The sequence below is a fragment of the Oreochromis niloticus genome, linkage group LG11 (assembly GCF_001858045.2).
Source record: "Oreochromis niloticus isolate F11D_XX linkage group LG11, O_niloticus_UMD_NMBU, whole genome shotgun sequence".
Lineage (NCBI taxonomy): Eukaryota > Metazoa > Chordata > Actinopteri > Cichliformes > Cichlidae > Oreochromis > Oreochromis niloticus.
The window spans coordinates 10339510-10916225 of NC_031976.2; the positions used below are offsets into that span (position 1 = coordinate 10339510).

A 576716-nucleotide genomic window follows, 5' to 3' on the forward strand; every position below is an offset into this window, starting at 1 on the left:
GACAGATGTTAGGTTTAGCAGATGGCAGCATGAACCTTGCCCTGGAAAGCATCCCCCCCGATGTGTCTGTGCCATTCCCCGCACTGTGGTTCGCTGGAAGACTGTGGCTGTCCTGCAGTCCTTATGAAATATATTGTAACCTCTCTGCCACGCCACAGATGAGCTACTATTCCGGGCAGCAGCTCATGGCCGTGACTCATCACTATGTGGTCACACAAAATTACTCTCAAAGAACTTGAACCTTTCCTGTATTCCTGAATCCTGAAACATTAGACTTTGTGCCGCTTTACTCCCCCCAAATGAATGATGCAAACATCCAGATTTTATTGCAAATTGAACTAGAAATGCATATTTTGTGCACGCACATCCTGGTTTGCCACAAGTGTCATGTAAAAGCTAGCAGAAGCTGAACACTGAGGCTTTTTAAATGCCTTCTCTCAAGGTGTTCCCAGACAGACATGTTAATTGAAACTTTCATGGTGGAGAAAAAAATATCAGAGTGCAGAACGGTGAGCTCGGCCAAGAGAGAGAGCTGTAAATTCCTGCTGGGACCACAGACTCTTTAGTGGGTTCACATTCATGCTCGCTCTACAACCATTCTAATCCTCCTTACAAATATGCGAAAGGGTGTGTTTGAGTGGGTGGATGTCTGTGTGTCAGTGGGTGGGTTAATGCGGGTGATATTTTTGTTCCGAGTATGTAGGTGTATTTGGGCTTGTGCCTTTGTTGCCGTTCCAAACCATTTTAATAGGCCTACCAACATAAACAACCTCCAAATCAAGAATTACCAGAAGGTCACGCCACATAATCGAACAAAAATATAGTCATTCAGGTTTGACTCTGGTTACTTCTTGATTTTATTCCTCATTGCTGGGTTTGTGTTTGTTAACCATTATATATTAATGGTAACATGTAGGCCTGAGCCTGTTAAGGGTGAGATTTCTGACAGCCTCCATGTTCACTAATGGAAAAGGGATCACAGGCAGCACAATAAGTTTTAAATAATAAAATAAATAGCTAATAAGTAACAGTGTTATGTCCCTCCATAGTGGCCCATCCATAATCATGTGAGAAACTTTAATAAACACTGTTCACTAATTGCCTGGGTGTATATTACCCAGCTTTGTTAGTCTCGACTGGGCGACTTATGAGTGATGGACACGCTGACTATCAGCAGGGGTTGCGCTCTTTTTGTTTTCCAGTGTTGGCTAGTCTACTATGTGTCTGATCAATCAATTTAAACAAAAGGCCTGTGTGAAGCTGAATGTCTGATGATGTAAAATCAGCACAGTGTGTGTTTACTTTTACCTCAAATGACAGACATAAAGCGAATGCTTTGTTGCATGCTTGTATGTCAGCGTGTGTAAGTGTGTGAGTGAGTGTGTGTGTGTGTGTGTGTGTGACTCGGTGGCTTCACAGTGTCTATTCTTTAAGTCTCTGTATAATCACAGTGTTGTCCTGGCATATGCAAACAGCTCAGGACTGATGACTTCTTGCAGTTTTGGGGTTTTCCCATCACTTATGAAGCTATTCAAGCTTTATGTATGCATGATAATGAACTGAACACTGGTTAATTCCTGGTGGAGGCAGAACTTTTCCTGACAGGAACGTGGCACTCGTTTCAAGTTGTTCTCTTTGATGCATTACAGTCTGCCTAAAAAGTGTGTGTATGTTTGAAAGTAGTTAACAGCCTACATTACAAAAACACACAAACTAAATTTGCAACTCTGATGTTGCTTTCAGTAACATAAACACGAGAAGCTCTTATGCAATATGGGGAAGCTCAGAGGGGTGAAAACACATCAGTGCTGAGAGGTAACTCAGAATGAGATCTGACCCTCAGTTGTGCAATTTACATACCTTCCAGCTACTGGTGTTTTTGTTTCAGATTGTGCTTGTCAGAGCACGGCTTTAATTAAAAGCGGAGTCCTTAGCTTTAGGCTGCAGGTGTATCACTTTAATAGCACTCTTTACATGCAGCCACCTTGGTTCACTATTTCAGTCCTGAGAAGTAATTTCAGACATTAATCTTTAGGCCTAACACTCACATGCTGTACTGCTTCTTTCATTTCATTTCTTCATGTTTTGCTTCTTAGAAGCTAGACTTGTATTCTTGTATTTTTAAGGGATTTAGAGCAATAGCTCAGGCTTCAGTTTCAGCTTTCTAAGGGTCTTTGACAGTTTTTCTTTGGACATTGACTGATTTTTCACTCAACTGACCTTTTTCAAAGGATTTCTTTTTGGTCAAGCCACTTAAAACTAACCATTGAAGCATAAAAAGGCACTTAATTCAAAGAACGAACCAGTGTTGTATCTATATATAAGACAACTTAGCACATAATCCATTTTAAACTTTATCTTTAGGTATTTCTTCATATTTCTTTAATTGAATCTACACAAAATGCTAAATATAGCACAGTTTGACAGGCACCAACAAGGTGATTCTAAAAGAGCTATTAGCAGAAAAATCGGTATATCACAGCATGGTGTGCAGTGTAGCATACAAGTGGAGGAGAAAAGCACAAGTGGCCAAAAAAATATCTACAGCAGATGAACAGTATCTGAAAATCATGTCCTTTTTAAACAAAAAAAAAAACAAAACAAAAAAAAAGCTTTAGCAAAGATCTGACATAGGCCCTACAGGTGATCCATTTACTGTTCACTCAAGCCTTATCAGTAATGGTCTCAGCGGAAGGGTGTCTGTCAAGAAGCAGAGAGAAAAGGCTGAGGTATGCCAAATTACACAAGAACCTGACTAAAAATCAATGGCAACTGATCTTATGGAGTGATGAATCCAAATTTTAAAGTTTTGATTCAACTCATCATCAGATTTTGATCACCATCCATGATCAGGGAAGCACCTGATTATCAACATCTTCAATTTTGAGCATGACAATGATTCCAAATGCATTGTGAATGCAGGGAAAGTATACTTAGATAGAAAAACACATAGTGGAACACTACCAGTCATGGATTGGCCTCCCCAGAACCCAGATCTCAATATGAATGATATCATGTGGAATCATCTTCATGGAGAACAGACCAAAAGGCAGCCAACATCCAAAGAAGAGCTTTGAATATCCCTCAAGAAGCCCATTGAACTATTCATGAATGCTACTTAAAGAAATTACAGGAAAAAGAGAGAGAGAGTTCAGAGTCAAAGAATAAAGGTGCTCATGTTAAATATTGACTTTCAGGCTCGTTGGAATTATAGAAACTCTGTTTTTGTCTTCATTTTCATTCATTAAAGGGCACAAACGTTAGCGTCCCGAAACACAAGAAAACGAGCTACCCCGACAGCAGGACGTTATGTCCGCACGCAGCATTTCCGGCTCTATAATCCCCTCCGTGTGCTCCCTGACAGCAAGAACTGAACTCCAAGTTCGAGTGTAACATACATCCCCAGAAAACACAGGAACCCTCTGAACACGCCCTCCCCCCCACTTAGACCTGAACGCCGCATTAATCAGGTCTCTCGTGTGGGCGTGGTCTTATATAAAGGGGAGGCGTCGTTTGCGAGGGTGTGTTTGTAAGCGTGCGCATGTGTTCGAGAGAGAGAGTCCTCCTTTAGCCGCATGAGATGACGAGTGCCCTGCAGTCTTTGCAGTCACTGTTTTCGCGTTCTCCTCTCCTCCTCTGTCTGTAGCGGTTCACTCCGGGAATGCTCACCAGCGTGTCCTGATCCGACGCTGTCGTCAGTCCCTTCATCTCCAGCCTGTCCCCGCTCTCCGTGTCCGCCCGCGTGTGAGGGTCGCAGCCTGCCCGAGGTGCTTTCGCTGTAAGGTGGGTGCATGTTTCCGAGAGCATGCTTCTCGTGCGTGTGAGGAGAGTGCTCATTGTGGACGTGTAGTAAAAGTTTAACGATGACACACGTCGTTATGTGTGTTCGGGACATGTGCGGGATCTGCCTCCCTCTTTGACAACGGTGTGTCATTGAACTTTGGAAAGTTTATTCATTGCGCCGCTCTTCGGCGGTCACTTGAACTGACCATGTTGTAAACCTACAAGTGGAAAGCTTCCGCTGAAGATACCCCAGGCTGGGCTGTCCTGAGGCGAACAGCCACGCCAAGAAGCCGTGCGTGAATTTTGGGATTCCAGTTTGGAATTCCAGGAGCCTGCCTTGTTTGTAGTACTTTGACAGCAATCTGCAGTGGCCCTTTAGCCTTCTTTGTATCCAGGATTCCAGCTCCCCGTGTCCACCTCCCCCTCCTCCTCCTCTTCTCCTTTACACCCTTCCCAAGAGTTTCACCACTCTCGCCTTATCTCTTTATCCTTTTGGCAGCATTTACTCCGGGAGAAGGGAGGGAGGGGGTGAAGGAAGTTGTTCCAGGGATACTCTTGTTGCCCCATTGCAGAGGTTCTCAAAGTGGGCTCCTGGGACCCCAAATGGGTCCTTGAGTGGGTTCCAGGTGGTCCAGGATAAAGTGAGAGAAGTATTTTGTTTTTAATGGGTTGTAACAGGTGTCACTTTAGTTGGAAGCAGAATCAATAATGCTGTCAGAGGGTGTAAGCTTCAATCCAGGCTCCATTATAGAGGCTGCTTAGTGTGAAAATCTTTAGGCACCCTGTCTTTGAGCTTTACCCCAAATACTTTGAATGCACAAGGGGAGCCTGTCTGTTGAACGCTTTAATCTGTAATGCACGCTGTCTTTAAAGGCCATTGCAGCACATATTAAGTCAACAGCACAATATTTTGTCTCTTATACTACACTTTGAGAAACATGTTTGGTGATCACAATTTTAGCAGTGAAAGGATTAGTAAATGAGAGAGCCTGATCATTATCTAACTTTATGTGGAGAGGTCCTGACAAAGCAACTCTTCTTAGGTCCTCTAATCTGCCTTGTCATTTGGGCATTCATCCAATCAATTTCTTTATTGGCTGCATGTGGTCTCTGCAGAAAGTTGCATAACCACCCAAATTTATGATTCTACAGACTATTGATGTTGGCCTGTGTGTTTTGAATACAGATCAGTGTTCTCTCTGGGAATGTGGAGTGGGACCAGAGAGAGGCGCTTGGAGGCTGATGCATGACTGACTACTACTACTACTTTTTTTTTTTTTTCTTCTTCTTTTTTGTTAAAGTACTTCTGTAAATGTATTATTTGCAAACTTTGTCTCGTCAAAATATGGATGATTCGCTCTTCTCTAAACTCAAACCTTATCTGATGATCTTCAGTTTCCTTTCAGCCTCCTCTTGTTTAGCTATTATTGTATAAAATTAGTCAGCATTAAAGTAGGAATTATATCTAGTTGTTTTGAATACAACTACAACATTAAGTTAAATCCTTCCAAAAAAGGCTGCTGTCAGCCCACTAATCCAGTTGTTGATCTATTCACCAAGGTGTTTGTGCTTCACAGACTGATTGACCTAAATGAGGCAATCAGATGAGGGACACTTTTGCAGCCATTCCATTTACAAACAGGTGGTGATAACATATGGAGCAGAACCTGTCAGGTGTGTTGTTGCTGGTGGGGAAAAACCAGCAATTTGAGGCTAGCTTCCCTAGGATGAGCTCTGGGATAGCTCATTAACTCAGAAAAGGAAGACTTCCTAATTGCATTTAGTTATTTGCTAAGTTGATTCTCAAGGAACTGGACTGTTAATTGAAACAAGGAAAAGACGCACATAAAAACAGCACGAAATTAAAAATAAAACAACCGACGATCAATAACCAATGAACTTGTCCGTTTTTGTTTTGTTTGTTTTTTTTTCAACCCTGGTTCTGACATTAAAAAAAAGATTTCAAATCCACAGCATTTAAAATTGGTAGCATGTCTTCAAATTAAAGTTAATATACCATTTCAGAACAAATATGGGCAGAGGGCAGTGCTGCCAACTCCTGATATCTTACTTGAGTTGCCAGTTGGTGCACATGAAATTGGAAGTGCTTCTTAAACAGAATCATTATTACAAAATCTTGCAACTTAAAGGATCCTCGTTCCAGAGAGCCAATCAACAGCAGGACCAAATAAAAACATAAGCCACATTCCAGGTTATGATGTTCACAACTGCATTATGATGGTATGTCTACTCATTGTAGTCAAGCTGTACTGTACCATGCAAAAGCCCTGAGCCAGCCCTCATTTATATTTGGTAGAGAAATGGATGATTAATTGAAACATGTGCAAATAGACATAGAAATGCTTATATAAGGAAAAACAGTTAATACAATTCTCATGAGCTTGAAAGTCGATGTTTGGCAACCTGTATTCATCATCATTACAGCTTGATTGAGGCCAATCCATGACTGGTGGTGCTGCTATGTGGGGATTTTGACAGCAACCCGTCTACTGAAACCATTTCTAATGAGGCTTTAGTGAGTAGCCGATGTATCAACTGAAGGGTCAGATGCATCTCTTAGGTTCTGTTTCAGGTCTTTGCTGGTTCTCTTTCCTATTTCTTAAAGACATAATTTTCAGATGGTGCTGATCTGCTGTAGATAGTGTTGCATGTCTTCTTCTCCCACCCCCCCCCCCCCACCCCCTCTTAAGGCTTGCCACTTCTGTCCTCTATCTCCAGTTTCCTCAAATTTGATAAATTCAGTCCAGCTCAGTTTGATCTATATAGGGCCAAATCACTGTATAACAACAGTTGGCTTAAAACCCTTTCGTTGTAACACCCTACAATAATGCAGGCAATACAGAGATGCCCCCGACACCCCCCACCCACCCAAATGAGTAGGCACTTTGGTGGCAGTGGGAAGGAAAAACTCCCTTATAATAGGAGGAAACTTCCATAGCAGGCTTAGGGAGGGGCAGCCATCTGCTATGACCGCTTGGGGGTGAGAGGAGGAAAATGTAAATGGTTAAGCCCAAGGGCTGGAATGAAAATGAGTGACAAAGCAGCTAATGCCCAAATAAAAACCTTGAACCTTGATCTCTTTAGAAAGCTTAGAGCTATTACTCAAAACCCAAAAAAATTACATGAAGGTCAGGGCTCCTTGGAAGCAAATTGTAACAACATCAGGGGTAGCTAAGGAGATTTACACAGAACTGTAGGTGATAAAGTTGTTTTTTTCTTGGTTTACTGTGTCTTTAATGTGAGTTGGCATGATATTTGGTGAGGTGAGCTTGAGAAGTTGATCAATTTGCCACTCTGGGCTGAGCTGTTAATGATGCAAAATATTTAGCATGCAGTAAAACATGACCGATTTAAGCGGTGTTTCAGCACAAGCTATTTTGTGTCCCCGTGACCACTGAAAGTTATTGCTCTTTCCCAATTTAGATGGGATCTTGGTCTTGATGAAATCGCTGCCAAGTGGTGAGACTTGGTTCTCACACAACTTTGAAGTGGCCATATCACGTGCCTGCCGCTACATATCGTTTCTATGTTCGCAGAGGTAAAGGTTTGTGATCATGGTGTCGGTCAACAAGGTTAAGCACAAAAACAAACCTGTCAGATTTCACGAACCTTGTCAGAGAGGTAGCGCATGAGCAAAAGGACTTATTACATTTTGGTGCAGACTTCGGTCACTTTTTGAAAACAATGGAATAAAGGGCATTGACCTCGTTGGGAATGCTCTCTCTAAATGCCCTTCTAGTTTGATTATTTTGTGGTCAGATCACTGCGCACATGGCAACTGCCAGAGCTGCGGTTTCTTTCACCCCCTCCAGCACCAGTCCTGCTATTTCAAGTCCATGCTAAGTAAGCACAGGCATGATGGGGCATGAACTCTGTACGGCTACAGGCTGCCAAAACGCTGCTGACTGCACGTATTCCAAAGAATTATACAATAAGTTATACTTCAATCCCACAAGGATTCAGGTTTGTGTATTTCATAAGAATCTACAATGAGTTTGGTTCTGTTCCACATACTTTTTTTTTTTTTCTTTGTAATATCGTCTGCTTTGCAGTAATAAATCCAGAAATTTATTTCAAAGCCAAGACTTGAGTCTCGTTTTAAACTCGAGGCGATGTGACATACGGTAGGTACGTATATGTATGCAATGGGTATCTCTGTTACTGCTGATTTTATAAATGCATAGTTTCACTTGCTGTCCAAGGGGAAAATTAGCAGAGATATCCTGTTAACTGGTATTGGTGGTGTAAGAGCTTGTGGTCGTGCTCTAAGCAGCATTCCATCAGGTCTTGCGTCAGCTAACAGTCATTCAGAACTGGTTGGTCTGGGCTTATACACTGTTAATACCCCCCCTCCCTGATGCCATGACACCATTAACCCAGGCCTGCTCAGGGACCACAGCATAGTTCATGTTATTCCACTGACTCCGGATCTAAAAGCAGAGCAACTTTACCCTTTGTGCCAAAATGTTCAGCTGAGCTGTCAGTGATTAAAAATTATCTTGTGATGTTAGGGACAGCTTTTTGAGTTTCTGGACAAAGGTTAAATTTAGACCCAGTTGCATAAACATGTATAATTTATTTCTTTTTTTGGACTTTGTGTGTACTGTTAAAATTGTATACATTGGATTGAGTGTCCCCAACTGCTTACAGAATAATGAATGCCTTGGTATCTCAACTATAACTGCTGAGTAATCGTGTTTTGCTTTGTGAAAAGTAATTTCTAAGAACCTAAACTCTTGCCAGAGGAAAAACTTTGTGGTGTTATTCTTCCCCCCCCACCTCCATACTGTAAATATGGACCTGTATAAACCTGATTCTCACCACTTTCCACTTGAGACCTGAGGAGATGCAGTGCTTGCTTGTCTAAGTACAGTGGATAGAGTTTCTCACTGTCTGGTGTTGGCCCAAATGTAGCTGAAAGCCTGTGAGTGGCAAGAATGTTTCCTTTATTCTGCAGGTAACGAAACACCTACCTGAGTCTGTGGTGGCTTGGGTGCAGGTAATGTGCTGTGGTTGCACGGTGATGATGAAATGAGCTCTCTTATACATAGTTACAATATTTAATTTTTGTTCTCACAGTGTAGCCCATTGTCTTCGTCTAGGTGCTCCTACTTTTACTTACCATCTTTATCAGTCTTACTATGTGAGATGGACTCTGCAAAGCAAAATTAGCTGTCTTCAATAACTGCGTGATTAAATTTGTTTTTCTTTTTCCCCTAGAAACTATCCCCAGCAAGAACTCTTAACAGTATTTGTGGTGTTAGCTATATCTGTTCTGGACTAAACCAGTGTCTTAGTCTCTCTTGTGATCTGAATGCCACACCATTGACCATGAACACGTTTATTTTTCTGTACATTACGAGATTTTCTGCCCCTTGGTTTTCCAGTATTATTTCCCAGTCTTAAAAGGGATTAAGACTTAATGTGGTGTACTTTGGTACTTATGAATAGGACTTATGTTAAGTCCTTGTTAAGGTAATTGTTTTTCAGACAGCCAAGTTTGTTAGCATTCCTAAGACTAAGTAAGTAAAATAAGTCCTATTCCCCTTTCCCCTCAAGTGGTCACGTAGAACTCAAGAGCCTTTCTGATTTGAGTTTTCATTACAAGGACAGTTTTATTTGGGTTTGATGTTTTGTTTTTGTATGGAGGATGAAACCGTGTGACTCAGTTTTGGTTTTTATCAGCTTTATGGTGTGGCATTTCTTTGTATGTTACAGCGCTGTACAGTTAACGGTGTTGGGTGCTCCCACCACGTAACTTGTTGTAAAGATGGTGTCATGAGAAGGCAAATGCATCTAATGTAACCCCTTGGCGCCACCACTGCAACCAAGTTGAGTACAAGCATCGTTGCTCCCAAGACTGGTCCATTCATCTATGCCATTGCATAAGACCAGTTCTCCAAAGCAGCCAAGTGAAATCCTCATCCAATTAGGCACTGTCCACATTTCCAAAAGGCTTTTCTCCCCTAGACTGGTGCTATTCAGCCTACCCCGGCATGACATCAGGCCCTCTCTTATAGCCCCACTTTACGCTGCTGCTCACAAATAATGAAAGCTGCCAATTAATGACTAATCAACATGTGCAACAAGCACATCCAGTGAGGAGTGACTACCATCTGATCTGCTGATTAAAACAGAAGACAGAGATCCTCTGTTCAACTTTTTCTTTCCGTCTTTCAACGTTGCATTGCTGTAAAACCCGCCAGCTCTGGCAACCTTACTAGAAAGACTTAAACATTGATAATTTCAGGTATTGGCAAGTGTCAGTCGTTATTTGTGGGTTTAATATCCTGCAATACATGCAGTGAATTATATTTGTTTAATAATTTTCAAGATATACAGAAATTACACAGATTTAAATATTAACCTATGGAGGTATCGGAGAGTAAATCTCCAGCTGACGGCACCATAATGTAAATCGAGTATGTGTCGAAGCGCTCCACCCTTACCACTCACCTACATTTCTGTAGGTTGCCCTGTCATAGGAAGGTTTGACAACATGCAGCTTTAAAACCTGAATATTATAACTTAAGGTGTCTGGCTTCTTTAAACATACAGAAAACGAGTGACCTTCCCTCCCTCAGGGTTGGGTTACGGTCACCCCATTCACTTCAGTGGATTCTCCACAAGTCCCTAGACATGAGTTGGAGCTGTTCCAGTTCTTGAATTAAGACACTGTTTATGGTCTGGACTGAAGCACAGCAGGATGAGAGGAGTGGCTGAGACTGAAAGAGGGTTTCGAGGAAGGGGCGGTAGCTGCTCTCTTACACTGCAGCATTGGTTAACGGTGAGAATCTGAGGCTGGGTAAGCATGCCATAGGTATTTTACTTGAGGGACAGGTGTGACCAGAGTCTGATCTGTTCAGATTTAGAAAGTTGTATGTCAAACACCAACTTTGGGCTTCGTAATGTATTCCATGTCAAGAAGTGGCATTATAAGAATTCTTAAAAGCACATTACCTGATATTTTTTGGACACTTGGGAGCCGTAGAAACGAGCTGAAAATATGAAAGTGTCATAATCACATCTGCTAACAGATCAGTTGGCAACCATGTGGCAAATGCCAGTCATAAAGGGGAAAAATGTGTTTCTCAACTGGTTAGCGAGTGGTTGCTAACAGATTGCCATGGTTTGCATGGACACTGACTTGTCTGCAAACACTCACCAGCTAGTCTCTAAGTGTTCAAAAACTGTGAAAGATGGACACAAACCAGAAATGGAGAGGTGCTTTCAAAGTAAAAGTTGTGCTTTTGAAACATGTTGGCTGCAGCAGTCAGGGACAAGTTACAGCAAACAACTGCTTAGCTGGTAGGTTAGTGTTGATAGACAAGTCAGCTACAGGCAAAGATTGCAAACTGCTAGTGACCAGCGCTATCACCAGGAGGTTTTTGGTGCTGCAACTTCTTTAAGAACAATTTCACATAGCGAATGGCAACAACCTGTTGGGGAAAAGGAAAAATATGTAAGAGGTGATTGTTATTGGGGTGCCAACCAGTCTTTGGACATGGATGGATGGATTTTTTTTTTTTTTTTTCTTTTCTTCCTTGGTAATTATTTGTTTGGCAGTTAGAGACCTAAAACAATCCATCTATTTTCTGCCGCTAAAATTTTTTTTTTTTTTTTTTGCTTTTTTTTTGTTCCAGCAAAAGTGAATTAGCAAGTAAAGATTTGTGCAAAATAAATGATGCCTAAAGACTTTTCTTTTCTTTTTTTTTTTTTTTTTTTTTTTTTTTTAAAACTTGGTCTGGACAATCACAATCAGACAAAGGTCTCTCTTGTGACTATCTTATAAACATTACATCAGTCATTAGTCACTGCAGTGAATTCTTTCAACACCCATATTTGAGCTATGACTTCACTTTAACTACACACCTCAAGACCGACACATAAGCCCCACCCAAGTACTCGGTAGGACAAAGATGGGCAATGCAGGCGTGCATGTAACCAAGCAGCAGTTATTACAGCTGCGTCTAAGGAAGCGGCAGGGGCTGGCAATAACTGGATGTTCATGATTTAATTCCAGGATGCTCTTCTCCAAAGACTGTGTGTGAAGAAAAGCATATGTATTGGAATCGACTGGGTGGATGTGAAGATGCATTATAGAGTGCTTTCAGTGCGGTGTTTTCGGTATTCTCATTTGACAAAAATGTGACAAAAAATGTTGTAATTTATAAGTTGCCTTTCCCCCTTAAGCACCAACTGCTAGTTAATTTGCCATCTGCTCAAATGAGAAAAATTTACCTAAACTGCGTTCTTTTTTTTCAATTATTGCTACTCTTGAAGTCATCAGTTACCATCCAGTAAAACAGTTTATTCTGTGTCGATTCTCTTACGTAGTGTTTGCAGTAGTAAAAGGAACTGAATCTGACCACTGCATACTAGTAGACTCAAAATATAATGGCGGTGTAACAAGTTACTTTTCTCTACCCCTCGGGTTAGAAGCGGACTCTTTCGTCAGGCTCTTGACACTTCCATTTGAAGATAAGTGATGTCGACCTTGTTCCAGCTGCACTTTCTGTTGCAGTGATAGCCCAGGGCGGTGACAGGACTTGCATACATCTTAAAACAAGAGCTGAGTATCTCATGGACATGGAAATCAAGGACATGATCTCATGTCGTCTGCATCATAATCACAGGATTGAATGTCGAAGAATATAAAAGGGTGCTTCATTTTAATCTTACCTGGTTTGACTAGCATTATATGAAGTGTGTTAATATATAAAATATATTAACAAGACATGAATTTTATTCAGAAATCTGTTCCTGTTGTGTGCATGGTCTTAAACGAAACCTTTTCCCCCCCATAATCTTTAAATACTGACTTATTAAGCAGCTGAACATCTTTCCCATGTTTTTCCCAGTGGGATGAGAGAGAGTGAGTAAGCGAGAGAGGGAGAGATCCAAAGGTGATCAATGAGTGTTCAGAATCCCTGCAGGAGAAGGTGTAACAGGTGAGCTAGGAAAAGGAGTCCTGTGCAGATGTTGACTCCAGGGCGTTGGTCTGTTTTTAAAAAAGTCTGTTCCCTAGCACAAGCAGACCCCTTTAGGGGCTAAAAAAGTCACCTTTTGACTTTATGATACCTAACTAGGAAGCTTAAAAGCTGTGTAAGTGTGTATTGTAAATGATTGCACACTAGATGCACATTGACATTAAATCATATTGCAGAGGACTGTATTGACTGTAACTCTCTGTCAACAGTGTGTGGAAAGAATGCTCTCTGCGTTCCAGAGATGACTGAGTTGAGTTGAACAGCCACCTGTTAAGCTGTGTCCAGTCTAATCAGCTGGAATTAGGCTGACTGCGGTGAACATATTTTACAATTCTATACACAACAAGAGTAGTTGACACAGCTGAGTTATACGGATCTGCCATTGAGCTCTGTGTGGCTTTAGTTTATCGTTTTTCTTTCCCCAATAACGAAGAGGTATAAAGTGGTATACTATGGTAAAGTATTTAGTGTGTCACAGATCTTAGCAGGAAGCTATGCTGCAACTGGATTGGTAAACTAATCAGTAACTAACATGCTGACACAAAGCCGACACAAAGCCAACACAAAGTAGGAAATACAAACTGAAGACAGGTTGGCAGTTAATACAGGAAAAACTAGAGCAAAGGGCATGAAGTTTAATTTTTATTTTTAAAGTAACTACTCAGACTTTTGTTTCCAAGAAAGGTTGTGGTATTATGTAAGATGTAAATTAGAAAGAGAATGCAATGATTTTCAAGTCATTTGAAACTACTCTGCAAACCTTTGCCATGTTTACTTTTGACCTGAGTGCTGGTAACAAGCCGGATAGTCCCTCTCTTTAGTATAGAGAGCACAGCATCCATGATTTCCTTAAAGAATAGGCAACCAAAGCAGTTTAACACCTAAGCACAAGGAAAAAGGAGAGAAACTATAGTAAACAAAGTGTAAGAATAGCAGTCTGACATGAGACTTATTTTTTTGAAAAGGTTTTGTCACTAAGCACTTTTTGTGTAATTTGCAACTTGTTTGGGGGAAATGCTATCTTGCAAAAGTCCTGCATGATGGAAATGTTACAGTGGGATCAGATCAAATCAGTACACTATATATGCATTGTTTGCTTTCATATAACATTTTTAAAACTTCAGTAACAATAAATAATAAAACCGTGCAGTGAGTGTGTAGTTTTGTGTTATGGTGATATACACAACACAAAACTGGAACTTCCTGTTTGCTGTGGTGGGCTGGGCATTTTCTAGTTGGCTTCTACTATGTAAAAATCACAGAAAATCTAACAAAACCCTATATTTAGAAAACACTCAGCACCAATGTGGTGTGATTTTTCTCTTAATGAGCTGGGGCACAGTATTACACAACATTGCACTGGACCAATAAGCCATTATTCAGTTAGGGCTAAGGCAATTATTCAGTTAGGGCTTTACTTCCCTCGAAAGTTCATTTGATGTATTTGTATGAGGATGTCGTTTAAATAGCACACTTTGGCCTTTTATATTATACAGCAACTTAGACAGTGCTTGATGCACAGTGTTTACATGTAGCTGTGCAGTTACACTCTGGGAAGTTGTGAAGTGAATAGATTCTTGAATAAATAGATGGTCTGCATGCTTAATTAGTCTAGTGGTTAATGTGCTGATATGTGCTTATACCTCAAGGGTCCAGCTTTAATATCCCAAGGTGATAAGCCCTGCAGTGATGCCAAAGGTAAGGTCAGAAACCTTGGCTAATTGAAGTCTCATTTAATCAGCAGGAACATTTCCCTGAAGAGTTCTCCTGTATTATATGGTGGCGAGTCAGGGGATGACTTCACTGGCCCACTGATGGATGTTAAGAAAACTTTAGAAAGTACAGGCCGAGGCTGCAAATAACAAACAGGTCATTTAGCATGTGCAAGCTGTTATCACAATATAGTAGTCAGACTGCAGACTACTATATTGTGATCAGAAAGAGAAATGAAAATTATCAAAATTAATAATCCTATCATATAGGATACAAATTACAAACTCCTGATTTGGGGGCAGCATCCCAGTGTAACATTTCCATTGTTTGTTTTTGTTGTTTTTTTTGCTGGTCTCACAAAGGAAATTTATGATTTACGGTTAGCATTGTGAGGCTGTTACATTTTGAACTCTATCATTGAACAATCTACTGTCATGCAAGTTTAAACAAAACCACCTTAATTAAACCAGATGCGGTAATCTCAGTGCCACTGCACCCCAAAGTCCCCCATTCTGCTATGACGATAATTGTACTGTCAAGGTCATAGATGGTTAGGTTTCAGTACACTGTTCAAGTGGAAGGAATTGAATCAAAGGGCTCTGAAAGGGTCTAATCCCTACACTGGAATGGCTTTGATTGTGTCAGGGAGCAATTAAGAATAGGTACATGTATGTTTGGTCAATAGATCAGTCACTGAGAGTAGCTGTGGCATGTATGAGCTCTCTGAAACTTTTTTTTTTTTTTTTTTTTTTTTTTTTAATGCCAAATCGAGCACCTGGACTTTTTCCCATGTTTTATCATGCACACAGTTGAAACTAACCTTCCAGCGCACACCTGTAATGTTGGCTGAGTGTATCTTTTATTTTTGTGGTTTTGAATGTTTTGCATATAACCCTGACAAAATTTTCAGTGATGCCCAACCAATTGTTTGGCATCCAGAAGCACAGTTAGTTGACGCTTACTTGTTTCTCTTGCATAACCTCCTGATTTCTGGAAAGCGGGGAAGGAAAAAAATAATAACCCAGCCTAGAGTTCGGCCACAGATAGTAAGTTTGTGGCGCTTAATGAGGGGTGGCTTGAAGCGTTTAGGCTGATGTAAATTAGTTTTTGTTTTTGTTGTCAACTGTGTGTCTGTAAATGTTGTGCTTGTTGGCCAGCCAACTAGGCCCCACACATGGATTTAAAGGGTTAACGCACACACCCACACAGATACCACGCACAAGCACACACACATTAAAAGCGAGCCCTTTCAGTGGTCCTAGTGAACATGGTGCCCAACTCTTTGTTTAGACTGCATTCATAGTTTGGTCGGTATTTGCAAGTCCAGTTTTGGAGGTTTATTTTAGGGCTTCAAGGGGGGGAAAAAAAAAAAAAAAAGTGGAAATCGACAACTTTATCTTTTCAGTGAGCACAGTTTCAGGATAACATCTGCTTAAAAGTGTGATAAGTAATGTATCTGCATCAAAAGGAAGAACATACAAGTGCAATGGGTTTGCTGCTGCTGCTTGCTTGATTCACCTTTTCCAGGAAGCTTTGCACTTTAGCAATATGTGTGCTTAACGGTTAACTCTGCAGGAGATAGGAGAGGACATATCGGTGTATACAAATCAGATGTGATGGGACTCTGAAGTTTTTGAGGTCTTTCCAAACATGACTAGATTCTCAAAAGTACACACCTGCGCACCAGTATTTGCAGTATACTGGACGCAAACATCCACACATACCGTCGTGTGCACGTGTACATGCTGAAACAAACACTGTTTGGCAGAAACGCACACATACAAACACTGCTCCACCGCAAGGGCAGCTGGCTCACAACCGCTAATGCAAGCATGAGATAATATTAGCCGTCTATAAAATGCCAGGTCCTATTTTTATAATGCGAACTGGGGGTCACGAACTGCTGCATAAAAGACCATCACAGTTATGAGCCTGAGCTGCTCGGCTCCAAATATACCCCAGGGTATAACTTCAGACCTGGATATGTGCCTGTAGGGTATTTTTGGGTCAGTGTTTACAGGTGTTTGTTCACTGGCAGCAATGCCAAGAGGTTAGTAGGATACCCACTTTAAGAAGTTCAAATACACTGGAGTTCATGTTGTTGAAATTCTGGTTATTTTGACCAAGGATAGCCGGGAGGCAGGGTCTTGAAACAGAAGCACTTTTATTTTTAGTACCGCAAAGTGCCGCATCTATTGCAGTAAATTTAGTTATTTTATCAAAGACCACACCTCAGATTGTTCAGTGGTTTTATTCGTGTAAAACTGAGTTATGGAGAGGGCGCCTGTCGCTTCAGATCCACCTTGGTGAACTAAATCTAGAAGGCAGAAAGGCAAGTGCAGGACTCGTAATGAGGGGGGAAGCGAATTGTAGAATTTTCAGGTTTTGTAATGGGCTGCTCAGGGTGCAAAATATCTACAGTAAAGCTAAAGTTGCTGCAGGGATGCAATGCACTTGGTAGTGGGGTGTTCATTTGGCTCTGTTATGCGAATAAAACGGTTTGTCTTGGCTTACTGAATACACTTTTATGGTGGCGTAAACTAACGCCACAGTTTCAAGAAGCCTTTGTTCTCCTGTAAACCAGCTTAACCCTACAGAGGGTTAAGCTGGTTTTAAATATGAAAACCTGGTAGTGTGAGGGGATTTTTCTTTTATTTATTTATTTATTTTTAAACTTTGATTTGTACACACAGCTGACCTTTAACTGCCCACCGTTCAAAAATGTATTAAAAGTAGCTTTTTTTTTTTTTTTTTTTTTTTTTTTCTTCACCCTTATTTTTCAGCTTCAAAGTCACTTTCAAGCAACATTCATTGGTATATGAGTGAATTCTGAAACAAGTGCTGATGTCTCTCTGAACCAACCATTATATCTTCCGTGTTGCTTGTTGACGTTGTGTAGTCTATGTGGGTTAAGTACTACTCTGTGCTATATCTGTCTTCTTAGAATTCAGACTTCATCTTCCTTTCCTTGTGTCATCCTCCTCTCCTGCCTTCATCCGTCCTCTCGTGGACGCTCTTACCTTTTTCCCTGTTTCCTTTGTACTTTTCCACTAAGCTCCATTTGTGTTCCTTCTCCACAGGTTTCGCTCTGAGCACCTAATATCAAAACCAATTGCAAAAAAAATCTGAGAAACGTAAGCCATGGCTGTGGCCGGATGTCCGGATTATTTCCTGCATCATCCCAATTATCAGGTAAATGGAAATATTTTATTTGGGATATTCTTTTTTTGGGGAAAAAGGTAAAAATGTTCTTTTATCCTCCCTGATCAAAGACTGAGTCAGTAACTGGTTGTGGCATGGTTGCATCATTCCACTGAGGTGAATGCACAAAGAGCAGCAGCTGGATGGACCTCTGTGGCTCCAACAAAGATACTAAAGTAAACTAAATTTTTAAATTAATTTGATTTCTCTTAAAATGCTTAACTTTGGCTGACTTTGGAATCAGATTTGTCTTACACCTGGTCTTTGCACAACAAGTGATGTCACAACTACTAATATGAACTGTGATTTAGTGTCACAAGTGTGTGATTATCAGTCTTGTAGATGTGGAATATTAGAGCGCAGAGACACTGTGCTTTCTCTGCTTCCTGGTTTTTTTTTACCTCTTCTACTCCTATGGTATTGCTGATGTCAGGGATTTTCCTGAATGGTGATGCCCTTAATTCAGGAAAAGATTGCATTGGTGACATCACAGTTGGCCCAACCGGTGCAGGGCTTGCAAAATTTCAAAATCTCTGGTAGCCCTTTGGGCAGGCACTCTTCAGTTTTTGGTGGCCCAAAATAAATTTAAGTAGCCCGAATAAAAAAAGAGAGCAATTAATTTTTTAATGTTTTGTTTCCTTTACAATATTATACATTAAAGTATAATATTGTAACGGAAACAAAAATTAATCAGAAAATTGTTAAAATACAAATCACAACAACTGTATAAAAATTACAATCATCAACTCGAATACTTGTTTCTAATTGAACAGAAATTTCTATGAACTTGTAAGAACTGTGTAGAACATGAATCAGTCTGTGTCAGATCCTGAATCTGAAATTTCCACTGAAGTCAAGGGTAAGGGATGAGTGGAACCAAGATCGAGGCCATTTGCTTTTTGAAGTTTGCGAAGACTGCTAAATTTTGACAATGGTAGTTCACTCTTTGCAACATAGTACGCTTGTGAAAGATTTTTCAGGACTTCTTCTTGTGCTTGGTTTATTTTTAGTATGTTTTTTTGCAATTGCTGTTTGTTCTGGGAAAGATATTGCAGACTGGGCAATAATGCATTTCTTGCATTTCTCATGGGTTCTGATGGGGTCTTTCTTAAAATTACTGGTCCCAGTAACAAAGGCGCTTGGCGACTCAGATATCGAGGGAAACTCATGACACACCTGGCAGAACATCATGTTATTTATCTCGTCATATTCCAGCCACATAAATTCTTTTGTCCATGAAACCAAAAAAGCTGAGCTTTCTTTTTGCCTCAGTGTGATTTGTCATAACTTTTCCGTTTTGTGGTAGGCTTTTATTTGGCTGCCCCTTCTTCACCCTGACCTGTCTTATTTGGCTCAGCAGAACTAAAATACCGGCGTAAATCCATCTGCTTTTACACATGTACTCGCATAACGGTCAGCGATTCTCTGCGCAATCAGCCTCTCACATGTTTAAGCTTGCTGTGGGAGATTTCACTTGTCACGTTTGAATAGTAAGCTAATGAGTGATAAGACGATGTCAGAGGAATTGGTGCGCAATTAATCGTCACTCACCAATCAGTGCTGCCGCTCTCTACACACCGTTCGCGCGATCGCAAAGTGAAAGTGAAAGCAAAAAACAAGCACAAATTCAAACGCGATTTCAATATGTCACATATTGACAGAGGCTCATCGATGCCAATGACATATTACTCAGCTACATTTGCGAAAGAAAATGCAAAAGCATTGACATATATTTTTCCTTCCTATGATAGCCCGACGGGCAGGGCTGAGGTAGATTTTGGTAGCCCGGGACGTCGGGCTAGCGATTTTGCGAGCCCTGCGGTGTGATGGTCATGAATAAGGCTTCACTCTACAAACTGCACATGACCAAATTCCATCACTCAGTATCCCCTCAGCTGTCCCAGCTGGTGAGGTTTAGATATGGATTCATGTCTTTTGGTCAAGTTGTTCATGATCTTATTGTCTTTTTTTGTTTAATTCAAATTTCCACATTGCTTTACAAGCGAATGCCGTCATTTGTTACAGAGTAACAAGAACAAACTTGACTTTTTGACCTTGCTTTTAGATTTAGCAGAATCATCACATCACCCTCAGTGGAGCAAAGGGCTTCCAAACATTTGGAGTTGGCCAGACTGGCTGTGCGATACAGTTCAGTCTGCTAGTCTGTCGATTTATTTGTTTTTTGGCACTGTATTTGAATTTCTTTTATGTACATGTGCTCACATACTTGTATATGTGGCAGATTTGAGTCAGTGGCTCTACTACAATATACAGCCATTTCTAGGAGCTGTATATTGTTTCTGCCGTTCTTATTTTTAATAACAAGGTATTGAAAGAGATGGCAGAAAGTGAAAAGGCACAGTGAATTTAAAAAAAAAAAAAAAAAACCCACGGTGCCCAAAGATGGCAGTGTAAATATGTGTAGGCTAATAATTTTCCTGCACCCTGGCCCTGCATTAATATTTTTCTTGTTTTAGATTATTCAGCACTAATTAAAGACAGACTGGAGGCTGTTTCAGAAAGAAATGAGACATCATTTAGCTCTTATTTCTTTGCCAATGGTTTGGGCGGGTCCTGTTAGAGCTGTAGTATATGGATGTTAATGTACACATACACACAGCAGTACTTGCTCACTCGGCTGTTTGGAAACCATTCAGCTATAACAGATGTACCTTGACTCACTGAATGAGAAAACCCATTCACTGTGAAATTCCAGCGTTGTGGAAGATTTTCCCTGATAAAACTGAAGCAGCAGTGCCAAACCGATTCAGCTAAAGATAACATTCACTCTATACTCCAGGGATTATATCACCACTTTAATCTTGTTTCAGATGTAATCTTGACTGCTGGCTAAATGATCTGTATGTGCAGAACTAGGCACATCTGATGAAGTAAAGGACGCTTGCTACGAAACTACACTATGCCCTACCAAGTCCAAGTCTGTATAAATGTCAATGTATACTGTTGTTTTATGTAACTATGGAGAGGGTGACACAAGGAAAAGGACTAAAACACTAAAATGCCATCTAAGGAGATCTCCACATGCCAGTGAACAATACTGTCTGAAGAAACATGCACCAACCCCAGGATGCTAATATCAATGCTAGTTATACATTTGGATGTCATTTTGGGCTTAACATCGGCAGTTCTGAGTTTCTAAAGACTGTCATCGTTTATGCAGTGTGAAGATGTGCATCTTTTCACTGTTCCAGTTTACTGTCAGTGCATGAACATTAAGACCAGCAGTATGCTATATGTAAGGACAAAACTAGAGTTTGTTCGATTTTAACAACTTTTGTAGTTTCTTTCAGCAGTCATCAGGAATGCTTCTCCAAGCTCCTTAAAGGATATTAAAGGCTCTTCTTTGGATGTTGGCTGCTTTTATTTTCTTTTTTGGGTTTGTTTGTTTTTGTTGTTGTTGTTGTTGTTTTTTTTCCTATCTAGGTTTTTTCTATCTAGGTCTGCTCTTACTGGACTGTTTGTGATCATTGTTGTGCTAAAAATGGAAGCTTTCTCTATTACTGAATGGTGGATCAAAATCTGGCAGTACTTTTCATAACTCCATCAATTTCAACAAGATCCACACCGCCACTGGCTGAAATTGTGCCCCAAACATGGCATAACCTCCACCATGTTTTACAGTTTCTGACACTCACTGGTCATACCACTTCCCTGACCACTCTGTGTATAGGGAGCACTTGTCTTTGCTTAAGTCATTCATAGATCAGCGTTAAGTGTCTTAGAAATAGTAGTTTGACATTATTACTATTGTCATCACTCCTAATTCTTGCTACAGGAGAAGTCATTTCTACTACTCACAGTATTATGTACTTGAAACGTGAGAGCTATTCAAAATGTGGATAAATTGTAAGCACAAAACCTGAAATGGTTTACTACTATAACATTTACAGACTAAAAAGTGGTGATTAAAACCCTCAGTCTTGTAATGTTATGCAAATGTCCGTCATGGTCCAGCTCTGCCTCGGCTCATTTGATTTTAACTACAGCTACAGCTGAGTTTCCACATTATAAACAAATTAATCAACAAAGCTTTGTAGCAGACATTAGTGTGACCTCCTGATCTCATTCTAGTTAGTTATGTAATAAGGGATTTCCACTTGCTGCCTAGTGTTCATGTACTGTATGTTGCAACAAGCCTATCCTTATTAGTGTTGTTTTTCCCAGTAGGTCAGTCTGAAATAAGACTAGGACCCTTTTAGCATTAGTGATCTTATACTTGAAGAATTTTTTGTTCTCGTTAAAACGGTAATAGAAAGTGCAATTTTTATCCTGTGATACTTAAAAGCCCCAGCCTCTCTAATCTGCAGACTGCAGTCAAGCGTGTAGTGTCCACTGTGCAGAGGATGTGCCAGGTGCACGTCTGGTATGTTAGGGGCCAGGCTTCCCTACAGCACCTGTGGTGCATTTGCACACTGGGAGTGATGAGAAACAATGGATTACAGCATATGTGACCCACAAATATTCTTTTGCACTCCATAAACACTATAACACTTGAGCTAATGTTGCCTGTCACAGCCAGGTCTACATGGGTTGAATATATTTTCCCTGTTATCTGGTGTTTCGAATCAAGATTTAACTGAGCTGATTTATAGTTGAACCTGTAATGACATGTTTAATGTGCGCTCAACACTTTAACCATGGTGTTCAGCATAATATGCATGACAAGTGGACAGTTTTGCAGTAAGGATCCTAAATGAGCACAGTTGGTGCTTATGTAATTACTGTGTGCACTGTAAAGTTAAAAAATTTTGAATTGAACATACTGGAAAAAGGATGTTGAAGGTGGAGCTGCCAGGCAGGAGGAAAAAAACCACTGAGAAGACTCATGGATGGAATGAGGGGGACTTACAGAGGAGCATGCTTGGGACCGAGGGAGATGGAGGAACATGATCTGCTTGTGGAGGCTCGAAAAAGAATCTAAACCAGTTGCTTTAGGCAGACCTCCCCTCACTTGTGAGTGACGCTTACTTGACAGTTGTAATCTGATAACTCTGCTTTAAATAAGAGGCTGCTGAGGTACCGACATTTGTATCATACTCATGTGAGCTAGTTTTGAATTAAACTGATAGAAACAAGCTAAACTAGCAACAGTCTGAACTTAATAGGGAAGAGAAGACTGTCAGGATAAAACAAAGAAGAAAAAATAAAAGGCACAGAAATCAATTTTTCCGCAATAATTAAATAGATTCAACATCTTTCTTCAACAGAATTGCAGACTGCACACATGGTATCTTCCCAAAGGAAAAAGTACTACAGCTTACTAGGTTATAAATTTGACTTAATAGTTGCTATATAGAGACTGACAGACCACGTGACTTTTGCGCATTGCATTGTGGGTACGAGTGGCAACAAAATCAAAACACTGCATCAAGCGCTAGCATTTCCAGCACCGGTAATCATTAATTCTGCGGTTTTAATCCCTACTTGCATTTTATTTGCCCCAAAAACAGTTGTGTACAAAACGACGGTGAACACGGCAGGTCCGTACAAAGTCAGACTTGACGAAAAGGCAAAAAAAGTACGAGGAAATAATCAAAGGAGTAAAAGGGTTAGATCCGTGTGAGTGCATACACTCACAAAATGTTTAGTAACTTCAGATCCCTGCAACAAGCCCAGGTCCAGTTTACTTTGGTGATTTGGACTATTCCATTTCACAGCTGTTAATTTTTTTTTCCGTTATCTTATGTACAGGCCAACGCAATCTATTTGTTGTTTCAGGTTGTAGTATTACACAACATTTTCAGATCTAATAGAAATAAAATAAGTGTTTCGTAATTCAATCCAATAATGGATTTCTATACATTTTACATCAGATGAAAACTTGTGTAAGATTCAGATATTTATTTATTAAAAGCTAGACATGAGAATAAGAAAGAAAAGTATGTCTTTGTGTCCCCTTTTCCCTGTTCATGCCCTTTCGGCCCCCCTGGCAAAACTTTGCTAGATCCGCCCCTGCACAGTTACCAGCCGTCAGCTACGTAGAAAAGGATCCTGGTGTAGAAAGTAATAATAAATAAATTCTAACAACAGCTTATCAAGCTTAAACCTTCTGCTGTTGTTTAGCCGCTGGTTTCTTCTTTCTGGCGCAAAGTGGGCGATAAACAAACAAGAGAGACTGCCTTGCGACAGAAAAGCCGATCAGCTGATCATTGATCATTTCATGATTGAAGTAGCAACAGGAGAGAGAAGAGGCAGTCGCTCCATATAGCGGCTGTTAAGCTTAATGTGGGAATGCTTTACAAACATTCAGAGATGAACTTACACACTTGCTTTACTTCTCTGGGATACCTTTTTCGGAGACGAAATGCCGGTTTGGAAGCACGTAGCGAGGCTCCAAATGCTCAACCAGACCGCTGACAGGTCTCGCACGCCACAGCCCCTCTATCACGTGACGCATATTCCTCCGACATGCTAAGGTTATGAGCTGGGTTACGCCATGTCGCAAGTTTTGTGAGGTGATATTTAATGGATTGGATTCCTTTTTTTATTTTTCTCCGATATCCGAGCCAGTAATTTAGGTCAGTATCGATATCCGTATTGGTCCACCTCTACTTTATACTGAAATGAACAAAGGGATGTGGATGAGAAAAATTATAACAAATTCCCACTTCTGCTTGGCATCAAAGTAACGGTGCACAGCTGGACTGGCATCAGCACATAGCTCTGGTTCTCATCTCAGGGTTTGTGTGTGTGTGTGTGGGGGGGGGGTTTAGCCTCCACACCTTTTTGTCTGTGCCTTAACCTTGCCTCTGGCCTTCCACTGACCCCTTTTTAAAGGGTTAAACCCTCAACCTCCTGACTTCTTTTTGAAGTTCCTTTCAACTTCATTAAAATGAAAGGGCTCTTCTGTGCTCCTTGTCAAAATTTGGCCTACACTCAAAGTCCTGCTTTTCGCCCCTTAATAGCTTTAAGCAGGATATGTGGGTGGGTGGGGGTCTGTGCGTATGTGCCTGTGCTTGTAAGATTCAGAAGTGTGATGACAAAATGCAAGAATACAGGGAAAAAGAACCTTTTTTTTTTTTTTTTTTTTCCCCCCCCTTTCTTATGTTGGTAAGACACAAAAGAGAGGTGTTGTTTAGGGGTGTGTGTGGGTGTGTGTCATTTACTTCCAGACAGCCATGCCATACAGCATTGAAGAACAGTATATGGTGTGAAAGAGTCTTTACAGTTCTGCTCAGTGATGCTCAACCATGACCATCCTGTCCTGAATACACACAGCAACTTTGTGATACACTTGCACGCCATCAAACAGCAGTGTCCCAGTGCTGCTTGGGTGACTGGGTAGGGATCAGTCACAGTCTAGTAGCTGGACCAGACGGTGTGCGTTGATGATGGGTTTGCTGTGTCATGGGAACAAATGTAGTAGTGTGGTGGTTATTTCTTTCTGGGGGGGAAAAATACCACTGAAATTCAAGACAATAAAAGACTGAACAATACAGCTTAATGATTGGATGCGGTTGGGTTAGTTGGTATAGAAAAGCGGTTGGGGGGGGGTAGCTGTGGTCGACAGTCATACACTGACAGTGCATAGCATGTATACCAGTTTTTACCAAGGCTTTGGTTTTTAACAGAGGAGAGAAAAAAGTTAAAAACGTGCATTAATTCAGTATAGCAGTACCTTTATTTTGAAGAATGAGACATCAGGGTGAAATTCAACAGTATTTCAAAGTGACTAGATTCTCTTTGAACTGTTCATCAGTCCTGGTTAGTGGGGTTACTTTAGATGTCAAAATGCTTTAAAACTTGAGAATGAAAATAATAAAGTTTGTTATAGTGTTTACATTGTGGTGTAAAATTGGGTGGGTTTAGCTAGTCTCACATTTGTGTAACAAGATAAAGATTAAATGTGTGGGTGCCTTCAAGCACTGCGCTGCAAGGAAACAAATATAATGAGATTCACCTAAAACCTTAAATGTATTAGCAAAAGGCTGCTAGTTGCAATGCTTTTGACCTGTTAACTCCAATGTGGGGCACAAAGGCTCTATTATTATTAAAAAAATCTATTGTGAGGAGGGGGGAACGGCTTGTTTTTATACAAAAAAAAAAATCTAGTTCTGCCTGCATTGTCTGTCTGTACCCTAAATGAGACGGAACGAGCTACTGTAGCAGCTTTTATTACAGCGTCAGAGGAGGTCTTGTGTGCTTACAGTGAGTAGTGATGTTTTTCTGAACACAGTCCACCCAGAACGTTCTGTTCCCTCTCCTGCTGTGTCAGGTCCTGTGCGGGACACTAGTCGGGACACAGACGAATGATAAGTTGCTCTAGCTGTGCCAGAAACAAATCTGAGACAAATATGTTTGCACAAATGTACATGGTTACTCCTTTTACTCTGATTTTTATTTTATTTATTTATTTCTAACTTTTTGAACAGTTTGTCCTGACTGGAACGCTTCAAGCCAGCATAACAAAGGGCAATCGAGGACGCTGTGGATGAGTGGTATCTTAAGTGCTTTCCATCTGTGCTCTGATGCACACCTGACCATGTTCACACACTGTTTATGCTATATGTGGTGTCATTTTACATTCGCAGTGTAGGGAGAGTAGAGAATAGGTTGGCTCAGGTTTTCTGAAGGCTTTGTAACTGGGGTTTGTTTTCCATTGGTCATTTCCATTTATAGCTTTTACTTCCCCTAAAATGTTCTTAGAAACAAAGCGGTTTCTGCTTCAGTTATAGCTTTACCTTTTAAAGCGCAGCTCTGCGGGATGAGGAAAAATGATTTTCAGAAATGGAATATACTATTCAAAATGATATTTGTATTCATGTATAATCACCGGTTCCTATCAGTGGTTGTTTCTGTTGCTTATTTCGACAGTAGACCAGGAAAAACAACCCTAACGCTGGCACTTTAGAGGGCCTCGTGTTGTGGTTTCACATGGAAATGATGGCCACCATAAGATTGTTCTACATGCTTGGAAGTGGAAATGTTAGAGGCATATTTAGCTGGTTGCAGTTTGCAAACTCGGCGCCAGATGCCACTAATTCCTACACACCGGTCCTTTACGTGATCGAACAAGTTTCAACAAGAAGGTGCTCCACCATGTGGGCGTTCAGTTCTACAGCATAAATGGTTAATTTAAAAATAAATGAATAAAAGGGGGGGGGGAACATTTTTATTTATCTGACATTTAAAGGGGTAATATACTGGTGATTTTATATGTTGACAATGTTTAGGTAATGCATGTTTACATTGGCTGCTGTAACAAAGTGCTAAACAACTCTTTATTATTTATTTTTCTTGCTTCTCTCTCCCTCAGCAGGAAAATATAGACCGGTCTTCCAATCACAGACAGACTGAGCTCATTGGTCCGAGATTTCAGCAACCGGCCAATCAGAGTTCTCCTAACCATCAAGGTTGGTCCTTTTTGTTTTGTTTATACCTGATTGCACATTTAAGATGTCTCGAGCATGTTTCAGAGCTTGTCATTTAAGACTGCATGCTATTTAAAATATACATATAGATAAAATAAGTATACATATAAAACATTTTTCCATTCTGTTCGCGTGTTGGTTTTGGGGGTGTAATATATATATTTGGGTCTCTTCCGCTGTCAACACTTGAGCTGTTCAAAGGATGATGTGCAAGGACGCAGGGTGCTATTATAATTACTGTCTATGTAATTGTGCCATACAGGGTTCATCCATGACAATCGGAGCATGAGATTTAAACACAATATTGGCTCAGCATGGGAGGTAAGGGTGGGGAGCCTGTGAGGACTCAACCAGTGAATTAGAACGCTTGCGGCTGGCATGGGAAATAAATGGAGCAGAAATTACATTGTCATTTTTCAGGATCATCTGGGATAGAGGGAACTGAGGACTGGAGAGGCAGATGAATGGAGATGAGTTTCACTAGGCGAAATTTTTGTTTACACACTCGGAATATCTCTTTGTCATGCTTATTTTACACAGTTTCATACACTGGGCGACAAATTATTACAAGAGATCATTCAAGCACTTTAACACTCGATTAGTACATCTGGATTTTTAGTCCAATCACTGTACTTGCTGACATTATTAAGCTTGTTTTCAAATAACTATCCACTTTTATCCTTTTTAGCCCGTTAAAGTCACAAGTATGCACAAATGAAACAGTACAGCTTTGTTGGACAATGGCCTTTATCGAATCATTTGCAAGCCAGTATTTGATTTGATGAAATAGGAGCTGCTCTGGATGATGTTCTCAACATGCAGCTGTGCTAACCACATTATGTTATAATTAATTTAGTGTGGAGTTGCGTGTTTTGCACAGCTTATGTTGGTCCAAGTGCATAACCAGAAAACTGACAAGACCGCATTGTCCAGGCCTTAGCATGGCACGTGAGTCATCTCATGTCAAGGGCTCGGAGTGTGCCAATTCCTTTTGCTTCTGTTGGTTTTCTCCATGTTCACGTCAGTTATTTCTGTGGTATAACGGAAATTAATGACAGCATGTGTTTGTGGACTCACACTGGAGCATTGCCCTCCAAATGAGGAATGCAAGTAAAATGAGACCGTTTTTAAGATTGCATATCATGTCTTGACAAGAAGTTTTTTTTTTTGTGTGTGTTCTGATGTATCTGTATAATAAGGCATCTTTACAATCTGAATTCTTGGGCGTTATCTCATATTTTGGAGTTGTTCTGACATTGTTCTCTCCTTATGAAGGCAAAAAAGACCCATATTGTCTCGGACTCTTACATCTTAAACATCTTCTGTCATAAACAAACTTTGCCAACTGCAAGATGTAATCATCTGAGTGTGACTATGTAAAGGTTATTTAAGAGTAGCAGTATTTACTGGCCAGTTTGAATGTAGTAAATGTAGCAAAATGCCATCTACCACTGTATCTGCCACGAGTGTAAGATGTTTGAGTCCCACATCTCTCTACTGTCGCACCTCAGACCCTCACTGGTAAACATGGATGTGACCATTGTTCCTGGGGGTGGTGGTGGGGGGGCATATCTTTGATGGGTATGCAGCTGCTAGGCAACAAATCCCATCAATGCTACCAATGCAGTTCAGTAATCTGATGGCGTGGCTCCTCAAGGGGTCAACCAGTCAAGATCTCAGGCTGGAAACGAAGGTCCTAGCTCTTCAAGTTATGCTTGTTATTTTTGAGGGTGTGACAGACGCACCTTTTTAACTAACAGCATTTCACCCAGTTCGTGTGAAATTCATTCTTATGTCCTGTATATATTGTGCCTAAGCTCTGACACTTTGGCTTCCCACAGAGAAATGGCAAGGTCATCCCAGCAGGGGAGTGACAATGCTAACTTCTCACTTAAGGGGAAGCTAGTGGGTGGAGGTTGAAATGCTTTTAGCAGGAGCTACAGCAGTGTGGCAGCTGCAAAGCTTTTGGGTTTGGGCTATTGTGTGCAGGTATGCAGCGAAGAACAAGGGTGAATACTTGGGCAGACCCCAAACATTGAGAAGGTGTGTTTGGACGTGTATTGCAGTGTGAGAAGATTTGTGTGAGTGTAACAAGGGATACTATATTATAATTGGCCCTGTGAACCATATAACTCTGTGGCAAGCCTTACACTATTGAGAGATTAACAGTGGTCAGCCAGCTGTTAGACCGTCATCCCTCTAGCCAGAACCGCACTGCTTGGATTTTTATCATTTAAAGTGTTAAATATCACTCCAAGTCATTTCACCCACTCTTCTTTTCACACATAATTCCCACTTAGATGTGTTTCTGATCCTCTGTTTACTCCTGTATTTTCTTTCCTTCAGTTCATGTCCATTCTCCCCCCTCCTCCTCCTCTCCTCCAGTTTCCCTCAGACCCTACCCCACAGTTGATGTACTGTATTTGTATACATTCCCCCTTCTTTAGGCTTGCGGCCCCTTTTTGTTTTCTTAACTAGCAGGAATGAATAAAAGATGAACAGGCAGCATTCCTGGAGAGCCATACGTGTCTGCCATCATCACAATGGTCTCGCTTTTGTCCACGTCGCTCTCTCGCTAATGATCCCAAATATTCAAAACGGATTTTATGCAGATTTTTATCAGGTCCGACTAGTTCAGTGTGTTCTGACTGTATTTGGCGTGGCTCAAACAATAGAGGGTGCTTGGGCTATTTTTACCCCTAATTTAACCTGTTATGGGTCCTATGAAGAGGAGGGAGGGCAGTAAAGATGTCAGAGGAGGAGGGGAGGGAATGAATTCCACTCATGGGAGAAGTGAAACGATGAGTAAATGAGAACAGTAATGTCCGTGTTGGTCTTGGAGCGGTTGAGGCTTTATATTTGACTCTGACTTCTAAAGTGGAGTTTAGGCCGAATTCTTTAAAAAGAAAAGGGGAAAGGATTTGGTTATGAATAAACCAAAAATATACTTATCAAATATGACAGTTAAGGCAGTTTGCTCAAAGGGAGCTTAAATAGTGACCCAGTGCTCTTCAAATGTAGAAGAAAAGCACAGTAACTGAACCACCTCCACGTGGATCCACAGTCTCTAAGATGATAGGATCCAGGATAATCGCGCCTCTTAAAGGACTAATTTAGCGGAAGGATTAAGTAATGAGGTACTTGTTACCTGTGCTCATATCCATTTACCGCTCAGTATTAGGACTAATTTCTGCCGCTAGTGATTTCCTTCCTACCCATTCTGTTGTGTGATCCCTGTTGCATTTGTAAATACTTCCTGTGAGGAACGGATGAGGCTGAGTCAGAGCCTGTAGCTGTTAGATTTTTAACAGAGATGCCTCTTGGGTGAATACAGCTTTAAATAATCCTGCTATCTGTTGGTTCTTTCCATCTGTTTTGCTCTGTAAACTTTGCACATGGTGGTGAAGTAGGAGTGCAGCAACTGTGTAATGGCTTTCACAGCAAGGTTCAGAGTTGTATTAAAGCTCCGTGCCTACAACAAGGCTCATAGCATGGTAGTGATGCTCTACATTAAGCATATGCATCAGAGCTGCTGCTTGTCTTTTTTTTCCCTCCCCGTTTTGAGTCTACAGCTGCAGGTATGTGTGCTTCCTGCTGCACGAGCTGCTGTGATATTTTTATTAGTATATTATAATTTATGTAATATAGTGAGAACACATGTGAGGATAGATATAAAGGTTTGTGTCATTTCTCGTGGCTGCCAAAGGCAAGTATCAGGTGTAGCTTCTGTTTTCTGGGCTGTGTCCAACGACGGACGATGATAGGCTGCTTCCCTCTCCAGATCTTCAGAGTTTAAATCCTGCGCATGTGTGCGTGCCTGCCTGCATGCCGTCTGTGTCATCAGCCTGTCTGCCTCACACCACGGAGCATGACGCATATCTTTGTTTGTGATTGTGACATGCATTGGTGATTGCGATCATATGACTGATAATGACGCACAAGTCTTACATAGCTGCAAGAGTTTATGGGTGGTGTTTCTTTGTATACAGACAGTTCCCCAGAAGCCATACTAGGTCAGGTACTAGATCAGGTACATGCTCTCCCTAGCTTGAGGGTCATGTCATATCTCTGAAGAATAAAAAGGGTAAAAGTAATTTTTGAAATTTGGTCTTACATTTGATGGAGATTTCCTTAACTTTTAGATATATGTAGATTATTTTTCATTTCTAAACAGCGGCAGCATGCAGGTCGTGGTGCTCTGTTCGATATTACAACTGTGTTGTCTGTCCTTAGTCCTGTGTTTAGCCCTGTATGCACCCTGGATCCTTTGGCATATAGGTCTTTAGCTCTCTAGGCTATCTATAAGTAGCTGCTGCAGCTTATCTGTCACTATTAATACCTGCAGATTAAGCGCCAGCAGTTCAGACACCTGTGGTGCACCTTCCTGACATTTTATGTTTTAAGAAAAAGGTCCTCAAAGGCAACACGAAAGTTTTAGCAGGTAGCTATAGCTGGAGGCAGAGCCAAGCCTTTGGATGTAGATATTTGCATGGAGATACTGACTCACTAACCTGTGACGCCTCTTGTTGTTTAATCCCTCAGAAGAGGAAAAACTGGCATTTCCACAAGAAAAATGGCCCATTGCCCGACTGTGGGGCTCACTTTGAGGCCAGTGCTTTTAAAACAACATTAGTCAGATTACTGTTTTCCAATGTAAGCTTTCTGATGAGTCATGGGATTTTTACCTGCGATATGACACCTGCATGATCCAGCTGTCAGGTGTACTGCACTCTGAGCCAGCAGGGACAGTACGTGAGGCATATGGGGCTCATTTTGAATTCTGACAGCAGGCCGGTGTCTGTTAAAGTTAAAATGTAGTATTAATTTGCATTCATTAGATTAGTATTTTTTCTCAAGTATACTGGGTATAGCCTAAGGTTTTGTAGATGCAGGAGGCGGCTGGTGCTAACAAAGCATCTGCATTACTTTCCATTTCATTTAGACTTTCCAATTGTTATTTAAAAAATCAAATCACATTAAAAAATATGAAATGGTCCATGTCTGATATTATATTTAAAAAAAAAAAAAAAAAAAAAAAAAAAAAAAAAAAAAAAAAAAAAAAAATGATTCAGTCATAATTGTGCAAATGATTGATTGGTTGCTATTAGTTACTAACAGATTAAAATATGATCTAAAGCTCACGTGTGCATATTCATAAATGAGCATAGATGTATAATCCATCCACATAATATTTTCCACAAAGGGCACCTTCACTGCTGAACAAGAAACTAACAACCTCAGTGCTTCCTAATCCCAAAAGTCTTCTGGTCCTGTGTTCCAGAGACGCAAATTTAATGTAGTTTTTGAAAAATGTTTGTTTCCAGGAGTCTCAAAGCTCCTTTCCTCATCCAATTAGTTTGTCTCCCTCTAGTGGTTTGCATTTGTGCAACAGCACGGTTGGGATCTCTACAGAGACCTTATGATAAATTCATGGGATAGATTTCTTTTTCATAATGGAGAATTATTAATCACAAGCAGGATCACCGCTGCGGATTGTAATTTAAAAAGAGCAAAGCTGGGCTGCCAGTTTACCCAGATGCTCAAAATTTCACAGCATGGAGCAATTAGACGAGTTTCCCTTCAGCTGAGCTCACGTCAGGCTTTGATAAAACATGCTCCTGGAGTCGGTTGAAAAATTCTCTTCATGAATTTAAATGTGCCTTGAGGTTTTCGCGAGGACTTTGAAGACAGACACTTCTTCTGAGAAGAATTTCACATCTTTCTTTTAAAGACATTTAAAAGCTGAGCGTTTGAAAGCTGCCATGAATGCAGAGCAGATGCTTGCAGTGCGGTGCCTTTACATTGAACCCCAACGGTTAGAGTTGAAAAGTGTCATGGGCAGGTTTGTGCTTGTACCTGATCTCCCTGGAGATTTGGCTCACAGGGCATTACGGTGTATTCAGTCGAGATATTAAGATATTCCTGCTGAGTGAGCACTCTGGCAAAACTGGCAACAAATCTGTGCGCGTGTCTGCGTGGGCGCTTGTGTGTTGTGTATTTTCTTTTTTTTCTATTACCTTGAGTTACTAGTGCAAAGGTTCATATCCAGGCCACAGCTAAATGAGAAACTGAAAGGGGAAAGTGGCTGAATACCCAGGGACTTGATCATTTTACTGTGTTTTAAAATAGAATCAGTCCTATAAGTCTGCAGCACTCACACCCCCAACCCCACTGTGTGTTGTTGCACTTGTAGGATACCTATTATGCTGATTTCCATCTTTAGATTTTTAGGTATTTGGGCACTTGAGTTGTCTGTATGAACTTTTTGAGCGTGGTTTTACAGCAGCTACTCTATTAGCTGGAGTGAGTTTCAGCTGACAGTCACAGTTGCTGCACTTTTAAAGTGGGGAAAACATTTAAAGTGGGGAAAAGTATCCATAGATGCCAAAATTGTTGTTTCTGTGAACATGCTTTTAAATGCTAAAGTTGGACATTTTAACACAGTTTATGGGGGCTGACTTAAAAAAAAAAAAAAAAAAAAATTATTTATTTTGAAGTTGCCTCTATAGGAACAGATTTATTTTTTTTATTTTTTGTTTTTTGTTTTTTTGGGGGGCTGTTTTAGCTCCTATCACTTCGAGGCCCCCACCCTGTAAACAAGTATAAAGTTGTTTTGTTTTTTTTGTTTTTTTTAATGCAGAAAAGGGATGGACTGGTACTCGTATAGTGCTTTTCTATTTAAGTTAAGCACTCAAAATTCTGTAATTAAGCACTTTAAACCTACCTCACACACTAATGAATGCACAGAGGCAAGATGCTGAACTGAAGCTGAAGGTTTGAGGAGCCGGGGTTCGAACCACCACCTACCTTCTGAGTGGTAGATGATCCACCCACCTCCTGAGCCTACAGAAGAGCTTGGACCGATCTAAAAGCTATGACCTTGGCCCACAGTGCAAATATCATGTACACGTTATTTAAAACCTTAAATTTACTCTGAGCACTGGTTCCCTTTCGTGTTTGTCGATTTGTTGTAGTTCTTTTCATTCATCACACGCAGTTCACGCCGTTACTTTACAGGAGCTCATGTCAGGTTGATGCTAACTCACCGATGTGTTCTGCCATACATGTGTCTCTTAGAGGATGATGTCGACTTGGAGGCCCTGGTGAATGAAATGGACTCTTCACTGGAGAGCCTGTACTCCTCGTGCAGCGGTCCACAGACAGAATCGACTCCTCTGCTGCACAACGGACAGACCTCTACATCACACCACCACCACCATCAAGCACATCAACACAACCAGCCACGGCAGGGACAGCACTCACACGGGATAAGCCACATCTCCCCAGAGCCGCCCTCATCCTCAGACTCTCCTCAAACCGGCCTCCGACGGTCACAGCCGATGCACATCAATGCTGTCAGGTAGCTGCTTAACTAGTTTCATCTCCTCCAGTTATGAGTTTCTTTTGTTTGTTTGTTGGATGTGATAGTAAACTTAACTTTTAGTTTTAGACTATTGGTTTTAAAGTAGACAGTCTAGGAGGAAACCTATACAGAGGATCTATTATGCTTTTTATTTTCTCTCTCTCTATTCTACATGGCCAAAGTTTCAAATTAGGTCAGCGTAAGTCTTTGTAATCTTCATAAGCCAAAGGCTCAGGCTTCAGACTGCTCTAAATATTTGGTTTTCCACAGTGACAGCAGAAACAAACTCCATGTACCTGCTGTTCAAACCTTTTGTGTGTGAGGCACAGCCAATCAGACGAGAGTTGGCTTTACAGGAGGGGAGGGGGCGCTAAAAATGCTTGTTTGAGGCAGTAGATGAACTGAGGGGCTTTAGTAAGTACCAGGATAAGATGAGTAAACATGCTTTTAGTCTGTGACGTGGGCAAAGTAACTCTGGTAGTATTCAAAGTAAAATGTGGAGCTGGATAGGAGTTCAGGCCCCATTTATCTGAGACGGTCACATTAGGTTTCAGGAAATGTTACACCATCTTTGCATCTCATTCATCCTCGGTTAACTGTCAAGACATGTGCAGTCATCGCCCTAAAATAAGTAAATTTAAAAAATGCTAAAAACAACAGGGCTATAACTGCTCGTGCACTCACAGAACCAGCGAAAGTGTGGCAGTGAACTTCAGCCACAAACTTCTTTCAGCCTCGTATTATCCGTTTGCCACATGCGTAGCCGCACAGCAAGACTTCAAACCCTTTTTTCTCTCCAGATTTCAAAAGAGGATTTTCACTGTACACATCATCCCTCCACACCCACTCGATAATTGAGCATAACGCTTCCTCCTGGCTCCCGATCTGTAACCCCTGCATGACCCGTTCCTCCTTTTCACTCCTCTTTTACATCAGCCTGCAAAGGCGAGAAGATTCTCATTTATTTAAGTACCATGCGCATATGTCTCTTTCAAATTAAACCGTGCTAACCCGCATCCTCCTCGAGGCTGCACTCATACACGCTGGGAGAATAGAAGTATAGCTGCGTGCATGCACCGCAGAGCTGGTGTCAGCTCCCATTACTCGCCTTTGGACTATGTGACAATAACACAGGAGGGGCGCATCAGGTAATGGAGTATTCTGTCTTATGAGCGCTCTTTTTCAAACACACAGAAGCAGGCCCTGAAGTTCTTATTATTCAGGACTGACCTCTCGATAACCCTGTTCTCCGGCTCAGATGGGACAACATCAAAAGGCCCGTTCCCTTTTGAACTCGCTGGGTTCTTCGGAGCGACAGAGCTCGACTGAGGAAGAGAAACAGACTAAGGAGTCTTCCACACATTTATTTAGTTGTAGTTATTAAGCTGGAATTCCACAAACGGACTCACCAATTTAAAAAATAATAATAGTAATGGTTGATTGGCTGTCCGATAATAATTTGAGTCTTACACTGCATGTGTCAAATTTATATTTAAAAAAAGAAAAAAAGAAAAAAAAATCAGCTTTAAAGCGATGTCTTGATTCGTCATTGATGTATTATTAATATTGAAAAAAATTAACTAGCTGGCTGGGGTGGCTTTGTGATTTCCACTTGCTTCGAGACTGTTCATTACGAGCAGATCAGACAGAAACGGGCATGAGGCTGAATACTGTACAGCAGAGCTTTATTAATTCTAGCCGTCTCTCCTGCACGTATTTCACAGCTGTCAGCAGCTCTCTTTTAAAGTTTGCTTCTAAAAAGGCGTTCCAGGTCATGGACTTGGACTAAAGTTTTTTTGTTGTTGTTTTTTTAACCATAATAATAAACAAACACAAGCTTAAACCAAAAGACATGCTCTGTGCATCAAACCACTTTAAATGTCTTTGTCCGCCTCTTTCTTCAGAAGATTACAGGAGCAGGAGCAGCAGCTGAGGACGTCATCTCTCCCGGCCATCCCCAACCCTTTCCCTGAGCTCTGCAGTCCAGCTAGCTCACCTGTCCTCAGTCCTGGGTCTCTACCACCTGGGGAACCTTCCTCGGGCAAATATGTAAGTAAAATTCCTGAAACAATGGGACACAAAGGAAATACTGGGGGGGTCGCCCCTCTTTACGTTGGGATGTATTGGATCCAAAATGTGTTCTTTCTTATTGTTTGGGAGAGCATGGAAGATGTTTTCCCCTCTTGAAGAACTGGATGTGACACATTCACAGACTCCTGATTTATTTTCATGTTGCTGACTGAAGCACATTCGACTCAAAGTACCGTATTTGTTTTGAAGGATGCAGATTTTACATATTGTGAATCATCTGTATCCTAGCCGTGTCAAACATTTGGGAAAGGCTCCTGGCTCACATCTGCCCCGTGTTTTGCTCGTCTGAGGCATGTTTATTGCTTGCATGTGATGACACTGTACTGTACAGTGCACATGCTTTCAAGAGGGTTTGCGGCTCGATTTAAGGAAAAAAGTGAGCTGTGGGCTGGAAGTGCAAGAGGCTGTGTGTGTGTTTATGAACATGTGTACCTGCACACATGGCTGAATGTTGGCATGTGTGTTTGTTATGTGCTGACAAAGATTTAGGGACTCGTCTGTCTATTCCTGGAAGCTGGAGTCTCGCTATCAATGTTAATGATCTTCATATGGGACCAGCCAACACTGGTTACAGTAACATAGCAGTTTACAGTAATATGGGGGTGGACTATTTCTCATAAATACTCTGGCTGCAGCTCCTGCCTGTTCTGGTACGAGATCACAGACTCTAGTTCCAGCTGAGTCGTTCTGAGCCCTCCCTCAAAAAACAAAAGTTGTGTGGAAATGTTCTGAGCTTGAAATCCTAGATGTGCCATAAATCCAGGTACCTTGTGAGGCAGCTGGATTCTCATGAGATCTGCAAGATTGCGTCTTGTCCAGTGCGTAGCCTATGTGCTTGTGAGTGAACCATAGTTGGTTGTACAGTTGAGTTCCCTGGCATCCACGGCTGTGGGGTTTTTTTTGTTTTGTTTTGTTTTTTGTTTTTTCCTGTATTTTTTTTTTTTTTGTGTGTGTGTGTGTGTGTGTGTGTGTGTGTGTGTGTGTGTGTGTGTGTTACGACAGTCAAAAAGGAAACAAGCTGGACTGGTGTACACTGCGCTCTAGCATCAGTTATAGTAGTGTCTCTGTTTTTGTAAAAGACAAACCTTTTTTTTTTTTTTTTTTTGGTTGTTGTTGTTGTTTGGTTTGTGTTTTTTTTTTTTTTTTTTTTTAAACAAAGTGTCTTTCCCATAACTGGTTTTGAAGGAAGTTTAATTTGTCGTACGTTTTCACTGACACATTTTATCTAATTAGTTTTAAATGATAAAAAAAAATGTTATTTTTTTGTCTCTTTTTCAAAACCGTTCCAGGCACTGCTCGCCAAGCTCATCAGGTATCAAACACGCCTTGGTAAATCATTGGTCATGCGGTTAAAAAGATTGTCTCACGAGGACTTTGAGTTTCGGATTAAATTGCTAACTGTGCAAACATTTTGTCTGTATGTAAGTAAAGCAGGCTTATTGGGTAAATATTCGAAACCACTTTATTATAGTGGGTGACTCACTCTGCATGTGAATGTTTTTGGTGGGTTTTTTTAATTCCCACAGAGTGCGTTAAAAATACATATATTAAATTAAATATTCTATGCAGACTGTGAAGTGGGGTCTTGGGGAATGTGGAGGGGAACTGGAGTTGTTACACACCAACAGTTTCCACTAACACTGAAATAGAGCTGCTGTAATCTGATCTGTTTTGTTTGTGCCAAACATTTTTACAAGCAATGATTTAATAGAGCAGCTTTTATATGATAAAAAAGATATATGGATTTAAGCCTGGCTAATAGACTTCTAAGGCATATACCAATATTTGGGGTTTTTTCTCCAATATTCAGATACATCTGCCAGCATGTAGTTTTTCCCCAGACAGCTGGACATAAACTGGGTTAGTGTCTTTGTAGGAGAGGAAATTGCTGAATGCCTCAGGTTGACAAACTCTATATCCACACCCATAACATGGTTGAAGGGTCGTCTTTACTTTAAGTCGATAAATGAAAATTTAAAAGATTGTCATTGCTGCTGTGATTCATTACCAAATGGCTAATTACAGCTTATGATAAATCAGTCTGGCTGTATTCGACAACTCCAAGCTAACGTTTTGTTTACATCTTTCACGCGCTGTGTAAACATTTAACTTCATCATAAGGTGTTTGTCTTGTGAGATTGGTTTGATTGATTTTAATTATGAGAGATTTGTTTGCCAGTCATAATTAAAGGTTAGCATGACGTGCTGAATCTCTGCTATACATATACTGAGAATGTAATAAACCTTGAACATACCCATAAAGATAAACAGTTCCAAAAAAAAGACCAACAGGACCTTTTACAGGTTTTTTTACGGATCACCAAACTTCTGCAAAGAAGAGCAACCATGGAAAATTTAACTCCTTTTGTGTGTTTACAGTGCACACACTTTTGTAAACGTGCAGACGTGCTATGCATCCGTCCATGCATGCGGGTATATTTGTTTTTTAGATACATGTGCGCCTGCATTCACATCCGCCTCTTTCTCTTTGTGAGTTCTGTAAACTATTTACAGCATTGGCAGTGTCTATCCATTGTTGATGGCAATGGAAAGTATGTCTCATTGGAAATTTGATTCAGCACCTTTCCACTAAAAACCCTCCCATGGAGCCATCTCATCTCACACCAGTGCCTATAAGGGGGTCCAGTTTCGGAGACAATAGCACTGCTTTTTTGTGGTATAGTGGTTCAGATCCATAAAGAAGAAAGTGAGTTGTTTCGGTTTGACACGTCGGATGGTGAGCATGTAAATTATTGCACCCACTTTCCATAACTGCTAACCTTTATCATTTAAACCATATGTGCCCTGTTGTGTGCCTTTTTTCTTCTTTCTGCCCTTTCTTCTGTCTTTGACATTGTCTCTGTGTACTCATCTACATGTCCTCCAAATACTAAATTAAAGCAGCCAGTCTGCTGTGGAGAAGTTTCTGTTTAGTTTACAGAATTTTCCGACCTGCAGGCGTTTTCTGACAGACTCCTACTTCTGTCTTTCTGCTCCTCCTTACTTCAGCCCTTGGCCTCCGTGCACGAGGATGTAGTGCAGGGCTGTCAGGAATTATTGGCCACGCAGTTTGACACAGCCATATGATTCTCAATTACCCACCCAGCCCCCCAAAACCACCCCACCTCCCAACCCATTCCCGTTTTCCTCCACTTCTCAATTCTCAGCTCTCCTCTCACAGGCATGTCTTTTTTTTAACTGTACACTCTGAAATACATGGGCTAGTGTTTTATCTTTTGTTTTGTTTTATTTTATTTTTAATGATTAGAGAATTTAAATGTAGTGTTAATGTAAAGCTTTAGTCGGTGATGGTGCATGAGAATCATTAAAATAGGTTATTTCAAGAGCTACTGGATGATCAACAAAGCTGAACTATCTAGCTTTTGTGTAAGATCACTGACACTTAACTACTGTGGCATGTTTAAAAGAGTGCATAGGTACTGTGTATTGTAAGTATTACTGCCAACATGCTTTTTATTTTAGGCAGTTCTCAGACTACATACATGTACCCATTGGGAACCATGTAAAATGACAGGACAGCATGTATGCTTGTGTTATGGGAAATCCTCTAAGAAGCAACGCAGTTAGTGTATGCATACTTATTTTTTTTCCCCAGTTCCTGATGGTCTGTCTCAGCAGTGCAGTAATTGCTTGGTGGATGTTGTGCTTCCATAGTTGTCCCATTCATTCTGGAGTGAAAGCACTGATTTGGTCATTGGGTTGCCAGTTGGCTTCAGCATACCCTGTATGTCCTGTAGCCCTTTACTCATGTTATGGCAGGCTTCTCTTGTCTGTTTCATTATCATCCCAATAGTTGGTCTGTTTTTTGTGTTTAAACTGCATCTGTCCTTTTCTCTCTGTCATCATCTCTTGTGTTAGGTCTTTGCTCCAAGCTTTTAGTCATCCAAAAATCCACTTGGTCTTAGCTTGGCCCTAGTACTTCCAAGTGTGTCCTGTGACAGTGTAGTTCTGTACATGAATACTCATTTGCACATGATGAAATGAGAAGCCCAAAATAGCTCATAGTGCCAGACAAGCTGGGGAAGATTGGTTGGCACTAATAATGTGCAAATGGGCTGTTGGTTTTCAGTGTCAGCATCATGTCCAGTTGAGCCAGTCGGATTAAATAAAATTGCAACTGCTGTGTTTTGGGGGTTTTTTTTGTTTGTTTTTTAGGCAGATTTAAGGAAACGGACACAGTCTAAAATTTCATCAGTGTTCTAGCATGAACAAATACTGGCTTGTTCTTCAGATATAATATGTTCAGGGTTATAAAAGTATTGCATCTGATTATGTGTTTTCTGAAAGATAACAGAGCCTTGGATGTAAAATCATCATCTCTATGCAAATATTGCATCTGCAAATACAGGCCAGCACCACTGACTAACACTGACCTCACAGCCCATTGTTAGTCATTGGTGCTAGTTTCAGTCATTATGCAAATGTGCTTTTTAAAAGGTTTACATTCAGTTGAGACAGCAGAAGTCACTTGGAACGTGAGGAAATGTTTCTCCCTGAAAACGCTCCGTCCAGATGAACAGAGTCAACTTTTTACATGCTTTTATTTGCCTTTTGCCATTTTCCTTTAGAGATGCCTTCATGGCGTAGTTTCAGAAAAGCTTTGCAAACATTCCTCAAAGATATCACTCCACATTGGCATGATGGCATCACAAATTTCTTGCAGATGTGTTATTTAAACATCTGCGATGTGACTCTCCCATTCCACCACATCTCCAAGGTGCTCTATTGGATTGGGATCTGGTGACTGTGGTCATGTGCAAGACATCATTTTGAAATGATTTGACGTATTGCATTATCCTGCTGGAAGCAGGATTCAGCAACTGGAATGGATGTTGTCAGCAACAGTACTCGGGTAAACAATGATCAGTTGATAAGTCTACACTGTTACCCTTTCCTGTTACTTATGCCCAATTTTGACCCAACTTCCTGAATCTCAAGGCTCATCAGGCCAGGCAAAGTTTTTTCAGTCTTCTGTTGTCTCAATTTGTTGATCATTGAATTTTAGCCTCAGTTTTCTGTTCTTAGCTGATGACCTGAAGTGGTACCTTGGTTATAACTAGTAGTTATTTTAGTTGCTGTTGCCATCTGATCCGGTTGAGGCATCCTGGCCTCCTTCTCTCCTCTGACCACCTGCTTGTTCCAGAGAACTGCCATTGGATATTTTCCCTCTGACCATTTTCTGTAAACGCTAGAAATGGTTGTGTGGGAAATCCCAGCAGGTCAGCAGTTTCTAAAATACTCAGACAGCCGATCTGGCACCAAAAACAAGTTACTAAACTCACTTTTTCCCCCTCCATTCTGATGCTCAGTTTGTGCACCAGCAAGTCATCTTAAAAGTCCAACATTCACACATTTTATTTTATTTTTTGATTGTTTGTTTTCAAAATATTGACTAAGAAACTTCAGAATAATGGAGACTTTGTAATATAGTGTTGCAAGGTGTAGTGTTTATTCCACGTATAAATGGATTGTCATTTTAATAAAACTCTGAATTCTTAGACGTCTGTTCTGTTGGTTGAAGGAGGAAAAAAAACCATAACAGTATTTAACCAGAAACAGCTGATGTATAAATAAAGGACATCAATCCATCCCACCTCTCAGCACTCAAACAAGGCATTCCCTGGCTGTTGCTTTCATGAATGTTGAAAATGCTCCAGGTCAAAGGGCAGATTTTTCCATTGTAAACTCAGAATGGAATGCTGCTGATGCCCAAACTGTTGGCCTTAATGTGTGGGAACATCTGTGGCTGCGCGCAGCTGTGCGTGTGTGCGAGCATGTATGCAAAAGTAGAGGTCTGTTGGCAAGGAGGGCCGGGTTTGTGTATTTGCATGTTTCTAACGCACGTACGGCTGTCTTTACGATGGGGGATCTGTAGGTTTGTGTGCTCGACAGTATGTTTATGTGCGCGCATTCCCGTGTTCTGCAAGCCGCACTGTGCAGAGATCAAAGGTGACGCAGCGCCAGAAATCTGCTGGCTCACTCTTCCTGCTGCCAGCCTTGCTTTTAAGTGGATCTTAAAGTAAAACATGGAACACACACATACAGACACTTGTTTTATTCTGCAATCACTGGCGAGTCGCATTTATACGTTTGTGGTGTGCGTGTGTGATTTGTACTGTTTATACCAATTGAATTGTTTAGGTCTTTGTGATTATTTGTAACAGAGTATAAGTTATCCAGTCAGACTGGATGTTTTATTGTGCGTGTGTGTATAGACATGTGTGTTTGATGCATGTCTGCCTGTTGGCCTCATTATTCCTAACATTACATCTAGCCCTGAGCTCAAAGTGCATGCGCGCGCACACATGTTAGCTGATGCTTTTTGTGGCAGGAGTAAAAAGAACATGCAAGGAGCGCAGTAACCCTTTGTGAGAACTCGTATGCTGACTTTATTATTATATCTGTGAAATGTAATGATTATCCAAAGTAATCTAACAGTTTTGCAGTTGTTTTTTTTTTTTTTAAATTTTCTGCTTTGCTGATGCAATCGACTGCATTAAAACATATCCCAATATCTCTCATATTAACCTCCTGTATGGGCATGGCAAAGTAAATGTAATGTTCAATGGTAGGATTATCTTTTAAAGAAGGAACCTGAAAAGGTAGAAGTACCAAACAGACACTTGGGTACACTTCTGAAAATGTAGAGCAACCCAATGAGACATTTGTCCTACAAATTCTGTGTGTATACACAATGAATTAAGTGAGTGGATTTGCAGTATTCAGTGCTGCGAAATACAAATTGTTTGGCATCCGCTGAACAAATACAACCTGGAGGGGAGCCAGCCAGGTTGCGGTCGAGTCTGGAACATCTCGTGTGTCAGCACCGCATTTATCCCGAGCTACTAAATGGAAACATGTCTCGGCCTGCTAGTGCCACACATGGATGAACGGGCACAAATGTACACACGCAGCCTGTTTAATACACTGGCATGATTAGTTGGAGTACAAATAAGAGTTTAAAATTGGGACAGAACAGAGCAGCTCATCTCATTTCACAGCTCATGTAATAGCATCAAGGGAAATACTTAGAAAATAAAATGACTCACCGTAATAAAGACCTTCTGAGGTGAACTTGGTTTGTGGAAACATGCAAATGTTGAATTGTTGTTTTTTTTGTTTGTTTTTTAAACTGATTATCCCTTTTTAAACCTAAAAAAACCGTCAGCATCATTGCCAGCTCCAGATAACACACTGCCTTCTTTCTATCAGCAAACTGTTTGTATGGCTCTGCTAAGCCCAGATAGGCCCACAGTAGGGTTATCTACTGTGGTACACAAGTCTTGATCCATCCCTCATTTATTAATATTATGCTTCCAGCTAGACTCATGTGATCATTACTTCTCAAAGTCATTCAAAGTTTTTCTTTGGACACTGGTGTTTTCTGTCCAATCATTATGGCTGACCATTTTCACTTAACACTGCTGACCTATGAATCATTAAAGCATAAAAATTACCTCGTAATTAATCCCTAATTCTAGAGATGAACCAGTGTTGTCTGCACATAAACAACTTGGCAAAGAACCACATTTAAATTGTATCTTTAGGCACATTATTACTAGCAGCCTGTCACAAAAACACATTTGTTTCATTTCTTTAGTTGAATCTAGGGGGGGGGGGGGGAACTATCCCAAACATCCAGTTTGACAGGGATAAAGTTGCAGCTCTTTTGCACAAACAAGGTGATTTCCAAACTGAAAACCTGACAAATCTTTGTATTGTTTGAATTGTATAATACAATTTGAGGAAACTGGACAACTCAAAAACGACAGAAGTGGAAGGCCTAAAAAAAAAAACAACCAAACCATCTACAGCAGGTGGACCGCATATTAAAGTCATTTCTTTCAGAAATGCGCAAAAATCCAACAAAGACATATTTGTTGAAGCATTGTTGTTAACAATATTTAAAATAATCCCATATCAACCATTGTGCTGCAGTATGATTAAAAGCGCATAAAGTAGAGCAATAAAGATTAAACTGGAGGTTTGAGATAAAGTGTTTTAAGTGCTTTTATTTTGAAGTTCAAGAGAAAGCGAGCAAGAACATGTTCATTCTTGCGTAAGCCCAAGAATGAAGCTAGACTATCGCTAAACCAGAAGAGACCTCCAAGTAAATACTGATCTCTTTTCATCCCAGCATCCCTACCGTTTCATCAAAGACTTACGTTTTAGTGACGGATTTAGGAGGCATTTACTTTTTGGTGAGATTTGGTCGTTCCTTGGGGTGTTGGAAGAAAGCTCCAAGCGTTGCATATAATTGAGTTGTTTTTACTACCTCTCAGTATTAATTTTAACGGAATAATTGTCTTTTAATGGGAGCATGGTGAGACCACCCAGGCACTGGAGGATGATACACCTTTAAGGGTCAATCTTTCACTCCTTGTCCCAGAAGCAGTGTAAGATTAGAAGCCACATTTCTCCCAGCTAAAAGGGCAGGATCCTATTACTCCTGCAACTAATGGAATCCCTGATACGGTTTGCTTTCTGCTCTGTTTCTCACTCTGTACGTGATGGTCTGTGTCAAATATGTGTGACAATACTTTCATTCATCAGACTATGATAACAGTTTAAGATGTAGTGTATGAAGCTTAACGAAGTATTTTTACATCATGAGGCCTTTTTTAGCACAAGGTTTTCAGGGTATGGTTTTCTTTCTTTTCTTTCGTCGTCTTGCACACATATTTCAAGGTGTATGTACAGGTGTATGTATACACACGTCCATTTGTTTATATCCGTGCGTTGCACAAAGACAGCTGTGTGTTGCTGCCTGTAGGCATTTCATCTGGCTGAAGCTGAACAGAGCTGTTGGACTCATGTAGGTCATGAAGACTGCATTTCCCTCTCTCCTAGCCTTCCCCTGTTCGCTCTCTCTCTCTCTCTCCCTCTCTGACTGGGGAAAGTAGGACAGATCAGATTTCAGAAACTGCTGCTGTGGAAAGGCAAAAAAGAAGAGGAGCGACAGGAGTATGAGGGAGGAAGAAATTAAAAGCTGCTAAGAGGGATAATTTAAGTATTGTTAAAGGGTTTTTTTTTTCCAGTTATTTATAACATGGAGACATTTGATTACATGAATTTGTTGCTAAGTTATGCTTTTAGTGTAAAAAATGAAACCATTTATCTCCCTAGATTGCAACAGACTATTTGGGTTTTTACAGAAATGATTGTATTCCGGGCAGCACGGTGGTTAGCACTGTGGCCTCACAGCAAGAAGGGCCTGAGTTCAATTCCACCATCAGGCCGGGGTCTTTCTGTGTGGAGTCGGCATGTTCTCCTGTGTTTGCGTGGGTTCTCCCCGGGTACTCCGGCTTCCTCCCTCTGTCCAAAGACATGCACTTAGTGGGGTTAGGTTAATTGTAAAACACTAGATTGCCCATAGGTGTGAATGCGGGAGTGCATGTGAGTGAATGGTTGTCTTTGTCTATGTGTTAGCCATGTGACAGACTGGCAACCTGTCCAGGGTGTGCCCTGCCTCTCGCCCTAAGACAGCTGGGATAGGCTCCAGCGTTTCCTGCGACCCTGAAAAGGATAAGCGGAAGCGAATGGATGGATGATTGTATTCCACTAGAACTGCTTTCCAAATCGAGGAGACGACTATTAAGTAAAAAATAAATGGAAAAGAATGGTATGTTTTGTTTTGTTTTTTGCTGTTTTTTTTTTTTTTTTTTTTTTTTTTACCTATTAGCATCACTTGATCTTAAAACTTTTTTAAATTGGAAAAAAATATAGACGATAGGGGAAATGACAAAAAGAAGGGAAACACTGAAATCAACCAGCCTTCAGACCAACTTTCCCCCCCACTGCTTAAAGACTCTGATCCAAGAAACTTAACAGACGAGTGGCTCCACTCAAAAAGCTGGCAATGGGATTTGTGTCAGCAACGAGAGAGAGAGAGGGAGAGAGAATGTGATAGACAGACACTGTGATCTTGACGTCTCCAGAGAAAACTCCCATTATTGAGGACAGTTTGTACAGAACGGAGGCACATGCTACGATTCCTCTGAATGGGAAATCGTTGTTTGTACTTGCCTGTCATGCTATTAGTCTTTTTTTTTTTTTTTTTTTTTTTTGTCTTCAATCAATCATGCTACAGAGACCTGTAGCTTCCCCTCCCTTCTGTATACTGATTTTTCTTTTCCCCCATTTTTTTTGTTTTTTTGGTTTTTTTTGTTTTTTTCTTTAATCACTCAGTCATCACAGCTGGCAATGGCATTGTTGCTTTTACTCATGGTAGAAGTGTAAAAATGTAGTTAGATTTTATGAAATTGTATGAAATGCAAATGAGAGGAATACTCTCATGTCAGCTGGTCGTTTCAACTTTGCTCAAGGTCACAGTTCAACACTGCCACTGCTTGCCATACAACAAGTGGACCATTCCTGGTTTAGTGCCAAAATCATACTAATGATGTCATCCTTTGTTCATCCAATTCCACCGCCCCCTTATTTTGCCCTCCTGCTGTAATTGGACAGTGTCTCCAAATCAGCAGTGGTCTGAAAGCACATTTGCTCCCCAGGGTTTGATGGCAATCAGCCCTGGTGCACAATTAAGCATTTACTGCCACTTTTAATCCTGTTGGTAAAATATTTGGCTCCATGCGGGGTGTTTCTCAGCAGGTAGTCACAGTAAATGGGGGACACCGTTCTTGCATCATGGTAACCCAGTCTGGATGGCCTTTACAAAAGTGTGTTGCCATAAACTGTGCATGTTCAACCAATTTTTAATAGTATGCCACTAAAATTCAAGTGAACATTAGTAAATTGCATGGATTTTTACATTTTTAGTTAAGCATAGTTTCTTCTAGTTTTCTTATCAGCTCTTTGGCATTAAAAATACACAAAATAACTGACTACACTGTAGTGGCTTTCTTTTGTAGCACATACTGAATGAACAGTTTTGTTTTTACTCAATCTGCTTAAGTTTACGAGAGACGAGACTAACGTAACAGCTAGCTTCCCACAAGACCCACGCTTTAAAAAAAAGTTTACACATACCAAATAAACCCACTCTCTTTTAATACATGTTAAATTCAGTCACGTTAATTACTTCTATTACCGTGACCACATTTTATTGGCGTAAGTTGACTTACGCCCCTCCTGTAAACTCGTATTATTGTGTCTCTGTAATGACTGTAGTTTAAAAATAACGCATTTAAAAACCAGGGCTGTAAGTTTTCCATTTAAAAGAAACAATTGCTTTTTAGAAAAGCAAGACTATAACAACGGGGTTTGTGACAAATAGTCAAATTACAGTAATTGTAATTTTACTTGACACGTTTATCAAGTTCACTTAACTTGGCTGCTTTTATAACCCACTAATAAACTTGAATATGGCTTTGACCTAACTAATAAAGTCCAGATGGGGTCTGAGGTGTTTTTAAAATGACAACTAACACTTTAGTTCAAGTCAAAGTATAAAGTGCCTTCCCTCTACCTTCAAATTCCTAATATTAATCTACTGTGACAGCTGTTAAATATTGTTTCTTATCCAAATGTCTGACCTAAATTTTTGCTACATGGCCTGCTTTGCTAATTAAATTTGACTCAGTTCGGTTCTGGAATCCTCCAAGCTTTAACTTTGAGTCTAAATGGGTGTTAAGACTCCATTGTTTACAGACAGAGCAGGCTCTGTGGGCTAACTAACTGCCCGATATAGAGTGTATAGTCTTCTGCCTGGCTGCACAGTGGCAGAGATGGCAGCTTGCCACTATACTTAAATGTGTACAGTTACTGTGCACTGTTTCCTCCTTTGATTCTCTCTATACATCAGTCCTCTTCATCCTCTTTTTTTTCTCCTCTGTCTGTCCCTTGCCCACTAAACTTTTTTTTTTTTTTCTTGCCTTCTGGACTTCACTCTATCCTGGCTCTGCTAAGCCCAGATAGGCCCTTTTATATCTTGGGTCTTAATTTGATGCTGTAATTGGATGGCGAGGGACCACTCACTATCCTTTCTTCGTGAGTCAGCAGAGTATTCTTGGCTAATGCCTCCCACTTATGCTGACTACAGGCATTGACCAGGGATGGCCAATTGTCCCAGGCTCATTCAGGTTTTTGTGCCTCCATCTCATCATCCAGACGTCAGTTTCCAGGGGCGCCCCGGACCACACACAGCCCGCATTACAGTCAGAGGGGCTGTATAAAGCGTACTTGTTAATAGGAATATGGAACTAGGGTGGGTCGTGTGAGCCAAATCAGCCTATCAATGGCTACAGTTCTTCTCTGGCAACATGAAGGGGTTTTGTAAAACAGAGATGGCAGTTATACAGACGGGTGGCAATTAAAAGAGAAACCTGAACCCTTGACCCTTTGCTGGCATAGTTTTTGTCCACTTGTGTCCTTAGAGGGAAAGGCCACTGAAAATCACTTTGAAGTTGACCTGACCTATAAGAAAGCCTTTTATCAGTCTTCAGAGCTCAACCTGTATAAACATGTGAGATATTAGACCTACATCAAAGAAAATGGCAGTCGGCACCATCGTCAACATGACGACACGAGGCATGTTGAAGCTATTCTGGTGACCTAAAGCTTTACTAAGGCAATACATTCAAATGTTTGCATCAGCATTGTTGCGTCTTCACCAGGGTGAGAGGGGATATCCACACTAACTTCCGTGCACCAGGTGTACAAATTCTCACTGCCAAATTGGTTTTGCATGGTATCAAATCCATTGGATGTTGAATTTAAGTACAGGAGTTTTTAATAGTCAATGTTCACTTGCCACACCCGCAACATCCAGAAATGATGATACATGGAGCCCTTCTAAAATTACAAAGAGAAAACTATTTAAAATATGCATAGTTAAAAATGCCATATTTAAGTAGCTCCTGTAATCCAGAAGGTTGAGATCATATCAGTAATGACAAAGAATAATTGAGACTTTATTTCTAATTTATCACTTATCTTTGATTACAGTGAATTAAATATGGATGTTAGTGTCGTCCCCACTTTCCCTCCTACTGTTTTATGAACACCGACTCCTCTCCTATAGCACAGCTGTCATCCAGCTTGCCATTTTTTTTTTTCCTTCTAACAAAACTTCCGGTATGTGTTGGATCTTAATGTGTGCAGGCTTGTGTGCCAAATGGCTAATAGTCTTTAGTAACTCCTGTCTGATGTAATAGCTTGTAATGTGTACGTAATACCAGTGGAACTATTTATAGAGCTGCAGCCAATTCTCAGAGATTGATGTGAGTATGCGTGTTGGCTGCAGGGCGTGCACACACATGCTTGTGTACATACTTCAGCTTTGCTTTGACCTAACTGTACTTCTCCAATTTGTGTCTAGCTGTATCTTTGGAGAATTGTGCATGTATGTTTGTGCAGAAACTGTAATATACAAAAAATGGGCCAGTGTATATGAAGATGCATATATGAACACATCTGGTTCCGGTCTGTCTGGATTGTGTATATGTGTGTTGCTAGAAGCTTTCAGTCTCTCCTTGGGGGATTGCATCACAGGGCAGCTATCAGATCTGAGTCATCAGAGGTTGAGAGGCCCTCTGAAAGCTTTCCTTCCTCTTTTCCTACTATATGCACAAATTTCTTTTGGTCATACAGTTGTATGTTGTTTTTATGAACACTAAGGTATGACAGAAAAGGAAAATTTACTTTCAAACTAAGCCACACACTCTTGTAGCTCATTGGTGTATTCCTGACTGTTTTAACAGTGAAACATGTCCAAGTGTTCATTCTTTAGTAACATGACAAACAGATGCTTTTCCAATAAGTCATGCTGTTCTTGCAGATGCTGGTTATTATTTTCAGTAATTAATCCCAGTTTTAGCTTCATCATCATTATGATGAAGCTAAACATGTGTAGAAAGAATCATACAGGCTCAAATATATACATGCATTCACTTGAATTTTTTAGGTTGTGCTGACGGTTTTACGATGTCTTAACTTGACATGGTCAAAGTCTATTAATGTCGTTAGTGATCATGATTGATTACAACTGGAAGTTTCTCTATGCCAGCATAAGGATTTGTTGAACAGCACTCAATGGACTGACCAGTACTCGGAACAATGGGAACGCCCAAAAACCTTCAAGTTTGAGTGAAACTTGGAGCTGCCCACATCATAAAAACAAATGCTTTTTGGTGAAGTTTTCTGGTCAGACTAGACAAAGACTGAGCCATATGGCGACAATGACAAAAGGTATGTTTGGAGGAGTAAATGTGAGGCTTTCAAATCTAAAAACACCGTACTGGCTGTTAAGCGTGGTGGTAGCATCATGTTCCCGGCCTGTTTTGACACTAATGGAATTGCAAAAAGTAGATGGAATCATAATTATTCAACTTTACTCCACATCAGCAGGTAGATGGTCGAAACTTTGACACCATTGGTTTTTCCAACAACACAACAATCTCAACACTCAACATTAGGCTTCTTGAATAGTTTTCTCAAAAGCTGACTTCAACCCTGTTGCAAAATTTGTGGACTGTACTTTATGCTATGAGCTTGTTGATGGTTACTAAACTTACTAAGGGATTTTAACAAAATATTAGTGGAGGTCGATGATATGTACAACTTTGACCCTGTGTGGATTAGAGAAAATGCCATCAGTCCAACAACTGGTGATTTCTGGTTTGTTTTGCATAGGTGTGTGTTAGTTTACCAGAGTACCACCAGCCATGCATGGTTTCAAAAAACATTTGTTTAAAACTGGACAAAACTGCCAAGTAGAGTGATCTTAATAAAACAGGTGCACAGTCATAGAATGTAAATTGGCAAAAATGGTGATGCAACGCTTTTAAATGGTTAGAGTGCAAAGGAGTTCTAATTTACCAAAAGATGAGCACTTTTGTTGACCCTCACAGCCCTAATGTGCAAGTTTCTGACTCTGTGCTTGCTACCTGTTCACATAATGAGGTTAAAAGAACACTAAATCGCTACTAAACAGTTTGATTAAATGACATGTATGATGCGTGCAGCCTTCCTGGGACTTTACTTGCTTGCCAACAAACTGTGACGTATGCATGGGAGTGTGTCCTGGTCTCAGTGAGTGTGAATGCAGTGACAGTGAGGGGGTGTGTGGGAACAGCTGTGCAGGCTAGAGACGGTTAACAATAGAGCTTTCATACTACACATTCTGCTGCAGCGTGTCACCAGACAGTCTTTCTTTCTCACTTCCCTCTGCTTCCCACTCGTTTTCCTTCACATCTCACATCCGTCTGTCTCTTTCTCCCTATCCCACACACTCCCACATACTTGCCACTGTGCATGTGCAATCATACACTTCTCCCTCGCTCGCTCACTCCCCCCCGTCTTGCCTCTCTCCCAGCCTTACTCTTTCCCGCTCCCTCCCCAAAGTTTCCCGCTACCACTTTAACCACTATTTCCTCCTTTCTTCCGAGGAACTGTGCTCATTTTGTCATCACACCTCACCCACACATGTATAAGCACACGCATCCTGCTTTTCCCAGAAGAAGTAAGGGGGGGGAGGAAAGGGGAAGTTACTTCAAGGACAAGGTAAAGCTCCTCTTGCCTTTCCCAGACGGGGTGTGTCAAAGCTTTTGTCTGTCTGATGCTATATTAAATATCAGAGTTGAAAGGAGTGGTGTGATGTGTGTATGTGCGTGCATGCATGTGTGCAGAAGTCTCTAGCTTTTTTGTTCTTTAGAGAGAAAGAATGTTGGCACAAAGCGAGCCACTACGGGAGAAGTAGGAGGTTGGAGTGCTGAAGTGCCACCCCAGGTCTGTTTCATTTCATTTGCACTGTAATGAGTCTTGTTACTGCTGTAAGCAGGGAGTTAAAAGTTAAGCCACATAAAGGGAGGAATGCAGGTAAGAAGGGAGGGAAGGTGAACACAAAAGAAGCAAACAAGTCTCCGAACGTTCACCTAAAAACTTACGAACATTTTGGAACGAGAGGAGCAATAAAGAGAAACTTTTTTGTCTTTGTCCTGTTCACTGCTCCGCACTCTTTCCAAACGTGCCCCCTCTTGCATCGAGCTCTGAAAAGAAACTTAAGCACAGATCGTCAAGAGGTCTGAAAAAGTTGGCTGTGTTTGTGCATGACTGTGCGTATGTGTGTCTACTTGAGTGCCTCGGAGGGAGCGTGTGTGTTGTGTGCGCGCCTAGGTCTGTGTGGGAATGATTACATCAGCCCGCTGCAGCTTTATGATTGGTTAGTGAGCGTGTGGTTTGATTCAGTGTGCCTCAGAGCCCATGGCTGAGGCTGTAACCCTTTGTGAGAGAGAGAGAGAGAGACAGAGCATAGTTGTCAGACTCAACCGGCACTGGAAGCACTCTACTGTACCTGCTGCCATCCGATCGCCGACTGCTTCAGTATCTTCGTCCTGTGCGCTGTATACATACCGGCATTAGGTCACACAGACAGTTTGTTCTTTTCCTTTTCTTTTTTCTTTTTTGGAGACTGCAGTCTACAGATAGACTTGAGGACTAGCCACATGACAGGTAGCACAACTGTCAGCTGTTGGCATTCAAATTGGTACCTTTCTTTCTGGAGGACACAGGGCGACAGAACAGCAAGGTTTTGTCTTATTGACTATATTGGAGTGAGTGTGCTTATGTGAGTGTTTGGGGGAGCAGATTCATTCCGAAAATGCCTTCGTGTTCCCCGGACTGCTGCCTATTGCGGGCCGTGGAGGTAAGACCCCTCTTCCTGTGTCTCCTTTCTCTTTTCGCCTCCCCCTCTTTTTACAATTTAAGACATTTTCTCTTTGAAGTACTTTCACGCTAAACCTGAGGCAGGAAATGTAATGTGTAAATACTGTTAAGGCCGAAGACATTTTTTCATTTTTTTCCCTTTTCCAAGATGTGAGCAGAGCAAAAGGATCTAAATACGTCACCCTTGAAAAGGGGTATATGCTCCATTGCGTTTCATCTTAAACATCTTTGACGGGCAGAGTGCCTTAGGCCTGGCTTGTGCAAACTGTGATGCTATAAGCTGGGTATTTGCTCAGAAAGAGAACAGAATTTCTTTGTCATGATATTATGTGGGAGGCATGTATACATGTGAAAGCTTAGTAGGCTGGATTCCTGTGTAGGCTAAAGGCTGCATTTGTCTGTAGGTTAAGTAGGTTGCTCTAGTTTCTCTGGGGGCCATTAGAAATGTATCAAGTAAATGTTAACACATGTTGTCCTGTTTATTTAAAAAAATGGCTCTGGGAACTTGGACTGTCAAAATCCCCTGGATTATGTGGTGGAATAAAAGGCTTATCCACAGTATAGATGTAGTGCTACTAATGCTAATATTAGATGCCTGAATAGTGATGGTAGGCTCTCACACAGATGGGATCTTAGAGGCAGGTTTTAGCTGTTCAGCACCTCATGCATTATTATTACACAGCAATATATAGAACATTATACAGACAGGTCAGTGGTGTAGATGTGTTTAAATTTTATGCAGATGTGTAACAGCGCTCCAAATTTGTCTTCATATGTCCTTTTTGTTTTGTACAAAACAAAAACAAAATCCACCTCAACCATCTCCAGATATTACAGCCTTCCCCAAACGAGCATGCTTTTAATAGCAACATGGGTTTTATTGATATTATTTATTTTTTGAGCTAGCTACAGCACTATTACCAACGTTCATGATGCTACTGTGTGAAATACATTATTAAAGAAAGTAAACAATGTAACAACAGCCAGTTCGAGTTAAGGAAGTTTTGTTTATGAGGTTAAGCTGGAAAGCACAGTGTTCGTATTCCTCATCTTTTATATACTGTAACTTAAAACTGTGCTTACTTCTCTTTGAGCTGTGTTCAGTACGTACCCATTTGGACTGGCTTTGTGTTCACAAGAGCGGACACTTGTTATACACTGCAGCGTATTTGCTTCTGTATTACATCGACAAGTTGCTATAAGAAAAGCTCATCTGTTATTTCTAACGCCACAATTACCGTATAGTTTTGAATGTCTGTTCTTTTCTATTGTGTGCCGTAATTACAAGGCTGCGTATGCTATAGTGCATAGGGTGCTATATGAGAAACAGTATTGCAGTGTTTGAGGAAAATTGCTGGCTTCACCCACTTATTAGACTCTGGTGTTCAAAAAAGGATTTGTGTAAAAGTCACGATGGGTTTACTATAAAAGTTTCTTCTCACTTTTTTTTTAGTATTTAGTTTGTTAGACTACCTTCATGTGATTTCTGTTGACTCAAACTGAAACCTTGGATTTCTTGTCACAGATTGTGAAGATCTTCAGTGAAGACGGCATGGGTAAAGTTGTGGAGATCCCAGCCAACATGACAGCCAGGGACCTGTGCCAGCTCCTGGTTTATAAAAGCCATTGTGTGGATGACAACAGTTGGGCACTTGTTGAGCACCACCCACTGCTAGGGCTAGGTAAGGAACAGAGTCGTAGAGGCCTGAAAACTTTCTCAGTCTCACACACAGACACACATCCCCATGAGCACACATGAACAGACACTCTCATTTTCCCACACAGAAACCCATGGGCTCATGGGTGGGCTCAGACTTGCAATTCAATCACTGAGTTACAGGTGCATTGATATTTATGCATGCATGCATGCATGCATGCCCGTATACTTGGCTTGACAGTTGAGGCGCTGATTCTTACCCAGGCGTGTATTCAAGCATGAGTGCATGCTAGAAAGCATATGCATGCACAAAGCCAAAAAGTCCATTGATCTTATCCAGTATCACACAGTGGCTGTGTGGAAAGTTGTACTGGCAGATAGGAGGGTTATTTTAGTACTGACAGGTTAATTATTTTCACATTCGATAGAGAAGAGACAAAAGATTATTCGGTTAAGAAATATCTAAAAGAAAGCTAAAAAATGAGCAGTTAAATGAGAGCAAAAAACAGTCTAATCTCCATGTGTGCATGATTACATTAAAATCAATATCTTGAGGCTCTTTTAGTATGCTTTTGATTGTTTAATTTTTGAGAAAGTAGTTTCAGTGCAGAGTAATTATATTGGACGTCCTGATATTTTTAACTCTGGCAGACTGATTTAAGGTCAAATAGTTTGTTTAGAGACTCAAAAAAAAATCATAATGGGAATGGACAAAGAATCCAGGACACTTCCACCCCTCATTATGAGCCCTGATCTACTTGTTGGGAAATATTTTGACCTAAAATGTGATGTCAGTTGATACTGTTTGAGAGAAGGTAGTGGTTGGTGGTTATGTGTTAGCAGATGGAGCTTTTGTTACTGGACCTGCTATTGTAACTGATGGAGAGGTGAAGCCGATGAGTGCACCAGATGCTGACCTGATGGGGATGTAACCGAGTTAAGCACACATGATTTTGCTGCTCATTAGTAGGGACATGTGTAATGTGTTATACAATATGTTCTTCTTGGATTTAGAGGTAAACGCTGCTGAAGGTATTTAAAAAGAAGAATGTGACATTTAGTTTCGAATACTACCAAACTACTAATGTAACATTATGAAGACGCAGCTCTATTTTAACTTGGTGCTGCGTTAAGAAGGCCGCGGAGCTTTACATTTATGATCGGGTGATTTTTGTGCTAGCCTCAGCAGTATAAGAGGGGCTTTGGAAGGTTGTGGCCAGCTGACTGTTTAAGAAAAAAGAAACCCTCAAAAACCCCTCTACCTCCCCGAGGAGGGGGCAATTATAAAGCACTTATGAGAGACAAGTTGAGCCTGTGCTCTCTGCCCATGTCTGCACAGTTGAACAGATGTGGGAGAGAAGGGGGTGTAATTTTATATAGAGCTGCATGTCTGGTAGTGAAGTGCACAGTAGACAGAAACACGGTTTAAAAAAAAAAAGACATTTAATTTATGAACCAGTAACTTGTTATATTTTTTAAAAAATTTTTGTGCTAGCTGTTAATGTTGTCAGGTGAGGAAACTTGGAATAATACAATCTATTCTCTGCAAGTAAAGGTCCCAAAGCTCTAACCTTACATTTCACCATCCATCATGATCTGCTTACATTTCTCATCACTCCTGCCAGCACCTTGCTGCCAAATACAGTTAAGCTGGCTTATTGTGAGTGACATCATTTTTGGCTGGGCGCCCTTGATTCTGTTCTGGCGCACCTGTACTGCAACACTATTCTTTTCAGGTCTGGAATTGCTACTTATCATCTCCAGTGTTTAGACGTTTCAGTAAGTGAGACGTCAGCGTGCTGTTTGTTAAAACTGAAACGTTATACTTGCGTCACTCTGTATGTGTGTTCTTAAATGTATGCATCACAACACATTTGCTGATACATTTCCATATATGTGGCTCTCATCGGTATTTTTGAGTAGCTACCAGATGTGCTTAATTGCTTGTCACAGGCCATAATTACGTTTGTGTTTACTTTATTCTCCCTCAAGTATTGATTTTTGTTTGGTTTTTTTTGTTTTTTTTAATAGCCATGTGGCCATAAAAACCAAAATTGCATTTGTGATAAATGCAGTTAAGTCATTTGATGGAACGTTTTAATATCCAAAACTTGGTTTGGTAGCCGTTTGCTGATATTTAATTGTGTGAGAGGTGCCGGCCACTGTAATATGTGCATTAAATATTTCCTTCATATAGTGAAATTGAATTGTAGTATGTAGTATGAGAGACTCCTGCCTCCGTTTGCGTACGCACCCCCGCTTTATGTCAGGTCTGCACACACGGCATGTGATCGCTAATGTGTGCACACGCAGTTGGACGGTAGACGAGAACAGAGGTTTCCGAGAGTCTAGAACAATACGGTGCCTATTCCTGCTGCCCACTCTTGGTATGCTGCTGAATGGCCCTTTGAGATAAGTAACACTGACCTCTGCTAGTGGGTTTGCAAAGGTTAACAACTATCAGGCGGGGAGGTGGGGCTGCCAGGGTGAGTCACGGTCACGAACATGAGTGACTCATCGGACGGGCAACAGGATTAAACGGAAAGAGAAAGATGAGTCGTGACAGAGTGGAGATTGACCGCGGGGGTAAAGAGGAGGGGGCTCACGGAATGAGATAGTAATGTGAGATAAGTTTACTGTGAAATTTCTCTTGAGTTTTCCTTTTTTTACATGAAAGAGTTGTCTGATCTGGTGTCTAATGGTCCTGAAAAAGTTTGGTAAGTCCCACTATTTAATTAGATGCACTTGAAAAGGCAGGATGTTTTTAATAAAAGACATGACAGGACTCGAAGGCTGTAACCGTGTGACTCATGTTCCGGTCCAACGTGTTGCAATCAGAAAATCTAAATCAGCAGGACCTCTGACTCCAACCACATTCCTTCAAGGACACTTTGAGTTGAATCACAGATTTAACCATTTATTTAGTAGCACTGAGAGCCACTGGTTTCATCTGGATTAATGAGCACAAACCAGCAAAGCATGTCTGTAGTTTAGTGATCTATATGGATATATACTACATAGGGAATATATAAGCATACATATGCCAGGAATCACTACGGTTTGATGCTGTGAGAAATCATATTGTGACTCTATCTGAGATTCTGTTCAGTGCTTAATTGAACTGTCAGATGTACAAATGCTTACATTTGTGGGATTTGCATAAAGTATTTGTATATCCCATATAGATGTTGGCACTCACAGTGCCCTAAGCAATGTTTATGCAAAGTTTAATCAAGATTGGTCCACTCGTCAGCGACAGAGATGGGGAGCATACGGACATATGTACGTTACAGTTATTATGACATCCTGTCCTTTTTTATCTTGGGAAAAGATGAGATGACATCATACTGCTTCTATGTTTTTGTTGGTTTTTTTTGTTGGTTTTTTTTGGGGGGGTTTTTTTTTTTTTTAAATTTAGACCAAATGACTGTGATTGACTCCTTTCTGGCTCTACTGTGTAGTAGTAGTAAACACGGTTACTTCTAATTGTGAAAGATTCCTGGTTTGAGTGCAGAAGGAGACACAAACCCACCTTCAGGTGGTCACAAGCTAGCTAGTGTACTCCTCATGCCGGTGCCAAGCCTGTACAAATGGGAGGGTTTCATTAGGAAGGGCATCCGGCGTAAAATCTGTCCCAAATTAAACATCCACTGTGGCAATCTCCTGGGAAATAAGGGAGCAGCTGAAAGTACCCCACTGAGTTTTTTTGTTTTTTTTTCCCCCTCCCCCCCCCCTTTAAGTTTCATTTCTGGTTTACAAGAAATGTTGATGACTAATATTTCTCTTGTTTAATTATTTAAGTTTGGTGGGAGGGTGGGGGTGTGGGTGTGTGTGTTTGTGAGATGTTGAGGATGTTTTCAGCCAAGCTTGTAAAATTAGGTTGACTTTTCTCTTCCCGTCTCCTCTCAGAGCGCTGTCTAGAAGACCATGAGCTGGTGGTTCAGGTCCAGGCCTCCATGAACAGCGACGGTAGATTCCTCTTCAGGAAGAACTATGCCAAATATGAATTCTTCAGAAACCCCCTGGTAATTACTTTTCCTGAGACACTTCTTTACTTGCCACGTCACTCGTGACGGCATCTTGTTGAAATACAGAGCCTGTAAAAACAACAAATGTAGGCCAACTTAGCCTTGCAGATTATTTCATAATTACAGCAGACTGCAATAATGAAAGTAGTCACCTGTGCTTCTGTCACAAAATCTGACCCTATAATTATTGTCACAGTATCTGTAATTCTGCCTCTCTCTCTCTCCACACCCCCTCCTTTGAACAGACATTTTTCCCAGAGCACATGGTCGCGTGGTGCCAGGAAACCAATCATGCAATTCTACCATCTCAGCTCCTTCAGGTACGTACAGCTCACACACGCATGTCTTTCAGTCTCGCTGCTGCTCTTGACACGCAAACAGTTTCGTTTTCAGAGTCAGCACCTGCTACATGCATACTGTACAATCAAGCTGGCATACCTCACCTCTGACCCTTAGACAGTGTGTCTCGTCAGAGCCTGCAGTAATAACTAGTGTTGATCCCCTGTTGACACGACTGTCTCGGTGCACACACCACAGGCCCGGCTCTTGTGATGGATGGAATTAAGCCATCAGAAATAGAACGCAGAGTTTCAGATCTACCCTTGTGCTGTTGGGATTTTTTTTTTTTATTGATGAAAGTACGAGCAAAACGCAGCTGAATTAAATTTTTTAACGGTGTCTTTTAAAATTTACAGACAGCAGAGTGAACAATGGGGCAAAAACTAAAATATCTTCTAAAACATGTACCGCCTTTTTAATGTTGTGGGAGGTTTGGGGTGGGGGCAGGTTGTAGACTGGAGGATTATGATGGTAATTCGGTGAGCCGCTTTTGTGAAGGAGGCTGGTCGGATTTCTAATATATTAAGATGCTTTTTTTTTTTTTTGACAAAGCTGTAGTAGCAACCAAAACGAAAAAACTTGAGTTTTTAGTGGACTTTCTCTAATGTAGTTACAAATATGTGCAGTCATTTTAATTTGCATTGGGTGTGTCTAGTGACTTGAATTGGCTTCTGCTTGGTAGAAAAAATTGTGCCTGTCAATATCATCATATTCAGAGCTTCAGATCCAACTCGCAGCTGTACTTAATAGGAGATTATTCATGTTTTTATCACAGATGTTGTAAATGGCTGGCAGAAAGCTGGCTGTCGACGCATGTTAGATGTTGAATGATCCTTTCTCCAGACTTTTCACCCTTTAGGAAATCTGTAAGGACTTAGACAGGTTGGGCCGAGGCAGGTTTATATTCGTGGGATTTCCTGTGTATAAATCTCCAAATATCTTTATGTTCATACATCCATCTTCTGAGTGTGCTCTCTGCAATAGGATTTAAACAATTCGCGTGGTTCCATAGTGGAAAATTTTCACATGGTGACCTTTTTAGTTAGAATGACTCGGGCCTCGAGCCATGTGTTCGTTTTGGGGTTCTAGGTAATTACTCAGTTTGTTTTTATTACCCAAGATGGGATCTGCACCTACCTGTTGTATGTTTTCTCAGTACTGTTTCCACATGTGTGTCACATGTGTACTTTTTGGCTGCTCACTAATACTCCCAGTATACTCTTTATAAATATCAAAAAAGAGAAAATGTCTGGTAGGAGATTTTTTGGGGATTTTAAATATCTTAATGGGATGGATTAATGGGATTGGCTGGCGTTCTCCTGCATCATGTAATGGAGCTGTCAGAGTTAAAATCACAGGTAGAATCCATCACTTCAAGGTAGCCACTCACAGAAAGCTTTTAAGTCCTCGGCTGATCATATAGAAGTTATGCGCACTTATCCTCTGCATAGAGGAGTTAATAACTGGATCGGAATGAAGTGAGCTGGAGTTCTCAGGAATTTCCAGAGCCGGAATTCTTCCAAACACAAGATCTTTGCACTCAATTAGAGTCCTGTGTAAACCAAGGCGCTCTCTAACCCTGAGCTCCTCCAGGTGTTTGCAATATTTGGCATTATGCAAGATGCATGTCAGTAAGTTACTGAAGCGAACGGCCTCCAAAGGGCAGCTCATTGTATTAACGTTCCGTGTGAATGTGCAGATTTGGATAATGTTCATGCACGAAGCCTAACGTCAGATTGTTTCCAAAACACTGGGAAACACATGCTTTAAATATTCAAAAGTACTGTGGAACAGTTTGCCTTTTACCCGCAAGCCACAGATTCCAGATCAGCTTCAGTAACTTCACTTGCAGTTCACGGTGAAATCCTTTCCTAAAACATGGAAACCACAAACACTCAATTCTTCAAACACCCATAAGACAAATTAGGCTTTAGAGGTTCCCTGTAGAAATGCAGTTTTCATTTTATTAGCCATAAATCACAACAGGACAAAGTTTTAATGGAGTTTTTCTTCTGAGTTTAACAAACATATCTTTTCCAAGCAGTATTAGTAAATTATGTATATACTGTTCTCTTAGTTTTTGTAATGTACAAATGTTACTATCAGGATAGTGACAGCCTTTGATTTTTCACACATTGTCACAATGAGCCTCCTGTCTTTGATGCCCCTACAGATGGTGCCAGCTTTCTGCCTGTGGTAGTGACAGGGGGTTCAGAGGCTTCAGATGTAATCTGGGTCCTTTTTACAAAAGAAATGACAGAGTGAATAAATTGTTAATTATTTGCATTTTCCCGCTCCCTGTTTTAGAACTTCCTAGCCACCAACAGCTGTCCAGAAATCCAGGGGCATCTGTACATGAAGGAGGTGGGAAGGAAATCATGGAAGAAGGTTTACATGTTTCTGCGGCGCTCAGGGCTCTACTGTTCTACAAAAGGAACCTCAAAGGTAACGGCGGCTCGCTCCATTCATCTCAGACGCAAAATACAGTCCACCTTAAATGTAATCTCCTTGAAAGAAACTCCGTGTTATTGACGGCCGAGTTGCACACGCCTCTGTCTGTTCGTGTGCCTCCGGGCTGTCTCCTCTCTGATGTTTTGATTTATTAATTTCTGTCTCCAGGAGCCCAGACATCTACAGTTACTAGCAGACCTCGAGGACAGCAACATCTTCACTGTCATCACAGGCAAGAAGCAGCACGGCGCACCCACAGACTACGGGTTCTGCATCAAGGTGAGAGACACAAGTGAGATGAAACAGATTTTATCTAATTATGAAATACTGGAATGATGAAATATTACGAGCTGAGTATGATTCATATCCTGTTCCGCTTCTTGTCTCGGTAGAACTGGTTTATCAGTGCAGTAACTTTTTTTTCCTCCCTGTGATTTATGAGTTATAAACTCAGATGAACGGTCTTTGGTTTTGTTGTTCATATCATCTTTCTCTCTCCAATTAATAATAATGGTGATAGAAGTGGTGTCAAGAATAAGAGTTTGATGCAGTGAGCGTCGTCTCTGTTCTGATTGTGTAAATTGTTAATTGGCAGCCTAATAAAAGCAGAGGGGATATGAAGGAGCTGAGAATGCTGTGTGCAGAGGACGAACAGAGCAGAAGCTGTTGGATGACCGCTTTTCGAATCTTTAAGGTAATTCTGCAATGCCTACATCGCAGTACAGCCAACGTGATTTCTAGCATACTGTTTGTACCATCAAACCTTTTAATTGTTTGTAATACAAGTAATTTGATGGCCTTTATTCACTACTATGTTCCTTTTTGCAGTATGGGATCGTATTGTACCAGAATTACAAGATTCCTCAACAAAGGAAAACTTTACTTTCACACTTTTCAGCTCCTGTGGTAAGTTTACTGGAGTGATTGTGCATGTAAGGATATTACAGCATAGTCTGACTTAGTTTAGGTAAATGATCTGCCTTCGTATGTAGTCTGTCTGCACTCTAACACTTGTATTTTGACTGTCGTGTGTCTTTGTCTCCCTCTAGAGGAGCGTATCAGAGAACTCCCTCGTGGCGATGGATTTCTCAGGGAGGATAGGCAGAGTGATTGACAACCCGGTCGAAGCGCAGAGTGCTGCCATGGAGGAGGGGCACGCGTGGCGGGTGAGAGATGCTCGACTCTTTGTTACCTGTTAGTTTTTTTTAGGATCCTCGCAGCTCTGTTTATGTTTGCTCCAGTATTTATAGAGAGCTAATTGAGTTACTTAAAGTTATCAGAACTTTATGTTAAGAACCTACAAATTGCTGTCGCTCAAACAGACCATGAACTAAACTGCATTGTTTTGTCTCTGTGTGGCATCTTTCTCAGAAGAGGACTCAACGAATGAACATACTGGGGTCCCACAGTCCATTACACCACTCCTCACTAAGCTCAGGTAAATGCAAAACAGGAAAAAAAAACTTGCAACTGATCCCGAACTTTGCATATTTTTTCTGTGTATATAAGGTTATTTTATAAAAATGTACTTAAAAAATAAAAAAATTGTTATTCTCTGCAGTCATCCACATAGCTCAGCTCTGGTTCCATGGCAGGATAACCAGAGAAGAGTCCCATCGCATTGTCCACCAGCAGGGACAAGTAGATGGGTAAGTAAGCTGGCAAAGCTTTTTTTCTTTATATATTTTTACTTATTTATTTATATATCTGTGTGTCTATATACATATAGAATCTGTAACATGAAGTGAAGGCTTTTACAACATTTCTTCTCATTTATGATGTTGCACAGGTTGTTTCTGCTGAGAGTCAGTCAGAGTAATCCCAAGGCGTTTGTGCTCACATTGTGCCATCACCAGAAAATCAAGCATTTCCAGATCCTACCGGTAAGACTCTCGCTTACTTGTTACATGTCTCGTGCGTTTGTATATTGTTGCACCTGATGGCTTTACTGTACCGCATTTAAGTGCTTGCCAGATCTATTAGACCACCATAAAAGTAGGTAAACACAAGTGTTTTAGAACTCTGTCAAAAATTAATCAAGTATAATTCCTGTTCAGGAATGTAAGTAATTAACTCATTTTTTTCCCCTTAAGATGCCAAATTAAATCTGCTTTTCATTTTTTTTAATACAACATTAAATTAGGAAATTCATCAATAACAATTCATTGATAATTTTGATTAAAGAGGTTACCCATACTGCTACTGTGTGGATTAACCATTACAGAAACATAAAAATGATTTTGATAATTACAAGCTGTTGTTGTTGAAGGCAGCTGTGGCATAAAACTTGCATTGGGTGTTGGTCTAATACATTTGTTAAATACAGCCTCTTCCATGGTAGCTTAATTTGTTAACCCTGTAATGCCAAGTGTACCATATTTGAGTTTTTGTGATCTCTACACCACCAGTGTTTGCTGTCAGCGTTAATCTTGTTAAAATGACGCTAACGCCATAACCGCGTTAACGCCGCAAATCTCCATTAGCGAGTTAGCGCGGATCGCCCGTGCGTGGGGCCGTTAGCATTAACATCATTTTAACGAGATTAACGCTGACAGCACTAATATAAAAAGCTAAATTGCACAAAAATTCCAGATGTGGCAAAATTAAAACACATATATGCAAATTGATATTTAATTTTTTTTAATTTGTCATAAGGTTCAGTAAGCACTCCACTTGATGATCCAGGCTTTACAGGGTTAAAGCATTATTTCATAAGCTATGTTAAAAAATGCACCGATCATACATTACAAATTATTCAGTTGATCCATAAGAGGAAAGTCTGATGTTGTCTTCTTCACCTCTTCCCTCCCTCTGCCGTTTGCTCTCGCCTGTGCCGCCAGTGTGAAGAGGATGGCCAAGGCTTCTTCAGCCTTGATGACGGCGCCACCAAGTTCACCGACCTGATTCAGCTGGTGGAGTTCTACCAGCTCAACAGAGGAGTGCTGCCTTGCAAACTCAAACACCCATGCACCGTCGTGGCCTTATGACACCTTCGGATCATATGACCCATCCCCCAACACTTGACCTGACTCTGCCTAAAATGAAAAGAATCTCCCCGTTGATTGTTTCTTTTTGTTTTCATCTTTGTAAGAAGCTGGTGAATTGACTGACGTCGTTGTTGTTGTTACACTTGTTTTTATATTGTTGTGAGTTCGCTGGAGACTGCTGATATTTTTTTTGGGGGGGGGGGGGATTTCCTTTCATCTGCATGGAGATTCGAGGAGTCTGATGCACAACTTGACTCCAGAGGCTTGCAGTTTTAAGAGAAGATGAAAGAACTGAACACTGCCATTTGTGTCGATGCTGTTGCAGAATCTTCCACATTATTCCTACCAGTCACCAGAAAAGCGTGGACCCTCGAGGTTTTACCACGCACCTCAAATGTGGGCACCGTTCCCCTTCAACGGGACAATCAGCAGGAGAATTGAAGCTTTTATGCGGACCACCCTGCTCTTTAAGGACAAACGAGTCTCGCTCATTTTTATTACACGTCCTCAGAATGAATTCAGAGTTTGTCTCTTAGTTTTGTACTTGTTGAAGTGGGCACGGCCTTGGATAGCGCATGATCTCTCAAGTGGCGCATTACTTAACTGTGAGGTGGTGCCATCGCCCTCTAGTGTCATAAGAATGCATGGACATTTTGAGGCACCAGGGTTTCTATTTTTTAATCCCATTGAATTTTGCAAAAATTAAAAGTTATTGAAACAAAGCTTTTGGTATACAGTACAAAATCTTTTCCCACACACTCAGCTTCAGTTATTATCATTACTAAAGACAAAATCCACCTTTTTGCATCCTGGATTTTAACAGCTCTTATTTTTCACATAAGCTTTTTATCTATCCTACCTGCACTTCAGTTTTCCAAGATATTCCTAAAGCAACTTCCTCAAAAATAAAACAAGAATAACTAGAATTGTGAATTTTGGTCAAATTAAATTGATGCCCAGTTGAAGAAATTTACAACTGCAGCTGTACGCAGGACGGTATCAGTTCTTCATTTCTCTTTGCCACAGCACAGGGAAGGATAACCACTAGCATTTCCTTTAGAGGTTTTATACAGTAACTACCAACACATCAAAGGAAATGTGGTCTGTTTTTAAAAAAATAAAACAAAAAGATTCACCCCAGAGATGCAGACGATCCTGTGGGGAGCCTCCGTCCCTCAGTGAGACTCATTTGCTCCATAAATGACCTCATTGCTGCTGTAAAACAAACATGTGGCAATGAAAACAGTTTGGCGTGCTCTGACATTAATGGCAGATTCTGTGCATTACTTCTCACATAATGTTGCCTTTTTTTTTCTTTCTACCTGGAAGTACTTGTACCAAAACACACAGTCACAATACATTTACAGCCCACCTTTTTACAACCAGGAAAGAGCTTTCACAAAATCAGAACATTCAACAGTGATACCTGTATCGCCGCCTTCTCGTTTTCCTATCCCGGCCTTGTTACTCTTTCTTCAGCCTGCTCTTCGATAAAGTGAACATACTCAGTAATCAGAGAGGGAAAACTGGAAATATTACTAAATATGTAATGTGTGTTTGAGTGACAACAATGGGAGCATCAGACTGAGAACGGCAGGTGTACGGCTCATACAGTTGGTCTGGAAGCAGTTGTGACTATCTTTTGTCCCACACAACACAATTTGAATAATAAAAATAAATACATTTTTTTGGCTGAAAACTTGTCCACGATGGAGCTCCTAGAATCACCTGTTTCACTTTGGTGTCTCCATGTAGATCAGCTTTGTTTGGATAGACGGGAACACTGTTTTACTCGTACACTCCCGCTATAGATGATGCACAATGAGCATCTCAAAGATACACTGGACGTAAAAGTTGGAGGCTCTCGCTTTCCTCCACTTAAGTAGGTTCAGAATCAACAATCTCTGCGGGGTGTTTGTTTGTCTTTTTGTTGTTTTTTGTTTTTCCCACCATTTTTACATCAACAGCCATCTATTTGCCAGCAGGTTGTCTTAAGGTATTTTAGACGTGAGATGCAGAATAGCAGCGCTATGTTGACACTCTGTGTGTTCACCATTATTTATGTAAGATGCAATGGCTTTTTTTTTTTGTTTGTTTTTATTGTTGCAGCAAAATGTTTATTTATTTACATGGATGTGACTGATTACTTGAAATTTTTAGATATCTTTCTCAGCGCTGTTCAGTACTTTTTTGTTTTTTGTCATTACTTTAAATTCATTGTTCAGGGTGATTAATAGAACTGTAATGACATGACCTATATTGACTTTCTTTTTTTCAGTTTCAATTATTCAGCAATGATTTGTTATCATCAGTCTTGTTATGAAGTCATGTTTAAAGCACACTGGCCTCCGTAGTGTTAACATTGTCATTCCAAATGATGGCACGCTGGAAAAATGAAAGGCATCTGGGTTTCCCAAAGCATTGATCACTTTGAATTTTTATTTTTATTTTTTTTAGTTTTCTTTGACAGTTCAGATATTTATTCCAAATATCAAAATTTTCCAGATCTCAAAACCTCTAAAGCTGGCTTTCTCGTGGTGTCCTTAAATAGAAAACCATAGACATGAACTAAAATAATAAATCCACAAATGTTTTGGGAAACTCGGTCAAGTAGAGGACAATGTCATTCTTCACCTTGCCGTTAAAAAGGAGTTTTAGAAATCAAAGTAAAAATTTTAGATTGGATATAATAAACAATGTTACAATAATTCTGTCTTTTTAAGAATGAAAAAAGGAAGATGCTGATTTTGATCATTGTATGAATGCGGGAGGAGTCTGTCACTGATGTGTTACTTGCAGAGATTTGGACGAATATGGATTATCACACACAATGTTTCAGTTGCTGGAAGTCATCCTAAGCTGCTGAGTCCTTACCGTTAGTTTATTGTAATACGAAAATGTTAAGTACCCCCGATGAGGCTTTGTTTTGATGTAGCAGATGTTACCATGTGAGGGACAGTACAGGGAGCTTTGTAAGTGTGGGTTTATATTTTTTGCATAAAAACGGTCAGGGTTGTACTAACACTAAATGCAAAATTCAGTTTAAATTGGTGAACACATGGGAAGTGGAGTAAGGATATTTGGTTATCGATGTTTTTGCCTAACTGAACTGAATGTACCTGGGTTGCTCAGGGCGCACTTGAACCATGTTAAAATTACTCATCTGTCAAAAGACTTCGAGTACACGATGATGGCAAACTTGGATATTGTAGTTTAATTAAGCTGAGACTTTTCTCCATTGCATGCACCACCCATTTGCTAGTTGTGATTACTTAAAGTATATATGGAGAAAATCAAACAGAACAAGAAATTTTTAAAGAACAGTGTTTTTTTTTGGTTTTTCCATTGTTTGTTAATGCTTTTTTTTTTTCTGTTTGTTTTTTAAAGGCCTGAAATACTGGTTTCCTGAGCTGATTCAAAGCTCCAGTTATAGGAATTTGGGAACACCCCCCCCCCGCCAAATACACACTCAAATTTACAAGCATATATCACTCATGTTGGAGCATGTTGTTAGCTTTGGCAGTCAGGTAACTTGTACCCACAGATCGTGCCTCTGATTCACCCCACCACCATTCCTGTGCACCAACTAGGTCTAAGATGTGGACCAATGGCAAAGTTACTGTCCATAAACACTTGATGACTACATATAAAACACACATGCGCGCACACTTGCACACTCTGAATCTGGTATAAGCTGTTAGGAATGAATGCTTTTCTCTTCAGCTGCAGTTTTGGTGTGCTTCTGGAGCTCAAAGACATTTGGCCCTTATTCTGCAAAGGTGGCGTGATCTGTTCTGACTCTTGTGCATTTTCATAACATTGTCATAATGCAAGATAATGTGGCTGTACAAATGAGTAAAAGTAAAAATATATCTATAAAAATATAAACTATTAATTTCAGGGACTGCAAAAAAGAAAACGGTAACTTATCTCTTTTTGTAAGAGAGAGCTTCTGTATTCATAATGTGCTTTGCTTCGATCTGTAAATAGTTTAATGGCTGATAAATCTTAATTGTAACCTTTTCAGGTATTTTTGTACAAATAAGGGACTGATATATTCTGTTTATTGTAATTAGAATAAAACATTAATACATTGATATAAACAAGACAGTGTTTGTCTTTATGCAGAGAAGCTTCCCTTTCATACGTCTTATTAAAAGTAGCATGTCAAGATTTCTGTGAGAGACTAACAGTGCATTAAATCGAACGTGAAAAACAAATCAAGCTTTTCTATCTGCTGCTTTCGGTAAGTTGCAGACAACTGAGTCAAGTGCTGTATACACTCAAGGGACACATCTACGAATAACTAATTTTGGGCGTTTCATTCAGTCCTATTGCATAAAATAGAATGACCCATTCTTAGGGGCTTTAAGTATTCCCTCAATTCGGGTGTGATCCTGTAGTAGGATGCTTCTGTTATAACAAATCAGTGGTGAAATCTCTTCCCACAAAGTGGTGATATTGCAAAGCAGAAAGGTTTAGGAACTGTAGCAACTCTGGGAGACCACATAACGCTAAAGAAGGGTTACCGAGTGCTGAGGTGTGCATAAGCCACTAACACTCTCACACTCAATAACTGCAGAGGTTCAAACCTCCTCTGCCATTAACATCACCACAAAAACTGTGCACAAGGAGCTTCAAGGTCCATAAAGCATTGACTTGATGAATTTGGTGTAGAAGAGCTTGACTGGCCTGCACAGTGCCCTGACCTAACCCCCCATAGTCACCTTTGAGAGGAACTAGAATCGAAACTGTGAGCCAGTCCCGTCATCCAACATCAGTGCCAGAGCTCACAAATGCTCTTCTGGATGACTGGGCAAAAATTCACACAGACACGTGCCAAAATCTTGTAGAAAGACTTCCTGGAAACTTTGAAAATGTGATGTAATAAAGCCTTGGGTAGGTGGCTTTCACTCATATATTCCTTCTATGTGAAGTGTAATACTTGGTTACTCCAGAAGATGGTGCAATGCTACAACCAGCTCAAGAGCTGGCAAATAAAGTGTCTCTGAAAGTATTTGATAGACTTAGGATTTAGTACAATAACATCTCAGAATAAATCTTTATGTGATATGTGGTTAGTGGTGCTAAGAAAAGTTGGTAGTTGCGGGGCTGTCATTAAAAGCATCGAGAAATTGCCCTTTGACACCATCTGTCACGCCCTTTGGATTGTGAGTCATGTGTTGAGGCTCAGTTTTGTTATGGGCAAAGAAAAAGTTTAAAGATTAACATGTCTGCAGCTTTGCAGCCTGCAACCAAAGAAACTTTTATAACATCCCGACACAAGGTGAGTTGCCTACACTTTTGCTTAAAACCTTTTTCTGCACACTTTGGCTGGAGAGAGTTTACCGTTTGTGACAAATGCATTACTTTATGATTCAGTAATTGTTTTCCCATCTACATTCTTAATCTTACAGCTCTAAATAGACTTTAATATAGGAGGTGCTTTGTCTGCACATTGAGTGTTTCTGTGTATGTAGTTTGCTGAGACTGCCTTTAGATCGATTGCTAACCTAATACCCTAAGTAAATAACATTCATTTAGACTGTGCGTTAACAAATATTGAAGAGGGAAAAAAATCTGTGTATTGACAAATGATTAATAAATAATGTAAAATAACCATCTTTTCTGTTACCTTACACGGTTGGATGACACCATCTGTCAAACTGTCTCTTTCACTATCACAGGAAATGTAATCTTTTCACTCACACACACACACACTCTGTGTTAGGTTCTTATAAGTTCAGCCCAGTGAAAGTGCATGAGCCATCTAATTCCTGCTGGGGAAAGTCAAACATGCAGTGAACCTCCAACCTCAATGCTCAGAAAAAAAAATGACAAAAGGGGAAATCAAATAGGTTTGTACCTTGAATTCCAAAGTCACATTTGTGGAAGCTGAAAGAGCCCAGGTGGAGCTGCCCTCTTGATTTACAGTGGGTGGTTTGGCATACTAAATTGCATTGAAAGTTCTTTGGTATAGTCCAGTAGTTAGCATCTGCTCTGGGAAGTATTATAGAAATTCCTGAACTGAGTTAACAAGCAAAATGCAATGTTCTTATTTTCTCAAAGGAAACTATTAAGAAAAGAAAAAAAACTCCATGAAAAAAGGAGATACCAGAATCCCTTTTTGATTGAAATGAATAAAAGGGGTGAACTGAAAAACTCACTGTGGACAATTTAATGCTTATTCAACCTAGAAATGTCGACACACACACACTAAATCAAAGAAATGTCTATGTTACATGTTCACGAGTAAATGACATTTCTGGCCTGAGGGTTGTAAATTCCCTCAATCCAGGTGTATCAATCAAAATGTCACACACGCAAAAATATCTCACAGTGATCAGGTAGAATATAATAATTTACAGCTTCAATAGAGAATTACATGTTGCCATAGTCAGTAGGAGCTCCTGTCTTCCCTCAGTGCTATTGCACACTAGCTTACATTTTGGCTTCTATTTCAAGATGTGGATGTGGAGTATTTCAACCCTCATTTTGTTTATTCAGGATGCATTTTATAAAGAAAGAGAGTACAAGTGGTAATAGCATTAAAGCGTTTTGACAGATCTGACTGTATGTAGTAGATAGAAATAGAATAGCATTTTAGTATAAAGCACTTTGTGTGCTCTAGTTCATTCAACTTCATATAAACTTGTAGTGAATTCTAATTATTTCAGGTTGATTTCCACATCATATATGTAACACACATGGACAGCTCATAATGAGCAAAAATGAAAACAATAACACCAGGCTGATTTAGAAAAACATAATATTTTTCAGTGTGGTTTCCAAGAAATTGTGTAAACAACCACTTTATTTAGCGGTGGTTTCAAATTGGATGCATAAGGCTTTTCCTTTGTACCTCCTGTGCAAAAGTTATCATAAAATTATAACTTTTGCGTTATCATAAAATTACTAATTACTAACACCATTTTTGTTATTAGTTGTTTATTTTATCTTTATGTGCACATTATTTTAGTGCTAATTATGTCTTTATGTCTATATCTGTGTACATTTAGAGCATGTGGTAAAAATATATGTAAAAAGACTGAGTGCCTGTTTTTGTGTGTTTGTATGCACTGTGTGCGCGAGTGCAACGTACATGTGTGTGTAGAGACATGGTAATAGCAGCTCCAGGAACTCCTTGTGAATCAGTCTTTCTTGCGTTGGCCATGAGCCCCATTCCCATTGGCTGGTCTGGTGGGGGTTGGTGGGATGAGGGTGGTAAGTGGCAAGATAAAAGGAGCAAATGTCTCTTGTCCTGCTTACACACACACACAAACACACTCACCACATGCCTAGCTGTCGGTCTCTTTGTGGACGCTAAAGGAAGAGATCCACTATCCAAACACCGCTGCTGAAGCTGAAGCTCACCTGTAGATGTGAGTATACAGACACACACACACACACACATACACACACACATATATTCATGCAACATGTCTAATCCTATTTGGGATAAGGATAAGGGCTTTGCTTCTCAACAAGGGACAGAGACCTGCAGGGTGAAACACTTGTTGAATGATAGCAGTAGTGGAGCTCAGGGGGCAATGTTCATATGCAGTTGTGGCACTGAATCAGCAGTTTGACAATAATTCTGTTCAAATACGGTGTCTTTAAAGCTTGTGTTCCTGTGCTTCTATTCATTTATTGTAGGACTGCAAAAGGTTTGCTTGTTACTGTGAGACATGTGAAATGGAAATTAAATGCGTTGAAATAATTCAATGTTAACACGAACAAGGAAGTCTTGATGGTGGCTTGGTTTGAACAGATTTATGAAACTGACACTATTATGAAGCCATGCCTGTACTCCATACAGTGAATGAAAATGGAGCTTTTGGGCTGGTTTAATGTGTTCAGAGAGATTTAAACAAACATTTAAGTTGTGCAAGCAATGCACATTTTCAACGACTGTGGCTCAGTGTCTGTATAAAATAAGCAGGATTGAAAAAGGAATACGTGTAGCTGTTATTCTGGCAGATGCAAAAAAAACCCCTAAATATTCTGTCTTAAAACTACACATATCTCCAGCATGTAGCATCAGCTATGTGCTGTGCTGCTACTGTCTCTGGAGTGCTCTACTTGAAGCATACTGCTGCTGAATATCTAGTATTTTATTTTATTCTATTTACATAAAAAATGTAACTTTTCTTCTTTTCTTTTTTTTTTTAAAATGACATCGCTGTCTCTTCTATTGTTTACAGTTTGTTTTGGTTTATTGTGGGCAGTAACACACATAATTGTATAGATGCTCCTGTTGTGCTAAGTGTGCTTGTATATTTAGAATTGTTTGTCTTTGTACTTTTCCTTTTTTCCTCTCTCTTGTCTTTTCCTTTTATTGTTCCTGTCACATGTTGAAATCTCTGTCTCTTTATGGCTCAGCTTAAGAAATCACCATCTAGCATGGGTGGGAATATTAAGTTCGCTTGCTTGAATGTAAGGTCCTTAACAATCCAGTCAAACACAGTAAAGTTTTCTAGTATTTACAGCACCTTGTTTGTCATATACTTTACTTGTAGGAAACTCATTTCAGAGATAATACCAGACTGAAAAGAACCTGTGTTGAAAAAGCATATCTTTCATCGTTTTCCAGTAAATTAAGAGATGTTGCTTTTCTTATACATACTGTAGAGGTTCTCCCTTTGTTCATGGTAAAAGCATTTCTGATTCTGCTGGGAGGTTTATAATCTTCTTGGAGCACATTTCTGACAGAAAGGTGGGTCTTGCTCCCAAATGCAATGAAAAATCCCTTTTTAGACAGGTTTTATCAGTGCTGCCAGGTTTGTGCCCATTTCTGATGTTTCTGAGTGTTTTTTTTTAAATGTCTGTCTTTGCATATATTGGGAAATAGACTGTAGTCAACAGGATTTAAGAAAGGGTTATGTATAAAAGTGTCTTTATGACTCTGCATTAAAATCTTCATAAAACTGGGATGTTATTGATGCCATTTCTGCTGAACTTGGCATTTCTAGTGTCAGTGATACCTTTTATGTAGATAAATAAAGGATAATTCCCCAAAACTGATTTTGGCTTTTACATTGTGACAGGAATGTTTTTTCGGGTGCAAAATGACTTGATGTCATTCAATTCAATTTTATTTATATACACCAAATCACAACAACTGTTGCTTCAAGATACTTTATCATTTGAAACAGTTTCAACACCCCTGCTCTGGATCAGAATCTAAACTGGAGCGTCCTGTCACACCAGTCGAGGTTGAGGTTGCAGGTAAATCTTCACAAAGCTGTGAAAGCCCAGGCTGAACTTGATAAAACCTTTTGGAAGCAGGCGGTCTCAGATCCGCTAGAGATGTTTATCTAGTCATTTAATACAGGCATACTCCCTCAAACTCTGAACCAGGATTGTATCTCATTGATTAAAAAAACCAACTGGTTAGTATGGTTTATAACTCCTCTCCAACTGCTCTACAAGAAGCTTTAATTCATATTAAAGCTGGATGCTTCTTCTGGATGCCGAGAAGGCGTTTGACAGAGTAGATTGGGATTGGGGAAAAATTAGTTTCATGGGTGATATTACCATACATTTCCCCTCAGGCAGCTTTTGAGTGAAATGACTCAAATTCTGAATATTCTCATTTATATTAATCTATAAGGCAGCCCTTTGCGTTACTGTCTGATCCTGTTATGAGCCTGGCACAATCAGAAATACCATGGGTCATCTGCATGGCCCTGTACAGAGATGACCTTTTTGTTACTTTTGTCCGATCTGTCATGCTCGGTCCTCACAGCCCTTTCAGTCTTAAATGCATTTAGTTAAATTTCTGAATGGAAACCAAATCTTGGCAAAAATGCGGTGTTTGCTTTTAGAAGGGAAGCAAAAGATGATCCAGTTAAAAATTTACCATTTAAGATCTCTAATTCTGGCTTTGTCTCTCTAATGATGTTGTTCCAACACATTTCTTAAAAAAGATTTTTAAGGTTGTCAGTTCTGACATTTTAGCGATTTATAATAGCAGTCTTAAATCAGGTGTTGTGCCAGCCTGTTTTAAACATGCTGTTGTGCAACCAGTGCTTAAAAAACCTAATCTCGATTCCTCTGTTCTTGCAAACTTCAGGCCTATTTCAAAGCTCCCATTTCTGTCAAAATTTTTTAGAAAAGATTGTATTTGTTCAGCTGCAATCTTTCCTATATGGTCACAATGTTCTCGAGAGGTTTCAGTCTGGTTTTAAAGCTTTCCATAGCACTGAAACTGCACTTTTAAAAGTTCTTAACGATCTTTTACTAGCCACTGACTCAGGCGACTCAGCTGTGCTTTTGCTTTTGGATTTGACCGCTGCATTTGATAGTGTTGACCACAGCATCTTGATCTCTCGGTTGGAGCACTGCGGCATCAAAGGCACTCCATCAGAGTGGTTTGGGTCATACTTCTCTGATAGGACTTTCTCAGTGAAGATTGGAGATTTTACCTCTTCCACGGCCCCCTTTACTTGCGGTGTTCACCAGGGTTCTGTACTGGGGCCAATTCTATTCTCTATCTATATGTTGCCTCTGGGTCTTATTTTCAGGAAATATAATATTAGTTTTCACTCATATGCTGACAACACTCAGATCTATCTTCAGCTAAAGAGAAACAGTTCTGCCTCCCTAGAACCTTTATTTCAGTCTCTCAGCGAAGTTAAGGCCTGGATGGCCTCTAATTTCCTTTCAACGAAAATAAAACTGAAGTGATCGTTTTTGGACCAAGTTGCAATTCTAGAACCTCACATTTTAATTTTCGCAATTTAGAACCTTTTATCAAATCGCATGCTAAAAATTTGGGGGTTATATTTGAAAATAAGTTCACCTTTGAGAAACAGATTAGTTTAGTTGTACAGCGGTCTTTCTTTAAACTGAGGCTTTTATCCAGGGTGAGATATTTTTTGTCTTTTAAAAACCTAGAACGGGCAATTCATGCTTTCATCCTATCCCAACTGGACTATTGTAATTCTTTATATGTAGGCATTAGTCAGACTTGTCTTGCAAGGCTCCAGCTGGTCCAGAATGCTGCTGCTTGTTTTGACACGAACGAAGAGACATGAACATATCTCCCCGGTGCTTGCCTCGCTTCACTGCCTCCCTGTACGTTTTAGAATCAATTATAAAATCTTATTGGTGACTTATAAAGCACTGAATGGACAGGCCCCAGGGTATCAGTCAGACCTACTGCAGCCTTATATTCTCCCGAGAGCTCTTAGATCGGGTGATCTTTTGCTCTTGGCCACACCAAGGTTGAGGCTGGCTCTTAGAGGTGATCGTGCATTTGCGGTCGTGGAGCCTAAATTGTGGAATGATTTGCCTCTCCACATTAGACAGGCTCCTACCAGTCCTACCCTCAACCTTTTTAAATCCTATCTTAAAACACATTTCTGCTCACTGGCTTTTAATACTGCATGAGTTTTTTACTTATTCATTTGTTATTAGCTATTTGGCATTGATGTTAATTGATATTGCTATTTATTGTGTGTTATTTTATTGCGTAATTTGGATGTTTGTACAGCACTTTTAATTACAACAGTGGTGTTGACCAAAGTGCTATATAAATAAATAAATAAATAGAAATAGAAATACTTACTCCTAAATCTTTCCATGGCTGCCAGGATAAATACAAAATGAATTTCTCATTTTACTGTCAGAATGAACAGACACAATCTTGTCCCATGTCAAATCCTACATCAAGCTCCCTATGCTAAAGCTCAGCAAGCAAAATATTTGATGCTGTGTTTCCTCTATGCGAAAAAGGCCATGATTTCTGGTCTGAAATCTTTTAAACGTCGTCCATTTTAACTGGAAGGGACTTTACTCCTAATGCCATGACTGCCCTGTTCAGAGAGTGACCTTCTTCACTGAGACTACTTTCACTCCTGCTAAATTTAAAAGCTTTCACAATTCCGCTGGCCAGAAAGCTAATGCTATTAAACAGGAAATCTCCAGCCCCACCTACTTACTGTATACAGGCTGAATTGGGGAGGTCCTTTATTCTCTCAATTTGGAAGAAATTAAGGTGATCCTGGCCAGTAATGCTGTATTAAGCCATTTGAAAGGACCTGGGATCCATGTCTGACCCATGTTAAAAATCCAGATGCCAGGATGTTGTTTGACTCTAAACATCTGTAACGATTATTCAATGGAAGAACTATTCCCTATGAAAAACTCAATAAACTGAGTTTTAAAATAAAAGAAGAAAACAATCAGAAAAACATGAATGAGTGTGGTTACACAAATCCAGGATTAATCAAGTTTTGAGGCATGTATAAAAATGCTCAGGTGGCCAAGCTGATTCTAAGATACTGAACCCTGAGCTGTCTCTAAAAATAGAATTAGAGTTTGAGATGAGACAAATATATCAGAATCAGAGTCAGAAAGGGTTTTATTGCCAAATGTTGAGCAGGTTTACAACATTAGGAAATTGCTGTGGTACTTAGTGCAAAACATACTGTCAGACAACGCTTAAATAAACATAAAAATTAAAATTAAAAGTGCTAAGCAGGTAGATATATACATGAAGCAGGTAGATATATACATGATCCATCCAGAATGTGTGTGCTTATATACAGTATGTACAGTACATATACTGTACATATAATCACTGATTCAAATGTCTAATCGTGTAATCACATAACGACAAGTCAAAGCCTTTAGGCACACAGACAGTTCTCTGGGTTACAGTTCCTTGCTGAAGCCGGAGATCAGAGGAGAATGGCAAGGCGCTTTAAAGCTAATAGGAAAGCAACAATGACTCAAATAACTACTTATTTTAACAAGCGTTTGCAGAAAAGCATCTCTGAATGCACAGCATATTGAACCTTGAAACAGATCGGCTACAGCAGCAGAAGACTACGTCAGATACCATACCACTACTGTCAGGATAACGCACTATGCCCTAAAGCTCTATTCATCTCAAACTGGTTTCTTGAACACATCGAGTTCTCAATCAAAGAGGACAACTTGGTGGAAAGGGAGATTCACATCTTAAATGTGCAGCTGACAAATCTGCTGGAACTGTGTGCTTAAACATATGAATATCTCAAAATCTCTGAGGAATGTTTCCAGCAACTTGTTGAATCTGTGCAGCAAAGAATTAAGGCAGTTATGAAAGCAAAAGAGGGTCTAAGCCAGTACAGGTAATAAAGTGTATATGATTGAGTGAGTGTGAGTGTATATGTATTTATTAATGAGTCACTAAATGTAACTTTTAACTACTTTTATGTATTTTAAATGCCTCATGATCAAACACTCAGGACATAACTTAGCATCATAAACCTTAAACTTGTGTGCGCCAATATAGCTGCTCTTTTAAATATTTGGTACCACTCTGTAGTGTCTTAATTTGAATGAGAAAACACACCAAAATCATTTACAAGCAGTCAAAGCAACAACAAAAACTGAAAGGTAATGAGTGTCTGTGCTGTCTTACAGTTGTACCATGGACGCAGCAGAATTTCGACGCAGAGGCAAAGAGATGGTAGACTATGTGGCCGACTACCTAGAAAACATAGAGAAGCGACCCGTCTACCCAGATTTGGAACCAGGATATCTTCGCTCTTTAATCCCCAATGAGGCACCACTGGAGCCTGAAAGCTACGAGGACATTATAAAAGACGTCGAGAGGGTCATAATGCCAGGGGTCAGCTGGATATATATTATATATATATATATATATATTATATACATTTTTGGGGTATTCATTTGTAATTTAGATATCTCTGAGGTACAGGCAACTCTGGCGTAGCAGTTTAAATTTAGTAGATGATCTGGTAAAAACTGGTTGCTGGTTAAAGCTTCAGCTTTTTAAAGGGTTGTTTGCAGGATATAAGTACTAGCTGATCTGTTGTGCCATGTAGGATGGTCAATTAGCTGTTCAAAATAAGGAATAAGAATAATTTAGATAACCACTTGTACTATGTTTTGTGTTTTTCCAGGTCACCCACTGGCACAGCCCGTACTTCTTTGCTTACTTTCCAGCAGCATCCTCTTACCCTGCCATGGTGGCCGACATGCTTTGTGGAGCTATTGGTTGCATTGGATTTTCCTGGGTAACTAAAACCTTTCTGTGTTCCTGTATCTGACTCAGCATTTCAAAATTAGTCCATGTCTATATGCGAATTCTGAAGTGTTTGACATTTTCATTTGCATTTTGGCCGTGTGGTTTCAGGCCGCCAGCCCAGCTTGCACCGAGCTGGAGACAGTGATGTTAGATTGGCTTGGGAAGATGCTTCAGCTGCCTGAGTGTTTTATAGCTGGGACACATGGCCGTGGAGGTGGTGTCATTCAGGTAACCGTCATTTGCATGTGTTCATTGCATGTGTGCTTTGGTCAAACACTTGGTTGGCTACCACTATCAAGGAGTCCAACCAGCTTCTGCATATTTTAACACTAGTTTGAAGATCAGTGGCTCTAACTGACACTTTTATACATATTATTGTTTAAAAGTTTCGGGGCAGATTGACTTTGAAAGTCTTTATGTATATACAAATAACCTGGTTGCCTCTGTGCTCATATTCATCACCAGTTTTTACGCTATTGATTTGTTGTCTCTGCCTCCGTCTGGTTCAATCCAGCAGAAAATTGGCAGGAAATTGCCTTTTAATGTGTCATCCACAGGCAGGCAGAGATGACAATGATGGTGCTGGGATTGTTTCGTGTGGAAAAAGGCTAAGCATTAGTTTGGTGTTCCATCGACAGAAATACAGAAAGCAATAGCTGAGGATACACTCTATATATATGTGTGTGTTAATGGGATGTTGAATGGTGGAGCATGAGAGCACACTCTGATGACAGATCATTTCATGCCTCCTCTATTGTGACCACCTGAGTGTGAGGGCGTGTTTTTTGTGTGCGTGCTCATCTGGCTCATCGTGTTTTTGTTTCTGTCTTGCCTCTCTCCTTTTTTAGCACGGCTTACCAGCTCACTATGGCAACGAATGGGGCTCTTCTCGCTGCAGCAAGGCTAATTGAGTGTTGTGACAGCGCGTTGCAGACCTATTATTATAAACCTTATACCAACACAAAGGGGAAGTGGGATGGTTAAAAAAAACCTCTGGTGACCTTAGAGTTCCCTTTTTAACCCGTATGAATCATGAGAATGACAGAGAAAAATACTACTTAAAAAGATTACATGCGCTAATTGACTAATGGCTTCAGTTTAAAAAAGTGTGTGTATGTTTGTGTGTGTGACAATTATACATTTATTTCAAAATATGTTAAATTCTTCAAACTACACAGTTCATCTTTAGCAGTACTACATCTTGGCTTCTGTTCTTCTTTTCAGCTGATAAAAGATAGACTCAAATATACATGAAAAATAAAAGGCTACATTTTCCTATTGGTACAGCAGAGTGTATGAAAGGTGGAAAAGTGTAAAACCCAAGTGGCTCAAAACCCATTGTGTGTTCATGCTCCTAGTAGTGATTTGTAATAAGAGAATGAATAGGAAGTACACTTGATTATGTTTTAAAGGCCAAAGTTCTTGATATATTTGCAAACCAGGATACTCAGTGCATTCAGATATGGTCCCAAAGCCTAAAGTGATTTCCACATTGCCTCATAATACAGTTTGTTACATGGTGTGTTCAGTTACAGAGGAATAGGGACCCCTAAAAGCCTTTTAAAATAAAAAGGCAACTTTCTACACACAGAGTCATAAACCCAGTTTTACCACCTGACTAGGCAGAAAGATTTAAACTCCTTCATGATGACTACATTGCACAAGCTCTCAGAGTTGTGATTGGTTAGCGCTTCCTGCCTTCATATCTGAAAATACTTACAAAATGCTTCTGGTGAAAGGTTGCGTTGTTATTATTATATTTACAAAATCTTCACATTTCAGATGTCCTTGTAGCCAGTTACTGATCTATATGAATGTCCAAAATCCTAAAATCACATTCAACCAAGCCTTCTACCAAGCTCTCTAGCACAAGTGATTTTCAAGCCTCACACTCATTGCTTGGAGTTAGTCAGAGACAAAAGTTTGATTTAAAAACCACTGATGTAATTTCTTTCTGCTGATTTGTGCCTATTGATTGGGTGATTTGAACATTTCATTGATCTCCATGTGATAATGACTCCACACACCTTAGAAGCCATGCTTCACTTTATTATTATCCAGCTCCAACAGTTGCCACTGTATCAGCTGGCTGGCTGATGAGTATTTTCAAACAACAATTTCCAAATTTCTTTTTTTTCTGGTCCAGACATGAGTCATGCAGTCAAAGGGACTATCCACCAGCACAAAAACTTACATGTTTAATCAAACAAAGTTTTTCAAAGTTTCCTACCGACAAAGTTCATTAACAAAAGAGATATCCTTATCATCCTTATCATTAAATAATTTTCATAGAGGACCACAGATATCCCAGATTGAAATCTATATAGACATGCATAACATATCTTCTAGGGTTTAAAGATGGAAATTAAATTCTCTATTAATAGCTTTCATTATTCTAAAACAAAATATAAATAATAATTAAATGCCTTATTTTTACAAGTAAAAAATTAAAGTTTACTTACATCACACTTTTCAAAAAACAAAAGTCACAAAAAAAAAAAAAAAGCGCTGTCTTCTCCTTTTGTCTTTAACCTGAACCCAGGTACAGTCAGTAAGGACTGATCTGCTGATCTAAGATCTAACAGTTACAGATGAAGTGGTTCAATAATAAAGGGAGGCGTTGGACTATTAGGAGCTAAGAAACGGATCAACAAAATCTTAAACTGAACCCTAAATTTTAAAGGGAACCAGTGCAAAGAAGATAGAATTGGTGTCACAGCAGCAACATTCTGGACAATTTGTAGAACACCTGCAGAAACCCTGCCTTTAAAAACCAATATTTAAGCTCCAACAGTCCATTGTAAACAAAAGGATGACTGGCGTTGACTGACAACCATATAGCATCTGATTTTTTTTTAAGGTCAAATAACATCCACAGCAGCAAGGCTTTGCTTCACAACCTCCTTAATTCTTCAACAGGGAACTGCCAGTGAGGCCACCCTGATGTCTTTGCTCGCTGCACGCTGTAAAGCAGTCAGACGGGTCCAGGCGATCAATGCCAAAAAATCTGAGTCTGAAATCCTTTCCAAGCTGGTGGCATACACATCTGACCAGGTAAGAACAACATATACTTTCTACTATTCTTCTTCTGTTATTTGATGCAAACTCCTGATGTGATCAAAATGATCAACTTTACTTCCATATAAACTATGCGATTACTTGCCTTGATGCATGTCCATAATTCTACATTCATGTCAAAATTACTGACTTTACTTACATTTTAGTTTGTTTTTTTTCTTCATTTTAATATTTGCTGGTTTATTATTACAACTGTGAAGAACCATTGTCACAGTGTTTACATTTATCTAAAGTTCACATGCAAGTTATTAGCTTTGCTATACTTCAAAACAGCTTAAAACTATATACCTGCAGATATATTAAGTTACGCAACTGTGACATAAAGATAAATGAAATGCATTACAAACACAGATTTTCTTCAAGTAGACTCAGTTAAACGGCAGTCCATGTGACGGCAGCGATTACGTCAGTAACAGCAATTTAGAAAGATAGAGGGTCAGCCAGGCACTAGCACGCTCGGATCAGGTTTAATACCAGGCTGACTTTGTGATTGTGTTAGGGAGTCGCCTGAGGGCCACACAGACCTTTACAGGGAGATCAGCGATTTTTGTCTACTGCCTGTTCAGGAGCAACAAATCCATCCAACATATGCTTTTTTTTTTTCAAAGTGAATAGTTATCTGTTTAGTGGTAATCTCCTGTAGGTAATTCAAAATTGATTATTTGTGCTGTTAAGTATTGCGCACTGGTAGCCAAAAACAAATTAAGCAAAGGAAATAAATCTTCATCTTTAGTTTGTGTTACTTAAATTTTACAGCATGAATCAAATGGCATAAAACTACATCACAGCTAATTTTGACTAAAATACTTTGAGTCACTTACAATGATACTTGACTTCATACAGTGCAGTTTATAGTACTTTGTTGTTTGAACTCAGCCCCACTTAACATTGTACCAGCTCCGTGTTGAACAAATTAAAGTTTGTTTTAATAAGCTGATTGTCTGCAATTAATTGCTATGAGGCTTGGCATGTGCACAATCCTATTCTGACCTTTTGCCTGTATAATAATCAGATAAAATTATTTTGTATCCATAAAGTTGAACTTAGCTGTTTGCATGGTAGCTTTATGCAGCTACTAAGCGGAGCAGGTGTTCCAAGAACTTGATTGAATTGTTGTTCTCACTTGAGCTGGATCTCTTTTGTCCTAAGGCTCATTCTTCAGTGGAGCGTGCTGCTCTGATTGGAGCAGTCATGATGAGGAAGGTGCCTACAGATAACCATTATGCTGTCAGAAAGGAAATGCTTAAGAAGATGGTGGAGGAGGACAAAGCAGCTGGACTCATCCCTTTCTATGTAGGAAAAGACAAAACTCCTCATGCATTTACTTAACTATCACACAGAAAGACACATACAGCAACCAAAAAATATACATTTTAACAGTTTGGAATTAAATTCTCGTTTGTCATTGCTTTGCTTTTGCTACTAAAGCTTACAAGCAGTTGAGCAACAAGTCTGTCAGCTGTTAGCCACAATGATACAATTAGCCTGTGATGCAGCTGTATACACCCTGAGGCTTCTGCTGAAGGATAACATTGTTTCTGTTGAATATGTATGTCTATCCAGTTAAGGACAATAATCCCTGGCTCATCTGGACCTACAGATCACTATCAGTGAACAATATTAAAGAGAAGGCAGCAGCTCTGAATCATCGCTGTGTCAGGAATGATAATCTATCTTTAATCTATGTTTTAGAAACTGATATGAAAGCAATGTGTTACAGCAGCTGCACCACAGACTTGTATTTTGTTTTCTTGGATAAAATTATTGAAATGTAATGTGTAACAGTTGTGACAGTCAAATTTGGAAACACAGGAGACACGGCACTTTGGTGTGTCCATTATTTGTATGTTTCAGTTCTGTGCAACGCTGGGCACCACTCCCTCCTGTGCTTTTGATCACCTCACTGAGCTGGGGCCCTTATGTGAGTCAACAAGTCGCTGCTGCACACACTCGTTTTTTTCTGTTTTGTAGCACACAAATAAATCCTTATAAGCACATTGAGAGTGGCTTTGATTTAATTAGACCAGGAAGAGAAATGCCAAATGCACCTAATGAATTTGCTGAGAAAGAACAAAAAAGTCAATTTTCTGAATAATCTCAGTTCATTTTTATGATTGTCCAGTATATGTAATAGGAGTTATCTATACTCTAACGATTCCCCAGATAGTTAGAAATAAACTGACAGACAGTCTTGTTTTTCAAACATTTATAACGTCTCCTTTTCTTGTTCAGGTAATGAGGAAAATATGTGGATGCACATTGATGCGGCGTATGCTGGGAGTGCATTCGTCTGCCCAGAATTTAGACCTTTGTTGAACGGTGTTGAGGTGAGTAAAACGTACAAGTTTTCATGTTCATGTAGTGCACTAAGACCATGACTAAGCTTAGCCGCAATGTTTTAGTCCTGTTCAAGGTTCTACAATCACGATTGCTACAAGAACCTCCAACACAAAAGTGGCACGGCATGATTTTAACTCTAATCATTGCCGGTACAGTGACTAATGTGGTTCCGTGTGATTAATGTGGTTTAATTGTGGTCAGAAATTTAGGCGGTGCTAAACCTATCCTGCCAGATTGCACGTGTAGTATCGGCCGTTTCATCTATGAAAGCAAACACTAACCGTATACTGTCTGAAAAGGGCATAACGTTAATGTCAAGGAGGAAGCGTGCAGGGCTGAGTGTTAGACCGAACAATCAGCATAAACCGCTGAGCATCAATCTGCCTTTTGAGGCTGCCGAGGCAGCTGTTGCTCCCCAAGCTGTGCAGAGACGCAGAGATAAGGACAGAGTAATTTCCTGAGGCAGCGTTAGACCTTTATATATCACTGTTTATTAGACACACAAGTTCAAACAATGTTGGTGGAGACACAGAAAAAACAGACTTAACTGTAAAAGGACCAGCTGTTGTTTCATCCTCTCTTTCAGTGTGGCTGTTTCTAGTGCTGGTTTTGGGTTTGTGCCTGAAACACATCATTATATAATTTCTAATATTATATAAATGTCACTGACAAAAAAATGTATTTAAGCCACATGTAACAATAGTTGGATTTCATTTATAGCACCGTAGTTCTATTGCATAACTTTGAATCATTATGAGGTCAGTGAAAATGACTGGATGAGGGCATGGAGAGGAAGCCCGGTCCTTTTTGGATGAGAGAGCAGCCCTGCTGAAGTGATGGTTGCTAGGATATGAATGACGGGGACGAGGAAGCAACCACCCCCCACTTTGAATCAGTCAGCATGGCAACTGTCAGCCAGGGGTTTATATCACATTGTCTCTCTGCGCTGTCTTATTGCATTTGTGGAGGTAGGGAAAAGGATATTACAGAAGATAGCCAACAAAAAGATGAGAGCAGATTAAGACTGGTTTGTCTCTCTTTGAATAAGCCCTGTCAGGAAAGGGTTATTTCCAGTGTATCTGTGAGCTTGATGGCTGGATCTTCCTCTTTTCGCATTTCAACTGTGACACCTTCAGTCTAGATAATAATGTTGGTGATAGGATTTTCTTGGCACTGGTAACACTAAATAAACGTGTATTAGTGAGCGCGTTTTGCAAAAATACAATTTTTACAGGATTTTTTGGTCTCCGGTCACTTTGTTCAAACTTCAGTACTTTAATATTAAACTGACATTCTGCTGATTTGTTTTGATCTTTATAAATGTGAGTGAAAGATTTAGCACTGTGGCTTCATGGCTAACCTTTTTGGTTTTATCTTAAAGTTTGCAGACTCTTTCAACTTCAACCCACACAAGTGGCTTTTAGTCAACTTTGACTGCTCTGCGATGTGGTAAGATGTCTAACACACACCTGATATGACAGCAGCAATAGTTAAACAAGTATTATTTGGGTAAAAAAGGGAGCATTACACACACCATTTATAGTATCCAGTACTGTTTTGTTTTTTTCCAGAATTTTTTTTCAAGTTCACCTCACAGTGACACATGCTGCCATGAAGTAACAATGACTACTGATATCCATCTACACCTCAGTCATTTGCACAGTAAAAATAGACCCACGCCTTCCACCTGCCTCTTCTGTCAGCATCCACAAAACGAGACATGTGTTTCACAAGATGGAAAAAGTTGGAAACTCAACACGTGGTTAGAGGAAGAGGATCTTAAAAAACTTTTTCCGTTGCCTGTCTCGTACTCTGTTACTGTTGACAATATAAAAATATTACCAATAAGACAGCCTAATGTTTTAGTTGTCTGACACTGTTGTTTAAAATCATTAAAATCACCTTATTCAAAAAAGGTGTCCTGTTTAGGGTGTAAATGCCTGAGGGCACATCAAAAATCTCATATTTATATAATCATGGAAATTATTAAAAAGGGTAAAAGTTTTAGAACTATTTTAAAAACGCAGGAATTCAAATTGTATTCTGAGCAAAATACGGCTGTCTCAGCTTCACATGGCTACACTAACAAAGAGTGCATACGACTTTGCTGTAAGAAAACAGGATCAGTTCCTGTTTAAGAACACCAGAGAAAAAAATGGCAAAGCAACACTGTTGCACACAGTTACATTAAGAAATGTGAGATACCCCTCAGAAAATGTAAAAAAATTAAAATGATCAAAGTGGTCTCCGGGTAAATGTACAGTAAACTGCTTATCTTGAGGAAGAACAAGTCAAGGATGGGCTAATAGCAGCATTTTACATGGTGGTGAAAAAAAGTGCCACTATTGATAAATCTACATTCAGGATTTCTGGTGTAGTGATCAAATGTTATGTTTGATTAATTTCTGACTTCTCAGAGAAGTCCTGTGCGCTGGCTCAAATTTGGGTATAGAATATATAGGGAATTATTATTATTATTATTATTATATATAAAAATGGATATAATTATATATACCCAAATAATTCACACACATGTATTTATTGTAAATATGTAGACATACAGAGGGTTTTTCAGTAACCAGCGTTCCATTATATCAACACATGAAGATGCCAGACTAGACAAAACTGAGGACCTGCCTCTAACCAGAGTAGAAGGAGAAGTGGGACACTCAGGTGCACAGCTGAGCAACTACAAAAGTGCTTCAGAGTCTCTGGTTTCAAAAACAGACACTTAACAGGTCTTAAAATCTCAGTCTCACTGAATCATATCGGCAAAACAACAAGCCAACAGGAAATATCAGGATGTTGATCTTTTAAGCGAAGTTACAAAATAAAATAAATGAATAAATGCTTGAGAAAATCACTTAATAGGCATGAAAGAAAAAATATGATAGCGAAAGGAAATTGACCACATCACGGTCCCATCCTGTACTCTGAAACTGCTCAACTGGAGACAGTTTCCTCCTACAGGATAATGAACCAAAGCTCATTTCCAAATTATGCAGGAACTATTACGAGGAAACCATACTGTTTCATAAAGCACATGCTGATTTCCTTAAAAATCCCCCCCCCAAAAGCCAAAAGGTCATTAAAGGCAAGTTTTAATAAAGTGTTTAAGTATTATTTCTATACCATATATAATAACTCATTTGATGAAATGAAGTGGAATTTTCCTAAAAATCTTTTCTGGGTAACCCCCACCAGTAAAGTAAAACACTCAATTTTGATACAAATGTTTTAAATAGTGTGATTTTTGGACATTTTTTTTAGAGCCTAATGCCTTATTAAGCCGTTTTTGTCTTGTCAACACTTGTCCACAGGGTGAAGGAGAGAGCAGACATCATTGGAGCCTTTAAAATGGAACCCCTTTACCTGAAACATGAAAACCAGGAATCAGGTAGTTATTTTCACTGAAAAGCTCGCAGCTATTCAGTGGGACTGAGACTGTTTTGTGGGTTAACAGAACGAAATATTTTTCACTTATATCCTACTAGAAGTCAACAGTATTTATGTCCAAATTCCATTGGTACACTGTGGTCCTGTCTTGGAGACTTCCCAGATAGCAAGGAAACATTGAAACAATGTTGAGTCAATATCAGGCGACGTCATTGAAGCAACGTTGAAGTGTGACGTTGACCCAACGTCACTCTTGCACCCATTTTTAACGTTGAAACAACGTCAGGTTTTGATGTTGAATCAATGTTGAAACCTGACATTGATTCTACGTTATATTTTCTAACACTGTTGACATTGAAACAATGTCAGATTCTGATATTGAAACACTGTTGAGCTATGGTGTTGATTTTCCACCTCTTTCGCACAGTTGCTTTTTATTGAAAAAAAAACAAAAAAACAAAAAAGGTCAATAGACATGTATCATTTGCAAAATACTTTATTAAAAGACAAAGTTTCCTATTTACATTTCTATGTTTCACGTCACTTTTTATTATTTACTCCGGGATGGGGATGGATGATGTGCGTCCTGCGCGCCACCCGTACGATCTGGAGCATATCTGAGCCATTTCTGGACTGCTTGAGCAAAGACCAACTCAGACATAGAGTTCGCCCCTACCTGCTGCACCAGGCCATCTAGGACAAAAATAGACACACACACAAAAAAACAAAGACAAAAAAAGGGAATTAGAGCACATGAATAAGCTCTTGTTAATTGTCTTCAGCAGGGAGAAAGTATGTAAACTCCTAGGCTGATAAACATGAAAGTCACCAGGCGGAAATCAGCAAACTGCCGCATTTGATTCCCAAAGAGCTATAAGCTGAAAATGTGATATGTCTTAGCATGGTGTGCCGTGTATCCTTTAAAAAAAAAAAAGAAAAAAGAAAACATGGGGTCCTCGGGCTGTACAAAGTGTACAACCCGAGGACAAAACAAGCCGAAGACCAAAGACTCCATCTCCAGATTAACCGGACATGAAAGTCTTATTAAGAAAGACAAAGTAATATAGCAAAAACCAGACATAGGAAATGTGAAACGCACCCAGCACATCAATTGATCCCTTTATTGTTCACTTTAGGCTCATAAAACTACAATAAATGTTAAAACTTACCAAATATGCATCTGCACAGCGCTGTCTCTTTAAATGCCCTTTTTTGCTTTGTCTGGTCCTTGGTTTTTTTCCCTGCCCAGTTGAGTACAGAGGCCAGCTCCTTTGTAATGGCATAAACCATTACACGGCGGACTCGCACCTCCAGTGTGGTCCAGCAGCACCAATCAACGCAAAGCGTCTCACCTATAGACACATTTTATGAGATGGAATTAGCGTGTCTCATGTCTTAAATGTGTATGCAAGAGCTGGTGTTTACTTCATGTAATTGATGATAGAAACATGTCATTTAGTTTTCCCTAAAGCCTGATTTTCAAGTCATACAAAGAATAAAGTATTGGCAGTACAATGTATTTCTATTCCCTTTTGTTGGATATTCATTTGTTAGTTCTTGTAACTGCTAAAACTGTTTACTAGTTTTTGCCTGTCACATATATTTGTTATACCATGTAAACTGTGAAATTCCAAGATTTTCAAACTTTTCTGGAATCTACAGAAAAAAAAAAAAAAAAAAAAAAAAAATCACAACAAGATGACATTCAGGAGTATAAATTGGGGTTTTTTTTAGATAAGAGTACAATGACATTGTGATGCAGCTTTAAAGCTTTTTTGAAAGCATACCATCTATAGGGAAGACATCAGACTCTGCATGCTGGCGAGATCGCAAAGCTGTGTCGGCTTGTGCCGGAGTGGCGAAAGGTGCCGGAAGCTGGGTGTGGCATTATGATGGTTGCTATCAGTGGGCTGGGGGGCAGACTGCGGAGTGATGAGGGCTGTTTAGAAAAAGATAATTTTTTAAGTATTTAAGAATACAGACAACTTGTCAAAAAAGTTTCCTCGTGTCAGACACAGATATGTACACAGACACTAGACAGTATTTTATTACTTGGTATTTTCACTCGAGGGGCCTGGGGAAACCGTTTTTTTGTAGGCTGCTCATCCTCTGAGTCCGTATATGTGTACAGGGGATTTGGTCTAAAGAAAAGAAATTAAAAACGGTCTTAAGTAATTGTAAATATGCTTTTGGCATATTGTTTCCTAAAGTTAGTTTGATTTCTAACAACACACACAGGAAACAGAGACATGCAAGAAGGTACAGTATACAATGAATTTTTGAAGTGCACAAGTGTACACGACTTTGCATTTTTAAAAAGTTTACAAACTTCCACTTTTTGGACTATACTATTATGTGGTGATATTGCTGTATGCAAGCACCACAGATATGTATAAAAGACAAGATCATAAATTCTTAACAATCAAAGATATGTTTGTGAATAAAAAGGTTTTACTTGTGCTTTCTTTTAAGACTGGTCTGTGTTTCTTCTTCGGACTGAAGGTCAGACGTATCACAGCGTTCACGTGGATATCTCTGAAGACTGCGTTCTGCTTCGTGAAATGTGCCTGGAAATACAAACACATACGGCCAGACATAAATTACGTGTGGACAAAAGGTGCAAACGCATAGAAAAATCAGCGGTTTCAAAAATACGCTGGTACGTGTGGACGTACCCTTATTCATTATTCAAGGCACAAACGGAAAGTCATGTACGCGTGCAACGTACAGTCACGTGGGCATGCTGCGTGAGCATTCAAACTGAGTCTAAAGTTTTCGTGTGCGAATTGAAGCGAGTGCTCTCCAATCATCAAAAGTAACAAAGTCATTGAACACGTTTATACAGTTAACTTTACGTTTATCAATCATATATCACAGATTTAGAATTTTAAGCAACTACAGAGCGAAAGTCTGGGTCAAGCCCCGAGGCGACGGCAAGAACAAAGGAAAACTCGAAGCGTTAAAGCTAGCTTTGTAAGGGAATATAACGAAGAAATTATGAAACGAAAATGTTTTCTTTGTTGATATACTTTGTTCGCAGTGCAATTTATTTGTTGCCGGATTGTAAGAAGTAGACACAATTTCGGGCTCCCACATTTTGTGGGAGCAACGTAAATAACAGTAAAAAAAAACTCGTACAACATTAACGAGTTTTTTACTGTTATTCAAATGCAAACATGGAAATAACGAGTAGGAAAAAAAAATCATTCATTCTTACCTTATACTAATCGTGGTGCAGGCCAGTGCAGTGCATGAACTGATGCCTTCTCCGGTCAAAGAGTAAATCAAATGTCCCGCTCTACTGTAGAAGACAATGAATACCTGGGGGGATGTACCAATGTGAGAGGGGTGCTGCGGAATAGTCCAAGTGATTGCTGCTTTAATTTCCCGGTCAACTATACATAAATTGCACGTAGACACGATTTTTTAAAGCTGGTGAACTAGACCAAGTCATTGATAACAAATGAACAATAAATCTACTTTCTCTGGTACTTTATACCCGATCAGTTGCAATGCAATTTAATGCTCAACTACAAATCGATGGTTTTTGATGGTGACCGGAGCCGAATGATCGTCAACTATAAATAGACGTTTTCTCGACGTTGTTGTTGTCACCTGGTCGACTACAAATAGATCAAATATCAATGACAAAAAAACAACGGTGAATCAACATCGTTACAACGTCTCTATAGTAAGACCGTCGGTTTACCACAGTATTTCAATGTTGTTACAACATTGGCATTTCAACCCCGACCATATACGACGGTTCGGATGAAAAATCAACATAGATTCAATGTCGTCTTGCTATCTGGGTTGAATAAAAACAAAAACTATAAAGATATAATCAAAGAATTTCCTATATAACAATTTTGTCTGCTTCTACTTTGTGTGTCTGTGCAAATTCTCCTGTAGCCTGCAGATGGGCTCAGAGTTTCACTGTAATTTACTTGTCAAGCAGACAGAGAGAAAGACTGAGAGCTGCAGTGCCTCCCACCGCTGTGAAGCACCTTACAAAAGCGTTTGCTCACGCACTCTGGACTCTTCAATCTAATTAGTGGTTATTAGCGCAGGCTAACACAGACATCCATTCTGCAGAGATGAGCTACCTGTGATTAGTGAGATAGAGGCACTGAGCGCAGTGACAGCAACACCTGGACAATCAAGAGTACGCTAAGATAATAGCAAAAAGCAGCTGTTATAGAAGATAGATTTTGAATCTAAAAGGGTTGTTTTAATGTTAGAGCTTTGTTAAGTCGTTGTGATCTGTGGTGTGTTGCTTTACATCCAGAAAATACAGATCTTGTGTCTTATAAATCTCATAATCTTATAAAATGCCATTATCGCCTATTCTGTTTGTGCAAAACGTGTTTAGTCTGTGATTAGAAATGCACTGACTGCACTTACGATTCTTATTAACCAGGAAGCAGGCTGGCTGACACCAGTAGTTTAAAGGGGTTTTATTTAAAATTAAGACTGTGCACATGTAATAGACAACATTATCTGTTTTTCTCTCAACAGGACTGGTCACAGATTATCGGGTAAGATGAATTATTATCATAATTAATAATCATGATTTGAACATTTTGGTAATAACTTCTCTCCTTATCCAATTCTGTCCTGTAGCACTGGCAGATCCCACTGGGAAGGAGATTTCGCTCACTGAAGATGTGGTTTGTCTTTCGCATGTATGGGCTCAAAGGTCTGCAAGCTCATATACGCAAGGTAAGCACGCAGGAAAATGATCTCTCACTCAGCATCGGCAAATGTGTCTGTTCCTGGGGATGTGAAGGGTTTCTTCAATTTGTGGCATTCGTGGTCAAAATTTGAAGTAATAGGATAATTTATTTGACTTTTTCTTAATTCAAATATATGTTTTCATACGTGGATGGTGCTGTGGTGCTGTGGTTAGCACTGTCACCTTACAGCAGGAAGGTTCTGGGTTTGAATCCAGGTGTTTGTATATTTTCTCCTGTGTAGGTTTTCTCCAGGTTCTCACCCTATGACAGGTGGGATAGGCTATCTTAATTGCCCCTTGGGGATAAATAAAGTCTCTCTGACTGTGTGTCAGAAGAAAAACAGAAGAGCATGGATGGATTTCATCCATTCCATTCATTTAGCTGTGCAGGGATTACTGAGAATTATTCCCCATAATGTGTGAGAGCTGATGTAAATAACAGATCAATTACTTTAAGAAGCAGCAGTGTGTTAGTGCTAATTTAGGCTTTGTAACCCTGTTAACCTGTGTTTCTTATCCTCAATATAGTAAAAAGATTAACCTTGTACCAACAGTGGTGCCACTGGTATCAGTCTCACTTTGCTGTGTCATCTCCATTTATCTGTCAAACCCCCCCTTCTCTGCATCTCAGTCACTTCCAAAAGAAAAAAAAAGCACTTCAGGACATCATATATGCCTTTATGGGAAATACCTTCGCCTTCCTGCTTCCTAGAACTCTTTGCTCCTAATCCTCCTTACCACTAAAGTCCCGCCATTGCCCTCCCTCCTCATCGGCATAATTAACCCTGCAGTCATATATGTCTGTCCTGTATCTTCTATTTAAAACTACATTTCCTTTCCCAACCCTGCACATGCCTTTTCTCTTCATCTTTTCTTTTTGATGCATGACCCCTGTCTGACTCGCTCTCTCTTCTTCCAGTCTGCTCTGTCAATCAAATCAGCCTGTTTTGTGTTTACGCTCCATTTCAAATAAAGTGGCAGGAGCAGAATCGATCCCTGCAGCCATCTGAATCCGCAAAATATGAATAGCATGTACAAAAAGTTCTGCCTGGCATACAGTCAGCAGTAGGACAGGAAGTGAGGTCACTGGAGTTTAGCTTGTAATCAAATACAGTGATACTGGATTATCTGCTGGGACTTAAGAAACAAGATGACGGTCAAGCAATTGTTGGCCGTTTATACCAGAGGTTTGGCTTTATTTACCAGCTGGAAAAGTTGAGTGGAAGCTCAACGATATAACTGGGATAACTGTATTGACACACATTTCAGCATGCATCAGCAGAGTCTTTGATCTTCAGTGGATAAATTGTACTTTAGGAGCATCTTTGATAAGTGCAGTGTTTAGAAAAATCAGTATGAGGGAGATGACATTTTCAGAGCAGACTTTGATAAAGGCTATTTCATGGGTGCTGAGTACAAATTTTGAACTTGTCTGATATGAGCTCACCAGGAATTGTCTCTTCTAATGTGAAATATCACACTGCATGCTTGTTTAATCAGATGAATGCAGTTAGTGATGAATGCATTTACTTCACAGTAAGCAGTGATGCTCTGCTAAGAAAAACGAAAGGTTTTAATTAAGAATGACAAGGAAAAAGTCTTCCAATCTCTTTGGCCTAAAGCACGAGGCTATGTAACAAACAACACTGGCATCTAGTGGAAAATAATACCAATTACAGTGAATATTGTTTGCAGGTAAAAGATTTTTGTTTTTTGTTTTAAAGCAAATGCTTTAAAAAGGTTATTGGTTTAAAAAAAACTTCACTTTTATTTGCATTTCATGAACAATTTATGAATAATTCACATCCTCTGTTACAGCAAGTGGCCCTGGCCAAGGAGTTTGAGAGTCTGGTGCGAGCAGACAAGAGGTTTGAGATCTGTGCTGAAGTTGTCCTGGGACTGGTCTGCTTCAGGCTCAAGGTAACAGCACCCAACAGTATTATCTGATCTCTGCAGTGGTCACAAAAAGTAAAAAAAAGTCACCTAGAAACTTCAAAGGTTTACATATTAGCATCACATGATGCAACAAACAGATTTTCTTTTCAAAAGGTCCTTTTAAATGACCTTTAAATTCACTCATCGAGATCTCTGGTACATGGTAGGATTTCAGGACATTTCTGTCTCTCCTGTGAATTTTAAAAATACTAAAACATAGCCTACATTAGTTATGTAAATTACACTTTCCCTGAAGCAAAATCCCAACCGAGTTTATTTTGTTCCTGAAAACGTTTCACATGTTGCAACTTCTTGATAACTAAATTGCATGTTAAACATTACAGTTAAGTAAATTGTGAACTCATGTTTTGATCTTGTTGACAAATTCTTCTTATAATTGTTAAAATCACTGATTCAATATCGACATAATTTAAAGAACATTTTTAAGCACTGCAAGTTGTGTCCAACAACAGGTGTAAAACTGTTACCAAAACCTATTTAATCTGGAGAAAGTGCAATAAAGTGTCAGAGAACTTTGAAAATGATTGGAGGAAACTCTCTTTAACTTTGTGTTCAATAATTTAAACAGTATTTAAAAAAATTTAGAGTATTAGTAACAGAGCTACAACAAGCACACGACAGCTAAAGACAAATCCTTTTTTATGCCATTTTGAAAAATAGCCTGGAAAGTCAGGATGTGGACTTAAATAACTGGAGACAAAATAGTTCAATAACACTGAGGGTATTATTTAGAAAAGCTAGCAATGCATTTCTAAGTAAATATATATCAGAGCTCCCTGTCTATGGGAATTTGACTGTCAAGACTGTGATTACTTTAATCCAGTCACCTAATTATTAAATAGTCATGGCACAAAGCCTAGCTGGTGTAATTCTTCCTTGCTTTCTCCTCTCAGGGCTCCAATGAACTGAACCAAGAGTTGCTGAAAAGGATCACCAAGAGCAGAGAGATCCATCTGGTGCCTTGTCAGCTCTCAGGCCGCTTTGTCCTGCGCTTTGCCATCTGTGCACGCTCTACTGAGTCACATCACATCCAGCAAGCATGGCAGCACATCACGCAACTGACATTTGAGCTTTTGCAGGAGGCCAGTCATTAACCAAAACGCTGGAAAAGGGGTCGTCCACTCCGATCCCTGAATGACAACCAAAGTTGGGACTGAAGTTTGATGGAGTTTTGCAGATGTAAAATGTCATAAAGGCAAAGTGGAGTAATTTATCTAACAGGCAGTTCTCCTTCTGTCTGCAGCAAAGAATCCAGTCCAGTTAACAGTGGTAAATATTACACTGTCACAAATTATGACAAAAAACAACAAAAACATATGCAGAGTTCCAAAAATAACATTTTATATCTGCATTTTCTCCCTCTGTTGACTCCACGTTGTCTCTCACGGATCACTAATCATGTTATTGTCCACATCACAGTGCACTTGTCTATGCCGGTTCTGTGTCTTCTGTGTGTAAAACTTGTTTGGGGGTAAATTCAGTGTTTCGTGTGGTTGAATTGAGGCTAAATTATTTTGCAAAGAATGTATTGCGCACTTTGTGAATTTCTGACTCAGTGTTTGTCTGCAACTTTTTTTTTTTTTAGGTGCTCATTCAGAAACTGCTTCCAAATATATTAATGAGTGATACATGGAGGGCTTCATGAAGTGTCAGGCTAAAGATTTCTAATATAATATCCTAGTGATTAGGTTAAGTGCACTCACTTATTTATTAACTAATTTGCAAAAGTAGTATTTTTTTAATATACAACGGCAGATTAGGGCTGATTATATGTTATTGATTCATATTGTGTCTTATGACAGCTGGCCAGTATTCCCCAACAGCAGTACAAGACAATCACTCAGTCACTAAAGTGAAATTATGCTCCTTTGAGGCTTTGTCGTACATTCAAATAAACTCAATTTTCATTACATTTCTGTGCTCAGACAGAAAAATAATATTAAGATGAAAATTTAAAACCTAAATTATGCAAATGTATTAAATATTCGCTCACTGTTTTCTGTGTATCACTGATTTGGTGTTTGTCTTTGATTTGAATGTACCAGAAATATAGGATGCTTTAGATTCCACACTTTAGTGTCCTGTTATATATTTTCAAAACCTGGAGATCTGAGACAAATTTTCATAATGATCAAATGTAACTAAATCCCCTGCCAAACCATTATAGTTTGCACTAACCTGACCCTTTACACCTGCCCTTTCAGGGGATTTAGAAATCTGTGCTCTGACAGCACCACGCATTGCTGTAATTTCAGATGATTGTGCTAACGTCAGTGGCTGTGTCTGACCCAAGTGTTTCCTCATTGGCTAGACTGTGCTGCATGGAGTGATATGGTTTATTTGAATAAAGTCTGCTGTAGTCTGCACGGTGTCACTTGTCAATACCTTTCAAGGTTTAAAATACAATCTGATTTTTGATGGTATGGGGTGCATTTTGGTACGTGACATGGACACACATGTGTGAATATACTAAGTTATATATACAGCTTTAGGAGCAACACATGCTGCCTTCCAGGTGACGTCTTCTTTAGGGAAGGTCTAACTCACAGGTGTCAAGGGCCAGTGTCCTGCAGGTTTTAGATGTGATCCAACACAGCTGATTTAAATGGCTAAATGACCTCCTCAACATGTCTTGAAGTTCTCCAGAGGCCTGGTAATGAACTAATCATTTGATTCAGGCGTGTTGACCCAGGGTGAGATCTAAAACCTGCTGGACACCGGCCCTCGAGGCCTAGAGTTCGACACCCCTGGTCTAACTTATTTCAACAGGACAATGCCGAGCAATGTTCTGCAGTTATTCCAATGCCATGAAAAGAGTCAGGGGATAAACTGACCTGCCAGTAGTCCAGAAATGGCACTGTTGTTGTTGCTCTACACACACACACACACACACACACACACAGCATGTCTTGCAAATCAGCCTCCTCTGAGCATCTTAATCCCTGAGGACAAAGGCCGGCCTTCTATAAATACAAATGAGGATTCAGTATTAGATGTTACTTCTTAGTCCCTGATTACTCGTCAGTATTACTGGCCAGTTCATTTGCTTGCTTCAAAAATATAAATATAAATTCTACAGGCAACTATGACACAGCAACAGTTGTAGAGGAACACTTCTCTTTAAAAATGATACGGCTGGTTTGGAAAATGCCAAACAGAAAAAGGTCACATGGTCTGTCTGTTTAGTTAAAATTGTAAATCATGACAGGAGACACGAGACATAACAATGCTACTTGAGAGGTCTTACTTCAAGTGCTTACAATAGAGATCTTCACCTGTATGGACTTTATGAATAAAAAATGTGCTTCCACCAGGCACTCACTTGACTTGAGTGAAATGTTAACTCTTTATCTACAGAGAGGATAATGCAAAGAAATGTCTTTTATGAATAATCTTTTGTCTTCAGTGAATTATTTATTAATTCTTTACTTTAATCAGCATTTTTATTTGTTATCACTGTGTCAGTTTAACAGAAAATGTTAGTGACGTTCCACTCATCAATATCACTTAATTGTTACGTGAGAATGAAGTGATAATCTTACATATTGAAGAGGGAAAACACTGAATCAAGTGAGGTTTAAATCATATTCATACTGAGATAAAAGCAAAGATTGCGTTCTTCTTTGTTATCCTTTGTAGGCTGCTTTAATGTTATCACAGTTGCTGACTTGTCTGAGTGATCGTCTCAGTCCTCAGATGCTTTTAGAATCACTAAAGACCTTGCAATAATAATTAAACATTTATTTGAGCGCTTGGGGTGAAGGGGATGGAAGCACATATTTTACTGACTCTTGGTTGGGGATTCTACAAGAATTTTGCTGGCAGCATTATTGCTGCTCCTCCTGAGTGTACATGTGTAAAAAATGAGTTTTGCTTCAAGCATTACAAATGTTTCTGGACATGCATTTTGCAGTTTGGCCACAAGGAGACGCCAACAGACACATGATCAATATTTCTGACCGCTACACAGGAGTAATGGTTTAAAAGTGTGTTGTAGATCCTTCAGCTTTTAGGTTCTTCTTCTGTGGAAATAGCTCCCAGGTTGGACTTGGGAGAAAGACTGGACGCTTGGTTTTCTTCTTTGCTCAGCACCATTCAGTCCTTATAGATGGCTGCCTGTCCCTGAGCCTGGTTCAGCTGGAGGTTTCTTCCTGTTAAAAGGGAGATTTTCCTCCACACTATGAGCAAGTGCTTGACCAAAGGGAGTTGTCTGATTGTTGGGGGTTTCTCTCCATTATTGTAAGGCCCTTATCTTACAATATGAAGCACCTTAAGGTTACTGCTGTTGTGATTTAGCCCTATATAAATAACATTTAATTGAATTTAATTGAATACTGATACAGTAACATCTTTAAATAATGCTTACCTTAAAATGAGAACCATCCCGCAATGAGAAATTGTGATTCCATATTAAAATAATCAAGCTTATAATCAGAAATATTCAATGCTTAGTAAACTTACTTCAATCTTATGTTTGTACTCTGTAGTTAAATTCAATTTAGTTTTATTCATATTGTGGTAAGTTACAGTAATTGTTGCCTCAGGGTGCTTTATATTGTAAGACTCAACAAGCAGACAACTGACAATGAGCAAACACTTGGTCATAGTGGGAAGGAAAAACTCCCTTTTAACAGGAAGAAATCTCAGGCAGGACCAGGATCAGGGAGAATCTGCCATCTGCTCCAGTAGGTTGCAAATGAGAGCAGAAAGAGAAGAGAGCAGGGCGAGACAGGGGGGTAACATTAGTATAATATTATTAGGTTGTATTACAGACAGTGCAAAAGCTATCTGACATTAACCTTTAATCCAAATAAATCAGAGAAAGGTAATTTCATCAAAGAGAAACTCTGGTCCAGTTTTGGACAGTGGCACTTTATTTTGTAATGTTGCTGCTGTACAGTGGATTTTAAATCTAACAAACATCATGTGACACAAGTGCAGACTTCCAGCTTTAATTCGAGGGTTCTGACAAAAGTATTTGATCAGCTGTTCAGGAATTTTTATGCATAATCTCCCGTATTTCAATCAAGACTTGGATTTTATGAATCAGTTTCCACTCGCTGCTCATGAAAAAGTTTTTTAACAGGGTCTAAAAAAAACCTCTCTTTGTCTTCAGTTCAACATGAATGTGCACATGCACAGAGTGACTTTTGATTGCACAGATATTAAGTGGCCAAAGGCAGAAAACCACTAAAATATGAAAGTTTATCTCAGGGACTCTTACGCTAGGAAATCTCTATTAAAAGTTTCAAAGAAAGTCTTTCAGTTGAATTCAGTAACATTTGAGCAACAGCACAAACCTTTTAGGGGAAGCTGGAGTGAAGTCGCAGCAGGAATGCACTGATTTATGACTGCATTTCACATGCCTCTTATCTTGGGGGAACGTAGAGGCAAATTTAGTGAGCTTGTTTTTAGGATAAAGTGGATTTTTGTTTCATAGAAAGTTGAGAAAATTCATTTGCCAAACATATTTTGTTCCCTCCTTAACTACTACAACCATGCCGTGTCCAACTGTCAATATTATCTTTATGTCAAAGCATGGTAGAGGAGCTTACCTTGGACTGCTCTATTTGCCTTTGACCCCTTTATTGCAGATTCTGACAGTGTCTGCATCTGCACAGTATGTTCTCAGCCTCCCTGTCATATTTTTATTTGAAATAAATGATCGAAACTATTGGTGTTTTTCCTCTGACTTAGCATAAAATCCCCAGTACTGCTTCAGTCCAGAAAAAGAACTAACTTTACTATTTATCACAGTTTTCTAGGCCCTGTGCAACTATACTGCATTGCAATCACATATCTATCAGTCTTTCGTTTATTTGTCCCTCTATGATGTCTGCGCTCATTTCCTTTGTTTTCTGGACAGTAGAGAATCCTGTCAGAGAGTGCAAACATTTTCAAGGAAGGAATCTTAGACAGGAAGGAAACTTTTATCTTAGCTAGGTGCTTGGTAACCTTAGTATGATGCATTCTTTCACAGGGTGTGATTGGTTGATAAAAAGGAAATAAAAGAATGAGCGTAGAAACAGCAGTGAATTCAATAGGTCTCAAAGAGATAGTTAAAGATCAGCCTTCTTTTTTATGTAACCAGCATTCCTGTTGTAACAACACAGGACTGAAATGTATGAGAGACCACATGAGAGCTCACCACTTCACTGAGGTAAAGCACGGTTTGTTCCACAGGTGATCAACCTGTGATCAAAGCAGACAAAACCTGGAACAAGCAGAGGCAAAAGCCAAAAGGCAAAACAGGGTTAGGCACATGGGAATTCCAATGCAAGAGCAGTATTACTGAAGTGCTGCGTACATAAACAAAAGCGAGCTGACAAAGGACAGAGGAAAAACACATTTTGAATACAAGGGAAGGGAATCACTCATAGGTGCAGCACACTGGGGCAGAGCAGGCAATTGCAAAGGTGGGAGACACATAAAGGCAGGAAGGGCAGGACCTGTGAATGTTTTTCTAAGATCAATTCTTAGCTGCAAAGTGTAACTTGTGATGTGAAGCCTATGCTTTGTGCCAAACTAGGTACAGAGTGCTAACACAGAGCAAAGCATGTTTTTATTGCAGTGCATAATTATTTGAAGAGATAGAAACAGATCAGAACAGAAAACTACAAATTGTGACATAATCTCATATTGAAAATGCATATTTGAGCCCTGATGTGTTGGTCTCGTCCAGTCCATGCTGTCAGCCCACTAGGCTCAGCAGCCTTCAAATATCTTGTATGTGAGGTTTTTCCTGAAAGCATGCCCAAGATGCTGTTTCACTTGGGAGGGATCAGATGGGAAAACATTATAATCTAGTAGCCATCAGCACGTAACTGAATCTCAAATCACAATGCGTTTGAGACCACAGAGATCCCATTACATGGCCAGCATATTTGCACCATGTTGAAATGTGCACTGATTGCTGTTAACTCTGATATCTGTAATTCTACAAGGATAAGAGTTTCCTTTTTGATAATTCAATTGCAGCGTGCTGAGTGGTACACAGCTTTGACATGTAAGAGATATGGGTTTGTCCTGGGCTAGTCTGGGGACTACTTTCTGTCAAGCAGTGGTGGAGAAGAGTGTTGTGTACAATGTAGCTGGCCATAAAGAGTTTCACACAGTGGCTCCCTGTGAGAGTCAGCCCTGTTGAAATAGTTAGGTAGATGGGGAGATGAGGTGGGAGTGGCTGTGCGTGAAGGGAAATGGAGGCAGCAGGGTTTAAAGTGGACCAGCCTCCTACACCCATACATTAGAGGCCTGAGGTGTAATTATCTGATAAGTTGACACCGCATAATGCTGTCATTATGTGCAGCATATGCATGCAAGTATGGGTCTGTCAAGCTAATTTATCAACGATGCATTAAGAGCTTCTAAACCAATCTCTGTGCTGCCCTGTGACCTGCTGTAGAGATTCATCAGGGTGTTTAATGTATTTTAAAAGCACTGAAAGAGACATAAACAATTAGTGAGAATATGTCTTGGTGGCTCTACAAATCCTAGTAGGCTATAAACAGCACTGATTATCTGAGGATGATGGAACTTCCACTTTGTCTTTAGTTGTGCAGACAGCAGAAACTCAGTACTTTCTTAGGATGAAATAAAACATGAACATATTGGAGATGATTACTAAGAGGTTCCTAAATTCTTCCTAAATCACCACAAGATATGTACTTATATACATATATTCTTCACTATGAGTTGATCATTTTTGCTTTCTTCTGCATTAAAGAGGAAATCACTGTGTTCACAAGTTTCCTTACACACGAGAAGACATGTGGGTGCAAACTTGTTTAGTCTGTGCTGCAGGATTTTTACTTTTTACTGCAGAATTAACCCATACAACTCATGTGCAAAGCAGCAAAGCTGGAAAGAGCATGCATTTTAACAGAAGTATTGCAGTACTACCTCTATGAAAAAGTATGCAATCTTTATGTAAGATACTTGCTTCTTCTCTTTCATCTCTTGGTCCTAATCTAATTTTAAGCTTCCTGTTCTTCCGGTTAATTCAGGCCAGTAGGTTTCAGGTCTCACGTTAGGCAACAAAAATACTTTATATACATTCACTGCCCATTGAATCAGACATGTAATTCACTTTCACTGACACCACTAGTGTCTCGTTTGTAGACAGCCCAGAAACCAGTGCTAGTGTTAAAAAGGCAACAGATTCAGTGGTTAAAAAAAAAAAAGGCTGTTGTAAATTTACCATCATGAAGAGAGAGCACAGTACCAATGGGCTCCCCCACCCATCTTTGAACTGGGTCTTCATTTCAGTGTTTACTATACATCTGAGAAGTTTTATGACTGCATCTTGAACACTTGTGACTTTATCATGTCGATGAAATTGACAAGATAAACCCAGGACTAATTAATGGCACACATGCTGGATTAAACCACTTAAATAGAACCTGTCTCACAAAGTGAAGTAGGCTAAAAGATTTCAAAAAGCAACAACTCATGCCATGATCTGAAAGAACTTGACATATATCAGGCTGGATAAGGTTACAAAGCATTTCAAAAGGGTCTGGGATTCCAGTGAACGGTGGTGAGTGACATTATTCACAAATAGAGAAAACTAACACAGTGTTTCACACACAAAAAACCCCACCAGTCAAACATGTTGGTGGTAGTGTGATGGTCTGGGGTTGCTTTGCTGCTTCAGGACCTGGACGACTTTGTGTAGCGGAACCACAAATTCTGCTCTCTACCTGAAAGTCCTGAAGGAGAATTTTCAGCTCTCAGTTTTTGACCTAAAGCCCAGTAAAAATTGTGTTGTGCAGCAGGGACAATGATCTGAAATACCTTTGTTAGCTTTGGCTCACATATCCAAAAAACTCAGAACACTGTGTTAACTTCGATTAAGCCACCAGAACATAAAACAAACTAGCAGATCCAGATGCTGGCACCCACGTGTGAGGGGGCCATGCCATAGTGGCAGTATTATAACAAAGTAACCACTTCCAATGCAATGGAACCATTTGTTGTCTGTCAACATAAAACATAAAGTAACCTGATGAAAATGCATTACAGGTAACAAATGGGTTGGTGGGTGGGTACCATAGAAAATACTTAAATTAGCAGCAGAATGCAGTGGTGTCTGACTTCTCAGCATTATTTGGGAATATTGCATTAACTGGTGTTTTGGTCATTACAGTAGGCTGGGCATGTAGACAGATGCATTCTGACAGTATCTCCACTCCTTAACTGATATTACACAGACTGATGCACATGCATCAGTCTGTGTATCAGTCTGGAGAAGCATTGCTCATGTTTCCAGATAGTGCTGCAAAACTCTTAACATATGAGCCCTTACAAAAACATTCAGCAGTAGGAACAATGCGAACACAATTAAAAGTATGCTTTTAACTCTCTGCTGTCTTCCCATAAAAACCAAACAAATGTGCTGCAATAACAGCTTAGGTTCCCATTTTCCCATCAGTGCTGTGTCAGAGAAATTAATGACTCATGTTTCTCACACACATGAATCAGAGTTTTGTCTGTGAGAACTTTGGCATCAAATGCAGCTATCAACAAATCCTTGACTGTTGACAGCACTTACGCATTTGCTTTTCATAGCCTCCATTGTCCCATAATTTACTCCTATTAAGCAACACCTGAATGTATAATAAGTTCCCAAACACATCCTCAGCCACACTGCAGTCTCTCTTATTGATCACATCAATAAGGATCCCAGCTCCAGCCCCCTCACAAATCATACATCATACTCACAAATACTTGTATCTGTTTTTAATCACCGGACGCAGGCAATGAGCAAGAAGCAGCTGTGCTTCGTAGGCTGGCTGCTTTGTTGCACTGGTGCGTTGGGAGTGGCAAAAACTGGAGTCCTGCATACATTGCTCCTCCCTGCACTGTGACTTATGTTGGGGTACACCACTCCTGTTCTTGTGGGCCAGTCACTCTTGAGAGCACTCAGAGCACCTTCTCTCTCACTCTCTGTTTCTCTCTCTCTTGATTTGCTGCAACCACATTTCCTGCTTTAGATCAACATCCCTTCTTTAGAACCATCTCTCTCTTTTCTCAACGAGACTCTAAAAATCAGCTCTAGAAGGTAAGAAACAAAACATTTCCTCACATGCATTTATTTTTTTAACCTTTGAACACAACAGGTATTTAGACATGATCAAAGGGTTAATCAACACTGGCAAGTTAGTTTTACTGTGCCGCTGTGCTGCGTGACTCAGAATACGTTAGAGTGTGGCGAGACACATTTGCTTCTATCCGCTCCTCACCACCTTAAGAACCTGTCCTTACAAGCAGGGGAGATAGCTCAAGTTATTTGACTCCCAGCGACACATGGCTGATTTTTTACTGAGTGGGTGTTAACAGAGTCAATATGACTTGTTGATTCACCTGGCTGAATTTCATGTAAACTGCAGAACCAGTAATATCACATTGTGTATTCTATAGATATTGGGTAGTTTTGCAACTGCTAACTCAAAATCCTATAGGAGCCATGTATTTCTACTCAGGTGATAGTAAAAAATAATAATAATAATAATGAAAGTAATTGCACATTTAAGCTTTAGAAAAGGGAAAACTATTGACATAAAAAAATAAAATAGGTGCAAGTCAAGTGCAATGAATGTATTCAGTAAGTCTTTGTATTACAAGCCCAAAAGGTGGTTCATTTACAATAACAAACTATAAGTAACTGTGGTGTTTGCCTAATCTTGTTGTTTCTCCACTGTGTGACACTTTACATCCAGCAAATCTGAGATGCACTGCAGTGTAAATATGCAATATGTCAAACTTATTAATGCTACTAAAAACCACAAATAACAACTGTGCATGTAAAAAAAAAAAAAAAGGTGACAAAGTGTGGGAAAGAACTGAAACTAAAATTTACTTTACAGGGGGGGGGAAGTGTTTGCCTCAGTGGTACTAAAATCACCCACAACCTTAAATACAGTTTAGTTTTTAAGCCAGGCTCATTGCAATGGTAGCCCGTAAAGCCAGAGATGAGTGAGCTCACATTACCAATGGCTCAAAAGACACATCGTTTCTTAACTGCAAATTAATAATATTATTTACTTATACGCATCATTACTTTATAGAATGTTTTATGTTCCATCCTCACACACACAGTCACTCATGCCTCCTTATGTTTGTTTTCATTGTGAGCTGCTTGGAGTGTAAGAACTTGTACTGTCTTTGTCTTGGCAGGTTGATTGGATATAATTTCATGTAGTTACAGAAGCATACTTTGTAGTGAATGCAACATAGACACAGCAAAAACAGATAGGTTGCTATTTCTCTTCATGTACTGGCTGACACTTTGCTTGCATCTCTTTGTTTTGGAAACAGCTCCGGGAAATGTTAAGCACACAGTTACAAAGAAGAGACACTCAAAAGTGAAAGCCCAGAAAGTGTATTGCACACATGGCTCCGAAACGTCAAGCACCTTGCGGGCAACATGTATCAGAAACATTAGACTCGCTTGTTGCCATGTCAGCCAGTTGTGATCGCACCTTGTCGAGCACCTTTAGCCTGCTTGTTTCTACAGAAGTTGCTGTGGTAACTTTAGAGTTATGTAGATTAACAAACATTGGTGTTGTCATTGTTGTTATTGCTTATAGCAGAGGAGTCAGGCAGACAATTTTATTCCTGGATTTATGAAGCTTAAATGGACAATAAACAGGAGAGACACAGAACTAGGGTTCCGCCTAAGTGGTTGTCAGTCTGGTGAGGACAGTTTTGACAAGGCTGAGGCAGGATTACCTAACGGCTGTATACTGACAAATAGCTGCAATAACAGTGATGCAATCACATGTGAACATAACATGAGCAGAATAGTGCGGTGTGGCAGTTTCAGCAAATTTAAATAACATGATTATAACTGATTATTGGTTGAATAACAAACATTACTCATATCCACTGGCATATTCATCTGTTAGTGAATTTCATGAATAAAAGGATGTTTTTGAATTTAATGAGTCCTTGCAAAGTGATGAATATATGTTTTCATATATTGCACAATGTTTATGGGAGTAGCTTTAAAGGTTTAAATTGTGTGTAGCCTATGTATGCGCACATGGGAAAAAAAGCTGCATTTCATGTTGCATGCTTGTGTTTGATGTATAATCGTAGCCAAAAAACAAAAAAACTAAACACGACAAACAGAAATGTATCTATTTTTTGCATTTTAGTGCTTTCTCCCTAAAAGATTTCTTCTGACTGAACAACCTCCCTCTGATTTGGATTTGGTTAAGCATCCGTTTGGCTTGCGAGCGCTTACTCATCTGTAGCAGTCCAGGTCACTGTTACGACTCATGACTTTTTTAAACATCTGCACATCTTCACCTTGAGAGCTAAGATGCTTTTAGTGAGAACCACACATCTTCTTTAACCCTATTTCTTGCCAACAGGAAATGGCTTCCAAACACAAAATGGGCTACAAGTGTCGGATAGCAGGAGTGATGCTGCTCCTCTTGACCAGCATTGCTGCCCTCATTGCCGTTGCTGTCATCCAGGACACTTGGAGGTTTTTAGAATACAGCAAAGAGGTGAGCATCAGCACAATACTGCAGGATGCAAATATAAATATGCATGCTGTTATAAAGACATAACATACAAAAACTGCACTGAAGTCAGGATCAGAGACGGGGGATTCCTCATCAGTCTGCTTGGCGATGAGTGGCGGTTCTGATGAAACACATTTACCTTTGCGTGTACTGTTAATGGCATTCAAAACAAACAGGCACGTTGGCCGTATTGCTATTTCCCCTACTCCTTTTAATTAGAACCGAAAGCTTTTTCAAACAAGGGCTAAAAAAAAAGAGGAAAAAAAAACTCGTTGTGATGAGTTTCAGATGCTGTTCTGCGTGTTTGTCAGTTCTCTTTTTGTGTATGTGTGTATGCTTTTTCAACAGGAGTGTGCCAGTGGTTTTTCACTTGCGCAGTTCTCACACTTCTCTAATTTTAGGCTTTCTATTTTGCTAAGGATACCATTACCCCACTATATCTTCATAAAGAAAATAGGCTTTTACGCAACATCTTTCACACAGAGGCCTGATGAAAGTCACGGTGGCTACTCCGTGCTTAATAGACAGCAACCTGCTAGACTGATTGGAAAACGCTTGTGCAATAACATTTTTTCCTTCCTTCTTCCTGTCAGTACGGCATAGTGATAGACGCTGGCTCATCTCGTTCCAATGTGTACCTGTACGAATGGCCAGGAGCGAAGGAGAACGAAACAGGAATAGTGACTGAGACATTAAACTGTAAAGTTGATGGTGAGTCACATATAAGAAAGAGAGGAAATTACATTTTGACTAAACTTGACGAAACTGAAAATGTGTGCGTGTGTGTGTGTTTGTGTGGGGTGGGGGGTCAATTCTTGCTGGTAAATTCTTTTTAGGCTTTTGCAAACAGAAGAAACAACATAAAGAGTGTGTTTTAAATTGGAGACATTCTACACACACGCAAGAATTTTAGCTTGGATTTGTGTCCTCAGGTAATGCCATCTCCGACATGAAGGTTAACCCCGGGAGCGATGATAAGACAATGGCAGGATTTAAGAAATGCATGGACATCGTCACTAAAACCATTCCTCCAACAAAACACAACAGTACGCGCCTGTTTCTCGGCGCTACAGCTGGAATGAGACTACTACAGTAAGAAGCTTTTGATTACTTATATTATTATTAAAGTGTCAAAAGTGTTTTTTTAATTAATTAATTTTAGGATTTTCTTGACCTTTCATGCACTGAAGAGTGAGCTGATGACTAAAGAACTGCAAGACATAATAAAAATAAAGACATTCTTAAAAAGCATAATATTTAGATCTGTGACTTTATGTGTGTGTAGTGTGAATTTTTAATGGGTATATTGTATGATTTTTAAAGATGAGAATATCAAGACAGAGATGCAGAAATGTTCTTAAAGTGATGTATTTAATACTTTCAAATATGTGCTGTGGATTGAACCAACTTCATTGGTGCTGAATTATGAATGCCGATTTTGCTGTGCAAGCATTCAAGAGACAAAAAGGGATGTCTGCTTCACAGTACAGCTTTGTGTCTTATAATTCCCCCCTTTTGCCTGATGGATAATCCCCCTCCCTCTGGATGCCTGGGGAAGCCCCAGCAATAAAAATACATCCAGACTAAAGGGCAGGACAAAACTTAGGAATTTCGATCACATGTGTCCAACTCTGGGCCTGGGATCAAATATGGCTTTTCATACTTTCCAGCCCAAGGAAAGATGATGACAAAGGCAGACCTTCTACGTAGAAGTAGGGGACAGAGTATATTGTTGTTAAAGTATAACAAACATACAAAAAAAGGTTGATTAGTTTGCATGAAACGATTTACAGTCATGTGAAAAAGTACATCCTCTTTAGCATAATTTAAAAAACAAAACATCTGGTCCAGATTCTAACATTATTTAAATAGATGAACACACCTCGTTGCTTCCAGGCACTGCGGATCAAATGCATCTGATTAACTGCTCATCAGCAAGTGTGAGCACATCTATAAAAGAAGATGTTTTGGCAGTTTATTGGTTTAGAGCACAGGTGTCGAACTCCAGGCCTCGAGGGCCGGTGTCCTGCAGGTTTTAGATGTGCCCTTCATCCAACACAGATTTAAATGCTAAATTACCTCCTCAACTTGTCTTGAAGCTCTCCAGAGGCCTGGTAATGAACTAATCATTTGATTCAGGTGTGTTGACCCAGGGTGTTATCTAAAACCTGCAGGACACCGGCCCTCGAGGCCTGGACTTCGACACCCCTGGTTTAGAGCATTTAGGTTTGTGTCAGCACGACGCCAAGCAGGAAAGACATCTTATTATAAAATCCATAATTGTACAGTGAGAACGATTATTCACGAGTGGAAAACTATTAAGACAGTTGCCAATCTTCTCAGGGGTGGACTTTCCAGCAAATCCACCCCAAACTCAGATTGTGCAATGCTCAGAGAAACAGCAGAAAGACCAAAACAAAACAAACAAATATAAATAAAACCCACACATAAAACAGAGTTAATGACAGAAACATTTAAAAAAGGTTGAAGAAGCTTGGCTTGTTTGAAAGGTTTCCAGGAGAAAGCCTCTGCTCCAAAATATGTGCACATGTAAACGTTTTTAAAGTGACATACTGATCTCATTTTAAAAAACAGAGCCAAGCCTTCTAGGCTACCATCATGACTTCTGGTGTAGATGAGTTGAAAATAAAAATAATAGCAAATAATAGCATCTAAAACAGCAAATACGTCTATTTGGCGAAATCTTTACCTGCTTCTTTAATGATAGTGATTCCATTTTTTAACGTTTGTTTCTAGTGTGATGTCTAATACTTCTGTTTTCTGCTGTGCTGTTAAGAATGAAAGATGAACAGAGGGCCAATAAAGTCCTGGCGAAACTCAGACAATACCTGAGTTCCCTCCCCTTCATGTTTCAAAATGCTTCAGTCATCACTGGGCAGGAAGAAGGGCTTTATGGCTGGATCACTGTCAACTACCTAATGGGAAACTTGGTAGAGGTATGACACAGCCTTCATCTGTCTGATCGATTGCCCAAAAAACAAGATAATTGCAGCTTCGTAAATCTGCTATTATGTGTTTCATCGTTTATTAATCTTCATTATATTTGCAGAAAAACGTATGGAATGCATACGTACGGCCACAGGGAGCAAAGACTGTGGGCTCCATGGATCTTGGCGGAGCATCAACACAGATTGCCTTTGCGGTCCAGGATGATCTCAAGGGACAAGACTACCTGCGTGTCAAACTGTATGGTTACCCTTACAATGTCTACACACACAGTTTCCTCTGCTATGGCAAAAATGAAGCTGGGAAGTTGGTTCTGCAGAAATTAGTCCAGGTGAATGACTTTTTCCTCTGTTTCTTTTGCGAGTATGCACAGAAAAAAAAAATATTGTCTTTCACTGGACTCTCATATTCCTAAGGTACTACAAGAGTGGTGGTTCTTTCCTTAGATTGTTATGCGTTACTGTGTTATCGTTTAAGTGCAGTGGGAACGTCTGGCTCTTTGCACGCATGTGCACTGCGAAATCCATTAATGGCCAATTTGTGGAATGATTAGTGAACGTTGTTGTCCCTGAGCTGCTAACAGCCAAAGGATCCAGGGATGCATTATGTCATTAAGAATATTGATCGAACCGTGATTGTCGTCAATCTGAGAGAAATGCATCATTTCTGGTAATTCATAGCTTCATTCTTGAAACTAATAGTAATTCTACAAGAAATATGCTGAATGTGCATCAGAGTGATGGTATGACAGCTTAACCTCATAGTTTCTGTTTACATCAGACTTTGTATGCGGTGTTGTATAATTTAAAGAAATAAGCCCTACAGAGTGGAGATAATGTGCCTGTAAAGGCATAACAAATATCCATCCATTCATTTTCTTCCTCTTATCCAGTTCAGGGTTGGGGTCTTTTTCTGTCCTATTTATTTATAGATTTTGCGTTCTTCTTAACAAATCATCTTTTGACGTATATTTTTTTTTAATTTTTATTTTCCAGCAATCATCTAACCCCAAAAACATAGCAAACCCCTGCTATCCTAAAGGTTTCAATACTACCAAAAAAGCATCATCAATTTTTGAGTCACAGTGTACAAAGAAACCGCAAAACTACGACCCCATTCAAGAGTTGACCTTCTTTGGTGGTGGCGACTCAGACGGCTGTGGGAAAGTAGTGAAATCCATATTTGATTTCAAGAACTGCTCCTCGTCTCAGTGTTCCTTCAATGGGGTGGAGCAGCCACCAGTCACCGGAGATTTCCTGGTAACACGCAGTGCAAATATAACACATGAAAGCAAATAGATCACGATGCAAAACAACCTAGTGTGTGTGTTTCTGCTGGTCCTACCAGGCATACGCTGGATTCTTCTGGACTGCCTTGGCTCTGCAGTTGAATGGCACATCAGACATTAATCACTTCAACACCTCAGTTAGGAACTTCTGCCACAAAAACTGGGCAACGGTAAGTTTTCATACAGATAGAAAATCAAGAAATTAAGGTGAGGAAGAACAGAAATCATGTACAATGGCTGTGCGCCCACATCTTCTTATTGCTCGTGTCCCCACATTTTTTACTAGTAATATACACAGACTGGACACTCTATTAGGAACACCTTTGTAGTGTGGCTAGAAAGGTGTACCACCTTCCACCTTCAAAACTGTGGCTTTTAAAGGAGGATCAGTTGGTACTAAGGGGCCCGAAATATGCCAAGAAAATATCCTCAACACCACGTTGAACCATTAATACAAAGCAGCAGGTTTTTTGCACCAAAGTGCGGCCCTATCATCTGAATGTCACAGCAGAAATCCAGGGTCATTAGACCACTTTTATCTTGTCCTTTAGTGAGCCTGTGCTTTTGTATACCCTGGTTGTCTGGCATCCAGCAACCATGCCACAAGTGGTTATTTTAGTTACTGTTCCCTTTCCTCTAAGCAGTCTGGCCATTCTCAGATGACCTCTGAAATCAACAAGGTATTTTTCCCCAGAGAAATACCACTCACTGGATATTTTCTCTTTTTCCAGAGTATTCTCTGTAAACCCTCGAGATGGTTGTGCAGAGAAACTCCCGGTAGATGTGCAGTTTCTAAAAACCTCAGAGCACCCTTTCTCACCACCAACACCATGTTTGAAATCATCTCCCTGACCCTCTATTTTGTTGCTCAGTTTGAACTTCAATGCACTGAGTAGCTGCCATGTGACCAATTAGGTATTTGTGCTGACTAGTTGAAGAGGTATACTTAATAAAGTGGACCGTGACAAAGGCAATGTCAGGCCAAGAAAGTGATTTAGAGAGAGACATGCTTGTGCTAACCACAGCTGTAGAGTGCAGCTGTGCAAAAGTAACGAAGTTACTTCTGTCATTACAAGCACAGGTTAAACTGATCTTTGTTTCACCTTCTTTCAGCTGAACACACAAGAGAACGTCAAATTCATCGAGACCCACTGTTACGCAGGTCACTACGTCTTTACTTTGCTGGCAGATGGATACAAATTCGACACAGACACCTGGAAAAACATTAACTTTCAACAACAGGTTGGTTAAACAGCAGCAAATAAGACACAAATAACTCTTTATTTGTAAGTTTCACTGCTGCCTTCTATGAAGCTAGTACATTACAATCCTCCCATTGTTCAAAGTTTATGGATGGCTTGTGTTCTTATTCTTCTTGAAATATAACTGTAAGATGTACTAATTTGGTGAGAGTTGTTTTGGAAAGCTGTTGACAGCTGATACATGTACAAATACAGGAAGCCATTTAACTGCCTTTGGCATTTATGTGTGAATGACGCCACCCACTTGAAACTGTTGTTAATGTTGTAGGAATAGTCTGCAATGAAAAAGCTAAAGAGCAGAAGGCATGCCATCAATTTGTCACAAAGAAACTCCCTCAGCAGAAGGGGATTCCTGGTCTTTGACACTCGGTATATTATCATGATTCATAAAGGACGAACGATTACAACCAATGTTTCCACACTGCAAAGAGCGTTCGGCCTTTTGCACTCAAGACAAGACTTTTTCTTAACAGCTGGCAATTCTCCCAATTTCCAACAATAGCGTTAGTGTGCAGTTTGGGATGTCTGGTGCTTGATAGGTTCTTACAAGACTTTGAGTTACGAGACAGTCTGTTCTTTTTCTTTGGGTGCCATGACTCATCTTTTGCCCTACAGCTGTAATTATACAACTTCATGATTTTCATTTCGCTGACATGCAAGTTGGTGTACTGGTGTTGGAAGCATGTGGTTTTAATAAATGTAAAACATTCAAATTACATGTTTTCTTTCTTTTCCTGTAGGTAAAGAAAACTAATATAGGCTGGAGTTTGGGCTACATGCTGAGTATGTCCAACATGATTCCTTCTGAAGTGAAGAAAATCCCTCCGATGTCAAACCCCGTCTTTGCCGGCCTCATCTTCCTGTTTTCGGCACTAACAATTATGACTGTTGTCTTAGTTTTCATCATCATCATTCGCACCTGCTACTGAGAGCGTAGGTTACAGAGGGAATCACCGGCTATTGAAAGGCCTGGGAACTGCTGTAATTCTGCAAGAGGTTCGGAGAATCCTACAGTTGCATGTGCCAAGATGCCTGGACTGGACGTTAACAATCAAATGTGTTATTATTCAGGTTGAGACATGAACTAGCTTTTAGTTAAAAACAAAACAAAACTGAAGAGCCTCAAAATCAATGCAGTACGTTGTGCTGCCATCTTTGGGGATTTTAGCTTCAGATAAATTATGTAAAAGCAGCTTTAAAAAGTATTAGACCACTCTTCATTCTCTACCTCAGGGAATCTTACAAAAATTAATGTACTTTTTTAATTTAGTTGACTGTGCTCAACAAAATAGTGACAGTGTTTGTCTAAATAGCACAAAAATATAAGAGCATCCATCAGTCTCCATGTGCTTTTTATTGTTGTGCATTCCCAAAATGAGTTGAGTGCCCGCTTTAGACCAGAGCATGAGTTACTGTTTTTTTATTTAGTTATTTTACATGTTATAGCACTGAAAATGGTAGCAAATGGTTGTACTGTAGCTTCAATGTATTGTTTTATATTGCCAAACCTTAAGCGCACAACGATAGCTTTATTGAATTAACATTTCTCTAATAAATGATGCCATTGTCTCATTATTTTCATATCAGTTTAAAAGTTTATTTACATACAACCTACTTAACTAATTTTGGTCATCACAGAAAGTCATTCAGTGCTACAGCAGTTCTACGTGCTTCTCTTGTTTTAACTAAATGCATCATAGTCGTATATTGCTGCAGTGAGTTATAAAAGGCTTGCATTCTGAGCAAAGTACTGTTGGATAGTCGTACACAAGTGGTTCATTCAGTTGTATAAATGGAGCAGTTTGGGGGAAAAAAAAATTAAGCCCTGTTAGCAATGACTCCATTAGTGGTGTAGCACATGGATGGATGGATGGACTTTGTTTTTACATCCTGCTGATCCAGCTGGTAGATGAAACTGGCAACTGTTACAAAGTAATATTTTGGTACTTTCCTCGTTATTTATTATTTCTTTATAAAGAAAAAATAATGAATAAAAATAAAGATTTCATGCCAGTAATTTGTTCACAGGGACAGCAAGTATGATGTATGACTAAACTGCATGAATAAAACTGTCTCTTGACATTTTGTTGTCATTGCACTGGAGAAAATGATGCATGATTCTCATTTGATGCAGACTGCTTGCACTGTTTCTGCTTTGGCAATAATGAGCTCTCTTGTCAGTACTGTATGTAATAAACTTCTCAACTAACTGCATCTTTTGGGGCTGTAGCTTCATAATCTTGCTTGTTGAAACTAAACGCTTAAGCTTTTTTAATCCTTTACAGCAGTTAAAACCAATTTGCGTGTGTGAACTTACCTTGGTCACTTAGTAAAATTGCACGCGTGTGCACACCAACGGACTTTCCTTCCACAGAAAACAATAGCACACTCCAGTGGTAGTGTGTTGTTCCTGCAGAATATCCAGGACGAGTACGGATTTGATTTCGTTTTTGTTATTTTTTTATTGAAAGTTTCGTCTAAAAAGAAAAAAACAAAAAACAAAGAAAAACAAAAAGACACATCTGAAGCTACAGGAATACCCACTGGTTCTACAGACACTCTCAAAATCACAATTTTAAAGACATGGGAGGCATGTGACCAAGCAAATAAAAAAATAGCTAAGTTACTTCTGTTGCATCTTCTTGTACACACCTGTACAAAAAAAAGATCTTATAAATATTACTTTTGTTTTTGAGTTCTCTACTCTCTTTCACTCCCTACCCCTGTTTCTATCCATTTGATTTTGGTTAAACCAATTTTGTTTTCCCCTATGACAATTCGTTTCCTGTGTCTCTCCTTAGCTTCCTTTCATTGGTGGAAAGTCAAGGTGTGTAGGTCTTCGAGGGCGTGACCTCAGAGCCAGTGCGAGCCAGTTAAAGTTCATCTTAATATTTCTTCTGTTCTCAACCGATATTCTCTAAGCACAATAATGCGCGTTTGTGTTTCTTTCATCTTTATTCTGGCTTAAAATGATCAATTACAGTCATTCTGGAGGTGCAAATATTCCACGGAGACCCAACATAAGACAACCTCAATCCCCAATACTGAAAAGTGTTTAGCAGCTCACACGTAATCATCAAAAAGAGAAAAAAAAAACAAAAAGTAAAGGCAACAAAAGTAATTCTCCTCATTTTTTAGGAGAATATATATAAGCTGAAATCATTTCGTTCAACAGGAATGCCCTTTCCTCTCACAGAGATCATCGACCTGCTCACATTTTCAGTGGCTTGTGTTTGGCAAGAACGAGACAAAACAGTGAGTTGGACTTAGATTATGCAAAACAATTAAATCTGTCATATTTTGGGAAGCATTCATCGCGAGCTGTGCCGTCTCGGCGTTGGTATGTAAGGTCAGTCGATGAGGCCTCGGCAGGATGTCGTTGGGTGTCTAATAAAAAGCAGCTTTTTCACCAGGATTCCACAGGCTTTTAGATGCGGTGGTAGTTTGATCACATGATGCACAAAACATCTCGTCCGATTGAGGCAAATGTGCTAAAGGACCAACTGCATGCTCTCATTCACTGATCATTTCACACAGCAACAGCTTGACAAAAACCAAAAAGCAGATTCAAAGTGGAAAAAATTAAGTAAAAGCAACAGGAAGATCTCTTTACAACCTAGTTTCTTCATCTTTGGTATAAAATATGCCACCCGCGGGCTGTATTTTTGTTCAACAGTTAAGAAAGACTCAAGAAACTGTCAACAGTTTTACTAAAACTATTGCTTTTTGCACATTTAAAAATCCTAGCTTTTTTTCTCTGCTTTTTCTCAAAGTCAGAAATGTTCCTTTTTCTTTTTGCAATGAGACAAGCAAGCAGGCAAAGGAAAAACTTTTAAAAGCACCGCAATAAAAAAAAAATAAAAATACAAAAAAAAGTGGTGGAGAAACTGAATTTCTTTCCCATGATTGAACTAAACTGCATTTCCAGGAAGCGGTGGGCTGACCGTTCCCACAAGTTGTAAAAGAATTTTTTTCCCTAGTCAACCAACATCACCTGCACTGTACCACATAATTTAAAATCACCTTCATACAAATACAACCTTTTTTTGTCTTATACAGATAGCTTTGTAGATTTCATTTCTGAGGCTCTCATAAACTCAAAGAACCCTTTAAAAAAAAATCATTCAACAACTCAGTCCTTTTTTTAAATAATTCAACACTTGGAAACTTTTTTTTTCCCAAAGTTTGAGAAAATTAAGGCAATAAAGATTTACGAAAACACTGATATTCTAGAAAACTACTCAAATAATAAAAAGAATGAAAATAATGTAGCTTAATATCAAAGGAAGACAGCCCGTTTTTGTTCAAGACTTGGCTTCCTTCTATTTTTAATAAAAAAGTCTGAAAATCTACCTGCACATTCAAATGTTCATTTTTTTTTCTGTACAGTTGGTTGACTTTAGATTTCTCTTTATGTCCCCTTATCTGTTTTTTTTTTTCCTTTGGAGGCAAAGTCCAGTCTCATGGTGAAAAATGAAAACTCAAAGTTGGAGACTGCCATTGATTTCGTTGTCTTTGAGTCTAGCAAACCATCATTTGCTTTTTCTTCTGTCTTTTTCTTAGTTCAACCAGGTAAGAAAGATATTTTTTTTCATCGTTTTGTCTTTTATTTGGTGCCCGTGCACAGTGGAAGCATTCTCCCGTCAGTGATGTCCATGTCACCTCTGTTTTTGTTTTTTGTTTTGTCCCGTTTCATTTTGATACTCTGCGTCTCCAGCGCCTTCGTGCAGTCCTCCTAAAGGCAATGCAGCAATGATTCCTACCAATCCTGTTATCTAAAAGAGACAGAAAAGTCAGTGAGTGAGGACGTGACTGAGGGATCCGTGAACAATGTTACCGTTTTTGTTTTGTAAGTAGGCACAACAGTCTTTGTTCAATCACTATGTGTAAAGGAAACTACCCGTTGGTTATCTAGGAGGCAGAAAAACAAGATAAACACCAGGAAAAAGATAAAAAGCCAGAAGGAGAATTTTGCAAACAAAGGTTGCCATGCATCTGTGACCAAAACAGAAAAAACGCGGCATAGTGTGGAAATTGTACTGCAGTCCTTTATAGCTGTGCAGACAAACAACATGCTTTACAGTCGTTGCTACACGGACTTAGGAAACAGAGCTTTAGTGCATTTCAAAACTGTAATAAGACAGTTTCTTTCCTAAATTAAACGCTCTTCTGTCTGGGATCTTTATCACGTGTACATTCAACAAATCAGATCTAAAATGTCAGTGCGCTTTAATGCTTTAATGTTCATGCTGTGCATTTTTGTGCAGAGCATGAAGAGGCTTAACTCCACGTAAAGAGCAGTACGAACAAAAGCAGCTGTTACAGCAAACAAAGCCTATTTCAGTACCTTTAAGAGTATCTAACCATCATCAGCAGACATACTTTCAATAATTTGAACTCTGAATCTTTTGAGAATAATTTTAGCTGTAACAAAAAAAACTCAGTTCAAGCTGTGTTGTAGGTAAATGATGCTGTTCATTTTTGCAGATACAGTTAATGTACCAGTTAGGATGCACCAGCTGTACAAGACAATTTGAAAAAAATTACAGACTCGCAATCATCACACTTACTTAGTCTGCTGGTAAGAGTAGGCTGTGGCGTGATCTCCTGTGTTCTCCACAGGTAAAGGCTGCTGCCCACTGGCGTCCTGTGAGGAGGGGGCAGCTGTCTGTGGAGAGGGGTCTGTCACCACACCCTGAACAGGGGGGAAAAGTCAGATATTAAGGAACAAAACAAAGCCTTGAAACTTTGGGCAATTATATTAAAGTAGGGACTCCTTTATGGCGCATAGCAAAGGAATCCAAAAAGAAAAATTCAATTAGCATTTTTTTTTTTTTTTAAAGGTGACAGGTTCATCTGGTGCAGTCAGTTTTCAGTCTGTGATTTTAACTTTATCTACTTGTAAAACAGCTCCTCTGATCTTTGGGGAGGTTTTCAGTGTAAATTATTTCTCTCACTGAATTATACAGATTGCCAAAGGCTAAGCAAGACTAATATATCACAAAATATATATGTTTAATCAGCAGTTTTCATTTCAAATGAAAGTTTGCAGTTTGTTTTTGTCCTTACGTCCACTGTGATGGCCGAGGCAGGCACTGCAGTGTACTGGGGAATGTAGGTTCCTTGCATAGGAGCAGCCGCTGCAGCAGGCATGTACTACAGATACAAGGGGACGAACACAGACTGTGTCATTTGTCTTATGGTCATTTCACGTTTTAGACTGAAAACAGAAGCACTGAGGCAGTTTTCCTCTGCCCCTGCGCTTCTACTCTGAGAAAAACACTGAAACTGCAAGTGTACAATTATATTACACATATAACTCAAAGGATAAAACAAACACATGCACACACAGCACGATGAGCTGACTGGCTAAAGGGGAGACTTACAGTGCCTGTTGGGCCCAGAGACAGGTGGTTCATCTGCTGGGTTAGAGGAGCCATTACACTGGAGGGGTGAATAGACAAACTGGGCTCAATGGCAGCAGCTGGAGTGATCACAGCACCCTGGAGTAGAAATGGAAGGATACAAATCCAGTCAGCTTATAGCTAATAACTGTTATTTGGAGTGAAAACCACTCAGTGATATTAAATTCAGATCCAGGAATCAATATATGATCAGATGGTGGAGAAGGGAAATTGAATCTGAAGAAATGTGGAGATTAAAAAGAAAAGAATAAGCTGAGTAAAGAGACAACGGCTTTAAGCTAAACCAAGCTAAAGCCAAAATTCAGACTAAGCTTTTATAAGTAAAAGAACAATTTGCAGGCAAACATAACTCAAAGAAAAGGGGGGGAAAAACGATTCAGAACAACTTTGACATTTTGGTTAAAAAAAAAAAAAAAAAAAAAAAAAAAAAAAATCAGTGCTGAGACTTAAATGGCAAAATTGCTATCGCTAACATAGCTACCCTATAAAAAGCTACTGCAAAGAGGTGGTTTGTTAAGGATAGAGACAGCTTTTTTTTGTTTGTTTTGCACATAGCTAAAGTATAAGAAAGTAATTAAAAAAAAATCTATTTACAATGAAATTTCATTTGTTTATTTTTGGACCCAGCCATTTTTATCCTGTTGCTAAGCTAGCAGTGTTTGTATTAGCTTGTTTTTTTTCTGTATTTAAAAGACAGCATGCTTACAATATGCATCAATTTATTGTGTTTATTCTTTGGTTTTGCTAAAACTACTTATTCTACATTGAGATAAAATAGTCATGTAATTGAAATATATGATATCATATGCACATTAATATTATCCTTATTAAATATGTAGTTTTTTCCATTAACATTTAATACCTCATGCTGCAAACTTATTTTAAAATAAAAACAACCAAAGTATTCAGAACCTTTACAGAAACACGCATCTCATTTGCTTTAATTATGTATTTATAGCATTAAGAAAACATCTATAAACTACTGTATAATCTACTCAAGGGTTCTGATCACTCATTAACAACCTATCACAGTAAAATAGCGTAGAGTGTACAGTGTGTTTTAAAGCAATGACACATTGTAGTTTCTTAAGATGAAGTAAAAATATTGCAGCTAGAAGAAGTAGTTACATTTGATGACTGCAAATTGTGTGAGTTTGTACATGAGCAATACAACAAGTCAGCAGGCTTGGCAGCAAGGCTTGACAGAACCTGTTTGCGAATGGAGCAGAGACGCTTTTACAGTAAATCTCTTCAGTGTGAAGGGCTTTGAAGCAGTCTAACACCTTGATGCGCTGAGATCTACTTTTCCAGTACAGCTCTGCTACAGCTTCAACAGCTCTGTAAAGATTTAATAGGAGACTGTGTGCTCTGGTTATTTGTGATGGATGTTTAACTACACTTCCCATGAGCACAGACAGCATCAGTAGTTATGTATTGGTGCTGCTCTTGAGAGCAGTCAGCACCTCTACAGCTTCAAGTGGAGACAGGATGTTAGAAGAACACAAGTATTAAATTTAGGTATTTTAGGCACACGCCTGGCTGTATGGCAGACGACTTAACAGCTTTGAATCTGTAGGGTTTCTCTGGGAGGCTCGCAACAACAAAACCACACATAAGCACATGCAGTTCACACACTTTCAAGGAAAGTTCTAGATATTTGAAGTGCTCCCTTTGAATGCATATACAGTCTGTCAGAGTTGTTCACAGTTAAGAATCTGTAAGTTAAGATCCTTATGACTGCAGGCTTTACAGGAAAAAACATGCACGCGTGCACACACTGTGCAAACAAAGATTGTCAGAGCTGTTAACAAAGGTACAATGCTCTTCTTCCTGACTGCTGTCTTCATAGAGAGATCTGTTTGCAGAACACAGCAGCATGGTTATCAGAAATGCTCTGTAAACACTTTCCTCAGTATTACAAGTGAATGAGACGAAAGCCTACACACACACAGATGCATCAACAGATCTACCCTCAAACCTGCACAAAAGCTTTGGCTCATGCAGGTAAATTTACCAGCCAGAATCGTATTAATACCTGAGCTTTTCAACCATCTAAATAATACGTCCTCTCTTCTAATGAATTCTCATCCTCCTTTTCTCTTTCTTTCACTTCATCCAATCTCACAGCAGGTTTCCAGGCAGAAACAAAAAAATGAAACCCACAATGAGTAGCTGTCTGCTCTGATTTATAGCTCTACAAGTGATAAATTCTCCATCTCTGTATGGGTCTGCACCCGGGCACTATGTATTATTATGTAATGAGTGCAGTTGTATGTTATGGTGTGCGTGTTTTTAATGCATCAGACGATTTTCCTGGGGTATGCGATAAATGAGCCCACATGACAGTTATCGTTTCCCTGAGGACAGGACTAAAAAACAACAAAAACCCCATACAGTATCTACTTCAACTTTGAACTTGCTCTCTCTTCCTCTCCCCTGTCATTTTCCCATTAAAGAAGAGAAGCAGACTGACTGCCGCAGGCAGTCTGAAGCGTCAAATACACAGTATTAGTGATAATGATACTCGTTTATTGAGAAAGTCCCTAAATGCTGTTTTTATGCGCTCCATGTGCGTGAGAATGCAAAGAGCTTTGAATTGGCATTATTTGTTCTTTCTAAGGTGGTGTGCTACGAAGTGCAGATGTTTCTATTATTCTATAAGCTGATTTCCTGGGACCACACCCTCTTTATCACTGCTTTATCAACACACAAAGTACACGGGATTTTCGGCGTAAAACCAGACAACTACTCCTTGGTTCCCGGCTTTATACATGCACCCGCAGGCATGCATCTGTGACAGTTCTGCACACACGGGATCTCGCGGTTAGGAAACAAAACAAAAAAAAAAGTGAGGTATAGAGCTCTATTTGCAAGCCCTGATATGTGTTGAACATTGTACACTGCCTTTGTCTCCTGCAGATCTGAAATCCCAGTTCTTTAGATGTCTCATTACAGCCCTCCTCAATAAGCAGCATTGATTGTGTGTGTGTGATTTTTTTTATTTTTTTTGCGTGGTTTGGGTAATGCATTCATTTCCTGTAGGGGGATTTGTGAGTAATTATGCACAAAGACATCCTCTCACTAATTAAGATGTAAAGACAGGCAGTTCAAGTAATCTGGGCATCCCACCAAGGCGCAGAAATGCACAATCCTTAAGGCAGTGTGTGTACAGGTGTGTTTAATGTGTGTGTACATTAATCAGGCAGTGTGTAGCTACACTGGTGTCTGTCGGTAATCACAGTTGTGTGAGCCTCTACTGCTCCTTTTTTTTTTTTTTAAAAAAAAAGCACATTTGGTTTTTATTTGAAATAACGTCAACCTCATCAGTTATTTTACAAATGACCATTTACAAATGCAATTCTTAATGACAAATAATTTATTATTTTAAAGTAATATTAAAAAAACCCTACAAAACATGCAACTTAATGCAAGTTTATGATATAAAATTCAAAATCCCCCCTAAAATCCACAATTTTTTAATTATGTTAGCACAGCTGAAAATGATTGTAATGATTACATAAGCAATAAATTTACTTCTGTGTCTGAAACATAAGGGTTCCTGGCTTTGATTACATTCAACATGACTAAAAACTAAAAAAAGAAGTAAATGCTATTGCACGAGGCAAACTGAACAATCTGAAATTTCTGTGTTTATTTCAGCATTGTGTAGTATTCTCCAGTGACAGTACAAACTGGTTAGTTTGAGAAAAAGATCGTTCGTAGGTCCTCAACTGGTCACTCCATTAAATGGTTCCTGTAAAACACCAGCCTGCAGGTGATTTTTAGATGCTGGCCTTCTAGGAAGAGTTGTCCAAACAGCCATAACTGTGATCGGTCAATAAAAGTCGAAAATAAAGACGGGGGGAAAAAAAAAAAAAAACTCAACACACAAATATTGGTCAGACGTAAGCAGTTTTCAGACATGAAATGATGCTAGAATAGTGTTTGACAGCATCTGCCAAGTGTGTTGGAGGAAATTTGATGGTTTGAGGCTTTGGTCGTGCTAAAGTGGGAGATTTGTACAGCATATAAAAGATCTTGAACAAGAGAAAGGAAGGCTTTCACTCTATTTTGTAGTGCCATACCCTGTGGATACAGCAGGACTGGAGTTGATTTCCAAAGCAGCTCCGACATTCATAGGAACTACTCAGAAAAAGCAGTCAGCTGGTGTTTTGCCTATAATGGAGTGGCCAGCGCAGTCACTGGCTCTTAACTACTGATCTGTTATGGGAACAGAACAACACCCAAAGTGCCAAAGGGCTGCAAGGCTGCAAAACTGAGAAAGTATACAGTACAAAATTGTTTCATCAATCAAAAATCATTTTATCTAATGTCATTAACGTCTATTCCTTTTCACTGCAAATCTGTTAGATTAAGTTTTCATGAATTAAAATATCCTGGTTGACCCCAAACCTATGAGCAATAGCGTATGTGCATTTTTAATCCCGAGCCATGAAAACAGCACACAGCATTGATGTTTGTTCTCTCGTTCTAACCTTTTAATTAGACTCATTAATTTCTTTAGCGACCGAGTGTCTCACATTCCAATTTTGGTGCCACAAGCGTTTAAAAATCTCAAAGTAGATGATGGACTGTTAACCAGAGGAGGTGTGCGCATGTTCATCTAGCTAAAAGTGTCAATGAGTGCATACCATTTATCAAAGTTACCAGTCATTAACTGCGGTACAGCAGTGAGGAAGCCTCTGCTACCATAGGAACAGACTTAAGCTGCTGTGTCTCTCAGTCTCCCTCCCTGATGCGGCTTTAATTTGTCAAGCTCTTCAGTATCCAGGAAATACAATAACTACCCTTCGTCTTTGTTGTCTAACAGGGAATTTGACTATACATAGACAAGGGTGGGGAACAGATGTGCACAGCCCAAACATGCTTTTGCAGCGGTTGTTTTCGTTTCTTTGTTCTCAATATATTCATTGTAATCCCTTCTTTCCGCTTTCCCTGCGCCTCCTTCTCGCCCCTGTCCTCCCTGTCAAATCCACTGTGTTTATTTATTTATTTTCTCTTTCTCCAAACCATCAATCTCTGCTCAAGCTCACCCTGTCTTTTCCCAAGTCTTAGGAAGTCATATCAAGCGGCCTGCCAAATAATTAGATGGGACATTTGTTTGAAAACACATTTACAGAAGGGTATTATCCCCGCTCAGAGACATAATTTTAATCAGACAAGACAACAGAATGTGTTTAAGATTTGCCAGACAGACATAAAGAGGAAGACAGAAGACAGGGAGAGGGAACAACAGAGGGGGAGCAACAAATTCTGAACACTAAAGGCTTTTGCCAACCACGGCGGATACGATTGCAGAAATTTGCACCGCCTTACGTACCTGCCCCGATAAACTCCTTCACCCCATGAATGACAGAACAAAATCATACAACCTTTTTTAGGACAGGTGTACAAATAAACCCCCTGAATGTAAGCACATTCATCTCTTACAGGCTACTTTAACATTTCTCAGATACACTATATTGACGAAGGTACTGGGGCACCATTAGAGCTGCAGGAGCTGCTTAACCATGGCATCCTCTTACAGCACCATGCTCGAATTCAGTGAGCTCTTAAGAATGAGCCAGCATCGACGGGACTGAAAACACCAGAATTAAAACATGAATACTTTTGTCCATATAGTGTATGATATAGAAATTTGAACTATTGTTGAACAAATGTTTAAGAGGAGATAGAAGTTAAGTTTTATCTGAAAGACTTCCAAGGTTACTGTAATATGAATCTCTTCTGCTTGTGATTTCATAATGCATCGGACCTGCTACACTGAGAAGTAATCACCTTGTAAGCAGGACTAAGCTAAGCTTAGACTATTCCACAATTTATATAATATAGCTTTCTAATTCCACTAATTCAATGCAGTACTTTGTCAGATGACAAGATGAAGGCACAGAGATTTTATACTTTATGCTACAATAGTCAGTGAATGTCAGAGAGACTGAGGTTTTGGACTGTGCTTAGAGCAAAGCCTGTGGAGGCTTAATAACATACAGCGGCTGTATATAGTCCCTGTATCAAAGGAAGGAAAAGCCCACAGTTTGTGTTAAGGTTATGTTTGTGTTTGCCAAAAGAAGAGAGAATTTGTAGGTAAGTGTTGGTTTATAGAGTATGTTGACTGTACACCTACACTCAGAGTCGATTCATGACTCTTCATGTAAATATACAGAATGTGTGGGTGTGTTTTAAAACGTTTTTGCGCGTCAATCAAAGCTATGTGCATGAGAGACAAAATGTGAGTGTACACGTGTTTGGATAGCCAAGGATGGAAAAGACCTCTAAATCCTTTAGACTGCCAAACACCAAGGGTTGGATTTTACATCACTGCATTATGCATCATATACACAAAGATGCACTGCTGCTTTTGATATGCAAATTTTATGCATCACTATATGAAACTGACCAGCAGTTACACGTGTATATTGACTTATAGATAAATAATGTGCTTTAAACTAGCCTTCTGGAAACCTGTTTTTTGTATATGCAGTTTCATTCAAAACCAGCAGGGAGCAACCTTTTATTACAGATTTTAAAGTGAGTTTCGCCGAGCTCTCTGAGGTCCTTTGAGAAGACTATTCACAGGCTGATTCAGCAGAGCGGGGCTGGGATTCAGGGTTACAGTTATTTTCCTTCTCTGACCTGGGTTTGGCTCTCAAGCACTTATTGGAAGAATTTCCTTTTATTACTTGGCTTTTCACAGTTTTCGTGATTCATACCAACTTGTCAGTGACCTGTTGTTATTACTAACATTTTCATTCCTGAATTATTAAATACTCATTTGATGAAGAAAAAGGCAGGGCACATTAAATACTGTTATAAAAGCATTTGCAGGCAGTCCTCGAGACCAATACAGCCTATGCTTTAAAAGCTTTTGTAGTTTTTCTCCAATAAATCCTGCCACTGACATTCACATGAGTAATGAAGCTATTAAACACACACACACTGAAAGTTTTAAGACAAAAAGAGTATGCCAGGGAAAAAAATTGACACATGCTGTACACTCAGAGATGACAGGTGTACATATATATGTATAAAGGAGTGCGTCAAAAGGAGAATAGAGAACAAGACTTCACAGAGCGAGGCTTAAAAACAAAGGAAATGCTGGTTTAAAAACTTACTGTAGGTTGCATAACATATTGTTGATGTGGCATCCAAGACGTACTCTGAACCTGAAGAAAGAGAAGGGAAGGGAAGGGAAGGAGAGGATGGACATGAGTAGGATGATGCAGAAGGGAGGTCAGGAAGAGATGAGACGAAAGGAAAGATCAAAAGCAAGATTGTTGTAAGTGGGTAAAGAATTGAGGAAGAGAGAACATGAAGAATGACAATTGGAAGACAGAATGACAGGAAGCAAGTGAAAATGAGAAAACCAAAGAAGAGAAGAAAGAAAATTAATCATTATCTCAAGCCTTTACAAGCCAATTTCAGAGCCTCAGTCCCAGCAGCAGCACGTCTTAAAGAATATTACAGCAGTAACTAAGGGTCCACTATACAGAAAGTTATGTCGTAATTATAAAAGGATATGAAGACCACAGAGAGCAAAACAGTCTAACAATTACTTCTTCACAGTGAGGGTTTCATCATCAAAGCTGAAGTTGGCCACAAATCATACTTTCATCTCGTTCTCCTTCCGACCGCTCAACTCTAACAAACTGAAGGCAGAAATGAGTCTCTGAGGGTCCCTTTGTCTCATGCATTACTGTTGTATGCATGCATGCTGTACCTGCGTCTGTATGATCTCTTACCTACCTCTATCAATGATGAGTTAAAGCAATGTAAGGTAACAATTTTTCTTTCCCTATAAAGCATGATGCTTTGTATCACGAGTCTTTGAATTCGCCTTTCTTATAGAGCTCTAGAGCTCCATCTTGTTTTTGGGTATAGCAGCTGCACTGCCAGCCAGCTCTGACATAACTTGATATGGTTTGTGTGTGGAAGGGCTGCGACACATGAGCGCTGAGAGATAAAAGCAGCATTTGTGCTCAAGAATGGGAGATGGATGGGAGGAGTTGTGCAACGTAAGCCTGCATTTTCTCATTGCTAGACAAAGAATTGCCTTGATTCTAAAGAGCTGATAACTTCATTTTGGGTTCATGTCTTTGGTTAAGTATGACAAACTCCACCTGTACAGTCCAGGAATTATAGAGTCAGGAATGATTACGAACTCCTGTGGATGTTAACAATTTAAAGTCGACTAAAAGACATTTATAACTACTACAATTAGATTTCGGTCCAGGTTGGTTAGATGATTAAAAAACACTATTTGTTAGTGCAGCAATTCTTTTTTTAGACATAGACCATTGGCAGTCTTGTTGAATCTCATGTCTGGCCAGCTAGCTATTAAGATAGGAACCTTGTACTTTGTATTTTTAATAGTGACGTGGACATAACATAACAAAAGCAATGAATACTATGTGTAATTAGAAAAAATAAATCTGAACTTGTCAAACACTTAAGGACATTCCTTTTATTAATTACTGTCACATATTTATACACATTTACATTATATATATTTACATAAAAAGTAAATTAAAACAGATATTAGGAGGTGGTTAGTTTGGGACAGTACTCATTACTGTCACCAGTTACTGTTCTGTAAGTTTGTTTCTCAGGGCAGGTGGATCTTAACACTTTACTAATGATTGGGTAGCATTAGAAATTTATAGCCAGCAGCCTGTGTCGTTTATATTTATTTAAATACAATTTTCAAGGAAATGCATCACTTCCTCCTGTATTTTGATTAGAGTGAAGATTTAAGATTGGGTGACCCCACTGGATTTTCTGGTTTTAAGTAGGCCACGGCACTCAAACCTCTGAGAGGTTAAACTCACCTGATATGTGGGGACAGGAGAGGCAGCAATGAAGGGTGTGATCGATGTCTGAGCAATCATCCGATTCGTGGAGATGCTGTATGGAGAAGAGTAGAACCTATGAAAGCACAAGAAATATACACTTTAATTTTGACTGTCCACATCATCTAACTTCTAATAATCACCTGGGAGGGAACCAAACTCATGTATTAACAATCCAGAGTTTTCTCTGCAGTTTTAGCTCACCCTACATAACCACATGTAATGGTGAAAATGAGGCTTTTGTCTGGGTTTGTTTTGAACTACCCAGTACACTTCAAGACAACACTGACAAAATGGATCAGACATCATCAAGGCTGTCATGGAAACAATAAATATTGCAGCTTCACTCTATGTAGCACAATCAAAGACATCTTAGAATGAGACTTGACACCGCACCAGACTACACATCATGTTACAAAGGAGTCTGCGCCACTGCTATGCATAATAATGAATTATTACCTTAATGTGTGAGTGGGTGAAATATTTCAGTATTGCTCTTTATGTTCCCACCTACGCACGCCCTACTTCCCATCGGCTGCATCTGTAACATCTGCATTTTATAATCTATTCACTTCTCCTACCTATACCTCTATTTGCCCTTCTCATTTTGATCTCTTTTTTCCCCCCATTTCACCCCCTCAGCCCTGCAGCAGTAGAATGCCGTGGCTCGCAGTGCTTTATTTATCATTGTGTACCTAGAGAGGACATGTTTCATCCGCCAAGCCGTGTTGCTGTGCCCGATCGATCCCAAAGTGTCTGTTGACTGAATAATGGAGCCAGTGAGGGGAGGGGAAACCGAGGGCCAGAGACAGAAAGCGAAGCCCTACCCTATCCATCTCTAACACAGCCATGATTGTATAAAAAAGGTACTTGCCACAAATCAAGTGTTTCTCAATTAGGGAAGAAATTACCCAAATAAAAAGACAAACTCATTTTAAAAGGCAACTTCAAACTACTGTTAGGTCGCTCCATATTATTTCTTAAAACCTGCAATGAGCACAACATATAGTAACAGCCCATACACGGAGATGACAATGGGGCTCAGCCAAAGACAGAAAAACCTAGAGGGACTGTGGTGGTAGTTGCCTGCGACACATGCACACATCTCATTTCAAGGGTGAAATGGGTTCCTGAGGTACCCACCTGTTCTGTTATTGCACATTCTGTTTCACATTACATTTGTTCAGTCAGTGACGGCATGAGCAGTTTTGAACCTCAACTGCGAGATGTAAACCGTCAGATATTTTTAAACTATTGCGGCTCAAGGCTTGTGCATGCAGCTGGTTTCCAACTGCCTGCGATAAGCTGCAGAGCGTGATTGTGCTGCTCACAGACATTCAGTCTCCCTGTTGGATTTTTATGCCCTACTTGGTGTGCAGAAGCCTAAGTAGTAGCTGTACATATATAATGAAGACAGGCCAGTTATTTGGTCATTTATTTCTTGTAATACAACACGGCTCACTTCTGTTGAACCAGAAAAAGAAACATAATTCGTGGCAGGTTTGGTTCTAATTGATCTGCGGCTCGATTGCGTGTTTTGTCTACTTTTAACCATGTGCAACAAGCAAACAGTCGTGTTGTTGCAAAGTGAAAATCAGTACAGCTTCAGAAAGAGCAAAGATCTAAAGAAATGGCTAGTATAGATTTCGTAGAAAATATATGTGCAAAAGGAAAAACACTGTTCTGTGAAGCCCAGTATTTTGTTTTCAGAATTGTAGCTCTATGGTATCAGGGTATAATTGGTTCCAGAGTTATTTATGAGAAAACATGTACAGTTGGAGATGGGGATCGATACGAGGTCCTGAACTTTTCATTCTAATCATGAATGGTAACTGGAATTCAGAAAAAAATCTATATGTACGTTTTGCTTATGATAGCACTGTCCTGTTAATAAGTTACATACATTGTTGGTTAGTGTCAATGAATCAGTCAAATTTAAACAATAGTTTAATGTAAATGGAATAACTTTGAACATAGACAAAACAAAATATTTAAGAAATAGCAGTAAAAATGTGCAGTTTGGTGTTATTACCGATGGAACAAAGAAATGGTGGATGAAATCAAATTTCTTGGTGTGATAATAAGGTTTGCAAAAAGTCAGACTGATTTTAAACTAACTCCAATTTATTAATGTTTTATTGCCCTTTTAACAACAATGTCTTCAGAGATCTAACAAAGTAGTTTTACAGTTTACTATTTAATAATGATGGCTATTCCAAGCTACTACTCACTTTCAAAAATTTCTTCAATTTTTTTGCCTGAGATTAACTGCATATTCCAACTTTAGACATGACATTATATTGCAGGGTTTAAATAAATGTAGATAAGCTGGAGTACAAACTGGAGCTTGTTTGTCATGAATGAGAATCAAGAGAAAAAACCAATAATGCGGTGCTATGGATCCATCTTTTTCACTGTACAGTTAATAAATGACTTGCATTACAGATACTGTATTACTGTCACTGATGAATACAAATGAGGTGACAGGGCCAGGTTATTCAATGTGGTTTTCTGATTGTGTTTATTGTATTTTCATTAGACTGATGTGTATTGAGAAAGAGAAGCAGAAGGCAGAGGACAGACCCAAGGTTATTGATGTAGGCTATTAGCCCTGAGCAGCCAACTGTCAATTGGGACCCCGGCACCGCTATTTAAACAATGCACTAAACATGTAATTGTAAACAGAACATTATTACAGGACTGAATTTTAAAACCTCTGTGGATCCCTAGTGTGATCTAATGCCCTGTCAGGCGTTTACACTGAAAAATTACTGAATGATTTAGTGGTGACCCCAGTGACTTTTCCTATAGATGGAACAGGGAAGTAAAAAGGGCAAGGAAAAAAGACAGACATATGACAAACCAAAAGGACAGGAGATACACCTAATGGGAGCTAGTAGATTCAGAATAAGCAAAAGTGGTATAAGAGAAGACAAACTATAAGCCAAAGCTTTCCAACAATATGTATCGGGCACTGGTTGCTAAAAAAACAAACAAAAAAGAAACCAGTTGTCCTCAAGCTCACAGTGAAAAGCAAACCTGTAATTGATTCATACCTTTCCCCTCTCCTTGGTCTGACTTTATTTCTGCCTTTGCCCTCCTCTTGACCCTACTCGGCCCTCCATTTTTATTCAACCCACTTCCCTCCCTGCTTTTTGCCTCTCTAATTAGCTGCATTAGCATTTCACAGTCATTTAGTGCTTCGCCGGAAGGAGCTACGATGACCTCGGAAGAGAGGTCGGAGAGGGCTTACACACAGCAAGCACACAGATGCTTGCGTGAGAGTGCCCATTTATGCATGCACGAATGAGCACACTCGCACCGAAAGACACCAAAGACGACTGAGAGCAAAGCAGCTGTTTGAAAACAGAATGAATGAGAAGAATTGAGCAATACAAAACAACAATGTGCACAGGGCAAGAAACGAGTCGAAAACAGTGAAAAGAAAAAGGACTATAATTTCAGATGAATTAGAAAAAAAAAAGAGTGGCTTTAAAGTATGAAGTGGTGGAACAATCTGACAAAAGGAGGAGGAGAACAAGAGTGCAGAGCTGCAGGGAAGCATCTCCAGGGATCACATCACCAGCAGCATTCCGACCAGACAACACCAATCTCCAATTTCCCCCTGAAACAGGCAGGCACTCTGCTCTCCTCAACCAACTTGGGAGCACTGCAGATAGCCTCGGCTGACGAAAGTCTTACAGCGGCACTGCAACACCGCCCATCTTCCTGTCTGCAATCAAAACCTACAAGTCTGACAGTTTGTATGCATAGGTGCATAAATAAATGCTCCATCTGCATCAGTTAGGTGCAAGAATAAGAGCGAACGCCAGAATCTGTGTGTGTGTTCTGTATCAGTTCAGGTATATGGGTTAATGCGTGTTATGTGTGACCCTCCCGTTTGCATGCAAGTGCTCTTGTGCATATGTCTGCAGGTTGTTGCCATGTTTCAGTGCACTGATCTTAGGAGGATTGTATACTGTCACTCTTGAACAGGCGTGAGTAAAAAGAGTGTAAGTAAAAAGTCAAGTTTGGAGACACTCTTTAGATCGAGGTTGTTCGTGTGAGAGGTAAAAGAAAAAAAACTTTCTACATACCCATTCTGCATCGCTGTGGGGTCATACGTCAACGCCATACCACTCTGGAGAAAGAGAAACACATACACCGAAATGTTAAATACATGGCTTGCCTTTTTAACCAATTTGTGTTTGTGGTCTTTATTGTTTATTTAGTTGTATAGAGTAGCTGTATATGTGACAAAGTATGATATATAGCTATTGTACGTTATAATGTGTAATGAACAGAGAAAGCAAACTATACAAGAGCATTGTACAAAAAACAACACAAAATTCAAAACTGACCTACTGAATGAACAATAGATAAGTAGTCTAAAGACTCCAGCTAAAAGCACTTATGTACAATAAAATTATTTGGAATAATTGCCTTTGAGCAAAAGAGCCACTTATAAGTGCACTCATTTTATTCAACATGCTCAACAAAATTAAACACATGAAGGTCAGTGAGGGACGATTGTTGCATGTGCTATATGACTATATAAAATAGGTGGGAACAAAATAAGTTCCCAGTTCAAATTGACTCTAAATTTTAGCAGACTAAAGACAGAGGAACGATTTAGATTTTCTTTACAGTTTCTCCTTAGAGGTTTTTAAATGTCAAGTTTTATGGTACGAGTTCAACTCCACTATCTGGCCGGAGCTTTTCTGGGGTTGGGTTCTCCCCGGGTACTCTAGCTACCTTCCACAGTCCACAGACATGCAATTATTGGGGTTAGGTTAATTGGTAATTCTAAATTGCTTCTAGGTGTGAATGTGAGTGCGACCCTGATAAGGATAAGTGGAAGAGGATGGATGGATGGAAGTTTTATGGTAGTTTATTTTCTTTTACGAAAATCAGTTCACGCTATACCATGTTTGATTATCCTTAGCAGCATTAAAATAAATAAGTAGATGACAACGACCTAACTAAAAAAAAGAACTAATAACTTAAACAAGATATTAAGAAGTTGCGCTAACACCTAAGTGAAAGATGTACAAACAAATCCACACTAGTTGGCATTAATGGAGGTAACAGCCCAAATTAGGAGAAAGTTAGAGATTACTCAAAAGTCCTTAAGAAGGCTGTGGCTCAGGAGGTAAGTGACGTCTGCTCAGAAGGTCAGTTGTTTGATCCCAGCCTTCTCCAGTCCAAGTTTAAGTGTTTTTGGGATGTGACCCCCATGTTCCTAACAAACATTTTGTCTGTGTGTGTGCTTGAGAGAGTAAGAGATTTTATCTACACAAACTTTGTCACAAAGTAGAGTACCAATGTGTGTGTACTGTATGGATGAATGTGGCTCTTTCAGTGGTAAATAAGATAATGTTATATAATAGTAATAAAGCCCACACAGTCCACTGTCAAAAAGTGCCAAAAGCACTCAAACTACTTATTGAAACAGCCCAAACTTTTCTTTTTATGTTTTTTGAGTTAGAGAAAGGTTTTTTTTTTCCCCAACAGCATTATATTAGTATATTTCTATATTCCCTCTGTCCCTTCTTCCCTTCATAAAGCTGTCATTAAATAGTGACTAAATATGTTTAGCCAAGCCTTTATCAGTGACACTAGCCCCTTTGTGGTTTCTGTCTGTCTCATTCCTTCTACCATGTTCAAACGTTTGAGGCTGGGCTTCTCTTTGAGGTTTGAATAAGATCTGCTTCCACTTGACTACCTCTTGGCAATTTTGGACCAGACTTAAAACAACTGTTTGCTCCTAATCTTTTTTTTTTCCTGTCACCCCCCCACCACCATCTATCGGCCCTACACAAGTCATTTGTACTTATTCTACATTCTACACAAAGCTCTTCTCTCCAAATTGGCACATGAGTTGAAAGGGTGCCCTGATGCTGAACCCAGCTCAGTGTTTGGTTTTTCCACAAACACTGTTTTAGCCAAGCCTAGGCTGGGTAGGTGGGTATAGACTCCAGAAGCAACAAAAATCGCTGCTAGACATCAAATAGAAAAACTGATCAACTCCAGGGATTTGCATTCACGCCAGTTCATTAACATTTACTTCAAAGCAGGTAAAAACTACACAATATATACAAGAACTGCACTTTTCTCCTTAAAAGCGATGGCTAATGAGTTCTGGTTCCCTGTCACTCTCTTAAACTATGAACCATCTTTATTGTTTGCATCGTCTCCTCTAAGTTTCCTTCATCTAACAGCAAATCTCTTTCTGTGCTGCTACACAGCTGCGTCCGTATCCCTTATCCATTTGCCAAAACAAATTCTGTAAGTGTGTGATTGCATGTGTAACGCACGTATTCACGTCACTGTACCAAGGCCAGACTCGTATCAGAATGAGTTGACTGAGATAAGTATGCAGTGAAGCACCTCAAAGCATCTCCCTGGCCAGATGTCTCTATTAGCAGTAGTATTAGTTTATATTAGTCAGCCTGGACTCTGAGGCCTGGTTCTGACAAATGCATAAACCTCTGAAGAGATACTTCAGGGCCGAGCGAGGCTTGTCAAGACATGTGCCACAGACAAATGTGTGAGGTGTCTCACTGAAAGCAGTCATCACTTATTTCAAGTTCACACAGACATTGACAAGAGGGAAGTGCATTAACGGAAAATCTGCCCCACCCCCCTCATAATTTCCCCTAGGGATCAATAAAGTATTCTGATTTGTTCGCCACAGAAATAGTCCTAAATAGTTAAGAAAATTGATGATTTTATTGATGATTTTATTTTTATTATTATATTTTATTATTATACATTTAACTGTTAGTTTGCACAAGTTACACCACCAGATGACATCACCCATCCTTTCTTTGTTTCGTGAATAGCAAGGTGAAATTACAACACGTTCTCATCCCAACACGTAACACCGACACGTGACAAATCATCGGTATGTTACGCGTTCAGAGGCATGACAGCCGTTTTGAATGAATCTATACGTGTAAATGTGTTTTGCGTTGTGTTCATGAATCACTTTGGAAAACACTACCTGATAGGCTTAAGGTTAAGGTTATGGGAAGAATGCTGGAGCGTGTGTTACCACCGCGAGCGTCATTCTATTGGATTCAATTGAGAATCTGGAGGAAGTGGATGGGTACCTTTCGGGTTACTATGAGACGGATTGGGACGTGACAAATCGTCGGTATGTTATGCATTGGGAATGAGAATGCTCTGGAAATTAAGACATACAAAACCGGCACAGCTCCATAGTATTTTAATCTAGCAAATGAATGCCTGTATTTAGGCAAAATATGAATAAAATGACATATCCACTTGACCCATTTTGCAAAGCTGTGCGGACATTAACCTGCATAGAAAAAAGGCTGTATGCACTTTAACTGCTCATTTAGCTACACTCTCCAAGCAATGACACTGCGTATGTGAAATCCACGGTGCAAAATGCCACACATTTAAGAATAAGAGAATAAGAATAAGAACAACTTTATTTATCCCGAGGGAAATTCTTTTGTCATGTACATGCTCAAAGCAGCAGGAGAGACAGAGGAACAGATGAATAAGATATAAGATATACAATATATACAATAAGAATAGTGTACAGTAATATACAGTAGGATAGTGCAAGACATGGTATCGGATAACTCTAACGAAGTAATATAGATAACTATATCCTGGTGAATAAATAACTTAACTATCAGTGCAGGCGATTCTAGAAAGTGACAAAGTATTGTGCAATAGAATAAAGGGAGTAGCAGCATATGATGGGGGGATGAAAACAAATATTCAATAAGTACTCTTGGGTAATATTGCACGGTCTGGGAGGGAACAGAATAACATAGGTAATGGTCTCAGGAGAATCACCTACAGAGTGAGGAAGAGTTAAACAGTCTTATTGCCACCGGCACAAAGGATTTCCTGTGGCCGTCAGTTCTGCATTTCGGGGCAATGAGTCTTCTGCTGCGTTTGCTCCGATGGTCCATCATGGGGGCGTGCATGGGGTGGGAGGGGTTGTCCATGATAGAAAGAAGCTTTTTTAGCATTCTCCTTTCAGACACCTCCTCCAGGTTCTCGAGTCTGACACCCAGGACAGAACCAGCCTTTCTAATCAGTTTGTTCAGCCTGTTGGCATCAGCTGTCTTCACCCCACTTCCCCAGCACACAGCTGCAAAGAACACGACGCTCTCCAACACCGAGTGATAGAACATGGTCAGCATTTTCCTACCAACATTGAAGGACCTGAGCCGCCTCAGCAGGAAAAGCCGACTCTGCCCTTTTTTGAAGATAGCATTGGTGTTCTTGGTCCAGTCCAGTTTACAGTCCAAGTGTACCCCCAGGTACCAGTAGTCCTCAACGATCTCCACATCAGCCCCTCTGATGGTGACAGGGGTAGGAGGAGGAGCCTGCTTCCTAAAGTCCATAATCAGTTCCTTTGTCTTTGTGATGTTAAGTTGTAGGTGGTAGGTGATGTTAAGTGTGAATACATTTAAGTTGAGCTTTTTAATAATGTGATTAAGTATTTACTGTGGCGGTTAAAGGCAGATGCATATTTTGCAGGGATAATGTTTAACCTTGGCCAGCAGATTTGATCATTTCTGCCTGTTTTATGAGTAATGTTTATAGTACTCAGTTGGAGGTTTTTTTTTTTTTTTTAACTCCCATTCCTAGTTGATGGCATATTACGAAAAATACCACCAGAATGGACGATACGGTGGTGCAGTGGTTAGCACTGCGGCATCACATTAAGAAGGTCCTGGGTTTGGGTCTGGCAGCCTCTCTGTGCAAAGTTTGCATGTTCTCCCTGTGTCTGTGTGGGTTCTCTCCAAATACTGTGGCTCACTTCCACAGTTGGTAAAATTAATTGTGCATGGTTGTTTATCTCTTTGTGTTAGCCCTGTGACAGACTGGTGACCTGTTTAGGGTGTGCCCAGCCTTTCGGCCAATGATAAGGCAGGCTATGACACACACGTTTGCTCTTATACATAAAGACTAAAGCTGCAATCTGTGCCTGCTCCACACAGCCATGAGCAAAGGTCAAACACTGCAACATCTTGTTTTCATTGCGGCGCCTCTTGTTACAGTGCATAGTTTCAGCCTGGTTCCATTTCATTTCACTCCACCACCCTGCTCTTTCCCAACCTTCATGTAACGAGAACACTGGGAAACTGTTAAAAACTGCACCGGGGTGTGTGGGTGGCAGCATTATTATTCACTTCCCCTTGTTCTGTAAATTAAAGCTTTGGTATTGACACTAAAAACTTTTGAACTCTCTGCATTGTGAAACAGTCAATCTGCTTTCAATCCTTTGCACAAGGTTTCATTTCTTCGGAAGATGACGGACAGGAGGTGGGAGTTTCAACAAAAGCAAAAACAACTTTGCAATTGGGATCTTACAGAAACCTTATACTTTAAATTTAACAACCTTTTTGTGTGCCAGCTTTCATACTGTCAGCAGCATCTCTAACTGAACTTACAGTGCCTTACTAGAAATGAAAGTGGATAATGACCCCACAGAGAGGAGGGGGATCTGTCAAGCTATTATGATTTTAAATTCTGTGGTATGTTGAAAAAAAAAAATGAAGTCAAAGGGAGCATCAGCCGCATATTGAAGATTATTAGAATAGATGATTTACAACTATAACGTTTCCTAAAACATAATATGGACACCGCTGTGCAGAATCACTCATTTCTTTGACTATTATAATAAAGGAAATGTTATCCTTCAGCTATAAAACTTAATTGAAAGAAGTTTAAATGATTTTTGGGGGGATAACTGAAAACCCCCACTTGTTTTTGTTAACTGTAATTTCTCTTTTAAAGTCCTCTCAGTAGACTTGTGTTTTTTTTTCCATTCTAATAGAGAAAAGCAAGAGACTATATTTGACAGCTGGCCAAGAGAATATTTTATGAAGTCTCCCAGGGAGCTTTTTTTTTAAAGATTAAATATATTTTTAAGCCTCACCTCTCCTTCCCGTGTCCACGATCGTCCATTCTGGGGATATTTGACCTGGGTCTGTCTCTTCTTCTGGCCTCCATCAGCAAACTTGCACAGCAAAGGCTCTGAGGGAGCTATAGAGTGAGACAAGGACAAACACATTTATAGATTAATCACCTTATAAGTAGGAGAAAGTAAAACTATATGTTTTAGGTTAAATTTAAAAGATTACACTTAAAGACCAAGTGTTTTATGCTACAGCTTAAATAAACTAAAAATTAGTTGGGCCTGAAAGCAGCACTTCAACTCTTAGATTTATCTCAGTCACCCGTAATCCAAACATTTACACAACACTAGTTATCACCCCATCTCTTTTCAGCCCCTCCAACCATGCTTTCAAAACAGCAACGCTGACGTAGAAACAAAGCCACAGGCTAATCAACAGTGCATGCTGTGCGAGGTTCAAACACAAACCAAACAAGCATACTTAATACGCTAAATAACTCCACATACTTTGACCCATGGATAACAGACTGCAATTGTAAGTCCTCCAAAGACAATACTGTCCTTCACTGGACGAGAGAAAGAAGAAATGTTTGGTTACAAATAAGATTAACTTACAGTGACCTTCCATGTCTAAGTTCACCAAACTAAACTGAATGTGCCGTTTTATATACCCTCAAGGTTTGTGGAACAGAAGGAAGTTGTCAGATTGTGAGAGGATTATCCAAAGAAAAACTAAAAGTCTGTGTTTACTATGATTTACTTTAAAGGCGTGTCTTTAAAAATTGTTAGAAAGCAAGCGAGAGTGGACAGTTACTTCATTTTCTGGGAAATGCTTCAGAAGCCACATGTCTTAACATTAAAACATATTACCATAACACGAACCAGGACACTCAAATAAGATATCTGATGCCTTGTCTATTTAGAGGGTAAACAGACGCTAATCTGTTTTATGGCAACTGTGATGCTAGGGCATATTTCTTAGACCTGCCAGCTGCAGTTTAACCAACTGCAGACAAAAACATGTACCCTTCACAACCAGCATTTTGCTTCACATATTTGACTGGTTAAGTAAAGTCATTTTCATGACTATTTACATTGTAGATTCTCATTATGAATGAACACATACGGAGTTATGTAGTCAAAAAACAAAATAGTTTTTAGATTCTTCAAAATATCCATCCTTTGCTTTGAGCACTGCTTTGCACACTCTTGGACTGTTGTTTCTCTTCACTTGGCTGATTGGTTCTTGCCATAATCTGAATTCTAACAGTCAAATAGGGCTATCACCTGTGTACTAAGCTGACTTCCTCACAACACAACTGATGGTGCCAACCCCATTAAGGCAGCAAGAAATTCCACAAATGAACCCGGATAAGGCGCACCTGTGAAGGGAAAACCATTTCAGGTGACTACACCAAAAAACTCATTGAGAAGGCCAACAGTTTCTTTGAGGAATCTACAACATAAAACAAATTTAGAGTTATTTATTAATTTTTTCTTTGCTACATAATTCCATAAATCTTGCTTCATGTATTTAATGTCTTCAATAAGTATCTACAATGTAGAAAGTAGTAACAATAAAGAAACAACATTAAATGAGAAGGTGTGTCCAAACTTTTGGCTGGTAGTGTACACATTTAAAATATTCCATGATATAAAAGCCATTAAGCATATATTTACCTAAAGGAGACAAAGATCAAACAAGAAAAACCCGCCAACAAATACAACTGAAGTAAAGTCCTGGCAAAGGAGCAAACCCATTACTGCTGTTCACAGACTCCAAGTATTTTTTTAACCTTCATTTAACTAGGAAGTAAAATTGACATTAGCGCTATCTTTTTGTGAGATTGTCCAGGACTGACATAGGCAGATTTAACCTGGCATGTTTTTTTTTTCTCTCCCCAGTGGTGACCGAAATGAGCTCACCCACAGAAAATGTATACAAGCACAGAGGGTTGAACCCAGAACTCCAGCTCTGAGGCAACAGTGCCCAAGCATTCACTCGTGGCAATAGATTCTTAAAGTCTTAAAAATTTGCATATTATTAATGATTATGTTAATTCATCCAATTAAATCTAGGTAACTGAATGTAATTTTTTCCTTACTCTTGAAATATAGCTTTAAATATGTTCTTCAGTTACATCCATCCATACATCAATTTTCTGCTGTTTATACAGGTGCTGCAGAGGCAGAAATTTAAGCAGAGATGCACAGGCTTTCCTCTTCCCAGAAACTTCCCCCAACTCTCCTGGGGGGGAAACTGGAGCATTCCCAAGCCAAAGAGATACACTCTCTCCAGCGTATCCTGGCTCAACCCCAGGGCTTCCTCCCAGCTGGACCAGGAGTGGGCACTCCAACCTTTCTGATTGAGTACCACAGCATCACACTTATGCTTATTCTCATGCTAAGCGCTTCTTATTTGGCTGTGAAGTGCTCCAGTGCAGTGAGGTATTTGCTTCATAAAGCCAACAGAACCACAATAAAAAAAAAAGCAGAAATTAGATCCTAAGACCACCTAACCCAACACAGTCTCCACTATTGGCTGTCCTTAGACAATCTGTCCAAAAAAATTAATCCAGAAGCACCTTTGATGTGGGCAAGTACCTAAAGGCTAAGGCCAGGCCACCCGGCCAGAGTCTTGAGGTACTCCCAAGACCTGGCTCCAGAATGGGGCTCCCAGTACCCAGAGGTTTTTTTCTTTGTAAGGGTCTGGCTCATCACCTAGGACCAATATGCCTTGGGAGACTCTAGCGAGGGCATATTGCCCTTGAAAGCACTAGGAACTATTCTTCGAGGTTGCATCTCAACTTTATATCTGTTGTGTTGGCATAAAGAGCAATTTTGTCACTGTCCAAACATTTCTACATCCAACTGTAAATCTGTCACACAGCCATCACAGCATATGTACTTTCTTTCTAGAATGCAAAAACTCTGAAGTGCTATACTGCTTCAGCAGAGGCACACTGTTGGGACAAGTCATCTATTTAGCTTGTAAAGACTACTCTAAACCCTGAAACTGAATAAGTCAGATACTTTTATGCACTCTTAACCCTGAACAAGCCACATACCTTTATGCAATGCCTCTGATTTGTTACTTTAATACGTCCACAAAGTGATGTTTTGAGTCACTGATGCATCTTTGAAGAGGCTAAAAGCTGGCACTCTTATCCTATTTGGCAATAATTTCAAATGGCAAGGAAAGTCAAATCATCATCACTGTGTGTAGTATAGAAATTCTTTAAAGAAAACCAAAACAACAACAAAAAACAAACTGCAAATTGCAATATCTTGAAGCTGGTACTGACTCACACATTATGAATGCCAGAATAAACTATGCAATTATCTTGCCTACTTCAAGAAAAATATTTCTTCATCTGAGTAAAGTGAAAAATGAGAAGAGGTATTCTCAGTGGAGAAAACCATTTAGAGCTTAAAGACTGAGATGAGAGTTCTTTAGAAAGCCTGGGGCCATGACGGGCACTCTAAGGGTAATGGATATAAAGACACATTTCCATTTGATTATAACACATTTACGAGTACTTTTTCATTCAACTATGTTAACTTGATTTCTGTCCAACAGGTCACATAGCGTGGGCTTCTGTTATCATCCTTTGCTTTTCATCTTTCTGAATCAATCTGCTTCTCTTTGTCTTTTACCCGCTCTGTTTCATGCATTAAATGACCTTTACTTTGACTAAAATCACAGATAGTCACACGGATGCAACAATGGATGGACTGAGGATATTTGGGAAAAATAGAAAAGTGGAAGAAGTCAGTTCACCTACCACAGAAAGTTCAAAGTTATTTTGATTTTATGATCAAAAATTATGATCAAAAATAGTTAAAAAAATATATTTATATTTTTGATTAGACATAACTAATCAAAAATACAATCACAAATTATAAGTTATTTCTTATTAGGCATGTGTGCTGTGATTTCTATTTTTTAATGTGAAAAGCTATCTACCATTAAGACTGGCACACACTCACAATTTAAAAATAAAAGCTGCATTTGTTGTTTTTTTCCCGCTCACAGCTGTGACAGACAGAAGGCCATGCTATTGATGGCAGATAATTTGTCAAGTTTATATTTGTGATACTTTGTCTGTGTTCTCTAAAGACAAAAATGCCAGTTGATTGAAAATAATTATACATTAATTATGTGCGTTTTGAATCTTTTTTATTTTCCAGCTTTAGCACAGTTTGTTTTCTGGCACAACAGATGAAAACGAATTTCTTTTATTGTTAGAATTAGTAATTTTTTTTAAAAAAAGTAGCTAAACATGAGAATGGATAATTGTAAAGCATAGATGTCTTCACCCATAGATGTGACAGCTGGCTGCTAAAGGATGAAAAACAATCTTTTAATCTCAGAGTTTTTCTGGATTGTTTTTTCTTCATTAACTTTTCTTGATATTCCTAACAGCAACATCCAGTAAGCAAAGCAACAACATGACAACAAGATATTCCTGTGAGGTAACTACAGGAGTTGCAGTGACCTTATTTAGTTGTGTTTATTTTAAGGCCCTGAAAGCAGCACACATTATATCCACACAGACTTAAAAATGTAAAACATTTTTTGCCGTCAGCTGTTTATATACCTGATCTTATGAAATGACTCAAACATTGAACACAGGCCAGCTGCTGTGGGCCACTGTTTGCAAATGCATGTGCATCAGTAAAGTTAGACTGATTTGGCTGCATCAATGGAGCTGCTGCAGGGGTTGAATATATTAATCTGGGGAAACAAATTGGACAGTTTCAGAAGCAGTTGTTTTTGTTTTTATAGATTTTTGTTCACTTTTGCCATCTCATTGTATACCTGCAGTTTAACCCTATTAAACTCCAGGTATCATGATTTTATATTTCTGCCAAACAAACAAACAAACAAAAAATAATAATAACGAACAACACTACTATAAAACACAAATGAGATTTACTGGAACTGTGCAAACTAAGTAAATCAAATTATGTCAAAAGCCTGGATTTATACTTTTATATTTAGATTTGGCATATATTGAAACTGTATCTGCAGTATATACAGGGTGTTTTGGTCGAGAGTCGAGTTTTGCCAGGAGGTAGGTAACACTGTGCCTGGTTAATGTAGCGCAATCCATTGCCATTTCCTGATTACAGGACAGAGAGAGAGAGAGTAACACCAGAAGCAACACCCAAACATGGACAAACTGCTTCACACATGAATATCTATAAAAACAAATGCTGAACAACTATCAACGTAACAATAAAAAGATCCTAGTTATTTTTTTCCAACATGGTTTTTAATTAGAAAAAAAATATCCCCGTTGCTTCCAGTGGAGAGTCGATTTACGCCAAGCTGCTTGGCTTGTAATTTGCCCAAGGAACTTTTTATGATTTTGTGGCTGTGTCAGTGTGTGCCTGCTTGAGTGAAGGAGCACAGAGCCAATGGCGTTCGTATCATCCTGTGGACAACTGTTGACAATTTTTACATCTCATTTAAATAAGCAAATGCTCGATGCTCTTTGCAACAATGTCTACAAAATAAAGTGACATGAAACAGAAATGCAGATTTTTACTTTCCTACTTGTTATTTTAATAGGGAACAGAACATATGAATGTCCATCAGCATGTAATGATGCTGGAAGTTGGGAAAACTGCCAAACTCGCTATGCATATAACAACAACATTACGTGACAATAAGTACAGATGTAAACTGTTCAAAATGTCAAGTTAAAAGTGGTCAGCATTAAACCATAACTTGGAATAAAATTATTTTCTGATTCTAAAATTCATATAATTATGGCCATAATTAGAACCTGCAAAACAAGCAATCGCAAAACTGCGACATGGGTAACTTGCAACTGGTGGGTTGCACAAGAGGTGTATAAGGCAAAAGCATTTTACTTCCCAATAAAAAACAAATAAAATAAGCCCAAAGTTCACCAAAACGATTAGGTCCACACCAACTCGGGTCAGAAGAATAAAGGATGAGTTGTCAACATGTGTGACGTAGGCCAAAGCTTATTAGGAGAAAAACAGCAAGCACACTGTGAAGCATGTCGTTAGAAATGTTATAGTTTGGGGTTACTTTGCTGCCCGAGGAACCGGATAAATGTCTGTCACCGATTCAATTTTGAACCATGCATATCAAAGAGTACTTGAAGATAATGTTAGACTATCTGTCTGACAACTGCAGTCGAACCAAAAGTGACCCTTTCAATAGGATAATGATCCTACGAACAGCTCAAACAGATAAAATGTAAGGTTGTGGAAAGGCATACTCCAAGCATGGAATTTAAATAGAAATGTTATATAGAGGTTCAAAATAAGCACTACGTACAAGAAAAATCTCAAATATTTCACAACTGAAGGAATTTCAGAAAGCTGCTGCCTGAGCAAACGGCTACAAGAAAATATTATGAATTATTAATCTTATAAAGGGGGCAATACTGGCTTATGAGGGCCAGGGGATACTCACTGTTCCACAAGAGAATATTTATTCATTTAGTGCAAGTTATTAACAAAGGCTGTCCATGGATGTACTGATGTATTTTTTTTTTTAAATACGGTAAGCACAAATTTGTAAAACTGGACTCGCAAACCAGAATTTCAATGGAGCACCAAGTTTAAAGGATTGTCACTGGCTATTAATAAATCAATGTCTTACCTCCAAAAAAGTTACGTGGGTCTCTTATCATTTCTAATCTGTAAGTGACTGTGGTAAGATGCACACAGCAAATATAGCAAAATGAATGACTTACTGCCCCTACCAGTACTCAAGTGTGTAGCACTAGAATATACAATATAAAAAAGCCAAAGAAATGTAAATCACTGTATTATCAACACACTATATAAAAAAATGAAGAAAATATGAAATTGTAATATTCTAATGTACTAGTTTCAGGACACGCCTGAATGAGCAGAATTATGACATCGTGCATTTCTCTTGGGGTGGAAGAAATATGCACAATACACTTTGCAAATCATTTTATATTCATTCACAAGCATAACCTGACAAGTCATAAATAGCGAAGATGATAATGACAATAATGAATGTTATTTATTCCAGGGAGGTGAATGTAGCCGCCACTCAGTCAGGGGTCAACAAGTGCAATACATCAAGAGACAAGATTACCTGTAGGAAAAGCAAATAAAAGTGGTGCACCACATTAATTATTCAGCTTGCTTTCACAGCTTCGTTTCCACAATCTGTTGTATTTCACAAGGGTGCTTTAAAAGAAAGGAGGACATTTTTAATTGCTAGTTTGACCCCTAATGTTCACACTCCTCGCTCTTTAAGACACAACGTGACGAATTTATGATGAATTTGGGTACAGCTGTGTCAGATCCTTTTGGGCATATCAAATTACCCAACACTGTCATAAACAAATGTTTGGATATTTGGTTTAGATTGTTATCTTATTTATTTATTTATTTATTTATTTTTTTAACAGGACATGGGGGTGATGCAATAAAATGCAATTCAAATCCATTGGCAAAAAAAAAAAAAAATGTAGTAATTGCTGAATTCAGGAGTAACTTGAAGCCCCTTAACCAAAACAACAACATTCTTTTTTCTTAAGGCTTTTTTCCTTGTAAGCATAAAGCAGGCAGATAGAAGAAATATAGTTTTGTGTGAGAAATCTCAGCTCAATTTCTTAAGTTTCAGGGGGAGGCATGAATGACTAATTAGAATCTGTGTAGGAGCAGTTACTTGCCCCAGCAATTTAAGAAACCACCGAGAAAAATCCCTTGTAGCTGGTTAGTAGAGCTATCATTTAAATAACTACATGGTCAAATCCCTCCCTTATACTGTTACTACTACTAACAACAATAGTAATCAATTCATTTTCTTATGTTTATAAATTCAGGATTGCAGTGTAGCTGAAGCTGAGCTGTGGGCCGAGAGGAGGCATACGCACCGGATAGGTCACCAGACTTTGTCTCTCAAAAGTGTAATATTTCCAATGGGTCATATACATACATACGCACACGCACACACACACACACACACACACACTTACTTCACCTAACACAAATATCTTTGGACTGTAGGAGGGAGCCAGAGTACCTGGAAGAAACCCAACCATGTAAACTCCATAAAGAAAGGTCACAGCTGGCTAGTGGATTCGATCCCAGTACTTTGTTGGTTGGAGGCATGTTTTATATATTTTTACTGTCCATCTTACGGGTTAAACTACACTACATGGACAAAAAAAGGACAGAACCACCTACAATACATATTACACCTACAGGAGCTGCTCGTCCATTGAAACTCTGAAGCTCCCTGCACACACTGGGTTTTTTTTGTTGTTGTTAATCTTGATGGCAGCTGTGGTGGTTTGAAGCACTGGTGACTTTCACACACTAAGCACCTCAGCACTTGGTAATCGTGTAACTCTACGTTTTGTGCCACTTTGTGACTAAGCTGCTGTAGTTCCTAAACACTTTAACATAGCACTTACACCACTTAAAATTGATTATGCAATAAGAGAAGAAATGTCACAATTTTATTGCAGCAGTGCCATCCTCTTTCAATACCACACTTATATTCAGTGACCCATTCTTTCAAAAATGCTTGTAAAAGCAGACTGCACTGGTAGGGGTTTGAGTCTGTAACCATGTAAAAACAACTGAATTAAGAGCTAAAGCCCATTACTTTTATCCATACAGTCTGCTATCAGTAAAAAAGTCATAGATCTTTTTCTTTTAATTAAAAGAGTTTTTACTATGAGCAGCAAGACAAGAGTTGTGTGTTATTTTGAACAAAATTAAATTATTTGATTTGTCAACTTTTAGGGTTGTTACATTTATCCTTTGTTTTTGCTTTATTGTCATTCTGAGGTGATTCTCACCTTCATCCGTCTGAACAATGTGCAAACTAAACTACTCAACAACCAAAACTAAAAGGACCCAGCCACCCACACGCTGAGCTACTATGATTTGTGTGTTGTTGTGTCAGTGCATGTTTGTTTTACTAGAACTCAGTGTTACTAAGCAAGTACCTGCCAGGAGCTACATGATAAGGGAAAGTAATTATAGGGGAAAGGGAAACATTACAGTGGTCAGAAGATACAAGTGCATGTTCACACTCACACACCGGGGATTTATTTGTACTCATTAGTTAAGACTTGCAGCAGCAATCATCGTGCAATTGTTTGACTAGTTTTATTCTGTTAAATACAACCACTGCAACATGTTATCCATCCAATGCAAAAACACATGACACAAGGAAAAAAATGGCAACAAAATGTCAGAAACATATAGTGCATGAATAATAAAAATAAAAATAATCGCCTCTTAAACCTAATAACATAAGTCTTTCACATCACTAACTCTTCTGTGCAGAATTGTTTGAATTCAGCCACAGTGAAAAGTTTGAGTATTAACTGCCTGTTTAAGTTCATACCACAGCATCTCAGTAGGATGTAAGTCCAGCCTTTGACTAGGCCACTCTAAAACCTTTGGTGTATTTTGGATCAGCGTTCCTCCTATATAAGGGACGCTGTGCATGAGTTTCAGGATACAAACCAGACATTTTCTGCCACTCAGGGGCATGGTCCAAGGTTTCTCCATTTTGGGATAAACCAACTGTGGTTTGCTGAAGACTCAAAGCCTTAGAAATGGCTTTGTTACCCTTTCCAGAGTGATAGAAGTCAATGAGTCTCTGGGTTTCTTCAGTTTCTTTACATCGAGGTGTTGCTTTTTGAGATCTTTTACCCCCTTTGTCAAAATTCTTTTTACGTGGTTTCTTGATTTATCATAATTCATGTTTTAAGGGGTTTGTTTGCTGATCTGACATGTTTAAGTTTAAAAAAATATACAAAAGTATAAGACATGAAGCGCTTTTTCACAGCACTGAATGTGCATGCCTGATTGCATCTGTATTTAGGTGAATGCAGTGGGGTTGAAAAAAAAAAAAAGTCTTTTATTGATCTGAAATAAAGTTTTCAATCTGTGGCATTTTATGTTCAGCCAACAGGACTTGTTCATAGGTAAAAAGGTGGGTGGCTTGTACTGTGAACAGTGAATCACATACTGTTACCAGTTGCTGAAGCTGTGGGATATTGCAAACTGCGGTAGGGCACTAAAGAAACTGTTCAAACTCCAGCAGGGCAAACATACATTTATTTCAGCTCTGGCTAGAGGGACACATGGGAAGAAAAAAGGAGGGAAAGAAAAGTATGAGGGAGGATGAAAGGTTATTCTCGATATACCTGGTTAAGTGCAGAAAAAATTATATTGATCTTAGCTTTGATGCTTCCAAGCAACACACCAATCTTTAGGCAAGTAGAAAGACTTAGCTTATGAAGACAATAAAGGGTCTATTATGAGTGGGAACAAATCCTTCAAATGGGAAAAATTTCATTTAAAATAAAATCCAATCCATTAGCAAATATAGGAAGTCACTCAGTTGGAAAATGGGATCCAATCCCCAAATGTGGCTAAATGAAGAATCCACGAGAGGCTGAAACAAGAAGTATGTATTTGTAACACTGTTACCAAATTGCAAAAACAGCCAGGTAGGTCAAACAAGGTAGGAAAAAAAGTGACGGAGGGTTCAATAAATGTTCAATAACACAAACAACCGAATGGATTCAAAATGAAAGGAGAAAAAAAAAAAAAGAATAGAAAGGGATGTTACCTCCACTGTCATAAACATTAACAGACATAGGGAACAAAATGTGAATGTATTCAACTTACTAATAAACAGCCTTTTAGTCACATAAGAATAAAATGTATTGAGGCTGAGATGTATTTAATGAGGCATTATGCAAAGATGGAAGCAAATATTTTGCCTCTTTACAGAATTTTCAGAACCTGATGGCATCATTGTTATTTGGTCTCCGTTTCAAAAGCAGCACATTTTTACACCCATACTTGTGTCTGAGTGTTAAATAGTGCCTTGAAAAAAAACATATGTAAGATTACAAGTCTCACAGTGCAGTACTTCCACACAATCTTTTTCTCAGTAAAGCATCATTCAGTTTTTCCTCTATTATCAGGAACATCAAATAAAATTCAGTTTCCATTTATGAAAGCATTGAGCCGCTTCACCAGTGAATAGGGACTTAATGCCTCATGATCTTACGAGACATTTAAGGCTCCATGCATTTTTAAAGCTCTCTGATTATTATAAAAACTACTGAATGATAACATGCCAGCTCTGAGATTTGGATTTGGTTCATTCTTGTCCCGTTTGTCTTACCATTAAAGGAAGGCAGGGAAAATAGAGCTATTAAAACTACAACAGTATATGCCATATCAAACAGTGCCAGAGGAAGACACACAGAAGGATGAGATAAGGAGGGAAAAGGGGGGGGGGGGGGGGGGGGTGACCACTGAGTGAAGAAGAAATGTCACTGAACCAGTACAAATAGTGAGCCATTAGGATGTGAACAGTGTGTTGAGAGGAGACAAAAGTAAATAAGCAAGTAAAACGCAGAAAAAAGCTACTTTCCTCTAATATGTACATTAATAATACTGAAATCTCTATTTTTGACCACAGAGAAATTAAATACATTAAGATTTTCTCTCCTTAAATAGCAAAAGAGAAAAGACTTCACAGCTGAAACCAAAGGAAACTTATTTTGTGTTTGAAGTCAACTTTCAAATGGTCTTCAGATTTCTTTACATTTATCTTTTGTTTGTTAAGCACTGATTTTAAATTTGTCAACAACTATTAAAGTTTAATCAAGCTTTAATATAAATGGATAAGGAAGAAGAAGAAGTAGAAACAGAATAATGTTTTCACCTCACAGTATGGGGACATAACATTATCAAATGTATACATACAGCAAACACTCCTACTGTCTGTACTTAATTTACACTTAATGGTGTCTTAATGGTGTGGTTCCCTACTCCATAATAACTGGGAGAGATCCTTGAGATCAACCACAAGCTTCAAACCAAGGATCCTCTTCCTGTGAGGTGATAGTGCTTAACACTACATCCCTGTGTCTTCTCTGGTAAAATAACAATTAATTAAAATTCTAAATGAAATGTAAATAGAGCGAGATAAAGTATAAACAAAATAAAATAGGACGAGTCAAAAATCAATGAACTTTATGGTAAAACGGGCTGACAGAAGTCCTGGTCATGTGATCAACGTAAGCATTCATTCTGAAGCTTAAGAGTTAAATATTACTGTTGGCTGTCTGTACCTCAGTCTAAGAAGCAGAGACTGTGGCATGAATCAGAGAAACTCAGGCAAAAATCCACAAACATCCTCGTTCAGTGACATGCATGCATGCATATTGTTGACTACACTGCACCAGCATAGATGGTTTAACCTTTGATAACATTTTTTAAGGCAACAAATATAAGTAATAAGCAGACAAACAACAAAACAAAGTACAAAGGCCTGTCATAATGTCACAGCAGCATCTTTGGAAATGTTACAGACTGTCAGTGACACACAGAACCAGTGACATAAATCTACAAAACCTGGCTCTGGAGAGACACTTTTGTTCTTAAGTATTAAACGAATAAGCACAGTATGTGTGTCAAAGTCTTTTGTGGATGAGTACACAGGCGGACGGGTTCTCCCAATTTCAGCAGTGTGGGAGTGCAGTAAAATTTAAGCAGTCTATACACATCCAAACACATGCGCGCACACACACAGACAACAGATGTATAAAACGAGTAAACGGAGTAGATAACCCTGGCAACAACAAGCAATACATCTCTTTCAGCGTAGAGGTCAGTGACTTGGTGGACTTAGCAACTGTATTTGAATGCAAGACTGTAAACTAAGAGCTGACTATGAACTCAAAGTGTACAATCACCTTGTAAAAGCTGATACGTTCCACTGCAGTATTTACTTTCCTTCTTGTCTTGGTGCTTTACTGCTTAGGAATTAGACTCATTTTTATACATAGTCCTGTTTACAGGGGCTCAAAAGTAGACAATCTCACAATTTTAAATACTTTAAAAAGACTATTTTTAATATTGGATAAAACTGTATGAATAATACTTTTTAAAAAGATTTGTTAAACTGATCTAAGATTGTTGATCACACATATTTCAAAAGAAATTGATTCATCATGTTGACATACAGTGAATCAAAAATTATAATATCACCTAAGAGATATTGATTAGATTGATTAGAGTTCTTCTCCCTAAAGAACTTTTTTTGACTCTTACAGATATGTTGTTGACTTACAGACCTATCTAGCAGTGGACCAAGACGTTATCACACATTCACCAACAGGGGACTGCTGAGCAAACAGAGGACATCATCTCCTTCCCTTCTTGCACATGCCATAAATCACGCTAAAAATCACGCTGAAACCCTCTGGTGACGTTTTAATTTTGGCCAGGAGGAGACCGGCAGGTGTGTGAATGTTAAAGAGTATGCACAGCAGTGCCTCTATAGGCTGGAGAAGCTGGATTTTAATGACCCGCTCATAGACATTGTTTATTCATACATATTTTGTTTGAATGGGTATCTGCCCCAGGGAGGCTATGAGACCCCAGAGCTGATATTTAACAGGCTGCTTAGTAAGGGGAGACAGAATTTTTGTGCATGGTTAGATATTATCTTTTTGTAACAAAGTATAAAGGATCAACTTCAGTCTATGGCTCAACTAGTATTAAAATAAATGAGCTAATCAGAATACAGACAAAAAAGGTCTTAAAATAAAAAAAATTACAAGGAAAAGAAACTCAGGAGCAAAAAAACAGAACAGACATACTGACAGAAAAATTCTAACATACATTCACAAGTCATCAAGGAAAGAACTTAAAAGAAGTCAATTCAATTCATCCAAAAATCGTTGTCTAAATTGAGGCTAAAAACTTGGTGAACTTTATAGTAACATTGCATAAGAGAGAGGAACATAGGCATAGTTCCTGATGAAGTTAGCGACGCACTTAAGTTCAGTCCCACAGACTTGGGTGTTATACTGGATTATTAATTTGAGCAGCCCCTTTCACTTTGTGCATGATAATTTTATCCATAGTTAGCATGAAAATGCTTCATGTTACTCAAATATGCATCAATACACACTGAAGTATCATTAAATATATTGTAATTTGTCACATTAAATGTGGGCAAAAGTTAATAAATGCATAAATTATTAACATAATAATCCGTTGTGGGATTCCTCTTTGCAGCTTTGATTAAATGGACCGAGGCAACAATCTATAACAGTGACTGCTTTGACAGTATATAATCTGAAAAAAGTGATCTCAGCTTCGCCATGGAAACCAACTTGTGAAGTCTTGTGATTTTCACTGTATTAATTATTCTTATATGAAGAGCTATGATTTTATTTTTCTGTCAAAGACGGACAGAGGCTGCAGACAGAAGGAGGAATGGATACATCTTTCATTTGGTATAAAATTGCATAACTATAGCACACAATACACAGTGCATGTGTGTGTCGTACCGCCAGAGCACAAATCCCTCTGTCTTTGAATTCCCTTTAGTACACCATACCTTATCTTTCTGTATCTTAATCTTGTCTCTGAGCTTTTTTCCCTTCAAATGCCGTGACATCCTCAGTCAAATCCTGATCATTTTCTTTCTCCTCTTTTTTCATGTCACCCATCTATCTAGTGATATCCCTCCACCCCACCCTTTTCAAATGTCTTCAGCTCAGAGTTAAAAAGGCATCAAGTTTTTGCTGTTTATTGAGGGAAAATGTGGAGACAGATTGTTTGCCTTGGGAGATGCCTGTCTGATGTTTGTACATGTGCCTCATTGCGTGTGTGCCTCAGTCTGCATCTTGTTCAGAGAAAGAATTAATCACTCACATCTTCCTGCTAAATAAGCTCAAGGAGGTTCAACGAGTGGTGGAGAAAAAACAGGAGGGAGAGAAGATAATTAGAGAAGATGCTTTATCAGTTGCATTGACCCTGGGTTGGATGTAGACTGACATTGTAATACCAAAAGGTGGATACATCTATAGCGCGACTGCAACTGATAAAACCTGCCATAAATTCATGAAAAACTGCTGAAAAATTCAAATTCCATAACGCTGACTTTGATTACAAAAATGTGACCACACAACTTTGTCAGCTTTCTGACTCAGTTCTTTTCTCAACAACACACATTGAAATTTTATCAAAGATGGATAACGTTCAGAGTCTACGGGCAGGATTTGTAATTCTGATTACGTCTCAGAGTGACACCTACCAGTCATGCCTGGAGGGGTTTTCAAAAATTTCCCATTGAAATTTTGAATCACCACATCACACTTCTCTGTTGACTCCATCCTGGGATAAAGAAAAATAAAGGAGGAACTTCAGGACAATTGCTACAAAATACAGAAGCTACAATTCTGCTTAGTTCAACATGCACAAAAGGTACTGAGGTTCTTTAAAAGTAATCCATCCAGATATAAGTGCAGTCTTGTAAGTGCCTTCTGGTTTATGCATCTTGGTTATCTATGAATGCCTGAGAAAAAGGCCTTAGGTAGGACTGTGCATGCCTGTGTGTTTGTGTGTCTGTTTTCTATGGGGTTTCCTCTCCTTTGTCCCAGTTTAAAAGCTCCATTCAGTCTGATCTGTTGTGTGTCATGTCCTCTTTGTCTGCCCCTATTCAGCTCTGCTCACCCAATCACAGCTCAATGACTAATTGCCTGCTTGGCAAGCAAAAGCCAGTGTGTCAGTCTGTGTGTGTGTGGAGAACAGCAAAACGGTGACGGTGACTGAAGAGTTAGAGGCTGTATGTGTGTTCGGGATGTGAACACGCATGCCGGTGTGGGTCATGGGTTTTGTTGATGTGGCCAGTGACCCTGAATGTAGCTGACTTCATTCTAATCACTGACACACTCTAGGATGCAACTGAGAAGGCCCCCCCTCCTTATACACATACATTCAAAGTGGGCCAAAGGTGCAGGAAAATGGATTTGTATCTGTACAGCTAAAATACCTTCAGGTGCAAATTGAAGCGAATCAGCTTAGGATCACATTGTAATTATCTTAAAGAATGTGGATTATAGTAATTATATTAACGATTTTTTTTAATTATGTGCCCAATATGTAATCATAACAATCAGAATAAACATATGGTCGATAATTCACAAGTGATTCTTTTTCCTCAGTGACCTTTAAGGCAGTGCAGTAATATCTAATATTTAAAAAAATAAAATAATATCAAAGCTAGTAGTGGAAAGCATAATCTCAGTAACTCAAGAATCCCAAGTATCCCGCGGTACCTGGCAAAGCCAACTCCTCTGCTAAGGCCATTGGCATCCCTCAGTATCCGCGTGGAAATGACGTGACCAAAAGGCTTCAGCATGTTCTCCAACTCCTGCTCATCCATCGACACAGGCAGGTTAGATATGTAAAGATTGGTGGGGTCCTGCTCCTGTTGCTGTGGAGAGAGAGAGGCAGAGGGTGAGCAATCAGTGTCAATTCAAACCAGAAAAGAGCAGATGCATCTGTTCTACAGTAATGTGCAAAGGACTTGAGCCACCTCTCGTTTCATCATATTTTGCTTCCGAGGAGGCAGATGTTCTTGTCATTTTTAAAGTGGTCTTGAGCAACAGGGCTTTCTTGAGGGTATTTCAAAGTTACAAAAGTGGACAATGGCTGTTGTTTCACAAATTTTCAGTCCAGTCCTTGTACTTCACCTTTTCTTAGGAATTTTTTTAAGCCACTTATAACTGACATATGAATATGAATGAAAGCATAAAAAAGGAATCCAGCTAAACAAGTGAGCCAGTGTTGTGTCTTCTGTCTACATGTAACAGGCAACTTGGCAAAGAACCACTTTTAAATTGTAAGTTTAGGCACTTGTCTGGTAGCAGCCTGCTGCAATAAATACAATGGTACCCTTTGTTTAGTGGAGTATATGGTAACAGTTTGAAGGGCATAAAACTGTATTTTTGCACCAACAAGGTGATTCCCAAAGAGCTATTACATGCAAATTTATCATCTATTAGCATGGTGTGCAATGTGTGCTCAAAAAAACAAAACAAAACAAAACAAAAACAGAATCTGAGGAAACTGGACAATTGGAGGAAGTCATGTCCTTAAGAAATAGAAACAAAATCCAGGACCTTAAGGTAATCCTCAACTGTTCACTGAGGACTCATCAGAAATTGTGTCAGTGCAAGGAGCCATTTTTAAAGAAGGGAAACAGAGAAAAATCTGAGGTGTGCCAAATCATCACTCCACTGGACAGAAAGTCAGTGACAGGCCTTATGTCGTCAGTATGTACAGAGGTGAGAGGGGTACAACGGTGAGTGTCTCCATTCCAGCTAGTGGTGTCGAGGGCTTGTCGAAAGTAATGGAATTATGAACACAGAAAGGTACAGCCAGATTTTGATACAGTACCATCCAGAAATTGGCAGTGGCTTCAGTTTTTAGCATAAAAATGATCTCAAACTCACTGCCGATGCAGCAAAATCAGATTTAAACACACACACTCTATATCAGTCATGGATTGGCCTGTGCAGAGCCATACCAAATATTGACTTTCAAGCTTGTCACAATTTTACATAGTTTTTCCTCATATACTGTCTGTTTCAGTAAATCCCTACACCTGTTTCCCATTTTCCTTAGAAAATATGAAATGAGAGGTGACTCAGGACTTAACTCTTAATTCTCTCATACTTTAGCCAGTATTGACTTGAAAAAATGGCTGCTCATCGATAAAGAAAATGGGTAAAATATTATGTCGTAGGTAAATAACCATTTCATCTATTAATTCATAATAATTTAGCTTCCTAAAATATGTGTTACAAATATAAAGTGATGGCAATGGAAAATAGATGTTGACTTAGCACTGCTTTTTGTGTAAAAAGTTCAGAAGCGGACTATTTTGCTTCCCCCAAATCTGTTTTTCCAGCAATAAATGCATTAAATGTTAAACTGTTTATTTCCATATTTATGACTGAACACTCCACTGCAACATATCTGTGAATTTAACTCTAGAGGAAGCATATCTTTGCGAACGGGAATAAACATTTCATTGAAAAGGCAGAACATTCACTTCATGCTCAGACCCCTGAAGCAATAAGGAAACCCCCTCCAGATTCATAAATGTTAACAGAGATGTATTAAATTTTTCCAGGGGAATGAAGGAACCTCCTCCTTATGTGCTTCTCAGTTAGTTATACTAGTATACTTCAATTATTTTTTGCTCTGCTTGGCAGCACTCCACTGAAATGATCCTCCGCAGGAGACCAAAGCCTGTGTGTGTGGTGCTTACAAATTAAAATAGCTTTGAATCTAGAAAATGGTCTGACAGAGTGGTATTTCACAGGGGTTTTTTTTAAACAAAGGATTAAGTACAATACATGCATGGTCCATAACAACATGATTTCAATCTATTAGTTCAGTATTTCATGAACATTATTAGACATTCCCCAAGAGTTTCTCTGTTGATGCTGTAAATGGTTCTGTGATGTTTCATAACTCACAACTGCTGTAATGTAATGTAATGCTTATGCAATGCTTATGTACGTATTCACTTTAAGCTTGGTAATATCTTACAAATCATGAGGGCAGATTTGACTCATGACCACTATAAAATCTACAATTTTTATTCAATCTCACTGCTAATTTGTATGAAACAATTCTACTGTTATAATGCAAAAATAATACAATGTGTGTAGCATGTAATATGCTGTAATTCAACACAATTTTATTTCTAGAGCAACAGTTCACAGCAATAATATTCGTCCTAAGGTGCTTTGTACTGTAAAGGTAAAGATCCTACAATATAAACATTGACATATGCTGTAAACACATGGTGAGTAAAAAGGAAAAAAGTCCAGCAAGTTCATCAAGTAAAGATGGAGTTCGTCTCTCAAGTTCTAAGAACCACAAGTAGGCCTGTGGTCCAACAGTGAACATGGTGCTAGGAGGTCTTTGAGACAGGATGGGGCATGACCATTCAGGCCTTGTAGGTGAAAGTAAATATTTTAAATTCAATTCTGGATTTAAACAGGGAACCAATAAAGAGACGCCAACTCTCATTGCTTTTAGGACAATTTGATAATAAAGAATGTGAGTAAATGGTTGTGTTAGCCCTGCGACCGAATGGCGACCTGTCCAGTTGTGTGCCCTGTTTCTCGACCTATGATAGCTGGGATAGGCAGTCATAGATATGTTAATGTTTGTGTTGAAGGACACAAGCTTGACAAAAATAATTAGGTAGAAAGTAGAAGCAGAAAATTAGACATCATGTACATGCCCGGAGTTTAATTGATTTTTGTAATCTGGCTTTACACCGTAGAGCGATAACTATATCACCTGAACTGCAGTGTTTTCTAATCATTGTACATAAGGAAAGCATAAGGTGAAAAGCATCTGTCCCAGCTTTAACAAAAGTACAAATCAAAGCTTTGCATTTGCGTAAGTGGTGTGTTCTAGTCTCTGTAGTGAAATACTGTAACTAACGATACTAAATGTTTCACTCAGCTCAAGCAGGACAAGGACAGCAAAAACCCCATTGGCTGAGACCGCGAGAAGATCGTTAGTAACCTTCATTAGTGCCGTTTCTGTGTTACAATGTACAAAAAACCTGACTAAAACACTTCAAAGTCACCATTCCTCTGCAAATTACTGAAAAATCTGGAGAGGAAGTTAATAATGGCTACGATTATAACCCATAAAGACCAATTATAAATAAAGCTTTATTGTACAGCAAACAAAACCAACAAGGAGGCATTCATTGCTCTTTGCAAAAATAATGATTTTATTTTTCTTATTTGACTAAATAATCTCCATCTATTAAATCAAGGAGCCATCTAACATTTAAGTTCTGTCAGTCTGAAATTCCCTATGTCAAAGTGCAACGTGCAAAAATTGCACAAAAATACAACACAAGATGATACAGACACAACACAGTTCAATGGAAATGTGAAAAATACTGAGTATTGTGCAAAAAGTAACTTGGTGTCTGAAGGTGTGCATGTGTGTGTGCGAGATACTGCAGATAAGTGCTTGGTAGTGACGTGTATGAAGGTGTGCATGTGTGTCCTTATGTGGGGTTATATGGACATTTATCCATATCTGAGCTGCTGTCAAGGGATAACAGCAAAAAAAAAATATTGCATAGTCAGTAAAACTCAAAAATAACCACTGGCTTTGACTACCTTAGACAGCTGAAGCATCATATTAACTTCGGGTAAATTTTTTAAATACTTGAGGGCACTTACGTACTTTTTGTCACTTTGACTCAGAGTACATCACCAGTGGGTCCTCCTTGTTTGAAAGAGACCAAGGAATATAGCCCAAAAAAGCCTGTTTTTATGTCCATACGGCCACCTGACCGTAGTTTTAAGACAGACTTGAAACACTGATGTCATCATGAAAACATTTTAATAAGGTCTGTCTTGAAAAGCACAGAAACTAGAATTTACACAGGTCTGAAGCGAGCACAAGACTTTGATGATTTCAGTGATGTAACTCTTTCAGGGAGATGACTCTGAAAGCAATGACAGATACTACAGCTGTAAAATTCTGCAGCTTTGATGTTGCTTCTTTCGTCTGTCACTGCTTTCATAAATGGGAGCGCACAGAAACATGCACGCAAATGTAAAGGAGCATGTCCAAAGTCAGAGGCTCTGTGTTGGAAGACAATTGTGTCATCCTGCATTGGACACTCAGCCAAAGGAAAACCCTTGCTGATGGAGAGATATATTCAGATGTTAGAAAGAAAGGTAAAATATTTCAGGCTTCTTCACTGAAGTCGTTCTGCTTATTCTGAGTCGCTGATTACATAGATTGCTTCGGTCACAGTCTGCCAAGCTTGGGTCTCCCACTTTCCAAGCATCTCTGGTGCATGCAAAGAAAAGACTTCAGTGGATAAAGAAAACATTTAGATTTAAAGACAGGCTCATCATTTAGCTCTTTTATTGCATAAACACAAAGGTATTCACACACAATCACATGTACACACACCCAAACGGCTGACCGCTAAACTGTGGGGAACCAGTGGCTACGATGTGCTGTGAACATGATTTGGGTCTACTGCAGAGAAATACAAAACTATTATGAGAGAGAATTGTTCTGAGAAATCTTCTTTGCTAAGGTCACCATGAAGGCATACAATTCACATATTTTTCACATAATTTTCAGACTGATTAAACCATTCAATGACCCTTTGAGCCCCATCCTTGAAGAGATAATCATGAAAGAAATCTAAATCATATGATAACGGTGGCCACTAATGCAAGTTTGCATTGATTTACATCTACTTTCCCACCACCCTTTTCTTGGTGATGGTGGGATGGGACCCAAACCATTCCAAAAAATACTTGCTATAGCATAACAAAGCCACTGGGTCCACTTAGTGTAGAGTGGCACCATTTCCATTTTTCTTTCGTGTAATTTGGCAGGCCAGTATTATTGGGTGATATTAGCTATTAGCCAAAATATTGGTGTGTGCATTTATAACAGCCAATAGATTAATTTTTTAATAAAGTTCAAAGAGGTATGAAAAAAAAAAAAATCCTCAAATATTTTATGTTGATGTTGCATAGTTAGTATCCACCAGCACTCTGCAACTTCCCTTTTGACATGCCATATAAACAACCAAAGCTGATCCAATCAGAGTTCGGCAGAGCATAAATCATTAAATAAATAACTACACATAACTGAGAAATCTGTTCATGTTTCCTCTGCCTGAAAGGGAAAAAAATATTGGCTAATATATCAGATCTCCAGATTTTTAAATCACCTAATATCGGCATCACATCGGTCTTAAAAATCCTACATCAGTCAGGCTCTATTATTATTTGTCAACCAAAGCCTTAATATAACATGTCCAGTGGATTTATGTGAAAAATTGTTACAATACACAACCAGTTTTAAGGCTCTCAAAACTGTAAAAACCCAAGAGATAATTCGGCAGTGAAACACTCTCTAAAGCTAATAAGGGAGAAAGCTACAAAACGGTATCGCTGCACATCCAAGTTACAGGAATCCACTAGAGAAATCGCAGAGGAAACTAAAACACAGCAATTGCCATGTTAGACTGTTGAAAGTCTGAATTTCTGTCATTCAAACAAATAAGCTGCAGACTCTATGCTGTGCATTACTCTCTTACTGTGGTACCACTGACAGAATCCCTCTCCTGCTGTTTGCAAACCACTAAAAGATTAAATGGTAAACCAGAACATTTCCTAACCCTGTGGTCAGTTTGGTCATCAAAAGACATTGTGTCTTATACAATATCTTTCAACAGTTTGCCAATTTCAGAAGAAAAAACTGGGTCGGCTGTTGTTTAGGCACACATTTTCCATATAGTTTGCAATTTCTCTAACGAGGGGAATGAATGCAGAAAAAACAAGAGGGGAGCCATAATCTCACTACTATTCTTCTAAATTTATGCCTTTCATGCCTAAAAATTTTAGGCTCTCTTTCCATCATTCTTATTGGCTCCATCGGGGGAAATCTCGTGGAAGATGAGCATGAAAATCAGTGGGGGCAATGTAATGTTTTACTGTCACAATTTAAATTTTACTACAATACCTCTTTTCAAAACAGATTTCTGCACAACCTGTGCATCTGCACTGCAAGTGGGATATGAGCTAAGGTGCTCTGGAGCACCCACACGTGAATGAACTCTACTTGACTTTGCTTAAAGTTACTGTTTGCACAAAGTTACTTCACAGTGATCTCTCACTCTGCATGTTGCAAATGACTCACTTCTCTCTTCCTCTGTCCCCACGTCTTTCTCTCTGTCTCACTCTCTCTCGTTGTAACATCTGTCACAAGCTGGAAGCTGCTTCACACCAACTGTGCCTCTCTCTGACTGGGTAGCCTGCCTGCCAGCTAGTCAGCCAGTGTTTTCAGCCCCATTAAACCTCATTGCTGCATTATTATAACAGGTCTATGCCTCTAATGCTCCTTCCTGGTTACACTGCAAGGCAAAGGCACCTGCTGAGGAGCTGGAGGGTAAAGTGAGGGCAAAGCAACGGTTAAATATCTGTGAGAAATGCCAGCTCAGTCTGCGTGTCAGTCTGCATGAGCTGAGACGGTACTCGAGCATCACTTTTCTCCGCAATTCAGCTCACATCTGAAATACCAACACTTCACATCAGAACTAACACTTTATTACCTCCCACGACCCTTAAAGAAATGAGCAGGAATTGAACATGGATGGAAGGAAAGATGAAGAAAAACAGTGTAGACAGAGAAACGCTTTGAAAACAGACAGCTGACCACTTTCAACCAGAAGCAGGCTGATTTGAGAAAGCATTATGTGTTGAGTCTTCCTTTTTACCCATCCCTCTTTATTTAATCATACTCGTTTCCTCTTTTAATCCATCTATTCTTACTTCTCCTTCGCCCACCTCCTTCCAATGCTCTAACTTCCTCCAATCTAATGTTCACCCTCCCCCTTTTCTCTCCTTTTTCCCCCTACTTGCTATTTGCTCCTCCTCTCTTCTCAGATTAAAACCTAATCTCCTATAATGGTAGCCTTGCTGTCTAAAACACTATCTGAATGCTTAATTAATATTTAAAGGGCAGAAATTTTCCTCCTCTCCCTTCTCATTCTTTTCCTGTCCTCCTTCCACCCTTCTCTGCTTCTGTGTCATTTTCCTTCATCTCTCATGGCCAGCTCTCGCCATCTGCATTTCTAACTTCTTTCATCTCGCTCTTCCTCAAGTTCTAATCTTTCATAATGATTGTCTGAGTGTCTAAATGCTCTCTAACGGCTTAATCAATACTTAATGAACATACCATAAATACTTTATGAACCCTAAACCCTGAAATCCCCAGGGTTTCATTAGCCATGGAGATATACACTTTTCTACATCTTCGACATGACTGGAGGCTCACTGAAATCAACACTGGATACTGATTACATCATCATTTAGTCTCTGGTCAGTACATATTATCGTAGCAATGGCAGCTGCTTCTAAGATACGTGTGTTTATGTGTCTGTAACAGACAGATCATTAAAAAATTGTCTATGCAAGATGCCATTTTACCCAGCTGTAACAATACATGGGATATATCTTTTGTAGTAATTCTAACGCTTTCGATACGCCACCTACACATATTAAACTGCTTTGCACTTCCAACTACATGTTAATTTATTACTAATGGATGTGTGAGTATTTTGAGGGAATTGGGTTTGATATGCAATGGGGCACATGCCTTGATGCATGTTTAATAATCCAGGTAAGAAAATCCCAAAAAGTTGATTCTGGTCATCTGGGCGTAGCGTTTTCAGTGGGAGAAACGTTTCATCACTCATCCAAGTGACTTCTCCCACTGAAAACGCTACGCCCAGATGACCAGAATCAACTTTCTGGGAGTGGGGCACATGCTTTCAACTTCCAAACACACATTTTTCAATCAAAAATAAATAAAGATAAAAACGAGACAGATCCATGCACTCTGTAAATTCCTGTTTTCTGCTCTGGTTAATTGGCTACAAAAGGTCAATTAGCTGAGCTAACCTTTAAAGGACTGCAGTAACGTTCCAGCATCATTAAAACTGTAGTTCAAGGTTTTTCGAGTGATGACATATGAGAATATATTCAGAAGTAGAAAAGCTGTTTTCCACTCGGTGACTCTCTAGTGGCTGTGAAGTGGCAAAGAAACCCTGATGACTCAAAGAAATGGCATCACTCTTGACTAAGTGAGAGACTGACTATGTTTCAGTGTTTAATTCAATTACAGGACAGTTTTTTTCTTCCACAGGCTTCTAACACTGCATCTTCACACTCTGTATGACTCATTTCAAGCATTAGGAGATGCCTTTCTAGATAATTGGAGCTACACACACACACACACACACACACACACACACACACACACAAAGATCTCACAGTTATAAAGTGATTAATCCGCTTACCCATCTATCCATTAATTTACATGTTTACTTGTTTCTTTTTCCCTCTTTTCTTGCACTTCTCCCCTGTCCTGGCATTGCAATTTCAATATGGCTTCTTCCACTCTTCTCATGTTTTACTCACTCTGTCTCTACTGTGTATTAAAAGGCCAGTAATTCGTCACAAAGTGCAGTTCCTGCTGCACATCAGTGTGCAAGCTGCTCATCTTCCAGCCGCCCAGAGCTGGAATCAATCACCCAATCCTGAGACACTGAAACCATCAGGGAGGGTCAGACATAGAGGAGAAAGAGACACACAAGTACATGGAAAGGAAGACAGAAAGAGTGTAGGTGGACATGCAGACAGAAAAGCCTTGTGTGGATTAAGTAAACATTTCCTTGACTGGATACAGAAAAAAAGGTTTCATAAGTTGAGCAATTTAATTTCCCTTGGGTGTCATTTGAAATAAGAAAAACAGAAATCATGAGATAGGCGGATACATCTATAGACTAAACAAAACGCTGGTCCAGATGTAACGTTCCATCAGTCATGTTGCTTTTTGTTGTTGCTGTTTATTCTTCAAAGTGACCACACAAATGTAACTTATGAGTGTGGGCCTGATTCCTAACAGCTGAGTAGAAGTGGTGTCATTTCCTGTGGTTATGTGGCTGTTGTTGCTTTCTGGCACTGCGCTGAATCTTTTTCATCCAAGTTTCTCATCTTATGCGAAGCCAGCAGAAACAGGTGAGTGATCCCTGTTGGGATTAAGACTATGCTTTTAGCTGACTGGTAAAAAGTTTGAGGATACTCTTTGAGAAGTTTTTAAGGAAAATATATAACAAATGTTACATGAATTTCTTAAAGCTGACTGCTAGAACGCAAGGTAAAAAGCCATGGGAAGATACTACTATAACATAGAAATCCAAGCACAAGGATGATACACACAAACACCTCCACAGCTCACCCTGTGTGCACACTGTACACACACTTCTCTCTCTATTTAGTTCTCCCTTTCTTTCTCTTCTGTAGTACTGAATGCTGTAATCAACACTAATGGGACTCAGCTGTTGGCCAGTCTAATTACCTGGAATGCAGACAGATGATCACTGAAGCAGGCCTACACACACACACACACAGTCAGGTTTCCATCACTTCAGAGGACATTATAATTTCATTTCCTAAAGACTGACTCTAACCTAAATCACAATATCTTCCTTCGAGTCTTTATCCTAACTCAAACCTAAAATTAAACCTCAAGTCTTCACCCTAAAATGTAATGATTTGCCTAATGGGGCTTTGAGTTTATCCCCAAACACGTCTTCACAATGTGATTGTGTAATTTGTCCCCACAGTATAATTAATACCACTGCACACAGACAGACTGCAGTATTTTACTTTCATGCACCTGCCACTTATGTGTGTGCGTGTCTCTCTGCAGTCTTGGTTTTATGTGGTGTTTTGACGGCATGTGCTTTTAGAGGTTGCGTGTGGATGCATTTGCAAAAAGTCCGTAAGAAGCAAATAAATTTAGCTTCTTACTGTTTATGCTTCTTCTCCTACTCGGGAAGTCCAAGTAAAAAGCCTGGCAGAGAAAATCATGTTGTTAAATTTACACAAACCCTCTCCACTCTTTATGCCTCAGATTTTTATTAACTGAACGATTCCAGTGATTTTCACTAGCTATATTTTCCCATCAATTTCACTTGTGCCGTTTACCTCTAACCAACGACTGGACAAAGAAAAACTTCTTGAAGGAGGTGAGGAACAAGGAGAAACAGAAATAAAGTAAAATAACCTTGAGTTCAATTTTTTTAAGTTGTTTTTTTTTTTTAAGATAGTGCTATGGTCATGACAGAGCTATACACCTAGTACTCTGAAAGCATCACATAATGCAATATACAATAAAAGGATCAAGAATTTGTCCCTTTTACAGTAGAGACAGGGCACGCTGAAATGCTGTCAAGAACATAAAACATTCAACAACAGCAACACAGAGCTTCCAGCCTCATGAGATAGAACAACAAAGATATTGTTAAGACTTAAATGTTCATAAAAACAGAGATTTTGAAACAAATCTTTTGTATGTCTGATGAATGTGTCTGTGTCATCCGAGGCCTCATCAGCCTGATGTCATACTGTCCGCCTGAGGAAAGAATGGGCTCGGGGGAAATCCTCAATCTAAATGATTAATACAACCTGGAACCAAGGCGAGGAGTTGTCTGTGACTCTGCAGGTACACACCCTACTAACACCTTTGAGTATGTGGGTAGGGAACGATATGTGTGTGGTGGGTTGGGGTCAGCATTTGAAGGGCTGTTTAAAAGCTACTTCAGAGGGATTTGTTAATGATTACAGCTACATAGACAAACACACCCAGAGATGTCACACTGACTGCAAATGATCAAGGCAGAACTTATGGAGAGGAAGTGATGGGTAAACAAAAGAGATGAGCAAAAGGAAATTTTAAATAGATGACAAAATGATTATTTATCACGTGACTGCAGCTTGCATGTGAAATATACACATTACCAGTTCTGGGCTGGAACCCTTTAGCCTTTAGAACTGCTTTGAGGCACAGGAGCAACAAGGAGCTGGACACCTCCGAAATTTTGGTCCATATTAACATAGCATCACACACCTGCTGCAGATTTGGCAGCTGCACATCTATGATGCAAATATCCCATTCCACATGCCAAAGGTCCTCTACTGGTGACTGTGGAGCCCATTAAAGTACAGTGAACTCATTGTCATGTTCAAGAAACCAGTTTGAGATGGTTTGAGCTTTGTGAGCCTTATCCTTCTGGAAGCAGCCATCAGGAAATGGGTACACTAAAGGGATGGACGTGGTCAGCAACAACATGCCCAGTGGTACTGAGGGGCTCAAACTGTTCCAAAAAAGAAAAAACAAAAAAAACCCCAAATCCCCCAAACTATTACACCACCTGCCAGGTGGTGGTTTAAGGACGGAGCCACGCTTTCATCTTTTTTATGCCAAATTCAGACCTTACCATCCAAATCTTGTAGCAGAATCAGAATCAGAGAGACTTGATTTATCCCCAAGGGGCAATTAAGGTATAACAGAGCAGCATGACATTAAAAATAAGGACAGGACATAAACAGGCAATAAGAATGAGATAAAAAAAAATACTTAAAATATACAGTAAATACACAGTTCAGATCGGGTGATGTTTTCCAAGACCCACCTTTTTAATTTAGCTTTTACCTAACGTTTATTTATTTAATGCTTATTTATTCTATCCTGCTATTCTATTTATATTATTCATTTAGTTTTACCTAATACCGATTGATTGTATTCTTATTCATTTTTTATCTTCTTACTCTGTTTATACTTATATTATATCCCACTCTTATTTATTTTATCTTTTTATCCTGTTTATATTCTTATTAGGTCATATCTCCAGTGTTTCCTCGGAGGGGGCTCTCTGCACCGGGGCTGTGATCGACCGTGGCTGCTGGGGCCCTGTGGGTCCTCTGAGCCTGGCTGGGGGGCTTGTTTGCCTCCCTTCTGCTGTGTGCCCAGCCTGGAGGCTGCGGTCTGTGATCGGCTCCCGGTGCAGACAGCTCCCTGTGATAGTGTTTCCTCACTTGGCTAATGCGTACCCAGCCCAATTTTACTCTTTAGGTGTGTGTGTGTGTGTGTGTGTGGGTGGGGGGGGGGGGGGGGGGGGGGGGGGGGATGTGTGTATCATGACCGCTTCTGTTAATGACAGTGCGGGGAATGAGTGGGAGGGTGGGGTGGGCTGCTTTTAACCATGTAAAGCACTTTGTGCTACAGTTTGTATGAAAAGTGCTTTATAAATAAAGATTGATTGATTGATTGAATATTTTGTTCAATTTTGCTGAGGTCATTCAAAATGTTGCCTCATTTTCCTATTAGCTAACAGACTGCTGTGGTCTTCTCCTGCTGTAGCAGATGCTCTTCTGCAGGCATTGTCTGTTGCATTCTTATCAGTTCAAAGCAGTCATCCCATTCTCCTCTGACCTCTGGCATCAACAAGGCATTTTCACCCACAGAACTGATGTCCACTGGATATCTTCTCATTTTCAGAAGATTCTCTGTAAACCTTTGCCAATTCAAAGTCACTTAAATCATCTTTTTCCTCATTTTGACGCCATTTCAGGCAATCGTTTAGCAAGGATCAGATCCTGAGTGCTTATATTAAGTATAGTAATTATCATTCTTGAAATGATCAAATATCTAAACTACAACACAACATTGATTTATTAACTGTGCTCCTATGTTCTCTGATAAACAAAACAAGCGTTTTGTGTTAACAAGCAACAATAATCATAGCCACTGCAGTTTTCATCAGTTTTATTTTTTTTTTAAAAAGAGAAAAATGTAAAGTCAGCTCTTCACAGGAGTATTTAAGCTTTACAACACCCTGCAGTGTGTCAGGAAAATGCAGGGAAAAGTCACAAAGACAATCAAAGATTCAAAGCTTGCAGTCCTGGGTACATGGTCTGCATCCTTCACAGTAACTCTGCTACTCTTAATACTACTTTAACAAATTAAAACAAAGTGGAGTTCAGCTCCTAAATTCACTCACACATTACCTCTTCCACCCCTACTCTATCTCTTACTTTCACTGAATTGTTCCTTGATTGTCTGTCTGTATTGGAGCATTTCATTAGACAAATGCAATAAACCAGAAGGCCTGCTGGATAGCTGGATTATCATTGAGGAAGCACTTTCTCGGATAAGGGAAGCGAAAATTAATAAAGAAAGTTTTCAGACAAACTTATTAAATGCATTTTTTCCTTTGTCTTCCCCCCCCCCCTTTTTCTTAAATGGTATGTAGCTTGTCAGACAAAGCACTAGAAAAAGAAGTGAAGAGCCACAGCCAGAGAGAAAACAAATTAAAAGGAAACTGCAAAATTAAAAAAGGTCCTGAAAAATGCAAGTGAAGAGAAGATTTGTGCTCTTGGCAGTGATTAAACACTCACAAGCACTGGCTAAGTGCTTCTGAGTTCTGAATCAAACTCTGTAGGAAGATGAGAGGTATCCAACCATGTTTTTGTTTTTTTCACCCTTATTATTTCATGTTACATATAAAAATGCCAAGATACATAAGTGTAAAAGAAGCTGCCGTTTGAAAACTGGTGCAGAAAAAGTACTATCATTCATTTCATCTTCATGAAAACATTTTTTGAGAAAATGCATGAAAAATCAAAGTGTAAATGCAAGATTTTAAGGCAAGAGCTACAACCGTATTCTCAACTTCATTGAATTGCAGTAAAAGTCAAAAAATGTGGCTGTCATACCAGGGTATATAACACTTGTAGTACTTTATGAAAGCAGCAGAAATTTACACGAGCTGGTAGATTTGCTGTATAACGGTTAAGCTGTCTGTGTCCGCCCACACCTTCTGCTGGCCTCGGCTATAAAGTTCAAGAGGAGAGAAATACTGGTTTACACTTCAATAAAAGACCTTTTTCATCAACTCTGCTCTTCTGACTACATCTGTCTCACTGTAATCCAACCATCAAGGTCAAGTATGTGTATGTGCATGAGTATGTGAGAATGAATTTGTGTGCTGCAAGGAGGCAAGTTTAATCTCAAGGCAATCAAAATAAAGGAAAACCGCATTAGTGCAACTTTCCTCCACAACTTTGAATATTTATTTTTCATAACTGTGATTCAATCAGAGTGGCCTGAATGAAACGTGTTATTTGGGTCAAAGCACTGGCATCCAATCTAATAGTTTCACTTCCATCATTTCACTCTTAAACATTCACACCTACTTTCCTGCACAGATCATTTTTCTGTAAGAGGCCACTGAGCAGCTCTAATGGAGTTCTGGGTTTTCATTTTCTCAAGGACGCTGTTCAGTTTAAGTTAGCTTAGCTCTTCAGTGCCAAACACCCGTTAAGCTAAAATGCATACTTCTGACTTTATCTTTAATTCTCAGCATGTCTTTTAACTTTGTTAAAAACAGAAATACACTTATTAGACAACTGTCACTAAACGCATACTTCATTTTCACGCAGTCTACACGAGTGACTGAGCAGCCACTAGAGGATTTTTTTGCCCCCATACAAACACACACAAACGTGTGTACACATATGCCAGTTGTGTGTTTTGTGCTTTCACATGACACTATTTCATCCTGATCAATGCCTTTGTCCTACAGACCCAAAGCTCGAAAGCTGTGGCCTGTTGCCATGGTTATCTCTATTTGAAACCAGAGGGATTAACCTCTGTTTGGCTTGGGAGAGAGACAGGAAGATGGAAAAAAATGAGACAGAGGAGCAAAACAAGAGAGGAAAAAGTGGAGGAAAAACAAGGATGAGTGAGAAATCCAATGAGTAACGAAATAAGCCAAACTGACAATAATAAACAGAGGGCCAGAGACACAGCAGTGTCCATTAACCCCCAAAAATGTGATGTTTTGTTTTTTTCCCCCCAAGTTTTCTGCACCACAGGGAGTATCAATCAACAATCACACTGCTGTTGGGTTGTTTTGATTAAGTAAAAATAACTGAACAAACACTGGTACCATGAATTGTTTTTTTTCCCCCAGATTGTTTTTTAAAGGCCTTAATTGAACCGGGTTTTTTTGTTTTTGTTTTTTTAAACAGCAAGCACTGGTATAACCGGTGTACCTGCAATACCAGTAACATAATCAGCACTATAATGTTACAAGTAACGAAACAAAAACAAATCTGTGACTGACTTTATTTACATCTGCAATACTGCCAACTTGATCCCCTTCTTAAATTTTTCTTTTGGCCCAGCTCTGTTGATTTGGGCTACACAGAATCCACTGTCACACAGCACATTTCAAAACTAAATATTGGGATTCTCTCACTGAGATGTTGCCTTTTCATTGCCAGTTGTTATGCTTTGTTGTGAAAAGCAACAAAAGCCATAGATGTTACACACAGAAAAACATAGTACAGAAAATGATCCTCTTTCTCAAGTTCAAGAGTGAGAGTTTGAACCAAGCGCTCTGTGTTACAGACATTCAAAGCACATGTAGAGAAATTTAGGGGAACTAATGTAACATGGTAGCACAAAAAAGAATTTCAGCTGTACCCGCTTTGCATCAGAAGATGGGCTTTTGAAGATGCAACTTCATTTGCAGTATGTGGTCGCTGTGAACCTTTCAGTGTGTGCTGCTGTGGAGCTAGGATGAGAGAGTAGAGATTTTCTCGCCATCTTTTGATGTCGGGACAAGGGCACAGTGGGGCCAGCTGACAGCTTGTTGGGCCAAGGTTATTTACTTTTAGAAAGGGAAAACCAGCCTGAGTCAGCAAACACTAAAGGGCAGTCACACATACGCACATTCACACACACTCGTGCGAAGACACATGCACATACAGATGAACATGAGCATGCCTATGTACGCGCATCCCACCCTTGCCGAACTACACACCTACACACGCAGCACCAAGAGTTTAAATAGTCTCATCACAGGAACACCATTGAGAAAACAGCAATCTAATTACCATCATATCCTCTACCAAGGACACCTCATGATGGCAGGCTCACACTCATCTATTCATTTTACATGTACAGACCACATCCTCCCCTCTTACAAAGCCATTATGCCTTAACAAGGGTTCTTAAACCCTCCCAGTCCAAACTGAGCAGGTTTAGTGTCCTCCCGAGACAGAACCTTGTTAAAGCTGCGTCATTAGGAGCAGCCGCAACAACCTGGCCTGTCTTCTATTTCAGGGGCATTACCCCAAATCGTACATGTATAGGATCTGAACCAGGAATAAGCAGTAAATAATTAATAATAACCCCACTACCAACACTCACACTCCACGCACACACAAAGGAAAAAACAGGAGCAATTACATATGATTTATTATAATAGTATGCATAGCAGCAGAGAGCCAACCACCCTTATATTTAACATTCATAGGATCAGCCAGGAATTTTCACCCTCATGCTGAACTTTGGTTGCTAATGTCCAATTTCCTTTCTCTAGTCAGGATGTGAACGTTCCTGAAAAAGGACAGCCAGTGGCTGTCATTAGGATTCTCAAAGTTCTTGACATTATCAATCATTTTCATTTTTAGTTGCACCCTCAAATTAAGCCAGCCAAAGGTCATAATGATGGAGTCTGGTCATACGGCTCTTTTATACTGAGCAACATTATTTATGTCCTTACCAAGCATTAACTCAACTTGGCACATTTACAGAACTGATTATACCATCTTTAATATAAACAAATTCATTGACATTTAATATATCAGTTTATCTGTACTGAAGTTCCACCTCTACAATCTATTCGCATTTTGTTTGTATTTGCATCCAATATAAATCTGAAGCATTTGGTGTGTATCTAGAAAAAGATCTTGAAATGAAACCTGAGGGACATCCCGTGTTAAATTGCTAAGTTTTTCAATACATCTGAAACTTAAACTAGAGATACAATCAAACAGGCTCATATACTTTAAGTAAAATAAGTACAATTTTGTTTCTATAGGACCTCATCAAGATAAATATCAAAGTCCTTCATAACAAAAATACTAGGAAAAAAAAGTTAGTCTAAAGTAAGTATAAAAAGATGGTTTTAAAAAGAGATGCATGCTATCAAAACACATTTTTGTAATACAAAATCTATAAATCAGATCTCTAAAATTATGAGTATTTTGCCATAAAAATACAAACCTCCTTAAGGAGTTATAAATAGACCCTCAATCAATCAATTTTCCTGTAGACTCCTGGTGGAGCACAGGGCCGCAACAACACCACGCCAACGGACTCTGTTCTGGGCAGTTCTCTTCAGCTGGGTCCGCGTCATTCAGACGGCCTTCACTTCGCTCTCGACAGATCTCCTCCACGCCTGTTTGGGTCTCCCCACACAATAGACCCTGGATAATTAAAACTTCTGACATCTTGATTCTGTTGTTTTCATTGCTATAGAGGTATGTGGTATCACTACACCAGGATCTAAAGAGCTCTCTAAGGCCTTCAAAAATAAGCTCTGTCTAGCTTTGAGTCTGGCAAGTGACCCTCCACCGCCCCACTCTTCTCTGGAACAGACTGTTTGATGCCTAAAGAAGTCTACAAGAACAGAAAAATTTGGTCACACTAAACTGGAAGTAACTCGCAGAGTGCAGATCAAAGAACTTTCCAGTACAAGAATGTCAAACCGGCTGTGAAGCATGGCGGCGGAAATGTTATGCTGTTTGGGGTTGCTTCACTGCATCAGTACACAATCTCATTCCTTTACACAAAATAGCTTAACTATTAAGCTTAAGTGGAACTTGAGTTTTTACTTGAATAATGATAAGAACATTAGCGCATCCTCAAACACATGGCGAAAAGAAGAAATAGATAAGCATGGAATGACCTATTGCAAGGGAAGGGATTTAAGAAAACTTGTGTCAGGGACACAAGGAAAATTCTACAAAACAACTCCAAGCAATCATTCTGCTAAGTGGGCAATACTCTTTATCAATGTTTTTTCTCCAGTCAAAATTGGAGAAGATGACAATTGTTAAACAGCTAAAGTTTGCCTGAGGGATATGCAACGAGAGACAGATGTTGCAGATGAAGAACAGTTAAGAGACACTAGTAAATATTTGGAAAACTCTTTCAAATTAAGTGTAGGTCATAAATCATACATATTTATAACACTGTCAACAGAAAGATTAAGATTTTTTGAGGTACTTGTTATTTAATTGTTGCTAACAACCCCACTCACACTACAACTAGCGCCATACAATTCACTGCAATTTATTATGTATAGTTTAATTGGAACCTTGTATTACAAATGTGGTGGAGTAGCTCTAACATATCTAAACCCTCCATGTGTGAAATTGCACATAGTAAATAGTCATTAGAAAAATACAACAGGACCAAGAGCTGAGGTAATTAACGCAATACATCTCTAGCATACAAGTGCCATTATTTTCTTTGAAACCACAAATCCTTCATCTGAGTAAATGTTACAAGGACACCCAACTCAAATGTTATCGTCCCACTGAGTGGTCATTATCAGCTGTAATCAGTCTCAAAGATATCGCCAGCAGGCATCCAGGTGACGGCAACTGGTAAGCATTGCAGGTGTCCAACTCAACAATCACCACAACTCTCTGTGCACCACCCTCTAAATCAACAAGCACAAATGACTTCAAGGATTTCAGTGAAGAGATTTTTCTAAATGAAGAGGCAGAATGGAGATATGTAATTGAAATGAATAAATACATAAAAAATAGATAAGTGAAGAATAGTCAGACTGCATGGCAGAGCGAGAGGAAAAGGCTTCATTGGTTTTCAGTGGGCATGTACAGACTCAGACGTACTAAAAGGTTACAGCATTTGATTTGTGATATTCCACTCTAAAGGCTCTCTCTCTGTCTGGAGGAGCAGTTTGGCTACTGCTGTCCACAAAGTTTGATCGATGGCTGAATTATGCCATCGGATTGTGAATCTAGCCGACTATGCTGTCTGTCCAATGACAAACAACGAACGTGCCTGGCCACCAATAACAATGAGAGATGTGAGGACCGAACAGCCAATCAAAAAATAGAAGCAATAGTGTCCCCATAAAAAGGGACCTTTCACACAGCCTCTCTCACTGCCATTAATATACTTCACTCATATGTATTCCACTGAGTGTGTGGGGGAAAAAAGATTGTAAATGCAGCGCCACCCTTTTCTTCCTCACACCCTCCTTTTCTGCTAGCCTTTTATTTCCTTCTTATACTTCCTCCCTCTCAGAGTTCAGGCTGCCCACTCCACATATACTCCATCTCTCTCCATCCTCCCTTGCTACAGTTTGGGCTTCCCACTCCCTCCCTCCATCAATCTCCGCGCGCACCCTCCCTCGCTCCAGCAGCCCACTCAAAGGCTAATTCCACAGAGGGAGAGAATGTGAGGATAGGCATTTTATAGTGTTTTCCAGTTATCTCCGTCCTTATAGAGCTGTTCTCAACCCAGCTCCATCAAACCAAGCACCACCCCCACTCTCTAGCTGCCTACTCCATCCCTCCTCTGTTCATGGCAATACGTCCCTCATTCGTCTTTGTTTTCCGTTCTCTCGCGGGTAATGCTGGGGTGATACCAAATCTGAGGGGTTTAATTTCTTAATGAGCCATTCAGTAGTTGAAAAGCATCTTACTCTAACAAAATGACTGAAAATTGCTTGAAATGTATTATCTAATTCCTCTAAAATAATATAATTTTATATGTTATTGCTGTAGCTGATTGCGTTGCATTGCTGAAATATGAGGCTATGAAGATCTAATGCTTTCATTTACCACCAAACAAACCGTGCATTTGCTTGGGAATCCATCCTTTACCGACTGTCTTCTTAAACATGACAAACTTCAAATTCATCCCCAACCTGTACTGATGTTAGCAAACATGATTCATATGGGCCTGATTCCATTTCCATGACACGCTCTCTACATATTAGTTCTCCTTTCAGAGTGACTCAGATTTACTATATGTACTGTCTGCGTTTATAAATCTGATGATTTGCAAGTAATTGCCATCTGAGTCAGATAGTGCTTGTTTAGAGACAAGTGGTCTCCAACCTGTGGAATCGCTTTGGTCCACAAATATTTGCAATTGGTCACCAAATGTGAAAAAAGATTGAGTGCAATCAGTGGCCAACCAACAATTTATCCCAGTCAAAAGCACCTTGTTATTCATTTTCTTGGCCATTACACCAGCTTCATAGTGCAGTGGTTTACACATTTACACAACAGGCGACAGATCCCAAGTTTGAGAACAGGAGGAAACAAAGGTTGTGTCAGGAAGGGCATGTGTTGTACGGAGCCACATCAAACATGTGGCTCCATCTGCTGTGAGGAAGGTAAGATGCCTGGGAAAAACAACAACAAAAAAAACTGTCATTGAGCCACCAGCAACCATCTATACTTCACTCGTGATGTCAGCCATAATGCAGGGATCTGTGGAATTCATGTGATAGTTACTGCTGCCCACAGAGACTACAAAACATATAGTGAATTAAGAGTTATGAAGCTAATAACTTAAATTAACAACCAGGGACTTTGATCTATACATACATATATATAATGCCTCTTTTGCCAAATTGCCTTATCTAAAGACCTATGGAGGACTCAGAGTACAGAGCAACCCTCTACGCCACAGCATTTGATGTAAGCAGCAACAAGTATCCTCAGTTTTTATTGTCTGCTCTGCCATCTCAAAAAAGGCAAGCATTTTACTGATATTACTTTTGTTAATGAAGTATTTATGAGCCAGGGCCTTTCGAAAGAATGGTTTTTGGCTGCATATCGCATAAGCTCAATAACCTCAGGTTCTTGCAATCTATCCTTTAGCGGTACTGTACACTGAGGAGGGAGGGAAAAAATGCCACGAACGGATAATGAGTCACTTATGTTTTATTAACATCTTCAGTGTTTACCATTTTTTGTTATTTAACTAGAACATTGACATTATACAGATTTATAAAGGTCTCTACCAACAACAGCATGCATGTTCCCGTGTACTCTTTATGCTCATATACTAAAAGACTTCAGTTCTGTTTTCAGTACTCTAACATTTACTGTTGTGCAAGTAATCTCTTTTGATTGTATAATACACAAGTTAGTAAAGCAGTAAAATGAAGAAACTGTTATGTGTCACAAGGAATTATCATGATTACTGTAATGATGAGAAATATTTTTTCATTAGCAATGCAACAGCGGCGCATTAATCACCCAAACACCTATATTCATCTTCATTTTCCTCTCAGTCTCCCTGCCTCTCACGCTCTCTCCCCCATCCAGTCCATCTCTTTCTTTTCTTTTCTCACTTATCCACTTAACTCCTACATCTCTCTCTCCCATCACCCTCTACACACACTAACATAAAAAGACACATGCACATACACGCGCACACACAAAGCCAAGGGATGGTAATGCAGGGTTAATATGATTGGAAAGCAGCTGATGGTTGTGCACATTCAGGCCAGATTACATTTAATTCGATTGGGTTTCACTCACTAGGATCCCTCCCATTCCCATTTTCCTTTCTGTCCTCCTCCTCCTGAATGTCCTCTTCCTGCTATTGTTTGGCTGGGGGCTGTCATGTCTAACGAAAAGACGGTAAATTCAGCTTTTATAACATCCTTAACCACTCAGATCTGAGCAACTTGCAATGCAAGTTGATGGCATGTTTTGTTTTTTTGTTTTTTTTTAAAGAATGTAGATGTAGAAATATTATAGTTGATATCTCTGAACACAAACAGAGAATCCAAATACATTTTGTTTAACTGCACAGAGACAACCTTCTTTGTCATAGCTGTGTATTCAAGAACTATCTACATAGTTTATAAATTTAAAACTCGGCTTTTCAGTCACAGGCTGCTCTTTATAAAGCAGAATAACACCAACATTTACATTATATGCGCTGGCTCGTGAAAGTATTCAGGTGTATTACTGTATATCTGGCTGACAAAATAAAAAATACAGAGAAAAAAACAAACAGGTTAAAAATATGGTGACATGGTTTCCAGAAACAAACGGATAACAGAGTGATAGACAAGCAGGAAGCAGAGTGGGGAAAAAAGAAATGCTCTTGTCTTCCTGTGTATGTGTTTTTGTCTGGTTCATCTTTATTTTATGTCTCAGTCGGTCCTGCCGGCCACCTCTTCCCATCACTAACCTCAGCTGTCAGACACACACAGACAGGCATATAAAAGCAGTACACATGCAAGAAAGCTTGCACACACCGTTTATATTAGTAAATAAAGTCCAGGGGAGCGAAGGAAGAAAGGTAGGAAAGAATGAAAGGAGGAAAAAAAAAAGAGGCAGATAAATGACAGTCAACCAGTGTCGTTAACTTTGTGAGTGCCCGTTTTCTTTCTACCCTTCACACACTGTCCTTACTCAACCCTGTAACTAATGACTGTGGAGGAGGCATTGCAGCACCTGCTGCACACATACACACACGGTTTGGGGGAAACATGCAACAGAGGAAATGGGGAGGGTGTGTGTGTGTGTGTGTGTGTGTGTGTGTGGGGAGGGGGACTACACCAACCCCTAAAATAGGATTAAATGGTGGGATTGGGGGTTAAAAAAGAAAGAGAGAGAAGTGAAGACAAAGACAGGAGGTGCCAAGGACGAAGTGGAGGGGTGAAGAAAGAAGGGAGAGAATAAGGGAGGGAGGTGTGAAGTGTCACTGCCAGTAGTACCATCTCTCTAATTAGCATAGTGACCTTGGCCCTGTGTAACTGTTATTATATACCCACCCACCCACACACACAGGGGCTTAGGTGATTTTGTGTTTGCAAAATAAAATAATGCCCTGATATGAATTTTAATATTCAATACTTTCACATTGCTGAATGTTTTTACAGGGCTAGACATGCTTTTCACAAAACATTTTGTAGTGTATAAAATGCAGAGAAGCACCGATTCACATGTTGGTTAAAAATCAGAGCTAGAATTTAAATAATTCGCTGTACTCTGTGTAATAGTGTTAGGGGGATTCAACCTACAGATACTCTTACAAAAAGAGAAGGCAAGAACGAGGCTGGGAGACAGAAAAACTAACTGTGAGTGAGCTGGCGAGAGCGTGAGGGAGTACAGCTGTAGAAGTAATCATCTTTCAGGTCAACAGTAATTACCAAGAAGACTGAGGAAGTGAGTATAGGACACACGCACATACACACAGTTTGTCTCTTCTCTCATCTTGGCTTGCTGTGTTTTCTTCTCGTCTCATTTATTTCACAACCAAAACATGCACCTGCTACAAAAGAAGATGTCAGTGCAAGCTGCAGGGTTTAATGGATAAAGGTTTCTCGCAGTAAATCCAGTTATATACACACTAGCAGTCTAATCTTGCTTCAACTGTGCTCTAATTAATTCATGAGTGATGTCAGGAAGTTACTGTAATCATGGCTAACACTGACTGCTTACACTGTGACATATACTGCTGCTTCCAGCTCCATTTTAAGCTATTTCCAGCGTCTTGCCCTAAATGTAACCTCTCAGCACAAACCCCCTACATCTCTTACATTATCTGTCATGCAGCATGATGGTTCCCGTGTTTGGTTTTCCTGCTGCCCATTGATTCGTTTCTGTCCTCTGTCATATGTATAAACCTGTCTGACATTTCTGATTCGTTGTCTTGACAGACCATACTGCTGGTTCAGCATTTAAACAAACACGTAGATAACACTAGGGATGGATATAAGCATTATGCGGCGTAGTCCATTTCTCTTCTAAGCTCCTGTAGGCACAAATGCTTACATCTATGACATATCATCTTGTCTCCCTTGTAGATGTATTTTTCCAACAATGGCTCTTAAAAGTGTTTTTTTTATACAACACAACTTTTAACTATTTATACCGTTGCAGAGGCAGTTAAGCAAAACCTAGATCCTGGGATCTGTAGATTCACAATCATGTTTGCCTTTACCTTTTTTTAAATATAAAGAAAGGAAAAGAGAAAAGATATTTTAAGCACCAGATCCACAGATAAGCAATTTTCATGCTATTCATGTCTCTACAGACTCATTTTTTTATTCATCCTTCCAAACAAGGTCAATGATATAGTACTTCCTCTCAAAACCTATTCTATCGTCAGTCACTATGTTCAGGTCTCTTCCAATCAGTTTTAAAAGGCAGTAGATCTCATGCTTTTTACTGTATCAGAATATAGTAAGCCTCTGGGTTTCCTGGTAGCTGGGGGTAACTATAAAACAAGAATATAAAGTTGTGAGATATAATTTTTATACTGTATAGGCTGCATAGATCAACACTATGAGACTTTGAAACAGGTAGGAAAAATGTACTGAAAGAGCTTCAGGGAGCATCATGAAATATCCCACACCATTTATGTTCTCAGTGGGGGATTATAACCCTGCCTTTATTTATCTGGACAAATGCTTTCGACACAGAGTATGTTTTCAGATATTTAAAAGTGATATGCATATGGCATGCTTGGCTAGATTTATCTTTGCAGATTGGATGCTATGACATTTAAGGCCAGCACTGGCTCAGTAGTGATGTTATCCAAACATCCCGAAACCCCAAAATAGGTAAAATAGATGTTTCATCCCTCTTTGAAACAAGCTGATCATCTCTCTCTCCCCCCTTCACTTTGGCTGAAAGACTCAACTGTCTTGCAGATTAGACGCAAGATCAAAGCTTACCATCTCAGCTAGCCTACACAAAATCTCATTGTACTGCTATAAGTTTTCGCTTGTCAGTCTCTCTAATTTAAAAAAAAAAAAAAAACTCAAATCGAGTTGCTCAAATTATAAAATGTTCAAGCTTAGACTTGAGATGGAACATCCTCCATCAGTGTTTTAAGACAGACTTATTTACTGCTCACTGATCTGGGATGTCAGCAGCTCTTCTGCATAATTAGTTCATGAAACTGTAAGAAGTCTGTAATTTCATTTGAAATGGACTCTTTGCCCTCCATTCCATCCCTCCAGAGAACTCAATCTCCAAGGAGTCGAGGGTTCTCCCCTCTATAACAGCTAAACACATCAACCCTGCTCCTCCCTATCCCAATACCCCCCCGCCCACCACCCCTGAGCCGTTACGAACAAAATAAGAGATGGAAGTCTAATGAAAAGAGGTTTAATAGAAGAGCAAGGCAAAGGTGGCTCAGAGGCTTGCTGCTGTTTAATTCAATGGGATGCTCTTGGTGCCTGAAGACTGGCCCATTTTTAATTGCACTCCTCTCTCATTTAGAAAAGGAAGTATGCAGGAATACAGCTTTAATGAATCTGAAAACAAGACAGGCTATTCACTGTTTCTCTGTCTTTCTCTCAGGCAGGATAATGTGATTGTGCTGGTTAGGTCCACATGTTTCGTCACAGCATTGTTGTCCTCCAACAGGCACACATGCGCACACTGCAGATTAACCTGCATGCTTTCCTTAAGAGAAAAGAAAGATAGGCGTGTTCCCTGCTACAATACAGTCTTACAAGCTATGCTAAGGTATGCATATAAATTTAACAAACACCCACTTTATCTAATCTCATCTGTCTTTCACACGCTTTTAGACCCTATTAAATATTATGATCCTGAAAATAAAACTGAGCATCACTAAAGGGCCACATAAGACCAAAAAGCAAAGAGAGATTGTGGGAATGTAGGAAGGCAGTCAAGCATGAATCTGTGTCATTTTGTTTGCTTGCCATGAAAAAATTGACTCCAGGACTAATTCGATCAGTAATCTCAAACCGACTCGAGCAAACCTGCACCTGTCAGTCTCAAGTCAACCCAAAAGTATTACTCACGTGTAAACCAAGTGGTCACGGTAAAAGTTTTGATCATCTCATTTATGTCATTGCAACATATTAAAAAAAGTCATCTCACCATCTATTATAATCAGTTTTCTTCAGGAGTTACAACACCACCTCATCAACACCAACACCGCCAAGTTAATCAGACCACAGACTGGAGCGTGTGACGGAGCTTACCTTTGCCATCTGTGCCTGGACTCCGCTGGCTTTGAGCGAGGCCACAGCCTTCTGAGCTGCTGCAGGGCTGTCGAAGTCCACAAACCCATACCCTGTACACACAACAGAAGTAACACAGATGCAGAAAGTGTCAGGAAGATGGAGGATGGTAAGGAGGAAAGAAAAAAGAAATGATAAAAATAATCAGGATTGAGTAAAGTTCTGAATAGTGCTGAGGAAGCTCACTGCTGATTTCTATCACAGACCTGAGGCTGTGTTCTGTTTTCAGTGCATTAATGCAATAAATATGTGGAAATATAGTCAGGTCACGTATTTAATGAAAGCTGCTAGTTCTCCCTTTAAATGCATTTTTGCACAAAACATTAAGAAAACTGGTGATACAACAATAACTATACCATGTTTATGGTCCATGTTTTTGTAATGATTTTTAGTGTATTTCAGTGCAACACAGCTCTGCAACAAACTAATAAAAGCTGCTCACTGTACAGTCTCTGTAGATTAGTTACGTGAAAAAGAAAACCTCGACAGGGCTCTGTGCAGTTCTGTGAAAAACCAAGTTCTTCACCACCTTTCACAGCAACAATTTGAAGCAATCAGTTTCTATATGACCATCAGTCTCTCACATCTCTGTGGAGGAATTTTGGCCCGGTGTTCTTTACAGTGTCTTTCATTTCACTGTGGTCCACAACTGTTTTAAGGTCCTGCCACAGCATTTCAACCAGGCTGAGGTCTGGACTTTGACCGGGCCATTGCATCACCTCGACTCTTTTCTTTTTCAGTCATTCTGTTGTACATTTGCCGCTGTCCTGTTATATGACCCAGTGTCTGCTATGGGTCTGATATCAGTCTGTAATTGAATGCGGCCAAGTTGGCAATAAAATGCAGTGTGTTTCTGATAATATATCAATTACCTGTGATAAACTGAGAATGAGAATCACATATCTGTTGCTGTCTATGTAGACAGAAATTCATATTTAACAGAAATTCATTTTGGTCTCCCGGTATCGACACTGTATTGCCATGCAAAATATCTTGATACTTTGCTTAATAGATTTCCCCCCGCCCCTAAAAGTCAATATTGAAACTCACCGAAAATAAATCAAAAGCAATGTGCAAAAGGGTTGTTACTGACTATGAAGTGGATTATAGATCACAGGTTATAAATGAAAAAGCTACTGTTCAGCAAATAACTGACATTTGTTGTGTTACATAAATCTGTTGCATCTGATTTTGTTTGGTAAGCTAAAATATGCCAAGTAACGTTGGGTGTACAGTTACTACATTTTCAGTTGAGAGAGGATCCTGTAACTCACTGCAGTTTGGGAGAAACTGTCAAGTTGAATAATTTCTTTTATTATGAAAGTAAAATTCTGCATTGAAGAAAAGTGTATTGTATGTGTATCCTGTCAGTTAAAGTTCTCAGAAAGAAAATTGGAATATGCAAAAAAAAAAAAAAACAAAAACAAAAAAAAAAACAAATGGTACTGACAGGTCAAATTTAGCATAAAATAAAAATATAGAACAAGAAAGAAAGAACAGAATAAGAAAAAAGAATAGGTTAAGTAACCCAATGATTCAGAAATCAGAATCATCTTTAAAAAAGCTGGTATTTCTAATTACTTCCATTGTATTGCATTCGACTTCTCAGACCAAAGAACAAAACAGTATAGGGATACATACATATATTCTTAAGCAATAATCAGTATTGAATGTCTCTGCAGTATGTATAAAAGACAAAAAATCTCATGCAACATACAATTACTGCAGCATCTGCAACAGTTGAAGTTGGCCTTGCTCAAGTCAAATTAATAAGTTCAACAAAAGTATAATGTACAATGATATCCATTTAATTTGCGGCTCTGTGAATCTAGATTGACTAATCCAGGACTGAAGGTCTGAGCACACAAATAAATCTCTAATTTTCTATTACTGGGTATGGGGCCGAGTTAAGTGAGATGTCCAAAAAAAAAAAAAAAAACGGAAAAGGAAAGAAAGACTTCTATCTGCAGTGTGTCAGACAGCTTGGATGCAATTGTGTGAGGCATATGTGAACAAAACTGAAATGCTTGTGTGAGTGATTTTGACTGTATATCTGTATGAAACATGCATGAAGCCCGAGAGGAAAAGAAAAAAAAAAAAGAAGCACAAAAGCCTTGAAATTCCAGCTGTGGTATGGAGTGGGCTGCATGTTAACACAGTTAAATGATCCACATTTCAAAAGGCTCACTTACCACAATCCTAAATGTAAACATGATAAGAACGCTGGAAACACGCATACGCCTCATTCTAACATCTGTTGTTGTCTGTCTGTCTTTTCCAGGGTTTGGAAGTGCGCTCCATTTTGCTGATAAGCAGATGATATTTTATTGTTCAAAGGCAGCAAGCTGCTTTCACAGCAAGATCTGCACTGCACACACAAATATTTATACTGTTGCTAATGAGAAACTCATAATTTAGCCTAAATAGGGCTACACAAACACACATCCAAGTTCTTCCTGTGGAACACACACATGTGATGTGCACACATTAGCCTCTGTGGCAAACACAGATGGATACACAGAAAATATATGCAAGCATGCAAATATCCACACTACCTACACCAGTACTGACTGTGTGGGTTTTTTTTTTTTAATCTATATTTATTTAATTAGTGCCACTCTGAAACAGAATTGAGATTGTACACACAGTATTTGTCAGCTGTGCATTAGGGATGCTTTCATTTTATTCCAGGGAATTTTGAAAAGTTCCATATCAGTTCTCACACTAACTATAATGGGTGCTGCTCAACTTTGGAGTGTCCATTTAATTAGTGGGGGGAGAAAACCCAAAGCAGAGTTCAAACTGGTTAATTCAGTCACCACTATTCCAAATCTGAGACCCTTTGTTTGACAGCACATCTTCAGTGTCATCAGCATAGCACAGCTGTGTTGATATAACTGGAGCTTCAAAGGGCAGAAATGACAACTACTTAAAAATAAATGCCAAAATTTCTAAATTGGAGCTGTGTGTAAAATTATTTCCACTGGGTGAAAATGATTTCACTCACTAGTTTTCTGATTAACTTGGATCTAAACACCAGTGAGTTATTATACAACATCTTCACTTTCAGCCTTCACTGTGACGTTAACTGCACGTCCATGACTGTGATGCTTTTGTGCTGACAAAATGTGTCCAGAAAGACAAACGCCTGCCTGAACACTCACGCATATCGAAGCCTGATAAAATCATTGAATTCAAATTGAATTCATTTAGAGTAGCGCAGTTATTGAGATCTTTTTTTTAAAATCTCATTTGTGTAATAATTAAACATGAAATTCATTAGATTTGTCTATTATCACAGCAGCAGGTAGCTCCACAGTATACCAGATCTATATAAAAACCCACTATTAGTAAAGTGTGGTCTTAATAGCCTTATTTGGATCCATCTGTGATAATATAAAAAAATATATTTTTATAAATAAATACTATTTATTTGTGTCACATAATTTACAGAATTATTGCAGCAAACTCTGTGAAAAACTGAGAAAAAAAAAGATTAAATGGAGACAAAGAAATAAATTATCATACGTAAGAAAAATTGTTTTTAGTGCCAATTAAGCTGGTGTTAATGATTACATCTAATTCCTGTGTTTCACATTAATATGATGATTTACATTTGATTTCTTAACCTATATATTGTGTTTTATATATATACCTATGTATTATGTATTAAGTAACAGTAAATTAGTTATGGTAGTAAAATTAAACAGAGTTATAAGAAAGCAGCTCGGGTGTAATCATATTTACAGCATTCAAATACCAGACTGATCTGTAATGTAACCAAGAGTCACTCCTTGAAGCTGTTCTGTTTGCAGTGATTTACTGATCAACCGAGAGGCTCATATCCAACACGTTCTTGTGCTAAAGTAGCACAAGAGTGTCCGTCTCAGGAGCCTTGTACACGCTCTGTAAATAAAATATTGAGTTGTAGTTGTTGGCGTGTAATCTTGCTCTGCCTTGCACATTTAAGTTGGTCCTTGCATCTAAAGACATCAGGGAATTGGTGTATTTTATTCTCCTAGCACAGGTATGTGTTGGCTCAGCCACAAAAATGCATCACCAGGCACCATTCACTCTCCTATAAGCAAGAATGATGGAGACAGTTTTTTTTCTCAAAGTGCTCATCTCACTGACTGGTTCGGTTTGACAAAACATCAGCCTTGAAGAGAATGTGCCATTTGTTTTGAATCTATTCATCACTCAAGGAGAGTTCTCCGTTTTCTGAACATCTATTTGGCCTGCTCTCCAGCGAGGTCTGAGGTCAAGTATCAGTGACAGAGTGCACCCTAGAAGCTGGTAGGGATTCATTGTCTTGTTCAAGGACACTTCAGAAGAGTGGACGCTTGTTGAATTGACGAGCATATGCCTACCTTTCAAGCTGATGGACAGTTCTGCTGGTGAATACACCAAACTTCTGTCCACTTTGGAATGTGTAAATCATACAATACAGTCATGGTAAAAAGAAAGTACCCCCCAAAAAAGAACATCTCAATTCTAAGGTTTTACATAGCAGGTTTTATAAATAGGTAAATACAACCTCAGATAAAAGAAACAAAACAACAATTACAGCACAACATATTAAACTGTGTCGTTACCCAAGTAATAACCTAAGTAAAAATGACTCTTGTAGAATAACAGATACTTGACTAACTTGAAGTAATCATTTTCTGTACTAGTCTCTTGCATATTTCTGGAGGAATACTGTTTCAGGTTGAGGTCTGGACTTCCACTTCTCCACTACAACACCTTTTCTGTTTCAGATTTTCTGTTGTAGATTTGTTCGTGTCCTTGGTATCATTGTCCTTTTGTATGACCCAGTTTGGAACAAGCTTAAGCTGTTGGACATTTGAACTCACATTAATATATTGAATATTTTGGTATACAAACGTTTATGGTTGACACAGTGACTGCAAGGTGCCCAGGTCCTGTGGCTGCAAAACAAACCCAAATCACCACCACCGTGCTTGACAGCTGGTATGAGGCGTTACTGATCATATGATGTTCTTGATTTTTGCCCAAACAAATTATTATGGCCAAAGGTTTCCACTTTGACATCAACATTTAACATGCCAACTGAGGTCTGTAGAGACTGAGATGCAGCTCTTGGGGTTTTTTGCAGTTTCTATCAGAACTGCACAGTCTGAGGTGAATAGGGGTGAATTCGGCAGGTCCACTCCTAGGAAGATTGGTGACTGTTGAATATTTTCCACTTGAAATTTTTCTCACTGAAGATTAATGGATGTCAGATTGTCTGGATAATTCCCAGATTGACAGGCATCAACAGTTGTTTCCTTGGCACTGCGTACACACACGCACAGATCTGAATGCTCCAGACCAGCAAACTGCTTTTATAGGTGTGCTCACACTTACTGATGATCACATGATCAATACCAAATGATTATTTAGTCTTAGTTTCTCTTAATAAAAGCAGCAAGACATGCTTCTTCATTTTGGTTTAGGTTTTTGTTAAATACTTACATGGTGTAAGGACCATGTTATTTTTACTATTTTACTACTATAAGTCTACATAACAAAAGAATGAAAATCTAAAACATTTAATCATTCATGTTTGTGCACTTGACCCTCTCCTCTGTGGTCACTCCAACAAATATTCCACTTGTGATAATAAAAAAAGAAAGTGATAAAGTGCACACAAACATGCACAAATGGATTCATAGACACAGATGGAAGGACAGATAAACATGAGCTTGAACACACACACACACACACCACTAGATTCAATCCAATCTCCTGAGCTCCTGGCCTTGGTTAGCGTATTCTAATGGCCCAAGTACACAAGGAAACACAAGGAACTCAAAGAAAGAGCTGAAGCAATGGAGGAATTTGGAGGTTGCAGTGAGACGGGAAGAGAGGGCGAGCGAGAGGCACAGGCAGACTGAATTTTAAGGGGGGGGGGGGGGGGGGGTTCTACTGGAGACATGGAGACAGCGAGAGGGAGGGTGCTTGCTTTAGGAAATGGAAGTCCTTTACAATCTAGTGGTTTCCTCTCCCTTCCTCTATCCTGTGCAGCATACACTCTCCCTCCCTCAGAGATCCCGCTAACAAGAAAACTGCCAGTGTATTTAACACCGAGCTCCCAACGAAGCATAGGACTTTACAAACATAATACTTTTATTGTTTCAGAGAATAAAGTAAAACTTTTATTTTCTTTGTTTACTTAATTAAACAGTAATTCTAAAAACACTGCATCTCAGTTCATGGCCTCAAACAATGTGTTTATATTGGCCTGAAGAGGAAACATCAATTTTTCAGGGATGAAGACCAAGAAAAACATCACAGAAACTGAGATCACATGGTTCCCGCATGACAGCAAAAGTGTGCAAACCAATCGAACTGTGCGTCTCCTCGGACTGCAGGGGAAGATGGCTTTATTTATGTACCTGTCTGTTTGACTACATTTTTCATGCTTTCTGGCTCTCTCTTTTCCCTCTCTGCATAGTCTTCCTGAAAAGAAAAGGCTGTCTGCTAAATCATCAGTTTCAAAGGGTCTCCTTCCTTTTCTGTCAGCCCCAGGTTATTTTTACCCCCTCCCTCCACCTCTCTGTGCCTCCACCCATCCATCCCTCCCTTTCCAAGAGAACTCTCTGTGCCAATTTGTACTCTCTTAGTCACGCTAAGCACTTATCTTGTCCCTACTGAATGCCTTTGCAATCAAACCAACACTTATCCGGTTGTAAGGCACTCTAATGGCCGACTGATAATGAAACTCCTTCATTGTGAGTTAACAACTGGCTAAAAGATGTATGAAGTCTACATCACAAGCAGCGAAATTGCTGATGAGAGCCACAGCCTGTAATCGCCTATGCTGCTACAGCTGCAGCTATTGCATTATGGGTAGACTGTGCATTAAATATTGTGCATCAATTCATAGCTAGATGTACAGGGATTGCATTCTGAAAAAAGTTTTTCTCATGTTTAGTTTTCATAGAAGTCATGTCTGGAATATAACCAGGACAGGCAAGTTTCCAAATGTAATTTTTATTTATTTATTGTTTACAAGGAACAATGACACCTGCTTCGTGTATGCTCTTACCTCCCATGCTGACCATTACAGGCGACGAGCTGCGTTCACGTTTCTCTGGATTGATTAGTCAACAGGACCAAACAAAATGTGAGTGAATGTGATTAAAACAAGCTGTCAATTTGTCTTCTTTGGTCTGAAGCCATTAACTGACGTTGCAAAACATCTGACAGCTTGCTGAGTGTTCAGTCACAGTCTGACTTTTATTCATATTAGAATAAAATTTTATTCACTAAACTTTTTATCTGACTTGAAATTGAACCCAGAAGAGAAATAAAAGTCTGTGCAGTTACAAATTCTGGTCTCTAAATATAAAACCCACAGAAATAGGGTCTAACCTCAGCCACTTCATTAAGTACACCTTGTTAGTACTGGGAAGGCCAGTTTGCCTTTATAACTGCCTCAATTCTTCACTGGGACAGATTCAACAATGTGCTGGAAATATTCTACAGAGACGTGATAGCACCACACAGTTACTGCAGATTGGTTGGCTGCACATCCATGACACAAATCTGCCACTCCATCACATCCATCACATCCCAAAGCTGCTCTATTGGATTGAGATCTGGTGACTGTGGAGGCCATTTAAGCACAATGAAGTCATTGCCATCTTCAAGAAACCAGTTTGAGATGATTTGAGCTTTGTGACATATCACATTACCCAGCGGGAAGCATCCATCAGCAGATGGGTATATTGTGGTCATAAAGGGATGGGGCATGGTCAGCAACAACACTCAGGTAGACTGTGGCACTGAAATGACGGTCATTTGGTACTAAGGTGCCTACGTGTGCCAAGAAAATATCTTCAACTCCATCACACCACCACCAACTAATCTGAACGGTTGATACAAGGCAGAATGGATCCATGCTTTCATGTTGTTTATGCCAAATTCTGACCACATCACCTAAATGTCAAAGCAGAAATCGAGAGTATTCAGACCAGGTAACATCTTCCCAATCTTCTATTTGTTTAAAATGTAACCCGAGTTTTCTGTTCTTTCCTGACAGGAGTGGTGCATGGTGTGGTCTTCTTGCACATCTGCTTTAACATTCAATGTGTTGTTTTAGGCTTAGGCTGCCTGTCTATTAGCTCAATATCTAGCTATTTTCTCTCTTTTAGACCGCTCGCTAGAAACCTTAAAGACAACTGAATGGAAATTCCTAGAAAACTTGTCTGAACAACAACACTTCACTTAAATCACCTTTCTCCCTTTTCTTTGTAAACCATCTTTGGGTCCAGTTTCAGCAGATTGTTTTGACCACGTCTACATGCATAAATGCATAGAGTTGCTGCCACGTGATTGACCAATTAGATACGAGTTGATTAGCAGATGCACAGGTATATTTAATGAAGTATCAAAACTGACACCATGTGGCATTAATCTTAGTCTTTTATTTTATTTATTCCAAAGAAAAGCCAATATATAACTGTTCATTTAATCATTTTTTATCTTCCCATGTGGTTGTTTAAAACCCAAGTCACAAACGTATTGTATTAGCTTAAACAGCTTTTCCACAATATGTTTAAAATAGGTGTAAATCTATATTGTTGACTACTTTCTACCATGGATTGATGCATAACCGATGTATTTAGAGCAGCAGATGTACACAGGTGGGAAACAGAATGTCAGCATCCAATAGAGAGAGATTTCACCCAATATCGTGGCTCACCGACGTGCTCCTAACAGCAATTTACAAAAGTAACTTTTATACAAAAGTACAGCACTGGTAAACAATAATAAGCTTTAGAATTTCAAATAAACTCGTGTTTTCCTGGGATTGGTGAGCAATGAAACCATATCGTCACCCATATCCTGGAAATATAATTGAAAGCAGAAATTAAGTTTCGTTTTCCATTTAATTTGTAAGCACTCGTGCAGTACGATCAAAAATGATAACATTTCCATACTATAAAGAAGCATGAACACGAAGACATAATTGGCAGACATCACAATTATGAACTGGAGGCCATACTGAAGCAGGTTTTGAAAAACTCATTTCACAAAACACCAATGACAAAAATTAATGAGCCGAGAAAGAATAACTGATAACTATCACTGGACTTATAGAATTTTCTTCCCTTCCTTTGGCTGGGCTGTAAAGCAGTCAGGAAAGGCATTTTAATATGCGCACAAGACTCCCAAGCCATATTTGATTATGTGATGGTGAAGCCGGTAGCAGCATGATGAAGTTTAAGATTTACATAACTAGCCAATTAGAAAGATTCAAGATAATGAGCGAAGTAAAAGACTTTCCAGAGGAGCCTTACTGAGATTTGGTTTCCCATTATTATGTTAAGACAAGCAGGAGTGGAATAATTTCCTCCAAAAATATTTTATCCTAAGTAATCAGCACAGATGAAGAAAATTCACATTAACATTTCTCCTATCAGAACCAATCAGACTGGGTTTTCCTTCACCTCACACTGTCCAATCTGAAACGGTGATTACAGGACATTCGTGCTGTTGTCCTAAACCGTGTCAGCATACCTTTGAGTACAGCTCTGACAGATGAGCAGCAATCATTCTGAACACATGCTCTTGTGTGCCTCTTCAAAAGCAGACGACTGAAATCATATTGATTAGTGCTTTGTTCAGACCACTCCAACAATCAAGCAGACCCTCATCAGAGGACACTTGAGTGAGCCCCGTTTACCGCAGAGACAATTTGAAACATATTGTATCTATTGTCTGGTGTTCTCCATCCTGATTTTGCATACGACAACAATACCAACAGCTTGCTTTCAAAATGCGCTCAACTCTGAGTATCATTAGAGAGCAATCCTGAAATCATCATCACGGAGAAGTTAAGCAAAATAAAGATTCTCTAGAAGTGCATCATTACGATAGATTAAAGGATAACATGGCCTTTATAGTCAGCGGTGGGTGTGTTCTTCGAGACATGGACTTACACTGTTGGTGTTTAAGTAAATGGTCTCTATAAATAAAAAGACTTAAATATCAAATCAAGATCTGAGGTTGTGTGAAGTAGAGTGTTTCTGCAAGGATGCAGTATCTGCATTCATGCAGAAACAAGTAGAATGAAACTCACTCACCTTTGCACTGATTGGTGTTTTTGTCCAAGATGGCCTTTGTAGAGACAATTTTCCCGTATCTGCAAAACAAAAACAACAACAATGTAATATTCTGATTTGCTGCTGGGCCATTTTTAACATCTGGAGCAATATTAATTATTTGAGTCTTGGGTAAATATTTAGCTGTGCTGCAGGCAGAGCTGCAGGGTTATAATTCTGGTCTATCGTTGAGTCACAAGTTTGGTCCAGTCAAAGGAAACAACGCAGTGATGGACTACCACAAAATATGTACACGAAATGGTCACCACAGGATGACTTGCGTCAGAATTATTAACAAGATAGACACACAACCTCCATCCAGCAGATGGAGGAACAGAAAGTCTGTCCCTCCATCTGCTCCTTCTACCAACTTTTAATGTCTCCTGTCCGATTCACCACCTTACTCTCTTATGTTTGACACCTCTGCCTCTCTCTTTGTCTCCTTCCTTATTTTCCCCCTACATCCCACTTCTATTCTCGAGCTTTCTGTTCTTGGATTCTCAGAAAGAAGTTAATAATGTTTCTTATCAGACCAGTCTTTTAGTGCTCAAGGAAAGAGAGGAGAAAGAAACAGACAAAACCCAGAAAGAGGCTGAGAAGGTATGAAGAGAGAGGATAACAGAGACAGAAAGGAAGGTAGAGTCAGAAAAAGACGAAGACGGAAAGCTTGGATTGTTGAGATCAGCCTGGATCACTGCCTGGCTTTGTGGATGAGACTTTTAATTAATGTTTTCACACTGCTGCACAATGACTGACTGGCTGGCTGAGTGACTATCAAACAGATTGACACTCTGCTCGACAAGCTCGCCGACTGGCTAGCAGACTGGCTGATAGCCCCAGGTAAAGGATGGAAGTATATTCCCTCTTCTGTTTGAGAGAGGAAAAAAAAAAGGGAAACAATGAAGGTGGAGGCAAAAACAACTCAATGAGAAAACAATGCAGAAGCTTCCTAGCAAAGGAGGTGAGAAAAGCAGGGGAAGGGTTGGAGAGACTAAGGAATGTGAAATAGACAAGGAGAGGGAGAGCAGTCAGTCAAAAGATAAAAAGATACTAAAGGCGAGCAGGAAGTGAGGTAGTCCGGGGGAGATGGAGAGATAGTAAGAGGTGTTTAATAAAGAAGAGATCATTTAGTTGTCAGCATCAGGAGAGTCTCTGTCAGCCAACTGCTTCTGTCATTAAGGAGAACAGAGTCTAGCTCGCCTGACAGCCTCATATCAAACTCTATTGGGACAGGAAAAAAGGCTTTAAAGGACTGCTATCACACCTAACATGACAGATGAGCAGCGTATGATCTCGCAATTGGCAGAGAGAAAAATCACTGTTTTTGTCAAAAATCAAACATTTGAACAACACTCACACATTTTCATTCCTGCAATTTAAATCTATAGCTGAATGGTATTTACAAACCCGCTGATTGTGACAGGCTGAAATCAAATCTGTTTGGCTGATACTATTTTTTTCCCAAAAGTCATAGCTGGTGGTAAATAAGATCTCTGGCCTGCGGCTGGTGGAGCCAGCCAACGGCTGCAGACGTGGAAAACACTGAAGAAAACAAGGCTAATCGCCCACACGTATACGCAACGGCAAGCACACTCACAGATGCACACACAAGCCAACATCGCAGATCAAAAAAAGAAAAGAAAAAAACCTACACCAAAGCAGTAATCACACACACATTACACACACCATCTGGCAATAGCAAGACCAACTCTCAGTGACTTCTACATCGGCATGACTCAAGTGCATGTGACCGAACACTTGAATTACGTGTGCGACAGAGTATGTTTGTGGAAGTTTGAATCCATGTCAAAGATCTCATACATCATCCACGTGTTTTGCCAACTTGTTTTTCCCGGCAGAAAAGTGAAACGTATCCCGACTCTGGACAGCGGGGGTGTGGGGGGATGGGGGTGCCTGGGTAGTTACACTATGAATCTTGAAGAGAGAAAAACAAAATATGGTCACACTGGTCTAATTTCAAAAAGAGGAAAACAAAAAACACGTTTCCATGTTTGGGTACATTATTGTCAGACTGTGTGTCCACCTGTTCCCTCTGTAGTTACCAGGTTAGCGAGAGGAGAGGAGAAGAGGGAGGATGACGCCATGGCCTTGGGGAAATGTCCTATTACAACAACAATGCACCATCCAAATCGGTGATTCAATGGCAACATTTCATTTTATCCAGACAGCTACAACAATCTGCTATTGTGCAGAAGAAATGGAAAAGGGTATTGATAACAGATCAGATGGTTAAGTGAGGAAATTTTAGATCATGGAGTAAGAGGAGAGGAAAGTGCAGAATGTCCTCTTCAAGTCCCAACTGGAACATTTTGGTTGATTCCAACAGAAACCTGGAGTGAGTTCAAATAACATCGGCCTACACTTCACTCAATGGCGATGACACGTAAGAGACCCATAAAAACTACTGAAATACTTAAAACATACCAATAAAAGACTACAAGGAGCCAGAAAGGAAAGGTCAGCACTTCCTTATCAATTACTTTCCATTGTGCCTAAAAAATAGTGAAATTTGTTCTGAAAAATATCTGGGGATGTAATTTTACTTCTACTTTAAAGTAATTCTCCAGGAAGCAAAACAAGTGGTATAACCTACGGCCACACGTGTAACTTTCATTAGAAGAAATTAGATTATTTTCTCTATTTCCTGAGCACCAAATGGAGGGTTACACCTATTATTTTCATTGTCAATTATTCTGTTCTTTCTGTATTTTAAAGTAAATTTGTATTGACAGGTTACAGGCTAGAAGCTTGAGTTAAATCCCTGAAAAGTCATGGTGAGCCAAAAGAAAATACATACCCTTCATCAATTCTATGGTTTCAGACAACCCTCAGATGAACACCACCACAAGGCTTATTACACAGAGTCCTTTAACAAAATACTTTGAAAAGAGAAACAAAAAAGATTTTCTGTATGACTGTTTCAGTCTCTTCAGTTCATTGAGGTCTGTGGACATTTGTTTATGCACAGCTCTCTTAAGGTCCCACCAGAGAATTTCAGTCAGGATGAGGTCTGGACTGACTGGGCTATTGCAACATCTTGATTTTTTTCTTCGTTAACTGTTCTGTTGTAGATTTCCTACTATGCACAGGATCATTGCCCTGTTGCATGAACTAATTTGGGCCAAGCTTTTGCTGTTAGAAAGACAGGTTCAGATTTCACCCTAGAATACTTTGGTATACAGAGGACTTTATGGTTGACTGAATGACTGCAAGATGCCCAGGTCCTGTGGCTACAGAACAAGTCCAAATCATCACCCCTTCGCCACAGTGTTTGACAGTTGGTATGAGGTTTTTGTGCTGATTTGCCACAGATCTCTATATTGGTCTTGCTTGTCCAAAGGACAGAAGTCTTGTTCTAGCAATCTTGTGGATTCTTCAGATGCAACTTTACAAATCTAAGCTGTCATTTTCTTTTTAGGGAGAAGAGGCTCTTTCTTGGAAAAACTTTCACACAAGTTCAGGCTTTTTCCTAATTGTATTGTAACAAATTTTAGCACTTAACACACTAACTGAGGCCTGTGGAGTCTGAGATGTAGCTCCTAGTTGGACTTTTTTGGGCAGGGGAGTTGCCATTTCTCTGACCATTGCACTGTCTGACCTCGCAGTGAATTTAATGGGAAATCCACTCGTGGGAACTGGCAATTGTTCTGAATGTTTTCCACTTGTGAATAATCTCTCACTGCAGAATGATGGACTTCAAAATGTTTGAAAATGGTCTTGTAACCTTTCCCAGATTGATCGGCAACAACAATTGCTTCTCTCAAATCATTCCTGATGCGTTTCCTCCTTAACATTCGTGTTAACACACACCTGAATACCCCAGGCCAGCAAACTGCCAAAGCGTCTGCTTTTGTAAATGTCCTCACATGTAGTGATGGGCATTTTTAGCAGCACCTAGCTGCTACGTATCCTCTTAATTTGTCTTTTCATTTTACCATGACTGTACAAAGGGAATAATTTATAATATTGTAGTATACTAACAACTGATGTTGAGTTTTCAGCTACTCTCCAGTCGTCCAGAGGTACCTCTGTATCCACATCATGTTTTTGTATCATGGGGTATATATAAAGTCAACAGACATTGCTGGCTAACCTAAAATCTGTTTTCTTTGGCTTCATAGAAATGCTACAAAGCTGAATAACACTGTGCTAAGCCAGAGAAGAATGTCTTTCTGTAGCATCAGTCTGGGTTAGTTTGGTGGGGGGTAGAGCTGACATACCGACTTTTAGAATGACAGTCTTTCAAGGATGAGCCATGTGTCCTCCTCAACACATGGAAACTCCTCCGAATCCTTGCCAAGACCACTGAAATTGACAGCATTTTCTAGACTGCCGAGATTTAAGGAGGGATGTCGATACGAAACTCGGCGCACCCAGTTTTGGCAGGCTTGACAAAATCTGTGTGCAACCCTGTCTGTGCGTGTCTGTGTGTGAGTGAAGTGTTAATGACAGTCCTCAGAGGGCCCTCACAGCATCAGATCTGTGTTTTCATTCCCTTGTGGAACACAGTCAGCCTATGGATGCTCACCGTTTGATGTCTTCTGAACCACAGTTCCCACCCACACTAACGTGCACATGAACACACACGGGCATCATTTCTGCATCTCTCCAGGATATCTAAGAGTGTTTATATACATTATGTATATGTACGCGTCCTGTGTGTTTGCAAATTGTGCGAGTTCTGTCAGAACTTGTGCGTGTGTCTGCATGTGTGCGAGTGTGCATGCATTAGTGTACATGCAGGTTGGTCTCTGTGTGTGGTAGCTCCTAATTGGGGATCCGATACAGCTGTCTTGTCTCTCGCATTTCCCTCATTTTCCTCCCTCTCTGCCAGTTAGACTCACACAGACAAACACAGAGGGAGGACCGAGAGTGCAATGCTTCAGAAGTCTTCAAATCCATTCCCCATATGTAGTTTAACATCTTTAGGCACTATGAAGAAATAAAGTCTTGGACCGTTTCCATGATGAAAAGCCAATGTGCTGTGAGTTTAGACGATGGCTTAATGTCACTGAAGTTTGTCTGCCAAAAGAGCTTTCCATGAAGTTTAAATCATAAGCTCCCAGGCTCTCCAGTTAGGTGGCACATTCGGGAGTTGGCATTATAGCAGAAAAGTAATTTGTGTCCATGACAGAGTAAACAGCCACTAGTATAAACAACAAAAAAGAGCTGTCTTTTATCAACTTTTTTTTGTTTGCTTTTATTAGATAATGCGGTGTGGTGATCTATGTCAGACCAAACTCTAATCTGAGTTAAAAATAGTTTCATCTCCACTTCATCCTAACCACAGTGCTTCAGATCAGACAGTTCAATATTTCATTTAGGATCTTACAAGCAGAGAGTCATTTTTAACATTTAAATAATTTCTATAAGACTTTAAGGCCTTGAGAGCATCAGATCCAACATTATTTGCCCAAAAAGAAGAAAAAGTCATCCAACAGACTTCTTTTGTCTTGAATAAAGCACTACGAGTTGTTCTGTGGTGCCATTAAGTGGTTAAGAAAAAAAAGCCAGACTGCACAATAGCCTGGAAAAGGAATATAGTCGTTTTTAATAACAATATATTGCTGCTTTGACACATCAATATGGAGGCTCAGCATAAGAGCAGAAGATCTTACTGGACCAATACTGGTGCATGATATATGTAATACAGCTGGTTATTAGTCATTCATTTTTTTATTTTATTTTATTTTTACAGTTCCTTTGGTTTAATTCTTGAAATAAAAAAATGAAAACCTTCAAAATATAAGGAGCTGTTTCAATTCTTTGTGAGCATTTGCAAACATTTTAAGTAGAGCCTGATTAATTTATCTGTAGACTGGTAGCTGAGATTTGCCGATGTACCACAAGAAGCACTTCCTCTTCCAGCTGCTAACTCTAAGGCAGGGGTGGGGAACCCAAGGGCCGGTGTCCTGCAGGTTTTAGATCTCACCCTGGGTCAACACACCTGAATCAAATGATTAGTTCATTACCAGGCCTCTGGAGAACTTCAAGACATGTTGAGGAGGTAATTTAGCCATTTAAATCTGCTGCGTTGGATCAAGGACACATCTAAAACCTGCAGGACACCGGCCCTTGAAGCCTGGAGTTCCCTCATCCCTGCTCTTAGGGATGGAACAGTGGATCATTTGCCTCCATCACCCGCTGTCCCAAGCATCCTCCTCTGTCATAAAAACCCCCTGCATATCATTTTTCACTAAATCCATGAACTTTCTGTGGTCTCTCTTTTCCTCCAGCATTGCAGCTTCACAAGCACCCTTTGTCAAATAAATCCACTATCACTTCTCTAGCCTGCACATGTCCCATGTTCATCTCAGGCTTGCCTCTCTAACTTTATCTCGAAAGCTTTCAACCCGAGTTGTCCCTCTGATATGCTCAGTTCTATGTCTATCATTTCTGTGTCGATACCTTGTCCATCCCAGCCACTCCCAGTAAAAATCTTGGAGTCAGCTCTGCCATCTCTAGTTCTGTCTCCTGCCTTTAATTTTTTTTTACATTTACAACTGATCATGTTTTAAAATCGGATAAATAGCAAACAGCAGAAACACCCTTTGAAAAAAATGTTATAAGTGTTGACTCCAACTTCCCTGTTGGCAACACATGTTTGGAACTCTACAAACACAACCAGCTGCTTCAAGCAGGGTCAGGCAGGGTGTAGAGTAGTAAATGAATAATTAGGCATAGTGTTACATGTGTTTTATGTATCTGAAAAGGAAAAAAGACAAGAAAAAAGGGCCAATATATCAGAATAGTAGATATTGAAATAGATAAATTGAATTCTACATTTAACAAGGAGACAATAAAAAGAAGCCAATATAGGGGAACTCTGATCTCTTTCCAGATGCTGGTAGTACTCTCAGAGTTTGGATTAATTGTCACTTTCCAGGGAATTTTTAGAACAACGTGATAATACAGATATCAAGTACAAGTATAGGTCTTAAAATCCTATTTTCCTCAGGCTCTAGTTTAAACACATTAAAAAAAAATGACTAGGGACAGGTGTTTACAATATGGTTACAGTTTGAACAATATGGTTCCCATAAAAGATTTCTCTAGCAGCTGAACATTTTTACTCCATAAGTTTTACTCTAATGTATTGAGTAATATCATGGAAACCAAAAATTAAGATGGAAACTCTGAAATGTGTGGACAGAAAGATATTTGTAAGGTTTAAGTTTCATATCCACCAACCACAACAGGAAGCACTTTTTTTTAAGATCATCATCAGCCACACTGCAGGTTTTAACCACAGATTAAGTTATAGATCGATATGCAGACAGACAGCTGGGAATCAAGTGTGAGAGAGAGACAGAAAGACAACAGGGGGAAGTGAAAGCAAGTGAGTGAGAGAGGGAGAAATTGCCCTTGTGCTCCACTTTATATTCCGCTCACGTTCTGCTCTGTCCCCAGACGTTAAAAGTGTGTCCATAGTTTTGGCGACCGGGGGAGTGATTGGAAATGTCAGCTGACAACAGCACTTTTCACTGACACTCTGAGAACTGGCACGGAGACAGAGAGAGAGAGAGAGAGAGGGGAAACAGGGGTGAGGGAGTGAGGGAAGGGCGGACAGAGAGGAAAGGATGGAAGGAGGAAATGAAGAGGATGAAAGAATGGCAAGGGTGTGTGTGATGCTGTTGGGAGGTTTGGTACAAACAAAAAAGCCATGGCTGGCCACCAATTATGGATAACACTGAATTAAAAGGATGTTCATGTCTGTATGTGTGCATCAGTGTAAGTACTGTCCCTCCTGTTATTAACTGCAACTGTGCACGAAAGAACGACCTGTTTGTGTGCGCATGCGTTCATATCATGTAAGTGACTGACAGGAAACTGCCACTCAATTTCCGAAAGCTGGAGCAAGTTAGAAACCCAACACTATGATGCTGCCCAACAGCACACGCACCCCTCCCCTCCTCCATGACCTTTCCTAAATGTTACTGGCCACTTGGCACACTGACTGGGCCTCTAATGAAACTTTTATTGGCCCCCATTTTTCACCCTGTTTCTCCAGAACTGCCTCCAGGGCTGAGCTGAAATACGACAGGCTTGAACTGCAGCTGACACACAGAAAGGAAAGATACAGTGTGTGCATATGTGAACGTGTCTTCGCATTTTATTTTTTATCCGTCTTCTCTGTTTCACAAAATCTATACAATCAAATTGATTTTGAGAATATTTAAAGCCCATAGCTTCAAGACAAGCAATCACTATAATTATTAACATACAACTCACTAATTACATTTGATATTATCGACCCACATAAGCTAAAAGGAAAATAAGAAAAGCAGGTTTAAATTGTTTGCATTACAAAATTTAAATGGTACTAGTATAGAGCTTTTTACTGTAACCCTCCACCAAATCACACACTCAGTCATATGAGCGCATTTTTCCCCCTATACCTAAGCACCTTGTCTAACATTCACACACATCCTCACTCTGATGGATCTATCAGAGGCAACTTGGGGTTCAGTACCTCACCCAAGGATACCTGGAGCGAGGGAGCGAACCACCGACTTCCCAATTTGTAGACAACCCACTCTACCACCTGAGCCACATTTGGGATATGTAGGGATTAAATGCAAAGGTCCAACTTTTAACACAAAGAAACAATAGAAAGGGACAAAGCTAGATATTGAAGTTAACAGAGTATGGCCCTATTACCTGTCAAGTGTTTCTGCTCTTGCAGCTTAAGTTACTGTACTTAGTGATTACTGAGGAAAAAGTACACTACAGTATTATCACAGCCGCTGTTGTGTAGTATTATTCTAATTACAGATAAATTGATATTTTTTAAATTTCTATAATAATTTGCTTTTAACAAATGTGACAGGATCTCCTTAAAAGAGGAAAAGAAGCTTAGAAAAACAAAATCATGCTGAAAAGTAATCGTTTTTACAAAACAGTAATTCTATGTATATTTCTGAACCTAGTCTAAATCTGATTAGGTACTATGATGAGAACCCTGATCTAAAATCTGATCAGGAAACAGCTGCCTAATGGGTTAAAATAAACACTGGGATCAGAGTTTGCTCAGACGTAACAAAGCTTCTAAAAATGAAAATATGCCTTCATCAGTTCCAATGGCAATCTTCTAAATCACTCTAGATATAGCCATTACTAAAATATTCAGATGTTTATCAAATATAGCTGCTGTATTATACTGCTCAAGTCATCACATTTTAGATTGAACTGGTAATTTGATGCAATTACATTTCACACAGCTCATTTATATTACTATTAACATGGAATGTGGACTGATCCATCATATTGTCATCCATGTGAGAAGTAAATCTTCGTGTGACTGAGGAGTTTCAAACCTCCACCGATGGACAGGAGGATTATTTATCTATCCTTGTGTGCGTAGATGACGCAGGGCAGAAAGGAGCGGATGGGCTAGGCCCAGCTGGGTTGTGTTTTTTTCCTCTGAGGAAGCAGAGAGGAGGAACACAGGGGTCAAGAGCAAACTGTTGATACCCATTATAAGCTCCTGTCACACTCACGCAACACTAATTACCACAAGCTGAACTAAACTGAACTGAGCGGGAATGAACTGAACTCAGCTGTACTGAGCACGTTTAATGCATCTGCAGAGTGAAGCCAGGGACAGAGAAGAAGAAAATAGAACTCACGGCTGGCAGAGTTTGATGAGGTCCTGGTCGGTGGTGGCAGGCGGCAGGCCTCTGATGTACAGGTTGGTCTTACTAAGTTGCTCCACTAGCCCTCCTCCCTGACCTCCACCTCCTCCTCCTGTGTTGCCAGGGCTGGGTGGAGCCATGGGTGGAGGGGGAGGGGCATAGGACTGCTGCAACGACAGAAAAACATGCAGAAAGGCAAACGTCACATTAGGTCTTTATTGTTATTTTTGGTGTCACATGAATCATGTATTTGATAACACCACAAAAAAAGTACTTCACTCCAGATTCCGCTCCTCAGCTTTAGCCCCCCCTAAATTCCATCTACCAATCTCACATCCACATCTTTTCCTGTCCCAATTATCTCTTGATTCTAGAGGAAGTACATAAAATTAGAAAAGCAGGAGATCTGAAATTATGCCTTGATGTTCATGGTACCCAACCACTGGAGCTTGCCCAAATAACAATAGCATGCTGTGCTGAATCTTCGCATCAGGTTCTGCACTTAATGACAAGGCAGTAGGGACTTCCTATCAGCGCTGACTGGAGTGTAAAGCTGCAGTGCCTTCTACATTGATTTAGATAAGGAAATGTTTCAAACCATCGATCATTTTCATGAAAAGCAGGTTTGTTTATGTGTATGTGTACAAATCAGCAAACATTAAAAGCAGCACAAATTGCTTTCTGGTTGTTTAACCTTAGTTACAATGCAAGCAAATGTAGACCAGAAAAGTGAAAGATATTCAAAACACATTTCTTGTAATGCAAATAAGTATCAAGCCACTGTCAGGCATTTCTAAGAAAGTCTTAAAGCAAACACCGCTATAATTTGTATTAATAAATTTATGCCATGGGTGAACCGAGCAGGCTGTACAGCATTTAAATCAAGCAAGGCCCTTTTATCACCTTTAACTTACTCAAACATTTCCTATTGGCCTCCACTGTCCAATTACACAGCTCAATACTGACTAAATGGCTTAATAAGATGACCATTTCTGGCAGGGAGAAGAGCAGTGCAAGGATTAATGAGTGCCTGGCACTGAAGGCACACCCACCCCTGCCTGCCCGCTGCCTTAGGCAAACTATTAGGTTAAGTTTGGAGGAAGCAAACGAGCTTGATGGCTCATATGACAGCAGCATTCAAAACACTCCGTCTGCTGCCTTGGAGGAAAACAGCTACACTGCAAAGATGTGTAGTCCCAGCGTTGGTTCCGCTGTTGGAAAGTGGATAGAACAAGTTCAAGAAGCTGCTGCAGCTTGAGATGATCACAGCGCAGCAGCACTGTGTGCTGTAATGGCGAGAGAATGAGAGACGGGGAGAGAAAGGATAGAGACAGGTAAGGAAAGGAAGCGTGTACATACTTAAGGAGAATCCTGTATTTGGAGTTGTGTGTGAATATATATGCACAATTGCAAGGAAGCTTGTGGGAGCTTGTGTGTGCGTGCACGAGTGTGAGCCGGTGTTTGTGATAATGACAGGCTGTCACCACAGAGCAATGTGGAGCCTGAGCCAGCTCTGATATTAATCCATTACCTGTATTTTCTCTCAGCTGGTGCACAAATCCTAACACACACTCAGACGCATGCTAGCAGCTCAGACAGACAGCGCTAACAGGATTCAACACATGTATGGAAGACACGCAGGAGTAAAAGGAGAAGGCGCTTATGTCATTTACAGGCCAGCACCTCACACCAGCCGCCAACAACGAGCCTGTGCACTTCAGCTCAAACACAAACAAAGTGCAGAGGTGAAAGAGAGGCTATGCTGGGTAATACTTCAGTTTAACAGCTGGGACAAATAATACTCTGCATTACCAGTGTCTCTCACATTTGCAGTTCGATGTTTTTTCCTGAACTTCAAATTAGGGCTGTGCCATACATTTTTCGCAATAACACCGACACGAATTTTTACATGATAATGTCAAAAAGATGTCATATCCTTGCTGTAGCAATGCCACACATTTACATTTACCAGTGCAATAAATGAAACAATCCCAGGCATATCTGAGAGAAAGAATCATTTTTAGCTACTAAAAAGGAAGCCATTTCAATCCCCTCCAAAGCAGCACACTACTTTGCAAAATATGCAAGAAAATTGTTCCTGGTAACGCAGGAACAACAAACGAGTTTCACCATTTGAGGGAAAAACACATTGAGTACAACAAGGCTACATTGGAGTCGATACTGATGTGCGACCCAAATGTTAAAAAAAATGACCCAACCAAGCAAGCTGAACTCCATATGACATGATGGGCAAACAGTGAATGCAAATTACTGACACTATTAAATGTTGAAAAAGCAGAACTTTAAACAGCTTCCCAGGTATAAAGTATTTTTCAGTTTTACTATGTGAAAATATTGAGCAGGTTCCTGAAGAGTTTATTGTTCAACTAAAGTAGCTGGGCTACTTTTGCTCTAATATTTGGCTCATGCTGTGTCACCCCTGTTGAATTAGAATGCTGCTGCTACCGGTCCTCATTTCATTAGTATCACACTTTGAATTAGGTAGTGTGTCATCAATGACAATAACTCACAGGAAGACGATGGAAAATGCCCTTCATTTACTTACTGCTGCTCTCACACTCCAAACATAAAACATTGTTCACCATTTTTTCTACACCATCAGCATCGTTTTTGAAATATCGCGTTATACACTTTGAGTCTATATCTCCAGCCTCTACTCCTAAAGCAGCATTCACTGAGAAAAATATTGATACTGGCTCAACAACTTCGTATCAGTCACTTCAAACACAAAAAACACAACTATATATTACACTAAAATGTGCTAAATATAATCAATTCCTTAATTAGTATATCTGGTTGACAGGATATAATTGCCTTTATATTTTTGAGTCGTAGACAAACAGTTTCACAATTTCAAACTTTTTAAAATTATGACTAAGAAATTATGGTCATTTTACACCATTTTTGACAAACAAAAATAAACAATGATTAGAATAAACAATTCACGTGAGGTCTGTCATAAGTGTGCTTTCTCAGGACGTTTTATAAAAGTTTATTGTATAATGTGTCACTGTTAGAAGAAAGAAAAGCATATCTTTTTTTCCTATGTGGTGTCTGCAATCATGATATTGGAAACCTCACCGCCTCAAAGCCTGAACTGTGCCGCGGACCGACTCGATATGAGCCTTTCAACAATGGGTTTGTTTACCAACCTCCTCGGAAAGATAACACGGACACATGGTTGATGGGGAGTGTCAGACACATAAAAGACACCGGGCTGAAATCTTAAAGAGAAATATCACAGGGGTAAAAGCTATACACGCTTAAGATAACACACTGCACACCACTGCATGGTAAACACAATATAAGCTCATGAAGCAAAACCCGACTGTTAGACTATTAACAAACATGCACACAGTTAGCCTTATCTTTGTACATTCATTTCATTACACTGTGATCTGGAGCAGAAAGAGTCTTTCTTCACTCCAGTACGCAGATGTCCAGGTATGCACAAATGTACAAAACCTCTCCCCTTCCCCTCGTGTTGCTGACACAACACACACACACAAACCTGATCAAAGGCCTTGCCCAGGGAACCTCTTTCAGCCAATTTGTGCAGCTGTCAGGGTTGGGCTGATAGTGAGCTGTGTATGTAATGTGTCAGAGACTGTGATAGGGAAATCCTTTGAAACATTAAAATCGTTCCGTCTCCCACTCTCTCTAGCATTCACACTTCCTCCTCTCCTCTCTCCCTCTCTCACTGTCAAACTCAACTCCACCATCGCTCCGTCTCTTGCTCTTATCATCTCCATCCTTCCCCTTTCCCATATGCTTGCTCTATATTTCTACCTCTGTGCTTCCCTCCCTCCTTGCTTTCATCCAGTTTCTCTCTTTTAAGGATTAGTCTGCAGTTGCTGTGTGTGGACTGAAGGCTGCCTCTCAGCTGGTATTGTTGACACACTTAGTACAGTGGAGCAGTTCTTACACTGGGAAAAAGGCTCAGAGGCAGCGACACAAACTGTCACACAAGGCAAACAGTCACTGGGATTTTTGCAGATTTCATGCACAACTGAGTCCTGAAACACAAACGTGCCGCGAAATATTACTTTGGTGTGACGCACATGCATGCTGCTGACTACCTGGTGATGTACATTTCAGAGCAAAAGCAGAGGAATTATTATGAAGTAGTTACTTTTTTCAAGACACTGACCGTCCATCGGAGGTCCAAAACTTATGAGGCCATAAGTTTTGAACTTAATTGTATTTTACCTGAAAGTAATAAAATGACAGATTTCTGTAATTTTTAAGTCCCAAAGAGTCATGGTGACAGATCTCTTTAATTTACTATAGTGCCATTTCTTTATCATGTAGAAAAACAGACATCAAAGTGGGCTGTATGTGGCCCACAATGGAAAATGAGTCTGGCATCCCTGACCTCCTTATGTGCAGGAGATCCAGCTCTGTCATGTACCTGCTGAGATCAACCCCACTTTCAGCTCTGTTACTCTATTGCTTTCTACTGCGGACTTCAAGAATAAAGTTCTGTATCATTTACATTTTTAATGCACTTTAGACTCGCGTTGTCCATATTTGCATGGTTTTATTGAACACATTTGCTTGCTTTGTGAAGATGCAGGAGTATGATTACTATTTGTGTGCCTAACTGTCTCACAGTACATGTGCTAGCATTGATCTTTATTTATGCTCATCATGGTAATGATATTTCACGCTAGTCCTTGCATCTAGCAAATAAATAGATAAAAAGCAAATGAGATCAACTATAACAATAAAAATCTGTTGCATTTTTTTTTTTTTAAGTGTGATGTGAAGATGCCTCAATTAACCGCATCAAGGTTGAATTTTACTCAAAAAAGAAAAAAAGAAGATCCAGGAATATTTACTTGCTCCAGCTACTGAACTCTGGTCATGGCAGTAATTCCTGCAAAATAACTTATTTCATTGTACTCTGTAGACTTTTCCCATCCACCCACCCAAATCTGCCAATCTCCACTTCCCCTCTACTGTTTTGTTTTAGGAATAATTTAAACAGAATACATTAAACTCAACAGTTCTTTAACTTCTAAACAATGAATAGCTACTGAAAAGTCTTGTATGTGCAGATGTGTCTTTGTGATGGTCAAACTTATCTCCAAACTTATCTGCAACAACATTAGGGGAAGGGGGGAAAAAACAAACTAAGTATAGATGTGGGTGAGGGTATTGCACAACATTGCATAGGGGTGAACTCTGGATGACATGAGGGAAGAAAGAAAAAAATAAGAAACTATAGAAGAGGAAAGGCTGATAAAGAGCGTTAAGTAAGAAAGGATAAGGGTAAAGCCAAAGATACATGCGACAAAGGAAAGAGGCGGACATGGGAGAGAGAGAGAGGGTTGTTCTGACCTCTTCTGATGCTTCCTGAAACAGAGGAAAGAATGCGGGCTATTTTTGGGTCCAGTTCTAAGATTCTCTCTTACTCACTGTGCCTCTAAACACAGCAGCGGAAGGGTTTAAGGAAGCGCTTATGAATACAGTACATCCGAATGGAAACATGGCACCCAATATACTGTCCTTGTTTTGATATTACACAAGCAGCTAAATTAAGCCTAGGCTAGTGCTTCTGTCAGTATGCCTGAAAAGACAACAAATCATCTTTTCAGGAATTCATAAATGTGACTTGATTGTCAAACTATTGTATCCAGGCTTTGTTTCCTTGGAAGATGTGACTTCAGGGTGCAGCCGAATATTAAAGCTCTACACAGACTGCTTTACATTGTTTTTAATGAAGGAAAAGAAAAATAGCACATTTACTGTAAGTTAGGGGAAGCGGAGAAGACTGCAGAGAGTTCAGTTAATGCTGTGCACAGGTATAAATAGTCTTCTTGGAGACAAGCCTAATGATATCCAATACAGGATACTTGCTTGTTTCCAAGTTTCAAGCTGAGGAATGTGTAGGCAAGAGGTATAGCCTAGCCTGTGATTAGTCTGGAGAGTAAACGATACGTCTGGGTAAATCACACCGTAGGGTTATTTAATAAAACTTACTCAATGAGCAGCTGAGTTCCTAGAAAAAGATCTGCAGTCCTTTGTCCTTACGTGAGGCGCAATCTTAATTCAACAGATGGTCTATATGCTTTATTAAGGAGAAAATACGGAGTTAAACAGTCAAAGTGATAACTGGGGTCAAGATCAACACAGTACAAACAAGAAGCACTCCAAGAGCACAAACCCAAACCAAGGCAGCTCACCCTCTGGGCAGCATTTACTTTTAAGGGAATAGTATTATACTGTTATCTTTGTTCTACTAAAAGTACTTTAGGAAGTGCATAATACAGTTAAAAAAACAAGTGCAAAGTGCAGGCTTTTGTTATTTGCCCTTTTGAAACCCATTTTAATCTACTCCATAAATTTTTGAAGACTATTTTATGATTTTTATTATTGGGGCTACAGGACATGTGTAGCATTTATTTTATTGTTTAGTAAAATTATTTCCAATGTTTTATCATAAATATCAAATGCAAAAAGATTTTGATCACAAGTCTATTATATTGAAAATAAACTTATTCAAGAACAATGTAAATGTAACGTAAGTAAACTGTTGACTTTGTATGACAAAGTCATACTAAAATACTCAAAGTATCCCACACCAAAATGATCTTGTCAGTCTGTAAAACTATTGTCATTTTAAACAGCTCTATATAGCATTGTCATCACATGGACCTTCAGATCGAGGTTCAGAGATCCAGGCTGTGGCACCCATACACGTGCAGTATTGTGCCAATGTCTGTCATATCAGACCAACCATTATATTTTATAATTGTAATACTAAACCTAACCATACCCTTTGAGCTACCATAGCATGGTTATTGTAATTGAAGGCTTCCTAAGTTCAAAGGCATGCTCAGGCCAAAATAACTGGTTATCATGTTTTACTAGGGTGTCTGCAAGTTTCATCAGACTACATCTAAGATCACTGTGAGGTCAGTCACACCGAAGAGTTTCACTTTAATTAAAACAGAACGTGAGCCAATCAAAACAGTCTGACCTATTTAACTTGCTGCCAAAGCAAACGTGCAACAGGAAACTGCAGCAAGGTGTTTAATATATAGATGCAGGATATTAGACTTAAAAATTATGCTAAAAAATTGCTCATATTTTCATGAAAATGTTTGTTGTCTAAATGATAAAAATCTCAAAACCTTGTTCATCTTTCATTATATTTAATCTGCTGCCACTTCTTTTTTTAGCTTTTCCCTTTCTCCAGTCTCCTCAGCTACCACCTTCCCATATGAATCCTTCTCTACTTCTCTCAGCCTCCTTAGAAGATCAAGGTCGTCAAGGTTGCTTCCCAGTGGAACGGCATGTTCCAGCCTTTTACCTCTCCCTCTCTCGTTAACATCAGCAACAGCAGCATCAACAACACTTGGGCTGTCATAAACATGTTGCACAAACATCCCAGGAGGCATGCAGTTTGGACTTTGTGCTCACAGGCCTGGTGGGAGATAAAGAGATGATGGAGAGAGACTGTGGTAGGTTGCTGAACTCTGAGCGAATTCCTGCGGCTGTGTTTTTGAGAAGGTCATGGGGAGGGTAGTGGGTGGGTGGGTCGAGGAGGGGTGGTTCAGGCTATCTGTGCATATACAGGGAAGCTGTGATTGATTCAAACTTGTATTAGGCTGACTGCTATTGTTCTGGAGACCAAGGCTGAGTCACCGTTTGTGTTTGGGGTTATGGGAAATGTTGAAAAACACAAACATGGGGCACTTCATCTAAATGCATTTGCATCTCAAGTCAGACAGCAATTCACTTGGAAAAAGGTAACCTAAACACAGAGTAATGTGTAACTGTAACAATGGTGGCACAGTGGCTGACCAATTTCGCACCATTAAATTACAGCAAAGAAATCAAAGTTGAAAGGCATCTTTGAGCCTTCCCAAGTGTTTTCTATTAAACAGCCAGCATCCCTGCTATTCTGTGTCAATTGTGCACCTTACCATTACCAGCTGTTAAGTAATACACCCAATTGGTGGCTAAGCAAAACATAGCATGTGAATATCAGTGTGGACGATGGACTTTTTTGACCTGCATCTGATGTTTTTGGGTTTTGTTTCTTTGACTGTAATCAGGTCTTAACATTTTTAGCTGCCCATCTTAACCCCATATTTATCAAGCTGTAGCCATAGCAACAAACCTGCCATCATAACCACACCTTATCATGTACACAGGCACATGAATTGTACATCAACAAGAATGCACTTGCACTGTAAATATGCTGGAAAGACATGCAATATGGCAGCTGTCTAAATAATGGAGTTATGCAACAGCGTATGCCTCAAAGAACAGAGGCTGGAACATTTTCCCAACCTGTGTGATCTTCTGCTGTATGTAACAGAAAATGGGTGCATACTGCTGTGACTGCTTAAAATGAAGGTAGTTTATGAATTCTGGGTGTCAGAACATCCAAAAAATATATCTGGCCAAGCTGGTGCTTCCAAAAGCGAACAAGGAATTTGTTGGTTGGTGGTTAATGGCTAGCATATAGTATGCTCAGATTTGGCAACACTGTCATTTTCCTTCAGTAGTTTTCATTTTAAGACAGGCAGGTGCTGCATTTCCCACCAAATACATCCTGTAGGTGCGGTGCACACATTGGCTCAGATTCAAGTCCTTGATCAAGCCATATCCTTGCATATGTGCCATCTCTGCTGTCTGCTACAATCACAGCAACTTTCAAATCCAAGTACAAAAAAGGTTGACCTTGTATGCTTTTTCTAAAGAAAACCCTTCCTGAGTGACACCCAAGAAAAACATTCCACTACATTATACTTCAAAACCCACCCAGATGATTTTATCTCCACCTCTCCGAGCACATTCCCCCTCCAAAAAAAAAAAAAAATCTCATTCTACATTCTTCCTTCTAAATTGCATGACCTCTAGCATACAAGTTACAAAAAGAGGAAAAAAAACATGCATATTGAAGAGGCGCATTGCACAAAGCTCTTTTATTATGTATATTTATGCAAATTCAACGTTAGTTTATTCAAGAAAGTCTCTCTCGCTCCTCCTCTCATTGCCCCCTGGTCAGTGTTTCAATCCGGCAGTATGTATGAAAAGCGGTGGCAGACAGGGTTGGTGAATCATGAATGGTTTAAAACAGACTTCTACAAAAAGAAAAAAGTGCAGAAGTTTCACTGATCTTCAATGACCCCCCTTGAAGTTTAAAATTAAGCAATATAAAATATTGCAGAGTTCCATCTGTAGGAGTACCTCTTTTTTGTCACCGCTAATAAACTCTGGATGTCTCCTGATAAGGTGAACTGTGTATTCCATCTGCAGCTTATCATCCTGCAGTGATTCTATCCGTCTTTATCTTATCGCCTACTTCTTGCATATTAATAACCTCATCCTGCCCCCCACCCCCCGTCCCTCACCTCTTCACTGTTCTTGTCAAACATTTTCCTTCAACATCTTTTTTCTTTTCGTTTTTTTAATCTTTCCCTTTCAACTTTCTCCTCTCCATTCCTCAGTTTCCAACACCCTCTGCCCTGTCCCGTTTTCCTCATCCATCATCTCGTTCCCTTCCGTCTCATCTTTCTTCCTCATACCCACACTCTTCCTATCTGCTGCCCCCTCCCCTCCAGCACCATGCAGGAGATTAAAATATGAGGAAACAATCAAGCTCTGGCTCATTAGCATATGAACGGGAGGCCGACAGGCAACTGCAGACACGACGACTGAGCCCTGGAAATCCACCGCAGAGCTTTTTTTTTTTTTTTTTTTTAATCCCAGGAATGACTTTTTACCGTATTTTGTTGAATGAGACAGAACAATCCTCTGCCAGTCTTTTCAGGCAGTCAAATTACCATCAGAATAAGAGGGCATAAGAATAAGACACAATGCTTATATAGCGTCAGGTCAAAGAATGGAGACTATAGAATAAGTGTGCAGACAGAATAATGTCTCTCCACAGCAACAATGAGAAGCTGAAAAGATAGGATTTGGTGCAGGCCTCTGTGTGTGTGTGTGTGTGTGTGTGTGTGTGTGTGTGTGTGTGTATCTGCATGCATCTCAGTGTACAGACTGGTGTGTGTTGGGTTCATCATCTTACAACAATAAGAAATAGTGCGATAAGAATTATCGTCCAGTAATTCCCCAACATACAAGCGTGTCTAGGCTTGGGTGTTGGAGGTGGTCTACTCTCATTAGTGAATCAATTAAAATGCCAAATGCAGCAACATCAGAGGTGGGGACATACAGTACATCGAAAAATGCAAGGCGACAGAATAGTAACTTGTGACATTATTAAAGCAAAAAAAATAAATAAATAAAAATTTAAAAAAGGTATGTGCGCATATTCAAGACTGTACAGATCTGTGAAAAAGGTGGATTTTATAACGAAAAGGTTCAGATTCACTAGCCCAAATTGCTTAAATTAAGTTAAAACAGACATTCCAATTTACTGCATGCCACAACACATGATTGAAAAAAATAATCAGCAACTGTTTTCTAGCTGGCTACAATTAAAGTCACCATTGGTGCTGACAAATCTCGCTCTCTGTCATAGTCTGCACTGGTCATCTGTCATTTTTCTGTAATACTAACATTTGCTGTTCTGAGGAGGATAGGGTGCAGGTCTCCATGTTCCTGCTCTTCAGCCTGCACACCTATCCCCCATTATTCTGTCACCTGCTCCAACACCGAGCCTCTGCCAGATTGTTGTCCTACCGAGCAGTAATCAGACTTCTCTATGGCTCTAAGCAAAACCCGAGTATCTCCCATGCTAACCCCCTTGTGTTTCTCCTCCAGTGATTCCTCTGTGGCTGAATAGTAGTTACAAATCCAATTTCACTCACCTGTTTCTATTGGGCTGGTCTGCCTTCTCTGGGAAAACTTGGTCAAATACTAAGACTCTGGACTCACCTGCCTCCTTACACTCAAACCCTGACCAGTGGCTCCTCCCACAGCTCACCTCACATCACTCCCAAGTAAGACCTCACAATTTAAATGTGAATCAGCCTTTTTGCTCACAGTTTTGGACTCACTCATACTTTGGACTGGCTCATCTCCTCTATCTCAGGATTGCTGTCCCGAGTTGCCAGAGACTCCTTCCCATGCCCATCCTGTTTAACATTCCTTTTCTGAAGACACCTGTTGTGCCAGTAAAATCTGTGAACTTTGAGCTTTTGTCTCCTGGGTTCTGCTTAAGTGTCCGTTTTATAGTTACTCCTTTCATGGTCACGACATTCTCCAGCTGGCTGAAAAGTGCTTTGAAGTCCCTCCCCGTCTGCTAAGGCGCCAACATGGCGCCAACATCCAGGTACTTGTGGTGTACTGCATGTAGTTTAAGTGCATCTATGCCCTTAAAATATCAAAGGTTTTGAAGTATGTGCTTCTATAGACAGCATTGTAAAGCTAGCTGCTCAGCCATGCTTCAACACAATATGGTACTCTGCACCATCATCTAGCAAACATCCTAGAAGATGAGGTTATGTTTTACTACCTTCTGTTGAGGAATAAAAGTTTTAAAAGTAGCACAAGCTAAGCAAGTGGCATCCATGTTCTTAACCGCGTATCCTATTTTGGGTCATTCTCCCACCCACCCTTCTCTAGTTTACCAAAAAACACAACATCTCTGAATGCACAACATGTCAAACCTTGAATTAAAAGTGCTACAGCTGCTCAATATGCATGAAAATCTCAGGAATTTCCCAGCACCTTGTTGATTCTGCCATAAAGAATTAAGGCAGTTCTGAAGTAAATAGGGCTCCAGCACTAGCCTCCTGTGACAAAGTGGTTGGTGAATGTAAATCTTCAAGGGTGCTGCAGGATTTACCTGTAGGAGCAGTGATGCAGCATCAATGCACCACTAAATCTATGCAGTATTGGCTATTGATATAACAAGGTTCAATAAGCTCCTCCACTTCAGATTCCCCAGGTCTGATTTAAATACACTTATCTTTACCTTTTGTTCTCTCTGGGTCACTGACCATTTATTAGCCGCTTCCTTCCTTCCTCCACTATGTCCCTCGCTCTAATTAAATTCCTTGATCAAATCTGAGAGGGGCAAATATTCAGGGAATGAGAGAAGACAGAGAGGTGGGAGGAATGGGAAAATTGGTGGGATAGAAGGATGAAGAAATCAGAGTGTGAGAAACGGGAACATATTTAGTGAAATCTGCCCTCAGTGAGATCAGATGATGACCTGCCGATATCTAGAGGGAAAATTCTTGAATTGAAATGAAAATCACATTTTAGAGTCAACTGCCAAATCAAAACACATCTGGATAATGATGAGCAACTATGATGAGGGGATGTCGCAGAATTTTCCACAGGAAATTCCATTAGCTGGAATACTGAATGGCAACATGAAGTGGTGTTTAATACATTTATGCTTGTGAAGCATTTCAAGTCTCATGTCTTTTGTTATTGTGAGAGATGGTGCACAGCATCTCACGTCTGCAATTCAGAATCCAGGACTGAAGCATTCACAACAGAAAGACATGGCTCGTCCATTTATTTAAAAAAAACAGAAGCTCAACAGAAATAGCAGTCAGTGTATTCACATTAAATAATAACCCGACACAGTGTTTGGATTGATTTAAAGGCCTGATCAAATTACCTGGAAAAGGTTAAAAGTATCCATTACTGACTAACATGCTTTTGCTATCGAACACAGGGAGAAAAAGGAGAATGCAACAGAGCTGCATAGAGCAACAATCTTACCCAACTGTATCCCGAAGGCATCAATCTACCTAAAGACTCAGTAAGGGAGAAAAAAAATACAACACGAAATACACATATGATGTAAAATTGCAGCTCTAAGGACACTCAATTTCAAGACCAAAAAAAAAAGCCTGCCACAATCTTTTGGAGGTTGCACAAAGACTTTAAGTTTTAAGGACTGAAATGTAGCAAATAAGAACAGGAGCAAGGAAAGGCAAACACAAGAAAACGAAAGGGAAGCAAGTCTGATAAAAGTGTATGAACACTGGAGAGAAAAGGAGGAAAAAAGACATGAGAATAGCAAAGGAGGAAAGAAAGGCCACCAGAGGGGTCACTTCTGCTGTTAATAATTTATCCTTTAAAAACCAGTGTGAGGCTTTAATTGGTGCCGTGGCTAATCCTGAAACACACACACATACACACACACCTCGGGGAGCCTCTTAGCAGCTGTGCTCCAGCTAAATTGGCTACAGTGTAGCGGCGGCAGCAGCGAGTTCCCTCCAGGTATAACACAGTCAGCCAAAACAGCAATATCAGGCCTGCCAAGCCCGTCTCATAAATCTGGGCGTGACACTTCTCACTGTCTCACGCTCGCTGTCACGCTCTCAAAAGAAATCTTACGGCAAATCAGAGCGACAACACGTTAGTCCCTTGGTATGGCTGTTAGCTAGATAAACACTCAGTTCACTTCAGCTGTAATCTGCATTTAGCTTAGGCAGAAGATGTTCTGTACAATGTAGGAGCCTTTCTGCATGACTTGGATTAAAGTCATTCATTTGACGATTTAAGGCTCGACTTAGTGCAGATCAAAATGACAACCTGTGAATCGAATTAGCCTTTTCAGACTGGAGGCTTCACTACAGTTTAAATAACTAAGTGATAATATAAACTATTATTATTATTATTATTATTATTATTATTATTATCATTATTATCATGTCATAACCAAATCAAAGGTTGTTTAAAGCTGTTTTGTTTAAACTCTGAGAAGGTATAACTGAGGGAAAATAAGATGCTAATGCTGTTATTTATGTTATTTATTAGTTATTTATTTATGCACTTAAACTTCCTCCAAACAAAGAAGAAAAAAGTGAAATGTCATGCAAAGCATTTAACATCATCCCTTCCAACACTGCCTTTGCCTAGGCACTCTGGCAGTATATCCCGGTCTGAAGGGCCATGGGAAAAATGGGAAAAGTCCTTATATCCAACCATCACACATCAGCTCTGCAGGCATGATAAGAACTTTGGCCGTGAGCTCATCCAAAGGGGAAACCCTGCTGCCTGTATCATGTCAAATCGCATACGCCAAGATTCTTCCTTAAAATTTAGACATTCAGCTAAAAAGCACAGGAAACTGGAGACTTTTGTCCTGTCCTGCTCTCTAATTGTTCTTCTTTTACTGTTTGCAGTTGGCACTTTTCTTTACTGTCCATATAAAGAAGCCCAAAACCCTCACAGAGCAAAGATTTAAATGTGGTTGACTTTACAGATGTGGTCTAAGACATGATGTCATTTAACACAACTCGCTTCAAGTAAATTACACCAAAGACCAATGCCAGCTCACCATGGACTACTCACTTGACTTTCCTCTAAGTTGAGCTGTATCTCACATGCCTCTTCAGGTGACAGTGACAGCTAACAGCAAAACACGGAAATTCTCCACCATTTCATCTCATCCCTAATATTCCAGGAAACAACCTAGAATACAATATTTTACACTGTCAAATATTAAATGCTTTTCTCAAAGGCAAGTGGATCCAATAGCACACGGTACGTATCCAGCATGCACCACTCCGTAAGCATAAAGATTTCACTGGCTGTCACCTGCGCTGCTGCTCAGCAAAACGTTAATCTGTCACAGCAGCTGATGCCACATTAAATCTATGAATCAGATGTTACTAGCAGTGAATTTGTGAATTTGAGATGATGCATGACAGCATGCAGTTACTGTGGTTTTACAATAACCCCTAGTGCGTCACCTCACAGTCTGTGTTACCGTGAATTGCATTTCTACCTTGAGAATTAGATTTTCAAAGTGAGATAAAAACTAGCCCAAGAGTTGCTGGAGTCCAAAATCACCCAGACAGCAAGGTTATCAGCCAGACCCCGGCACCATGAGAATACATAGTGTCTCCCAAATCCTATTGTACCATGAAATGTCACAGCACATTAACTACAAGAGGGATTACCCTTCCTTGAAAGTAAAAGAGGGAGGGAGCCATTGAAAGGAGATAGAGAAACAGAGGGTGCCTGGGAATGTGTATGTGAACACATGCTGTTGCATTCAGGTAAGTATGGGGTTAATATATTATTTATTTATATATATATATATATATATATATATATATATATATATATATATATATATATAAATATATGTGTACACCCTATAAATGATTTTGCAGTTTTCCCCTTATTAACACTTTTCTGTCCATCGACCAGTCCATCTATAGTTTCCTCTCTTTGCTCTACTTTTGTGCCACTGGACATGATAATCTCTAGATCATGATTTGGCTTTGCTTATGAATTATGTACACACACTCACAGACACATGCACTTGCACACAAAGCTTATCTATGGCTGGGAAGTTGTGCTAGGTTGGCAGACTGAGCCCAACAGCTTGTGGCAATACTTTGGAAGAAAGCAAAAGTCTGTCTCCACTGCTTTGTCTCTGTTTTGCCACTCCTCTTTTGTCAGCCCCATTTTCCTTCTGTCTGAGTGTGTCACTCAATCTGTAATTCAGCTAGACTTTATGTCTCTGGTTGACTGTTGTAAAGTCCAGATTGTATGTTTTGAACTCTCTAGGACTGTCTTTCAGCTTTCCGCCTGACATGTCTCGGAAGGGGGAAAAAAAGAAGAAGAAAAGAAAAAAAGCACCATATACCACTCTAGTGCACTGACAATACAGAGAGATGCACAATGAGATTCCTATACCAGAGTGACAGTAGATCTTTAAACCAAACAACTCTCTTCATATAAGATTATCTTAAAGGCTCTACATATTTTACATCCCCCCTTTCTTTCCCTGACTTCGTTATTTTTGCCTTTGCACTCCTCCTCAATCTAATCCGATTATTTGCTTCACTTTTCCTCAGCTGTTTTGCTTTAACTTTTTTTTGACCCAGAATCCTCTGCGGACGCTTGAACTACCACACACTTCCAGGCTAACTAACAACTCTCCTTTTTCACTTTAGCATCTTAGTGTCTTTTAGTGTCTTTTAAAAAGAAAAAAAAGGAGGGAAAAAAAGGAACCGGTGAAGAGATTTCATTTGTTTTCAATAAACAGAAGATCTGATTTTCACAACATGTGTTGGAGGAAGTAATTCACTGTAAGATTTCCAAGAAAGACTTCTTTGAGCTTGAAACTCCCAAATTCCTCAGACAGATTGATTACAAATGAAAAAAATTCAGGGCTATTGTTGTCCTCGCTAGGACTCGCTGACCACAAAGTGTGTAATAGTCTGAGGGGTGAGCACACTTATTACGATACGGTGGGATGGCGGGACTTCACGCAGAAAGCAACTGCTCTCCATGAAGAATACTGGTGCCTGACTGCAGTTTGCCAACGTTCCCATTGACAAGCCAGAATGCTGCTGGAACAATATTTTGTTTCATTTAAAATGAGATGCATTCTGTTTGAAGAAAGAAAAAAAATCTAAGCATAATAACATCATTCTATCTTTAAACTGAATCAAAATGTCAGGACATCTGTCCACTAGACAGAGCGCCAAGCAGGACAACTTCAGCACTCAAGTTATTTTACCAAAAGAACTGTACAGGAAGAATAATGTGCTATTGGGCAAGTCAAAGACCTTATTCCAACTTATGTGTTGTGGAAGACCCTAAAATTCATAGCAGGACACCCACCAACTGTATCACTGCAGTATGTTCCTAAGGTCTTAACTTAACCCACCCACCCTTATAAGCAGATCTGTTCCTTACTATGCAGTCACAGTCACTGTGCCGTGTAAAAAGAAATATCCATGACTGGAATACAGTGACTTTTTGAAAATAATCTTTTGGATGAACTTACTGCAGTGCAAGAGGATTGGTAGCAGTTTCACCTCTGTATGCTTCGTATTTAATCCACTTTGGTCCTATTGAGATTAAAAAACAAAAGGCCTAAGTGCATGAATTCATCAGTGTGATTTTTTATTATTTTTTTTTTATAATAGGAAGCACTCTAAACTAGCTTTAAAAAAGAAAAAAAACATTCTGCTTGTTAAATCTTTCAGACTGAAAACAATATCACCAGCTTACAACTGTATTATCTTCTTATTCTGTACCAAGAAGAGACTAATCTGGAGTTATTGTATGCCTTGCATGCAGGTGGGTCCCCCACCGTACTGCCTGAGTGTCCCACACATCATTGATTTCTTCTTGAGAGAGACAGAGAGGACTCGGAGACCTCCGCTGAGAGGATAATTCTAGGGTTGGTATTGGTAAGAGTGCTACAGTTAGTATTATCTGCAGTGCACTGAAAGCTCCTCCTGATGTACGCAGAGTCTCCACTGCATCTAATCTAGCAGCTGACACTTTCTCTGTGTGTGTCTGTGTGTAACTGAGGTGTGTGAGCTTTTACATTAAACTACTTGCTATCAGTCTCATTTAATCCTACAAGTGTGCATGCACAGGCCTTAGATTTTAATCATAATGGTAGTTGGGGGTCATAGAAGGTTATTTATGTGCTATTAATGTTGCTATGGAAAAAAAAAACAAAAAAAAAAACTTGAATAAAAACCAAAACAACGGTTCCTAAACTAAAATAGTAATTGTTTCTATATACAGTGCCCTGTATAATCTTTAGGATTAAGACGATTTTTGTAGCTTTGCCTCTGATTTACAATCCACTGTGGTTGTGTACAAACAATGAATGTTTGACTCAAGTGCAGACTGTAATCTTTAATTCAAGAGGTTTCACAAAATTTTTGATGGACTGTGTAGGAATTAATTTTTTTTTTTATTTATTTATTTATTTTTTTTTTTTTTTTTTTTTATACGCAGATCCCCCTTTCAAAGGCTCAAATTTAATTAGTTAAGCTAAAATAAATGTAAAGATTTTAATACTTGGATGAAACTCCTTTGCAGCCAATGTCTGCCTGAACCCTGCAATCCATGGACACCAATAAATGCTGCTTTTTCTCTCAAGCTGCTCCACTTTTCTGCAGCCACCTTCAGTTTCTGCTTGTTTGTTGGTCTTTTTGCATTCAGTTTTGTATTTAACACTAGAAAAACATCCTTTATTGAACTGAGATCAGGTGAATGACTAGGCCATAGAAGAACCTCTCATTTCTTTGCCTTGCTTCACAGTGTAAATGACCCACTGTCCAGTCAGTTTTGTGGCATTAGGCTAAATCTGAGGAGAGAGTATAGCCCTAAAGATTCATCCTGCTATTTCTATTAGCAATCACATCTTTAATAAACACTAGTGACTGGCAGGCATTATACCCATACATCATAATGTTATGTCCACCGTGTTTACCAGATAATGTGGCACTGCTTTGGATCGTAAGCAGTTTAAAGTTAATCTTTGTTTAATCCTTCCACAGATTTTTTTCATTACTTTGCAGGTGTTTTAGATGTTTTGTGGCCAAATCTAGTCTGACCTTCCAGTTCTTGAGTATATTCAGTGTTTTGCAACTTTTTGTATATACTTTCCGTTTCCATTCAGAAAGCCATCTCAACTTTGACAGTGATACACCTGCCGTCTCCTCCCATTTCTCTGTGATAGGTTTGTTTTGGTTTAGAGATTCTCTCACTTTCACTGCCATCTCTTTGGGTCTCATATTTAACATAACAGTGAAAGCTATAAACATAGAAATTCACTACTTTGACTCAACTTCAGATATTGTGTCTGCTTCATTTCACACGAAACAGCAAGGGAGCGGGCCTCAGCTTGCTGTAAAACTGCTTGTCAGTCAATTGTCCAATTAATTTGGAACCTCTGAAAATGCGGGACTGAAGAAAAATGGCTGTAATTCTTAAGCAGTTTGTACAAAAAAAAAAAAAAAAAGAAACCCATTGAAGTAAAGCTAAAAGTCTGCACTCTGATCATATATTGATTTACATTTCGCCGTGGTAATGTACAAAAGCAAAAGTACAAAATGGCAAAACTACAGAAATTGTTTGTCCCAGACATTATGGTGGGCACTATACCAGGACAATGACTCTGCTCTTGCTGTATAAAGTCAATAATGTTACAGTACTTATTACTTAAAATGAAAACACACCATAAAGTTCAATATTAGCATGGTTTTGGAAATTTGGTAAAGTTCTGTGAAATTCAGCATTGGTAGACTGAGTCAGTCCTAAGTCACAGGTCAGTTCAAAGTCAGCATGAGTCCAACAACAATGTCAAGCTCTGATAAGAGTTCTCCTAATGATGTTCAGCAGTATGTATTGCATGCCAAACATCCTAAATGCACAAAGTACATTTTAATGAAGTCAAAATGGGTTCCATAGAATTAGACGCATGTTCATACTAACCCTGTAAAAGCACCCATCAACCATGCACTTTCTACTTAGCCAGACAAATTGATTGTGCACACATAAAGATGAAAATGTACAGTACATGAAGATACTGCCTCTCAGGCTCTTAATTATTTATGCAGGAAGTTAAATCAATGAAAAATGCAGATTGCTCTTGTACCACATGTAGCAGACAAATGTCTGTCTCCTCCAATGGTTCAGCACAAATGACAGCATGCTTGTGGAATTCACAAATTTTTCCCCCTTTTCTTGCCTCTGACAGTTCACTGTTTACTTACTGTGAACAGAAGCAATAACTACATTTGTATAAACCCTTATTTAGCAGCATCTCCAATTTATGCTCAAGTTGCTGCTGCCAAAATGTGACAACCCAAAGACAAGTACTCATTCAAGTGTTTTGTGAGCATCTATTTGTTAATGTCTCAATAGCTGAAACTGCACTGCACAAATAACACCTATAAGCGACCCTTAAATCTTGCCTAAACAGCTGCAGAATGTAACAAAAATGTTAAAAAGAAAAAGAATCATAAAAGGGAGACGGCTTTAAAAAAGCAGCGTTTTGAAGCAGCTATGTTGTCTGTTCAAGTTAAAATAACCTCACCTCAAGCATTTGAAACCACTTGAAAAGTTATTTTTAACCCTCAGACATCACTCTCCCACTCTCAGAGAGACAGTTCTGCAAGCCTTACCCAAAGAACTATTATGGTTGGATACTTTTTAAGGGCTGCCCGGATAGGGGAGCTTGAATATGTAGTAATTTGGCCTCAGTACTGGCAGGAACTGAAAGGTTGTAAGTACTTTTAAAGAAATAAACAGCTGCATTAGCTGTAATCTACCTCCCATCTTCACTGAGATAAAGAATCTGGTACACACTGTGGCTGACACTGTAAAACCTCCATACCTCGCCTTCACAATGCCACTTCTCCGTGGTAACAAACACAATGTACAAGCACAGAATATTGCTGAGATGCCAGAACAATGATTAGTGTTCTCAGTGCTGTTCTAGCGGCTCTGGTGGCTCGGCTAATCTGCTGCTTTATTGTACAGCAGCACCGATATCAGCACCAGAGCAAGTGCGTCCAACAGTCGCACGCACAAACCCGATTCCAACATTGTCACACAAGAACTCGTCTCTCAGGCGCGCATGCACGCGCTCAGAGTGCGCTGAAAGGCCAGGCAGTACAACACGCCTCAGTAGTGTGTGCCAGCCTAATCTAGTCAGGCCTTTTATCCCATCTCCTCCCTCCACTTCCACTTAAATCAACACTTCACTGAGGGCTACAAAGCTAGTTTGCATCCTCGACACATCCACTACGCATGTGCACGTGCACACAGGCGCACACTTTACTTCTCCTCCTTCATCGTTAGTCTGTTTATCTTTCACTTTGGCACACTCGCCTCATCTCTCTGCGTCTCAGGCACAAGCAGGAAAACACATCACACAAATGCACACTCCTGTGCATGCGCATGCTCACACACTCTTCAAGTCACACACCAAAACATACTTACAGCAGACTCTAGCACAACTTTGAAAAAGGCTGGGAGTCTCCGAGGAGATGCTGCAGTGTGAATGAATAAAAGCTGAATGTAGCTTAACAATCTGTGCTCAGCCAAGTGAGCTGGCCATTGCTCAGGCAGTAAGTTGGTACCCCGGTAAACAAAAGGATGACTATATGCTGACTGCTATTATATTGTTTCCAAAAGCCTACTGGATTGGGGGCTTTAGCCATGTTCTTCATATCAATGCCTGCTATTTGTAAATGTCAAATTCATTTTTCATAAACCTCAACCCAGCTTTCCAGCAGGCAACACAACTTGGTGATTTGGTCTTTTTATCTTTAGAAAATGACTGGCATACAGGCAACACAGAATTTCTAACACACACAAATTCTGGGAAATGTAAACTTTCAAGTGTCATTAGTAGGCATTCACTTGGACTAACTCTCTGCAATCAGCATCAGCCTATATTTGGACTGCATTAACATGTACACCACTCCTCCACCCACACAGACAGCTCTGATAAAAGCACAAGAGGTCCAAAAAGTAATTTGACTGGGCTCCAACAAAAGAAGTGTTTTCACAGGATAATCCCTGACTGGGAGTGTGGCTATAGGGGTTCAGTACACGGTTTTATGTGTGAAAGTGTACCAGAACTGTAGATAGAGGGTGTCTCCATTTGTACTTGTGCAATTGTGTGTGTGTACATGGGGGTGGGGGGGTATTTGGGGCAAGCTGAGCAGGGAGAATTTTATTCAGGATTTCATTAACAGGGAATAGGAGATGTTTGTTCTGGCCAGCCACCTCTGGCTCACGGACAAGAGTGTGTCTGTAGCCCAGCTAAACTGTCTGCAAGGGCAAACACTGTGGCAGTTTTATGGAGTTAAACTCTGTTTCTTTAAAAATTCCTCTCAAATGGAGAAAGAAAATGTACAGAGGTCAAGCACCAGGACCTTGTTCCCACTTGGAGACAATCCATTTTGCTTCTGGATACAAAAAAATGTTTTGTGTGTCTTTGCAAGCACTCTAAAAGTGACCAGAACTGAAACGGTATCAGTGGTTAGCGGCCATTATGAAGAGTCTGACTGCACATTGAAAAGCGCACTTTAATGCATTGAAAAGTGAGGCTTTCATTCCACACGCACATTACTTTCCAACATACACAAACGAATGTTTTCAAACAGAAATACACACCCAAAATCCCATCAGTCTGCAGTTATTTGACCCAGAAAAGACTTGAGAAATCTCTAAATACTGAGGTCTTATGTTGTGGGGTATGACCTTAATGTGTGTTTTAAAGTTTACCATACGTGTTAGCAAAGAAAATTTGCGGGATATAATGAGCTCTAGGATTTTCCACCCCCCATCCCAACCAGTGCATATCTTAAGCTGGATTTCTAGTTAATGCACGGTTTTTGCAGGGGTCTCACTGCTGGCACCTATTTAGTTGGTTTTGACTCACCACAACTCTGGAAGGATTTATCGTACATGATTGGACAGCATCGCCAGTCAGTCATACTCCAGTAACCTCTACGGAACACTGGAAGGCTTTGATCTTTTTTAAAATATGAGACAGAAGCAGGTAAAGTGGGCAGGGAGAAGATTTTTAGTAGAAAGTGACATCAAGGTCATAATTATACAACTTTCGGTATTAAATATTAGCTATTCATGCCAAGAAGACAAGAGGTTCTTCCATGATATTGTATGCAGATTTTTCGCAGTTTTCCTCACTGAAATTTTTTTTTTTTAAAGTACAACAGCTATGACTACTCTAGCACAACTGCTAATTTCATGTATTCAAGAGAAGGAAAGAGAAATACTGCTACATCTTTAACAAAATGCAATGACTCATAACTATGTATGGAATTTTACAGGGGGAAATTTTCCTCTGAACGTGGGGGGTGGGGGGATATAAAGAAGGAAGTGCTAAAGAACACCACATGGGGAAAATCCCTTAGGCCAATCTTTCAATTATCTATCTGGTCCCTGGTGTAGGGATCACACATCCACCAATGCACAAACCCACCCCACTGCAGTTCCATCGGGGAGTACACACAGTAAATGGAAAACATGATTAAGAAAACCAAACCCTGATGTTGATTGCTATAATAAGATTATATGCACACCATACATGCAAATAATGTCTGTTTGTTATAGAGTTATATTTTTAACTATAGTCCTGAACACAAATGCACTTTTTCATGCAAAGCATTTTAATGAAATCTGAATGTGTTTATCAAGAAACAGCAAAATGATCACAATTGAATGTTTTGCTTCATAGATTTAATGTGTACTATACTATAATAGCCAGATTCCGTAGTATATTTTGTGGTTCTACCGGCAAACAAGAAGTGGCAACTAAAAAACTATTTTCTTAGTAAAATATACAAATAAGTAGAGGAAAAGTTTTACATGTGCAGCGATATATGGAGAGAGCTCACCTCTGAAGCGTTAGATCCCTATATAAATTTTGTTGAGGTTGCAGAGCTCACTCTTGTTTTCCAGATGAAGCAATGATGGCACAACACTGTACTTTAACTTGGTCTTCAAAATAAAAGTTAAAATTTCTACTTCTGAGACTAAACCAAGTTAGTTCGCAGTTCAAAGTCGTGCTGTTATTGCTCTCCTCCAGTTTGTGCAGGTTGGCTGATGTCACGTGAGCACAGCTGGAGGTTTACACCAAAGTGTCCAGGATTCTTTCATAACCATCATAAATGACTTTTTTTTTTTTAAATTAACAGTTTTTAAGGTCTTAAACTTTTCACCTCAGAAACGATGGTGATCATTTCCACCAAATGTACTCTAGGGGCACTGATTTAATGCCTCATGACCAGTCGCCTAAATGCTCTACAAGAATCTTTAAAACACAGTCCGTGTGTCTGACTGAAACATTTGGCATTTGACTGACCACTGCAAAAACTGAAATTCCCTCTATAAAAAACAAAATTATGTTGACCAATGCATTTAAAAGTTTTCCTTTTTACACATCATATTTCTCAGCCTTCCATCTGTTCTCAAACGGTTAAGGATTATTAACATTCTGTATTTACAGTAGGTTTGTAGGCCACAGGCCATAAAATGCAAATCTGGAGCTGTCCCACTGTAATTTGTGAAGACCTGAACGGTATCTTCCATCTCTACAAACTAGATCAGGCTCATGGCCAGGGGCCATAGTCTGTACACTGAATCACACACACACACTTAAAATAGCTAACAGCTAGAGGTTGTGCTCTGTGTCTCTCCCTTTTCACCACACCAATAAAGTCTTTGTCAGGCACTTAACGGTGTTCTAAAAGGAAGCACAGTGACGGCCAGAGCTGTTCGTCTCAAAGAGTTGTGATATCAGTGAGGGTCTTGGACGTTTCTTAAGCCCTCAGTGTTTTAGTTTCTGCTTCCTGCAAGTAAATTTAACTCTGAACATATTTAAAAAAAAAATAAAATCTGTGGACTGGAATTATGTTTGATGCCAGACAATATTATTATTCTATCAGGAAGTGTTGGGGACTGTTGGAGCCTTCAGTAATTTCCGTTGTGTAACTGTTAGAGGTAGAGGGCTCTGACAGGAGCTTTTAAGAGGCAAAGAATCCATTAGACAAGGGTCGCTACAAAGTGGCCAACTATTAAAAATGCAGCAGCACCATTATTCCCTGACTGAGCCTACAACTCCTGTCTCCTTCACAGCGTCGCTCTTTATTTCCCTTTGGATTGTTATCTCTTCTTTTTCTTCTTTTGAATTCTTTTCGCTACAGCCATCTGTTCTCTTTTTGATACGTCTCCTTCACATCCCTTTTTCGCCTCTATCCTGCCTTCTCCTTCCCTCCTGCACATATTTTTCTATTACAAAACTGGCAGGGGTGAGCTTCTCTCACCCCTCTGTGCATGAGCTGACCCGCTGAAGCTTTTTCATTCCTATTTAACATAGTAAGGCAATGGTCAGCAACCGCTACTGTACCGGGACAAGAATAGAACAGCCCACGGAGAATAATAAATGGACATATATGGGTGGTTAGGAGAGTCCCTTTTAAGCAGTAAAAACTACCCAGGCCCGGCAAACTGAACAGATGGTAGGAGAGAGGGAAGGGGAGAGAGAGAGCCCAGAACACAGTGGGATAGGGGCTGGAGAAGCGAGAGAAAAAAAGGAGGGAGAGTGTAGGGTAGGGCAGTAGAAGAAGGCAACATAAGGCCATTCTCTCTTCTCTTCATTGGCATGCGATGCTATGGAGATCAGAGTTGAAATCTAAACAGAATAGCTGGGTCTTTAAACAACATGCACATAATAATACTGCCGGTTGTAAAACTACAACTGATGCAGGCAGGCAGATGTGTGAGAAGAAACAGGGCATGAGCAGAATGCATGCAAGGCTATAAAGCTTATACCCTCTGTTTACTTTGCACACTAAACACACACTTTTCAGCGTCTCTGTGTGTGAGATGTGTGCTGCATAATTTATGGCGGCTGTTTCTGCTAAGACGAAGTACTTTATATTTGACAAGAGGAGGAACAGAAGCTCGGGAGGAGACGGGGAAAGAAGGGGGAAGGTTATGTGAAATGGATGATGGGTGAATGAGTTAATCAAATTTTTAATGTTCTCTTTGTGTTTACACAATGCAGGGTGTTTTAATGACAGCGAGCTAAGCCGAAAAGAGGTCAGGCATGTTTTGTGTGCTCCGTTTCCCTCCTTCCTTTATGAGGTTCACTCATCACAACAAAGCCAACTACTGACCACATTTATCTAGCGCATAATGGGGAGTAATTGAATGTGAAAAGCTCATTTTTGAAGGGACAAAATATTCTATTTAGATGTCCAGGCATGTCCGCATGTGTCATTACTTTGATATCAACTAAATGCCGTTTCTCATTATCCTAATTAAAGCTCCTTGTGTGCCGCTGAGCATATTAGCACACTGATCTGCAGCAAACTAATGATTAGCTGGTTGATAATATGACTTTTTTTCCTGTTAGCCTCTCTTATCTCCCTCTTAGTGATTATCATCAAAGATTCACATCCTCAGTCAATCATCATCACAAGCTGCAAAGATTAAAATTTTTAAAAAATGAATAGCTGCTATAGTTACAGAGGCATCATGGATAAAGATCAAAGTTCACTAGCAAATTCATGCATACGGAGACAAAAATCATTTGCGTGGTCAAACAGCTAAACGCGTTGATGAGCAAGACGAGCGAAATGAAAGTATTGGGGAACTGGGAAAGACTCAAAAGTTTCTGCATTTAAACTGAAGACAAGAAAGAGCTGGCTTATATTTGGAAGTGTCCAGGAATTACCTAAATATAGGTCCATAATTTGTTGGACTGCACACATTTTTTGTAGTTTTGCCTCTGCACACCACCAAAGACTCGCAGTCGAACAATGAACAACAAGCAGTTTCGTGGCCAGAAGAAGCCTGCTATTTAACAATTATCATAGACAGCTGGCCAATGCATTCGATCTTAAGGACTCAATGCACTGGAAAGCTCAAGCATCACCAAAAGGCCTGAAAGACCACAGAAGACAACTAAAGTGCATGAAGACAGAACTATTTCCATGGTTAAGAAAAACAGTTTCACAACATCTAACCAAGTCGAGAACACTCTTCAGGAGGCAGGCAGGTGCCAATATCTACAATCAAATGTCACCTTCAGTGTTTACAACACGGTGCAAACCACTGGTTAGACTCAATAACAAGGCCAGATTAGACTTCTAAAAGAAAGAAAAATCTAAAATCTAAATTTACTTGCAACATGAGAAGAGAATGATGGGAAAACGGACATGGGCAAGGACAGAAACAGAATGATATGCTTTGGATCATGAACTGTCAAAGATGGTGGAGACAGTGTTATGGGGCATGGACTTTTTTCTAAGCCGAAGTGTTTTCTATCCAATATTTACACTCTGATAAAGGCATCAGGATCAACTTGTTCAGTATCTTGCCTAAGAATACCAGACATTAAACCAACGACCTCCCGATTAATAGACGACCTTCTCTACCTCCTGAGCCAGATCGAGCAGTGCAAATGATCCAAAGCATTCTGCAAAAGCAACCGGAGTTTTTCTCAAGGTAAAGAAATGGGATATTGGTCAATGGCCAAGTCAGTTGCCTGATCTCAACCCAACAGGGCATGCTTTTCTAGTATTAAATCCAAAATTGAAGGGAAAAAGACGAGCAGCAACGGCAGGTGGATGCATTATAAGGCCTTGCAGCATCTTAAGGGAGGAAACGGACGATTTGGTGATGTCTGTGGGTTCTAGACTTCAGCTAGTCATTGTCTGGAAAGGATTTTCATCCAAGTATTAGAAAGAATCTTACTTTTAAAATTATATTAGCTTGACGAGTTTCTTTTGAGCATCTAAAATTGGGGCCTGTGTGTAAAAATGGGTGTTAATTCCTCAAAAGGTTGACGTAAACCAGGGGTCCCCAATCTCAGTCCACGAGGGCCGGTGTCCCTGCAGGTTTTAGATGTGTCCTTGATCCATCACAGCTGATTTAAATGGATAAATTACCTTCTCAACATGTCTTGAAGTTCTCCAGAGGCCTGGTAATGAGCTAATCATGTGATTCAGGTGTGTTGACCCAGGGTGAGATCTAAAACCTGCAGGGACACCGGCCCTCGTGGACTGAGATTGGGGACCCCTGACGTAAACTATTTGAATTAAAGCTGAAAGTCTGCACTTCATCTTGATTGATTTAAAAATTCCTGATCTTTCTTCATCAAGTTACGGAGCTAACCTCCTAAGACACGAACTCTTTCATGGGATGCATTTTTAATTTCTCTTTGGGCTGATTGTTTTTACATTCATCAGGTCCCAAAGAATTACGTGATTTTTGTTTTTTTACCCGATTTTTCTTTCTGAGAAAAATGAGATCCACATAAGAGGACATTTGCTTTAAATTTTAATAGATCAGTGGCAGTATAATGTCCTCATAAGTGGATATCAGGCCCATGTAGGGCAAAATTTAGCATTTTGGTCTAGATAACCCAAAATGTAATGTCCACATATGTGGACGCCAGGTGCTAGAAGGTTAATATTGTTACAGTGTGTAAACAGATGAAAGGTATGTAACATGAAGTTAAGAAAATCTGCCTTGTCAAAACTAAAAGTCGTGTGTCATGAATGCCATGTTTCCTCTTCTCAAACAGGAGATATATCAGTGTTCGTTGTTTTTGCAAAATTTGCTGTGACGCCACCACAATCTCAGGAAAACAGTCAGGAAATTACAGCAATAATAAACTAAAATACTTTGCACATTTTGTTAGGGATTTCTGCAGTCTTTATTTCTCAAAAAAAAAAAAATCCTTTCAGTCAATAATTTTAACTGTTAAGCAACACAACAAGCAGCTCACAAGCGCAATCAGAAAAATCCGAAACATTGCTTATATTCAGGAATGACAGATTTGAGCTTTAGTCCCTCCAGCAACAACACACACTCTGGTTAAATTTTAACAAATCACACCAAATCTAACAGTGCAGCTGCACTTGTGCATTAACCCTCACCCTGATCCCCTCACATCCTCTTTACAGCCATGATTAAGGGCCACTGGGCTTACATAAGAGGCCATGCTATCACTCCCCACACCCTGCTTATGTACACCAACTGTACCTATAGCCCATTATGGAGGCAGAGCAAGAGTAAATTTCCGTTTAACAGCCGCGCATTTGCACGCACTCCGTCATCTGCCCCATTGTTAGTTTAAGCCAGCCATTTCATAACTGCCTCTGTGTGAAGGTGGTGCATGTGTGTTAATGACAGTAAGGAAGTATGTCGGTTTAAAGACTAGTACTGCAGGGCAGCGAAGGCAAACTATAGGCAAACATACACATGCGATTGATTTTCAGAAAGGGAGAAGCTCCACTTGCTGGAATCAAGATTAATAAGAGGCCCATCAGATCAGTAAGCAAAAGTAGGAGGAGAAAAAAAGAAAAAAGAGGGGAAGAGATGGAAAAAGATCTGTAAATTATGAGAAAGTAACGAAGAGAGCACACAAAACATACTACCAATTTAGTCTCTCTGCTTTTGGCCTCTGTACACAAAGGAAAGAAGCCAGAAAAATACCTGCACACCTACATTTACACCCAACAATCCTCTACCCCTGCCCGATATAAGTCAGAGAGTAGAAGAGCCAGTCCAACACAAGGCTGTTGTCAAGGTCTATACAGACGTATAACTAACCCTGAACTTCTATGGAGAGTTAGACGTGCGGGTGCACGCACTGTTCTTCTGGGACATGGGGGGCTTTAATGACAGCAAGCTGCACTGAAAAGGGGTCAGGCAGGGGGGGGACTCATTGTTCAGAGGCCACACGCGTGCGCGCACACACAGAGTCACTTCACCTCACACAGGATAACACGCCCACACTTATCCACACAAAAGTGAGCAAATAAATTCAGTTCACGCTCATACATGAATTGACAAAGTTGCAGGCTCATGTACAGTCACGGATTCTGGTTTTATTTGTCTATGAATGCATACGTGAACACACACCCTTTCAGCTGTGCGTGCAGTGTGAGTGTACTCTGGGGTAGGTAGGATCCAATTTGATATGACCTTGACAGCAGAGAGCGGTCTGGTGGAAGAGAGGGATGGAGTGTGAGGAATGAAGAGATGGTTTCAGTCAGATGCCTGTTGCAAATACTTGTGAGAAATGAGATGACCTTGAACCGACTGAGATAAATTATAGAACAAGCCACAGCAGTGTGACACAGTGACATCTGTACACGTAAAACGGGCATGCATGAAGTGCTGAAGTTAATCTAACCTACGTGTTCATGCAGCATAGTATGGTGGAATAAAGCAACAAATCACACAGTTTTATCAGATGACCCCAGATTTACTGATATGCTAGATATTAGCACAGAATTTAAAAAAGTAATCTTTTAAGTTCATCGTGAATTTGCTTCAATCATAACACGAAGCGTAAATACACAGCAGTTAAACCACAAAATGAACACTGTCAAAAACTCATTTTGACAAAAAAAAAAAAAAAAAGAAAAGCTGACCATTATTTGATTTAAAATTCAATGTTTTGTTCCCCACCATTTGAATTCATCTGGTTTAAGAAAAAAAAATAAACAAGAGTGCCAAGAGATAATCACCATCTATAGCCTTTAAGTTTCTTTCATTAAAAGGAAAATTAAAAACAACATGTTTCATATTCTCTACAAGCAGACGTGAATTTTCTGGTGCAAATTAGCAAACAGAAAGGCGCGCTCATCATTGAAGACGTTTATTACAAGCAAATCACAGATGTGCATTAACAAACAGTTCTCAGCTTCTGTTTGTTCGTCTTGAGCACGCTCTTAAAAACATCAGACAGATCCCAGATGTGAATGTGTGCAGCACTGAGATCAGCAGATAAGTGGGTAATGTCGACACGCTGCAAATACAATCTGCATGTGTCATCTGTAAACGCATCCTGCAATTAAATGGGGAGAAAAAAAAAAAATCTTAGACTTCATATGGTGAAGCCAAATAACTGCTAAACTGGAAGTATTGAAGCCTGGGACTACAATACCTTTTAGTCAGTGTGAGATGAGCCTTTTCTTAGACTTCGCGTGCCCAACATGTGAACATGAACAAAATCTACCCATCCCTGCATTAGTATACTGATCAACCGGATACTTCTAAGTTGATACTTTGGCTAGTTAAGACATGTTGTGGTTGATCAGTATCAGCTATACAGAGCCTCAAAAAGTTTAGTGGACTCCACCAGCTTTGATCTGTATAGTAATTGTCCACAACTTGTTGTAGTGAGGCGTGCAATATAAAAAGTTAACGAGCAGTGAAAAAAGTCTTCCATGTGGAACCATTTCAATTTACAAAATGAAAGCAGACCAACATGCACTTGTGATCTTTGAGACGCAAGAGAAACACTAGAAAATTTGTAAAGTCTCTCTTCCTTGTGGTCAATATTGTGTGCTCAAATGGACACTTGCACTTTTGCTTTTTATTTTGTTAGTAAGAGAATCATTTGGGTATTTTAAGGTAAATCCTCTATAACCTGCATGATTTTGCCATCAAGACTTCTCTAGATGCTTACTGAGAATGAGCGCAGGAAAGGGGTAATTGGGAGGGTAATTCAACCAACAGTCTCTGGAACTCCACATAAACGTGTTGCTGTTGGCCTGCAAACGCACCGTGCAGTTTTTGCTTGGCTCACAGTTCAACATATTTTTAACAGCCGAGCAATAATTTTCTTACCTGTTCTTCCCACACTCTGTCCACCAGTAGCATGATCTCTCTATTCTCATAGCATTCTACTCCCACACTTTTTCATTGCCTCTCTCACCATCACTCTTGCCCACTGACATGTACATATTTGCTAAATATTGCAGCAAACCTGCCAACTCCTCATATTTACTATCATGCGAAAAGAAGAAGAAGAAAAAAAAAGACAGACACGTGCGCACACACGAATCAGAGCAGACAGAGGGAATGGCGGGTGATATGATGCAGGAGCTATCGATCAGGCCCTTCGTAACCCATTTTCTGCCTTCTCGGTGGTAGAAGAACCAGTACGTGTCAGTGCGTGCATGTGTGAAATGAATTTATCGAGATGCTCTGTGTATGCATTCTATGTGAGTGTGAGAACACTGGGATCAAACTGACACAGCGGAGGGAAAAAAGAAATAAACTGAGCTTGTTTTTCTGCATTCTAGGTAATCCGAGAAGTAAATCAGGTTCCATCAATCATTTCTACAACATATCATAATGGGTGAATTGCATGGACTAGGGACTGCCAGAGAAGGGAGGGGTACAGGGTGGAGTTGTCAGGGTGGTGGGGGTTGGGGGACAAAGTAGGAGGGAAAATAAGGAGTGAGGGAAGGATGGGCCTCCTGCCCTGAACTTGAACTTGGAGCTGGTGGGGTCAGGGAAGGGAGGAAAGGTCAAGCACTCAGCGCGGCTGGAAAAGGAAAAAAAATATCCAGTTGAGTGACATCAATATCTCCCTGCTTAAAGGCAGATGGGGGACAAGGGACACGGTGCTATTTAGCAAGCTCTGTTGCAAGACAATCCCAGCATATATACTGATGCTCGTTTTACCGTCATTCAGTGTTTGCTGGTTCTATAAAATACAGGCAAGAATGATCGCCTGAGATATGCTACAATCACTCTTTGGCTCCTGATGCAAAGACTAAGGAACATGACCCAACAAAGGTCAACTTCAACACTCTGGACTGATTTGCACTGCTTAGGAAAGATTTAAAGAGATACAAGACATGGGAGGCGAAACTTTAAAAGGGGAGTTGAGTGCAATTTTGCAGCAGTTTTAAGATGAAGCGCTGATCTATATTTGCGACACAGAAACACAATAAGCCAAACCTTGCTGACCATCTTACCTTGGTCTGGAGATAGTGGGGGTAGTAGTAGGTGTAGTGGGGGTACATTGGCTGCTGTTCCAAACGTTTTCCCATGTAGCTGGAATCCAGTTGAAGGTCCTGGAGGCTGATCACTTCCGAGGGGATGGCCTGGATTCTTTAAATGACTGCTTCCAAGAGTGGGGGATGAAGAGAGAACGCTCTCCTCTCACTGGTGAAGGTGATAAACGCACAGAAGGAGGAATGGATAGAAGAACAGATAGTGCTTGAGATTTTAGTCCGTCTACTTGTCTGAGAGCTCAAAGGGAATCTCACAGAACCATTCCTTGCGTGGGTCTGGAAAGAGATTCCGGAGTGGCAGCAGAAAGAGGTTTGGGGAGAAGGAGGTGTGGAGTGAGGAAAGGAAGATATGAAAGGATAGCAGCAATACGGGAAACAATAGCGGGAACTGAAAAGCCTGACTGAGAGGGGGGGAAAGCAGAGGGAAGAAGAAGAGGATGATAAGGAGGAGGGATGAATGGCTGGGTTTCGGTTGCCGGTTCCCTGCACACTCCGCTCTAAAAATTAGACTCACTCTTCTTCTGTGCTGCCCTGAACATGCCCCTCAATTTGCTTTCCAGTGTCTTTCTCTTGTCTCTCTCCAGCTCTCTCTCTCTCTTCCTGTGTATCCGTTTCCCTGTCTCGTTCTTCCTCCCCCTCTTGTGTACCAGACGAGACCCTGATCCCTCTGGGAGCTCGGCTGTATCCTGGAGAACACACGCTGTCCTCTTCTCTATCCTTAAAAGACAGTGAAATCAGCGATGAACTCACACATGGATGTGGAGCTGGGGAGAAAAGAGGAGGAGGAGGAAGAGGAGGAGGAGGCGGAGGAGGAGAGAGGGTGGTCTAGAGCTGAAGCTGTGACTGCCTCTTTTTTTTTTTCCCCTCACTCTCTCACTCCCTCCCTCTTTTGTTAAGCTCCGGGGATAGATAGGTAGATACTGCTGAAGCCCGGCGTGGAGGATGAGCAAAAAGAAAAAGCCGTGGTAAAAACTCCTCTAGCTGAGGAAGAAGCAGACGGCGTTATCCCGACGTGCACTCACACAGAGGAAAATCCCTTCTGATCCACAAGGTGCCCCCTCCAACTCTCTTCTCTTCCCCTCTCTTTCTTCTCAAGCTCACTCCCTGACGGCTTGCTTCCCACTGCGCCTGGCAGCCGTCACTGTGTGTGTGGTGGAAGTGGTGGCGGCAACAGCGGTGGTGGAGGTGGTGGTGGTGTGTGCGTGCGTGCGGTATGTGTGTGACTGTGCATGTAACTGAGAGGGGAGTGTGTTTGTGTGGCTGTTGGCGTCTGCTCCACTGTGCGTGCTGAGGCATAGAGGGGCTCGGCTCAGCGCAGCTATGCTCCTCCCTCGCTCTCTCTCTTCCTCTCGCTGTCTGGGTCTCTCGCCCTCTGTGTTTATGATGGAACTATAGAACAGTGGGAGTGGTTGGTCCTGCCCTCTTCCAAGCCCTTGTGAGTGTGTTTGTGCTAAATAGAATATGAAAAAAAAAAAAGAAAGACCGATAGGGGCTGCTCAGCTTGAAAGGTGAAGGTGGGTGGCGGTGTGAGTTGGGGTGAAAAGTGCAAAGAGGATACATAAGGAATATTATTTGGAAAACAGAGAGGACCCCCTGCTGGCACCCTACAGGCGCAGCAACAATTGAGCAGCAAAATGTTAATTTTCCACTGCATGTATGTGATTAGTTAATGCCATCCTCGTTTAAACAGGCTGTCGTGATTATCCAATATAACCAGCAGAGATAAATTAATAAGTAAAAGCTTATAAGCTTAAAACTGTCCCTTCCAAACTGTGCACAGGATGCTTTGCTGCACACAGCAATGCTACTTTCACACATGTCAGCAAAAGGGCCCGACATGGAGGGTGTATGTAGTTCAGTGGTTGTATGGCACAGTGACCCACTGACACAGTGCTGCCTGTTATGTGATGTAACCAGGTTTAAGTAGTGCTCTTACATAAGCAAAGTGAGCCATGCATGAAAAGGCTGCTCTGCCCTCTGACTACAGCTCTCTGTGAGAAAGAAAGATACAAGGGTTGGCAGACAATAGAAGTTCACTGCAGTGGAAAGAGGGGCACAAGAACAGAAAGCATACATGAAAACTCTAAGATAAGAGCTTCATTTCTTGTGGGCAATTAAACTACTTTGCAGCCTGTGATGCAAAAACACATTAATATTGTGGGCTCCTCTAAGAGCCATTTGTCACTATGCCTACACATACATCCATTTTTTCATACCACTCTCTGCAGGTTTGAGTGAGCTGTGCAAGTTATAAGCAAGTCAGGCTACTCTGGTGAGTAGAGAAGTCATTGCTCTGGTCAGTTAACTCAAATAACATTCGGCCGGTGTACCCTAGTTTACATTCACTGCAGTCATAAAAAAGTCACATTTTATTTTCAGCAAAAACCAAAATGTAACAACGATACCGCATAGTGCTCTGAAACATAACAGCTTTTGACCATCTAAGGTTTTCATAAAAGCAGCAATACTGGTCAGGACAAACCAGTTTAACAAAACTGGTTAACAGAAATTCTATTTTTCACCTTAAATATATAATTTAATTAACCGAGAGGGGCAGATGCCTAAGGGAAACTTCAAGTACATTACTAAAACTGACTGTTGAAATATTCCCATTGTCACGGAGTATTTTTTGGCAGTAGTAGTAAAGACAGCAACCCTTGTCTCTACTATACTAACATACACTAACATCTTGTTTGAGAAACATGGCTCTCGACCAAAGACTATGAAAGTGAATTGGTCCTTGAAATTACTGAATAAATATTAGTGACCAAACCAATCCCTGTTTTCATGTTTCGTTGTTTTCCCCATAGTTCACAAAAGTGGAAAACCCAAGAGGAGAAATTGATGTTTATGCTCCTGCTTTTCTTCACCTTAAGGATACCCGCAGCCTTAAATACTCAATATTTACAAGTACAATGGGTGGAACCAGCTCCCAGTTTGGATTTGGGAGACAGACACCATCTCTACTTTTAAGTATCTTGAGGTAACTGGTTGAGATGTGGTGCTATAAGTCACTCTGAAACAAACTGTTGTGTTGGGCTTGTTTAACGTCAAAATTGTGAAGACACGTGCATTTATGCGGTTTTCCCCTGCAACAGACTGGTGATAGAGTGGCTAAAGGCTGGTGCACCATGCTTCTTGCCTAAATAAGGACATGCTACAAAAAGAAATGGACAAACAAGGACTGTTTTTTCTACGCCTAACATTCACACACACTCATTGTGACGTATGCATCAGGAGTAATTGAGTTCAGCATCTTGCTCGAGGATACTTCGACATGCAGACTAAAGGTGCCAAGAATCTACCCACCGCCCTTAGCAGCAGACCTGCAACATGTATGTACAGACATCTTCAGAGGATGAACATAAACACTGCTCCATATATGACAGATGGGTAAAAATTGATGATGACACACTCAGGTCAGAGTTTATGCACTTCTGAACTGGGACAACTTTTTATAGTTCTGACTTTTGGATGAACTATTCTCTTTTGTCCTGTGTCCAAAATGCAGGAATTAGAGACCACTGTAGTGTTAGAACTCAGTTTTTATTGTCTTCTTTTAGCTCTTACTACAGAGAAGGTACAAAATAGGAGTTCATACTGACATAGGCGTACTGTAATTGGTATAGATATAAGTGCACGGTGACTGGTTGAACACACTGATGAAGCTCCAGCAGCCACTGCCAACATATTACCCATGTTAACAAAAGCTCTTAACACAGTCCTTAAAAATGGAAGAAAAACACAATGAATTTAATGTCCAAGGTTTGTGGAGCATGTATACAATAAATGAAATGAAGAGCAACTTTGACCCAGTATGAAATACTCTAAATCTTCACTACCAATTCCACTGAACTCTCCTATAGTCATCCACCACACAGGGAAGCAATGTAGAAAGAAAACAGAGGATGGAACTGGATAACGAGGAAATAAAAGAAGAGGTTATGCTGCATCACCAACTGCTGGCCAGCTACAACATCCAATTTCTCTCAGAAATGCAAAACCAAACATTAAAAAGGTTTGTCGTTTCCAAGGAATTTCCCCAGTGGGTATTTACCACCAGGTAGTCCTCAGAACTGCTTGGTCAAATGAAGCTCTTATTAGTATCTAACTGGGTTTTCAAGAGTTAATTGAGGAAAATCTTATCGGGTCTTACCTTAGCACTGATGTGTGAATGCAGGTCTGAGTTAAAGCCTGCAACACACAGTTCTACACTTTCATCATGCCTGTAGGCAAGCCTGAATTCAGCACTGTAAATCGCTTTCATTTTCATCTGCCTTGTTAACCATTTGACAAATTGAGCTTGTTTATTCTGCTTCTGAAACAAATGTGTCATCAGGAGTGCATACATTTATTTCAATACAATAAGAATGTTAGGTAAGCAAAATAACTTGATCTTTACAATTGTGTTTTTGTGCAAATGTAGGTGATGTTTAAGAATTGTTTTTGCATGGTTAAGTCTTCAAATTTGCTTATATACTGTCAATCACTTAGTTTTAGACTATATTCCTTCTAAAGAACCTGTGATTATTCATTACAGTAAATTATTACAACCATAAAATCAAATTCTTTTCAACCTAAAGTAATCCTGGAAGGTAGTAAGTCATCAGATAAATGGCTGCTCATCTTACAGTGTGTATGATGTACTTGAAATGGGACACAAGTGACTCAGATTGAAGTCATTAGCTGACAAGCAATTAAGCACAAGTACAAACTAGAGATGGCACGATACCACTTTTTTATGTCGGATACCGATATCATAAATTTGGATATCTGCCGATACCGATATGAATCCGATATAGTGTGTTTTTTATTCAATAAAACTGTTTTTTTTAATATCTTGCTGCATTTTGTATAAGTTAATACTCAAGTTTAAATAAACAACAACATTAAAGCTATTCTTTTATACCTGTATGTAAAAAATACACTGCACCCAAAATATTTCATAGTTCAGCAACACTGATCAATCTAATAAACTTAAACCTGCTCCATCCTTCCTATTCTGGTATTTTAAAGAATACTAAGCAGAAATATTAAGCAACCTAACTAATAGGGTTGCAAACTCCCAGCAAAGAAAAATAGGGAAACACCCCCCACCCTCCGCCTCATGATGCTTAATCGACGTAATCAACTTTAATTTGATGCAGTATGGGGAAAAAAATGCACAGAAATAAATTATTTTTTCTAGAATAATTAAATAGATTCAACATCTTTCTTCAACAGAATTGCAGACTGCACAGATGGTACTTTCCCAAAGGAAAAAAATACTATAGCTTACTAGGTTATATTAGACTTAACAGTTACTATATACAGTAATGGACTTCTATACATTTACATAAGATTAAAACTGGGAGTAAGATTCAGATCATTATTTATTAAAAGCTAGACATTTTAAATGAGAATAAGAAAGAAAAGTATGTCTTTGTGCCCCCTTTTCCCTGTTAATGCCCTTTCGGCCCCCCTGGCTAAACTTTGCTAGATCCGCCCCTGCACAGTTACCAGCCGTCAGCTGCGTAGAAAAGGATCCTGGTGTAGAAAGTAATATTAAATAAATTCTAACAACAGCTTATCAAGCTTAAACGTGCTGCTGTTGTTCAGCCGCTGGTTTCCTCTTTCTGGTGCAAAGTGGGCCAAAAACAAAGAAGAGAGACGGACTCTCGACAGAAAAGCCGATCAGCTGATCATAAAGCAGTTTCATGATTGAAGTAGCAGCAGGAGAGGGAGAGAGAGAGAAGAGGCAGTCGCTCCATATATCGGTTGTTAACGTGGGAGCTTAAGAGAGCTTAACGTGGGTATGCTTTACAAACATTCAGAGATGAACTTACACACTTGCTTTACTTCTCTGGGATAACTTCCTCGGAGATGAAATGCTGGTTTGGTAGCGAGGCTACAAATACACACAGCCGCTCTATCACATGAGCACGCTGCTCCGACGTGCTACGATTATGAGCCGAGTTACAGAGTGTCGCAACTTTTCTGAGGTGCTTTTTTGATTTTTAATGGATCGGATTACATTTTTTATTTCTCTCCGATATCCGATCCAGTAATTTACGTCAGTATCGGACCGATACCGATACGTAATATCGGATCGGTCCATCTCTAGTACAAACCATCAAGATTTCTATTTTGCGTGAAGAAAGCAGGTTCCTGCTTTGACACACACTCGTCAATTAAAAAGAAAAGAGAAAAAAAGCGGCGCAAGTTAAGATATGATGCCACGTATTTTTATAACCATACAAGCTGCTCTATGAGGCTTAGAAACAATGTTACTCTGAGCTGAAGGCTAACATTGACATTCTTCTACTGTTATAGCATGCTAGCACCTGTTAATTTTAGGCTCAAAAAGTCATTTTTACTATAGTTGCTTTAAACTGTAACAGTGCTGGACTTTGCTACATTACATTTGTAACATTAACCATGGCAACTATTCTAGCAACCAGGACATCAAATTATCCTAGCTAAAGCAGCATCACCAACTATCACACTTCTTTTTTCCTCACACTCAAAGGAGGAGGCCTCAAAGTCTTTTTTAATGTGTGAATGGCAACTTTCATATTTTAATAACACCACTTGTCCATAAACAACAAGGCATCGGAGACAGTTTAAACACTTAAACTTTCCGAAGGATAATAAAGAAGCTCTAGATGATTCATGTAATCCAGGTTTAACAAAATGTTAATGGGGCTTGAAGGGTAGTTTATTGCTGTGCATGTAGGAGTCTCTAGACACGATCCATTTTAACATCCCCAAATTGAGAGACTTGCATATATTTCTGCTCCAAAATCAACTGTCAGGCGCAAACAGTAACTCCTGAACACTTTTCTATCCCAGACAGGTGAGTCTGAAGTATAAAAAAAAAAGCATTTGCATTAATGATTATTGTATCATTATAATGTGCCTGATCTGTTTCAGTCTAATCATAACAAAAAAACAAATTGCAACAGGTATTCAACAATTTCACAAGTTTAGGAAACTAAACTGGCTCAACAGTTTAATTAAAAGGAAAGCTGATTTGAGCAGATAATTTGGGGTAGTTTTCACAGAATTTTATTCCAGTATCATGTCCAATCTTGAACCATTTCAAATGATCAAATCACTATTGTTATTATGTTGCGGAAATATAACAAAAGTGATTTGTGAGAAACTGCCAGCAGCAGAAATTATATAAATATACCTTTAAAGAGCATCCATTCCCTGTCAGACTCTCACACAGTGTTTGATCGAGTAAGGTTGCACATTCATTCAACACCATGTGCAGAATGCCAAAAAACAATGCATACAAGGAGCCGAGGGATGTGTATGTGTGTACTATCAGTAGCATACCAACCGAATGTTTCATGAATTCTTAAGATTCTGCTGACACTGAAGTTTACGAAAGAGGGAATTGATTCCTCCAACTGCATAGTTCTATTATGAGCAGCACAATCTTTACATCTCACTCCATACGCTGCCAGAATAAAGCTTCCTAATTACCTTGTCCAGTGACAGGACAGCCTTAATTACTATAGTAAATTCACGCCAGTTAATTGTCTTAATTTTAATATCAAACAGACTTATAAGCACAATCTAATTCTCAGTCAGTTTCTACAGACTGAATGTGTCTCTGCTGCATCTGCATTTCTTAACAAAAGGGACATTGTTCTAAGGAGTTTTCCAAGTCCAATGTTTAACAAATACCAGACAAAAATTTACAGCTGGAGCAAAATATCAAAGTGTGTTCACTGACACTGTGTCTTCTCAAAGCTCACAGTCATCAAAGCAGTTTGTAAATGGAGCAGGAAAGGCCATGCTGTGTCTCAGGGATGCGTTTCTCTCATCGCTGACCACCAGATGTATAACAAACACTGAGCCACAAAAGAGAGAGGAGAAAAAAGAAAAAACAAGAGTCAAATCCTTACATGTTCGTTCAGATACAGCTGGAAAAATACAAGAGGTCATATGATGATGATGATAGTCCTCTACAGAAGCTGCACTGGTAGGATTCAGGAAAAACACTTGCCAGGATATCACCGCGTGCGCACACACACACACACACACACACACACACACACCCCCCACACCAAATTTACAGTGGTAAATGGACTATTACATCCAATTGCCACACACAGCATGAGGAAATTTGTCTCATTGTGAGTCTCCTGAGATACAAACATGGGGACTACACAGAATGCAGAATAAACGGTTTCCTCAATCCAGAAACTCAAAAGGGAAGAAATTAGACCTAAAGGAATGATATCGTTGGCATTGTGTGTTTAGATTTATGCCACATTCTGTCAACTGTTTTTTGCACATTGTCAGTACTGCAGATGATTTTAAATAAAGTAAATATCTTCCTGAACATGGCAACTGTAGCACAAGTAAGGCTGGTGGTTTAATAACTTGCTCTTCCTCTCCCCTGATACCTCAGATTGCTCCTGCTGTGTGATGATGTAGGACACAAAGAGCCTCTAATGTAGCAGCCAGGAAAGACCAAAAGTACACATCTCACCTGCAATTCAAAACTTCCCTGCTGAGTTATTGCATTGATTTAATTTGCCACTCATTTCAACTGGGTCTCTTTTACTTGCTAACTTTTTTTTTTTTTTTAAATACAATTGTAAATAATGTGAATATACAAATAAAATGTTTTAAAGTTATTATCAAAGTCTTTAAATTTAGTGAATCTTTACATCTTCCAACTTTCTCAGTTCTTTAATAGCAGAGGTAAGTAAAGCCACACACTGCCTCCAAGTATCGATAAGTAGTAAGATTAAGTGCTGAACCCAATCAGTGGGCTACCAACGTATATTGTAAGTATTACTGTAAGTAGGAACAAAATAATTCCAGAAATTTAGCAGTCAGTACCAATACCAGTATAATTAGACAATTTTTCATACCCAATTTGATACATAAAATTATTATTCCATGTACCTAAACATAAAATCCTTCATTAAAAAAATCATTTTAAATGAATGGCATGGTTATAGCACACCATTTAAATGCTAAGATTCTGCTCACAGGACACAAGTTATTTACATTAAATTATCTTAAACATTTATATAACATGAGCCATTACAAATATTATAGCCTATGTGATGTAGCTGACTTTACAACAGCAATGCCAGCTTTCCCAACCTAAATGGAAATACATACTTCGCAGTAACATAAGGAGGATGATCATTTGGATGTTGCTGGATATTGACCAAAACTCATTCACCTTGAATTCTGTGAATAGATCAGGTAGTTGGGTTTTTAGGTGCTTTGTAATGTTTATTTGTATATTTCCTTTTAGGGATCAGTTATTCCCCTTTGCATTTTGAGGTGGATGAACAAAGTATTTCCATACCCAACTCTTACTGCCTTCATCGACAAGTCAGGTTGGCAGCTGCAGTAGTCACCATCGTCCATTGTAGTTTTTACTGCATGTGTAGAGGCTAGAACACCTGTATGCTGCCCCATTAATTTAAGTTTTTTAAACTAATTCCAAGGGTCCCCATTATGTAGCTATTATATTGTTGTTCTGTTGCCAAGGAAAGTTCTTTTCTGTCTGGTGTAGTATCAGGTAATGTGGAGAAAGCTTGCAGCAAAAAGAAAATAAATGCAATTTTCAATAATTATTTCCTACACTAATATTGAATGTATTGACAGTAATTTTGGCTTTGATTATGTTGTCTGGGTTTATACTGAGAAATGTTACAGGATGATACTAGCCAACACTTGTCTTTAATCAGTAAAAATGCCTGTAGGCTTACTGGGGCAGTGTCAGCTCAGATTCTAGTCTTTCTTATAACAGATACTAGTTGTTAGATTTCACAGCGGTTTAAAGAAATTGTACAAGGGAAGCAGAAAGCAGTAGCAGCGGCAGAAAGATTTTACTGGTTCATCCAAATACATGGAATTTGAAGTAATGTAAGATCTTATCTAAATTATTCTCACTCTTTGGAGAAGTATTGACAGACTCTGACAGACAGAAAGCATGACTCTGTTAGTGCAGTAGCTGTATTGTGCTGTAGGTAGTCTAATCGTAATGTAATGTTCAAGCTGAAACTAATCACATACAGCACCTCTAAATAAATCAGGAAATCATCTTCAGTTGCTTGACACAAATAATGGGGTGGCTGTAGCTCAGTTGGTAGAGCGGGACACCTACTCACCGGAAGGTTGGTGGTTCAATCCCAGTCTGCTCTAGTCTGCATGCCAAATATCCTTGGGCAAGATACTAACCCCATGTTGCCCTCCGATGCATCCATCAGAGCGTGAATGTGAGTGAATGTTAGATAGAAGCACTAAAAACCTTAGATAAAGTGCTTGTGTGAATGGGTATGATTGGGTGAATGCACAAGTTGTATAAAGCGCTTTGAGTGCTCAGTGAGAGTAGAAAAGCACTATATAAGAACCAGTCCATTTACCAAATTTAAGTATTTTTACTAAGCATCTATGATGTCAAGTGACACTAGCAAAAATACTCTGAAATATGAGGCACAGCATTTTTAAATGGACAACAGCAAGAAGCACATTAAGAACAGAGGACACACGTTGATGTTTCAGTCAATGAGACAGGCAGACAAGCTAGTGGAGAGATTGTGTTACACTATATGAGAAAAATTCCAAACCATCTCCACTGCCATAAGGCCATATGAAATATCACTTCAAACCAATAACCCCTTGTACAACAGTGTATGCTTCATTACATGACTGAATCAAAACTGTGACAAATCACCTTAGGCCCCTTTGCAAATCCCACTCCTCCCATGCTCTTTTCTGCTCCCTCCCTCTCCCCTCCCATCTCAACAGTAAGGGATGGCTCACTTTAACACAGATCATCATTTTATTAAAAATGAAAAAAAGAGCAGCGCGTCAGTGGATTCATTTTAACAATTATGCAAATCAGACAGGAGATGAAGCTTTTATTAATGTTAGAGAAGTGTTGCATCAGATACTGCAGAAGTTCATTAAGTTACTCCTGCTGAAGATGAACACATTCTGATTAGTTTCACGTCACTGTGGTCTGTATCACATTATCTTCCTGGGCTGCGTCAGCGCAAAACTCCCCATGGATCTTTTGCTTCAGTAATATATGCACATGGGGTGGTACTTCACAATTAAAAGTGTACAAGTTGGATTAATACCAAGATGTCTTCTATGTATTGTGTTTTGTTATGGGATCAATAGGGGGTCGATTTTGTACCTTCACTTCTTCCACTTTATGGAATAATGTATCGCTTATTCATTCCCATTTTTTAATCATCCTCGTCCTTCAGTCACTGCACTCTTGCAAAAAATGATGCCAGTCTACCTGCCTCCCTCCAGCCCTGTCTTTCTCTGTCTTTCTGTGCAGGTACAGGGTCTGTGAGGTGGTGGACCGTGACTGACTGACTAGAGCCCATGCTTGCTGTGGCTTCGAGGGGTAATTAATTTCAGCAAACGACCGCCACGTCTGTCGACTTTTATAAACGACCGTTTACGCGCTATGGACAATTTAACCACTCCACTGAGCCCGCCTTGACAGAGATGAGTAGAGAGATGTAGGAGAGGAAAGGATAGACGGGGGGAGAGAGAGGATGGGGACCACGCTGCTAGGTGACTGATGGGAGATTTAATCAATAGAGTAAGCACATTTACTCTCATGATGCTCACCCAACATCCATATTCATAGTGTTAATTCTCTCGACGCCTACGCTGTTGCACACCACACAAATTATAATGCATGAAGGATTTCACTACATCTCATCCGGCCTCATCAAAGGCCAGTATCATCACTGCTAATTACGTGTACCACAGTGGAATAAACATCATTGTGGTACTCTAGTCAAATGACACTACTCTAGATCTAAGCTTAATTTGATACCCAAAATGACTGTCTTCATCTATATCCTGGCGCAAACACCTGAACAGACTAATTTTCTACTCATTAATGTCACTGCCCATATTTGGAATCATTGGAGAAGAGGGAGGGGGGGGAGGCAGCTATGTCACAATAATGTCCTCCTTTACAACAAAATGATGACATCTGAACTGTGTGTTAGAGAAAATGTTTGAATTGGCTGTGACTCGACTGTGATAGTATACTGAACAATGTCTGGTCACTGTTTGCTCTAATTACTTAAATCCAGACATCATCTCTTAAGTCCGAAGAATAACTGCTCAGGCAACCTCCACCCAACTACTCACCCTTGGAATATAGACTGCACCACTCGGAAAATACAGCTGAATCTACAAAGGACTCTAACCCTTTATTAAAGGAGATACAAACCACATTAATCACCATAAGAAATTAGATGAACAGATAACGTACTGTCACTTTTGTCTGAATTACCCCCTCTGTAGCTAATTAAATATACAGCATTTTTTCTGACTGACTCGTCCTATAAGCATATCCCAGGAGTGCTCAACTACTACAAGGAAATACCGATTTCAGAAAGATGCCATTTTGGATGCTGCAGTAACTAGAAAGACAATGAATCACAAAAGGACAAATAAAATCATTCTCATTTCTTTCATTTGGATTTTCTTTTCAGTCATGTAATGGAAATTGCTCCTGGTTTTTATGGACAGCAGACATGGAAGCTGTCAGGGTCTACATTCTATATTCACCTGCTTTACATTTATACTCCAAATATGACCCGCTTACAATTTTCTGCACCCTCCTAAAAGGTCAATAACACTAAAACAGCTTGGTTTTCTCAGTGTAAGACTGTTTTTATAACTTAGCAGCATGTAACACTGCTTTCTTCCCCCCTCTGAATTTCCAGAGACCAAGACGTGCAGAGCCACACCGCAGTCATTCGGCACTCTGTCAGCTGAGTCCTGTGAAAACCGTTGTGTTTGCCTCTAACACTATCGGGTTGCTAGACTATTAGCACTGCAGCCCCACTCTGCTTTGTTCCCCTTGCCAAAGCAAGTTACATGGCTTGCCTCGATGTCAGTGTTTTCACAGCTAGACATACATTACTGTGTGACATCAAGCCCAGGGGCTTATTGATCTGCCGGATTGTATGACAGGACCCTTTATGGCATTTGCTGGAATGTATGACAGCAGTATGCCTGCCTCAATACTTGGCAGGGATAACTATAGTATACCACAGTGTAGAACAGACTAGTGGAGCCATATGAGGGGCCTGCGGCAGCTAGTGTTTCCATAGCTACAGTGGGCGGGGGGATTGTTTACTGTCCGAGAATGGGAGAATAAGTGAATATCTTTATGCTGAGTAACAATTTCTGTTCCCGTGTGTGTATCCCTTCTGGACGAGAGCTTTTTGTAAGACTGTGAAGGCGCCCAAGTGTATACCCCACAGCACTGCATCTTAATAGGAGCCCCCAACCCCCGTCTAGTTTGTCCATACACACAAGTACATATGCACTAGCTGTCATGCACACGCAAAGCCTACACGCACATTCCATTGTACGCTTCGCCAAGCTAGTGTAATCAGGGCAGCATAATGTGTTTACCTCTCTAAGGTACGAGAGTTTGATTAAGGAGCAGCCATCTGGCAGAGGAGAGGAGAGGAGAAAAGAGGAGGAGAGGAGGCGAGGAGAGACTGTAACCTCTACTTTAATAAATAAAATCAATCCTGCCATTGTAGTCATTATGCCCACGCAGACATGTCTGTACTATAATCAATCAGTAGAATTGCAGTTCAGCCTCTAGAACAAACTATACGAGACATAAAACTGACCATTAACAACTGCAACACCTGCCTGATATCACCATCACGCAGACATAAACCACCGGTGTCTGTAGCCAACATCTAGCTGACATTAGCATATTATGAGAGCCAAATGTCATCATTTGCTACTTCTTTTTCCAAGCTGCTGTTAATTAGCCAACCAAGCAATCACTTAAGACATTAATATCAACAAGTAATGATGGGTAAGAACAGGTGGCCTTATCTAAAGCCATGTCAGTTTAATGCAGGGGTCTCAAAGTCATGGCCCGGGGGCCACTTGCAGCCCACGTCACCCTTACTTGTGGCCACGAAGAAATATAATAATATTTGACCCTTGAAGTTATTTTTTTTGTTAGGGAGGAGATGTTTGTTGTTGAGTGCAATGTTAAAATAAGTTATTTAAAATGCAAAAAATGATTTAATATGAAGGCAATATGAGCAGAGAGTACAAACATGTTAAGGGATTGGCTACGTTAGTTCAGTGAGAGTTATTTGTAGAGAAAACAATTTTCACTAGCAGTCAAAAACTAATGTGTACAGTTACGTCTGCATTTTTATTTTGTGAAATACAAAAAAAATTATAGCAGAAGTGCTGTCACGTGTCTGGCCAGAAAGAGAGTACCAATTTGTTTATTTGGTAGTCAATGAATGGTCAAATGAAAGGCTTCAGTTAGTTAAGAGTGAGGAAAAAAGTTGTCTTGTTATACAACATTTGAATATTGAAAAAAAAAAAAAAAAAAAAGAACACTAAATTTTCTGAAATATTTGAGTGTTTTCTTGTTTGTTTGGGGGTTTTTTTTGTACTACTTGAACACTAAAGTGGCCCTCCAATGAGATGACAGTGCCAGCAGTGGCCCACAGCTCATTTAAGTTTGAGACCCCTAGTTTAAAGCATAAAAGCAACCGAGAGGAGAAGTACCTCCACAAAGAAGGCTTCTTCTTCATTGCCGTTTGTCTTTTAGTTGCCTGTTTGTCATTGTAAAAATAAGTCTTAAAGTTGTTTTTGAATTAAGTAGAGAGAAGGAAAAAAGCAAAAGAACCCATTAGCCCACTTGGTTGTATCAAATGAGGGACTGCTAGATTATTTTGATCAAGGTAAGTTAAAAGCATCTACAAAAAACAAAAAAAATCTAAGGTTTTGTAAGCACACTTTCTTCAACCCATGCTCACCAAAATTATCACTAATGATCTTCCTCTAATCAAGCCTCACCAAAGTTATCGCAGGGATGTTTGCTTTTCAAAAGCATCATGGCTGATCAAGAAGTCGCAAAGTATACAAAGGAAGTACAATAAAGCTTCACCAATAGTGGATACTGCAAAAGCCAAAACACATTAAAACAATATGTTAGCTTTGCAAAGATACAGTGGTATCGCGTTTAAAGCTGCACATCACAGAAGAGTGGACTAATAGCCATTTTACAATTTAACAGAAATTTTACACAAAACGGTGTCCACTACTTGTTGCCTTAACTAATCAAGTTGTTTAGCTGCAACAGCACAAAACTATATATGGTGACCTAAAGCCAAAACAAAGAAAATACAGTATTTAATTTAAGAAATGAAGGGATGTCAGGGGTAAATAATAGCAGGATCTTGCAGGATATAGCCTTCCTCTGCTCTCCCTGTGGTACCTGACAGGCCTGCAGCTAAGCTCACCCTCAGCCATTACTTCTACTATAGCCTTCCTGCTCCATTAAACTCAACAAGCTTAACTCAATGGCTTTCATTCCTCACAGCAACGGCTTCTGCTTCATACCCTGGTGGCTTTTAATGGGAGAGGGGCAATTTGAGTGGGGGGACAGAATTTCCCTTGTTAACACAAAATATGTCATGCATTGCCCTTGTTAACTTTGAAAGAAAAATCAGTGAAAACAATATTTTTACCTTCTTTGGTCTCCCTGTTGCTGAATATGAAGATATTTTCACTGAGCGCTACGGCAACGACCTAAAAAACTACAATAAAAAAGGAGCCATTAAGTTATACTGCCCTTGCCCTGCTGTAGCATTTAATCTAGCAGTTTTAATACAGAGAAAGTAAACTACACCCTACTTGAAGTCTAGCATCAAGCAGGATTCCAGTCTGAGTCAACGATTCCTGATTATGAGAAAACAGGAAAAAGAAAACTCTCTTTTAATGATCCCAGAGTCTTTATTCTTCAAAGGAACAATCTTTAGAGTTAATATCTGCCCTGTCCGATGATTTGTAGCAGTATAAATTTTTGGCATTAATTTGAAACACATGTTTAGAGATGAGTTAAGCATGTTGGCTCCCAAGGAGGACACCAGTCTCACCAGTCAGTGTGCCTGCATGGGATATTTGAATTTTGATTCCCCTCTCCCATGTCTTCTATTGATAATACTAATAATAATCAAGAATAGTAACATTTTTATACATCAACAAAAGAAATGTATTGCAGTTTATACCGCCAGGAGATTTAAGTTTATTTTAGTGCTGCTGCATTCATGGATTACAGCTAGAACTACACTACATGGGCATGACTGTTTGATAAAACCCTTTACACCTCCTATGAAGCTCATTTTGATTACACAAGAGATGCTAAGGGACTCTCCTGAGCTGAGCTGGAGTTACTGCTCTTGGGTTATGGACAAATTGTGTTGGCTTATTGGGGCCTAGTTTGGTCGCCTAGCTTGGTTCTGTATTGTGGTTGCTGCTGTGTATCGATGACCCCGGGTAGCAGTGTGACTGGCTCTTCCGGACACTGCTGCCAACACACATCTGCTGGTTTTTTTTAATTAACATGTCCCTCTCTGGACCATCTGGACTCAGCTGGGTGACTGGATCTTTACCACCTCCCTTACCAAGTTTTAGAACTTCTATGGAAAAAGACTCATTCAATCTTTAAGCAAAACCTTTATTGGATCTCTGTCCCTTTCCAATCACAAGTGATGGCGCTGCTGTATTTACTATATCAAAGCTCTGAATTACCTCCTCACTGTGCAAAAAGCACTCTTAACGCTCTACTGCCAGAGACTAAAACACATTCTAGGATATTGAATGGTTTTATTTTGCTGCTATTTTAACTGGGCACATGCAACCAAACCTTGGCCCTATGAAAAATATTACCACACCAGCAGATGTTAAAAATACAGTAGACCTTGGCTTTGTGTATGTTAATGTTAGAAGAATTCTCCATAAAATGGACTCAATCAAGATCTGGGCTGCCCCGATTAATATGGATATTATGGTGTTATCGTAAACTCAACCAAAAGAGTCAATACCTGATAATCTGACAAGATTTTCTTCCTAGAGTGTTTGCAGCACTGATCATAACGGTGGTAGAGTTGCAATGTATGTTAAATCAGTTTTGTACATCCTTAACAAAATCTAACAAAACTAAAGCCAGACAGTTTGAACTGCTTGCTGTTAAAATATGCGCATGATGATATAAAAGAAGCCATTTCCTCTCTGCCATCTTACAAAGTGTCAGAGATTCAAAGTTAATTGTCCTGGGTGACTTAAAATGGGATTTGGTCATGTTCTGCATCCAATTGCCTGAAGGAATCTTTAAATCTAATGCAATTTATTAATGTTCCTATAAGGGGTAAGTCAAAAGAGCCAAGTCCCTACAAATCCATCCAACAACTATTCATCCACTGCATTAGTTTTAATGACTTAAGCAAACATTGTGGTAACACTTCTGTAAGACATACTAGTTCAAACCTTGTTTACAGTTGGTTCTCAGTGCTAAAAAACAACAACAACAAAAAACCCCACACATTCATGTTTTCCAGAAATCGCTCCAAATCTCAGACAATGTTGGCTGTCATAGCCAAGGAGCAGACTTGTAAGATCCTACAAGTATTTAGTGTGCAAAATGAGCACTTAGTGAAAGAGATGAAGGTTACAATGTTTGTTTGTTTTATTGCTGAAATAAGGCCGGTCTGAATTTATTAAGTGGGAAATCCTTGTACAAATTGCTTAAACAAGTTTCTTAAATATTCTTAATTATGATGACATTAATTGCATGCATGCATGCTTCCTCCTCTGCACTTTGTCTAGACTACCACAGTTCATTTGATTTTATATCAACTTTATTGTCTAGTGCACATCACTGTCTTATTTATAATTTGGTTTACTGGCACAGTTTTATGTACAAAGCCTGTATGAACTTCCAACACCTTCAGACAGTTGGTAAGATTACTTTGTTCATTTTTACGGTAGCCAGCTGCTGCTTTATTTAATTATACATAGGTCACTGTAGTGATTTGTAAACAACTTGTTATTGGGTCACTCTTACTCTGCCCAACATAAGATCCCATTTTCATTTCACACCCGCCAGTCTCGCCCCCTAATGGCCATCCTAACTAATTACACTGACCGGCTCTGTTAACATCCTACTATGCAAGTCAATTACACCACACCAGCATTTTTTTTCTGAATTTAATCTCATCTGACCTCATTACATGAGCAAGATGTAAATTAACCTTCAGAGCACATTAAAGCTGTCCATTTGATTTTGTTGATTTATATTTATATAATTTACATAACTGTGTATCCTCTTGACCAGATCTCTGGTCATGCTAGAATAGATATAAACATCTACTTGCGGTCACATGGCACAGCTCTAGTTGGTATTATATCCTGCTTCATAGCCTGGTTGTAGTGAGTGGTGGTCTTATGACCCTTCTGTTATTTTTACGCCTTTAGCAATTTTTAGCCATTTTGAACCTGTGTCTCTATCTAAACTGGGTAAAATTGTCACCCAAATCAAGTCTGGCTCTCCCAGTGATGTTCTTCCCCCTCGCTTTTTTAAAGAAGTTTGGGGCACTATTGGACCTGATATTCAAAGGCTTATAAACAGCAGCCTGACTTTAAAAATTACAGGTACATGGCCTAAACAGGCAGTGGTCCAGCCTCTGCTGAAACGCCCTGGCTTGGATGCCTCTTTGTTGAGTAATTTCAGACCTATTTCAAAGCTTCCTTTTGTTTCTAAAATTTTAGAAAAAGAAGTGTGCTCACAGCTGCAGACTTTTTTAGAGAGTCAAAACATTTTTGAGGTATTTCAATCTGGTTTTAAAGCACTTCACAGCACAGAGACTGCACTTTTGAGAGTTTTTAATGATATCTTACTAACTGCTGACTCTGGGAAGTCTGTCTTACTTGTGCTTTTGGATCTCACAGCAGCTTTTGATACAGTAGATCACAATATTTTGATTTATCGTCTAGAACATCATGTTGGAATTAGAGGCACTGCCTTGGAGTGGTTTAAGTCATACCTCTCTGATAGAAGTTTTTCTGTCTCACTTGGTAAATTTCATTCATCTTCCGCCCCCCTCCCATGTAGTGTACCTCAAGGATCCATCCTTGGGCCCCTTCTTTTTAGTATTTATTTACTTCCCCTTGGCCATATTATTAAAAAACAAAGTCTCATTTCATTTTTATGCAGATGATTGTAAAATTTATCTACCGCTGGAACACAATGACCTTAACCCCCTCAGGCCTATTTTAGAATGTCTTAAGCATATCAGAGCATGGCTGGCTCTGAATTTTTTAAACTTTAATGAAAAGAAGACTGAAGTCATTATATTTGGGCCAAATGGACCTGGTGTCCCTCCACCTGACTTGGGTCCTCTTACATCGTGTGTCAAATCAATTGTCACCAACCTTGGAGTAAAATTTGACACAGCTCTTAAAATGGACAAACAAGTAAATACAGTGGTGAGGAAAAGCTTTTTTCAGTTGAGGCAGCTCTCTAAAGTAAAACCTTTTATTTCTTTTTGTAACTTGGAGAGAGTTTTGCACGCATTTGTGACCACTCGCCTTGATTATTGTAATGGACTTTATATTGGTATTGATCAGGCTTCACTATCATGCTTGCAAATGGTCCAGAATGCTGCTGCTCGCCTGTTGACAGGGACACGCAAACGTGAGCACATTACCGCTGTTCTTGCCTCCTTACTCTGGTTGCCTGTCCATTTTAGAATTCATTTTAAAATTTTATTGCTTGCTTTTAAAGTCTTAAATGGCCTGGCTCCTTCTTACCTGTCAGACCTTCTACACCGATACACTCCACAAAGGTCTCTCAGATCATCTGACCAGTCACTCCTTGCTGTCCCCATGTCGAGACTGAAACACCGAGGGGACCGAGCTTTCGCTGTTGTGGCCTCCAAACTATGGAACAAACTGCCCCTCCATATTAGGTTGGCCCCAACACTTGAAATGTTTAAATCACTTTTAAAAACACACTTTTTTTCAAAGGCTTTCTAGGAGTATTATCACAGTCAGTTTGTAGTCAGTTTTTAGTCAGCTGTTGGTCATTCTTAATCTTTTTACTTTGTTAATCTTATTCATTGTATATCTTATTGTTTATTTTACTCATGTTTTGATATTTAATATATACACTGATTTATTTTATCTTCTTTTTCAATTATATATTTATTTTGTTTATTGATTTCATTGTATGCTTAATGTATGGTTTTTAACTGCTCTCTCTGTTTTATTATTGGAAAGCACTTTTAAAAACAACAAAGTTGACCAAAGTGCTATATAAATAAAGTTGGATTGGATAACAAAACACAATAGCTGGTTATGACACACACACACACACACACACACACACACACTCTTTAGGTGTGGGGTTAACTTGTGATCATGGATAAGGCCGATTTAACTTTAGCAAAGTTTTGTTTGACAGAACAGTAAACCTGTATGCTACGCGTCTATGTGCACTGGTTTAGTTTCAGCTGAAGTGTGGGGTTTTTGTTGTTTCTTTCCTTTGCTCTTTAAATGTGTGAATCTGTGCCAGTGCATTTCTGACTGCTACTCTGCTCCCTCCATTTGTTACGGTCGATCAAACACAAGAGAGACAGTTGAAGGATTCATTTATTTAAATGGTATGATTGTGATATGCTTCAAAAATGGCAGTTTGTTTCATTTAAATGTGTTTTGTGACATTTCCTACTCCTGACTAAGTCTCCACTTAATAAGATTTTGATTGTTTGATTTTAAACTAGCAGATTTAAAACCTCTGTACTGGGGCAAGATTACAAGGATTATGTCATCGTCTAAATAGCTGTGGAACTAAACCTAACGCATTAGATCTGAATATTCTTAACTTAGCAATGCGGCTGTGCCAACTCTCATGCACGATGATACAGACATACATTTTTACATAAAATATCAGTCATATAGCAACACCATGAATTTAAGCTCCCTGGTGTGCACAACAACAAGACCTCTGAGACTGACAGCCATGTCAGTATCTGATGATCATTTAATAAGACGAGACCTACTTCAGCAACCTGCAAAGCAACACAATGCTTTAAAAATAAGCAAGAAAACTGACCAAGATAAAGGTAAAAACAACAAACTTGTTTCACCACTTAAGGCAAAAACACCACTCACTACAACCAGGCTATGAAGCAGGATATAATACCAACGAGAGCTGTGCCATGTGACCGCAAAAATCATTGGTACAACATTTTACCTCAACTTGGATTGATGAAAAATTATTTTCAGAACCAAAAGAATACACATGCACACATACAGACACACACACTCTCTCTCTCTTCATTTGCTCAACTAAAACCTGGGATTTTCTTCTTTTTTTTTTTTATACGACGGTGCTTCAAATGCTGTAACAGATTGGTGATATTACTTTTGGCCACCGGAACAATTTTCACTCTGATTTTTTCTTTTGTTTGATGTTGTCTTTACTTAAGTCAAAAATGTGTTGAAAGAATGGACACAGCATTTTAATTTACAAATTGCTCGAGTTGTGCAGTCAGCTCAGCGTTTGAGTTTTCCTCCATCATGTTTCCATGTTGCAGATTGGGCTGGGTAGACTCATAACAACACAAAGTATATAATAGGGGAGAGTCTAAACAGAATAAAAAATAAATAACTGACATGGACAAGCTAACACTGATCAGAGGTTCTGAATGTCAGTTTTAATTCATTTTTGATCAAACCCCTAGCCCTATTAGCAACTGGTGATGTGTGACCCAGAAGTAAACACATGACTCAACCAGCACTTGTTAGTTGCACTCCATTTAACAGGAAAATGTGATTACACAGTGATAAAGGAGGGCTTTAAGGAGCTGGTTAAAAAGCTTAAGCCAAGATACAACATCCCACAGAGAAAATATTTTTTTATTTTTTACTATGTGACAATACTGTGCAGCTCCCGAGGAGTTACAAGGTTAAATTATTTTAGTTACTGTTAAGGTATTAAGCAGTTATGCTATACTTAAACTTTCCAGAGAAAACGCCTTGTAGGATACTTTTGTAATTACATTTGACTTATGCTGTGTCACTGGACATTATGCTGATAGTAGCTCAATGGAAAGTGAAGACTGAAAATGTCCATTTTGTTCATGCTAACATATGCAAAAATATAATTGACATTGATAAAGTTATTTCAAGAGTTCCTTGAAATATTGTGATATAATTTTGTCAGCATATTGCCCACACCTACTTAGCAGCTATATATTCAGAGTTGTTTTGACAATTAGAGGCCAAATCCTACAAGTGATTATAGAAATGCATATATAAAAACACTTTATAACTGCCTGATTAAATTACTAAACTGAGTCTCTAGGACAGCTCATCATTTCCTTTAATATCCTGATCAATCCTGTCCTCATGTCAGGGATAATTTATTACTAATGTTAATGTTATTGCTGTTGTGTTAGCTTATAGGTATAACACTCAGTTTAAAAAAAAAAAAAAGGTTGAAAGGTTTGTGCTGCTATTTGATACCTCAGGTATATATCAAACTGGAAACTACACAAACTAGAGCTCTTGTTAACATTTTATGTTAATTTGAGCAGTTGTAGAATTAGTCTTCAATGCTGTAAAAAACAAAAACAAAAAAACATAACCATCCACTTGTATCTGACATCTTAATCTGTAATAGATGTAAAACTAATGAGGGGAAATTCATATCTATCAAGGATGTTTGGTGATTCTAGAATAATGTGTGTTTATGTGCGTTTCAGCAAGACAAAACACCAGAATTGTAGGATCTGTTTTTGCAGTTTAACACATTCTTTAAAAAGAATCATGTCTTCAACTCAGCTAAGCAACTACAGGAGGGACATGAATGCCATCATAATCTTATGCGTGCCATACATGCTACAGTCACACAGGTCTGTAACCACTCAGTCAATTGCCATCTTCACATAAGTTTGGTATGCCAAAGGCCAAGTCTGCTATCAGTTTGCAACTGAATGGGGTCTGCGAGTGGGACAAATCGACAAAAACCACACATCTGTTGCCATCTACAAACAAGTCTTCCCAAAAACTGCTTACATTTACTGTCTAACGAGAACCCCAAATTTAAAACAAATTTAGAAATTCTTCCACAAATGCATTAAAGTATTTTAACTGCAAAACGACACTGATACTTGGCAAAAAGGTGGCAATCATTTGAGTTGAGTCCCCCCCCGTTGCATCGCAGATGACTTGTGCTCATCAGTGCAGACCAACTTCCAGCTATTGCAACATGTTGGCAGTCTTTCTGCATTCATAAATTTGACAGTGATTATTTGCAAATCTTCATCTGTTTGAGTGTGAATCTGAATCCCACCAGCCAATACGTCCAATCACCTTGCATTCAAACGTGGTTCCTGCAACTGCTTGCAATTGGATAATGAACCTGGAAAAAAAATTCAATGAAGCTACCAGACATTTTTTTTCTAGTTGTAACGAGGTTCTGTCCTGTTTTACTCTAGGAAAGTTGAGTCGTCTTCTTTGAAAAGAATTAAAGGGTGAGCTGTGCTACTAGGCTCACATGTCATATTTACTAACAGCTATAGATTGTCAGATACCTCAGTGTATATTATTTTGAAACATCAAACATTAGCCATAATGTGACTGCATGCATTCAGACTTGTGTTGTATTAAAAGTGATGCTTAACCAGATCAGGTCTGTCACTAAAACTCCTATTGTAGTGTTTAAGAGAGACCAGGGTACATATTCAGACATAAGTTCAAATGCCTGATTACCTGAAACAAGTGGATAAATTGAAAGAGACTTTAAGCATTGTGGCTATTAAATTTGCAGAGAAATATAATTTTAACAACAATAATAACAATATCATTATCCTCATCAAGCTGTTCTGTGATCCTAGGACAGGCAACTAAAACAAAGGCTTTCCTAAGATTTCTCAAATGCAAAATGAAATTTGAAGACTGCGTATCTGTGACATATTATAAATAATTCATAGGATATTATGAATAGCTTCTTTGTATAATTAGACTTGGAGAGTTGTCCCCTTCAGCCACTTCTGTCATGTAAGCCTGGGAGAAAAAAAAAAGAAAAAAAAGAAAAGAAACAACCCTTTCCACTCTAATTATAAAAGTTCTTCAGGCCAATAAGCTACGTTATAATTCACCTATCAGTTTTTATGTTTATAGAAACTATGAAGTCTGTCAGAGAGGAGGCTGTTTGTTTACTTGATTTAGATAGGATACTTTGTTTTTCTTTAGTAATCACTCAAATTGCATTTAACACATGCTATAATTATTTTATGCCATTTAACTGTAAAAAGCAATTCCCGAGATACCAGAAAACAATTAGATCACAATTAGATTTCTATTAAAGCAGTATCAGCAAAACTACAATGTTACATTACCATTTTACGTTCCCACTGTGTGTATTAAACCCGTGTTATAATAATATTTACCTCAATTAAATTTAACAGTCAAATCTTGTTTTAACTTAATTAAATCTATTTCAAGCCAGGCAGCTCATTAGATTGTATGCTTACAACTAAGCCAGCCAAAGACACACATGCACACACAAGCTTTTGGCAGATATGACAAACATGGGATATGCAACACTGTAAATGTATGTTTATAACCCTATACACACACATTTCTACGATTTTATTTTTATTTCCTGGATTTGACGTAAAGCATGCGTTTTGCTTATTTAGTTTGCTCTGCACTGGAACTTTCCCGACCTGGCTGCACTTATCTGAGGCTTTCACTCTGATGTTAAAGAGAGCTTATGAAACTCCTTCTCTGGTTCTCTTTCTTTTCAGAGATCTCATTGTTAAAGCCTGCAGAGCTAGAGTGAACACACCAGGGAGGAAATACTGGACACAGTTCTAATGCCTTTCATCTTTGCAGACTGGGAACAGCTTCCTGTTATTCAATGGACACACTAATTAGCATGAATACAAACATTTACTTAGCCTAGACAAAGATGTGAACACACGCACGCATACACGCACAAAACCACAGTACAGTGAAAACACAGTGACTCGATCGTCTTAATTCATTTTCACCACACCAGGTCTTTTGCGCAGTTCTTCCCAGAGCAGCGTGCCACCCGGTCCAACAACGCTTTTACGTAATATTTCCTTTTCTTTGAAGTGGCACAGCTAAATGAGTTTTCAAATCTCCATAGGTTTCACTACCACAGAGAAACAACCACAACTTGATAGGCAGCACTTACATTCAATTATTTTTGTCTCTCTCACACACACACACACACACACAAATTTCTTTTCAATAAAGCATTGTGACTCATTACCAGTCCATTCTGAATACTGAGGCACTGCTTCAGAGCCCTCTATTCTAAAATTATGCAGATACAGTGCTCTGCTGCACTTCACATACATCAAGTAAAAAGATACAGTGAAATCCTGTGGGGGAGCAGAAACAATGATGGAAATGAAATGCTTCATTAAGCAACAGCTATGGCTTTTGTTTTGACAGACTGATGAATTCGGAAGTTCCTTTACGTACACAGACTTGCACTGCCTCAGAGCTCTTCTTTGTGTACAGAGGTCTTTATCATTTTATTGGTATGAGTACAATAATGAAATTATCAGCCGAAAACAAATGGATCAGTTTTTTTGTGATTTTACACGGTTTATGTTGGTGACCTTGTGAGCCTACATCTCAAACATCACATTAAATAAAACATTTTAGCTTTCCGTTGCTCCGTCTGAAAAGTGACGAAGGAAGAGATGCTGTACTTTTGAGACCTTTTCCCTCGTCTCACTGACGAGAGAGTTCTCAGTTATAAAATGCTTTACAAATCCAAACATCACGGGTAACAGGTGGACTTTGCCCAGCTGCACTGAAACGGGAAACAATGAAAAATCACTGACTGCTTAAGAGACAGAGTGAATGTGGACAGTGTATCCTTGGGTTCTTAACATAAAACTCATTGTTGTTAGACTGATTTTTAGTTTTAGTGTCCTTATTTTCCACTGAGTTTCCACTGAGTTACTGGTTCTGTTACTAGAAATCTCCAATTTTAGAAAATGTGTCGTTTGACTCTTTTAATTGTTGTTTTTGCTGTCTTTGATGGTTGTAAAAATGGTTTATATGACCTTTAGCTGAGATTGGGAGGTTTCTGTGGATACCACAGATGCCCATATTTACATAACCGACCTCATGTCACAGCCGATGAAACGGAAGTGTGGGATCATCTTAATCGAGACGATAGAGACATTCAAAGAGCATTGGACGTACTTCAAGAGACCCGGAGAACTATTCCTGAAGACTGTTTAAAGAAATTACAAGAAAGTTCGGGTTGTGTTGAAGAACAAAGATGGTCATGCCAGATATTGACCTTCAAGCTTGTTAGAACTGTACAAACACAGTTTTTGCCTTAAATTGCCATTTTTACATGTTTCAATAAATCAATGCACTTTCCCATTTCAAAGCAAATGTGGAGTGGCTTAAGACTTTTGCACAGTGCTTTGTATTTGGAATTATGGAGTGGAACTCCTGTATGAGCAGTTTATTGCCTTTTCAGTAATGTTGGGTCGTAGACAAATACATGACAACATCTACCGCAGACCTGTATATACACAAAAAAGAAAAAAAAATACACGTTTTGGATTCAATCCATAACCCAACCTCATCTCTTTACCCACCAAGATGATGAGCATGTGGACATTTCCCTCCACAGCTGTTAAATTGAATTTAGTTCACAGCAGCTCCAGAAGTTTCATCCGCTTCCACCATCCCCACCCAAATTCACGTGGCTCTTGGCACAGACTGGGAACTTAACTGTAGCTGTTGGATTCTGGACAGTGCTTCATCACATCTGTGCTGCCCAAACTCCTGTGGCAGCCCAGAGGGGGACATATCTATAAATCTAACCATCACATTACCCTGACACTAAGTTGGCAGCAAGATGCACAAGAACAGTGAAGATGTTAAGAACAAACAACACGGCCAGTAATGATCTAAACGACTCCACGTGGTGGTGGATATTTTGCCACTCTAAATCCATCTTTCTCACCAGTTTCTTTCACTCACTTTCCATCCAACTCATTTCTCCCATTTGCTTTCCTGCCCGTCTTTCTGCCCATGGTATCTCTTTTCACTTTAGTTTGTCCTACAACTTCCAAAGAAATAATTCCAATCCAAATGTGGTCATTGAGTCATTAAGTGCAATTACCATCTCTGAAGTGAGGAGTGACTCATCTGGGTTTTTCGCAATACATCTGCGCACTTTGCACAACTGCCAGTTAATGTCAACCCACTGACTCATTCTGCACTCTACCCACTCACGGGGAAAAGAAAAAAAATTAACTGCTGTATCCAGCTCCATGTTCTATGACAACTCTCATGGGTAGCTTTCACATGTTTGCCCACCGACTGAGAAAGTTCATCGCATACAAGATAATGTAGTTGACTGACTTAGAAGTTACCGTTTTATCTTTATGTGCAAAGACAGCACCAATTCTACATGTGCATGCATGAATGAGGTGTCAAACATGTGAGCCAACTCATGCACAGCACCTTCACATTATGTGTCTAAAAGCTACATGCTTAGATGTGTATATGCACACTATACCCAACAGTCAAGATGAGCATATGGACACGAACTTTTCCTCTCCCAATGTAATCCGACCGAACACTCTTTCACTGTTAGATCCTGCCTAATCCTGTCATCACGTCACAGATGTTATATAATTTTAAATTATTAATGAAATGACCACAAGCACAACTTTCTTGTGTGTGATGCTGGTGCTTAATAAACTTGGAGGGAAGACCATTAGGCAGCAGGAAGCAACAAACAAAACCTCAGCTCTGTTGACATTTTGTCAAATCCTAGATTTGGTTACACGCTTTGAGATTCTCTCTTATTTGTAGATAAACAGCAAGTTCTGGGAGCGTTTTCTGTAGCACCAAAACACCCTGAGATATCCATTAAAAAGTATGGTGCATTGTCTTGATGTGGCGTATTATTTCAGATTATACCTAAATGAAACAGCAGCACTGTTTCTACAATGCCTGTGTATTCATGGTTTATGCAAATGGTTGGCATTCATTCAAAGGTTTGATCCTTAGGCCTTCTTAGTAGGTAGTAGTGAAGCATTTACTAAAGAGTATGCTTTGTTCTGACCCAAGGCAGGGGTCAGTTGTAGGGTATTAAAGGCCTCGAGGCAATCACTGAGCAGAACTTGATACCATTATTTTCAAAACTACTGGGCTACCACTGCTGAAGTATGTACGGATGTGCATTTCACACACACAGTTCATCATCAATACACACATGCACGATCAACACTGAGTGAGCCAATCAATAGTTTGCAATTCTGAGTTTATTAACAGCCACCATTCATGGCGAGCCTTGTTTTACGTCTTAGCTCCAGCACATCACAGGGCTAATATAATCAAGAGTGTTCCAGCTTGTACTTAGATTACAGACCAGTGTGTGTTCTCCACAGTGTCTATTTTTCACTGATGACTTTTTCGCCTTCTCTTTTTGCAACCATCTCAGGGAGTTCAGGCAAAGACAAATAAGAGAAGATAAATTGGAGAGAAAGAGCAGAAACCGAGGGAGGGAGAAACCATGATAGACCCACAGGAAGAAAGAGAAAGGTTATGATAGAGAAGAGAGACAACAGAAGAGAGAGGGCAGAAAGTTAAAGATAGGGAGAGAAAGGTGTGTGTAGGGTGTGATGGATGAAGCTGAAACAGATGAGGAGAGGAGGGAGGTAAGTACGTTCTCCACCAGCTACCTCACTGTCAGACACTCAGCTGTGCAGCACGAGTAGGTGGCTAGTGAGAGGTGTGTGTGTGTTCTGCATAGCATGTGTGTGTATGCCACATGTACCGTGAGTCTGGGGACCAGTGGGGGGTTGACAGATTATCTGTCGACAAGCAAGCTGGAGGGTTCCCTCTCTCTTTTTCACTGCTCATTTTCCTGAGTTACTCACAGGCTCTGTTTTCTGCAGCGGTCAAGGTCACTGCAACACAGTGAAAGTTTGGAAGGCACACGATACCAAGAGCTCAGTGGTGAGTCAGCACTTTTCCACTCCTCTGCTTATTTTAAATTGCCAGATTGGCACAAGAGCAAGTTTAAAAGCTGTTAATTATCAAATTGTATCTCCATTGCATGACACTGCTGGTGGCATTATGGGTAAAAACTACTCTTTGTTAATAAAATGTCAAATCTGCTGTTGCAACACAGCGTTACAGATGTTTTGGCCATGTTATTTCATGCTCTTTTGTTCACATCCAGTTTTTACACAAACTGCCTCTAATTCAAGAAGGATTTCTGCTTTCAATAAAAATAAATCTGTGTCGTTCTGTCACAAATTATAGTTTTACTATCCGCACTTACAATAAGTGTTTAGTCATAATTTGAGTCTCTCTTAGCTTTCCTCTCTGCATTTTAGAAAGCTTTTATATTGAGAAAATGGGCTGGCAGAAAACAGATCTGATTTTACAGATCGCTTTATCACCATTAATGAGAATCAACCAACAAATTCACAAAACTAGTCTTTGAGTAGGCATGCAGCCACAAACAAAGCTTGAAACCCCATTCACCTGGACATTTCAACTTCCATTTGAGTCTGCTCAACAAACGGAGCGGTTACAGCATATTGGACTTGAGCTGATCCCAGGCCTGCCTCTAGCTCAGCTTGGCAGGATAACAGATAAAAGCCACAATGTCAGCTCCAATAACAGCACAGAATCAAAGGCAAAAAAAGACAAGATTTACATGTTGGACATTTAACATTTAAGCCATCATTCTCAAATTAGTTGCGGTCTTGTTGCACAATGACCTTAAGTCCTTGCTAGAGAAGACCATAATGTCTAAATTACGCTGTAAATGTTGTTGGTGTTCCAAAACATTAAAACCACATCCCCCACAAGTCTTTGGCTTATTAAGAAAGTAATGGTATCTCCTTCCACAACTAGGCATTGCTCATTTTACCATCACTAACTGAAAGAAAGCCAGATATGCACTGGAATAGCTGCAGCCTTTTCCTTCTTTGTGCTAGAAACCAAACCAAAGAGCACAGCTGAACATGACAAAACTTACAAACACATTGTTCTTTAGGTTACCAAATAATGAATAAAGTCAGAGATGCAAGGGTGTTTTCACTCCTGTGCTGTTTACTCCATTTAGCCAAAGTTGTTCAATTGCAGGTGTAAACATGGTAACTGCACTAGGGTGAGCACCCCCCCACCCCCCCAAAACCCCAAGCTCCTTTAGAGGAGGTCGCCTGAATCTGGTTTGTTTATGGTGAGAACATGAAGCAACATCAATCCTACCCAAGCACCAGGCATAAGCTGCAGGTGTGAGCTAAATGCCTTTACCTAGTCAGGTATGCTTTGTGTACTTCCCAGCATCCCAGAATACAAACTGTGACAACTAGCTGTAACATGAACATTATTCACTAGTCCAGAACATGGCTCCTTCTTCATGCATTTATTTTTGTTGCTCCTGCTCCAGACAGTTTTGGTTTGCTTGGAGTTCACTTGGGGTTTTCTCTGTGTCAATGGAAACCAAACCACAGGAAAAAGCAAAAAATTTCAAACTCATCAACTGATTCAGACCCGAGTAAACAAACTATAGTTATGAAAACACCCAAAATGATGCATCCAGAACCTAACAAACACCTCATCTAAAGCTTAGGCTGGAATAATTCTGGGTTGTGCACTGTTATAGTCAGTCATGAAAGGTCATAAATTATTCACTGATGCTAATGTTACATTTGGTAGCCTTTACATTACAGTAACTTTGTGAAAAAAGCAGCAGAAAGCACATGCTTAAATGAAGGCGTCCTACTTCCTCAGTGATATAGATCTGGACATTAATATCTGATGCACACAAATACATGAAACATTAAAGTACTTATTTTAATGGACTGCTAAACTGAACTAAAGGAAAGTCACATTAATAACAGCCAAAAACAAAAATGACATCTCCAATGACACATTCCCATGACTCCCTTTCTCCTTTACTTCTCCTTGGCTTTTATACTTCACACACACACACACACACACACACACACACACACACACTCTCTCTTCCTCTGCCTCCCTCTGTTTCACTGTCTCTCTCTGTCTATGTACTCCAGCCAACCACTGTGGGTTTTCTGGGATTCCTGTGGCTGAGTCATCTTCCACTCCGTATCATCCATAATATCATCTTCCCAAAAGTCTCCCCAGTGCTGGATGCAACTGGCCAAACATGAAAGGAGTTTGTGCATGTGCATGTATGCGTTTGTGAGTGAGGGGAGGGAGGGCGTCAGGGAAAGAGAGACCCTCTTCTCATCCAGCCGTTACTGAATCCGGGAACAGCCAAAATAGCATCAAATGACCCTCACCCAACCCTCCACTAACCCTCCAGACCAATTTCCCAGCCGGAAAGCCAACAGCACTCACACATGCTCCAACTCCATCCGAATTCTTTGTATTCCAACTAATGTGTAATCCATCCATTCATTTGCTACAGCTTTAGCTATAGCAGACACTTTTCAACATTAGCCTCCCTTTGCAGTCCTAAGAAAAAAAAAGAAAAAGAAAAAAGAAAAAAACACCCAATTCTCTGCCCACAAACCTCAATTCATGGACCTTAAACCAGCTCCAGGGTTATGCTTCACCACAGTTTCCACATCACAGAAACACAAGCCTCTTCCTTAACCATGTAGGCGACCTAATTCTTAGTGTCTCCCTTACACAAAATCCCTTAGTAAAAACATTGACTTAGCATTATAGTAATTTATCCTGTTCAGTATTTGAAGTGATTAAGTAAACGTCCATTTGGCATATTTATTGCCATTTTTAAAAACACTGTACAGCTACAAAATTAAGATTCCCTTGTCTTTCCAACAGCGTTTGTCCCAGCCTTAACCCCAGTTTCTCAAAATTCACCACACCCTTCCCCCTATCCAGGCTACCCCGATACACTCCATCCTCTCATCACCTAATGCCGAACTCTCAAATCCAGTCCCCCATAAATCCTTAGCTCTCCAAATTTCCCAGCCCAACACCCTTACCCCTCACCTCACCTCACAATCCTAGTTCATAACCCCAAGCCAAGTTCCCCATTACCCCACCCCAGAGATTGCATATAAGATCCTAAATCCCAGTCTCTGTAGCCTCTTATTCCCAGCCAAGACCACAGATGTTTCAGCCGGCCGCTCTCACAGTTTGGGGTATGAAGGCCAAACTTTTGACAGGGTGGTTTCTTTAAAAAGGCAGACTAAGGCTGCCAGACAAAACTACATGTGAAAGCTTACTTTAAAGCTTAGCTCACAAATGGCTATACATGATGAACTGTATAAATAAATACACCAGACAGATGTATATGGTAAAAATTGAATACCTTAGCATGAGAACTGCCACACATGAAGTCAGCACACCAGAAACTATGAAGAAGCATCAGGAAGCCAGGCAAATTAAGATTATTAGTCAGAGGAGAAAAAAAAAAAAATCTTAGCTGTAACTGGCCCGTTTGTGATCCAAACTGCTATCCACACTGCCAGCACACGAACCTGCCAGCCAGTGGAAAAGGCCAGAGGCTCATTAAAAACAACAGGTCCTCCTCTTCTTTTTTCCGTGGAACCTGTCACCGCATTCCTTTTTCTATGACTTGGCTCCTGACTCGGCTCCTGACTCATGGAGAGGTCAGGTTATAGGAAGTTAGTCATAATAGTGCAGACAGAGGACTTCAGATGGCCTAACCATAGCTCAGTCTCAACGCAGCTGCAGACTATTTAGCACTACTTAATCGCAAACAAAAGAGAATTACCACAGGCTCGCTAAAAGGAATTCAGTTTTATTCAAGAACCCATGTGTTGAAGGCTTCATGAGCACTTCAGACCCATGTTTTCCTGAGGTGCTAAAGGGAAAAGAAAGGGTCAAATAGGGGGTTCAGTGGGTGTATATGTCTCAAACCATTCAGCTGGGTGGGAAATTTTGCCCAGTTCAGTATAGAATAACAGCCAAAAGATCATTGTCATATGTCAAACTTGCACTTTTAACATAAAAACTAGAGCACCAAATTCCATCAGAAGCAGTGCAGCAGTTTGTCCATCAGTTATTCCATACTGACAACATTTACCTTGAAAAGTCAGACATTTATTTATACAGCTAATCCTAGTGAGACTGTTATAATTGTATTAAATGTAAAACTCAAAATCTGCATTGAGTTTAAAGTTGCAAAATTTGCCAAATTCAAGGACTTTGTTTGTTGTGTGTGAGACGGTTTTCTTGGGGACCGTTGATATTATCAAGTTTGGAAATGTTGGATTTTAAGGTTGGAGAGATTATTGGAAACCTCTCGGCTGCGTGTCTAGCTGGATTATTTGGAAAACCTAAGAACGTACCAGAACCTCCACAGGCAGGGTAAACAATGATTTGAAATCCCAAAGAGTATGAGTGCCAGTAAGTGACTCAGTGCAAGTGTGGTCCACAGAGCTCTTGCGCGAGAAGGAAAACAAACAACTAGTGATTTACAGTGATGCACCCATGTGTATAAGACAAAAAAAGTGTTGTAATCTACACCAACACATAATATAAAACACGTACAAGAACAATTTATGACTCAATATTAATCTTGTTACTTTTTTTTTTTAGCTGTATATTGTCCTGTCATAAGTTCTAACATAGCTCTAAGAGCACAGAGAGAAAATTAAATCAGTGTATCAACACAAACTATGCCAATTAAATTTTGATCTCTGTATCTGGATCTCTGTATGTGGTAAATAAATGAATTACAGATGTTGCTGAATGCATGTTTTGTCCCTGTAAGAACTAAGCAACACTGGCTATAGTATATCTAAGCAACCTCAAAAGCCAAACATTAGTGGGATCAGTTAAAAAAAAAAAAGAAATCAAATACAGTATTAACTTTTAAAAAATGTTTTATTTTACATTTTTTTTAGTTTTATAAATGACAAGTCGCTGCTTTTAGACGAAAGCTGACTGCGAAGAAGCAGGGAAGAATAAGAGGCATAGAGAACAAGGGAGAGCCCTGCTGAGAAGAAAGAGATATGGAGTAAATGTGAATGTGAGAGGGAGGAGAAGTGAGGAGAAATGAAATCAATAATGAACGGCTCCATAACAGGAACTTAATCAGAACAGCAGGTCCCTATATTGCTCCTGACTAGCACACGCATCACCGCCGTCGATTCAATTTACTCCCCAAACCCTGAAAAAATAAATAAAACATGGAAAATAAATTGAGACGCTCATTCAAATTCATTAGAACTCGTCCCTGTGTGCCTACAGTACATAATATTCCTTGAAGAAGCAGAAGAAGTAAAATGGAAGAAATGAAAATATGCCAACAGCTCGGTATTGGTTTCTAGGTGAGAATGAAAGTGAGGGTACAAAGTCATAACAGCCTCCTCAAACACCACCGCCTTATTCTTCCTCTTGTACCCACACATTATTACTGTATATAAATACACATACTGTATTTACACACAATAATAAGATATGAGCGCACACACTGGGATTAAGTACACAAATTTGCAGACTAATATCAATGCTTACGCCTACATTTAACTGTGCAAACAATTTGGGTGCTGAAGTTGATTTGAAAAATGTACAGTTTCTTGCTACTTGGCAGGAAGGTTACTGCAAACATATTGGAACCATACTGGAGTGTCGTCTGTCTCTAGTAATCCCAGACAGACTCAGTGATGTTAAGATCAGGACTACATGTATATGGGGGCCGTGCCCATCTGTTGCATGGTGCAAAAACTGATGTATCCACAATGACTTGCAACCTTTTCGCTGTTCAACTGTAACATCTTTTAGAGAACAAACATACTAGAGCAGACAGCGTAAGACTATTCAGCCAGTGTCTTTAAACACCATCTATGACAACTTAGAATTTCTATTTTTTTTATAAACACAATGAAACTAACAATGCTGTAGTTAAAATATGCGCAATGTTTCTGAAAAAAAAAAACAAAAAACAAAAAAACACCCGGGTAACAGCGCTGTACAGTGCAACACATGCGATGAAAAACAAATCAAAACTGTGAGATCAATTATTTTGCATACATAGGACTCATGCATACACTGGAGGAGAAAGCTACCCTATCAATGTAAGAAAAAATAATATTGCAATTTTAGATGGAAATAAATGTTCTGCCATTACATACGCTTATTAAAACATGATCAAAGCTTATTTGGCTGGGCAGTCTATATCCAAATTAAGAATGAACCACTGAAGAGAGAACTCAACTCAAGAGCTGCTTTTGTACTCATTTGATTCAAGTTCTTTTACTACTTTTTCAAAAACCTTTTAGCATTTATATAGCTTAGGAAGTTTTAACGTAATGGATAACAATCTAAAGATCTAATTGGTAAAAAAAACAACAAAAAAAAAACAAAACCCACAAAACAGAGTCATAAGAAACAAAGGGGACAAAAAAAAACAGTGAAATCCAAAGTTGTGTAAAAGTGCAAACCACTGTCGGGATGATGGAAGGAGGCAGGCTTTGGGTGGTCAGCCAGGCATGGGGGTTCTAATCTGATTGATGTTTTAATAGTTGGATGTGCTCCCTCAACCAACGCATTTCTTCCCCCACGTACACAGAACTCTTATTTTGCGCTCACTTTTTTCCCCACTCAGTCTTTTACAAACACCCATCTCTGTCCCTCACACCAATGCCATAACTCACTCTCACCCTTTTCTCCTCCTCCCTTCTTCTCTCCATCACTACCCTAGTCCCAGTCTTCCAGACAGCTTCATAATGGCTGGCACCTCCTCAACACTGGCTCTAATTGAAAGATGAACGAGTTTATTTGGGATTAATCCATCACTCTGTCACCTGAGGAGAGAAAGAAAGACCTAGAAGGAGAGGAGAAGAGAGACCCACGCTGCGGGAACTCATGATCTAAACAACATTTTAAATCTCATATCGCACCACAAAGTCTTAATGACCTTGTTTCACTATAAAGATACATATATATTGTGCTTGTATTCCTAAATTGGACAAGGTTTGAAGCTGTAATAAAATAGGAAAACGCTATACAGATATGTTTGTGAAACGAACAAGTACTGAGAGACAGAAGGGCTGATGGGACGTAAGAAAACTGACAAAGGACCTCTCTCCTGACAGAAGAGACAATAAGTAGCATCAATATGATCAAATAACTGGCAACTACACTGTAATTGTACCATAGACACAAATAGGCAAACTTGCTACCTTTTAATGATGCATTTTAAAATACTACAAAAGTAAAATGGGACAGGTGAAGAGTTAACTCTGAATAAAAAAGCAGCTGTGCGCATGGGTATTAAGACACCTCAGGCAAATACAACAAACCTTTTTTGCTGTTTGCCTCAGCCAAACTGTGTTCTTGTGTTTAATACTAGTGGCTCCAATGGGAGCATAACTCTGAACCCTGACAGAGGCAGGGGTATTCCTCAACTACTTACTTATAAACAAAGTGCTCCTTCATGCCGAGGGAACCACAGAATCTGCCTACTGTGCACACTTGCTGCATCATTACAACAAAAGCCAATGCAGGTAATCGTTTACACAATGCTGTAAGTCGGTACTGAGCGGGCATATTGCAGCAATTTGTGTCTCAGATGGCACGAGATATTCTTTGCATGCCTTGCAGATATTCTGCCCTTATGGGATTTGAGGGGAAAATAAAATTTTAATTACTTAGCAGATCATTTCCAAAAAAGGTAAATTATAGGAAGGAGGCTGCTTTCAGTCAGCATGGGAGGCTGAAAACTACTCATCTGACATCAAGTCCAGTTCCTCTGTTCACCGAAGGCTCCCAGATCACCCCACATACTGCCATCAGCTATTACAGTACATAAGCTACTGTGTAAATGAATTAGGCTAGAAACTGCACTACCTACTTTTGTTTTGACGAGCTGGATGAATGTGTGCTATCCACGAAAGCATCCAAATCTTTTTTTTTTTTTTTGGGGGGGGGGGGGGTCTCTTGATAAATTGTCATCACAAATGGCAAGTCTGAACTTATTTTTGTCAATTTCCAGCCTCATCAAAAAGACAGGTATTACACTGCCTCACTGCAAGACTAAGGAGACTAACATGGCTTGAAGTGGTTCCCTTTTTTTCTTCAGGCGTATCTCATAAACAAACATTCTCCAATTGTCATGTGACCATAAAAGGCCCCCTGACACTGGGTGAGTCATTTAGAGCTGAAAATAGGGGTCAATTCAAGTACTTTATATCCTGCTGAAAATTGTCTCAGTGACCATCTTTGTTACTCTCTGTTGATGTCCCTGTGCCTGGAGCCAATTCTCATGTGTCATGTGACCTGCTGAATGCAGTTTGTGTCACATGGATGGACTGAATTTCATTTTTACAGCCCAGCAGGCCATCTGAGAAGACCGAACACACCCTAGGTTAATAGCCATACAGCATGTCAAAAAGGGAGAGAAAAAACAAGACTGGAGGATTTATTTTTGTTCTTGTACAACAAAAAATAAAGTTTACAATTTGGCGGTTACCAACAACCAGACAAACAGAATGGGAGCGCTGCAGCCCCAGCTAGGACCTGATTGTATCAGTGTGATAAAACATGTACAACTAGGTAGAAAATAATTAATCAATTAATATGCTCAACTTATCATACACACCCCGTCAAAACACCTTCTGAAAGCATTAATGTATCTCACAACACAGCACTTGTACAAGTGACAAGAAAAATGACACGTCCTTCTCTATATTTTAACTGTTATCAAATCACCTTTTCATTCTGTGTCAAAGTGTGGTCACTTAAATGGCTTTAAACTCATGTTATACCAGGGCAGGATTATAAATTACTGAAGTCCAGATTTCCTCTTAAAGCATCATATTTAAGGTACAACACCTGTGCTCCAATGACCTGTAGAAAAGGCTACACTTCTGAAAAGATTAGGTTCCAGAGTTGCAGCACAATCAATATCAGAAATTTTAAAGACGAGAAAGGACTTTTGTATAGCTTTCTGCTGTGGTTTGTTCAGATGAGACTTTGCAAGCCTCATGTAATGCTATGTTCTTTTTGGTAAGAAGAGGCTTTCTCTGGTTGCCACTTTAGCTCAGTGGGTGACGAGGCAACCATATGCTGTATGGCTGGAGAGCAGTAGGCTGGGTTCGAGTCCAAACCCGCGGCCCTTTGCTGCATGTCTTCCCCCCTCTCTACCCCCGCTTTCTTGTCTATCTTCACTGTCCCTATCCAATAAAGGCAAAAAAAAAAAAAGTCCAAAAAATAATTAGAAAAGGCTTTCTCCTGACAACTCCTTCAAACAAGCCGTATTTTGTTTCAGTCTTTTTCCAGTTGTAATGAAATAAAATTGAAATAAACATTTCAAAAGCTAACCAAAGTCTGTAGAGTTTGAGATGTAGCTATTGTTTTTGTATTTTATTTCTCTAATCATTGTATGGTCTGACCTTGGTGTCAATTTGCTGAGATATGTCCACTCTTGGGAAAACTGGCATTGTGTTAACTCACACCCGAATGCGCCACACCAGCAAATTCCCAAAACATCTGCTTTAATAGAGGTGATCACACTCGTTGATAATCAGTCAAGTGCATTTGATTAGCAGCACCTGATTGCTACCCTCTTAATTCTTATGGAAGTAGTAAAGCTGTGAAAATGCTCTTTTTCACATGCCTGTACACAAAAGATTGATGTAACCACTATGCTAAGTCAGCATTTGGTTTGTGCTCTTTTGAAGTCTTGGGTTTTGCATTTTAGCCAACATGGTTTTAAGTTCTAAAGTTGTGACAAGCAAGGAGTGGATCTGACTAAGAATCAGAGGAACCCACACCCATACAGCAGTGACTTGTCAACCACAAGGTAGCCACGTCCTAAAGCATATTCTGCTGCATCATCAAGTTTACTGTAAATGGGAACAAAACTTTCAAAATACACATTATGACGTTGTGAAAAAAAAAAAAAAAAAAAAAGACTGTGAGAAACTGACTTTTTTTTGTCTTCTTTGCATTGCTTCTATTGCTTTCAAATAAAGAACATGACGTCAGCATCACTCCTTCTCTCAAGAGTTAACGGGTACCCATGAAAGGATGCTGCAAAGCAGAAATACAGCCTGTCAGCATGGCAAGTTCTAGTATGATTGTTTTGATGTATAGATAAAGGTTTTGCACAGACTTGCCCACTTCCTAGAGGAGAGTTCAACATATGAAACTTTAAAAAGGCACATCTCAAAGAATGGCTCATATCAAACCAAGTCTGTTAACGCTTTTAACTCATTTTAGTATGGTAAACTGTTCATATTTGTTTACTTTATGTACACTAACGTGGACTGTTCGTGTTGAATAAAGGAAAAAAAAAAGGTGAAAGGTCTCAGACAATGCAGCTCCCAAAGGAACTGCTGAAGTCAGTCCTCATGTACATTTAAAGGAAGCCATCAGTACAGATCCTCAGATTGTGACCAAAACAAAAAAAATCTCACATTTTCAAAAGTCAGAACATCAGCAACCAATTTTAAACGCAACACCGAGTTGGAGCATCTGGCTAGTGATTGATGATAAGAAGTAATCACTACCAAAGGATAAGATCATGCAAACAACTAACAGCTGTAGACATTCTTATAGAGCTGAATTACATTTGTAGGCTGGCCTGCTTTCAGTTGTTCTGGTTTATGCAACATTGTTTAAATGCTAAAAGACAAAAACACTTCACTCTGTGAAGCAAGGGTTTACATGGAACAATAAAAAAAATAATAATTTGAACTAATCAGTCTTTGAAAATTTAGTTCACTGTTTTTCAACTAAGTGAACTGAACTTTAAGTGTTTGCCAAGTGTGAATTTAAATGGCCATAGAGGTGGTGATAATCCATTCTAAGTAAAGCATGGAAATGGGGCCACAGTACACAGGCATGTGCTCAGTGTTAACTACATGTCCAGGTGTGCCCCAAGAGTAATGGGTATCCTGCTGCTAATGGCTGAAATGACCATGTGTGTCTCCTCAAGAGCTATGGCTGCAGACAAAGTGGACAGCTAGTGGCGCTGCTCCCAAAAATTACTTTTTAGAGGTAGACAGTGAGATTCTTCAGTGCAGAAGCTTGAAGTCTACAACCTCAATCACTGCCCGCCTGTGTCAAGGAGGGCAAAAAAGCCACTATCCTAACACTGGCTGCTTCACTTCACAAAGATTTCACAAAACTATGCTTTTATCCCTGTTTCACCAAAGGAGGACAACCACGCGTTCTTCTAGGGATGTTCTGGTGACTATTTCCTTAGTTGCATAAATGAGAAGGATAAAATCAGGTTATGTAAGGAAAACTTTTAAACAGTCCAAAATAAGAACAATTTATAGTTAGAAAACAGTTATCCAAACAAATACTGCAGGAGAATTTAGGAGCCAAATGAAAATACACAGTCCTCATCATTTCAAACAACACTGCATGCACTGCTGCTGTCACGTTATTGTTTTAAAAAACAAACAAACAACACTATCATAGTGTGTTGTTGTGTTGTAGTGCAGTTTGCACACTGAGTTATTCACTATAAGCGATATGGAAATGCCACAATGTGAATGCGGATACTGCGTTTTGATATCTCAATGTTACCATTTTAGCCTTCACCATGTTTTATTAATTTATTTATTTTTTTGGAGCCAGAAATAATAATATTTAAATGAGAGTGTGAATTGCTAAGTTTAGCTAAGGCTATAGTGTTGTTAGCGAGCAGCACCTGCTACGCATGGTCGCATATATCGGCTAATTAGTGCAAAATAACAGCTACTAAAATACTAGAATTTCACTCACCAAAACCGAAGCACAAACTTCTTGGACAAGCTGTTGAAGATGACAAGCCATATTATTTTTCAGATAATTCCAAAACAATGCACCAAAGCTGCAGCAGCACCACAAAGGTAAGACACGGGTCCGCTTCAGTGACTTCAATCAGCCCAGGTGTGGCGGCAAACCTGTCTGTGAGAGAAGCCACGCCCCTAAAACCTTTATCGAACCTAAATGGATGAGTAACCAAAACAAGAAAATGTATACAGCATATAGAGGGGAGACTATTCATAGAGGCGAAAATTGTTTTGTACCAGCCTATAAACATTCTTTTTACTGCAGTTGAATTGAAAATTGAAAATTAGGACTAATCTAATGAATAATCTGGTAGGCTTAAACCCTGCTAAATAAAGCTTTCAAGAAATTAAAAAGTGATCATTTGGATGTATAGAAAACAATAAAAGCTGAAAAAAGAGGTTTGTGGAAAGTTTTTACTTGTAATAAAGTAAGTTTAGCTGTGTGCTCGTGTCGGACACCATTTTTACCCAGGGCTTGTGCCACTGATGCTGCTGAAGTTGGATGAAGCATCTCTCAGAGCTCAGAGAGTTTCAGGATTCTAGTTGGCCTCATTGTTTTTTCACACTGTCACAAAAGACTAACCCTAACCCCCTAAGGCTGAGAACCTTGAATTTACTCAAATAGGGGATAAAATGCTGTATTAACAGATGTAAATAGGTTTACACTACCCTAGGATGTATCCATTCAACCCTTACCCTGACTCTAAAATAACTAGGTAAGGCTTGTGGGGCTAAGTAAGAAGGCCAGTTTATTCTAGTAAAGCATGATCTCTGGATATCAATAAAAGGGATCTTGTTTCAGATGTGCAGTGCTGGTCTTTGTTTAAGAATGTGATTACATTTTAAAAAGATAATGCAAAGCTTAATCGCTGTCAAGTATCCGATGGCTTCCAGATTGCATTTTGGAAATTCCTACTTTTGTTTCTTAAACCATACGATTACCTGCAATCAAACAAATCCTACTCAGACATGATTGGTCAGCAGAAACGTGGCCTACAAGCAGAAAACCAGAAAACCTACAGTACCAAAAATCTTTATCCCTGCCTAAAGCGAAAAACTATGCAAAATCTGTTCCCAGATGAAAAAGAAAACAGCAATCAAACCTGTTTATGTACAGGATTGTGTAAAGGTCTTGAGCCACCCCTCATTTCTGTATATTTTGCTTCTAAGGAGTTGGGCTTTTTAAAAATCATTTTGCGAACTAGTTTTGGATATTAGCTGTTTTTTCATTCGATTTTAGTTGAGTCCTTGAGGCTGATCATTTTCAGAGGAGTGTTCTCTTTCTTTGTTAAGCCACTTAACACTGACCTTTGAATCACACAGCCACCTTGGTTCACTACTTTAGTCCTGAAAAGTAATTTTAGATATTAACCTGTAGGCCTAACACTGACATACTGTACGGCTTCTTTCATTTCATTTCTTTATACTTTGCTTCCATTAAGCCAAACTTCCTTGAATTTTTTGTTTACTCAAGGGAAGTGTGTCTTTTTTTGTTGAATCTATGATAAATACCAAATTTGATAGGAATAAAATAGCATTTTTGCACCATGGTATGTGATTAAAACATTTGACTACACTGCACAAGTGGAGGACAAAGAAAGAAGTGGCAGGCCTTCCTTCAAATGAATACCAACTTAAGATCGTCATTTGATGTGCATCGTATTCATAAACTGGATCATTCAATAATATGAGCTTTTTTGTTAAGCATTTCCTAACTCAACTTTCAAATAAATGTCAGAATAATAAATATAAAGCTGGCTTTTTTAAAATAAATTATACATAAATAGAGATGTTCTTGCTTTACAGTTCTTGAATTGCTTTTTTTCATGTGCTTTATAGAGATAGACTGAGATTACATTTTGGGAGTCAATGCTGATAACATATTTATTGTCCAATAATTGCCAGGATAAAGACTTTCCAGTATATCCTCGTAGCCATTTATCTGTGATGGGCCAGTCTTGTCTGATAATACTGGCTGACCCATAAATCAGTCTCACTCTGACCCACAACAACGGTGCGTGCATAGCCATAAAGAAGACCGTTTTGTCAAAACCTCAGCTAGTGTTTTGTTCTACGCTGATTGTGAATGTTTCTATGCAAAACACAGAGTTTACCTTGTGCCTGTGCTAATGCCCTGTCTTTGTTGATGTCAAGTTGATAGTTCAAAGTCTTGGGGGCATGCGTGCCCTTACCTTGTGCGTGAACATCTTTGCCTGTTTGTTTTGGCTGCAAGGTGTTTTTCTGAATTTTTTTCCCTTTGAAAAAAAATCTGACTAACTAACACAAATTCATATTCATGGAGCATTGAGTTAGTATTCAGAAGTGGTTGATGTGAACTTTGCTGAACTCCATCCTATTGTGTATTCAGCAGCTCAACAGAAGAGCAAGTTGGAAATCTCTTGTGTCTCAGTTAAAGGCTTTATCTCATCCCTTGCCTAGCAACCAGTTATAAAACACACACACCCAAACAGCAATGCAAGCATAAGCACACAAACTGAATCAGACATGCACCTGCAGCCTCTCACACACACAGACACACAGACACACACACACACCATTCATGTGCATCCACTCCCCCAGATGTGTAATTGCATACTAAACATGCACGTACAACTGCATCCCCCTAACCCTTAGTATTTAATTAAGCTCTCAGGCTTGGACTTAATCAAATGTTGCTTTAATTGAATTAGCCAAACCAGTTGGATGTAAGGGTGTCTTCTCCACTTTGAGCATTTTTTCCAAAGAGATTGACAAAACCCACTAATGTAGCAGTAATAGAAATTATGTCTTTTTCTCAAGTATCACTTGAGCATCAACAGTACCTTGTAGCCAGGACCAGTGTGAACTTTGAAACCGAACTTTTCCCCAAGCTTCCCCAGAGCATTATCCATAAATCCTTTAGGTGTTCTTGTTCCTCATCGTGAAAAGACAGTGGGTAGAGGGAGGCTGCTGCTTCTGAGTATCAGCAAATCTCTTGTGTCAGGAAGAAAGCGCAGAATTGTGGCAGGAAAACAAATCATCTGAAAGCTGAAAGAATTTTAGACTTCCATGCCAAATAGTTCCTTGATCTGCATGTCACGCGGAAGTGACCTTCAAACATGATTTTCTACATAAAACCATCACAATTACTGATGACGACAAACAATTTAAAGCAAATTTGCATTTAATTAGCAAGAATTATTTTTTTTTTTCAAGATGATTTTTTCGGTTTGCTTTTTGCTTTAATAGTTAGCAAGCATTTTGGTCACACCTGGCCTATTCGTTCACTTGCTTGTTCCTGTTGTTACACGCTTGAGTTTAGTTATTAAGCTACCAATGAAGAACGCAAATTACTGCATGGCACCCTCCTAGGCTTTTATTCAGGTGAATTAATTAATATCAATAAAATACCAATTAACTATTTTAAAAAACAAACACCCCTTATGACTTCTAAAAGCATTATTTTATCTTTTTTGACTTTGCAGAAAAAAATATCAAATACTCTATGTAACAGTGGCTAAAAGTTAGATTGATTGATATTCCTTTTATGGAGTCATGTTGATCGTATGTACAGTATATCTTGAGACAACAACAAAAACAAAGCTGTTCCCTGGCCAAAATGGATGTCTGCCCGAATCAAACTGAAGTTTCTGCACAATAATGTCATAAACAGTATGCTTTAAATGGCTCCTTTCCACTTTTTGTTTTGTTTTAAAAAAACTAATATTGCTGTGTGAAAGATTTGGAAGTCTTCCTTACAGACATTTTCTACTCTCCTTAGATAGCTGTGGGACTTCTTAACACCTCTGCAGGATCCTGTCTGATCCAGCGCCACACTGCATACAGCACCTGCCAGCAAGAAGGACCGTGTCTGCTGTTTGAGTTTGTTATGCCTGTGTGTGCAAAGGCACATAAAAAAGGCTTCTTTTTTAAAAAACTGTAATATGTGTTACAATAAAGCACCAGATTATAAAACAAAAGGCTTCCTTTATTGCTTTTTAATGATGTTAGCTGCAGCATAACGTTTCATAATGGAACATCAAACAAGACATCACTGAGATCACTTTGATATATAAGGATATTTTGATACGTAAAGTCTGTCTAAGGTCAGACTGACTGAATGACATTAGACAGGCGAAAAATGCTGGTCAAAACTCAGATTCTTAGCAGGTGATTTGATGTTGGTGGCATGAGAGCTGATTTAATGATGAACCTCCTTAGAAAAGCTGTCCCAGCTGAAAACAGGAACCGCTGTTTTGCCAGGGTAGAGATGGAGTAAATTTAAAGACATCCAGTTAGTAATAATGATGATGTATACTTTATTGATCCCCGTGAGGAAATTTCTCTCTGCATACCATTCACTCTTTTCTAGCAGTGAGCAGCCATTGGGTGCCCGGGTGTGTAGGGACAGTACCTTGCTCAGGGGTACCTCAGGGTAGCCGTTCAGTGGATTTGAACCCCGACCTTCCAATCATGGGGCCACCACTCTACCTACTGAGCTATCCCTGCCCCCCTAATAGCAGTGAAGTCATCGATGAGGTAAGGAAGGCTGTTGAGGTTGTCTTGCCTAACAGAAAAGTACAGTCGCGCATCATCATAGTGGTAAGAAATACCATTAAAGCTGTTAAATAGATGACAATATAAAGAAAACAGAAAAATATATTGTCTAAACTCCTTTGTTAAGGAAACAACACGCACTTGGTCCACTGGCCCATTTTGCCAAGTTCTAGCCAGTGTTACTGGCAAAGCAGCAATTCTGTTCCAGCAAATGGGATAATGTACAGCATAACGATCAGTTGGCTCCAAACACTGTTTCCCTAATCCCCTTTAAAAAAAAAGGGGGGGAAAAAGTGTTGTTCACAGACCATAAATCCACCGGTCCACAGTCTGTGGCTTTGTGTATCAGTAAATGAGAAGGGACAGTGCACACAGTCTCTCTCTCTCTGTGTGTGTGTGTGTGTGTGTGTGCGTAAAAGCACCAGGGGAACTTTTATGTGGTGCACAGCAGCCGCCATGACGGAAACCCCACAGTTGGCCTGGTTGCATCAGCTCTAATTCCAGAAGAAGGATTATAAAAATGACACTGCTGCCATAATTTCATGTTATGCACCAGGCGACTAGCAATGCAGCCTGTGGAACATATGAGTGTGTCTCATCTGGAAAGTGGGGGCCAGTGGTGGCCTCGTTCTGGCCCATTTGTGCTTAGTCAAGGTATGTATTTGACACCACAGGGAGCCAAAGCCAGATATGTGACCCATGTATTTCCAGGCTAGTGGAGTGCACACATCCTAGTTAGGTCAGTGATATACTACATTCTTTCTGCTATTCTAGTTATCTTTCATTTTACTGTATTAATAAAAGAAAAAGCCCACGATAACCTCTTTTTAATAAAGTGACCGTGTGACAGTACTTAAGCAAATGTAATAGCCTATAATAATATTTTATACATTGCGATTCAGTTGAGCTATCTGCTGCACAGTGGATAAAAAACAATAACTGTACTTTGAATGGATCAGTGGTGGTCCATGCGAGAGTTAAACACACGCTGTTTATTTACTAGCGAATTTAGTTCACCCTCCTGCGATGATGCACAGCTGTGAAAGTATATGGTACATCAAAACAGCTTTAAAAAAGAGAGAGAGAGAGAGACAGAGAGAGACCACATTTAAAAGTTTTTAATACCCTGATAAATCTCTCTGACAAGCTTTAAATGGAGTTTCGCCCACATGTCAAGTGACATTTATATAGCTATGTAACTGCGGCAAAATCATTTAATAAATGGAGGGGGGCATCCCTGCAGACTTGAATACCTCCTCAGGGTTCTAGAGACTGAGTGGTGCTTCAGGACGAGCTCTGTCTGCAATTTATCTAGTCAGGACTTCAACTAATGCAGTCTCCAACTGTGGCAGTTCTTTTGTCTCACTTAAAATCCAGACTTCCACTGATGGCCATTTCCACAGCTGTATTTCTTGTGCTGATCTATAAGCATCTGGTATAGGTTGGAAATCCAAACCTTAACTTAGTGGAAGCAATTTGTTAATTCACACAATTCTCCACTAAAGCCTTGCAAGAACTCTGGTCGTTGGAATCAATGAAAATATTTGAAAATACTAATTGACATTATATAAATGCACTAGAGAGACTACCAGTACAGTCTTTAAGAAATTTACTAGAAAACACCCAATGTAAGGTTTACATCACAGCTGCCCTGAATTAACAGTAACGGTAATTACAAAAATACACAATTTAATGTCATCTGTAATAGCTAATTTACCAGTATGTGCAAAAATATTTACTTGAAATGATATATTTAATGCTAAAATTTCAATATTGTTATCCAAAATTTTTCAAATGCACTATTTTACCAAAAAAAGCAGAAAAAATAGTAAAGCACATTATTATATTTGTGATTAAGATGTCAAATTACAGTTATTTACTTACATTCCTGAACAGAAAAATGTGTTTTACTTGATTTGAGTTGACTAATTTCTGACTTTCTGAAATTTCGGTATAAAAATGTGAATTCATGTTGTTATTTTCCAAGTAAACACCAATCTTTAGTCTTAAACAAGTTTCCGACAGATTTCTAAAATCTTTGTGTATCTTGTTTTTACTAGATTAATAAATTTGTTTATTATTGTAATTTAATTTGTACTATATATATTAAAGAAAATATACCCACTCCAGAGCAGGTTAGGTTTGCATTTAGTTACCATGGTGGTTTACCTTACAGAAAACTGAGGGTTAATCCTGAAGTTACCTGGATAAGATGAAATCCTGCTTTGTAGTTCAGACGTCTGTTCCTTACCAGATAAGTTGATCCCCTTGAATGGTGTTGAGGCGCTCCTTGTTAATCGAGGATCTTGTCCTTCATCACAGATTCTTCCTTCCTTTGGCTGCTCTGAGCTCAATATATTTTTATACCTCGTCCAGTTTGAACCCCGTCAGGGTTTTTTACATTTTTTTACTAGATGCTCTAATAAATTTGTTTATTATTGTAATTTAATTTGTACTATATATATTAAAGAAACCTGTGAGAGTCTATATTAATATGACAATGAAAATTTTATTCAAAAAAGCTCCATCTTAAAATGCAATTTTATTGGTTGAAATCTGACATTAAAAATGGAAATGACATTTGTAATTGAGTTTTCAAAAACTTGTTCTTGAGTGGAATACATTCAGTCGAAACAGACAAAAACACTCCTCCAGTTTAATACATTTACATGTCAGTAGAATCCAAAAGAAAAAGCAGGTTTTAACAGTTTTAAAGTGAAACTGGTATTTGACATTTTACTTAACCTTCTCTGTACTTGACAGTAATCAGTAAGTGAAACAGTGCTCCCCTTGCATTTACATGTCACCACATTCTTTTCACGTCAGTCCTCCCATCAAGGTGCATTTTCGCTCTTTCTTTAGAGACTCGGTTCATTAAGGTTTACAAGTTCTGCCTGGTTAAAGTACCAGCCACGCCAGTTCTTTTCTGTCACTCAGGCTGATGGCAACAGCTTTGGATGATCAGTTTGTTACCTGAAGCTCTCCTTTCTACACAACAACCTTGTACTCTTAATACTACTCTCTCAGTACTACAACTACATACAGCAGTTCATTTTTTTAGTTTTATAAGCTGCAAATACAACTTCATACCATGGTCCCTCCTGTCCTCCAGCACCTCATTTTCTTTCTTTCCTTCTCCATCTCTCTTTGTCTTTCACCACCTTTCAGTGAAGGTTTCTCCAGGTCTCCGCACTCTGCTGGCTCCCACGCTTGCAGCCAGTCTCTCCTCACCTCCTGTTTATAAGCGGCAGCTCTTCCAGGGGTGTACTGTGGAGCGAGTTCAACCGACCTCAGGAATCTTTATGTTATCTGGATTTACTTACGCCACTAATAAGGTTATCAACTCACCAAATTAAACCAGGGTTTCCCTTGTGTATTCACATGAAAGGTGCGCTGTTGGCAAATCAACTCAACTGCTGAAGACAAATCAGTGTGCGTGAAAGATCACTGTAAAGTGAGTTAGCAGGAGGATTTGATCAATTCTGAGTATTTCATTAAATTGATGTTTAAATCTGCATGAGACAGTTGTAGTTTTCATTACGTCAGCTGCAGGTCCAGTGGAGTGACAATAAAGAATAAACATAAAAACAGAATTCAAACATAGCAAGTTTGATTTAAGGTCAACAAGTACAAACTGATGCTCTGTTTTCATGATATATTAATGCATATACAACAATATTGTTGTAAAGCAGTTTGTAACCAACGGGGGTGAATCAAGGATAATAATAATGATTATACAAACGCATCAGACACTACTGAAAAAATTTAGACCCTCATACTCTCCCTGCAGAGGTCTGTGGGATCCTCCAGGGTTGGCGACGCTATTTTCTGGAGAACTGGTTAGGTTTGCATTCAGTTACCATGGTTGTTTACCTTTGTAGTACAGAAAACTGAGGGTTAACCCTGAAGTTACCTGGATAAGATGAAATCCTGTTTTTGTAGTTCAGACGTCTGTTCCTTAGCAGATAAGTTGATCCCCTTGAATGGTGTTGAGGCGCTCCTTGTTAATCGAGGATGTTGTTGATGTTTCTGTCTAAGACTTAGGCTCCTTCATCACAGATTCTTCCTTCCTTTGGCTGCTCTGAGCTCAATATATTTTTATACCTCGTCCAGTTTGAACCCCGTCAGGGTGGGTTTTTTTTATTATGTGGTGTCTTTTTGCTTTAGCCTGCTCTTAATCAATTTTGTTGTGTTTGATTGTTGTCATGTTTTATTAATGTGGTTTTATCTCATTTTGATTTTTCTGAACTAACTTGTAAAACATTTTGGTCACCCTTGTTGCTTTTAAATCCGCCATTGAAATAAGTAAAAAAATATGATTGTAGAAGCAGCCAACTCTAGCTAAACATAGCCGGATGTATTTATACGTTAGCATTAAAAATCCATTAAAGCAAAACAATTCTCAGATTTCACTTTCATTCCTAAGCAAATACATCCCAGGCCAAATCCCGAATCAAAGCTTAATTCTTTGTTACAGATTACTCATCTGCCTTTTTCTTCTATTTGTTCTTGTCCCGCTCTTCTGTGTTCCATCTCTTTATGCCCAAAAAAACACTCCATTTAAAGCACTGCTGAAGTTGAAGGGGAACAGCATTTCTGGCGTATGCTGCTATTCTATGTAATTACTCCTATCTGGATCTTGAAGTGTCTTTAGTTGATGTTTAAACGACAAAAAGTCTGTAATTTCACTTAATTAAAGACAAAGCAAGCATTAAGAGGATCATTTATCTCTCACTGTCTCATTTTCCAAAAATGACACAGGACAGTCAACAGCCAAGATTAAGTATCAACTCATTTTAATTTTATTTATTTTTTTCTTTGTCTGATGATTCTTTCTTAATCATGTCTCCTGGCACCAGCGAGCAGGGGAAAGCTTTGCCGTTCATTATCCTTGTCAGAACCCTGACACAAAGTCTGACGACTCTTTCTTAACTTTTCTCTTTTCTTTCATTTTAACTTTTTAGAAAAGGACCTGATCTCATCTCTGATGTGTGGTCTGTGTTTTCATTAGCTGACTGAATGCAATAACGACAACAACAGACAAGGCCAAAATAACTCTGCAATTAAGTTCTTGAACAGCGAGGGGAACGAGTGGGAGGATCGAATGATGATTTGGCTACAAATCCCGTCTGTACTGGAAGTGAATTGGAGTATATGTATTCCAAGTGAGAATTAGCAGCCCACAAATTCTCCTTCATCCTCAGCTTCATTATTCTTTTCCTTCAAATCTTGCGTTTTTACCCCATTGTCCTATTTCATTTTTTATCCCCTTCTTTTGTACCTCCTATTGTTTCCCCGCTCTCCACACTCCTCTTTGTTAGTCGTCGAGCGCACACTTTTCCTCCCTCTTTGCCACAGGCTGTATTACTGTTGCGCCATGCACTCTTTTACCTCTCTCCCATGCGTGTCATTCCATCTCCTCTGTTACCAGCCAGCAACTCTGTCCAGATTTCAGTGAAGCAGCAGGTTCCAAAATACAGTATTTACCAGGACAAACACAAAATCAATACCCACCCAACGCAAACACAGCACACAGGCAGTTCTGCAGATCTGCCAATGACACTCACTCATGCCGTGCAACTGAGTTTAGTGATTAGAGAGCTGAAAAAAAAAACCACCCTTTATTTCTGTCAGAGCCATCAGAAATGCTTCACTCGTTTTACTCTAAACACAGTGTTTTCCTTTTAATACAAAGCTACATGACTGGTGATGTTTGTTTTATGGGGTTCTTGTTATTCAGTGCATTCAGAATCCAAGGGAAGCTGGCGGTGTAGTGCATAAATTGATCACTGATATTAACATATTAGAAGAGAGTAAAACTTTAGTGTCTCTGCAGGGCTATTTGATTTACATTTTTGTAATACAATATAAGAGTTGCTGTGAGATTATAGGTTAGAGTTTGTTTTAAGAGATGGGAGTATCTATTTGTTGCACCTATAGAAAGAAATGACTGAAGCATCCAGAATATCCGGAATTTCAACATGTAAAGGATGTTGAGGGTCCAGAGCAATCTGTGACCCTCAGTTGTTATGACAGCTTGAACATTTCCAGTTTGCTCCTGTTTTTCGAGAGCAAGTCTGTCAGAGCAAGAAATCTGAACAGATGCACTCAATAAGAGACAAAAGCAAAAAAAGCATTCATTATAATATTATTAAAAGTGTACTAACAGTGATAGCATTCAAGTAATTAAAACAAAACAAAATAAAATAAAGCTAGATGAAAGACGGAGTTTCCCCGATATACTGTCATGGTCATATCTAAGGTTTTGCATATCAGGACGTAATGCCAAATATGGCACTGTGCATTATAGCAAACATCCCCACTTTGGTCTTGTCTGTCCAAAAGGCAATGTTTCAGAGGTTTTGTGGTTTGTTCAACTTTGCAAACCTAAGCTTTTCTGTCACGTTCTTTTAAGAAAAGGCGGCTTTCTCTGGTGATCCTTCAAAAAAAACTGTCACAGTTTAACATTTAACATGCAAACTGAGGCCTGAAGAGCCGGAGACGTAGCTCTTGGGTGTTTTGCAGTTTCTCTCAGCCTTGCACGGTCTGACCTTGGGGTTACTTTGCTGGGCAAGTGTTCTGAATATTTTCCACTTCTAAATAATCATCCTCACTGCAGAATGATGGACTTCAAATTGTTGGAAACGGTCTTATAACCCTTCCCAGATTGGCGGGTAGCAACAATTGCTTCTCTTAAAATCAGTGCTGATGTCTTTCCTCTGTTGTATTGTTTTAACAAACACTTGAATGCTCTGAGACCAGCAAACTGCCAAAGGTTCTGCTTTTATAGAAGTGCCCACACTCACTGACGATCGGTTAACCACGTGCTTTTGATTAGCAGCACCTAGCTGCTTCTAACCCTCATATTTCCTATGGAAGCAGTAATGATGTACTTTCTGTATTTTGGCTTATATTTTGTTAAATAAATATTTCACAGTGTGACATGCCATGTTTTGTAGTTGATCTGAGGTCATATTAACCTCATTTTAGGGGTCAGATTATTTTTATGATGTTCTGAAAGGTAAAACCCTAAAACTGAAAGATTATTAGATCAAATAAAGAACAAGACGACATAAAAAGCGCATATTTGCAAAATATGAGTACCCATGACTGCAAGTCTAATGAGCCTTTAATGAGATTTATGCTGTTTTACTTATTTAACGCAAAGTTGCAATTTTAAAAACTTCCATAGTCTTCTAAAAGCAGCAGCGTTTTCTGCTGTCTTCAACCAAACATTTTTTCCCCTGTAAAATTTTACTCAAGCCCCCTTGCTACCCTCACTGTTGCCTTCTCTGCATGCAACAGTCAATACTTCATTGATACTTCAGCTCCAGCATTGTGAAGCCAGAACATCCGTGGGGGCCCAGAGCGAATAAAATGTGCCTGTTTAGTGTTTCTCCAGCTGGGCTGATCTGAAGCGACAGAAATTTAACCAACAGCCAGAGTGTCTCTCAGGAGACAAGAGGCTACAGATGTCGGCAGCACCGCCATCGCTGCAGCTGTTGAAATTATCTGGATGAAAATGGCACTAATCTGCTACCCTTCATGGGGACTTCACACCGATTTGGGGACATAAAAGGAAATAACATGCATTCCTCTTCTCACAGAAGGAGGAATGATAGAAGAACGCAACACAGAGGAAGGTGAAAAGGGTAAAAATTGAGGGAGGCAGAGGAGGAGGGAGAACAGACATAAAAGCATGATCTCGCCTGCCGCTCCCAAAAAGGCAAACTGATTTCCCAAAATTGCTATATTGTTAGTTTTCCACCTGACGTGTGCTTGCACACGCTGGCAAATGCAGCTACACAAACCCACACACACCTCTCAGCATAAAAAACGAGAAGCTTTCAGACACACTCTCGTGGGAAAGCATGTCAACTAAATCATTTTTCTCATCACCTAAAACTGATTTTCCAGGCTGGTGTGCAAGCTGATGTAGCAAAATTTTCTACTGTAAGTAGGACACAAAGCTGAAGCCTGAACTCGATTCTTGGTGTTCTGTTACCTCAACGATCACATGGTTTGCTTGCACAACACGCACGATAGCTCATTTTTCATAATTATGCTTGAGGTGTATTATAAATCTTTCCATATTATCCTCTGCAACTCTTTACGTTCCTTTGGCTAAACAATCTGGTTGGATAGCTGATTATAACAGCTCACTGTCATGGTTCATCATCTTGACTAGACGCGGTATATTTCCTCACGTATAAAGCTGAAACTGCGAGCTGACACAGAAAATGATTTGACAGAAAATCTGGCCGCAAACATCAATAAATGCCAGGCATCACATATTTATGAATAATATTTAATCTCCCTAAACTCTGGAGCTATATGGTGTATTATTGCAAAATGTCATCTTGCTTTTCAATAGCTCATCAGACTGAATGGAGGAAGTGTGTCATCATGTATGCTTTCAATGGCTTTTTCCCAGAAGACCGCAGCTCTCCCTCTTTCTTTCTCTGTCTCTCTCGCTCTCAGGCTGGCTGACATTTAGACTGGAGTGAAGGCAGAAGAGGGAGAGGAAGTTAAAGAAAGGATTCTCCCCTGAAAAGGGACAGAAGGAGCCTTCTCTACCCTCGCAGGGCTCAACCCGGTCAACCCCATCTTAAATCAAAACGGCCGAAGCTCCTCTGTCATTCACAGGAGGGGCAATTTAAACCACAGGAGAAGCAGTGGGTCTTTGTTATGTATGCAAGAAACATTCAAAATAAATGGCAGCTTATGGGAAATTATACGCACTTGAAATATAAAGTACTCTGCATGACTGCGGCTTATCAAGATAAGAGACAGAGTGTTGTGTGATGTATTTCACACTAATTAATAAGTGGTGTTGTTTCGCAGTCCAGGCAGGCTGAAGCTCCCATCTTTTCAGCGTTTCCTGTTGTTTCGATAAATCACAGTAAAAAGTAAACAGCACATAACTATCAATCCACCGCTTTTCTTGGACCAAAACAGAGAAAAGTAAAGTAAAATCAAGAGGATCTTAATTAGATCCCAGTCATGCAGGCCTAGAGATCAGGAGGGAATTGCCTGGCAACCAACCACTGGTTGCTAGGGAAAATGTGCATTCCCCAACCGGTTTCAAGTGGTTGCTGAAGGCCGCTAGCAGTCGGCTGAAATCTACGCTACGCCACAGTCACACATGCCTGTGTATGTATGTGTGTGTGATGGTAACCAGTTGCTAGGGAAAAATATGCATTCCCTGACTGATTTGTGGAGGCTGCAGGAGGTTGTTTATAGTTTCTGGGTAAAGTATTCTGCAAAAAGGCATTTTGGGCTGTGCTGAAAACCTCCTTGTGATGGGTTTTGGTCACTAGCAGACTCCTATAGCCACTCACAGGTTTTCAGGGCAGCACCACATACATCTTTGTGACCAATCACACCTAGTAGCAACCAACAACTACTCACCAACCAGTCAGGGAACACACGTTTTTCCCAAGTAGCCAGAGGTTCCTGGGGGTCGCTAATTGGTCTTTAGGCCTGTGTGTGTGGCTTTAGGTGGCTCAGGTGCTGACACAGTTACTGTTAACACCCACAACACGGTGTTTCTAGCTATAAAGGCACATCTTCATTTTTTTGTTAGATGTTTTTCTATTCTGCCTACTAAGATGGCTAACTAAGGCCTCACATCCTTATCTCCACATGAGCTTGCTTATCTTAGCCGCTTCAGCCTCAGAAAACCAAATACCTGTTTTAGCCCTTGTCCTACCAACAAGCATAAAAACTAAAAAAAAAGAAGAGAAAAAAAGATCTGTGTGCATTGCAAGATGAAGTAATAGACTCTTAGTCAGGGTACTCGATTTTGCTAGTTTGTTACCGTTTGGTTTAATCAAAATGTGATAAACAAAACCTGCAGACAACACTTTGATTACTGCACAAGAAAATAAAGGGGCACATTGTGAAAACAGACTGAATAAATCCTGAGATTTGCTTTTTAAATGTTTCAGATGTTTTTGAAAAAGCCTGCAGTGGGTCTGCATGAAAACAAGATGCTTGGCACAAAAGTGTAAGCAAGAAGAAAAGAGACAGGGAGAGAGCTTAGAGCTCTGAAAAATTACACATGTAATCACCATACAAGCTCACATTTTTCAGACAAGTAGAGAAGAATAGCTTCAACAGAGTGGCTATTGAGGTGGGTTTCCTCTAATTGCAGTTCTGCAGCATGCCTATGGATAGAAATATGCTTTGTGGGAGCTTGAGGGTGACACATGAGCCTGAATGAGGATATCTCACATACATACTCCAAAATACAGAAAAATAGGAAGCTTAAAACACGCACATTCTCATGAGAAAACACCAACAATCTTCCCATTGAAGATTTCAATAAGTTGATTCAGCAGTTTTCCAAAGACATCAGGTCCCCTATAGGCACATTACACTGCATATAAAGTGTGTGTAATGTACACGTGAAGGAAAGTCAGAAAGTTTTAACAGGCTTTTGGTTTGCACAGCCTTCAACCAGTATTGAGTCTTTCTCGCACAGCCACTCCTGCTAGCTTTCCTTCCATCCATCCATCTTTCTGTCTCACTGCATGCTCTCTCCCTCCTTCTTCTCATGCTTCACTCCTCACCCTTTTCTGCTTCACTCCCATCTTCCATCTTTCAGTGTCCTCCCTACATCCCTCCCTCCACAGCCAAGAGACATCCAGCTTCTCATAAGTCTTCATTAGAGCGTTCCCAGGGATCCACGGCTGCATCGTGTAACAGTGCAAAGTCCGACAGCAACCAAAGAGAGAGAGAACTGAGCCCCAGAGACAATTAGCTCAGCCTGGAAAATAACATCATACTCCAGTCCAAAGTCTCTGTGTGTGTGCTGGGTTCCGGCAGAAGGGCTGAAGCTGGCTTTGATTAGAGCCTCATATAGAAAACATGAAGAACTGACGCGCCCGAGCACTTAATGACATACAATCAGCACAAGAATGTGCCGATATTTCTGTGTTCACAATAGGACTCTTTTGAACACAGCAGAGGCAACACTACTGCAAAAGTTTCTTTCTCTAACTTATTAAGACTGACGTGCATTTAGGTCCATAGGTTTTTGGAGAACTACGCAATTTTTTTGTAGTTTTTCCTCTGCACACCACGATAGTGGATTTTAAATCAAACAATTAAAATGTGACTGAAGTGCAGACTTTTAGATTTAATTCAAGATATTTAACAAAGTACTGCATTTACTTTTTAGATAATAGAGCATTTTATATCTATAGTATGCTGTTTTCAGGAGCTCAAAAGTTATTGGACAAACTAACACGATTTTTTAATATTTGAATATTTTAAATATTGTTTTTCGTAATTGGATGAACATTTTTTGGACATCATCTTTACTGGAAACATCTTCAATTGCTGTTTGTTTGTGAGTCTCTTTGCCTTCAGCTTTGTCTTCAGTAACTGTAAAGCTATTGGGGTGAGATCAGGTGACTGACTTGGCCACTGAAGAATATCCCATTTTGCTGTGGGTCATTACCAATTTGCATGACTGCGGCTTATCAAGATAAGAGACAGAGTGTTGTGTGATGTATTTCACACTAATTAATAAGTGGTGTTGTTTCGCAGTCCAGGCAGGCTGAAGCTCCCATCTTTTCAGCGTTTCCTGTTGTTTCGATAAATCACAGTAAAAAGTAAACAGCACATAACTATCATTCTACCGCTTTTCTTGGACCAAAACAGAGAAAACTAAAGTAAAATCAAGAGGATCTTAATTAGATCCCAGTCATGCAGGCCTAGAGATCAGGAGGGAATTGCCTGGCAACCACTGGTTGTTAGGGAAAATGTGCATTCCCCAACCGGTTTCAAGTGGTTGCTGAAGGCCGCTAGCAGTCGGCTGAAATCTACGCTACGCCACAGTCACACATGCCTGTGTATGTATGTGTGATGGTAACCAGTTGCTAGGGAAAAGTATGTATTCCCTGACTGATTTGTGGAGGCTGCAGGAGGTTGTTTACAGTTTCTAGGTAAAGTATTTTGCAAAGAGGCATTTTGGGCTGTGCTGAAAACCTCCTCGTGATGGGTTTTAGTCACTAGCAGACTCCTATAGCCACTCACAGGTTTTTGGGGCAGCACCACATACATCTTTGTGAGTCTCTTTGCCTTCAGTAACTGTAAAGCATGCTGTATTGGGGTGAGATCAGGTGACTGACTTGGCCATTGAAGAATATCCCATTTCACATTTTGCTGTTGGTCATTACCAATTTGCTTTGTGCAGTGTCATCTAATCAGTTTTCAGCATTTGGCTGGATCTGAGCAGAGACCTTGTTTGAAACACTCTGTATTTTTACATTCATGAAGACAATTTTTTCGATACTAGAAAATTGTACATCTACCTTCTTGAGAGTTTTCTTGTCTTTGTTAGATTTATTGAAGGATTTTTCTTAACACTGGAAAGAATTCTGCAATCATCCACTTCAGTTGTCTGCAAAGGTTCTCAGTCATCCGGGTCATCATAGTCTAAGGAGCTTGGAAAGACGTTTCACCTCTCATCTGAGAAGCTTCTTCTGTTAGAGGAAGCTTAGAACTGAAGAAGCTTCTCGGATGAGAGGTGAAACGTCTTCAAGAAACTTAAAGAAGTCCAGACGCTTTTCTTTCCAAGCTCCTTAGACATCCACTTGAGTTGTCTTCTGTGGACCTTCAGGTCTTTCGGTTGAGCTCATTAGTGCATTCACTTTTTAAAAATAATGTACTAGATTGTTGATTTGGCCATAGAGCCTATTTTGAAGCCTAATGATGCCCTCCATCCTTTGCATCTCCTTGGACCTTATTTGGTAGCTGCTGCCAATTTACCAGATTTTCAGAAAACCTCAAACTCTGACTCACTGAGGTTGAAGCTTATCCGAGATTTTAAATAGATGCACCTGTGGTATCATTTTGAAAATCCTACATCACTTCATTTTCAAGTTATCGCAATCACAAACATGGGCCTATGACACGCGCCCGCCCAGGGTAACGACAATATCGGTTGAAGGGTAAAGATGGATGTTAATGCAATCATTTTTTCAAAGTTTAGTTTGATTTTGTTAAAGTCACTTCAATCACATGTTGAATGTTTCATTTAAAACCCGCCATGATGTTGTATGAAGGCAAAAATTACAAAAAAAGTGGTGCCATGCTAAAAGCTGCTGCTTTTAGAGGTAAGGTAAGTCTATTTACAAGATTACCATTATAATGTTTTTGTCCCCTCACCTGCATGATCTAAAAGAAATCAGAACACTTCTTATAAGAAGAGCTTAAAGCCAGTAGAGTAAAAGCAGGTTCTCCCATCTATACTGCTTCATATTAGTGCAATATGTCATATAGGTATGACACATGAGAGCACGGCAGTGACCTATCAACACCCAAAGAGACCAAAGAGACACCAGACAAATAATTCCCTGTCACTTTGACAAGGCCTGCTGAGTGTGTGACTGTTAGACATGTTAGGAAGCATCAGGTGTCCTGAGGGGTAATTCCACAGACAGGAATAGAAGGAATGGGGAAATTCCACTGCAGACTCCATCACAGACAAGAAAAAAAACCCACATACACAATAAAACTGATTAGTTTTTCATTTTCAGAATGCCAACATCACCCACGGAGTTCCCCACCCTGCAGCAATGAAGGCCTCTTTTGTCATCAAAGATTATATGTGACCAAATCTGTTATTAATACTATGCTAATGTCATGGTTTTCACTCTTATCTGTGACCACCCTCTCATTCCACTGGTTTCATGTGCCTCGGCGTGTCTTTCCGCCAGCTGCTTTATTTCAGCATTTCACATTGAAATCCTGTTGTTTCTTTTGCAAACGTATCCACTTAACATCATCGTAGCTTTGTGCCTGCCTGTAATAACTACAATTACAGTAACTCCTCACAGTTGAATGATCTGAATACCAGTCAAGGTGCAGCTTACATCTATATCTGTCCAGATTCATTTATATGGAGAAGATTGTGAAGCAATAATAAAAGGCATTTATGTAAGCATAAGTTTGCTTATAACGGGTCACAAAGTTGAAAATGTACACAAATGTTTTGCATGGTAAATGGACTGGTATTTATATAGTACTATTCTACTCTAACTGAGCATTCAAAGCAATACAAGCGCTTTCACCTAATCAAACACATTTGTACTACTGCTTTTTTTTTTTCCAAATACAGAGGGAACTTGTCTAATAATCACACACTTAGATGAATACATGTGTTCAACTCAGGGTTCAGTATTTAGCCCAAGGATACTTTCCTTTCCACCTTTCATGCAGACTGGGGGACACAGGAAGCAAACCTCCAAGCTTCCAATTAGTAGACGACCCACTTTACCTCCTGAGACCCAGCAGCTCCAGCTTAGCTTTTCAGCACAAGCCATCACAGTGGATGCCTAAAATTCAGTATTTGAAAGCAAATTGTGGTCACTGTCTTCCTCTTTGTCCTGGGTTCAGAACATTGTGATTAGTCAAGGTAACCTTTGACCTTTTGGATATAAAATATACACCACTTTACAAGTTTATCCTACAAGAAATTTGAAGTTTGAAGCACATTTTTAAAAAATGACTTAAAACTACTGAGAATGGAGATGGACAGACTGACAGCCCAGAAAACGAATGCCTTCTGTTATGGGCGCTGCCAGTAAGGTGGCATAAAAAAGATCCAAAAAGTGCAACTTTGTTGTTCTGTTTTACTTTTATGTGTCAAATAAAACTGATTTAAGGGTGTATTTGAAACCCATCTCCCGTAAATCCAGTAGTGGAACAGCTGAGCATAAACAAAGCACTGTAAAATATAAGCTACGGTTGGCTAATTAATAAACATAACCTTAATAAAACACACAAAAAAAATCTAAGAAAAACAGAAAAAATACGACCCACCGTTTAACACCGTAAAGCTGCTCTGAAAATACAACATTTCTTCAACATAGTTTCCTGACCTCTTGGCAAGTCACTATTTAAGGTATACCTACAGGAGCCAAGAGCATTGTTTATTGTGTTTGCTTTTTGGTGCTGGTGATTACAATATCTAAAGGGGATTTTAAAAGGGGGCTTGGACAAAGAGAAGATTTTAGAAGACTCTAAAGTCCTAAATATATAATTCTCTGAATAAACATCAGTCCATAGATGCATACTGCATAACAATGAGAGGCAGAACACAAATAGCAGGAGTTTATACTTTGATACCTATAATCTGCCCACATTATTTCATGCAAACGGTCTGTCAACTAAAAGAGAAAAGCTGTAATTGCATTTCAGAGAACTAAAAACAGAGACTTTAACGTCTGAATAAAAGAGACAAGACTGTCATGTAGTTTATTAGGCCTTCTTTCATAACATCTATCCTAAGAAATCCACTGTGGAATGCACAGCAATGAGATTTTACAAACTGTCAAAAGACACTACTTTCCTCCTTATTTCTACCAGTCCTACAGGGTTTTAAAATGCATATAAGATCATATTACCTGCAAATATGAGAAGAAGGATGAAAGCAAGAAGCTACACGATGAACACTTATATAGATTTTCTTCTTTTGTGAAAGCTGAGTTAAGAAGCTCTCAAGTAAATAACTAGAATTATTGTTTTCTTGAAGAATAATTCTAATGTGCTCTTCCAGTAACAGTTAATTATTGTCAATCATTTATACCATATATCATTTGTATGTGTGGCATCTATGTGTCTGACATTCCGAAAAAAAACCCCTGAGTCTCAATTGTTGTTGTGTCAGGCAGTTTAGCTTGCCTCAGACTTGAAGCATCTTCAGCATCATTGGCATCATAGAGGAAGGTGCTCCAACCTAGACGAACCTCTGCCTGACAACTTTAACCTCAATTAAAGACACCGAAACTCCCTCCTTTCATGTTTTTGGTACTGTCATATACACTCACCAGAAACTTCATTCAACTGCTTGTTAATGCAAATATCTAATGAGCTAATGAGCTTGTAGCAACTTCATGCCTGTAGACATGGTGAAGATGAGCATCAGAATGAGGAAGTTACTTTGAACATGATATGGTTGTTGGTGCCAGATTGAAAATTCCAGTAGACCAGCCAAACACAACTATCACTCTGGTGTACAGGGAATGGTCCAAAAAGAAAGAAAGAAAGAAAATATCCAGTGAGCAGCAGTTCTCTGGAAGAAAATACCCTGTTGATGTCAGAGGTCAGAGGAGAATGGTAGCTCAAATAATCACTTGCTACAACAACATGCGGGAGAAAATCTCTGAATGCACAAACCGTCAAGCCTTGAATACTCGGGTACACCAGCAGAAGAGCACACCTGTCACTCCTGTCAGCTAAGAACAGGAAAGTGAACCTCAAAACATTTCAGACTGGTTTCTTGAACATGACAGTGAGTTCACTGCATTCAAGTGGCCTCCACAGTCACCAGATCTCAATCCAGTAGAGCAACTTTGGATGTGATGTTGGGTTGTGTGGAATGGGAGCGTCACATGATGGATGCGTAGCTGACAAATCTCCTGCAACTGTGCGATCCTGTCACATCAATACAGACAGATATTTCTGATTGTTTCCAGAAATATCTAGAAACAATATTTCTGGAAACAATAATTAAGACAGTTATGAAGGAAAAAGGAAATCCAACCTGGAACTAGCGAGTAATAAGTTGTATCTAATAAAGTGACCAGTGAGTGTACAATTACACACCAAGACCAGCTTATGCGGAGTACTACGTCATAACAAATATTTATCCATCTCCCAAAGAGATAAATTACTGGAGACTGACAATACCCAAACTCTCATAAGCAAAAGTAAGTATGCACCAGAGCATATTTCACACACAACACATAAGCACACCTCCGGTATCCACACGCAAGTGTCTAAATCACACAACCACTGACACACACCCACACACTGAGCAATCAGTGGTGCCAAGACAGACATCTCTCTCCTGCTGACATCCCCACACAAGACTGAAGATGAACCGCTGTCACACTGTCAAACCATCAAGAAGAGACAGAGGAAGACAGACAGGCAGGATAAGAGAAAAATCAAGAGTGCACTACAGAGAAGGGGAGAAATGCAAAGACTTCTTCCTGAGATAAAAATGACAAGCACAACAACAGTCTGTGATCTTCTGAGGGCAGTTAAGTCATGCTTGCTGTTTGATGTTTTGATGCTTAACGGGGACGCGCTAAAACAACAGCTGGCCTCACAGTCCCTACACAGGCTGCAGCAAGTGAAATAGTCCTGCTGTTTTAGGATGAATCACCTACTTGGTATCTGGAGAAAATGGTGTAGAATGCATACTAATGAATAACAGTGAGATGCACACTGGACCCCTCAAAATTGTGCATAACTAACACAAAAGCACACATAAACCTACATGTACAGGAATTAGGAAGATTATCTTTCCTACAGTGGTCAGACCTACTGCCCTAGTATATTTTATACTTTTTCCCTCACTTGTCTCCAGCTACTTTAAAGGAAGAGTGACTCATTTCAATCAATCGGATTTTGGCCCAACTATGAATAACCTTGGTTCTGTCAAAAAAAATCTAACTTACCTCTGCCCATTCAGTTCAATTTTCACCACAGCCAGCTATCAAATGGGTCCATTCAATGAGATCACAAATCCCTCTCCATTTCATCCATGCAGATCTTTAGCCAGGCTTAGCGCAGGCTGTGTCTAGACCACATCAGGATTTTTCTGCAATGCTGAGATGATTTTTCCAGTTTTTTTTTTTCTTTCTTTTATAAATTCTAACAAAATTACTGCAATCAAAATCTGAAATTTAAAGATGATGTATGCATTGGAAAAATATCACTTCATATGCTGCACTGAGTGAAGAGAAAGTAAAACAAAACAAAACAAATCCCCCACACTCAGGTAATTATTTCACACTGTCACACTTAGCTCAGGAAACGAGACTCATATGTTAATCAGAGTGTTATGTGCTGCTGATGCAGGAGAGCGTTTCTTAATAATACATCATGTCTGAAATGTACACTTTCCTTTTCGTTTATGTAACAATGAATGATGCATTTCTTACACAGGAAACTGGAAGCATAAACATTACAGGGCCAAAAACGTGCAGTTTCGCAATTATTTTTGACCAACATTTTTGCTGCTGTTTGTTTGCAAAAGTGTTGAGCCACCTCTCATTTCTTTATTTTGCTTCTAAGAAGCCAAATTTTGTATTTTTTCAAAATAGTCTAGAGCAGGAGTTTACTGGGCTTTCATGGACATTGGCTGCTTATTTCCAGTCCAGTTCTTGTATCTGACCATTCTGAGAGGAATAAGGGTTTTTTTGCGTGTTTGTTTTTTGTGTTAAGTCTTTTAACAATGACTTATGAATCATTCATGCATAAAAAAGGGCAGCCACCTCAAGGGACGAACCAGCGTTGTGTCTACACATGACAGACCTCTTAGCAAAGAACCAATTTTAAGTTGTATCTTCAGGCGCTTCGTTACTAACAGCCTGTTGCAAAAAGTGGTAATTTGTTCCAATTTCTTTAGCTGAATCTATGAAAAATTACAAAGATAACACAGTTTGACAGCCATAACATAATATTTTTGTACTAACAGGTTATTTCTAAAAAGCGATTAGCTCAATGTTTGGCATAACAGTATCTGAAAGTCATGTTCTGGAGAAATAGGGAGGAAAATGACCAAAGACCTGACACAGGAACTGAGAGATGTATCTGGCCCTTCAGTTGATCCATCTAGTGTTCACTGAAGCCAGTGAACAGAAATGGTCTCAGCGGGAGGGTGGCTGTCAAGAAGCCATTCTTAAGGTAGGGAGAAAAGGTTGAGATATGCCAAATTACACAAGAACTCGACTGAAAATCAGTGGCAACAGGTCTTACCGAGTGATGAATCAAAATGTGAAATATTTAGGTTAAATTGTCATCAATTTGTACAGAAGAGGTCAGGGGAGAGATAAAACAGTGAGAGTCTGCAGTCATCTGTAAAACATTGTGTGGGCTCTCTCGTGGTTTGGGGCAGCATTTCAGCCAGTGGTGTTGGAAAAAGTACCATCAGATTTTGGTCCACCATGCAATACCACTAGGAAAGCATCTGTCTGACAATGGCTTCATTTTTCACCATGTCCCTAAACACACTGTCAATGCAGGAAAAGCATACCTGCATTTAAAAAAAACAAACAAACAAAAACAAACAACACACACACACACACACACAAAGGAACACCATTAGTCATGGATTGGTCTCCCCAGAGGTTCAAGAAGCCTGCAGAACTATTCCTGAAGATTACTTTAAGACAAGAAATCTTGCCTAAGAGAGCTGTGCCTGATCATACCAAATCTTGACTTTCAAGCTCATAACATACTGTAAAATGTTTGGTTGTTGTTGCATCCTTCGACATTTGAGCACAATAAAATCCTGTATTTAGATTATTTATTTTTATATTGATGCAGCCCATTAATCAGCCCTCTCCTCTGATGGATAAACAGTTTGCTTGTAATGGCAAAAACGCTTAGGTTAAAAGGGGTTGGACATTTCATTTTACAGCATTCACACCCAAAATTAGAGTGGACTGTGGTCAATTGTCCACAGCATTGCAGAGGTGAGGCAGGTGAGGCTGAGGCACCCAGCAGTGCTTCCGCACCCAGCAAGGGCAGTCTTAATGAATAGCGAGATAAATGATAAATGTGGCCATATGGTGGAGCCGGCTGGCCGAGACAGGGGTGCTAGCAAGCTAAACACGCACACACTCACACATCCTCAAATGTCTCGCTTGTTAATCCTTACCTAGAATTGAAGAGCCATCAAACTGCATAACTCAAGATAGCAGCAGGTAGGGGTTAAGGACCTCTAGGCTCTTTGGATAGATGGGAGTGTTACGGCCGACTGTGAAATCATCACCGCACTTCCTGTCAAAAAGTTTTACAGAAATTCGAGCGAGGACACAAACTGACTGCGCGTGAGGCAGACTGTCACTCAGCAGCAATGACTTTTTAATTACAAGCATTGTATGTGCCTCACTCATAAATGCAGGAAGTCTTCTCAATTTATATGTGCTTCTCTGGTGATTTGCTGTGTGTGTGTGTGTGTGTGTGTGTGTGTGTGTGTGTGTGTGTGTGTGTGTGTGTGTGTGTGTGTGTGTTTTAACTGAATCAAAGCAGATGAAGCCATATGCTGTCTGTCATACTTTGTAGGCAGTCACTTTCTTATTTCCTCTCGTCTGCTGTATACAATACTCCTCTCTCATTACTATTCCGCACGCCACATGCTCATATAGTGTAGCTACACAAACACACACACGCACTAACTAGCCTACAGATACACCCACACAAACTTTATTCACACACATAAACTCAAACACAGTGAACAAGCCATTGTTCTCCTTTCACAGCAGATGCTATCTCTCTCTAATTGGCTCAGCAAAAACAAAGGAAGGGCCTTGGATGCCCCGCTGCAGCTATGCTCTTCCAGTCTACAGGGATGTCCTCTGCTGGACCAACACACATACAGGGTCCTTGGATATGGCTGACCTCTGCGCTGTGTAAAGAAGGCCAGTTTCTGATTACATGGCACAGTTTCAGGGTCTGTGATGAATCAGTAAGCAGGCAAGTACACTTCAGTTCAATGCACTTTTGAAACACAATATGAAAACACCCTGTGGGTTGCCAAGAATGCTCCAAACAATCGAGGTCCCCTGAACGCTACATGCAAATGGCGATTTGGAGGCTGAGCATCACATCACAGAATACGCAATGTTTGGTCAAGCCATTTTCTCATCAAGTGTGTTTGTCAAAATCCAGATCTCTTGCTCAGATCTCGCCCCAAAAAAGTTTACATCAGTCCTACCAGTGCAGCTTCACACATAGCTGGCGATAAGCCTTCACTGCATGCAATGCACAGCTGTCAAACTTCCTCAGTGTTGTGAAACACAGAGACAGAGAGAGAAAAGAATAAGCAGGGTAGGTGTAATTTGTGTTGGTGCAGTTTAGTTCAGCACTGTGAAATATGACTGTACTGCTGGTATCATAGATCTTAACTTTAACTGCAGTAGTGCAGTGGTACTTGATGGGGTGTTATATAGCAGAGAAAAAGATCAGAGAGAGTCTACTGTGACCTACCATCCACACACGTTTCACTGGTGATTAATAATAGGTGAAATTGTTCTTTTTTGCCAAGAGACAAAGATGAATGTATTCTGCATGCCTTACTCTCTACTATTTCTATATCAGGCATAAAGACTGTAAAAGACAACTGATTAAGGGCCCAGCCTTCAGGCACATTACCTCCACAGATGCTGCCATTCGCTGTAATCACTCGAGTGCCTAACGCACGGGGACAAATGACAGAATAAAATCACAAGAAACGGCATCCCCTTCTGGCAGAAAGTGCGCATAGCAAGCAACTGCTGTTGCTTCAGACCTCGTGGTTTCATCAGTGCAGATTTATTGAGAGCAGATGTTTACATGAAAAACAGACATGAGAAGATCAGCCGACAACAAACCGCAACTGCAATCAAAAAGACACAGAGCAATAAAGCACCATGGCTCCTTTACAAGACGTTTTAAAGAGGGGGCTGCAGCAGCTGCAGCAACAGTTTGAAGAGGTTCAAAGTCCTGAGAGTTAGAAAAAATTATTAAGAAACAAACAACTGATTAATACTTGTGTTCTCCTGGTCTGGTATTTTTTCACTCTTTTGTTGTTGTTGTTTGTTTTCCCACCAATTACGTGGGCTGAAACGTAAATAATTCATGCAGCACTTAAGGATGAAAACACAAGACTGATAAACAACAAAGCAACTTCAGTCATCACTAATTCAGCATCTGCTAAATGCTTTTTCACCACTTCTTATGCCACTCAGTCTGATTACAGGATGCGTTCGTTAGCATGTCTGCACATCGCATGTCCAAACAATCCACGATTAGATCCTGTCTTCTATTCCTCTTCCTAGCTTCAGTTGCTAATTTCAATTCAAGCTTTCTTCATGTTCCAGTGACTAATACAGCTTACAATCAAATGTAGAGCTAATTAGATTTTTCAAGTGACCATTATTTCTATAATATGTTGTCATAGAGCTGGTGCTTGCAAACATATCCCAAGTGCTCCAAACGAGGACTTAATTTGGGCACTGAACTAGCACATGCATAATAATGACCTTATTTGCATATATTATGTCAGTCTGTTTAGTATGTTAATGCTTGGTAAACTTCTGGGCTTAATCGTTCATCTGACATTCTAATTGGGAGTTTGTGAATTGGTTACATTGATGCTCTGACACTTTTTATTCTTCTGCCAGGTCTTGTTGGTTCGCGTCGCAGCCAAACAGCCTCTAGTCCTTCTCGAGCACGCACAGAGGAATGGTTTCACCAGCTTCAGAATATATTTGACAAACTGCAGATTTTTATGTTTAATTCAATGTCAGCAAAGTGATGGTGCTTCTTTTGAAAGAAGTTATGAGGCCGGACTGGAATCCTAAAGCCCTCGACATTTTAGGGCATTTGACAAGATAATAAATGGCTGAAGCGTATTGTTCTGCAGGACACTGTGCTCTGGTTTGTCCGACGCAGTACGGTCAAACAATATATAATGACATGAGCTGTAACCTCGTTTGCTTCTGCAAGGATACTAAGGCAACTGTAAGGTAAAACATAGATGACACAAATATTTAAGAATACCCAAGTGAATAATCTAATTTTAACAATTATCTTTATTTTTCCCTTTTGAAATGAATACAATGATGTTAATATATTTTAATTTATTACAGACAAAAAGTAGTAAGTAGTAAAAGTAGTAAAACTCATCATAAATGTTTGTAAATGCTAGTTTCACCATGGATTAAAAACACGCAAAAATATGACTCTTAGATGTCCAAGAAAGGCAATGTAATATTTTATTTATAATACAGTACTTTGTTAAGCCACCTGTACTAGTAAGCACAGTGAGCTATGAAACTTCACTGTAATAAAAGCACTCACAAGCTACACTACAGTATAAACAGGAAAGACACTGAACAGCCTAAAAGCTCCGTGTAATCAGAGAGCAGACCATGTCCTCCCCTCAGCTCTCATTCACAGCGTGTTGTTGCATACCGGGGAATATGTCCAGCACTATAATTAAATGCACCACAGTTGAATACAACAAGCAGAGGAACTACTAATAAAAGATTTTTTTTTTTTAAACCAACAATAAATGGAAATTTATAAAGTCTAACAGAAAATATTTAGAAACATTTGTAACACTTTTCCTTAAAATAGTAAGTTTTCTTTATACCAGATCTTATATATGGCTTCAGAGATATATATAAGAGTAAACATGTGTTATGTTGTTTTTTTCCTCTACTGCTGTCAGTCATGTGACCTTGATCAGCCTGCATAATGGACTCACAAAGTTGGAAGTCAGTCACGTGTCACCCTGGCATCCTCCTGCAGCAGCCTGTGAACTCAGCCTCTTCAGCTCCTGCCCGCTTGCCGCACTCTCAAACCTGAAGCCCTCTATGACCAAGGTCTCCCCGTCCTCCTCTATGCTGGCCTGACACTCCTGCTGATTCTGTCACAACAACAACAACATGCAGACTAGGCCATGCTGTGCGCACTATGCCTCAGCACATAAAATAATAACAAGGTCATTTGTGCATCCTTTGTGCTTTGTTAACAGCTGCAATAGACAGAAGCTGCGCATTCATTTATGTGTTTTCTAGTGTGTGTGTGCGTGCGTGCGTGTGCACACTATTATATCTGTCCTGTGAGAAAAATTATTTATAGGGAGTCCTCACTCCTGCTAGCCGGGTTCCAGAGGTAGAAACCTGGAGCTCAAATTTTATTTTGTGAGACTGAACAGTCTCTCATGGATCGCTGGTCTTCTTGTTTCCTGAAACGACTGGGCCAATCGTTACATTTGTAGGTGGGGCTGAGGCTGGCAACACGTGCGGATGAAAATGATGCAGCTGTCAAGGCTGCTGTAAATCTACTCGCTCAAATAACAGCTCCTAAATCAGAACGACATGCATTAAAGATATTATGGTTTAGCAAATGGAATTCTTTTTCCGATTCTGCCCAGTGGTTCTGGCAAAAAGTTTTATTTATCCGTCACCCCCTGTGGCACTTTGGGAAAGAGGTCAGGAGGGTCTAGTGCTTAGAGTGCATTGTTCATCCATGCTCATGATGGAAGACAATGTAAGAGATGTCCAGAGGCTAAGCCTAAAGTGAAACTAAATGGACTGAAACGGTTAACGTCTGTGTCAAATATATTTTATATTAATGGCAATTCAGATTCACTTTGCATATCCTTTTCTTGCAGCTAAGAAGGGAAATTAACTGGGTTGCTATGCAACTGTAGGGAACTCATAACCTGACCACTTCTGACCTTGTTATAGCAGAAGTATAGTATCAGCTTCATTAAGTACGATAGAGACAGGGGTAAATTAATTAAACAAATAAACCCATTTAAAAAAGAAAGACAGTGGGTTAGAAACAAAGAAGACAAACATTATGTAAACTCAGCCGGGTAAGTTCCCTCAAAGGAGTATGGTTGAGATTTGACAAATAAAAATACTTGATTCTGGGCTGACTGTGGTCTGCAGCACAGTCACATGGCTCATTCACTGTAAACATACCATTCTTTGCTGTCTCTGGTTGGAGAGGTCTAACGATGCACACCAATTGATCATCTCTTCAATGTCTCTCATAAGTAACTGAGCTTCTGACAACACTGTAATGACATTGATGCAAATACTCAATAACAGATACCACTACTAATACCCACAATGCTTTTACTAGTTGATTTTTAACATTTCACTTCGGAAGTCTTTCTAGTCTTACTGACCACTCAGAGTACTTTAGACTACAAGCCACATTTAATCATACAATCATGCAATGCTCTCTGTTCTATACACTTTAAGCATATTATCTGCCATTCACCTCTGTCTGATTTAGGCTCATCAATTTACCTGACACACAAATCTTTGAACTGTGGGAGCAAGTTGGCGTATGTGAGGAAACCCACCCAGGAATAGGGATAACATTCAAACGCCACACAGAAAAAAAAATGTAACTGTGTTAGCCTCAAATAAATGCTGATCTAATGGACAGCAAAGAAATCTTTATTTAAATCTAGTGGGCAAAATCAGGTCCAGCATTACCCATGACTACAACCCCTGTAATAAAGAGAACTCTAATTATGAGATGTATTTATGATACCACGACCACTGAAGCAGTTACAAACAGCACTTGTGTTGCATTATGACAATTAAATGAATCTTGAGAACATTTTCTTCTCCGAATCACAAAAAAACAAATCTAAACAGATGTTATTTTGAAAGCGAGTAAAAAATACTGCTAATATATGCAATTGCTGGGCTTACGCTGACGTGTCTTTGCCATGGAGATCTCAGATTTCTCTTCACATGTCATGTCAGTGATCTTTGCAGCTTCTCTTACACTGCAAAAGACAACATAGCACTTTTAGGACATCTAACTAAGCTGATACAGTGAACAGAACAAAATATACACTTTAATAGTTAATAGGATAATGCACAGTGGAGTATGCCCAACATCAGAAATCATGAAAACAAATTATCAGTTAGAAATAAATAAATAAATGGACTGGTACTTAAAAAGCACCTTTCTACTCAGTTGAACAATTCAAGTACTACTGCAAGTCTCATTCACCTAATCACACACACATTCGTACACAAATTTTATATATGCCTAAGCACTTTATAACATTCACACACACACTCTGATGGATGCATCAGAGGTAACTTGGGGTTCGGTATCTTGCCCAAGGATACTTAAGCATGCGGGCTACAGAAATCAGGAATTGAGCCATCAGCTTTCCAATTGATAGATGGTGCGCTCTACCATCTGAGCCACAGCTGCCCACACAATATGTTGATGTCCTAGAAATTCTTATTTTAATCAAACACACACGTTTACATATTGCAGCCTACACATATACTGCTATTGGCTTTAGATAAAACTCATGAGGGCTAAACCAATGCTTCTCTCACTTCCCATAAAGCCAATTTCAATGTTTACTATGGACCTGTTTAAGGTTAAAACCTCTTGATCAGCTTAGCTTAGTCTTTCAGTATGCAGACTGACTAGATCTACTGCTTTAAAAGTATCATGTGAAGGGATTGTGAATATCAACCTGTTAAGGCTTATTATGTCAAACTTTTCATTAGCTGCGCTAAACCTATAGAGAATGACTAATATTTAAGATACCTTCAGGACTATACTGGCAGAAAATGTAGGACATATTTTACACTGATGTTCTGACAATTTACAAATTCAATATCATTTAGTTGTCCTCTTTTATTTCTAAGTTACCATCAACTGCACTGACAAAATACAAACATCAGTAAGGACGGGCTGCTGGGCATAAGGGAATTGGTTTTTACTAGGTTAACTGCTTGCAAAGGCATCACTGTATAAAGAAGTAAAAATCGCTATAATTAAAAGAAATACCCACATATAAAAAAAACATGATGTATGTCACAAACGAAAACTTAACAAAAAGTTATCAAGAAGCTGAGCAATAAGCTAATGGTAAGTGCTACATTAGCGCTAACAGCTAATCAGCTTTAGGTACTGTGACAAAAAAAAAGAACGAAAAAAAGAACCAAACCTGTGCTTTGTTAACATCAAACATTTATTATTAGTATTATTACTATTTGGTTTTCTTGCTTACCCGTTATATTTTGGAATTGTCACTGGAAGATAGTCCTCATTCAGGCAAGTGGCAACTAAGGGCTGCCACCTGTTAAGCCCGGACGTCCTGCGGTATAATGAGCAAAACTGGTTTGCATACACTCATTGGTTTGTCCCTCTCGCCACCTTAAATGCCCCGTATATCGACCGTTACCTGCAATGTCACTTTCTGACCAACAGATGGCACTCTTACAAATACCAAATCTGATTTGACCGCAATTGTATTAGACGAGTACTTGCGTTCCATACACTGTCCCGCATACGAGTGTGGAGTAATATGTGATTAGTGAAAATAAGGGGCCGTTTGTTTGGTCTGCGTAGTAGAATAAGATGGGTAAATGAAGCCTGTATTTACAGTATTTGTTTCCTTTTTGCTTATTCTTCAAAGGAAATGCCCTTGTGTCTTCTGTTATCATTTACTGTATTTGTCTTTATTGTTTTACATGAGGTATTGATTAAACTGAAAACCAACATTTTATGGTATTTTTGTTATAAGATTATGAATGAACGTTGCATATTTACGCTATGCCCAGCTGACTGTGCATTGTGCTATTTGATAGTTAAAGATTCGGCAACCCTAGCTATAACACTCGTGGTACTCGTGATATAATTGCCTGGTCACTATTACCTTTAAACATGGTTCAGGGCATTACTTGTTTTCTTGCCAGTTTCTTAAGTCATTCTTTAGCTTAACAAGTAGTGCCTGTACTCTTTTGTCCTTTTAACACAAAACACACACACAATAGAGAGCTAATTTTGAGGCAATATAAGGACCACAAGTAAAAATATGTGCCAAGTTTTAGCTTTATATATTAATACAGTGCCATGAAAAATATACTGTGACACTTACCTGTTTCAGATTATATATATTATATATTACATATTACAATAAAAGGTAACTGTAGCAAATACAAACCACATTTTTTAAAGAGTGATTTTTACAGAAGAGGATTAGAGCCACTGAAAAAAAAGTGGGCAGGTCTTTTTTTCTTCTTTTCCAGAATTCTGAGACAAAACTCAGAATTCTAAGAAAAAGGTCAGAATTCTGAGTTTTGTCTCAGAATTCTGAAATTAAAGTCAGAATTCTGACTTTTTTCTTAGAATTCTGAGTTTTTTTCCTCAGAATTCTGACATTATTTTTTCAGAATTCTGAGAAAAAAAGTCAGAATTCTGACTTTTTTCTTAGAATTCTGAGTTTTTTTCTCAGAATTCTGACATTAATTCCAGAATTCTGAGAAATAAAGTCAGAATTCTGAGGTTAAAGTCGGAATTCTGAGAAAAAAGTCAAATTTTTCATTTTAGTACATGCACAGACCACATGTGCATACTGTTGTGCACATAAACTCACAGATGTATATGACAACTCAAATTTGTGGCATTCAAATTTTAAACACGTAATACATTTGTACTTGAGCATCAGCACATGAACTGATGGCCAGACATTCTTCTTGGGGATTTTCTGGTAGAGAACAGAATTCATGCTTCCATTAATTACAGCAAGATGCCCAGATCCTGAAGCAGCAAAGCACCTCTAGACCAAGCCCTAAATCTGAGTTTTTCAGATACTTAGTTGCAGCAAATACTTCATCATTTGCTGCTGGAGATTTTAGGAGGGGAGAGGAAGTGCCTTCAACCCTCGAGTGTGCTTGTGACATGTGGCATGTTTAGAGTTGCAGCGTTTTCATATGAGAAACCTGCAAGGCTGGAAATATAGAACATGAAGCAAATATTTACATTTTTATGGCAGAATTTATGAAGCGTGTGCTATGCATATATTGAGAAAAGGATAATGGGAGTTATGGTGATCGTAACAGTGTGCGAGAAAGTGCACACGCGTTTTAAGACTGTGCTTTTACTTTGAAAGGACTTAAGCAGCGGAGTGACTCCCGGAAGTTTTTGTTTTTCTCACCTGTCAGTTCAGTCGAGACACGGCACCAGTGTCGAGCCTTGTCTCTTTGTTTTCTCCTTGAAACAGCTCTTGTTTTTTCCAAATTAAATGACAGTCCTATGTGGCCAGTCGATACCTAACTGAGGACAGCGTTTAACACGGTAACTGAAAGTCGAGAGTAAAAAATAATCGTCTCCTTTTTCTGCACCTAGCCAGAAGACGTTAGCCAAGCATAGCTAGCCGTTATCATCATAATATATCAATCATTTTGATGCGCGTAGCTGTCGATATGTATTTATGTTTCTCTAAAGACCGTTGCTTAATTGTTGTGTTATTCTTATTGTAGGCTGTTTCACAACCGGACGTCAGGGTTGTTTGGCGTTTGTCAGCACTGTTCGCGGAAGCTAACGGCGTAACGTTAGCTTTGTATACAGGCGAAATTCATTGATTGTTTTCAGAACGATTATAGATGTTTGTTGCTGTCGCTTTGTGTGGAAGATTGTGTTTTTTCAGCTGAGATTAGCTTTTTAGCTGTTAGCTTTCCTGTTTTACATGGAGAAGTCTTAACGGAATTACGTCGCTCTTCTTGCCTTGTTTTGGATTCACGTCCACTTTCGTTTTTAAGTACTTGTTGTGGGTCGCTTTCGCTTTCATGCCGACTGTCGTCAAAGTCATCAGTTTTCCTTTTTCTCTCTCTCTATTTCTCCGTTTCTATTAATCTCCGCGGGTCTAGCAAACTGTTCGGTAACTCTGCTTAAACTTATTTTTCTAAAGGCTTAGGCCTTTAGTGATAAAAACTTGGCTCCTGTGTGTTTGCTGCATCATTGCATGCTGACATCATCAAGAAGCTGCACCGTCTGTGAAACCGAGCTACTCCGAGCAGAAATTATCCAGGAGGGTGTGGGGGATATGTCAAGTAGCTTTACCGAAACACTCATATCGTTCCTGGAAGTCAGCTCTGCTGGCACTTCCTTTAACAAAGGCATTCAAGGCAGTGTGAGATATTTCTTTGTAAATGTGCAGAATTAGTTTCTTTTTGAGAAATTCTTTTTCAGCCTCGCATTCAAACCCATAGGCCAGGAACTTGATGTACACAATGTTAGGTACATGTTAAGGAAATCACACATTGCAAATTGCATTTTTGGGGGGGTAGATCTTTTGTAGACTATTACAGATCTGACTCCTTCTTTATTGTTCAGTGTTGGTAATTGAAGAGGACCTACCTTCCAAGTACATTCGTCCCTGGTGTTAAATCAAAATCATGTAATTCCAGTGTCAAGTGCCCAAGTGTAATAGGAAGCACCAGCACAAAAATTGCATGAAATGTGTGAACGAACTGATTTTGCATGGCAAAATAAACTGAAATGTTTTGCTAATGCTGCTAAAAACCACTCGTTGTCTTTAGGGGTTTTCTGACGTCAACCTCTGGCGGGGCTTTCTTCTTTTGTGAAACTGTGGTTTAAAAAGACCATTGACTGTTAGGAGAATTCTACTTACAGACATTAAATGCCTTATGAATGAATAGAACAAGTTGACAGTGTAGACTGTTGGTTGGATAATATAGAAAATATTTATTTCTTAATATGATAATAAATCTAATATAGTTTGACTTTGTTTTTCTTCACACAAATATAGGATATTTAAAGAAGTTCTTCATGTATCCCCCAGGTCTTCTATCTGCCTCAGAATATGGCCTGTGTAGGTATGGATTCCCCAGCAGTGGATGATGACATTTGCATCCTTAAACATGAGACAGCCTACACCACTGCTGCTGAGAGTCCTGTGTCGGTGTGTGCCGGTGACGAATCGGTCGCCTCCCACTTTGCCCTGGTCACGGCATACGAGGACATCAAAAAGAGGCTGAGAGAGACAGAGCGAGACAATGCCCTGCTGAAGAAGAGAGTGAAGCAGCTTGAAGACAAGGTATAGATGGAAGAGTAGAGTAGGAGGATGGCACAACAAAGGGAAGATGGGGATAGAAAAGAGAGAGAGAGGGACAAAGTTTAAGAACATAGAGCTTATCATGCTGTCTAAACAACCAGAGAGCAATGTTTACAAAGGGTGACCTGTGAACAAAGATGAATGATTTTTCTATTGTGCACAACTTCAGAATGATGGACAAACACAAAATACTTAGAGTTTAGAAAAGTCAGAAAATTTAGCACCTCACTGCAAAAAAAAAAAAAAAGTGTATGCATGTCAGCATCATTAATATTGTTGGTCTGTTGTCAAAACAGAAAAAAAAACAAAACCAACAATGAGAAATAAATGTGCTGTGTTTAAAAAAGAAAGGAGGTCTGGAGAAGTGTGTCTTTGGTAAACACTGTGCTCATATTCAGCAGAGAAGAAGGCTCTTGAAATTGGAATTAAGAACAAAGGATCCAGTAAAACGGATATAATGAGAGAGAGAGTTATTTGAACAGCAAAGGTCTTAATACCAATTGCAGACCGAAGCGAAAGTTGGGCACAACATGTGGGCAGAGCACGAGCTTGTTTGTTTAATATCTGTCAGTTTTAGTTTTATGTGCTGCAGCACTTGGTCCATCAAGATAGGATGTGGTGAGAGGAAAGTGACTTCCTACCGCAAGATTTTAAATTGAACAGTTTTTTTTCCCTCCTCTGCTTTCTTCTCTGTTATTTCTTCTTTCACCACTGTAGCTTTTCAGGCCAGATGCTCATTCATCAGAGGGGCCCCAGTACGTGAACAAGGCCTTCAGTGCTTACCGAGGTATCTATATAGAGAAGGAAGACCTGCAGATGGAGCTTAACAAACTGGTGCGTTTTACTGATTAATCTGAACATCTCATAAACTAACAGTGCAGCCAAGCTTAAAGGCTTAATGTGTTCCAAACCTGACAGTAGCTTATTTTCAAGTATAAGGATAATAAAGAGAGTTTGGTTTTTTTTGCCCACCTGGGACTGCAAAAGTAAGAGTTTGAAACATTGTTTTAAATACACTGACTCTGCCTTCATGCTCTTTGGCTCACTGTCTGTTTTGTTTTTTTGTTTTTTTTTCCTCCGTCAGAAAAGGGAGTCGAGTGAGAGAGAAAGGATTCTGATGGAGCAGCTTCACACCAAAGAGGTGGAGCTGCTTCAGCTGAGGACAGAAATGGACACCAGCCAAGGTACAGGTAGAGTACACAGGCCTGCTGTCTCTGAACTGTTCAGTGGAAATGGTTCTGTCCTCTGATGAAACAGATAATGGACATTTAGAGCACATGAGATTTGGATGAAACACAAGGAAAAGAATCCTGTTCCTGAATTTTAATTATATTAAATTCAAGGACTGAAATTGTTTGATAATTAGCTATGTCGGACAATCGAAGTAATAATCTGCTCTTTAAAATATGTCCATCCATCAATTTTCATGAGTTAAGCCACGGTAGCAATAGAGTATTTCAGCTAGTTCAGACGTCCCTCTCCTGCCACATGTTTTCAAACCATAGAAGCTATATTATCTCTTCTATGAGCTCTTGGTCTACCTTGGGATCACCTACTAGTTGGCTGTTCCGATTATACCTCCAAGCGACAACCTGATGAGAAGTTTGAAAAATCTCAGCTGGCACCTGTTTGAAGTGGAGTTGCAGATACTCTAGTCTGTTCTCGATCTGGATGTCTCACCTGCTTAACCAGCCACCCTTCAGAGGAAAGTAACTTCTCTTATTCTGTAACGGAAGCTTGCGGCCATTAAAGCGCATTAACAGTCATTCATGTTCCAGCATCCCCTGCATTACATCTGACACAGCACCAGCGCTTCTGTCAATCCATTTTATGCTCAGTCATGAACATGGCATGGTTCTCAGATTCTTTACTCAAACACCAGTTGTTTTGGTAGCCTCTTATTCTACCCACTTCACACTGAAAACCATTGCAGGCAATGTTGAAGGTCTGACGAAACCAGCAAAATCGTATCATTTTCAAATAACGAGAACTAATTGTAATATCCCAAAGGGTACACTTACATCCTCCTAGAGCTGAGAGGGCCCCTTGACATCCAGAATGTGATTAGTAACAGAGTAAAAAATACATTTATTTCAACACTTTTATCTAATACAGTACTGGAAGAATAAATAGTGTCATATAGTCAGTAGGGGAAAAAATCCAGCAACCTGATTTAAATGATATGATAACATTTTTGTGTTGCAATACTCTAAGTACATTTGGCATTTTTGTGGTTATATATAACATATATGTTGATTCAAGTACAACTTAAATACAGGACAGGCTTGAGTATTTTGACTCATGTGCCATTCTCCTTTACTTCCATACTGTCTAATTCCTCGACTTCAGAATCAGGTTTTCCTAAAATATTTCCATTAGGCTTTTCTATTAAAATGTAAATGTAAAATTTGGCTCTATGATTAAACTGATGTTGAAATATTTGGTCGGTAAAAGTGTAAAAGTCAGTGTCTTTAATTAATTAGGCCTTTTGTACCATTTGTAACACAAATTCCATCTGTTTTTCTGCGTGCTTGTCCACAGTGATGAAGAGCCTGAACAGCTCTCAGGACTCCTGGCCGGTGGAAAGGCTCAACACTGAGCTAAAGATCCACAAACTGCAGGAAGAGCTGGAGAGGGTGACACTGGAGAACAATCGGCTACTAGAGAGAAGTGCGGTGAGTGAAACAGGGGAAGAAAGAGTTTCAGAGAACAGGATAGACGGAGGGGGGACTTGAGATGAGAGACGCTCTTCTGGCATAAAAAAAGGAGGAGAAATCGGTAGAGGTGTTAGCGCAGAGGGAGACAGGGTGACACAGTAGTGAAGACGAAGCCAGGGTGGGTATGCTACATCTTTAACAGTTGGGAGATGAACTCTTAAAAGACAGACGGACATAGGTGTGAGTTGTTGTGGAGTGGAGGATGCAGATTTGTTTGTTTTTTGGGGGGGGGGGGGTTGTCAGAAACAACCAAGAGACTGCACCTCCACTCTCTGTTTTGCATAACTTAACTCTGTTTTAGGGGGAGCCGCATGGCCTTAACGGACCAGACTTGGACCAGACCTGTGATGCAAAGTATAATGCAAGGTATAGTGTTTTATGAATATCATTAAAAAGTGCCCAACCATAATTTCTATAATCTTTAGTTACAAAGCAACTGTCAGTAGATGGGAAGTCTTGCCTAAAGCACAGTCTTATGCAAAAAATCAGTTTTAAATGATCCGCCCTGATGAAACTACAGAGAATCAGGTAGGAACACTGTTTACACGAAACTACAGAATATACTGTTTTTATGTCTTTGCTTTGAAAGCTAAAGCTTGTGAATGCAGTGCTCTGTATGGCCACAGTTTCAATTGTACTTGTCCTGTTTGGCCACTAGAGGAGGGTGCAGCGTTATGAATCTGCTCATCATAGACTGCATGCATGTCTGCAGTATGATGTGTAGGTAACCTCAAAATTATATGAAGAGCTAGACCCTAAACTTGGGTGCTCAACACAAGTCAAATTTAAGTCCAGAATTTTGACATGCATAACGTCTGTATGGAATTCATTTTGTTAACATTTATTAAAAAAGAAAATTTTATAATTTGTCTACCTTTTTAATTATTTTAAGCACCACAAAAACCTGTAGTTTTTCCGCCATAGGCTTTCTGTTCATGTTTTTTGCTGTGTGAGGCGGGTGTTAGGTCTCAAAACAAGTGCTGATAGATTTTGCATCTTTATAAAAGGTGTGGATAAGACTGTTTTGTAGACGTTGCCATCCTTAAATACATCACTGTTTTTATTTCTTTTTGTTTGTAATACAGATAAGGTTATTGGCTGATTAAACATCAAATCGACCAATACTGTCTGAAGCAGTTCTGTTGTTGTTTTTCCTCTTAAGTATTGTCTGACTGTATTCAGTGATATTAATTGTGTTAGCAAAGAAGCACATGATCACCTTAGTATGTCTATAATTTATTTAATAAATTAATCTTATATGTACATTTAATCCACTAATTTTGACTAAAATTGACATGATGGGTGCCATTTTGACATTGTGAAATTTCAGTGAACAGGTGAATTTGACTTCAGGATAAGATTCTTCTAAATTATTTCCTTTTCCTGAGCGTACTCTATAGCTGCTCATGATATTTACCACAAGATCCTGTCTGACAGTTGGGTGTTTCTAACACCAGCTTTGAGGAAACTTGCATTTAAGTGAAATGCTTTGTTTATTGTGTAGGGAGAAGAGCATGCAGCAGACATACAAAGCTCTGTGTTCTGAGGTCGGCCGTCTCCATTCAGAGCTGAAGCACCAAACAGGCCTGATTAGGAAACTCAGGCCACTGATCAGTGAGACGCGACAAGGTGAGGCACATCTGCAGAAATGTGAGTGAGCTCAGGATTGCGCCACAGTTGGTATCTGAATACAAATCATCCCATGCTTAATGTCTGTTTCAGTGTGTGTGATAATCAACTGTGCTCCACTGCATCCTTTTCACCCAACCTCAGCTCCTGTACAGTGAGGAGTCTCCTTTATAGCATTAATGCATTGTCGTGTAGGTCACCACCCAAATGAACCTCCTAAAAGCAACCATAAAAAATGTATTCAGTCTCTTCATGTCTTTACCCTAAAAATAATTGACATTTATATCATTCCCTTCAGAAACCAGGTAATACTTTTTGTTTGTTTTATTTGACATTTTCTTAAATATTTATCCTGTTCTTATCATATTTCATTTTTTCCCAATATTTATATATTTTATTTAAGCTTTTGCATTTGATCTGCTTTACATCTGATTCAACCTCAGTGTGTTTTTCATTCTTTTCCCCATGCCATTATATTAGCAAAGCAGAGTCCACCTCCCATAGAGGGCCCTTAAAAAGAAAAACTCAAACCCTACATTGTTGTTGTACGTCACATCTGCACACACATGCAGTTCTTACCCAAGCCCCTTAAAAAAGCTTGCAACTTATTAAAGAAGCGAGGACAAATGATGAAAGATTAAGAAAACAAATTGCAACAATTGTATGTAGATGTAACTACAGAGTTAATTAATAGAGAGACAAACACATTTAGCTGATCTAACACTGTTAATGAGCACTTGAAGTAATTACAACAGGGAAACTAATGAACTGCTTCTGTTCAGTAACGGGAGTGTTTTTTTCCCCCTCCCAAGAAGTTTTCTCCTCCTGCTTCTTTTTGCAGTTTGTATAAGAGTGTGATAAGACTGTGGATATTATCAAAGTCCTCCAACACTTTGATAAAGGACATCATGAAATGGTCTATCCTTCCATTCCCCTCCCTCTGTGATGATGTATGCTACCCTAGGAGGGATTACCTCTGTTGTCGATTCCCTCGGAGTGTCAGAAGAGGAGACCAGGAGGTGAAAATTAGAACGAAATATGGCAAGAAAATAAATCTTGCCCTATTTATTCCACTGAATAAGAGGGTAATCCTGTAACTTAGATGAAGCAGATGGAGTGAAATGAGGAAAGCAGGAGCGGCAAAAGAAATGGAGCGGGGTAGAGGGAGGAGGGGGGTGTGCTATGTATTTATTCAGTCATACTGTGTATCTGTATTCTTCTAATGTTCCTCCTTTGGAATCACTTTTATTCAAATCCTAGACTCAGGAGACCATCTCTTGGAAGCATAGCAGGGAGGGATGGATGGATAGATGTGTGGATGGAGAGAGGTATGGAAAAAAAAAAAAGCAGGAGCAGATACTCTCATTTAAACTTTATTATTCGCTCAAGATGATGATTTGAAAGCAAAGCAATGATGTGTCTGTGTGAGATTAGGACATGTGATTTGTGTAAGGATATGCTTTGTATGAAATGAAAGAAAATGTGTTTGTGCGTTCAGGTCTGTTTAGGTTTTGTTCTCGAGGACAAAATCTAATTATTGCTTTTGTTATTTACTGATTCCCAAGCGGTGACTTTTACATGGTGCAAAGGTTTCATTGTGGAACTCGCCGCCTGCTGCACAGGGTGCGATTTTTACTCCGGTTCTGTTTTTACACTGAGGTCTATTATACAGTTAGAGATCAGAGCTTAGTTTTTTTTTTAACCGCTTTAGAAACCAAAGTTTAATCCACTTGTTAAAAAAAAAGAAAAGAAATACAGACTTGTTATCTCAGTGCTAAATTTAAAAAAAAAAAAAAAAAAAAAAAAAAAAAAGACATGTTTAGCTGGGTGAGGAAAGAGCATTTCATTTGTGCTGCCGACATCATTTAGTTAAAATGACAGAAAACACGCTATTTTTATTTGCTAAAGAAATTCATTAAAACAACCACCTTTACTGTCTAGTAAAACACTGCTAATAAGCGCAATAATTTTTTTTTTTTTTTAAAGTTCCCAGATTTACTAAAATAAACCATCTTGGAGTCATGCAGGGTTTTGCAAATTTATAGCATTCAGCCAAAAATCACCACTTAAGATCTGTCAGATCGGTTAATCTTTATTTAATATTTCCAACGTCATGGAAGGCTCGCCATTCTAAATATTAAGAACCATTGGTCTAAGTGACATATCGCATGTAAATATGTATAATGTGAAGGCAGGCAGCATTTGTTTATTCGTTATGTAAGGATTTCAGTACCTGGCGGTGATGACTGAAAGCTAGTAGTGTCGCTAAATCAACAGTGAACTTTGTTACTGAAGTATCACCAAAATGATAGAAAAGGTAATTAAATCAATTGCCACTAATATCTGTGCTTCTTTTACGGACATTGCCACAATCCATGCAGTGATTGTCTGTGCAGGTCTCACTAGATAAATGCAGTTTTGTGCAACCACATCTAACGTTTGATTGTCTTTTACCCTCGTTTTTCATCCTTTTTTTTCTTGCACCCACCCTCCTCTCTTCCTGCAGCTGCCTCAACAGTTCCCGTCCAGTGTCTGGACGACGTGGAAAAGAACAACCACCCCCCAGTTCCTCGGCCATCAGTGCCTCGTCCCCCAGCGCCCCCCACTGCCCTCATGCTCTGGCCGCCCCTGCCCCCCACCGGCTGCCCCTCAGGCACCCTGCTGCCAGATAGTCTGAGGGAGGAATGCTGGTACAACGGCCCCTGGCCCCACCAGAGTTGTACGGGAGAGGGTCTGGTTGGGAGCGACGCCTGCTCCGTTGTACTGCCCCCGCCTCCCCTGAACCAGGCCTCTCTGGATGACAGTTCACGATCCTTCCCCAGTCCCCCAAAGCCCAGTGACGCCATGTTCTGGGAGGGACACTCCGCTGCGTCCAACTCCTCGTCCTCAATGGGAAACTGCAGCCCCAGGAGCCCTCCCCATACAGATTGGGCCAAGCCTTATTAAGAAGTACAGTGGGAGAACAGATGATTAATAATTTATTGGAAGATAAATAAATGGTAGAAATTTGATGGAACGTAAACAAATGGAACAATGACTAAACTCTCCAACCCTGCCACATAGCTACCACCTTACCTGCCTTAACGTGATAAGACCACTTTTGTGGGGCGGATGAGACTGGACCTCCTGGTTGTGGGAACTAAACGAGGCCAGATGAGGCCTTTTTCTTTTTTTTTTGAGGTAAAGACTTTAAACTCATTTATCTGCCATCTCTGCTCACCGCATCGGTGAACATTTCTGACTTTGCAGAGAAAAAGTTGATGAGAAATCCTCAACAGAATAGTTCGTCCATGTTTGTGTCCTTGTATGCGCATGCATAACTGTGTGCAAGTATGCATACAAGCAGTTTAATTTGTGTGTGAGCACATGCGCGTGCGTGCGTGTGTATATTCACATTCAACAGTGTGCCTGTATCTGTATTTCATCATAGGGCCTCTTCCACCATAAACTGTGGCTGTTGATCACTGGAGCCACAGCATAGTGCTAGAATTTGTATAACTGTACTTCCTCCAATGCAAGTCTTTTTACATTTGATCACTGTAAATTACAGAAGGTATGTAGTTCCATGTTTGTCTAATGGTCATGTGAAGGAGATGTGTTGGTAGGAGGAGTTGATGTGTTTGTTTTTGTACGGTGAAGACAGACATACATACACTGACTGTAGGATAATTACAGGTTTTGGTTCCAAATTTGAAATGCTAATTAAGTTTTCTTTTTACTGAAGCCCTTGTGGATTAATATCAAAGTAATCTACCCATGCTTACTGAATCTGCCTTTCCTTTTTTGGGGAATTTGCCTACTTACTTTATCTAAACATATAAGATCTTAATCTAATAAAAGGTATTGCTTTCTTAACTATGACCCCATCATAGGTGACAGAGAAGGTTCAATGATTTCTCATAACCTTCACAACTCAAGTCTGTCTGGTATCTGACAACACCATCTATTGTGTTGCTTTCTTTTTTCACCTCTGAAGTGACATGTAGATGTAAGGCTGTGAATTGCTGGTTTCTTAGCACGCCATTTATTTTGAAGGACTCGCGGAATGCGCCGCATACACTAGGCACACATCATTTTGAACATTAGAAAATGTGAACTATGCACTGTGCTGATTGTTAATCCTGCTGTTTAGCACTGAGGGTAGTCTCTCACTGGTCTCCCAAGAGTGAAAAAGTAAAAACTAAGGGCACTGAATGATTTTTAGACCAAATAAACAGAAGAAACAGAGAAAAATGTGCATATCTGTATAAATGTATATGGTGGGCTTCAGTACTCTGCCAAACATGGTTATACACTCCAAAACATAGCTTTTGCTTTTTCTCCCCCAAGATGCTGATATGTCTAAGAGCTACCTGTGCTGGGGGCAACACAATAATATAATAACCTGATTAAATATGAGATGTGACTTAACAAATAGGTGCACAAAGCACAAAGGCCCATGGGTAAGTTTCTTTCTTTTAGTTTTTTCTTATCTGTATCATGACTGTGGTCTTTTGTTCTTAATTTCTAAGAAATGTTATTTTACAGCAGTAGTTTCATACTTCTGTAAACAATTTGCAAACCAAAATGCAATGTACAGTAGATATGGATTATATTTTAGATTTACTGCACTTCCAACTGTTTGTAAATGTGATCGAATAAATGAATGAAAGGAATCGACACCGTGAGGTTGCGCTGTTTTCATTTCAAGCATGACGTTATGTGGTTTATTAAAACTGAACACATAAAGCTACAATGGTGAAATCATTTTTAAAGCTAAATATCTGCAAAGGGACAGCAAGCCCTTTTCGTTACCACAAAGCCTAAATGATGAATTGACACATCCATGTTAAAAAAAAAAAGTTGTTTTTTTCTAAATTATCTTAAATTTGAAATCCTGCATCACGATTTCAAACAAAATTTTAGTTTCTAGAGACTAAATTTTTCCTGTAGAGGTGTGGAGGGGAAAAAATGTTAAAAAATAATAGAATTTTACACTGTCAACCTTAATCCCAGGCTATTGTCATGTTAAACATGGTCATGTTTGTAATGCAATTAGTACGTAAGCAGTTCTAGATCATACACAATACATGCTTATGCTGGTTGCTAACGATAAATTGGTTCTTATTATAAACATAACAAAAAAATTATTAATGGAAAAAAAAAAGAAGTATGCCCTAAACTTAATTTAGCCAGTGGAGGTAAAAGAACATAAACTGAGTCAGCTGTAGCTTTTCTTTTTTTTTTTTTTTACAATTTTACAGTTAGTCTGGTTGTCCTGTTGGTCCTGCTTTTGAATGCACTAAATAAACAAATTAAATTTTCATTTTACTGCTGAAAAATGCAAACCATCATAAAAACACATCTTTTAAGTCTGACGGAGTTAAGCAGATATTAAACCTTTAATCAGAAACATTTCATGTTGACTGTCCTTTACATGTAAAATACACTTTACTGCTTTCAAAATATTTATTATTTGCAACAATCACATGATCACACAGGGTTTTATTATTACCTCCAAGTTAGTGTACAAATCCCTTTGATTTCCATTACTTTTTTTTTTAAAATCAAATCCTTTGTAAGTTAATACACAACAACTTCTGCAGGTGAATTTCAAAGCTGTGGGTCCAGCCAAAGGCAACTGAGCAGATTCGTCACTCGTGCCGTCACTGCAGGAGCAATAGACACATGTTCAAGTGGTTCAACAGGTGCAAAGCATCCCTCAGTTTACAGCTGCGCACCATGTGCTGCCCTGCACTGAAACTCTTCCAGGTGGCTACTATATCATGGTACATTCACATATTTGTGGCATTCTGATCACTCTTTATGATCCAAATAATTTCACTCACCTTTTCCCCACGTATAAGCATGTAGCTTTACAAGAAATACAACCACTTGTCCATAGCACTGCCACGTATCCTGCAGTTCTGGGTAGAGCGCAAGTCTGTGTACACTTTAAAAATAAAGCTTGTTGTGTTGTTTTTTTACATGCTAGTCGGAAGTTTTTGTTTCGTGTTCTTGGCTGGAATCCCCGTCCTCTCAAATTCCAGCTTCTCTCGAATGTACTCCTGCTTGCACTCTTCGAAAAACGCGGGGTCCTGGTAGCTGGTGGAACACAAAAGGTAGACCTTCATCACTGATGGCGACCGGAAGGTTTTGAGATTACTAAGACTTTACAGGCGGCAATTCAGAGACTCAACAGGGGTGGGAGAGAGTAGGCAAGCGTGTGTAAAAGCTACTGGCGTGATTCTGTTATAACACATGGGGAGCCACCTTTCTATATGAGTGTTGTCGCACAGTACTCACTGTCGTGTCAGACATTCCTTCAGGGCTGCGTTCTCCTCTCGACACTTAAACACCATGAAGAAACCAGATTCTTTACAGCAGTGACTGAAGGCTGGAGGGAGGGGGAGAGGAGTGTAGAAGTCAGAAAGGACAAATGAACAAAAGAAAAAGGGAAACTGGCTCAATGCGTACAGTAACCTCAAAACAAAAATCACAATTAAGAGCCTGCCTTTTTACCGCAAACAAGAAAACGAATAGCTACGAGCAAACCAAGACGGGTCCCATCTCCACGAGAAGGAACCCAGTCAGAAGTCACCCTGCCAAGCCTCTTATCAAACCGAAACCCATGTTTCCTTGTTCATATGAGGACTGAACTTAACCGTACTATCCACAGAGTGGTTATATCTGTGGTTGCACTGTTCCCACATTAGCCCTGTAACAGCCATCCCACCATCCTCAAATATACACACGTCTATGCCCCCAAGAATTAAATATAGGTAATGCTACACTGAACACGGTGCCCAGTGAGGCCTGGAGATAGACATGGTTATTTACAATAACGGAACAAGTAAATGGAGCTTTTCCAGAAATCATAGACTAGATATTATCAGAAATGTTAAGTTTAAGAATTGCTGTTTTACTAGATGCGTTCAACCTTTGCTACCTTCCTTCTTCTCTGGGCAACATCAATTGCTGGTGCCTGTGCCCGAAAAATAAAACTGGAGCCCAAAACGAGAAGCCCTTCTTCTATAAAGATGCAACAGTGACTTCATGCCCCTGTTAGTGGTATTTTCCACATTAAACGCACTGAACAAGGTGTCGACGAGTGAGTCTTCACCTTGTTAGCAAGCTCTTTCTCGAGGCTTTAATTAAAACCACTGCCCCTGTGTCCCCTTCAAACAGCTGACATCGTAATTACCTTCATCGGTGGCATCAGTATGGTTATCACACACTCTTTCACGAGGATGCAGACTAACTGCAAAACCAATTTAGAGAAGCAGAACTGTGCGACTAATCTAATCAAAGAGCGCCTCATCCCTGTCCCACGGCGCTAATAGAGGCTGCGTTTCTGATCGCACATGAATAGTTAGGATAAGGAGACGAATCTACGAGACTGGTTTCATGCGAAAAGAGGCCCTTCTGAAGAAAAGTGTGATGCCACCTTCGCTTTGAGGTCGTTCGGTTTGCCATTTTTACCGACGCAGAAGTGGCAGTTAGTGGAAAGCAGAAGCATGAGGCTTGAACATTTCGGGAGACTTGGTACTTTAGAGGAAGATGTGGTGTAAAAAGACCTTATACATAATTAGTTATGGCAGAAAATAAATGTTAGGATGTTGAGCAGGATTTATTCATTTCTAACCGACAAAATGAAAAACCTATTCATTCATTCATTTTTGTTTCCCCACCTTTCCTCCACATTTTTGATTTTGTGATCCGGACTTTAAATTTAAGGAATTCAATTAGCAGCCAATCACTTCTCTGCAAAAACACAACAGTAATCAAAATGAACATGGGGGGGTTGTTCAACAAGTTAAGACTCTGAAAGGCATGTGAGTCCTGACGTGAATCATCAGCGTAGTAGGAAAACTCATCAGGTGAAACTACAAAAGGAGTTCTGTACAGGTCAGTGCTACATATCTGCGCGAACAACAAAGCCTACAATACACAACTGTGGGGTGTGCAGAGGCATATATGCAGATACCAATAACACAGGAAAACATACTTGTAGATTGTGTTGGGTTTTTTTTTTTGGCACTGTCTTTGTAAAACACAATCACAGACGCACACACACACAGGAGCCCAGTAGTGCAGACACAAACAGACAGAATAGATGATTGAGGGCGGAGGATGAAGGTGTGAAAATGAGTGGGACGAGAAACTTGTAATGTGAGGGGGGTTTCCACTACCCACAGCCCAGCCATGTATGTCCCATCACCTCTGTCTGCCTCCTCGTGTGAGCAGTACACCCTAGCTCATAGAAGCTGTCATCAGATTTCTAAAAACCACATAAAACCGTGACTGTCGGGCTGATGTGTTGCTGCAGTAAACGGGGCACACTGGAGCAGAGGTGCAGCCAAGTACGTGCGTGCGTCTGTGTAGATAAAGAGGCAACTGCCGTCATGCCAATTAGCCTGCTACTCAATACTGGAAAGAAGAAGAAGGGTCTGATTCAAGAAGGTCAAGAGTAAAGTAAATTCCTGAGGAAGGAAAGATGCAGTGTTGCAATATGACACAAAAATGGGGGCAGCAACATGCTACGCCACATGCAGTCCCCATTTTGAAGAACAACGTTTTACTAACACTCTAAGTTTATGCTTCCATTCCTGAAGCCTCTCTCAGACTCTTTTCTATCAGTCTGATGGCGTCTAAATGTTTTGCTGTCATGTTTCAATGAGCTCCCCGAGGCCTCAAATACAAAGCAAGATACCCCTCTCATCTGGCTTTACTTAACATAAGAAACAAGGCTAAGTGGTCACGCGAAGGTGATTATTCTCCAAAAGTTGTTTCTGTTCATTGGGTTGTAGCGTTTTCTGTGCGAGAAATGTTTCGTCACTCATCCAAGTGACTTCTTCAGTCTCAGCTGACTGCAGGATTCCCCAATCTTATAAACAGTACATTTGCATAATGACTGAAACCAGCCCACTGAAGGAACAATGGGCTGGGAAGTCAGCGAAACGTTTCTCCCACTGAAAACGCTAAGTCCAGATGAACAGAATAAACTTTCGGAGATTTACTTACCTGGATGATTGAGCATCCATCAAGACGAAGGTGATTATTGATATTAAGTCAGGGAGGAAAGCCAGGGTTTAACAATCTAGCTACGAGCGCATTCACACTAAAGGTGTGGCGCTGACAGCATCTGACCAATAAAAATGGAGAGCCTGACTAGCAGGTGAATAGCTGACTTTACAAAAGAAAGATAAAACTATAATATTAAGATTTGTTAGAGAGCACAATTCATGACTCAATCGCAGCAACTCATCCAAGTGCTAAAACAGCAGCAGGCGCAGACCATGTTCGATGGCTGGTACTTTTCATGAAACGATGTGTTCATTTTTACGCCAAATATAACAGGACTCAAAAAATTAAAAAGTTTAATTATGTTTCGCACAGGGCCAGGTAGGTTTGGATAGATTCCCTAACCCTGCTAGAGCACAGGATAGGTCTACAGCACGTTACCACGGTGATGTACCCAAGTAAGGAATGATCGCCTTCATAAAACAGAAAAACAAAGGTTAACCTTGAAGTTACTTGAACCAGCCCAAATCATGCTTCACACAGACCTCTGATCAATTCTGTGTAAACAATGAAACACCAATGTCCCGGCATGTCTCCTGTGCATACTGCTGAGTTGCTAAGCTAACCACTGTGTAACATGAACAGCATTAACACGTATGCTACAACATTTTACCTCACCCTCAGTGTCTGCAATGACATCAAGTCATTTCTCTAAAAGATTGATAGATTGTGTTCACATTAACACGAGGGCCACATACAGCTCACTTTGATTTTAAGTGGACCGGACAGGTGAAACTCCCTTTTCTCTCAGTGCAAAGAAGCTACATATCTAAATGTTTTTCTACGTGATAAAGAAAAAGCTGCTGTGACATGCTGTCAGCATGAGTCTTTGGACTTAAATTGTAAGAAATTCATGTGTAAATTACATAAATGTTTCTGTTTTTCAAAAGGTTATAATTTGTGAATAGCAGGAGTTGGGCTTTCTTGTCAGGGATAATTTTTTGGGGGGGAAAACACCCCAAAACAGTGGCCAACAACACTGTATGCAATGGCAGACTGGTGCCTTATTAGCAAGGAAATAAAGCAGAAAGTAGAGACTTCTGATGGGAAACTAGTCTTGAAGCACACAGAGAGATAGAGCTGTGCAGGAAGTGCGATTTTATCGTGGTGGAAGCAAGACAGCAAAAGTAAGTGAGGATTCATTATAATGTTTCTTTAAACACGAAGCAGGGTTTTGGTCTTGTTTTGCTGCTGGTCAGGTAAATTTTGTTCGGAGAGTGAGGAAACCTGCAGGTTCTGGAATCTGGGAGATGTTGGCTTTCAGCACCTGACGGCATGTTCATGTACATGTCGTCGGGTGAACGGGGGGATTCACCCTTTGGGTTTACATCTTTTTGTGGAATCTGTTTACCTGCTCTTTAATCGTTTACTATTTTAGCTGTTTGGTGATTGTTGAAATTGTTTTGTAAGCTTTTAGCTGAGATTCTGACATTTCTATGGATACCACACGGGTCTATATTAAAATAACAGATCTGGTGGCAAATCCCATTAAAGCAGATGATCTCCCTCTTGCCTCTGTTACTGGGAGCATTGAGGTTTATTGCTTAATTACTTTGTGTAGTATGAATGGCCATAAGGGAGGTTTTTATCAGTAGGAAAAGCTGTAAAACTTTTGAAAATACAGTTAAAAGTCCAAAATTTCTGCTTGTCCTTGATTGTGGTGAGCAGCAGATCAAACAAGTTAAGAATTATAAATTGCTTCAAGCGCACATTCAGGCCTGTGAGACACTCAGAAACCCAAGATCACTGAAATGCAGCCAGATGCTGCTCACTTTACGTTTTCACTCATTTCTTCACTTTTTCCTGACATGCTTGCATTTAAATCCAGCTTCGCTGTGTCTCTGTGTACATGGCCTGAACCACTACACTTGCTGTCTTCAGAACTTGCCCTCCTTCTTTCTTTCATATAATGGTATAATCCCAATCTGCCTTTGCGTGTGACTGGCCGCATGGTTTGCCCAACAAAATAAAGTCTCTCTTGACATATGAAATTGTATTGCGGGCCATATGTTTGACAACCCTGCATTAAAAGACAAATTAAGAACAGCAATGTTACACCCTTCCCTCTTTCCAGATACTCTGGCGTGATTGGTGATTGTAAATTTGCCATTGGTGTGAATGTATCTCTCTGTGTTAACCTTCTGATAGACTGGTGACCTACACATGGTATATGTGGACTCTCACTTTTTACTTTGGTTTTGATAGAACTTGAGATATTTTAGGTACCAATGCTCACTGTGCAACTGAATCACTATAGTATCACCATGAACCAGGATATACCCAGGGCCTGAAGATAAAGCAGCTACCAGTACATCCATTGGTTACAATACATTTTTATTTTTAACCTATACCTTTCCGACTGTGGCAAATCAAAATAATTTAGAAAAACAAAACAAAAAACAAGGTAGACAAGTTAGACTGAATTACTTCCATTTCCATCTTACTGCCAATTGTGAAATTAGGCAAATGTTGATGTTTGTCCTCGTTTTCTTGACTAGCATCACAGTGTTATAGTTAGCAAGTTGAATTTTCAAACTTTTCTAGTCAATCCCAATCAAAGCTCCTGGTACTCTGGTTCTTACTGAAGACCAAAGAAGTCTCTTTAAGGCACAGATTTAACCAAGATCTCTGCTTTTCTAACAAACTAACAACAGTATGACATAAGGCAGTGGACACACACACGTTTTAATGATGGCTGCTTTCCATTTGGGTTCAGAGTTGTATGCTGGTTCACTCTAATGGCTTACTGTAACACTCAGGTGAACTGGCATATGTTTCTTAACTGTGACAGTTCAAAACGGCCTCCTTAAAAAGGGACCCTGCTGTGTAAACTCGATTCCTGAGCGACACTTTAGTGTGGACAGGAGAAAATCCCACCTTCAACCTTGTCAGCACAGAGCTCCTTGGCTTTCTCCCTCATCTTCTTGGGGATCAGCACATCCTTCTCCACATGCCTCAGATGGGTTTCCTCTGACACGGCAGAGCAAAGCAAATATGAGTATCACCAAGTAAGCATCACAATAAGCATCAACCGCATCAAGCCTACTGAATATGCTTTCTGTTAATTATCAGAGGTGTACGTGGGAGACATGCGTGCTTGTGCTCAACTGTCGTTAAACGCGGATTACCGCACGCAGCTAAAGGCGAGGCATGTTTGGGACCATTAACTGAGACGCTAGACACAGAAGTTCTCATTTATGAGTAATTAACTCAGCATTTTCCTTCAAAGTCGCGACAGCCTCTTTAAGTGCATTTAGCTAACGTTATTATAGCGTCTCAGGTCCATTACAGTTCAATACAGCCAATAAAGACCGACCTAACTCGGACAGCTTATATTAAAAGTATGCCACGAAATACACGAAAAGCATTTGAGTGCATTACGGTATTTAATACCTGCATTTGTTGCCTCCATTGTGATGACTTTTCTTAAAACATTACCCCCACTGAATCAATGTGACCTAGCTCGCGAACGCTCAAAACACTTCCGCTGACGTAGTATGGTGGCCTGAAAAACTGCAATTCCCAGAGTCACTCTGGGCGTCGGAGAGCGAGCGGAGAAGCAGGAGGCTACAGGTGATCGAGCGATGCTTACTGTCGGAGCTGGTGGTTTAGCTCCACGCTCATTTCTGTTGAAGCCCGAGGAAAGGGATTTCTTATGTTTTATCACGTTAAAGAGACAGTCTCAGTTACAGCCTTTATTATTAGAAATATCTCTTATTCACTAATGCGATTCAGGAAATACTACTAATGCTAATAATATTAACTGTGATTAATTGTGATTGCACCAGCCACAGTAAGTTTCCGGTCTAGATGGAAGGTGGAATGAAAACCCTTAAACAAGAAGAAAACATAACTATATAAATTTAGAGCTTCAAAACACTTCTTTTTCTTTTTTTTCTTTCTTTTCATTATAAATGACACGAAATGACAGTTTTTACGTTCTATGTTTTTTCACAAATTGAAGTTACTGGGAGTGTGAAGCTCCCTGTAATTGCTCTTTGTAAACAACGGTGTGCAAGTTATATCATGCAGAAAAATATTTCTTTATCTAATGTGCTGATTTTTAGGAATGTAATCATATGATGATATTAAATGTTTATATTTTACAAGTAATTACATAATTAACATTTTGCACTGTAAAAACAAATTTCACTTTCTGTTAGACCCCAATGCAACCACAGATCATAAACATTAAAACTCCATTAGCCTGTCAAAAAGCTATATAGAGTCATGGTAAAAATGCAGTAAGTTTTTACATTTCTAAACATATTAAATATAATTTGGTCCTTAACAGGTCTTAAATTAGGTAAATACAACCCCAGATGAACTACAACACGTAGCATATTACACTGTGTCATTATTTATTTAACAAAAATTAAAACAAAATTAAGATGCAGTACCTTCTTTTTTCCTGTGAAACCCTTACTGCCTCCATGGAGGGTAATTAAATGCACTTCACTAACTGATCATAAGCAAGTGCAAGCACCTCTTTTAACAGCAGAAGTTTTGGCAGTTTTTTTCGTCAGGTGTGTTTTCACACATTAGAAAGGAGAAAAGATATCGGTAATGATTTTAGTAACAGTTATTGCTCATAAATCTGGGAAGGGTTATAAGGCTGTTTCTAATCATCTGTCCATCACTCTGCAGTGAGAAAGATTACTCACAAGTGGAAAACACTATCTTCTCAGATATAGATGTCCCAGCAAATTCATCCCAAGATCACACAATGCAATCCTGAGAGAAACTGCAAAAACCCCCCAAAACCCCAAGAGCTATATCTCAGACTCTATAGTCCTCAGTCAGCATGCTAAATGTTAAAGTTCATGACAGCACAATTAAAAAAGACTGAACAAGTGTGGTTTGTTTTGAAGGCTTGCCAGGAGAAAGCCTCTTCTCTCTAAAAATAACATGGCAGCGCAGTTTGGCTTTTCAAAATTGCATCTGAACAAACCACAACAATGCCCTTTGGACAGATAAAGTGGAGTTGTTTGACCGTAATGCACAGCACCATGTTTGGTGAAAACCAAATACAGCACAACAGCACTAACACCTCATACCATCTGTCAGCACGGTGGTGGTGGGTGATGATTTAAGCTTGTTTTGTAGCCACAGGACCCGGGCACCTTGCAGTCACTGAGTCAAGCAGGAACTCTTCTGCATACCAAAGTATACCAAAAACTCAAATCTGAGGTCATCTGCCTGACAGTGAAAACTCAGCCAAAATTAATTCATGCAACAGAAAAGCGATTGCAAGCACATCAGCAAATCTATTACAGACTAGTTGAAAAAGAAAAGAATCAAGATGTTGCCAGATTGAAATGCTGTGCATAAGCAAATGCTGGCAAACTTCAGTGAACCACGACAAGGTTGTAAAGAAAAATGGACCAAAATTTCCCTGCAGTGAAGTGAGAGACAGAGAAAGTCATATAGAAAACTAATATTTCCAGTTATTCCTGCTGAAGGTGCTACTACGAGAATTTGAATCATGGAGTGTGTTTAGTTTTTTTACACACTGATTCTATAGTTTGGCTTACTTTTTGTTGACTAAGCAATGACACTGTGCAATATGTATAAAAAGGGCCTAGTTTCTTTTAACATGCCTGTATACTGGTGTCTTTTTTTCACGTGTCTAATCTCCTTTTTTGGATTACACAAACAAAAGACTTTTACAGGGATGTCATTGCAATGACCATTTTCAGAGTAACACCTGTACTTCCCCTTGTTGGCAGTCCAACGTGTCAACTTTGAAAAGGGCGTATGCAGTTTTAATAAATGATTATGAAATAACTGTAAAACACCTTCAGATAAACATCCCACTTTGTCTGATGACTGTCTTCCAAGTAAAGTAGGTTAAGAGGCTGAAGCTGTAAAAATCGTACTATTATGTAAGCTATGTTGCATCAAATACAATTACATTGTGCTGTTAGTTTTGTGTGTTTTAACTGCCAGGGCTTTTTTCTGTACTCTCAAACTACGTATGGTGGCTACATATTTTTAATGCAAACAATAAGACTTGTTTTTAAAACAATATTTGTACCATGTGGCAATTGTGAAATAAAATCATAACAAAATCATCGAAAAACGACTCCTGAAAGTCAGCATCCAACCACAGTGTATCTGTACCTGAACCACAGCCTGTGTGTTGCGCACAGTAAGCCTGACCACAGTCAGCTGTGCGGCGGATCGGCTGTCTGGATCCCATGCAAACAAGGCCCACCTGTTCAATCAAAGAAACAGGTACCCAGCTCACAGACATATACACACCTTTAAGAAAAAGACAGTCTTCACACATACAGACTACGATAAGAAACAGGTGTGAACTACCCACCTCCACATCCAAACCACACAGACACACACCCAGTGCACCTTTACAGCTCACACTCACCCACACATCACCACCGCCAGAGGCGATATAGTGAATCTCTAGGCCGTCTGCCTGTAGTTCTCACGACTCTCTGACCTTACACCGGTAAAGCTGTCGCTTTCCTCTGTGGAGAAAAACAGCCTTTTCATCTAAAAATCAAAGACCAGAAAGAGCAAATCTATGATTTCTACAAGCACAAAAAACCCCACTCCTTTAACAAAAAGAGACCACAGGCCATCACCTGTATGCACACGTGTGCATGCTTTTTATTTCATTTTTTTGAACCTTGAACTTAAATGAACAGATGGATATACACACCTCCAAGTCCAGACAGCACACTCTTCTGTTTCCACCCCTTCTGACACCAGGTGGGCATCTGCAGATTTTAATATCAGCAGAGCTCTCCAAAATGCAACATTCGCCAAATTTCCACAGCAGGGCCAAATGGGCCTCATACGAATGATTGCACAACCACTGAAGCAAATATGATAAAAATGATATTTTAATATCGCTTGAATTCTTGACAAATACAAGAGCTTTATGTGGTGCGTGTCATCCTGTAAAACTGTTTTGACAAAAAAAAAAGTTATATAAGTCTACAATATACAAATAATTGATATTTATGAGCACTCAACAGGTTTCTGGCCAAAATCTTTTTTTCCTGTGATAAATCAGATATCTCAACGAAAGCTTGCTTTTCACTGTAGAAAAAAATATAAAACAATGTTTGTTTTTCATCTCTATACAGTGTGTGGCTGTTTTACTATGATCCTAGTGCTGGCTGTACTTAAACAAGCCAAGACCACATATGGTGCATACTTTTAATATTTCAGCTTGAGTGGTTTCCTTCTGACTCCATGTTTTTTTGTTTTTTAATGTTACAAATAGTGGTTTGGCTGCATTCATTATTTAATACAAGGAAGGGAAACGACAGCTAATGCACAGGTGCTTAACGGCATTTCTTTTTCTTGTAGGCTGTATTTAAAAAAAGAAAAGAAAAGAAAAGAAAAGAAAAGAAAAGAAAAGAAAAGAGGTATTGTGCCAAAAGTACCTACCTACATACAAATCTACTTCCTAATTTACTTTGTGAGTCCATGGTTCCCCTTTTCTATCAATGGGTTTTATTTTTTTTCTTGTGAGTCCACTTACCGCAGTACATTGTCAAAAGCGGTTGTGGTAAAACACATGTACAAAGTACATCTAATGTACTGTTTGTGGACTGATTATACACTGGAACATTAACTTTAAGAGAACTCCTAATAACATGAAAAATATTTGTTGTTCTGGTCTCTAATGAACTCACTGCTATGGGCCCACATGTTTTTGTTCTGTTATGTCAGAGATTATTTGTTGTCAGAGACGTCAACAAATCTTGCTTCATGTGGCTTTAATGCATATGAAATTCAACGTTCGAGGAATTTCAAAAATATGAAATATAAAAAAACATAGAAATTGAATCCTGAACAAGTCCAGTTGGCTCCATAGAGGAAAGCGCTCACTACCCCAGGTAGCGTGCTGACTGATATGGCAGGGACATGGGCTCCCAACACTGATCCAATATTACCCAAACAGCAGGGCCCCATGAACCTGGCAGAAGGAGGTTAGCAAAGTTAAACCCTCTTACGACATGCCTCACTGCTCAGGGCCAACCACCAGCTCCTCCAACTGTCCACTGACGGCCACAAAACAAGGCCCCTGTCAGAGAATGTTAAAGGGTCATTGATCTGTGGAAAAGCAATTATTGATCTATGTTTGAACTTTTTTTATTTGTGAAATGGATCCATTTAGCACACGGATATTAATGGAGGAGTGTAATTGGCAACAAGAAATTTAATACTTTGACAGCAACAACAATCAATTACACATTCATTTAAGGGAGAATATAAATAATACCAATATAAACATGAATAAAATCACAAACCTATAACTAACTCTTATAGTAATTTTGATGTGCATATTTAAAAATCTGTCCTGAAGGCGTATATAGCATGTTTTCCTAAAGTCTGCTCTCCTCTGCGGTGCAGAGCCGCAGCAAGGAGTAGGAGGCGTGTTCTCATTTCCTCCGTCTGCTCGTCTGCTCCCATCTCTACTCCTTCGACTTCCAAGACATCACTCAGCCGGCAGATGGGGTGTGGAGATGAGATTTTAGAGAGTGTTTAAGCCCAAGCCGTGGGGAGCCTCTTCAGGGTCGATAGAGAGCACATAATCCAACGGCTCGGGTGAGGGGATTACAAACCTACAGGCAGACTTCTGCTGTTGAGTCCTGCTGTGGGGCACCTTCCACAGGTCACCCCTGTGACATTTGGCTCCAGCAATTATTGTCAATGTCAACTAAACATCATTATATTAGGATGACTCCCTCCAGGATAGCTTCACCTTTCCTGACTGCTAGTCATTGCTGCTAATATATTGGACTCAGTATATTTATATATGTATATATCTATATCTATATATATATATATATATATATATATATATATATATATATACACACACACACACACACATATATATATATATATATATACATATATTTCTGCAGAAATAAAGACTGAGAAACAAATTGATTAATTGAATAATTGAGAAATTTGTAAACTGTCCATGCCTTGTATCCAGACTATATGTATGTATGTATGCATGCCTGGATAACAGTTTAATACATATCAGGCCTACAGGGATGGAGAATTACTGGTGTATTGTGTGTAAATGAACGTTCACATAACTTACACAATCCAATACAGTGTGCAATCCAAATGAAACAAATAAGTAAAAGAAAAGATTCAGGATTCTTTTCCACCCCTGCAGCATAAGCGTATACAATATTTAAGTAAAACAGAAAGCCTTTTTATTTTACCTTGGCTCTAGTTGTGTTGGCACCACCCGAGCAATGTCAGGATGCATTTCCTCTCAAGCAAGTGAAGGGGTCTGCCACTGTGCCACAATCTGCACCCGCTTCTCAGGCAGGCTAAACCCTTTGACACCACAGTTTTTAATTAAAATTACATTAGGAGTAATCAGCCAGAAGAGTTGGGAATGGAGGTCAGAGGGACTGAGGGAGGGGCAGGTGAGCGGAGGAAGTGCTACGGATGGATGGTGAAGGAGGAGAGAGTCATCCTAAACCAGCGATCTCTGCCGCCAGGTCAGCAAAGGCGTCGCTGTTGCCCTGTCTGCTTCATCTCTCTTATACTTCTAATAAACACCTTAAACAAAAGAGGTGACAACGGGAGAAAAGAGACCCGTCGGCCCTGGTTTTGCATAACAGTGCTGTAGTGAAGCACATCACATGTGGTGAATACAACATTTGATAGCTGATACTTCAGTCCTGTCCAGTGAAAATTTGTAAAGTGGAATTGTTGAAAGTTTTTTCCCCCCTTTCTTTTCCATTACAGGAGACACATCTGGCTTTTTCACTGCATCTGTAAAAGGGGAAGACCGAATGTTAATATGGCTTCCAGGAGAGGGCTGAAGAGAGAAGGGTACAAAGACCCCATTCGTTCTCGCTTGAGGACCTCTCACCAAGATAATTATAAGCTTTATAAAAGTACACAGCAAAAAATAGAAGAAACTCACCAAAAGAATGGATAGACGGGAAAAAGAAAATTACTTTTCCCCTCTGCCTTCGCTTTATGCCCCTTTTAACAAGAGACGAGACGGCAATGGATGAAGGAGGCCTTCTTCAGGAGGCATCCTGTGGCTTTTTGCGGCGAGGCAAAGAGGAACGAGGGAAAGCCCTTCTCTTGTTTCTTCCATTCATTAAGGCAGCACACCTTTGACCATTCTACAATGACCTAAGTTTTCCCTCATCTCACGGTCCATCTTGATAAAGAAGACGAAAAGGACAGGCACGAGGACGAGGAGGGGAGCAGAAAAGCAGACCACACTATTTGAATAGGAGTTTGGTATAGAATCCACTAGCACTAAACAACACCAAAGAGAACATCTTGTCTTTTGATGAAGTTTTTTTTTCTTTTTTCCTCCATCTCCCTTTCCTTTCTCTGTTCCTTTTTTTCCCCTCAAATATGATCCTCTCTGGGCTTCTGCACCCACATTGCCTACACTGCGCTGAGTGTCTGAATGCAGTTAATTATCTAAAAGGAAAAGTTTGTACCTGTTGAAAAGCTATCCTTGGCTGCTCGGCTTGTTAATGCCAACAAAAAGCAGCCATAACGGATGGTCAGAGGACACCACATGCTGCGGAGAGCCTTTCAGACATGTCCCTAATAAGAATGCAGTGGTGAGAGCTCCTCTGAATGCACGCAGGGGAGAGAAAGATAGGCAAGAAGGAGAAAAGAAAAGAGAGGGGGGAGGGAAAAAAAACATCTTTTACCTCTCCATCTATAATTACTCCAAATGAAGAATAGGCTGAAGAAATGGCCAGGGAGACTTTCCATTATGATGGGGGGGAAAAAAACCCATCAAGTAGAGAAGCCAAAGCAAAAGATCGATAGTTTTTTAATGGAGAGAAGAAAGAGAAGTTTTTGTAACATCTCATAAGTAAGCATGTATGTGTGCTAGCGTGTGTGCGTGCGTACGTGCAAGCAAGTGTGTTTGTGTGTACGCTCGAGGTAAAAAAGAAAAAGAAAAAAGAAAAATCCCATTTGTGACTTCTAAATGCACAAAAGCACCGTCTGGACTCTTAAAAAGAGAACCATTATGTCATCACGCTATCAGCCCCATAGTTAATATGCCTCAGTATCCTGCAGATCCAGTCTTAATCTTTGTATGCATGCACGGACTGAAATGAATACTTGAGGGCGAGTCGTCAACATCAGAGAGACGTTGCCTGTCGGGGCTGACAGCTGCCTTTGATCTGCTGACCTGGGAGGAAGTATCATCTTGTGCTGTTAATGGCCTCTAAATGTTTTCACACTTTCACAGGGAGAGTCGATTAGTGGTGAAACTCGGGCCACAGTATTCGTCCCGTCATCGGGACCTCATCTTTGCACTTTATATTAATACACAAATATGCACAGTAGTGACACAATGAAGCGGATACGGTGTTGCATAAAGCAGAAGTATGTACGAAAAAAGGGGGGTTAAAACATGGGCCAGGTTTTAGAATTATTGGCGATTTTGGATCCGGGTCCAAATTACTGCGATTCTAATTTTTTTAAAAGAAACCTTCTTTTAAACTGTTTTGACTTGACTGGTTAGTCAGTGACAGTTAAAACTTGCTTAATCCTCAGAAGATCCAAATGCACTGCCTCTCTGGTAGCCTAATTTTCTCAGGTGCTTTGCCACCAGCAGAGTATGAGTGGGCTATTTTTGGGATTTTTATTTGTCGATGATCTGCTGTAAGAGGGTGACTAGCACTGAAGGTTTGGGAGCAATTGACAGTGCTTTTATAGGATCAGAAGGTGTGTGTAAGTCTGTAATAAATTACACTAAAATTGGTGAAAAACACACGTTGCAAAGGATGATGCAAATTAGGAACCTATCTAAAAGCAGTATGTTTATTCAATATAGGCTCGTTGTTTCCACGCCGTGTGTGCGCGCATTAGAAGGGGACGAGAGTGGGGGTATAGAAGCACACAGGCCTCACGCGGGGTAGGTGCTAAAATATACAGTGAGAAAAACTCAGAAATTGTGACAGCTGAACAGCAGAGAGGAAAGGGGAGGGCGGACAAAACCAATCTAGTTTTACTTTCAGTATTGATACGTAGAATATTATCAGTGGGGAAACAAATATATGTACTGAGATAAAGAAAATGTGAAAAGTTCTTTGCTGATTTTTATTTCACCCGGTGTTTTTCATCATTGAGTCCTTACATTTTTACCTCTGAAATAATCAGAGCAAAAATATAAGGATGTGGCAAAATATGTACAGCAAGTGTTTGTCTTTTATGGTGCAATGAAAAATTTTACTGACATCACCAACGGGAAGCTTTTTCCTCTAAAATACAGTTGAAGTAAGCACACACACACACACACACACACACACTCACACACATACATACACACAGCACGGGGAGCAAAGAAGCAGCCTCTCAATTATCAACCTCTCCTTGCCGCTCTCGACACCTCATGTTTCTCTGTTAATGACTGGATTAAAGCTCTGATTAAGATGCACTTAACCCATAAACAGCAGCTCCCATTCACAAATCATTAAAAAGCCAATTAAAGCAAGCCCAAACCTCAATTAAGACTGACAAAGGCCAGATAATATTAGAGGGGTAAGCCCCTTTCCACTGTAGGTGAAAAGGGGCTAGGAATGTTTGTTACTTTAGGTCGTGCTAAAAATTTGGTTTAGAACATAACTCCATTATGTGATCCTGGTTTTATAATGCTTTGGTTCAGCTAAGAGGAGCAATGCTTGCTTCCCCCCCGCTCTTGTGGACAGAGAAGGCTGATTAAAGTGAAGAATATTGCTCTAGAAGTAAGAACATGCTGTACAAATGCCGCTTTCTGCAAATATTTGAACACATTTTGTGAATTTCAGTGTTTTTATTTTTGAATTGTGTTTCAATTCAATGAATAATTTACACTGATTTGTCATTAAACTGTCTAGTGCTAGTGATTCTTTATTGTGTGGTAAAGTCCGTAACAAGTGGTTTTAATTAAAAATCTGGAGATTTGCGAGATATGGCAAATTTCCAACTTTGGATTTGTCAGGTTAAAAAAAAACAAAAAACAGGGTAAAGAGGGCTGAAGGTAAATGCAAAAGATCTACAAATCACCCCAATCTAATTATGTCTGTTTACCTTCTTAGTTTTGATCCTTTGTGGTGGTAAACAAGGAATTCCAAGTCACACATACAGTTTTCTTCCTAGCTGTTACCAATTCCGAGGTTCATTTCTACTTCCAAACTTCTAAACAAAGCCGATTAATTAACTCTCAGGATTATACCTCTGAACCATAAAGAGCTCACAAATTACCTTGGGGGAAGTGATTACAACCATGGAAAACAATAAATCAATCAATGAATCTAATGAAGCCTGCGTTCCGTCGCTGGCATTTCGCCCTTACTCCCAGTCATCTGTGGAATAACAATGGGAAAGACGGGGATCATAGTTAAATTGTTAATCATAATGTGATACCACAGTCAGCAGATTCCCCATATGAGAAAAAACACGCTCTGGGTCCTGTTCGTCTGTTATGAGAGGGGACATAATGCAGAAAATATTCTTTCCACCTCGCTGGAGAGCGGGACACTTTTCTAAAAAATACAGAGGTTTGTATTTATTTATGTATTTTAACTTTTATTATGTTGATAAATATGGAGATCTCGATGTGCACTCTGTGTACAGATCAAGTTTGATGAGAGAATTTGCACATAACAGCTGATCGTTAAACCCAATCTTTTGCTACAGCGCTGCTACGCTCAGTTCGACCTATCGTTGTCTTAATGACACAGATGAGAGATCTGCTACCTTTAAGTGGTTAGCGTGCAATCTTTCGTTCAGCAGCACCTAAGCAGCAAGAACAGTTGTCGCTTTAATATGTGCGGTAAAGACTTAGTCATTCTAACCACTTTCCCCCAAAAACGAAACAAAGAGTGAACTCGAAGTCATCAGCATTTGATTCTCCAGCTTCTACTAGCCTTATAGGCAAACGTGTATAAGGCTTCTTTGAGGCTGTTTTAATTTCCCTTGTTACTTTTTCTTATGATCCTAAATGCATCAGCCTCTCTGAGGATGGGTTTAGCTCTCGACTGTGACCCAGGACCAAATGTGGTTATCTTTTGGGGCTGCTGACACTGGCAGATTGGTGGGCAGAAATTCTTAACAGTACAGATTGGGTGATAATAACGTTGTGCTCTAAACGGGGCTTAATTGCTTTTGGCCTGCGACTTTAAGAACTTCCCATCAGATAGGTGATTTTGGAAGTCGTGGGTCTTGGCTGAGGAAAGCTTCTGGGAAGACGAAGCATGCGTGGGAAGTTGTGAATAGGGCGGACTGGCAAGGGCAGACACTCGGAGCTCTCTTATCCTCTGCTGTTGTAAATGCCAGCGATAAAAGTCAAGAAATAACAGGTGTTTAACTTTTGGTTTGGACACATTTCACAGACTAGGATAGCTTAGCACTACATGTTCATGGAGCCATAACCTTTGTTGACAGACAGCACAAAAACATTAATAGTATCACCGTGAAGCTGTTACAACCGTTACTTCACTGACTCAAAGTGAAGGTGATAGATTACAACATGGTTCCTGAGAAACACCGGCTTTTAGAAACCAAAAGTAAAAGAACGTCCACTCACGTATTAAGATGATGCAGTTTGTCAAATAATTTGTCTCCACTACTTTACCATGCCGGTGTTTTGCCCCCCAAAAAAGACTACCCAATGGGACTAATTGGTAAATAAAGGTTAAATAAACAGGACTTCATCCACCTCCTGTATTTGTAAAGAGATATTCAGAGAGATAGCCTCCCAGTATAAAGTCATGCAAACGGGATCTCATTAGCAAATGCAAATGAGAACCCACCAAATCTTCACAGAGAGGCAGAAGTGCATCTCCGTGGGATAGCTGGAACATGACAGTACCCCCAACTGCCCCCACGCTGAGCACCAAATGTGATGGTCCACTCCTGCTGCTGCTCTTAACAGGATGTAGGACCAAACCATAAATGTAAGCAAAGGGGAGGCAAGAGGAAACATGTAGCTAGATGCCCATTTAAACCCTGCTATAACAATCCTTACTGGTGACTGTATTAGAGAGGACTATCCTCTAGAAAATAGTTACATCAGCCATCTATCTAGTCATCATTGTGCTCAATATAGCTGTGTCTGCAATATCTACTGTTAAAATATATAAATATTTTTGTTACAGATGGATTTAGATATGTATGTAAAAGTTTACTTTGGATCTGGTGAAAAAAACTTTTCATGCAGTACTAACTCCCCCCCATATGCAAATGACATCCCATATGTGCATATTTCTGGTTTCCTGTATGATCTGGGAATGCAGCTCATCAGCTATAGAGGACAGAAAGCTGAGATTACATTCAATTAAAGTGATAATTAATTTGATTTCTATGTCTGTGAAGTGCCGAGAGGGCAGTTCCCAGAAAGTGAGAAACACAAACCCTCTGAGCCAATCAGAGGTTTTGTCTGAGACAGAGTCTGTCGTGACATCACAAGCCATGGTGGGCAGGGTTCCTGGCATGGCCTCAGACCAGCAGACGTTCTGCTGCCAGCAGGGTGGCAGTGGCCTAGGGCAAGGCAGCAATGGCCAGGTCACCAGCTTTTTTCCTCCCGCATGCAGGAGCGCTGCAGGGAGGGGGAACCAGCAGAATGGCAAGATGTCAGAAACAGCCCTTTAGACGTGTCAAAAAGGAGGCACAGCTAGGGGAAGGTGTTCACTGAGCGTGACAGAGAGAGTGAGGCTATTCCACAGACGATGGGCTCAGTGACACATAACAACTAAGGTAGCTGCATGGTGCAATAAAATCACTCAAGTATGTTTTTGCAATGCAATAAACTAGTTTGATTAAAAATACATAAGTAATCTACTTTGAACAACATTTTTAGTCAGTAATTTAACAAAGCTTTTTATTACCTCTTTAAAAATATTCAGAATTTCACTTTATGCTCACTGGCTCGAATTTCATGATGCCGCAAAACCGCAATTTTAATTATTTGATTTTTAAAAAAGGCATTTTTAAATGTTGAACTGATGGTTAATCTGAATGCTGACATGTGTTCCTCCTTCAGCACATGAGTGTGAAAACACCCTCTGAGTATCAAACACTGCACATACACATCGCCCTCCATAAGTAAAGGTTAAACATCCAACTATATAAAATACACAGAGGCACATTTTTCTTGCCAGAAGGAGAAGATTTTAAAGGCAGGTAATGCCTTTTTTTCTTCTTTTACTGTTCCTCACACGTCAATGTGCAAGTCCCTGCACTCCTGGGAAAAATAGAAGTATATTTAGAAACCTTTCGAGAATCTGCTTTCTCACTTATGACTCATAGATTTTACCATCAAAACAGGTGATCACATGTTGCTGTGTCAGATGGATAGCACGCTAAATTGAGAAAGAGAAAGTAAATGGGAAGAAAGTTCAATTAAGTTTTCTTTTCATTTTAAATCACTACAAAGCGGCACTACAAAGAGAGTGGCCTCTTTAAAAAATACCTTAGAAAATGATCTATTTGGGGAGTAATATATACTAACAATTATAAAAAATAAGTTAAATCAAGCCTGTTGTACGGCTGGTGAAGATGGAAACAGTTAGCCGGGTGGAAATACTTAAGTTCAGAGGAAGTTTAGCGCCACAGAAACCTAAGACCAAAAAAACTGTGAATTCTACCTCCATATTCATCAGTTCCGTGAAACAATCAAAACAAATCAATCAGTTTATCAGCACAAACAACAGAAGCGTATTCCACTGTTTACAGTTAAGATAGTTTTGATTTGTCCTGTTTGATGTGTGCCGAGTTCAGCCGCTTCACTAATCCTCTCACTTTGTCATTGTCATGTTAACTTCCAGCCAAGTGTTGTCTGCTGAGGAGAAACGAGTGGGCATTTAAGACGTTGAAAAGGTGTGCCATTGAAAGGGTAACTCAGCATGAGTCAAGGTCTGGATTGGATTCTTCCCTTTGAACTTAAAAGTGGAAAGACAAAAAAAAAAGTCAAAGAGAGGAAACAATCTTACATGAGCCTCCTCTGAGTTTTATGGCCTTTTACTTTTACAAAGGAGACAGTCAAGAGGTAGATTTGTATGTGAATTCCACGGTAAACGTCTCCTTCTGCAGATATTGGCTCCAGCGTCACTTAGGTTGAAAGACATGAATGTCTTTCTATTTCATATATTTATTTATTTTTTTAGCTCACTTATGACTAAATCTCAAAGCAGCAATATGACCCGCTTTACTTTGCTCTTATAGGTGGGACTCCTCACTCTCCATCCTCATTAGCACATTAGCGCTGAGCAAATAGAGTATCTGTAACCTCTGCAGAAGTGTTTTTCATGCTGTTATTCAGGAGAAAAAAAAACAAACCAAAACAAAAACATTTATCATGTTCATAGTGGTAAACAGCTTCTTTACAGTCTGACACGTTTCATATACCACTGCTGGTTTAAAAAACGTGCACTGCCTGGTTATCTGAGTTTACTTTTAGTCACTTTTCTTGGGTGTTGCTAATTTCATGCATCACTCATCTACAACTTCAGTGGGGTGTGTTGACAATTCCAAGTAGATCATGATCTTAAAGCTGAATCCAAAGCCCTCATCTCTTTTCTTCATAGACAACAACTTTCACAATCAGTCACCTTATTACCTATATGACTGTCTAACACACTCAGGTTGGCATAAGCCCAGCACAACTGACTTTGCCCTGTTATTTTATTCTGCTGATGTCTTTGTTTAAGATTAGAATATGGGAGCAATTCACGGCTGGATTTGGAAGCAGCTTCGCTTTCACACACCTTGGCTGTGATGCTGAGGATCCCCTGCCCCTCCCCTGGTGATCGGAGGGAGATCTGATAAAAGAGGCTGCTGTCTGCGCGTCATGGCCACAAGGAGAGAGCAGCGGTGAAAGCGGGACTGCGTCTCTGCGCTCCGATCAGTCCGCCTCCGCATGGCTCTGGTTTTACTTTAAACTCTGCTTTATTATTATTATTTTTCCGGACACAAACGCAGCATGATACCGTTTGCTGTTTACAGCTTCCCCGGTAATCTTTGCTGATTTTGTCGAAAGCTTTTAATACTTTCTTGTCTTGAAGCTTTTTAATTAAAAACACAGGAGGACCCTGGAGGCTTGGTAAGTTTGGAAATACAATTATATATATTTTCAAATACAACTAATACTTTTGCAGAATTTATTATTAATATTTATTATGATGAGCTTTATTTTACATTTAAAGGTGCAATAAATGCAACAAACATCTTATTTGTTGAGCCTGCAACGAATTAATTCACAGTAAATAAGTTTCTAGTGCCTGTTTTATTTGCATTTCTTCTTCTCCCCCGCCACCTCTGTATTAATATCGTTTAATTACGGTTCTTCTGGTTTCTCACATCCGACTGTCTGATCCAAGAAGCATCACAAGTTTCTTCAAACGGAAAAATAATTGGCTATTTTTCTTTTTCACGTCGGCCATCCCGTTGGGACACAACCTCATTCGAACTGAATGCATGCAAATCCATTACCTCTGAATACTGATGGGATTATTTATTTACACGTAAAAAGAATCTTCACGATTTAACTGCTATTATTAGTATTATTACTCCTCGGAGAAGTAGGCCTACATTTAAAAATAAATAAATAAAATAAACATGCATACATTTTTATTCAAATTATTTGTTTTTGTTGGACAGCATTAAATTGAATAAATATTCGTTTCCGTCGGAATATATTTAGGTCGGACAAATCTGCAATTTTATTTGGTTTTGATACTGAAAACCCCACGACTTTCAAAACTCGTGGGCGAGTTTCACGTCTACCCCCGTAAATCTGTGCATTGCTTCACGTTTGTCATATGATTTACAAGAAATTGGCTCTTACCTCGAAGCGAGTCCCAGCGAGCTTGGTAATATCGCTCCAGTATTTCCAATAACAGTAAATCCTGAGCTACTCAGTTGCACTTATATCATTTTCTTTTAATTATTATAGCTGAACTATTGAACTTGTGAATGTAGTATATCACCAAAGAGCAAATAAAATCTAATAAAACGTGTAGTATATGAGCCGCACTGGACCGCATTTAGGCCTAATTGATTAGCTAATCGTCTTTTGAAAAAGTGAGAGGGGGAAAAATGGCAAGAAAAAAAGAGACTTGTTTTCAGTAAAGTTACTATTTCTGGGGAGACCACGACAACTGAAATCCAGCACTTTAAGACCGACTTCACATACTTCACAACCACACCCTGGTACGCCCACAAATATCTCCGGTGATATGGAGGTCATTTCCTGCAACCGTCTCACTGTGTTTGCGACTTGACAGCTTGAGATGTGTATTAGGGACGACTTCAGGTCATTTTGTAACCACTGTTTGCTTCTGTGTGTCTCAGTCATTCAGAATCCAGTGGATGTTTGCAGGGGAGCCTGTTTTTAGGAGGAGGCACGTGAAAGGAAAAGAAGGGAAGGTGACATCCCTGATAAAGAGCAACATCAGCTGAACCCAAACCAAGAGAAAGCAAAGATGCTCGGGGGTGAAGGAGAGAGCAGTTCATATTCTTCTTCCAAAGACACGGCAGATGAGAGGCGCAAGTCTCCGGCTGTGGAGGGGGATGATCCGGTTGTTAGCAACAGGTACACGGAGCACGGGATGAGTGCTGACCGGTACTATATCCCATCCGCTATTTCTAAGCAAAGTCCCGAAGCAGCCAGTCATTGCTCTTTTATCCCCTACACCCCCAGCGGGGCGGTTTACACCCCATCCAGTGCTGGAAGGTATCCCTCATCACTGCACCTGGGCTCCGTGTTGCCCCCGGCCGGATTCCCCTCCTCAGCCCCCGGGCGCAGTCACATTAGTCCCACTTACCAGCTCGGACAGAGTCCCGGCTGCATCTACCCTCCATACACCGGCTCGGGCTCCGCTCTCGGTAACATGGCTTTACCCCCCGCCACCGCCGGCCCGGGGGTGAGGGCCCAGGTTTATCTCTGCAACCGACCGCTATGGCTCAAGTTCCACCGACACCAGACAGAGATGATCATCACCAAGCAGGGCAGGTGAGATGGCAGGAAAAGTGTGCAAAGTTAGAGCCGAAACTTTTCCCTTCATTTCCTTTAACTGTCTGTCAGTGTCTCTTATGTTCTTTTTCTTCTTCTTCTTTGTTAGCAAAATATTTTTTATTTTAATGTTCTGTTTCTTTGAATCCTCCCTCCCTGTTTTTTGCAGACGGATGTTCCCTTTCCTCAGCTTTAACATAGCTGGTCTCAGTGTGACAGCGCACTATAACGTGTTTGTGGAAGTGGTGCTTGCGGATCCAAACCACTGGAGATTTCAGGGGGGAAAGTGGGTCACCTGTGGGAAAGCGGACAACAGCAGCCAAGGTACCGAGAAGGGTACATAGTGCCTATTTTCTTTTCCTTTTTTTCTTTTTTTAAAGAAATGTATTTTAAACTGAGTTGAATTAAACATTTCCCCAGCGATTTAAAAGCAAAATTCACCCAGATTTAAGACAATTTCATCCCCCAAAAGACATTTTTTTTCTGTTTAAAAAAAAAGAAAAACAAAGAAAAAGAAATTTGCTTATTTTATAGCCTAAGCCTAACTTCTCAACAAGGCCGTGGAGCAAAACATGGGTCCCCCAGCTTTTCCCAATGAAAAGTCCCATGTTTTCAGTAGAATATTGTGTAATTTGTTTTGGAAATCTTGAGTTTAAATATTGGAAAATGTTTTTCTCTTTATTTAAGGGAACAAAATCTATATCCACCCGGAGTCCCCAAACACAGGGGCTCACTGGATGAGACAAGAAATCTCCTTCAGCAAACTGAAACTCACAAACAACAAAGGGACGAGCCACAATACTTCACAGGTACTAAACTCAAAACTGAAAATAACTAAAGGCCTGTAACCCTCAAGATAGGTTGCAAATGACAAAACATTTTCCATTACACCAAACCTTCATTCAGTTGTTGTTTTCAATATAGATTAATCTGTTTGATGTACTTTTACTATATTTTGTTTATTGGCACCTTGATAATTAATCTGGCACAATGAAAGGGGCTTGTATTTGGACTAATTTAGACTTGAATTTGTAGCACTTAATTTGTGCTATGAAGGAAATTAGCTGAGATATTTTTGTGTCTATGCAAAGATGATGTGATGAAATTAAACTACACTAGTGCAAAAATAATGCTTAAATCATATAATTGCAGGACACAAAGTTATACACTGAAGCTTTTATAGATTTTTATTTTTTTTATTAGCTGTGACATTGTAAATTATTGAGTGCTTTATTTAATTTAATTTTTTTTTCAAAATTATTATTATTTTTTTTTTTTATGCAATAGATGATTGTTCTGCAATCCCTGCATAAGTACCAGCCCAGGCTGCACATTGTGGAGGTGACAGAGGATGGAGTGGAAGACCTTAACAGTGACCTTAAGACCCAGTGCTTTACTTTTCCGGAGACTCAGTTTATAGCAGTCACTGCCTACCAGAACACGGATGTAAGTGTGGAAAAACTCCGGCCTCCTTGGTTGTTTTTGGGTTTTTGTTTTTTTTTTGTTTTTTTTTTTATTTAATTTTATTTTAGATATAAGCTCCCATTAATAGGTCCTCAGAGCTGTATGCATGCATTATATTTAGATATTTACATACTGCATATTATAGATTTTGAATCAGTTTAGAATTCCCATTTATTAAAACTTGTTCAGGTGGCATGGGAAGCTATTTCTAACTTTAATCAGCCACAGTTTTCCAATGCAAGCCAAACACGAGGTCTATAGATACACAAGCATGATGCTCCTTTATCCTTTTTTTTCTTTTCCAAATCTAATATGTATCCTAACCTTCGGCTGTGCCTTGTTGTAGATCACGCAGCTGAAAATCGATCACAACCCTTTTGCCAAAGGATTCAGAGACAATTATGATTCGTGAGTATTTTGTATGCGCTTACATTGCTGTGCAGCTCTTTCAAAGCAAACAAATATATCATACTGTGGCTACACCAACTAATTGTGAAAGAACTTTCACATTGAACTGTCTTGACCTCATGTCTCATAAGTACATTTATTTATTTATTTTTTAGGATGTACACAGCTCCAGAGAACGACCGCCTTACGCCGTCTCCTACGGACTCTCCCCGTGCCCACCAGATTGTCCCTGGCACCCGCTACGCGATGCAGCCCCTCTTCCAGGATCAGTTTGTCAACAACCTTCCTCAGAATCGCTTCTACAACAGTGAGAGAGCTGTACCGCAGACTAACAGCCTCCTCTCGCCTCAGACAGAAGACGCAGCTTCGCAGAGGTGGTTTGTCACCTCAGTGCAGCAAGGGGGAAGCAGCAGTGGCACCACCAACAAGCTAGATCTGACACCCTATGAGGGAGAATATTCAAGTTCCCTGCTTCCTTATGGTATCAAATCACTGCCCATGCCTACATCTCATGCTCTTAGCTACTACCCAGACTCCCCTTTTACTACAATGTCTGCAGGGTGGGGGTCTAGAGCAGCATACCAAAGAAAAGTCACATCCAGTCTGCCTTGGTCCCCCAGACCCAGCCCCACTGCTAGTTTCCCAGAAGACTCAGAAAAGGTTAAAGCACAGATGGAAGAGGAGGTGAATGGTAGCGGAGCCCTGATCAGCTCCTGGACAGAGCCACAACCATCAGCTCTTTCCTTAGACAAGACCAATTCCTATTCTCTGGCCTGCAAAAGAAGGCGTGTGTCTCTTAATGGTCCAAGCACGGAGGACTCCTCCAGCAGCACCAAGTGCGAGGACTTGGTCTCTGTTCCCACCAACAATGGCTACAGCAAGGAAGCCCCCCCATCCAAAAGCATGGCAGCTTACTATTCATTTTACACAAACCCTTAAACATTTGTTTGGTCTTCGTCAGCTACCGTGAATGAGAAATATTGTTTTAGCTTTTTTTTTGTTATGTGAAGACCATTATTTTGTGTCGGCAGTGATAAATGTCTTTTTGTTTCTTTTGTGGCAAGACAGAAAATGATGATGAAAAATAATGGCATTATGAGATGCACATGGTACAATGAGCGTCTCCATCTTAAGGCTTTTTGTTTGTTCCCAAACCGTATATGTATTTTTTAACACCCCTTTTATCGAACTCTATCTGAAATTTACAAAGTGCCAAAGCATTCGTTTAAGGTGCCCTGTTTTTTGTTTTTTTAAAGTGTGTTATGTTTCATTGTTGCATACATATATGTATCTACCCTTACACTGAGATTAAGCTATGTGTTTACAGATTATATATTGAAGGCCTGTTCATATGAAATGTGTGCATTCTTAAATATATGAGAACAATATGCTGTATATACCTTAAATGCAAAGTTCAACTATTTGATAATAAAAGGCACACATGTTATGTTGAGTTTCGATGTGGTTATTTCAAGTTAATGGAGTCGGCTAAGCCCCTGCTTAAATGCAGTGTACTGTGCATTTAGTATTTGTTTGGTGTAGGCTGTGAATGCAACTGAGAAATACTTTCTGCAATTACTCACGAGGCGTTTGTAGGAGATGAAAAATGAAGAACGGCGCCGCTCAGCTGTGTGATTTTTCTGCGGACTTTGGCGCACTCTAGTGGTCTTTTTCTGTAATGGCGGCTATTACAAATGATTAGCCTGTTGAGTTGAACGTCTACTCCATCCCATGTTCACTCTAGAGAAGCCTAAAGCAGAAACGTTTATAGATTTACCCGTTTTAGAAAGATTTAATGTATTTTTCCGTTAGTGTAAGCGCGTACACCGTACTTATCTTACCTATTTCCGCTTCGGATATGATGCCCTGCTTTATGAAGGTGTAAATAGCTGTGGTTTCTAAGGGTAAAAAAACAAAACAAACTAAAAACATGCACTTGGTTGAAATTAATGTTCAAGCAAAGCTTAGGCTTTGAAAAATAAGCCGGCCACGTCTTTCTCGCCTGTTTTTGGGGGGTTGTTTTGAAACCTGGCAACCCGACTAGTAGCCAGCAGGAGCCACCAGAGTCAACGGAGAGTTGACAGGGGCAACAGCACAGCTCATAGCTCACATTGTTTATACAGGTTTGCCCCACATAACGAGAAAAATCTTTGCTTTACCCTTTGCGACTGACAATTCACTCACAAGGCCAGGTCTACAGCAGCAAGATGTGCAATCAGTGTAAGTCGAAATACTTGTTATTCATTGTTTACAGAGTTTTTCAACTGTACTAGCTACCGTCAAGTTGGCTAGCATCGAGATTAGCACGCTAGCTCAACCAGCCTCTAGCGTGTACACTGACGTTGGTCAACGCAGATGCTAGCGTCATGATGTTTTTTGTTTTTGAATATTATATAGCTAGCAAACAGCAGAGTGTTTTGTCAGTACCAGTGGCATTGTCGACAAACGGAATGGTTTGCAGCTGACGTTTTCTAAGGTTGGTTGTCGGCAGATTGGTTTTATTTTTAACCAGCAGTGGAACAAAGCGTTATCGGGGTCTGTTCATTAACACAACATGACACGCTGTCGTCGATTTTCTGCTAGCGAAAATGGTAAACACCGCACGACGTGGGTACAGGCCTGCATGAAGTAGTTTAGTGACAAGTGGCAGCTACGTAGAATAACGTTTTCATTTTTCTCATGTTAACGCTAGCTGTTGCTGTGAGCTTTAGTTAGATGTGGTTGGTTGAAGCTGTAACGGGGGAGTGTCGTTGACTGTTGTAAGATAGGTTAATGCTGTAGTTATTCATTTAGAGAGCAAGCTCGTTGAATAATATGTGTTACAAACTATGAGATTATATAACTGTTCAAAGATCAGGTGTTTTTCTTTCTTTTTTTTTTTTTTTTGTATGCCAAGGTGGCATACTGTTTGTCTTGCCTTGTGATGGTGTCTGGTCACTGGGGTAATCACATGGCACACGCCTGATCTAAGGTGGTGTTCACTTCCACTGGCTGCTCTGTTTACATGATGCATAGCGTTTTTTAAATGTATGGCAATGATGGCAGGGGGTGATTTCATGTGTTAAAATGGTCGATATTAGCACACGCAAATGTACACGGTATTTACCAAATGAATAAATGATAAATCATTCATATATGTAATACTTGTTTCTTTTCCACCTATCTCCTTTCTACCAATCTTACTAAAGAGTGAAAACACGTCTGTGCCATATTGCTATTCTAACTGATGAATAGATAACCACGTCATAACTTTGGTATTCGTTGTGTTACAGTGAATAACACACTTTCCCAGAAGACTACCAAAGGTTTCACTCTTATCTTCCTTACTTAGTTTAAAGATTGACTGATTAGAACAGTGTGCCAGACCTGTCCACGGTCTTGACTCTGTTTATATAACTGCACAAGTAGTTAGCTGTTTTCAGTTACCATTTCCTTTGTTGTACTTTCTAACCTATGGAATGCTTGGTATTAATGGGAGATGGGGGTTTTCGGTGAGCATTCCTTCCTTCCATTGCACACATAACTTGTCTCCACCAGTGAGAATTTTGTTATTGGGAAGTTGAATGCCTGTTATTATAAAACAAATTATGCCGTGTCCTGTGTTCGGTGTGTGCTGCCGCTTACTAAAAATACATAAAGGTATCACATTGCCCCAACGGTCGTGACCATATGGTGCCCTGGTGGAAGCGGAAAGCGGACTTGCTGTGTGCTATTCTTCAGTTGAGGATATCTTGCTTCATAATGAGCCCTGGCCTCAGTGGGATGAGTAGCTTTGGCACTGTGAAGCGGAAACTCCTGGTGATGCCAGAGGAAGCCTTGTCCATCTCTGTGTGGGCTTTGTCCTCACTATGTTTAGGTATTCAAAAAAAATATATAAATAAAAAGAGAAACACAGAGCTGGTTTACAGTGCAGTGGTGATGCTGACACAGGAGCTTGTGGCAGAGCAGCCTGAGCACCCTTGAAGACTGAATTCTTGTTTTGTGACCAGAGGGAGTGGAAGTCACCTGTACAAAACGAGGCAAAGTTGCTTTTCCTGAAACTGGTGAAAATATTTTTTATTTATTGGGAGGATGTTGAGATTTGTATGACTGACAAACCTGTTGACCATTTTCTTGCTTGAAGAGCCTCATTAGTCTCAGGCATAAAGACATTTTACTCCAATTTTTCGTCTTTTCATTAGGACATGCAGTATGCTGGCTTACTGGACTTGAACAGGTGGAAGACGACTTAAGAGGCTGCTGTCCCAGTCAGACCTTTGGACCCACGGTAGGGGACGAAATGGGGAACACAGCGACCAAGTTCCGTAAGGCTCTCATCAATGGAGATGAACTGCTGGCTTGCCAACTGTATGAGAGCAACCCACAGTTCAAGGAGGCTCTAGATCCCAACTCTACATATGGAGAGTCCTATCAGCACAACACTCCACTGCACTATGCTGCCCGGCACGCCATGACACGCCTACTCAGGTTAGGATATGGCCCAAATAAAACCAAATACGCAAGCAGACAGAATGTATACTTCATATTTTTGAGTGTTGTCAGTGAAGAAAAATTGTTATTCTGACAGGGCCTGATAATGATTGGGTCATAGATGGTTTTCAAGCTTTATGTCTAGTAACCCTTAACCTGACTTCTTCTCTTTTTTTATCACTCAGTGGCAGCTTATTCCATCTTTTCACTTTTGCTGTATTTTAAAATTCAGTTTTTCTTTTTTCATGTTTTTTCTCTATATGTCTCTGTCCCATCTGTGACTCTACATAGCCATCTGTTAGCAGCTCTCAGGAATGCAACATGCTGAGCTGGAATAGAATGACGTTCCAAGAGCTTCCTATCTGACAAGCTAACAGCGCAGACTGTGCTTGTTTTTATCCCACTCTGGCCTTACTCTTAAAAAAACAAAAACAGTAGTTTAAGTCATAAAACTGGTTGTATAGCTATAATTCTAGTTTATGGTTTTCACAAAAGCAATAAAACGTTGAAATCTAAACTATTTTGGAAAGTAATTGACCTGTGTTGCAATATACAGCTCTCTTTTTTTTTAGAATATTGTGCAGTTTTTTTTAGTTAAAATGCTGTAAAATATTCAGTTACACTAAAAGCTACATGCACTATGCATAACTCATCTTTTTTATCTTTAAAAAAAATCATGTTTACGTTCTGAATCAGCACTGATGTCGTACGAATTTGCAGTCTGTTGACAGCATCCCACAAAAGACAACACATTACAATTTAACCATCTTGTCATGTCGTTATTCTCTTTTAGGTCTTTTCTCCTAAGCAAAGATGGCAATCCTAACAAGCGCAACGTGCACAATGAGACGTCTCTGCACCTTCTCTGCATGGGGCCTCAGATCCTGACTTCAGAGGGGGCTTTGCATCCCCGGATCTCAAGGCCATATGAAGACGAACAGCGACGAGGGGAATGCCTTCAGATCGTGCTAGCATGGACAGGAGCTAAGCTGGATCATGGAGAGTATGAGAGGGCTGATGTCAATGCCACTGACAACAAGAAAAACACTTGCCTACACTATGCTGCTGCCTCAGGCATGAAGACTTGTGTTGAGGTGAGATTATAAAAAAAATAAATCTGCAGATATTTCCTCTGGGCTAGTGTAAAATTTTCTTAAGTGTGGAATTTTTTTAGGTTATGATCAAAGCCTCTGTAGCTGTAAACTGACCAGTTTCACTAAGACAAGGGCAGAGAGTATATGAGGGGAAGGATAATAAATGAGGCCAGAGTAGCTCTGATGCTCACACACATCATTCAGCATCTGCTCTTTTGTCTAATGAATATTTGTAGAATAGATCCTCACGTTTCGCCTTGTGCTAGAGTCAATCTTGACCCTTGGTAGGGAACTGTAATTTGCATCTTCCCATTCGCCCTCGCTGGTGAGTTTTTGGAAGATGCTGTGCAACACGGTACAACTTAATTAATCTCCTGGACAGCTCACACCAGATATAACTGTCAAATATATTACGCGTGACTTTGTTATTGCATGTAATAGAAAAAAATTACAAATGCTGCTCTTAAATTGTGCTTCAGGAAAGGCAAGCAGCCACTAGTTGTGAAATCCCCAGAAAGAACTGCTGTACGCTGCTACTAATTTTAAATGATCACATTTCTGCACACTGTCATTTATTTAGATGACTCTTCATTATATAAATATTATTGTTGTCTTCAATCTAATTTCCCCCCGGAGTCCATGCAGTTTATAACAAAATGCAATTTGCACCATGTGCACAACATAATGTCGAGGCTGGAGATGCAGACAGGTATGTTGTGACAGAAAAAGAGACACCCTACTTCCAGGGTGTCAAGAAATGTCATTCACAGACAGTTTAAAAAAGTAGACTCAAGCACAGAAGTGACAGTTACCAACAGAAGCCACCACCCCCCGAAAAGACACATTATTAACGTGTGTGTTTTTCTTGTACCGCTCTCAATATTATCTTAGCTCCTTTAATTGATCATCAAGACTTAGTGTCCCATACTCTACAAAGAACTTTGAAAACTAGAGAATGAAGTAAAGTGGAGATAAGTGAACTCTTTTTCAATTTTCTCAAGGTGGGTAAGTTGTTGCTATTTTTTTTTTTTGTTTTGTTTTTTACTGAAGTCATAATTGCAGTCCATATCAAAATAACTGCAATTACTATTTCATGCCTTAATTGTGGATACTTTCCTCTGATTACTGTTACAGGGTGAGTGGTACGCCACTGTGCTAGTAATCACAGGTGTTTGGAACTACATATATAGTCAGTGAGCTTTAATATCTGCTCTTGAATGCAGGATGTGTTCCATTGTTCAATGCCAGATATTCCTCTTGTTTCTTCATGCTCAGATGCTGGTGCAGAGAGAAGCTGACTTGTTTGCGGAGAATGAAAACCGCGAGACTCCATGTGACTCTGCAGAGAAGCAGCACCACAAGGAGTTGGCCCTGCGCCTGGAGTCGCAGATGGTCTTCTCTCTTGCCCCTGAGGCAGAGGGTATTGAGGCAGAATATGCAGCCCTAGATCGAAGAGAGGTACAGTATAACACACCAACAAGGAATGGGTGTATAGCTTTCAGTTTGTCACCCTGAGCTGGTGTGACTTAAAATGTTATTAGAACCAAACTTTAGTCCACAGCATGCTGTTTAAAAAAAATCCAAAAAACAGTCATTTTACTGTTGTTGCTGAATTAGGTCAAACTGTTGTAAATGAGCTACCCTGGTCAGCCTAGCCTGGCAGATCCCACACAATTTCTGTATTGATATGCTTGCTTTGTCCTCATAACCCTTTAGCTACATAAGTAAGGAATAGAAGCAACATATGATGGTAACTTTGCTCTTGGAAAAATCCACTAGTTGACTGTATTTCAGTGTTTACATTTTTTCAGGAGTTAGTCACATTCTTCACTTGAACTTGTTTTGGTTGGACACAAACAGACTTGCACAAATTACTCACACAAAACAGTCTAGCTTAAAGCATGTGATCATCATCATCAGTTTTAGTTCACTGGGTCTAGCTAAGTCATGTGTCAGCAATCATTTATGTTTCAGGTGGTTGTAGTACTTATTTTCTCTTCCCCTTTTTGCACAATCTTTCTTTACTACCCTTATTTCACCCATCACCCTTTTCCCCGATCTCACCCTCTGTTGTCCTTTTGTCTCTTTCTTTACCTTTCTCTGACAACCTGTCTTTTTTTCTTTTACTTCTTATCTTTGTCCTTACATTTCCTCTCTTATTATGTTCTTGTCAACCCTTTACTCTAGTTGTACGAGGGCCTGCGGCCGCAGGATCTTCGGAAGCTGAAGGACATGCTGATAGTGGAGACAGCTGACATGCTACAAGCCCCTCTTTTCACTGCAGAAGCACTGCTACGTGCCCATGGTACTATTAAACAAACACAGTACTGGTTGTCCTTTTAATTATTTGGACTAGTAATATCCTGACAGCTTATTGGGTAAACATAATAACAGAGTAGTTAAACAAATGACATATATAGTTAGAAGTATATGGACAAGGAAGCATTTGATACAGTGGTTAGATTTAATTTAACACCACATAAAACACTTTTCAATCATTTCCACAACAACAAAAATATATATATACTTTAGTGGACAAGGTAAGTATACCCTTGGCCATGATTTGCATAATTGTTCACCTGTCTCAGATATTGGCTTATTAAAGTCTTTGACCGCTCTTCCATACAAATCCTGTCAGTTACAGAATGTTTTAATCTAAGGTTTCTCTTACACACTGCCTGTTTTAAAGCCCACACAACATTTCAGTGGGATTCAGACCAATAAGCAGGATCAGTCCAATAAGCAGGGAAAACCCCCCAAAAAACAGCATAATATTTCCACCTCCATACTTCACAATTATGATCAGGTCCAAAGCTATCTTTGGTCAGCTCTAAATATGTCTACAGTTACTGCGGCCAAACTATTTTTAGTGATCTATCCCAGAACACGTTATTCCAAAAGTGCTGTTCTTTGCCTGTATTTGATTTATCAGTTTTTTTCCCTTGGCACGTCTGCATTTTTCCCTGCATCTGATTGCAAATGAATGCCTTTTGACACTAGTAGTAAGAAATGGCTGAAGACCCTTTGTTGTGGTATTTTTATGATACCTTTTATGTTGTTCTGTTTGGGTTTAATTTGCTGGAGCAAGGAGTCTGGTACAAATTGGCAGCTGTTTAATACAGTGGAATGACTGATCTTGAGAATAACTTCAAGATTTTTACATGTCTTAACAGACTTAGACATCTCCAGCCTTTTGCTGCAGACCTCAGACCTAAACATGACACCACACATTTTAATAGCTTGTAAGACCAAACCAAAGAAGCTTAAAATAAGAAAAGCTTCTCCTGGTCACTCTCTAGGGAGGTTCTGTGTATCGGCACCTAATGTGAAACCCTGATTCTAATCTTGTGGCTGTGATGCTGTGAAAATGTGTAAAGGTGCATTTTCCATGGGGTTACTATGCTTTTTAAATGTAGAACTGACTACAAAATAGAAAATACAGAAAGCGTTTTTTGTATTTGGATAAGGGATTTATCTTCTATAAATATGCAGTACGCTGAAAGAATTGGACTTGTTCTGTTGTCACTGGAGAGAGCTTTTACATGATCTAAATGTAGTTTTAGTGAGTGCGTTCATTTCAACAAACAATTTGAGAACAAACACTGCTTAATTAGGTTACTTAGGCTCGCGCCTGATTTACTGTAAATAAGATTAAATAATACACAGCGTGAACCATGGATTTTTATGTCAAATCCTTGGCACGTCTAATTTATTTTTATTACATTCTGTTGTGTTTTTCCTAGAAATAGTGCTGCAGAGAAAATATGCTTTGCTGAATTTGTCTCAATTACTTCACTCTTAACTTAGGCCTGGCCAAGTACTGAGTAAATATATCAGATTTTATTAGACTTGCATTCTTAACCCACCAGTTTTCAAACTTGCAGCTGGACACAAGAGAAAGTGTTTCTGAAAGTTTTACTGATTTGAGGCTTTTGTAACTCGTTACTTCAGACAACTTGGCAAAAATGTTTGTGTATGACTTCACCACCTCTAATTAAATGAGCTTAAGGGCTGTCTGTTGAGCTGTGTGCTACATATGAGACACACTTTTAAGAGCTCAGAGGCGGGAGATTGACCCCAGAATGGTGCTATATTTATTCAGTTTTATCATGGGACTGCTGAAACATTTCAGGATTTTTCATCTCCTGCAGAAGGGTTTTTGCACTTGCATGTCATTTCATTTCTTGTGAAAAAGCGTCATTTCCACAATTTGTGACAGTCTCTTATCTTTTCCTCATTGCTCGTCTGCTGAACTGCTTGCTTGTCCATCTTTCTTTGTTCCTGACAATTTGTATTTCCAACTCATTTTTGATATTTAAGACTACATGTGAAGACTTCACTTTCAGACTCTATTTAATGGCTGAAGGCTTTAAGATAGGGCCATACACATTGATTAGTTTTAATTGAATGGAGCTAGATTGGGATGGGGGTTGTTGCGACATTCATTATCTAAAGGAGGCCATTTAGAGCGTTAGTCATTTGATTGGTGGCGAAACCTGTCTTGAGGCTGATAATGGCCTAATTGCACAGTTGACCTGGTCGTGTTCCTTATTTTAGGAGGGTAGACTATTTGGACTCGGGCACAGTCCACAAGTCATCCAATATTTATACTGAGAGCCTCTCAAATCCGTCCGTGTCCTAATGTGAGATTAAACAGCTATTCTAAAACAGAAAACCAGATGGCAGCAGGTCTTTGTTGTTGGCAGTTTAAAAGGCTTAAATGCTAGTGGCTACCGGAGTATTTCTATTGAGAATCCACACAAATGTAAAATGAGATTCACTGAAATGCATTTTTTGTCTATGAAATTCAAACTTAGTTGAGTCTTGTTTTGACAGGTTAAATGGGAATTCATATATTCAGTATGTTATGTCTGTTTTAGGCCTGATCATAAAGTATTGTAAAAAATGTAATTTCCAAACAGTCAGAAAATGTTTTTAATTGGCCCTGCTACATTGCGTACTTCTTATTTGTGTCTTGACAAAAACTTGTGTGTTTATAGTTGCTGGTGAAAAGAAAAAAGATTTCTCTTTATCTTCCATTTTGTGCTTCACGGAAAGTAGGTTCTGTGAATTGATATTGGACTCTGCGCTGTAGCTGGCAGGCTTTGAGCTCTTCAGAGCAGATCACCACATTTTTGGCAAGAGGAAAGGTTGTAGAATCTGTTTTCACACTAACAACAGCCGGTGCGATGATTAAACATCACTGTTCTCCTGATCTGGAATCGTTCTTCCCATTCTGTAAACCCATCTACTTCCACCGTGAGTTTGCCTCGTATTTTCTTGGGTGTTTTTTTTTTTTATTGTCAGTATTCACATTCCACTGCCACCAGCAACTGTGTAGGAGACACGACGACGCTGTATATGGAGTGGAAAAACCTGAATTCTACTGTTAATGTCCTTAGAAACTTAAATAAAGATAGCAAGCTAACTGCCTTTCTAAAGGGCAGGACATTCTGGATCACTATTACACTATAGTGAGCATTTCCTATCCCATCACCACTTGTGCTTTCAGTTTTTACTCTGATCATGACACACCTGATTCCTGCATAATGAAATACATTTTCTGAAGCTTCTTTTTTCCTTAGATCGTCATTTTGTCACTTTAACATAAACTTTCTTATATTCAAACATCCCATCAACACTTACTGAATGAGCTATGAGTGCTATACTGGAAATTAGACATTACATAAAGTGACGTGTAATGCACTGGAAGTCAGTTTTCGTAACTTTCTAAATTGTAGGTTATAAGCTGTGAGCCTGTGGGACATCTCACCTTTCTGAAATGAAATGCACAATGTAATTTGCTCTTAGATCCTGAGCTATCCTGTGTCAGTGTCAGGAATAATTTATTACAAGTAATTAAGTTATCACTGTTGTGTCACATGCATAAATGCACACAGCTTTTAGGAAGCTTGTGCATTGATTCTGCTGCTGTCTGATGCTTCAGTTATTTAAATAAACTCAGGAAAAAATCTTTTAGAAACACGGAAGCAACCAATTAACTTCAGCACCTTGTTACATTTAAAAAAAAAAAAAAAAGACACACAAGGATCATTGTAAACTTGTTAGACAACAGGTAGCAAGTTAACTTATAAAAATGTGTGTCTGACTCCCAGTCCATCAGCACCTATTGCACAGAAGCCTGCGTTGTTTCCCCTTTAAAAATTCTCTGCATACCAACACCTGCACCTCCAGTCACTAGTCTGATCATTCGGATCAAAACATCATGCCACAATCAGTTTCATCCTCTAGGTAGTATATACTAAAATAATTCACTTCAAAGGTGCTTTGAAGAAAGATGTTTCTCTTTAATGTAGTTCTCTTTAATGAATGTCTTTTTTTGTGTCAGATTGGGACCGAGAGAAGCTCTTAGAGGCCTGGATGGCTAATGCGGCGGAGTGCTGCCAACGCTCAGGTGTGCAAATGCCCAACCCACCTCCAAGCGGTTACAATGCTTGGGACACCTTACCTTCTCCCCGGACGCCTAGGACCACCCGTTCCTCCATCACTTCACCAGACCAAATCAGCCTCATGCCTGCTGATGAGGAGTCTTCTCTGGTAAGATAAGATGCCTCTCACCAAGGAAAATATGGATCTATTTGCATTCAACCCCATACATTAGGCACGTAATGTTTGAGATTAGCCTGCTGTTTAGCACAAAGTGTTATCCAGACTCACATTGCTCCTGTTGTTGTCCATCAGCTATACAATTCAAAGAGTCCTGGAAAACTGGGCACGCTTTCTAATAAAATTTACCAAAGTAAAGTAAAATAGCACTTGCTAAGTGATACTTACCAAACTGATAAAGCTAGACAAATTAATTTAAAAGGTGGACATACAGGGAGTGCAGAATTATTAGGCAAATGAGTATTTTGTCCACATCATCCTCTTCATGCATGTTGTCTTACTCCAAGCTGTAAAGGCTCGAAAGCCTACTACCAATTAAGCATATTAGGTGATGTGCATCTCTGTAATGAGAAGGGGTGTGGTCTAATGACATCAACACCCTATATCAGGTGTGCATAATTATTAGGCAACTTCCTTTCCTTTGGCAAAATGGGTCAAAAGAAGGACTTGACAGGCTCAGAAAAGTCAAAAATAGTGAGATATCTTGCAGAGGGATGCAGCAGTCTTAAAATTGCAAAGCTTCTGAAGCGTGATCATCGAACAATCAAGCGTTTCATTCAAAATAGTCAACAGGGTCGCAAGAAGCGTGTGGAAAAACCAAGGCACAAAATAACTGCCCATGAACTGAGAAAAGTCAAGCGTGCAGCTGCCAAGATGCCACTTGCCACCAATTTGGCCATATTTCAGAGCTGCAACATGACTGGAGTGCCCAAAAGCACAAGGTGTGCAATACTCAGAGACATGGCCAAGGTAAGAAAGGCTGAAAGACGACCACCACTGAACAAGACACACAAGCTGAAACGTCAAGACTGGGCCAAGAAATATCTCGAGACTGATTTTTCCAAGGTTTTATGGACTGATGAAATGAGAGTGAGTCTTGATGGGCCAGATGGATGGGCCCGTGGCTGGATTGGTAAAGGGCAGAGAGCTCCAGTCCGACTCAGACGCCAGCAAGGTGGAGGTGGAGTACTGGTTTGGGCTGGTATCATCAAAGATGAGCTTGTGGGGCCTTTTCGGGTTGAGGATGGAGTCAAGCTCAACTCCCAGTCCTACTGCCAGTTTCTGGAAGACACCTTCTTCAAGCAGTGGTACAGGAAGAAGTCTGCATCCTTCAAGAAAAACATGATTTTCATGCAGGACAATGCTCCATCACACGCGTCCAAGTACTCCACAGCGTGGCTGGCAAGAAAGGGTATAAAAGAAGAAAAACTAATGACATGGCCTCCTTGTTCACCTGATCTGAACCCCATTGAGAACCTGTGGTCCATCATCAAATGTGAGATTTACAAGGAGGGAAAACAGTACACCTCTCTGAACAGTGTCTGGGAGGCTGTGGTTGCTGCTGCACGCAATGTTGATGGTGAACAGATCAAAACACTGACAGGATCCATGGATGGCAGGCTTTTGAGTGTCCTTGCAAAGAAAGGTGGCTATATTGGTCGCTGATTTGTTTTTGTTTTGTTTTTGAATGTCAGAAATGTATATTTGTGAATGTGGAGATGTTATATTGGTTTCACTGGTAAAAATAAATAATTGAAATGGGTATATATTTGTTTTTTGTTAAGTTGCCTAATAATTCTGCACAGTAATAGTCACCTGCACACACAGATATCCCCCTAAAATAGCTAAAACTAAAAACAAACTAAAAACTACTTCCAAAAACATTCAGCTTTGATATTAATGAGTTTTTTGGGTTCATTGAGAACATGGTTGTTGTTCAATAATAAAATTATTCCTCAAAAATACAACTTGCCTAATAATTCTGCACTCCCTGTAATGTAACTACATACGCTATTAAACCACTAAGTTAGGGTTGAAATGCACTGCCATTATTTTTGCTGAAAAGAGTGTGACAGCTCTAGATTGATAAATGGAGCTCAATAAATCAGAAAAAGTTTTAGCCACTGTTTAACTGTACTTATTGATAAAGAACGATCAAATGAAAAAGGATCACAGTCGGCCACAGCATGTTTTTCTGACAAAGAAGCTCCTATAGCAGCAGGGGATAGCTTTAGGCACGGAGGTGCATAGATTAACTGGCAGCATTCCCATAAAATGTGTATAGCAGTGCGTATTTAAATAAAATTCATGCAGTCCCAAGATTTTCTGAAGTGTTTCAGCTGAATTCTTTAAAATTTTATGATCACAGATGTCTTTCTGCATAATGATTCACTCTTTCCCGGTAAATATATGTTGCTAGCAGTCATTAGTATTCATGCCAGTGGTCTACCTTGCAAACATAAACAGAAGCAGGGCTTCCTTTTCTCATATGTCAACCAGTGTTTTGTCAGTTATCATGTAGGCAAGTCCTGAACAGAGCTGAGTTTTGTTATGTTATATAAAATATGCCAATTTAAGATACGACATCCTTCATGTTGCACTCTCCTTCTTTATGAAACATGATTGACTGCTGCACATGTCGTATGTTATATTATGTTATATTACTGCTGTATGTTTGGGCACGTATCACTAAAGATGTCATATTATTGTTTTCACATTTTTAACATTTTTACACATAAGGGAGAGTGTTGACCTTCGTGTGACTGGGGGTGGGTAGTCCGCAGTGATGCCACCACCAGGGGTTGGATGGCCATCTTTAGTTTTAAACTAATTAAAAATACTGGAAAGATTTTTAAGCACTTACAGAAGGTGAATGAATCGCGATCAACTGTAGCTGCTAGACACTTACAGTCTGCACTGAAATATAATGGGGGTGCATAAATTTCGTAAATAAAATTGTTTTGGTTTTCCCTCCTTTGGCCTTTTGGGTGAAGGGTTGAGGGAGGTAGGGGGACAGCGGTAGTTGAGTCACTGTAGATAATTATTTTTGTCAGCTTTCAACAACTACACCTCCCACAGCATTAAAGTGTGCTCTCTAAGCTTCATGAAAGGTGTATTTTCCACCACTGTGTTTACAAAGCCTGCAGTGAGGGAGAGGAACCTTATTGACCTCTTGCTGTGAGAGGAGTTGTAAACTCCCTGTTTAATTGCCCACCTGTTATCCTGATCTAGTCTGGCATTTCCCATAATTATAAAACCTATTCGGAAATTGTCTTCTTTGAGAGCAAAAAGTAATATGTCCTGCACCAAAACAAAGTTTACTAGGCCTCTAGCCTTTATCTCATTTATTGCTGACAGCAACTCATTTTGTTTGACTGCTCGCTATTGGAGACTGACAATGCTTTATAAAAATCAGGGTGTGTGAGGTCAGCAAGGTCGGTTAGCTTGGGTTTAGACTTTATTCTGGAATAGTTTGCAAAATTGGGAATTGAGATGACAGTGCAGTGTGTGAAATGCACACTGCAGACTTTTTTTTTATATATAACTTTGTGAGGCTTCTTTGGAAGAAAATGCTGTTTTCTTGGTTGTTAAATTTATTTCAAATTTGTTGTAATGATTTTTAAACTAAAATGATGGTACCTGGAGGGAGAATCAGACAGTTCTGAAAAGTTTAAAGACGTATCTTTTTGGATGAATGAATATATCCATTGGCGACGTGTGTTGATGGATAATAGCTAAAGCTGACACACTTTATTAATCTATAAATCAAGGCTGTCAGCTTCAGTTGCTCTCTATCGGGGGTTTACTTAAAACACCAAAAAACTCTGGATTGAAACATCAAAGATATGAACATGTCAGACAAATGTCTGAGGGTATCTTAAGTTGTGTGTCTGAAAAGGCGTAATTGAACTGCCCTGTGTCAATCGACCGAGTGTGCTCAAAGGCCCGTTTAAAGGTTAGAGTTGATTATCACATTCTGCTCTTTCACAGATCAATACCTGCATTGTTGAAGTACACTGCCTTCTTTATGTCTTGTGAGGATCAGCCTTTCACTGTAACAAGGCCTGTGTATTTGACTGTGTGTCAAATACACTCTTTGTTTGTGATTCAACTTTCTGTGGGTATCTGAAAAATAAATCTAATAATAGAAATGTGAATGAGCCACATGCTTAGCAGAGGTCATAACATTGGCACAGTGGCTTTTCATAAACTACTTAGGGTTACTATTGTGTATAATTGTACACATTGACATTTCAACTCAGTAACTTCTCCACCTCTGACATGTCATCTCACATTAAAATCCCGCCCCTCCCTCACAATATTTGGCGAACATTCCCAAGCCAGGACATTCTCAAATTCTGGCATTTCAAGCAAAACAGGAAAAATAGAAAAACCCAGTGACTTTTTCAAAGGCTGTAAACAGTGGCACGGTTATGTAACAGAACAAAACAGGACTGTAACATAAAGACCTTTTGAAGTTGTACCAGATATATTAATTTTTTTATTGATTAAAGCTGAATTAATTTGTTCAAAAAATTAAAAGAGTTTAAATAGAGTGTATCTTGTTGATGCTAATATTGTGTTTTGATATTTATGTCTCGCAGTGTGGTATCTGCATGTCTTCCCTCTCCGTCTTTGAAGAACCTGTTGACATGCCCTGTGGCCACGACTTTTGTAGATCATGTTGGGAAGGGTAAGTCATATTTTGGTATGGCCTGAGGATTCTGCAGATTTGCTTGGGGTGTCTGTACTATGCGTGCACAGATCTTATTCAGTGTTTTTGTTCTTTGCATACCTCATTTCTGACTATTATTTGAATGCTTTCAAAGGTTTCTGAATTTAAAAATCCAAGAAGGGGAAGCCCACAACATTTTCTGCCCAGCCTTTGATTGCTACCAGCTAGTACCAGTGGAAGTCATAGAGGGTGTGGTCTCCAGAGAGATGGACAAGCGCTACCTCCAGTTTGACATCAAGGTAGTGATGAAAAAAAAGGAAGGAATTGAAATGAACTGAGCTGTGAGCCTCCTGCACAAAATATTCAAATAATTTTGTCGGGGATAAAAGATGATTCTGGTGTTGCAGTATTGTGTTATGATAATACCATTACTCACTTAAATGGAAGGGTATAAGTAATAAAGGTAGAGGAACTAAATCAGTTATGAGTGAAATAATCTTTACTTGAAACAATGACATTTTTTGTTATCAAAGTGCCACAAGCAACAATGAATATTATTCATTTTTCTTTCAACATTTTTTTTTTTGTAAGTTGTGTCTCCTTCATTCAGTTTAGAGTTGTAATTACACATTAGCAGTTTGTAAAATAAGTAATTTAGGGGCACTTAACAGAAAGAGTTCAACTTTGCAGTGTTCTAGTTAGAAATACCAACTTTTCTCTGTGACAAGTGGAGGACAGAGTGAGACTAGCAGCCACTAACCAAGTTATGATGCTTTGGTGCCGGGGATACGTGGTTAATGCAGAGCAACGAAAACAGAAAGGTGAGGGCACAAAGTACGCCAAGGTTTAACAAAAGGTATAACCTGATATATTTTTTTAAAGAGCCTTTTTAGTTGAATTATGTTCAGGCTGTTTTATTTATTTTGTGTTCAAGAATCTATTCCTTAAATATCGAGCTGCTATCAGATGGTCTCAGAACGCATACAGAGGGAATAATTTTATAGTTAAACATCTTTAACAGATTTTAAAATGACTTGACTTTAAAATTAAATTAACACTAAGAGGAAAATTATTTCAAGCTTTATTTGTGTCATCTACACTAAAAGGTATACAGCTTCTGACTGACTTTTGCTTTTATTGAAGGCATTTGTAGAAAACAATCCAGCAATCCGATGGTGTCCAGAGGCAGGGTGCGAAAGAGCGGTACGTCTGAACACCCAGGGCCCTGGAGCCTCCACCTCAGATCACTTAAGCTTTCCCCTCCTTCGGGCCCCTGCTGTAGATTGTGGCAAGGGCCACCTCTTCTGCTGGTCAGTATTGTTTTTGCTTTTCAAAACTCCAGTTATCCAAAAGAAACAGTAGTGATGGAGTTAATGGGAAGAAATATTGTTAGGCAAATATTTGGGGTGGTTTTTATTTTTATTTTTGTTCACCAATTGTTTTTTTGTTTGTTGACCATGCCTGACCTCATTAGTAGTGGTTCAACTTCAATAGTTCTTCTATCCCTTCACCCATTCACCAATACATTTATACAAGCACTTTTTTTCTAAACCTGTGTTTGATTGTTACATGTGTAACATTCATACATATTAACTGCCCAATGAACACTTTAGGAGTAACTCAGGGTTCAGTATCTTCCCCGAGGATATTTTGGCATGCAGACTGGAGCAGGCATGGACTGAACTACAACCTTCCAATTAGATGACCTCCTTTACCTCCTGAACCACAGCCACCCACAGGATGTTGTGTTAATATTTTTTTTTTTTTTGTAGATTTCTGTACATTTGGAAGAAAAAGGTTTTGAACCATCTTAATCAGGGTAGAATAAGCTAGTTGAAGTAAAGAGATGAAATGGCAAGTATAAGTTTTGGAGGTGCTTTGTATAGATAAAAGTGTACAAAATGTGATTACTGACAGTGTCTGCTTAAGAAAGATTTTATTTGTGAAAGGTCCCTCATACAAAGGAAACTAACAAACAGAGAAAATTCAGGACTGCTGCTACTTTCCAAACCACAAAGATAAGGTGCTGTCCTAAAAGCGGTGAAATAGAACTAACGGTTAATTTATTTAACTAAAATGTTTTTCACTAGTTCTAATTTTTACTTTAGTGTTAGTAATAACCTTGGTCTGTATGTATTGCAGGGAGTGTCAAGGTGAAGCCCATGAGCCCTGTGACTGTGAAACGTGGAAGATGTGGCTACAGAAAGTCAGTGAGATGAGGCCTGAGGAATGTGAGTGTTTGTTGTTGTTGTTTTTTTTAAATCGTGGATTTGTTATCTAAAACTGTACAGGAATCAGTAACCAACTTACGGTATGCGGTTTTGTTTTGAGACCTAATGTGAAATGGCATTTCTATCTGTTGAACCACAGAGTAGAATTGTGTTGTTACCTGGATCCTAAAGAAGTTTATGAGCCAGTGTCTTTATTTGCCCAGATTTTTCAGGGTGCACAAAAGTGACTGATTTGGAGTTAAATTGCCTGGAACTCAACCACAGTAATTACAAACCGTTTAGCATTAGGCCAATTAAAATCCACCACGTCGATGATAAATTATTAATTAAGACGAGCAACCCGCTCACTAAAAGTTTGTGGTGTTTAGAAACATTAATTGGACTCTGGGCAATCTAATAGATGATTTAAGATACCCCGGCTGCTCTTGAGTGCCACTTGGTTGATGTGACAGTCGGAAGATAAAAGCAATTATTTTGTTTCGGAACTATCTTCCCCTTCGATTTTCCCCAGATTCTGTTTCATCTTGGCATTTCAGCAGCACATCAAAGGTGCTTTGATAATAGCCAATTATTCTCTTTGTGTGTGTGTAGGTGGCTGCATGAGCATCTTGGGAGATGTTAGCAAAATATATTAGCAATACACATTAATCAGGCAGGACAATTTCCCACTCAGTGCATTGGTCTGTTTTGATGCTCTGGTAATAACCATTCTCATTCTGTCTCATTATGCCTTTATTTGTTCTGTTTACCTCCCCCTCCTCCATGTTGAAGTGGCTGGTGTGAGCGAAGCTTATGAGGATGCAGCCAACTGCTTATGGTTGCTCACTAACTCCAAACCCTGCGCCAACTGTAAGTCTCCTATACAGAAAAACGAGGGCTGCAATCACATGCAGTGTGCCAAGGTAGGCAGTCAGGCCTCTCATATTTTTCTTACCTAGACAGTAATCGGGTGATCAGTTTATCTGGTTGGTTTAGAAAGATATATGAATCAGTCGTTTTCTGGTGGAGAAAACAAACCCAAAAGGTTTAAATGAGCTACATGTGTGCAGTGAACACAGTATACTTCTGTTTATGTTTTAAATGGACTTCAGAATCATCTTCTTTGACATACTGCCATAAAAAGGAAATCCTTACACAGCTATACAGAAACAAATCCCTCCTATTTATTGTTCCTTAAAAGTGCAAAATGCAGATTTTGGCAATTCATAGAAATTATTAGAATTAATTATGTATAACTACCTTATTTATCAAACTTCAGTAATATTTGGAACTTTTGGGATTGTCACCCTTTTCTGTAAACATATTTAGAGCAAGTGTGGGTTTTGGAGCTGCATAAAGTGGTACAGCATAGCTCCATTTAGCATTTTTTTCTTTTTAATCAGTTAATTATATTTTATGTAGCCACCAGTTATTCATTGGCGTATTCTTTCATTTTTTACCAAGAAGCATTTACAAATTGACACAGTATTTTATCATACAGTGCAATGATAGAATAACTCAGGGCTTTTATGCAAAGTACTCTTCTCAGTGCAAACAAACTGTCAGGTGGGAGATAAAGTTTATTCGCACACAGTATGTGTATAAATGTCAAAATCTCATTTTCAGTTGTACAGATGGCTCTTTAAACACTAGAATGAGCCATTTTTACTCCTGATTCTCCACAAGCCTTTCTCTTTCTTACACCACACTCAAGCCAAGTTGTAGTATTTATACACAATGGTATTACATGATCTGTCAAGCAGATGACTACAACTTTCTGAGTTCTGTCAGATCAGACTATTAGAATAGCTCTGTTTTATACTGTTCTGTTCTCAGTTAACACTTTTTTAAAGGAAATGCAGTGTGCATAGCAAAGGGGCAACTAAGGTACCTGTTGATGCTGTGAAATGTATGTGTAATTACAGTATGAATGCATGCTATAATGTTTACATGTTAGCAGATACTTCTGTATTGGTCCACCAGTGTGAATAATACAGGGTTAACTGTGAAATTATAAAAAAAGGTTTTGTATGAAGGCCATTTATGGCCATAGCTGTAGGAAGTAAAAGAGAATTATATTATGGATCTAAGCGATGGAAATCAGCTTCCTCCGGGGGTCATCTGGGCTTTCTTTTAAAGATAATTTGAAGAGCTTGGTCACTCGGGAAAAGATCAGAGTAGAGCTGCTACTTCTCCACATTAAAAGGAAGCCACTTGAGGTGGGCATCTAACTAGAATGCCTCCTGGACATCTCCTGAGGTGTTTCAGGCATGTGCAACTGTGAGGAAGCCCCAGGGTGAAACCAGGGTCTGAAAGAGAGATTATGTCTCTCGCCTCAGCTGGCTTGGGAATGTCTTGGTATCCTACCAGAAGAGCTTGAGGTATCTGGGGAGATGGAGGTCTGGGCATCTCTGCTTAAACTGCTGTCCCTGTGACCTGGACCATGATAAGTGGAAGAGGATGGATGGATGGTCAAGGGCGAGAGTGAGACCAGTAATCAGACATAGTCATGTTGCTTGACTTTGTCTCTGTTACTACAACTGTTGCTGTAGGGGAGGCAGTGCAGTCATACAGCAAAGATCTTTTTGTCTCTCTGACACCCCTGTCACTGTCTGCACTGGTTAAATAGGCTGACTAGAGATGGACATTAGTTTTGGGGGAATGGAGTGGCTTTCACAAGCTGAGAGGCCACAGAGGGCTCAGCCTCTTGACCTGTTATTACCTGGTAAGAAACGGCTTTACCCCTGTTGCCTGGAAACACGGGACTCAATGTTGCTAAGGAACCTTTGTCTTTTCACTGCCATTTCCTTCTCTCTGGTGTGGCTTCACACTTTTTTCTTGTCTCAGGATTCTCTTTCACATGTCTTTTTGTGTCTCTCCATCCACCCATTCATGTCCCCTCACTCTCCTTGATTTTGTATCGATTTTTTTTGATGTGTCATATAAGCAGAGAGTTTCCTGGACAACTGAGGCCTCAGCCTTAAGGTTTTGTGATGCTCCAGCTAACTTGTCACCCACAGAAGTGCTTGTAGCATGGAGAAATCACTTATACCCAAATAGGCTCCAGATTGGAGAGGCTGTAGTGTTTTGCTGTGTTTTGTTGTTCTTTCTCCATCGGGACTTGCTGCTCTCAAATGCAGTCTGAGTGCCTTCTAGTGGCAGCAGGCTACAAGGATTCACGACTCTGTTCAAACAGCTGCTACTTGTACACTGTAGAAAAAGAAATGGATGAGAAGATGGAAGAGATAAAATGGATACAGGTGATTACATTAGTTTAGTGAGTCTTAGAAGTCCTTGACCCTTAATTATAATTCAGTTATGATTTTTACAAAGGATGTGTTTTTGAAAAAAAGTGCCTTTCTGTCCTGGTAGATCTGTGCTTGATAACTCAAAGAGGTTACAGCACATCAGATGAGCTCTGATGTTGGGTCAGTCTGGATATTCCCACCTTTGGATGGGGATATTAATGAAAACATGTCTGTAGATGGGGGGAAAGGTATCGTTTTTGCTGTCATTTCATATACCAGGATAATTGTTTTTCTCTCACAGCAGTTATATAAAAAAAAGTGTCTTTTTCATTTTGTCATTAAATGTAAATTACCTCAGTATAGCAGGAGTAGCATTAGCAATTGGCTTTCCATTTTCTGATGTGACAGCTGACCAGAGATGTTCTCTCTCCCTGCAGTGTAAGTACGATTTCTGCTGGATCTGTCTGGAGGAATGGAAAAAGCATAGCTCATCTACAGGGGGCTACTATCGCTGCACTCGCTATGAGGTCATCCAGCAGGTGGAGGAGCAGTCAAAGGAGATGACTGAAGAGGTACATACAAGTTAACACGATATTATTACATTCTCTGTGTTTTCATATTTTAAATGCTTTCGGCCCAGTTAACCGAACACTTTGTAAAATATGACTTAACAGCGGTATAATGTAACAACAGGGACCAGAGCTGAGTGATGGCAGTTGTTACTGGGGGAGCCCTCTGTTATGATGATGTAGAGTGAATATCCTAAAGGAGCGGGGCTGGGGTTGTTTCATATTGTATTTTATTCCTAAACGTCAAGACTCTTTCAGCAACTTGTCATCGTACTCCTACACCATTATCAGACTCACAACAAAAAAGCAGAAAGCTTGGTGCATTATAAACTCGTGTCTGTTTTAATTTTACTCGTTCTTCCTCTGATTCAAGCCATACATACATTAACCAGAATGTGGTTCCACTTGTCCTAGTAGCCAATAATATAGCCTTCAAGCTCCTCAGCTAAATTTAAAACGAGCAATCGTCTACAGAGCTGTAGTAAGCTTGCTTTCTGGTTCTGTTTTCTCAAACTCAGACATTGACCTAAGTGACATTACTTATAGCAATTTATCAGATTTTGTGCAAGTCCCTGTGGAACCAGAGAAGACATTATATAACCGTTTACTCATCTGCAGTAGTACTCTCCAAGGCCTGGAGAATGGCGATACATAAAATTGGTGGATTTTTCCTGGAAACTCATGATGGAATAGTGGATTATTTACAGATTTTCTGTGCACAGTTGATAAATATATTTTGCTGCACAACCCAATCTTACTGTAATACACCAAATCTCTGTCTGTCTGCAAACTCCTACACGATCAGGAGTTGAGCAGCCGAAGTATATAACACACAGGTATATAGTAATGTAGGCCTTGACACCAGTTGGCAACTGCTGGTTGCTAGGGAAAAATGAGTATTTCCTGCTTGTTGCAGATGGTTGCTCGAGGTTAATGGCAGTTACTGTAAAATCATTTGCTAAAACCACAGTCATGTACGTCAAGAGTCACTGACCTCCTGGTAACCAGTCGTTACTATTGAAAGATGTATATTCCCTGACTGGCTGGCAACTCGTTGGAAGGGTTTGCTTGCTGTTACTAAGTGAAACTGCTTGCAAAGAGGTAAACAGTGTTGCACTTGTTTGCATTTGGTTGCCAGAGGGTCACTGACCAGTCTCTCATGTACTATCATCAAAGCAAAAAGAAATTAACTCCCCCCCCCTTGTCACACATAAATGGTATCATTTGGTGGACTTACTTTAACTGTAAGAAGCAAAAGTATTCAGGCCCTCTCTGTGAGAAGAAACACCATGCTCAGGAGCTTGACTGTGACTGGTGTCTCATCACTGTTTTGCAGGCTGAGAAAAAACACAAGAGCTTTCAGGAACTCGACCGCTTTATGCACTACTACACACGCTTCAAGAACCACGAGCACAGCTATCAGGTAAACAGACCAGACTTTGTCTTGCAGTGATGTTGCCTTTGCAGCCGTTATGCAATGAATGCAGCCCGTAAGAATTTGTTTAAAACTAGTGCTTTAACTTTAAAATAACTAACATATGGTATATTTGCATTCTGTTCATCACAAATAAGTCTGTTGTTAATTTATTTTGTCTCACATGGCATTCTCTCTATTGCTTGGTTTAGCAGAAACCTCGTGATAAGTTTTGTAATTGAGTAAAATTTCTGTTTTTCTCCCATTAGCTAGAGCAGCGTCTGTTAAAAACAGCCAAAGAGAAGATGGAGCAGCTTAGTCGAGCACTGAGTGGAAGTGAGTATGCAGTCTGCCGTAACGGTGTCAACCTTTATTATACCAATCCTAATTCAGTTCTTTAATATTGAGCTTTTGGAAGTAGAGGAGAAGGGATAGAAAACTGAGGTGTTTTAATATTATTTTAACAACAGTGGGTATTGGTTTAAGCATTCAGTAGTGTAAGGTTACAAGAAATATAAAGAAATATAACATTTTAACTTGAATTTTTCAAAACCATGTCAGTAAAGTCAGTTTCTGCCTGATTAGTTAGCTGAATGATGCTCCGATGTACATCAGGTAAAACAGTAGATTCTGAGTTAGCTCACATAGTGGTGGTGGCTGTCAGCTGGCAGAAATGGAAAAGGTTCCAAGTCGGTCGTCATGAGTTTGGCTTAACTGAAAGTTTGCACAGTTTATCCTACATAATACGACTGCTGACAGCTTTTAGTCTCCAATAATCAGGTTTGGCCATCACTATTGTGTTTTCTGATGCAGTTCAGAATCTGAGATGCAGATAAAAATTCTATTTCAGATATAAATTCGTCTTCTATTCAGCATGTCTGGATTGCTAATTTACACATTTAGTGAAAAGATTTATTCAAATGAGAAGAAAATGATTTTCCCTTAGGTTCCAAATTTTATTTTTTTTTTAAATCTCAGTAGCTGTTAAAAAGTGAATTATAAGTCACTCTTCATCAAAGGCCAGCAGTGTTCTTGGCCCAGACTTCCCATCATACTAGACACCTCAGTTATAACTTAAAAGCGCAGTCTCTTCATGTGCTTTAGTACAGTCAAGGAGTTCTTTCATTTGCTTTGTTTCAGGGTGTCTTGTCATGTAATACTAATCGGCTCAAAAGCAAAGTGAAGTAATTGAGGCAGAGTAATGAATGTCCTGTACAAAAGCATATCCCATATTCATGTTTGTTATCTGACTCTCCCGCCTTCTCTTTCCCAGGGGAAGGAGGCCCACCTGACACTACATTCATTGAAGATGCAGTCCTAGAACTACTAAAGACTCGCCGCATCCTCAAGTGCTCTTATCCTTATGGGTTCTTTCTGGAGCCCAAAAGCACAAAGAAAGAGATCTACGAGCTTATGCAGGTTTCAGGCTTACTTAGTGAGAGGAAAGACAAATGTTCACAGTGGTCTAGGCCATTAGATATGTGAGACTAAAGCTTTCTACTGCATGATTCTCACAATCTTCCCCAGTTATATCTGCACATCTCAGCTTTTAGTTAAACATCTAGTGCTGTATAATTTATGATCATCCATATAGATACAGGATGTACTTTCCTGCTAGTTTTTATAATGTGGCCTTTCAGATGCTGGAGAACGAATCGGCACGACTCCCATAGGTCTTACAATTCCTTAAACGCCTGTAAAAGTAATAGTTTTTTTACGTAGATACATAAACAGCTGCCCCACAAGTACATTTGTTAAATTGAAACTTGAAATCCTGCATTTGTACACTGTGATTGCTAAGTCACCTGTCTTTCTGCCCCCAGACGGACTTGGAGATGGTGACTGAGGACTTGGCACAAAAGGTTAACAGGCCTTACCTGCGAACACCACGCCACAAGATCATCCGTGCGGCTTGTCTGGTACAACAGAAGAGGCAAGAGTTTTTGGCCTCAGTAGCCAGGGGAGTGGCCCCCAATGACTCACCTGAAGCCCCAAGGCGAAGGTAGCATACAGACCAGTACCTAACTTTGTTAAAATAACACATTTTACATTTTTTTTTTATTTTGAGAGCCAATTCCTGTGTGATTTCAGCTATCACAAGTTTGCCATTAATTTCTGTCTTTTGCAGTTTTGCTGGTGGAACGTGGGACTGGGAGTATTTAGGCTTTGCATCACCTGAGGTAAAAGCTGATTGGTTGGACAGTAAACTTGAACAAAATCCATTTGTCTTATTGTGTGTTGAGTGATTTAGCCGATGATGTTTTTTTATCTTGTCAGATGATTGGGTTATTTAAACAGATTACAGGTGCATAGTAAGAGTTGGTGATTCCCATTTGTTTTAGCAAAAATTAATTCACTTAAAGCTAACAAATGTAGCCAGATAATTGTGTTGGTCCAGGTTCACTTGCAGCTGCCTTTTACACTCACACCCACATATCATAATTGGTGCCACTGTTTCTAAACAAAACCAGCTTCTGACTTGTTCTGGTTGTTGCCGTTGCTCTGAAGTGCTTTGAAACCACATTTGGACTCATTATTAAACGTACGTGTACAAATTAGGAAGAAAAAGACATGTTAGTCCTAAAATGTTCATTTTTCTCAAAGGCACAGACTTCCTCTCTTGGTCACAAATAATTTTTGGATAACAAAGGTTTTTTTGTTTTTTGTTTTCCCCCTGTCGTTACTGTTCTTGAATGTAATAGTGGAGCCACTCCCAGATTTCAGCGTGCCATTGGAAGTTTAATTTTATTAATTAGGAATTTCTAATATTATGAACTGTCAGTGTTATTGATGCTGTGATGTTTACCCTATACAGTATAGTACAGTACAGCTATATTTGTAAAACATATATTATACATAATATTAATTTAATCAGTGCCCTTTCAACAAGTGCCTGTGATTTGTAATCCCACTTATTTCTGCTAATAGAGAGTACTTATTGTTTCAAGAAATTACTTTATTGCAGAAATATAAATCATAATTAGATATAATTATGTTGTGTAATTAATTATACGGTGTCATATAACATCTTTTAATAAAGTCAGTATGTATATTTAAATTATTTTAACATTTCTGGTGACGCAGAGATCGCCATGTAATTTAACACACTGGAGCAAGCCAGATGGTTCAGTGTTCCCTGTGCAACCGTCAGGAATGATGAAAAGCACAGTATGCTGGCAAACACCTAAGTAGGTTGCGCCTGATCATTACACATTAGTAACAGGTGTTTGTAGTTAACACTTAGAGTCGTAAAAGTGTCGACCACATAATGGTTTGATTATTGACCTGTCTTCTTTTTCTGCCCAGTGTGATGTATGCACTTGGTAATGGTGCATATGTCAGTACATTGCAGATACGACTACAGGTCTGTTATTGATTTTTCTAGACTGTGGCAGTTCTTAAACATACAGTTCTTTTTTTCAGAAGCGAATTTGCTCAGCTTAAGAGCACCATCACTCTTTTGGCTTAGGCTCGTGTAGCTTCTATCTGAAAATTCAAATCTCACCCCAAAATAAGCCTCTGGGGTTTCTGTGCAAATCCTATAACATTTCAAAGCTGGCAATGGCCAACAGACATTTTAAGGGGAGATGTTTTGACTTGTATCAGTAAATAAAGCACAAAATGAATTAAAGATGACTCAGTTACATTAAATATACCAGTAAGCCCTGTAAGTCACTTAGCCACATGCATTACAGTAGGACCCTCCGTAAATGGAATGTAAACACATTTATACATTTGCACTTTATTTACAATGACTAGTCAAAGTATGTGTGCTGAAAAAGATCTGTTGTCAGGAAAGAACCACAGAAAATATTATTATTATTCAAATCAGCCAAGAAACTAAACCAACAGATCTACTACAGTAACTTGTCTTCTGACATGATAGCAAAACTACATACAGCGGCTCTTGTTTTTCTATTCAGCATTTTGCTTCTTCTAAGATGTGCCATTATTTTGTAGGAAGTCAGGTGCCACATGCCATGATACTTATCTTGTCTCTCATTGGTTGACAGTCTTAACAAGCTGGAGATCCCTGCATGCATTGATTTTGCTAACTACTAATTATCTCTGTCTATCTTTAATGTGCATCGATACTGTGCAATAACATTAATGATTATAATATATAGGCCAGCTGATGCAAGTATTCATGTTGCAAAAAAGATTAAATTGAACTTGACACATACTAATATAGACATACAGTAGATACTGATAGCAGATGCTGAACACCAAGCTTATTTTTTATTTGTTTTTGTTTTTTGCCTGCTGGTTAAAACCTTCTCTCTCAGTCAGTGTCAGTAGTTGGTAACACCATAGTAACAAAGCCAGATGACACTGCCTCACACACTTACATATGTCTCCTCCATGCTTCTTATAAAACCTGCATCACTTCATAGTGGGTTATATTTAGCACGGTGGAAGCATGAAAGAGCTTTTGCTTTTGATGATATTTGTATGTTACTCAGTGACTCTGGCAGTTGAGATGATTGAATAAAGAATGCAGAGGTACTGATATGTTGATTTGGTGTATGTAGCCTTTTTCATGAGAGCGGTCTTGCATTTATCAGTACTTTAAGAGGGATAACAGCACTGGAGTTTTCATTCATTTGGCACTTGACTACGCATGAGTGCTATCTCACAGTTTTAAATCTATGACTTTGACTTTGCAGGAATTCCATTTCAAAAATGTTAGCTTGAGTTGATTTAGATAACAGACAAATTCACTGCTTTTCCCTTTGAAGAGGTACACACCAATGAGCCAAACTTTTAAGACCACCCATCTTTTTGTGCAGTCAAAGTAGCTGTCACCCAGAAAAGCATAGACTCCATATGGCCTCAAAATAAGACCTGTGTGCTGGGATAAACAGGAACTATTTTCCTTTGCCATGTTTTTTTCCCCCATGGTAATCTGACCAAAGTTTCAAGTACTGAGGTCAGCTGATGTGCAAATAATACCTGTTAACCAAAGGTTCAGGTGTCAAACTGCTCTACACCCTCCTTATCAGATATTTTTCTCATGAGTATAGAGGCACACCCACATAATGTTCATCTTGTGTTTGTAAGACATAGCTAATCAAGAAGGTTGGTTTAAAGGGAAGGTGAGTGGTTTCAGTTAGTGCATGAATCAAAGACCTACATGTAGTCCCCCCCACCCCCCCCACACACAGTTATTAACTTCAAACCTGCTAGGATCAGTTTCCTTGTACAAATCTCCTTCATTGCATTTTTAAAGTAACGATTTTTCTTATATTTTAAGGAGTACGCAGAGTTCCAGTACAGACGGCGGCATAGGCAGAGGCGGCGAGGCGACATGTCCAGTCTCCGTAGCAACACACCTGACCCTGACGACCTCAGCGACAGCACTTTAGGTACTTCACTTTATACAGGGTTTCTCTCAGATTTCTATTTCTGTTGTGATGGCTATCTCACATCATGATATTAAATTTTTCTCCCTTGTCACAGCTTGTTATTTGCATAGCTTAAGTTACCAGGTGAATTTATCGTGTGATGCATCTGAATGTTGTGAACGCAAAGTCTTTGGGTTCTAGTTGGTCTGATTTTTTTGATTGGGTCCAAACGCCTGAGACTATAACAACTATCTGGTACGCAGAAAGTGCGCAGATTTAGACACCTCAAGGTTTCCAGTGTTTACAAAAGATTTTGATTGTTTATGTATAAAAGATAAGATAAGTTTTCTTGTAAAGTTTAGAAAGTTCCCTTGAGTTGTTTTTCTTTTATCAAAGCAGGGTTCGATGGCCCTCAGGTAGATTTGATCGACTGTTCAGCTAAATTAACTTAAATTGGTCATCTCTTATAATCACAGCTGCTTCAGGCTCTCAGCAAAGAAAAAATTGCTTAGAGAATAATAGATCAGAATAATAGATCAAAACTGCATCTTAATTAAAATAGAACGTCAAAATTCTTATTCTTGGAAAAAAAATGAGACCTTCTCTGTTTCTAATCATGGATAAATGTTTCTAATAGTGCAGTGTGACTGTGAAACACTTAGTGAAAAAATATTTATATATTCATTAAAAGTGTGATTAATTAAGCTCAAGCCTACATTTGCTATCAGTCTAATTGGAATACATCCTGAAATGGCACACTGACTCCAGCATGGAAAAAACAAAAACCCAACAGATGGATGGAATGGGTCAAAAGTGCAATTTGTAATGGCTGGTATGAAGCATTTAAGGTGTAATGATCTTTTGAGTAGAAAACTATTTAAAGATAGATATAGGGAAGTACTGTGTACATGTGATAGGACGTTTTATAGAAGTCAGTTCCAGAAATGAGAGTTATAAGAATTATTCTAATCTGAAACTGTTCTGGTAGGAAATTAATAAACTGAGAACTAGATACTGCAGAAAAGACCTATTGAAGTTCATCTTAGCGATGGTGTGGTTTGAAAGTATAGAATGAGATTAAATGAGAGCTAGATTTTCTTGATTTGTTCTCAGGAAATCACATCGTGATTAACTTTGATTTTTGTTTCTTTTATTAGTGACGCATGTGATTCAAAGGATGAGTTGACTAGAAGCATGAATCATGATGTTTGTTTTCCATGTCTGAATTTTGATGTTACAAAGAAGTGAAAAACACTGTAGACAAGTTACAGTTAAAGCACTAGGTGTGGAAGAAATGCCAAAGAAAGTATTAAAGTCTCTGTTACTATTAAAGACACATTTCTGTTGCTTTATAATTTGTTTTAAGGGTAGTCAGTCACAGTCTTATTAACTTTGAATTAATCCATCAGAATTGCATAAGAGCAGGTGCAGGTTTGCGGAGCCCCACCATCTTGAATACAGTGGCTGATGTTTTCGTTATCTCTTTCTCGTCCTTCACTACTGCTTTCTGTCCCCTGTCATTTCCACCTTATCATCATCCTCCTTATATCAAGTCTCATTTTCTTGCACTCAAGTTAGGGCTCTAGCTCTGTGTGGGTTAAGAATGTCTAACTTTAAAGAACTGTCTGTTTAAACATCTAGCAACGTTTTGACGTGTCAGTGGTTAAATGGTAAAGTTTCAAAGCTCTTCGGTGAATTCAGGCCCTACAATCTGTTCCAGATCTGTTTATTTTTTCCTGTTGTTGGAGTCATGGTTAATGCTCCAAAAATATTAAGATCCAGTCAGATGCTTCCCTGGCAGTATTGTGTTAAGTGGAGAAGAGTCTTAGCATCCACCTTTACCTAAACAAGCACACGTGCACTGCAATGATTCAGTTACATTATTTGTTTAGAAATATTGATTTTTACTAATTAGTTTTTCCAAAATAGAGCTTCTAGAAAAATTACACTTGCTTGAATTCAGTAAGCATTTCTAATCTTTTGTTTTTCTCCATCATTGTGGTACTTTTATCTAGGCTGCATGGACTGAAAACAATAGATAAAACTGGAGGGTAGCTAATAGGTTCTGTTTTGTCAGGAAAGAGGAATTGCTCACAGATACAGATACAGTTAGTGCAGTTCCTGGGGTTGTGACAGGTTGCTGTTCCTTCATCAGTGTGTTGACTAAACTCAAGATGATGTTACTAAATTGAATACTTAGCAGTAGATTAAACTGAGTAAATTGATTTATCCTGCATTGATTTAGTTCAATAACCAGGTTTGACTTTTTCTGTGTTCCTTTTTTTCCTATAAAGACACACAGGATGCTGGAAGTGGACGCAGACAAGGTCCTATGATGGTGAGTAAACATTTATCTCGAGCTCAAACAGTAATGTAGTTGAAATTATTCCTGAAGGCATTTTTGTCTTAGTACTGTGAATTATTAATATCGTCTTGATTCTTAGCTTTTTCATATTCTCTAGTTCACCAAATGTTCAGTTAATAAAAGAGTAATATGTGAAACTGAAACCTACAGGGTTTTCTTTTTCTTTTCTTTTTGGACTGGGGTTGGGGCATGAATGACTTGAAACATACTGAGTGATGGACTGCAGCGTTGTTGTGTGGTGGGACTTTATATATACACACAGAGAGTGAGTGGTAATGATAGTTTTGAAAATGTAAAACCTTAAAACCCACTGTGAAGCAGACTGCAACAAAGCAGCTATAAAGAAAAACTGTCTTTGCTTTCAGGTTTGTGTGTCAAAGTGTCAAAACTGCAGCAGCTGCTATTTTCCTTGCCTTGTCACTATCTCCATCTGCTGCTACTGTTAACTTTTTTAACAATAGGTGCTGCAGGTTATACTTAAAGTTAAGTTTGAAAACTGCTGATGCTCTACCTCATTGAATCCTTTTATTCTTGCAGGGTCTGGGTTCGCTGGATGACGATGACCCCAACATTCTTCTGGCTATTCAGCTGTCACTCCAGGACTCAGGGATGACCGGGAGTGTGTCCAGTCATGAAGTACTTGCCAACGAAGCCTCACTCGGCGCTATTGGCACCTCCCTGCCTTCGAGGCTTGAGCAGAGTGCTCCAGGCATCGAGGTCCCCCCCAGAGCTTCTCTAAGCAGCTCAGAACTGCTGGAGTTGGGAGATAACTTGGCGAAACTTGGCAACATCAGCAGCCAGTACTCGGCTGCCACCGGTGTTGCTATCCCTGTACAGCACGGTGACAGTCATCATCGGGCATACGGTGCTTCTGTGCCCATACCAGTGGGTCCCGGTGGCAGCAGCTCTTCAACAGGCCTCTTCTCTTCCACCGACACAACAGACTCAACCACATGTGGCAGCCACGACCCATCCTCATCCTCTGCATTAGCAGCAAACGCTAACCTGCTGGGCAATATCATGGCTTGGTTTCACGACATGAATCCTCAAGGTATCACTCTGGTACCCCCAACCTCCTGTGACAACGACTCAGTCCCGGGTTCACTCCATAGGGGCGAAGGAGAAGACGATGACAAGGTCGGGGTGGTCGTCTTCCCTGAAAACAGGAAGCCTCAGGAGGTGATGGCAGATGTGGGTTTCTGCTCTCAGAGGCTGAGTGAGATGGAGGAGAAGGAGTGCGCTGTCGCTGAGAGACCGACCCAGTTAGATCTAGTGGGGCTGGACACCATGCCGCTACCTTACATGGGAGCCCATGACGCAAGCGGAGGGCATGCTGAGCGCAGAGGCTCAAAGGTGTGCCATGTCGACACTCCGCGATGTGACTCTGTGTCCGATCAGCTGCCAAGCACCAGCTCATCTGAGTGGGAAGATCAAGTGCACTTGGTATGATCTCTCTAACTGAGATGGCAAAGAGCTTTTAGGGAAGGCCAAAAACCACTACAGATTGCAAAATGAAAAAAGAGGAGGAACATACGTGCTAGCTATTCAGGTGGAATGTAAACAGAGTGGGGAATGTGTCATACTTGACCGGAAAGTGGGGAAAGACATATATTCGGATTTAAGTGCAACAAGGTGTGTTTACTGTATTGTCAGCCTTCTGCAAAGAAAGTACTAAATAGAAGAGATCACAGTTAGTTACCAGTTTCAAGGGTGACTTATAAAACAAGTCTTGTACTAATAAAAATACAAATAAGTAGCGTTTCTTTTTTTTTCTTGTTTCTTTTTTTTAAAGATCAGATTTAGAGACTTAGGAGCTTTAGAAACTTTAGCCTACATAGTTATTTTCCACTGGACTAAAAGCCTACTGTATCAGTCTGGATCAGGTCTGATGTAATTCAACTGTACTTAGTGAGCAGATTAACAGTTTGCTCCAATATTCAATCGAAACAACGCTGGCTGAGATGGTTCTCGCTCCTGTCCAATTCTGCCTACTTCATGGGTGCCAAACACTGACTAGCAAAAGCACAGTTTGCAGTCACCAAGTGGATTCTCTAAAGCAAATTGTGCCTGCTTTTTACAATCTCAACCACTCAGCTAAACTTTAATGTGAAAGTGTTGAGCTATAATTTTCTTTGAGATTGCGGCTGATTGATACTCTGAAAATGTCACTGGCTAAAAGCTGTCGTGAGCCGTGTAGAACTGAGGCTTCAGACCTTAATGGATTTGTACTTCATGTGAAATATTCACATTGACAAAATTTTGATTAATTATTCAACTAGTTGGCCTCCTCAAAAACATTTCAAAATGGACTTGACAATGGTTATTACTCTCCGAGCCTCGATCGGAACACAGGCTGAATCAAAAAACAACGAATGCTGACGGGCCCGGAGGGACCGCTCGGCGTGATTCAGTTTGCACCTTTGTGACAGCATGTTCTGAATTCCATTGTAGCTTGTCTTAAATTAATGTTTTGAGTATTGCAGCCGAACGTGGAGCGCGACAGACTAAGTAGACAGTGAGAAGTCTGCTTCATGCGCTGCAGGGAAGGCTAGTGAAATCAGCCAGTCACATTCAGACTCTGGTAAATTAATTACTCACGCCCAAGTCACTGTAATTTATCTCTGGGTCCTGTTTTAAAAGTAATAAGCAAAGCCTTTCAGATCTCTGCAGATTTTCCGGACTGCAGGGTAATGCATGGGGAAAAAAAATAAAAAATCATGAATGTGTACAGCATCTCATCCACATGGGAAGTCCATGTCTTTGAAACGGTTCTCTCTCTGGAGTTGAGACACACAGTGCCTTTGTGTAAATCACCACGATTCACTTTTTCCTTTTTTCACACATTTTTTTCTGAGTGCTAATTAAAAAAAAAAATGACAGTGTAAACAAAAACAGAAACACCTGTTACCTTAAAGTCGTTTCTCTCACATTAACGTTGATAGTGTTCAGACATGTGCTCATCAAAAATGTTTGTAGCAAGAGGCTTTTTTGTTGGCTCTAGTGGTGATATGTTAATAGATGACACTGACTTTTTTTTTTACGATTTGGTGAAATACGTTGTAACGATGAAGTCACACTTTTAAACAACAACAACTTATTCGCAGATATTTTGAAGAAAGGTTTTATTTCTCTGGGTTTGTGCAGTAAGGCTTCTTGCCCTACACTTTGAAGTGTTTCCCGGGTTTAGCATCTAAAAATCACTGCGCTGATTTCAGAATAGGTTAACCTACTGTTCTGTATCGCTTGTGTGTGAGGAAAGTTGCAATATAAAGTAGGTATTTATTTGAAATAAAGAGAATTCATTTAAATAATGGATTGTGAGTAACCCATATGAACTAAAACACACTAGTCAGTGTCTTACCTTTAAGACGTGATTATGTTCTTGTACAGACTGATGTCTGGCTGAAGTAAATGACCTTTTTTTTCTCTCTCTGTCCCCTTGCAGATGTATAGAGCGACATTAAGTCTAAAGATAGTGATTGCTTTGATAAGTGTCTTGGAAGTAGTGCAGCTGTGGGTGCCATATGGTTAATGGAACTAACTTTGTCGGACTTGGTTAATGGAAGTGCGTTTATCAGAGGAGATAACATGCGTTGCCCTTTTTCTTTAGTAGTATGCTGTGCATGTAACGGGCACACTTTATACTGTCACCTCATATGTTCAGGTGATTTATTAAAAAAAAAAAAAAAAAGGTATATAACATTTTGTAACTCATTGAGATTTTCTATTGTAAAGCAACTAATCCTTGAAATGCTATTTGCACTTTCATAGTTTATACTTGATACATTCCCTCTTTATATGAAAAGTGTTTGGTGTGTGATGCCAATAAACTATGTGTTGAGTTTTACTCTGTGGTTGTTTCATTTGTAATAGTCATTTATGACAAAGAAATATTGCAGATGGTTTTATTTTCATAACGCTGACAGATTCTTTTATTGGGTTTTCATTCAAAATTAAACTTTTATATAATCTTTCATTTAACAAGTAGCTAAGTGACTAGTTTGTGAGTTAAAGAGTAAGTTTTAGAAACAAATATTCAGTACATGATGTTCTATGTAAAATCTGCAACAGGGCAGTATGTAAATCTGAACTCCTGGGGGGGGGGAGATAAACAAGTAAACATCCATAAAGCAGATTGCAGTGCATAACACATGACAATCATAGGCAAACTTGAATATACTGACAGATGTCTGGAGCCTTATTCAATATGAATCATGGGCTCAGTTTCCCAGATATGGCTTAAGCCTAGACTTGGACCAAAAAAAGTTTTTCTGTGGAGATCTTCAGTGTTTTTGCTTTTATTCTAAGCTGGGCTTAAGCCATGTCTGGGAGACTGGCTGTCTGTGTTTACCAAACTCAAAGAATTGATTGCATGTGTGCAAGAAGAGTATCTTTAGGGGAAATCCTGCCATGGAGTTTAAGTGTCAGCGGCAGAGGCCGATGAGCTGCAGCAAGAAGAGGAACAGGGTGACGATGTCCAAATAGAGGTTGAGCGCAGCAAAGATGTACTCCTCGGGAGAGACTTGATACTTTCTGTGTTTTCCACCCAGGATCATCTGAGTGTCAAACACCAAGTACTGCGGAGAGACGGACAGAAAATGAGATGCTTCAGCACTGATGTGTGAATCGAGAACGAGAACTGGTCTGCGAGAAAGCGCAGGCACTATTTCCTATTTCTGAGAGATGGGACAGTGCAGATAAACAGGCCACATAAATAATCCGGGAGTCAGACTTGTGCAGCTGAAAATAAGTTGTGACTTGCTGCTGACAGCCTGTTCAGCTCTGTGTGCAGCCGCAGTTTGTTCCACCGGCTGACGAGATGGGTCACAACATTTGCTGCGAATGCCAAAGGCACACAGAGAGGTGGCTGTGAAAAGGAAGCTCACTGCTGTTAAGTGGTGCATAATTGAAATTAAAGGGCACAGGGGCATCAAAGTCGCTCTCTTTTCACTAACAACTGTGACAAACACTGGTATCAGGCTGCCTCGCCCTGGGATCGCGTGTTGCATCATATACACTCACTTGACAATAAGCCCTCTTTGATGGTGGTTTCGTTTTATTTCCATTGGGGATTTTAATTCTGTTTTTGATACCAAAATGAAAAAAAAGTGCTGCGGAAAAGAACTTTCCGTTACCAAAGTGTACTTACTAAAGAAAACAGCAGGGTTCCCAGGCAGGCATATACGATGTAAACATACTGCAAAAGAATCACACACACAGGAGAGGCATTCAGTGACACAAATTTAAAACAAAACATTTTTATTCTAGTGTGCTGTGCTGCTTGTTTGCTGTAGGCAGTAATTAAGCCAGAAACTTTTTTTTTTTTTTTTGGTCATTCTGGCTGTTTTGTTTGGTTTGCAGGGTACAGGCAGTATTCTTAACAAAGAAAGAAAAAGTCCAACTATAACCTAAAATCTGCAGAATGCTTATTTATACCCGCTGGCAACACTAACAGCCGACGCAGTGAACGCCAGTGTACATTTAAATCCTGAGAGGTTTGAGTTTACGCTCTTTTCTGTATAGTCTGCTCAGCACATGGGCCTGTACTTTCTAGGACCAAAGACTCTGAGGCTGTACATACAGTCTGTCAGCAATTCATTTAAAACCTGTTCCCACTGCAAACACACTGGTTAACAAAGAAGCTCTTTAATTTACCTGTGATCGGAGGATTGCACAGAGGAGGGCGAATGAAAAGAGGGTCCAGGTAAACACCCACAGGCACCCACTTGCTGTGGTGAAGTCCCACTGATGCCGCAAAGGAGGGATAGGAAATGAGAAAGTTAATGTGACAAACCCCAACATCTCTCGTTTGTACTCATCATTCTCGTAAAAGCCAGGACACTGAAGGTTGTCCTCATTGCAGCTGTGCTCTGTGGTAGCTACAGATTGCAGTCGAGACTCAAGAAAATCAAGACAGTTCTGGTTATAATAAGTGAGGATAAATAATCAACAGGCACTGAGCAGGGGGATTGGAGGTGGCCTATTGGCCTGCGTGCCCTTTATTTAGTTTTTCCCAGACTGGCATAAAAAAGATGGCAGTTGCTACAGGAGAATCACTAGCACTGATCACCTGAGGAGCTATGGGCTGCAGACGCAGTGTCAATGCATCACAGTGACAGAGATTAAAAAGCTCTGTGAACATTGTGAACTGCAGAGCGAGAGGTGCTGGAAATGGCAAGATGAAAGCGAAGTCATAAAAAATAAACTACAAGTGTTTGCGGCGGCGGACGCTCGCTCAGCCCATAAAACTATATTACGGGCTTAGGGGTACGCTTCCCTCTATATGTCGGCTATTTAAACCTGACCTGCGTACCTTCCTCCCGCTGATTAATAACGAGCAGAGAGAATTAAGCACCAGATATATTCTTAGTATGATTATCAGACAGCTGCTTGCTTGTTCCATCCACTGTGAGCGAAAATATAAATGTCTCCGGCTCCTTCAGATACAATAAGTGGCAAAGTGTGTGAAATGCCAACCACCATTTAGCAGCAATTAAAAGAGGCTCTAAATGCAATCTGAATGTAGCTGACATCTTCCCTACTGGCTGTGTGATTGCTTTTGTTCAGAATATGAGGCGTTTATTGAAGCAGCATGCCGAGCTATCAATGAAGTGATTCTCAAAAGGTCTCCTAACTTGCTCCAGCTAATAAAACGCTGCAAGTTGTAATGAAACTTTTAAATGCCATGTGCACAAGCATAAGCTATAAGATATATTTTGAGAGCGGCATCTCAGAAGATGAGCATGATCAAATAAAGAATAAAAAATCCTCATCAAGCAAGACTTCTTTGGGATTCGTTGGGATGCTTATTATAGAATTTTAGGTGAAGTTTTTGGTCATTTTTTTAGGGTTTCAATCACAAAGTTGGGACATTTTGCTTGATAAAAAGCCTATTTGCTTCTTTTTTTTTCACAATTCATGAAAGGAGGCAGACTGAAAAGGACGAGGGCTGACTTAGCCAATAAAGAATTCTATATGGCGAGAGTTATCTCAGCCACACGGGGGCTTAACCCTGTGGACGCAGGGAATTAACCCAACTTACAAATACACTGATCGCAGCAGCAATCTTAGTTTTGTCAGGACAGCAAACTTATCTGACTTTGAAAGCTCTGCAGGTGAAAACCTGTCCAGCAGCTGAGCTTTACACGTTCCCTCTGACTGCACAGGAAACACAGCTGAGTGTATGGACATTTACCACTGACTGCATAGCTAAGGCGCCGCGTTTTATGAAATTTCACTTTTGGCTGCACTGCAAACTGAGCTCGGAGGGTGTGACAGATCTTACCTTTGACTGCATGGCGAACAGGCTCAGGGAGAGGGACACAAGTGCTGTTGCCCCAACAGCCCACATGACTGCTTCAGCATCAAAAGACCTGCAGACAGAAATATCAAACAGTGCAGTAAGAGCTGAATCATGTCTATCTTAGGGTGGATGAAACAGCAGGGTTCTGGTCTATCCTAAAGGAAAGTATTATTTTCTTATAAGAATTTTTTTTTCTCGAAATATGCATTTAACTTTGAGCACTGGACCCCCCCAACCCCACCCCACTGGACAAGTGTTGAATAATGCATTGCCTACATGCATTTCCTATCAGCTATAGCTTCAGTTATAGCAATATCCTATAAATATGATAATTTTAATGCATTATTGATAGTCAGGTCTCATCTGATGCCTTTTTCTGACAGAGTGACGTGCTGCTAAAAAAGAACCGTCTGAAAGATGGAGGGGAAAAAAAGGTAACTCGTGTTTACACAGGCACCGAGAAATACAGAGAAATTGGTTTTGAACTATTTGTGATGTGCTCAGATTTATCTTCAGCTGAAAAAAAACAGAAAATGTGATCCCATATGCCTTTTAATTTGGTAAACCAGCGCTGATAACATCTTATCTGGCATGATGGCTTCATTGCTGGCATCGAACACGCTATCAGATATGGATCAAATAGGATTATTATTGTGCAAATGAGTCTGCATCAGGTGGGGACTCATCTTTGTAAACAAACACTCACGCCGCCACAGATGCAAGCATCAGGCCCTCTGCAACAGTCTGAGGAAGACAGAGAGAAAGGCACACAGGCAGGGAGAGGGAGGGAGAGAGGGGAAGGGAAGGGAAGGGGGAGACAAATGGAAGTAAATACATGACAAAAAAAACTGTGAAATAGAGCAGGTGTGGTGGTGGTTTAATTTGATGCCTGGCTGGTACTGCCTCTACTCACAAACAGACCCAGGGCAATAAAATTGAGGGGGACTCGACGACGGAGACTGTCACAGCATGACAAGGCCACAATGAGGACTAGTACCACCGCCCTGTTTCACACACGATACAGAGTTTACAGGCATTAGCATATAATAGGAGAAACATTATGGATTCAGTGAGCGCATTATTTATGCACAGTGTCGCTGGCACGCTCTCTGACTCGGATTTATGTTAAGATGAGCTTGTGATTTACTTCCGTGGAGTCTCACGTGAAGCCCTTTCTCCAAACACGAAATCAAAAAATCTAAGAGAATGTTTTTGAACAACTTACATCATGGTGTAGGTGAACCAGTAGTTGTTCCATGCCCATTTCCTGAGTGTGTCCCTGTTTTTTTTTGTTTTTTGATAAGAAAAGGGAAGGGAGAAAGAGAGAAGTGTTTAATAGAGCCGCCATTTATTTGATAGAAGCAGTGGAATGATTTTATTAAATATTAACAGAGAGCAGTGCATTGTGCACATGGGAGCTGAATACAATTTATGAAAAGAAATTACTGTCGCAGTCTTCCACCACATCCATTATACCAAACACAAGGAGCTTTCAAACTACTGCAAGCACAAACATTAGGCGGACTATATACCACTTTGTTTCACCTCACAGACCTATGGTGATTTGAGAAGGGCCCCAATGCATGTTTAAATTTGTGCAGGGACGACTTAATACACTTGTTCTGCCTTGTGATGGTGGGCGATGACACAATTAAATGCCAGCAGATTACAATAAAGGTGGATCGATCGACATTTCTTCTTTTCTTTTTGGAACAAGAATGGCCTCGTGTGATTGTGTCTCACCAGTAAAGAAAAGCGCAGATGATCCCAACAGTCACTAGCAGCTGAATCATCAAGGTCAAGTAGACTTTCCTTATAAAACCTGTTCAGAAAACAGAAATACAGATCCAGAAACACAGAGAGAGGTGAGACAGACAGAAGAAAGACATGCGACAACAACAATCTGTCAGAGTGAAGCATTCAGGCGGGTAAGGCTGCATGCTGTTGCCAAAAATGACTCTGTTTTCACCAAACTTGCATTCCTCCCTCTCATTTAAAATGATTTGTGCTGTGTGGGAGGTGAAGAGCTGCGACAGGCTACGAGCAGAGATCACAGAACAATTTTCAATTCCAAATCAATTTTTCAAGAAAACACTGCAAAGCAAATGAGGGGAGTAAATATTGCTGATCCTCGTTCGGCTCTGACCGCGCAAACAGAAACGCTCATTTCTCTCGCCTCCTGTTTCTCCCTCTCTTTATTGATCTGCTTCCTTCGACCCTCACCTCTCCGTATGGCAGCGTCACTGAAGGCACTATCCTCTAAGCCGGGAGAGTACACGGGTGGAGACTGATCACACTGCTGGTTGTCTCCACCTGCTCCCGGGCCCACAGGATGGACCATGTTATCATAGGTGCCAGGAGGGGAGACCACTGCAACGCTGCCCTTCTCCACCTGGATCATTCAGACAGCAACAATACGGGAAGTTTAGATTCAAAACTTTAAAATGTTCTTGCAAATCATTAAAAAAAAGGCAGAATGATGTGATTAGCGGGCCTTAGTGTTCATTTTGAAGTAAGTTAATGGAATTAAACCAATAATCCATGTGTAATTAAATGTGTTAGCACACATTTAATTACACATCCCATGATCCCATCCCAACGATGGCATGATCAAAGGCTAGTTGCGTGTTGGATTTGGGCTCATTCTTTACGATAGCTGCATATTAAATCCTAAAATCAATGTGCAAAATGGTTTTCTCATACTGCTTAATTTAATTTTTTTTCCCTTTGAGGCTAACAAAAATGATTGTGAATTGCTACTAACGTCATAGCTCATCCCAGTATACGAACTCTGTCCATGGTCCCTGGGGCTGTACGGAGGGGGCTGAGGATATCCACCGTTTCTGTTGTCATAAGTCTGGTCCATTTGCCCAAAGGTCAGCAAATTTTATCAGACACAAAACTGCCAAGAGAAAAAGAATTATTAGACATACAAGGTAGTTAAGGTCACAAAGACATTCCTCTGGACAGTGTCAGTGCTTTCATCAGTGATGTTAAATTGGCACACGGGGCAATGTCAGAATGTCAGCATGAAACACATAAATGGGTGATTATGAAACCATGCATCACACAAATACAGGGCCCTCCATGACCGGCATCCATAAAAATGGCCTTAAAACTTAATATATTATAGGTGTATGTATATTTAATGGACAAATAGATTGCATTTATTGCATTGATCTCAGAGGAAATTTAGTTGTCATCCACAGACAGACAATAAACGCAAGGATTTAAAAAAAAAAATATATATGTATAGTGAGCACAAGGGAATAATAAATTCCCCCCCAAGTTCCCTAGTTCTGCATTAATCATGAAAGAAATTAAGTCATAACCAGCTGCTCAAAGATCAATGCTGCATGATGTAAAACTGCAGTAAAGCAGTGAGTACACATAGCAGTTTGACAGAAACAGCCGCTCCCTGCGTACATCCGTCTATTCATTATGGTTTAATGAATAACAATTTCCACTTCCTGTAATATCTGTAATTAGTAATGGCTTTTGCACTCGTGGCAGCAATAAATCATTTGCCAGATAAAAATCACATTTTGACTTTTCGTCTTTTTCAGCTCATCTCTCCAAACTGGAACTGGTGATGGACAAAACAAAGCCTAAAACTGTGTTTTCTAAGGCATGAAGTGGACTTTGTTTTTGTTGGCTTACGCGGGCTGAAAGTTTGGAACATTAAATCCAAGTTCTGACAAGATGACAACAGTTTTATAGTCTATAAAAAAGTGTCCAGCTGCTGTTTGACTCAGGTCTGTTCACAGAAATCAATCCTTACAACTCCAGCGAAGCTATTAAAATATGCCTTACCTCTGCTGTGACGACTGAGACCGCGCTCGGCTGCTCTTCCTGTAGCTTCGGTTTCCTTCAGGGCAAAGTCTACTTGCTATCAGCTGGTTCCCACAGAGACAGGACTTTTGCTGCAGGGGGAAAGGATGCATTCCTCATTAGTCCTAATGGGATATTAAGATGAAGTTCTGAAAGTGACATTAAAGCAATAAGGCTGGCACTTTGACAGAGTAAATTGGGATTTTACCTTCTGTATTCCACCTGCACTGATCCGCACTGGAATGAGTTTATACTGCTTGATTTCACATATTTAATAAAGGTTTTCCCTCATATTTCAGTATCCTGGAATGATAGATCATTAAGCTGCAGCATTTGAAAAGCCTGTAACATTTCAAACTGTATTACACAAAAAAGGCAAATGCAGGACAATGACACAGTGTGAGATCCGGTGAGGCGTATGGTCTTTCTGGTTTACCTTGGTTACTCATTGATAGCACCCTGCACACAGAAACCATCCAGTGACAAAGAGAGGACTGGACGATGTAGGACATCAATCCAGCCTATACAAAGGGATTATGGGTACTGAGTCACACTGAGAAAGAAGAGCTAAAGGCATACTGTGTGAAAATACAGAAAGTAATGTAGGTCAATACCATTTTTATGCTTTCCCATGAAGAACTGGCTCTCACATAGTTGTGTTTAAGACCATCTATTAATCAGAAAGCAATCCAGGATGGATCCATTTTTATATATACATGTATATAACAAATTTCCCACGTGTGGGACTAATAAAGGTTATCTTATCTTATCTTGTATGTATATGTATGTATGAAAAAAAACAACAACAAAACAGTAAAATATAATTTCCACTACTTAGCCTCGATTGGATTTGATTACAGTAAATTACTGTATTGATGTGATATTTAAAGCGATCACATACATGATGATTACAATTCAAATCTTAAAGAAAGCAAAAACAATTCAGCAGCCCTGTAGCTTTATTTGGATTTTAAACACAATTGCCTACCATAGCTGCATAATTACAGGTGTGTCTCTGAGTGACTGTACTTGTGTATAGATAAATAACAAAGCAAGAGCAAACAGTGCAAGTTTTTTTTCTCCTTTTTTTAAGCCAGATTGTCTCCCCCCTAACGTACAGAAATTATTTATACATTAAGCAAACACTGGGGGGCACTAGTCTCCCATGCTTCTGCTAATTGCAGTGATTTGGATGTGACTCTCCCCCTCTCCTCCCCCGCCCCGAAAACCCGTCTCACTCTGCCGCCTCACCCACCCAACCAGCAACATGAAATCCTCCAGAGAGCTTCCTTAAACCGGCTGCCTCTTCATTTTAACAGCTCGGATCAAATCCTTCATTTCTTTCACCTACATGTGATCTTTCTGTTCCTTATTACTAAAATAAAAGGAAACATTGTCCTTCCTGTGCAGCGACAAATAAAGAATAACATAAAACAAGAACAAAATCAATCATGTCTGAAGGCACAGCGACTTTTTTTCTCTCCCCAGCAAACAGAAGCTCTCGCTCTGTTCTCCACTGATTGGTGTGTCAGTCAACACAGACTAGGTTTACACTGCCTGCTCAAATCTGATGAGCTTGTTCTCACCTATTCATCAGATCTCGGTCGGATTTGAATGGGCGACACAACAAACACAGTCACATTTGAGCAGGCAGTTGAATTCCAGCCTGTGTTGACACACCAATCAGTGTGGAGCCCAGTGTGAGGCCACATTTAACACAGATCTGACTGCCTCAGCGCTGTCCAAACACAAGCAACACATGAGGCGGGAGCCACATGGATCAGAATGTGTGCAGAGCAGAGAGCTGTATCCAGATCATGATATGCAGAACGGAAGAAGAAATCTATCAATCCATCCATCCATCCATCCATCCATCCATCCATCCATCCATCCATCCATCCATCCATCCATCCATCCATCCTTTAAGACAGGCAGACAGAAAAATAGAAAAGACTTAAAAAAAATGGAAAGAATAGAAAACAAAAGAAGAAAAGGCAGGCAAAGAGAGACATAACTTTGAGTCTGTCCTCTGTCTCGATGCAGACAGATTGTGACAGCTCTGTTTTGTCAGACTGCTGCGATGCTCTTTGGGGCTTTAGGGGCCGAGGACCACAGAGAGGAGTGTTCTGGTGTCACTGGAGAAGGGGAGATGTAGCCATCATGTGAGTCTCTCTTTCCTCCGTGCGCAGCGGTGAAATACTACTTCTCGGCCGGTCTGGCCACAGATGGATTTATTTGGAGAATTGAAATGGTGGTTTGTGTTGCCTCAGAGAGCCCCTGCACGGGTCGCAGGGTCTGAACCACTAGATGCCTCTTCATTTCTAATTTACAACCCTTCTGAAGCTGCTAATGTAGACTTTCAGCAGAATGTATGGCTGATGGGAGAGTTGTGCAGCGGCTCACGCTGCACAGTGGGAATGCATGTGTTACTCTAAATTATGAGACGTCCCGCACTGTGTTACACTTAATAATATGAGCCACTCTGGCTCTGCCTAGTAAGAAATATTATTTCAATGAAATGCACAATTCTGACAGTGTTTTGACTTATTATCAGGGCCAAATCAGCATTGCATTGAGTTTTAGAATGACTTACATTATCTTGTTAAGCAAATGAGTGTAATACAAAAGGCACAGCTGCAGTCAAACTAACTCAATGGACATAATTAAGTGAATAAATGACTGTTATCCACAGTTGATTTAATATATTTCAGTACTGTAGCAGAGAGCACAATTCCACATGAATTTATCCTTATTAGAGTCAGAGTTTACATTAGCTGCGCCTACAATGAGCACTCCATTACTGAATTATAAATAATCTTCAGGAAGTCTGTCAAAACATATTCAATGAGAAACTTCACTTTTTAGGTGTCGTCAGCGATTGTGCAGACATACCTAACTTACATTCACTGCAATAGTCTGCGAGAAGTCACTTTCATCTGTCATAATTTGTCTTGAACATAAACATATTAAAAGGCTGCTAGACTATCTAATGCAGGGTTTTTGCTAATGCCCTTTATTGTCTGCTACTTGCTGCCAAAAAGTTAAAGCTAAATAAGTTGGCTAAAAGAGCTGAAGCTGGATGGCTGATTCAACTTTGTAACAAATGATCAGATGAAATAATTGGATAAGGTGAAAAGAACTCTCACTTAAGCCTCTATTACTGCCTTTGGGATTTTACTTTAAAAACCCCATTTCTAAATGACTAAATTGGGTTAGACAGATTGAAATGTGTGTAAATCCATTTCAGACAGGAGCCTTCATCCATTTATCTGAGAACGAGACAGGTCCTGGCTTCCAAAACGCCTCAAGAGCAGTCAACCAATCAGAAATACAGGCATAAACAGTTTCAGAGCTAATCAGCCATTTAGAATGACCTGTGTGCCAAATCTGTTAGGACTCACCAAGTGACACTAATGGCAAAAACTCCACTGACTGAAATATTAATTAGATATTTCCAGTGATAACTAATGTGAACAAGATGAAAAAGAAAGTTTTAATAGAAACTAAACTAGAAAAACTAAGTGCACCCCAATGATTCAGTAGCATGTAGATCTGCCTTTAGCGGGAATAGCTCAACGTAATCTTGTGTGTATGACTTCATTAGTCTCCCACTAAAGAGCAAAGAGCAAACTGATAAACTTGTATAGAGGTGGTTACATTTGCTGATGATCAATTAATCAAGTACATTTGATTATAGCAGCACCTGGCCGCTCCTTTCCCTCTTAATTCCTATTGAAGCAATAAGGGTGCACTTGGTTTTCCACAAGACTGCAAAGAGTGAAAACTTTCTTTTTCACAAGACTGTGTTATTCCCAAAGTTTTGTATATGTTGTGCATCAGCGTGTATCAACACTGTGAAGTGCCAGTCAAGTCTGTGCATACAGCTCAAACTGCTAATTACTAATGTCTGTCAGCTGTATGAGTGGCCAGCTTGTTATGGAGAGGAGCGCTCTCTGTGAAAGACACAAAAATGGCTGATTCTGCTCACTGCAGCCTCTCAGACAAATAAATATAAATGGAAGGTGATACCTCCAATCACTGTGTTTTTCGAACTTTGAGAAAATACACATCGGTGATTTGTTTTATGCAGTTCTGGTGTTAAAAATGTGGTCTTTGGAGAGGGCTCTTGTTTACTTTTGTCTGAAAATACCAATCAATTTTCAGTGGGACTGTGGAACAGTTTAATGGTGCCCTAAAGCAAACACTGCAAGTCAGTTGACCCTGAGAAAAGGAACATTTTCCTACACTTTGGTGAAAAAAATAATGCCACATTGCACTATTTAAATATTATTTTGGTTATAACAGTGCGTCTAAGACAGCAACAACAAAAACTGTATGAGACTAGTCACCAGAGGACAAAGAAAGTCGTTTTAGCCTATAATATCATAGTGTTGAATTGTTGCTTTGCAACAATCCCAGCAATTAAGAAACTTAACTCTGGCACCATTAGGAGCCTGTGAAATAAACAAACCCAGTACAGTCACAATTTAAAAAAACAAAGTGAGATAGTGATGCAGTATAGTTAGGAAAATACACCTATTTGTGGTGACTTAAATTGCTTGAAAAAATCATAATAGTTTCTTCCTATAAACAAGCACAGGAATATATAGGCCTGTTGTTTTACTCCAGTTCTCTAAACAAGCTAATCATTAGTGGCATAAGGAATTTATTGAAATGTTTTTCGAGAGTGTGGTGAGTTGCAGTGATTGCTGGCTAAATGCTCTATGTTGAATGTATGTGTTATAACTATTATTCACCTAAGCCAGACCCAGTTGTACATACATATATTCACCTGTACACCACAAGCTGCCTTGCACCATGGAATAATAAAAATCTGTGGGCTCTTTTCTTTGCATCTGGCACATAGACCGTACCGAGCCTGAGACATGTGAGATGTTTGCATGCAGGGCTATTTGCCAGACAAAATCTGAAATGGTGTGTTCAAGTTTACATGCAAGTCTAGGCAAAGGAGCAAAACTGGTGCAAACTGATGCTGAGCATTGTAAATCCATATGCATGTGAAAAGAATTCAGCTTCAGCGAAAAATCTGCCTGATGCTGTGTTGCAAAAAAGTCTGTCGGGTGAGATTCTCCTGACACTGACAAACAGCAGTCTGTAGGCAGACTGAGTTGTATGATTGCACTTCACTTTTACTTGGAAACAAGATGGGGGCAGATACAGTTAAGTCTCTGGTAAGTTCTGAAAAAGCTTCTGCTGTCACCTGATTCTAGCTAATTGGCTCTATTCCTCCTTAAATAACTGAGTTTCTAATAACAGCCCAGTGAAAACATTTGCACAACTACTCATTGTACGTAAGTAGTTTTGTTGCCTTAACCAAATAAACTGCAGGTCCAAAGTGAAAGTGATGATAAGGAAGAAAACCTCTATAAACACAACAGAAGGTAACACATAGTACATCCATGTACTACTGCATGCAGTAGACTGCCACTGGCTGTGACCACAGAGAGAATCAGTGCATCAACAGCTGTCTCTGCGGAGGCACAAATCTGCACAGAGACACGCTCGAGCGCTGATCCTCTAGCTCTGACACAGCTGTAACTCTGGCTGTAGTCATGCCTGCGCTTTGCTTGTTACAATTCTTGACGGGACGTGTTGCTCTTAATGGGTCTAACACTGATTCCACGCAGCCGTCGTGCGTGCACATTTACGACTACTCTGGTCTTTGGGGAAGACACGTATCACAGGACGTTCAAATGGTAGCAGTAGGACATTTCCAGAGCAGCGCAGCAACGGCTGAAGTCTGAACATCAGCCGCACCCAGGCACAACATTCCCACAGCACCATGGCGACAGCCAGATTCCGAGCAACATCCACCCACAACATCACAAGCCAGCAGAGGAGCTGCAGCTGTGCTCACAACCAGCAGCTGTACTGTCAAAGACTGGCCTTTTACGCATCATGGAAAGTGTCACATCACCTCTCCTTTCTGAAGCAGCTTCCCAGATCTGGCAGCGTATTATAAATGAGCTGGACTGATAAAGCAGCGTGCGAGTCCGCTCAGAAAGAAAAAATTCAAAATCAGAATCATCACTTTTGACCATTTCTGGGCTCTGATGCTAGTCATGTCTAATTGTATCCTCTAATCTTAAAGGTTAAAGGTATGCAGGAGGAGGCAGTAATGAAAAAAGAACCCACACAGTGTATGCAAACATCTCTCCCACACTAAACTAATTCTGTTGGATTTTTTGGCTTCGGCAATCTTTTCTCTCCAACTCCTCTCTGACTCAGTCTCACTTTTTAAAGAATGCACCAAATTAACTTCTTCTTTTTTCTATTTTTTCTTTTTTGTATTTAGCTCAGAGCTCAGTCACACATTGTGTTACTTTGCTGATAATGAAAGTCATTATTGCATTAATCAGTCACAAATAGCTCCCTGGTAATTTTCATGTGTTTCAACAATTCTCGCACAGCTGTGTCACCAAATTGAATTTCCAAATGGTTTCAGGTTAATAACCGCGCTGCTGACCGACAACCAAATTTGCGAGAGTGCTAAAGGTGTCATGGGCGTGTTTCGTCTACCTTCAAATGATTTACACTTATTTGCACGTGGACAGTTGCGGAAACGCTCCCATTTTGTGCGTGAATCGCATATTAACGTCCTCATTTTTAACTCAGCAGAACCTCAGTCAGTTGTCAGTCAGTTTTTAAAAAGCCTCTCATGCGACCAGCTGAGGGCATTCCGACTGCTTTCTAATGGCATTAAGATGCCGCATGAGTCTGGGGCGATTGGGCCGATTCGGAGTAGAGTGGGGTGTCATGATGGTGTGAAAACATTGAGGGAAAGTTCCTTCAAAGCCATGGCAGTGTCTGACAGGCTGGGTACAAGCTGCCAGGTCAAATATTGGTTGGAGCTCTGTGAAATCCCTCTGGGTTAAGAGCAGTCGTCATCATGGATAAGTCTCCTCCTCCTTACGTATTCCTGCAGCACACATATCTAATAATGCAGAGATTTTTGTTGTGGAAAGTGTGTGACAAAACAGGGATCAAATTACTGATGTTTATCACCAGATGATTGACAGCTATTGTTGCCGTATATGCAAAACAGCAACAGAAAAACATCAATCACAGTTTCTCTCTCACAGTCATACGAGGCAGACACAGCCCTGTTTATGACTATATGAGCAGAAATCTAATGGGACACAAATAGATTTCCTTTTATTGTTTAACCAGAGTTATTTTATAACGTGCAATATGCATAAAAAAACATTCTTACTATATGAACGGATAAATCAGTGGCCATGCTCGCGATTGCACTGTCTCCTTCAGTAGGGCAGATAATCAAGTCCAGAGGAGTAAAGTAAGTGCAAACCAGTATAAAGAAAATGAAGCCATTGTGAAAGACAGCAGGCAGTCCAAGGACAGATGGATGTCGCTCGGCTGTGAAGAGGCCAGGCAGCCATTTGCTGTCAGATGCTCCCTGTCAAAAACTGGGCAGAGAAGATTTTAGTTTGGATCTTTTCTTCCCTGACAGAGTGTATTCAAACAGAGAAAATGGATTTCACATGAGCAATGACAACCATAGAGCAATAACTGACAGTGGCATTTCATTGCTGCTATGGCTCTGACAAGAGGAACAACTGCTGCCACCACCCAGTGGTCAAATGTCAGCTGGTTTAATGACACAGTTCGCTTGGTTAATAATCTTACATATAGTTTTTTGAGAGTTTCTTCAACTGGGAAAAAAACAGGGTTTATGAAATCCTGAATATATAGCCCCTTATTTGTTTACTAAATCACTTAGAAATGATCTGAGAGTTCCATAAAGGATATTACATTTAGTTGTCTTATGGAAAGCTGATGTGAAAAACCTTGCTCCAAGTGAATTTATAGATCCTGACACTCTATTTTTCAGTCTCTTTCCCAAATGTAATGGAGGCTATTATAAACAGAGTTTTAGAAATTTTACAAGTGAGAACATAGGCTACTTTTTTCATGTTGTTAGAACACTGTCAAGATAAAACCATCCACTTTTTGATTATTAAGTTTCTAATAAATACCCACAAAAGATCTTGTTTCCCATCTGAAACAGTATTCTTCACAAGCACTTGATACTATAGAGAAACACTGAATGCAAAGAAAAGTGTTAGTGGCTTTAACCGTGTATTTCAATAACTACTGAAAAGACTTTAAAGGGTTTTGCAGCAGCGAAAGAAGCTTTGATTTGGACGAAAAAACTCTAACATGAAATATTTGTTGTTTTTTAATTTTGGCTGATAAAAATAATGCAGATATATGATATTGCTGAAAATCCAAAGGTAAAAATGTTGTACTTACACAAAAATTCTGTAAAAATTGGACAAATCTCAATGTCACCATTAAAAAAAAAGTTTTATGACACATCAGAGCTGAGTGTTTTAATCGAGCCCTAATAGTGCCAGCTCAAGTCAATAAGCCACAAAACATCAGATTTTTCTTTCACCGAGGTCCTTAAATATTCACAGGGTTTTTGAATCAGTGTGTCAAAACCAAAATGGAAAAATGGAAAATGCTCAGCTCTTGGTGGCACTGGATAAAGGACGCTTTGGTCACCAAAATCCCTCTTTTCAGACTTGTGATAAACACTGAAACTCCATGGTAACCTGGCGAGCAGTCACACAGACATGTTGAATAGACTAGTCCTGCATGGACTGGCAGAATAAAGAAGAGGCGGACAGATGAGGGACTGACAGCTAGCAGCACTGTCGTATACTCCTCCAGGCTGACCGGTCCTCGTTGCCACATTCATTCGGGACACACTCTGCTGTGTCACTTCCTTGGTGTCTGGACTACTTTTGTTATTCAAGCTTTTGTACGTCAAGAAATAACATTATGTACCTTCGAATCATCTCTCCTTCCTGCACTCTCATTTGTGCCAACAGCTATAGTATGTCTATGCCAGCGATGGGAACAAAAGGCCTCTGTAGAGTCTGAATGAAAAATCCTGAAGAGCCTTTTAGATTTCAGTTAGTTACTACTTCTTTTTTTTAAAACTCTTCATACAATATGATACCCTCAAGGTAATACTGACAATTAATCGACATGTTAACATATTCATATTGTAACAGCCTACACGGCACCTCCTATTAGTTGTTGTACGAGGGCATAATCATAAAACCATAAAATCTTTGAATATGTAAAATTGATGATGTTAAAAAGTCCTGCTCTTTGTTTTTAAACTTTGCATGGCACTTTATACTGTTTAATCCCCCTGTTTCCAAAAATGTTGGAACACCATTACATGCAAATGTAGCGATTTGCATATCATTAAATCCCTATCATAAACTAAAAACATGTTAAATGTAAATTAAATTTAAAAACAAACAAACAAACAAAAAAAACAGTATATGTTCATTTTATGTTAAATGCCAGTGGAAAGTAGGGACTGGGGGAGATTTGATTTATTTATTAAAGTCTGTATATAAGGGACAGCGCTCAGAACCATTACTATATGATCCCTGGGCCCTCGGACAGCTAGGCATTAAAAACAGACGTTTCTTCATTTAAAACTCACAAACTCTTCTAAGAATCACTGACCAGATTTTCTACAAATACACTTTAAAGATGTGCACAAAAATAAAATACTTTATTCGCGTCTAAGAAAACTGTTACTTTGGAAATCATAGAAGAAATATCCTCTAGAGCACAGGTGTCAAACTCCAGGCCTCGAGGCCAGTGTCCTGCAGGTTTTAGATGTGTCCTTGATCCATCACATCTGATTTAAATGGATAAACGACCTCCTCAACATGCCTTGAAGTTCTCCAGAGGCCTGGTAATGAACTAATCATTTGATTCACGTGTATTGACCCAGGGTGAGATCTAAAACCTGCAGTACACCGGCCCTCGAGGCCTAGAGTTCGACACCACTGCTCTAGGGTAAAGAGGGAAAGGACCACGGAGCTTTGACCACTTTATGGGTCAAAAGGCAGAGCACAGGGATGGGTAACTTGCATATATGCAATAACATCGTTCTTGCCTAATGATGTATATACATGTTTTGGAGCAACAGCAAACATCAGTGCTTTGCAGTGACCTAGTACTGGCCAGCATATAGTCCAGACCTGTCACCCACTGAAAACATCATAGGGTTATAAAATAAATACAGAGGAGCCCGAGTTTCTGAGCAACTGAAATCCTTTACTATGTAAGGATGGGACTAAAGTATTTTCCTACAGGAGCTGGTCTCATTAGTCTGCTTAAAGGAGGCAGTTCCAAAAAGAAAAAAAAAGAGCTAATGAAACAAAATGGGAAACATGCTCCCAGCTTTCTGAAACATGCTACTGGCATCAAACAAATTGAGCGTGTTTATATTCATTTACATAGTGTCCCAACATTTTGGAAACGAGGTTGTAAAAATCAGCAGGGGAAAGCAAATCATCTTGTTATTTGTCTCCAAATGGTGCAAAACCCAGAACATGGCACAAAGTTCAGAAATAACCTCACAGTTGAAAATTGTGGCCAGATGGCACATTCTTTGGAATCTGGAGAGGACAAAAACGGGACCAGCTAGAGTCATAGCCAACCAAATCTTTCCTATAAACAAGCTTTGAGCTTTGATAATTTTGTGATTTAATTACACGCGGAGCAGGAAGCTTTACAGGCCTGCTATAAGTCAGATTTGAATAAGACTGGGAGGAGATGACGCACACACCTCCTTACCATGTTGCTCTGGTCCGAGAAGACGGTTCGGCGAAATTTAGTGACGAGCCAAACAGAAGCGGCAGCAGACTGCGGGGACAGTTTGGGTCATCCATCAAACTGTCTCTGAAGAGACTGTAACTGCTTTCACACTCTTCACTTTATGCATTATGCTGCCTACAAGCAGCAAAATACACAGCCATTATGTAGAGTAAACATCTAGAATGAATGTATTAAATGTGTGTTTAAACAAGCGAGCTATTTGGATTTATCTACTGATAAATCAGATCGGATGGATAAAGATGGCGAGCTGAGGCGGTTCCCTGAATCCCAGAATGCAGCTCTGCCTTTTTGTTTTTCTGCTTTTACTCTGAACAGGAGGGTGTACAAAAAACACACCACTTCCAGTGATCCTTGACACCAAAATTGCCCCTTAATAACTATTCACACACCACCTCTGGTGCCTTTCCTCCCACTGTGACATATTTAAGCTCACGGTTAGTAACCAAAATGCTGAATGGTGCTCAAGAAAGGAAAGACAAACCCACTAAACACAAAAATAAATAAACCTGTGTTTAGATCTGCCACTTGGCTGACTCAAATCCCTGCAACGGGCAGCTATGGCGCTTCTCCGTGTGCCTTTAATGGACAAGTTCAGCCGCTCCTTTTCACTAGTTGCTGCAGCCTGTGGCACATTAACACGAGACCATATAATTATTCCTCACAGGGAAAAAAAAGTACTCAATCATATGCTCAGATAGCATCATGTGGCACACTTGATGTACACGACTTGTACTTCCTGCAGAGCTTGCATGATAACATATCCAAAATGTCAGCGCCCTATGATTTATACGACAGTTCTTAACTGAGAGGTTGTATATCATGCCCGAGCACTTCATCGACAGGATGAAATGTCACGTATTAATTCATGGCTCATACAGTAACTGCAGCATTCCCCCCTTCATGTGTTTCTCAAAATGTTGCAGTATAAATATTCGAATCAGTGTCCTGAACCGTCATGTTTTTCAAAGTGTGTCCTCGTGTGTCAGGTTGTTTTATGCTGGTGAAGTCTGTGGAACGCGTTATCTGATATTCCTTCCATTCATAAGACAGGCAAGCCACACAAAGGAAAGTGAATCACTAGCTCTGTCGGGCAAGAATATGGAATAAATGCATTTGCTGTGATGTTCTGTCTTCATAATGTACAAAGTGTACAAATGTAAAGTGTGTTTCTTGTTGTGTCATGCGTACTGTTCACTCAGAGAAAAGCAAGAAAATCAGTGGAAAGTGTTTGTTACTGTATTAGCAAAATCTAAGAGATAAATTTGAGAAAACGGAAAAAAACAGAGAAGAAATGCAGCGCGGTTGTTCTGAAACTCTGAATAAAATATTACATATGTTCTTTCAATTAAGACGTCCAACAACTCACTGACAAGCCAGAGTGATCAAAACAGGCTCCTCTGTTCTGCTGTGCGTTTCTTTTCTCTGGATCTTCCTGGAGGGAATTTTGGAAAGCGTAGGAGGGTTTTGTTTTTTGGGTTTGGATGACTGCTATGATTGAGGCTTTGAGAGCTGATGAAATTACAATAATGCACCGTGTGTTTTTAAAAAGCACACACATGTCCTTTGTAAGGCTCATCCTCCAAACAGAGGAGTACATTAGCAGCTTCAGTTTGATGTCTTAAGGATTTGCCTTGTGGGAGAAGTGATTTTGCTGCGACGAAGAATGCAGCATGTGGCAGATGTGATTGGCTGGTCAAAAGCATCTTTTTCAAAGAATGTGGAAAATATACAAATCTGTTGTGTGCAGGCGTTTTTTTTTTTTCTACATCACACTGAATCAGCTCCCTTCAGGAGCGCGTCACAAGGCATTAGGAGCTAAATTATAAAATTTCCACAATTAATTGGTGGAAACGGGGGGGCTATTAAGTCGGGCACCCTGTGAGCAATTAGATCAAAGTTGTCATGTGCCACGAAGAGCTACAGCGTTCACAGCATGGGTATGCTATATCAAGGTTATATGTATCTGAATCAAGGCTTTGTAATCCCCCTTCGAGGTATTCTCTGATCTGCATGTCGAGGAAAGTGCGGATAAAGAGCTACGAGCAGGTGGCATTGATACATTTAGTTTTTTAAAATATCATATCTCACAGCCTGTGTCTGAGACCGCTGTTTGAACATTGCACATTGTTAACAGTGTCATCATTTCATCAGGCATCTAGCTTAGAGCGTCAGCCTCTCAGAAGTTTGATGATTTAATGTGTATTATCAGGTTGAATCCAAAAATCACGTGACTGGTCAGTATGCCTCTGTTGCATCCAGAAGAAAACAACAGATGTTGAAATTCTGTGAACATAACCTATTATTTGTCTGATGTTATTGTGTTGCCAGCATGAGGGCTGACGTGACAAACACATGGTGTATTTTAGGGTTTAATGTCACTAGAATTTGTTAAATTAAACATTTTTTCTCCCTTGTATTTTCAGTCAGTATTTTCAAACTCTGATAAAAAAAAAAAAGGTACAAAGATCTTCAAAAGTTAATCTTCTCAAATGATTGGTTTGCTATTTTGGGAAATATTTCTGTCATGTTGTAGTGGAAAGTGTAGACTTAAATTACGGAAATCAGAACAGGAAATCATCCTTTATTTGGGGTGTAGAAGAAGATGAACTGGCAAGAGTCAAACAGCCAAAGTCCAAAAATCCAAATGAAGGCGGCACACATCCAAGCAGGCAAGCACTCAGTATGACACCACAGAGATTGCAAGGAGGCGGAGGGTGGAAACACCCGATGAACTACACACAGCTGAACTAAATCTGATAACAACATAGATAAGGTAACTTAGAACAAGATCAAACCAAATAACCTAAAGAACATGACTAACTGAAGACAACTAACTGAACCAAGAACAAACAAAGCTAAGAACGCCTGGACTGTGACAACTGCCTAATTAGAAGACAGAAGTTGATACCACTCTCATGTCCATCTGCTAAATAAGAGGAAGCCTATTTGCTTTGCTTAGCTATAGACAAAGATGTTAAACACAGAAACTGTTATCCTGGCTTTGTCTACAAGTTAAAAGAAAACATTTAATGCTTGAGAAAGTATTAAAAAATAAGCACTCTTTGTAGTGGTGGTTATGGCAATTTACAGTTTCTGCGAGCCGTTTGGGATCCTCATAGTGACAATGATAAATCTGGGAAAGAAAACAAAAAACCATATTCCCCAGTCAGTTAGACCATTGCATTTTGTTTCTTTTCTTTAGGCAGAGTACCTGAAGTACTGGGAAGTCCAGTATGACATATTTATCTTCGTGTGAACATTATTCTATGAAATTTACATAGGCCAAGATATACCTGTAACCTAAAGCACCGAGGAAGAAAATAATGTTACATTAAATGTCTTTGTCGTGATTTAAGAGGAGAGCTGCCAGATAACTAATCATTTTGTTAGAATCTTCAAAATCCCCAAAGTGCTCTGGATCTACACCAGTAATCCTGCACCACTAACTACCCTCGACACACACACACACACACACTCTCCCCCAGTTGCACTTTTTTATTGTTATGATCATGCTTGTTGGCCCCAGTTATATCAACCGTCATATACTACCTCAGTCTGCCGTAAGCTATTTCCCTGCGGCCCTGTGATTTAACTGTGGGTTAAACATTTATTTAGCTGAAAAGGTTATAGAGGAATTTACATTATTCATCCACTTTAAGATTAAGAGTACATTAAACTATATAACTCTTCCAGCCCCTGCTCTCGGAAACTGTTCAACAGAATATTAAATCCCAGTCCATTTTCCAAGACATAACCTTTACATGAATTTTATTGTTATGACTGGCGAAAATACTTCTACTATAGCCATGATTCATTAGGAATTTGTGTCCCTTAAATATCTCCCAAATAAAGAAGTGTTTCAGGTTTGATTCTTGGTGGAAGACATGGTGAGAAGAAATAGAAAAACCTTAGAAATTACAGAAAAAAAGCCTATAGAAGCTAAGAAATAAAATTTTCATATTTTACTCTCAGCAGCTTCCCATTTGTATCACGAGCAGTCCACACACCTGAGGACATTATCTAATTTGGTTTAGAATGGTTCATTTACTTCTTTAAAAAAAGAAATGTATACCAAGAAAGGGGATGGTTAGTCACCTCACAGTTCAGGCCATTAAAGCCAAAAGTTTCACATATCAGTAAACCAGCAACTTTCCTGGCTTCTGCTTCACTCTGTAAACGTAATGTGTTATCCGATGCAGGCAAAGAAGCGATTCCCTCAACAGTGCGCACTCATATCTGTCAGGGTCCTGGGTCTCCTGACCCAGCGTGTTTAGTTCTTCGTGGTTTTTGTATTATCGTACTTGTGAGTTATTCTATGGTTTCTAGTTTTGATCCCTTGCCCTTCATGTTTCTGTGTCCCCCCGGTTCTGTGTAAGTCTGTGTCCTTGCATGTTTGAGTTTCTTGTTTTCTGTCACTCTGTATTGTGAATTATGTTCTCATAGTTGGTCTTTTGTTACTCCCTCGAGTTTAGTTTCTTGTGTTCCAAGCTTAGTATTTCCCTCTGTGTAATAAGGCATAAGACCTCTGCCTTATGGTTTATGTCTCCGTGTTTCTTAGTTGCTGTCTCCACTGTGCCAAGTTCGTGTCGCTGTGTCATACTTCCTGTTTTACTTTGAAGGTCCGTGTCTTATGTGAATGTGTCCTGCTTTGCTTCCTTGTCTTGTCAGTCCTGATTTCTCCCAGCTGTGCTCTCCTTCTGTGTCTCATTCCCCTCGTTACTTCCCAGTGTATTTAAACCCTGTGTTTCTCTGAGTCAGTGTCGCGTCGTCCCTCTTGCTGTGTGGATCTCCCTGTGTGTTTTAGTTTGTTGTTTCCCAGTTTAGCTTGGTTTACTTTGTATGCTAGTTTTTCTGTGACCAGCAAATAAAGCTGTGATTTTGAGTTCATCCCCTGAGTCTGTGAGTCCTGCACTTTGAGTCCTCATCTCCTGCCTGCCACACAGCGTTTCATGACAATATCAGACTAGTTCCTGTTGGGAAATCTGGAGTGATGTATAAAAATTTCCATCTATGACGTAAAGTGTCAATATTGCTGGCTGGAAATGTTGGTGAGCCCTTGATGAAAGTGGAGGAGCACCGCAGGGTATCTGAACATCAAAGGCAGGCAGGAACATCCCATCATTGTACCCGGGCATGCTCCTCTGCAAACTGATTTTCTTTACCAGTCACAGGCCCACGCCACGAGACTACCAATGCCTCATATCATAATCAGGACAGTGAGTGCAGCAAGCTGATTTCAAACTTGCAAAGTCATCAGATCTTAATTGGGCATTTGTAAGCATGGCGTGGTACAAACTGCAGCAGAAAGCTGACACTGTGCAACATGCTGTACTAAGAACAAACAGAAGGGTCATGTCAGTGTTTAAAAGGTCTTCACACCTAGCAAACACCATGAGTCTTTATGACATTCTGGACTATGCACGGCTTACTTTACATCATCACCTCTATGGCAAAGCCTGCTTGATGATGCTTCAGTGGAACTTCAATGTAAAATCCTTCTGGCAAATATTCTAATCCATACACAAATCCCAGGCTTAAACATTAAAGTGCATGCTTAACCTCGGGATGAAATCAAACCAATTCATGTCACTCATGTGCTTGTGGGTTGATTGTTATGAGGCTTCTTCATACATTCCTTATCGAGTATTCTGTGATCTCTGCCTCGCTCCCTTGCTGATCACCTCTACTGTGATTACCACAGTTATCTCCTCTCTTCCCAGTAATATCAATATCAGTAGGACACTAATGAATTTCTCCTTCGTATAGTTTGTTTTGTTATTGTAATTTGTTTGATTTGTCTTCCTTAAAAGACTTCACAGACACTATTTTCCACTGTTTTCTAGAAATTTAGTCTTGTTGACAAATGCTCACACTTTTTCATGCATGGTAAATTGAGTTCTTTGTGGGGGAACAGGGTTTGTTTCTCTCAAATGCCTCAATTTTCATATGCATTTTGTAGAACTTGCGCGCTCTCTCTATTGTGCATAAATGGTCAATCATCCAAATTGCTCAAATCCAAAGAATTGTGAAAAAAATTAAAAAAATAAATAAATAACAAAGAACACCTGTTATACATTTTGTATGCAAAGCCAAGTACACTTTAGTGCATTTTTATTTTTGTGCCCGTTCCAGAGGAAAATTGTAAGCAGTGAGAAACATACAAAAAAGATTCGGATCAGTGGAGACAAAGAGACCTTTAAAATCCAGCAGTCTGAAAAAGCCTAAAGGTTTTTAAAAAAAATTTTAAGCACTGTTTGAAAGTGTAAGACTGCATTTATTAATGGTTACATTGACACATGGCAGACTTCAAAGATCTAGAGCAGGGGTCCCCAATCCCAGTCCACGAGGGCCGGTGTCCCTGCAGGTTTTAGATGTGTCCTTGATCCATCACAGCTGATTTAAATGGATAAACGACCTCCTCAACATGTCTTGAAGTTCTCCAGAGGCCTGGTAATGAACTAATCATGTGATTCAGGTGTGTTGACCCAGGGTGAGATCTAAAACCTGCAGGGACACCGGCCCTTGTGGACTGGGATTGGGGAACCCTGATCTAGAGCACAGGTGTCAAACTCCAGGCCTCGAGGCTGGTGTCCTGCAGGTTTTAGATGTGTCCTTGATCCAACACAGCTGATTTAAATGGCTAAATGACCTCCTCAACATATCTTGAAGTTCTCCAGAGACCTGGTAATGTTATTCAGGTGTGTTGACCCAGGGTGATATCTAAAACCTGCAGGACATCGGCCCTCGAGGCCTAGAGTTCGACACCCCTGATCTATCTACTCTATGCAGTCCTCAAACTAAGTACGCCCAATGATTCAACAGCATGTAGAACCATGTAACTGTATTCTGTATGACTTTATCAGTTGCCAACATCATTGTGGAGGAAGTTTCTTTATAATGTTGCCTCCGTTCTCAGTTTCTCTCACAGTATTTCAACTGTTTTGAGGTCTGAACTTTGACTGAGACACTGAAACACCTTGATTCTTTTCTTTTTCTCTTGGAGATTTGTTGCTGTGCTTGAGATCATTGTTCTGTTGTATGACCTCATTTCACCAAGCTTCACATTTGACTCTACAATACTTTAATATACAGAGGAGTTCATGGCTGACTCAATGACTGCAAGCTGCTCACGTCCTGTGGCTGCAAAACAAGCCCAAGACAACAAGCCTTAGTATGAGACACATCTCGATGATATGGTGTTTGGTTTTCATCAATGGTGCTTAGCATTATGGGCAAACATCTCTGCTGTGGTCTCATCAGTCAAATAAACATTGTTCTAGGAGTCTTGTTTGTTCAGAGGTAGCCTCACAAATCTAAGCTGTCATGCCATGTTCTTTTAAGAGAGAAGAGGCTTTCTCCTGGACAAACTTCAACACAAGCCGTACTTCAGTTTATTTCCAATTCTACTGTCATGAACTTTGAAATTTAACATGGTAACTGAAGCAGGTGGGGTTTGAGATCTAGCTCTTGGGTTTTTTGCAGTTTTTCTGAGCATTGCATGGTCTGATGAAAGACGAAATCCACTCCTGACATTGTTTTAACACAAACCTGAATGCTGCAGTCCAACAAATTACCAAAATTTGCGCTTTTACAGAGGTGCTCACACTTCCAAATAACCAATTCATCAAGTGTATTTGATTAGCAACACCTGGCTGCTACTTACCTCCTTACTTCCTATTGAATCAGGAAGTGTGCTTATTAAAACTTTCTTTATAAAGCAAATAAACTGCAATTTTTTTAACAGAACCAAGCAAATCAGAAATAAGAATCATCAACAAAAGTTCATCATTTTATATTTTATATATAAATTAACGATTTATACATTGCTGATAAAGAAAAAATACAAATTTTTTTGATCTTACATGACATTTACATGTGAAATTTTACACAACATATTCAATAACTTACAAATGCTTTAATTGCATAAAAAATATATCTCTTTACAAAAGTTTTGTTATATGTACATGTTCTTATTCACAGGTTCTTGAACGGGATAACAACTGTGTGGTACATTTAAAAGCATTCTACTCTACTCCGGAGTCTCTGGGTGTAAGACTGACTGTATACTGTTTTGACCAGATGCATTTCTTTTTTTTTTCATCCATAAGAAATGTGAAACTTGCAAAATATAGTACATATCGATAACACAAGACATCTTGCCAAAGAATGCCATCAAGTATCAAAACTGTATAAATGTACAAAATGGAATAGCAATGACAGGAGTCAACGTAGTGGTACAAAGTACTATAGCAGCAATTGCTATACTGGATCACTTTTTGCCAACATGCACAGTTATGAAACTATGAGCTGCTTTTTGATGCCTCGTCACAGATAAACCCTCTGACATCACTCTGCTAAATCATTGCAAACTGTGCAGATAAATTACACCAGTGTGCAGTTTTACTAATGCAATATATGTAATGTCTTTCTTAAAAAACACATGCCCATACAGTATTCAAGGCACTGCAATGATGTAGAAATGTGATGACAGTGTCAAATTCTATTCTTTTTTTTAAATATTTAAAACATAACTGGTCTTGGATGGGAGTTCAAAACGGATGATGGTTCATGTTTAAGTGTGCAAATTCTTGTGTATACTGTACATTTGTTGGCAGAAGCTGATGGTTTCATAAGAGATTACAAAAAAAAATTGTTTCAGTGTTAATAAAACAGGCCAAGGCCGTGTATTCATCAAGTGTCTTAGAGTAGGAGTACGAATAAAGAATATACTGACTAAGGCACGGTTTCCCAAAAGAATTGTAGAACACACACCGCTCTGAAAATTAGAGATGATGGGGTAGTTGCACTTATTTTGTTTAGGAGTTACTCTAACAAAAGGCTGTCAAAATATTGATTAACATAATAAAAGGCTCAGACTGCCCACTCACATATCATTGCGCAATTTACTGACTTCCAGGCTTAAATAAACTTCTGGGAAACCTGGCCAGTTGTACGTTCTGTGCAGTGTAGTTATTCTTGACCTTGTTTTTTTTAAGAAAAGCTGAACTAATTAGGCAAGCAACTCCTACTTTGAAATTCTTGATATATACAGGCTCAAGGCCGGGGGTTACTTCACTCCAGATTTGGCTCATTTGGGGCACAAAGTTATTCTGAGAGGCAAAAACCATCAGTGGAAAACCTAGCTACCAGTTTAATAAGTCCCCACATCACCAATTCACTGACAAGTACAGAACGGTTGGCCTTGTCGAACTGTGCAAACATTTCAGTCAAAAACAAATTCATTGCAAACATCAATAAATACTAATGCTAACTATATCTCTGGTGAAGAAAATGCCCTCTGTTGTCGTCAGAAGCCCAGGCCTTCCCAGTGGCACTCGGAAAAGTGTACTGCACCTCAGTAATTAAATCCCTGGCCATACATTTCCTCAGTAGGAGGTACCACCCAATTAAGAGGTATAATTGACCATATAACTTTGAACAGACTTCAGCATCGACGCTATTCAAAGAGAGGCTGTTTCTCTTCTACCACTTCATCTGCGCTTACACACCCCGCTGCTTGGAAAACAGAAAACAGATTAGATTGATCAACTCACAGTTGAGAGGCTCCTCACCTCCATGACAGAAAAATAATTCTCATCAGGATGATGTAAGACTAAGACGAAAGCAAACAAAACAGCGTAGATCTGGGCTGTTTTGTTTTTTTGTTTAGTTTTTTCTTTTTCTTTTTTGTTGTAACAGAAAACATTAAATTTTTCATTTGGCATTGCGAAATAACCCCTCTATATTTATACTACAGAGTATAAAATACTCTATTTTATCTATATGCCGCAGGCTCTTTTATTCATAAAGCCAACACTCACAGAGTGCAAAAAAACACTTCTCTTCACCAGACTAGGGGAAGATCTGAATAGGTGCGGTACCTACCCTTCCTCACTCTTTCATCTTTTACTTTGTGTATACGATCGATCGCAACCACCTTAAAGTGTTGCTGAAAGTGTGCTTTATGTTTCTGAGCAATTCGGTGACTTTAGAAACTGGGAAATATATAAATATGTCTATATATAGTCACGTGAAGCAAACCCGGAGAGGTTGTATTCTCCGGCCCTTTTTCTCATACTCAATAGACATCAAACCATGGTGCAGATGGTGTTGAGATTGGGGTCAAAGCGGACAACTTTCCCCTCAGCAGCTTTTGTGTTCGTGTTATACATGGGATTCTCAAAAGTGGCCTGTCCATTGTTGTTCTCGTGGACAGAGCATCCTGTGTACTGCGCTTTATCTGTTTTCCTGGGGAAAAAAAAGAAAAAAAAAGAAAAAAAAAAAAAGGATGGAAGAGTGCATATTAGTTAGAGATAGTAAGCCAATTATCTACCATCCTTCCAATCATATAAACACTTTTCCATTATCTTGGTCCGGACTGCTGTAGCTGGTAAATGAGACTGAATTGTAATTACTGTTGAAAAGAGCAGTCAGAGGTGCCCTGTGCCATTTCTCTGGTAGGTAACATAATGAGTGCAAAATTTGCATGCTATGCGCAGAGAGCTATTCCGTTTAAATTAAGGGGAAATCCTTCCATCTGCACACAATACACACCCTGTGCATTACTTACACGTGTGAACATATAGCAAATTACGCTTCGTATCAAAGCCGTTCTCATTAAAAAACCTAAAGCATGCTGCTGTGTAATACGGTTTAGATGGTAATACGTTGACTAATATTGCATCAGGCTTTGAAGTCTCTCACAAGTAAGTTACTGTATCGAGTGAGGAACTTTACTGCGATAAAGCAGACTATGGAAGTGGGCCACTGTGTACCATCCACTACTGGCTGCAAATGTGAGGACATCTAGAAATATCTGGGAGTCTATATCTTTTTTGACATCAAGTGTGTAGTAAATTACTAAAGCTCAACCTGGGAACACAGACTCTACATTCTTTCACATGTGGGAACCAAAGAGATGTCCACTACGGCAGCTAGTGTGGCAGAAACCAGGGTTCACTACGTACCGCTGCTTGTAGAGATAGAAACCGAGGCCTGCAAAGATGAGAGCAAAGAAAGGCACGAGGATGGCGACGGCGACAGAACTGCTGTTGGTGGAGCCGTTGGTTTCGGGGTCGGTGAGCGTAACGTTCTCTCTCACGCTCAAACCTGCGACACGGCAAACGCAACATTTAACCAGAGGAAATGTAAAACAGAGACTATATGCAGGATATGCATTGAAAAAAAAATGCAAAGAACAAAATAGAGAGACAAAAAACAGAATGATACATATCTGTTGGTGATAATGACGACGATGATGAAAATCATAAAGCTGGAGTTGGAGACACAGCAGCCAGATGATATCCATAATGATCATACTGATGATGATCACTGTGACTGCCATAATCTCCTGGAGACCATCATATGATGATGGCAGCGTTAATGTAGAGCACACACAAGTGAAGGGCAATGATGGTGGAGTGGATAATCTGCTGCTCGCTGTATGGTTGAGGTAAGAGGTGGCTGAAAGCAGGTACGAGGAGTAAGGCACTTTAAGTGTATGAATGCTGCCAGTATAATAGTATAACAGCCATATTATTCATATAGTATCTCAGTTTGTAGTTGAATTTTTTTAAATAATACTTTACATGAATGCCTTTAAAAATTCAAAGTGTCTTTGGTGCATGTGTGCTGGAGTTAAGTGTCCTTCTCCAACCTCTTCAGCTCAGATGGAACGATATCGAGACAAATTTTGCCTGTCCCGAAGGAAAGCGACAAGCAACAGTGACCAATATGTCGGCTGTCACGTATCCATGACGAATATATGACTGCAATTTCCTAATCCAAAGCAATGATGAGACAAACAGCAGAGGTTGGGCATTGGAGCAGGATTATCATTCAAGGAAATCATGCAGATGAACATTAAGCGTAGAGTCACACACATTGGTCCACAGTAAAGCCTTAAGAGCTTGAAAAGAAAATGACAGTTCTTTAGGAAATGCGACTAAAGGACTGTCACTTTGGCTCATCACATGAGCCAAAGTGTGGAAAAAACAACAACCCCCCTCGAAGGTTTAAATACCTGGGACTCTCCACCTTTTGATTTTAGAACTGAAGTAGACTCTTGATTTTGAGGTGAAACGTTTTCAAAAACCTTAAACAAGCTCTTAAGACTACCATGACCTGGATGACTGAGAACCTACACAGATATTCCACAGTAAAGTTAAAAAATTCAAGCAAATTGATAATAAACAACATGTTGTTAAAAATGGAAGATGATTAGATGGATGTGTGACAGATGGCAATGAGGATTACTGTATTTGAAGGGGGAAAAATGCATACCAAGTCGCTGTAGCCCAAACTGTCCGTAGTCTTTACTCTGTATGAAGCCTTGGAACACATAGCTACCGCCCTCAGGCTCAGCTGAAACCTGGCAGAAATGCATAACGGAGGTCTTGAAAAACATTGCTTTGTTTCAGCTGCATAAATAAAATCTGTGACACATCTGTTCTACGCGTCATCAAAAACCTCTGCTATACCGTATTTAGCACGACAGCCGACACATTCTGTCATGCTACATTCAAAAATAACACCCTTGTTTCTCCGAAACTCTTCTGCAGAAGCTGTGAGCTATGCTATCAATAGCTCAGCGGTGTGCAGTCGCCTGTCAGTGGCTGTTATTAAGTGGACCTTGAAGTTTATTTTAGAAAAAGAACTTCAAATTCAACAACCAAAATGATTGTGCAGTTGTTCCGGGTCCCTTAGATCTCAGGAGTACGCCTGAGCTTATTCAGCAAATTGTCAGTGCAGGTGCAGTGAAATGGTTTGTACACCACGCCTGATGCATCTGATGTTGAGCCAGTGTAAACATGCACCAGCGGGAACACACAGTAAGCTGAGAAATTACTATTCTGCTTGTGAGCACATTCTTTTCTCATATGTTATGATTTTTTTTTTTTATATCTCTCTTGGCGCTCTTAAGTAGGATCACAGCAAACAATAAGGACACAGCGGTTTCATTAAGTCCAGGGGAGGCTTATTTTTGGCTTCCAACTAGTTACAGCCCATTTCTCTCATCATTCTATCTGTCTGACAGACTTAATAAAATAAATTACAGCTGCAGCGCCCGCTTTTTGTTCTCCAAAGATTACTTCCCGTGTGATTCAAATTCCTGTTTACACTCACAAATCCGTCCATTGCCCAGGTCTCATCAGTAATCCTGCTCAAGGAGCTGTGGGCCACTGCTCTCATCTGGTACAGCAGGAGCATTAGCCGTGCCTCCTGGCGTTTGTAGACTCCTACAAGGTAAGGACAAGAAGAGAAATGATGCGAGTAAAGAGATGAGGCAATGAGTGTGGCGGAATGATAAAAGCAGAGAGAAGCGAGCGGGGTAAACGAAGAAAAGCCGGAGAAGAAAAGAAGAGGTGAGAAAAGAAGAAACAGCTGGGGGAGGAGGGGAGGAGACGAGTGACTCTTGAGTGGGCAGTTAGTCAGTCACTCGCTGCAGACTGATACATCCGTCTTTAGCGCCAATAGTTAATTTCCACTCTCATGCATGAGATCATTTGGTGATTGACTGATTGACATGAGGCATCCTCAAAATAAATGGAAGTGACACACAGATTTGTTGAGGGGTGGTTAGTGGGGAGGATGTAGAAGACAGATGATTTATTGATGACTCACCAGAGAGCAGAAACTCCATGCTACTGTCTCTTAAAGTTACATTGACTTTCCCCGTTGTGGCATTAAAGCTGGTGACTGTTAAAGTCATTGGCTGCTTTTGGCCCTTGTAATCATACGAACCCTTCCAGATGAAATCAGGCGCAAAGACGTCATCGGGAACTGTGGGAAAATGAAACCTCGCTAAGCAATGTCAAAACATTTTGTCACAAAAAATAAAAAAAATAAAAAAATCAAATTAACTCCTAGGTAACCACCGGTGTCAAACACGTATATTTTAAACATCAAGTCAACATCATGGTTGTAATTCAAGCAGACTCCAACGCTGCAAAAGGGTAATTAGAAACGGCGTGGAATCAACATAACAGACAGCTGATAACAATCTCGTCATTCAGTTTGAAAATCAAGTTCCTTATATGCTTTGACAATCTCAGGCAGTGATAATTAAATACAATTTTAAAGCGATAACTGTAGGCTTGCTCTGTGAAATCGGCAGAACTTTTTAATATTATGCAGTGGGAAAACTTCTTCTAGCCTGCAAGTATGCAGAAAGGTGACGGTTTGTAGTTAATAGCAGGAAAAGACATTAATCTTGGTCTGAATAATAACATAGTAATTACTGAAGAAGTGGGACTTGGTAGCCAATGGTCAATGGTGGTCACTTAATTTGTGTAAAGATGAGAATTGGAAATGCTAAAAGGGAAAATAAAACAGGAACCTCTTTTTTGTGTTTTGCACAGAACCCTGGACAGATTTTCTTCTGTGTTTAAATGCACTTTTTAAATATGAACAGTTTACCTACCCACAGTATTTAGTATTGATAACACAAGCCTTGATGATACAGTCTTGATATGTGCAGGCTTTACTGACAACATTTGAAGCAGCCAAGAGTCTTGACCTGCTAACGCCTCTTTAGTTTAACACTGATATGGTGGTATATGCTACATGCTTATATCGAACATGGACACAATGATGGTGCCTACAATACAGATACCATGTTAACAATCTTACATTATGTTAGCATATCAGAATCTGCTGAATAACAGTTCAAGTACAGCTGAAGCTGATAGAAAAACATAATAGTAAAGAGCTTTAGTGCTCAGTAAGAATAGAAAAGAGCTAAATAAGTACCAGTCCATTTGGCAAGGATGAAAGCTGTCCTAAAGGTCTGGAAAGAAAATATAAAAATACAGATTTCAATCTGGGAGGAAGCTTCATGTTTGAAAGCTTCATGTTTGAACCACATATGCATCACCAATTAATTACAATTTCTATTAGCATATTTTAACGAACACATTTAAATTTTTTTCTTTAATGCGTTACAGTGCTCTTCGATGCTCAAGGCAAATTCAGAGACTTTAGTATATTTTCATCATAATTACAGCATAAATTTACATGCATGTATTATGGTACAGTTTTACAAGTAATTACCATGCTGCACCATTTTCTATTACAGATGAAACGCGTCGTACGTATATTATGCGAATATCGCTCCCTATTATGACCTGTTAATTTTGCCTGGAACAAATTGGATTTAAATCTTGTTTTGCAGTAATTATTTACTCTAAATGACTCTGAAAGAGGCATATATTGAAATGGAAAAAGGAAACCTGCTGTATTTGTAATATAGCCAAGGACAAATATGCACCACGCTCTACACCAATAATTTTCATCATTTTAATAATTCTCCTCTGCGGAACCTATAACCTGCAAATACTAAGCTACAACACTAGGTTTTGTGCAAAAGGCAGTACATAATTATTATTTATGTGATCTGATGAAGATAAACATTGCTCACACTATGCAGAGTGCATACAATGAAAAAGGGCGAGCGTTGGTTGGACGAAGATTATTTTTTCCTGTTGTTTAAGAAACAAAATGTTTCTGTGCAGCAGTTAATGCCGAGCCTATCAAACGGCAGATGCAGTACAGGATTGTCGACTTCTGCATGTATTAACTGGAAAGCTTGTACAGTTCAATACTCACCGTTTATTTTAGGGCTTGGTGTTCCCGGTATATGTTTGACAGTTTTCTCATGCGATTTGGAACCGGCTGAAAAGAACATAAATATATCTGTCACAAAGATATTGTGATACACAGCAGGGTCTAACAGCTGGAGGATGTTTCCAAAACAAATAGCACTCAGCTGTAACATACTGCCTGTATTGTAGTTTTCCCTGTTTTGCTAAAACCTCTGGTGGCTATGCTCTAACGCTAACGTTTATGAAACTTTGAGAAACTTGCTGGCAGTTATACGACAGGCTCACAGAACGCACCTCATTATTGTTGTGGCTGATTTACCTTTAACTCCAACTCTTTCCCTTCTCACCACTTTTTCCACCATTTGCCCCCCGCAGACCTCTGCCAGCCACGTACCTCTGCACACGGGCACCTTGCCAGTCCAGCTGCCGTCGGAGCGGCAGACACGGTGCTCTGAACCTCCGGAGAGGAAATAACCTGGCTGACAGGTGTACACCAGGGTGTAGCCGTACGAAGGCAGGTCTAGACCCATGACGTCAGCGTTGGCTGGGCTCCGCGGCTGCTTGCAGGAGTGAGCTGGATATCAAGCAGGAGGAGCAGTGTGTTAGTACACACGCATTCACATCACAATCCCAGACATGCATACAAATAGAGTCGTACACGCACACATACAGAGACGTGTACACACCCAACTCCGAAAGATGTACAGATAGAGAAGAGATAATTAAGCTCTCACTAGGGGGAGGAAGAAGAAGATACAGGGGGTGGGTGGGGGGTAAAAAGGGAAGTACACATATCTTACAATTTAATTGAGTGCAGGCAGCTATTAGGAAGCATGCTGATACTTTAATATGTTTATGTTTCTGTTCTAATATGACTACAATCTTGTGGGTTGGGATATGCACTGCTTAACTTTACACTGAATTTTCCTCCAACATGAGCGGGAGCCAAATTATATCCAAACTTTAACTGTGTCAGCTACCGGTCACAGATTGCAAACAATAAGGAATGGTGCAACACAAGGTCTAGGTGAACTCATTGTAATTCAGCTAGCAGCTGGAAAAAACCCCCAAAACATTTGGAGGTGTTTGTGTATATCTTGAAATAATCGAAAATGTTCAAGGGCAGGACCGAGCCGGACTAAGCTCACTGGTGTCCTTGTGGGGAAAAAAAGTGCTGAAGGGAACGTTGTTTTAAACCTTGTGAGAGTGTACAGCATGAGAAAGTGCATGTACGGTTTCTCACACACGACAGTGCGGCTGGGCTGACTACACTGTGAAAAAAAAGTGTGAGAGCTCCCTGACAACGAATGACCAACCACTAAATAGTTTGTCATGTTTTATTTGGAAAGAATAAAATTCAGAAAGTGAAATCTCCCATCCACAAAAGTGTTGAAATGTGTTTCGTGTCCTGTCTTCTGTTTCCAAAAAGTAAAACAAAGCAGGGAGAAATTTAGGATAGCATTTAGACGAATAAAAAAACTGGGGGCAAACACTGTTATTGTCGTGTTGCCAAAACACCAGTGTCTTATTTAGTCTGAATTAAATATCTGAATACACTGATTACACTTAGCTTAAATTTTCACTTCAACAGTCTCTCCCTATAAAACAAAGGTTTATGCAAATCACCCTACAAACCCAAAAAAACACACCAAGGAGCTGAGCATTCAGCCTCTGAGGCATCGACCATAATGTGAAAACAGCGAAATAATTTTGCAGTTTGTGAGTGAAAGAATATGTTGCCAGCTGTCAAATGGGAGACAGCTGCAAGTGAGTCACAGTACCAAATCAGTTCTTCATGGCGTCTTAATGACATTAGTGGCAATAGGGTGTGGAAGGGATGCCAGGATGAAACCCAGTTTGGGCTTTATGAAAGACGAGCAGACTGCTGGAAATTCCTCTTTCTGGATATTACTGCTGCTGGTGTTTGAGAAATGTTCGAGTAGTATTATATATGTGGGTGAGTGTGCATGTCTGCAGGCACAGTGTCCATTTTCTAGGAAGTAAAAGAGGTCCATGAAGGTAAAAGTTCTGTTGAAATTTAGCAGAATGCTCATCTAATGCATCATATACTTATAATTGGATGTAACAATTTAGCATGCATTAGAAAAAACTGTTTAAATCAACAGTGTGTGCCACCCAGAACTTTTTTAATGAGTTTATGAATATGGGATTAGGAAAGCTAATGTGGTTTTTATTTACACAGTGCAAAAAAGAGAAAGAAAAAAGAGAAAAACTAACTAGCACAAGTCTAAGTAACTCCTTTAAAATGACTGTCAGCACATGTCCAGTGTGGTGCACAGTTTGTAGACCATGAATACTAAAGGCACTTACAAGGCCTGTGAATTGTACCAAACACATATCATGTTCCTCATCAGATTCAGCTGACAATTTATTTACACTTCAAACGGCACAGTGGGCTTTACTTCTGAGATTACAAGGAGCCTCAAAGAACAGTTTTTGTGTTACACGACAACATGCAATGTTCTTCATTCAACGCCGCTATCTCTTAGCTACGGGACTAGGGACACAGACCGAGAGGTAGAGGTAGATAGAGGCAGACACAGAGAGACAGCCATGCTGATGGATTTCTGTAAGGGACAAGAAGGTCAGCCAGCTTTAGTAACAGCAGGCCACGGTCAAAAGCATAAAGTTAACTTTTAATCTGTTACAATGTTTTCTTTTCTTGTGACACACAACTTTATTTATTACAAGCAATCTCATTAATCTGTAGACATTGGCATACAGGTCTTTCAGTTTTTTGATTTATTCAAGTTACTCAAGTTTTTTATATATTAGAGAATGAATAATAATATTGTTATATAAGAATAACAATATAATCTGATAGAGATAACATGAGTAAGAGCCAGTAATATTAAATTCTGACTTGCGTCCATTGCATCACTTGCATTAATTGGGTTGATAATCCCTCCAAGTTTTAGCTTTTGCCAGCTGTATAAGATTGGTTGGCTTCACTTTTAAATCCATTTAAGTGGCTTCACAGTAACAGAGGACCATTTAATCATAGAGAAAGGTATTTTAGAGGATTTATGACTGTGTTTTGACCGAAGGTCACAACAGAGTGTTGGATCCATATAAAAGGACTCGCACTGAAATACATATACATAACCACTGTTTATCCACAATGTTTTTTTGGGCCAGACACCCCACTGGGCCTGTGTAACCATCTCCAGGCATGAACGCATAAAAAATTACTTGGCTTGCATTAATTTACTGGACAATCATTTGCAGTTTTCTTTATCCAAAATCTTTTTTTTTTTTGTATTTCCAATTCATAGCAACCACATGCACTATTTAATGACACATGCTATTGCAAAAAACAAAAAACAGTTAGGCTGCTAATGCCAGGAGTTACAATTATGAACCAACACAAGCAACTTTAACTAACAGCACACAAGTTATTGTTCAGGTCCCTCCTGAATACATCATTTACCTCTGGGCTAATGACAACAGCAGAAGCTAATTGGAATCTAGAGTTAACAAACCTGAGGTTCAGTCAATGCAGCTTGATTGGAGGTGTGGGTTAGAGCTACTGTGACTTATAAAAAAAACACATCTCGAGTTTTCTATTCACAAGAAGCCTGTGCCAGTGTGAACTGTGCCATGCTGAAAAGAGATTCTACTGGCACAAATAATTTACATGCATGACCATCAGATTTAGAGAAGTCTTTCAATAAAAAATATTAGGAAAACAGTGTGGCATGAATGCATGATATCTGATGGATGTGATGCTGCCTGCCAGTTAATAAGCTAATGTGCCACAAAGTTTTATGGCAAGCTAACCTACTGACGATTAGAGTATTTAAATGACCAACGTTAATGTAGCATTAGGCTAGAAATGTTTGTCAGTCATTTATTTTGAGGTTCTTTTCTTAAACTGTAGGGTAAAAGATAACGGTGACTGCCAAACATAAATTCTGTATTCTAAGACTGTGTTTTCAATTCCAGCTAACAATGACAAGAGGAGGTCAGGGGTAAAATCAATACATTTTTCAAGCCACTACAGGTGATGGAACAAGGCCAGAGAGCAGCTCCTGAAAAGTTGCAACCACAGCAGGCACACCCTGCAATGAAACTGCACCTGCTGAACAGCCCAAGTCAAGAAAATAGAGCAAAACAAAACATAAAACATTGAATATATTATTTTATGCCCATTCAAGTAACTGTGGCTGGTGGGGTGTTCTGATGGCACACAATATTCAAAAAAGGTTACTCTCAGCTTCTCAAGGACTAATCACTGTGGTAATGCGCACGGCGGGAATATTCAGTGAGCAAATCAAATCAATATCCAGTAGGCATAAACATGGCTCTTTCAGTATAAAAATATAAACTGTCTTTAGAGTAATGTAGAGATTTACTAAAGTTTAAGACTAGGTTGAGGCATTAACATATTTCTTGTTTTGTCAGGCATGGTGGAAGTCATTAATCCATTATTAATCAATTAAGGCTGAAACCTTAATTACCATATTTAAAAACAAAGCAGGTAAATAAGAATTTTAATGAGTTATGTAGCATAAATTTGCCTAACAATTGACTGAATCGTGGCCTCGGCTTCTGCTGTCGGTTTTGTGGCAGATGAAAGACGACGAAGAGCTTTAAATTAAGCATGCATATAAATTAAGAATATATTGTTAAGCATTAGGCTTCCTCAGAAAATAATGAAGAGAACTAGTGTTTAACAACGTGAAAGGGACTTCAAATTAATCTTCTCGTTTAGTGATTTGTCCTCTATTTTATTTTCATGTTATAATATTTTCCTTTGTTAGCAGCAGAGTCATCTTGACTTTTTTGAAGACTCACAAAGTGGTGCAATACAGAGTTTCACTCTGTATCAATCATTTAACTGCATGAAGATATTAATCCTCACCAAACACAGCTGCTCCCACACCTCCGGCAATAGGATGTCAATCTTTAAGTTAAAAATCACATTTTTACGTATGAGTTTTAGAAGTTTCATTTATAATTACATTGATTTAAATCTGCTCTGACTGCTGCTCTGTTTTCGGATATCCATCACAATGCTCGCAATAAATGCCATTAAGGAGTCAGAGGAGGTGCAACATCCTGAATTATTCTATAGCGAGCAGGATGACAGGGTCAACAGTTTGAAGATAGAGGTGGAGCAGGAAGGGCTGAGGAGCTGTCAAGTGTAGACAGGTATGTTTTTTTGGAGTCTTTTCTGCTTTCAGCTGAAGTTTTGAGAACAATCTTAATTAAAAAAAAAAAAAAACTTAATTTGAAAAAGAATCTCTGCACAAAAACTGATTTTATATACAGTATTGTGTAAATGTCTCTTCATTTCTTTATATTTTGATAGGTTCATAATGGGAAATAAGTGCAGGTATTTATTGAAGCATATGCAAGCGTGTGCAAACATACATGAAAATACAGTATATAAAGCAAAACCAGAGTTTGTACAGTTCTAACGAGCCTGAAAGTCAATATTTGGTATGACCGCATTTATTCTTCACCACAGCCTGAACTCTTACGCAGCATTGGTGTCATTTCTTTAAGCAGTCTTCACGAATAGTTCTTCCTGAAGGACATTCAAAGCTCTCCTTTTGATGTTGGCTGCCTTTTGTTCTGTCAGAATGATCCCACACTGCTTCAATACTGTTGAGGTCCGGGCTCTGGGGAGGCCAATTCATGACTGATAGTTTTCCAGTGTGTGTTTTTCTATCTAGGGATGCTTTTACTGCATTGACAGTGTGTTTGGGGTCTTGCTAAAAAATGAAGCTGTTGTCAATCAGACTCTTTCCAGATGATATTACTGAAAAAATCTGACCGCGTTCATATTTCCAGCAATTTTGACAAGATTCTCAACACAACTGGCTGAAATTCAACTCCAAACCATGTCAGACCCTCCACTGTGTTTTACGCGCACTTTTGCACCTCTCTCCTGACCTCTCCCGTGCATATTGATGACAATTTGAATCAATTCGAATCAAAACTTTATAATATGAATCGATCACTCCATAAGACCTGATCTTCAGTCCGGTGTGCCTTTAGGAGTTAGGTGCTTTTTTCCATGCTTGAATTATTCACCAGTCAGTGTAAAGAGGCATTAAAAAATCCTCTAAAACTGGTCAGGTACAAGTACTGGACTGAAAATGAGTTGACCTGATCCTAGAAAGACCTCTAAAGCGTGAGATTTTATTTTTGATGTTACCAACTTCAAGAAATAAAACATCAACATTCAATTACATCAGCGTGCTCTGAATATGGTGAACCTTTAACATGAAATTCAGATTTAATACAGTAGCATCAAGTTTCTACTGAAACAGCTTCTGTCAGGTTTACCTGATTTGTTTTTAGCTGAGTGTATGAACAACAAAAACACAGCAGGCACATATTCAAGGTTTCACTATTCGTCTTAAACTCCCCCTTCTCCCACTACAGCAGATGCACAGACACACAGGGCTGCGAGGAAGGCAGAGGACGCGGGGCAGGTATTGCAATGCCTCAGCTTGCTTCCTCAGTGTAAATGTCTCTGGGATTTGAACGGATGCCTTATATTTTTGTAGTTATGAAATCAAGATTACAAAATATCATCTGAAGCACATTATCATCACACAGCTAAAGTGTTTACATTGTGGGTGCTTAATCTAAATTGGAAATATTCCAGTAAAAAAACCCACTGTAGCAGAAAGGGTTTTACTGGGAGACTGGACTATGTCACATTTTAGAAAACCACTTATCTCAGCAAAGTGAATGGGCTAAACTACGCAGCCATAGTTTGGTGTCGGTCGACATTTCAGGGAGTTTAAACAGAAGGACAGTGATCACGGTGTTCAGTACAGTCTCAGGATGATGGCAGGTTGATTGAGGGGCAAGCTGCAATCTACTGCGAGGTCAGAGGTTATGGCAGGATCGAGCGAATGTGAAAAGTTACTGATGGGAGGTATCGACAGAGGCAGAGCGGGGAAAAGCAAAAACAGAGCGTCTGGAGCAGTCGGCAATGCGGATAAGCAGCGACAAGATGCCAGGAGGAGTAGTGAAAAACAACAACAACGAGTGATGTTAAGATATAGTTAGAGCATAAGGAACAAGCACTTACAGATGCAGGCTGGCTGGGTGCCAGTCCAGGTGAGATCCGGCAAACAGAGCCTTGTGGTGGAGCCCTGCAGTATGTGTCCCTGCTGGCACTGGAAGTCGACTCTGCTGCCCACCTGGCCACCAACAGACCGCACACAAAGTGGAAAAAGTCAATACAATGATGCAAATGCCAATAGGCTCCTAGCATCAAACTAAAGAGCCTGGAAAAAACACAGTGCACACCAAAGTTTTTTTTTCACTTTTTTAATGATTATCTGTAGCGTGTAGAGGCAGATGGAGGCTATTCCCAGAGGCGATGGCCCATGTTTGTGTTTGCAACTGATGCGCAGACATTAAAGAGTGAGGAAGATGACTTTCTGGTTAAAATATTCAACTGCTTTCTGTTCTGCTAATAAATGACTTTTATTTCCTTCTACCATCCCAGTCGACTCTTTAAAGACATCATCAACAGTGAATTTTCTCATTCGGTAGTCTCAGGATATTGGTAAAAATGTTCAGTAATGCAGAAAAATGCAAGACTGCAGCCATTACAAGCACTTATCTAAATAAGCTCCCTCAGCTTTCATATGGGATAAATTTCATATCACACATTCAGCTGAATGTCGTGGAGAAATTGCACTTGTAAGTGACACTCTAAAAGCAATAGGGAGGGCAAAAATAAAGCGAAACACACAGACTGAAAGCATCTCATCTCACTGAGCACAGATCAATGGTCATACCACCAGTTACTTATTTATTTATTTTTTTAAGATGCATTTCTTTCCTCCCTCACATCTCCCCACGGACATTCCGGGGGGTTGAAAAATCCAGTTGGTTTTGGGGAATCATATGCACGCACTTCTCTGCTACATCCTTGCACCCACATAACGTCATCCAAAGGAATACATGATAACTGTACCTACAAAAATCCACTGGATATTGCACATTTAGAAGAAAACGAAGGGTGATTAACACATCAGAGTTACAGTGAGTGCTACTTTGATTGGGTGCTTTGAGTTCACAGCTGTATACCTGTTAGATATACTGGAAAATGTGGAAATTCTAATATTTCAAACACCTTTATACCATAAATTCTGGGAAAAAAAGCCTTCCTAAACAAAACACACACACACACACACACACACACACACACACACACACACACACACACACACACACACACACACACACACAAAACAAATCACTCCAGAATTAAAGTGCCTACAGCCATTTTTATGAAATGCATCCATTGCAATCTTTGCTCGGTTCACCTTAAAGCCTGTTGAGTAATTCATGAAGCCATGCTCAGGTGTCCCCGGGTTTTCACACGTGCTTCTCGTGGGCTCTGGAAAAATTAGAATATGACAGTGAAAAAAAAGATTTCTCTCTGGAGTTTCATTACTGATGTGACCGGAAATAAAATGCATTTCTCTGCTTTCAATTGTCTTTAAATTACAAAAAAGCACTTTATTTTATGCATTTTGTCAAATATTTCCCTAGCAGCTAACGTCAGATGAAAATAAAGAGGCACATAAATGATTTTTATACTTTGATTTAGTTTTCCATCAGCACCAGATGGCAGCCTGATTCTCATTCACCTTCATCCATTTTGTTCTTTATGTTCTTGTGCATTTGTTTGTTGTAATATAATTAGGAATGAAAAATGTAATTACAGTGGAAAACTGCAAAACTGTTTTCAAACACTGAGATTTTCTGTGTTTAGGTGAATCAGCGAGTTTTGTTTCCTCACCTATACATCGGGGCTGAGATCCACTCCAGGTCCCGTCTTCCTGGCACATGCGAGTTGTTGACCCCACCAGCACGTAGGGGGCACTGCAGCTAAACGTGACCTCTGACTTGAAGATGAAACTGCGTCCTTCTCGCCTTCCTTTGGGAGGCGTCCCAGGATCACCGCAGAACTTGGCTGCAGAGGCAGAAACGTGTAATATTGCTGATACTGCTCCTGATCAACAACAGCAGCACAGATGTTTCTGTAACCATACAGGACGTATCCAGGTGCAGTGTGAAGGATATATTCTGTTCGTGTGATTACGAATGCAGAAAATGATCTAGCTCCTTTTTAAAATTCAAACATCTGTCTCTTTTCTGCTGCATAACACAAAAGGAAGACTGCATGCAGAGAGTCAACTGAAAGCACTGAGTCAGCTGAGTCTTCAGTATTATATTCACAACTAATAAGCTATGGGGGCTTCTTCTGTACCCACACATGATCAGACCACAGGAGCCGACACTGGTTTTGATTGCTGCTGTGAGCTTTGCTGTTTTTGATAGGCTTTTTATTACATCCTCTTTATTCCCGTTCCCGCCTGTAAAAATGAATGTCTCTCTATATGATCCGCAAAGTCTTCAAGGACTGAATTATTCAAATTGCATTGACATTATGCTTGTTGCACAAAGTCTTTTGCCCATTTTTTATTGCGTGTGGGCAGATGCATTGACGTCCTTGTCTCTGGATGAATTACTCTGTCTCTTTTTTTATTATTTTTTGTTTCCAACACTCAACCTTGCTGGTGAGCGCTAATGGTGGGTATGTGCATATTCATTTTGACAGCAAAGAGGGAGTGAGAGGGGGGCGACGGCTCTCAATTTGAGATCAAAATAATTAGCAAGTGAATATTAATTTCTCTGACAGGGCCTTGAGGTTAACACAACTACAGCCATCTGCTGCTGTTGCTCTCCAGGCCCCTTGTATGATATCATTTTTTTTTTTTAATGGGACTGAAGCCACAACTTCAGCAGATGATGCCCAATGGATTGCCACTGCGGCTCCCTCAATTTATTGCTTATAGACATCTAATCAAACTGACTGGAGTGATTTAGGCTGAATGGTTGTGATGTCCAGAGACAGTCTGCTAGTTTATTTTTCTGTCTTTTCTTTATTTAATGTTTGCACCTAGCAAGCCACTATAACCAAGTGGATCAGTGAAAGATACTTGTTGGATGTGGAGGATCCAGAAATGCTCAGTGCGTGAGAGTGCAGAGGCGAGAGTCACAGTCTTCAGTCACGCAGCCAGAGCACTGTGGGATCAAGTCTGTAATAAGGCAGGCGCTGCTTCTCCAGACCTGACATGTGCTGCTACATGCAGGTCTGGAGACAGAGATAAGTTCTTGTTTGCTCTTTTCCCTAAAAAAAAAAAAAAAAAAAAGCCAACAGGGTTTTCTCACTTCCAATATCTGACACAATAGATATCGAGTGAAAGAAGTGATTAGAATCCAGCCCATTCAGGGATGTCTGAATAAAGCCATTACTGGAAATACTGTTATCTGAGGAAAAAATCCTTGGATTTAGGGACGGATCTTCTCCTGGAAAATGTGTTTCCTTATCCTTTAGACCCCCAGTGAAAATGATGCATTGCGAGCTTCTGCCCCCTTGTTTGCAGCGGTTTACCCATTTTTGATATGACAGCAAGCAAAGATGCAAATACGGTTCCAGATCTGAAAAATGATTCTTGTCACTTCAAAAAAGGCATTGTAAGACTCTGTATGCAGATGGCACTTTGGAGGGTTGACAATACAGGCCAACCAGGTGACATGCACATCAGTCATGAGCTTTAGGCTGCGGGGAAATAATGTACTGTTTTATGGATATATAAGAGAAATGGCCCCAGGCCAAACCAAGCTCAGCATATTTAATGTGCCTGTGTGTTCATGTGTATGTATATGTGTGTTGATGGAAGACTGAGAGAGACTAGTCAAAGTTTTTCTCACTCTCTTTCGGCCCCACTATTTCCTTGATGAATTATCAATGCTTTAAGGTAATCAGTATGCAGAGGCCACATTCAAAGTTGCATCCTTGCAGACGCATGAACTAGCATTCTTAAACATTGAATTTAGGAGATTCCTATGTGTTGTTATAGAGCGCAGGGCCATGCATCTTAATCCTGTCTGGCTAAAGAAAGTTCAACTATTAAGAAAAGACTTGCTTTGCTGATTCATTGCACCTCCTGGAGTTTTGCTGAACTGTATTTCAAGAGAAAGTGCTGAGTTGAAGTTGATAAATTGCAGTTATATATTTTTTTTAAACAGACAGCAGTGCAGCCATGCTGTATGTATACTAAACTGCTAGGCAGTATATTTAAAATGATTTCATGCCATACAAAACATAACAAACTTATCAGGTCTGATTTGCAGCAAATCTGTACGATGTAGCTAAAAGGAATTTGATGATTCGTCCCACTGACTTTATGATTCTGTTGGGAAATCTCCTCAGTGAAGATGGTAACTTAAGAAAATATTTAAGATTATCTTTATAGTTGCAGCTAATGCACAGATACAAAAATACTGCAGGCATATGGGCATTCATAGCTTGCCTGTGAAAATGGAGAGCGTCCCAGTAATAATGGCCAGTACCATAAACAAACTTTGACCACAGAAGAATTTACTTCTAATGACTTCTCAACTGATAATAACCACCAGCGGAGACTGCTGTAGATAGTGCATTGTTGTCACTTTAAAGCACAGATAATAGCCTTTTCTACACCAAATATGATCAGCATTTTTTCCCCTTTGTCTTCCCGTTTTAATGACTCGTTTATTTTCCTTGGTAAACCTCAGTGATTTATCATATACTTGTTCCTACCGCGAGTAATGTAGCAGGAGAGCCAAGTTCTCCACAGAAGTTGGTTATTGGTCACACTCGGTGATATTTATAGTGCATTCCTCTCAATTTGTGTCAATTTAGCACAATCACTAAAGCATGAATTCTGCGTTATGAGTGATAGAGCTATTAAATAGAATTACCAATTCAAAAACAATTCTCTGCCCAGATACACTTAACAGTATCATGGAACATAAAGGTTACTCACTCACGTTGCTGCGGGAGGTTGTTTTGGGGTAGCTGATGTGGAAAAATGATTGTAGTGTGCTGAGGGATGACCCCGCTCACCATAATTGGAGTAGACAACTTCCAGACATTAATCAAGTGGAACCTTATGCATTTTACGAACAGGCGACATGTTTTACTCTTAGCAGGCGAACAAAGACACAAGCGTACCTCAATACAACACGCATTTGGTTACTCAGCTTTGCTAGAGCACTATCAGGGCATGGCGCACAAATATGGTCGTTTACAGTTAAGCAGGGTATAAATCAGAAAGCAGTGCGCGTACTGACTTACAGTAAATGACTGCTATGTGGCCACTGAGTACAGCAAATGGCTACAAGCAGTACTATGCTTCTAGTAGCGTGGCCACAAACACGAGCAGTCTGTCAGCTGCATTTCAGAGGCTAAGTACCCAAATGGGCCCGCGTTTGCCTGACTGAAGATGGCCACAAGCAATGAACTCTGTCATCAGCATCAATTACAAGAGAGCACAGCAGCAAATGCACTATTTTCAAATGGGCTCGGGGGGCTTTATAGGTTCAGTCTGTTTTGATCCAACATGTGATAATGAAATACTACAAACATCCCAATTTTCCTCTAATTCAAAACCTTGCCAAAGTAACTGTATACATAATAAAACGCTATAGCTAATAAAAAGTCGAGTATCTGACGGCAGAGATTTCTTGCACACGAGGGCTGCAATATTTAATTTGGGCGATGCAAAATTCAGCACTTCACTCAGCACAAAAGGACTGCCTATATTCAGCAGTTAAAGTGGCGATACTTCAAACAAAACAGCGGCACTCGAAGGGTTTGAGCATGATTATTTTTAGTGGCTTTTGTTTTATTCTACTTAGTCCTGACTGATATTCAGAGAGAAGCAAATGCATGTAAGTACTCTAGCCTTCTTGATATTTCATTTCTGTCCGACTGATACAATGCAAGAATGATTCAGATGACAGCGAGACACTCTTGAGCAGTCATGCATCCCAGAGGTTATTATTATGCTTGCAAAGATGATTCCGAGAAAGGTCTTAATGTAGTAAGACACACCCGACACTCCACTTGTGGCTGCGCTCGGATCATCATCATCTTCATCGTTAACATTGTAGCTTTGTTACTTAGGCTAGAGGTCAATTCACTTTTCATTTAATCAAAATGCAAAAATGAGCTTCAATTTCACGTGCTAATGATGAAATATTTATTTACGTCTTCAGAAACGGGCAGGATCTAACGTCCAACTCCTCCTCTTTGCATTTTTCCAGCCTTCATTTAAGAAAGATGTTTTTTTTAATTTACTTTAAGTGGTTTAAGGGTTAAGTATGATTGAATGCTTGCAAAAAAGACCCTGATGTTGTAACTTAGGAGATCAGATATAATCTCTGTTCTGCATCTCTGCCAGACTGTCTCATTTCATTTGTATGATCCTTAAGCAAAATTCCTTGATTTTCATTAACTTGAAGTAACCTTTTAAAGCAGCAAAAGTGGTGTATGCGGGATTTTGCCTTGGAGGGCACAACTTAAAACTAGTGTAATGAATGTGAGAAACAAAATTATATGCAGGTATAGAGCTGTCTGGAAACTCAAATACATGTAACAAAAGGATGCAAGACTTTTTTTAAGAGTCAAAAATTTCATAAGCCTGATAATGGTTAAAAATGGGCAAAAACAGAAAAAGTCAAACTAGGCTCACTGTTGAAATCACCGAGTTTCTGGCAGTCTCAGAAATGTCACCTGGTTTATTTCAGTCTAAACATAGAGAGACTTCCTGTACATTACAATCATCATGAAGGCACTGTGGGCATGAATGAACGTAGGAAATGATGACTCACGCAAGCACTGAGGCAAGTCTCCGTTCCACGTCCCGTTCCCTGTGCAGGTTAGCACAGCAGGAAAAGACAGCTCATAGCCGGGTAAACAGGTGTAACTCACGCTGGTTCCCCACTCCAGGACTGAGCCCTCAAGGAGGCCGTTGGGGATGGATGGGGGTGTAGGACATGTCACCACTGTAGGGATAGAGTGGATACGCAGGTCACAGACGTATCAGAGTATAATCAAAGCACAAATCAGAACGAATTAAGTTTGAGTCAAGGCAGTGCTTAAAAGAGGGCAAGACTCAAATTTCAAATCTCAGCAAAATCGCCAGAACTAAAAAATAGGAAATAGTTCAACTTCCCATTCTGACAGCTCATAGTACTCTCTGATTTTAAGGGGAGAATCAATAATTAGTGTGTAGCGCCACCCTCTGCAATAGTTGAGGGTGTAAAGCACAGGTGTCGAACTCCAGGCCTTGAGGGCCAGTGTCCTGCAGGTTTTAGATGTGTCCTTGATCCAACACAGCTGATTTAAATGGCTAAATGACCTCCTCAACATGTCTTGAAGTTCTCCAAGGTCTGGTAATGAACTAATCATTTGATTCAGGTGTGTTGACCCAGGGTGATAACTAAAACCTGCAGGACGCCAGCCCTCGAGGCCTGGAGTTCGACACCCCTGGTCTAAAGCGAACTTGAAGTAGTTAGAGTTATAGATAAAATTTAGTCTTTGATAGTTTACTGGAATCATGTATGGCTCACTCTTTGACATAGTCTGAATATTTGCTGGAGGAAGGTATTTTGCAAACGAAGACTCTCAGCTAAAATATAACTTACAACAAGAAAATGTTGTAATTTTGAAAATATTTGGTTTAGTAGCCTTGGATGCCAGCAGGAGAGGTCAAAGGAAACCTTGAGGAACGATTGTTTCTTTCTTCTACCTTACAGCGAAGGTGAGTTACAGTCAGCAACCAAAATGGCTGCTGACTATAACTCAAGGAGAACAGACAAACAATAATTACTGTGATTTATCTGTATTTACAAGAATACGGCTACACAGCTATAGAATCTTACATTTCAAATTGAAATGTTGCTAAATATTAAAGGCATATTAAAGGTTAAGATGGTGTAAGATGGATGTAAAAACACAGTAAACATAGTAATACACTCACTTTTCATCCAAGAAATAAAAGCTTTTATCTTTCTATTCATATACTGATGGTTAAAATGTTTCCCAGAGATCTTTTAAAAAAAAAAACAAAAAAACAAAAAAACAAGTCAGGTTAAAACTGGTCAATGTAGTGACCAAATCCCCATTACACCAAAAGCATCAAATTAAAAGCAGCAGAGGTGGCACTAATTCACCATTCTGCATAGTGTGGATTACAGCTGAAAATGAGGTCTTTAGCTCAGAGAAATAGTCTGTGTTTTGACTGTGAGCGATTTCTGTTTGGAGAATACAGAATAATTTCTGTGCAAAATGAGGGGGACATCTTGCGTCTGTGTAAGCCGTAAACTTTCAGCTCAACAAATGTAATAAATGAATGCATAATAAAGCTCAGAGTTTGTTCTGACACACTTGGAGATGAACCCGTGGGGACGCAGATGGGATATGGGTTTTAGAGATGTGAATAAATTAGTGCCGTTGCTTTATACCACTGCTATCCTCCCTCAGCACCCATCATTACCCCCAAGTCTTTTTCTCCCTTCTTTCTTTTTGGCATTCTTGAGTTTGGTTAAACACTTGAACAAACATCTGCAAACTGAAGTCGAGCCTTATTCGAGTCTTTCAACTGTGGCAAGTTCAGTTGATTAGTTTATATTTAAAATACATGCCTGCTTGTTACATATGGCTCCCTGACAGAGAAGCCTTTAATTTGCTTCATCTTATTTTCACAATTCAAAAATCAAAAAGTTGTAACAATTATCCAAGTTATGACATGAGAGTGATGCGGGGATAGAAGGCAGGCACATGACGGACAACTTCCTTGCCTCGTTAGCTCAACTTTTCATTCTCTGCACAACAAATTACAGTAAATGTGGAGCAAGCCACTGTGGGATATTCACACATCCTCTCAAAGGTGGAACTGTCTTTTGTTCTCAGTTGGCAGCAGATCCAAAATGATTTCCATATGGACATTTTGCAGCAGCATATACAGTATATATGAAGTGTGCTATAATCAGAACAGCATTTAGGACATGGTGAATAGACAATAAAAATAAGAGCAAAACCCTTCTCGTGCTTCAATCTGTTTTTTAATGTTTTGTTTGTTAACTTAATTTTGTTTCTCAAGGAGAAACAGGTTCACTTAAAATTGTTTCCCTTTGAAGTTAATGAATCAGTAAAGAGAGCCTTCAGTTTGGGATTTCCATGTTGTTGCTCTGGGGGAAAAAAGGGGCACTTCATTCTGAATTATCTCACTAAAATGCCTAGCTGGAGGCTGTAAAGTAGAAAGTAGGTTTGCGTGTGTATTTCAGTGATCTTACGGTATATCTGTGTAAAAGACACGAAAAAAACGGAATACAAAATGTATGAGTGCACGTGCGCAAGTAGGCAATTTACACAGATTAGAGGAGTAGGTCTTCTAATCCTGTAAGCACTGCATCTGAAATTACTTGCTTTAAAAAAAGCAGAGAGTGTCCCCATTTTCGTAAGTAGTTCTAAGCAGCATTAGTGCCTCTTAGCTGAACATGCCAAACCTGGGATTCAAACTGAATCCTTGCCGGGCAAGGCTTAGGATGCGTCATCACACACAAACGCTGTGGCTAAAACTGATGCTCATACACTAAGTGCAAATTTATGCCCAGGCTTGGCACATGCAAAACCTCTTTGTCTCTTTTAGTCTCAATTTTTCTCCTCTTGGCTTTCCTCTCACTTTTTTTCCTCTCCTCCCCCTCCCTTTCTTGGAATGCTAACTCAGTTTCCTGTGGCACAATCATCCAAAATCTATGACAAGATGACAGATGCCAGGTGTGACAATTTTAAAACGGCTCACCTTGACTGAACTGCAAGCACCTTCAACTTAAACCCAATCGTGAAAAATGAACAACGAAAAAACAAAAACAACAAAAAAAACTTGTACTAAAATAGGCATTGTTTTTAGTTTCACATGAAAGAAAAGAAAACAGATATTTTTCCAGTCCTTTTCTGAGATGTCCCACTGCGTAGGCTGTCAGGGAGAGTGATGATAAAAAAACCTATGATTACCAGTGTGCTTTTCTATTGCTTGCCCTAGATAGTCTTAGAAAGAGACCAAAGGACAGGAAGAGCACAGCGACAGGGGGAAAACAAAGCTTAAAACTTCTGTACTCCTTCTTTATACCCCATCCACACCGAGGAATGGAAAATTAATGTTGAGCACCCACTTAGTAATCAAAGTCCTCTCTCTCTTGCCTTTCTTTTATTCATTTATCCCATGAGAGAAATAAGTGCTATCGGAAAAGCAAAGGCAGTGGAGAGACAGAGGCAGAGGCAGGAGGGACCTTGTGGCTCACTGACTAATGCATACAGGTCAGTGGGAGCTGACAGCATTCAGGCAGTGGCAGCGCTGGGAGAAAACGTGAGTGTGCAAGCATCTGTGTCTACGTATGCATGAGAGAGACACTTCTGTAATTGAATGCCCCCGTGTGATTGTATTCAGGCACAGCGGTGTGTGAGCGAGTGTGATGAGGAGGCCTAAGCTCTGGGGTTTTGCTCCTTTCCACACCACCCCCATTAAGCGTAGCAGGATCGGGGGCCGAGTGGCTGAGTGGTTGCGGTAGCTGTCAAGGATTAGCGCTTAGAGGTTAGCAATGTCACACACTTTTAATATACACACATGGGGGTTATACACTTGCACATATACACCCATGCCCTCTGTCTTCTTTTCTCTCCCAGTTTAAACAGCTGTGGGGACCATCAATTCAACCAACAGCTTCACCGTACAATACCACACAACACGGCACGTTAATATTGAATAGCACTAATAAAATATTACAATTACTGTCAGACTGAATTTTGTAATTTTGTAATCTTCAAGACAAGGTTGAGAAGATTAGTAGGGCAAGAAGTAGCTTGGCTTAAACAGCTACTTATGAGCTCATCTATCTTTGGATCCCCCCCCCCCCAAAAAAAGTCTTATATATGGGTTACAAGTAGAAACACAAAAAACAAACTCAAAGCAGCCATTACACAGGAAGCAAACGTAATCAGGCTCTGGGTTTTTGCTGAATTTGTGTGTTTCTGATTTTCTTAAACATCCAGCAGGTTCTTATGTTTGAACCTCTCACAACCTGCCTATTTTCTCACATTTCATTTGTCCTTTCGTCTACCTCAAGAGGCCTGCTTCACTGTAACTGAGACAGCAGCCTGGGAACAGTTCCTTAGCAACAATGAGCCCCTATTAGCCTTGTGGGCTCTTCCCCTTCCTGGTGTACTCTTGAGCTGTTCGCTGCACAAGTTAATCTTCCCTGCAATACTTACTTTTGAGTGTCAAGCGCAGAAATGCTAATCTATGCCTCCACTCAGGCGTCATAAATCATGGAGTGATGTATCGCTGATGGGCGTACAACGGCTAAGTCCTCTTCCTGGATTTTCCAACTTTGATGTTAATCATAGAGTAGAATGGGCACAAACTTCAGGGAGAGGACTCCAGTGATTAACTGTTGGGGTACAATTAGAGGTATCCTTGTGGTGATAGAGAGGACTTATTAGCCATCCATCACAAGGTGTCAGAGAACTTTTAGCATTGGCTCTTTGCATTCGCAGGTGCAACTCAAGACTGGGGGATGAAATCATCATAGATAGAGATATATAGATTTTTTGTGTGTTTTAAAAAAAAATCCAGCTGAGAATGTGGCCATAGGCAGTGAAGCATAAAAAATAGCAAGATTTTTGCAATAAATGGGTGATATTTTGAGAAACACACAAAAATGGCTTTATTTCTATGTGTGTGCTTGTGGATGTGTGCGTTTCAAATATATGCACCTTATTATGCAAATAGGTTTATGTCTTTCAGTGTCATTGCCATTTGCATTATCAGTGCGCTTAAGTGAGGAGTATATGGCAGTATCTGACTACACAGGAAGCCTGTGTCACCTTTCTTGCTAATCTCATTAGATCTCTGGATGTAAGCATATACTTTAGATTGTGCGTGACAGTGTGCTGGCATGCCAAGGTTGTTACAACGCTGTCTGATGGTTATCAAGGTTGACCGTCCACCGCAGCAAGTCTTTGATACAGTGTAGGAGAAATGCGTATCTGTGGGAGGTACTTGCCTTGACATGCTGGCATGGTTCCACTCCACGTCCCATTGCTGGTGCAGGTCCTGGTGAAAGCGTTGTCCCCTCCCACCATCACATACCCCAGTTGGCACATGAACGTCACATTCTGGCCCACTGTGGTGTCGTCGCCAAACCTGAGTCCATTTGCTGGGATACCGGGATCGCCACAGGTGATCACTGCCATTGGTAGTAAAAAATAAGTGCTGCATCAGAAATCATCCTAAATGGTGTGGAGCGAACTTCAACATGAAACATAAAGCATGAAGAAGAGCCTGCTTTTCCCTCAACATTTCTATTTTCAGTCTTCCCTTGTATCATTAATCATTGGTTGCTTTCCTAATCTTGCATTGTTTATTTGTGCCACTGCGACATCACTGTGTACTTCATCATGGTTAGGATGAATCTTTTCAGGTTTAATAATGATACAGCAGTCGTACTAATATTTTATGAAATGACTGAAATATCTGTGACATTTACAGCTGTGTATGATGATCATTGCTGCACCACGACCCAAGACAGTGACAAGAACAGGAGATGTCTGCACAAAAAACACAAAAAAACTTAACGCCGCGTGTTTGCCACCAGCTAGTTGGTAATTATATGTTCGTGACTGGTAAATGTTAATTGGTTCTGAGTATTCTTTCACTCGTATGAATCAAATAGTTCTGTGCAGTCGTGAATTGCCAGAAGCAACGCTGGTTCAACTTAAGTATGACTGATCAGGGTATTGCCTTTTGCGTGATTTGGCAGGTCTGTAATGAGCTGTTGGACATGAGAGAGTAGCAATTTATTCACCTCTGAGGGACATTTATCTGTAAAAAATTACTGGAAAAACTAGCTTGGCTGCAGTTTTACAGATACGTAAAAGTACTTTTCTTCCATGTTGTTTGTATTTCAGCTGGTCTTTGTAATCGACGAGGCTACCAGTGTGGCTTCTGGATCTGAATAGTGAAGCCAGTGCACAAACACTCTGAATCTGCTTTCTTTCTAATGGAGAGCATGGGGGGACTTATCTATCCCAAAAGGAAAATGACAGCACTGTTCTCTTGAACTATGACCTCAGTAAACACTTCCCTGATGTGTTTTTGGTCATAATGGCTAGTTTTAAGTCACATTTGATACAACATTTATTTTTGTAAAATATTTTCCCATTTGCAATCAAAAAGGAAGGTAAAACAGGTTAGGTATCTGAACCGGCCAACACTGTGAATGAAAAGGTGTGTACCAATTCCCTCGGTTTCTGCATCCAGCTCTTTAATTGTTGCATCCTGCTACAAAATATCAAGATAGTGGAAGTCAGAATCCCCACCTTTGGGCTTTAAGAGTCAGCTTCACAAGCCAAAAGGTGACTACATCCACCATTTATGTGAAGTCTATGTTTGTAACAAAAGTTGCTTACTTGCACTTTTCAGAAAACTGAGATTCAGTTTATTTCATCACAATCATTAAGTTCTTAAAAAGAAAGCTACTTCCGCTGGATGAAATCCATCTCATACTGCATGTCCTGAATGGGAGCTGAGAGCAGAATACAGCGACATGGGGTTTTTAATGATACTTTTAGATACACTGAGGTTTTAGTCTGAATGTAATAATTTTGTAACTGAAAGCAACATACAAGCAGTTTCTCAAATGACTTCTAAAAGCCCACGTGACGAATAAATGATGGGTGGACCGTAATAAAGTAACAATGAATCATCATTTTATAAAGCAGCTCTTTTAGATGCTGTCTAAGGAACACAATACTTGTCGGCCTCTTAAGTATTCGAGGCATTAACATAACTAAAAATGATTTCCAGGCATCTGACATAATGTTTTGTGAAAATAAGGAATAGCTACATTGCCCATTTTGCTGTGTACATGACATAAGACTAAGTGACACCTACACTGTCATAATACTACTAACAGTAATGGTAATGTTTACTTGCACTTCTCCATTCTAGATTACACCACTCTAGTTATATAATTTGTCTAAATCAGCAGAGGAACTAATAAAAATAATAATAATGTATTTTGTGCAGTCTCTTCTTTTCATATGCCTACTCTTGGCTTCTTTTCATGGCACAATTTCTCCAAAGTAAACAGATGGCTGAGTGTTGGCCCAGTATGTTGTCAGGTCTTAACCCAGTGCTACCGCTGATGAAATTATAGTTGCCAGCCTTTATTTGATTGCTTTTTCATAGCCCTCGTTTCATCTCGGAGGCTCTAATTTGTGCATACTTATTACAAAATCTTTCCTGACTTGTTCACCTTAATGTAAGAAGTCAGTTTGATGCATATGGCTGTCACTGCTAACGCCTCCTCCCTTAAATTAATTTCTGTTTGTTTATTTTCGGTTTCTGCCAAGGAATTCAACACTTGGAGTTTTTCATTGCCGGGTAAAACCAACTTTGTATTCTGACAGAGCACATGGGAAAACCTGGATTCTTCAGTTTACGAGATTTGAAATTGATGTCACTATGTGATGAATCTAGTCTCATTTATTTTGAAAATTATCATAAAACCACAACAGCACCCTTTATGCTTGTTTGGGATGTATAGCCATTTGTTGTGTGCCTTTTCTGTTAACTGAAGCAATGCTACATGCACCATGGCTACATCCATCTTACAGATTCCTGCCCCAAATATCATAATCTGACAAAGAATAAACTGCAGTGGAGCTGGTGCTGATACATTTGATGTTTAATGTGCAGTTGTCATATTATTCCTCACCCAAAGTGGTTCTGTGGCACTGCACACAGTAACTTACTACTTAGAAATATTAAACTTGTTATCAATTTCCAGTCTAAGTCAGATAACGTAAACCATGTTTCGAATTCTAAGACTTTAGCTCTGTGATATTTGAGTACTCATGTAATAATGTAGTAATTACACTACAAGGACAAGCTTCTCTGTGGTGCATTGTGGAGGAAAGATAACATCTGGGGCTCACCAAAGCATGTAGGGTTCATTTTCTGGTAATATTGACTGTCTGAACAAAAATTTGTCTGTGAAATATTTGACAGGAAATGTGAAAATACTCAACTTCAGATAGGCTTACACCAGCCATTCCCAAAGTCAAGAGTGCTGCTGCTTTTATTTTATTTTTTTAATAAAAAAAAAAATCTGAAATCCTCACTCTAATCAAAAGAAAAAGGAAAAGTCATTTTGTTCCTTGAAAAAAACATAAAGAACACAGGCTGTTGGCATTAAATTGCAAATTGTGCCCAGTCGTATGCAAAGTGTGACCCACCTGCCACTGGGACACAAACTTCAATACAGAGCAGTAAATTTAGGTCAGAGTGACGACCTCCTGTTACCATTTTTAATTCATGTTTTATACAAATAAAGAAATTTGTATAAAAATGTAACTCAGTAATTTCAAACCTGCAGTACCAGTCTTCATTACTGGCCTAGAGGAGAAGTTTAGTGTTTACCAGTAAGATTTATCATCTTCTCAAAATGAATGTCAAATAAATTATTAGTTATTAGTTAGTATTTACTATTTAATATACTTTAATAAACACGCAGCAGATAGAGCCACTGAAAACTGCCGCTTTCAACCAGAGGTCAGCCGGCTGACTGTTAAATCACAGCGAGCTCTCAGCTGAATGTCAGTCACTAGGCATCCCCCCTTTCTTCTCCTGGAGAGCGTCTACTTTCCACTATAAACACACCCCTTTACTCAACTGCAGAGTGTCACCAGGAGTGGGTGTGTAACTTATCAGCTGTTTGGGCTGCATTTTATGGGGGCTGGCTCAGGAAAATACAAAGAAAATGAATGTTTTTGCACCAGTGTTCTGTAAATACCTGCTGTCAGTGATTCCTGGAATACTGTTTATATGTGTTAAAATCACAGATGGCCTAGAGTGGATATTTGGCCAGAGTTTGGAAGTCATTGGCCTTCTGAGGGGGGGTCAGAGAGCTGTTTGAACGATCACCTTATTGTGACAAAGGAACCCGCTGTCTGTAAAAGTTACCCTTAAAATTACTGCAGCGATTTATCAGAGATGCACAGAGCAGGGAAGGATAGTTAAAAAAAACAATGCAGGTGGTTCACGCCAGGCAATTTACTGCATAACATTTTTACAAGTTCTTTTTTTTTTTAAGTGTGTATTTATTTATTTATTTATCATCAGGATCAAGATGATTCTTTTCCATAAATTGTGAGTGGTTTTTCTCTACATTCAGGTTGAGGGCTCATATGATGATGATGATCTTTGATTGCACAATCACAAGAAACAATATAGAAAATGTATAAAATAGGTATCAGCTGTTAATAATCTCCTGATTGCATAGTTGATAAAAAAAATCATATCCTATGGGGGCAGGGAGTGCTGTTTCTATAGTCGCTCATTAGGACCAGGTTGAACAACAATAACTGTTACTTCTCTGCTACCTGTCAGCATACGGAGTTTTTCCTATAACTACGGTAAATAAATAAATGCTGCCTGTTGGACATTTATTTGCAGGACATGTACCAGTTGTTGGACTTGGAGTGTCCCATTCAGAGCACAAAAATTTTAAACTAGAGTATTAAAATAAATCGCAAAGGAGACAGACCAAGATTAGCAGCAGACAACTTGAGAAAGCATGCATATGCTATGACTGTTTATTTATTTGGAAAGCGTAACTGGCGAGAATTACCAATAGTTTTAAGCACAGTGCCAAATCTTTGTGGTTCACTCCTACACTCAGTGTTTCACTGACCTCATTAATTATCAAAAATATTCAGAAAAAAGTGCCAAATATTTCTGGCAGAAATACACACACTTATACACATTGTTGCACAATCGCAGTGCGTTCAAATTTCAATTTTGCATTTTGTAGAAGACCATTAGCAATGCAATGAAACAATCATTTTATGCTTTCATGTTCATGTTCAGAAACACAAGTCAGCAATAATCTGTCTAGCTTGTTCGGTGTACACAACCCATATTTTATTTGCTGCAAACATACATCTATATCAATATTTTATAGAAAGGCTGATAGTGTCAAAATGAAAGAATCCCTGAACAAATTTTAACGGTGTAAATAAATAGCGCAACAAGCCACTAAAGGAATGCGCCTCCACACTGCTCCCCCTGGTGGTTACACAAGACATTACCACTGGTTTTCCTAAATACTACTTAGGGGTGTTACTACTCATGGTTGCATCACCCACGTCACAGATATCATTACAAGCACCCATCACCCGGCAATCGGCCAAGATTCCACCAGGCGCCCATCACGATCCCGTCACTGACGAGGCGGCCATTATAAGTGGCTGTATCTGTACGAGTGAGTATTTATCTATCTGCATTGTTACTGAATCACAACAACTCAAAGAACAGACACAGTTTGACATCTTCAAGATAAAAAGTCATAGACAAAGAATGATAAATAAAACCTGTTTTTTGCATGTTATTCTACAAGTTTTCAAATTTCAGGCAACAAAAACAAGAAACCCTGGCTTTCACATGCTGCGTCACATATGCTCATGGTCTGGATTGTAGCAGCTGGGCTTCTGAATCTGTACTAAGATTATGCACAGTATATATGAATGTTCACTGCATATTTTGTGTTGCCACATTTTATATGCACAGTTCATTTGAAGCCACCAAAATTACACATTATCTTCAATTAAGCATGGCACATCTCTTCAAACCCATGTCAGAAGCAGATGGCATAAATCAAAGACAGCTCCTAAAGATTTTAGCCGGTGTCAAGTGACCATCTTGTGAGGAGGTGGAAAAGTCGCAGAAAGAAAGAGAGGAAAAAATGTGTGTACACAGTTGTAAATGTTTAATTATGCATGTCTATCTATGGGAAGTGAAAACTCAAGTTAAGCAAGCACAGTGCACAACAGCTGCAGGCTACCGACTTCAACAATTTAACTTAACTATGCAGCTTCTTCATTCGGTGCACTTACTTGCTAAGAAAACAGACTGCTGTGAGAAATTAAGTCAATAAGCTGCTTCCAGTAAATCTTCATTAACATTTTCTTCTTGCTTCTTGGAAGTTTAATATTGTTTTCTGTACTGTGACATACTTTGGGAATGTTAGTGACATATACTCATATTCTATGAGGTGGATAGGCTGAGATGGAAGCAGGTGATACACTGTGGTGACCCCTAAAGGGAGCAGCCGAAAGACGAAGTAGTAGAAGAAGAACAAGAAGTGACACATGATGCTATATCATTGATTTTCTTTTTTCTAAAGCAATGGGAGTCGACCAATTACTTAGTATATTTTAGCTACTTAGGAAAAAAGAACTCCAATTTGAAGAAACAGATCGCTTCAGAAATGCCTTCATGTACAGTAATCCCTCTGCACCACTTGGGGAATCCAACACTACACTTAAACTGACAGAGAAACGCACTGACAAGAGAAGCGAAAATATGATGATAGCAGAGAAATCAACCGAATTAGAGTGTATTAAACGGCAAATATTCTCACTTTTAAGAAAAAATCCCTGTTCACCATTTATTTGACAAAGTGCTTTTATGGCTTTAGTTCACAATTCACTGAGCAACTCTCTTTCCTTAATACACTTCATCTCATTTGCTAATTTCTGAACATGCTCTATAAATTTCATGTATCATCCGTTAAGAGTTTCTGGGGGAAAAAAATAAAGTTCAAACTTTTCTCTCTCCCCTTGAGAGTGTTGTGTGACTTTGATCTGGTAACCTACATGATCGATTACCCATGAACCGTGAAAATGATTGCCTCCTTAATGAAGGCACAGTGAGCCAATCCTGGCATCCTAAGTGTTGATGTCCCTGAATTGACCACTAAACTTTAATGTGAAGTGATAGTACAAAAGAGAACAAGTTTGGGGATGAGCACGCTCCAAAGTGGGAAAAAGAGCCAAGAAAGCTCCTCTGCTTTACTGCGTGTTTGATCATTATTATTCAAACCCTTTTTTTCCCCCCAGTCGTTCGCTCTCTTCACTCCTTCCCTGTGCATATCTCTCCAGAGACCCATTTCAATCCAGAATTGAAAATTACGTCCATACCATTTATCTTTTTCTTGTCATTCAATAACAAGCGAAAAGAATAAGGAAGAGAGAATATGGGGACTTTCAGAGAGAAGAACAATGTGTAATTTTGTTTCAAAGTCATCCTGATGCAAACTGAATATAGATTCGAATACTTCTTAATTACTCTGAGGCTCATTTGCCAAGATCGAGACAATAAAAACTGCCTGACATCTTTGATGATTCACTGGAAGAACAGGCTCAAAGAGATTTGTCCTATTTGATATCATATATTTCAGCACCGCTACCACGTGATTTCAGATGAAAGAGGGCACAACATCACGTTCAATGACCATCGTGTTCAACTTGATCATACATTCTACAAAGCACGAGAATGGCTGCTGATTCAATCTGCTATGCTAACAGTACATTTGCTCTGCATTATTGTGCTGATCATCCTTTTCCACATTCAATTTGTGTTTACCCATCACACCCAGAGGAGTGCCTAATCGTTCTTGTCCTATTTTCTAACTTTTTCTTCGTGTGCGCGTGTGTTCCAGTTCTTGGGTAACAAATTCAACGACTGCCAGACGTAAGTGTGACTGAACTAAATGTGATTAACGAAGCAACACTGAAATCTGTAAGATGTGTGTTCCCTGTTCACCGTAGTGACAGAATTTGGACTATGCCTGACCACATCTTATTGATCAGACACCGATCACGGCATAGCCTTTAACAGTGACTACTGACACAGCTGCTCTTCTTTTCATTAGATAACGATAATGTGAACGCTGTGCAGCGGAGCGGCCTTTTAAAGAAATTCACCATGACTACGAGACACAACTAGGGATGGGTATCGAAAACCGGTTCTTGTTGAGAACCGGTTCCCACTGTTTCAATTCCTTGGAATTGTTTGCCATTTTTGCAAACGATTCCCTTATCGATTCCAGTCGCCCCGAATGACGTCACCACGTTGCGGAGCGTCATTTACCTGGCAGGAAACATGGCGGCTCAAACGCTCAAAAGTTTGGTTATACTTTACGAGAACGGATGACAACAGGGCAACTTGCAATACTTGCAAAGTAGATATTTCATTTAAAGGTGGAAACACTACGAATATGCAAAAGCATTTGCTCACAAAACACGCGATGACCTTAAATGAATGTCGTGTTTTTAATTCCGCTCCGGACTCGTGAATCTCAACCCAGCAGCAGCGGTAACGTTTGCACGTCCTCTCCCATTAATACGACAGGTAAATAATCAGCTAACAGTGCATATTATGTTAGCGCGATCTGCCTTATTACAAAACCTGCCATTACTGTGCGTTGCATTTAGGTGATCATGATGAGACAGACAGAGTCTGGCTCAGATGCTGACAGTTCTCGCTGCAGTCTACCGGTAGCGTCTCCTTTCAGGCCAGGATAGACGAATGTCACCGAGCAGTGACTAAGTTTGTGGTCAAAGGCTTGCACCCATTTGCCACAGCAGATGCCCCCGATTTTCAGTAAGTGAATGTGTTTAATTGTAGGCAGGGACATTACTGGATATTCTTGTGTAATTGCTACAGAATAATTTATGTTATACTTTGTTATTGCTACAGAAGAATATTTATTTTATTATTTTACATTTCCATTTTTTTTTTCCTGGGGACCCTGTGACACCCCATTGAAGAGCCGTAGGCTGTGGATCTCTTAAGATCTCACTGTTGGGTTTGTAAGGCCATGTTACTCCTAAATTTCTATCTTGTTCAAAGAGAAGATATAAAACAAAGTTCTAAGCTAATCGACCTGTGTGTTCTCCTTTTTTAAAAAGAATCGATAAGAGAATCGATAAAGAATCGAATCGTTAAACAGAATCGAAAATGGAATCGTGAAAATCTTATCAATACCCATCCCTAGACACAACTACATCCTCCTTTCATGTGTCTGTGCGTGCAAAACTCACTTGTGCAGTTTGGAGCTGTGCCAGACCATGTGCCATTTGCCAGACACTGGCGTGTAGGCGAACCAGTGAGGAAATATCCTTCCATACACGAATACACGATAGAGTGGGAGAAGGTTGTGCCATCCAAACGGGAAATACGACCGTGAGCCGGGGTACCTGGATTCCCACACTGTACCGCTGCAAAACAGGGGAGAAAAGACAGGATGTGAAGGTCAGAGGTGTAAAATAGTAATGGATTTTCTATTTTCCATATCAGTGGGTTAGAAGCCCCAAAGGTGGCTTCAAGATGACTTCTGAAGGTCCCGAGGGGATTAAATGGCTGTGAAAGGACATATTCACGCACTATACTGTGAATATAAATATTTATTTATGGAATAATTGCTGTTTTGCCTTTGACCTGCTGTATGTTTGCAGTTTCTTGACTTGTGTCTGATTAACTCTCAGGTGGAACAGTCTTGCAAAGGGCAGACTGAAATCCTCGGCTTGTGCTCCTCATTATGTCTTTGTGCCTCCCATTACGGGACGTAAGAAAGCGCTGCTGCTTGTTTTTTTGTTTTTTAGAGAAGCTGTGAAACAACCAGTAAAGAACAACTAATCTATAGAGCTTTATTAAGAGAGGCTAATGAGCAGAACTGATGCAGTGCTACACAAAACCTTATCGCAGTATTGATGAGTCATCAGTAAATAAAGTGCAGTTTGTGTACTGTCAAGTCCCACAGTACATCTATGGTGATGGCAGTGCTGTCTAAAAGCAAGGGTGTAATGTGAACAGTTATAGCTAAGGACTCAGGGCGCACTTATAATGATAATAAAGCTGAAATGTGGCTGAGCAATCCTATGATAGGGAGAAAAAATGTTCCAGTGCGGTAGAAAAGCACCGGGGATTGGGATTTTTTTTTTTTCCCACTCAGGAATCCCTTTCAGTGTTTTCAAAATCTGCCAGCTAATTTTTTTTTCACTGAAGAGTGGAGAGGACAGTTTGTTTCATGTGTTTTTCTTCTGCTTCAAATCATGTCTAATTACAAAAGTGATCTGCTCTCTCAATCACCTAATTGCCTGGAAAATGTGAAATAGTGATTCTAGTAGGAGACAGACGTGTTGCAAGTGTGGTGGTGATTTCTCAATTAACATGTGTGCATACGCAGAAACTCACTGAGGTGCAAACGCATCACTCAGCCACATACCAACATACCAACAGCCAGCATGCTCACAGCTCTGTTCTGCAGATGCACACACACACACATGCATGCGCACATATAGACACATAATGTATGCATGTGCTGTTGTGTGTATTTACCAAAAAGTGCGGCAGCCTCTTTTCTCACCTCTTTTTAATAATTCAAGATCGACACGATGACAGACACACAAAACAGACCCTCATGGCAACGTGAGATGTATATCATGTTGAATATCCACACTGACTGTTTTTCCGGAGACTGTAAAGGGGTTGTGGATAATGGATGGATGGACTTTAACATGAGACAGGGCTTTAGATCACAAGCAGACAGCACAGAAACACATTCAGGCTCCAGTGGATTCCTGCCCCCCTCCCCGACTCCCGACGGTTGAAGGGATGGTTAAAATAATCTTTAAATCAGGAGTTCAGCTGGGAGATGGACAGATAAAAAGCTAGTGGAAGAGAGACGCTTGGCAATAAAGAGAGGGAGGAAAAGGTTGAACAAAAAGTGAGGGAATGAGAGAGAAGCGAGTTAGATGGCAGATAGGGATGAGAAGATGGCTAGACAACGAGATTAAGACAGAGAGAAATCAGAAGAGGAGGGGCCAGCGTTGGGGAAATGAACGCTAGAGAAAGGGGGGAAAAGAAAGAAAGAAAGTCAGGAGTTGGAATGAGAGGCGGAGTAGTTCAGAGGACCTGTGCATTTGCTGATTATATTAAAAATGACACTGGCACTCATCCAAGCTGGTGGACAGTAAGCTGAGGAGAGGAGAAGCAGTCAAACATTTGCATCAATATCCGGTTGACCCCTGGGGCTAATTTATGCAAGATGTAGAGCTGGCATTCTGTGAACTAATATCTTCAAAATCCACAATGATTCATTTATCACAATCCAAAAGGAACTTGGCTTTAGGTGTCTAGAATTAATGAATTTTTCGGCTGCAATCTGGAAGCTAGTCACAGCACCATGTGCTGGCAGAAAATACCAGACTGCAGCAGAGAGCTATTTATCCATCTGCTGCAGTGCTGCGTTTGTGAGCTTTTTGTATGTGCTAGAATGCAGCCAATATGTTGCATACATTGTGTGTTTAAGCAAAGGCCAGGTCCTGTTTGAAAACTGTGGATACCACAACCGATGCTGATTCTTTATTTTGCACTTGCACAATGCTTAAAGTGGCTTTACAGCAATTTGTATTATACTTTTAGAAACTTTGAAAGACTTCTGAAGTTCTTTTCTAACTTCAAGCTTCAGGTCTTCCCACAAGGGTTATTTCATGTCTTTTTTGGGAAAATGAGTTGTATATTAAAACTTGAGACTCTCTCCAAAGAGACAATCCTTTTCATCAGCTGATTACTGCTTCCTGCAACAACCAAACCCAACTTCATGTGGTGGAGTGCCCCTTTAACATATAGCAGAGGTTCAAGAACTTTGTCTGGATAACCCTACAGTATAACCCAAATAAGGTTTAAAACGGATAAAGTCTGATCGCTGAAAAAAGAAAAGCCCTTCATACCAGATATCTGGTAATATTCAGTGCTGCATGTACATTTCTACCAGAAAGAGAGAAACTATCGGCATTCAGTACGTGGCCTCATGGAACCACGCAGCTCTCTCTGTATCTGTAGGAGCTTAAATGTGTGCCTTTGTGTAAAGAAATATTTGTGTGTTAGCTCTCAGTTTGACTCCAATGTGTTTCATACATAACACCAAAGAGATATTTTAAAGGTTTCTCTTACATTTGCAGAACGGCTGTTTGCCAGACCAGGTCCCATTGGGGAAGCAGATCCTCTCTGCTGAGCCATACAGTGTATGTCCCACTGCGCAGGTAAAGCGCACTTTGCTGCGCACTTTGAAGTTCCCTGCCTCCCTGCTGGCATGGGCAGGTGTGCCTGGATCCCCACAGGTGCCTGTCGAGTCACCTGCAATGAGAGATAAAACAGACATTGAGCAATGAAAACAAGACGGCGAAGATGCCATCCACCTCACGCTCTGTGTGTATGTTCTCAGACGGATCCTTTTAAGTTTGTACGGCAGTGAATTGCAACACAATGTTCCTGTCTGCCAGACAGAAGACAATACAAAGAGGGCTTAGACTCAAACTGGATAACGCCTGAGTCTTCCAGGAACCAGTCGTAAAACATACAATGCACCGATGAGCAGTTGTCACCATGCCAACAGCCTGGAGGACCAATACTTCTTTTGACACCAGGAGCTTTCTGTCCATAAAATCAGCAGAGCTAGCATTAAAAGGCAACCAGCTGTGGCTATGAGAAATGATGAATACAGTTTGACCTCTAGAGATAAATGCTTTTTCATTATCTTGAATTATACCTTCTGTCTTCTGTTCTGTGGAGGAACATACAGTACTTTCAGTGTCACCACCTCACACCACCTATCATGCATGTCTGTGAATTAAATCATAAAAAAAGTTGCTGTCTCTCTTACTAATTCCCTTTATGTTTCCATTAGTCTTGTCTCTGTCGGCTGAAAGAAATAGGGCATGTTCTCTTTCTAAGCCATCGGAAATGATAGAGAGATGACAGGTATGGAATCAGGGCAGTGACATCACTGCTGAAGATTTTACGTTGCGATGAAGAGCAAGCCTAGCTGAGTGGTGTGTTTTTCAGAATGGAGTCTTTGGTGGGGTAGTTTTGTATTCACTAGAGACATCCATCAGACCAAAGGAAAGAAGCACATAACACTAACTGCCACTTGTATTGTTGCTGCTGCTCCATTCTCTCACAGAAAGGAGTTGAAGATAGAACAAAATGGCAAATGTTTGGCTTTGGAATAATAGAAACAGAGAGATACAGATTTAAAGAAACAGAGACATTCAAATTAATAGAAGGATAGATGGACAGATAGATGATCTCTCTGACAGATTTATATTTATTGGCTTTAAGATCCTGTTCCTTGAGCTGTGCACACACCCCGTGCATCACTGCCTGCTTGATTGCAGCTGTTCTCCGTTTACACAACAGCAAACAGCTGCAGTAATACTGGACTTGTTGACAAAGCCTCGCTGCACAAACACAAAGCTCATATCTTCTACACACATCCCACTGCTCAAATGTGCACAAACTGCATTTGTCAGGTCAAGGGCCCACGGCTGGAGAAGATAAGTTTGTGTTTGGCCATGAATGTGTATGTCACTCCAGATATATATATATATATATATATATGTGTGCCATTAGAGCATACATGTGATGTGAGTGTTTATGCTTATACTTGTTCTTATCTCTGCGTGCAAGTTCAGAATATGCATACATATCGCGCATGCCAATGTCGTGCGTACGTGTCTCTGTGTGTGTGTGGGTGTGTGTATATATGGCTCACAGCAGCTGTCGGTACTTCATTAGTCTCCTCTGGTTAGGTGAGGCAGGCTGACTCGGCATGCACTGTGACAGCTATAATCTTACTAATTGGGATGGTGGTGGATTTGGTTTGAATCGGGAGTTAATGTCCGTTCACCAGGCTCCCTTTGTGGGGAAATAATAAGGCCTTCAACTCAGCCATGCAACAGACTAAGACAAAAGGGGAATGGATTGGCAAGAGGTTTTAAGACCCATCGTACTAATTAACAAGAGAGGGCAGATGAGAGCGGAAGGATAGATGCATAGACGGGCGCATGGATGAGAACTGATGCTGGGCTGGACTTCTGATTAATTTATAGTTATACTTATTTTGTCACTACTGGCGATGAATACTCTCTGAGAATGATAATGTGGCATTTCCATAGCACTGATAAAGCTATCTCTAGACAATGTAGCAACCCTTCTGTAAACAAATATGGCCATCAACAAAGCAGGAGCTTAGAGTAAAAGGACGAGACAAAAAAGAGAGCGAGAGAAACATTTAAACACAGATCAACATTTTCTAGATAGCTAACATTGTTGTAGTAATTTTGACAAATCTTTAGGCTGATGTGCCAGTTAAAACTAGGTGCTAAAGTGTACACTTGCACTGATTTAAAACTCTGCAGGCATTTGGTGCTTCGCAACTTCACTTCCTGTAGGCAACAACCGAGCTCCAGCTGTGTTGTGGTTCCTGTTTCTGCTACAGCTGGAACAGATGTTTACTGCCAGGTCTAAATTCATCAAGCCTCCTAATGATGAGCTAGTGATCTACAATGGTACATTCTTCCCATTATAAGCTGCAGTTTTCATAGTTAATTAGGAGCTCTGCTGCAATTACATATAATACTGTGTGACAACATGATGGAACGGAGCCTTCCCAATCTGTATCAACATAATCCGAGTTCTGAGTGTCACAGTTTCCTGCTCGAGTCTGTATTTGGATACTGCACCTATAGCTTATAGTTCTGCTTGTCAGTCGACATTAGGGATTCATTAGAGATATGAAAGTTTCGTCTGTTCTTTTTCTGGGCCTGAGTGACTGCACTGCATACATCTGTCAGAGTGAAAAAAAAAGAAAAAATGGCAGAATTCTATAAAAAATAATACATAAAGTTTAAAAGTATGCACACATCCAACTGTTTTTTAAAAAGTTTAAAGATTTCTTGAAACTTAACAAGCTTGTCAAACTTATCCTCTTAGTTTTGTGTTAGTGATGTACATTTACACATGTCAGGAATGTCTCTTGCAGCCACTTTTATATTCAGTATTTCATATTCCAGCTATAATCAGTTAAACAGTTGTACAGTGTATGGGTGAGTGGAGGCCCTTTGCTACGACCTGAAAAATACTGCCACAGCATAGTGGAACAGTGGTTAGCACCGACGCCTCACAGCAAAAAGGTTCCTGGTTTAAGGCCAGACTGGGGCCTTACCGTGTGAAGTTTGTTCGTTTGTCCTTTCTGTGCCTGTGTGGGTTTCCTCCAATTAGTCTGGCTACCTTCCACAGTCCAGACACATGTCAGATTATTTGGTGATTCACAATTCACAATGGGTGTCAATGTGAGTGCAGATGCTCCTCTGTCTCTATCTTTAGTTGTGTGACCTGCCCACCCATGATGTGGAAGAAAATGGATGGATGGGTCTGAAATTTCAATAAATGTCGTGAAACTTATCAGTGCTAAAGATAATTAGCTTTTTGTTAGTGATCTTATAAAATGTGTCCAAAGAATATACAAGGAGACCTGTAGGTGCAGACCTGGGGGTTTCTGTGTAGAGTTTGCACATGTGGATGTCCTCCAGGTACTCTAACTTCCTCCCACAGTGTCAGTCCAAAGACATGTCAGGTTAAATGGCGATTCTAAATTGTATACCTCATGAACAAAGTGCTTAAACTGTATAGGATAAAGCATTGTACTGATGTTGCTAAAATGTGGACTAAAGTCTAGGTTACACATATTTGTGGACACAGAGACAGACAGAGACCCAACAGGTGAGTAGTCAATCCAGCACATGGGTGCATGTGTAGATGATGCATTGTAATGTAAATTCTCTGCAGATGAGTTCATGCAGGCACCAAAAACAGGCAGCCACACAGACCATCACTAATCATGTGGTGATGAAATTTATGCCAAATTTACTTAACAGTTAAAACCAACGCCTTTAAAGGGGTCCAAGAAAAAGCCTTCGAATGGCAAGTTTATATGTTTATATGACGCAAAGATTGAGTTGCCTGGCCTCAATACCCACAGTTATGTCAGGAGGATTATAGGTGAGTCATTCAACACCAAGAACACACCACCACCTGCTAAGCAAGGAGGCAGAAGCATCATGCCCTGTGGCTATTTCCCTTCCAGTGCAACTGGTGCAGTACTGTGCCTAAGTCTTGAGCCATTTCTCTTTTCTTAATATTTTGCTTCTGAGGAACCAGATTTTCTTATATTTTTTAAGGTGGTGTTGAGTAGTAGCTCCCCATGTTTGAAAATATTTGAAAATATTTCAAAGGTTTTCTTTTTAACTGCACAAATAAGTTTCCAGAGATGATTCAAGACCATTTTTGATCACAAATGTATTTGGTTTGAAAGAAGTACCCCTTTATGTTTAAGCACCATCTGCTATATTAATACAAAATGTGTTTCAGCAGAGAGTTATTTAATCTGCATGTTGTAATCTAAGTATATACAAGGAAAGTCCATATTTTGTGCCCATATTTTCCTTTAACTTATTGGGTTACAGTAAACTAAAGGTTTTTTTATTTCCAATTGGATTATCTGGTCGTTGTGACCCAGAACTGTTGGTCTGCAGGACAAGTTTCTCCAGGGATTTACTCGCTTAACAGCAATTAACTTGACAACGACATTATAGAGAGTCAGGAACAGATCTGATTTTGGCTTTTTTTTTTAACTGCTGTTAAAATCTAGGTGACGGGAAAAAAAAAAAAAAAATACCTGGAATTATTATCTAGCTTTTTAAACCCATTAACAGTAAAAATTTTATACTTTATTGGTTTCACAAGACAATGCAGCTTCCAAGAAAGACTAAACCTCTGTGCATTTGTTTTCCCTATTTTAGTTTGCAATGAAATAATGAAATGAAAACTAAGGGGGATAGATTTGAGACTCTGCTTCCTTGTGTATCTGTGTTCAGTCCTAAGAATCTAACTTCTGTATTGCTTCACTACTTCTCAACTGTCTGAGCAAATACAATATAAGTACAAGGTAAGTAGAGAGTTCACACTCCCATTGAAAGAAGTGGAAAAAATAACCGCCACACAAGTCTGCTTACAAATATTACTTCTGGGTCAGTGAGTTGAACAAAGAAAGTGAACATTCAGTAAAGAGAATCCACTTAAATGGTCAGGAATGCTTAAGTGTGATGGGAGGAAAGTGCTCAGGGGGGATTAAGGGGGAAGTTTGAAGTTCTGCAGACATGCTATAAGCCTCTCTCTTTTTTTTTACAGTTTTCAGAAAACATCAAGAAGAGAGTCAGGGGCCTAATGTACTGAACATAGTACACAAAGTTGTGCAAAAAAAAAAAGAGGCTCTGCGTTGAGGTTTTGTCAAGGGTGATATCTCTCAATCAATTTGAGTGTCTCAGCTGGAAGCAACATTTGCTTCGCTAAATTCTTTGGTTTAGGAGGAAATACATATACATCCTGATCACTGAACTGAAGAGAAACGATGAGTAAGGGCTGCGGTTTGGCACTAATCTGGCTCAGTGTACTTTTTCTGTTCTTCATCAGCCAAATGCAGATATGTCAGATAAACAGGAGTGCCTGCTCTAAAAGTGAAATACTGCTTTGAGTAGATGGGAAAATTGTTCGCAATAATGAGCAAATGTACATTAAATCCAGTAAAAGCTCCACAGGGCCTTAATTTGTGGGCAGTAATTGGCTCACTTGGCTGATATCTGACCCAATATCCTATTAATACTAGCACACTAAAGCCTTTCGACATTGTGTTGCTGTATTCATTTGAATAATCTGGTAGGTTTCAAATAAAATGCAGTCTTATCTCTTGTTTTATCTACGTCTTGCTAAATTCCACAAATATAGACAGTTTTGGTTTAATTTGTCTTAAAGCCTGATTAAAAAATTGAACTAAATTATGTGTGTGTTGCTCGTAGCATTGACAAATTCAATTGATGCTATTTAACAGTAGCCTGTCCTCCATAAACTGGGACTACTTTCTACTATAGAAATAGTCTGTGCGATTATTCAGAGCACTGTGGACATTTCTTCTGTAGAAAAAAAGATGATGCTGCTGAATTTTTCACCACAAACACAATTCCATTAAACTCTAACATACTGGGGTGATTGCAGTAATTCTAGAGATATCTCAAAGCCCCACAAATCAAACCCAAACCACACTTAACCTCTTGTGTGGATATCACAAAAGGTTAAGTGTGGAAAATGTGTTTAAATAAAACCTTTAAATCACATCACTTTCCATTAATTTAGAAATACAAATTAAAGGACAGACAGAGATTAAATGCACTTTACAAAACAAACTAAAATACCCGAGTACTGATTTAAAATTCACGAGGCAAAGTAAAAAAGCCAGACTTTTATTGTTTTATAGCTTGAATGTGTTCAGGACTGCCTCTGTGTATATGCACACCCAAATTTCTGTGTATCTGTGTACCTGAGCAGTGGGGCAGTGGACCACTCCAGTGTCCATTCAGTTGACAGGTGAGTGATGAGTCTCCTATTAGCTGGCGGTCTCCGAGGCATGAGTAGCGCACTGTGGATCCAAATGTAAACTTCTCCCCACTCATGACTGTGTGCGGAGGTATACCTGGATGACCACAGTCCACTTCTGCATGACAGAGAGGGAGGAGAAGGGCAATTATTAGCATGAAAAAATGGATGGGTGGATTTTTGTTGCATGCCTCAACACACCTGATGAAATCACTATTCACAGCTTAATAGAAGAGGAACCATTTTGACTGCATTATTTACCATGTCATTGAAATATCAAAATATCTAGTGAGCTGAGGTGGATAAAGCACATGCAATGTATCATTGTGACACAGCCGGACATGAATGACGCCCTGTCAGAAGCAGCAGCTAGTCCAGGACACTTCTTTGATTTTTAATCTATAAGGAGTTCAGAGAAGCTTGTGTTGAAAATGCAGTCTGAGTAGATTAATGTGCCTTGGTGTGTAAAAGAGAAATTTATTTGCTTTCTGTACTGTCGTAATCATTTTTCATCTAAAAGCCATTTGATGCACAGACACACTGTGAGTATTGGGACAGTTACAGATGTGTTTGTTGTTTGAGCTCTTTATGCTACCAGATAATCAATTTGAAAGAGATAAAGGATACCAAGTTAAAATGCCAGGTTTAAGTTCATACAACATAAACACTGAAAGAAAGAGTTTGAATGATACAAATGAAGTCAAATGTTTTGATATACAGTTGTGCTCAGAAGTTTACATACATTCATCACAGGCATGAATATTGCAGTAATTTTAATCTTTGATTGATTTCTTTGAACTGTTGTTTTTCCAGGGTGGAATGGTTGTACAGTATACATACATAATGACTTTAAAAACAAAAATTGGGTGTACAAGTTTGAATTTATGTAGGATTTTTTCTAATCCACACAGGGTAAAAGTATACATGCACGTTCAAGTATGTATATTGCATATTTGGTTTAAGTTCCTTTAGCAAGTTGCACCTTGACCAGAAGCTTTTGTTAGCTATCAACAAGCTTCTGGTATAAATGTGGATGTTTGACCACTCTTCTTTGCAGAACTGGTAAAGTTCATGACTTTCATAGCACAGATGTGGCTTTTAAGCAAAGTCTGGAGATTTTCAATAGGCTGAGGAAAGCACCCAACGATGTCTATGTTTAAATTGCCTAGCTGTTGCTTTGAGGTGAAGTTGAAGAACTGTACTTTGTGCAATGTACCAGTACCAGTGGCAGCAAAACAACCCCAAAGTATGATGTTACCACCACCATGCTTGACAGTCGGTAGAGTGTTCTCAGATTAGAAAGTCTCACCTTTACTCACCTTTACTCCTCTAGGAGGTATTTGTCATTTTGGTCAAATACCTCCTTCTTTGTCTCGTCTGACCATTACACCTTGTGTGAATCTACAATGTTCTACAGTTTTTCTTCTTAGATCTTCACTGGGTTTCTTTTTATGCTGCTGAAGACAAACTACTAATTGCAGTCAATAACCACTAACAATAAGTTAAAGGGCCTTGGCAAGTTAAGATTTTGTTTAACTTTCAGCATAACTTATTAAAAGATTTAAGTGAGTGTATGTATATATTTGAGCCTGTATGTATACTTTTACACCGTGCTGATTAGAAAAAATCCAAAATACATTCAAACTTCTGCACCAAATGAGCAGTTGAAAGAAATTGTGATGAGTGTATGTAATAGTCTGACCATAACCAGAGAACAACATTGTGTATTCTCTAGTAATGTTTTTTCCAAGACTTTTTCTGCAGCTCCCTTTTGTTGTGGTCCTCAGGAAGCAGACTGCAGATCAATCAGGCTGAGATCAGGTGATTGACTCAGACAATCAGATATTTCTCATCTTCACCTCCCCTTAACAGCTATGCATATTTGTTTTGCTGAAAGATTAAATTTTTCTGAGTTTTTAAGCAACTGGCTAAATTGAAGCAGACAGAAAGCTTCTTTACACCTTGGGATTTATCCTGTTGGTTCTACCATAAATATTAATAAATGCCAGTATGCTTATTCCAAAGACTACAAGAAATTTTCCTTCCCCTTTCTCTCATTTTCATAGAGGTGTACTTTTGTTTCATCAGTTCACAAAACTCTTTCCACCAGCTCTTCCAGTTTCTACTTCTAAATTTTTGCCAACTACAACCTGGTATTTCTGTTTTTCAGACTTACTAGAGCTTTGAATTTCAATCCTCTGAGGCTCTGCTCATGCAGGACAAATGGTTTTCTGGTCATTCAAAAGAATTGTACTCCTTGGTCTAATAGGTTCTTTGCCATTTTGTAGTATTCTTGTGACTACTCACTTTTCTGGATGTACCTATAACTAGCTGATCCATTTTCGGGATTATTGGCTGGCCATTATTAGCTTCTCTACTTTCTTTACTTGAATGATCACCTTTTTTTCCCCCTTATACTAAAAAATACATCCACCTCAACAAGAATGGTGGTTCAACTCTGAGACATACAGCTACTGAAGAAAAATTACTGACCACTTATCCACTTATTTTTGAACCGTTGCAATCAGCGCACTACGCCTCTGTGGCTATCTCTTCCAAACACTTCTTTCAATATTGAAGCACTGAAATTACAGGTGAGACTTGACACTTTATTATATCATCTATTATTTTATTTCAGATTTAATGTGCCTAATGAGGCACAAACCCAATTGAATAAAAATTCCCGGTGCAGTGTAACAGAGCGGACACACTTAATATAAAATTCTCACTGTATGCATTTCAAGCCTAAAACCTAAAACCTGCTTTATCACTTTCTCTGCTACTTTATTATTCTTTTGACCTTTATGCTTGTTTGTAGGAGCTGTCATTTAATCAGCTTAGTCTCATAATGCAAAGTAAGATTCTGCAGTTTTGCAAAGCTAATTTCGTAACAAAGAGTCACTGATGCCTGGAGCAGTGAATAAACATTTGAGAGAGACACTCCTGTGTATCTCTTTAATTACTATTCTGTTTGATAAAATAAATGCTGCGCGTCATCTCTCTACCATGAAATGAAGTGCTTTTTGAGCCTGTGTGGAAAATGTGGAGGTTTACTTTAGATAATTTCGCTAGAAATAGGTCATTACTGCTGGCAGCCTCGTGCAGAAACAGAGTGCATGATGAACCAGGTGTTTGAGAGCCACATTACAACCTCGGATAACCCCTACAGTATATAGATGGTAGTTGCTGCAATTTAAGTGCTTGGTTTTGAGGGAACATTAACTATTGCCTGAACAACTGGCCCTGTGACAGCTTCTCAATTTCTCAGTTAGGCACAGTGTGCCATAACCATAAGCCACTAGGGCATCCCACATTACACAGATGCTCACAATCACACTGTTTAGCAACTTAAGCTATCAAAACTCTAGAAGCAAGAGGAAACAGATAAAATTGGGCACACTTAGCTGAAAAAACCCTGTTTTCTCTATATGTTTTTAGTTGGGGCACTTGGAAGTTTCATATAAAATACAGAAGTTACTCTTGGCTGTGGCCTTATTCACAAGGGGTCACCACAGTGGGTAACTCCGTGTATTTGATTTGGCAGGTTTTTACACCGTATGGCCTTCCTCACGCAACCCCAAAGGAATTAGTGTGAAATACAGAAAAAGATCCTTAATTATAATTTCAATAATTAAATGACTTTATACTTTAAAACATGCCACTGTACCAATGCATTCCGGTAATGGTTTGTCCCACTGGCCCACCGGCTGGCAGGTGAGCACCGAGGAGCCGAAGAGGTAATATCCAGGGTTGCAATCGTAGAAGACGACGCTGCCGAATGTGAAGTTACCGTGCTCAATCTTACTTTCCCGAATCGAGTTGGCAGGAATACCTGGATCCGTGCAGTTAACCACTGCAAGAAAAACAGAGAAATGTAGTCATGCCCCGCTTCTTTCCTCAAGCAAACTGTTCATAATGGAAGAACGCAGACAGCCGAATATTGATAGCAGTCCAATTAATTTTTATTGCTTCAAGGATATTTCAGCCAAGATAATTTCAGCCAAATCACCATTGAAGCTGCATAGCTGAATAAATACTTGTTGAACTAAATGTTGAAAAAAGGGCGTTTTGCCCTTTCCAAATACTCCTGTTGCCCTGAGTGAAATCGTATTACGCCTGTTTATGGATTCAATTTATAATCTTTATTCTTTTCATCATAAGTGGGCTGTAATCATGTAGTAATGGCTCCTGGCAAACTTTTCATACACATCCTTTAATGATCCTTTTTCAAAGATCATGTAAATAATCTTTGGATGCACATCTTTTGAAGACTGTAATATTTACATAAGCCAAAGTTAATATTCATTTCTTGGCAACATCTCCATCTTGAATATGTATGATCTCTGTCCATGTGGTTGCTATGGCACTGAGATGTGTATAGTCATGCCAACGCACTGCAGGAGATGAATTATAACACGCAGTCATTCTTAATTAAACTATAATACCAAACACTTTATACAGCTAATTCACAGTGACGGTTTTGTCATAGATGAATGTTTAATGTGTTTCCTGGTTCTTTTGCCTATATTGGATCTACCGTGGTCACGAATGCTGTGAGTGTGAGCCGTATTCCATAAACATCTATTTTACTTTAACATGTCACCGAGTGTGACATCAACACATTCTTGTTTTGCAGCAGTTTAACTCTTCCCAGGTCTCATCACTCGGGATGCTTCTGGAAGACGTGAAGTCTTTTTGTCTTTTGGTTGGAGCCTAGTTTCCGTAATCGCTGCCTCTCAGTATGCTCACATGCGAGTTAATAATAGAACTGTTGACGTGACCTAATCACTGGCTTTTTCTGTTTGTTCTGCCACCATGAAGACAAGAAGGCACAGACTATATTTGGCATTGTCAATAATAATTTCACCTAACGCTTGAAAAAACAAAAAACACACTGTCACAAATTCACAAGCATCTATTTTGGAAGCAGTTACAGTTACAGTCCCTAAAACCGCACTGCTGACAAGATGGTTCACTCAACTGAATGTAGACCAGGGTGAAATTAAGTTCAAAGCAACATCAAGGTTAATCAATAATGCAAATGCGACAAAGCTGACTTAATGTGAGAAAATTTTAGTCGGAACAAACAAGCGGATTTTGACAAAGGGAGTCATGACAATTTAATATCATCTCACTCTATCTTTCACCAGTGCCATCTCTGCAGTGCCATTTGGAGTAATGAAAACTGTGGCTCTTCATATCTAATTGCCAACAAAAAGCATGCCAAGAGGAGAGGTATTTTTAAATAGGCAAAGTCTGGCAAATCTAGTTTTGGTCCACTAGGTAGGAGACCAATTAAAACAACAGTGGATACTACTTAGATGCATTTCTCTAATTTGATGAATTCATGATCTGTTTCCTATCTTCTCTTCTGTGAATTTTTAAACTAGTTTACACCATTTAGTACCTATTTACACTGAAACAAAGACTCTTCTTGGAAGCAGAACACATTGCTAATGAGCCTAACACAGGCGAACTACAATTGGTCACAACTTAAAAAAAACAAAACAACCATCACCTGACACACCCAATAAGATCTCTCCCACTGATTGCAGTCTGAGCTTTCTTGCCTTCAAAGTAATCTCTCCCTGCAGCGCGGGGAGAAACTAGCTGTAAAACCGTAGAAACAATTTCCCAATTATAGTCCTCTTTCCATACATTCTGCTGTAAGCTCATTATTGCTGTTTCTCTTCTTTTTTTTGCTCTGAGGCTTAGGCTCCAGATGTTGCCGCCTAATGCTCTACCCAGAGAGTGAAGCAGGTAGGATCTGCTCTCATTCAGATCAATAGATGTGTGAGCTCCTCCTCTACCCATTCTGCTTGTTTCCCCGTTGCCTGTGCTGTTGCAAGCTGGCTGCTGATTGCTGAATGATCATGATACATCTGCTGGCTGCTGAATTCTTGTGGTTTTCCCTGCTTCAGACCTGAATAATCACAAAGCTCCTGCAGAAGCTAGTGTGACAAGGCTGGATTCCATTTCAGCTTACTGGCAGCTGCCTGTTCAAATGATAAATCTTCTGGCCTCTGTTCTATGAAAAAATTAAGAAATTGTCTTTTGCATGTATATGCTGCAGGTGTTCTGTGGCTGGACCTCACCCCTGCAAGTTGGTGGCTGGTGGCTCCACTGACGGTTGGCCTGGCACTGAGCTGTGGAGGGTCCTTCCAAGGTGTAACCTTTGTTGCAGGAGAAGTGCACCACATCATTGTAGTTGAAGCCATCGCCTGTGGTGCGGCCATAGATAGGGCTACCAGGGTGGCCGCATGTGACAGCTTGAGTTGAAGCACATCACCCAGGTAACATGACAACAGCAGGCGTGAAATAGGAAAATGAAAAATAAAATGCAGCAAAGAAGGGATACAAAGAAAATGGAAAGGAGAGAAGGTGAGACAAATACAAAGTGGGTGGGAAAACAGAGAGAATAAGGTAGAGAGAGAAAATTCAATAAGAATGATCGAGGTCATGTACAGTGACACCTATCACAGAAGAGTCATTATCATACAATGAACCTCGGAGGACAACGGGGGAATTAGGAGTCAAGACATGATCTCCACTGTGAAAGGGCAAACAGCACATTTTAGAGCATCAATAGGCGAATCAGAGATTGAAACAAATTACAAGGTTACGTATCGACTAAGGACTGATTTCAGTGTTTGCCAAACAAGAAGTGGAGCAAGACACTCTCAGCTTTGGAACTGCATTATTACTTTATAGAAATATGTTATATCTTAAAGGATGCTACAGCAAATCTTTATTTATTGATCTGTGTTCAACAGTGCAATTAAATCATTGTGTTTTTGGCTAAACATTTCATGCAAATACATATTTGCTATTCCTTATGAAATAATCAAATTAAATCCTTATTATTTTAAAAAAGGAGAAAAAACTAATGGACTTAGAAACATTCATTTAAAACATTCATTTAATTGCATTGCATTATTTTTCGCTGTGCAGGAACGCCTTCTTCTGCCATATTTCTAAACAACATGGGTCAGCAGAGGAGCCGAGGAGACATATTTGAGCGTTTCACCATAGACAGTAGGATAGCTTGTAAGGAGCTGCCTGCACATCCACCAAGGTTTTATTCATTTGACCGTATTGTGCTCAAATTTTCATGCAAACAATGCCTGCCATGCCTGCGACAAGCAATCCACACCGAGGCAGGAGGCCGTGTTGTCAGACACTCACATAAATTAAAGGCAAGGAAACCTGTCCATCTGAATTCAGATTTACACCCCCAAATATATATATATATTTTTAAAAATTGTAATCACACCTTGCTCTCTTTACAGATTGCGTTAGAGTACTTACAGATACACACTGGCAGATGTCCAGACCAGCTGTGGTCTTGCTGACAGATTCGTACTGAGGAGCCAATGAGCCTAAATCCAGGGTTGCACTGGTAAACCACCGTGTCTCTGTAACCATAGTTTTCTCCAATCACCTGTCCGTTCACAATCTGCTCTGGAACGCCACAATGACCGGCTGTAGGGTGGTGGGGAAAAAAAGAATACAATAAACATGTTTATTAAATACTTATACATCTTTCTCAGACAGACCAATCAATTCTTCAGTATCAGCCACAGAGATTTATAATACTCTGATAATAAGGAGGCTCAATTTTTGCTTTTCCTCGATCATTCATGTGGTGCTTCAGTGCTCGAGTTCAACTTTCTATCATTTGTATGTATTGGAGAATGAAAAGCCTCAAGTGGCTCCCGCTGAACTGACAAATGATAGCTGCAGGGTGGAAACACGATTTTAATTGTGTTACCATGTTTGAATAACTTTGACAACACTATCATAAAACGACACGACTAAATTGGTCTTTTTAAAGATCTTGGAATTATATTGTGGTCCAACAAAATCAGTTAGAGTATTAGCTAAACATATTGGAATTTGGAAAGCATTTTTCAGCTCATTATCTCTGAGTTTCCATTTCTAAATTCGTATCATCAGCTGCACTTGTAGTGATAACTTTGCCGTCCTCATCGACAGTAGACAGAGAAACGCATGTGAAACTTAAAATCTGCGCAATATGCTCATGCACATAATCGTATTACTTTCAGCTACAATAAATCCCTTTCAGAGAGCAGGAATCTTGCTGAGATTTGCATTGCCACTTAAAACCTGGGATATTGCCCCTGACTGTGAGTCTGATTTCCCTAATTCACTCCTGCACCCAGAAGCTCAGCCGAGCATTTTATTATCACACTCTATTTGAGAGCAGCCAGATTCTGTGAAGATAGTGCTGAAGTAGGCAACTATCCCGAAAGGTCCCTGGCTATGTTAACCCTGTCAGTCATATCGCTAAACAAGCTAAAGGTGCCCTCCTTCTAATGAACTGAACCAATCTTGAGCTGAGCTGGGACTGCTCGGCAACTCTGCCGCTAACCGACTAATATAATACATCTGTGAGGCAAATATTCACATTCTGCTGTTGGGCAGGACTGAATGTACAGAGCTGTGATGAGCCATGCTAAGCTAAGCAGTAGCATGCTGTCCCTGTTTATACAAATTCTACTAGTGCAGCTTAGCAAGTGTTTTACATTTTGACAGAAGCTGTGGCTCTTCAGCTGCTCTCACGTTTCAAGTTTCACAATTTACTTTTTACTCTACAGAAACCTGCTCCAAGCACTTTTAACAAAGGTATTTGATAAAAGTGCTTGCACATATGCCTTAGAGACCATCTTCTAATGGGATCACACCATAACAAATCCATCAATACAGTGCTGTGCAAAAGTCCTGAGCCAAACCTAATATCTTTATATTTTGCTTTTGAAGACTCAGAGTTTCTTGTAATTTTTGAAGTGGTCTTGAGCGAGTAGTTTTCCAGGTTTTCTGAACGTCTTTTAAAGTTTTACTTTGGACACATTTTCAGCCCAGTCCTTGGGCCTGACCATTTTCAGAGGGATGGGTTTTTTTTCCTTTCTTGCTAATCCACTTAACACTGACCTGTGACTTATCCAAGAAAAGCATCAAACTCAAGTGATGAACCAGTGTTGTGGGTCCACATAACATAACTTATCAAAGAACCAATCTTAAATTGCATCTTTAGGCACTTTGCTACAAGCAGCCTGTTACAAAAACACAACATTTCTTCCCATTTCCTTAACAGAATCTATAAAAAATAAAAATGAAAAAGAACAGTTTGATTGTATTTTTCAACCAACAAAGTGATTCCCAAAGCTATTAATCAAAACCTTGGCATATGTGGTGTGTGTCTTGAAAGAAGTTTTAGAAACTGGACGAATGGAAAAAATGCCCCCCCAAAACCTCACCTCCTTAAGAAATCAGAAAAAAAAATCCAGCAAAGACCTGAGTGTTGCATATGGCCCTTCAGTTGATCCTTCTACTGTTTGCTAAACCTTCATCAGAAATGGTCTCAGTAGAGGAGTGGCTGTCAGGAAGCCACGAAACCAAGAGCAAAGGCTTAGGTATACCTTACTTGACCTTTTCTTTTCGAAACAGCATCGAGATCGGGAGAGAGGTATAACAGGGAGTGTCAAAACAGCCATCTGTAAAATATGGAGGAGGCTCTTCATGGTTTGAGGCTGCATTTCAGCTACTGGCGTTGTGGAACTTGGGGATCAACATTATGAATCTAGAAAAGTACCGCCAGATTTTAATCCACAACATCATCTGGACAGGGAACCGCTTAATTTTTCAGAATGAGACTGATCAATAAACACACTGCTAATGCAGTAAAAGCATACCTGGATAGAAAAACACTGAAACGCTATCGGAAGCCTGGAGAACTATTCCTGAAGACTATTTAAAGAAATGACAAGAAAGCTGCCTAAGAGAGTTCAGACTATGATGAAGAATAAAGGTGATCATACCAAATATTCACTTTTAAGCTCACTAGAATTGTACAATCTCTGTTTTTGCCTTATATACTGTATCCCCGTGTATGTTTAATATTTAATTAAATCACTACACCCATTTTCAATTTCATTGCAAAATGTAAAGAAACTCAAGACTGCTCCCTCGAGTATCTATCGATCACTCTGATCATACTTTAACTTTTGAACTCAACTACAGCTACTTGTTTGTTGCACCTTGCACTGTTACTCACTGTTACAGCGTCTTCACAGACTAACATGGAGACTCACAAAATTAATATATTTTTCCGGATACACCATCGTTGGTAGTAAAAAGCAAATTCGACCTCATAATCTCTACAAGGTCTGAAACAGTCAGATGTGTTCCAGTGGCATCACTGAGTCGCAGCATGATGACAAAAATGGTATCATCAATGATATCGTCTTAATGCGTTACAGTTAATGGCCAAACACACTTGGCAACAGAGGCAATTATAGCCACCCTCTGCTTCCCCATCTGGTTCTATTCTGGACATGTTGGCCCAATCAAAAAAAAAGAAGAAAAAAAACCCCCAGCTCATACTCTGCCAAAGCAGAGTGCCAGCAGTTGTTGACCTAGGTCAAGGATGTGCTTAAAAAGTTAAAGACAACATGTAAACCTGGCTTACCCAGGCACTGAGTCTCCATTCCACTCCAAAGGCCAGACAGGAGACACTCTCTAACTGTAGATCCAGTTAAAACATAGCCAGGGTTACAGCTGAAAATGGCTGATGCTCCGAAGGTAGTTTGGGTCCCAATTTTCTTCCCATTAGGAGGAGTGGGAAGCTCGCCACAGGAAATGACTGCAAAGAGATGAAGAGTAAGGAGGAAAAGAAAAGGAAGAGCAAAAAGATGAAGGAGGCACCGGGAGAATGAGTAAGAGAGAACAAGAGAAAGAATAAAGAGATAGAAGTTGGCTTACATCTTCAGAGTCAATGGGAGAGCACAGTCATTTACGCCCATCTTGCCAACCTTAATGCGTTAAAAGAGTGACCTGTACCATTTCACGGGGAGGATAATGATGGTCTGCCTTTGTCCCAACATCTTTCATCATGTTGGCTAGCATCACCTTTTCACATTACACCACCTATTCAGCTTTTAGCGTCTCTAAAAGTAGTTCCCATGGCAGCGATGAAAAGCTTTTATTTCCGATTCTTGTAATAAACAATATCTAACCTAAGCTGAGACAGCAAAAGGTGAGGAGCACAAAAGTGAGTCTTTGAGCTGCTGATTAACTGAGCTGTGAATAAGGTATTCATTCTTCAAGTCTCGTAACCCCGCATTTTATGAATCTAGTGTACCCAAGGCAAGGCGGGACATGGATTTTTCAATTTGGCTCGATGACAATGTTAAAATGCTTTCTATTCCATTTATTCAATGAATCGACAGACGTGCTCAGCGAGTTTGTGAAGTGGCATTTCGTGCTACGTGTCTATCCGATGTCTTTTTTACAAGATAATGCAACAATGAACCACAGGAAAGCGGAGTTAATTTCTGGGAATATTATTCTTTTGGCTCAATTCTACGTTCATCCCGTCTTTTTGGCTTTGTCAGTTTTTCCTTTCCCCACTTATGAATTTGTGAGATGCACAAGGGCTGCATATTTTGTGTTGCAACCAAAGTCACTCACTTCTACACCGAGGCCTCTCATTCCTCCAGCTCCACACTCCGTTTGCGAGGCACTGGATGTGGGCGGGGCCCACACGATAGTATCCAGGGTTGCAGGTGAAGATTATTTTCGTCCCATACTCATAGTGCGAGCCATTGACTATCCTCCATTTCCCATGATCGAGGGAAAACGGGCTAAGGCTGGGGCATGGCATCACTGAAAAAGACAAAATAAATAAAGTAAAAATTATTTTATGGGCAGTTACTGCGGGAGTTTTGGATTATTCCAATGGATTGACTTTTGTATAATTTTTTTTATCCCTTATGCACACACCGCGAAGCAGCAGCATAAACTAATCCATGTGTTGCAGTTATACAAATGTTCTTCCACAACAAAGCTATTTATGAATTGGCACTTTCTAAAACCAAATGAGTTTCAAAACAAACTCTGTTTCCCTTTTCACTGTGAGACACATATACAGCAGGGAATAAACAGTGGTCTCAACAGAAAACAATGCTGTCAATCACTCCCTGCACTGACTTTCAAACTTGGAGGAGTTGCACTGGCATGTGAAAAGACTTACCCAGCGCCAGCTGCAGAGATCCTTTCAAGCATTATTCCCCCTTTCGTCCATCCATCTTATCGTGACCCAACAAGTTGGGATTTTTGTAAGGAAACTGCAACTTGCATTTCTTTATGACTGCAGTCCCTATTTCATTAACTCCTTCCATTGCAGTCCAATTTTGGATAAACCTGTTTTGATATTTTACATGCTGTTCAGACGATCTCAAACTCCAACTTGTGCTGCCTCCAATTAAAAAAACAAAACAAAAAAAACAAACTGTGTCTCATAGCTTTATGTTCTTTTGGCTCCCATATATTTGGCCACCTTTGAGTGGAGGCAACAGACAATATGAACAGAAAAAAAAAATCCTGCAAGGTTTTTTGCAACCTCATTTCTCCAAATCACTTTTTTTTCCTCTGCACTCCCCTCCCCTTCCATCTTTCTAAGGCTTCCTCTCTACTCACCAAAGCATCGGGGTATCTTGTTGTGATTGCTCCAGGTGCCGTCTGGCTGGCAGACTGTGGTCGTCAGCTCTTTGGAGAGCCGGTAACCGCCGTTACAGAAGTAGGTCGCCCGTGTGCCGACGGAGTAATCAGCAGTGAGCACACCTCCGTTCGCTGGCGCATTGGGCACACCGCATGACACAGCTGCAGGCAGCAAGAGGACAATGGTTGACCCACATGTTTATGCACAGTACAAGACACATACTAGATAGATGCCTGGTGAACACAGGTATGGTAGGCATTCATATATAATCACTAAAAAGTCACAATTTTGCAAAGAAAAATACATATGTATGTGTTCCCACCAGTGCAACCTCTTTGTGGTACAATAACAGTGTGGAATTTTAATTTATTGTTACATTTTTATTAGCTTTTCGAAGGGTTACAGCCTTAATATGTAAGAGTCCAAAAGAAAGAATTTAACATTTAGGACTCAGAAGGTTCCACACCTACCCAGTGTACATTAGAATAATAATGTAAGAACCCTTGTGGTACACTGACACTTAAGTTATTTGATTGCTGTGCATATTATAGACCTCTTAATGCACAAGACTGTCCTTTCACTTGGCAGAAATCAAAGAAATTAGGACTGACCACTTGTGGAAAATTGCATTCCGCTGTCTCAGAGTGAAAGTATTCACACTGCAGGGAGGTTATGAAAATTGAAGTCCCACATAAATATTACACAGTTCTTATAAGAAGGTATTCAAGAAAGAAGTCATCTGAATGACCAAACTGCTATTCAATTATGCCAAATTATACAAAAGTACTTAATAATTAAAACCTCTTATTTTCACTGTCACTCAGTGGGGAATCTGAAAACACACTAATGATGTATAACAAAGTCATTAAAGTGACAAGTGCAACCAAAAAAGTGACTGGTTCCAACACCAACTGTTCCTGACATGCAGGCGTACAAAGCACTCAAATGTGCTGAAAAACTTCTGCACAGCATTGTGTCCTTGGAAGCAAGTGCAATGTTAAACTTGCACGGAGTGAATCTGGGTTACTCCAGCCTCAGAGCTCAGACCAAACAAAACACTTGAACAAAGAGACTTTAAGGTGCTCATCATCGGGTCGGACACACTGAACTGAGCCAGGAAACCCAATATCTGAAGGGCCACAGAGCTGCGATGATAATTGCATACTGTGAAGCATCAAAGGCAGGAATCAGCCAACATGGCATGGAGCCATTACAATGCCCGTCAACACCCTGTGAGATAATCAATCGACATTCATCTGAGTACTGCTTAGTTGTAACTTGGCAGATACTAATCAAAACAACTAAAAAGTTTTCCACACTGCAAATGAAAAATGTTGGTGTTTGAAGTGCGATCATCAAAGCTTAGGTGGTTAAAGGGCCTGGTAATTATTTTGAGCCTTTGCTCTTTCTTTGAGCAAAACTGATGGATTAATACACCGTGGATTCTCCGAAGCATCCTGCTTCAGACAGAATGAAAGCTTGAACATGCTGTAATGTAATCTTGGCCACTGAACAAAATAACAGATGGACAACATCTGTATGAATGTATCAGTTCATCTGCAGCCAAAGTTGAGTTTGTGCTTTGGAAAAGCGGTGTGCAATTAACAAACTGATGGAATCAATCACAGGTGTGAAGTGTTTTTAAATCATTTAAAGTGCATGACATACATATTTTCATTTCACTGCATCTTGATGAAATGCAATTGAGCACACCATCTGTTGATATTAATACTGCCTGAGCATGTGTATATGTGTGTGTCTGTGCTAGCGCATGCAATCATGCGCACGTAAATGCACATATTCCACCTATGCACGCTGAAGAACCCAATTAGTTGAGTAAGGCAGAACAGCAGAGGACATTGCATCCTAATGGCAAGTTAGCCAAAGTAATTTGAAGAAGTGGAAATTGACAGAAGAAGGGAGGATTGATTTCTTTTTCCTTTCCACCTGACAGGACTCTGGGCTCTCAATCAGGCTGGTTTCAGTTCAGCTGCTAACAACACAGGAAGAGGGCTTGGGCTCAGACACTTAGGTGCTTTAAGCGCCTGCCTGTCTGGCTGTTGAGACTAAGGGTACAGAGGCAGTGACCAGAAGAGTGGGTAGAGAGGCAGGCTAAAGGAGGAAATAAAAGCATGCCAGGGCCAATGAGCTCACCTTGACATGCAGGAACTGGCGCGTCCCAGGCGTAGTAGCCATAGGTGGTCTTCTTGCACACAGCTGTGCCCTTCCCAATGAGCTTGTACCCCCTGTCGCAGGCCCAGCGCACCACGCTGTTAAGATGACCCCCGGTCTGGCTCACTACAAAGCCATGTTGTGGAGAGTCTGGAGTACTGCAGTACATGGCTATGATAGAGGAGAAAGCAGGGGAGGGGAAGTGGAAAAAAAAGAGCAAAGGCAAATAGAAGGGAGAGCCAAGAAAGAAGGCGAGGATGAAGTCGAAGAAAGAAAAGAGAAAGAAGGGTAAATAAAGAAGAGGAAAGGATGAGAGGCATTAGGAAAGCACCTCTAGAGAAAAACTGATGAACATTTTTCGTTACAGCGAGGCTCCATTTTCAATGCAGAACAATAATGAGGGGGGAACCGCCCGAGGAGTGTCACATCTATTTAGAACTCGGGCTATGCACCACACAGCAAAGGAAGCCCTCACCTATCACGTTATTACCATCCCTTTTTGGCTTATGGGCATGCACATATTCAATTTGCTTTTAACACATGCAGCGTTGGTGCATTCTGCATTTGTTCCCATCGCCTTCCTTCCTCCGATCTTACAGTCCATTGAACACAAAAAGGTAAATTCGATTTCTCGAATATGACCATCTCATGGCCCATGTGACACAAAAAGCCGAGGGAGGGAGGGCTGCGCGCTTCAAAAAAAGCTGTCAACCATTCCCTCAAATCAACATGACTTGGAGATAGCAGGGATTTAAGACGAAAGGACACATGCTGGAGTTTGAGTCAGTTCCTATTAAAGTCAATCAAGTCAAGGAGGAGCTTTCTTTACAAAATTCATCACACCAACTTGCTTTCACAGGAACACTCTCATGCATTAAAGTTAATGGACAGACACCATGAAAAATGAATGCCTTTTGTGCTTTTTTGTGTTGTTATTGATGCATTTCAAATGAAAGAAAAGATCGCTATGCTGCTCTTGCTTAGCAGCACTTGCTTTATTAAAGAGCCAATTAAGAATTCAAGCCTTTTGTAATTTTAGATGTGCAAAGCTGCACGCCGCCCTTTAGTGACTGGTTTCCAGCCTTGTGCTTTTTTTCCCGTGAGCGCCTGTTGTGAGCTATTACCTGTGGAAATTATGTTTTTGTAAACTGACTGTATATTAAAAAAATAAATAAATCAATACAAAACACAGCACACAGTGATAAAAATCCTTAGGTCATATTGTATTCACAGCCATATAAAGTAGCTACAGCTGAGGTTCAATACACATCTATGTCTGTGTAGTGTTATTACATTTTCAACTGTCCAAATTGTAGACCCATGGCTTTTATCACTTGTCTGCAGGTCAACATAAAATAAATCCAAATAGCATAGTAAAAAAATAGAGAATGATTATAAACTGGATACATACTTTGATACTCACCCACATATCTGATGTGGAAGCCGCGGCGGTTGGTGCCATGGTCAGAGGACCAGCGCAGGAGGAGCTGGTGGCCTGTGGTGGTCAGGCTGAAGGGTGTTTCAATATCACCACTGAGTGATGAGAGGCTCTGACTGTAGATGTTGGGACCTAAAGACAATGACAAACAGCATATGTGCTAGTGGCTGATGTTCTATTAGGCGATTACCTGTTTATAATTTCAGTAATTTATTAAAAAACAAAAGAACACAAAGTTTTTTACCCACCATCAAATATTTCCAAGATGTCAAACTCTTTTTCTGTCTGGAAGAGTTCAAAGTGCAAAGTGATGTTGTAGCCCTTCTCCACGTTGATCAGCCAGGAGCACATCTGAAGATTGGGGTAGTTATCGGGATAACCCGGGCTTAAGATTACTCCTGTTGAGTCAAAACGGACCTCGTGGGCCGGGCATTGGACTGGCGGGAACAGAAACAAAATAAAGGTGAGGTTGTTGGAGGGAAAAAAAATTGGCAGACAAAATGAGAAGAAGCAACGGAGGGTGGAAGGAAGATGAAAAGTAGAGGCAGAAAACGAGAGGCAGAGGAAAAAATTAGAGACGCAGTAAGACATGGATGAAGGGAAGATAGAGATGCTTCACTGTGACAGTAGAAATGATATTGTAAAAATAAGTAGTCCTGAAACAATTACATTTGAGCCAGAGTGATATTGCACCTTAGGGGTGAGCTTGTGAGTCTGCCGTTGTCACCAGGCTCCCCTGATATCAATCCATCAAATAATACTCAGCAGGTGAGACAGCTAACTTTGTATGGAAAAATGGTGTGTGTGTGTGTGTGTGTACGATTTCGTGTGTATCAGGTCAGAACGTTCCCTTCATTTCCTGTAGGCTGGCATGTCTGAAATAATGACAGTCCTGTTTCTCTCTTTTCCTTTTCTCTGAGTAACAGAAGTTTCTCTTCTGGGCCACTAGTGAAGAAACATGATGCATACAAAAGGTTAATGCAAACGATTGTTCCAGATGAAAAGGTCATTGGAAAGCATCGGACATACATCAGAAGCAGAGAATTGTAACACAAAGCAGTATGAATATTCCCGCTGGTGACTCACTGTTAAAGTTTCAACTGGCTGAACTGCAATAGCCTACGGCTCAAAGATAACAGGCACATATGATCCCAAAAAGAGCTTAAGCCAGTTATTTTCTATAAAACAATACATTTCTTTAAAAAAAAAGAGCTCTCTGTGGGCACCAAGTTCAAGAAAATTTCTCGTTAAAACATCTGAACAACAAATATATTAAATATGTAAATATTTGTACACAGCTAAATCAATATTCATAAATACACTGATGGTATTCATTAGGGTGGCATCAAATCTCAGCACGATCTATTCAGAAAATAAATTAACATAAAAAATTATTGTGAACTAGCAATCTTTCTTCACTACCATTCTTTGACTGTATATAAGACACAGAATCTATATGTTTCTATATTTTTGTTATTTCCTGTCGTGTTTTAAGATTTTTCCTTAGCTTTAATGCACCCTACTTAGCTTAGCGTGGTATATTTATGTGCGCTCTAATGGGCAAAGACAAAGAGCAATGTGTAGATGAATTACTTTAAAAATGTACAACAAGTAGATTGGAACGACATAAAAGCATGTGTTTTGTTTTACAGGGCACAAAAGCAGAACTACAAAACCACGGCTCCTACAAGCACTTATTTTTCTCCTCACACCTAGAATGCTAATGCGAACTAAGGGCACATTGCACAGTAGTGGGTGGTGAGTCAGGACAAAGGTCAATCAGTCATTTTTGGTCTGTTTTCTATTTACAGTTTATTACAAACAGCTATTTAAAAACCTCTTAAGAATGCACACTTCAAAAAGAAATAACCCTGAATACATTTCTCTACAGTTAAGTCTGCAGCGCTCCATTTTAACATAAGAGTTATGACTCTCACTGGAAATATGGAGTTCAATGGGGTCTTTAGTTGATGCAGTTACATCAATTCACGGAACTGTTTGCTCAGCAGCAGCCTCTGCTTTACTGATACCAGTGGTATATTTGTTACAGAGCCTTCACAGTTCCAGGAAAATCATAAAATTCGTGAACAATTGTTATAAGCAATTTGCTAATTTCAGTTCTACAACTTCTTCCTACTAACTACTCTGGATTTACTAACCCAAAAACTCTTCATACACTGCACAAATTCCCATTTGCCTCTGGCATTTCCACATGTTGGAGCGCTTTAAGATGCAGACAAAGCAAACTCACCTGATAAGATCTAATGCACAGTAAATAGTACAATATAGCTGGTAAGTGCTTGTTATTGAAATAATTGAGCCTCCAATCCTTCTTTATTAAACTAAAGTTGTTGCCAAGCAACAAACACGTCCATCCACTGAGCACAGTTGCGGTTTAAACTGCTTTGCCTGAAACTTGCAGGTAGGGATTAAAAAATGAGTCACGAGAGGCTTCAAAACATTTTAGAAACCACATACTTTTAAAGACGCCTTTTATGAAATAGGTTTATAAAATGCATTCATGGTGATTTGGCTGCAGTACAAATGTCGAGCACTCTATCCTACTGTGAGTGATTATAGAGACACTGGCTGAAAAATGTATGTGTACACTTACAAAATGACCATGAAAAAAAAAAAACAAATCTAAAATGTATACCATAAATACCAAAACACTAAATACCCAGTAAACAAAACACAGTGACATATGTTTTCTAATTTAATAGGCATGTAGCCCTAATTTAACCTACACCTTACCTGGAGTCAGCATTAAGTAGCATGCAGGCTAACACCATTTGTTTAAGCTGAGCCAACAGCAGTTATTAAATCTTCCACAGATGTTTTACCTTGTGGAAAACTACCACATTGCTGATTTCACTCAGAAGGTTGCACACATAGAATGCCAATGACACCCAGGGTTATGTATAAACTAATGTTGCACAAAAAAGTTTTGGTACGTATTGCAAAGAAGAGGTTAGTGCATGAGTCCGTACTCATTTGTGTTCCTGAAACATCAAAACTAATGTGACAGCAGGAGCAATACGACAACATTTATTGAGTTACACTAAACCTCAGTGTGGCAGATGGTTTAACCAACGCAGCAGTCAACTCGATGGTGGCTCTACCCTTGATTTAAGATCATGTTTGACCTTCCTCACAAGGCTTTTATAAAGACAGAGCTTGGGGGAATATCTTAAAAACCAAGAATATTTGGGGGTTAAAATGCCTAGCCATGCAAGGACATTACAGTGTTATCTTAATAGCATAAAATTACAATTAACATAGGGGCTGACAGCAAATAACAGCAGAATACAGAGAGCACATGAGAATTCTTTTTCATGCCCTTTCGGCAAGCTGTGACAAGAAGTGGCTCCTATGCACGTTTACTGTGGCAGTCGCTTGGATGTGAATAGCAGGTCAACTCAAATTAAGTTCAACTTTACATGTCCCAAGGAGAGCAATTAGTTTCATGCTAGAGGTGGCACAAAGACATGCCATATCCAACACGGTAGGATGAATTCTTGAATAAAATGAAAAGGCAATCCATGAAAATGTCACATAATAAATTAGTCACTCCACAGTTATCTTAACTATGCTAATATGATGCTCAAAGCAAGATTTAAGGACAGTCTGAACAAATGACTTGCAATCAATGACACATTTGAACACTTTAAAGATGTTGATTTAACACCTCTGCAGCTTTTTGTATTGTACCTGGGTATGGGCACATTCTCTTAGCTAAACGAATATAGTTTAGCAAATAGCTTGGTTTTGCTTAGGTGACTAAGCAGACCAACTTTCCTGGCAAAGTACAGTATTTACATCAGATGTTTTATGATGAATGACAGCATTTGCTGTCCAACACAAAAATATTTTAGCACATCTCAAACAGCAGTGTGACTTATTGTGCACTACTTGAATAGTCCCAACGTGTTTTGTAGTCAACTGTAGTCACTCAAATTAAAACCTGTGAAAATATTTCAAGTGCAATGTGTGAATTTCTGATTCTATGAGCTTGCTGCTCTTGGCAGAGCTCTGTGTAGTCAGTAACACATGACAAGGTGAGCTGGCCGACCAGCCTTGGTGAGATGGCTTGAAATATTGCCCAGTACTCAAAAAGTGACTGAATGCCCTCTTTTGGCACAAGCGAAGTTTATCAGTTTATTCATATTGATGGAAATCAGCTGTTTTAACTACAAACATTTTCCTTCACAACATACTGCTTGTTGCTGATACCCTTCATGTTGACATAATGTGGTATAAAGACTCATACAGGACATATAAGAGCTTTAGTGAAGAGAGATCTGTATGCCATATCTACTCTGATGAAGTAAGCAATCAAGCTTTGTTTCTCATCCATTTCCTATCCCCTTTATTCCAGCATGTCTAATAAGCTTATAACATGCTGCTCAACTTCATGCTGCCTGTGCTTTTGTAAATTATTAATACTGAAAAATGCTAGGTAAGGCCAGTACAGCACAAGTGAAGGTGGTTTGTTCTCTTTGCACACAAACACGTCTGTCCATCTCAATTAATTCCAACTCAAATTATCATTTTTCAGGTCCCTCACCTTTGTGCCTATGTTAATTGAGCTACCTACTAACAGATGTTTGTGTGGCTGGTTTGGATAGAAAAGCATAAGAAGATCTGAGGTTTACTTATCTTGGATCAAACAGTTGCTGAGCCTAATCTTTGCTGTTGCTGTGTTTTTATTGTGAAACCTACCATGTAATAATTTAAAATTAAAGTCAGTCAAATTCTGAAAACAGAGTTAGCAGCAAAATCACAGCAGGGAGAAAACAAAGATATCAAGTCAGGCATCAAGTAACAAGAGCCAGGGATAAGCAAATAGGCTCCAAATAACTAGTCGTTCTCTACGTTGTTTTATGAATGCAGGCTTGAGGTTTGTCAAGCATCTGTCATGCCTTGATCACAAGTCCGATGCGATTACTCACTGTTTCTACAAATACAAAGACAGAAATGCTCATCAAGTCAAGACTTGTAGACAAAGGACTTCAGGGCACTTCAAAAGATGTCTAACCACAGGGGATAGAAGGTTTCAGAGTGCTCTGCTGTGTGGAGCAGAGATTTACTGGCACGACAGGGAGGCTGAAGGCATTTGTTGTTTCGTCTAAACAAAATCTTTGATGCAGGCGACAGGAATTTCTTTTACTTTGTTCCTTGTTTGTAATTCCATCTTCGAAAGAATTATGGGTAAGCAAACATCAATCAAACCCATGAGACCGTTACGTAGGGGTAGAATATCTGTTTTTACAGCACGTGAAAACCTGCTGATCTGTAATTGGTTTCAAACTTACCCACTACAGTAAAACTGCTGGCTATATGCAAATGTCAGTCTATGGACTTGGATCAGTAATATTGTTACTCTGAATCTTGATAAATTGGAATAGAGCTGCTTTTTGCCACCTGGTGCCTGCTGGACGACGCTCTGCTGGCAGTCTGTCAAATAATGCATCAGTGGGTGCTGCTTACTGTAACCAACCTTAGCACTGTGGTGTCAAGCACCACATAACATAAACAGGTTTGCATACATATATATATGTATGTGTGGGGGGGAATGTGTACACACATTGTGAGGAACACTTAAACACAAACACAAATACAAATAAATAAATAAAACAGAAAAATTTTAAACATGCCCAAAGACTCCAAGTCACACTGAATGAAACCAACCTTGACAGACTGGTGGAGGTCCATCCATCTGTAGCCTTTCTCCAAGTCGGCAGGTCAGAATTTCACTGCCCACCAAGGTGAAGCCTGGCTGGCACGTGTACCGAATAATGTCCCCTGTGAGATCATTTACACGTGTGATCGCACACACACACACACACACATGCACACACACGCACACAAAGGAGGAGGGGATGTGCAAAACATATCTGTTAATAGTGTAACCCAGCCACAAACACACACACTTCCCCACAAAGCTATGCTAGTAAAAGACTCCTCAGTTGCAGCACTTGAAACAGTAATCAGCAACACATTTTGTAATGAAGATTGACATCCCCTTAGCTAGCCAGAATACTGAAGGCACTTCATTACATTATAGAAGTTAGGTAGAAGCCCATGCACACACACACACTCAATTTCAAAGACAGAAAGTGAGGCCGCCACTAGCCACACGACTTCCACTTCACTTCCCTAATCAATTATGAACACTGAAAATACAAACAGCTTATAAGAAGAGCTAATTAGCCTTACCCTCAAATTAATACTTTAATGCACGGAGCATGAATAGATAGAAGAAAACGAAGAGCAAAGTGCAAGAAGGAACACATTTTTCATTTAAATGAAATCATATATACGCATAAAAAGATATGTGTATACCAGTGTTTGTATACATATTTACTTATATATAATTACACACACACACACACACACACACACACACACACACACACACACACACGAATAATCTGCCTACTGCAAACTGATTTCACTTCACATTGTCCCCGGCTGGTAGACAAGCAAATAAAATAAGACAAACCTATTTCAAACTCATCATCTTCTGTTAAGATAGTGGCGTTGGCAACAGGAGGGGGTGGCTGACATGTTCTCAGCTGGTACGCTGTTGGGGAAAGGGCAAACAAACTGAATCCTTGAACAGAGTGAGTGCTGTGTGAGCGTTTGAAGACAGAAATAAAGACAGGCAAACAGCGGCTCTCCCATCATACTGAAACTTGATTAGATCAGTAATTGCCACCTATCACTGTTCATGATCATCAAAAAACAATCACTAATTTAGTTGAGATAGGGAGCGTTTTATTATTAATCAGCTCCTCTTTGAAAGGGTGTTTTAATAGCGCAAGAAAAAAAAGCTTTAGACTGCATTTATCATTTATCATTAGAGCTGGAAGCAATGCTATGACAGAAGGTATTGAGAAGACTTAATAAAAAAGCGACAACTAAAGGCACTTCAATATAGAAACAAGGGGTCTACTTTTCTCTTCTCGGTTGCTCTCTACTCATTACTACAGTAATTCCTGCAGTTATTGCCTGAATAAGGATCATTGCAATAAGTTAGGCATGAGGTCTCCACTTAAGTTAGGAGACGTTACCGAAATAATGCAGCTCAAAGAAGCCGCTGGTGCTGAAGTCGCTGTGGAACTTGATGAGGACCTGATTGGCAGTGGTGGACACGCCCTCCTGTACAGAGCTGCCACTAAACTGACCGATTTGGGGTGAGCTCTGGTCAGGTCCGTCCCTAGTGCAGAGATATAGAGGTAGAGAAAGTAAAGGAAAGAAAGGAAGGGTGGAGAAAGGAGGAAGGCAGAAACAGAGAAAATAATTTCTGGTTTAACACCAGTTTGCTTTAACAAGTTGCTGGAATAAAAGAGCCCTGACAGTCTCTAAAATTTTTCTCAGCAATCAAGAGTCAAAGATATATAAAAATGTATTGAACATAATTCAAGGGATATTGATGCAGGCTAAAAAAACCAAAAACCCATCATCCTAATTACACGGATGCCATGTCTAAGGCATCTCTTGGACAACGTCACACTTTGAGCATTTTCATTCTCTGGCCCCAAAATAAATGTGTTAAAGCACCTATGGGCTTAAAGTGTTAAAGCATCTATGGATTTTCCCTAAAAAGATTGTCTGTCATGTGTGGAACTGAGGAATGGCGTGTACTGAAGTATCCTGTTTGAGATGGAGCTCAGCCTCAGGATAGAATTCTTGATTTATGAGTAAAGAACGTTAGCATAAGCAGCCTGTGCAGGTTGGGGCTACAGCATTACAAAAGCATTAGAAATTTTTGGTTGAGTGGACCTCTCCTGAAAAGTGGCAGTTAAAGCAAGACAGATACCTAATTAGGAAGCCTCTAGCATGCCTCCCTGTAGAGACATCAGGCACGTCTGACTGGGAGGAGACCCCAAGGCAGACCCAGAACATACTTATACATTCCAGCTGGCCTGGGTGGATCTCAAGATGCCCCAGGTAGAGCCTGGAGAAAGCGTCTAAAATGGATGAATAGACAGACGCTGGACTGGATATTGTGACACTTTATATCTTGAACGGTAATTGGAGTTTGCTATTTGACTCACTGGATTAGCGTTAGAGTTAGGAGAGGCTTTTCAATGTACGTTTTATCCATGGCTGAGATTTCTCAGGAAATTTACTGACAGCAATCTGTATATCCCTACTGCAACATTAAACTACATTTATGGACAACATATTCCCCTGCTCAAAGATGAAAAGATGAACTGGTGGATGGCTGTGGGGTAATAATAGAAGCTGTCATTAGCAGTGAAGCCATTTCTGAGCCATGCATTAGCTAGCAGCTCTAAAACAGAGAATCAGCTGCCCTAATGAGAGCAGAGAGAACTTTCAAACCCTTGCAGGTGCATGGCCGTGATCTATGTCTGGAGTAAAATATCATGTTAGCATACAAAAACAACCCAAACAGTACTTTTCTTTGGGGATAAAAAATGCACCAGAAGACAGCACTTTTCTATTATGTATAAATGTTATTTTTTAACAAGAGAAATGTATTTAATTACTGCCACTTTCAAGCAGCTCCAGGCTTTCTTTTCTAAATCACACTAAATGGTTTTTTTTTCTTATATTTGTGTACCTTAAATATTGTATATACTGGAAGTCTTACTGCAGTTTCATTTAAGAGAGATCAGCAAAATAAAAGACAGCAGTCAGGCAGGGAAACAAAATGTTACCATCAAGGGACAGATTGTTTATGCGCCATTTGATTTGAAAACAGTAGTGCCAGTGGCTCCCTCCTCCCATACCATCAATGGCAGCCCCGGATGCTGGAAGGCATATCCCTCCCTTATTACCCAAGAGGACCGCTCTATGACTGCCTCAGACAACAGAGAGGATGCAGAAAGATACAGGGAAAAGGGGAGATGGGGAGATAGTGGCTGGAGTGACAGGAGGCAGGTAGTATTGTTTACTGTCGTACAACTATCTGCAAAGTTTCTCCATTGTAAACAGACATCCAAAGCAACTCAAAGTCGATGTTTTCTTGCTGATACACATTTCTGTCTTTTATGGTACACTTGCTGGGGGATTTAAAGTAAAAGCAAAAGTTTGGAGAGTAGAGAAAGGGAGCACAGTGATTCAGACTTCAATTTCTTTTAGTTAATCACATAAAAACATCTATTTGTACAGAAGGATGGAAAAAGATTTTCAGTAAGAGAAAGGCATAAATGTCAGGACATTTATTTTCAACATATTTGTTGTCGTGACTGTGTGTTGTCATAAGCTGTGAATGTAACTTATTTAACTGGCCTCTGGCCTTAAAACATGTTTGCTTTGTAAAGCTCACATTAATTTGTTATTTAGAAAGAATGTCTCGAGACATTTGGCTAGCACCATTCTCTGTTTGTCTCTGTGGGGTTTCTGCAGGTACTATAACTTCCTCCAACAGTCCAAGGACATAAATATTAGACTAACTGGTGAATGTAAATTGGCACTAGGTGTGAATGTCTGTCTCTCTGTGTGAACCCTATGATGGGCTGGCAACTAGTCCAGGATACCTCTCCCTCAAAGTCGGCTGGGTCAGACCCTCCCTGATCTTTTAAACTGAAAAAGTGGTTAAGAAAAAGTCTGTGAGCTCTGTGCACAGAAACAGCATGTGTTTCATGAGTGCTATAAGCTGATGATTGATAAATAACATCATACTGAGAGAGAAATGAGGGCTTACCACACAGTGATGTAGTCGTAGATTGGCTCGGTATTGATAACGGAGAAATTTATGTAGATGCCGTACCCAGGGGGTACTCTGACGGTCCACATGCAGTCCTGGAAGTGTGGATACTCGGCTGGGTGTCCAGGAGAGTAAATTGTGCCATTCATGGATGTTATATTCCCACCACACAGAGCTAGAGGAGGGAAGAGAGTAAGCAATGTCGGACAGAAATAGAAAGCCAGTCATACCTCAAGCGATAAAAGTAGCTTTTATGGTTGTATTGCCACTAACAGTTGATAAAATAAGCCATAACGGCGTGTTATTGGGTTATCACCCAGATACTTGGGGGGGGAGAATGCACCTGTTACACACAAATGCAAGGAATGGTTACTGGCTGTTGTGAAGTTGATGATGATGACTGATTTTGACAGCAAAACTCCCTCTATCAAACCCCCCTTAGAAGTTTAAATCTGACTTTGAACTAGGAGTCAAAGCCAAAGCATTACCCGCAGGATAAAAAAAAAAAGAAGTGCTGTAAACCTGACAGGAGCAATACAGCATGTAAGAACCAAAACAACATTTTAAGGCAAATATAAAACTATCGTGTGGTCTTATAAAGTCTGCTGTTGCATCGTTTAACTGATGAAAGATTGTTTAGCGTACCTGAGTGACATCTAAGGCGACTCCTTGAGAATTACATAAAAGACCAGCATGTTCAGATTTGCATTAAAGACTTGAAGATGCTCCATGTATCATTATAATCGCTAAGCATCGGTTTATAGTTCAGTAAAATAGTGTTGAATAGCTGGTGAGTCTCATGCTTTGATGTGCTAGAATAAAAGACAGCACAACAAGCAGACTGTATTCTATTATAAAATGAACTATTTAAAATAACAAAGATATTTTTTGTAATGAAAAAGAATCTTCACCTTTACTTTAGTTAGCTGCACAGATATTTAAATATTTTCCTACTGATTTTGAAACCAGAAACATCAAAGAGCGTTTTGGGATGAATAAACAGAATATGTTGATTCACCAAATATAAGAAATTCATAGGAAACATTTAGATACTGAACAGATCGAGTGCCACTTTTTTTCTGCATATGAATGACACTTGGTGCAAAGACACTGCTGAGCTTAGAGGGTACCTAAGGCACTCACCTTCACAGCGGGGGATGGGGTGGTTCCAGTTTCTGCTGATTCCATGCAGACATGTGAGTGACTGTTCTCCAAGAAGAGTGTAACCTGGCAGGCACTCAAAGGAAATCGTCATCCCCACGCTGTAGTCCTGTCCGATCACTATGCCGTTACGAAACGGCCGTGGGTCTGGGCACCTCTGTAGCTCATATGCTGGGGGGGGGAGTAAAACCCATCCAAGACAAAGACGATCATAAAACACAGAACTTAACACCGGGGTAAAAATAATACTTTTCAAGGACATGTGGTATGCAATTGCAATGTCTCAGAAAATGCAAGAGGTTTTCTTTAATCTTACAACCTCAGTGAAAGAAACTGCCGTGCATACCTAATTACAAAACTTTCTCCCTTGTCTGTACCTAATGTAAATAATGGGCTTTTAAGTGTCCTGTTAGAGAGTGCTTCAAACTTCTTTCACTTCACTTGCAAAACCCAATTTCAAAGTGCCCATAGGAAGCTTATTTAAAATCTCATAATTTTAACTTTGATTAAAAATTGATTAAAAACAATGATTTAATGCATAAAATGAGCAAAGCCCTACAAACTGTCACCTGCTAAGAAAATTTTTAGCTTTACGCAAATTCTAAAGACATCCTTTAGCCTCTAAATTTCATCTTATATGTAAATGTCGCATCCATCACATCAAAGCTGTATTCGTTAACTTACGTACTACTGATTTTGACAGGCAACACTGTTACATCACTGTTGTAACACATGGATTTTAGTAATGCACAGCAGCAGGTTGGAAAATGTCTTGAAATTAGCCTTGATGAGCTGCATAAGAGTCACTATTTATCATTCTGTTGGCTCACAGCAAAAACAGGAAAATTACATGAATGAGAATAGTTGAATCTGGTTGTAATAAAACACATACATACATGTGAGAGGACATAGAGCAGGAGAGAAATAAACAGATAATAAATTTAGCCATATTATTTGCACATTGTGCGAACACTAAGCATCTAGGGATTTTGTTTTTGTTTGAACAGGCTTTCTACTGAGAATTTGTATTGAATTATTATTTATTTATTTTAAAACTTCCTGTCTGTTTTAATGTGTCTTATTGTATTTTTCTGTTGGCTATTATGGCACTTAATGCTCTTATTTACTTTAATCTTTTTGTGTACCTCGCTTTGACTGTCTGTCTGTGTATCTTAATAAATACATTTTACTTACTTCATTGTTGTGGGGACAGAGTCTCAAAATTTTGCCAGGGTGTTAAATAGTGATGTAAATAAGTCACAGAGGAAAAGCATGGGCAGTTCAACAGGGGTAGTCTTTACTTTTGAAGAGAATACCTCACCTTCTTACCCTTTGCAAACCTATTATATGAGCAAAATATCTAACAGACAGGGAAAGACCTAAAAGCACGATATGGACACTTGGTTATCGTTTGTTATGACTATTTTTGATGCTGTACTTCAATCTGGGGATTAAATTCTACATTTGGATTGTGCATGGTTAAAAAAACAACAACAAAACAAACAAAAAACCCTTATTTATCTCATATTAGGCCTTTATGCAGCCCCTCAGTTCACTGTCTATCTGAGACATGCCATCTTAGCTCCTGTCTCTTTAAGGTACTCTCCCTAAATGTTCCCTTTTTTTCTGATTGGCTAACCTCCAGAGGCATTCTGGGAGGCAGCACCCAGTGCTTGTGAGGTGTACCTACTGTGCTTTGGAGACATGCTGTACCTTTAGCAAATTCTCAATAACTGTGATAAGAGAAAAAAATTGAAGCTAGAGAACATTCAGAAGCCTAAACTTTTAAAAGATACTTTCATATAGCTCATATTTGCACTACATTAAAATATGTATATATATCGTGCATGTGTAGACACACAGAACAGAAAATAAGGGCAACGATGCAGGTCCTCTTTAGCTACACTGTTTTTCTCTCTCACCCTGGTAGACAATGTGGAAGCCGGGCTTGTTCTGGGAGTAGTCGCTATGGAAGAACAGAGTAGTCTCATGGGTGGTGCTGAAGAGAGGATTGGGCAGCGTGGGGCCACTGAACCGATCAATCACTGTTCCTGTCTCAAGGCTCCCACTGCGGATCTCCAAATAGTCATGAACAGGCTCTGTGGAGAAGTTCAGAAACTGGAGATGGATCCCTAAAGAAGAGGAAAGAGAAGGTTAATGGAAGAGGTAAACCCAGGAGCACATGAATGAAGTAAAACAGAGCAAAGAGTGGATATTCCTGTCAATCACTGTATTAGACTTTTATACATACTTGTACTTATACATGCTTAAAATTAGCAGGTTGTTGAGTTACAAAGGAGAAGAGAGGAGAGAAGAGAGAGGAGAGGTTACAGACCGAAGCCAATAGGGAGTTGAACTCTCCAGCTGCAGTCCAGGCTGCTTTGGTAATTCCCTGGAAAGCCTGGGCTGAGGATGACGCCGCTGAAGTCTGTCATAGAGCCGCCACACTGAGCTGAGGGAGACCAACCAAGGAGAAAGAACATGTCACTTCTCCATGGAGCGGCTCAGTGGGAAAACAAAGAAAAACAATGACTAGAGGGCTGCATATTCAGGGAGGGCAAAGAGCACTGTGTCTTTGTGTGAGTGAAAGTTTCAGCACACGCATAAACGTTACGTATGTTGTGCATGTGTATCCTACACATTCTTTATATACATGTATAGTCTATATATATATGTTGTTATGCAGAGCTGAGAAGGGTCTTTGTCTGTGTTGGATTATGTCTTTGACTTGTGCTTGTCCATCTCTTCTTGGAAAAAAAACAAAACAAGCAGACCAAGGCACCCTCCTTGCTCAGTGGTGCTTTAAATCAAAATAAATGAGAGAGTCACTATTCAATAGTCTAACTCAGTTTTGCTCAGTGGTGAAGGTGATTACTTCAACCTCCCACCTGCAACACCCCACCCTCTCTTGTTTGACTGAGTGCATTAGAGAACACTTAGCTTGCTGTGAAGGTTATACCCCTCTCTTGTGACACACAACCTAGTCTTACATGAACACCCAGGTGGTGTAATCTTATAATCTTAAAACTAAATCATTCCTGCTTTTCCCATCACAACCCCAACAGGCGCATTTGTGTGGCAAATGGTGGAAAACGCAAGTGATATTGCTGCTATTTCTATGGGGACTATCAACCAAGTCCAAAATGAGGCACAAACTATCTCGGGAGGTAATTGTGTTCCTGGCAGTGGGGAGGGGGACGGGCTTGACCTGCTTGTGTATGAAATAAAAGAGAAGACGAGAGGCACTTAAAAGGGTGTTATACGTTTGGCGCAGGGGCATCCAAAGCCTTTGATGTGGGTTTATCAGCAAACAAAATGAATACAGATCCTGGGGTGTTCAGGGAAGCGTATGTACTGTAAACGAGAGAAGACTTAAGCTAACGAGTGAACGCACACATCCGAGAACATGCCTATCGACAGCAAAGCCGGGATTTATGTCTGCAGTGAACGATGAAAACCACAGGAACAGAGTATTTACACAAAGAGCTCTTTGGGTAACCGTGCAGTTTTGTCTGTGTGCGCAAGAGTGCATTTATCACATTGCATATGTTTATGTATATGTATATAACTGAGGGGAGCAAGGTGCAAGAGAACAGCGAGGCGTAAAAGAGAATGTGGAGTTCTTCGTTGGTAATCTCTGGAAACTATCACTGTGGCAATCAACTTGAGAGGAAGTGTCGGGCGAGACAAGGGAGTCTCATCAGGAGTATCAGAAATCAAACAACACACTCAGATGGTGCAAAGCCTTATTGATTTTCAACCAAAGGGGAAAGCAGAAAATTCATAATCCCTAAACCCCTCAAGGCATCTATTCCCAGCCATCACACCTCCCAACCCCCCGATCGTACAATAAAATTCTTCTAATACAATAAAATGCCCTCTTTGAGGCTGCTGAGCTATCGGGTCATTGTATATGAGAAAAATATTAGTATGAGAGAAATATAAATAAGGAGAAGATAGAAGAAAGATAAACGAGTCAATGAGAAAAATTGAATGGCAAAAATGGGAAAGAAAAAGATCTAGTTTGAGTTTGGTGCTACAAATATGGGTTTGTTGTCAACAATATCGCCTCATTGAAATGCTGTCACTAGAGCTGTCAGACTGTATGAGATAATACATTACCTAAGCACAGAGGTACGGGGTAATTCCATCTTCTGACAGGACCAGGCATGCAGGTAATATATGCATTACCCTGTTCAAGAAAACAAACAAAAACTGTTTACTGTCAATTCCCTTTCAGCAAAACACTGTGAAGTTAAAAATGAAAAGGAACACGATGAGATCAAACCAGCAGGTGACCCCAGTATATTTTATCTCTGTCCTATGGATCTTTGGATTTAGTCAAAATCCCCTTCTTGTGTGTAAATATCAAGAGTAGGGCAGGATGTTCTCGCTGCTAGGTAGACAATGGGAGTAAGCACCCCGAGATAAGAACAGAAAAAAACATCTGCAAACATAATTGCGTTGAATACAAAAAAGGGAATCTAAATGTGATGGTTAATATTCAGAGCATTAATGTTGTTTTAAACATAGAAACTGGAATTTGCCTGCATGTTTGTAAAATGCATACATGCAGGGTGATTCTCCAAAAACCTGTACACTAACATCACGCCTGAAAAAACACAGCTATACTGCGCACTCACACACTACCTACCTAAACTCAAAAGACTCATCCATACTTGTGCTTTTGTTACTACACCCGCCTCAAGTCTATTTCTGGTGTTCACACACTCAGCCTGAAGATGTGTGTAAGAAGTTGCTGGTTAGTCCAGAGAGGATATGAAAAGAAGAGAATGCCCGAGCTGGGAAGAAAAATCGGTGTGGGATTAGTGAGGCGACTGTTAACACAATCCATCGCCTGTGGCCTTGGAAGGTTCTACAGCTCAAAACGCCACAGCTACTGAATCTACTCAGGCAGGATTGGAAGAAGTTAAAGCTGCTTTGTAACGAACACACTAGGACTCACACTTACACAAACATGCAAGCAGGGAGGCGTGCAAGCAATGTACGCACACATACACGCGCACACGCACAAATAAACCTGCAAACACACTTGCCCATTCCCATACTTCTTTCCTGTACTCTTCCGCTCACACACACACACATAAAAGTCATCAAAAGGACTTGTTCCTCTGTTTTAAAAGATTCATCCTTTAGATGATCCCCATGAAAATGTCACTCATTTAGGCAGGTCAATATTTTTCACTAAGAGAGCTGCAGATCTGCACTTCATATTTCCACCTACCTGTAGTGAAAAGCCTTGATCGCATTGGAAGGAAACCATGTCACCCACAGTGTAACGATCTCCAACTTTTCGGCCATTACTGGGAGGCAGCGGCTCTGGACACGAATCCAAACCTATTGCTTAGGACAGAGTCACAACACACAAGTGTGGACAGCGATCATTCTTCTGCATATCAAAGAAACTCCTCCATATATATTTGGAGTAAATATTTACATTTAATCAACCATTACCTATAGAGGGAAGGAATAATTTAATTAAAACCAACCTTTTTAACATAATTATACAATTCCTCATTTTAATGTGCTTGTAATTGCATATTAATTGAGCAAGCCCCCCCCCCACGCCGACTCTTTGTCTCTCTTTCCCCTCATCATAACGTTTAGAAAGTGGGACGAGCTATAAAGCTATTCTACTCGTGGCTGTAATCGCAAAATCCTTCTGACTGTGATCTGAAGCAATCACTGTGAAATTACAAAGCAATCCCTGAAGTATTACTTGACAGACGCATTGAGCCCCATTGGAAAGAAATGATTACAGTGCCACTTGCCAGGTAGTGAAAGGCTAGATATTGTGTTTTAATGGCTTAAAAGCAATGGTGATGCCAGCTATATGGGCTATATTAATGTAGGACATTTTAAGGAAATTTGAGCCTTCGCTGCTTTTTACAAATAAAAGAAAGAAAAAAAGACAAGAAATATAGTCAGGTTGCAATTTCATTTATCTAAGAAGTGACTAAAATATATTGACAGGCAGAGGAGAAAACATTTTACTTCATTACTTTGTGGCATATAATGCTGTTATTCAATGAAAGGCAGCACTGGAGACGTGCTCATCTTAAACATTTTTCAACTCGCGCCAGTCGTCTGTCAAACATTGTTTTTCAATGCATCAAACAACATGAAAATAGGCCGACGAAAAACAGGAGATAGTTATCTTCGTAATAACCCATATACAAATCTAAATGGTTTTATTAGGTTTCCTTCATAATGTATAATTTGTAAGCAGGCCGCAGGGAGTGGAATAGTGTAGACAAATACAGCATCCCCAACAACGTTGCAGGCAAACACAAGCATTTCACAAGCACTCGCGTTCAAGCCCACTCAAAGAGTTCACTTGTCCAAACAAGTCAGTGGGTAGATGAACACAAACATGGTAGGGGAAGTGCCCACAAAAGATTCAGAACAATTTAAAGGTGACTCTGAATAGCAGGAGTGGTCACTCCACTCAACATCTAGTGAAAGTTAGAGAGGATATTTGAGTGGGAGGAGACGGTAACCCGAGAGACGCAGAGCAGGAAGCAACGTGAAAGCAGCTGGAGATAGAACAATTCAACAAGAGACAAGCTACTGTACAGGGCGAGTGGGTGGATGCTTTGAAGCTGTGAAGTTCTGTCATATGTGGGTATAAATAAGAGCAATACTTTGACAAATTCTTCGACTTAGAAATGTTTAATTAATTTCAAGGAGATTTGATGACACAATTCACAAGAGCGGAGCAGTTGCTGCTGCCATATTAGGCTGCCAGAAGGTAATTTTGACATTAAAGCACAATGCAGCTCTAAAATTGTCATGTGCACTGATGATAAGGAATAATCGGCCTGTCTCTTGCAGTGTTTTGTGAAATTTGCACTGTTCACTTCAAACAATGAAAATATTAAAAAGGTTGTCAAACCCTGTAATAATACAGAACGCCCATGTTCAGGAAAGTGACCCTCCCAAAGCCAGAGGTGGAGCACCAGATCTTAAGAAACATGGCAAACACTTAGGTCGGGTTAAAACTGTGTGTCTGCTAACATTATGGCTCAGGTTCCTGCCGCCTTGTTGACGGTTTCCACTCAAGCTGTCAGGGCCACCTGCTTCTGCATGTGCACCCATGTCTTGAAGCAGTGTTGTCCTTATCAAACATGAGGCCCTGCCGAATGCATCCAGGCAAAGCAATTTCAATCATGTGTGTCATCAGTTACTATCCAGTGGTGCCCACTAGCCAAGAGTTGCATGTGAGAGTTTTATCTGCTCTTGTGCTTTTACATAAATTCGATCAGTTCAATATTTATTTTTTAAAAATTAAACTCGACCTGCAAAGAACACAACTGTTTAGTATTCCAAACAGTAGGAGGAGGTTTGAGACAAAAAACAAAAAATGCAGGGACAATAAAAGCTACCCGAAAGATGAGGCAGGAAAATATGCAGGTCAGACAATATAGAAGAGCCTACTGTGTAGAAAAAAGTTCCTTTGCAAAGGTATATATGCAAATGCAACGGCTCACTTTTACGAGGCAATATACTGTGGATACACACTGCTCACAGCACAGGCGACTCCAAGCTTAAGATGCGGAGGAGTTAGAGTGTGGCAGGTGGTGGTTTCCACCTGTGGGTGGAGGAGCAGTAAAACAACTTAAGGTAGATAAAATCAAATTTCTGTCTCAGTTTTTCTTTTTTTTTTAAACAGACATTAACAAAGTGTGAAGCACAATATCAATTACGACACTGTGACATTTTTATGTCGTTCATCAGATTTCCATCCCTAATCCTGCCACTAATTTTTAAATATGACTACTTTTATCAATATAATAAACCAGCCACTCTAATTGCTTTGCACAATTAATTTAATCAAGACATTAAAGTATCAAAATGAATTATAAAATAGTGCATGAATGTATTTAGTATTAACACACTATGTGCAGAGGAAGTGAGTGCGTTAAATGAACAATCAACAGATCTCTTGATATTATACATGCGTCACAATGACACCTGCTATGCAACAAGATATAGTTAGCTGTTTATTGTGAGTAAAAATATGTAAGACTGTGTTCTTGCAATATTTTCTTACAGAGTTACAGCAACAGTCAAAAGTTTGGACAGACTCAAATTTTTGAATTGTACTCTATACGATGTTGGGTTAAATCAGGGGTGGGCAATTCCAGGCCCCGAGGGCCGGTGTCCTGCAGGTTTTAGATCTCACCTTGGGTCAACACACCTGAATCACATGATTAGTTCGTTACTAGGCCTCTGGAGAACTTCAGGACATGTTGAGGAGCTAATTTAGCCATTTAAATCAGCTGTGTTGGTTCAAGGACACATCTAAACCTGCAGGGACACCGGCCCTCGGGGCCTGGAATTGCCCACCCCTGGGTTAGATTAAATAAGACACATTAAAACTAGTACACAGCTGTGCTGCATGCCAGGACTGACTGAAGAAAAAATCTAAAGCCAAGTCTATATTTGAATAGATGTGATCTGTGTATGCACAGATGATGCTAATAATACATGTGACGAACCAGAATGAAAATAGTAAGCTTATAGTTTAGTAGCAAATGCTAACAGATGTGCATTTCATAAAGACTGAAAGACTCTTTCACATGCACTAGCAGTTTTTCAGGTCATCATACAGCCTTTAGTACTGAAAAATAGTGTAGTAAGAAAATGTGAATGAGTAGTAACCTGGTAATTTCTGCTCTTAATCTTTAACAATGCTGCAAGGCTTAGCCATGATACATATAATTCATAAGGAAAAGTGTGGAAGTACTTATTGAGGAGATTACAGGTAGTAACCATAGACTTGACACTGCTATATTTTCTTGGTGTGACTGAAGTTAAGAAAGTCTGGAAAGATCTTAAGACCATGTCAAAGAAAGAGTGCCTTTCTGAGCTGTCGAACAATTGATTGAGTGTGGTGTCACAGTTATTCCATGTAGCAGCGAAAATAAGCCAAACTTCGGTAGACGGCAGTGATCGAAGCCCAATATGGGATTTTATTTGGGATGCAAGCTGCTATACAGCATGTGTGAACACTGCAATTATGTTTTCAGCTATAGCATTCTGTTTGCCTTAGGAGAGCTGCTTAAACGTTTTTCTTTTAAGATGTTGTACTGGCGGGTGGTATACAGAATTTCTATGACTGGTCTCAGTGGACTGCAACAATCACCCAAAGGAAACATTTTAAAACAGATGGTTAGTTGGCTGGGTGTGTGCCAATCGCTGTTGCTGTTTTCTACCCCCTCTACTGAGCTTTCAGAGCATTAATTGGGAACTAAAAACTCAAGTGCGTGAAATATAAATGATTATTTCAAGCCAAGCAGTGTAGGTACATCTAACTACAGGTCAGAAGAGGATTAATGTAATAGGTAATGTGACCAAATAAATTAGACTCTGAAATCTGCTATATGTAGGATAAAATATCAGAAAGTGGAAAAACTGCAATACTTCACGAGTGGTTCCATAGGGAAGCTACATGGATTAATCACACATCCACATTTTTTTTCTCTTTTCTTATTGCAGATAGGAAAAGTAGCGGGAAAACTAACAAATAGCAAGAGAAGAAAGCAGAGAGGAGATAAACTGGAGCATGGTTTGCACAAAGCATCAGGGAGTATACTTTACAAGGGCAGAAGTGGCAAAGTGTAAGACAGACACAGAGCAAAGAGCTGATTGTGATTCTCAGCGGTAGGTAGAGGTAGTGGGGGTGGGATGGCATGGCGTGGAAGTGCAGAAAGGAAAGAGCGCACTGAGAGACACGAGTACAGAGTGGCTCCAAACAAGAAGAACGAAGCACCTACTGTGAGATACATGACTGTGAAGTCGTTCTCAACAGTGGCATGACGCTCACAGACTGACACAACTGACAGCAAGGACACATCCGGTGACAGCAGTGATTTTTCCTGCTTTTTCTTGTTTTCCAGCAAATTTGCAGAAAGTGACAGTTTGAACTGAGCTCACTCAAAAAGAAAAAAAAAAGTGTGACTCTTTAGCTGTTATGTGTGTGTAAAAAAATTCAAAGTGGATGTGTTAACGTGTTGGCCGTCGTTTCTGCTTTTGACATTTCCATATCGTCCTATTTTAATCACAGCATTAGGAAGTCTTCCCGGTCTTTCCACACTGCCACAAATGTGCATCACTGACAATGAGTGACAATGGGTCTGCCCACAGGCTCGTATCAGCCAATGAGCGGTTAGGAAAAAACCAGCAGGAAAACAAATGTGAAGAGCAAACAAGAGAATACGCCAGCTTAAAATTTAACTAAGAGAAAAGGACATTAGAAGAGACAAAGAAAGGTGCCTGCAGTGTAAGTGAATTAAAGAAAAGCTGCATGGATCAAGGACAGAGCCTTTTCTTTAAGATGTGCAATTTTTAAATGGGAGTAAATCAGGCACTCCATTGGGGCATGCTATACTCCTTCAATTCTGATGCACAGTAAATGTTTAGCATGCTCTTTAGCAAATATGCCTGGAAGTGAACAGTCCACTGAGAGATAAGGAAACTTAGTCCTTAAATGAATGAAAAAAAAAGGATGTGGGTCCAGTAAGTTGAAGCTATGGGGGGAATTTAAAAAGGAAGCCACTCGGGAATACCAAGCTACCATACCAGAAAAGCGGATACAAAGCCTGAAAATTAGAAAAGATAATGAGGAAGAAAAAGCTTTGCCCACTCACTTACTCTCCATTTCACACCATTTTTTATAGCTCCAACTGTGCCATCCACACCAGCTGTCCCTCTTATTCCTTATACCCTTGTGCAGCAGCTGGAAGTCAGTGGCAGATGGACACAGAAAGACAACAGACAAAGTGACAGGCAGGCAGACGAGCCGTCTCTCCTCATACCTGTGTACTCCAAGTGGAAGCCGGCGGCAGATACACTGATGTCCGACTGGAAGGTCAGGTACAGGTTGTTGGATGTGCTGTTCAGCAGTTGGGGAATTGTTGTACCTGATTCATAAAATATACAAAACTCTGTTAAGAGCCCGTGTACTTCACTTTCTGGATTTAAGCATGTGAACGTGTGCAAAGTATTTAACTCTGCACTGCTTTCTGTAACACAGTTTAAGAAAATCATGCTCAGTACATCTCCTCTAGCTCTTTAGTCACAGAAGTCAGATGCATAAAATCACATCGAGGAAGAGGAATGGTCTACAATTCAAATTCACTGCAAAATAATCTGTATGTGCGGCTACGCTGAGCTCAGGGAACATTTTCTCTGTTCCCCATGTCTTTGGGAATTTGCGGTGAGACTTTGGCTTGTAATTATAATCATCTTTATCAATTTAGCCAAAGCTAAACATGATTGCTAGCCATTTAAAATGCCTGACCCTTTTCACACTGCAGTTAGTTCTGCACTGTGGGGCTGTTTCACTTTTCAGAGAGTGTCTCCGTATCAAGGCTGAAGTCATTATGTTACACCAGCCCCTTGTATTCCAGAATTGAGCATCTGAAGTGACGTGATGACCTGTTTCTTATAGGTTACTGAGTGACAAACGCACCGTTTCTAATAATGTAAACCCGAAGGCAACACTACGAATGTAAAGTTCCCAAGTGAAACAGGGGTTACATTATAAAGCTCTCAACTGCAAAGGTTGGGACCCTGTGACAGAGCAAGGATTTCTTTTTTTCTCCTCTTTTACTGTTTTTTTGACAGCATTCTCAAAGGACATGCCAAATGTCATCAGCTTGTCTCTTGCTGGGATCTTGTGACACCTGACTGAAAATCAAGTGGGAGCTGAAAACTAAAATTATACCTGAGTAGCTACCAAGCCTTGGGGCGTTGCCATCAACGCCATCAAAAAAATCCAGCGAATCCCAGTTGTGTTCTGTGGCAAAGGTCACGACCTGAATCTAAAAGGGAAACATAACGTAATACAAAAATTTAATAAGTATGAAAGCTTAACAAATTTCCAAAGGGAAAAAAAGGAAAAAAGCATGAATTATAGCTAACTTGTATGTATCAGTAATAAATCCACCCCTCAAAAAAAATCTCTTAATCTTTCATCAAACATGACTCTGCTAAGATCTGCATGTGTCTTCTCACCTGGATGCCGGCTCCCTCAGGAACAGAGATTTTCCAGGCACAGTTCAAATAGTTGGCATATGGATCTGGATATCCGGGAGAGAGGATAGTACCCTTGCGTTCAGTTAATACTCCACCACAGGGAACTAGAAAAAAGGAAAGCATATGCAAAAACTGAGTTCGGGCTAACTGAAGTCACGTATACACTTTCACACAGTCACACTTTTAAAACTCCTAACTGATCATTAATAGATGGATGTTAAATGAGCAACTGGAAAAATCACTTCAGCTGATGAAATTCTATTGATACAAAGGAAATGTGAGGCACCCGTAGCATAGTGAGCCATGATAATGTAAATCTACTCTATTTTATGCCATTCTTATACACACGACATGCTAATCATCAAACTTAGTGGACCGTAGCATGGAGCCATACACTTATCTCATGCGCAACACAGAAGTAAACAGTTTAACCCTGATGTGTAATTTAATCTCTCACAGGCCATACAAATCACATCTTTCAATTGTGAATGCTATTCTAAGCATGCCCTGTTGCTACCAATGCCTCCAGTCATTTATTTATCAACCCTCTGAGCTCTCAGATGAATTGAAGCTCTGAGTAGGATGTGCTGAAATTGTCAAGGAGTGCGATAAAGCTTACTATAACTCAAACAACAACCACCACCAAATGGCGACGATATGTCCAAGTGCCGTTTCGAGACGAGTGCCCCAGTATTCAACCAGGACTATTCTATGCAGGAATTCTGGCTTACAATGAGAAGCAGTCCCTTTCTATTGAAATAAAGTTCTGCTGACTAATACAGAAACCTGCAATAACCTGTAGGATATTGTGCTGTTGTGATAAGGTGTTATTATGACACCTTATCATCAGGGAGAAGTGTAAAGTGGTTTATATTTTATCCCTGTATATTTCTATCTTCTCTCTCTTGGGAACGATTGTTCTGCTGTCACCAGTAGCAAAGTATGAGTCAACTTAAGTCACGGCATATATTTCAACATTACTGTCGGATACCTTGTCCAAAAATTAAGCAGTATATTCAAACCAGAAAATGGTAAGTGAAAAGAATTACAGATCTTCTGTTTTTTTTAATACAACCAACAAAGTAATTTCTTTATCAGTCCTCTGATGTTGAAGGTTACCAACCATTTGTGTGTTTTTCTGCAGCATGGGACCATAAACATAGCTGTCAGTCTAAGAGGACATTCAGCAGAGTAGTTCAAAGTGTTCTCACAAAGAAGAGACTGATATTTTTTGTCAAGGACAAGGGTTTACCCCGTGCAGGTCAATGATAATCACTATTTTTGATATCCATCAGCCGATGGCAGATACAATGAAAGAGACAAGAGGAGACATGGAAAACGAGGGAAAAAAACAATAGACTCCCTTTGCAATAAACACTAAAGTGGCTGATGGAGAAAGAGAAAAAAAATACCACTTTAGCTATCAAGAAAGTACAGTCACCAGTTCAAAGTTATCAGCACTTTAAAGATGATATCTACCATCTGAAAGACACTCGGAGAACGGTGCCAAAGTGACTGCTTTGTTGCTTTTTATACTGAGTGACACATTAGAGACAATGAATTCTGTACTGCATCTCTCAGCAGTCACAGAGCAGAGTCATCACACTTATATAGTCACTACCACAGGTATAGCTTCTTCTGCTAAAGCACATCATGTGCAGACTACTTGGTATGGAAATCAGTCAACTCCTATACATGCATGAAAGTAGGATACGAGTTTGTGCAATTGTTTTGTCTAAAAATGAAAAAAATAAAGGTCAATGCCCATAACAGCCATAGCAACACAGTCAGAATGTCATATCCTGTTGGCACCACTCAAAGGCTCCTTGAAGCTATGAAGTGCTGTGCGATAACTAAGCAGAGATTGTTTCATGCTGCCTATACTGCATAGACATCATTATTATTACCGACCCTTCAGTGATGAAACAAACACCTGAGAGAAATTGAAACCAGTTTATGAACAAAGTACAGTCAGCTTTGTTTTGTTCTGGTGGGGTTTTTTCTTCTTCTTCGTTATTCATCAAGAAGAAGAGCATCATCTTGAGAACAAGCCTAATTTCACAACTCATTTCAGTCCTGTGAGAAAATGCAACTGGTCAAGCGAGATTGGAAATTATGACTGCAATAAAGGACTGAAAGCTTGCCACTTTAGACTTAGCGTAGGTAGACAAAGGTTGGGACCATATATTATATTACACTATAAAACTGCACAGTTTGATATGCAGGAAAGTGACAGGAGCTTATAATTGGAAATGTTTTAATCACGTAATATCTGTGACATAATAGCTTAATATATTCTTAAATGGTTCTTCCACTTTTACAAATTACACATTAATTTCATTAAATGTTGCATACATTTCATAGTTGAAACGACCTTTTGTCAAGTTTCAGAATTCTCTATTTTTCATCCATCTTGATGTGACACGTTAATGCTGCATAAAATAGTCACACTGAGTTATATCTCTGCTTCCTAAATATATTAGTCAAACTGCAAAGCTGCTAATCCATATAATTGGTTATGGTCCTGGGTCAGTCCTGGGTCTTTTACCCAGTTATTTTGTTTTTTTGGGGCTTTTTAGTTTTCCTTATGTAAATCTTTGATTCTTGGTTTTCTTTGGGTATCCATGTATCTTTTTTTTCCTTGCTGTCTTCTTGCTCCCTAGTTCTATTTATTATTCCCTAGTGTTCTGCCTTTTTGTGTGAAGTCCCAGTGTTTGGCTACTTCCTGTTTTCTTTTGGTAACACATGGCTACTGTGGTTGGTATTTATATACTTGCCCTGTCTGGTTTTCTGAGATTAGTTTCAGCTGTGTTCCTCTTTCCTCATTACCTTGTGTATTCATTGTCACCGTCTCCCCTTGCTCTTTGTCAAATCATCCTACCAGCTGCGCTGTCCCTATTGTTTTTCCCTGTGCTTTCTTGTGCCTTGTGGATTTTGTTTCCCATTTCTGGACTGCCTGTTACTTGTTCTTTTCATGGAATAAATGCTCAATTTTACAGTCAACCTTCTTCTAACCCACTACTATCCTCAATCTTCCACCACACCTCCCATAGCTGAATCTGATAGAAATGACTGGAGAAAATATTTGTGCTCCCATTCTCACAGATGTGTTTTTGGCCAAAAGAGTAAAAGTTATAAATGAATAAAAAAGACAAAAGTGTTAAAGTAATAGAAACACACCATTAGATAAACTGGCAGTAATTTCCGATTTCATTGTGGAAAGTTAAGTAAACTTTTAAATGTAGCGAAACCTCAAGAGCAGCTCATTTTGCTCCAGAGATGCACTCTGGCCTGGCTTTGCTTCACACTCCCAGACTGAGACACTTTAATTGGTCTTGGGAGGCTATTGCAAAACAAGAATCCACTGTTTAAAAACAAACTCTGCGCGACACTGTTTACTTGTTGACACCTTCGAAAAAAGCCAACAGTGAATTCCGTAGCGTGGGCATACCGAGCATGAATCATGGCAATCTGTGAGCTTATGCAATATGAGGATTTTCTACAATCATAAGTGATTAAGTATGTGTTTGAGATTAAGCTGCCGTTCTGTCACTCGAGCAGGAAACAAGCCAGGGGACAATTATGCTCATCTGTTTAACTTCATTATCACTTCTACTTCAACCTGTAATAGGCAGTTGGTCATTTGCACAATCTAATGGGGACATAGGAGTCCACACACAGCTAAAAAAGATCTGATATAAGGGTTAGGGTTAGCTTTTTTTTTTGAAGCTCTGTCAACAGCACTGCAAGTTAAACTTCTTTTATAAAACAAAAACATCTATTTATTCAAGTCAACTACTCTCCATAAAAATTCAACAAAGTCTGCCCCAACATTATGCATCCATTCAGGCGGGGCTAATTAAATCACAACAGGACGTTGTAGAGACTCACCAGCAAAACCCTCATTCAGCAGCTTTGTACGTGTAAAATCAAAAGAAATACAACAGCCTCACGACGAGCGAGGTCAATCACATCTGGACGAGGAAATTAAAGTATATCATCTGAAACATGGGCACCTTGCTAGAGAGCGGTGTCTGATGCCGTCATATCACATAAAGAGGGCTTGAGTAATTGAGCATGGTGCAGTTTTTTTTAGGCTTCCATGAAACTATATCCATTATTCTGGACGAGTACACTGCCGCTGGGGGAGATGCTGCAGCCAGATTCAATCTCCAGATAAAAATCACTATGTTTAAAATGGAACTGCGCGTGCCACTGCTATTCCCTTACCACTTGGCACTCAACTTGGATGAACCCTGGCTGGAAATCTCTCGCACTTACCGGCTGGTACTATTTACTGGCTGGCACAAGGCCTGACTTCAATAGATTTTACCTCATTTCATCTTTAGTCCTTCATCTCCCCAAGACAGATATGTGGGTGTCTTTGTGAGACTGACTGCATGTCCTTCTGCACGCTTACAGGTATGGGTAACAGTGTTTGTTGACAGCATACCTAAATCATCCTGTACACGAATATGGACTATGCATATTCATGCAGGTATATTTACATGTAAAATGGTTCTGTGCATGCTAGCCAAACATCCATGTAGGGAGAGATGCCTGTCCCTTCAGCAGATGGTTCGCATCCACCTTACATAGGCCGCCAAGAGCTGTTGTAATAATAGGGCTGCTGGATCATGGCTAGTTAATTATATTTTCTGTCTATGTCAAAAATGTATGAATTTCCCTGTCCCTGTTTGTCACCGGTTTTGAACTTTAAATCTTTTATATGAAACAAGAGTTGCTGTATCCTAAAACAACCTTATAAACTAGATATTATTGCTACGCTACAACACTACAACTCAACACTAGGTCTTCACAGAAGGTGCAGCGACAGCGGGTCCTCTCCACATTGACACAGACTCTTTAAGTCATTCGTAAATGTGTGTGTGTAAGTTTGGTAGCGAGTAGTAGAAGGCTATAGAGTGGGTTTACTAGAGCTTTTTTCACTGTGACCTTTCCCTGTTGCAGTTTAAGAAAACACTGTAAGCTGTTAGAGAGAACCAAAGTGGTACAATTGTGGGTCGGTCAGCTAAACAGTGACTGGAAATTCTTTATAAGGTGTAGAAAATGAGGGTGAGCTGCAGATTCCGGTGATTATTCACCGCAGATCTGTCACTGCAAATTACCACTTTCACATTGTCACATTATTTTGATACTGCAATTTGAAACATATAACATGTCCATTATAATGGCATTAACCTTGCAAAGCACTATATTTATATCGAGAGTGCATTAATAATAATTCATGTCAAAAGCTACAATGTATTATATTGTACACATGCCTGGTCCCATCATGTGTAATATAGATAGCATTACAATTTTGGCATTGCGCAGTATTATGCAGTGTTATGTATTTAAAAAAGTGTATAGATACTGATGGTGTTTGTATATTCTGTCCAGATTTATTTGCACATGGAGTGCTAATGTGTCAAATATACCTTTTATAGCAGAGCTGTTATACTGAACTATATTATACTGAGGGCATATAGAGATTAAAGTTCTTCAAAGATCTGTTGTTGTTGGATGTATTTACTTTACACTGATATTTATTTTTTCCACTTATCTGGAAAAACACAGGAACCCAAAACCCTTAGGTGACGCTTGTTCTGTTTGCTGTTGCCTCTTTCTGCTGGTCTAATCTACCAGAGCCTGAGATTAGCTACTTTGCAATGGGTGATGGACATTAGGAAAACTAATGACAGGAAAAAACCCCAACAAAAAGACAGACACCAACTGCTTTTATGCACCTGCGCCACTTTTTGGATTGGTGTTTGTGCGTTTGTGTGTGTTTGCATGCATGCAGGACATGCGGCAAGGATTGGAGGATGATGACGCTTACCAACACATGTGGGCACAGTGCCGTTCCACTGGGCCAGGGCATTGGGCACAGCCTCGCACCTGATGGCGTTGGAGCCGTGCAGCGTGTAGCCTGGACTGCATTCAAACAGTACCGCCATACCGATGCCAAAGTCATTCCCTATCCGCTTCCCAAAGCGGGGCTCAGGGACTGAGCTACACTGAGTGGCGCTTGTCCGAGGGACAGCTAAGGATAAAGGGGGAGGAAGCGAGCATTAGAGGAAGAAAGACAAAGAGCGGTGGGTGGGTTTGTTAGGCAGAAATACAACAGGGAAAAGGAGACAAGGAAAGACAAAGGAGGTAGAATGCAACAGTAAAGCCCTTGTGAATCTCCTCGCGCGTCATTAGTCACTCTCATCTGCTTTGCCAGGATAGGCTATTTGACTCCACATCATTCTGCTTTGTTCAGACATGCCCAGCCGCATCCAGTGGCACTCTGCTGAACAGCCCTCTGTTTGATGAGCGCTGGGCTAAAGTACCTTCCCTTTTCCCCGAAAGCAAACAAATGCAGTCAATGCAGCAAATAATTCTGCGGATGAAACTCTGGAACTATAGTAGAAAAAGTAACGTTACCTTGGTAAACAAAATGAAATCCTTTGGCTGTTTCTGTTCCATTTGTGGTAAACTTTAGCATGATCTTGTTTCCTGAACTCAAAGGTAGGGTCTCGCCTACATAACAAAGAAAAAAGAAGAGCATCATCAAGACATTATCGGTGTGATTTAAATTTAAATCAAAAGGATGTTCTTAAGTGGTACGGCACAACACAAAGGATTCAATGCTTTTCTTTGTTTCAACATTTTTGACAGTCTAACCAGGTAGAGTATGACAACAATTTACAACAGCTGGTTTGCTTTTGTTATTTTAATTGGGATCTCAGGAGTTTATTCAATTACAATCATAATGTAATTATGTAACATCAATATAAGAATATATGAAGGGAAACAATCTTTATCCCTAGCAGCTTGAAGTGGCTCGGATAACAGACATTCAATTTGTCTAGGAAAAATAGTTATTTGATTAGAATTGAGTTGCATGTGATGTACAGCCCGCAATTTCTAAATGCTGCGCTTGACCTTTCAAGGCCCTAGCCATACTTATGAGCGAAGAGAAACTAGGCTTCAAAGTCAGAGAGTTATGCTCTTACCTGAGTGTGATCCATATATGGAAGAGAGAAGGGCTGAATCTGCTGAAGAACCATCATAGATCTCGACCACATCGCTGATCAAAGTCTGGAATACCACAAACTGACCAAAGAGAACTGCAGGGAAAGAAGCAGCAGAGGACAGAGAACAGAAGACAACATGAAGGTGAATTTGTGCCAATAAAGGTTTAGATCTGTCAACATTCAGTTGATTCACTAGTTTGTACAGTCCCCAAGAGTGTGGCTGCTGCTTTGGCAATACTGCCGCTTGCTTGTAGTGAATAACATGCACGTGTCTCTGCCCTGACAGACAAGTAAAACAGCCAAGCTGCATTCAGTATCAGCATTTGTGCGACATCTATCGCTGGCCAGTTCAATCTTATTCTGCTGATTTACACAACCCTTCCGCGAGGCTGATTTATCAAGCTATTATTTACCGATATCAGCCACACACAGACACACACACATGCGCGCACACACAGATTCCAGATGGGATTTCTGTGGGGTTTTTTAGCCCTCACAATTCCAATTAATATAAGTTTTATGTTAAGAACAGTATAACACTACGAGTGCACTTCAGGACTTTATAAGCTGCAGTAAAACATGTGACTTTTGGTACAATATTCTTTCTGGACAGTAGCTTTTTATAGGTCACGTTTTTCTCAGGCAAACTAACATCTGCTCCCTACTATAAACCTTTCCGTGGCATTTTCTGAACAACCAATAATTAGGTATTCCTTTGAACTGTGCGTCTTTCTGTGGTGTGCCATGGCATTTAACATGTTCGGAATGACCTTCATACAATATGGTGTTTTAACACCTAAACTAAAAGCAAAAGATCCCCTTTTTTCTGCAAAAAGACTGCAATTTTGAAGGTATAAAAACAACCTTTTTAATAACCAAATAACCAACAAAATGTCTTTGCAAATATCAGAAATGCTACATTTCCTTCCTGTTGCTGGAGGGGTGTGTTGGTGGGGGCAGTGGATTGACAGCAGCTGACAAGGTGAGCTCAGGCACAGGCGGGGGAATGGGAGGAAGCGTAAACAAACTGGCACTGTAGCCTAAAAGCCGTGGGCAGGGACTATTTTGTTAGCAGTAGTACTGAAGAGTAAGGACACGACAAGCATCCAAAACAAGTGAAATTTGGAGGAAGGTTTACACGCTGTTTAATATGCCACACCAGAGCAGTTAATTTGCTGTCTAGCCCCCAAACTGACATTTGCAGAGCACTTTTCCTCTGTGAATGTTTGTCCGCTCACTCAACAAACCAAGTTGCAAGACAAAAGACAGTACATCAGTCACTGTGACTGCTTGCAAAAGAACAGTGTTGTAAATATGTAAATGTAAATATGTAAATGTATGTAAATATGCCCTAAATTAATGTGAGGTGACTGCCTGTATGTACACAAACTTCTACATTAAGGCAGATAAAAAATTAAGAGGAATCATTAAAATAAAAGAGAGAAAAACTATTTTCTGTCTCTACTGAATTTGGATTTTTTTTCTTAAAGAAGAAGATGGGACATATTGCTGTATGACAAGCAATTGCAGCTGAACTTTAAATATGATATGCATTAGCCGATCGCTCCTATTTCAAGTGTTAAACAATCCCGATTCAGCCAAAATGAATAAATAAAGACCACTCAGAAAGTCACCCGAGTCGATGATGCATCACCATAAACATGAATGCACAGGGAAGGGATCTGGCCGAAGTATTTGTAGTATCTGACCTTTAGTTTAATGAAACATCCATTTCTTGATGAAATGTCGCATGAGAACATTACGGTTTATCGCAAAATAATTAAATCTTGTCCTTAATAAAAGCAGTGAGGGAGAACTTATGATAATGAACAGAGAATTATTTAAATAATGCCCTGCATAAATATTTCCAATTAAGCATTCCTGATTATATCGATGTGTACACATCCTTGAAAATAATCAGATTTTTTTTACCAAATGAATAGACATGACCAACTGGATCACTACCTCTGCGATAACTCGTGTTTGTGTCTGTGCAGTTGTGCGTGCCAGTGCAAATAAATGTACTCTATGCGCGAGCGTCAACAATGGTGGTTAGGAGGCACCTTGAAGGCTACTTATACTCAATGTGGCTCTTGTTTATCCCTTTCTCTGTTTTCCCACACTCAACCCACCATTCTGGTTACATTTACTGCATTGTTGCAATAAGTTTATTTCTCTGTTTGTCCCGAGTCACCGTGCTAATTATTGTCTTCACAGTGTTTTCCAAAGAGCAGCAATTATCACAAAATCTGGCAGGAGCAGTTTTCCTTCATCACGCCAGGCAGGTCCGTAAACCCTGTCAGTAAGCGGCAACTTACACCGCGCCATTCAAGTTGCACAGACAAGCACTCACACCATGACTCCATCAGTGGCTGTGGGCACTGATTTGCTTATGTCTGAAATGCAGGTATCACAATAACAATAGGAAAAAAAAAAAGAACTATGAGTGCCCTCTGTTTCAATAAAAATAAATTCTGCACTGTATTACTGAGATAATTAATGCCTTTTAAAGTGACAGCAATTCACAATAAACTAATTGTTAACATCGAAAATTAATCCGAGCACCATACTATTGTGCTTTAGCGGGTAGAGTCAGAATAAAATAGCGTTCCTAAGCTGCAAAATCAAAACAGGTGGATTCAGAAAGAGCTGATCATAAAGACAAAGTTAAATTCTTTATATGTTTAATAATGATAAGGAACAAATACGGTCTATGCTTGCTTAATATACAAACAGAAAAGCCATTTAAGGAAGCAGATTTACTAGATTTAGTTTTAAAATTACTATTAATTTAAAACTTTGACTAGGAACAACTGCAAGTAGTTGTGGTAACTAATAGGACATCTAGATGTTGAGGGTGTCGTGTACTTTCAATTACAAGGTGACCACCTAGTGGGAGGCAACCTGTTGCCAAATAATGTCCAACTCTGCATGAATGCAATCACTCTCTGACAACTTTGCAAAAGTTTTCAAATAACTAGTATGTAATTGATAGATAAGATACTGGCTGGACTCTAAATGTAAATAGTTACATATGAAATCCTGTATATGTAGACATCAACCAATTTGTGATTTCCCTTTGATTTATCACAGTTAAATTCCTGTATTATTACAAATAGATTGTATGTAACTGCTAACTCGACCCATTCAATCGTAAACTACTAAAATGACAGGAGACTCACTCTGTCTAATTGCAGTTTCAACACCCTCTTTATGACCCAGTAAGACAACTGGTGAATGGTTGCAGACCTGGTTCCCATCTCCCAAGTTCATTACATGTTCAAGCATTTTTTTTGTTGTGGTGCTGCGTCCAAAAAGCATCTGCTCTAACTGGTACACAAACATACAGATTATCAATAACTGGGCTGCAGAAGAGCAGACTTCATATGGCTAAAATCTATAAATGAAAAGCAAGTGTGGCCTGCCTTTTGTCCAGTAACAGTGTTCACCTTTGTGTGCACATACACACAGGATCCACCTGAAAAGGTGTCAAATAAAAATAACACAATCAGCAGAGGCAATTGCCAAAGGTAGAAAAGGCAGCATATGTTTTTCCTTCTGGCTATGAATTATGCAGAATTTTCCTGTCTTCTTCACTTTGTAGCAGTACCCATCTCCTCTGGCAGGTAGCCAACCACCATGAAACCACTATCCCCACTACAAAGCTAAGAAAGACACAGGGAGTAAAAGACACTTAGCAGGAAACAGAAACAAGGGAATAAGTAACCCCTAAAAGCCACTGGAGGCAACGCTGCATCTTATGGCCTAAGAGGCAAATGACAATACAGAAAGCATGACATGAACAGCAATGAGATGTATTTGTAGTCTTTTACATTGTTTGTTTGATTTTTGTTTTAATAAGGGTGCCCCGCTAGTTATTACTTGTTGCAAAATGTAAAGTGTCAAAACTGAAACGACAACCAAACAAGCTTCATAAAGCAAAAAATCCCCCAAAAACGGAAACACATGGACACGCATGAAGTGGTGTTCTCACTCAAAGCAGCACAGGCAGACCTGTTTCCTTATCTGTTGAGTCGAGAAAATGCCTATGGCTGAAAAAGAGTTTGAATAAGAGATGATTTTACCCTTAGGGACAGCTCACTGCTGCGGTATTAGCATACCAACACCCTGTTAGAGGCTGCACTCCTGTGCTCTGAGCACACACACACACACACACACACACACACACACAAAACACAAGCACAATGTCGCTCATTTCTGCCTCTAATCCAAAGCCAGCCATGCATGACTCCAATCTGCTCCTTTGCTGTAATCATGTCCAGATATTAAGTCAATAAATCATCGGAAACTTGTTACCTAATTTATGCAGGACTATGATGAATCTGTTGTCCTCTGGGCCTCGTCATGGTAGTGTAACGCACTGCACTTGGACAATGGGAACAATTTTCATATCTGCATCTTCACCTTGAATTATCTCAACGAAGTCACTTTAATCCTACACCTCTCAGGGTATTAGATCGTGATATTCGTATATTCCTGTATCTCAAAACCAGTAATGCCTGCCAGGCACTGATAAAGCATGAAATGTACAATTATACTTTGATCCTTCTCTTGAGTGATGGCAATCTAATTTTTTCCAATTTGAAAGCAGTCATTCTGGAAAATGTGACAAGAGGCTTCAATGGTTTTCTACCATCTCAAGTGCAGTCTGGCAGATATGAATTGAATCAGGGGAAACGTTTAAATTAACCATGCAATTTAAACAATCAAGAAAAGTCTTAGGTGGTCGCACATTACATAATTTACATTAAATTGAATGGCCGAGGAGTCCACACTCAAAGATACACCTATCTAGAGTTACGTAAGACATTTCTACTTCAAAACAGAGAAAATTGGTTCAGGCATGGGCTCGAAACGGTGATAGTTTCCACGCACAGGTCTTGCAGATATTTGCCAGCACATTCACACTGTGGGAGAAAAAAAACCTTGCCACCACATCTCAAAGGTGCTCTATTGGGCTGGGATCTAAAGAAAGTACACGAGGAAAGTGAAGTAAATTAAAATCACTGTCATGCTCCTGGAGCCATTTGGGGATGATGAGTGCTTTGTGACAAGGCTTGTTATCCTGCTGGAAGTATCCATTTGAAAAAGTGCAGACTGTCGATGAATGGGTGCACCTGGTCAGTAACAATGTCTAAGTATGTTATGATGTCTAAATGGTGCTCAGATGGCATTAAGGCAAGCAATGTGTGTCAAGAAAATATCTCCCCTAAGTTACACACTAACAAACAACCCTTACTGTGTGCACCTTATAAGACAGGTCCATGATTTCATATAGTTTACTTCACTTGCCATGGGAATTGTAATTCCTTCACTTTATGGAATTATGCTCAGGGGTTAATGTGGGCCAAAACAATCCAGAACGGCATTCCGACACCGTCAGTAAATAGAAATAAATAGTAATAGATTAATGCATAATACTGCTGAATCCCTGTGATTTGTCCATCTTGCATTGGTTACTCAACTTCAGCATCTAGCTAGTGCTCCTGAAAGGAGCGAGCATAAGTGGTGCTAATTTTGTTTAAGTGGCAGGTTAGCTCCACAAACATCAGCTAAAACAAACTGTGTGTATGTGGCCAAATGTGCAGTTGCTGTTTTTCCCAGGGAGAGAAAAAATGTTTGACAGAACAAGAAATGAAAAGAGATATTTTCAAAGGTAACAAACGTTCAGTAAGAAATATTTGATAAACTGGAAACTACCCTCATTTAATTTTTAATCAGAGTGCTTCTGTGCTGCAGAAGTTTCTTACATATTTTGCAATGTATAATAAGTTGGGTTTTTTTGGTTATTCAAAGGTTGTATAAAGGGGGTAGTTTAGTACGGTTTAGTGCATGCTAAAGTGGTTAGTTTGCAGCACTGTGGTGTAGTTTGCAGTAATTCACTATGGTGGACAGATACAGGGTAGCAACAGGGTAGCAATGATCAACTTAAACATAAGGTTACGTTGCTGATTAGATTCACTCACCAAATACTACCTTTAAACTATGTAGTGGTTGGAAATCAGACACACAGCTCATGAAAAATCTACTTGTATCATGTTGAATTCAGCTGGCTAAAGCCAGAAAAAGCATCTCAGAGCACAGCATCACAGGTCAGCTGATTACAGCCTGCACATGAAGTCAAATCTAATGGAGCTCATAATACAAATAACTATGTGATTTATTTTAAGTGATTATTCTCCCCACGTTCCCCCACCTGCCAAATCCCTCTTGAACCCCCGACTACGCTAGTCAGTCTAGTTCTTAAATCAATGCCATAAGGATCACATTAAAATTTCTCAGAGTGGGTCTTGCAGAAATACTCTTATTTTGAGGCATCACATTGTAAAATCATTTTTAAAACTGCTGTTAAATGGAAGTGTTGTTCAGAAGGCTAGACCGTAAGCAGACGGATCTTTGTTGTTCACACTCAGTATGTCAACACTCGAAGAAATCCACCTAGTCTCACCTTTATTTGAGAGGGTTTAGAAAGAAGTGTGCAGCTATAACTCTCTTCATCCCGACTTCGGGATCCCGACGGGTTCACATCAAATACAATGATCGCATTTAATGTTGTGGAGTGACTAATTAATCAAACATCAGTAGTACCCCATTGTCACCTGCAGCTCTTGCTCATTTTGAGTATTCTCTTTCTTAACCCTAACCTTTATCAGGTGAATGACTCGGCCACTCAGTGATATTTAAACTCAAATTTTCTTAACCAGCACATTTACCATTGCTGTAGAATGATTGAATGACATTCACTGAGCTTTTAATATACTTGGATGGATGCCACAGAAAGCCCAAGCAATAACGAAATTGCCATATTCTTTGAGAGATGAGGAGGGTTGCTTGTCATGAGCCATCGATAGCAGTCTAAAGAACCTTTTTCCACAACTCTACGACTTTCTTATTATGTTTCTGTGAGCGACAAACTTTCTTTTTTTGAGTCTGATCAGGGGGTTGCAACATGCATTGAATCCAACAGTTTGTCATTTTCTAAATGCTGTAGATACAATCACTACAACAAGGGAGAGAAGAGAAGCAGTCATTGCAAGGTTCTATCAGTGAAAGAAGAAACCCCCAGTGAACTATGATAAAAACAATGCATATGTGCATAATCATGCTTTGCATTTCACCAATCTAAAAACAATACATTTTCTCTGTTTAAGCATTTAATATGTTGCCTTTTTCACCATTTTCAACTCAACACATGGTTTAAAGTTAAAAATAAATTTGTAAAACACAGGGTACACTTGCTGCAGATGTAACTGTTCAGAATTAACTACATACCCAAGTTGCGCCCATTCACCCAACCAAGCTGAATGCAAACGTATGTTTTCAGACAGCATGATCAGCACTACTGGTATTATGAACTACTTTCACATTTGAAATTCTACTTACATAACAAGTGCAATAAATTAGTAGGCTATTCCTACCAACATATTAAGAAAATATACCAAGCATCAATGGTTGTTTTACACATGACATAATGTATATAACGAAGCCTGAACATGATGCAGACATTCGGTTTTTCAGAGACTCGGTCTCCGACTAATACACGATTAAAAACGGTAAAAAGCGGTAAGAATTGCTCTTCTGATTCTGATGAAGGCAATTCTTTTGTTTCACGTGACAGTCCTGCATATTTGACTTCTGATTTCTTGGCGTTTCACTGTATTTACACAGTCCAGTCATTTACACCACCAAATCTGAAAGCATCTTAATGTGAAAAGAGAAGAGATTACTAGTTAAAATCTCCGTCATGCTAAAACGCAGAACCCATAATAAAATATTCAATATTAAGTGTGCATGCAGTACAGGCATCACAGCACTTCAATTTTATTCCATTTCACTCACTTGCAACCACATCAATTCTCAGTGGTGCAAAAAGAAAAAAAAAACTACAGTATTTATCTGAAATGAAGTATAAGTCTGATAACAGGCTCTGGTTTCTGAGGTATCATGTTGAAGCTAATCAGTGAACCTTGACTACCTCTGCAGGGTCTCTATCTCCCTCTGTCCTTGCTTCAGTGTGAAAGGCCTTAAAGGGATTTTGTCTGACAGTGAGGCAGAAGAAACTCTAAAAACTACCTCAGTTTCACTTTTCGTGCATGTTTATCATCTTGCCGCATGTACTCAGGTGAGATCCAGGGAAGATGCCCGCGTCATCTCCATATCTATTTTATTGAGCTTCTGCTTCTACCTAACATGTATGTTTTATTTATTTTTCCCATTGGCCAATAATAACCTGCCCACTTTCATAAGTATACAGCTCCCAGCAATTGCTTCCCATAAGCTGATTAAACTTAGCTTCCAGCCAGCTTCTCATTGACTTAAAGTTTGTTAAAAAGGTGCATCTTTCAAGAACTTTTGCATCTCATGTTTTTTGATTCCCATTACAAATAAAGTGTTACTGATTCTGTCCATTTCAGGTCTGAGTCAAATTAAAAGCAAAAACATATTTTGAGGCCTCTTTAGATTCACCTTTTTTAAAAAGTGTTATGTGTGTGCATTTAAATTACAATCTTTGAAATTTGAGAGGTCACATCTAAAAAAACACTATTGTTGGTCAGAAGTTAAAACTGTTGAAATCAAGGCGCTTTCTATTGCAAAGTAAAGACCTACAGTATTAGAGACCTACAACAATCAGACGACTTTCTATGAGCAAGCACTTGGCGACAGTGGGAAGGAAAAAATCCCTTTAAAGAGGAAGAAACCTCTTAAACCCAGAACCAGTGCTCAAGAAGAGGCAGCCATCTGCTGCGACCAGTTGGAGGTGAGGGGAAGAAGACAGAGCGTGTAAATAATTATTAATAATAACTAATGATTAGTAGTAGAGATTGTGTATAAACACAAATGGTGAAAAGAGGTGAGCAAAGAAATGATCAGTGCATCATGGGAAGCTCTCAGCAGCCTAGCCCTATTGTAGTACAATTGAGGAAAGGTTTAGGGTCACCTGGTCCAGCCCAGATGATAAGCTTTATCAAGTTTCAAGCGTAATCCTAAAAAGAGAGATGGTGTACGTTGCGTACAGAATTCATACTGGGATTGTGGGGTCCCAGAAGTGGGACCTGAAAACTGAAGAACAGAAGTTCTTCAGGTAAAGAGGTAAACCATTTGAGGACCATGCTCTTCTAAGTAACTGCTCATGACATCATCACAATTTAAATGGAACGAAACACAGCCACCTCTTTCCTCACACCCACTGGATTAGCTACATGGCCTTAAGGCAAAGTATGCAAAAAGCCCAAATAAGGCGCTAAAGATACTAACAGCACAAGCAGTCGTGAAAGGTAAGAAAAATGGAAGCATATGTTTGTCCTTCTGGAAATGAATTATGGAAGAGCTACCTGTCACCTTTGTTTTATGGTAGCACAGGCCTTCTGAGATTCTGAGCTATGACAGCATACACAAGCCTCATTTACAGAAACCAAAGGGATTATATGACAGCATCGACACATATATTTTTAATGACCCATTATCACAGCGAAATTGCATCAGCTCTTTTGGCAGGGAGTATGTGGCTGTACCTTGGCACAATCTGTATGCGGTCCATTAGGCTTCTATCTTGGGTAAAAACTCTGTTCGGTGCATTGAAAACTGTAACTTTTAGTTACTTAAGAGAGAAAGAAAACTGTAAGTGGCCTGTGGCTGTTTTTTTACTTCCTGCTTTGACTGTACTGATACTTTTTTCTTGGCTTCGGTTTTTATTAGTGTTTGTACTTGCTGACTAGAACTGGTTTATACGGCATTCGTTAATGGGTTTTTAAAGGGTAACACAAACCAGTACAATCACACAGTGAGCACACAGAATCTCTGCAATCTTGAAGTCTTCAAAATCAGTCAGTGTAGTCATTCAAGACTGTGTCTGACACACATCAAAAACCACATGCTCTACCATGAAAGATCTCCAAGTCAAGGCAGAGTCAAAACAAATTCACAGTTTATATTAGGTTGAGGGAAGTGTATGGTGTAAGCTGATGGAGACAGACAAGGTAATGGTTTTGTTGTGTAGGATGTAGCAAGTCATGTGCTGGGGTGGCTCGAGGCAGAATCTTACACTTCAGCAAACATCACTGATGAGTCAACAATCAGCCCCCGGGGTCTACACTTTATGATCGCTCTCAGCAGTGCTCTGTTCCTCTCGCCCTATTCTTCTCATTCTCTGTCTCGCTTATTATAACCCCCTCATTCATTATCACTCTCGCCATCTAACTTTCTCTCAGACTTTGACATTCAACAAAGTTCGATGTGCCTCTCTCTCATAGTTAGACCTTTTACCTCTTGAAGTCTCGACAGTCTCTCTCTCTCTCATGCTGATTCTGTCCGTCTTGTTAGAGCCCAGATTTATTACAGCAATCTGCCAGTGCTCCTGTCTCGCCTACTAACACATACAGTGGCAAACATCATGCATATGTTGTTGTTACCATTATATAGATACATACTATCACATGAATTAATGTTGTGTCTACGCAATGAAATTCACCATTAACTCCACATGAGAGACCTTGGACCGAGAATGTACCTTGGGATCAAATGGACCATTTGAAAAGTTAACCACAGGTTAAAAAAATATGTATATAGACATATATGATATGCTTCATAATCTTGTTAAAATCTTGTTAAAATTAGGTCTACGGCTGGACCTGGAGAACATAAGGTGAAACCACTGCATTGTGTTGCTCTAATAGTCAGGCAACAAATGGCTTTTAATGTCATTTTTAATGAGCTTGAAATTCACAGTTTATTTTCAATGTACTGATCTGAGAGTCATATCTCAAAACCTGCAAAAGAAAAACACCCAGAAATGCCACAGAGGGTCCTAATTGGAAGAGTTTGGATCACCTCTGAAGCCATCAACATTTGGGAAGAGGGTTGTAATGAACAAGCAGATCCTTTAGGCTAAACAAAACAGACTGGGGAAAAAAAACACACACAAAAAAATGCCACAACGAGACCAGAAGCACAGTTTGGCACTTTTTATCCCTTCCAAAAAACAAACAAATATCCAGTTTTTCCCTCTGTGAACCTCCGCACACAATGAGGTTATCCCTCGTCTCTGTTTTAGGCAAGAAAATACAACATCCTGCCGGAAGTATAGGACAAAAAGTTAGCCGTTGAACTCGGCGTAAACAAGAGCGAATGCCTGTAGGCAGTGTATATCTTTATGTTTACAAGCAGTGCCCAAGGCAAAGGTTGAGTGCCATGAATAATTCATGCCTTTACAAAAAGAAACAGAGTTATTGTTTGAAATATGACTACAACCATTATTTCTGACAGAATAATTAAATATTAAAGGGCAAGACAGATGCACATTGTACCTTAATGACATTTGAATGAGGCAAAGTAAAATAAGCCACGCGCAAAATATGAGTGGTGAGATACCAAGAAATGATGGCTCACCAGTGACTGCAAAGCCTCCTACTTCTTGTTGACTATACACGCACCATGGTTTAAGCACTGGTGTCTACTGTCAGCTATTATTTTTCTGATTATCAGTGTGGAGAGAGTACATACATATGAGCCTATACATGTGTACACGGGCTAAGAGTGGTGACGAGGTTTATAAATACGAATAGTCTACTTTAATACCAGCAAGTCCTTTGCAAGACAGCAATAATTTGCATGATAGAGACAGTGCTTCAGGGAGAATTGTATAAGATTACATATTGGCGCATAGTTATTATGGATAAATGTTTATGTGCATACATTATATCATATCAGATGTAAAACACGACAAACACAAATGCAGTCCAAACCTACCAACAGCAAGGATACATCAAGGAAGGTATGCACCTATCTATTCATTCAATGAGACAAAAGCACAACAGCTTGGGTAGAGTACAGTTAATCTATAATTCTACTATGATTACTATGATTACATAAAACAAAATATCTGCCAACATCCCATTCATGTATAAACAAGCTATCGCAATCTTTTGCACCGGCCGCCTGTGACAGAATCACGCACCTTAAAACTGCGCTTTTAGGGAAACTAACAACAAAAAAGGAAACCCATCATCATCAGTAGTAATACTTTTTGCATTCATGCAGCAATCTGGATATCATTTTTATATCAGGTTAAAGAAAGTGTGAATTCTTCACTAAAAAAAGAAAAAATAAGAGTGCTTCTGCTGCTATCTAATCACTCTTTTAGACAGTTTCCTTTGGTGCTTCAGGTCTAACTTCCAGGTGCCTAAGCAACAAGACAGCTGAAGGTGGGGAAAAAGAAATCAATAGCTGACTCGCTCTGTCACAAATGTAGCAAAGCTAAACTGAAAAAGTGATTTATCTTTTCTTCTTTGCTGACAATGTACAGTGAAAACCTTTATTTTCTCACATGAAGAACATTTTCCCGCCCAGTTTGCTTTACACTCATATCAAATACAATCACATATTCAGTCCACTATTGCACTTTCAATCAATATACAATATAGGTTAACAATAAAATGAAACATGAAACATGTGAGTGTCACTTGCTCATGGCTCATTGCAATCTTGGCTAGCATTGCCTATACACAAACACTGTATTGTCACTTAGTTAATCAAATATTCTATTAATAATCAGGAAAAAATGAAATGGTCCAATTCATCTTAAATGCAGTGCTTCCAACTCCAAATCTGTTCAGATTTCTGAGCAGTCTCACTAACATACTGTACTTATATATAGAATTTCAAACATTCACATACACTGCATGATACTGATATCTATATTTAGGTCTGTGTAAACCCTTGTGGCTACACTGTGACAGCAAAAGACATATATGCACATAACATTCCGGTTCTCCAACCCAGGTGTAAATCCCCCTGGTCACCGGGTCGGAGTGAGGAGATGATTTTCCACTGACCTTTTCCTGCAGCTCCAGCCAGGTTCACACAATGTCTGAAAGGCTTATGGTATGCCATCGGTCATATGAGGGACACACTAAGACACACGTTTGACACTCTACCCTAGGCGCTTACAAATTTCAATTACCTGTATACTAGACACTGAAATGTGATTTCTGTTATCACACTGCCCAAAGGCTAGACTCAGCTGCCAAGCTACTACAGAGAGAAAACAGAATTTCTCTTCTTATTGTTTTATCTGGAGGGCAAAAACACTAAAATGCTGGACGCTTTGTTCAGTAACATTAAACCCAAACAAAAAAAATGTGTGTTTTTTTATTTATGTGTTTTACTTAATTCATGTGCACTGGTTTCATATCAGCTCAGCAAAGTAAAGTATGCATGTCTCAGCTTGTTTTCATGCACTGATGTCAGTTTCCAACTCTGTTTCAATGTGTATGTGTTTGTGTGTTCGCACTTGTTAGCCTTGCTCGATTCACAGCCCATGGCAAGTCCCAAAAGCAGTCAGCCAAGAGGAAACACCTCATTTTTTTTTAATTCATTCATAATATTAAGTCACAATGCAGTAAAAAATTACAAAAATAATATCACGATTTGAGAATTCTACAGTTTGATGCTGGTGGCTAGGGGGTGTCATTTGATGTACTGGCTTTAGATTCACAATTTACAAGGTACTAGCAAAACAAGAGCCATGTGCTGTCACGGGTGTATTATAGCTAGTGAAACATTTTCAGACTGCTCTACCCAAGCTGCGAATCCCATTTCCTGCAGCCTCACCACAGCAGTCACTCCCTGGAACAAATGCATAAGCATGGGAATGTTGCTTGGCGACTTCTACACTCCATTAAACATTTGCTCCCAGTTTAAGCAAATGCTGCATTTTAATGCAGTGTTTATTTACAAAAGTTTTGTGGTTCCCTGGACTCCATGAGCAGCGGGAGATGGCAACAAAGGATGTAAACTGTCGGACCGGATCATCGCACAGGGGATTAATCTGTGTTTCTAAGGCACGGGGCTTTACAGAATAAAAACATCTGCCTACATGTCGGCTCTTCATTATGACTAACATGAAATATTGAGTAGAAATGCATCAAGGTCTTCTAGAGATCTTTGCTAAATTATGTATACACAGGAGACCGTGGATAAACTGAGCACCAGAGAATTTGCTTGCGCCGTCTATTCCCCACAGCCCCTCGCTGCATGACCTTCCTCTCCATTACCTACACTACGGAGCATTTTTCATGTCAACACAATCAATTCTTGTTTGCCCTGATCCTGTTCTGCTTTTACGCCTCTTACTGGAACCAAAATCCTGCCATTCTTTACGCTACATTTCAGCTCATACACAAGAGCGGAGGGTAGCTGGAAGAGGTGCGGCACACCCCCAAATCTGTAGTGGTATGGAACCAACATCTGTATGTATTGATTTAATCAGATTTCCTCCAACACATACTTGCAATTGGCTTCATTATTTATTGCTCAGCCATTTGTGTGATTCTTTTTTATATATGGGGAAGTCTACACAAACCAAATCCTACCCAGCAGCAAACATGCGTGCCGAAAGCATCAAAGTACCACTCTAAATTGAAAATGCATGCAGCACAAATTAAGCTCAACAGGAAAAAGAGTAATTCAAGTTTGAGAATTGTGTTTGGTGACCACATTTTACAGAAAGCTTCAGTTTCTTCACAGGCTATCTTCCATCCTCATGTTGGAGCAAAAATTCACAGAAAACAGATTATTATCTGTTAGCCTCTTGTTTTTTATTCTCGGAAGAAAAATATTTCTGGCTGCCACCACACATCAGCTATAAGCAGCATTTTAGCAGGCAATAAGTAACAGTTTTTTTGCAGTTCCATGAAAATAATACTTAAAATGCTTACCAAAGTCCCCAGGGACAAAGATGTCATAGACACAGGTCTGCCCTATGGTGTAATTATGCGGGTAGTTTGGGGACAGCACAGTTCCCTCTGAACCTGTGAAGTGACCTCCGCAGGGAGCTGTGGAGACAGCAAGGCAAGCAGCAGAGAAGCTCAGTTAACAAATATGAGGCAACCAGCTAAAAATACCTGGAGGAAAAAGGCATTAAAATAAAATCAGTGCATCTATTGAAGGGCAAGCAGCTAAAAATCACACACACAAAAAAACAACAACAAAATTTAAAAGTCACCTTTGAACTTCCAGCTGCAGACAAATATACATTTGTCCAGCAAATAAAAAATAATTTGACGTTTGAGAGACATTTTGGGCACATCTTCAAAAAGAAAAGTGAGCCATAAATGCGGAAAAGAAAAGCCCCGAGATGTGCTTAGAAAGAGCCAATGGGGGAGACAACCTGCAAGGAAAAATACCTTTTGCCTTTAAAATACTGAAAAACACCATCAATCACAGGAAAACAAAAGCACAACATTCCCACATGCCTGTGACTTTAGGCACAGGCTCAGCACCCTGTTTTGAAAGATTCAGATTCAATGACTCAGCTAAAATTGGTTTTTCATCAGATATCCAGCGATTTTTGAAGGTGCTTCATTATGATGTATAATCCTAATTGATTGCATTTTCCTATCACTAACCTTTACAAAGCATATCCATTAATTTTAATATGTGCTAATCCAGTGTGTGGCTAAAGCTAGAGTAAGGTCGCTTGCATTTAATTGTCATTAAACACATACTCGGATGCTTCTATCTCTCAAAACTTTCCTGCTACTGTCAGCAGATATTCAGCCGGTGATATTCAGTAGGCTTGTTAATATTAGTTGCGGTCTGTCTTGCAGCTGCGTCGCATCTCATAGTCCGATCTTAAGCTGTTGATAATGTACCTAATTAGCTAAGAGTCGCTCTAATGCATTTACCTCAGACCTCACGGACCGAGCCATCAGGTGGGGGAGCCTCGACTGTAAACAAACACACAGTCATTTGTATTAGGGAAGCTGTCACCAGCTGCTCTGAACCCCCTATGGCCCACACTGCACATGTCACTGCTGTTCCATGGAGCAGCACATGAGAAGTGAGCAGAAGTGTTAATGTAGAAGAATGGATCAGCGATTTATCTGCATTTGGTTGCTGAAGTAGCAAGAGGCATGTAATCAAACACATGTGACGCGGGCACGCGGGGCTCTAATTCAAGCTGATTTGTCAGACAGAATGGGAGACATGGTGCTGTGGTGGGGGAGGAATAGGAGAATGCTACTAGTGGGAAGGAAAGCAAACTGCGCTGTCAATCCAGAGTAGGAGAGAGCGGCACCAAGGAAAGCAAGGGATTCTCAAGATATGCTTTAACGGTTTCTGTCTGACAGCTGAGTGCAGTGCTGCACAGAGAAGAGGGCAGGCTGCAAAACCACTTATTTTATGTTTTGTAAAAGGCTGATAGTTAAGAAAAAAAAAAAGCTAAGTGCTTCAGAAAAAAAGGCGAGTTATTACCTCATATGATTACATGAATGGTGATTTAAGATGTCAGTGCATGAAAAATGATTTTTAAGAATGTTTGGATTGTCTTCAAAGTACGCAAACAGCCAAATCTTCATATGATTTACTGCTAAATGCAGTAAATCATATTACATTGTTACAACACTCCATCAATACAAACAGGATCCCAGTTTGAAGGAACGGGCTTCAAATATTAAATTTTTGAATCATTTTTCAATCATTAGATTTAGAATTTGAATCCTATTGACCCTTTCCTTTATTCTACTTTGCTTACACACACAGGGGAGAAAATGTAACAAATTGTAGCATAATAAAACAAATCTACTATACTGAAAGTACAAGAATAATCTATAAAGTATGATACCACTAGCCAAGAAGCCCACAGGATGCCCTTAAGTTTGGGTAAGAATCACAGTTATACTGTATACTAATTATTAGTTGCTGACCTGACTGACCTTGACTAAAAGTCCGGTTGTCTATAGTACAATTTAACAACCGAAAAGACAGTGAGCCATTATAGACTTGTTTAACGTAAACAGAATGTACAACTTGCTAAATAACATAAAGGAACAGTAGCTGGCCATATGTTGAGGCAGCTGAAGCCATTACATTTAGCCTTGAGACAGTTCAGTCATCAGTTCAGATGCATTTTCAAAGTGAAAACACTTAACGGAGAGCTGTTGATGGACTCTTTAGTAAAACACATAACCCCAGGGCTGTTTAGTGAAGTTACACAGGTGTCAACTGTAAAAGCAATGAATAGCTCCCTGGCGTGAGACTGGGTGCTCCCGTTCCCTACTGCAGTAAATGAGCGCTGAATTCTAATTTAACCTTGATAGATTTAAGACGATGACAAATATTAAAACGATTACTGCGAAGAGGAGAAATTGGATATCTCACTCCTTGTATCTTTTTGCATTTCTTATCACACTGTAGATTTACCTTAAATTCAAATCAGTAGTGGTAAATGGTTTATTATGATCATTGCTATTCACCATGAAGTGCTGAAACTACAGAAAGCCAACAACAATAAAACAACGCATCTGTAAACGAACGTTATGTTCACTAGTTTATTACATCATATTATAGCTGAATGCAATTTGCCATTTGGGAGTGTCGTTTAAATCCAGAAGACACAAATACCACACAGGGCAGAGTACTGTGTCGCTCTGGAATTGGACACTATGCTTTGACACACTCATGGCATGCTGTAGTTTGCCCTCCATAATCCTAGTTCATGAGTGCTGCACCCATTATATTTTTGTCTTTATTAATTGAGTGACCAGAATGTGCCATGTTCTACATGTGCATCAAACAGACAGCAGCGCGCGCCACATTTCATCTCTTTTTTTAAACACAGCGCTCTCCTGGTATCACACTGTATCAAATATTGACCAAACAGCTGGAGTGCAGTTTTCTGCTTCTAAGGCCTTCTGTTATTGCTGAGGTGTTGCTTCTTACCTTGACAACTTGGTTTAGCTCTGTCCCACTCGGGTCTCTTGCTGTTGCCCATGACACACGTCAGTGTCGAGTAGCCCTGCAGCAGGTAGCCAGCCTCGCAATGAAATGTCACCATAGATCCCAGCTTGTAGTCAGTACCCATTCTAGTGCCATTCATCACATTCCCGGGATCAAAACACGCCTCCCGCAGTTTAGCTGCCAATCAAAAAAAACAAAGCTTTTACAACAGTGACAACTGCCTAAAATGAGAGGGATTTGTTAAATGCATTAAGCGTTACACAGATTGCAAGTTTCTGTTTAAATTAACAGCACTGTGGTATTAAAAACATTAATTAAGATTGTAAATTTGTGGCAATAGAGGAGGCTGGGTCTTAGGCTAATCTCCAAGTAGCTGTGTGTAGTGTTGTATTCAAAAGACAAGATGTGTATCAAAGGAAATCCCCTGCTGAACTACATAAACATATTCAGTGGAAATGCTTAAAGAAGCACATGCCCAAGCCTTTAGAGTACCTTTGTATTCCAAATGAAAGCCAGTGTAGCTCACAGAGCCGTCGCTACGAAATGCCAAGTACATGAAGTTGGAAGTGCTCTCAATCTTCTCAGGAAGTTTACTGTCCTGGAAGCTGCCAATCAGATGGGCGCTGCTGTCTGGCCCATCGTAGATGTACAAGAAATCATAGTTTGGCTCAATACTGAAGCTGTGACAAGCAAAAGAAAGAAACAAATGAAAGATAAAACAGTTATTATTTTGCCAAGCCTTAACCACAGATTGAGAGATTTAGAATGCAATTGGGTCTCAAAATGAAAGTGTGCACTGCAATGCTAGAAGTGAGTCATGCCAAGCGATTTGTTTTGCATCTCCAGACAAAGAGATAAAAAAAGATATCTCCCCCAAGAGGTGAGAAGAGATTAAATTGTTGTGACACTGCGGTGGCACAAAATCTTCCCAGACGGCGACGGCAATGCAGTGTGAAAAGATCGTTTCATATTGTAGCGCTGTATATCAAATCACATGCTGCAGTGAGAGAGAGAGGGGAGCATTTGTTTTCAAAATAATGAGCGCGGTTTATGACGAAAATGTAAATAGCTTGGAGATAATTGCATTTGAGTTGGATCAAGGCAACTCCAATTTAAAATCATAACTCCATCCTTTCATTTGGCAATTCCCAAGAGTCAGAGAGAGAGAGAGAACACCATTGTGCTAACTCTATTAGACGTTTGTTTTGAAGGACAAAGCTGAAGAAGAAACATGGCGAGTTCTCCGCCTTCACCGCGAAGTGTGTGGAAGTACAGAAAGAGCAGTGTACCTTTTGTTCCTTTCCAGGCTTTTGCAAAAAGTACTCGACAGTCAAAAGAAGACTGCCCAAGAAAACTGGCCTCGGGCGCATCTGTGGGTTTGCTTTGCAGATATTGGTGCTGCATGCTTAGATTGCAATTAATAATGCAAAGCACACAGTCGGACTATCTTTCAGCATATTTAACGAGATGCACTCCTATCACAATTCTGCGATACAGTATTCACCCACAAACCATGTTTTCCCACATTTCAGCAAAGCAGGCTGAAATACTACTCCTTCTAAGTGTCTGTAAAGGCACCGCTGCTTTCTCCCTATCTCCCAACACACCTTGGCTCAAACTTAGGTCCTCTGCTTAACACACATGGTCAACTGTGCTTAATGCTATGATGCTATAGCAGGTTCCACTGCAGAAAACAAGCAATTCCATTGCACAGCCCGACCCACTGCACATCCACTGAGAACTGAGTCCATTCTGTTTCAGACAGGTTACAAAAAAATACCACAGGTTAAGGGAAAGATTCAGCTTGTAAGCTATTGGCCCATGTGCTTAAGGGACAACACTGTTTTTTTTATCTGTTGGGCTTCTCACATCCTGCAAATACGTCAAGTCCTCACATTTCTTTTGACTAAATACTTAATATAAGTGAAAAGTCCACACGTGTGAATAATGCATCAGCCCATGTGGTTTAGGTTCTGGTGTTGTCGTATTACCTGATGAAAGCCAGGGAGATGACATAGTCAGAGTGAACTGCGATAAGCCAGTCACAGTCTTTGCTGTGTGGGTAGGGATGGGGGTAGTTGGGAGAAAGGATGAATCCTGAAGACCCTGTCACATTCCCACCACAAGGAGCTTGAGAGATAAAAAGGAGGAAGAGATGAATGAGAAAAAAAAGCTGTGAACACATAAGTAGTCTTTAAACGTGCTGCAAATGTCTTTAGCTAAATTCAGCTTGATACATGTAAGGCATGTACACTTATGGGTCGTTAAATTTAACTGGCTATTTCTATAACCTTTGTAAATCTCCATCAGCAGGTGGTGCAGTAACAAAGATTAGGGCATTAAAAAGGCCACTGTTTTCCCCCCTTTGCATTATAACACCGTGATACGCCTGACAATTGAGCTGATTCGTTTCAATAAGGTGTGCTTTTACAACGCAATACAATGCAGCATCTATGAAGTGTGTATTTTTCAGATATAGATGACTGAAAAAACAGTATGGATCCCTTACAAGACTTTATACCATATGTTATCATGTTAATTATTTAATCTGCCTTCATTGCTCCTTAATCTCCCTGGGACTATGTGAACGCATCAAGTATCAGTGTAGCAAATCAATCTGAAAGTCAACACACTCAGTAGCATGGCTATGTTTGTGAGTATTTCAATGTCATTTTTACTGCCTCAGGCACTCCCCCACTCCCCATAATTCTTTGCGCCTCTGTCAACTGTTGATTTTGATGAATAAACTAACAACTGTCACGCCACAATGAAGCAGTGTTTGTAACACGACGGTGACTGTGCTGTTTTTATTAGGCATGGTGACACTTTATTAGCACATGAACAGCTGACATTTACATCAAGTTTTCAGTCACACAGAGATGCTTCTGGTGTCAGTGGATTATGCCAAGTTGTGTGATCTTGTAATTGCGCTCCAAGACTTGCAAACGCCTAGGTCTTTCGTGACCAGAAAAAGAGTCTGTTAGACCAGTTGGCAGCAACTCAAGAACATTTAGGTTTCTTTGGACCTACTTAGTGTAATTATTTCTAATTGCATTGTTAGGTAATTAGCCGTTAAGCTCCAATAAGACACTGTTTTGGGAGACCATAGAGGACTCAGTCTTTTAACCAAAAACAGAAGTGGATTTGTCCACATAAGAGCTGGCAACAGCTCAAACATATCTGAAGAGTTGTTTATTCTACACACACTTTTAAGACATGAGTGAGAGAGAATTATAGTCTCATCTGCAGTCAGTTAATAGAGAAACTCTATTTCTATATCTTCCTCTCCCCATCTCTTCTTCCCTCTGATCCCCTACACTTCCCTGCACTACTTCTTTCTTCAATCTCTTCCACACTACCTCCCTTCTCTCTTTAAATCTTTCTCTCTCTCTCTCTCACCAATGCAGCTTGGAGGGCTGGGTTGCCAGTAGTATCTATTTTCCACTTGGATGCAGGTGATTCTGCTCTCTCCCTGCAATTCATATCCCGGATCACAGGAGAAGGTCACAGAGTCACCCGGCTCCCGCCCTTCTCCGTTGCGACTGCCATTCATGGGAATACCTGGATCTCTGCAGGCTGTTGCAAGCGAACCTGAAGGGCAAGCACATACGTGTGATTCACAGACACACAGCAAAAGCAGCTGGGGTCCAACATAAAATGCACAGGAAAGAATGCACAAAAGTTTTCATGTAGGGTTATGTTTAAACTGCAGCTCAAACAGAGTTACAGCACAGAGCCGATCACAGCTCATATCAGTCAAAATCCTGCCATGTTTTCCTAATCAGTTTCTCTGAAACACAGCTGTGCAGCAGCCAAGGGCTTTGATAATGTTCTGGTAAAATCTGCTGGATTTCGCAAATATCCAGCATAACAGACTCTCAACAGAGACTCAAGGCTAGTTTATTGAACTTCTGTGTTGTTGTTGCTGTTTTTCCCAAATCAAACATATCCAACAGCTCATCAAATTAAATATGTAAAACATAGAAATTTCATCTAAAAGGGCAATGTCTATTATATAGCATTCAATGTGATTAATATTTCATACTGTCACATACAGTAAAGTGAAACAAAGCTTTTACGAGTCTATGCAGTCCTCTGAAAATTAAGTACACCCTATATTCAATAGCTTGTAGAAACGGCTTTAGGAGAAATTACTTGAAGAAATCATTTTCTGTATGACTTTATCAGTCTCTCACGTGGTTATGGAGGAATTTGGATTGCTTCAGTTCATTGAGGTCTGCAAGTATTTATTTGTCCACAGCCCTCTTAAGGTCTCACCACAGCATTTCAATGGGTTTAGGGTCTGGACTTTGACTGGGCCATTGTAACACTCTGATTCTTTTCTTTTCAGATATTCTGTTGCAGATTTGCTGCTGTGTTTGAGATCATTCACCTCTTGAATGACCCAATGTCCCAACATTTGAGCCTAGAATATTTTAGTATACAGAGGATTTCATGACTGACTCACTGACTGCAAAGTGCCCAGGTCCCATGGCTACAAATCATCATCCTTCCACCTCCGTGCTTGTGTTGTGTTTAGTTGTCATGATCCATGATGATGTGTGAAGTGTTTGTTTATACGTGTGCCTCCTCCCATTAGAGTGTGCAGCTCTGTCTCCGAAGTGTGTGTACGTATTTATGTGTATGTGTTTGCTCCTGACTGCTGATTGGTTGGTTTGAAGAAGTTCCTGTGTGCGGATTGGATCTGCAGACAGCATCCTCTTAACCTCCAGCTGACAGCCAACCAATCCCTCTCCTTGCCTTCTCTGTGCTCAAAAAACAGTGAGCAGTTAGTTTGCTAACTGAGTGTTTGTGTGAGAAGCCCAAGTAGAAGCTAATAATAAATCTGAATTATACTTATGATATGCAGGTCCTATTCCAGGAAGCAGGTTTAGCTAACAGCTGGTAGTTTGTTAAACCTGAGATTTGGGAAACTCATCTATGTTCCAGAAAGACAGTTAACTTAAACTCTGAGTCGGTTACCAAGGTAACACACTGCAAATTAACCCGCTCCCTTGCAGGTTTTCTTCCCCGAAACCCCATTCATATCCTCATTTATAAAGCTGCTATTAGAGTGTGTAATAGAGACAATTAATTTGCATTGAAGTTTACATTTTTACAAACACCAAAATCCCGGTGTATTGTTATTTCACATTTTTTTTCTTTTTAATCTAATCATTCAGTTGTCAAAACAGCTATAAGGACAGAAACAACAATTAGGTCGAATTGTTATCAGCTGAGAATAAAATCTATAGTCTCCATCTTTCTAACGCTGTGACTCTGTGGACAGTAATGCAGTTGTCAAGCTGTCAGCCAGCTTCCCCACACTGAAAACATTTACTGTACCTCACTGCAGTAATCACTGTTCATATCAAACCTGTCTGTATAAAGGTTTGGACATATACAACACTGATCAATGATCAATCATTTGTCATGTTGTAATCAGTCAAACTAATGGAAAAATGTCTGTCATAGATGGGATCCAGGAGATGATGTGAATAAGTGAATGAAGATGGTTCTGAAATTACTTTAGGCTTCTAAAACTCAACTAAATGTATTTTTTAAAAAATGAGTTTTTAAAGCAGCTGCAGACAGCTGATTGTGTTTTGAAAATTTCATGTTAAAATTTCTTCACAGATTAAGATTCATTCATCAGATGATATCAAGCAACAGTTTTAAAGGTTCTGCATCTGAAATTCAGATTCTGACACATATTTTCAGCTAAAGAAACCTAAATCGGTCTCAGTGGGTTGACCCAGAACCCGTTTTGCCTGAAGCTGTCATAGGCTCCGTAATGGATCAGCAAACCATGTCCACTCGCACAGCAGGATGGTTTAAAAAAAAGATCAGGATCAAGGATCCCAAATGAATCTGGCCTAGATCCAATTCGGATCCACTCATCTCCCAACTCATCGTGTCCACTTTGGATTCGTAGTGGCTTATTTTGTCTCAACATCTGTATTTATAATGGCTCATCCACTAAAAACAATTCTGAAATATTTAAAAGCTTCAATTTCAATTTCTTATCTTTATAGTAAATCCATTAAAGACTCAGAAAGCTGTCTTTTATTTTTTGAGTTGATATAAAATTATTGTTTAACTCTTACTCTTCACAGAAACTCAGTAAAATGTTTGCTGGTTAAACTGGGAAACATCACAGAAGAGTTTGCTGCAAATGTCATCACACATTTTTATCCACTAATAACAAAAATTCTTCATTAAAAATTGAGGTTATTGCATCCCATCAGTACATTAAATTTATACTAAATAATTACTGAAAAAACAAAAGTGTAATAAACTGCAGCAAAAACTGTTTTTATTGAACTAAAAAAAACTGACTCCAGAGCTTCCCAGGCTCTAATATATCAGGTCCATCAGTAAACTATCTGATATGTTTCTTCAGACTTTTAGCGTCAGTTTCTGTCAGCAACATTTTATCAGGTTACAGTTTCCAGCTTCATCCAATGAAAATTCAAGGAAGGTAAATGATGACAAATGATGAAAAAATACTAATCTTAAAAAAAAAAGATGATGGAGTGGTTCAAGGTGATTTTCTTTCCTCTTGTTTTTTTTAAAGATAAATATCATGTTCAGCACTGACATGCTTCATATTCCTTAGTCCACTGAAATAAAATTGATTCTCTGTGCTTTATTTACCCGTTGCCATGGTGAATTTTGGTATCAGAGCTCCACTGATGATGGTTTTCGTTCTTTACTCACGCACAAGCTTAACTTAAGGTGAACATACTCAGAGTTGATTAAACTAAATCTGATTAGCTGTTCTGGAACCAAAAACTCAGAGTTGCTGATCACACAGTTACTCAGCTCAGAGTTTGTTTTTAAACGCAGAGTTCGATGAACCTGCTTCCTGGAATAGAGCCCTGGGTTGTTAGCTAAAAGCCTTGAATAAACAGTCTTTGTAAATAGTAAATTGTAAATAATTATACAGATATGCACACAGTGAGCAGTTCAGCAGGAGTGAGAAGCTCTTTCCGTTGAAATCCTTTTTCTCTTGTTTATTGCTCAGGAGTACAGGTTAAAGAATTGTCTACTGTTTGCCTTTTATTTTTGGTTAGGGAAGATTAGGAACCATAAGAAACTTCTGTTTGTCGTTTTGGCAATGCTTACCTCTGAAGTGAATAAACTGCTGCTCGGCATCTTGAATTGTTATGTGCTGTAGGCTTTTTCTTGGGAGTGGTAGAGTCGTATCTCATGTTAGCTACATGTTAGATGTCTAGTTTATCTCTAGGATGGGGACCTAACAAGCTTCAACCAAATGTGGCGCTGTGCATTATAGACAAGCATCTCTACTTTTAGTCTCATCTGTCCAGCTGTTCTGCCATGTTGCAGGATGCTTTCTGCTTGAAATAAGTCACGCTTGTTCAATCTTTTTCTAATTGTACTGTGATGAACATTAATATTTAACATGCCAACTGATGCCTGTATAGTCTGAGACATAGCAAATTAAATCAAAATCCAATAAAAAAAAAATCTTATGCGGTATTTTTATGGGTTATATTTTGTTCTTCATCTTAGTGCCTGGTGGAAACTCTCACTACAACATTAATTTGGTAGTGGGAGTGATTTCTTGCTTACATTTTCATTTAAGGTAGTATATTCTTAATGAAATCCTACATGACTATTGTTCCCATCATCCCTTCCCTATTACTCGCATTCAGTTCTGAAAACCACCAGCCTCAGGCAAGCAGCGTATTTAAGTACAGCATGTCTGCAGAATCAGTTCCATTTTGCAGCGCAGTGCAGTGAATCCCATATAATTGATTTTTGTATTAGGCTGCCTGTATGCTAAAGAAAACAAAAACATTACAAGCTCATCATATTTGGCATGCATGTTGTTTCATTTTCAGTTTGCTTCCAGATGCTTAGTTTTGAAAGTAGTCATCAGCAAAGCAAATGCATTATGTCACAACAGCAAATATTGCATAGTAGACAGTCAGCAGTGAAGTGTAACATATCAGAGACTTTCACTGCTCATCAAGACATTATTACAAATTATACAAAATTCTGAGACAAATGGAAAAGAACAATATTTGGGAATCTATTAGAAGTCAACAGAGAAAGAGGCTTCAGCATACTCCTTTCATGCACTGCATTTGTGTGATGATCCTTATACAGATCTGCTCAGCAAGACATTAGGCAATGGTAAACAACATACTTGTACATTGAATTAATCACACTATTGCCAACTCTTTGCAGAAACTGTTACTGAGATCAAGCAAAAAACAATATATACTACCACATAGCTATGTAGCTCGCAGGATATACTCACTTGAGAAGTCAATGGCAAAGCCAGACTTGGTGATGTAAAAATCAGTCTCAAACTGAATGGTGACGATGTTGAGAGTCGAGTGGATTCCTTCAGGCAGCAGTGAGCCACTAACTTCCTTCAGAGACATTTCATTCTCAGGAGGCCCATCCCAAACCTTCAGGATGTCATGGGACGCCTCCGTGTCAAATGCAAGAAACTGGAGGCTGAAAGAGGTGAACACAAAAGATTGCTGGCATAGTTTGGTTTTAGTTCACTGCAAGTCTCTATCGCTGACCATGTGCAAACTCTCTATTAGTTTACATATGGTTAGCAAGAATGAGTTAACATTAAATAAATTCTTGTATTCTCTTTTTGTACTGACGTAAATGAAGTTTGCATTCATCGTACACTCCAAATACAATGAAAACCCCTCAAGATGGGGCACCAAATAGGTGTTGAACTTAGCAAGATTCAATTAATTTTAAATAGAACTCTATCTAGAAACAATGTCCCTTTGCTTTTGGGCATTTTAGCTGAGATTTGCTATCATCAATCAACTTCTTGTAAAGTCAGAATTACAGTACGAGACCACAGACTTATCTGCAATCTCATCAAGAGATGGCCCGAAGCAGCTCATCTGACAGAGAATGTGTGGCTGACTTTATGAAATCATATCATGTTTACTTCGACCTCTAAGCCCAAATTGGTTTTATTTCACAGTAATAGTGGGAGCTCTCAGCCCAAAAAAAAGAAGAAAAAAAAAAGCTTCCATGTCCCAGTAATATTCCTCTGGGTGCTGTCACAGTGTCTACAAAGTCCCTCACACAATCATTGTTAATGGAGCTGCTGCAGGCCGTTTGTCTTGATGACATCTAACTTGAGAGGCGAATTCTTCATGTTCAAAATCTTAACTGCACATTACAACATCTCACGCAAACATTTTACGGATGTTTTCATCTTTAAGTCCTTTGAAGTCAGGGCAAGTTATCTGACCTCCATTAATTTATGATGCATTTAAATCATCTCCCCGCAGTTTAGTTCTAGGCAATTTCCTTGTATATATTTAAACTGCTGTTAAAATCCTTCTAATGTTAACACACATATAGTCCACTGGATTCACTGTTTAGTTCATTTTAAATCATTTATTTTCTCTTTCACCATCCATTTCATGAATAATTTGCATATTTAGACAAATTCCTGCACATCTTAATTAACGACACCTCGAAAATGATTAATACAAAAGTTATTAATCATGTAGCGCAATATAAAGAAAATACACAAATTTCCATTTATCCTAAATATGCAGTATATGCGTGTATATGTAGACATTGGAGTTACCTGACGATGTTGCCAGAATTGACCTCGATTGTCCAGGTACATCTCAGGTTGTTGTCATAGGGGAAGGGATAGCCAGGAGAGAGGATACGCCCAGTAGACTCACCCTTAAAACTGCCACCACACTCCGCTGCATGCGCACACACACAAACACACACAGAAATATTGAAGCACAAATATAAAACTTGCACAATACAAAATCAAGATTCCTCCACAGACAAAAAAATGTGCATAAGTTAAACACACACAAACACACACACACACACCAACTAACAAACAAAACAGATACCAGCTCACTGCAGCTCTGAGGGTACAATGTGCAAAAATGTAAGCTTAGCCACAGCGAACAATCCTAACAGGTAATGAGACTGCAGCTTCCTGTCTGAGCAGAGAAACTCAGAGATACAAAACATGTTTGCCTCCTAACGATGCCATTCATTAATGTGGTTAAAAAGACTATAGAGGCCAGGCTATACACTGCAGGAATGACACTGCTACAAATGTTAATAACTGAAAGGATATCTTATCATCCAATCTACTTTGTCTCTTCCCTGGTTATTGTCTTGCTATCTATATTACATAATAAATGCCACTTAATTAATAGGAAAATTGCATTAGATCACTACATTGGTGGGCTATAATCAGTATCATTATGCCGGGCAGATGTAAAAGACCTTGATGGCAGCGAGGATGTGGCTGTGGAGAAATGAATAGAAATACCATTTCACCTCAGCTCACAAATACAAAGCTCACTATTAATATTGATCACTCAGTGACACAGCACTGTTAACCAGTTAATCAGTACATCTATTTATTTAGTCATTGCGGTTGTATTAGACATATCACAATGGCATAAAGAAGAAACGCTCCAGCAGTGGAAAGCATTGGCATTAAAAGTGCAATTCTGCACACGTCCGGAATTTGTAAATCATCTTTTACCCTAATCCATCACCGCTAGACATCAAGGAACAGACACTGCTTCACAACACCTTCCAGACTCGAGCAGCGTGCAGGTAATAGCTTTATCATTTCTCTATCTTTCCGTCTCAGCATGTTCTGAATATGAAAGTACAGCCAGGACTGTGTTTTATGTCCAAGTCTCAATATGACACAAAAAGATACGCTAATTATTCCTTTACTTGTAGAAAAACGCAGATTAATTGCTGGGGGATTAAAACATTCGAATCAAACATTCGACGAAAGGGGTACGGCAACACAGCGAAAGCTCAAGAGCAATCCAGAGTCCTCGACTATAGTGTTGGTAATCATTCCATACAGCCAGTTCTGCATCCAAAACACACACAGATCAATTATTCACAAGAAAACATCAAAGCCATTTAAATTCTCTTACCAAATGACAAGCGGTATATTTTCTTTCAGCAAAGTTCAATTAAGAACAAATCATGTTGGGATAAATCCTTTGGATTAACACCTAGCTGAGCAGTGGCTGTTCTGAATAATAATAAAAGCTACAAACAGTGGGGTCTCCATCCTCTGGACTATGACACAGAGAATGGAGACCCCACTGTTTGTAGCTTTTATTATCATTATCTTATTATCTATAACTAGACAGACAGAACAGGAAAAAATTCAGCACTTAGGCAAAAAGGATTACCTATACATGAAGGAAGAGGGTTGTCCCACGCTCTTCTTTCACCAGTCATGCACTTTAGCATGCCAAAGCCGTGCAGAGTGTAACCTTGGTCACAGCCAAACGTGATGGCACCTCCAGCAAAGTGACCCTGGTCACTGATTTTGAAGCCAAACTGTGGCACACCTGGATCGTCACAGTGGGACAGCTCAAAACCTGGACAAGAAAGAAGAAGAATGGCATAGGGTGATGATAAGAACCAACACATTAATGTAACACAGTACTATGTAACAAAGCCTACTGTCATTCGATGAACCAGTACTCATTTATCTATACTCTAAAGAGGTATGGATTTAGCTTTGAGTATCGATTTCCCGTTGGGCACAGATGAGGGTTTATAGTCCCATTATATTACCAGCAATAAAAGATTTCCTTTGGACAGAGACCATAATTAGGCATTCGTAATTAAATGTTCAATTGAGTGTGGACATTTGCTATGACTGAGAAACAGCCCATCCACTTGGAACACTTGGGGAGAGGAAATTAAACAAGCCACAAACAAGAAAATGCGATAAATCTTTAGCTCAGCATGCTTGAATATGGCCTTCATATGTTGTTCCTCTCTTTTAGGTACTAAAGTGTTCCGCTATGCAGCAAGAGTGGTCGCACATAAACCCAGCAGTGCTGATTTATGGTCTCGTCTCACAGCGAGGTCCGTGCCCATGCCAGATGTTATGGTAGTATTACAAGTGTCATGCCCAGTATAAATCTCCAGCAGTTACTGCTCACATTTAGGAAATTACCTCAGCACTTTTGGAAGGAGTCATGAAAACATGATAAGATTTCATGTTCTGACAAGATTTAAACTGACCATATCCCACCTTCCCCTTGCCCCCTTGCTGCTCATACATCACTCAGTTCTCCTTACATTAAAAAAAAAAAAAGCCCTTTTCATTTTGGCTCAAATGATTGCACTTGAGAGATACAGCTTACTTTGTGCCATTTACCTTGTGTGCATCCATGGATAAGAAAAAATATCACAAATGAAATCCAATTATGTGATACTTAATTATGGGGTATTCTGTAACTCAAAAGGAAGCCTGTAATTAAGCCATTTCTTCGCAACTAATTTAGATACAGATGGCAATTTATTTTGCTGTTGCAAATGAGCACACATTCCTGATTAATGTACATTTTCTTTTCATTTTTGCAGATCTGTCAGGCTCCGAATCCTCAAAACCTTCACAACTAATGCCAAACTGAATCTTACAGCAAAACCGTTAAAACGTTTCTCTTACATCTATTACCAGTTGTACCTTGCACATTTGGAGCCATTATCATAGAGTGAAAGCTGAAGACATAGGAACTGTGAGTTATCAAAAAAAACCTTTTCATCATTATTATTATTTTCAAACCATTCAAAAGTTCAGAAATGTTCAAAAGTGAAAAACAGAACTTCATCCTAACTACTCTCTTGAATTCTACCTTAGAAAGCTTACTGGTAGACCAAAAGATTTCAGAGATCTCAATGAGCACACAATTGCAGGTGAAAGACAAAAACACTTTAAATTGGATGGCAAAATGCAGTGTCGCCAAAACATTCTCTCTTCACAGTAATAAATTAGAAATGGTTAGCAACAACACACAGTCAGCAAGCCAATTAGGGGGGAGAGAAAACCCCATCTATTATTGCCCCCCTTACAGCAATGACCGAAACTTTTAATGCGCACATGCACTTGTGGATTTGTACACGCACACCCTACGTGGTGCATGCAAATACAAACTGGCAACACACACAAAGCGCACACAGCAGCACAGTGACTTCAAACAGTCCTAACAATAATTCACCTGCTTTAACAAGGTACAGTTAGGCAAGCAAGGACGCTAATTGCAGAAGTGGAGAGCAAAATAAAAGAGAGAAAAAGGACTCACATGGAGAGAGACAGAGGTTGAGAAAGGACAGAAAGAAAAAAGCCAATTTTCCTGCTGGAGTGGAGCAGAAACACCATGCTGTGTTTAATGGATACCCTGACAGTGAAAGACACAGCGAAGCAGGGTGAGGGTCAATTAAAATTTTCTTTCAAATTCTGCTACTTCAAATGCCTAGCTCCCGAAGTGAGGCTAAATTCACTCATTTGGAAAAGCTTTAGGGCCCTCCTCCCCCAGGGAAATGAAATGTGACTTACTGTGGTATATGAGCCGGAAACCTGCAGCCGTCTTCTCGTGGTCAGAGTAGAACTCAAGCCACAGATAGTTGGAAGTGCTGGTAAGGGACAGACCTTGCATCAGCGTGCTCGTGTATGTGCCAAGCAGTGGCGCTGCCCCATCTTTACCGTCATACAGCTAATCGGAGACAGAAATGAACATGAGGGAGTGTTTTGTTGCTTTGATTAAGAATTAAAAATTAATACTGAAGTAAGACAGCAACAATTAAAAAGGAAGCTATTAGTGTCATATATCCGGTTTTATATGACATCTCTATTGCCAAGCCAATGTCCTAAATAAAATGAGATAATGAAGAAAGGAGCATCCATAATTCTCTCCATTGATCTGAGAGTAGATCTGTAGAGCTTAGCTAACAAGGCTAGTGACAGATGGTCTGGAAGAATAACTTGTCTTTTTAATTAATACCATTAAAAAGTAGAAATGTTTTAGCAAATATTCACCAAATATTAAAAGCTCTTTATTAATTGACTCCTTATTTTCAGCCCAAGGCAGGCAGTTGACTGTTTCCACTGCTTTTCAAGGCTCTTAGAAACATGAGTTTGAAATTGAATATTTCTTTAATGTTGTGTTTATTTACTTGTTTATTATTTTATAAAAGAATGATTTTAAGTAGAAGCATGCTTCCCTGACTGATATCTGTGAAACAATAAAAAATGAAAAACAAAAGGCTCTGTGTTCTTTCCTTTGAAACGCTACCGAAGGACTCTGTTTTGTTTTTCCATTTCTTAAAGGTAATCTACCTCTCTGAAAATGTTTTTCCACTTTTGAGATATTCCCGAAATGACTGAGTACAAGAGACTATACAGCTGCATTACTAGAAGGATACAGATACTAGTCCACAGTGCTGTGGACCAATAACAAAACATCTGCATCTAAAAAATATATATAAACAAATAGTGCACTCCAGCTGTGAGGTGGGAACAACACAGCCATTTTCATTACATGTGTGGTGCTTACCAAATCTGTTAAAAACGCCCATGAGCAAATGCTGCTGATGCTGTCACGTGACCTTCAGACGTCTAAGACAAAACAATTCTGTATTTTGCCTATTTTTTTCCCATGCAACCCTTTTTTTATTTTTGCAAATAATAAAAAGGATCAAGACCTTGCTTGCATACTTGAACATCAATTTTAAAAAATGACACAAAACTGAAGTTGCTTATCTACTTTGTGTCAGCAAAGATGAGCGACTGCTTTGCTTACCTTGAGAACATCACCTTGAGCAAGCTCAAAGGTGCTGGCAGTGATGTTGATGCCTTTTCCTGTTTGGACCTGAATGCTGTACACGCACTCGTGGCTGTTGTCATAGTTCATTGGATAGTTGGGGGACAAAAGAACTCCCTCATTGTTGGAGACTGTTGAACCGCACTCAGCTGCAAACAAAAAAAACCCAACAACAACATGCAGACAACAGACACAATCAGCTACACAGCAATGTGACCTGCTTAAACATATTAGGAATACATTCACAAAAATTAATAGACATTATAAAACCGGTTCATTAGCTTTTTCCTAACAAGATAAAAGTATATTTCACACATTCTACTTAAATGAGAAAGTGTCCATCCCTTTTTATTACCTCACCTTGTGAAAATCATTTTTAACTGAGACAGACATATTATGAAACATAGATTAGACTATTAAAAAATTAATATTTAATGTAACAACATTCACTGGCCTTGCTGCCTGGGCTAAATAGCAGAAAATTACTTAACCACAATTAACTTGTACAGAAAAAAAGTCCAGACTTTCAAAGACAGGGACATTAGAACATGGCATTTATCTTGCAACAAATGCACTGACACTTTTAGTCTGTAAGTCTGAAACAAGACCAGGTCAATGTCAAAAACATGCTAGGTACACTATCACAATGACTAAGTCCCTACAGTAACCTTTTGAAATGTGAATGTAACTGACCTGCCTTTAAGCCTTCATGAGTGAAAAGGAGATCTCCCTAGATAGTTTAACCCAGCAGCTCACGTCAGTTAATCACAGGTCTATCCTTTTAACTGTAGTCTACTTACATAAATCCAATTCTGCTGGGTTCTTAAATGTCAAATAAGAAAGTTTCTGTGTTGAATACATGTTAAAAGCTGATACTGGCTAGTGGCATAAACACATACATAAACAAGAACGGAAACAGAATAAAAGCAGTTGACCACGTACCCACACACCTTGGCAGAGGGGCACTCCACATGCGCCGCCCACCTCCCAGGCACACAATCTCCCTCGCCCCCTGTAGACGATAGCCCGTATTGCAGTAGAACGACAAAGAGTCGCCAATGCCAAACTTGGAGCCCGTGTGCCAGCCGTACCGAGGCGTTCCAGGGTCCTCGCAAGGTTCAAGATCGTACTCTGCAAATGAGACAACAAAAAATTCCTCTATCTGTGTCTTCTTTTGAAAATAACTCCCAGTCTTCTTGCTTGCTTCCATCAAAAAAGACCACGTGTTCAGGCAAAGCAACACTGTAGTTTGTGGGGATTACCTATCTTGCTCAAGGAATCTTCATCAGGCTGGGAAGCCAAACGTTTGATTCCAGGTTGTCGGGATAAAGAATGAGCTCTCTAAAAACTAGGCCACTCTCGGTGAAATATTTTTACACATGGGGCTGCTGGTGGCCTTATAATTTGAGAAAATGCAGCCCAGGAGTAAGAGGAATAAGGTCTTACTCCCATCAGCATTTCTCTCACGGTCTGTATCTGGCAGTATGCAGAACTATACGCAGCCTATTGATTTCAGCACCGCAAAACATTAAAGCAGCAATCAAGTGTAGGATGTAGAATGATGGCCTTGGCAGACGTTCATTAAAGGTCATAAAAGGTTAAAAAACGAATTCTAATAAGGAAATATATAGATGCTAATTACAGAGCACGAAAGAAGACACACACATATTCACAAACTACGTTTCATGAATATTCATGGATTCATAAGATATGTTTCACTTCAGTGAGCAGCAGGCAAACATTTAACCCGGATGCTCATGAAACAAGGCTTTTCTACCTTGCTATTCTCTCTCTGTGTCACTCTCCTCTCTCACTCTCTTTCCGACCTCCTCTATGAGCCCTGCACACTCAGCATCACCATCTGTCTCGTCTCCTTTCTTTCTCTCTATCTAGCTCTTGAAACCGTGTATCTACGGCTGTTTAATTTTCCATTTCTTACCATCGATATGGGGGGCCCATTATTTCTGTACACACCTCCTTCTCCTTCTGCCGTCTTCAGTCCTCGGGAGACTGGCCCACATGCAATGCTTTGATGATCATTCTCCTCACGATCAGACACCCTCTACCTGCATGAACCTGTTGTCTCTTAATTATCCTTCTCTGACTGACGCAGGCCTGAGGCACGGTCTATCTTAAGCCTGCTGACCGACAAATCACTCCTTATGTTACTTTATGCACGCTTTAGAGAGGCTTAGTGCTTTTGATCTCATCAATGAAAGAACTGTCTCTTTCCACGTGCCCGTGAATGCTTTTCACTTTTGCTTTCTACCCCTCGTTTTAATTACCCTAAGTCCTCTTTTCTGCCTCCTCCACACAACCCTCCATCCTCTGCTAAAACCTACCCTACCACGACTCCCACCTCCATGCCTTCTACAGACATAGCCCACATATGGACTCATACCTGAGAAGGAAATGTTGAATCCCTGCAGCGATATGGAGAAGTCAGAAATGAAGCGTAGCTGCGCCTTGAAGTTGCCATACAGGCCAGCATTAATTGGTGCAGGCCTCTCAGAGCCAGTCAGGCGAGCGAGTGGCTGAGCGAAGCTGCCGTTTTCTGTTATCAGAAGGTAGTCATGGTGATCCTCCAGGTGGAAGGAGTGAAAAGTGAATTGGACACCTTGGAGGAGAAAATAGGAAAGTCCAGTGTTAGAGGTTTCCAGGAATATATAAAGAATAACTGAAAGGAACGTGTCATTCATAAATTCATGGTAACATGCATATTTCATGTTCATACTGACTGACAGTACTGTGTAAAAGTCTTGAGCCACCCCCATTTCTTTAGAGTTTGCTAGGAAAATGGGAAATGGGCTTAATGATTTATTGAAACGTGCAAAAAAAAAATAAAATTGGAAAGATAAAAACAGAGCTTGAGTGTTTTCAACAAAGCCTGAACTCTATTAATCAATATCGCCCAATAACAGTTCTGTGGGCTTCTGGAAGGCCATTCAGAGCTCTTCTTTGGATGCTGGCTGTGTTTTGTTCCATTCAATGTCAGGTGGATCAAAATCTGATGCTCTTTTTCTGTTTTCATAATTCATCAGTTCTGTCAAGATCCCCAAGACCATTGTCTGAAATGCAGCCCCATACAATGACCAAGCCTTCGTCGTGTTTTACAAATAGCTGAAGAAACTCACTGTTGACACTCACTGATGATTTGACCAAAACATTACAAATTTAAATGCATTATTTCATAAGACCTCTTGCTAGTCCAGTTTTTGTGTAATTTGGCATACCTGTGTAGTAAACAGTAGAGTGATCATTTAAAGCTCTAGATGCATCTATCAGATCCTGCCAGGTCTTTGATGGATTTTTTCCCCCTTTTCTTAATGACATGAATTTCAGATATGGTATCTGTATCATGAGTCAGCCAATTTCTGAAGAAAAAAACCTTCAGAAAAGGAGAACTGTTGCTCATTGGAGCACTGACTGATTGGAAGCAAAATGTAAAGAAACTAGTGATCGTTCAAGACTCCTGCACAGTGCTATATAAGGTTAAGAATTAATGTTGTTGTTTAAATTTAAGGAAATGGGCTAAATTTGAATGCAGTCCCCTCAAAGTGAACCTGGTAAAACAAAGACTTGTCGAAGACCCAACCTTGTCTCTTCTAGCTTGCCAGTGAAAGATTTTCACAAGAAAAGAGCATAACTGATGATTGACAGTCGATGAAGCAAACAGAATCTATAAATTGTTTTCAGGTTAGTGAAGATGATGTTTTCCATCAATAAAATGCAACTGAAATTTTAAGCAAGTAAACAAGGCCTATGTAAACAGTATATTTCTATTTTATCACACTGTAACTCAGACCCAATAACAACATCTTCATTCTATCCATGATGGCCACTTGGCTGCTTTTCAGCACCATCAGTGATGGCATTTCAATGCCATCTGTTGAATCTGTTGGAATATGACTCTATAATGTCCTCCACAATGCTTGGCTCACTTAATAAAGAAAGCCCCAAATGGCTCTAGAATAAATAACAAAATGAAATGATTGATTGTCCTCTGTAAAACGCCAATTATATTACAGAGCATAAAGGCAAATGACCAATTAATCAAGAGCCAATCTTGTGAGGAGACTTTCTAATATTGTAATACAGCCAGTACATGTGGTGGTTAATAAAAAGTGGCTAGTTGCATAGCTACTATCTCTAAAGTGGAATTTCTTACTGACTGCCCAAAGGTAAAAGCATACAATACAGTGATTAAAGAGCAGAGAAAATAATCCCAGGAGTATTACATACATACATTTTGTGTATGTTGTGGTGAATTTGGAGGATGGGGTGAACAAGTCATCCAACCTCAATAGCCAAAACAGGTGAGCTGACGGGTGACTGGTTGGGTCACATATGGCCTATATATATGTATATATATATATATATATATATATACATACACACACACACACACACACACATATACATATATATATATATATATACACACACATATATATGTGTGTATATATATGTATGAATCATAGTCTCTGTGGAAGCAAAATTGATTCATTTTTTCTTAATGTTATCTTTTACTTTTAGAGCTCACTTCTGTTTGGGTTCAAATATACTGCTCTACAATGTTAACTACATGATTCACCGTTTTCAGTTTTACCAAAATGATGACACTTATGTGTAATTTAAAGGCATTTATTCACACAAATGCTACAGGTCACTCAAGTATAACTACAGTATGCTGTAATAAGAGTTTGCACTAACACCCTGTGGGGTCATGTACTCTACTATATTGGCTATGCTTTCGCTTTGGTTATTTGTAACTCAAATCCTGAGGTTATATGCACGTCCATCTGTGCGCCTCCAGAAAGAATTGGGATGACACATTATTCCATAGACTCACACAGAAGCACAAAATTCAGTCTAACTGCCCAAGCTTTGGAGACTCTGATCTCTTTAAAACATATAAAATCGACTGAATTAATCACATGATCAAGATGAGAGTTTTCAGTTTCACGTTTTCTTTCTATTTGTTTACATGAGATGTAATATTTATTGTCTGAGGTATTTTGTTTTTGTTTGTTTGATTTTTTTTAATAACTTATTGTGAGATATTAGAACTGGTGTCAAGTGGAGCCATAATCAGTCAGTTAGTTGGAGGTATTTATTATTTCTCGATGTTATTAGTTTGGACTTGTGGGTGCAGTTAAGTATGATGAATCCAGTTATTGCAGAGAGTTAAAAAACCCATGTAAGAAATTAAAAAGATAATGCTGATAAAAAAAATTAATGCTATAAACATCACAAAGAAATAACAGAGAAAAATAGAGTTATCCAGGGAAGGATTACATGATGTCAGTGGGTAAAGCCCTAAATTACTGGATTCAGTCTCCTTATATGAGTTACACACAGAGATAAACCTATAAACTTGCCATCCAGGGCTTACTAGATTGAAATACATGGACTGTAGTTGCATCAACATTATATGGCAAAGAGAGAAATGACATGAACAGTTAAACACTGATTTAAATGAAATAATATGATTTTATGGTGTTAAACTCCAAGAACAGCGAGATAGGTAATTCAAAAGAAAATAAAGGTACGACAACAGGACTGACTTTCAAAAGGCCATTTGGGAACGGATAATAGGAAACACTATGGCCAAATGTGATGATACAGCTAGAGCAATGTGATAAGTTCAGTGTGCTTTTCAAATAATAATGAATGGCACACTGATAATTGACAGTGAGTGCTGTGATAACAGAATTAAAGCAATAAAACAAAGAGCAACTGGTGAATAAAACTGAGATACAAGATTTGCCTCAGCAGGTGTTCTGCTTAAAAGTTGAAGCTGTTCGTAAAAAAAGTATCAGAAGAATGTAAGATCCTGTTCTTCACACTAAGGAAACAGTGCACACGGCACATACTTTTTTCGAACTAGAGGCTGTGCCCACTGTCAGATCAGCAAGCATCAGCAATGGTAGCTATCACAGTAAATAGTTTATTTATAAAGTATGTTACTGCCTAGTAACAGAGAGAAGATCACAAAAAACAACATCACACTCAGGAATGTACATCCCTGCATTCCCAGACATTCAATCACAAAGTTCAAAGTATACTGGACAAATAGTTTCTAAAATATGAAAATACAAGTCTCTATCGCGCGCACGCACACACACACACACACACACACACACACACACACACACACACACACACACACACACACATGCGGGTTTGCTATCCTCGTGGGGACATCCCATTGACATAATGCTTTCCCTAGCCGCTTACCCTAACCCTAACCATCAAAAATGAATGCCTAACCCTGACCCTTACCCTAAACCTAACCATAACCTAATTGTAACCCTGACACTAAAACCACATTTTGAGTGTGAAAATTGCTTTCAACCCCGTGGGGAGGTCCCCACGGTGCAGAAAGTCCCCACCAGTATAGTAAATGTCAGGTTGCGGTCCCCACCAGGATAGTAGAAACCCGTACACACACACACACACACACACACACACACACATACACACTTCTTGAATAAAAGTGCTGCTATACAGGAAGGAATAAAATGAGCCAAACAATTTAATATAGACTCACAAAGAACAGTGAATGAACGCTACATTGTGTAAGATTTCTACTTATATTCTGGGTTACCACATACTCTGCATATCCAATCCAGTAGATATTTTATTAGTTGACCTTCCTGATTCAACCCCACCAAAGGATTTGTGTCTCCCTCCAGTAGCGAACCCGAATGCATAAACCATTACACTGTAGAGCCACCACTCATGGCCTGGCTACCATCCAATAATAAAAGCCCTGCATTTAAATGATCTTTGCCTGATTAAATGTACATGTTGCACTCTTTTCAGTTTATAATAATAAATCACTTTTATATCTCTAGAACCTTTTTGAGGAGGGGGAGATGTGTCCTTTTAATTTATGGTTACATAATTTGGTCATTGTTAGGAATACTAAATATGCGACTCACTGTAGAAAGGACTAGATAAATAAATATTGTTATATATAAAATTGCCATCTGAACCCACTGGGAAAGGGGGTGTGCTATGTGCATCTTCCTCAAGCTTGGAAGTTAGAGTGTTTTGGGCATCTTAGCTGTTCCTAACAGCTTGCATGCAAATATATAGATGCCTCCTCCTACCTTTTCCATGGCTGACTTCTACAGTCCATGTGCAATTTAGAGAGTTAGGATACAGCTCAGGGTAGCCAGGTGATAAGATGATCCCTCCAGGTCCCCTGATATCACCACCACATGATGCTGAATGGAACAGGAAGATAATGAAAGATAACTGTTGCTGGAAAAAAAAGGGTAAATTGTAAATGAACCAATAAATCCTTCACCTGAAGACAGAGGGGAGGTTAAGATGAATAATGATTTCGAGTCATATCACATCCTGTCCTGCTATTTTTATTTGTACCTGTAAATCTGCCACAGATGTGCACTCCAAACCAGCCCTAGTGCCTAACATGACAATACATTATTCATACATTTAGCTATCCACCCAGATTTTCTTAATTCATGGTATCTTAAACTGAAAGAAATTGTTACAAAACATGATCATCTATTTAGTTAGAACACAAAATAACTTAAAAGCATATTCAGAGGATTATAGCATCTGGATTTAGAATCATTGTCACTTCAAGGTAGAAATTGATCTGTAAGAGAAACAGTTACCATCCAACTCATTTTCAGTCAGGTATAATCTAGTTGGACCCATGTAGAGGAAATAAAGAAGAGAAAGGGACAACGCATGTCACGCATGTGGATCGGTGGGGTAAGGATTAATGTGTCTAAAGGTTAACTGGTGTAATTGAATATTGTTCAAGCCTGTAACCCTTTTCTCATGCTGTCATTAGATTTTGTCGTTTCACATAAAGGGCAGAGCTTTTTTGAACTCGGCATTAATGAAATGTGACAAGATTTGTGGGTTTTTTCCTTCTTGCATCTGCCTAAGTACGTGCTCTCTGACCTACGGGTGGCTTTGCAACCAAGCTCATGAATAGCTTCCTCAGAACAGCTAGAGTTGACAAATATTAGAAGTAGGACTGTTGTGAGTGTACACATTTTCAAAGTAATGAATGTCAGATGATATTTTGGAGGATAACTGGGATGCCTTGGGCTCCGCAGCTGTACACACCCACCCCCTACTCGAATCCTCTCTCCTTCCACCCGCAGGCCTTCCAGCGAACACAACACATCAAGGCCTGAATCCTTACCCACTGACTAAATTACATCAAATATTTTATTAATGAGCCAAAATTACATAAAGTCATTAAAAGTGGATGAGTATGCTTGGCAAACGATCTACTTTAGAGGCTCCATAGGCAGAGAGCCAATGCATTTGGCACCAGTCTGGCACATACCTTGGCAAAAATATGCTCCCAGATATAAAATGAGCTTCAGAACAAGCACTGGTATGAAACTATAGCGCGGCATGCCAAACGTCACATGTATTTTACTAGTTATTTTGTTTCTGCTGAGTGATCCGTGACAAAGGGACATCATTTACGGTTTGTACACAGCAATAACCATTTTCACAAATGTTCTTCAGGTGTGATACTAATGTAAACAGCACAAGAAGCAACATTGCTCAAATACAGCCCAGAGCATTATGTGGGCTATCAAATCTATCAGGAACATGCTGCATGTTTTGATGTGAGGCAAAATTTGTCTTCCCTATCACTTCATTTCCAACACCTCAGTAAGTTTTTCAGTAAAACACTAGAGGCACTGTATTTTATGAATAAAAGGCAGCACCTTTTTTATTTATTACGTGCTAAATGTTGCTACACATTGCTGGGTCTTTACCTTTTGTCAATCAGAGTGAATCTTTTTTAGGGCTAAGAAGAATCAAATGAACATAATTGCCACTGTAGAGTTTGTGCCATCTACTGGTGGCAATATCCTTTAAGTACTGCGATTAAAAACTGTCAGTACATACTGTAAGTTGAAGAAATTACATCCCGTTAAATGTATGTTAAATATTCACTGAAATATTTAATTAAGGAATGCATACATACCATCACAAGTGGGCAGTGGGTGGCTCCAAAAGTGGTTCTTCTCGCAAACTAGAGGCTCCTCGTGGCTCAGTCTATATCCTGGGTCACACTGGAAGGTCACAGTTGAGCCGATGGACAGGTCGTGGCTTAACCGAAAGCCATTTACTGGGATACCAGGATCCATACAGGAGTATGTGTCCAATGTGACCACTGTAGAAATAAAAATGAAGTATTCTCTTTACATTGACAGTCTTTACATTGGTATTTAAAGGAAGTTATGTATGATTTTATCTCATGTGTAAATGGCCTGTATTTATATAGCGCTTTAACAGTCCTTAAGGACCCCAAAGCGCTTTACATATCCAGTCATCCACCCACACACTGGTGATGGCAAGCTACATTGTAGCCACAGCCACCCTGGGGCGCACTGACAGAGGCGAGGCTGCCGAACACTGGCGCCACCGGGCCCTCTGACCACCACCAGTAGGCAACAGGTGAAGTGTCTTGCCCAAGGACACAACGACCGAGACTGTCCAAGCCGGGGCTCGAACCGGCAACCTTCCGATTACAAGGCGAACTCCCAACTCTTGAGCCACGATCAAGAGTATACTGGATCTTCTTCACACAGGTTACAAAGGCTCTAGATGTAGTGTTTAGTGTTGCATTGAGCTATGCATGAACTAGCTGCATGTTTTTGACTCGTGACTGTTATTTAAAATAACTGAGCCACACTCTTCACAGTTCTTGTGTGCACATGTGCACCTGGTATTAAGCAGAGCATTAGTGTAAAAGCGTCAGTTTTTCTATTTTGATACTAAATATAATATGACCTTTACACTCCTGAGGTGGATTGAAGTTGCAGCATTCATGAAACATGAAATGCCAATTCTATTTTTGCATTCACTGAAACTTCTTTGTCACATTTTCCCTCTAAAAAATTGCTGATCGAAGCTTTGATGTTAAAAATCACAGCAACAAAAGGCAGGTGTCAGGTCGCATGCATAATATAGAACGCAAAAAGATTTACTTTGCCTTTCTTTTACTGTTAACTTTAAAGAATCCTCTTATGACAAACAAAAGACTCTTCAAACCAGGCTATGTTAGTACACAGTAGAGACTGCAGAAAAATGAACTATTGCATTGACTGCTATAATGCCTGACAGTTTCTTCCTGAATAACCTTGATAGAGCTGTCAGTTTCTTTGATTTTTAAGAAAACAGGGTTTTATCTTCATGCCATTTAGACAGGTACTGTGGGATAGTAAAGGGCAGCAGCTTCATGGGGAGAGCGAATTCAGAGTATGACCTTGGTGAAACTGCGCATCCACTTCATTTCCTTCTATACTACTCAGCTACTGGAACACCACTTCAAGTTTTTATTAAAGAAAAGCACATTTGCCTGATAGTTTCACTCCTACAGTGAGCTAGTTTCATCTCTCTTAATTTGCAGTGATGCAAGCTGTAAAGAGATGCCCCCATTTTCCCTGTGATTTCCAGGACCGCCGTTTGGATGTCTTCCAAGTAGGGTTGCTTTTGATGCACTAAAAATATGCTGATTTTAGCCACTGACTGACAGTAGTTGTGTAAGCGGTTGTCAGGCCACTGGCGAGGAAGAATCTTAACATGGAAGGATTAATTTTCTGGAATTATACAGAGAGTTTATTATTTTATGTAAAGTCAAAGCAACAAAGATATAGCTGAAAACAGGCATATGTTCACATGTTACATCTGGTGTCAGTGACTGTGAGCACTGCATGTATTTAAGTACAGCACATACACATGTAATTGCACTCCCTACAGAGACCTATAGCTCAAAACACAAACACTCAAAGTAAGTCAAATGTATAATCTGAAAAGCTTTGTCATAGTATAGTTTACCTGTATGGCCTGCAGAATTTCCTTGTAGCAATATGGCAGAGTGGCATGGTGTAAGAAGATTTATAAGCCATAGATAATTGTCATTAATAACTTGTGTGATCCGACCTGTGTGATAACACAGAGATTGCTATCCTCTTGCAAGCCTCTGTAGGAAGCTTGCTTTGCACTACTTTTATCATACTTGGTCTTAGTAGAGAAACCTATGAATTTTGCTTTAATATGCAGAGCAGTCACTGATCACTGCTAGCAGTAGCCTCTAGGGTGCAGGTATTTGGTGGGAAAATAATTTCCTTACATCTCCAAGCCAATGGAGTCATGCCAAATACGTTACCGTGTAGTATGTTTTAAATGTTTGTGGCTAAAATAATTGTATAGCATGCTGTAATTTTTATTTAACTGAAGAGGTCGAATTTTTCTGCACATAAAGGGAATGACGCAGTGCTTCTGTGCCTCACTTTATTCACAGGATAACTAACCCTTATTTTGCAGACTAATTTTACAAATGAAGTAGGCTAGTTTTCCCAGAAGTATTTCGGCAATAAGATATGTCCTAAAAGGCAATGGAAGAAGCTAATATGATCTTACTGTTATTGCTTTTCGATGGCCTCATCAACAAAAGCAAAATGCACTCGAGATTGAAACGTAATAAGACAAAAGCACTTGTGGCCTGCTTTCAGTCAATAACAGAGACATAATAACGACCTCTGTCTTATGAATCAAATTGGAGTGACAGAGGTAATAGTGCTAGTGCAAACAATTGTGAAAATAAATCACAGTATGTCCAGAATATATTTGTACTAGATTTTTCAAAAACTACCATTCAATGCATAATGATGTATACCGAGTCTTATTTCAAATTATGTTACCCTTGTAGAGCTAATAGTTTGCTTCAGTTGTTTTGATTAGATTAACTTCACCTTACTCTGCGACCTTGTATTTGAAAGCATGGGGCTGCTATTTGCACCTGACAAGTGGCAGTACATTGTTAACGATAGATTTGGGTTGCCAGTCAGTACAGAGGTACAATCCCACATAGTCACTGTCATCTGGGATCACAGCTCCACAGACATCAAGTGCACTGTTGACAAAAAAAATCCTTTCACTCCACTGAACTTGCGTCCTTTTTACTTTGAGTATTTGTTTACATTTACAGCACAGTGTTTGATTTTCTCCCCTACCTGGATAATTTATATTGACCACTATAAAGCTTCTATCCAAGAAGTCAGAGTAATTAATGTTCAACTGCTTTGCTGGACATCATTAACAGCCTCTTTTGTGTTTGTTTATTGCACAAAATATTTACCAGCAGTACTTTCTAAAACACTCAAAGAGGGAATACGAGTAGCAGAAAAATATGTATGGATAAATATAGCAGCAGTGACAGACATAATGTTATGCCTCAGTGATAGACCAAGCAAGAATGATAGCACAGAGTGCACTATAAATCAAGCTAAATGAAGTTACATTCAATTAAGAACTTACACTGAGTCTGACTTCTGCACAAGCAATCACAATCATAAAGAGATTAAACGCAATGCCACAACTGAAGACAAAGCTTATGTGCTCAACGAACAAACCTATCATAAACAGTAAACATTCAAAGAGTGCACAGCCTTTGATGAGAAGAATTCTGGAAGTTGTATTCAATTTAGTTTTATACAGACAGCGTCAAGTCAGCTCAAGGCGCTTTACAGTCAAAGCTAAACAACCGATAATATTCGACAAGTGACTACAATTAATATACAAAGCTTGGCTCTTTGCTTTACCAAAGAGCCATTTCTTTACCTACTCACACAAAAGCTCCAGGTAAACTAATAACCAGCATGAAATGTACACTGTGAATTGTGAGGCTTTAACACTAGGCAAGAGATGATGTAAAAGTAAAAACATCAGAGCTGACCTCTCCAGCTAAGCTAAGCACTTATGAAAAATTTAAAATGTATCACCTTTAAATGTTAATCACAGTAACTAAACTGAACTCATGTAGTTAGAGAACCCACGCTAATTAAGGCATGTTGTTATGGTAATACTAGTGCTCTTGACATGTAATAGACCTGAAATACTTCCTCAACAAAGTTTAATCTTGACATTTGGTTTCAGAAACTTAAGTGCTACCAGAAAAGCTGACCAACTTCAGTCTCCAGTGCCTCTAGCTGAAGCATAGTTGAACTTGTTTAAAATTTTATTCTCTATGTCTAATTATAGAACTGAATGTGTACCATCTCATCTCATCCTTTTTTTTTGTCGTGAAGAAATTACAGGCAATAGCACTATGCTCTCACCTTCATAGAAGATCTTGAAGCCACTGTTTGATCGACTGTTATCGGTGGTAAAGAGCAGATACAGGAAGTTACTACTGCTGAACAGGAACTGAGGGACCTGGGTTCCATTAAAAGAGCCAATCAGAGGAGAGAGCAGGTTGGGACCATCGTGAACCTCCAGGAAGTCATAACTGAGCTCAGTCTGGAACCTTAAAAGTTAAACAAAAGGACAGATGGACTTTAAGTATACATATTTGTTTTAAAATAAATTTGTTTACCTCATACAGTTTGGTAAAAATGTGACAATACTGAGGTAATAAGGTAAAAACAAGAAGTTATAACCCCTTAAAAATACAGCAATATCCCTGTATTTTGTACCAACAATGGTTTGAGCTGAGTAATATTACACTGAAATTTATGTATTGGGGTTAATAAGGCCTCACAAACTGAGTGTAGTAATGTGGAAACTTACATACACCTATGAGGCAAAACCAATTAGTACTAGTATAGAAGGTCTAGCAGTAAGGTCTAGTGATTTACACGTTTGCTTAACAGGCAGGAGCAATAAAATGATAATATCAGTGTATTTGATTTTTTTATACTGGCTTTAAAGTTGTAATAACCTGGTGTTTCCGGGTGTAACCAGTCTTGATACAGGATATGACGTGGTTTTTACTTGATATTGCTTTTGTAATTAAGTCACTTGTTTTTATCCCACTATTACCACAGCAGTACCAAGCTGTAAAAAGAAAATGTAATTTCTTTTACAGAAAAACATCCTAATTTTCTGCAATAGGTAAAAAAAAATAGGCACTACAGCAAAAATTCCAGTAATTGGAACAGTTCCTGGAAATGTGACATTGCTATGCATCTGTGGCAACCTTCTTAACCCCCCCATCAAACAACTGGCATCACCACGGATATATCTGTCAATATTATTGACGTTTCCTGACTGAAATCTATGCATTCTTATCTCACTGAAGGAAACTGTGAAGATTGCCTCGAGTATAGTGCCATCATAGTTGTAATGCTTTAAACAGGCATGAGAAACCCTGTGCTCATTTTAAGTGAGGGAAGAGGAAAAGGGGGTTAATTTTACAAAAAATAAAACAAAAACCCAAAAAAATCACAGTGAAGGCAGCCCTTTGAAAAAGCAACAATTATACAACATGAACGAATGAATGAATTTCATGATTTCACTTATTAATATTAAGAAATAAAGATTTCAAAGCAAGATTTTCCCTTTCCTTTTTTTCCTACTTTCTTTTATTGAAGCTCTCTCAGGAAGTGAGCAAAGCGGGTAAGCAAGATAAAGGATTACTTGAGGCTTTCAACATTTTTGGAAACTAGACCAAAGTCTGTGTTCTTCCTCCTCTGACTTTCTATTTCAAACTCAGAGGCTTCCACAGCCAAGGGGAGCCATTTATGTTTGTGTACATGTACTGTATATGCATAAACTAAAGGGATAGATACATGAGTGTCTGTCTGCATGTAGGTATACGACTACTGCAGCACAGTATGTGATTATATTACACCAGGAATTAAGTCCTTTTCCAGATTTTGTCACTCTACATGTGAGTGTGTGTCTTTGTTTCAGTGGCTGACTTGTTGCAGTACTGTCATACAGACCTGTCAAAGCTAATCTTGATGGAGCGTCCCAGCTCGGCCTCAATGACCCACTCACAACTCAAGGAATCTTTGTAGTAGCCTGGCCACCCGGGGGAGAGGATGACACCAGATGGCCCTGAGTAGTGTCCTCCACAAGGAGCTGGAGGAGTGGAAGGAGTTTTAAGGGGGCATAAAGAAGACAAAGAAAGGAAGAGAGGAGAGGAGAGGGAAAGGAGAGAGGTAGAAAAGAGAAAAAAGTTGTTTTAAAGATGATACCACTTGGTAATCTGTTCATACCCACATGAAAAATATTGAAAGAAAACACTTATAGGATGAGTCACCAAAGGCCTGGAGTTACACAGATACCTGAAAATAAATCTAGCCCGGTTTAGATGGACTGAACTCCGTGTTCCACACTAACCCACTCACTTTTTTTATCATGTTTCTGTTCTTTCTTTCTCATCCCATTTCAGCAGTTAACTTATACTCCATGTCCAGCATCCACATAATTGTTAGCAATTACAATTTAATTACCTTCACATTTGGGAATGAGTCCACTCCACATCACCTTGCCTTCTTCCAGATGGCATGTGATGGTGTCAGCTCCCTGTGTCTTGATAAAGCCATCCTCGCAAACAACAGAGATGGAGCTCCCCAGCTGGAAACTGTCCCCAAAGCGCCTAGCGTTCAACGGTATGCCAGGGTCAGGGCACTCATTATGCCCAAAAGCTTGTAATGAGAAGAAAGGGAACAAGATCTAGTGACAAATGCTCTTGTGTGAATGAGAAATTGGGTCTTTGAGTAGTCGAGAGATAAGGGAAATGGATGTAGCTGTCCGTAAGAGAGGAAAAAAGAACATACAAAGGTCTGCTCTATACACCTAGGGTTGACAATAGCCTCTGTCTTTAAAGCTTGCTGTGAATTGCTCCAGAGGAAAAGCAAAAGAATTACAATGGCACTGCATAGGCAATAAGGCATCCGAGTTAAGCACTACCTTCACAGTACTAAACGGTGCTTTTTGTTTATAAAGGTACTATTAGCCGAACTTATTCTGCAGTGTAACAGCTTTTCTGCTCAAATCTTGACTGGAAAAGCTGTGCTAGGGTTACACACCTATTAAAACTCAGCTGTAATCTGCCAGCGGTTTTATTAACCTTTTTTTAAAAGTATTTGTTGTCCATTGCTTCAATGAATTGTAATGTGTCCTCGTGTGTTATAAAAGATGCCTGCCAAGAAATTATAACCATTATTATTAAGAAAAAACACAATTTCTAAAAGAGCAACAAGGACGAAAATAAAGCTCTGTGACTGAGAACACGCTCATTCATATAAACTACAGGTGCTGCTGAACTTAATTCCTCTTCTATTGATAAAATTAATTTGAACATTATGCTTAGTAATTATTTTTTGTTTGGTTAACTGCGTGTAAAAATTGTACAAATCTAACAGGTCAGACAGACGTGAGACACCACCCAAAAAATCCGTAAACATGAAAGGGAAAGGGTGAATGCGTTTCTCTTTCTTTTAGTTTCATTTACCCATTGATCAGCCACTTACTGCTATAGGTAATGTTGAACCCTCGCCCAGACATCGAGTGATCGGCCTGAAACTCGAGCTGCAAAACGTTGCTATTGGATGTCAGGTGGGAAGGAACTTCAGCCCCTGAGAAGCGTCCTAGTATTGTGGCTCCTGACTGATCCCCATCTTTGATAGTAAGAAAGTCGTAAGGAGGCTCCAAATCAAAGTCATTGAAGGCCAAATGGATCCTGGAGCCAGGCTCAGAGATAATCAGCCAAACACAGTTAAGGTTGTTCCCGTAGCCTTCTGGATAGTCTGGAGACAACACCGTCCCCATGGGCGCAGTGAAGTTAGAGAAACAGGGAACTGTGTGACAGAGAGGGCAAAAACCTCAGTTATATATCCCGAGTAAGCAATTTGTTTTACAGCAACTCTCACTGGCCACACGACATGTCTACACTGCAGAATCTGCCATAACAGGACCAGGCACAAAGATCTGTACAGAACAATGTCAGTACTGTATAAGTAGCTCAGCAAACTGGAGACAGGTTTACTCCCAAGGGCGCTGAGTAGCTTGAGAAACATGAAACTGTAAGCAGGACGGAACAGAGAACTGTACAAAAGTACAGACATATATGAATATAGGTGCATGGGAATACTGCACACTGTCCCAAAGGAGGCAGTTAAATCGAAGGAACAGAAGTCTAGTTTTTTGTTATGGAGATAGGTTAGGAATGTAACTACAAGGAGAGGGTTGCCTTGACATAGGACGATAAACAATGGAGTGCAGGTTACCTTCTCCAGTTCAGTTAAATAGTACAACAACAACAACAACCCAAAAAAACAAGCTTGGACAAAAACTTCCCATTTCACACAATGTGCTGTGTGCACTGCTCTGCATGTTCAGTTAACAACTCTGTAATTATTTCTCAAATAGCTCAGTGTCACTGTGAACCTTCCAAGCACATAAGTAATTGCTTATCCGCTGTCATTAAAAACAAGTATGGGACTCACAGATGCAGATGGGGATATTAGCTGACCACTGATTGTTGTTCTGGCAGGTTATCATCCTTTCCCCAATGAGCTCAAATCCAAATTGGCATTCAAAGCGTAAAACATCTCCATTTAAAAAACCAGTTCCCTCTTGATAGCCATACAGAGGTGTACCGGGGTCGCCACAACTCTCTTTGTCAATTTCTGCGGAGAAGAGAAAAGAGGGGGACGGACAGATGAAGTAAGTGAGAAAGAGATTGGAACTGGGAGGGGGAAAGCAGAGGATTAAGTCAAGGAAAGTAGTCTGAGATAGTTTTTTTTCTTTAAGATTATCTGTATAGGTGCAGTTGAAGAGTGTGGAAGTTGGGTAAAGGAAGTTTTTTTAAGAAGTAGACAGATAAAAGAGTGAAAGATCAGCAGGAAGGCAGACAGGAAAATAAAATTGTTGCTTTAGTGAGAGACAGTCAGAGACAGACATGAATACAGACAGTGAGAGATGGCATCAGCACAATAGTGTGTGTACCTTTGTAGTTGATCTTGAATCCAATTGAGCCAACACTCTCATCAGACTGGAGGTGAAGCCACATCTGATGGGACATGCTGACAATTAGGTCTGGGACAAAGCTCCCAGTCAGCCTGCAGATAAGACAAACAAGCCAGTGTGGGATCAAAATTCACTTTTGAAACATTTCATCACACAACGTTAAGCAGATTAGAAGACAAACATTGTTATACGCAGATAAAAAACACAAGTAACTTGAACAAGTAAGCCACACTTGAAGTGGTGGAGTCATTTAACTGGTTCAAGGATTCTTTTGTTCAAGTATTTCTTTTAATGTCGACTCACAAAAAGATTTGGAAAGATTTGACAGCAATATTATGCTAAAATAAACTATCCAGTGAAGTAGTTTATGAAATACTTACACTTGAATGATTGTTTTAGAGTCACCTACTTCCCCTCCATCTCCAATAGTTAGGGAATCATACCCAATTTCTAGGTCGAATTCTTCAAAGTTGATCTGAATGACCTGTTGTAAAATACAAAGTCACTATGACAGTCTATGATTGACTGTGAATTTGCAAACAGCAAAGCCCTCCTTACACCATTCAATAACATTTGAGAACACTCTACTGAATCATATATATAAAGTAAGCCAGCGTGGTATACTGCAGATAGTTTGTGTACATTTGCTGAGAAGTCAATTTGTCTGTCAGCAGTTTTTTTTTTAGATTTTTCAATACATTTCAACAAAACCATGAAGCTGAACGTCCGCCATTGGCCTGTGGAAGCTGTTTACACTAAAGTGATTCAAACAGAGAGGTCTCCTGACAGACATTGCTAACCCCGCCAGTCAATGTTATTCATTGCGTTCATTTAAATAGGCCAAACCCTCTCAATCAGATGAGCAGTTATTCTAAAGATTTATTACCAAATAACCCACCATCTAATTTTTATGATATTCATAACATAGCTGCTCATTTCCATAACTTGCCTTTTGGGAAAATGTTGCTGAAGATATCGTAGCTAAACTGCAAAAGGCAGGCCTACACAGAGAAACTCCATGTAATGTCATATACATTTGCACAGGAGGACAGCTCAATGTTTGATCAAGCAGAGCTATAAAAGCCGAAGACGCTTCCTTCTATTTTCATGATTCACATAGCTGCTATAACATACAATATGTTCTGGTACTTTAATCAAATATCCACAAACTACCCGAGAACTTAAATCAACAGTGGCGTTCGGGGGAACAGAAGGAAAATATAAAACACAATTCATATCAGATTTTTGACTGTTTATAGGAAAAGGCTTATAGAATGAATGTTAATGGGGATGTGCAGCATAGACAAAGGACACCGCAAGCATCTTTCAAAGCAATATAGAAACTGACAGCAGCATCACTGCAGAACACAAATCGAATTTTAAGAACCAATCAGAGTAAAGCAAACTTAAGCATATGAAATTATTAATTGCCTGTCTGCATTTACCCTTGAGATATCTTTGTCGGCTGTCACTGGTGAATCTTTTTACCCTCTTAACAAATGTACATAGCGTCACAAAAGATGACATTTTTAAAGATCAAACTGGCAACAGCTGCTTACACTAATAATCATGTCTGCTGCAGAGACATTACACAAACATGCCACATTATCTCAGCCTGCACTTTGCCTGCACGGATTAGTGATGAAAGGAAGGATGCCGTAATGACACCAGTGTCACATCTGTTGATGACAACCATATGATGGCCGCTTGCTCATCCATAGCCTTCGTTCTTTTGGCCACGGGTTGGGCAGCGTCTGCACAATATGTATGTATAACAGCCTCATTACGACACGCAAATAAGCATAATTACCATAATAACACTAATGGACCAAGTTTCAGTGCCAAGTCAATGGCTTGTTTGCCTAGGAGAGTGCACAGTGGCACAAAGCTATGGCACTTGCCAGTCCTAGTGAGTTCTGAATGAGCGTCAGTTGGTTAGTTATTATTTATTAGCAGGAAAGCACTTAGTCGACACCCCTGTGTATATGGCTCACTGGATAGAATACCAATAGAGAGACAAATTTATGTAGGAGAGCAGTAATGACCATTTGGAAAACAGCTTTGACCTCTTCACTTTGGGGAAAAGCTGGTCTCAATCAATCATTATTTCTCCCCATTTCCGTGACCACAGATGAATGAAGCGAATCGCTAGGCTGCCAACAGCCACAGACAAGCTGGTAATCTAGTGAGAACTGAAATGCCATTCACTCATGCAATGTGCATTAATGACAGAAAGTAAAAATGGAAATATATGCATATTCTACGTAGCCCCTCCTAACTTGGGTGACCCTGGAAAAAAAAACAGATGCATATAAAACACAGATCCAAAAATTCCAAGGATATATGTCGCCAAATGCTCTACAGGGAAGGAACTATTTTCACAGTACAAATGTAATGGTGCTCAGGAGCAACAAAATAATGTGGGCTTTTTTTAATATAACTAATGAGGGAGATGCAGTGCAAAGAGATTACTCAGAGGTAAATTTTACAAGTGTTGGTCTACTATTTATTACCCTAATGGAATTGCAGGTTGGCACTACACAAAACCTTTACTCTTATTATTGCAATCATGAGCCTCACTGGGCTTCTAATCTTGACCTTTTGTATCTTGCATTTATATTTTGCAAGTAACTGCTTTGTTCCAATGCAGAGGTGAGCAGGTAACACAAAACTGTGCACTGGAAAGGTGAATATGAATGCATAGTTTTCTGTATCAGACATTACTGCTATTTTAACAACGCAAAATAAAATTGCGGAAAAAAGCCAGGATAATAAGGCTTGTCACTATTGGCTCCTCACGTCAAACATCCACCGCCACTGTTACCATTGTAACAATAGCGGTGGATGTTTAATGGACAGTGTACAAGTTCTCCTACCTTGTTTGGATCACTGGCAGTGATGATCCACACACACTGTGAGTTACTCTCATATTGGATAGGAAAGTTAGGGGATGTAAACGTCCCCGACGGTCCCTGTAGATTCGACCCGCAGGTTTTCACTGCAACAGTATAAGAGGAATATCAAAGCAGAGAAGATATACAGTCTGTGCAACTTTTTTGGCACTTTAAATGTTTTGCTATTATCACTGACTTGTCTGAAGTGCGTTCTGCAGTATGACATGACATAATAACCCCCAACGTAGACGAGCAATAAAGAACCATCGTGAGAAACATGAAGAAAAAGGAGTCCTCCAGCACAGTGTGTGATCCCCATTGAGCCCTGATCTTAACTGAGACAGCTCAAACTTTTCTAGTTCATAAAGTTCTCCAATCTGGAAAGCTGATTTAAAATCTCTCAGTAAGTGTACCTTGGAGAATTGGTGCAGTTTTAAAGGCAAAAAGGTCAAACCAAACATTTTCATTGTACTTTCAGTGACCAAAAATTCGGGCCAAACGGCATTTTTACATATTTATCATTTTATACTTGTCTGTGTATAGATAGAAAAGATATAAAGATCTGTGCTGGACACACAGCATAAACATCACTAAATGACCCATAAAAATTAATTTCAACTTCACAATAAATATTGATGAAAATGGCGCTCAGAAAGCAGAGTAATAACTCGTGCATTGTAATGTGACTGAAAGGTAATATATTGTTTGCACAAGTAGAGAGGAGGTCTATTAGCCACATTTCCATTAATCAAATCCTAAAAGGTGCTCCAGGTATTATGAAACACAGAAAAACAGTGAGGGCATTTTGGAATGGAAAAGCAGAGTGCAGCAGAAGAGGCTTTCATACATAATTAACAGAAATGAACTTTCCTCTATCTGCATGGAGCCTATATCCAGAGGCACCGCCTTAATCAAACAGTTTTATTAGCTCATCGGAAGCCCCGCTCACCCTTGCAGACGGGTCTGTGGTCGCTCCAAGCAGCGAAGACTTCGGCAACGCGCTGGCAGGTAATCGTTTTGGAACCCTGCAGCACATGGTCTTCATCGCAGGTAAATTGAGCAGTTGCTCCGATGCTGAGAAGATAGCAAACACCATTAACACCCGAAAAAAGCAATCAATTCCTCAAAAATGACTCCTGATGAGATATCAAATTCATTATTTGTTTCAGGTCATTCATTTAGAAAGAAACGTGTATATGATGCGGTAATGCGAGGCAATGACAATGGACTTGTACTGTCACAGGTGACTACACTGGGCTTCCCTATGTACATATAACAGGATAAGATTGAAAAAAAATCAAAGCCTGCCACATAACAGAGTAAAAAGACTGAAAGTTGATCATTTTATTTTCCCTGTTATCTTTTTCCTATGCTGGTATGTCTGCTGCAAATATCGTATTTGCTAAATGGGCTCTGAGACAAATTAAATTGCACAATATTAACAAGAAGATTATAGCCAACAGACTGAGAATCTACTAAAATGACAGTAAAAAAACAGAAAGAATGTTTGAAATCTGCAGCAGGTGGAGAATAAACTGGTTAACACTAGTTTATGTGCACACCTGTTGCTGACTTAATAGAATGTGACAGTAAAAACTCGTGACATGCAGTCATGTGGCGCAAGTTATAGTACTGAAAGCGGAGCGCTCATTTCAATATCCCTCAGCACACATTCGCACATACTCTACGTATCCTTCGCTTGAGCTCCAAAACAACAACTCACCTGAAATCGGAGCCTATCCGTTTGCCGTTTTCCGGCTCCCCCGGGTCAGGGCAGTAATTAGACACCTGTTTGATTCCTCCTTCATTCACTAAGCAGAGAAGACAAGGACCAAGAACACTGTGAGAGAGACACTTGAATTGCTAAAGCCCAGTGTTTTCAGAAAACACCCACTGCAACAGCAAGCACCTGAATAGCCGATAACCCTGCATGTTCAACGGTTTTCGCTTTCACGAATCATAAAGTTCTGACACGTGACGGTTTGACCTCATCTCGAAATGTCAGAGACTTTTAACTGACAGCTTTTTTGCAGTGCTGTTGTGTTTCGTGATATTACAGTGAGTGGCAAGGGTAAACGCAACACTCTTACCTGAGCTAAACAAAATAGAGGAAAATCTATCTGGGTCCAACAGGCACTAAGAGGATTAAATAACCTTCAACTATCACTTGCAGGAGCAACAATAATCACTCAGTCAGACCCTCCATACATAATAATAATTTGCGTAGACTAGATAAAGCCTTGGAGATATGGCTTATATTGAATATTGCCTTTACCATGGAAAGAATGCAGAGAGGCGATTTAGAGGAAGGAAAACAGCTTGTGTGTTCTGACTTTTAACAAGCTCACGTTCCCCTTACATTATGATCCGTACATCAATGTCTGCATGCACTGGAAATTAAACTCATGAAATATGTAGCTGCATAATTATCACTGAGGTCTGCTGCAATATTTGCAACAAGACATCACCCCAAACACACAGAGAGACCCTTCAGTTTTAGCGTGCGGTGCTCTAATGGCATGTTGCTTGCTTTGAGGAAGTTCATTCATTTTTGAACTTAATCGCCAGAGGTTATAATGTCGTTATGAGTTCAATTATACGGAGTAAATCCACAAGGCATACAGTACGGAGCATTCTCCTCGCAGTCTCTGAAATGATATACAGTATTGTCTCATAGAAAAGACTTGAGCTCACTGCATTATTCATGTCTCCATGCAGTGCAGAATCTATGACACATAAGGTAATAAAGATTACAACCTGTTATCATCTGAGTGTTTAGCACACTGTTGAGTTAGAGGGAATTCTGCTCCAGATTTATGTTAATGACAGAGCTCCGCGAGCAATTAGAATGCATTTACTTCGCTCTAAGTGTACACAAATCATCTGACAAGTGAGCGGTCACTCAACCTTGACTACTGCTATGTGTGTAGATCACATAGTGCATGGGCATAAGTCTGTGTAATGTGTAGCTTACATAGAATAGAATGAGACAGATGGAGTTTTGTCTGACAGAAGCTGATCATATTTAGTGGTTTGCTGCAATATACCTAACTAGGCCTGATCTAGCTCAGTAAGTTTCTGACAGGGGAGGAAGTCCTGGGCAGCAGGGGAAATAGGTCATCAGAAAGAAAAAGAGACTGCACTTCTGCAAAATCTAGTACTGTAGCTTAATTCCTTCATCGAATGAGGCAGCAAAAAAAGGGGGGGAAAAGCGACAGAAAGAAAACAAAGACCCAGAACACAAGCCCTCCATAAACAAAAAATCCAAACAATGAAAACAGTTGCGTAAGAAAAATAAAAGACTTACTCAAAGACAGTTTGTTAGTGTTGTCCTTTCCTGGTAATAATTTTACCCCTCTGGATTTAAGCTCTCCAGAGCTTTTCACTGGTCGAGAGCAATAGAAAGAGTTCATTAGATAAAAGAAGTTACAGTATTAGATGTGAGAAGATACAGTACAAGTGTTTCTTTCTCTGGATAATACTTGGTCCTATGAAGAACATCAAACTGTAATTGCTTTTGCTCTGCATCCTCTTATCAAAAGGCATTAGTCCGAAGGGTATGATGCAATCTAAAGGGTTGCCCTGGCAATTCAATCAAACCTAGATTATATATTTATTTATTTATTTATTATGTTTGCCTGTTGATATCACTCAGACATTTTAAACGGTGGATGGAAATTGATTGGTCAGAGCAGATTTAATGGTTATAGCTTGTAGTGGGGTAACACACACACACACACCATGCAGAATCAAAAAGCAGCCCAAGGACTGCAATGCTACTTATCTAAAGAAAGTCTAATTAAACACAGCAGGGGCCAGATTGCAAACAAAAGCCAGGTGATGCAAGTGGCTGTCATCATTAACAGAACAGCCATGAGCGGTAAAATGGTGTATCGAGCAAAAACCAAGCAAAAACAAGGCTATTTGAATTTGAAAGTACTGGGACAATGCCTCTCCTCTGAATTGCACTCTAGGTCAGCTGGTTATTTCCACACAAGTACAAAAGAAAGGAGGTGAATCTATTTGCTGATTCGATGAGAACTGATACATGCCTAAAAGCACACTGCTTAATAAAACCTCTAAGTGCTTGTCTGCTTAAAAATATCTTTGTTCACATGAAAACTCACAAAAACTGCTTGACCACTAAATAGTAATTAAAAGGAGATGACAAAGGTGACTTTTCATGCACCTGAATGAATGCTTGTCTTACGTTTACAACGATTTGCCACATGCATGTTATTCAATGTTTGTATAGAGCTTTATAGTGAACAAACAGATTTCAGATCCGTTTTGGGGCTACACGTCGAGGTTAAGTATATGCAGCAAATAGTCCATGCAGCACATACACTGACTTAAAGTCAGGCTATAAAACAATGAGAGTGTAAGAGACTATTGAGCTGTAGTTTTGCGAGGGTGAGAATATATACAGTATTTGTCTCTCAAATATTTGATTAACAAGGCGCTTTGAAGTCACTGATTTAAAGCAGAAAAAGCCTTCATGCCCTCTACAGAGAATATTAATCAAAGTGTTTGATATGCAGTTAACAAAGATCAAAAACATGTTTTGTAATTACAGTGTTTTTCCTACGATGAACCCTTTTGTTCATGTAGGGGGCCCTCTATTACGATGTGCAAATGAAGCAATCATGTCTTACCTTGATACTGAGCCCTGAAGCCTTTGTGGCGGTGGTTGCTCTCCGTCACAAAATGCAGTCGTAACCAGTTTTTGTTGCTAATGATGGGTGCTGGAATATTCATTCCAGTTAGCCTGTGTGTAAAAAGTCAAACAAACAGGAAAAACAAGAAAAAAAATGTTGCTTTTTAATTTTATTTACTCCCTGTAGTGTTAGTTAATGAGTCCCTCATAAGACATCTATTTACAGTATATACATTATATTGTGTCTTTATAGGGCATTTCCATATGGATTAGGAAAACCATGAATAAAAAGCTGTGAATTTTCTTTTACGAGATTCTTTACGAGAATGGGAGATCTGCAGCGCACCAGCTATAGGGATGGGCCACTGAATGAATCATCTACTACTAACATCTGCTAATTATGTCATGCCTGGAGAGAAAAACTGTGATCTTAAAATAAAACCCAACAACGAAATCTAAGAAATCTGGCAGTAATTTGACTGTGTATATGTAAATACGTATGTGAGGGAGTAAAGGAAACAGCAGCACAAAGAGAAAATGTGAGCGTACCTATGTGCACACGTGCTGTCAGTGTGCTGTAGTGGTGTTGCAAAAACTAGTTTGCGTGACTCAAAGGCTCTGTGTGTCTTCACTACATCTGTTTTAGTGTCTTCAGCTGGTTTTAGATCAGAGCTTTTATTCTGTGCTTGGCCACAGCATCAGGGATGCTCTATAATCATAGAGGCTTATAGCTGCTGGACCTTTTCATTTGTCTGGCTAACCAGCTGTTTTGCTTTTTTTTTCTATTGCTCTGTAATCACTTCACCATACTCTGTCATACTGCAGTCAATAGCACACAATGCCATTGTAGCTATTAAACAAGGGCTTGGGACAGTCGAGCCCTGTGCTCCCAAATTGGCTCTCTCATGAAAAATAATGCGTTTCACACAAACCCACAGTTTATGTGCCTGCATGTGTGCTCACCTAGTTGCATGTCTTAAGGTGTGTGCAGTCATTTTTTTATTAAGGTTTGGCTACGTAATTTCTTTGGCATTTACTACCAAGCAACCTAAGGAGCAGAGAGACAAAAGTAAAATGAAAAATAAATGAAAGTGACAGTTGGAAAAAGAGGCAGGAACACAGTGATGTAGAAAAGTGAAAGGAAAAAGGTGACTAATTGGTGACCATTGCAGATTTAATAAATGCATTAGTAAGTCTACTTGGCATTTGATTTCTCCTTATTTTGATTACACCTCTGGTCCCTGCTGTTTAAACGTGACCTGCCTTACCTCAGACTGAAACGTGTGTCAGGCAGATTACAGGCTGCTGAATGCTTTTGTTGTTCTTTGGTTTTACTTTTTGTTGACGCACAAACTAGATGAATTTTTTGAATACTGACCTCTTTAACCCAAATTATCAATCACACGGGGAGATGATGGCAGCTTCAAGAGGGAAGTTAAAGGGTGATTGATTTTCACACAAAAGCTGACCTTTTAGCGCAATGCGTCATTGATAAAATGCTAATGGCACTAATATACAGGCAGAATGAAAAAGAGCAGCTTTCAAACAGCTGTAGCAGAAGACTTTGCTGCCATGTTTCTTGTAGTGAAGCTGCAAATTATTTAAAAAAAAAATTCTGCTCAAAGTGTGTAAACAAAATAGATCGATATAACAAAATTATACCCATCCAGAAGTAGCGGTGGGGTTACAAATTTAAAGCCCGTGGAAGCAAATATACTGTTGTCACAAAGGGAGAGTTGGCAGACAGAGTAAAACATGATCCGCCATCAACAGTAAATCAAGGCTTAATGGCACCTTGCAGATATCTTGCTCCAGTGAGTATAGTTTTTGCAAGAATGTGCATCAAAGTCAGCAAGCCATTCTATTAAAGTTATGCAATAACTCCCTGCTATAAAAAGAAATGCAGGTACAATGTGAAAATATATTCCATGTATTGTGATATAGTTCCTGCGATGCTTGGTTTGCACACTCCGTCACCACACGCTCAAGCTGCTGTTCCCAGTGAGGACAGACACCCAAATGAACACAAACGTGCTCACAGGCTGAAAACTGCCAGAGAAGAAAAGCCTCGCAGCATCTTACATTTCTTATGTACCTATATGTGGGTTTTTGTTTTTTGTTTTTTTGCAGAAATATTGAACATTGTATGCAACTGAGATATATATATGTGTGCAACAACTGATGAGTATATTATCTGCATTCTATTATTTCTTCCATATTTATTTTATTGCACTTGTCCTTGTTTGTCCAGTTAGCGATACATTTTTTAAGAGCAGCCAGATGCTTGTGCAAAATAATTCAGTGGTACTTTGCAAAACATTGATGCATGTCACAGGTATTCGTTAATGTAACTGTCATTGAAACAAATAAATAACTTGAATGCCCAGTCTCCGTAAGACAGATGAGAACAAGTGAGTGCTGTCTACTGTTTTCTCATTGTACCTCCTCCAATGCAGGCAAAGTGAAAAAGATGAGAAAATCCAACGGGGATGAAATGGATTCCTCACATAATGCACTGCCTTTCTATCTCTGACTCACTCAGGCTGCTCATTTGTTCCCTTCATAGATGTACAATATGTTTTTTTGGAGATTAATTCTTGGCATACAGGCAGTGTTTTTTATGTGATTGATATTATCCAAAATTTACATACTTTGTATTGCTGATTTGGGGCCAAGACCTATTGTTTCATAGGTTTGCAAGGCACTCATGACTAAATGACTAAAATGTGCATGATTTGATAAGACAGTGCCGACGGGAACATGGCAGTTTTATCAAAATAGCTAACTTAACAAGTCTCAGCGTGCAGGTACTTTGGCCAAACGTGGCCCAGAGGCCATGGCAATGAGCTGAAACCTCTGGGGTCTTCACTTTGTTTCACAGAGATGAGGGTTAGATGTTGGTGTACCACAGATAATAAGCGATCAAACTTATGAAAAAAGGAACTCCCGGGTGATTTTTATCTTTTCCTCCCACATATGTTCTATAAAATCTGACAACAGGGAGTAGTTCTAGGAATGTTTTATGTGATAAGGGAGAAGCTGTTGCTCTCCATCACTTCCGCTGCTCCCTCATCAGTTACGGCTCAGGAAATGAACTCAAGCAGATTGGCGCCTGTTGGCCCGCACCACACTGGTTTCTCATAACAGGACTGGTGTTTACCCGGCAACTACTCACATTAATTGCTTAACCTGATTTGATTAGTTATCTTTCTCTGAAAAGCATTTAGCCGCTATGCAAGGCTATAGTCTGTGAACCAAGAAGGAAGAAAAAAAATCTACCTGACTGACCAAAGACTGTAGCAGGGCTCAAACTGTGAAAAAAAGTAGATGTTAAAAAAAATTTAATTTAACAGTATGCTCTATAAGCAAAAACTGTATGTAATATTTTCAAAGCCTTGGAGGTTTTATGCTCAGTGTCTAGATTTGGAATAATGACTGACGTGTAATCTACAGCTTGTTGTTTTTGCCCTTTGTGAACAGGGCTGAACAATCATATTAAAGGTCAGAAGAATAACAAAGAACTGCTTTCTTTGGCTTTGCCAGACTCCAGTGTTGGTTTTTGTCAGATTTTTTTTTTTTTTGCGTTTGTCTATTTTCATGGTGATTGATGTGTAGCCTCCCATCAAACTTCCCCAGCTTGATGGAATCAATAAACTCATTTGGAGAAATCTGATAGAAATCTTCAATTGATAAACGGATAAAAGCTGGTAACAGGTGTCAGGAAAACACATTTCATTCCTTGGTCCTGGAAACTGTGGATTTCCAACCATCCTGTAAATCTGTAACAACGTCTACATTCACTTACAGGAAGGTGGTAACTGAGAGGTTTTTTGTTTTTTCAATTTATACATGTGGAATTACAGAGATGTGGAAAATATGAATTGATGTGAATGTGAATTATGCTTCTCTGACCTGCACTGTCTTGGGTATAATGCAGGACTTATCCAGGATCAAGGTTTCTAAATTTGACACTACCTTTCGGTGATCACATTTATATTCATGCTATATTCGGATATAATGACCTAATATTAATATGTAATGCTACAGGTTCAAGGGAGGATAAGAAGTTGGATGCCATTTCAAGTCTTTCTGCCTGACAAAAAGGCTAACAGTCAATCTTAAATCTTGCAGAGTTTGAGGTTTCAGGCTCTAAATCATTGCTAAGCAGCTGTAAACCTCAAGGGTAAATTGACAGTTTACTTGTCTCTGCCTGCAGCTGGTGCTATATGTTAGGATGTTTGAGAGTTCGCCTGTCCAATGGCCTTGCACACATTCAAAAGACACTCATAAAAGAGAGCGAGCAAAAGCAATGAATTTTATAGACACGAGAGAATCGCTCGCACTGAATCGTGTTTGTTTGCTTGTCTGTTTGTTTACCTGGCGAAGTTGAAGCCATCTCTCTAAAATTCTTGCCCCCGCTGCACTCAAGCTCACTGGGTCCCACTTGGATTGTTGGGCTTAAAACAAGAACTCTGTCTGACAGCCTCTGACATTTGTAACGTATAATAACATCATCTTGGAGTTTCAAGTGATGCATGGTCACCATACACAGGAGAGAAACCGCTACAAATTCAGTTACTGCTTTGAAAATGATTTTACCTTATAGAAAAATATAACATAATAATTTATACCCTTAAATTAATGTCTCAGTTCGCCCAGTATTCAATAGAGGAGTCTCCAAAAGGAGACATGTTCATGAGAGATTTTATGTGACATGTAGATTTAGTTTATTGCACATTTTTAGTTATAAAAATGTTCACCCCGTTCTTTATGTAAAAATGTCATCTTTAATTTAATTTAAGTGGAAGATGTTATAATGTAAAAAAATGTAAAAAAGCCCCTTTTTTTGTTGGAAAATTTACACCGTTTATTTAAAAGAAAAAAAAATGTGTTTATTGCATTACAAGGCTAACAGATGTTAATTATCAGAGTTTAATGCAGGTTCTCCATTATTTAAATTGTTATTTATATGAAACATGGGTTATAAAAGACATGTCAGATTTACACTATTACAAAATACATTTTATTACCATTATATGTACAGCCTCTGTTAAACACTTTTATTCTCAAGTCCCTTGTTTTACGAGCCTTGCTTCACTCATGCTGGGTGTAGAAATGAGTAACACGGCACAGGAAAAGCCGGCCAAAGGAGCAGACAGAGAATCCCGGCAGTGCACAAAACGACCATGATGCAATCAGGAAAAAACAGACTTTCCAAAATGTCTAATGTTTCTTGACTGAGCTTCACTCTCTGCAATAGTTCTCAAAACTGTGTCTGAAAAATATTGTTTACTGAACAGTGTCTGATGCATACACGGCAAATAATGCAAATCCTCATCCAATAAACCTCTGCACAGTGCATCCACACCCGCTGGGTGCAACCTGGCCTGTCAGCAAGCAAAATTTGCCCCCTTAATGATAGTGGTGACTTTTCCATCTTTGCCCTGTAGATCATGATCAATAGAGCTATTATGAAGTTTAATCATTTTGTAACATGCTAAAAGTGAGCATTTATCCATCTGCATACTAAACCCCAATAATAACCCAGAACAGACATAGCTTAGCATCTTCAAGTTGAAAATTCATAGGAAATTAATAAAGATGAATAAAAATCTGTCTTTTAAATGTTAATCTACAAGATTTGACAAATTTAAAAAAGTTAAAAAAATTGTATTTATTAAGTGCATTTATTTCTTTTCTCTTAAAAAAGTAATAAAAAGGTGAGTATGTTCACTTCACACTAGTTTTCAGCTGGAAAGTAGAAGACACAAAAAACCCCACAAAGCATTTCCAGTGGGGCTCTAAACCTTTAAAAAGGAAACGTATTTCTGTCAGTGAAAGAGTTAAAATTGGAGCTTTTACACCTATGAGAAGAGGGTTACCTGATGGCCTGTCAAAACACATCAGTGTCATCCCGTATCGGCTTCCTGCCACACTCTTCTTAGCTGCGTCAACATACAATACTTAGCAGTCATCACCACACCCAGAGCACCTCTCTTTTTGACTCGGTCTCTCACTGACACAGTGTTTGCCTCTCTCGCTCTCTCCGACTCAGAATGACAACTCTAAGGGACAACAAAGCGCGCTAGCTTGATGATTGATTAGATTTTCTTTGAGCCAATTATAATTAACGCCTGGCAGGATCAAATAAAGCAGGCGCACGCTCCCATTCGCACAGGACAAAAAGGAGATGAATAACCTTAGCCTTGAGGTTAGGGGTTAAACCAATTTCATACTTCCTTGTTTCAGTTTAGAGTGATTTCTACATCAAACATCTACAGAAAACCAGAAAAAATCCTGTTTAAACAAAACTCTGTCAAAGATTTTTCATTCGTGTGCAATTTGAATTACAGCAACAGCAAATTTGTGAATTTATTTAGCGTTCCAGATCCATGAGGCATATTTAAAATCTTTTATTTTCCCAACAACTGTCTATGAAAATTCATTAAAGGCATATTTATCACTTCTATGTTTCCAACACGCAGCTGTTTTAAAAGGAACATTCTATAAAATGCATAACTATGCATGTAAACAAGGGTGCACAGATGTTTCAACAGAACATCTGTATTGACCAATATCACCTTGTTGACTGCCATCAGCTTATCCATAAATAATATCACAATCCCCGATGGCAGAGGCCAGTGTTTTGTTTTTACATATGGGATCTAATTTCATGGATCTGTATCATTAAACTTGATAACTTACTTATTTATTTTTGGTTGCTGGCAGAGAAGGGAGGGATGAATGGCAACAAAAATGAATAAGCAATAAGCAAAAAATGGCCAATTGGCCAAATTGATATTTTCAAGCTTATATCTCCCCAGGATTTCACAATCTCTGCATCCTAAATAACAAACCTTTGTTCCTTTGCATGCTGTAAGATGTCAATAGGCAGCCCAGTTGTTATCAGAAAAACTAAGACAATATCTTGAGGCGATACAGCTTCATCTTACTATGCATCAACCTCTCTTTGGAATAAACTTTGAGTAGCAAATCTCTTGCAGTCTTTACAGCTACAGTCTAAACTTATTTATTCTCAGTTCCCATATCATTTTTGTCTTGTTTATAATAAAACATTGTCCAGTCATTGTATTGCACAAAATTGCCCAGCTGGAAATTTTTTTAAACTGAATTAAATGTGATCTGATTACTATACTAAATACTCTTGTTGTGCCAAGTGGCATTTTAGCTTGTATGTAAAACTAAAGCTAGCATTTTAGATCACCTATATGAAAAACAGAGGCTCCAAAATAGTGCAAAAGTTCATTACAGACATTCAAATCTTTCTTTTTTTCAGTACAGGGCCACCTTTATTTATGGTGGGTCAGATTTCCTGGGTCAGGTTGTGTTGTTCTATCATTCTCTGTGAGTTACCCCATTAGATGTTTAAGTAGGGCAACATACTAGGCCAGGTCATAGATTTGCTTTTTTAATTCTTTACAACCTTTAGTACAGAGCCAGTTTAGCTCACTGGATTGAGCAGGCAATCCATATATCGTAAGGGTAATGCAGAGGCTGGGTTTGAATCTCCCCCAAGGATATTTAATGTGTGCCTTCCCCTGGTCTCTCTCTCAGCTCTCCTGTCTTGGCTCTGCTATCCTATTTCAATAAAGGCTAAAACCCCCCAAAAATATATTTAAAAAGAGAAACTTTAGTATGATGTTGGCAGTGTGCTTGGATCATTATCATGCTGCAATATTCCTCTTCTGCCAGTCTTCTGGAGACTGGGAGTCATCTTGTCAGCTAGTATTTTGCTATATCCACAAGCATTCATGGCGCCATCTATCAATGCCATCTCCCCAACACCTTTTATACTTGTGCAGCCCCATATCATCACACTCCCACCTCTGCATGTCACTGTCAGAGCTATGTGATGTGGCTCGTCTGGTCCTCAGACAAGCCACATCGCACACACACACGCACACACACACACACACACACGGTACGACAGCACAGCACAACCATTTTGTATTTAAAATGCTTGTGTGGGCTAAGGCCAGTGGATGAATTTTAGCAGCCACTGCTTACACAAGCTTATAAGCTTATAAGTTAAAGGGAACACTTACCACTGGTATATCCTTTGATTTAAAACTATTCTTGGTCTGCTCCCATTTTACTTACTGACACGCACTTGCGCTGAATTCAGAAAAAGAGTATTCAAATTTGCAGTTCCTTCCTTGCGGAATCAGCTGCAAATTCAACTGAAACTTAAGGAGCTGGTGTCACTAAATGAATTTAAATGACTTGGATGTCATTATTTCAGGCTGCAAATGTTTTGCTTGAGTATTATTACCCCTGTTTTCCCATTAGACAATAACTTTTATTGATGCTTTAGGCTTTACTGGTGCTGAAGTTTTGGTTATATGTCATACATTAGTACAGTCTACTTAATTTGTGTATTTTTGGTGTGTGTGTGTGTAACTATTCTACGCAGCTACTGTTGATTGTACTCATGTCTGTTTCTGGTGTAATAAAAAGCTTAAAAAGTAAAACTCCGACTGGGAAGAATGACCAACACACTTGCTTGTTTTAGTTTAAAATGCAGGTGCTCTACTTTTCTGTTCCATTTTTATAATTGCCCCGACGAAACCTAAACATTTACTGGACCTCTCAGTATTTCTTTGCCCATTTTTGGGGAGTTTTTCCCTTAGACAATATGCCTGGGTAACCTGTAAAGCCTACTAAAAGACTAAATGTGATATTATTCTACAGAAATAAAAAATGTTTTATTACTTAGTTAAGTTTCATGTCAATAAAACCTGACTTTGTACTAGCAGCGCAAATGAATAATGATAAAAGTAATAAATGTGCCATGATTTTACAGTTTTACTCTAATACTAAAGCCTGTTTCTTCTTTGCAGAAAGATAATGTGCTCTCGAAAATATATTACACACCTTAAAACTTGTGGAAACCCAACCTCCAATGCTACTAACACAATCTTGTCTCACACAAATCACAGACACTTTTCTTTTAACACTTTGTCAACACCAAACATACTGTACACACCACCTGTCGCGGTACGACTCTTAATATAAAAAAACTAAATGCTCATTTGATGAAATACCAGCACTTCCCACCCTCATTCCTCCACGCAGGTCAACTCACCAGATGGTCGGCGGTTCAGATCCCTCGATTTCCAGATAATCTGACTTCTCCTCCATTTGAAATTCAGTAAACACCAGAGAAATAGTGTCTCCCGGATCTGCCAGGATGGTCCACTTGCACTCCCCGCTGCTGCCCAGGCCCCCAGCACCTCCGCTTCCGCCAGTGCTGGGGGACTCACCACTGGGGAAATCGAAGCTGGAGATGAGCCCGCTGGAGCCCCTCAGGGTGCCACCGCATGTGTCCTCCGCTGTCAGTCACCAAAGAGAAAAAAAACGGTCGGGGAGGGGTAAGAGAAGAACAGACACATGGTCTCTGGGTTATTTTAGACCTGTTTCTCAAAGTTCAGCATGAGGGAAATGTGACCGCAGGCATAAAACATCTGTACCTGTCTTCTCAGATAAATACAAACCAGAGAAGGACTGATAGAAGTAGCAAGTGGAGCTGTGCAGGCCCTTTAAACTCATAATTGTTTCTACACATTCACAGGTTGTCAAATCCACTATGTAGAGCTTATTTCAGCACAACTGTGGGACTGCCGATGACAGGAATCGCAAGATTAAAAGGTCAGCTGTGTTGTCTTTATGAGGGCAAGAATCATGAAACATTTAGTTGAGTGACTGAGCAGAATAATTTACAAATGAGATGGGTACTAATTTGGTCACGATAAGGGGGTAATATCCTAAATATCTCCTGCGCTTTCTCTGATAGTCATAAACTCATCACTGCTCCCTCTGAGCCCCACTTATATGTCAAAAAAACAAAGAAACAGAAAAAGTGGTCATAAACAGAGTTTAGAATGCTGTTAAAAAAAAAAAAGAAAAATCCAATGTGGGGTGCATGGCACATCAGCTGAATGTTAATGCTGTCTACCATAACAGTGGCTCGCTCTCTTTCACTCCGTGTCCCTTTCCCCCCACAACTCTTTCTCATATCTCTCCATCTCTCACTTCATTCCCCTCCTCTGAGCCCTCTCACTTTTCGCTATTATTCACCACCCTCCCCTCTATCCCTCTATCCGTTTCTTCTCCCTAAAGAATTCTAATGATGGCAGGCCTTTCACAGTTTTCACATCATTTAAGACTAATATGTGACACTCAGCTGTGCCAGCTGAAACCTTTGATGGCTCAGTGCTCCACACAGGGCTGTCAGAACTGCCAGCCTTGGAACATTCCTGTATGCTGCATTACATGATTGGTCAAGGAACAAGGAAGCTGATGTATAAAAATTTGAAAGAAGATGAAGACGGGGGGGTGTGCAGACATGAGCACGAGCTGCTTGTTAGTTTGATCCATGTCCTTTTGACACATTAGCAGAGCTACTGCAATTGATCAAAGTCTTTATGAGACGGCCAGTAATTGGAAAATTGATACTGTACATGTACGATTCATATCAAGGGCAGACTTTGTAGACTATCCCAATAGGTAAGCTTGGTTTAGGCTCATTTGCTGAATGCCAGCAGCCTTGTAATGCCAAAAAATTGTAAAGACATTTGTTTCTGGATTAAAGTCATCATACTCTCCATCATGCTAAAACTTACCCTGAGTGGCATATGGCGTATCTCTTAAATGTATTTAAGATGACATTCCAAAGAGTGCCCCACAGACCTGTGGAGTAATTGCTATCGACTGAAATTAAAATGATATTAAAGTGCTTCTGAATCTGACCAGAGGAGCAATATCATATTTTAACCTTGATGATAGACAGGAGGGCTGCATAAAGTATCCCCATGGCCATCAAAGAAAATAGAGCTAGGAGGAAGTGTCAGAAAAGCCTGTGATAATGAAAGGGAAGGGAAGAGGGTATAGGACATGTAATGGAAAAAAATAAGTGAGAAGGGAAACAAACAGGAGTATAGAGAAGAATGAAAGAAACACTGGGTTTCTATAAGAAACAAAAACAGACAAGGGAGAGACAAGACAGGCATGGAAGGGGAAAATGAAAATGTCAGAGGAAGATTCTGCCAGCAGGCCTCAACGCAAACATCTTCACATGTCAAACTAACCTTCATTCATAATAGGATCTTTAAGATCAAGACGTTTTCTACATGCTGATTTCTACCTTACTGTTAACCTGTCAAAGTCATTTATATACCAGCTCTCACTGACACAGCTGACAGTATCATAAAAATAGTTTTTTGATTTTGAAAGACAAAGTTAATTTTGACTGGTGGAATTTTTGTCTCCCCCTACTGGCAGTGATAGTAATCACATAAACACTGTCAAGGTTTCCCAGATATTTCAGACCTAGACTTTGCTCCCAAGTTGCCGCACTACTAGTTCCTCGGCAACATCTGTAGTCTGCTAAGTCTCTGTCTCAATCATTGCTGATTAATTTAAAATGCATCAGTACTGGTGCACCAGCGTGGGAATATAGCCCCAGACAGCAGAATCTGGTATAATGTAAAACACAAAGTGATTTACCTGAGGTTGATTGGCTTAATCAGTACTGTGTGAACTTGTTTGGCAAGAGCTTGAATAAAGGAGGTTCATTTATATGCTAAAGTTCTGCACTCCACTTTAAGGGATGAATTTATTCTCGTAACTTTACATGATGTTCACACCTTTAAATGGAATTCTAGCGTGGCGGTGATGGCAATAATTATGAGTTATGTTGTGAGTTTTTGAATGTGTTCAGTACTGAATTTAATACATCCTGGAAGGCTTAGAGGCTCCTTCCTTCCCCAGTAGTCAGTGGGCACTTCAATCAAATTCAAAATGATTCAAAAATTCTTACAGTTTAATACAAATCACTTCTTTTATTTTCCAGTTTATTGGAAACTTGCAAGAATTTCTTAAAGCTTCAGAAAAGTTTTAAGTATCTACTTTTTTCTTCTTTTCTTCGTTCAGACCTCTATCAGAATTGCTACACAGTACTTCTTATACAGCAATTCAAAAGTGAAGTAAATATTTTCTTTCTGTGATACTAAGTTATTATCAGGGCTATTATCAGAGTGCATGGTGGACGATGAGATGGGGCTACGATTTGTTGACATAGACTGAAAGAAATATAAGAGAAGATGTCAATTTGGTGCAAAGTGTTTACCTCAATTTAATTTATTTACCTAAATTTTAACAGTGAATCTCTGTCTAAGCATATAATTATCCTTGGTAAATCCTAATTCAGTATATTATTATACAGCCAGGATATTTTTAGTGATACTGTATATATACACAGGTCCCTGATAAGGATTTGATGAATGTATACATACAGTATCTATGATGGCAATATTATATTCTGGTTAGCTATGGTTAAATTCCACAGGCATTTAACGAATTGTTTTAGTCTTTGGTCTTAAGAACAATGACTAGGAGCAATGGTGTTCTCTTAGAAGTGAAGAAGCTTCTCAGATGAGAGGTGAAATGTCTTCAAGAAACTTAAAGAAGTCCAGACACTTTTCTTTCCAAGCTCCTTAGATTACGATGACCTGGATGACTGAGAACCTTCACAGAAATAATGCATAAGGAACTTAACTAAATGTTAACACTGCACTGATGGGGAAGACTGTACCACATTATTACGATGGCACTGTCAAAGTATCAAAAATTCATAAAAAACAATCCAAAAAAGTCACAGGTATTATTGAGTTGCATTAAAGCAGGAGTGGGTATTTAATTTCCCCACAGGGCTACGTGTTGTGGAAGCCCCAACTTAACTGAACTCACTTCTGCAGTGCGGCCCACCACAGGCAGTCCCAGTTTCTTGTGTGGCCCCGTGGGAAAATTAACTGCCTACCCCTGCATTAAAGAGTGCAATTTGGTGTGGAGATAAGAGTGCAGTTAGGTGTGCAAAAAATACAATGTCTAGCACAGGAGCATACTGCACAACTTCAGTCAGTAAAGACTTCAATATACAGTTCAGTTGGTGCAATATGCAAATGAGAATATTGCATGGTAGAAAGTTAAGTCACTGAAGGAGGCAGGATGTGTATATTTCTGTGTGTGTATGTTGTAGTGACGGTGTAGACAGGGTCCCTTGTTAACAGTTTGACAGCTCTGGGGAAGAAGCCATTTTTCAGTCCTGTGGTGTGTGCATGCATTGTCCATTAGTTTCTAGTATTTTTAAAGAATTGGCAGTCGAGGTGGGTCTAGTCAGAGTTGATATTAGAGGTTTGCTCAGATGTCGAGCCCAGCAGCTTCTGCCTGTATGTATTTGAGCACGTCTTATGGAAAATGGCCAGCAGAACGAATAATGGAGGACATGTGTATCATTTCTACCATCGTTCCAAAAGCAGAGTCTGAAAACATTTACTGTTTACCAGTCGATTATAGCGTGTGTCTGGCACTGAGAAGTATTGTGCTCTGGAAGTGTTTCTGCTACACAGACTGGTATAAAATTGAACAACAACACAGAAAAGAACAGTTATTATGAAATGACCACTAGACCGCACACTTATTTATAAAATTGGTGAAAATTATAAGCACACAAAAAGCTTGAGAGTCTGACAAGGCCGCATAAAAACAGTATTTGTGAAATCCATTAAAACTGACTGCATGTATTTGGGATGCATTAGGAGGTACAATGACAACATGGGTATCTGATCTACAGGATGAAAATGAATTTTATTCATTCCTGTGGGGATGTTGGGTAATTTCATTCAAACATGCACACTACCTTTGATTTTATGTTGCTCAAGCAGCAGACAGTAAATGGATTACAATTTAACTTTTCAACAGCTGACAATGATCACTAAAAAACTCATCACAGCGAAACAACCATATTATAGATGCTCAATTTGCAAGTCAGGGGAAAATAACAGTAAAAAAGGAAAGCGAAGCACATGTCGCATGCCCCAAGGTCCACCTCTAAATGGCGTAAATAAATTGCAAATGCACAACCAGTACAAAAAAACATGTTTGTGATCTCATATTGTCGTCAAACATGGAGGAATATATCTACCACAATTGTCCAAGATTATACAGAACGACTGCCAGGGCCTAGGGGACTCGCATGATGAAATATGACATATAAATCAATCAAATATCAAAATACAGCAGTGAGTCACACCGGAGTAGATAACAGTAAATTGAGTTAGGTCTTGAGGTGCATGGTTACAGTGAGCAGAAACCACGTGTTGTCATCCCTGCGGTGTGTTTATGTTCGAGCTTGCCACCGTGGCAAATGGCATCACTGACATTATCATAGAGAAAGGTTATCCTAAGAAAAAATAAATAAATAAATCCCATTTTCTCTGGACATAAAAACAGGATCCTAAGGTTTTTTTTTAATAGCAGCCTTATGATTTTTCTCTGAAGTGGTTTCCATGATAACACACACACTCTCTGATCACTGCTGAATATAATCCAACTCGGGATGTGGCAGCAAGAAAACGCGGGTGAAAGCCTGATAGTTACAAAGATGTAATTTGTCTTTTTTTTGTGGGCTGAAGAATAAACATGGCATAAATCATTCAACATTAATCACCAATATTTATGGACAGGACTTCCTGTAGGCATGCAATAGACGCCCGCATTTATAACTCATTAACACTCAAGGCTTCAAGTGGATAATTCCTTACTGATTTCCTAATATTTACTGGCAGTGTTTCATTGGGATGCACAGTAGAAATTAAGATACGCTTTGCCAACAAGGTTTATCAACATACGAGGCACTGAATGTGTTCCTTTGCAAATCATTAGAGCATGCTCAAGATTAAACGAAAAAGCATCTCTTGCTTTTAAAAAGGTGACAGAGTTTTGTTTTTTTTTTCCTTAAAGATGGTGGCGAGGATTAGGACTGCTTTAGCTGAGCTCATTTACATCCCCGGCATCAGCTATCTAATGCTACTTGAGGAGGGATTAAGCCTCTCTCCCCTTGACTTTGATCAGATATACAACACTTGTCTTTCTGCTTAGAAATATTCACCCCCACGGATAGAGGGGAAAGAACTCATGTATAATTTTCTACACTACCTCAGGTTTTTTCCTTTGTAATAATCCCACTGTTAATGCAAAGGCAGTTACTATGTCTATACTAAGTCTCGCATTTACTCAGCTGCTAGTCATGTTTAGCATGTTTAACAGGGTCGAGGTATATGAAGAGGATTTATAATCGGTGCAGAGATGCGATGGATATTCCATCATTGATATTTCTGTGGGTCATTTCATTACTGTGCCCATCTCCATTATTTTAGATTTTAAAATGAATTAGGGGAGAAGTGGAGTACGATTCAGCGAGCAAATAAACATGACGGCACCAATGAAAATATCAAGGCATATAAAGGATTTGGTCGGTTTTGTTTTTAGCTCTATCATCTCTCAATTCATTTTGAACAATGGACGTTTTCAGTGGTTAAAATATAAACTAGTGTTTTAGGGTTTTAGCAGCAGCTTTTGGTGGAGACACTGGGCTATTCTCAAATCAATTCCAACTGTAGAGGACAACCTAGCACTCAGCTGGGCTGAAAAATCCTGCCAAGGGCAAGTGGACAAGTCCCACTTTGCATAGTAGAGAGCTGAAAAGGTATGACAGGAAGAACTGTGTTTAGTCCTGTCTACTCACATTATTTGGCACAAAAATGTTTTAAAGAAGCAAGGTTTTCTGTGGCCTAATTTTTTATTCTGTTAGACAGTTGCTGGCAGCAAGAATGACAGTGTATCAATAGACCATATTCTCCTGTTGCCATGCTGTCCCTGTTTGCTGTCTCACTGCCTGGTTTAATGAATGTCCTGAGACAATTTAGATTGAAGGAATCAAAACGGGCAATTGGGAGGAGAAGCAGTAACTCACAATTAGAATAGCCATTAATTCTCCATCTAACAGCCTCTCTGCTTGGAGTTTATTCTATCTTTTTTTCCTTTTACATCAATCCTTCAGCGCCTTTGACTTTTATGCCATCCCACTCATATCTACTTAGCTCTGATTCCCTGTGACTGTTTCACACATTATTGTTGCTTTAAAAAAGGCAGTGCTAGCTGCTAAACACATACTTATAATTGATCTATATGGAAAAATACCTACAGCAGCAATATGTTAGCTTCACAGGAACTAAATGGAGAATGAAGATTTTTTTGTGGGATTCCTTCAGATCTGGCAACTGCTACATATTGTCTAAGCTATAAATTCTATTGATCTCAATAACAGAAATAAAGAAATGTTATGTTAGTGTGTTGATAGTCTGACTTGAAGAGATATTGAGCAAAAGAAAATTGTGGTACTTTCTCCATCTTCTGTGTTGCGCCCTCAGGGTTAACACTGCAGTGACCAATTTTAATTTAATTAAGGCAAATATTCTCATATCTGATAATTCCACGCTCGTAAGTAATGATGTTTAATGTTGGTCAAATTTGGTTTCTACAAAGATTCATTAGTCATCTTTACGCACAGCATTTGCATTGGAGGTTGGTATTGGTCATCTTCTTGCACTTTTCTAATTTTGCTTATCCAGGTGGTGTTGGTGGAGGGGTGTGCAAGGTTGGATAACGCACAATGTGAGTCATAGACAGAAAAGCGGAGCTTTGCTGGCCTAGGTGCATCAGTAGGTAGCAAAAGAGACACAGAGAAAGAGATTGTTATTTTTCACTTTTACAGCTTTTGCCACCAAGAGAGCACTGAATCACAATTATCGTTGTTTGGATAAGGCAAAGACAGCTAAAGCCAAAATCCATGATTAGTGGACAGATAACAGTGGAACAGGTAAAACAGTATAAGGTTAAATCATATGTCTGCTTCTCTTTATTTCCTTTTTAAATTTCCTTTATAGGTTTTTGGACGTAAAACAGCTAATGGCGACAGTAGGTTAATAAGATACATTCACTAACTTATTAAAAAATCCTTAGACTTGCATAAAAAAATGCTTAGTCCTAGCAGCCCCCTGGGCTTGTAATACACTGGCAGAAACCCCGTCTTCTATTGCTCATATGGTATAATGTTCACATTTATAATCAATGTAGCCAGCCGTGCAGCTCGTTCTGATAGCTTTGTGTTGTGTTTCAAGCAAACATGGCTGAAACCCCTACGCTGTCTCCCCGGTAAAAATTCAGTAATCAACTGTAAAAACAGAACCGTAGACGGACGGTTGTTGAAGTTGTTTGGGTCAGACAGTCTCTTACAAACTGAGAAGTACAGATAAGGATGAATTAAACGCATCTTTAGTATTTTGATTTTAGATAACGTTGTTATCTAAAATGAAAACAGAGCTGAATTTTCCCCAAAACTGTTTAAAAATGAGCTAGTGCTGCAATGTTGGTTTGATTTTAAAATCATGTAGCAGTTAACTTGTGAGGGGTGATTGCCCACTCAGGTGCAGCTGAGGGTTGGTGCAGCCAAAATGACACTTTCTACCTCCCCACCCATCTAGCATCCAATTCGAGACAGCGCCACAGCTGCTCAAGCTCAAAAAATGCCCAAGTAGATGCATACCATCATTATTTCTGTGGGTTCCACAAGCATAAATGTTTGAGCACGCTGGACTTTGAAAGTTAGACAGGGCTGCAGAAGAATACTGGGAGAAAAGTGAACGAGAGGGAGAAAGTAACAGCAGATGGGAACTGGTTGAAAGACAAAGGTGTTGGGAGACGGCAGGGGTGAACAGTGGATTGGAGAGAGATTTTCTGTAGCCGTGTGTTTAGTGGGAAACAATAGGTGATGAGCAGAAAGGGCAGGATCTCTGAGGAAACGAGATCAAAGGACCATCTGCCCACATACAGGAGCCGGCCTGGATTTAGACGAGAGAGAGTGTGGCTCAAGCAGTGCCCGGGCCTGAAAGGAGCGATGTTTCTGGCCTGTGGCAATAGAAGCCAACACCATCCTTAAATGAAAAGGAGCCCTCCATCTGCAGCTTTTTGTTTGCTCCAAGCTTACCATTTTTCAAACATATGCTGAGCCATTTTCATTTTGCTGTGCCTTGCACTGTAGAATGAGTTGGCATGAGCAAATTTGCTCTGCTGGCTTTGGGATTTCTTAGAATCTCACATTCAGATGGAGTGGGGGGACCTTTGCTTCATTCTTATAACTACTTTTCTTCTCTCTTTACTTTTGGATGACTTAAACCCAGTAATCTAAAATTACCAATGTATTAAAATAAAATATGCAAGTATTTCACACTTTTCATCCAGCTAATGAAAATTATAGGATAAGTCAGAAAATTTTGTTTTTTAATTCAGTAAATCCTTGTAAGATACTGTACCTTTTTAAAAAAAATAGCTAAGGCTGCATATTCATACATCAGCAAGGCAACAAAGAAGCAGATAATTATGTTACATTGAAAGGCAGGAATCTGCACACAGGAATGGCCTGTAATCCTTCTCCTCCTCCTCCGATATTTATGTGCATATGTTGAACGACGTCTTTTTTATGTCTCTAAACGAATTAATAAATAAAAGATTTTCCCCGGCTCAAAATAATATTCCTTATATAAATATAACTTTGGGGTAAAGGGAACATGGAAAAGTAAATGAAAAGCTAAATGTACAACCTTCACCATATTATAAATACAACATACAAAAACGCTTAGCTTTGTGATGCCAAGTTAGCAATCCAATGCACTGCTGCTGATCAGTGCAATAGTAAACACATAAAAATGGAACTGAGCTGAAATAAATAACAACCAGATCTGCCTGTTAAAATGACTCTAAATCCCGTTTTTTACATTGGGATTGGACCCGTATCCAATGAGATAGTGCTTTCCTAAGTGCTGGTAATTTAACACAACATTACATTTTTCATGCATTACTCTGTAGAAAACTGTTCTAAAAGCACTGAAAATCTGCCTCATTCTTAACATCCAAGATTGCATCGTAGAATTCTCCCTCACGATCTCAGAGTGTGTCTGTGCTCGTAATGGGGCACACAGTTGTGCAGCTAGTCTTGCACCCTGGTAATGATCCCGCTAACGGGAACTGGAAGTCCCATGTTTAGACAGTCTTGTCAACTTCTGTTCACGTCCCTGGAGAAAATGCTGCTTGACATTAAAAATCTGGTTTTATGCTGCTGGCTTCAGTGTCCAGTGTGTCAGCAGAGTGCAGGTTCAGTCTGCGGAATAAAATCAGGAGTGAAAAGTCTGCTGCAAAACTGAATGACAATCGATTCAGCAATAATATCCCCCGATCAAGCAAGCATTCAGTTTAAGTCCATTTAGCTCCATATTTGCCTGCGTAGGCACAATGGCGGTGGTGTTTTAGTGGCCTCTGCTGTCATTAGGGAAAAGAAAATCATTTGCTTCATGTGGTGTTGAAAGAAGTGACTTTGAAGTCTGTGTTCCTCTGTTCTCTCAAATCTCTCATAAATGGTTCTGCATATTAGTTATTATTGTAATTGAGTTGTTTTTGAAAATTAAATACAGCTTTCAAATATAGCTCATTATAATAAATAAAAATTGAGATTAAAATGAAAATATTTTTATGACCTGTCTGTCAAAATCATTTGACAGATTTGAAAGTCTAATGTGACCTACAATTCCTACCACACGTCACACCATCACAACAGCTTTCTACATATGTAAGAGAGGATTATTTATGTCAGTCTGGGAACGGCTCTCACAGAAAGGAGTAAACTGCATATTGTGAAGAGTAGTAGTCAGTCATTCATCAACCACCTGTCAGAAAAAAGCATCATTATGCTGATGGTGTATGAGCAGAAGAGCTTGGTGAGGCAAATTAAAGATGTACAGAAACTTTCTGAATTCGGGCAACATTTTTACTTTATACGTACTGGGAATCTTCTAATAAGCAAACAGAATAAAAAACATGAAATTCGGGAAAAGTCAGAAAGGCTACTGAGTCGTAAGTAACAGATACACTTTCAAGTTCTACAAGATTTTAATGCTGTAAATTGATTTTGGCTCTTGCTCTTCGCTCATAAATAATAGGTTCATGTTATTTGCAATTTGGAAAATTTATGTAGTCTAAAGTGATTAGACAACTGACTGAAAAGCTTCCTCATAGCCTATAGGGTGCTCATATTTGCCACATAAATCATAGATGGATGGATAAATGGATAGAAAAACCTACAGTCACTACAAAGCAGCAACATATAGCCCACATACAGCTGCACAAACCAAGTGGATATGCAGCTCCTCCTAACAGTATTAACATATATAAGCTACTTGCTCTACAGGAATAAATATTTAATTAACCTTTTGAGCCATGGAGACTCTAATCAACTTCCACTACACGATTAAAATTTTTCCCTCCTATCAGATTGCAAATATATTTATTCCGCTAATGAGGACTTGTGCCAGACTTTGCTACATCTGTGGCCCAGACAAAACAGCCATCAAACTGTCAATCTTTAAAAAGCAATTAACACTGAGCAACTCGAGGAAACCAAATGAGAGGAGTCAAAAGAAACCAATCACCTACTTATTTTTCAGTTTCTTGGGGGAATATGTAGATAAAATCAAGTATTCCCAATGATATCCCGCAGTCACATTGCACAGATGGAAAAAAAAAAAGTTCGAAAAAGACAAGCTTCACCTCACATGCAATTAGTAACTCATTTCAAATAACAAATATCCTCACCTCTGCAGATTGGCACCGGGAAGTCCCACACTGACACGCCAGCTGCATTGGTGACACAGGTGAGGAGCGAATGCCCATCAAGGACATAACCTGTGACACATCGGTAGCGGATCTTGTCACCTACGTTGAACTGAGTTCCATTCAGTATGCCTTTGGGTGGAACTCCTGGGTTTCCACACGAGCTGCTTCTCAGCTCTGCAACATGGAAAAAAGAAAAAAGAGCATTGGTAAGAATACAAATATGCTGGTGTCACAGGGTTCCCTTAATTAGATGTGCATTAATAAATACAGTTAAAGGGACAATTCACCCTAGACTCAAATGTGAATAATTTTACAGTAGCACTACCTATCCATCTTTTGGAGATATTGCTATACCCTTTTCTTGAATACAGTGGAACAAACTGGCACTGTTCTTACGCAAAGTCCCTAAACAAAAGTGGAAGCATCTCATCACTTGCAGATGCATGCTTCGTTCTGAAATGTGATGCATTTGGCAGGTGTATGTTGGTGGAAAGGGAAAACTGTGTCACTTTTAGGTTTTTATTTTATATTCCATTAGAGCCTCAAAGTAAAATTAGGAGTTGCACAACAAGCTAGATACTCCAGTAACAGCAAGCAAATACCAGCAAACTTTGTATGCAAATGCTACTCAGATGTTTACTTCTGGTTGATGAGGTGAATTTCATATGAGAATAGAATAAAATACATTGCCCAGGGTGTACTGCAGTCTTCTCTATCACTTCACATTAAATAACATGATTATATCTGAAAGTGGCAATCAAATAGTGGCATATTAAAAAACAACATTAGTACAATCTAAAAAAAAAAAGAAAAAGCAACACAATAAAAAAGTGGGACATGAAAGAAGGCATTGCAGCTTCACACTATAATATTCTTTGCTGTATGCTTTTGAATGGCTGCTTTGGTTTTTAGTAGGGATCATTTTCAAAAATTCATTATCACAGAAATCATCACAGCAGCGATTTTAGAGTCTAAAATTCATAGTATTGACAAGTATTAACAAAAGCCCTTGACTGACAGAAAAAAAAATCATATCTATATTACTCCATTAGTTCAGTCGTGTTCCCTGTTGTGTTCTCTGAAAAACACAAACAACATGGCAAAATCTACCACAAGCAGGTCTACAGTGCAGACTGTAACTATTACACCAGTGGCATATTTTCAAATTGTCAGGCACTATCCATGAGTGCAACAACAAGTAACACTTTTTCATGCACTGCCTCCAAACAGCAGTACTAAATGCACATTAGCTCATTATTAGTTGTTAGTTAATTAGCTAATTCCCTTGCTTTGCCTGTGAATACTAACTGTGTCAGCTGTCAATGCTTTATCTGCAAGATATGTTGTAAATCTGGTTCTAATGATGGCTGTGCATAGCTACTGCTATATATTGTTGGTGTACTTTGTATATGCTTGGTATCAGACCAGCTTCTCTGTGGAATAACAGTGTTGTTAAACATTACGGTAAAAGAAAATAAGTCATTGTAGGCATGGTGTCTTTGTAAAGATCAGTGTTTATTGGCTTTCCTGTTTTTCCTTGCACATTTTGTTAGGTGATTAACCTTTCATAGACAAATATTGCATGTTTATCAAATTATTTTTATGACCACAATCTTTTACAAAAACAACCTTAACTAATGCAAAAACTCCAGTATATATCATCATTTTTAATTATCTTTTTCATATGGGTGCTGCCACCAGAGTGTTGGGACCATGCTAATATTCAGCTGTGGACAGTTTTTAATATTCAGCTGAACATGAGCCATAAACATATCTGCAAATCAAACAGATCCTCTGTGTGAATATTCTTCTTTAATCACTTGATCTCACTCTGACTAAGATACATTAGACCAAACTAAACGCAGTAAGACTCCACCGTGAGATGAAGGTGGTTATAGTAAAAGTAGAAAAAAATTCTCACATAATATTAAATATGACATGTAGCTATCAGTTACTTCTGAACTCCTACATTTTGAGTGCTGTGTTAATGGGATATCTCCTACACAGTCATTTTTATGAATGTAACCCAAGTTAAATTAAAACTCAGAATTTAAATGTTGTACCCTTCAAATAATCTCACACTGAGTGATCTAAGGCACTCAATTTGGAGAGCAAATTATTTTTCTTTTTTATGTCCTGGATGGAAACATTGGGCTGAACCTCTGCAACTAATTGGCAAGAGGTCGCTAACCTGATTAGGTATAAAGGAGCACCTTAGACAGGCAGAGTTAGTCAGATGTAAAGATATACAGAGGTTTAGCCCCCCCCCAAAAAAACTGTCTGTAAATTATGTAAGAATTTCACAGTAATTTCTCTTAATGCAAAAATTGCAAAGACTGTGAACAGCTCATCATCCACAGTACATAATATCAAAAGATTCCGAGAATCTGCAGAAATCTCTGTGTGCAAGGCACAAGGCTGAAAATCAATATTGGATGCCCCTCATTGTCAGACCCTCAGTTTCAGTTTTCAGTTTTCAGTTTTCAGTTTTATTTGTCATATGCAAGTTAGCACAGGGTCAACATCGCAATGAAATGTGTTTGACGAGCAGCGGTCTCTCAGCAGCATGATACAGTAGGAAAAAATATAATAAATATAATATAATAAAATAAAATAACAAATAGAAAAATAGTAAAGAACAAAATATTAGAGAGACATGGTAAAAGAGAAAAGATGACTAAATATATATGTATCTATAAATATAAATATATGTACACTAGTGATTAAATAAGAAAATCTTGAAAAGAAATATGACGGGAGGGCAGATGGGATATTGCACAGGAATGAGCAGCAGAAAATTACAGTATTGCACTTTTTAAATATAAATATCAATAACAATAAAGTGAAGTGACCAGTGCAGATTAAACAGAGTACTTGTGAAGCTGCAGGGTAGCTTCTGAGTCCTGTGTTGTGTGTGTTTAAGTGTTGTGGTTGATGTGTCGTATGGCTTGGTGGTAAAAACTGTTTTTAAGTCTTGTAGTCCGAGCAGACAGACTCCTGTAACGTCTGCCAGATGGTAACAAGGAGAACAGCTGATGTGCTGGGTGGCTGTGGTCCTTGATGATGCTGTGTGCTTTACGGAGGCATCGCTGGTGATAAATGTCCTGAATGGCAGGAAGCCTCGTGCCAGTGATGTGCTCTGCTGCCTTCACCACCCTCTGTAGTGATTTACGGCTGCTGGCAGAGCAGCTTCCGTACCAAACTGTGATGCAGCTCGTCAGCAAGCTCTCGATTGCACACCTGTAGAAATTTGAGATGATGCTGGCGTTCATGCCAAACCTCCTCAGCCTCCTCAGGAAGTAAAGCCGCTGGCGAGCTTTCCTGATAGCAGTGTCTGTGTGAAGGGTCCAGGAGAAGTCCTCAGTGATGTTGACTCCAAGGAACTTGAAGCTGCTGACCCTTTCGACCTTGACACTGTTGATGTGGATGGGCTGGTGTTCCCTGACTGGTCGTTTCCGGTAGTCCACTATCATTTCTCTAGTTTTGCTGATGTTGAGAGTCAGGTTATTTTCCAGGCACCACTCGTACAGTGCCATCACCTCCTCTCTATAGGCCGTCTCATCATTACCTGTGATGAGGCCTATGATGGTTGTGTCATCAGCAAACTTGATGATGATGTTGGACTCATGTTTAGCAACACAGTCGTGTGTGAACAGGGAATATAGGAGGGGGCTAAGCACACAACC

The 576716-nt window shown here is 39.6% G+C and overlaps 10 protein-coding genes and 1 long non-coding RNA gene across 39 annotated transcripts in view; 6 read left to right on the forward strand and 5 right to left on the reverse strand.

The window, feature by feature from the left end:
• The first annotated feature begins 3477 nt into the window (after positions 1-3477).
• Positions 3478-68763, forward strand: grb10b (growth factor receptor-bound protein 10b). Of its 6 annotated transcripts, none has more exons than XM_005450574.3 (17): positions 3478-3783; positions 17588-17699; positions 26986-27082; positions 34178-34460; positions 36371-36512; positions 54724-54880; positions 58765-58880; positions 59129-59203; positions 61530-61667; positions 61842-61952; positions 62269-62367; positions 62502-62579; positions 62723-62839; positions 63045-63111; positions 63235-63322; positions 63463-63556; positions 64514-68763. In XM_005450574.3, the coding sequence occupies exons 2-17, from the start codon at positions 17649-17651 to the stop codon at positions 64658-64660; spliced, it is 1860 nt and encodes a 619-aa protein (XP_005450631.1). In that variant the 5' UTR covers positions 3478-3783; positions 17588-17648; the 3' UTR covers positions 64661-68763. The 6 variants fall into 6 exon arrangements, with proteins under 6 accessions (XP_005450631.1, XP_005450630.1, XP_003443774.1 ...); XM_005450573.3 differs by having other exon boundaries at positions 3483-3783; positions 36368-36512; positions 63048-63111; XM_003443726.4 differs by having other exon boundaries at positions 3484-3783; positions 26989-27082; positions 36368-36512.
• A 3123-nt stretch (positions 68764-71886) lies between these two features.
• Positions 71887-96573, forward strand: ddc (dopa decarboxylase). Its single transcript, XM_005450577.4, has 14 exons — positions 71887-72042; positions 78077-78284; positions 78580-78693; positions 78813-78932; positions 81624-81758; positions 82932-83075; positions 83637-83703; positions 84015-84109; positions 85504-85571; positions 87443-87519; positions 92037-92056; positions 92142-92240; positions 94072-94173; positions 95103-96573. Exons 2-14 carry the CDS (start codon positions 78084-78086, stop codon positions 95301-95303), a joined length of 1443 nt encoding a protein of 480 aa, XP_005450634.1. The 5' UTR covers positions 71887-72042; positions 78077-78083; the 3' UTR covers positions 95304-96573.
• Positions 96574-104090: 7517 nt separating this feature from the next.
• Positions 104091-114362, forward strand: entpd3 (ectonucleoside triphosphate diphosphohydrolase 3). 2 transcript variants are annotated; one of them, XM_005450578.4, is made up of 10 exons: positions 104091-104269; positions 106587-106724; positions 107336-107453; positions 107675-107834; positions 109540-109699; positions 109813-110040; positions 110705-110968; positions 111057-111167; positions 112111-112239; positions 113000-114362. In XM_005450578.4, the coding sequence occupies exons 2-10, from the start codon at positions 106590-106592 to the stop codon at positions 113186-113188; spliced, it is 1494 nt and encodes a 497-aa protein (XP_005450635.1). In that variant the 5' UTR covers positions 104091-104269; positions 106587-106589; the 3' UTR covers positions 113189-114362. The 2 variants fall into 2 exon arrangements, with proteins under 2 accessions (XP_005450635.1, XP_025767357.1); XM_025911572.1 differs by lacking the exon at positions 104091-104269 and adding an exon at positions 104797-106474.
• Positions 114363-115195: 833 nt separating this feature from the next.
• rbms3 (RNA binding motif, single stranded interacting protein) lies at positions 115196-272229 on the reverse strand. Of its 7 annotated transcripts, XM_013270446.3 has the most exons (15): positions 272058-272212; positions 231414-231603; positions 199399-199571; positions 189731-189789; positions 179595-179686; positions 153610-153767; positions 152586-152665; positions 137486-137592; positions 131649-131692; positions 127531-127627; positions 125818-125868; positions 118646-118762; positions 118329-118415; positions 117830-117954; positions 115196-117034 (listed from the first exon to the last, which is right to left on the reverse strand). In XM_013270446.3, exons 2-15 carry the CDS (start codon positions 231486-231488, stop codon positions 117031-117033), a joined length of 1269 nt encoding a protein of 422 aa, XP_013125900.2. In that variant the 5' UTR covers positions 231489-231603; positions 272058-272212; the 3' UTR covers positions 115196-117030. The 7 variants fall into 7 exon arrangements, with proteins under 7 accessions (XP_013125900.2, XP_019220433.1, XP_019220432.1 ...); XM_019364888.2 differs by lacking the exon at positions 231414-231603 and having other exon boundaries at positions 199399-199568; positions 272058-272229; XM_019364887.2 differs by lacking the exon at positions 231414-231603 and having other exon boundaries at positions 272058-272229.
• A 32902-nt stretch (positions 272230-305131) lies between these two features.
• Positions 305132-316086, forward strand: azi2 (5-azacytidine induced 2). Of its 2 annotated transcripts, none has more exons than XM_005450585.4 (8): positions 305132-305299; positions 306807-307061; positions 307797-307913; positions 308164-308269; positions 309621-309754; positions 310098-310162; positions 311301-311425; positions 313932-316086. In XM_005450585.4, the coding sequence occupies exons 2-8, from the start codon at positions 306828-306830 to the stop codon at positions 314369-314371; spliced, it is 1221 nt and encodes a 406-aa protein (XP_005450642.2). In that variant the 5' UTR covers positions 305132-305299; positions 306807-306827; the 3' UTR covers positions 314372-316086. The 2 variants fall into 2 exon arrangements, with proteins under 2 accessions (XP_005450642.2, XP_003443777.3); XM_003443729.5 differs by having other exon boundaries at positions 305133-305299; positions 308164-308263.
• Positions 316087-316770: 684 nt separating this feature from the next.
• Positions 316771-324065, reverse strand: cmc1 (C-x(9)-C motif containing 1). Of its 2 annotated transcripts, XR_265994.4 has the most exons (5): positions 323882-324065; positions 323366-323458; positions 317711-317801; positions 317254-317509; positions 316788-317073 (listed from the first exon to the last, which is right to left on the reverse strand). XR_265994.4 is itself a non-coding variant. In XM_003443662.5 (4 exons), exons 1-4 carry the CDS (start codon positions 323898-323900, stop codon positions 317389-317391), a joined length of 324 nt encoding a protein of 107 aa, XP_003443710.1. In that variant the 5' UTR covers positions 323901-324065; the 3' UTR covers positions 316771-317388. The 2 variants fall into 2 exon arrangements, 1 of the variants encoding a protein (XP_003443710.1); XM_003443662.5 differs by having other exon boundaries at positions 316771-317509.
• Positions 324066-326734: 2669 nt separating this feature from the next.
• LOC109204170 (uncharacterized) lies at positions 326735-344314 on the reverse strand. 2 transcript variants are annotated; one of them, XR_003222222.1, is made up of 3 exons: positions 344189-344314; positions 343931-344097; positions 326735-326976 (listed from the first exon to the last, which is right to left on the reverse strand). It is a non-coding gene; the product is annotated as an uncharacterized LOC109204170 (long non-coding RNA). The 2 variants fall into 2 exon arrangements; XR_002063727.2 differs by lacking the exon at positions 326735-326976 and adding an exon at positions 327333-330268.
• Positions 338300-343800, forward strand: eomesb (eomesodermin homolog b). The gene is made up of 7 exons (XM_003443730.5): positions 338300-338564; positions 339815-340475; positions 340645-340799; positions 341163-341284; positions 341763-341921; positions 342286-342347; positions 342503-343800. Exons 2-7 carry the CDS (start codon positions 339946-339948, stop codon positions 343284-343286), a joined length of 1812 nt encoding a protein of 603 aa, XP_003443778.1. The 5' UTR covers positions 338300-338564; positions 339815-339945; the 3' UTR covers positions 343287-343800.
• Positions 344315-344412: 98 nt separating the features above from the next.
• On the forward strand, positions 344413-377992 carry ankib1b (ankyrin repeat and IBR domain containing 1b). 4 transcript variants are annotated; one of them, XM_005450588.4, is made up of 20 exons: positions 344413-344567; positions 346529-346814; positions 347611-347911; positions 349187-349369; positions 350099-350216; positions 354261-354469; positions 358924-359012; positions 359149-359293; positions 360138-360304; positions 361137-361225; positions 361997-362127; positions 364890-365024; positions 366358-366444; positions 366705-366771; positions 367709-367854; positions 368259-368437; positions 368564-368615; positions 371690-371801; positions 374075-374118; positions 374683-377992. In XM_005450588.4, the coding sequence occupies exons 2-20, from the start codon at positions 346627-346629 to the stop codon at positions 375592-375594; spliced, it is 3354 nt and encodes a 1117-aa protein (XP_005450645.1). In that variant the 5' UTR covers positions 344413-344567; positions 346529-346626; the 3' UTR covers positions 375595-377992. The 4 variants fall into 4 exon arrangements, with proteins under 4 accessions (XP_005450645.1, XP_013125844.1, XP_025767363.1 ...); XM_013270390.3 differs by lacking the exon at positions 344413-344567 and adding an exon at positions 344680-344823; XM_025911578.1 differs by lacking the exon at positions 344413-344567 and adding an exon at positions 344920-344938.
• A 279-nt stretch (positions 377993-378271) lies between these two features.
• On the reverse strand, positions 378272-385623 carry zgc:110410 (protein lifeguard 1). The gene is made up of 12 exons (XM_003443663.4): positions 385488-385623; positions 385262-385371; positions 384213-384350; positions 383672-383840; positions 383192-383270; positions 382674-382727; positions 382362-382452; positions 382155-382192; positions 381431-381518; positions 379801-379890; positions 379295-379342; positions 378272-378722 (listed from the first exon to the last, which is right to left on the reverse strand). Exons 3-12 carry the CDS (start codon positions 384312-384314, stop codon positions 378570-378572), a joined length of 912 nt encoding a protein of 303 aa, XP_003443711.1. The 5' UTR covers positions 384315-384350; positions 385262-385371; positions 385488-385623; the 3' UTR covers positions 378272-378569.
• Positions 385624-403858: 18235 nt separating this feature from the next.
• LOC100705316 (CUB and sushi domain-containing protein 3) overlaps positions 403859-576716 on the reverse strand; it is a 240882-nt gene continuing 68024 nt past the window's right edge. The window contains exons 4-71 of one of the 11 annotated variants that reach the window (XM_025911534.1): positions 573010-573204; positions 561554-561800; positions 552446-552558; positions 551098-551175; positions 549514-549601; positions 548740-548864; positions 547773-547894; positions 545277-545380; positions 544876-544988; positions 544374-544556; positions 543399-543725; positions 542376-542570; positions 541863-542001; positions 540255-540442; positions 536117-536305; positions 534237-534353; positions 529520-529735; positions 528061-528249; positions 527098-527267; positions 525855-526011; positions 523693-523884; positions 522081-522207; positions 520764-520966; positions 515873-516064; positions 514465-514603; positions 512966-513153; positions 512456-512650; positions 509452-509568; positions 494696-494809; positions 494124-494219; positions 493534-493737; positions 487671-487795; positions 487381-487477; positions 486470-486574; positions 480874-480992; positions 479751-479820; positions 477964-478080; positions 477551-477760; positions 475611-475799; positions 474465-474642; positions 471862-472007; positions 471291-471371; positions 470477-470590; positions 465034-465222; positions 464759-464917; positions 463330-463518; positions 461154-461336; positions 460146-460340; positions 459145-459318; positions 455964-456137; positions 454751-454924; positions 452323-452508; positions 448600-448773; positions 442341-442523; positions 439427-439603; positions 430543-430725; positions 425308-425481; positions 420383-420556; positions 419904-419977; positions 418655-418766; positions 411974-412153; positions 411584-411649; positions 409601-409759; positions 409103-409215; positions 408260-408347; positions 407207-407440; positions 406945-407086; positions 403859-406225 (exon numbers count right to left, since the gene is read on the reverse strand). In XM_025911534.1, the coding sequence (XP_025767319.1) occupies positions 406066-406225; positions 406945-407086; positions 407207-407440; positions 408260-408347; positions 409103-409215; positions 409601-409759; positions 411584-411649; positions 411974-412153; positions 418655-418766; positions 419904-419977; positions 420383-420556; positions 425308-425481; positions 430543-430725; positions 439427-439603; positions 442341-442523; positions 448600-448773; positions 452323-452508; positions 454751-454924; positions 455964-456137; positions 459145-459318; positions 460146-460340; positions 461154-461336; positions 463330-463518; positions 464759-464917; positions 465034-465222; positions 470477-470590; positions 471291-471371; positions 471862-472007; positions 474465-474642; positions 475611-475799; positions 477551-477760; positions 477964-478080; positions 479751-479820; positions 480874-480992; positions 486470-486574; positions 487381-487477; positions 487671-487795; positions 493534-493737; positions 494124-494219; positions 494696-494809; positions 509452-509568; positions 512456-512650; positions 512966-513153; positions 514465-514603; positions 515873-516064; positions 520764-520966; positions 522081-522207; positions 523693-523884; positions 525855-526011; positions 527098-527267; positions 528061-528249; positions 529520-529735; positions 534237-534353; positions 536117-536305; positions 540255-540442; positions 541863-542001; positions 542376-542570; positions 543399-543725; positions 544374-544556; positions 544876-544988; positions 545277-545380; positions 547773-547894; positions 548740-548864; positions 549514-549601; positions 551098-551175; positions 552446-552558; positions 561554-561800; positions 573010-573204 (10589 nt within the window). In that variant the 3' untranslated portion in view covers positions 403859-406065. Of the gene's footprint in view, positions 406226-406944; positions 407441-407565; positions 407756-408259; positions 408348-409102; positions 409216-409600; positions 409760-411583; positions 411650-411973; positions 412154-418654; positions 418767-419903; positions 419978-420382; positions 420557-425307; positions 425482-430542; positions 430726-439426; positions 439604-442340; positions 442524-448599; positions 448774-452322; positions 452509-454750; positions 454925-455963; positions 456138-459144; positions 459319-460145; positions 460341-461153; positions 461337-463329; positions 463519-464758; positions 464918-465033; positions 465223-470476; positions 470591-471290; positions 471372-471861; positions 472008-474464; positions 474643-475610; positions 475800-477550; positions 477761-477963; positions 478081-479750; positions 479821-480873; positions 480993-486469; positions 486575-487380; positions 487478-487670; positions 487796-493533; positions 493738-494123; positions 494220-494695; positions 494810-509451; positions 509569-512455; positions 512651-512965; positions 513154-514464; positions 514604-515872; positions 516065-520763; positions 520967-522080; positions 522208-523692; positions 523885-525854; positions 526012-527097; positions 527268-528060; positions 528250-529519; positions 529736-534236; positions 534354-536116; positions 536306-540254; positions 540443-541862; positions 542002-542375; positions 542571-543398; positions 543726-544373; positions 544557-544875; positions 544989-545276; positions 545381-547772; positions 547895-548739; positions 548865-549513; positions 549602-551097; positions 551176-552445; positions 552559-561553; positions 561801-573009; positions 573205-576716 lie in introns of those variants that run through there. The other 10 variants (XM_025911532.1, XM_025911531.1, XM_025911536.1 and 7 more) reach the window with 10 other exon arrangements.

Coding starts and splice junctions, on each gene's coding strand:
- eomesb (XM_003443730.5), top strand. CDS start 339,946: ATGCTCGGGGGTGAAGGAGAGAGCAGTTCATATTCTTCTTCCAAAGAC. Junction 340,476..340,644: donor ATCATCACCAAGCAGGGCAG/GTGAGATGGCAG, acceptor TGTTTTTTGCAG/ACGGATGTTCCCTTTCCTCA. Junction 341,922..342,285: donor CTGCCTACCAGAACACGGAT/GTAAGTGTGGAA, acceptor GCCTTGTTGTAG/ATCACGCAGCTGAAAATCGA.
- cmc1 (XM_003443662.5), bottom strand. Junction 317,802..323,365: donor CTGTGCTGACAAGGTTGAAG/GTGGGATTTTCT, acceptor CCCTCCCTCCAG/CCTTCAGTCACTGCTGTAAA. Junction 317,510..317,710: donor AAGGAATGTCTGACACGACA/GTGAGTACTGTG, acceptor GTGTTCCACCAG/CTACCAGGACCCCGCGTTTT.
- grb10b (XM_005450572.3), top strand. CDS start 17,649: ATGGCTGTGGCCGGATGTCCGGATTATTTCCTGCATCATCCCAATTAT. Junction 17,700..26,985: donor TGCATCATCCCAATTATCAG/GTAAATGGAAAT, acceptor TCTCTCCCTCAG/CAGGAAAATATAGACCGGTC. Junction 63,557..64,513: donor AGCATTTCCAGATCCTACCG/GTAAGACTCTCG, acceptor CTGTGCCGCCAG/TGTGAAGAGGATGGCCAAGG.
- rbms3 (XM_013270446.3), bottom strand. CDS start 231,488: ATGGGAAAACGTTTGGAACAGCAGCCAATGTACCCCCACTACACCTAC. Junction 189,790..199,398: donor CTCATCAAACTCTGCCAGCC/GTGAGTTCTATT, acceptor TTTGTTTTGCAG/ATACGGGAAAATTGTCTCTA. Junction 118,763..125,817: donor AATATGTTATGCAACCTACA/GTAAGTTTTTAA, acceptor TTTCTACTCCAG/GGTGCTGTGATCACTCCAGC.
- azi2 (XM_005450585.4), top strand. CDS start 306,828: ATGGCCTGTGTAGGTATGGATTCCCCAGCAGTGGATGATGACATTTGC. Junction 307,914..308,163: donor AGATGGAGCTTAACAAACTG/GTGCGTTTTACT, acceptor TTCCTCCGTCAG/AAAAGGGAGTCGAGTGAGAG. Junction 309,755..310,097: donor GGCTACTAGAGAGAAGTGCG/GTGAGTGAAACA, acceptor ACTCTGTTTTAG/GGGGAGCCGCATGGCCTTAA.
- zgc:110410 (XM_003443663.4), bottom strand. CDS start 384,314: ATGGACCAGACTTATGACAACAGAAACGGTGGATATCCTCAGCCCCCT. Junction 383,841..384,212: donor ATACTGGGATGAGCTATGAC/GTTAGTAGCAAT, acceptor TGAATGATCCAG/GTGGAGAAGGGCAGCGTTGC. Junction 383,271..383,671: donor TGACGCTGCCATACGGAGAG/GTGAGGGTCGAA, acceptor TTTTCTGAACAG/GTTTTATAAGGAAAGTCTAC.
- ankib1b (XM_005450588.4), top strand. CDS start 346,627: ATGGGGAACACAGCGACCAAGTTCCGTAAGGCTCTCATCAATGGAGAT. Junction 354,470..358,923: donor CTGATGAGGAGTCTTCTCTG/GTAAGATAAGAT, acceptor TATGTCTCGCAG/TGTGGTATCTGCATGTCTTC. Junction 361,226..361,996: donor TGAGATGAGGCCTGAGGAAT/GTGAGTGTTTGT, acceptor TCCATGTTGAAG/TGGCTGGTGTGAGCGAAGCT.
- entpd3 (XM_005450578.4), top strand. CDS start 106,590: ATGGCTTCCAAACACAAAATGGGCTACAAGTGTCGGATAGCAGGAGTG. Junction 109,700..109,812: donor TAATGGGAAACTTGGTAGAG/GTATGACACAGC, acceptor TTATATTTGCAG/AAAAACGTATGGAATGCATA. Junction 111,168..112,110: donor GCCACAAAAACTGGGCAACG/GTAAGTTTTCAT, acceptor ACCTTCTTTCAG/CTGAACACACAAGAGAACGT.
- ddc (XM_005450577.4), top strand. CDS start 78,084: ATGGACGCAGCAGAATTTCGACGCAGAGGCAAAGAGATGGTAGACTAT. Junction 81,759..82,931: donor TGGCATACACATCTGACCAG/GTAAGAACAACA, acceptor TTTTGTCCTAAG/GCTCATTCTTCAGTGGAGCG. Junction 85,572..87,442: donor TTTGACTGCTCTGCGATGTG/GTAAGATGTCTA, acceptor ACTTGTCCACAG/GGTGAAGGAGAGAGCAGACA.